The sequence below is a fragment of the Jaculus jaculus genome, chromosome 19 (genome assembly GCF_020740685.1).
Source record: "Jaculus jaculus isolate mJacJac1 chromosome 19, mJacJac1.mat.Y.cur, whole genome shotgun sequence".
NCBI lineage: Eukaryota > Metazoa > Chordata > Mammalia > Rodentia > Dipodidae > Jaculus > Jaculus jaculus.
Window position 1 is genome coordinate 33,480,574 of NC_059120.1, and position 576,716 is coordinate 34,057,289.

At 39.3% G+C, this 576,716-nt stretch overlaps 4 protein-coding genes, 1 non-coding gene and 3 pseudogenes across 9 annotated transcripts; 5 read left to right on the top strand and 3 right to left on the bottom strand.

Moving 5' to 3' along the window:
- The first annotated feature begins 46,990 nt into the window (after nucleotides 1-46,990).
- Nucleotides 46,991-347,385, top strand: Spag17 (sperm associated antigen 17). Its single transcript, XM_045137882.1, has 49 exons — nucleotides 46,991-47,110; nucleotides 99,569-99,709; nucleotides 100,296-100,382; nucleotides 143,077-143,208; nucleotides 173,433-173,619; nucleotides 175,144-175,338; nucleotides 176,777-176,958; nucleotides 181,254-181,415; nucleotides 184,589-184,661; nucleotides 184,836-184,948; nucleotides 190,792-190,929; nucleotides 191,020-191,133; nucleotides 191,715-191,865; nucleotides 210,528-210,755; nucleotides 210,849-211,055; nucleotides 217,321-217,382; nucleotides 217,965-218,078; nucleotides 223,418-223,572; nucleotides 248,617-248,792; nucleotides 250,410-250,507; nucleotides 254,997-255,233; nucleotides 256,232-256,343; nucleotides 256,532-256,684; nucleotides 261,488-261,601; nucleotides 262,594-262,769; nucleotides 265,994-266,111; nucleotides 275,476-275,654; nucleotides 278,384-278,543; nucleotides 283,771-283,979; nucleotides 289,338-289,479; nucleotides 292,916-293,070; nucleotides 294,392-294,580; nucleotides 301,337-301,482; nucleotides 301,587-301,717; nucleotides 304,486-304,613; nucleotides 308,254-308,436; nucleotides 311,210-311,323; nucleotides 312,185-312,230; nucleotides 314,550-314,649; nucleotides 314,857-314,904; nucleotides 317,854-317,953; nucleotides 318,618-318,720; nucleotides 320,757-320,885; nucleotides 322,462-322,598; nucleotides 324,847-325,031; nucleotides 332,805-332,865; nucleotides 337,061-337,205; nucleotides 339,298-339,440; nucleotides 347,218-347,385. The coding sequence occupies exons 1-48, from the start codon at nucleotides 47,027-47,029 to the stop codon at nucleotides 339,435-339,437; spliced, it is 6,639 nt and encodes a 2,212-aa protein (XP_044993817.1). The 5' UTR covers nucleotides 46,991-47,026; the 3' UTR covers nucleotides 339,438-339,440; nucleotides 347,218-347,385.
- On the bottom strand, nucleotides 60,209-60,629 carry LOC101608153 (mitochondrial import inner membrane translocase subunit Tim8 A-like). The gene has a single exon (XM_004667495.2). The coding sequence runs from the start codon at nucleotides 60,627-60,629 to the stop codon at nucleotides 60,354-60,356; it is 276 nt and encodes a 91-aa protein (XP_004667552.2). The 3' UTR covers nucleotides 60,209-60,353.
- Nucleotides 111,551-112,115, top strand: LOC101593937 (annotated as a pseudogene).
- On the bottom strand, nucleotides 341,443-372,289 carry Wdr3 (WD repeat domain 3). Of its 2 annotated transcripts, XM_004667512.2 has the most exons (27): nucleotides 372,206-372,289; nucleotides 367,883-368,083; nucleotides 366,218-366,427; nucleotides 365,432-365,550; nucleotides 364,859-364,937; nucleotides 363,957-364,052; nucleotides 361,796-361,909; nucleotides 361,524-361,625; nucleotides 360,597-360,694; nucleotides 359,294-359,404; nucleotides 358,574-358,804; nucleotides 356,928-357,021; nucleotides 354,090-354,191; nucleotides 352,090-352,175; nucleotides 351,832-351,967; nucleotides 350,787-350,843; nucleotides 349,495-349,595; nucleotides 348,984-349,095; nucleotides 348,710-348,844; nucleotides 348,231-348,281; nucleotides 347,682-347,747; nucleotides 347,168-347,260; nucleotides 346,691-346,738; nucleotides 345,978-346,021; nucleotides 344,706-344,834; nucleotides 342,861-342,954; nucleotides 341,443-342,595 (listed from the first exon to the last, which is right to left on the bottom strand). In XM_004667512.2, the coding sequence occupies exons 2-27, from the start codon at nucleotides 368,051-368,053 to the stop codon at nucleotides 342,440-342,442; spliced, it is 2,835 nt and encodes a 944-aa protein (XP_004667569.2). In that variant the 5' UTR covers nucleotides 368,054-368,083; nucleotides 372,206-372,289; the 3' UTR covers nucleotides 341,443-342,439. The 2 variants fall into 2 exon arrangements, with proteins under 2 accessions (XP_004667569.2, XP_044993816.1); XM_045137881.1 differs by lacking the exon at nucleotides 367,883-368,083 and having other exon boundaries at nucleotides 372,206-372,270.
- A 99-nt stretch (nucleotides 372,290-372,388) lies between these two features.
- Gdap2 (ganglioside induced differentiation associated protein 2) lies at nucleotides 372,389-473,890 on the top strand. Of its 4 annotated transcripts, none has more exons than XM_004667513.2 (14): nucleotides 372,389-372,519; nucleotides 381,166-381,405; nucleotides 382,766-382,905; nucleotides 400,069-400,222; nucleotides 400,624-400,712; nucleotides 411,548-411,624; nucleotides 414,735-414,894; nucleotides 419,644-419,800; nucleotides 446,509-446,585; nucleotides 447,153-447,229; nucleotides 451,177-451,316; nucleotides 455,893-455,947; nucleotides 468,263-468,406; nucleotides 473,427-473,890. In XM_004667513.2, exons 2-14 carry the CDS (start codon nucleotides 381,233-381,235, stop codon nucleotides 473,472-473,474), a joined length of 1,491 nt encoding a protein of 496 aa, XP_004667570.1. In that variant the 5' UTR covers nucleotides 372,389-372,519; nucleotides 381,166-381,232; the 3' UTR covers nucleotides 473,475-473,890. The 4 variants fall into 4 exon arrangements, with proteins under 4 accessions (XP_004667570.1, XP_044994258.1, XP_044994259.1 ...); XM_045138323.1 differs by having other exon boundaries at nucleotides 372,397-372,519; nucleotides 381,130-381,405; XM_045138324.1 differs by lacking the exon at nucleotides 381,166-381,405 and having other exon boundaries at nucleotides 372,397-372,519.
- On the top strand, nucleotides 420,760-420,888 carry LOC123456149. Its single transcript, XR_006634363.1, has one exon. It is a non-coding gene; the product is annotated as a small nucleolar RNA SNORA36 family (small nucleolar RNA).
- A 33,135-nt stretch (nucleotides 473,891-507,025) lies between the features above and the next one.
- Nucleotides 507,026-507,413, bottom strand: LOC101594794 (annotated as a pseudogene).
- Nucleotides 507,414-508,544: 1,131 nt separating this feature from the next.
- On the top strand, nucleotides 508,545-509,188 carry LOC101595086 (annotated as a pseudogene).
- The last annotated feature ends 67,528 nt before the right edge of the window (nucleotides 509,189-576,716 follow it).

Below are 576,716 nucleotides of genomic sequence, written 5' to 3' on the forward strand. Positions count from 1 at the left end.
AGGGAAAGAAAAGCAAGAAATTAAGGGTTATCAAGGTCTTCTTGCCAGTGGGAGGGCACAGAGTGGGGAAAAACAGGGAATCGTGGATCCCCTCTCGGGTGGGTAGTCTACCCCTCCATACAACCGCCGCACCCCGCGCCCAAAGTGGCTGTGCTCTCATCAAGCAACCGCCAGCCTGCTACGCTGTGCTCTGATCGCACATCCGTGGAGCCCTCCACCGCTGTGCTCAGTTTGCATACTCATGGGGATCTCCACACCTGTGGGGACCTCTGCCATTGTGCTCTGATCATGCACACTGGCCCGGCAGACTGTGCTCGGTTAGCACACCCGTAGTGACCACCGGGGCTAGGATCAGGCGGCCACCAGACCCCCAGCTGCTGTGCTCCAATCACGCACCCTCCGGCCAGCCTCCACTGTGCCCCGATCCTGTGCACGCAGCAGCTGCCTCTGCACTACAATTGCACCTGAAGCAGGCCTGGTCCCACAGCAAAGGCCACACAAGCCCACACTGAGTCACTAGTACCAGCTCAGGTTCTGTCTCCTATCTGTCCGTCACCAACCATCCCCCACACCCCTGTGGCGGGAGAGCACAGACTGTTTGCAGGTCCCAGTGATCCCAGCCAGAGTTCGGGCAGCTTCAGGGCTTGCTACCTCAGTCCCCTTCCAAGCTCAAAGGCAGGCAGCTTTGGTGCATTACTGGGTGAGAATTCAGGCAACTTTGGTACCCATGTCAGGCAGTAGATAGGCGGCTTTGACAAGAGAGACAAAAAACCCAGGCTGCTTGGCAACTGCCCCAGGCTGCCTTGGAGTCTCACTAAGCTAGAGCCCAGGCTGGTCCACCCACCTACCTGCCCATACACTGTCATGGGTAGACCACAGCACAAAAGAAATAACATGAAAAATAAAATACAAGAAAATCCAGATAGATCACCCAATCCAACAAGGATTACATCTAACCAAAACACAGAAGAGTTTTTAGGATCAGAACATCAAGTGGAAGCTATGAGCAATGCAACTCTGACCAACCTACTGCTAGAACATGCAGAAAAGCAACAAAGGACTGATAATCGTGTGGATGCTACCATCACTAAGCTAGAACAATATGATAAGACATTGTAAGGAATTCAAAGAGAGCTAAGAGAGTTAAGGGAGAGTTTTAAAAAAAAAAAAGAGGACCTTAAAAATCAGCTGGCCACACTAAATGAAAACATAAAGAAATGCAAGGATGAATTCCAAGAATCATCAAGAAAATCAGAAAATGAGGTGAAAAGGGAGCTGGACAGAGCAATGGAAGTGATACATAGGAAAGTAGCAGAAAATGCAAACTTAACTGAACAAGTCCAAAACTCTCTAGAGGCTCTCAAGAATAGAGTCAGTGAAGTGGAGGATAGAAACTCTGATCTGGAAGACAAGATGGAAGAAACAGTTTGAGAGTTCAAAAATTTCAGTAAGTTCAAAAGTTCCTATGAACAGAACATGAGGGAATTGTGGGATACACTTAAACGTCCTAATATCATTGGAAAACCAGAAGGAGAAGAATTTCAGACCAAAGGCATGGAGAACTTATTTAACAAAATAATTGAAGAAAACTTCTCCAGTCTCTTAAAAGAAAGGCCAGTCAAGATACAAGAAGCCAACAGAACTCCAAACAGACTGGACAAAAGGAGAAACTCCCCAAGACATATTATCATTAAGACTCTAAACATTGACACTAAAGAGAAAATCCTAAAAGCAGCTAGGGAAAAACAGCACACCACTTTCAAAGGAATCCCAATCAGAATTACTTCAGACTTCTCAATAGAAACCCTGAAATCTATAAGGGCCGAGAATGAAACTTCAAACTTTAAGAAACTATGGCTTCCAACCCAAACTTCTCTACCCAGCAAAAGACTCCCTCATAATAGATGGTGAAATAAAAACTTTCCATGCCAAAATTCATCTTTACAATTACATGATCACAAAACCAAACCTACAGAAAGTATTTGAGGAAATTCTCCACAGAGAAGAAACAAATAACCAAACACAAATGCCTACAAGAAGCAGATCATAACAACCAAACCCAGAGTAGACACAAAAAAGTTCAAATTCCATGAAAACACCAACACACCTCTACCACCACAACATGGCAGGGATGGATCAAATCGAATCTCACAGTCATTACCCTACATATTAATGGCCTTAATTCACCCATCAAGAGACACAAGCTAAAAGGGTGGATCAAAAACTTAGACCCCTCTATCTGCTGCCTTCAAGAAACCCACCTTGCCACTAAAGACATAAACCTCCTTAGGGTGAAAGGGTAGAAAACAATATTCCAAGCAAATGGGAATAAGAAACAAGCAGGTGTAGCTATATTAATATAGGATAAAATTGACTTCAAACCAAAAATAATTGAAAAAGACAAAGGGAACAAAGAGGATATTACAATCATAAATCTGTATGCACCAAACACAGGGGTACCATAGTTCATAAAACAAAACCTACTTGACAATAAAACAGAAATAACCACCAACACCATCATAGCTGGGGACTTAAACACACCACTATCAGTAATAGACAGATCATCCAAACAGAAACTCAACAGGGAAGTAAGACAGCTCAACAAAACCATAGAACACTTAGACCTAACAGACATCTACAGAACTTTCCATCCCAAATCCACAGACTACACATTCTTCTCAGCAGCCCATGGAACATTCTCTAAAATAGACCATATACTGGGTCACAAATATTGCCTCCACATATTTAGGAAAATTAACATAATTCCCTGCATGATATCAGATCACAATGCTATATTGCTAGAAATTAACAACAAAAGACCCACCAAGAATCCCAACAGCACTTGGAAACTGAACAGCACACTCTTAAACAATAAATGGATAGTGGATGAAATAAAAAATGAAATTGCAAAATTCCTGGAATTGAATGACAATGAGAACACATCATACCAAAACTTATGGGACACAATGAAGGCAGTCCTCAGGGGAAAATTCATAGCACTCAATGCCTTCATAAAAAAGACAGAAAGATCCCAAATCAATAGCCTAACCATCCACCTAAAGTCACTGGAAAAACAAGAAAAGTCCAACCCAAAGAGCTCCAGAAGGAAATAAATAAATAAAATCAGAGCAGAAATTAATGAATTGGAAACCAAGTAAACAATTAAGGCAATTGACAAAACAAAGAGCTGGTTCTTTGAAAAAATAAACAAGATTGACAAACCTCTGGCCAATTTGATCAAGCAAAAAAAGGATAGGCTCCAAATTAACAAAATTCAAAATGAAAAAGGAGAGATCACAACAGACATAAGTGAAATTGGGAGAATCATCAGGACTTATTTCAAAAACCTCTACTCCACAAAACTGGAAAATGTGGAGGAGATGGATAAATCCCAGGATGCATATCATCTACCAAAGCTAAACTGAGAGAAGATTAATCACCTCAATGAACGCATCACACTCATGGAGATTGAAAAAGTAATAAAAAACCTCCCCAAAAAGAAGAGTCCAAGACCAGATGGATTCCCAGCTGAATTTTATCAAATCTTCATGGAAGAACTCAAACTAATCTTCCTAAAACTGTGCCACACAATTGAAGAACAGGGAAAGCTACCCAACTCCTTCTACGAAGTTAGTATTACCCTAATCCCAAAACTTCATCCACACATTTCACCATGCACTACACTTAAATCCAAATGGATCAAAGACCTCAACATAAGACCAGAAATTTGAATACTACTGGAAGAAAATTTAGGAAGTACTTTCCATGATATAGGAATGGAAAAAGACTTCCTGAACAAAATCCCAGTATCTCACGTTCTTAAACAGTCACTCAACCAATGGGATCATATGAAGCTGAAGAGTTTCTTTACAGACAAGAATATAATAAGCAAAGCCAATAGAATACCCATGGAATGGGAGAAAATATTTGTGAGTTATCCAGCTGATAGAGGCCTAATCTCTAGAATCTACTAAGAACTCAAAATTCTATACAATAAGAAGACAAACACCTCACTCACTAAATGGGGCAAAGAGTTGAACAGGCAGTTCACAGAGGAAGATACACAAATGACAAACACACACTTAAGAAAATGTTCATCATCCCTTATCATCAGAGAAATGCAAATTAAAACAACTATGAGATTCCACCTTACCCCAATAAGGAGAGCCACCATCAAAAAATCAAATGAAAATCAATGCTGGCAAGGATGTGGAGAAGCAGGAACACTCATTCACTGTTGGTGGGAATGTAGGATGGTACAACCACTTTGGAAAGCAATATGGAGACTCCTGAAAAAGCTGACTATAGAGATACCAACAGACCCAGTTATTTCCTTACTGGGCATCTACCTTAAAACCTTCAAACCACAGGCCAGAGAGACTTGCTCAACCATGTTTGTAGCGGCTCAATTCATAATAGCAAAAAGCTGGAATCAACCCAGATGTCCATCACTAGAAAAATGGATAATAAGATGTGGTATATCTACACAATGGAATTCTATACAGCAGTAAGAAAAAATGACACAAAGAAATTTCAGGAAAAATGGTTGAACCTGGAACAGATCATTCTCAGTGAACTTACCCAATCACAGAAAAAAAATCGCCACATAGTCTCACTCATCTACAGCACCTAACCTGAATCTACTCAAGAAACCTTACACACCCAGCAAGCATCTCATGGACTAGACACTAGATGAATGGGGAGGGAGTGGAGGGAATCAAAGGGGTGGGAAACACTAATCTGGACCCAAATGTCAATGGTACCATAAAATTCTACTTCCTAAAAGGCAGACCAAATGGCTGAACCTTCACTAGGCCCTTACAGGAAACACCTGAACCACAAGACAGTGGAGAGGGTAGGATCAAGACTAACCTTTATCTTCTACATCTTACCTCCCTCCCTCTCCTTCCCCCCCTTTCTCTCTCTCTCTTTTCTCTAACTCTTTTATATTAGTTATGTTTTTCCTAATTTTCTTAGTGGGCACTGACCTGTAACCCCCACTACCAGCATGTGACTATCATCCACAATGAGCTTTTGATCAGAGAAACCTACAAGGTTCCCTAAAACAATGACAGACTTTTGTCAGAGTACTTGAATACCCACCAAAGGTCCGTGGTAAGACCCTATTGCTGAAGACTCCATACGCAGCTGACACATAAAATTGAACGGCATGGCTAGAAGCCAGGAGAGAGTTAGTCCCCAGACAGTCAGCGTGTCTAGTGCCAGAAGGTGCTACATGGGCGACTGGGGGAAATGACCAATATCTGTCCAAGCAACTCATGGTCTAACCTAATTAGCAACAAATAACCTGGTGTGCTGCCCACACAAGTGCAATAGTGGCACACAGCCATGGTGGGAACCAACTGCTCTTGATTTGGCTAACTGATCCCCTCAGTGGTACGAGACCCATAGCTGAAGCTGGGAAACAAGTCAGAACCATATCCAAACATAAGCCTATTCTCCAATATCAAGCTACCATCAATCATGGGGTATAAATGGGCCTACACCTATTAAACTCTCTATCAAAAAAGTAAGTGTTATCTCAATTTTCCAGGTGCTAACTTACTCTCCATGGGAGAATCTGCTTCTCTTTTTCAGACACATGCAGATCCTAAGGAGAGAGCTGCCCCAACATACCTCCTAAGGGGCCCGACTGAAACTAAAGTAAATTGGCAAAACAAGAAAGGGTGCTGTTTTCCTGATGAACCAGATACCAGCACAAAGGGGAAAGAGACCAACAGAGAGAAAAATCAACTCCTACCAAATCAGAGACTCAGAGCCTCAGAGGCCCCCAACACCTCAGCACTGACACAGACCAAAAATGAACCCAACATGGCTCAAGGAAATTTTACAGAAGAGAGGGCAGAAAGAATGTCAGAGTCACATGTCGGGTCATGATATGCAGGGACATTTATCGTACCAATAACTGTGGACTAACTCCACAATGCAAGACCATTTACATCAACAAGGAGGGTTCATTGGGAGGGGGTAGATCATGGATGAACCTAAACAATGGTACCAAATGGCCTGTATTTGCTGAAAACTAATAAATTAAATTTAAAAAAAAAGAAAATGTTCAATATTACTACCCATTAGGGAAATGCATATTAAAACAACTATGGGATTCTATGTTACCCCAGTAAGGATAACAAACAATAAAAAAAAAATCAAATGAAAACAAATGTTGGCAAGGATATTGAGAAATAGGAACACTCATTCACTGTTGGTGGGGATGTAAGCTAGTACCACCACTATGGAAATCAATATGGATACTCCTGAAAAGGATGAGTATAGAGTTAACAACAGACCCTGTTATTCTCTTACTGGGCATTTACCCAAAAAGCTCCATATCTCAGTTCAGAAATATTTGCTCAACCATGTTTATAGCTGCTCAATTCATAATAGCACATCATTGGATGAATGAATAACCAAGATGTAGTATATCTACACGATGGAATTCTACTCATCTGTAGGGAAAAAAAAAATGACACAATTAAATTTGTAGAAAAAATGTTCAAACTGGGAACAGATCATTCTAAGTAAACTCACACAATCACAGAAAGACAATTGTTGCATAGTCTCTTTCATCTGTGATTCCTAACCAAGATCAGCTCGAGTTGCTGACATACCTGAATAGTATCTTGAGGGTTGGCATTAGGAAGGGTAGGGCTTGAGGTAAAGGGAAGGGTGAAACACAAAACTAAACACAAATTGAACTCATACCATATAATTCTATATCCTTGAAGTTAGACAATAAGGTAGAACCCCCCCTCCCCAAGAGGACCTTAGCACCTGAATCAAAGGACCCTAGAGAGGGTGAGATGAAGTCTAACCTTAAATTTCTCCTGTTTCTGTTTATTCTTTGTCTTTTTCTTTTTTTTTTTTTTATTTTCCCTTAGTGCTGGCCTGTAATTCCCTGTACCAGGATGTGGTCTACATCCACAATGAGCTGTTGGTCAGAGTGACCTACTAGATATCCCAAAACAAACAAGACAGACTTTTTCCAGATCACTTGATTACCCACCAGAGGATAATAGTAAGACCCCATAGCTAGAGACATCATAAACTGTCAGGATGGACCATGCAGAGACCTGGTTGGAATCTGGAAGAGAGTCAGTCTCCAGACAAATACCTCATTTAGTGCTGGAAGGTGCTACATGAGCTACCAGGGGAAAATGGCCAACATTTTTCTGAGCAATTCAAAGTCTAAGCTACTCAGAAGCAAACAACCTGATGTGATGCTCACACAAGTGCAACAGTGGCACACAGCCATGGTGAGTAACCAATTGCTGTTGGATTGGCTAACAGATCTGCTCAGTGGAAAGGAAACCATATCTGGAATTGTGAAACAAGTCAAAATCATATTCAGATAATGATTCAGCTTTCCATTGTCAAGTTCCCACTAATCTTAGGTTAAAAGAGGGTCTACAACCCATTAAATTCTCTCTAAATTAATAATGGTTGTCCCACTTAACTGATGCTGACTCCACTCTCCATTGGATAATCTGCTTCTCCTTATCAGATGGGAGCTGGCTCTGAGGAGATAAATGATCCAGAGCACTCCATATTGGCCCCAGCCCAGCTGAAACCACAAAGGACTTGGGGAAAAGAGCAAGAGTGCTGCTTTCTTAGTGAATCTGATATAAGCACAAGCATGAAGGAGATAGACACTTAGGTCACTTATCACCTACCAAAGCACAGATCCAGAGGCTCCAAAGTGCCCATCACTTAACTAGACATAAAATGGACCCAACATGGCTCAGGTAATTTTGCAGAAGGGGCAGAAGGATTGTTGGAGCCATAAGTTGGGACATTTTGCACAGAGGATTTGCCTCTTCCCCATAACTGACTGCTGCCCCCATAATGCATGACCTAAAATCCCCATGGTGTTGACCTATAACCCCGATTAGGAAGGCCTCTTCAAAAAAGTGGCATGGAGGAAGAAAAGGATGGTAGTAACATGTTTGTTTACATGCTAAATATGTCCATATCTAATAAAAAATAAATTTCTAAAAATCACTTACTATGAATAATCTAACACATAATGTCAATTATTTAGAAAGATTGGAAGTAAAATGATGAAAATAAATTAATCTATGAAACATTGTCTAAAAGATTGAATGTTATTTTTTAAAATCTTTTTGTTATTTTTATTTATTTATTTGAGAGTGACATACAGAGAGAGAAAGAGGCCAATAGACAGAGAGAGAGAGAGAGAGAGAGGGAGGGAGGGAGAGAGGGAGAGAGAGAATGGGCATGCCAGGGCTTCCAGCCACTGCAAAAAAACTTCAGATGTGTGTGCCCCCTTGTACATCTGACTAACATGGGTCCTGGGGAATTGAGCCTCGAACCTGGGTCCTTAGTCTTCACAGGCAAGCGCTTAACCTGTAAGCCATCTCTCCAGCCCAGATTGAATGTTATTAATGAGACAACAGACAATAGACTTGAAGACAAACATACCTCAGAAGCAACAGAATTACAATATGACAATACAACATCACAAGTCATTATTAACATATAATGCCTCAAATATATAAACCAAATAGCACAACCTCATGAAATAGAAAGGAAGATATGACAAAACTGCATAGATGAATTTAGCAATTTACCTTCAAAGTGAGAATTTGAATCCAGCTTTATAAATAACTGCTGGAGACTTCTGGTTAAGATGGCAGAATGGGAGCCACCACAAAGAAACCTGAAAGGGTAAAGAGACAACACACAATACACCCTTCTACCAAAAAAATGAAGGTGCATAAAGAATTATTAACTCAGGACTGCTGGTTAAGATGGCAGTGTAGGAACCACACCAAAGCAGCCTAGGGGAGGGAAAAAAAATAGCAAAATACACTCTTCTACTAAAAGTGAGGTGTATAAGAAATTAAAATGGCAGCAGAGAAGTAGGAGAGATCCAGACAATCCAGACCCACATAGGCCAGCAGAAGTGGCCTCAGCAGCAGCAGTACCAGGTCCGCAGGGCCACAGCTTGAGCCCCAGGAAAAGCCGGGTGAGGGGATTTTCCCCTCACAACAGAGCTCTTCACAAACTCAAGAAACATGAAGGAAGAACCGCAGTGAACAATGGAGGCGCAGATCATGAGGTATAGGATCATGCGGACCAGCAAGATAACTAGAGCTACCATCGACAGTCTCCCCTCCCCACCGCCAGTGCAAGTGCCAGCAAGCAACAGAGACCAGTAGAAGGGACATCACAGCACCCAGCAATGGCAAACAGAGCAGCGATACAACAACCCAGCCAGCCTACTTGAATCGATAGTGCACCAAAAAGGGACCCAAGCAGGAGTGCAGCATAACTGAGACCAAAATCATTCCAAAAGGTAACTGGGATTCCAACAGGTCAGTACCCACCAAATAAACCTGGATAAAGGCCTGAACTGGAAGTGCTAATTGAACCTTCCATATAAGGATAAATTATATGTTAAATATGATGGATGATCAGATTTTCCATCCTTAAATAAACTATATTTTGAGCTTGTTATTTGTTGCTTCTTGATTTATAGTGGCTTTGTTTCCTCTTCTGTTATACATTAGGGAAGGGTCTCACTTGGTCACAAACAGACTTTGAACCCTCAACAGACCAGAATTCTTAACCTCCTTGTTGTCAGGATTAAGGGTGTGGGGTGCCACACACCCTAAGGAGCAGTTAGAGGATCTGGCTATCATAATACCTACTCTTGCATAAATACTCTGAACTGCTACTCATTGAAAGTATACATTGTTTAGTTAAATTTTAGAATCTGCCTGTATTTTATTCCACTCAGACTTCTTGAATACTCTCATAGAAGGCAAACCCAACACCTAAGGTCACTTTTATAGATATTCTGAGCGTCTTGAGATCCATACCTAGCACCTTAAGCTCCTACCCTGAAGATATACAACATCAGATTGATTGATACATCTAATAATACTGCAGCTAACTAGAAAATCCAAGCATTAAATTAATCCAAGTTGTAAAAATATATACATTATAACACAAGAAACACCAAAAATCAAGACAATATAAATCCACCAAAAAGTATTAATGCATCAGAAATTACCTCCAGTGAGAATGAGTTGGAGGAAATGGCTGAGAAATATTTCAAAAGAATGATTATAAATATGTTCAAAGAAGTCAAAAAAGAAATCAAAGGAATGAATGAGGAAATCAAAGGAATAAAAGAAGACACAGAACACCAATTTAATGAAACAAAGAGGTCAATACAAGACATAAATAAGGAGATAGAAATAATAAACAAAAAGTCAGAATTACTAGCAATAAAGAACACAGTTAATGAAATTTTAAAAAAACTCTGTAGAAAATCTCAGCAGTAGAACGGATGAATTAGAGGACGGAATATATAAACTAGAAGACCAGGTGGCAGAACTAATACAGTCCAACAAAGAAAAAGACAAACTAATAGGAAAGTATGAATGGGAATTTAATGATATTCAGGAAACTATGAAAAGATCAAACATAAGAATTCAGGGTATGGTAGAAGAAGAGTTTCACTCCAAAGGCATAGTACACATCTTCAACAAAATTATAGAACAAAATTTCCCCCAAATTGGGAAAGAGGTGCCAATGCAGATACAGGAAGCCTTTAGAACACTGATCAGATAAAACCTGGAAAGAACCTCTCCTCGCCATATTATAATCAAACTGCCAAACACAAAAACCAAAGAAAAAATATTGAAAGCAGTTAGAGAGAAAAATCAAGTTACCTAAAGAGGCAAGCCCATCAGGATCACAGGACATTACTCAAAACAAACTTTAAAAGCCAGAAGGGCTTGGAGTGATAGTGATGTATTCCAAGTTCTGAAAGATAACAACTGTCAACCAAGGTTACTTTTTCCTGCAAAGCTATCCATTCAAATAGACAGAGAAATAAGGACATCCGACAAAAGCAGGAGAAAGGAGTATTTGAAGACAAAACCAGCTGTACAGAAAATATGTGAAAGAATCCTCCATGCTAAAAAGAAAGAAAAGGGCTGGAGAGATGGCTTAGTGGTTAAGTGCTTGCCTGTGAAACCTAAGGACCCCGGTTCGAGGCTCAGTTCCCCAGGTCCCACGTTAGCCAGATGCACAAGGGGGCACGTGTGCCCCGTGTCTGGAATTCGTTTGCAGAGGCTGGAAGCCCTGGCGCGCCAATTCTCTCTCTCTCCCTCTATCTGTCTTTCTCTCTGTGTCTGTTGCTCTCAAATAAATAAATTAATTAATTAAAAAAATTAAAAAGAAAAGAAAAAGAAAGAAAAGCACACATATACGGAACCAGGAAAAACCAAACAATACTCAAATACTAGTTAACACAAAAGAGCAAAGGTAAAACCAGAAAAACTACAAACAATGGCAAACATAAATACATACCTTTCAATAATATGTCTTAATATCAACATCCTCAATGGCCCAACCAAAAGACATAGGTTTACAGTCTGGGTTAAAAACCAGGATCTTTCAGTTTGTTGCCTCCAAGAAACTTACCTTTCCACAAATGATGGACACTATCTTAGGGGGAAAGGTTGGAAATCAGTGTTTCCAGCAAATGGGCCTAGAAAATAAGCAGAGGTTGCTACCCTAGTATCTGACAAGGTAGACTTCAGTCCAACGTTAGTTAAGAAAGATAAGGAAGGCCACTTTATATTGAATAAAGGCAAACTCCAACAGGAGGACATTACAATTCTAAACATACACGCACCTAACATAAGGGCTCCCAAATTCATCACACAAATTCTATTAGAAATAAAGTCACACATAACACCAAACACAGAGGTAGTGGGTGACTTCAACACCCCATTCTAATCAATTGATAGGTTATCCCAGGAAAAAATAAACATAGAGGCATCTGGACTAAATGAGGTAATAGAAGAAATGGACCTAACAGATACGTCCAGGACATTTCATCCAAATGCTGCAGAATATACATTGTTTTCAGCTGCACATGGAACACTTAAATATACCTATAACAAGTATGAAGATCCAACCAGTTATCAAAAACCTCTCAACTAAAAAAAAGTCTAGGTCCAGATGGATTCACTGGTGAATTTTACCAAACCTTTAGGGAAGACATAATACCATTACTTTTTAAGCTTTTCCCTAAAATAGAAAAAGGAGGATTCCTACTAAACTCCTTCTATGAAGCCAACATCACCATGACATAAAAGCCAGGCAAATACAGAAAAAAAAAAATTACAGATCAATCTCCCTCATGAACATATATGCAAAAATTCTCTTGGGCTGGAGAGATGGCTTAGCGGTTAAGCGCTTGCCTGTGAAGCCTAAGGACCCCGGTTCGAGGCTTGGTTCCCCAGGTCCCACGTTAGCCAGATGCACCAGGGGGCGCACGCGTCTGGAGTTCGTTTGCAGAGGCTGGAAGCCCTGGCGCGCCCATTCTCTCTCTCTCTCTATCTGTCTTTCTCCCTGTGTCTGTCACTCTCAAATAAATAAATAAATAAAAATGAACAAAAAAATGTAAAAAAAAAAACACACAAAAAAAATTCTCAACAAAATATTGGCAAACAGAAATAAAGAATATATCAAAAAGATCATTCACCCTGACTAAGTAAGATTTATCCCAGAGATTCAGGGATGGTTCAACATACACAAATAGATAAATGTAATAAATTATATGAATGGACTTTAGGACAAAAATCACATAATCATATCATTAGATGCAGAAAAGTCATAATCATATCATTAGATGCAGCCACATATTACTAAATGGGGAAAAACGGGAAACTTTTCCCCTAAAATCAGGAACAAGACAAGGGTGTCCACTGTCCCCACTTTTATTTAATATAGTACTGGAAGTCTTAGCCATAGCAATGAGGCAAGAGACACACATAAAAGGGATACAAATTGGAAAGGAAGAGATCAAGTTATCATTATTTGCAAATGGCGTGATTTTATATATAAAGGACACTAAAGACTCTACCAGCAAACTGTCAGAGCTCATAAACACCTACAGCCATGCAGCAGGATAAAAAATAAATACACAGAAATCAGTAGCCTTCATATATGCTAACAACAAACACACAGAGGATGAAATCAGAGAATCACTCCCATTCACAATTGAATCAAAAAAAAAATAAAGTTCCTTGGAATAAACCTAACCAAGAAAGTAAAGAATCTCTACAATGAGGACTTTAAAACACTCAAGCGAGAAATTACAGAAGACAGAATGTGGAAAAGCATCCCTTGTTCCTGGATTGGAAGAATAAATATTGTGAAAATGGCAATCTTACCAAAAGCAATCTACACATTTAATGCAATCCCCATCAAAATTCAAACAGCATTCTTCACTAAAATAGAAAAAAAAATCCAAAAGTTCATTTGGAAACACAAAAATCCTCAAATATCTAAAATAATACTAAGCAACAAAAATAAGGTTGGTGGTATCACCATACCTGATTTTAACCTATACTATAGAGCTATAGTAACAAAAACAGCATGGTACTGCCAAAAAAGCATACATGTGGATCAATGGACCCAGATGTTAGTCCAGGTAGCTATAGCCACCTGATATTCGATTTTAAAAAGGCCAAAAATATCCACTGGAAAAAAATAGAGCCTCTTCAGCAAATGTTGCTGGGAAAAGTGTATATGTATCTGTAGAAGGATGAAAATAGATTCTTCTCTCTCTCCATGCACAAGAATTAAGTCCAAGTGGATTAAAGACCTTATCATCAGACCTGAAACTCTGAAACTACTGGAGGAAAAGGTTGGGGAAACCCTTCAACATATTGGTCTTGGCAAAGACTTTCTGAATATAACTTCAATTGCTCAGGCAATGAAACCACAGATTAACCACTGGGACCTCATAAAATTACAGATTTCGTATGGCAAAGGACATTGTAAATAAAGCAAAGAGGCAACCTACAAAATGGGAAAAATATTTGCCAGCTATATATATGAAAGAGGATTAATATCTAGGATATACAAAGAACTCAAAAAAATAAATAATAAGAAATCAAACAAGCCAATTAAAAAGTGGGCTATGCAGTAAGTTGAAAAGGAGACATAAAGGGTGGAGAAAGGAAGGGAGGAGGATACTTAATAGGTTGATATTGTATATATGTAATTACAATGATTGTAATGGGGAGGTAATATGATTGAGAATGGAATTTCAAACGGGAAAGTGTGGGGGTGGGGAGAGAGGGAATTACCATGGGATATATTTTATAATCATTGAAAATGTTAATAAAAATTAAAAAAAAATAAAAAAATAAAAAAATAAAATAAAAAAAAAAGTGGGCTATGAAGCTAAATAGAGAGTTCCCCAAAGAAGAAATACAGATGGCATATAAGCATTTTAAAAACATTTCTATATCCCTAGTCATCAGGGAAATGCAAATTAAAACTATATTGAGATTCCATCTCACTGCTGTCAGATTGGCTAACATCATGAAAACAAATGAACATAAATGCTGGTGAGGATGTAGAAAAGGAGGAACCCATCTATGCTGTTGGTGGGAATGCAATCTGGTCCAGCCATTGTGGAAATCAGTGTGGAGGTTCCTAAAACAGCTAAAAATTGATCTACCATATGACCCAGCTATAGCACTCCTAGGCATATATCCTAAGGACTCATCTCATTACCTTAGAAATACTTACTCAACCATGTTTATTGCTACTCAATTCACATTAGCTGGGAAATGGAACCAGCATAGATGTCCCTCCAATGGTGGACAATGAAGATATGGCACATTTATACAATGGAGTTCTACTCAGCAGTAAAGAAAAATGAAGTTATGAAATTTGCAGGAAAATGGATGGATCTGGAAAGGATTGTACTAAGTGAGGTAACCCAGGCCCAGAAAGCCAAGCGCCACATGTTCTCTCTCATATGTGGATCCTAGCTATAGATGATTGGACTTCCACGTTGAGTAGTAAGAAAACTCAGTAGCAAGGGCCAGTAAACTAGAAAAGAAATATAAAGGGAAGAGAAAGGAAGTGAGGGGGTACTTAATAGGATGGTGTTATATGTGTGTGTGTGTGTGTGTGTGTGTGTGTGTGTGTGTGTGTGTGTATGTATATATATATATATTACAGATTCTTATATATATATATATATATATATATATATATATTAGATTAGATTAATGGGGGTGAAAAGGCCCAAAGTGAGGCCATGGAAGAGATTGAGTAAAGGAAAAGTGGAGGGAGGGCTAATCAAAATCTAAGAAGTTATAAGTAAATTATATGGAATCCTACTATTTTGGACAATGGAATACTCAGGAGCCATAGATTGTTGCTAGAAAATTTTCACTGCCAGGGATGGAATACCTTCCAGTATGTTGTTGGCCAGGGAGGTCCCTGATGCCTGCAAAACATTATAGGCCATTGCCGATGCCTTTGGTTTCCCACCAGGATGAGATGGTAAGACCCTATTGCTGAAGACTCCACCCACTTGGGCTGCAACGCCACTGAGAAATCCTCCTGCAACTGAGCTGATAACCTCCTCCATGTAAACCAGCTGACAGAAAGCTTCAAGAAGTCATTCTGCATGCAGTTCAATGGGAGAAAGAGAAACCACCACTGAAGATACTCAACAGTGGTCACTGAAAATTTTATATTTGGCCAGCCAGGCCAACTGAGCCAATGAGTGCAATAGTGGCACATCTGTCATGGTGGAAATCAACTGCCCTCTAATTGGACTGGAGACCTACTCCATGAAGGTAATACATCCCTGATAGTGAAACCTTAAAAAGGGGTAGTCATGAGCCCTAGGGGTGTAACATCTGCTGCTGCCTGGCTAAATTTATATACTATGCTTATCAAACTTCCCAGTAAGCACTTCTGTTAATGTCCATACACTTATATTAATGCTACTCTCACTTTTAGTAGTGAATCTTCTCTTTTCAGATGGCGTGAGCTTGGGATGACTCAGAAGGCATCATGGTGCTGTAAAGAAGTGACCAGAATACTGAGTACTGTAATACCTCTGTCACACCTTCCAAAGCTCAGGGTCTAATGCAGAAGAGGTGGCAGAAAGAATGTAAGAACCAAAGGAAGGGTAGGACTCCTTACAACATGTTTCCCCTAGATACAGAATGGCCTGGATATCCGTGACCTCACAGTGCTTGACACTACCTACACAAGACCATCATAAAAGGAGGAAAAGATCATGATATCAAAATAAAAGAGGGATGATGAACATTTTCTTAAGTGTGTGTTTGCCATTTGTATTTCTTCCTCTGTGAACTGCCTGTTCAGCTCTTTGCCCCATTTTGTGAGTGGGGTGTTTGACATCTTACTGTTTAGATTTTTGAGTTCTTTGTAGATTCCAGAGATGAGTCCTCTATCAGTTGGATAACCTGCAAATATTTCCCCCCATTCTGTGGGTAATCAATTGGCTTTGCTTATTATATGCTTGTCTGGAAAGAAACACGTCAGCTTCATATGATCCCATTGGTTGAATGACTGTTTAAGATTGTGAGGTACTGGGGTTTTGTTCAGGAAGTCTTTTTCTATTCCTATATCATGGAAAGTACTTCCTAAATTTTCTTCCAGTAGTATTCAAGTTTCTGGTCTTCTATTGGTCTTATATTTCTGGTCTTTGATCCATTTGGATTTGAGTGTAGTGCATGGAGAAATGTGTGGATCAAGTTTCCGTTTCTTGCATGTGGTTATCCAGTTTGTCCAGCACCATTTGGTGAAGATGCTGTCTTTTTTCCAGCCTATATTGTTCGGGCCTTTGTCGAATATCAAGTAGCTATAGTTGCTTGACCCAAAGTCTGGGTTCTCAAGTCTATTCCATTGGTTGAAACTCCTGTTTTTATGCCAGTACCATGCTGTTTTTATTACTATGGCTTTGTAATACAGCTTTAGATCAGGTATGGTGATGCGACCAGAGGTATTTCTTTTGCTGAGGATATGTTAGGATATACGAGGCCTTCTGCCTTTCCATATGAAATTTGAGATCATTTTTTCTATCTCTGTGAAGAACACTGTAGGGATTTTAATTGGAATTGCATTAAATCTATATATTGCCTTTGGTAGGATTGTCATCTTCACAATGTTACTTCTGCCTATCCAGGAGCACAGGAGGTCATTACATTTTCTCAAGTCCTCTTCAATTTCTTTTTTGAGTGTTTTTATGTTTTCATTGTATAGATCTTTCACTTCCTTGGTTAACGTTATTCCAAGGTATTTTGTTGTTGTTGTTGTTGTTGCTATTGAAAATGGGAAAATGTCCCTTATTTCTTTCTCTGTATCTTTGCCATTTGCATATAGAAATGCTTCTGATTTTTGTGCATTGATTTTGTATCCTGCTACTTTGCTATAGGAGTTAATTACTTTCAGGAGTTTTGGGAGGGAGTCTCTCGGGTCTCTTACATATAAAATCATGTCATCAGCGAAAAGAGCTAACTTAACTTTTTCCTTTCCAAATTGTATCCCTTTTATTTCTTTCTCTTGTCTTATTGCTTGATCTAGGACTTCCAGTACTATATTGAAAAGCAGAGGTGAGAGAGGACAACCCTGTCTTGTTCTGGCAAACACACACTTAAGAAAATGTTCATCATCCCCAATCATAAGAGAAATGCAAATTAACACAACTATGAGATTCCACCTTACCCCAATAAGGATAGAAAACATCAAAAAATCAAACAAAAATAAATGTTGGCGAGGATGTGGAGAAGCAGGAACACTCATCCACTGTTGGTGGGAATGTAGGATGGTACAACCACTTTGGACAGCAATATGGATACTCCTGAAAAAGCTGACTATAGAGAAACCAACAGACCCAGTTATTCCCTTACTGGGCATCTACCCTAAAACCTTCAAACCACAGGCAAGAAAGAATTGCTCAACCATGTTTGTAGCAGCTCAATTCGTAAGAGCTAAGAGCTGGATTCAACCCAGCAATCCATCACTAGAAGAATGGATAACTAAGATGTGGTATATCTACACAATGGAATTCCATACAGCAGTAAGAAAAAATGACACAAAGAAATTTGAGGAAAAATGGTTGAACCTAGAACAAATCATTCTCAGTGAACTTACCCAATCACAGAAAAAAAATCGCCACATAGTCTCACTCATCTACAGCACCTAACCTGAATCTACTCAAGATACCTTACACACCCAGCAAGCATCTCATGGACTAGACACTAGGAGGGATGGGGAGAGAGGGGAGGGCATTGAAGAGGTGGGAAACACTAATCTAGACCCAAATGGCAATGGCACCATAAAATTCTATTCCTAAAAGGTAGACCAAATGGCTGAACCTTCACTAGGCCCTTACAGGAAACACCAGAACCACAAGACACTGGAGAGGGTAGGATCAAGTCTAGCCTAAATCCTCTACATCTCCCCTCCCTCCCTCTCCTTCTCCCTCTCACTCTCTCTCTCCTCTCTAACTCCTATATGTTAGTTACTTTTTTTCCTCATTTTCTAAGAGGGTATTGACCTGTAACTCCCAGTACCAGCATGGGGCTATCACCCACAATGAGCTTTTGATGAGAGAACCTACAGGGTTTTCTAAAAGAATGACAGATTTCTGTCACAGTACTTGATGACCCACCAAAGGTTAGTGGTAAGACCCTACTGCTGAAGACACCATATGCAGCTGACATGTAAAATGGAACAGTTTGGCTGGAAGCCAGGAGAGAGTCAGTTCCCAGACAGTCAGCATGTCTAGTGCCAGAAGGTGCTACATGGGCAACATGGGGGAAATGACCAATGTCTGTAGAAGCAACTCACGGTCCAACCTACTTAGCAGCAAATAACCAGTTGTGATGTCCACACAAGTGCAATAGTGGCACACAGCCATGGTGGGGAACCAACTGCTCTTAATTCGGCTAACTGATCCCCTCAGTGGTATGGGACCCATAGCTGGAGCTGGGAAACAAGTCAGAACCATATCCAAACATAAGACCACTCTCCAATATCAAGCTACCATCAATCATGGTCTACAAGAGGGCCTACACCTATTAAACGCTCTATAAAAAATATAAGGGCTATCTCATTTGTCCTGGTGCTAACTTACTCTCCTTTGGAGAATCTGCTTCTCTTTTTCAGATACATGCAGATCCTAAGGAGAGAGCCAACCCATCATACCTCAAAAGGGCCCCGGCTGAAACTAAGGAAAATTGGCAAAACATGCAAGGGTGCTGTTTTCCTGATGAGCCAGATACCAGCACAAGGGGGAAGGAGACCAACACAGAGAAAAATCAACACCTACCAAATCAGAGCCCCAGAGCCCCAGAGTCCCCCAACACCTCATCCCTGAAGCAGACCAAAAATGAACCCAACATGGCTCAGTGAAATTTTTCGGAAGAGGGGGCGAAAAGAATGTCAGAGTCACATGTTGCGTCATGATATACAGAGACATTTATCGTACCAATAACTGTGGGCTAACTCCACAATGCATGACCCATATACCTCAACAAGGAGGGACCAATGGGGAGGAGGTAGGTCACGGATGAGCCTAATAATGGTACCAAACTTCCTGTTCTTGCAGAATAGAAAACTAATAAATAAAAAAAATTACAAAACAAAAACAAAATAAAAGAGGGACTGATTGAGATGTGGAGGGTATATGATGGGGAATGGAGTTTCAAAGGGGAAAGTGGGAGGAGGAGCATATTCTCATGGAATACTTTTTATAATCATGGAAGTTGTTAATAAAATTTTGAAAAAAATCAAAGAATTATTAACTCAGGTGAGACTCCTTCCAGCACAGAAGTAGGAGGTACCTGGAACTTCCAAAAATCACACAGCCAGTATCATCTCCAGCTATGTCCATTGGGAATAACGTCTACTTTCTGGGCCCTGTGTGAGCCAGCAAGAACACAACTACAGGAAGGGATTCTCCCACTCACACCAGCACTGCAAAATCAAATCCTGAAGGATTATTTTGGGGACATCATAGATTTCCCTGACCAACAATCCACTGTGGGGTGTAACCCAGTTCTGGCATTTGGCATTAAAGGCCAGCACCTATGATTTAGTCTTTGCCTTCCCTCTCCAGAGCCCTTCTACCAGAGTGATACCCCTCCCTTTTTTTAAGGATTACATCTTTTAATTTTCTATCCAGGGAGAATGTATATATGGTATTGATTGATGTTGTCAGAAGTTTTCTGTAATTTTCCCCTACATTATCTTCCCTCCTCCCCCAATGACTCTCCTACTCCCTGTGTTATGTCCCTCCAGTTGCCTTCAAGTAATTTATTCTCTTCTTCCTCCCTATTTCTACTTTATCCTTGCTTCATTCTAGTTGCCAATGCACCTGGTTATCTACCAGAACTAAGTGGTAAAATCCTATTGCTAAAGATACTACAAGCTACAGACACAGGACACTGAAAGATTATGGTAGAACTTTAAAGGAAACCAGCTCCCTGGTAGCTAGTCGTCATAATGTGGTGAATTCTAGGTGAGCTTTTGGGGAGCAATGGCCACCAACAGTGTGAGCAAGCAGAGGATTCTGGAAGCTATGAAATCAACCTACAAGACAAGATGTACAAACCTGTCCAATAGTGGCACTGAGTCTATGTGAGTAATCAATGGCTTGGTCATTGGACAAGAAGCCTGCTCAGTGGAAGAGAACTCATACCTGGTATTGAGAATCAAATCCAAATCCTATGGATGCCATGGTCATAGACTACAGAGAAAAGTTACCACTAGTCTTGGTCAAGAAAAGTGAAAAGTGGCCACATCCATCAAAAAGTCTCTCAGTTAACTATATTTATCCCCTTTAATGCATGCTGCTCTCATGCTTCATTGGAGGATCAATTTTTGTTTTTGTTTTCCGGATAGTAGCAGAAATTGTTATGAACACAAATCAATCAATATGAAAAGAAAAGAGGGCTGGCTAGATGGCTTAGCAATTAAGATGCTTGCCTGCAAAGTCAAAGGACCCAGGTTCAATTCCCCAGAACCCATGTAAGGTGGCTCATGAGTCTGGAGTTTGTTTGCAGCAGGTAGAGGCCCTGGTACACTTATTCTCTCTCCCTCCCTCTCCCTCTCTCTCTCTCTCTCTCTCTCTCTCTCTCTCTTCCTGCCATTATCTCTATCTACCTTGAATAAATAAATAAATAAATAAAAATTAAAAAGGAAAGATATATGACTGCTTAGCATGAGATGAGCCACCTGTATCACATCTGCCAGGGCCTAGGAGATGTTACAGAGGAAGTAGTAATTTAAACATGAATGCTGCTCTCCTTGCTAATCTGACAATCTGTTTTAGGGAGATGGTGATACACACTGAGGATATTCAAAACTCTTGCAGAGAGATCAACACTAAAATTTACTTATAACATGCCCATCAAGGCTCAGTGAAAAATGTGGACAAGGTGCATTAAAGATTATAAGAGCCACAGGTGGAAAGGAGTACCCTAAGACATTGCCCCACCCCCGCCTCAGAGACTGCAACCTTCATAACCCCATTGTTAACACCAATAACTTCACTGCAGAGGACATTCACTTGTATAGAGGTGGGGAAGAGGGTATATAAGAGGATATCATGAAGGGAATGGGATCAGTTTGTTCACAGAATAAAGGTCATAATTAATTTTTAATATATATATTTTTATTGACAACTTCTATACTTACAGACAACAAACCATGATATTTCCCTCCCCTCCCCAGCTTTCCCCTTCATAACTCTGTTCATCATATTCCCTCCCTTTCTCCACTAGTCTCTGTCCTTCTACTTACATATATTCAATACCATCCCCTAAAGTCCTTCCCTCTCCTACTTCCATTATAGCCTTTTGAAGCTTATGGGCATCTGCTACTGATTATTGGATCCAGCTCACACACGTCTATACATTTGTAGGTAGATCTACATAAGAGAGAGAACATGTGATGTTTGGATTTCTGGGCCTGGGTTACCTCACTTAGTATAATCCTTTCCAAATCCATCCATTTCTCTACGAATTTCATAATTTCATTTTTCTTTCCTGCTGAATAGAACTCCATTGAGTAAATGTACCACATCTTTATTATCCATTCATCTCTGGATGGACATCTAGGCTGGTTCCATTTCCTAGCTATGAGTAGAGCAGCAATAAACATGGTTGTGCAAGTATCACTAAGGTAGTGAGAAGAGTCATTAGGATATATGCCAAAGAGTGCTATAGCTGTATCATAAGGTAAATCTATTTTTTGCTGTCTCAAGAAACTCCACACTGATTTCCACAGTTGCTGTACAGGATTACATTCCCAATAACAGGGTAAAAGGGTTCCCCTTTTACCACATTCTCACCAACAATTATTATTTTTTTTTTCTTGATGGTGGCCATTCTGACAAGAGAGAGATGGAATCTCAGGGTACTTTTAATTTGCATTTCCCTAATGGGTAAGGATATAGAACACTTTTTTAGATGTTTATATGCCATCTGTATTTTTTTCAATGAGAACTCTCTATTTATTTTCATAGCCCATTTTTTGATTGGGTTGTTTGATTTCATATTGTTCTGTTTTCTGGATCTTTGTATATTCTGGATATTAATCTCTTGTGTAGCTGGCAAAGATTTTCTCCCATTCTGTAGGTTATCTCTTTGCTGTATTCACAGTGTCCTTTGTAATTTTGCAATTTCATAAGATATCAGTGGTTGATTAGTCATTTTATTTTCTGAGAAATTGGGGTTACATTCAGAAAGTCATTACCTATGCCAATATGTTGAAGGGGTTTCCCTACCTTTTTCTTAAGCAATTTCAGAGTTTAAGGTCTGATATTAAAGTTCCTGACCCACTTGGATTTGATACTTGTGCATGGAGTAAGACAAGGATCGATTTTCAGCTTTCCACATATACCCAGTTTTCCCAGCACCACTTGTTGAAGAGGCTGTCTTTTCTCCAAGGAATATTTTTGTTATTTTTGTCAAAAATCAGATGACAGTAGCTGCATGGATTAACACCTGTATCCTCTATTCTGTTTCATTGTTCTACATGTCTGTCTTTGTGCCAATACCATGCTGTTTTGTTACTATGGCTTTGTAATATGGCTTAAAATCAGGTATAGTGATACCACCAGCATTATTTTAGTTGCTCAAAATAATTTTAGCCATTCAAGTTGGATTTTTTGTTTGTTTGTTTTGTTTTTGTAATTCCAAATGAATTTTAGGATTTTTTTTCTATTTCTGTGAAGAATGCCATTGGAACTTTAATGGGGATTGCAATAAGTGCGTAGATTGCTTTTGGTAAGATAGACATTTTCACACTATTAATTCCTCCAATCCAAGAACATGGAATGTCTTTCCATTTCCTTGTGTCTTCTGTAATTTCTCACTTGTGTGTTTTAAAGTTCTCATTGCTGAAATCATTCACTTCCTTGGTTAAGTTTATTCCCAGGTACTTCATTTATTTTTTTGAGGCAATTGTAAATGGGAGACATTTCCTCATTTCATCCTCCCCATGTTTGTTGTTAGTATGAAGGAAAGGTACTGACATCTGTGTATTTATTTTATATCCTCTTATGTTGCTAAAAGTGTTTATCAGCTCTCACAGTTTGCTGGTAGAGTTTTTAGGGTCTTTTTTGTGTATAGAATCATATCATCGGCAAATAGTGATAATTTTATCACTTCCTCTCTAATTTATACCCATTTTTTTGTTTGTTTTTGTTTTGTATTTTGAGGTAGGGTCTCACTCTAGCTCAGGCTGACCTGGAATTCACTATGTAGTCTCAGGGTGGCCTCGAACTTATGGCGATCCTCCTACCCCTGCCTCCCGAGTGCTGGGACTAAAGGCATGCGCCACCACACCCAGCTAGCGCCACCATGCCTGGCTTAGATCCATTTTTTGAGTGTCTCTTGCCTTGTTCCTGTAGCTAATACTTCCAGTACTATATTAATTAAAAGTGGGGACAGTGGACACCCTTGTTTTATTCCTGAATTTAATGGAAAACCTTCAAGTTTTTCTCCATTTAGTATTATGCTGCCTGTAGGTTTATCATAAGTAGCTTTAATTATGTTCAGATATGTTCCTTCTAGTCCCAGTTTCTGTAATACTTTTGCCATGAAAGCACATTGGATTTTGTCAAATGCCTTTTCCACATCTATTGAGATGAGCATGTGATTTTTGTCCTCCAGACCATTTATATGATGTATGACATTTATCGATTTGCATATGTTGAACCATCCCTGAATCCCTGGGATAAAGCCTACTTGGTTGGGGTGAGTAATCTTTTTGATATATTCTTGTATTCTGTTTGCCAATATTTTGTTCAGAATTTTTGCATCTATGTTCATGATGGAGATTAGTCTGTAATTTTCTTTTTTTGTTCTGTCTTTGTCTTATTTTGGTATGAGGGTGATGGTGGTTTCATAGGAATTGGGTAGAATTTCTTCCTTTCCTATTTTATGGAAAAGTTTGAGAAGCACTGGTGTTAGTTCTTCCATGAAGGTCTGGCAAAATTCATCAATGAATCCACCTGGACCTAGACTTTTTAAAATTGTGATACTTTTGATAACTGCTTGGATCTCCATACTTGTTATAGGCCTATTTAAATGGTTAGTCTCATCATGATTTAATTTTGGTAAGTCATATGAATCAAGGAAATAATCCATTTCTTTCAGATTTTCAAACTTAGGGGCAAATATATTCTTAAAGTACACCCTTATAATTTTCTGAACTTCTTTCGTATCATTTGTAATGATGACTTTTTAATCTGTAATCCTATTAATTTTTGACTCTTCTCTCTTTCTTCTGGTCAAATTTGCTAAGGGTTTATCAATCTTATTTATCCTTTCAAACAACCATCTCTTGATTTCATTGATTCTTTGGACTGTTTTTATGATTTCTATTTCAATAATTTTCCTCCTATGACTGCCTTCATTGTGTCCCAAAAGTTTTGGTATGTTGTGTTATCATCATTATTTGATTCTATGAATTTATTGGTTTCTTTTTTTTTGATTTCTTTAGTGACACATTAATCTTTCAATCGCATACTGTTCAGTCTCCATGAATTTGTGTATGCTCTATAGTTTGTCTTGTTGATTTATAGTTTAACACCATTGTGATTAGACAGAGCACAAGGGATTATCTCAATTTTCCTGTATTTGTTGAGATTTGTTTTGTGTCCTAATATATGGTCTGTTTTACAAAATGTTCTATGTGCTGCTGAGAACAATGTATATTCTGCAGCTTTTGGATGGACTGTTCTGTAGATATCTGTTAGGTCCATTTGTTCCACAATATCACTTAATTCAGGTGTCTCTGCATTTATTTGTTGCCAGGATGACCTGTCAACTGATGAGAGTAGGGTATTGATGTCTTCCCCTACAATTGTGTTTGATGTTATCTGTGACCTTAAGTCAAATAGTGTTTGTTTGATAAAACTGAGAGCCCCCATATTTAAGATTGTAATGTCCTCCTGTTGGAGTGTTCCTTTAATCAGTATAAAATGACCTTCGTTCTTTCCTCACTAATGTTGGTTTGAGGTCTATCCTGTCAGATATTAGGATAGCAACCCCTGTTTATTTCCTAGGCCTATTTGCTTAAAATACCATTTTCCATCCTTTCACTCTAAGACAGTGTTTATATTTTATTGAAAGATGAGTTTCCTGGAGGCAACAAATGGCAGGAACTTTTAATCCAGTCTGCAAGCCTGTGTCTTTTGGTTGGTGCATTGAGGCCACCAATATTAAGAGTTATTATTGAAAGGTATGCATTTATTCTCACTATTCTTCTTATTTTGTAGTGTTTCCTGTTTTCCCTTTACTTGTTTGTTTTAACTGTTATTTGAGTGTGGTTTATTTTTCCCTATATCCTCCTGTGTGGGTTTTACTTTCTCTTCAGCATTAAGAATTCCTTCAAGTATTTTCTGTATAACTTGTTTAGTTGTCATAAATTCCTTTAACCTGTTTTTGTTGTGGAATGTCCTTATTTCTCCATCAATTTGGATAGATGCTTTGCAAGATAAGGTAATCTTTGTTGATAGTTGTTATCTTTCAGAACTTGCAATACATCATTCCAAGCCCTTCTAGCTTTTAAATTTTGTGTTGAATAATCTGAGGTTATTCCAATGAGCCTGCCTTTGTAGGTCACTTGCTTTTTCTCTCTACACTGCTTTCAATATATTTTCTTTGGTTTGCATATTTAGTAATTTAATTATAACATGGCAAGTAGAGGTTCTTTCCAGGTTTTGTCTGCTTGGTGTTCTAAAAGCTTCTTGTATCTGCATTGGCATTTCGTTCCCAATTTGGGGAAATTTTTCTTCTATGATTTAGTTGAAAAGACCTACTAAGCCTCTGGTTTAAATTCTCCTCCTTCTATTATACCCTAAATTATGTTTGATCTTTTCATAGTGTCCAGGATATCTTGAAATTCCCATCCATACCTTCCTATTAGCTTGTCTTTCTCTTTATTGTACTGTAGTATGTCTGCTACCTGGTCTTCTAGTTTAGATATTCTGTTCCCTCCATCCATTCTACTGGTAAGACTATTCACAGAGTTTTTTATTTCACTGACTATATTCTGCAAAGCTAGGATTCAGTCTGGTTTTTCTTCAGTATTTCTATTTCCTTACTCATGTCTTGTAATGACCTCCTTATTTCACTAAGCTGGTTTCTTATGGTCTCTTTGAGGAGTTTGTTTTCTTCTTTAATTCCTTTCTTTACTTCTTTGATTTCTTTGAGTATAGGTACCAGCATTTTTTTTTTTGAAATATTTTCAGGCATTTTATATGAAACAGTCTCATTGATGATCATTTCTGATGGAGTTATAGTTTTGGGTGGGACTGTATTATCTTGATTCTTGAGTTTCTTATATTATAATGTACTGACTTTTGCATCCTGAATTGATTTCATGCTTGGGCTTTCTACTTACTGCAATGTTTTTAGATGTGGCAATCAACCTTTATATGCTTTTAGGATTTGAGTTTAAGGTGCCATGTGTTGCTCTTGTTCCACAATCCAGCAGCAGAGGTGTTGAATTTCCTTGCTAAGAAAGTATTCTAGTGGACTGGGTGGAAAAATTTACTGGCAAATTCTAAACATCAACTGAGCAATATATACATTCAATAAAAGCCAGCACCAAGTATGCAATTGTGGGGATTAAAACAAAAAGATATTCTTATAAAGCCAAAATCCCTACGGGTGTGTTTTGTTCTATACCCTTAATCTTGTCAGCTGGGAGGAAGAGATTTCTGCTCTGAATTGGGTTCCAGGTTAGCCTGGATCTGGATCAGACTCTGACCCCAATAATTACAGAAGCAAAAGACAAAGGACCTATAAATAGGAAAGCATCAAAGGCAACAATATTCAACCTCGAAATACAACACAGAATGTTCCCCTGTCCCACTTCCACAAAATAAGTTTCTCTATACCAGAAAACAAAGATGATAAGAGCTGAAATGTGAGAAAAAGATTTCAGAGTCCCTCATTTGAAGGGAATTAACAACTAAAGAGAAGGCTTAAATAAACATAATGGATTTAGTACAAGAGCAAGACAAAAAGCTTACAGGATCAGTTCAGGACAAAGAAAGAAAATTACCAAAGTAAATGAATCAATAACTTGTAGAAAAAAAATTTTAAACATGGTAGAAAAAATCAGTAAGGAAGTGGAGAAGCTGAAAAGAACCAGAAATTTTGGAAATAGCCAGTCAATCTATTAAAAAAAAAAAAAAAACACAAACATAGCAAAAATCATTATCAATAGATAAGGCCAGCCAAAGAATAAATCCCAGGGATGAACAACAAGAAAATTTTGATAATACCTGTAGATATATATGTAAAGAAAAAAATCAATTAACATGACCAAACCTTGCAAGAAATCTAAGATAAAATCAAGAAATCAAACCTAAGAAACCATGGACTAGAGCTGAGACAAAATCAAATAGCTCGAAGAACCTCTTTAGTGAAATGATACCCAAGAATTTCCCCAATAAAGAGGAAGAAAAGTATATCCAAACACAGAAGTCATCTAGAACCCCAAATAGATGTCCCAGTCAAGGTGTTAATATTACAAAGCAAAGGAACAATATTAAAAGCTGTAAGGATTAAAACACCAACTAACACGTGGAGGCAGAAACATCAGAATAACATCAGGATCTTTCATCAGTAACCCTAAAGGCCAGGAAAGCATGGGAGTTTGTATTTCAAGCCTTGAAAGTAAGTAGCAACCAAAACTGCACATAGGGGTTAAGAAATTTGCTGAAGTTCACCACAACTTCCAAGGGATGGAGAAAGGACATTATCCCCTTTGTATACAATCTCTGGAAGTATTTTGCAGATATATGATTTGATTTAAGCCTCTGCTGTGATGATGAAAAATATATGGCAAGTTAAATATCTGAGAAATATGGATATAATATCAGTCTTCTACAAGGGAATACCCTGTTTTGCCAGTACAATTGATTGAATAGGCTGTTTTTACCAGTGCAGGGTTTTACACTTTTGTCAAAACTTAATTATCCATAATTGTGTAGGTTTATCTCTGGGTCTTCTATTACATTCCACTGGTCTTCATGTCTGTTTGTGTGACAGTCCCATGCTATCTTTTTCACTATGGCTCTGTAGTAATACTTTGAGGTCTATTAATGAGATACATTTGGCTGTGTTCTTTCTGCTTAGAATCTGGCTATTCTGTGTTCTTTGATGATTCCATCAGAATTTTAGGGTTTTTTTCCTAGTTCTATGAATAATGTCATTGGAATTTTGATGAGGATTATATTAAATATATGTATTACTTTGGATATTGTAGCCATCTTCACAATATCAATTCTACCAGTTCAGGAAAATGGAAGGTCCATCCATCACCTAGTGTTGGAGTGAGAAGGATATATCAGGGAAAGGCTGGAGCAAGGAGATGGTCAGTGGGAACAAGACTGGGGAAATCAACCAAAATTAAGTATGTATAAAAATCCATAGGAAATGTATTGAATGTAAGCAAATAAATAAATAAGTTAGTTTAATTATTAAATAAATCTTAGGAGAAGAAAAAATCCCAGCTGATATTAGAGGCTTTGTAAACTGTGATGACAAATAGCTTAATAGGGTTTCAAAACTACCAGGGTGAAGGAGGAAGGAGAAGAGATTATATAAAAATGTAACCTAAGCTTTATAGGAAAACAATTTCAATCCAGTGAGAAATAACCTTAGTGGATAGACTAATGATAGCTATTATACAGTGATGAGAAATGGTCATACTCTCAAGATCCAGATAGGCAGTGCAAGTGAATAATCATAACCATTTTTAAATGTGCATTAGTGACAAATTGTAAAAAACAGAAACCTAAATATCACAGCTACCATGAAAAGAATTATGGGTATATAAGGCAAACATAACTACTCACAAAGGAAATGCAGAGAACAAGGTGAATGGAGATTTGTTTTGCCTAACATGGTAGACAGCTGAAATATAAGAATATAATATAAGATATAATATAAGAATATAATATAATATAATATAATATAAATATAAGAAGCTGCTCTTTCTATAAACAAAGTTTGAAGCAATCTGCTCCCTTAAAGAAAATGGTGAAGGACCTTAATAGATTTATTCTGGAAAAAAATGCAGGAAGTAGCTAAAGCACCACTGCTAAAACTCCATTTACTCCCTTGATGACTCATATATTAACTCAATGATCTTATATTCAGTGTATCTTTTTATGTCTTCCTTTACCTACCAATGGGAAAGAATGTATATTATTCAGTCTCTCTCCACTTTGATGCTGTCCTCACAGAAAATAATTAAATATATGTGAGTCTGACTGGATTTGAGACCCATTGCATGAAATGTAATTCATGATGATATTCTAACATGCTTAAAAGGTTATAACTGCAGAGGTCATAAGTCCTAATGGAGAACTCCTAATGCTGTTTTGCTAAACAGATGTATTGTCAAAATGCCTTCTAAAAATTTAGGCCTAAACGCACAGATTAGACTATGGCTGTTCTCAGTCTAGGTCAGAAAATATTTTTTTCCCCAATGTATAATATTGAACATAGACACTCATTAGTGGTCAAAGTGCCAAAAATAAGTGCTTGTTAAGAACTCAACCCTATATAGAGAACATCCATATTAACCTCTCCTGGGCTCAAGGATTATTGCAGAAAAGTGGGAAGAATGTCAAAGCTAGATGATGAGGACAGCTGCCAAAGAACTGTGCATTCTGGACATGACATGGAACTGCATGAAGAAACTCAGAAATTCTTGTTATTTGAACAAGACCTGAAGACCTGCACGAGTTAGGGCCAGTGAGCATTCCACCATGGAAGGGGAAGACTAGCATGATATACAGTTGGTCAACATTCCATCATGGGAGGAAAAATCCTGCATGAGATAGGGTAGTGAGCATTCCATCACTGAAGGTCAAGACATGCATTAGATAGTCGCAATCAGCATTCCATCCTGGAAGGGGAAATCCTGCATGAGATATGGCCAGTCAGCATTCCATCATGGAGGGGGAAGATGTATATGACTAGGGCTAGTCAGAATCCATCATTTAATGTGACTTCTGCATGAATACAGCCAGTCAGCATTCCATCATGGAAGGAGAAGACCTGCATGAGATTGGGCCAGTCAGTATTCCATCAGGGAAAAGGAAGACTTGAATAAGAAAGGGCCAGTCAACATTCTGTCACTGAAGGGCAAGACCTGCATGAGATAGGGTCATTAAGCATTCTATCATGGAAGGGGAAAGATTTGCATGAGATAGGGCCAGTCCATATTCCATCCTATAATTGGAAGACCTACACGGCATATGGCCAAACAGATTTCCATCATGGTAGGGGAAGACTTACATGACATAGTGCCAGTCAGCAACCTATCACTTAAGGGGAAGCCTTGCATGAGATAGTGCTAGTCAGCATTCCATCACAGAAGGGCAAGACCTTCATGCAGTAGGGCCAGTCAACATTCTGTCATGTAAGAGGAAGACCTGCATGAGATAGGGCCAGTCAGCATTACATCAGGGAAGGAGACCTGAATAAGAAAGGGCCAGTCATCATTCCATAATGGAGTTGGAAGACAAACATGACATATGGCCAGTCATATTTCCATCATGGAAGGTCATGACATAGGGTCAGTCAGCCTTCCATCATTTAAGGGGAAGACCTGCATGAGATATGGCCAGTCAACATTCCATCATGGAAGAGGAAGGGACTTGGTATGGCCCACCCCTCTCTGAAGAGCTAATGGCAGATAATAGGTTGCTAGGTTTTGTGGTGTAGCCACTGGTAAGTGGTAGGAATGAAAAGCACTTCTGCAGGAATGTTAGGGGATAAGAGCATCATAGTTTGTATAGATGATCAAAATACAATGTATACATATGTGAAATTGTCAAGAACTAATACAATAGTTTCATAAGAATACTAAAAACCAAATGATAGCTTTCTTCCCAATATATCCTTCCTAGAAATAATTTTAAGCAGCTAGAGAGGGCTCAGTGATTAAAGGTTCTTGCATGCAAAGTCTAATTGCCTGGTTTCAACTTTCCAGTTCCCATTTAAAGGCAGATGCACAAAATGGCACATGCATCAGAAGTTCAATTGCAATAGCAAGAGGTCCTGGCATGCCCATTCTTTCTAACTCACTCTCTCCTTACAAATAAAATTTTAAATAAAACAAGAAATAATCTTAAGTTTTGATGAAGCACCTCATAAGCCTCATTAGAACTTAAAACACCAGTATTTCAAACATTTCTTTACACTTCAGATCAAAGCCAACACACATTGATATTTAAATTTTTTAAAGATTTAAAATAATAAAATGTATACAATAATAGTTATGTACAATATGGTTTTTCAAGGAAGTCACTTCATTTCAAACATTAACAATGCAATGTTAGACTTATGGTAATGTAACCATGAGGGACTGAGCTCAATTCAATTCAAATAAGTAGACATAGTGGCATGCCCTTATAATGACACCTGAGGGACACCTGAGGTTGGGATTTGGCTTTCACATGCATGTGCAGATATGTATATGAGCATACACACAAAACATCTTAACGTAACTTTAACATCTGATTTTTGCACATTTAAAATTAATTATGAACGTTACTGTATGAACAAATAGAATGCTGGTCCCATTTTCTCATGATAAGTTTGCCTTAAAAACTAAGAATTGTTATCAGTTACAGAAGTTGCATTGAAATGAGCACAGTAGCCACTTCCTAAAGACCAATTCTAATCACTATCATTGACCTTCTCTTCTTTGAATGTAACAAGAATTTTTTCATCTGACATCTGTACAGCATTCAAGACTTCTGGCTACTTCATCCTAGAAAGGTCCCATCCTACCTTTGGCTTCAGTGGCATGGTCTTCTTGGTCACCTAATTACTCACAGTTATACCTTCTTCCTTGTACCCATAGTACCCAGTTCTGCTACACTGGTCACTCAGTGGTGTCCAGGAAAATCCATCACACTTAACTTTATATCTGCTTATAGAATGTGTAGACAAGTCACCCATGTCTGTCTTCCACTTAGCACTAGATCCACATATGCAGTTGTCTACTTTACATACATAGATATCTCTAAGGTATACAACCTGAACATATCTACAACTAAGGCCATTTATTTCCTGATCTTTTCACCCTGCAACCTTCTAGTGCTCTCATCACTATAAATCACAATACCAATGAATTATTAAATAAAATTTTGTATAATAATGTAATTTGTTTTCTTATTGGAAAATGAATGTGATTAGAAATGATACTTAGAATGGCAGAAGAAACCTGAGACTCTTCAAAAGTCGTTGAGTTTACAAGTGATCCATGAGTTTGAAATATAAGAGAAATTAAAGCAATTTGGCCCCATTAAACAAGTCTTTCAGAGCAAGTAGGGCATTTTAGTATCTACAAGTAGCTTTTGATGAGAGTCCCTTCAATACCACAGTGTTATTCAAATAGGAAGCCAGAAAAAGTGAACAATGGATGGAAACATGGGCTAGCATGTATAATGAGTTATAAAAAGCTAGTTATGCACAGGTGAATTTAATATTTTCAAGGTTATAATCAAAGATGACTTTTTCTAGATGTTATTCAGACATCTTCCTAATAGTACCTTGCAAGTTTTTAGGAAGGTTGAGGCCCAGACTGGGAAGAGAAATCAGAGAAAATGAGAGGAGAGGAGAGAAGGGGCGGGAAGGGGAAGGAGAGGAAGAAAGTACTGCAGTATGATATAATGTGAATTGATATGGTCTATTGGGCTAAAATAGGTTCACTTTAACATAACTTCTGGACTTTGTACAAAATAAATAAAATTATTTATAAGTATCTTTATATTATATTATTTTATTTATAATTATTTTAAGTAAGCTTATAAGTATTGTATGTTTATAGGTAATTTTTATTTTGTAAGCAAAGAGAGAGAGAGAGAGAAGTAAAGAATAAGTGTGCAAGGGCCTCCTTCCACTGCACACTACAGACACATGCACCACTCTGTGCATCTTCCTTTATGTAGATACTAGAGAATTGAATTCTGGCTCCCAGATTTTTCAAGCAAGTGCCTTTAACCATTGAGCCATCTCTCTAGTCCCAATAAAATTATTCTTACATAGAGAAAAATCTGTAAATAACAAACTTTTGATAAAAAATTACTTACTACAAGTTATCAATTTTGAAATAGTTCCCAAAGTACTAAGGGCAAATCCCTTAAGTGAAAACTGGACTCAAATGGCAATGGTACCATAAAATTCTACATCCTAAAAGACAGACTAAATAGTTGAACCTTCACCAGGCCTTTAGAGGGAACACCTGAATCACAAGGCCCTGGAGAGGGTATGATGAAGACTTACCTTAATCTTCTCCTGTTTCTGTTTCTCTCTCTTCCTCTTCTCTCTATCTCTTTTATATTACTTATCTTTTTCTTCCTTGTCTTATTGGGTGCTGATGTGTAACTCCCAGTACCAGCAGCTATCATCCACAATGAGCTCTTGATCAGAGGGACCTACAAGGTCCCCCCAAAGAAGACAGATTTCTGTCAGAGTACTTGATGACCCACCAAAGGTTAGTGGTAAGACCCTACTGCTGAAGACTCCATATGCTCTTGGTACAGAACATGGAGTGACCTAGCTGGAATCTGGAAAAGTCAGTCCACAGACAGCTTGTCTAATGCCAGAAGGTGCTACATGAGGGACTGGGGAAAAATGACCAACATCCATCCAAGCAACTCGTGGTCTAAACTACTCAGCAGCAAACAACCTGACATGATGCTCACACAACTGCTCTTGATTTGGTTGACTGATCTGCTCAGTGGAATGGATCCCAAAGCTGGAGCTGAGAATCAAGTCAGAACCATATCCAAAATGAGCCCGCTCTCTATTACCAAGCTCCCACAAATCACAGGCTTCAAGGGGGCCTACATCTATTAAGTACTCTCTACAAAAACAGGATATCCCATTTATCTGGCACTAACTTCACTGTTCATTGGAGAATTTGCTTCTCTTTTTCAGATGGATGCATACTGTAAGGAGAGAACTAGCCCATCACACCTCAAAAGGGTCCCAGCTGAAACTAAGAGTAATTGGGGAAATGAGTAAGAGTGCTGCTTTCTTGGTGAACCTGGTACCAGCACAAGGGCTAAGGAGATAGACACAAAGAACACTCAACTCCTATCAAACCAGATATCCAGAGATGCAGAGGCTTCCAAGACCTCATCACTGAAGCAGACCTAAAATGAACCCAACATGGCTCAGAGAAATTTGCAGAAGAGAGGGTGGAAAGAATGTCAGAGCCACACATTAGGTCATGATATACAGAGACATTGCCTCCTACCCATAACTGATGGCTACCCTGACAATGCATGACCCATATTCCCCAGCAAGGAGGATCCCTGTGGAGGGGAGAGGACAGGGAGAAGGCTAATGATGGTACCAACTTGACTGTATACACTTGAGTACAAAACTAATTTTTTAAAAAAAGACACTGGAAATTAACAGAACAAACCTAGAGTGAAAACTACAAAACAGATGAATTTTACCTGTATGTATTTTTATTTGTTTGTTTGTATGCTTATACATTTTTATTTATTTGAGAGAGAGAGAGGATGGATGGGTGCATGACGGTCTCCTACCACTCACTGCAAATGAACTCCAGTTGTATGCACCACACCAGCACTGGGGAATCGAACCAAGGTCATTAAGCTTTGCAAGCAAGTACTTTTGACCACTGGGCTATCACTCCAGCCCTCTTTGTATTTTTTTTAACATGCACAACTGTTGTTCTCTGATTCATAAAAAAAATACATGTGGTATTCTAAACCCTATTGCTACAAATAACATAAAAATCAACAGCACTTTACTATAGCCCTATAGATTTGAACATGTATAATAAAATATTCAAGGCCAAAACTGGAAATTCCAAATATTTCTTTTTTCACTGATACAGCAGAGGGCTCTTGGGGAAGTTCCCCTTTAGAAAGTGATTCTGCTCCCAGACTTTCCAGTCACTGTGGATTGTGCTCCAAGTACCACAGCTAACTTTAATTGTCATAATGATGCATAGGGAGAGGTGTAACCACTGGATAACTGGTTTTTAAACACTTCAAACTCAGCACTTCACATTTTACTAAGACTGAATAGGAATCCAGTGTCAACTATCAAAATCAGGTATAGTATTCCCCATATGTTCTAGACCTGGTAGCTGGGACAAATCTAGCCCTTGGCATTACAGACAATAAAAGCCCAAAGGTACTGTGCCATAGTATTCTGCTTTGAAGGTTAGAAATACAAATAACATGGTATAAATAAGACATATATATAATGAAAAGTGTTCTTGGTTACAGGATGCCAACTAGGGAAATTAGGTAAGCTGCATGCTACAGTTAAGTGAATTCTGAACTCTTTCAATCTTGGCCCAGAAGTGAGATTCTTCATTCTTCCTGAGGCTACCTGTTATAAGTAAAAATAATGGTTGCATCAATATCTGGCAAGACCTTCCTGTTTACAAAGGTGTATAGTTAAGTTCACATCTGAGTCACAGTAAATTGAAAATTTTAAGATAAAAATATAAAACTTGAAGAATGATTTTCTCAGCCATCATTTTATGTTGCTGTCAGGTTCACATTGCTGGCAGAAATCATCCAACTAAGGGCAGCTTGTGGGAAAAAAGAGGTTTATTGTGGCTTACTGCTCATGCGGAAGCTCCATGGTGGCAGGGAAAATAGTAACATGAGCACAGGCTGGATATCAGCCCCTAGCCAATATAAGTTGGACAATAGGAACTAGAGAGTGTGACAAACACTGGCATGGGGAAACTGGCTATAACACCCATAAGGCCACCTCCAGCAATACACTCTGTGGTGGTTTGATTCAGGTGTCCCCCATAAACTTAGGTGTTCTGAATGCTAGGTTCCCAGCTGATGAATATTTGGGAATTAATGCCTCCTGGAGGGAGTGTATTTTTGGGGGCAGGCTTATGGGCTTTATAGCCAGTTTTCCCATGCCAGTGTTTGGCACACCCTCCTGTTGCTGTGGTCCACCTTATGTTGGTCAGGGGGTGATGTCCACCCTGTGCTCATGCCATCGTTTTCCCCTGCCATCGTGGAGCTTCCCCTCAAGCCTGTAAGCCAAAATAAATCTCTTTTTCCCAGAAGCTGCTTTGGTTGGGTTATTTCTACCAGCAATGTGAACTGGACTGCAACAGTAAAGTGGTACCAGAAGTGGGGTTGCTGCTAGACACCTGCCTGTGTGGCTTCAGCCTTTTGTAGCTGATTTTCAAAAGGAATGTGGAAGGAGTTGAAACCTTGGCCTAAGAGATGCCTTGCAGTGCTGTAAGTGCAGCATGATGGACTGTTCTGGTTTGAGCTGAAAGACCTGAAGGCAGTAAGAACTATGGACTGTGAGGTTTGGCTTATGAGGGTGAGAAAGAGCTTTGCCTGGACTGGGCTAGCAGTTTGTGTGAGAAGCTTGCTCTTATGCCCATGTCCTGAGAAGTTGTGCAGGGTTGCTTTGCATAGAAATAAACTGGTATGAGCAGAAGGATATGGCACAGAAAGAAAAATCTTTGGGTGAACTCTTGCCCATTCAGCTGTAACTGAGAGATTACAACTTTTGAGACTGGGCTAGCTGACCTGTGCTGGGGCAACAAGAAGAATGTAGACTCTTTAGAAGGGGCCTGAGTGCTCAAGGAGTGTCCTGTTCTTCAAAGTCTGCTTAATTCCCCCCTGGATTAACAAATTGGCACCCTACCTGGTATCGTGGAGTATAAGAAATGCTGGAAAGAGGCCCATTGAGTTTGCAACATGTCTTGTGTTTTGGAAATAGCCATAAGCAGTGTGAAGCGGGTTTGCTGGTTACCTGCATAGAGACCCCATGGGGCCATGAAGATGAACCGTGGCTTGCAGTGGAGACCCAGTGGAGATGCCAGGACCATGAGGTGGCTGCCAAGGAGCTTCTGGCCCTGATGAAGTTTCCCAGGACTGTGAGTAGCCTAGCTGGAGGGGCGGAATTGGAATGCCAGAGACTTGGTGCTGTTTAGAATTATCGGACTTAAAGATTTGTCACTGGCTAGAGTTGCTGGACTTGAAGCTACAGAGTTTGATGTTTGCCCTGGTTGTTTTAAATCTTGTATTGGTTAAATATTTCTTTGCTATGCCCAATGCCATCTATTGCAGTGTGAATATTTATTCTGTGCCATTATGGGTTTTTTGAGGTTATTTTTTGGTATTATGGCTCAGTTAAAAGATCTTGGACTATGGGGATGTATGAACATCATTGGAATTGATAAAAACTGTGGGGATTTTTAAAGTCAGACTGAAAGCATTGTATTTTACATCATGTGTGGACATCAGTTTATGGGGACCAGGGGCAGAATGTGGTGGTTTGATTCAGGTGTCCCCCATAAACTTAGGTGTTCTGAATGCTAGGTTCCCAGCTGATGGATATTTGGGAATTAATGCCTCCTGGAGGGAGTGTATTGTTGGGGGCGGGCTTATGGGCTTTATAGCCAGTTTCCCCTTGCCAGTGTTTGGCACACCCTCCTGTTGCTGTGTTCCATCTTATGTTGGCCAGGGGGTGATGTTCACCCTCTGCTCATGCCATCGTTTTCCCCTGCCATCGTGGAGCTTCCCCCCAAGCCTGTAAGCCAAAATAAATCTCTTTTTCCCAGAAGCTGCTTTGGTTGGGTTATTTCTACCAGCAATGTGAACTGGACTGCAACACACTCCCTACAGGAGGCATTAATTCCAAAGTCGCCAACAGCTGGTAACCTAGCATTCAGAACACCTAAGTTTATGGGGGACACCTGAATCGAACCACCACATTCCGCCCATGAACCCCATAAACAGATAACCATACATGATATAAAAGCAATGCATTCATCCAACTTAAAAGTCCCCATATTTTTTATCAATCACAATGATGTTCATACATCCCCATCCAAGGTCTTTTAATTGAGCCATAAAAATCCCCCCTAAGGCCCCATAATATCACAGAATAAACATTCACACTGCAAAAGATGGCATTGGGCATAGCAAAGAAATATTCAACCAATACAAGATTTAAAACAACCAGGGCAAACATCAAACTCTGTAGCTTCAAGTCCAACAACTCTAGCCAGTGACAAACCTCCAAGTCCAATAATTCTAACCAGCAACAAGTCTCTGGCATTCCAATTCCACCCCTCCAGCTAGGCTACTAACAGTCCTAGAAAACATCATCTGGGGCCAGGAGCTCTCCTTAGCAGCCATCTCATTGTCCCAGCATCTCCACTGGATCTCCACTGCAACCGGTGGTTCATCCTGATAGCCACATGGGGTCTCCAGGCAGGCATCCAGCAAACCTGCTTCACACTGCCCCATGGCCATTTCCAAAACACAAGACCATGTTGCAAGCTCAATGACCCTCTCTTTCCTGCATTTATTATACTCCACAATACCAGATAGGGTGGCAATTTGTTAGTCCAGAGGAATAAAACAGACCTTAAAGAACAGGACACTTCTTGAGCACTCAGACCCCTTCAAAAGAATCTACATTCTTCCTCTTGTCCCAGTGCAGGTCAGCTGGCTCAATCTCAAAGGTTGTAATCTCTCAATTGCACCTGAACTGGCAGTAGTTCACCCAAACAGTTTTTTTGTTGTTTTTTTTTCTGTGCCATATCCCTCTGTTCACACCAGTTCATTTCTCCACAAACCAACCCTGTACAACTCAGGACACAGTCATAACAAGCAAGCTTCTCACAAACTGCTAGCCCAGTCCAAACAAAGCTCTTTCTCATCCTCATAAACCAAACCTTGCAATCCATAGTTCTTACTGCATTCAGGTCTTTCAACTCAGACCAGAATAGTCCATCAAGCTATACTTCCAGCACTGCAAGGTATCTCTTAGGCCAATGTTTCAACTCCTTCCACATTCCTCTTGAAAATCAGCTCCAAAAGGCCAAACCCACATAGTCAGGCATCTACCAGCAACCACACTCCTCGGTACCAACATTACTGTTGCAGTCAGGTTCACATTGCTGGCAGAAATCACCCAACTAAGGGCAGCTTGTGGAAAAAAGAGGTTTATTTTGCCTTACAGGCTCAAGGCCTAAGCATGAGCAGTGAGTGGACATCAACCCCTGGCCCTTGGCCAACATAAGGTGGACAATAGCAATAGGAGAGTGTGCCAAACACTGGCATGGGAAAACTGGTATTAACACCCATATGCCTGCCCCTAACAAGACACTCCCTCCAAGAGGTGTTAATTCCGAAATCTCCATCAGCTTGGAATCTAGCATTCAGAACGCCTAAGTTTATAGGGGACACCTGAATCAAACCACCACACCCAGAAAACCTGTTGACCTCTAAAGGAGATCTTACTGGAAATGCTAAATCAAACAAATCAGAAGTAATCCAGCCAAAGTGAAAGAAAATTCTTCCAATAGCATAGCTTTGTTTTAGCTACTGACATGTGGGAAAATTTATATAGTAAAGTATATGCTTATAAAGTTTCAACTTATAGTTAGTGGGGGAAACAATTTATTACACCAAAAAGCACAAATGTACGACAGATGGCCATGCTTTTTTTCTGCCCTTGGCAGGGCCTCTTCTTGGCTAAATGGCCTTTCCTTCTTAAAGCCATGAACATTGTCGTTCACACCTATTTTCTGAAATTAAACAGACCAATTCTAGGATGAAACCTTCTATAAATTTAGTCACTGTATAATATCTGTTCATTTTGCACTATAAATTATCCAGAGGACTGCTTTCCCTAAAATAATGAAAAAGGCCAAAACTGGGCAGAATGTATTCTGTAATAAAACCTTTATTTTAAATTTCTTAAGTCAATTTTAGAAAACCTTCCATATTTAAATTTATTCTGGTAGTAATTTACAAAGAAAACCATAAAAGTTCTTATTTAGAAGTATATTCTTCCTTTCTGAAATGTTTATTTGAGGCATTAAAATTTTCATGTCATCATTAACAAAATAATCAGTTATGTACACAGATCACTAAAAAAATGAATTTTAGTTTGTCTTCTGAAAAAAAATGTCAAAATGCCTCCTAGGTATACATGATATAAGCAGGCTAGTTTATAGTTAGTTTAATATGCAAAGCAAGTGGTTAAGGTAAACAACCAATGACATTGCATAGAGAGATAGAATGGACTGTATAAGTAGGTGAAAATCAAGGGGAAGGGAAAATGAAGATTGGATGAGCAGTACTGGATTTTTGTGCCTGTCACAGTGGTCTGTACCATGCACTTTCTGCTTCAAAGTAGTAAGATTATAGTTCAAGGTGCTTTAGCACATCTGCTCTTAGATTCTTAATAAAAATCATCAAAAAAAATGTTAGGATAGTTAGGATAATCCTAGCATCTATAGAAACCTCAAATATTTTAGTAGATTTAAATGAAGTTTCTTATGCATCCACTTAATATCCCAAGCAATTTTATTTTTGTTTTTAGTTTTTCGAGATAGGGTCTCACTCTAGCTCAGGCTGACCTGGAATTCACTCTGTAATCTCAGGGTGGCCTCCAACTCATGGCAATCCTCTTACTTCTGCCTCCCTCCCAAGTGCTGAAATTAAAGGCATATGCCACCACGCCTGACTAAGCAAATGTTTCTTAAGGGAAATGAATTAGGGGAGATCTCTTTATTATAGAGCTCATTCAAAGATTCAGGAATTTCAATATCAGCTCAGTATGTAGTCAGAGGAAGAGTTTGAACAACGTTTGAGAGATGTGGGCTGGAGAGATGGCTTAGCGGTTAAGCGCTTGCCTGTGAAGCCTAAGGACTCTGGTTCGAGGCTCGGTTCCTCAGGTCCCACGTTAGCCAGATGCACAAGGGGGCGCACGCATCTGGAGTTCGTTTGCAGAGGCTGGAAGCCCTGGCGCGCCCATTCTCTCTCTCTCTCCCTCTATCTGTCTTTCTCTCTGTGTCTGTTGCTCTCAAATAAATAAATAAATAAATTTAAAAAAAAAAAGTAAAGAAAGCTGGAAAATGTTTTCTGACTCTTACAATAGGAATAAAAAAGGAAACACTTCAGTAAAAGCTGGACAATTTTGCCACAATTAAATACTTCAATTTATTGCTGCCAAAATTGGGGCTGAACAATTGTTAGAAGAAAAATCTAGGGTTGAAGACATGGTTTTGCTAAGGCACTTGCCTGCAAAGCCTAAGGACCCATGTTCAACTCCCTAAAAGCCACATAAGCCATATGCCCAAGGTGATACATACACAAGGTTGCTCATGTGCACAAGGTGGTATACATGTCTGGAGTTCAATTACAGTGAATGGAGGCCCCGGTATGCCAATTCTTTCTCTCTCACTCTTGCTCTCATTCTCTCTCATTTAAAAAAAAAAAATTTGTACAACCACTTTGAAAAGCAATATGGATACTCCTGAAAAAGCTGACTATAGAGATACCAACAGACCCAGTTATTTCCTTACTGGGCATCTACCCTAAAACCTTCAAACCACAGGCAAGAGAGATTTGCTCAGTCATGTTTATAGCAGCTCCATTCGTAATAGCTAAAATCTGGAATCAACCCAGATGTCCATTACTAGAAGAATGGATAACTAAGATGTGGTATATCTACACCATGGAATTCTATACAGGAGTAGGAAAAAAAAATGACACAATGAAATTTGAGGAAAAATGGTTGAACCTGGAACAGATCATTCTCAGTGAACTTACCCAATCACAGAAAAAAAAAAATCGCCACATAGTCTCACTCATTTACAGCACCTAACTTGAATCTACCCAAGATACCTTACATACCCAGCAAGCATCTCATGGACTACACACTAGAATGGATGAGGAGGGAAGGGAGGGCATCGAAGGGGTGTGAAACACAAATCTAGACCCAAACGGCAATGGTACGATAAAATTCTACTTCCTCAAAGGCAGACCAAATGGCTGAACTTTCACCAGGCCCTTACAGGGAACACCTCAACAACAAGACACTGGAGAGGGTATGATGAAGACTAACCTTTATCTTCTACATCTTCCCTCCCTCCCTCTCCTTCCCCCCTTTTCTCTCTCTCTCTTTTCTCTAACTCTTTTATATTAGTTATCTTTTCCCTCCTTCTCTTAGTTGGCACTGACCTGTAATTCCCAGGACCAACATGTGGCCATCATCCACAATGAGCTTTTGATCAGAGAGACCTACAAAGTTTCCTAAAAGACAGACAGATTTCTGTCAGAGTACTTGATGACCCACCAAAGGTTAGTGGTAAGACCCAAGTGCTGAAGACACTGTATGTAGTTGACACGTAAAATGGAATGGCATGGCTGGAAGCTGAGAGTCAGTCCCTAGAAAGTCAGCACGTCTAGTGCCAGAAGGTGCGACATGGGCGACTGGGGGAAAATGACCAATATCTGTCCAAGCATCTAACCTACTTAGTAGCAAATAACCTGTTGTGATGCCCACACAAGTGCAATAGTGGCACACAGCCATGGTGGGGAACCAACTGCTCTTGATTTGGCTAACTGATCCCCTCAGTGGTATGGGACCCATAGCTGGAGCTGGAAAGCAAGTCAGAACCATATCCAAACATAAGCCCACTCTCCATGGGCTACAAGAGGGCCTACACCTATTAAATTCTCTATAAAAAAAAGTAAGGGTTATCTCATTTGTCCTGTTGCTAACTTACTCTCCGTTGGAGAATCTGCTTCTCTTTTTCAGATAGATGTAGATCCTAAGGAAAGAGCCACCTCATCATACCTCAAAAGGGCCCTGGCTGAAACTAAAAAAAAAATTGGTGAAACAAGCAAGTGTGCTGTTTTCCTGGTGAACCAGATACCAGCACAGGGTGAAGGAGATCAACACAGAGAAAAATCAACTCCTACCAAATCAGAGAGCCAGAGCCCCAGAGGCCCCCAACACCTCATCCCTGAAGCAGACCAAAAATGAACCCAACGTGGCACAGGGAAATTTTGCAGAAAAGGGGGCGGGAAGAAAGTCAGAGCCACATGTTGGGTCAAGATATGCAGAGACATTTCTCTTACCCATAACTGTGAGCTAACTCCACAATGCATGACCCATATACCTCAACAAGGAGGGGCCAAGAGGAGGGGGTAGGACATGGATGAGCCTAATAATGGTACCAAACTGACTGTATTTGCTGAATACAAAACTAATTAATAAAAAATAAATAAATAAAAGATTTAATCTTCAAAAAAAAAAAAAGGCCAGTCTGTTGGGCTAGACTCAGAAAGAGAGAGAGCTAATGATAGTTTCTCTGAATTTGAACAATCACAAATTTACTTTAGTCTCCTTATTTCTCCTTTTTTCTCTTTATCTGCAACCTACTCATTATCTCTTTATGACTTGAGTAGACTGGTTGCAAGTACTAAGGTTTATTTGAAGTGTACATACACATTTAAGAAAATGGAAATTATAAAATAACATGAAATATGTAAACATTAGTTATTTTTATAAAAGATAAATTGCCAAAACCGTTTTCATTACCTCATTAATAAAATCACAGTTGCTAAAACAGCTTAAATTAGGAGAAGAGAGATCAAAATTTAGAATGATGGACTTACTGGCCTGCCTAACCTGCACTAGCCAACTAGGAACACCAGAGGTGACTGGACTCCCCCGTCCCAAGAACTAAGTGGCACCCAGGGCCTAGATGGCAGTGAATACCAGGAAGATCTAAAACCCATCAGTATAACAATAAATAAAAGCTGAGTGCCTAACATGAGACAAGCCATCTCTATCACATCTTCCAGGGCCCAAGAAACATTACAGAGGCAATGGCGGATTAAATATGACTGCTGCTCTCACTGCTAGCCTATCTCTTCCAGGGAGATGGCAGTAAACACCAAGGATACTCGAAATTTTTCAAATCTGGGCTGGAGTGATGGCTTAGTGGTTAAGGTTCTTGCCTGTGAAACCTGAGGACCTAGGTTCAATTTTCAAATTGAAGCCAGATACACATGGTAATGCATGTGTCTCGAGTTTGTTTGTAGTGGCTAGAGGCCCTGGCACACCCATTCTCTCTTTCTTCTCTTTCCCTCCCCCCATCTCTCCTCTATTTCCCTCCCTCACAAATAAATAACTAAAATACATTTTTTTAATTATCAAAGCAGAGGTAAGAGGATCACTCTGAGTTAAAGGCCAGTCTGGTACTACAGGGTGAATTCCAGGTTAGCCTGTGCTAGAGTGAGACCCTAACTCAAAACCACTCCCCAACCCCAAGAAATACTTGTCAAAGCAGAATATCAGAGGTTGCTGAGAGCTCAACACTAAAGGAAACTAACACACCCTCAAAGGCTCAGGAAATATTGAAGAGGGAGTGGAAAGAATGTAAGAGCCACAAGGTGGGTAGGAGTCCTCTGAGGCATAGTCCCCACCACTGGTACTGAGTGGTATATTCATGACCCCATAGTGATTACCAGTAACTCCACTGAGGAAGTCCTTTAGTGGAATGGGATCAGACAGAGGGAACGTAAGAGTAAAACCTGCTGGGAAAATGACCAATTTGCAATACATTCACATAATAAAGTTCTCAATTTAAAAAAATTATACTGTTGGAATCAATAATACATTTCTTCTGTTAGGGAATCACCTTTATTTGTTTGTTTATTTACTTATTATACTGGGGTTTGAACTTAGCCTTGTAAATGCTATGCAAGCTCTACCACAGAGCTGTATCCTGACCCTCTATGTTTAAGTTACATTGAAGAAGTTACAGTTTTAAGCCTACAATGTTAAAATATTGGCAAGGAACAAAACTGGAGAAATACTATGAAAATGAATCAGTGAGAGACTCCATGGTTACTATGGACATGCTCAGGAAGAGCCATTCCTGGCAGACCTCTCTAGCCTCACCAGGTATTAACATTTTATTGTTGTGAAAAGAAGGAAGGCTCTCAGATGTGAGTTGTGGCAATGCTAAATGCAGGGATTCTTCCCCCAGAAGATAAACTGCCTATTTTAACTAGAGATGATTGTTTGAAAGACTTTCTGTGAAAGATTATTTCTAGAAATTATGTTCTTCAGTATCTGTATTTTAAAAAATGGGAGTGGCAGGAAATATTTTCCTTCATTGGTCCACATTACGAACAAAGTTAAAAATAAATGTCACTACCAAAACTGAATGAAGTAAGATAGCAATGACCACATATCACTATTGTGTCAGCCAGTGTTCCATTTCTCTGACAACATACATGAGACAATGAATTTATAAGGAGTGGTTTATTTTGGATTATGGAATGAAAGGTTTCAGAATTGTCCTCATGGCTTTGAGTGTGTGACAAAGGCAGACCAACATGGTAGGGCATATGTGGTGAAGCAGTTTGCTTCCCTCTAAGAAGCAAAGATGCTGGGTCCCAAAATCCTCCTCAAAGACCCACTCCCCAAAATGTAACATCCTTCTACTAGGGCCTGACTCCTAATAGTTACAACACTTCTTAGTGGTGCCACAATTTCAGGATTAAGTCTACAACACATGGCCTTTGGAAGACATCTAAAACCCAACTAGAAGCAAGTATCCTACTGTGCCCAGCCCTCAAAATTTCTTCCCCAAAGGAAGTAGTTACAAGAGCAGAGCTCTGCCTGTGGAGGTCATCTACCAGACAGGTTGTGCTGGAAACAGTTAAGCTGTAAGTGACCTTTGGCTAGTTGAGATAACAGAGCAACTCTAACTCTGCGGAGATACTAAACACTACTCACTTCTGGTTGAGTGTGGGTGCCCTCCAAAGTAAGCCTAACCTGGTGGAGGGGAAAGTATCTCTCATTTCGGCAGGCCTAAAACCATGATGATATAGAGGTTAAGACCCTGGATTTGGGAGTCAAATAATCCTGGATTATAATCCTGGCATCCTCATCCTCAACATATATTCTGGAACTCTGGATAAGATTATTGTGAGAATTAAATGAAAAATAACTGTAGAATTGTGAAAAAAACAGAAAAGTTGTAAGAATCAAAATGGAGTTGCTGTGTCAACTCATCAACAAAAAAGTAAAGAACAAGGGTTTCTTACATGACTGCTTTGACATAGCCATTAAAAAACCAGGCGTGGTGGCACACGCCCCTCCCAGCATTCAGGAGGAAGAGGTAGGAGGATCACCATGAGTTCGGGGTCACCCTGAAAATACAGAGTGATTTCCAGGTCAGCCTGAGCTAGAGTAAATTTCTACCTCAAAACAACAACAAAAAATAATCAAAAATATCCCACTGAAACTCCAGTGTGCTCACTGGGCATTATCTTATCCCTGACACTGGAATTTACCTATGTAAACAAAACCTGCCTTGTGGGAGCAGATTATTGTCTTAAAATACCTATTGTAATCCTCTTCTTTTTGACTTTAAACTCACCTCAACTCTTTGAGTAAGAACATAGTTCACTACGGCAGCCATACTCCCACTGCAGTGTCCTCATCTCCCAAATGGAGGCTATGCTTCCCTAATTCCGTGGAGAATTTGTTGTATTCAAGTTGATAATAAGACAGCCTCGGATGGGGGGGTTTGGGTCGGAGGTCTCGGTAGGGGAGTCTAGGGTGGGAGGTGGGGGACCTGGGATGAGGTCTCGGGTGGGGCCTGGCGCCATCCCGCGCGCCCGCGCGGACACGTCGGTTCTTCCGGCCACAGGCGCTGGGGGGGGGGGGGAGTCTGCCGGAAGTGGGCGTGGCTCCTGTTACTATGGTAGCGGGGACGCTCAGGCAGGCCTCAGCCCAGTTTGGAGCCAAATGCGGCGCCCGTCCTCGGCATGGCACCCCGGAAAGAGAAAGGCGCGGCGGGTCCCGGCTCTAAGCTGTGGGAGCCCGCGCTCATAGCGGCTCCCTTCAACCAGGTGAGCGCCAGTCTGTCCGCCGCTCTCGGGCGGGCGCGGGGCACCTCCTCCTGGGGGCGGGGCCGGGGGCGACCCAGCGCTAGGGGTGGAGCAGGGAGACCTGTGCCAGGTCTCTTTTCAGTAGAACCATTTATGCCACTTCCACCACTGTCCTGGGAACGGCTTGCCTTTTCTTTGACATGTACCTTGTCACGTACGGTCTGGCCTATGGTCGTACTTTAGAAACTGCTCAGTGGAAGCTGACATGAAAGACCTACGTTAAGTGATCCCAGAGGGCACGGTTGAAAGTTCTGACAGCAGCGAGGGAGGGGTGGCCTGCCCTTAGCAAGTTGCCACAATCCAGTGGACAATCCATGACCCACTGCCCTGAGTTCAAGCCCGCAGAGGGTCCAGCCATAGCGAGGATTGCTCCCACACGCCCACCTTCAAGGGGGAAGGGGAGCTGCTGGTCCCCAGCAGTTGGTAATTCACTTCTAGGCTGGGCTTGGGCTCTGCAACTTGTAACTGCAAGCTGGCGTTTGACTAGAAATTCTAGCCTACCACTGACTACCATGACTTTTAAAAAACATGGATATTTTTCATTTTATATGTAGGTATATGGTGCACTGGGCTTTGTGCTCAAAGGGAAAATAAAACTAAAGTCTTGTGTCGCCCACGTGAGAAAGTGGCATCTGTTTATCTTTATTCCCCACTGTAGTTATTTTGCTCTAGGAATGGTAACTGTTTGGTAGGGAAATTAGTTTCCATGAAGAATTCTGCTGCCTGTGTGACATTATAGAATTTGGGGTTACTTCTAGAACTTGAGGAGTGCACTACATCAATTCAATAATTAAATAATGCCAACTCAAATTTTCGGAGATGGTTCCAAAGCATTCTCTAAAAGCACCTCCTCTTTTGCTTTTGTAAATAAGAACTAGTCAAAATAATTTTCTTATTTCTTTGATATTGTGTACCTCAAGCTGGGCTCTGAGTGAACCTTTTTGCCTGAATTTTAAACTGCCAGACACAGTCTGCCTGAGGCACAGACGCAGCATTAGCCTGAGCGCTGGAAGCATGAAGTTATAATTTTCTTACTTGAATGGAAAAATCTAAAGGCACTGTTTTTTCTTATAAATTAAAAACCTGAAATAATATTCAGCTTTCTTGATCCTGCTCAAACAATATAGTTTCAATAAATCTTAGACATTAGTAGAAAGAACTGGGACTCAAAATAATATATAGCTTTAACTAGAAAGAGTGAAACAATTTGCTTTAGTTTGTTGGGATACATTCTTACTGCAGGAGAAGGACAACTGCCCTCCACCTCCTCCAGCACTTTTCCCTTAGCTTGGTTTAGTCTCTGTGTCAAAGAGAAAATTGCCAGATTAACTCAGCAATCCAATGCCCAGGGGCATGCCCCAACCACCATGTTTACATGTGAATTTTTTGTGGTAGGGTTAGGTAAACGTTCTACAAGCAGTGTGTATTGAAAAATGAGTTATTATTTTAATTTAGGGAGTCTCTTTCTATGCAGTTGTTATTCATGTACAGGTATGTGTACTTGAGTGTGTGTGCATTGTGTGTGGGGGGAGGGGGCAAGACTGAAATCATTCCTCCAGTCTTCCATAAGCCAGTTTGCAAAAGTCATTGAAGAATCAAATCAGTAGCAGCTTCAATCTCATTTTCATACTAGTTTTACTCTACTTGAAGAAGAGATAAGCTCATAATTCCATTTTAGTGACAGAACTTGTTTCACAAATATATTGGGGTTTCACTTTCAGGCTGTCAATTTTTCAGCACGTTATAGATGCTTCTAAAACATAAAATGGTATAACAAAATGCAATGCAGCTTATTAAACACTACATGATTAGGTAGAGGCTGGAGGTGAGGAGGAGAGTCAGGAAATGCTTTACAGGTAGAATATCGGAGGGGACAATTACTTTAAGTAAGGATGTGATTATATGACTTAAATCAATCTGGGATACAGGTTAGACCCTCCTGGATATATATATTTTTCAAGGTAGGATTTCACTGTAGCTCAGGTTGACCTGGAATTCACTCTGTAATCTCAGGGTGGCCTCAAAATCATGGTGATCCTCCTACCTCTGCCTCCTGAGTGCTGGGATTAAAGGCATATGCCTGGCTCTCCTTCTGGATGTATTTGCTTCTAAATTTAGTCTGAAAATCCAGTGATCATTAACCATGTTTATACTCAGTATTAGCTGTGTTGTGTACAAAACATACCACCTCAGATAAAGATATTTAGATACTCTGGCAGTCAGATGATATAGTACATATTGTAGGTCTGTGTAACACTGATGTATTTGTGACTTAGAGCAGCTTTGGTAGTTCAGGTGCTTTGATGCTGGAATTCTCTTTCTATCTGAGGCTTTGCCTGCTGAGATTTCACTTACCTCTCTCAGTCAACTGTGCACAAAAAGTATTAAGTAAAAAATGACTGAACTAAAGCCAGGCATGGTGGCACGTGCCTTTAATCCCACCAGCACTTGAGAGGCAGAGGTAGGAGGGTTGCTGTGAGTTCCAGGCCACCCTGAGACTACAGAGGGAATTCCAGGTTAGTCTGGGCTAGAGTGAGATCCTACCTCAAAAACAAAGAACAACAACAAAAAAATGACTCAAATAGACCATTTATAAATGTTAATTTGTGTAACCTCCTGAGCAGTGCTGTGATATCTTGCACTACCCTGCCCTGCTCCACCCCTCACACAAACTGTTCATAATTTCAATGTCTCCATGCTGTGTGGGCTGCTTGCCCACTCATCACTCAGTAGTCATCTCAAGTATCAAATATACTAGAGTGGTATCACCATTCTAATGCAATGTGCAAGCATTCAAATTTCATCACATTTTACCATTATTTCACTCAATAATAGCTCCAAAGTGAAAGAAGCATTATACTGGTGGCTGGACATAGTGTTGCACACCTTTAATTTCAGCACTTGGGAGACTGAGGTAGAAGGATAACCATGAATTTGAGACCAGCCTGGGCTCAAAACAAACAAACCCCAAAAAATAGTTAACAGTGGCAATTCAGACAGGCCAAGAAGCTAGAGGTACTTCCTGTAAGTGAAAAGGTGAAAAATGTTGATTTAATAAGGGAAAATAAAGTAAGTGTAAAAGTTAAGATCTACTTCAAGAGTGGAGATTCTGTTGGTGAAATGGTGGATAAAGGAAGAGAATTTGCACTGGTTTGGCTGTCATGCCAAAAAAAAAAAAAAAAAAAAAAAACTGTAAGCACAGTGCATGACAAGTACTTAGTTAATGGAAGACAGTATGTTATGGGGTTAAATACTATTTACTGTGTCAGCCACTAGGGATATTGGAATGCATCTCCATGGATAACAAAAGACTACTGTGTTGTCATGTAAATTGTGTTCATGCTAGTATAAAGGCAAATTTCATTGACCATGGTGAGAAGGAAGAGGTATTAACCTAAGCTGTCAGTACTCATTAAGTTGTATTCATTTCCCATGCTTTCCTCTTTCTATTTTTCTCCTACATCTGAAATTGGGTAATTTATAAGGAACAAAAATCTCTTTCATAATTATCTGAAGACTCATAGATGCTAGAATTTGGTTTGATAAAGAATGTGATTTTACATAACAGGATAGGAGAACCAGGAACTGGCCGTTTACTACAACGATGACCATGCCATGCCCATACCTCCTCAAGGGAGGAATGGAGCAAGAGAGAATAAAGTCATCATGAGATTCTGTGATGTATTGAACATTGTGAAATTATGGGGTGTATTGAACACTGCTTAATTTGTTGCTATACTTAGTTCCATATCTCCCAGAGATTCTAGAGGGTAGTTTTCATCACTAGATTGTTTTCTTTCCACTGTTGTTGCATTTGGCATTTATGTCTGTTATGTTATGCTCTTTGAGGCTACCTGATTCACTACATTGACATTATCACTTTACGTGTGTGTATGTGTGTAGAAAAAAAGTGCAGTCTAGTCAACAATACATTGAACTTTATTTTTTCTTTGCATTCTTTTTAAGCCACTTATTGACAACTTCCATAAATATAAACAATATACTGTGATCGTAATCCCTTCTCCCCACCCTCCATTTTCCCCTCTCAAACCCCCATCCACTGAATCCCTTCTTTCAAACAAGTTTCTATTCTATTCTGATGCCATCATTTCCCCCTCCTATTATGAAAGTATTGTGTAGGTAGTGTTAGGCACTGTGAGGTCATGAATATCAAGGCAATTTTTTATTTGGATGACAGTATTGTGAGCACTCCTCCCATTCCTTTGGCTCTTTCATTCTTTCCACTACCTCTTTGCAATGGTCCCTGAGCCTTGGAAGGTGTGATAGAGATGTCTTACTTAGTGCTGCTGAACACCACTGTCACTTCTTCTCAGGACTATGGTAATTTTTGAGTCACTCAAGTGGTCACTGCCATAAGAAAAGAGAAGCTTCTCCAGCCAAAATTGAGAGTAGCACTAATATGTGGGCATAAAAGAAGTGCTTAGAGATCAGATTGGTAGGTATAATATATGCATTTTATGATAATAGTGGTATATTTTCATTTAGTCTATAACTTCCCCAGCCATAAACTTTTATCTAGGTTTTCAGTACCAAGCATATATTCCCTCCAGTGGAGTGGACCTCCTATCCAAGCAGAGATATATGCCACCATTGTACCAGTTGGTACATTTGGCCTGGCTGACCAATCATAAAGCTTGCAGGGTTCACGGTTGTTGATGCCATTTGTAACTTTTCTTTCCCAAAAAGCTGAATAGCTATGCATGCTACATTGCTCTTCCCAGCATTCTGAAAGCTAGTCAACAGGGAGGAGGTTTGTAGCTCAGCTCCAACTGGATTTCTCAATGACCTACAGCTCAGGCATGTGGAGTCTTCAGAAATAGGGTCTAACCATCTAGATCTGGTGGGCAATCAAGAGCTTTGGCAATGGCCTGTAACATTGTGGGTTATCAAGGGCCTCCCTTGCCAGCCAACAACTCACTGGAAGGTATCCCATATCTGACAATAAAATTTTTCTAATAAGAATTTATGTCTTCTGGCTCAACAAATTTTCAATAATTTTAAATCATTTTCTGACTTTTTTTTCCTTTCCCAAGCATATGATAGTATGAGAGGAGAAATGAGTAAAGGCATTATTTATGAAAGTTCCTGAAAAGTTTTCAGAATTTTCCAAACAGAATTGCCATTCCTTATAGGCACCTACAGACTGCACAGAGCCTCTTAGTAATGTCACATTGCTTCAGAATGGCTGAGCAAGAGGAAATTTGTCTTATTAGTAAAAACTTCTGTGTCAATCACAACCAAATAAAGACCTTTGGCTTCACTGTACTAGAAATAAATCCTTCTGGTTTTTTCTTCATAATATTATGAACCTGTTTTTTTCTCAAACATGTTCTTCAGAAAACCAGGTTGGAACTTTGAGTTGATTTAGGTATCTCACAAAGAGTTTGGTTTAATAGTTTATTAATTTTAATCATTAAGTTTTTTATGTTTGAAATTTTATTAAGAGAGTATTTTCATTTTTCTCGTAATTTAAGTCTCATTCTTCTCTATAGCAAAAATACAGTCATGATGTATGAGACTGCCTACTGATATGTGGGCCATGTCATTCCCTTTCTGTGATTCATCATAGAAAACATGAAATACAGGAAAAGTTTGTAACAACCTATATACCACTTAACCTAGACAGAATTATTGTTCCTATATTCATTGATTTCATTTTGTAATGAATCCAGGCTCACAATATATAAATTAAAAGACTGTTATTATATAATGTTTATCAAGATTTTGCTTTTCCATTAAACATTTACTTCTTCAATGTAAATATCTACATAATTTAAAATATTTAGAAATATCTACTAATATTTTGGGGTCCTCGCTGACACATTGCTCTGTTTTCAATTTCTATATTTTCATCTTCAATTCATATTTCTCCTTTTCAAATGAGTTAACATTTGCATAACAAGTACTAGAGACTGAAAAACATAAAATAATAATTGATAAGAGTGCTGATTTATGGTATTCATTCAGGGATGGGGACTTGCTGGGAGTGTGGGGTCATTCAGCATGTCAGCACTATCATACCCTACAAGGCTGAGGGACCATTGCAGAAGAGGTTCTGGAAAGAGCGTAAGAGCAAAAGAAGAGGTGGAGCGCTTACTATGCTGTCATCTAGATCCTACATGTTCTCAAGAGTCCATACTTCCTCTTAATAGAACTAAAAATTCTGACAATTAGAAAATGTTATGTAGACCCTGCAATTTAAAACAAATACTTACAAGTATGGCCATATGTCTGTTTCTACAATAACATGATGAGGTAGTATATTAGAGATATTTAATCTAAGTTATGTAAAGAATGGCTATTGAAAGCCCTTTGGTTAGTGCTTAAAGTTAAGATAAAAGTATTCTTTAAATTTAGTAAATAAATATGACAAGAGTAATTATTTTATCTGAAACATTGGACTTCATTATTAATCTCATCTTCTGACTTCACATTTGGAGTACATAAATGCTGTAAATGGGGACAGGCGTGGTGGTGCATGCCTTTAATCCCAGCACTAGGGAGGTCAGCCTAAGCTAAAGTGAAACCCTACCTCAAAAAGCCAAAAAAATAAAATGCTGTAAATATATTTTTATATGCAGTTCTTAGGCTTTTTTCTGATGCCGTGTATGCAGGACCAATAGAGATGAGTTCATACCTCAATATTCTATCTGTGATACATATGAAATTTTTATTAAGAAAATTAATTTTCTTCTATCAAAAATGTGTAAAACTACTGGCCTTTGGTCTACCTGGAAGTATAGTACCCTCTCTGTAACCAGCCAAAACTTGGCTCTCAAAGTCTTCATCTACCTCAGTCCTTAGCCATTTCTGTCCCTGACACAGTAATTATTACAGATATTGGTCTTGTTGTTTCTCCAAATCTAGTCTACCACCAAGTTCTCTTGATATTTCCTTTAACAATTCCCCACTCTTTTGATCCCTCGTTTCTACTCAACAGAGATTTGCCAATTCTTGTTCACTAAACCACTTTAATTTTTAAAACTTGTCTTTCCTAAATACTGCTCATACCATTTTAATTCCTAGCTCAACACTTTCCAGTGACCCCTGATAACCACTTTCAGCAAAGTCTAGTCAGCTGATACTTTCCAGCCAACTCTAAGTAGGGCTCCATCTAACTATGAAATTGAATTGCTGTAGGCAAGGGAGTGCTCTCGTTGCAGCACAGACACATATAGTGGGTGGTGAGTTGCTGGAAAGAGCCCAGGTCTAGGGCCAGACAGATTCAGGTGTCCTGACTCTCAGCTGTAGAATGAGTGGCCTGAAACTGAACTCCTTTTGTTTCATGAAGACAATAATACTTTGAATCTTGCTGTGAATAGAAAATTCTATTTCATTTTATTAACATATCAAGAGCATATAGCACTTAGTAAGCCTTCAGTACATGCATCCATGTCTCTTTTACTCAGTATTAGTCTTCTTGCTGTAAATGAACCTCCACTTTTTGCTCCTTATAAATCATGTCTCAAAGTAAGCCTTCTTACAAAATCTCAACTACATTTGTCTTCGCTCACCTTGGCTATGAGCTGTATTTTATAACTTGATGCATAGTTACAGAATGCCTTACATTATTTGTGATCATTTAATGACTAATGAAACACAAGTAGAAAAGCTTTGAAAAATCATATCTTAGGGGCTGGAGGGATGGCTTAGTGGTTAAGGTGTTTGCCTACAAAGCCAAAGGACCTACGCTCAATTCCCCAGGACCCATGTTAGCCAGATGCACAAGGAAGTTCATTTGCAGTGGCTAGAGACCCTGGCATGCCCATTCTCTCTCTGTCTTTCTCTCTCCCTCCCTCCCTCTTTCTCCATCAAATAAATAAATAAATAAATAAAAATATGTTTTAAAAAATCATATCTTAGGGCTAGAGATATTGCATAGTGATTAAGGCAGTTGCCTGCAAAGCCTAAGAACCCTGGTTCGATTCCCCAGTACCCACGTAAACCAGATACACAAGAAATCTGGAGTTTATTTGCAGTGGATGGAGGCCTTGGCACACCCATTCTCTGTCTGTATGTCTGTCTCTTTCTTTCTCTCTCTCTCAAATTAAATTAATTAAAAAATCACATCTTGCCGGGCGTGGTGGCACACGCCTTTAATCCCAGCACTCAGGAGGCAGAGGTAGGAGGATCGCCGAGAGTTCGAGGCCACCCTGAGACTACATAGTGAATTCCAGGTCAGCCTGAGCCAGAGTGAGACCCTACCTCAAAAAACAAAAAACAAAAAAAAAAAAAAAAAAAATCACATCTTATACTGCTCAAATGATGAGCATATTTGTAGGTACATGGGCATAAATGATGAATTGAATTAATTCACTGGTTTGTCTTGAAATATATAGAAACCTGTATCATGGAAACTGGAACAACTAGGAAAAACAGGAGATGGTTGCTAAAAATAGAGGCCAGATGGAATTTATATAGAACAGACAGCATCTATAATCCTAGGAGTTGGGAGGCTGAGGGAGGAGGATTTCTGCAAATCCAAGGCCCTCCTGAGCTACACAGAGTGTACTAGAACAGCAGAGATACATAGCAAGACCCTGTCTCAAAAGACAAACAAAGCACAAATATCACAGAGGTACATGGGCTTGTAGTAGTGCTTAGAAAAGAATAGTAGGATGTCCTCATTTCACTATGTAGAGAAATGTCATCTGTAGCCAGGAGGTGTGTAAGTTAAAAGTCCTCTACAGCGTTTAGCCTGAGCTCTCCTTGTACTTCAGTTAAGAAATAATATTTTACCTCATTCAATGTAACTTAGTGACAATAGCTTGGCTGTGCATGCTTGGAAAATAGTAATAAGGGTTCCTAGAGTATTTAACAAAATGCATAATTCTTGTAAAGGCTTGGAAAGTAGATATGAGTTCAAGAAAGGTAATTACTGAAATGTTAATATCTTAGTCTTCTTTAGTAAATGAAATTGTAAAATATATAGATACTGGGATAATAATAAATAATAAAAAAAAAATAAAGTCTGAGAAGAAAATGTTCAAATGAACTAAAGTGCTTGAAACCATTATGAATGACATTTATCAAAGAGGGAAGTACATTTTATTAGGTAGAGCCCTTGAGCAGTTTTTGAGAGGCAGTGAAGGGTTTTTCAACTTTTTGATCTTAAACAGTAAGCTATTTCTCATGTTAATGTGTATTTAAGACTTACTGGAAATACTCATAATATGAGCTGAAGACTGATACCTGGCAACAGGCATATTTCTGAAATTGGGGTGTTTTTTATTACTATATTTTCTGAAATATGCTTTCATTGATATTTACAAAACAAATTGCCAGTTCACACAAAGATTGTTTTCATAAAAGCCAATGAAAACAACTGAGTTGCTAGGAAGAATGTTAAGAGGGAAATGGACTTTTCATAACCTCACATTATAATTTCTGTTTTTGGACAAAAATGTATTATTTGAATGAGTTTGGAGCTGAAGGGAATTAATGTGTCAAAATATCCACCTAGATGTTATATGTGATCATTTTTATTGCAAGTGAAAAATATTAAACATAAGTAAAAGGTAAGTGTTGCCAGTTAGTTTGGCAACAGCCTAGGAAAATGTTAGTGAAGAAATGGTGAATGCTGCCCATGGTTCACTTCTGGCCATGGAAACCAGCACTGGATCCAAGTTCCCACAGCATAAAGCCCAAGGTGTTCTGCCCAGCTTTCATAGCCCTGCTTAATGTGGCTTTTCTCAGCCTGTCCATCTTCCTCTATTCCAGCCTAGTAGTTTCTGAGCTATCCTTGGGTACATACTGACTACACTCATGTGAGTTCCCTGGTTCCATTTGAGTCTTTGAAATCCTCCCCAGTAAGCTCCAAAACATTGTTGAAGTCACATCATCTGGCCCAAGCTGACTTGCCTCCTTTCATTAAATCTCTTCAGTGATTGTCACCTTGACCTGTTTTTGAGTTGCTGCCCAATGTCAGTGGCATCTACTGAATATTCCTTCATAGCAAAGCAAATGTCTGGAGGGCACCTGAAGCTTAAATACTTTGTGGTTCCTCTTTCCTGGTTATAACCCCAAGTTGTGATAAGCACATACTGGCCTTTACCCAAAATCTGCTGTAATGAATCTGACTTTGTGTTACTGTCATAGTCTGTTGGCCTATTTTCTCTTTTGAACTCCAAAAACAGATGCACCCTAGTGATCATGGTCACAAATTGAAGACTACTGCTACTGCCAAACTGTAATTACTGTAAAGTGAGGTTAGTGGATATCTTACTGACATTGTTGACAAGAGAATAGTTGACTGCTCAAGATCTAAACATCACATCCAGACCCAAAGTCTGGATTATCTCCTTCAATCCTGCTCTTTGCCCAGTCTTCACTTTTTCTCATTGAATGATGTTGCCATTAACCAAGACCATTACTAAGACACAAAACTTTGCATACATTTTTGTCCTCACTTTCCCCGCTTTAAAACAATTGTTCAGTAAGCCCTGTTGGGTAGACCTTTCTGGTGGATTTAAAATCTGTCATCATAGCTCTCTCACTGCTACATCCTAATCCAAGCCACCCACCCCATTTCTTACCTAAGCTCCAGAGGCCCTGAAGAGCTCAGAGCTCCATGCTTACTGCTTTGGTCTTCAGTCTCCATCCAGCAGTAACCATGATTTTCTGATAAAGTCCAAAGACCAGCATGGCCTGAGCTAGTCCTACTGGTATCTGCTGGTTCCCCTTTTATTGCTTCTGACTTACCCTCTCACTTGCTCACTGTAACCATACTGGCTCAGTGTAACGGAACCCATACCTGGAATTGAGAACCGAATCAGAATCATATGGAGACCAAGATTATGTTCTCCTGTGTCAAGCTCTCACTAGTCTTTGGATAAAAAAGGGGTTACAAACATCAAATTCTCCCTAAATTAATAACATTTATCCCACTTAAAAACTGACGTGCTGACTGTATTTCCTGGAGAATCTCTTCTTCTTTTTCAGAAGGTATCAGGACCTGAGGAGATAAAGTACCCCTCACTTTTCAGCCAAGCCTCAGCTGAATCCATAGAGGAATTGGGGAGATAAGCAAGAGTGCTGCTTCCATGATGTTCCTGATAATCAGCATCAGGGTGTTGGAGACAGACCCTGAGGAAACTCAATACCTACCAAAGAAGAGATCCAGAAGTTCCTAAGAGCTCAACATTTAAGTAGACTTAGAACTCACCCACCATGGCTCAGGGAATTTTGTGGAAGAGGGGTGGAAAGATTGTAAGAGACACAGGTTGAGACATCATGCCCAGAGGCACTCCCTACCCCCAAAATTAACTGCCATTCCCACAATGCATAAACCACAACCCCATGAGGAATACCTGCAACCCTACTGAGGAGTGTCCCCAATGGAATGGAGGCAGGGATGAGGGAAATGAGGGTACCAACAAATGATATATCCATATGAAATATCTTGTTAATAATAATAATAATAACCTTGTAAAATATTAGGCTTCCTTATGGTTTTTTCATTCATTCTTAATTTTTTTAAACCTTTTTTTATTTTATTTGTTTCAGAGAGGGGGCAGAGAAGGGAGGTCCTTCACCACTACAAATGAACTCCAGGCACATGTGCCACCTTGTGTATATGGTTTACATAGGTCCTGGGGAATCGAACCTTGGTCCTTTGGCTTCTCAGGCAAGCACAAACCACTAAGCCATCTCTCTAGCCCCATTCTTAGTTTTTTTTAACCCTCCCCCAAACATTCTCCACTCTCCCATCCACTTGCCCCACAATCCTGCTTAAACATTTCCACCCCTAATAGCCTCACTCTACTCTCATAGCACATGTACTCTACCATCTCTGGTCCCACCCTTTTATACTTCTGACCCCCATGGCTCCTGTCCAGCTTTTTTGCTTCTCTATATACTCATTCTCTCTTTAAAACACAACTCTAGAAATCTAAAGGTAGGATCCACATATGAGAAAAAACATGTGGCATTTATTTTTCTGAGCCTGGGTTATCTCACTCCATATAATATTTTCCATTTCCATACATTTTCTACAAATCCCATTTTTATTTATGGCCAAGTAAAGTTCTATGTGAACCAGTTTTCATTATTACCAGTTGATGGTCATGTAGGCTCGTCCTTTCCCTAGCTATACTAGATAAAATAGCAGTGAACATGGGTATGCAGTCATCTAAATGGTAGAATATGGACCTTTTAAGGTCTACACCCAAGAGTAGTCATGACTTCGTTTAACCTGTTTTAATCAGGCAAAGTTTTTCTTTCTCCTTCAGTTATGACAGATAGTTTTTCTGGGCATAGTAGTATGGGTTGGCAGTTTCTCTTTTTCAGCACTTGAAGTCTATTATTCCAAATTCTCTTGGCTTTATAGTTTCTGTTGAGAAATCTGCTATTATTCTTGTGTTCTCTCTTGCCATTTTCAATATACTTCCTGTGTGGAGATGAATTTCTTTCCCTAATTTTGAAAAAGTATCTATGCTTTTGGTGAAAATATTTGCTACGCCTTTAGACTGAATTTCTTTTCCTCCTATGCTCATAATCTTTGAATTTGGTGTTTACACAATGTCCCAGATGTCTTTAAAGTCCTTCCCATACTTTGCCACCAATTTACTTAACCTTGTTGGAATGTTCCAATTTCACTACCTTCTCTTCAAGATCAGATATTCTGTTGTCTCCTTGATCCATCTTATTGGTGATGCATTCCACATAGTTTTGTATTTGACTGATGTTTTTCATTTATACTAGTCCAGTTTTCTTTAGTATTTCTAGCTTTCTACCAAACTCCTATTTAATATAATGTATTGACTTCTTTATTTTATTTAATTTTTTTGTGGTCTTTAGGGATTCATTCAAAAGTTTATTTCCTTCTTTGATTTCTTTTTTTTTTATTTCTTTTTCAAATTTTTATTAACAACTTCCATGTTATAAACAATATCCCTTGGTAATGCCCTCCCTCCACCCACTTTCTCTTTTGAAATTCCATTCTCCATCATATCCCCGGCCCCTCTCAATCAGTCTCTCTTTTGTTTTGATGTCATCATCTTTTCCTCCTATTATGACGGTCTTGTGTACATAGTGTCATAGGCTGTGAGGTCATGGATATCCAGGCCATTTTGTATCTGGGGGGAGCACGTTGTAGAGAGTCTTACGCTTCCTTTGGCTTGTACATTCTTTCTGCCACCTCTTTCACAGTAGTCCCTTGCTTTTCCAAGGAAGGGGCGAGGGCTCAGTCGGAAAGGCTCTCCGAGAAGGCGGGCTTGGACCGCTGCAGGTGCTCCAGGCGGCTCAGGATGAAGTGGCTGGTGTCGAGGAAGCTCTCCACGCAGTTCACGAGGCAGGCTTCGGCCCTGCCGTCCAGCCTGGGCCCCAGCCTGTCCACGCACTTGTCCCAGCACAGCTCGGTCATCTGGTGGATGAGCCGCTGCGCGCGCTGCTTCTGCGTCTCCGCGTCCAGGAAGCGCTGCAGCTCGGGGTCCAGCGACAAGGACCACGGGCCGTCCATGCCCGGCGCACGCGCCTCCCGCCCCGCCCTCCTTCTTTGATTTCTTTAAACCTACTTATTTATGATCATTACTTTTAGTTCTCTGGGAAGTCAGCTAATTCACTCTCACTGAAGACCATCCATTACTCTGGAATTAATTCATTTTTGGAGAAGTCATGTTGCGTTGACTTTTCATCTTTCGAATATTATTGCATTGGAATTTATATATTTGTGGCTATTTTTTCACTAGCTGTATTCTTTTAGTTGAAGCATATGCAATTTGTAAGATAGTCCTCTTATAAACTAGCTACACTGTGGTAGAGCTGAATTGTGTAGTTCAGAAGTTATATCTTCATTTTGAGTACTCAACATGTTTAGTGTGGCTGCTATATTACTCCCAGAATAAAATATTGACTACAGGAGTGAAGACAACTAGTGGATTTGTCCAACATGCAAATGTAATACTAGCCAATTCACAACATTTCAGTTCAACAATTGTTAGAAGATAAGTGAACAAGGATATAAGGATTTAGTTACTAATATTAGAACTGGTAAGTGAGAGGAAAATAGGATAGGTGGGGTTAGTGATTTGTGTTATCAAAACTTTGAAACAGATAGAGGTAGAATTAGTATCTGGGAACAGAATGTTGGGATAGTTAGGGTCAGTAGATTGCAAATATTGAAACTGGAAGATATAAAGGAAGAAATGTGGAAGAAAGAAGGTTGGAATGAGAGAAAAAGTGTATGAGTTGTATGTGGGAAGAGTAGCAAAGAGTGCTCAATCATAGACTGGGTGGCAAAACATGCAAAACAATCTGAGATCTAACTGAAAAATATACAAACAAAAACAAAATCATGAGATATATGAAAGAGTGGAGATTAAAAATAGAAAATAAAAAATTATAAATACTAAGCAGGACAAAAGTTGGCCATGAATATACAAACAAGCAATAAAAAAGAAAAGTATAATAAAAGTACAATAACATTTTTTAAGATTTTATTTATTTATTTGTGACAAAAAGAGGGAGAGAGACAGTGAGAATGGGTATGCTAGGGCCTCTAGCCACTGAAAATGAACTCCACACACATTCACCACCATGTGCATCTGCCTTATGTGGGACCTGGAGAATCGAGCCAGGGTCCTTACATTGTGCAGGCATGTGTCTTAACTGCTAAGCCATCTCTCCAGTCCTAATTTTTTTTTAATTTAATTTATTAGTTTTCTTTTCAATAAATACAGGCAGTTTGGTACCATTGTTTAGGCTCATCTGTGATCTACCCCCTCCCATTGGACCCTCCTTGTTGATGTAAATGGGTCGTGCATTGTGGAGTTAGCCCCCAGTTATTGGTATGATAAATGTCTCTGCAAATCATAAATTTTAAAAATGAAAATATTGCATAATTTAGTATTTATTCCTTGGTGAGGTGGGTTTGAATTCTTGAGATGTTACATATGGTAGCCAGAACTGGTAGGGAAGTTGCAGCTTACACTTTCAGTTCAAACCTACAAAACTAAATTTGGGATGTGTATTGCACCAGTGAAGTTCAGACCAGTTACCTCTTGGCATGAGTTTCTACCCCATCTGTACTGAGTTGAGAGGTCAATTCTCTCCTTGGTGCACTTTCAGCTTGGCTAGGCTCTGCTGTATAGAGGAGGTATGAGTGAGAGCCCTTGTTTTTAGCTAGAATTGGGGGAGGGGAAAGGATACTGTAAGATATTGCCTGGTTGTTCAACTGGACTTCAGCCACTCCGTGTACTCTGTTATAGTATCTCCTGATATTGCAAGGCCAGTGTGTATGAGCAGAAGCACTTCACAGCACTTTCCTCTTCACTAGCCAGCACTGTTTAGATCAGTGCCAATTCATGATGGCTGTCATCTGCTTCCTTGAAGAGGTTTAAGTTAATTTACAGATCTCACTCTTGCAGGAAAAGAGCTTATTGATTTATATTAACTTGATTGTGTTCTTCCACCAGGTTCCTCTGGTAAGGCTTCTAATTTGTGACCTTGCCTGGAAGTCTCTTTGTTTTATAAATCTAATGCTTTTCTTTATGTTTATCAAGTGTTAGAGGGTAGGTAGCATACAAGTAATGGGTTTCACCAGGCCATCATCATACATCTGTTTCATATACTTTGTTCTCACTTGTTTCTTTTTCTAACTTTTTCCCCTACATTCACCACCCACCCCAGCTGGTTTGCTTTCTTCCCCCAGTGAGTCCAAACGTCTTTCTTATTACATGTATTCTGTTACCCTCTGTATTTTCCACCTGCCTAAGGATCTCTTTTTTCCTCTCATTATCTCCTTTCCATTTCACAATCTTACATGCAAATATAAGTACACACATATACATTTTATATTTAGGTTCTGTGTATGAAGGAAAGCATGTTTTTCTTAGTCTTGTGTGTTGCTTAACATAAGGATTTCCAGTTGCATCCATTTGCAGCAGATAATCATAATTTCATTTTTCTTTATAGCAAAACAAAATCCCATTGTGTATATGTTCCACATTGATCTTGCCATCGTATGTTGATAGATACCTAGGCTGTTTCTATTTCCATTTCCTGGCTATTGTAAATAGAACAGTAATAAACATGGTGTTGCAGTCAGGTTCACATTGCTGGCAGAAACCACCCAATCAAGAGCAGCCTTTGGGAAAGAATGTTTATTTTGGCTTATAGTCTTGGGGGAGCTCCATGATGGCAAGGGGAAATGATGGCATGAGCAGAGGGTGAACACATCACCCCCTGGCCAGCATCAGGTAGACAATAGCAACAAGAGTGTGACAAACACTGGTAAGGGGAAACTGGCTATTATACTCATAAGCCCCAACAATAGACTGCCTCCAGGTGGCATTAGTTTCAAATCTCCATCAGCTGGGAACCTAACATTTAGAACACCTGTTTATTGGAGACACCTGAGTCAAACTACCACATTCCACCCCTGAACCCCACAAACTGATAACAATCCATGATGTAAAATGCAGCACATTCAATCCAACTTTACAAGTCCCCATAATTTTTATCAATCCCAATGATGTTCAAACATCCCCATAATCCAAAACAATTCCCCTCAAAAAACCTCATAATGGCACAGAATAAACACTCATACTACAAAGTATGCCACTAGACATAGCAAAGAAATATTCAGTCAATACACAATTTAAACAGGGTAAACATCAAACTCTGTAGCTCCAAGTCCAACAACCCTAGCTACTGAGAAGTTTCCAAGTCCAATAATTCTAATCAGCAACAAGTCACTGGAATTGCAATTCCACCCCTCCAACTAGGCTCCTCACAGTCCTGGAAAACTTTCATCTGGGGATGGCAGTTCTCATTAGCAGCCATCTTGTGATCCCTGCATCTCCAATGGGTCTCCACTGAAACCCAAGGTTCATCCTCACGGCTCCATCGGGTTTCCATGCAGGCAAACCAGCAAACCTGCTTCACACTGCCCATGGCCATTTCCAAAACTCAAGACCATGTTGTAAACTCAATGACCTTCTATTTCCTACATTTCTTATTCTCCACAATACCAGGTAGAGTACCAATTGTTAATCCGGGGGGAATAAGGCAGACTTTGAAGAACAGGACACTCCTTGAACACTCAGGCCCCTTTTTCCTATTGCCCCAGTGCAGGTCAGCTGGCCTATTCTCAAAGGTTGTAGTCTCATATAATTGCAGCTGAATGAGCAGAAGTTTCAGCACAAAGATTTCATTTCTATACCAAACCTTCTGCTCACACCAGTCCATTTCTTTGCAAAGCAACCCTGCACAAATTCTCAGGACATGAGCATAACAGCAACCTCTCACATGAACTGCTTCTAGCCTAGTTCAAGCAAAGCTCTTTCTCGCTCTTATAAGCCAAACCTCACAGTCCATAGTTCTTATTGCATTCAGCTGTTACAACTCTGACTAGAATAGTCCACCAAGGTATACTTACAGGACTGCAAGGCATCTTTTAGGCCAAGGTTTCAAATCCTTCCACATTCCTCTTGAAAATCAGCTCCAAAAGGCCAAATTCACAGTCAGTTGTCTAGCAGCAATGCCACTCTTGGTACCAACTTTACTGTTGCAATCAGGTTCACATTGCTGGCAGAAATCACCAGACCAAAAGCAGCTTGTAGGTAAAAGGTTTACTTTGGCTTATAGACTTGAGAGGAAGCTCTATGATGGCAGGGGAAAATGATGGTATGAGCAGAGGGTGGACATCACCCCCTGGCCAACATAAGGCAGACAATAGCAACAGGAGAGTGTGCCAAATACTGCCAAGAGAAAGTGGCTATAACACCCATAAGCCTTCTCCCAACAATACACCACCTCCAAGAAGCTTTAATCTCCAATTGTCATCAGCTGGGGAACCTAGCATTCAGAAAACCTAAGTTTATGGGGGACACCTGAATCAAACTACTGCAGGCATTTTCAAATAAAATTTGTTTTGCTGGTTCTAATCCACTCTTTTACCCCAACCATTTCTTTCCAGTTCCCTCCCCATATATTTTCCTTCCTTCTGTTTATATGTCAAGCCCATCCTACCCTCTTTTTCATCTCATCTCTTTTTAATGGCTTTTTATCATTTCTATATTTATAGGTTTATCAATTTTATGCTCCTCCCCTCTCTGTATATATGTATATATGTGTTTTGTGTGTGTGTGTGTGTGTGTGTGCATGTGTGTGTGCATGTGTGTGTGTGTGAGAGAGAGAGAGAGAGAAAGAAAGAAAGCATCTCTGTAGTAGATCATGGAGCCCTTATGATGTATGCTCAGGAGTGACAAGACTGGTTTGTATAGGACGTCTATTTCTAACTTTTGGGAAAGCCTCCATACTGATTTAATAATGGCTATAACTAGTTTACACTCTCACCAATGGAGGAGAGTTTTTCTTTCCTTACATCCTTGCCAACATTTTATCTTTCTCTACTATAGCCATTCTGACTGGGTTAAGATAGTGAATCAGTGTTGTTTTGATTTGCATTTCCCTGTTGGCTATGGATATTGAACATTTTCTTAAGTATTTGTTGACCATTTTTTATTCTTTTGTGAACTTTTTTTTCATTTCATTAGCCCATATGGTGCCTGGCAAATTAATGTTTTTTGATATTTAAGTTTTGCAGTTCTTTGTTAACTCTAGTGTACAAAGTGCCTTGTCTAAGGTATAAGTGGCAAAAGTTTTCTCCCAATCTACAGGCTATTAGCTTTGGTGATTGTTTCTTTTGCTGTGCAGAGAAATTCTAACTTCATGTAGTCCCATTTGTTGATTCTTGGGTGTTTTTTTCCAGTGGTACTGAAGTGCGGTTCATAAAGTTTTTGCCTATACCTATATCTTGAAGTATGTTCTCTATATTTTTCTGTAGTAGCTCTTTCTGTGTTTCTGATTTTAGATTGAGGTGTTTAATCCATCTGATGATATTTGTACAGGGAAGAGGTATAGATCTAACTTCACTCTTCTGCAGGTGGATATCCATTTTTGCCAGTACTATTTGTTGATTAATCTGCCTTTTATTCCGTGTTATATTTTTGGCCCATTTGTCAAAGATAAAGTGGCCAAATTCTTGTGAATTGATTTTCAGATCTCCTATTCTGGTCCATTACTTTATATGCCTGCATGCTACCTTTATTACTATTACCCTATAGTATAATTTGAGATTGAGGTTATTGTAAAACCTCCTGTTGTATTCATTTTCCTTATGATATCTTTGGCTATTCTTGGTCTTTTGAAGTTCCATAAAATCTTCTGGAGTAATTTTCAAGTTATGTGAAAAACATCAAGTAAATTTGATGAGAATTGCATTGAATCTCTAGATTATTTTTTGAAGGATGTCCATTTTCACAATGTTCATCCTGCCAGTACAGAAACCTGGAAAATCTTCTGATTCTGTGATATTCTCTTTGATCTCCTTTTTCAGTGTCTTAAGCTATTCCATTATAGAGATCTTTTACATTTTTTTATTATGTTAAATCCTAGATATTTAATTTTTTAGTGCCTATTGTGGATGAAAAATTTGTCTTGATTTCTTTCTCTGTGAGCTAATTATTGGATATTATGAAGCTACTGGTTTATTTATATTTATTTTATACTATTCAAATTTACTATAGGTTTTTTTATTAACTCTTGGAGGGTTTTGTTAGTAAAATTTATTGGATTTTTAAGTATAGAATCATGTCATATGCAAACACAGAAGTTTGAGTTTTTGCTTTTCTATATTTTCTTTCATATAGGACTTCATTTTCTTTCAACTAGGACTTCAATCATGATATTGAATAGTGAGCAGCCTTGTCCCATTCCTGCCTCATTCCTGATTTTATAGAAAATAATGTTGGTTTTCTCCATTTAATATAATATTGGCTGGAGATTTACATAAATTCATCAATGGCATTTATTAGTTTGATGTTTGTGCAAAATACTACAAGTTTCTCTAAGACTTTCATTATGAAGCTGTGTTTGACTTTGCTGAACACTTTTTATACAGTAATTGAGTTGATCATATGATTTCCATCTTTATTTATGTGATGTATTATAGTAATTATGATTTCCATCTTTATTTATGTGATGTATTATAGTAATTGATTTACATGTATTAAAACAATATTGCATTCTCAGCATGAATCCCACTTACTCATAATATATAATATTCTCATGTGTTCTTGGGTTAGATTTGCAGGAATCGTGTTGAGAATTTACATATCAAAAATGAACATCAGGAATTCCAGTTAAGATGGCAGAGTAGGAACCATGCCAAGGCAGCCTAGGGGAGAAGAAGCCCAAAAGAAAAAAAAAAAAGCAAAATACACTTCTCTACTAAAAAGTGAGGTGTATAAGAAATTACCAATGACAGCAGAGAACTATGAGAAATCCAGAGCATTCAGATCCCACATAGGCAGGCAGAAGCGCCTCCAGCAGCAGAAAAACCAGGTCCGCAGCTCCAGCAGCATTGGCAGCAGGTCCATGGGACCACAGCCGCCAGACTCAGCTTGAGCCACAGGAAAAGACAGGTGAGGGGATTTTCCACTCATACCAGAGCACCATGCAAACTCAAGAAAGGTGAAGGGAGTGACCAACAGAGGAGCAAATCACTAGGTAGAATATCACAAGGACCAGCAAGAGAACTAGAGCCACCATCCACATCCTCCTCTCCCCCACCACCAGCATAAGTGCCAGCAAACACAAGAGAGCTGGGAAAGGGAGCCCATAGCACCCAGCAACAATGACCAGAGCAGTGATTCTGTGACCCAGCTAGCCTACTTGAACCCACAGCACATCAAAGAGGGACCCAAGCAGTAGTGCAGAATAACTGAGTCCAAAATCATCCCAAAAGTTAACTGGGATTACACCAGGTCAGTACCTACCAAATAAGCCTGGTATATAAGCTTGAATCAGAAGTGCTAATTGCACCTTCCATATCAGGATAAATTATATGTTAAATCTGATGGATGGTCAGATTTGCCATTCTTAAATAAGCTGTACTTTGTGCTTGTTATTTGTTGCTTCCTGATTTATAGTACCTTTATTTCCTTTTCTGGTGTCCATTAGAAAAGGGTCTCACTTGGTCACAAACTGACTTGTAACCCTCAACAGACCAGAAATCTTAACCTACTACTTGACAGGGTTAAGGTTGTTGGGAAACACACATCCTAAGGGACTGTTACTTTGTTAGAGGATCTAGTTGTCATCATACCTACTCTTGTATAAATACTCGGTGTTGTTTTTCATTGCATGTGTACATTGTTTAGTTAAATTTTAGAATCTGCCTGAATTTTGTTCCACTAAGCCTACTTGAATACTCTCCTCATAGCAGACAAATCCAACATCAAGGGTCATTTTTTTAAATACTCTGAGAGTCTCAAGAGCCACACCTAGAAACCTAAGCTCCTACCCTGAAGATATATAACATCAGATTGATGGATACATCTAATAATACTGCAGCCAACCAGAAAATCCAAGCACTAAATTAATCCAGGATGCAAAAATATGTACATTATAACACAAGAAACACAAAAAATCAAGACAATATAAATCCACCAAAAAGTGTTAATGCATTAGAAATGACCTCCAGTGAGAACAAGTTAGAGGAAATGCCTGAGAAAGATTTCAAAAGAATGATTATAAATATGGTCAAAGAGGAAATCAAAGGTATCAAAGAAGACACAGGAAACCAATTTAATGAAATAAAGAGGTCAATACAAGTCATAAATAAGAAAATAGAAATAATAAAGAAAAACCAGTTAGAATTACTAGCAATGAAGAACTCAGTTAAAGAAATAAAAATCTCTGTAGAAAATCTCACCAGTAGAATGGATGAAGGAGAGGACAGAATATCTAAGCTAGAAGACCAGGTAGAAGATCTAATACAGTCCAACAAAGAGAAAGACAAACTAATAGGAAAGTATGAATGGGAATTTCAAGATTTTTCGGGACACTATGAAAAGATCATACATAAGAGTTCAGTGGAAGAATTTCACTCCAAAGGCATAGTAGGCATTTTCAACAAAATCATAGAAGTCCCCCAAATTGGGAAAGAGATGCCAATGCAGATATAAGAATCCTTTAGAACACCAGTCAGACAAAACCTGGAAAGAGCCTCTCCTCACCATATTATAATTAAACTCAAACATACAAACCGAAGAAAATATATTGAAAGCAGTTAGAGAGAAAAATAGAGTTACATACAAAGGCAAGCCCTTCAGGATCACATCAGGTTACTCAACACAAACTTTAAAAGCCAGAAGGGCCTGGAGTGATGTATTCCAAGTTCTGAATGATAATAATTGTCAGCCAAGGTTACTTTATCCTGCAAAGCTATCCATCCAAATAGATGGAGAAATAAGGATATTCTACAACAAAAGCAAGCTAAAGGAATATTTGAAGACAAAACCAGCTCTACAGAAAATACTTTAAAGAATCTTTCATACTGAAGAGAAAGAAAAGCACACACATAAGGAACCTGGACAAAACAAACCATACTCAAATACTAGTTAAATCAAGACAGCAAAGGTAAAACCAGAAGAACTACAAAACAATGGCAAAAATAAATACACACCTTTCAATAATATCTCTTAATATCAATGGCCTCAGTGCCCCAACCAAAGGGCATAGGTTTAAAAACTGGGTTAAACAGCAGGATCCTTTAATTTGTTGCCTCCAAGAAACTGTCCTTTCTACAAAGGATGGACAGTATCTCAGGATGAAAGGTTGGAAAATGGTGTTTCAAGAAAATGGGCCTAGAAAACAAGCAGGGGTTGCTATCATAATAGCTGACAAGGTAGACTTTAGTCCAACATTAGTTAGAAAAGATAAGGAAGGTCACTTTATATTTATTAAAAGCACACTCGCTGGGTGTGGTGGCGCACTCCTTTAATCTCAGCACTGGGGAGGCAGAAGTAGGAGGATCGCAGTGAGTTCAAGGTCATCCTGAGATTCCATAGTGAATTCCAGGTCAGCCTGTAGAGTGAGACCCTACCTCGCAAAACCAAAAAAATTTTAAAGAAGGCACACACCAACAGGAGGACATTACAATCCTAAACATATATGCACCTCACATGGGGGCTCCCAACTTCATCAAACAAACGCTATTAGAGCTAAGGTCACAGATACCACCAAACACAGTTGTAGTGGGTGACTTCAACACCCTACTCTAATCAATTGACAAGTCATCCCAGAAAAAAATAAACAGAGAGGCATCTGGATTAAATGAGGTCATAGAACAAATGGACCTAACAGATATATACAGGACATTTCATCCAAATGCTCTAGAATACACACTCTTTTCAGCAGCACATGGAACATTCTCTAAAATAGACCATATATTAGGACACCTTATAGTGCCTGACACTAACTACAGAAGAACATCATAAGAGGAGGAAATGATGATGACATCAAAATAAAAGAGAGTATGATTGAGATGGGGAGGGGATATGATGGACAATGGAATTTCAAAGGGGAAAATGGGAGGAGGGAGTATATCAAATGATAATGAGAACACAGCACACCAAAACCTTTGGGACATAATGAAGGCAGTCCTAAGAGAGAAATTTATTGCTTTAAGTGTCTCTGTTATGAAATTAGAAAGGTCACAAGTAAACAACTTAATGCATCACCTTAAAGCCTTGGAAAAAGAACAAGGCAAACTGAAACTCAGTAGATGGGAAGAAATAATGAAGATTAGGGTGGAAATTAATGAAATAGAAATCAAAAAAAAATGTCCAAAGAATAAATGAAACAGAGTTGTTTCTTTGAAAGGGTAAACAAGATTGATAAACCTTTTCAAATCTGACCAAAAGAAAGAAAGAGACACAAATTAATAAAATTAGAGATGAAAAAGCTACCATTAAACAGATACCAGAGAAATGAAAAATTTATAGGAACAAACTATAAGAATATATACTCCACTAAGTTTGAAAATCTGAAAGAAATGGATGATTTCCCTGATTTATATAACATATCTAAATTAAATCAAGATGAGATTAACTATTTTTAGTTGTTTCTTTATCTGATTCAGGGATCAGAGCACAGCTGACTTCATAGAATGAATTTGCAAGTTTTCTCTCCCTTTCTATATTATGAACATATTGAGAAGAATTGGCATTAGCTTGTCTTTAAAATTTTGATAGAATTGTGCAGTGAATCCATCAGGAATTGGACTTTTCTTTGTGGGAACACTTAATTCCATCTTAAATGTTGTTTATACTAGGTCTTTTTCTGGTATTAATGTTATCCATTTTGAATTTGGGGATGCTATATGTGTTTAGAAATTTGCCTGTTTCTTCTAGATTTTCTAGCTTTTTGGAATATAAGATTTCAAACTATTCTCTAATAATATTTTGGATTTCATCAGGGTCTCTTTTAACAAACAATTCCATTTTTGTTTCTAATTTTGCTAATTTGAAGTTTTCCCTTCTTTTGTTAGATTAGCATATTGTTTATTTTTTTGTTGTTGGGGGTGGTGAAGTAGACTGTTATTTTGTTTATTTGATGTCCTTCTAATTTTTTTGACGAGTATTTTACTTTATTTTTCTCATTTTTTTTAACATTTTCCATAATTATAAAAAATATCCCATGGTAATGCACCCCCCCTTTCCCCATTGAAATTCCATTCTCCATCATATCCCCTCCCCATCTCAATCATACTCTCTTTTATTTTGATGTCATCATCGTTTCCTCCTCTTATGATGGTCTTCTGTAGGTAGTGTCAGGCACTATAAGGTCATGGATATCCAGGCCATTTTATGTCTGGAGGGATCACGTTATAAGGAGTCCTACTCTTCCTTTGGCTCTTACATCCGTTCTGCCACCTCTTCCACATTAGACCCTGAGCCTTGGAAGGTGGGACTGAGATGTTGCTTGGTACTCTAGTCACTTCTTCCAGCATCATGATACCTTCTGAGTCGTCCCAAGGTCACTGCCATCTGAAAAGAGAAAATTCTCTACCCAAAGTGAGAGTAGCATTACTATAAGGGTATTAATATTAAGAGAAGTGCTTACTGGACAGTTTGATAAGCATAGTATATACTTATCCAGACATCAGCAGATGTTACAACCCTAGGGCTCATGACTACCCCTGTTTTCAGTTTTCAGTATTAGGGATGTATTCCCTTCCATGGAGCAGGCCTCCAGTCCAGTTGGAGGGCAGTAGAATTCCACCATGACAGACATGCCACTATTGCACCATTGGCTCATTTGGCCTGGTTGGGCAATTATAAGTCTTGAAGTGTCCACTGTTGAGTATCTTCACTGGTGATATCCTTTCTTCCATTAAACTCCATGTAGAATGGCTTCTTCCAGCCTTCTGTCAGCTGGTCTACATGGAGGAGATTATCAGCTCAGATCCAGAAGGATTTCTCAGTGGCCTTGCAGCCCAAGTGTGGAGTCTTCAGCAATAGGGTCTTACATCTATTCCTGGTGGAAAACCAAGGGTCTCGGCAATGGCCTATAATGTTTGAGGGCATCATGGACTTCCCTGGCCCACAACTCACTGGAATGTATCCCATCCATGGAACTGGAATTTTTCTAGCAATGATCTATGGCTCCTGAGTGGTCCATTGCCAAAAACAGGAGGATTCCATATGATTTATTTATATTCTCTTAGATTTTGATTAGCCCTCTTTCCACCATTCCTTTATTCAGTCTCCTCCCCTGACCACACTTTGGGCCTTTTCACCCCCATTAATCTATTCTTCTACTAACATGTATACAATACCAACCTATTAGGTACCCTCCTCCCTTCCTTTCTCTTCACTTTGTATCTATATTTTAGCTTACTGGCCTCTGCTTGAGATTTTTCCTTCTCACACAGAAGCCCAATCATCTGTAGCTAGGACCCACATATGAGAGAGAACATGTGGTGCTTTGTTTCCTGGGCCTGGGTTACCTCACTTAGTATAATCCTTTCCAGATCCATCCATTTTCCTGAAAATTTCATAACTTCATTTTTCTTTACTGCTGAGTAGAACTCCATTGTATAAATGTGCCATATCTTCATTATCCACTCATCAGTTGAGGGACATGTAGTCTGGTTCCATTTCCAAGCTACTATGAATTGAGCAACAATAAACATGGTTGAGCATGTACTTCTAAAGAAATGAGATGAGTCCTTAGGATACATGCCTAGGAGTGCTATAGCTGGGTCATATGGTAGATCAATCTTTAGCCGTTTTAGGAACCTCCACACTGATTTCCACAATGGCTGGACCAGATTGCATTCCCACCAGCAGTGCAGAAGGGTTCCTCTTTTCCCATATCCATGCCAGCATTTATGATCATTTGATTTCATGATGGTAACCAATCTGACAGGAGTGAGATGGAATCTCAGTGTAGTTTTAATCTACATTTCCCTGATGACCAGGAATGTAGAACATTTTTTTTAGATGCTTATACGCCATCAGTATTTCTTCTTTTTTATTTTTATTTTTTATTAACAACTTCCATGATTTTAAACAATATCCCATGGTAATGTCCTCCCTCCACCCACTTTCCCCTTTGAAACTCCACTCTCCATCACATTCCCTCTCCCTCTCAATCAGTCACTCTTTTATTTTGATGTCATGATCTTTTTCTCCTATTATGATGATCTTGTGTAGGTAGTAGCAGGCACTGTGAGGTCATGGATATCCAGGCCATTTTGTGTCTGGAGGAACATGTTGTAAGAAGTCCTACCCTTCCTTTGGCTCTTACATTCTTTCCATCACCTCTTCCACAATGGACCCTGAGCCTTGGAAGGTATGATAGAAATATTGCAGTGCTGAACACTCCTGTCACTTCTTCTCAGCACCATGATGCTGTCTGAGTCATCCCAACATCACTACCATCTGAAAAGAAAAGGCTCTCTTTAGTAGTGATTTCTCTCTCCCATTGAACTGCATGAAGAATGGCTTCTTCCAGCTTTCTGTCAGCTGGTCTACATAGAGGAGGTTATCGGCTCACTTTCAGCTGGATTTCTCAGTGACCTTGCAGCCCAGGTATGTGAAGTCTTCAGCAATAGGGTCTTACCCTTTATTCCTGAGTGTTCACTTCCAACCTCTGTATCTCCCTCAGGTACATGGTTCTAACAGAAACCATGTTTATGACCCAAGCTGCAAAAATCTTCTGAGAAATCCAGTCTCTGGGTTTGTAGGCATGAACAGTAAAACTTCTGAGTAGAATCAAATGTTTTAACCTGTGATACCCACAGCAGGAAGTTCCTAACTGGTCAGAGCCCGTATTTCTTCTTTTGGGAACTCTCTAATTAGCTCCATAGCCCATTTTTTAATTGGCTTGTTTGATTTCTTATTATTTAATTTTTTGAAATCTTTGTATATCCTAGATATTAATCCTCTACCAGATATATAGCTGGCAAAGATTTTTTCCCATTCTGTAGGTTGCCTCTTTACTTTATTCACAGTGTCCTTTGCAGTACAAAATCTTTGTAATGTCATGAGGTCCTAGTGGTTAATCTGTGGTTTTATTGCCTGAGCAATTGGGGTTATATTCAGAAAGTCTTTGCCAAGACCAATATGTTGAAGGGTTTCCCCTACTTTTTTCTCTAGCAGTTTCAGAGTTTCAGGTCTGATGATAAGGTCCTTAGTCCATTTGGACTTAATTCTTGTACATGGAGAGAGAGAAGAATCTACTTTAATACTTCTACAGCTATATATCCATTTTTCCCAGCACCATTTGCTGAAGAGGCTGTCTTTTCTCCAATGAGCATTTTTGGCATTTTTATCGAATATCAGGTGGCTATAGCTACCTGGACTTAAAGCTGGGTCCTCTATTCTGTTCCATTGATCTACATGTATGCTTTTGTGCCAGTACCATGCTTCTTTTGTTATTATGGCTCTGTAGTATAGGTTAAAATCAGGTATGGTGGGCTGGAGAGATGGCTTGGCGGTTAAGCACTTGCCTGTGAAGCCTAAGGACCCCGGTTTGAGGCTCAGTTCCCCAGGTCCCACGTTAGCCAGATGCACAAGGGGGAACACGCGTCTGGAGTTCGTTTGCAGAGGCTGGAAGCCCTGGCATGCCCATTCTCTCTCTCTCCCTCTATCTGTGTTTCTCTCTGTGTCTGTCGCTCTCAAATAAATAAATAAATAAATAAATAAATAAATAAATAAATAAATCAGGTATGGTGATACCACCAGCCTTATTTTTGTCGCTCAGTATTATTTTAGATATTTGAGGTATTTTTGTGATTCCAAATGAATTGTTGGATTATTTTTTTCTGTTGTCATGAAGAATGCCATTGGAATTTTGATGGGGATTGCATTAAATGTATAGATTGCTTTTGGTAAGATTGCCATTTTCACAATATTGATTCTTCCAATCCTGGAACAAGGGAATTTTCTCCACTTTCTAGTGTCTTCTGCAATTTCTCACTTGAGTGTTTTAAAATTTTCATTGTAGAGATCCTTTACTTCCTTGGTTAGGTTTATTCCAAGGTACTTTATTTTCTTTGATGCAATTGTGAATGGGAGTGTTTCTCTGATTTCATCCTCTGTGTGTTTGTTGTTAGCATATATAAAGGCTACTGATTTCTGTGTATTTATTTTGTATCCTGCTACATGGCTGTAGGTGTTTATCAGCTCTAACAGTCTGCTGGTAGAATCTTTAGGGTCCTTTATATAGAGAATCATGTCATCTGCAAATAATGATAACTTGATCTCTTCCTTTCCAATTTTTATCCCTTTTATGTGCATCTCTTGCCTTATTGCTATGGCTAAGACTTCCAGTACTATATTAAATACAAGTGGGGACAGTGGACACCCTTGTCTTGTTCCTGATTTTAGGGGAAAAGCTTCCAGGTTTTCCCCATTTAGTAATATGTTGGCTGTAGGCTTGTCATAAATAGCCTTTATTATATTGAGATATGTTCCTTCTATTCCCATTCTCTGTGGGACTTTTATCATGAAGGGATGTTGGATTTTGTCAAATGCTTTCTCTGAGTCTAAAGAGATGATCGTGTGATTTTTGTCCTTCAATCCATTCGTATAATGGATTACATTTATTGATTTGCGTATATTGAACCATCCCTGCATCTCTGGGATAAACCCTACTTGTTCAGGGTGAACGATCTTTCTGATTTATTCTTATATGTTGTTTGCCAATATTTTGTTGAGAATTTTTGCATCTATGTTCATGAGGGAGATTGGTCTGTAATTTTCTTTTTTTGTTCTATCTTTGCCTGGTTTTGGTATCAGGGTGATGTTGACTTCATAAAAGGAGTTTGGTAGGATTCCTTCTTTTTTGATTTTATGGAGAAGCTTAAGAAGCAATGGTGTTAGTTCTTCCCTGAAGCTGTGGTAAATTCAGCAGTGAATCCATCTGGGCTTGGGCTTTTTTCAGTTGGGTGATTTTTGATAACTGCTTGGATCTCCATGCTTCTTAAAGGTCTATTTAAGTGATTAATCTCATCTTGATTTAATTTAGGTAGGTCATATAAATCAAGGAAATCATCCATTTCTTTCAGATTTTCATACTTTGTGGAGTGTATGCTTTTATAGTATGTCCTTAAGAGTTTTTGAATTCTCTGGCATCTGTTGTGATGTTACCTTTTTCATCTATAATTTTATTAATTTTTGTCTCTTTTCTCTTTCTTTTGGTCAGATTTGCTAAGGGTTTGTCAATCTTGTTTATTCTTTCAAAGAACCAACTCTTTGTTTCATTGATTCTTTGGATTTTTTTTTTTTTTTTTTGGTTTCTATTTCATTATTTTCTGCCCTAAAATTACTAGTTTTTCCTGTCTATTGATTTTGGTTTTTCTTGTTCTTCTTTTTCCACGGCTTTAAGGTGAAGCATTAGTTTGTTTACTTGTGACCTTTCTAATTTTTTAATATAGGCATTTAAAGCTATAAATTTACCTCTTAGGACTGCCTTCATTGTGTCCCAGAGATTTTGATATATTGTATTCTCATTATTGTTTGACTCTACAATTTTTTTGATTTCCCTCTTAATTTCTTCATTGACCCATTCATCATTTAGTAACCTGTTGTTTAATTTCCATGATTTTGTGTATGGTATATAGCTTTTCTTGGTATTGATTTGTAGTTTAATTCCATTGTGATCAGATAGAATGCAAGGAATGATTTCAGTTTTCCTATAGTTGTTAATATTTGCTTTGTGTCCTAATTTATGGTCTGTTTTAGAGAATGTTACATGTGCTGCTGAAAAGAGTTTGTATTCTACAGCATTTGGATGAAATGTCCTGTGTATATCTCTTAGGTCCATTTGTTCTATGACCTCATTTAGCCCAGATGCCTCTTTGTTTGTTTCTTCCCAGGATGACTTGTCAATTGATGAGAGTGGGGTGTTGAAGTCTCCCACTATCACTGTGTTTGTTGTTATCTGTGACCTTAGTTCTAATAGCGTTTGTTTGATGAAGTTGGGAGCCCCCATGTTAGGTGCATATATGTTTAGGATTCTAATGTCCTCCTGTTGGAGGGTGCCTTTAATCAATATAAAGTGGCCTTCCTTATCTTTCTTAAGTAATGTTGGACTGAAGTCTACTTTTTCAGATATTAAGATAGCAACCCCTGCTTGTTTTCTAGGTCCATTCGCTTGAAACACTGTTTTCCAACCTTTCAGCCTAAGTTAGTGTCAGTCCTTGGTAGAAAGGTGGGTTTCTTGGAGGCAACAAATTGAAGAATCCTGCTTTTTAACCCAGTCTGTAAACCTATATCTTTTTGTTGGGGCATTGAGGCCATTGATATTAAGAGATATTATTGAAAGGTGTGTATTCATTTTTGGCATTTTTTGTAGTTCTTCTGGTTTTTACCTTTGCTCTCTTGTGTTAACTAGTATTTGAGTATTGTTTGTTTTCCTCGTTCCTTATATGTGTGCTTTTCCTTTTCTTCAGCATGGAGGATTCTTTCATGTATTTTCTGTAGAGCTGGTTTTGTATTCAAATAGTCCCTTATTTATTTACTTATCATTTATTTATTTTATTTACTTATTATTTTATTTATTTATTCCTACTTTTGTTGTGGAATGTCCTTATTTCTCCATCTATTTTAATGGATAGCTTTTCAGGATAAAGTAGCCTTGGTTGACAGTTGTTATCTTTCAGAACTTGGAATACATCACTCCAAGCCCTTCTGACTTTTAAAGTTTGTGTTGAGTAATCTGCTGTAATCCTGATAGGCTTGCCTTTGTAAGTAACTTGATTTTTCTCTCTGATGACTTTCAATATTTTTTCTTTGGTTTGTGTGTTTCATAGTTTGATTATTATATGGCGAGGAGAGTTTCTTTCCATGTTTTATCTGGTTGGTGTTCTAAAAGATTCCTGTATCTGCATTGGCACCTCTTTCCCAAACTGGGGGAAGTTTTCTTCTATGATTTTGTTAAAGATGCATACTATGCCTTTTGAGTGAAAGTCTTCTCCTTCTACTATGCCCTTAATTCTTATTTTTGATCTTTTCATAGTGTCCTGAATATCTTGAAATTCCCACTCACACTTTTCTATTAGTTTCTCTTTCTCTTTGTTGTACTGTATTAGATCTGCTACCTGGTCTTCTAGTTTAGATATTCTGTCTTCGCCTTCATCCATTCTACTGGTGAGATTTTCTATAGAGTTTTTTATTTCATTAACTTTGTTCTCTATTGCTTGTAATTCTAACTGGTTTTTCTTTATTATTTCTATTTCCTTATTTATGTCTAGTATTGACCTCTTTATTTCATTAAATTAGCATCTTGTGTCTTCTTTGCTTCCTTTGATTTCTGCATTGAGTTTTTTGACCATATTTATTCATTCTTTTGAAAGCTTTCTCAGGCATTTCCTCTAACTTGTTCTCACTGAAGGTCATTTCTAATGCATTAATACTTTTTGGTGAATTTATTTTGTCTTGATTTTTGGTGTTTCTTATGTTATAATGTATATATTTTTATATCCTTGATTATTTATTGATTGGATTTTCTAGTTAGCTGGGTATTATGAGATGTTTCAATCAATCTGATGTTATATATCTTCAGGGTAGGAGCTTAAGGTTCTAGGTGTGGCTCTCAAGACTCTCAGGGTATGTACAAAAGTGACCCTAGGAGTTGGGTCTGCCTGCTATGAGAGTATTCAAATAGGCTGAGTGGAACCACATTCAGATGATTTCTACAATTTATCTAAACAATGTATACTTTCAATGAAAAACAGCAGAGAGTATTTATCCAAGAGTAGATATTATGACAACCAGATCCTCTGTCTGTCCCTTAGGGTGTGTGGTGCCCCACCCACTCCCTTAATCCTGACAACAAGGAGGTTAAGATTTCTGGTCTGTAGAGGGTTCCAAGTAAGCTTGTGACCAGGTGAGACCCTTCCCTAATGTATAACAGAAGAGTAAACAAAGCCACAATAAATCAAGAAGCAATGAGTACGAAGCCCAAAATATAGCTTATTTAAGAATGGCAGATTTGACCATCCATCCGATTTAACATGTAATTTATCCTGACATGGAAGGTGCAATTAGCACTTCTGGTTCAGGCCTATATACCAGGTTTATTAGGCAAGTACTGACCTAGTATAATCCCAGTTACTGTTTGGGATGATTTTGGTCTCAGTTAGCTGCCCTCCTGCTTGGGTCCCTCTTTGGTGTGCTTTTGGTTCATGTAGGTATGACCGGGTCCCTGGACTGCCTCTCTGTTTGTGGGAGCCAGGCACTGGTGGTGGGGGAGGGGAGGGAGCCCATAGTTCGCTTGTTGTTTGACATGTTCTTCTACCTTGTGATCGGTTCCTCTGTTGTTCACTGCCATTCTCCCTTCACATTTCTTGAATTTGCAAAGAGCTCTGGTGTGATTGGAAAATCCCCTCACCTGGCTTTTCCTGTGGCTCAAGCCACACCACCATCTTGCACATGGATCCACTGAAGCCACTTCTGCCAGCCTGTGTGGGCTCTGGATGCTCTGGCTCTCTCCTACTTCTCTTCTGCCCTTTTCAGTTTCCTATGCATCTCACTATTTACTATAAGTGTGTATTTTGCTGGGTGCTTTTTTTTGGCTTTTCCCCCCTAGGCTGCTTTGGCATGGTACTTATGCCGTCATCTTAACCGGAAATCTAGTTTCTTGATATGGTACTTTTAGCTACAAACTTTCCTCTTAGACAAGTATACAGCCTTGGCTGTATACCCCAGAAGACCTGATAAGTTTTATTATCATATTCACTTGTTTGTGGGAATTCCTTTTATTAAATAGAATATTTGTATGGACAAGGTCATGTGTATATACCAACATTTCCCTCCTTGGGATTGTGAGTTATGAGTTGTGAGAGCAGCTATCTGTCATTATGTGGAGTAGGCAACGCTTATGAATATTCCTCCTCACTCTGTGGCTCTTACAATCTTTCTGCTCTATCTTCTGCAGCATTCCCTAAGCTGTGTTGGGTGTGTTTTAAGCCAACTTTAGTATTGAGTGTTGAGTAGCTTCTGGATTTCTGCTTTGGTGCATTTTGAGTATCCTCAATGTCTGTCTGCATCATCCAGGCACTAGTTGTCAGGCACTCCATGGAAGCAGCACTTTTGCTTACCTCACCAATTATTTTATGGTTTCACCTGGGCCCTAGCTGCTGTGCTAGGAGTGGTTCATCTTCTGTAAGGAAGTCAGCTATCTTGTCTTGTTGATAAATTTTAGTTGTCTTTGGTTCTTATTGTTTTCACTGAAAGAAAAACATATTCTCCAATGAAGAGTGAGATCATCATAGATTTAAGGGGATATGCATTGATAATTTAGAGAAATTCTAATGGGTGTAACCTCTCTTTTAGACAAATACTAGTAGGAGCTTCTCATTGGAGTCCATAATCTTGGTCATCATAGGATTCTGACTTGGTTCCCATTTCTAGCTATGGGTTCCTTTCCATTGAGTGGAACTTTTAGCCAGAAAGCCATTGATTATCCACTTAGGCTGTGTACCACTATTGCACAGGTGTGTACATCTTGTCAGGCTGGATGCTTTCATATAGCAGTGTCCACTGCTTGCTCACAATGCAGTCAGTCACTTTACCCCAACAGTTCATGTAGCACTTTCCAGCATTGTCAGGGATAATCTTTTGGGAACTGGCTTCCTTCCAGATTCAGCCAGATCTCTTGATGTTCTGTGTTTGTCAAAATGTGGTTTCTTCAGCAATAGGGTCTTACCTTTTACCTCAGGTGGGTAATCAAGAGCTTTGACAGAAGCTTGTCTTGTTTTGGGGACCTCAGAGGTCTCTCTGATCAACAGTTTAATGTGGTTGTAACAGATTTCTGGTGCTAGGAGTTGTTTCTGGGATTTTTTTTTTTTTAATCTACTCATTGATTTCTTGAAAATCCATTGTTCACCCAAAAGTGTGTTGCTCTGTGTCCAAGAATTTGTATACTTCCTGTAGGTATCTCATGTAGGTTACCCCTATATGTAGGTAACCAATGGCTGTCTGGTTGTATAAGAGATCCACTCAGTGGAAAGGCACCCATAGCTGGAACTGAGAAACCAAGTCAGAATCTATAGAATTTTATGAAATAATTTGTATAGTCTTTGTTAATATTTAATTTTTTTATTTTTATTTATATCATTTATTTGAGAGTGACAGGAAGAGGCAGATAGAGAAAGAATGGGTGCACCAAGGCCTTCAGCCACAGAAAACAAATGCCAGATGCATGCACTACCTTGTGCATCTGACTCATGTGGTTCCTGGGGAATCAAACCTGGTCCTTTGGCTTTGCAGACAAGTACCTTAACTGCTAATCTATCTCTCTAGCTCTCTATTTCTATTTTTATTCCTCTATTATCTAACAGGATACAATATTTTTGTATTTATCAATGTTTGTTGTGTGGCCTGTGATGTGTTTCATGAGATGCTGAAGAGAATGGGTATTGCCTGTATGTTACGTAGAATGCTCTGTACATATCTGTTAGGCCCAGTTAATCCATGGCATGGTTTAGCTTTTAAGTTTCTTTGCTGATTTTTAGTTTGGACAACCAATCTAAGTGGGATTTTGAAGTCTCACACTATTATTGGGTCTGCACTTAAAGATTGTTATGCCTTTTACTGTTTGCTTTATAAAGTTTTAGGAGCCCCAGCAATTGGTGCATAAATATTTACAATTGTAATGTCTACTTAATGGATGTTCTTTTATTAAGATAAAATATCCCCCTTTGTATTTTCTGATTAGTTTTGATTTAAAGTCTACTTTGTGTGATATATTAATTGCCAGTCCTGCTTGTTTGTAGCTTCTATTTGCTTGGTAATTCAATTTCCAGTGTTTGAAATTCAATTTATGAATATCTGTGCTAGATGTATGGGTTTCTCAAAGGCAGAAAATAGTTTTGTCTTTTTAATAATTTTTATTTATTTTATTTTATGTATTTTAGAGAGAGAGAGGAAGAGAGGGACAGAGATAGAAGGAGAGAGGAGAAGAAAATGAGCACACCAGGGCCTCCAGCCACTGCAAACGAACTCCAGATGCATGCACCACCTTGTGTATCTGGCTTATGTAGGTCCTGCAGAATTAAATGTGGGTCCTTTGTCTTTGCACGCAAGCACCTTAACCCCTAAGCCATCTCTCCACCCCTGTTATGTCTTTTTTGTTTTAATCCACCCACTTGATCTGTGTTTCCTTATTGGAGAGTTGAGGCCATTTATATTTAGGATTATTATAGAGAAATGTTTGCTGTTCCCAAGTATTTTGTTAGGTAATGTTGGCTGGATTGCTGACTTTCTTTTCCCTTTCCACTGAAAGTTGGCTGATTTTTGTGTTGACTCTTTCTTGTTTCTTCTTCGTCAGCTGTTTCTTTCTTGAAGTGTATCTTTTCTTCTGTTCCCACAGAGGCACTGCTTTCTTCTTCACTGTGAAGTGTTCCCTTCAGAATTTTCTGTAGGACTGGATTAATTTTCATAAATTGCTTAAATTTGTGTTTGTCTTAAAATGTTCTTATTTTCTCCATCAATTTTAAAAGATAATTTTGATGGGAATAGCTCTTTTGTTTGGAAATTATTTACCTTCAGAACTTAAAATATATTATTACAATCTTTTTAGGGCTTTCAGGTTGATGATAAAAACGTCTGAGGATAACCTCATAAGTGAGTTGGCATTTATTCTTTATAGCTTGGTATTTTTTCCTTATTTGAGATTTAAATATTGTTACTCTGATGTCCAATGAAGAGGTTCTTCTCCCTGGCCAAGTGTATTTGGAGTTCTATCTGCCTCTTGTGTTTGGATTCAACTTCTATTTCTATATTTGGGGATTTTCTCTTATAACTCTTATAATTTCATTGAACAGTATATCAAATATATTTTGTATTTAGCTCACCTCCTCTTACCCCAAGTATTTTCAGGTTTGGTCTGTTCAACTTATCCCAGAGTTCTCAGAAATATTGGTCATGTTCTTTACTTGTTTTTTTGTTTGTTTGTTTGTTTTGTTTTGTTTTTCAGGGTAGTGTCTCACTCTAGCCCAGGCTTTCCTGGGATTCACTATGTAGTCTCAGGGTGGACTTGAATTCACGATCCTCCTACCTTTGCCTGCTGAGTGCTGGATTAAAGGTATGTGCCACCATGCCCGGTTCTTTACTCATTTTTTTTTTAACTTTATATGAGTCTGTGTACATTATGGTCTCAATTCTGTACTATACCCCTGATATTCCTTCTTCTGCATGATCATGTATATTAGAATGGCATTCGGATGTAGTTTTTATGTGATTGATTGTTCTTTGCTATCATTTCTACTTCTGATTGATTCTTTTTCAGCATTTCAATTTCCTTGCTAAATTACTTCTCCATGTTTCTGGCTTTTCCCTCCAGTTTATTCAATTGTTTCAGTCATGTGGGAGATTGTCCTGTCAAGATTTTTAATGTTTTAAGGCCAATTACCTGCCTATTTGAAGAGTCTTTATAGTCATTAATGGTTTTTAGAAGTACAACTCTGAGTTCTTTCTCTGGAATTTTCACTATCTTGTTTTCTGATCCTGTTGTGTGGGAGTTGAGAGTTTGGAGGTGTGTTGTGATAGCTTATTGCCCCTTAATATTTAAATTTCTTTGTTGTGACTCGAGCATTTCTGGATCTTACTTTCTTAATTTTACCACAACTAGAGTTACTTCTATGCCATTTAATAACAAGTTTACTGCAGGATGATACAGCATATATATGTTCAGTGACTCGTGTGTCTGGCCTCCTGTTGTCTCCTTTGTGTGCCTTTTTATATGCCTACATAGGTTGTCCTTTTAAGATTCCAACATGGGCCAAAGGGCAGGCCTATGTTTTTTGCTTTAAAGTTTTCCAGAAGAATTGCATTAAATTGTTCTTATCAGTATCATATGAGATTACAAGTTATTTGTCAATCTTTATAATTACGTTATTCACATGCAATATTTTCAACCCTTCCATATCCTAAATTTGTTTTAGTTACTCATCAATCCAAATTCCTCTTTCTTCATTGAAAATTTATTTGTCATTCTGTAAGTCTTTACAGATATTCAATCCCTTTTTGTTTGTGCTAAAACTCAACTTACCTGTAGCAGTTACTTTCTCCTTGCTGGGACCTGACTAGAAGCAGCTTATGGAAGAATGTGGTTTATTTCTGTTTATAGTGTAAAGGAGAAGTTTCTGTCATGAAAGAGAATTATGACAAGAATATGCAGTTGAATTTTGTATCTCCACATTGTCAAGGAGGAAATAGAGAGAGTGATCTTATGAACACTCAGTGGGCTGGACTAATAAACCTCAAGGGGTGACCCAGTTACACTCCTCCTCCAGCAAGGATCCACCTTCCACAGGCTCCATCGGCTGGGGTTTAAGCATAAACATGAGTCTATAAGGGATATTTTACATTCAAACTATCACACCAGCTTCCCAAGTATAGACCTTATGATTTTTTAAATTTTTATTAGCATTTTCCATGATTATAAAAAAAATATCCCATGGTAATTCCCTCCCTCGCCCCCCCCCACACTTTCCCCTTTGAGACCTTCTGATTTTTATAGGTAGGTGATATTTTCCACTTCATTACCACTATTTTCTAGCTATGGTAAGCAAAAGACTTTCAATAGAACTGTGCAACAATGTTGAGCTGTTAATGGTGGGGTGGCATTATATACAGATGTATTTGTTGTAATTGATCATTAGAGTTTCTGAATTTGGGAATATGATTTAGAATATGTTTTACTCAATGTATTCATTTATCCTTCCCATACTGAATCTTTCTGACATACTTTCTTTCTCCACACAGCTGTGACAAAATATGTAGCCCAAGTAACCTAAGGAAGGAGAGGTTTATTTTGGCTCATAGTTTGGGTGTTCAGTCCATCATGTTGGGGCAGATGTGGTGGTGAGAGTGGCTTTATCTGTGGTTTCAGGAGCATGAGACACAGTTACAGTGCATCCAGAGTCAGGGAGGAGAGAAGAAGAGTATTGTTGCTCTGCTCTTTATATTCAGCCTGAGACCCCCAACCCATGGAATGGTGCTGCACACATTCTGGATGAGTCTTCCTACTTCAGTTAATCTTCTTTGAAAACAATCATAGACATGTGCAGTGGTTTTGCTCCTAGCTAATTCTAGATCCTGTCAAATTAAAACTCAATATTCTTATACTGAGCAAGGATAAAATGATTTCTGTTATAATTACTTTTATTCTTGATACTTTCATTCATGTATATAATGTATGTTGATCTTATCCTCCCCTCCCCATTACCCTGTCTTATCCCCATTTCCTTCCAATAAAGCCTTATTCTCAATTTATCTCCATCCTACTTAATGCCTTGCTTTATTTTATTGCGGGTTCTTTTTTATTTTTATTTTTATTTTTGGCCCAGTAAGTTAAGTTAGGATTGTTTTCATGAGCATGGATGGGAGGCTACTTACTGGAGTATAGGTAACTTACCACTAGCTATAGCACTGAAAATCATGATTCCTCCTCTCCCAGCAATTATTAGTTACTCTCAGCTTCCAGTAGTTAGTCTGGGAGGTGTGGGGTTGTATGAGCCTTTCCCCTATCCATAATAAATATTGGCAGGTTAAATATTGTGCCAGAAACTAAAACTGCTGTGAGTTCATGAGTGTAATGGCCATCTCATATCCAGAAGACTTCGTTCCATCCTCCTGTTCTTAGATTCATTCTGCTCCATCTTTGCAAGGTTTCCTCATTTTTGGAGGGGATAGTTTAGATATTATTTTTAGAGCATACACTAATCACTTATTCTTGCCAGTTTTGTCAGCTATTCGTCTATAAATTAATCCCTGCTTATTACAGAAATAAACTTCTGTGATTGAGGCTACAAAACAAACATAAATATTTGGAAAGCAGTTTGACAACCTATTTAGCATAACAACAGTTCTAGGTTCCTTCCTAGGGTCTATTTCCATAGTCACAGGCTTTTGGCCTGCTTTATATTACAAGCCATGAATTCCCTCCTATGGAGTGGACCTGAAATTCAATCAGAAAGTGGTTAGCTCCTTTAATAGTAGTCATGCCACTATTGTACCAATGGGCACATCTTACCTGGCTAGCCTGATTACTTATAAATTACACAGGGTCCACTGCTGAGTAGGATTGTTGATGACTTTTCTACTCCAACAATTTGGCATGATACAAACTGCTGGCCAGGAGGAGGCTTCCATCTCAGTTCCAGCTTGATTTCAGTCCAGCAAACAAAGTGTATGGTGTTGTCCAGTTTGGATGGGCAAACAAGAGCAATGATAATAGATGTATTGTTTTAGAAACTTCTGTAGCCACTCTGACCACCCACTCATTGAGACCTATCTCATCTCTACCACTAGAATTTTCAATTAATAACCTGTCGCTTTTCAGAGCAGCTTTATCCAGCTGTGTAGAAGACTTTCCTTCAAACACTTTCAGATGATTTATTTATTTACACATTTTATTTTCTCTGTAAAAGCAAATCATATTTGTATTTTGTAATGTACCTCTTATGAATCTGGTACAAACCTTATAAGATATTATGAAAATAGCTTATTATAGCTGTGAAAACAACTGTGGATGTGTTCTATTACTGTTTATGAAGATAACATTTTGCTTCCTCAAAGGGGTATATTTTTAATCAAATGTACAGGAAAGATAATCTGATTTGCTAAAGAAACTTTTTGCATACTTACTCTGATGCCTAGTAATTAAGAGTAATCACATCTAGAAATCAAATATTTGGGTCATGTGGAGAAGTTTTGGTGATGTAAAATCCACATAGGATCTGGAAGTCTGATTTTCCCCTCACTAGTCTTACCCTCAAACAGCTGAATAAATGAGTTCACTTTCCATGGTGCATGCTTTGTATAATCACTTGCATCTTCCATGGTGCATGCATGCACAGTCACTTTCGGTATCCGTGGTACATCCATGTTCAGTGAATTTCACCTTCTGTGGTTTATTCATACACAGTCACTTTCACCTACACAATGGTGGTTTCATTGAAACCTCACTCCCAGCTTTTTGGGATTTTTTGGATCCTCTTTTGTTTTGTTTTGTCCATATCATTACCAACTGCAATTATTCTTATTTACAGAAGCCTATGTTTAAACAAAAGCAAATGATGGAAGGTTTTTTTTTTTTTCTCTGCTTTGTATTTTAGCCACCCCCTAAAGATCTTTAGTATTATCTAATTTAATGTGCTCAGCAAAAATGTTTATTGAAATAAAGAAGCAACTAGCAATGAATTTTGTTCTACATAGTGGGAAACTGTGCTAGACATCCTGTTTTAAATTAATCCAGTAGGAAAAACTGATCATTGTGACTTGGACTGTAAAAAGAAGTGAGAGTTTGATGTAGCTTCATCAAGTAATTAAATTCAAATACATTATTTCATTCCTAATGTCCTACTAAGTACTTGGAATGTGTATAAAGGAGAGGGCTGGATCAGTGGGATAAAGATCAATAGAGCATTTCTGCCAATCAGAACCTTATAATCTGTGAAACCAGACACAAATGGTTCTGACAGTGTGGTCCCTACACTAGAAATATCAGTCTCACCTAGAAACATTTAAGAAATGAAATTTTCAGGCTTTTCCCTAGATTTACTGAGGCAGAAACTCAGGACATAGCCCAGTAACCTGTGTGTTAGCATGAGTCTTGTGCACACTAAATTTTCAGACATGCACTCATCTGCTGTGTCATTGCTAGAGCACTAACAATAGCTTTGCTGAGCAACATTGGGCTGTGATGTTCAGGCAAAGAGTCACAGATGAAGCAGGTATTTCTTCCATAAGGAAGACATGCTAAACAAAAGGACCAGACTAAGCAAGACAGAGACCTGAGGAAAGATATGTTCTAGCTACCACAGCTAATAACCAATACTTTGTTAGGTTCCTTGCACATACTAGCATGCCTAATCTGCACAGAAGCCTTCATGTTAGCATTTCCACTTACATGAGAAAAGTTAGCCTCAAGAATTCACACAAAGCAGTGAGGACATAGAAAAGTAATAGAAGTACAGTGTCTAAAATGCAACAGGAAAGGAACATAAAGGACTTTGAATTCAAGTCTCTGAGGTTTGGACTCCATCAGATCCTATTAGAGCCTAAGAGTTAATTAAAATTCTTTCTGTAAAAGACAAGTTGAATGATGAAATAAATGTCTTGGAAAAATTATTATGTTATAGATGGCAAAACAGGAAGTTTGAATAGAAGTTGCTTCAATAATCCAAATTTCAGGTTGAACTAGGGGAATAGTCCTGAGATTTAAAAAAAAGAAGAGGAACAGTTTCAAACTCTAGGAAGAAATCAATTATTGTACACCCAAAACGAAAGTGGGAAAGGATTTGAAATTATGATGATTGGAAGAGACGGAAACTTTCAATTTGACAAAGTTAACAGAATGAATTTTGACCATTTCTACTGGTAGGGGAAGTTTGTTTTTGTTATCATATTTTTAAGGCAATAAGCTAAATGAAGGGTCAGTTTTGAGCATACTAAGTTAGAGATGATATGATGTAACATCAAGCATAAATTTTCAACAGTAAGTAAAAAATGTAGACTCTTACTGCACAGTTTAAGTTTGGAGACACAGACTTGGAAATTGTCAAGAGAAAAGTAATAGTGACATTGTAGGATTCACTAGAACATCAACAGCCAGGAGAAGAACAAAAGGTTGAGAACAGAATTCTGTGACACCTAACAGATCCTTATTTTTGTGACAGGAGAAAATTACCTGATGTTCAGAGGAGAAACAGCCATGGGGATAAATATACAGATGAATGGGGAGGGGGTTAAAAAGTCAAGACAGGGTGGTGGAGGGGTCATAAAGTCAAGGGCAGGAGAAGGGCATAAAATACAATTTTAAGTCTCCTATCTAGGGACATTTCAGTGGTCTTTAGGAATTCCATTTGAATAGGTGCTTGCAGGTGGTGCTGGTGGTAAGGGACGGAAGCTATTGGAAGCAAGAACACAGGCATAAAGGTTTATCACGATGAGAAACCTTCAGTGATAGAGGCCACATGGGAAATTTAAGTATAAAGAAAATACCTCAAAAACTGAGAGATAAGAAGAAGGCTGGAATTAGGTGCATAAAACAGAAAAGCTGAAGGAACGAAACTATAGAGGTAGTTATGCACTTCAGTTTTTTTAAAAAAAAAGCTAAAAATGTCTTACCTACTGCCAAAGGAACAAGTTCTTGAACCTGGGGAAGGATGTATTGAAATGAAAACATGAGAAGATTCCTAATCAGGAAAGCCTTTCCTTCTCTGGAGGTATATGTATGGTCACAATGAATATGGACATACAAGAGATATGACCAAAGACTAAGACAGTGCCTGTCACCTTACATGGTTCAGAAAACATCTCCCTTGTGAGATTTTGTATTCTGAGAGCAGATACTTTTTCTTTCATTTTTTAAATGCAGAAAAGTACAGAGAACAATATAGAAAGCATGTTACCCACAAACAAAGCTAACATGTTTTAAAATGAACACTGTCAAAATGAAGAACATTTCATTCTCATCACCACTTTCTATTTTTTCTTCTTAGAAATTACACTAATGTGAATTCATTGTGTTTCCTCTTTTATCTTATGGATCATGCTGTATCTGACACTTACTTGACATCTTCAGTAATTAACTAATATGTACTGTGAGGCTCCTGCATTAGACATTCTACAAAGAGGCTCCTGCAGTAGATGTTCTGCCCTAGAAGTAGAGGCTACAAAGATGAATGAGAGCACAAGTGTGTTCATGTTTTGCTAACCAAATCTGCAGTTTGTTTTTATTTGATATCATGTTTTGAAGTCTATCTCTGTTATTGGATATATAGCATATGTGTGTATATAATATATAGTTAAATGTATATTATAAACAGATAGATCGATACCAGTTCACTTTGCTTCATTGTTTTGATATTATCTCTGCTTCCTCCATTCCTCTATCCCTAGGATAGTATATTCCACATAAGTGTCCTGCTAGTAAATATTATTCATGAATAAATTAGGACAAACAATGTGAAAAAGGAATGGACACTTGGAACACTCACTTTGTGGTATGAAATACTTCAGCATAGAACTTCTTTTCACTCTTGGGCTGATGCTGTATAGTGTGTTGCTTTAAACGTATGCATTCTATTCCCAGTGCCCATTTCAGTGTTTGCAACTTCTTAATAAATACTACTTCAGTGAACGAATGGCTCTCTGCTTGAAGTATTATTATTTTACATAGGTCCAGCTTATGAGTATTTAAATGTTTTTCCAAGAATATGTGGTTGGAATCAGGACTAACAATCAGGTTTCCTGACACTGCATCCAGTGCTCTTTTCATTATACTATTGAAAGGGCTATTGTAAGCACTCTATTAAAGAAGCAATAAGAGAGGAATAATTATTATGAGTTACTACCCTGATGTATGCAATAAATAGAGCCTATGTACCTGTGTAATTGGAGAAAATTAAGAACCATAACTGATCTAGGGCTAGAAGTATATCATAATCATTGCCTGAGTCTATTTTGTTACAAGGCCCATAAATGAGGTTCATGTTGTGATGGAGATGTGTGAGTTATGAGGTTGTGCAGAGTAGCGTGAGTGAAGGAATGAGCAGGAAGCAGTTTCAGTGAGTGGTTCTGCTCTTGCTAAGGTCACATGTGACCTTCTAATTGCCTCTGGCTATGTGTAATACTCTTCTGGATCCAGCCATGCTTTGCTGCCCAACTCTCTTCCAGCTCTTCCTATCTGCTCACAGGAAAGCTTTCCTGAAAGAATGATCCTTAGGCTTCACCCCAAGGAAGGACTCAAGCATTCCAAATAGAAATATCAGGAACTGCTTTATACATTCACCCACCCTGCCCAACAATGTAATCCATCTTCCCACTAATATCAATTGATCTTGATCAATGATTTTGACCCTCTGCTTGTCTGGAGTCCTGCCACACTTTCCTTACTCTGGGACTGGTCATCCTCCTCCTGTCCTTGAACAACTCCTGGATCCCAAGCAGCTGAAGTTGCTACAATGTGCAGCTCTGGAGAGCACAGCATACTACTTTCCCTTAATAAAGCCCACACATCAGACATTGTTTGGTCCCTTCCCTTTCAAACTACTATCTTAGATATGCCTTGTATATCCTCTACAGTTTGTTCATCAGACATAATTATAATTAATAAGTGCTTGCTGAACTGACCTGATACTCATTTTTGTCATTTTGTGACACTTTTTCTGCCCAAGATATATTCTCATAGTTTTTCTGACACATCCCCTGGGAATTGTTGGAAAGACCCTATCATTCCCCACTGGCATGATACAAACTTTGCCTTCTAAAATATCTTACACTAGACTGGATCATCCTCCGCCCTTCTCCCTCACACTGTATTTTGGACACCATATACTTAGATCTAAAATTCAGAATGCAGAGCCAACAAACTATTTTCCTTTTTACAGGTACTAGAGACAGTATGGTAATTATAATTTTGTTGCCAAATATGGTCATTTGTTGGACATTTCATTGAATTTCAAGTACAACAGGATAGAATTTGTGGGTATTCTGCACTCATGGTGATCCATGCAGAATTTATACTATCAGGGTTTAGACCACACAAATGGGAAGTGAAGATATTTGCATTAACTGCAAGAAAATTCACCAAGCAACAGCTATATGGCATGAATGGGTCTTCAAAAGAACACTGTTTACTTATTTACTTTGCTTCCTGTGGGTAGCCCACAATGCTTAGTAGTAAATGGCATTACAGTGAAAAAGGAGGGCAAAAAAGCAAAGGAAAGAGCTGCATAGGGTAAGTACTGTGCTAATGCTAAGTCTTAGAAATCTAGTTTTAGCATAGAAGATAGAAGCTCAACCTTGAAAGAAAATGAGGAAAGCAAAAGAAGTTCTCCTAAGAAAGAAGTTGATGAAAGGTTGTAGCTTTTAATATATGATGATGAAAAGAGATCTCCTTTCTTTAGGGTGAGTCCCTGATTCCAATTTTACATATGTGGAGCAATTAGCAGGACTCCTCTTGGCTTTTCTTGGTCTCCTCTGGTATAAGAATGTCTCTGATATGTAATATTTGTTTGAAAATCCAAAGGGGCTTGTTTCCTTTTGAGGTTTGACTTACTTTTTATGTTCTGAAGTTCATTTTGGACTTCAGATTTTGCTCCAAGCAATAAAACTGGTTGGATTGTACTAACATAATGGAGCTGTAATTTTAGCCAACTGTTGGGGGTGGGGAGATAGTTAAGGTGTGTAGTGGTTTCTGTGGTTTCTCTGTGGAGTAGAATTCCCTGCAAAACTTTTCCATGTGGTGTTTTAATAGCTGTCTTAAAACTCTCTGATGCATGGGGCAAAGCTGAATCAGGCTCATGTGCTAGATTGGTGGGATGGGCCAAGGGCTCTGAAAAATAAAAAGAAAACAACCAAACAGTCTAAACCAAAGGCCAAATTTTCCAAAGAAGATCTAAGGGTCATATCCAAATTCATAATTATAGAAGCAATCATCTTGTTAAATCTATTTTTGTAGAACTTCTTAATGGGGAATCAGAATACTTCCCTTTCACATGTTAATATTTTAGTTTGTGAGGTGATTTACAACTTTCAAAATAATACTAGGTATATTTGTTTATGAGGGCTTGCAGCATTTCTTTGGCAATTATATTATTAGATTTATCTTTTTATAGGAGATAAGTCCAAGATCATTTTTACAGGACACTAAAAAGATAGACTTTGACACTGCTTTCTGTGATCTGCATCTTTGCACCAGCACATCAACAATTTTAATTAGTGATCATGTTTAACATTTATGAAAACAAGGAAAACCAGCCAGATAGTGTATGCATGTGCAGTACAGCTATTTCTAGATGACTGAGTTCTCATCACTGAATATCAGTCATATGCAGTGTTGTCTAAAACATCAAAGGAATATGCTATTTTTCTCTAATCCAGTGCTTAGCTCCAGAGGCATGGCTTCTTCCAGAGTGTGAGAGTGGCTGATAGAATGCCTTACACTCAGTCAGCCTTTCCATCTAAGCATGTGTAGAAAATCTCTTTAGTGTGTGGTTTTGGCTGCTAAGTTCAGGCCACATTTATTGAAAGCTGCTCTATTCCAGGCACATGAGTGAGTAGGAAGTAGTCAGTAGTCTAGGTTGTATGGCTTCAGAAGAACCTTTTCCACTGTCTCAGCCTATAGCTGAAAAGATAATTTTGCAGGGGTTCCTTTGAGTTAGTTCAGGGTTTCTAACAGTCCTCTTTGGAAATGCACATACCTTGCAAAGGAAAAATACTTTAAAGTGGTCCAGGCACTAGAGCCCTGGTATATATTTACTTATGTAATTAGCAAATGAGCTATTAAGCCCTTATGTCTAATAGGTGATAGTATGAGTAACTTTATTATACCCCCAAAAGGGTGGTAGATTCCAAATAATGATAATAATAATGGGATTCTAGAGTACTAGAATATAGAATCAGGCCAGGAATCATATCAGCCAGAGTGAGGGATTCATAAAGGCTTTCTGTCAAAAATAAACTTCAACCTCTCCTTTTGTTCTGAAGATAAAGCTTTATATAATGTCCATGATTTATATCTAGATCCACACAATGGGCTAGATTAATACTTGTGATTCTGCTAGCCAACAACAGCAGTTCATGTTCTTTTCAGCATAGGCAGATGTTCATCTCTAGTGAGAGTGGACCTGAGGCCACTCTCTCCCCTCGGCTGGCCACATGGCAGCTGCCTCACTCACTGCCTTCTCCTCAGAGAGCCAGTGTTCATATCCACAGCCTGGTGCCTTCTCATTAAACTCTGACACTTTTTTCTGCTTTTATTCTTGGTCCAAACTAATGTCTCTGACAGTCTGTGTAAGACATAGCAACTGTAAGATGCCTTCTGCCTCAGTTTTGTGTTCTCTCTTATAACTCCAAAAAACTTGCATACTTTTAAAATTTTAGATCTGTATATTTCATGGTTTTAGCCCTGTCTACCAAGGACATATAGGTTAACAAGTTAACTTAAAGGAAAATTATTTTTCAATCTTACATTCAAATTAACATTTGCTTTTTCATAATGCAACTGTTTTATTCTTTTGTTCACCCATACATTTTCCACACTGAAAGTAGCTGGTGTGGAATAGTCATGTTAGTATAATGACTAAGAAGAGCTGAACCCTTTCTATGATGTCATGATGTCAGCTTGAAGGTTGATGCTTAAGGCTGGATTATACCTGAGACAGCCTCAGCAAACACTTACCCAGCAATAGGCACAGCATGTTGCTTCAGCATGCATTTGGGGCAGTATGTTTGCAGTCCATGGAGATAATCTCCTTGGCAGTCTTCAGTAGTTGCTCAGAGGCAGCCATGACCTTACCAGTCAACATCACCTGTCAGTCAGCCTCACACTTGGAGTTCCTCCTGATAAATGCCTGTTAAACCTACTTCTGGGTAGAATAACCTGGTGTGTAGCATTCACAAGGCCTCAGCTGAAACATCTCTTTTGTGGCTGGTGTCAAGTCCTTATGACCATCGCTGAACAAAGCAGTGGCCATTGGCTCCCATGCACCCTTGATAGAGGTCACAGACTGGGCTGAGCAGGAGATGGTGTTGGCAGGCCTGCATAGCCCTCCTCTGTAGAATGCACTGGACATAGTATGGTCCCGCTTCCTTCACCCTGCCTTTTCTTTCTGAACCTTGACATTCTCCCACTATGACTCTAGCTCTGAAGAATCTCAAATTACAGAATTTTCAAAGTAGTTGTATTAAGTGAAGAGAAGAGGGACCAAGCCATCAAGTTTAATTTTGATGGCTGATGGGTAAGTACAAAAAGAAACAAAGAGAGGGGAGGTCTGGTGCTGGTGTGTGAGTCTTTGGCTTTCCTCTCCTATCTGAGGAGAGGAGCAGCTTCCTTCCCCTTGAATCTGCTGGCTTGTCTGATCACTCCTGGGAAACATGTTGTAGGAAATGGATGGCTGCAGGGCCTAATTCTCCAAGCCCTTGTGACTGGCCTCTGAGAGGAATCACGTTAGGTCTCTGTGTTCTTCTCCTAAAGCCGTCAGGGCTGGGGGCTATGCACCCAGCATGGTTTGCTTTCATGCTGCTTCCTTGTGCTTTACGATTCAACATATCAACACCCTCTAAGCATCAAGTGTTCTCTGATGCTTCAAAATACCAGTCAGAAGATATTCATGTTCTGTTTATAGTAGGCACCACAAGGTGTAAAGGCATATGAAACATAATTTGTGCCCTCAAGAGTATACAGTCTATTGTAAAAATGTGATGGGCACATGAAAGAGTTCCTAAGAAAGGATTCCTCATGATAATAGTATATGATGATAGTAAGTCATGCTACCTTTTATGACAAATTATGGGGACTATTTCATTGAGAAAAATCTATAGTAAGTACTTATTTAGTAAAGAGAATTAAATATGTGCATGTCCTAGCTGTTGGTATTATTCTTGTTTGTTATATAACATGTGCTCATTCTGTAACCTATGTTTTCAACTTAGTTTACAAGCAAAATCCCTTTTTAACAAATGCAATTACAGAAGCCAGTTTAAGGTAATGAGAATATTTCTTCTGCTGACCAAAAGCCTTTACAACACTCTTGCTGATGGAAATCCTTCCAACAGAAGGAAGCAGTCACAACCCCATTGTCCAAAAGTTACTTTTCACTTGCTTTTGAAAGACATATTATAATTACATTAGAATATGGAATGCCTAGTAAAATTTGGATAACTTTCAGCATATGAAAGAAAAATAGTTCCAAGTCTACCCTGTGTCTGTGGGACAGGAGGCCTTGTGAGCTAGCCAGGCTCTCCACATTTACCAAATGCTTTCCTGCCTTAGGAGAATACATGTAAGTGTTTGGGTTGAGAAGCCCTCCTGCCAGGCTTCAAATTAGGTGAGACTGGTAAAGTAAACAGAAGGCAATGGATTGTGTCCATACATGACTTCATTCCGTCCTTTGAATGACTATCAACATTAGAACAAGACTACTCAATAATTGTATGTAATACATGCCCCCAGGTAATAGAAAACCAACTTTATTTCCAAAGATATTTGAGGTATACCACAATAAAACCCTGCTCCCCTGTCTGTCAAATACATCCAGCCTATTTTTAGAATATAATTAATATTTTTTCACTCTTAACTAATTGCATCCCAAATTCCTGAACTGTCTTAAACAAATCCACCCCTTGTCAGTGTACTACAACACTCACAGGTGTGTTTAATACATTTGCACACATTGTATTTTCATATGCACACCCCATGGTCAACCTTTGATTTCTCTATACCAAATTTCTCTTACTTCCTTGTGAACTTAAATTTAAGGCCTCTATTGGAGTAGAACATGGTTGGAGGAGTGTTTTAAACAGTTATTTTGCCAAATCTAATTAATTTGGGTCATTTTGTTCCAAAATAACTTCCTATATCTAATCCAGTTGCCAGCTGGTAGAAAATTGGTACCTACAAATTTCTACCCTAGAATACCAAGAGAAACATCCAGAAATATATTTGTAGAAACTCATTTACTAAGCTATTCTTCCCAATTAGTCATGTGTAAAGGACTTGTTCTCCATGGAGCCAGTAGTGTACATCTCTTAGCATTCAACTGCCCCCTGCTGCAGCTAGCAGTCTGTGCAGGGTCTCTACAGGCATGCTCCATTTTCAGTATGATGGCCACTCCATTTCATATTTACTTGGATTCTGGAAGTATGATTTCATGTGGAAGCATATATAACTCCAACAACGTCCTCCTTGGATCCTGTGTTGCCAAACAGATCCAATTTCTGGAGCAGCTTTTTGTGGATCAATGTGCAATCTGGAAACTTTGTGGAGAGATGCCTCCAGTAGGTCTCACAGAGCACTTTGAACTAATCTATTCACTTTAGCTGATGTAAACAGGGTCAACATTGCCTTGGAAATACCACCATTTTCAGTAGAAAGGGTCAGGAATTGAAGGAATAGTCTCCAGTTCAGACTCATTCCAGAGCAAAGACAAGAGCACTGCTCTTGGAAAGAGGAACCCTGAGAGACCTCTGGTACTCTGTAAAGCAATAATTTTCTTTAAAAGGAGTTAATGATGTTTTAAGGATTAAATGTATACTCTTGAAGGTTCTGAATACTTTATGAATCTTTGTTACTGTATAGATCTTTTGACCCCAATGACTTGCCCTCTAAATAGTGTTAAAAATGATCATACAAATCAAGCCCTGTATGTATCCCCATGTGTTTCTGCCAAAATAATCTCGCACAACTTGTTGAACTTCACTAGACTTGTTTTTACTTGCTAGTGCACTGAATCCTTAGGGATTCGGTGAGGTAACAAACATATGCCTAGCACATGGAAGCTTCACTGTAATTGTTAGTTCCTTTCTCCTCTTCCCTTCTTTTTTCTTGTCTGAAATGAATATCTGCCTTTAACACCAGACCCTAATAGGCAGGTAGGTGATGAGCTACAATGCCCTCTTTTTGAATTGCCTCCAAAAGAGCCAAGAGGCAAACTTTTCTTGTCAATATTAGCTTCAAATATTGGCATAGAAACTTGTGGAGGGGTATAAAAGAAGAGGGGTAGAAGTCTTCAGTGTTAGAAAGTCTAAGTGTCATGAACATTCAGGTAATGTCTACCTTGGGACTATGCAGACTTTACTGTGAAAGTGGAAGTAACATTCTTCCTTTCCCATGGGCTTTGATGAGAGAGACACAAAGGTAAGAATGGCATTCAGGCAGAAAAGATCATTTCATGGTGATGAGAGTTTTTTTTAAACAATATGTTATAAATATGATTTTTATGAACAAAAACATTTAAAAAACAGAACTCAGTCTTCCTATGACAAATTAAGGTATAAAAACAAAACAGAATGTTTTAAAGTCAATAGCAGTGTTTGAAATGAAGTAACACCTAACTCTGTGTATGTGTGCAGACATAATGCACACTATGTTATGCATTTTTACATGTGGTTTTGTTTTTATGATAGTATTTAGCATTGTGTAGATCTTACTGGATAGTAAGTTTCCATGAAGAAATATCAGAAGAGCTTAAGGATGGTCACTGTTTTGTGGTTAAAAAGAATGGGCACTATGCCTTTTCTCCCACCTCAACTCTGGTTTTACAATCAATTTGATTATGATTGGCCAGAACCCAGTAAGAAAGAGCTAGGCATTTCATCAAATCTGTTTCAACTTTCTAAATCTCTTAGAGATTATTTTGGTATCCACCAAGAGCAAGTTTTACTTGATTTAAGTCTGTTCTCTAAAAAGGAGTTAGAGGGAAGCCTAGTACACTACCCTCCCCAACCCTTTATTTTATAAATGAGGAAACGGAGGCCCCACAGGTCACATGGCTAATGTTCCCTCCTTATTGTCATCTCCTTCCTACTGTGTTTGTTATGTGGGCTTGTTGGCTTTTGATCTGAAGCACAAGTCCCTGTCTTAGCACCACACAGCGCGATGCACAGAGCTCCACTGGATCTCCTAGGGAACTGCTTCTTCCCACTTCCCAGCAGAAATTACAGTAATGTGAGACAAAGGAATGAGTAAATTATATCATTGTCTTTAGTCATATATGTCTTTAAATTATTTCATACAAAATGCCACATACAAAAGTAATATCTTACCTTTTTTCCTAGAAGTGGAAAGAAACCCTTTGTTAATTTACAGTTACATTCTTGTTTTACATTAGGAAAAAAAAGTGTGTTCCAGTTGTCATTTGTAACTGGTTCAGTATTGCCCAAAATTTAATGATTATTTCTTGATTTGCTTTTACATTACCATAACTATAACTATTTTAGAGGCTTAGAAAATAACAGGGAACTAACGAAAGCTTCCTACTTTTAAGACACCATCTTAATATGTGTGACATAGGAATGAAATATTGACTTCCAGCACCAACTAGTTTTTTGACAGGATTCTAGGCAAAAGATGTCATGTTTAAAAATTATCTTCCTTAAAAGAAAGGCCTAGTTTTTCAGGAAAAGTTTCTGTCTGGTTGCATGAAAGCTGGCACAATACTGCCACCTTGTGGCTGCTTCTGTCAGACCCTTCATCTTTTTAAGGTAAGATTTATGGGAATAGTACCCTTAGAGTAGATGCCTTTCATACAAAACCAACCAAGTCAGAAATGCTCTTGTCTAATTCAGTCTGATTTTGTAACAGAACGATTGGAAGGCCTCTGTCACTTTTGTGGTCGGGAACCGGATTGAGGACGACCTTCTCATACATGCCCTTGAGCTTGCTGTCCAACTCCCTCAACGTAAACTCTTCAGTATAGTGTCATGGCAAGATGTTCTCCAGCAGGTACCTGTCTCTTCCTACCTCTGACCCTGAAGACATGCTTCCTCAAAATAGCATGTAGAAGTTGTAAAATAAGCTAAATGATCATATCTTGTGTGGCTTTTTGTAAATTCTGATGAATTACTTTAAATAAACATATGCCTAAAATACATTCACAATTTTTAATCTGGAAGAACCAATATTTTTTATTAATGTGGCCTATTCAACATTCAGAGATTTCTAAGGCCATCCAAAGGCGCCATCCAAAGTTCTGTCAGGAATTGTTTAGTAAAAGGTTATATAATAGCAAAGACTAAAGAGGAAACATACATGATTAACTGGAAAATGAATCCTGCAGAGAATCCTAGCAGCTGGGGGTTGGAGAGCAATGATGCCATAGAGAAGAAAGGTTGGGTGACACATACCCATGTAGTTACTAGCAGCCTAACTCAGTGGCTATAAATATGTCATGTTAAGGGGGGACTAGTATTGTCTTGTTTGGTTACCAATGGCTTGGTAGTTTAAGTCACCTATGTATTTTGAAGATTGTATCTATCTATACATTCTTTAAACTGTTTTTTTTTAATAAGTAAATTTAACTTTATCACAGATCAATGAAATACATGCACTTGTTGGAACTGCTTCATCTAAAAAGGCCAAAACACCTGTAGGCACCACGGCCCCGTTATTTCATGAGGTAGGTGAGCAAGTTTATCAAACAAATTTTTGTCGTTTTTAGAAATGAAGATTGAAGCAACAATGTGATAAAATTTTAGCATTTGTGTGTGTGCAAGTAGGTACACTTGCGTGCATATGTGTGTGGAGGCTACAGGACAACCTCCAGTGTCTGCACTCAAAAGCACTTTTTGTTTTAAAGACAAGCTCTTCCATTTCCCTGGAGCCCTCCACATAGGATAGACTGGCTGGACAGCAAGACTAAGATTGGCCTGCTTGTCTCCCCAGGCATTGGGGTTACAAGCACACGCCACCAAACCTGGTTTCTTTATGTGTGTTCTTGGGATCAAATTCATGTCCTCAGGCTTACAAGATGAGCACTTTACTGACTGAGCCATCTCTTTTGTCCATTGACATTTTAAAAGTAAGTTTCTACTCCCCATTGAAGTTGTTTGTTCGTAATGGTGGGCACATACACACAGGCACTCACGCATACACACACAAAATCTGTTAACTTTCAATCACAATCTACCTTTAAGAATAAAATTTTCAAGCCGGGTGTGGTGGTGCATATCTTTAATCCCAGCATTTGGGAGGCAGAGGTAGGAGAATGACCGTAAGTTTGAGGCCATGCTGAGACTACATAGTGAATTCAAGGTCAGCCTGAGCTAGAGTGAAAGTGAAATCCTACCTCAAAAAACAAAACAAAATAAAATTGTCCTCAATTATTTATAATGCCACTGCATCCAGTTAGAAAGTATAAATCATAAACTGTTATAGACAAAAATGTTCAGTCCTACTTTTCCATGATAATTTCTGATGGTATTAAAGGGAATAGTCATTAGTACAAAGTGTTAGTTTCATGAAAGAAACAAGAAAAAAGTTTCTTGTATAAGACAGAACTGCCACTGGAATAATATTCCATCAGTTAGTGAGCTTTGTTCACATTTTACATCACACTTTAATCAATGTGAAAATAGTGATAGTCCACAGATTACTGGTACATTCCATGCTTCATATAAAAGTCTGGCCTGTGCAAAAGACTTACAATGTGGTCTTAGTAGGGAGGGATTTCCTCTCACTCTGCCTCGTTAATATCTAACTTACAGCTTGCAAGAAACTATAAAAATTCAGTGATTAATTAGTATATCACTTGCAATTTGTCAGGCACTGTTTTATGGCTCTGCAGACCTACAACAGGAAGATCTTTGGATCTTTTTAAGACAAATCTGTTTGCACTTTATTTTGTTGATGACTAATAAAAATTTTTATGTGTCTCAGGTCTGAGGTAATTCCATAATGACCTCTTTAGTATTGCCTGAGTATTATCTAAGCAAGTTTAATTGGATGTGTTCATAATTGACATTTGTGAACATTACAACATTAACTCTTGTTGCACTGCTCTCACTCCTATGGCAAATTCACTGCATGCTATTGGGGCCAAATAAGCATACCTTCTACTTTCTCTAATGTTCTGAATGTGTGCACTCCAGTTGAAACATTATGTGATACCTGGATTTAAAATATTGGCATTTTTCTTCTGAAGTGTGGGCACAGAGATCCATGTCCAATTCTCAGACCTGGGATCAATTAGCACCCTCCCCACCCCACAAGGATTCTTTCTTCTTCAAAGATACTCAGTAAAAATCAGAGATGATAACAGGCTGGTTTTGACATTTAATCTGAATGGGCATTTTGACTTGGATGTGGGATAGCACAATGCTGCAAGTCCAGAGTTTAATTAGAAAGCCATCCCTGTCCAGTATGTGTTAGGATTCTCAGTTGCATATTCTTCACTCAGGGGAGGTCCCTCTCACATCTGGCTCTCCCACATTCTTCCACTGGAGCATTTGGGAAATAAGCCTCCCACGCCTGCTCACATTCCCTTTCTTGAATGGTTCCAGAAGGAAAAGGGAACGCAGGGTGGAGCACCAGAGACTGGACCTCCATTAATGTCAATCATTGTAGCAAGATAAAGAGGATGAAACAAACACAGGTTCTGGTCAGCCTTGCACAGCTGCAAAAGAGGGTAATTTTAGTCCCTCTCCACAGAGGATCTCTTCAGGGATTATACTGCCTGGTGCCACATTTCTATTGAACAAAAGCTGCCCTCACTCACAGTGCCTGTAGAACACCAAAGTGGCTGTGAGTTGTGGCATGGAGGCCAAAATCTGAAGTCTGATGAGACTTCTGGACTTTTGAGCTATGTGAACAGCTTGCTTATGAGTCTCTTTCCATTTTCATGGTCTGTAGCCACTTGGACACCTGCCACAGGCTAACTCCACAGAGTCTGTTTAGGAAGTTAGCATTTTCTTTCTCAAGAAATCCTACAATAGGTTGAGGGATATTATAACCAACTTGCCTGACACAGAAGCCGGGGAGCTCATGCAGTCCTGTTGCCTTTCCGTCTCCATGTTGAAGAAAGAACTAGAAATATCATTAAGGTCATGCTCTGAGTTGCTAGTATTTACTGTGACTTTAGGCCTCAAAGCAGAGCCTCATCATTCTTTCTCTAAAAACAATTAAAACCAAATCAACTTCCTCGTTACTTAGCCTGTGATTGGTTAGAAGTTACTAACTAAAGTGAGCTACCACTACAGTATAGTTTATCACAAGTTGAAAAATAGTGTCAGAACATCATTACATATTTCCAGTGATGGCTTGAAATATCTGAGCTAGCAAATACCACATTCCTAAGTGTTTCACTCAAGGTTTTATTTGGATACTGTGGTGTTGTGTATACATAACCTCATTAGAAATTGGGTCATTTTCTCTGAAGCCTTAGAATTTCCTGTAGCCATGATGCTGTCTACACACATTTATGAACCGTAGCTCCTTGAAAGTGCACTGAGTTGTGTTGGTTCCACAGGGGCATCACTGCAGCTCATTGATCCATTCACCTCCTCATTTTGAAAGCAGTGTTTTGCTCTAACAGAAAGTGCTCTAAGGAATACTTGGGAAGGAAAGACCATGTTCTTTGCACTGTGTAACCTCAGGAGTGCAGTTGTTTTATGGTCATCATCATTCAGAGATGAGATGAGGATGATCATGGGCACAATCTCCGATGCAATCCAATTTGAAGACGTGAATGCATGTGAAAGTGGATATGACATACTGACTGCATTTTATACTGGAATATTTTGCCAAATATTAACAATTGCTCAAGCACTATCTGTGTAATGGAAAGGGGGGATACAATATGAATATGGGAAAGACTCTGAACTTTAAAAGCCTAGGAATTAACTAGAGGCAAAAAAAAAAGTCAGAAAACAATGTACATACTAATCCTGGCCTGATGTATAGTTTTCATTCAATAAATTCTTATTAAATGAATAAATGATGCAAAAAATATATAGTCAGTGGATCTTTGAAGGACAGGTGAAATGCTGTGGGGATTTAAAGAAAGATGATCTTGGTGCTGAGGAAGTGGGTTGGAGGTTAAAGGTGCTTACTTGCAAACCTGCCCATCTAAATTTACCCACATAATTGTAGATGCAAAAAGATGCATGCATCTGTGATTCCCAACATGCCTATGTCAATGGGAGGCAAAGCCAGGAGAATTCAGAGTTGACTGGTCAACTAGATGGGTATTCCTTTGCAGCAACAAGAGACCCTGTCTCAAAGAAGGTAGAATGGGAAAAAAAAAAAAAAAGCACAGACATATTGAGGGTGTCCTCTACACACACACACACACACACACACACACACACACACACAAAGATTTTGATACTATCATTGACTAGGATATGTGTTACACACACACACAAATAAAAAGATGATGATACTATCATTGACTAGGATATGTGTGGAAGGGAAAGTTAGAATACAAAAGTTAATCATTGCTGAGGTGTACATACAAGGGAAAGGAGGGGTGGTATCTCAGAGTTACCACTGGCTGGGGTGTACATGGAAGAAAAAGAGGAGATCCAGAAGTTTTGAGGTGATTTGGGGAGAGAGAATATACAGCTTGATAATTTTGATCTTTTTTTAAAAATTACTACAATTAACACATCTCATTCTAAAAGGAAACATAAATGCCTGCATTTTATACATAGGGAAATGGATTCAGAGATGTTAGGAAATCTGCTAGCTAGAAAAGTTAAAATTAGAAATTGAAAGATTTAACTGCAGGCAAATACAAGCCCACAAATTTTCTCATTTTACCATGAAGCCAGTATTCTTAAGGCTACCTAACTTAAAGGGGTGGATCTTACCACTCACATGTAGGGAAGGGTATTCTATAAAAATGAAGCAGGTCCTGCAGAGCCCTGGGGATGGAAGAAGTCTGCATGAGTGTGAACTAAACTTGTACTTGTCCCATGGCACAACATACACTACATAGGAAAGATGAATCCTAGGTGGATTTTAAATACCACTTTAAAATTGTAAAGACAGAAATCCATAAGAAAAAAACTTAAACACTGAAAAAAAATGCATGCTTTAGATTCATGACTGAAGTTAAATTTACTTGTAATATATGGACAAATATGATTCTGTGTTTCTGTGCCTTATGGCCCACCAGGAAAGAATCTTACCTGTTTATTTGCAGAGTCCTGATGGTAATTAAAATTGTAATACCATCAGCTGGAGAGATAGCTTAGCAGTTAAGGTGCTTGCCTGCAAAGCCTAAGGACCCAGGTTCGATTCTTCAGGTCCCACATAAACTAGATGCACAAGGTGATGCAAGAAAGCAAGGTCACATATGTGCATAAGTCTCTCTCTCTCTTTCATAAAAAAAATTACAAAACAAAGAAAAAAACTAATGTCCTGATGAGAGTAGTCTATCTCCGGATTATCACGTGAGATTGTGATGCACAATAGTGAGCACTTTAAGATGGGAATGCAAATTTAAAAGATGACATAGTGACTGACAAAAGAGGAAGGAAGGGGTACTACTAGTGGGACATAGGTCTGATTTCAAATATGTTGTAGAAAAAACCACTACTTCTCATCCTAAATTGTTTTAGATTCCACAGCAAACTTCATGTGGTGATGGCGGCCACCTCTCCTCCATGTATGGGAATTAGGTTCAGTTCACATGTGGATTGGAGCTCAGGTGTCTATCTGAGATGTACTTAGAAAAGATAAATTAGGTTCTTACAAAAACAAAAAAGAAAAACTTACTGAAATCAAAATTGTCCAGAAAAAGACAAATGGAAATCTAGGTGTGGTGATGCACACCTGTAATCCCAGCACTTGAGAGGCAGAGGTAGGAGGATCGCTGAGTTCGAGGCCACCCTGAGACTCCATAGTGAATTCCAGGTCAGCCTGGGCTACAGTGAGACCCTACCTTGAAAAAAAACAAAAAGTAAATGAGGTTTAGCCCTAGATGATGACTCAATTTTCAACTTCCATACAAGAAAGTGAATAATTTTCGATGCTAGATGACATTTACCTGCAAATGAATATTACATTCTTCTTATTATCAGTAGAAATAAAATTTATTTTTTAACAAACACTTCCTGATGAAACTATGTTTGTGGGCTTTTGTGTTGCAACTGGGAGATGCTTGAACTTGGAAAGTTTTTTTTTTTTTTTTTTTCTGGTATTGTATTTGAAAGTAATAGACAAAATGCTGTATAAAAAGATACAGTATGCAAATGTTCTATCTTAAGATCTCTGTCTGTTCATCACATTTTAGACACCTTGCTGGTACATTGGATTAGTTTTCCCTATTTTTAGCTCCTATTTCCTAGGTGTAAAAACATATTTCTCAGATCTTCCCCAACAAGTATTTGCAGTAATTCACAAGTGAGCACACAGGTTTCATTAGAGCCTAGCCTGCTGCTCTGCTGCAGGTTCCCAGCATGAAACTCATTTCTTAAACAGTGCTTCAAATTAACAGTCGATCCTGTAAAATTGTTAGCCTTTATTTTTGAGGGTGGCCCTTGTCAAAATGAAAAATGGAAAGCTCAAGCTCCAGAGATAGAAACAAATAATATGTGAAAACATTTAAAGGTTTGAAGTTATTAAAATGGCAGCTCTTCTGGGAATAGCAAGAGCAGTATGTCATGGAAGGAATGAAGGAAAAGGAGTCAGGAAGCATTCCCTGGCTTTTTCAATCCTGCGTTTTAAAACAAAACAAAAAATTTCTGAAGGAATTGGAAGATAGCCAACCTAATGCCGTTATTTCCTAGAGCTTAGGGACACACCAGGAAATTACAGGCCAGTTAGTTTTACTTCACTTATAGGGAAAGTATTAAAAACTGCTGGAGGAGATCAAGTAAAAGGATGCTTAGAAAAGCATAGCTTGATTACAGCAAGCCTAGCCAGTGTGGTTTTGGAAAGGGAAGGTCATGTCTTAGGAACTTGTTGAAATTCTTTGAAGCTATTATGGCTAGTACAGTCTTCAAAGAATACAGTGAGGCCCAGAATCTGCATATCTTTTCTGTTGCACATCAGTCCTTCAGGGATGCTGACCAAACACAGCCCACATCACAGCTTCAGTGCTAAGGGTTCCAAAGCCACCACAACAGCAGAAAATAACCTCTGGTGGAAACATTTTCAAAGCTGGAACCAATTAATACAACTTGATATTTATAAATGTAAAATAATGGGACTTGGAACAAAATTTGAGAATATTGAGCAGTTACAAAGAAGTACTACTTTGGGACTATAGAAACAATATAGGAGTTACTGCATCAAAATCTGTGCTTTAGAGCTATTACTCACCAAGGCATGAAAGCCAAGGAGAAAAACTCGATGGTAGAAACTATCACAGAGTAAAAAGCTATTCAGAATTATAGCAAAGTGAATGTTATCAAGTTGGGAAGAGGAAAAAGGTGTGAAAACCTGAGCATCCATGTTCCAAAGGAGAGCAGAGCAGCTCAGCAGAGAAAATCAAGCTCAGGATAGTCATAGAGAGGAGAAGGTCAGGACTCCACTGCTGCAGGAATGGACTCCCAAGGAGCAGATATATCTGTCTTTCCAGTGGGAGTCCTGGAGTCCATTTTCAAAGAAAGACACTTCTCAAACAAAGGCATTAACAAAGGCTCCTGTTGCTCCCCCACTCCTTTTCCACCATGGAGCACAGGCAACTGAGCAAGCCCATATGGTAAACAGCTATTAGTCCAAGAGCAGGAGGTAGACATACGTAAGTATGGTAGTCAGCAGAAAGAATCTCACTCCTCACAAGGATTGGGTTGCTGTCGGGGATGTTTGGAGAGTAGTCAGTAAGGAAACTAGTCAGTATTTCTAGGACTTGGGTGTCAGGGGAGAACCAGCTATAAGAACCCAGTCAGCAATGAAGTGTGGTGCTACAGCTTCTCCTTCAGTCTTTACTTCTCTCTATGCCCCAAAATCTGAGAGATGCTACAGTAGAAGTAGGAAGACAGTACCATCTTACTGATATAGTTAACCCACATTCATACATAGTTATAGCAATAATTACCATTGATCAAACACTTCATTAATTTCAAGTTTTATGTGCTGAGTGCTTAATAACCATTAGCTAAATCTTAATCTTCTTATCAGCCCTTCTCAAGAATACTTAAAAATGATGGGCCTGCAGCTGAGACAGCTCAAGAAACTTGCTGACTGGAAAGCCGTTCTGCTTCCTACATGCATCACACACATTGAGACAAAGAGTTTCAGTTCTGGAAGTTGTTGTGGCTTAAACATGTCTTAAACAGAAGTTCTGTTAGTTAATTAGAAGCAAGGTTTGAATCTCTCAGAAATTCTGTGATGTTTTTATTGCTCCTAGGACTGCGTCTTATCTCCACTGCTAACCAGATGCCTAATCTTAGATTGTTGCATAACTCTGCTATACCTCAAGTTGCTCTAGTGTAAAGTCAATAAGGCCTCAGCAATGATTAAATGAGATGCTAAATATAAGATATTAGATACTCATCATAGAATAAGTTTCCATTAAAGTTAGCTATCAGTATTACTTTTAAAACATTTTTCTATGCTCAAAATGAGGGCTGAAATTTTGTACTTCCAGGATGATTAAAACACTAGAAACACAGCTATGAGCCTTTAAAATATTTTTGAATATTTTATTTACTTTTTTGACGGGGGTGGGGCAGATAGAGAAAGAATGGGTATGCCAGGGCCTTTAACCACTGCAAACATACTCCAGATGCATGTGCTACCTTGCATATCCAGCTTAAGTGGGTACTGAGGAATCAAACCTGGGTCCTTAGGTTTCACAGGTAAGTGCCTTAATTGCTAAGCCATCTCTCTAGTCCCAATTTTTTTAATTGTAGAAATACATAAAATTTCTTATCTTAATCATGTTTGTGGTCAGTTCAATACTATTAAATATATTCACATTGTTGTGCAATCAATCTCCACAGCTTTTCATCATGCAGAACTGAAATCTGTATCCCTAGATATTACATCCCCCTCCCCCACCAGCAGGCTGCCATCATTCTTTCTGTTTCTAAGAATCTGACACCTCTAGATACTGCATGCCAGTGAGATCATACATATTAGTCTTAATTAAAACAATAGATCTCATGCATGAAGACTGTTCTTGCTCATTTATTCATTTCCAGCAAGATAATTTTAGTGTTTTTTATTTGGGGGAATATTTATTTAAATGTATACTTATTTCAACAAGCATCTACTTTCCTGCCCTTTGTATCTGTAAATGTAGAGCTACATTACTTTTTACCTTTTTTTTTTGAAGAAGGACTTCACTCTAGTCCAGGCAGACCTGGAATTCACTATGTAATCTTAGGGTGACCTCAAATTCATGGTGATATTCCTATCTCTGCCTCCCAAGCTTAAATTTGTGCCACCACAAATTTGGTTTACAATTAACTTAGACAAAAACCTTGGGTTCATAGTATAGATGGCATAGAGCTCTGGCTCACGTATAAGTGGGACACAGCCTTGGCTAAATGATCCAATGACAACCAAGCACTAAGGTTTAGAAATGTTGAAGTTTCATGAATTCCAAAAATATTTGATGATCTATTAAGCATCAAATACGTACTTGTATTTTTCTTAACAGGTAAAATAAATATAATGTCTTGCCATTGATATTTTGTTATTCAAGTATTGGGGTGATTGCTTTAACTTGGAGCAAATTGAAAGAGAAAATATTATAGATTATAGACTATTTGGAGATTGCTTTAGTCTAGTTAGTGTTGCTGTGACAAAAAAAAAAAAATCCTGATGCTGAGTACTTTATAATACAGAGATTTATTTGTCTCTTGATTCTGGTGGCTGGTCCAAATAGCATGGTACTGACATTTTCCTGATAAGCATTGTCTCATTACTATATGGCAAAGAAGGAAGTAAGAAAGGACCATGGTTTTGTTCTGTATCACTTTTCTTCATTGGTGGTTTGAATGTGAATGTATATTCCCATAGACTCAGGAATTTTATTAAGCCTGTAGCTTAGGTTTCAGCCATCTGTCTGAAGGAGGCATTCCTGGGATCCAATCCAAAAGTATGTTTGGAGGCAGATCTGAGTCCAGCCCAAAGGTGTGCAGAGCAGTTTGAGCTCTGGATTCTTGTTTGCTGTTTTTGGTGTTTTCTGGCTATTTGGTTGTTTCTCTCTGCTTGAATCTGTGAAAGAAAGCCAGCTTCTGCCATTGATGGAACTTCTCCTGGATCTGTAAGCCTGAAATAAATACCTTCCTCCCATAAACTATGTCTAGTAGGATGATCATCCCAGCATTGTGAAACTAAGTACAACAGCTAAATGTTTTCTATAATTTTTTTAAAAAAATTTTGTTCATTTTTATTTATTTATTTGAGTGTGACAGAGAGAGAAAGAGGCAGATAGATAAAAAGAGACAGAGGGGGAGAATGGGCACGCCAGGGCTTCCAGCCACTGCAAACAAACTCCCGATGCGTGCGCCCCCTTGTGCATCTGGCTAACGTGGGTCCTGGAGAATCAAGCCTCGAACCAGGGTCTTTTGGTTTCACAGGCAAACGCTTAACCGCTAAGCCATCTCTCCAACCCTCTCTCTTTTTTTTTAACTATAGGAGATCACCTTGGTGGCTCACAATGTGTGTTATGTATGTTTGATTTATGATGTCACTTTTCGTGCTGTAATGTAGTTACATAATGCCTGAAAGACAATGCACTAGATCCTTGTGGCCTCTTCTGCATTATCATCCTGTAGTACTTGTTCCCTAACCCTCTCCCCTGATGCTGCTCTGAAGGACATAGACGAGACCCCTCCCATGCAGCACACATACCAGGTTACTATCATGTGCCAGACTACAGAATAAAATTGAGGTAGACACAGCCTCTGTCCTCAGAAGCTCATAATTCATAACTTTTATAAACTATATATTTGTTTTCTATTATTTCATGACATTTTAATAACTTGTAGAACGTCTGATGCAAAAGCTCCATGTTTAAACCCTGGTTATAATTGAGTCTGTTCTTCATTGAGCCTTGAAGCTGACCTCATTATTGTTCACAACCTTCGGCCAAAAGGGTAATGCTCCCCAGACAGTGTATATTGGAATGTGGTAAGGGGAGGGGTAGATCACTTGCCAAAACAGTCAAAGATGCAGCAAAGATCTAGAAGGCCCTGTTTCCTTCAAGCTAGAGAGCACAGCTGGAATTGAAGTATGCTAGCAATTTTCATGCTTCTGTGTATTTTTAGTGTGACCTCTAATCTTAAAACTTATCCTTTCCTCAATATCTGGTTGCAAGAAAAAGAAAAAATACTAAAGTAAATGTGGGTTCAGTCTGGAATAATTGACTATTAGAACTTCACTTATATTTATTTTTTAAAAATACTATGAACATTAGAGGAATTGAATCAATATTAATTTGAATAAATCTCAGACAGCTATATGTTTAAATCCATTCATGCATTTACAAATATGAATAGCTGTAAAAACATCCTCAAACCTTACTAGTATCACTATAATGTAAAATAATCAAAGCATGATCTCTTTGTTGCTCTAAGAATATAAATATAAAAATGTAGTTATAAATGGAATAATTTGAAACATAGGAAGCTAATCCTATATAGAAAACTGTCATGCAGAGAAACTGAAAGTGTTCACTACAACTTTTCTTTAAATTTCATATTGCAGCTCCATGATTAGCTGAGTGTCAGCACTCTGCTGCTTGGAGTCTATCAAACTCATGGTGAGCTAGGCCCTTGGGAGCCCTGCAGAGCCTGCAATGCTTTACTGGGCCCCAGCAAGCTTCACGCTGCCCTTTTCACAAGGCTTTATCAAGAATATCATGATTCCAGTGCCCTTGCAGACATGGCGACTCGCCTGGGCTGCATGTTCACCAGGCATCCCCCCTGCACACACACCCCCACCCCGCTGCCGCTGGGCCTCCCGGGCCAGGCCTCACTCCTTCAAGTGGCGCCTAGAGCTTCCAGATCATCGAACAGTATGTTGGTGGATGAGCTGGAGTCGTCCTTCAAGGCTTGCTTCGCTTCTCTTGTGAGTCAGGATTATGTAAATGGCACTGAACAGGAAAAAATTTGAACTGGTGTTGATCAGTGTATCCAGAAGTTTCTGGATGTTGCAAGACAGAGTGCTTTTTCCTACAAAAAAGATTGCACTTGTCTGTTCAGAAACCAGAGCAGGTTATCAAAGAGGATGTATCAGAATTGAGGAATGAACTGCAATGGAAAGAAGCTCTGGTCCAGAAGCACTTGACAAAGCTGAGGCACTGGCAGCAGGTGCTGGAGGACGTCAACACACAGCACAAAAAGCCAGCCGAAGTCCCTCAAGGCTCCGTGGCCTACCTCGAGCGGGCATCTGCCAACATTCCTGCACCTATGAAGCAGACCTGAGTGCCCTGGCCAGCGCGGATTCCTGTCCAATCAGCTGATCAAGCTTCCTTCCTTATGGCATTTTGGAAGAACTCTGTTGAAGAATGATAGGCTGGCTGTGGTGGCATATGCCTTTAATCTCAGCACCTAGGAGACAGAGGTAGGAGGATTTCTGTGAGTTCGAGACCTCCCTGAGACTGCATAGTGAATTCCAAGTCAGCCTGAGCTAGGGTTAGATCCTACTTCAGAAAAAAAAAAAAAAAAGAATAATTTAATGCTAATTTTATGTTCCCACTATTATTATTATTATGGGGTTTTTTTTGAGGTAGGGTCTCACTATAGTTCAGGCTGACCTGGATTTCACTGTGTAGTCTCAGGGTGGCCTTGAACTCAGTAACAACCCTCCTACCTCTGCCTCCTGAGTGCTGGGAGCAGCCCACTATTATTTTTGAGTGTTAGCTCTTACTCTGTCCTGAGACAAGGTCTCACTGTCCACACCAGTCTGGCCTGGAGTGAAGCCCCCTGCCTTAGGCTCAGTGCTAGCTTCTTGGATACTTTGAAAGTGCATGTCTTTGGTAAGTCAAGTAAGGTTTTTGGTTTTTAGTAAGTTCAGACTGTCGGGGTAATGACACAGATTCCCTCTTGCTTCATGGAGTCTTTGTTGGGTTAAATATCTTTCCATAGCTTCATCTCCATTTTTTCTGGTTGCTAGTTTGTTAGGACTAAAGAAAAGAAGTAATAATCTGAGAAGCAGGAGATAATTTGATTGTTGGTTTTAATAGCTAGCTTCATCTGTGGTAATGCAGACAGATGTGTAAATTGCCTTTTTCAAGACTTTGAACTACCTCAGGAAGAGGAGTCTAACCCAGCATGTTATGCTTCCAGAACAGTACATAGTGTGCACATTTTGTGAGTGAGTTACAAAAGGCTTCTACTTGGGGATGAATCAGGACCATGCTGCCCTGGTCGGACAAGGCAGACCTTGTCTCAGTAGTGTCACAGTGGGGACATCGGTGAGCTGTAAGGAGTTAAAAGATGAAGTAGATTATCTCTGCTTTGAGGTTGGTGCAGTTTTACCTTCTCAGAGCAGATTCCATCCCTTGACCAGAGCAAACACCGCACCGTCCTGAGTACTGTCTCCCACTCAAGGTCTTGCCCACATTGGTCTACAGCCTTCATGTCCCTCACACTGACACTCATTAGTGTTCCTTGTCTGGTCTGGATGCCACCTGGTCTGTGAAGCTTCCATTGTCCCCGGGGACAGGATTTTGTGTCTTGTGTCTCTTACCAGCCTTTTTTAGTTTTTCCTTAATGGTTATGATTCATACTTGTCTTTATGTCTATTACTGCATTATGTCCCCAAGAATTAGGCATTATTCCCCTTGAACCTAAGAGATCACATTTATTTTTCATATGGTGCTTTTTATCTTTCTTTGTGGGCTTGGTTGTGTGGTACATGTCATTGGGACCTATGTGTACCAACCTAAGGCCAACACAGTCCCTCTTACTAGGATGAATAAGGTAAGCAAAGTTTACAGAAGTTGTTCTAGGTGAGTCCTAGTGGCAGACATGTACTCCTAGCTCCTGGGCGGTAGAAGGAAGATCAGTTCAAAGTCATCCTGTTACACAGCAAGTGTGAGATCAGCCTGGGTGACATGACACTTTTATCTTAAAAAAATAACAAAAATGATTGCTGTTACTCACATAAGGTTTTGACTGGTGGTCTCATATTAATTATGCTAAGTAGATGCACCAAGCCAGGGCATGGTGCTGCACACCTTTAATCCCAGCACTTGGGAGGCAGAGGTAGGAAGATAGCTGTGAGTTCAAGGCCAGCCTGGGCTAGAATGAGACTTTACTTTGGGGAGAAAAAAAAAAGCAGCTCTGACTGGCAGTTTTAGATTTCTTGGTAAAAACCTAATGTGACTACCTCTTTTAAAAAATAATTTTTATTGGGACCTTTATGAACATTCTGCAAATTATCCATATTCCTATCAGGTTATCCTATTTTGTCCCCTCTTCCCACTGCCATTCCAATGAGGGCACTTATCAGTGGGGACATAGGTAGTCACTGGCTCATGAATGTATCTGTCTGTTCCTGTCAGGAGGACAGTACCTCACAGTATTCCTGTGGCTCTTAACCTGCTTTCCACTCCCTTTTCCATAGTCTGTTATATTTTCATTAGTCTTTCAGTAATAAAGGTGTTCTTGGTGAAAATACTGGAAACTGTTCTTGATGCTTAATGAAAATATTTTGAATTAGTCTATGTATAGTTAATTACTTCACTAAATTCAGAGTAATGTCAAATAAACAATTTTTCAGTCTTGTCAAAATAAAAGAATATCATGAAAACAAGCTGGAAAGATGGTTAAGTACTTAAAGGTACTTGCTTGGAAAGCCAGAATGCCAGGGCTTAAATCCAAAGCCACCCACATATATCACATAAGCTTGATGCAAAAAGTGGCACAGGGGCCAGAGAGATGGCTTAGCAGTTAAGGCACTTACCTGCAAAGCCTAAGGACCCAGGTTTGATTCCCCAGTACTCATGTCAGATGTTAGTCAGATGCACAAGGTGGCACATGCATCTGGAGTTTGCAGTTACGAGAGGCTCTGGTATACCCACTAATTCTCTCTCTTTCTCTCCTGCCTCTCCCCTCTCCCTTTCTCCCAAATAAATTTTAGAAAAGAGTGGCACAAGCATCTGTTGTTGGCTTGCAGTGGCAAGAGGCCCCTGGAATGTACACACACATACATATGCATGGACATGCATGTGCACACACACACGCGCAAGTGCAAACAAATATTTTTTAAAAGAATATCATGAAAATGCCCACATTTATCTGGGATTGTGCATTCACATCAGAAAACCTTTCTTTAGGTAGCCTGTTTTGTTTTAGTTATTCCTAAGTCTTAGTACTATCCTTTCATTCTTCTCTGGAGCTGCAGACAAGCAGGACAGAGTACAATAACAATGGCACAGTCACAAGTCACCACGGGGACCTCCATCATGCACTGCTTGAGAAGTTAATGTGGTACTGAGTGTTCCAAAGTTCAATATAGAGTGTCATGAGGCAAGGGAGAAAGGACAGGTTCTATTTGGATTTAATGCATAGTTCTAATATTTTATGTTTTGTAACTAATGAAAGTTCAGACTGACAGCAAATTTCTGATTTTCTTTTGCTCCAACAAAATGTCTGCTTTGAATTATGCAGAAAAAATTCTTCTTTTGCCAACTTGTTTCAATTTCTCATGCAAACTCATCCACAGAAGGGTTTCCTATAGTGTTCATTTCTTCAGTCACTGGAGGAACACACACACACACACACACACACACACACACACACACAAGACGCACACACACACACACACACACATTTGAAGCAAACAAAGGAAAATGTGTTAGTAAGGTTTGTGTATGGTGCTTTTCCTTTCTGAAAATAGAGACAAGTATTAGTCATTAGTCATCAGATGTGGGAAAGAGCCCCAGTCTCACCCCGGGCTAGAGTTTTATGAATGCAGGCCCGCCCTGCATGTAGGTGGAGAGGCAATTGCTGTGTGATGTGATTTAAGAGGTGCTGGAAGTTCTGCCTGTCCAGAAATAGCCCCTCACCCGCCCGTTGAGCTCAGAAACACTGTCCATAAGACCTTGGCTAAAATGAAATGAATCTGCACTTTTTGGACCATCAGTTTATAGCATCCGTTACACTTTAAGTGCATGTTCATTTATCAGAGGTAAAGACTCAGTACTGAGAGGATATACATGTGTTCAGAGACAGTAAGAAGGGTTGTCAGGACCTGAATGTTGAGATAAGGCTGCAAGTCAGCAGAGCAAGCTCAACATCACCCTGAGTCAATCTGCTCAGAACCAAATTTCTCACATACTCATTCATTCAGTCAGTCACTCCTGAATCAGTATTTTCCAGACCAGGGCTGGGAAGATGGCTTGGAGGATAAAGTGCTTGTTATGCAAGCATGGATACCCGAGTTCAATGTTCATAACCCATGAAAAGTCAGAAACTGTAAATCTAACATGTGTAATCCCACTGTGTCTAGGGTGAAAGGGAGGCAGAGACAGGAGAATTCCAGGGAAGCTTGGTATACAAGTGGTGAACTATGAGAGATCCTGCCTTGAACAAGGCGACAAAGACTGACACTCAAAGTTGTCCTCTGACCTCCACATGCATGCTTTGACCTGCATGCATCCACACTTACACTTCTCTCTCTCTCCCTCCCTCCCTCCCTCCCTCCCTCCCTCCCTCCCTCCCTCCCTCCCTCTCTCTCTCTCTCTCTCTCTCTCTCACACACACACACACACACAGTACTCTGCTGGAACTCTTCAAGAATGCAGTATAATAATAACTCATACTTAAAAGGCTTTTTTGATTTTGGAACATAAATTATTTTCATATACAATGTCAAAATTTGATACCAACCACCACCTGTGAGGCAAACTTAAATAACACTGTTCTCCTACAAAATTAAAGTCAGGAAGAAGTCAAGTGCTAGCCTACTGCTGGCAGCTGACAACGGCAGCACCTAGGCTAGAACCCTGACCACTCTCAGTCAAAATACAGGGTTCTCTGCTACTTCAGGCTCTCCAAGAAGAAGCTGACAATCAATTTTAACCTGCTTAAAAGTGTTCACCTAGACAGTGACTGAGCTCTTCAGTCTTTTCTGATGGTTATTAGGCAAGTGTTCCTTCCCCTTTCCTTAAAATCCTAGAGGCACAATGCCAGATGCAGGCTTCTGCCTGGATGTATGTGGTCTCAAGGGGGAAACATCTCTCATTTAGAATACTAATCACTTTGTATAAACCTATGAAATACAATAAGGCAAATTAGGTAGGGAAAAGACAAATGCAAATTGACAGAAATTATGATATTGTCTTATAGCAATTGGGACTTGCATATTTTGAGAAAAGAAAAAAAGTGGAGGGAAGTGGACTTGATCAAACATTATGAAGTAGCCTAGATCTAGGATGTCTCCACAGCTGAGCAAATCACCTCATTGCTTAAGTTGATGAAGCATGGTTCTATAGTGGTGTTGGTTCAGCCCTTCCAGCTTTGACACAGTGAGCACTTCCCATGACACCAACTATTTGCTAAAGTGATCAACTAACATGGCTTGCTATCTCAGCCTTCCTATAAAGCTGGCTTGTGAGAAGGTTTAACATGATGTCAGCCCTACATACATGGCACAAAGTTCCCTTTTGTAAGGCACAACGTATCTGAAAGTTTGTATGAGATCTTGGTACTACTTTTATTCAGCATATATTTTATTGGTCACATGTGACAGCAGCAAAGCTACTTCTAACCTTCCAGCTGATTTTAATCTCATGAGAACCATCAAGAAGGAAATAATCTTATTGCCATATGATAACAAGTTTTAAGAGGTACAATGAATATACAAAGACACTGCCTCTGTTTTTCTAAAGTTTTAACAGAAAAGTTAAAGAAAATGGCTTGAAAGTAGAATAAGCAATTTATAAAGTACTGATGGAGTGGAGAGGAATTCTAGGCAAAAAAATCACCCCACAGCAAAGTAAGGCAGAGATAACAAGGAATTTCAAATGTTAGGTATCCCTAGTGTCTGAGGAGGGAGATTAGAAGACATAACTATGGGGAGTTTGACAAGTAGGTCCAGGGCAGGCAATGCCAGGGCCAGCAATATAGGACCCTTCTATGTCCTGCGAAGCAATTCACCCTTTAGGCCTGAGTAGCACTAAAGACCTTTGAGCAGTAAAGGAACAGTGCAGGTATAGACACTGGGATGGGAGTGCAGGGATTCAGTGGGGCAGTTACAGGGTGGCACAAGAAAAAGCAGTTGAATGCTATGCAGTGTTTAGGTTGTACAAGTAATCTATTAACTATTTTAATCAATATTTTTATATTAGCAATACATCTTAATTTTAGAAATTTTAGAACTGGTAAAAAATATTCAGAGCCCATACAGTGAGGAGGCACTTGAGAAATATCTATGGGGTATCCTACCACTTAGTGTAATATAACTCTATTCATAAAATAGAAATTATATGTTGTATGTCATGTCCTTTTCATAAGTTATGGTATCAGCATTTTCTAAATCTAAATCTATATAATAGAAAGTGTGCCTCTATTAAATAATATTCTAACTCCTTTCCTTTCTGCTAAATTTAGATTGTTTACCAATAGGTATGACATTGATTATTTCCTTATAAAAATTTTCATAAAGTGAAATTACTGGAGGAAAGTATGTAAGTTTTCAAAGTTTTTGACACATATTGTCAAAACACATTGGAGACAATGTGGACCAATCCACATTCTTTCTAATAGTTCCAATTTAACCACATCCTCTTCAACATTGAATTTTTATTCCTACTCAATTTGATAATCAAAAAATAAGATTAGACATTTGATCATATTTTTATTGGCCATGTGAAATGATTGTGCAATTTTGCTTGCAAATTCAGGATAATGGGGGAACTCTCCATTGCTGAAATTCAGAATGGGAATATTTGCATTAAGTAATTTTAAAATAAGGTTCAGGTGCTGTGAGAGTTACAAAATAATATTCAGAGCTTACACAAATCCATAGCATGCTTCAGAAAATGTACAAAACTGCTAAAGTTTCATTCAGCTGCAGGAAGGGACCTAAGAGAAATACAGAACTGAGGCCTATGGTAGTGGACTAGGGCAGGCAATCTCAGGATATCAGATGACAGAGTCTGGGAAAGGTTCCTTGCTATTTGGTGTAAGCCCCTCTCATTTCTACTCTCTTCTATTCTCCTCCTGATACAAAGTGGTATTCCTTAAAGCCATGTGGAGACCCATTAAAGTGCTGAGTCCAGATCCAACCACACTGAAGGAGATGAAGATTGTCTCTAGGAAGATTGCTAAGAATACATCTTCTGAAAAAGAATCCAGATACTTATAAGCCTGCCTAAGAAACATAGCCACACTAGTGCCTACATCCTGCCCTTTAAAAAAGCCACACCTATGTCTATATATTGCTTAAGGCCAGAAAATGACCACCCTTCTCAATGAACTTTCCATATCTATCCTGTGGATATCATCTCTGGAAATGATCAGAAAATGTTCATGCTTTGTATATCCACTCCTCGTTAAGGTCAGTTTCACTGCCTGCCTATCAACCTGCCTACCAAGAGGTACCTGTTATCTTTGTGTTATAGCCTCTGGGTAGAGTGCCCTGCTGAATATCCATGCCTTCCATGCTGACAAAGCTGGAGGAAAAGGTCCATATTATAAGTGCAGAAATATAACTCAGAAGTAATTTCTGGTCAAGATGGCTTCTGCCTACAAACTGCACCTCCCTGGTAAGGAAAGGCAAGACGTTTAGGGTTCACTGGGCCTTCTGGGGGTGAGCAGACTCTAATAGACCTCCAGTGGAAGGGCAGGCAAAGCAGAGAATCCCCTGACCCCCACATTCTTGGGTAGCCCACCAGTCCCCCAGCCCCCTCAAGCAGCCATCCTAGCCATAGTCCCAGCCGCAGGTTCCTGCTGCACTAACCACAGGCAAGGAGACCCAGGCCAGCACAGCTCCACACATGCCTCCACACTTGCAAACACTGGTTCCCCCAGAGGACCTCCACATGCAAACACCACCCCACTCGCCACTGCCCCTACCCTTGTGCCTGGACCCAGCCATATAGGCTAGCATTCCCCCAGGGGACTGCCACTTGCAAACGCTGTCCCACTTGCCACCGGCCCCAATCCTATGTTTGGACCCAGGCCAACTGGGTAGTGTTCTCCCAGGCATTTCTGCAACTATAGAGCTCCACACAAGAACTCCACTGTGCCCCAACTCCATGTGTGCACCCAGGCCAGCACACTAGCATTTCCCCAAGGAACTGCAGGAACACCATCCCACTCTCCACCACTCCCCACCCCAGTGCACTGACCCAGCCAGCAGGCTAGTATTCCTCCAGGGGACCTCCACAGGTGACGGTCTTCCCACTCACTGCCCCACTCCCCAACTCCAAACATGGACCCAGGTCAGCAGGCTAGCACCTTCCCTGGTGCCACCAGGGACCTCCACGTGTCACTGCCCTCTGTGCATGGGCTCAGGCCAGCAGGCTAGGGTCCCCCCTCCCTAGGCTCTCCCACCACAAGGAAACTCCATGCCACCCCTACAGGTCACCTGACCCACAGCAGTCCCATGTCCCCACCCTACCCTGTCACAGGAACCAGCAGTCCCATCCACCCCCTGTTACAGGGTCCCAAGGGTCCTACAGTCCCATCCCTTCACCCTTCAGCATTGCAGAACCACCATACATTCCCATCTCCCTCCCCCTCCACAGCTCAGCCACAACACCAGTCTGCTTTGTCCCATTCTCCTCTATCCCATGTCCCCTCAGGCCCCAGGCCACCTGACCACACAGTCCCATAGCCTGAGTCACAGAACAACAAGCTGCTCTATCAGGTCCCAGTGCCCCCCCTTCCCACTCCCCCTCCCCCACCAGAACCTCATGGGCTCCTTTCCTCTGAGCAGGCAGGTCCAATTACCATCAGAAGCACACATAAAAGGGAACAATCACTGAAGACACTTCAAGGGTAGACTGTAGCTTCCTCCTAAATTACATAAGACTCCTGGGCTGGAGAGATTGCTTAGTGGTTAAGGTGCTTGCCTGCAAAGCCAAAGGGCCCAGGTTCAATTCCCCAGGACCCATGTTAGCCACATGCACAAGGGGGCACATGTATCTCAAGTTCATTTGCAGTGGCTGGTAGACCTGGCATTCCCATTCTTTCTCTCTCTGTCTCTCTCACTCTCCTTCTCTCTCCCTCTCTCGTCTTTCTCTGTCAAATAACTAAATAAATAAAAATAAAATAAAATAAAAAATAAGACTCATACACTGATGGGCAGACCACATCACAAAAGGAATAACATGAAAAATAAAATGCAAGTAAATCCAATAAGATTGTCCAGTCCCACAGTGGATGTCTCTAATCAAAACATAGAAGAGACAATGGGATCAGCACTCCAAACTGAAGATACAAGCTATGTATCCCTGACCAAGCAAATAGCACAACTTGGAGAAAAGTAACAAAGGGCTGATAATCTTATGAATGCTGTCCTCACTAGATTAGACCTAATAAATAAGAACCAGGAAGATTTCCAAAAACAGTTAAATGATCTGAAGGAGAGAAATAAAAAAAGGACCTCAATAACCAGCTGGCACAGAGGAATTCTAAGAAGCAATAAGAAAATCAGAAAATGACATGAAAAGGGAACTCAACAGAGGGTTAGAAACTATGCATTAAAAAAGTAGAAAATACAAACCAAATTTAACAAGCACAAAACTACAGAAGCTCTCAATAATAGAATCAGGCCCACCACCTGGGTCTGAGTTCCATGTGTGGTCAGTGCGTGGGCAGGTGTAGCGGACTGAAGTAAGTAGGCCGGACCTATATCTGGACTCCTCCCACCACCTGGGTCTGAGTTCCTTGCACAGTCAGTGTGTGAGCAGGCATGGACACCTGGAGTGAGTAGGTCAGTATCTGGGCTCCTCCCACCTTCCCAGTCTAGGTTGCCTGCACTGGTCTATGTCCTGGAGGGCACAGCAGGAAGTAGACCAGATCCATGCTCCCTTGCGCCTCTTAGTCCCCTGGTCCTGGTAGAACACACTGCCTTGCTCAGGGAGGACTGACCCCTTTGTGAACTGTGGAATCAGACATTTTGCTCTGGTGTTTTGGCTGGCCATTAAGTATCAACATCCCTGTTCACCTGGGTCAGAGGGTGAGTAGACCAAAGGACAAATGTTTCCTTCCTCCTCAATAAAATGAAGAGTCTTCCTGAAATGGATTAGATTGCAATGCAAAAAAGCCAATGAAAGTCAGAAACCTAAGAGATCTCCACCAAGGATGCCTAGTCCTACTATGGAAGCCTCCAATGAAACCATCGAGAAATCAACAGAAATTATTTCCCAAAATTAAAACACAACAACCAATGAGACCTTAATTTTTAAAAAATCACTGAACTTGAAGCAAACTATCAAAGAACCAACAATCATATCAATCAAATTGAACAGAATAATCTCCTAGAGTGTTCAACCTTTGATAGTAGGCTTAACTTGATTGAAGAAAATATTAGAACCCTCCAAAGAGATATGAATAAATGGAAAGTAAACCAAGAAATGGAAGACCTCAACAATGGGTTGATTAAGCTTAATGAAGACTTGATCAAATGCCAGAATGAGCTACAGGAAGCATGAAGAAAATCAAAATTCTGAGCCGGGTGTGGTGGCGCACGCCTTTAATCCCAGCACTCGGGAGGCAGAGGTAGGAGGATCACCATGAGTTCAAGGCCACCCGGAGACTACAGAGTTAATTCCAGGTCAGCCTGGACCAGAGTGAGACCCTACCTGAAAAAAACAATAAAAAAAAAGAAACTCAGAATTCCAATTGAAATCATACCTCAAAAAAGAGATGGACATGAAATGATATAAAATAAGGCAACAGAAAACAAAATCAAAAAGAATTTATAAGAACCTCTCTAGAACCACTCACCAAAAGAGTTACTCATGTGGAAGACAGAACCTCTGACCTGGAAGATAAGACAGAAGAAATTGATTGGGAGGCCAGAAACTTTGGTAAGTTCAAAATATCAACTAAACAGAATATGAGGGAACTCTGGGGAATTCTAAAATTACCAAACATCCACATCATGGGTACACCAGAAGGAGAGGAAATCCACACCAGAGGCATAGAAAACATACTCAACAAAATTATTGAAGAAAATTTGTTGAATCTTGCAAAACAGAGGCCCATCCAGATACAAGAAGCCCACAGAACACCAAACAGGCAGGAAAAAAGAAGAAACTGTCCAAGAAACATACCAGTTAAAACTCTTAACAATGAGAACAAAGAGAGACTGTTAAAAGCAGCAACAAAGAAGCAATTCACAGCATACAAAGGCAATTCCATTAGAATAACATCAGATTTCTCAGTGGAAACCCTAAAAGCCAGAAGGGCCTGGAATGGAACACTTCAAAGTCTGAAAAACTTTAGTTTCCAACCCAAGCTACTTTACCCAGCAAAAGTACCCTCATAAAAGATGGTGAAAGAAAACCTTTCCATGAAAAAAGTCAACTCAATAATTATATGAACACAAAACCAAACCTACAGAGAATACTTGATGGAATTCTCCACAAAGAACAGTCAAACAACCAATCTCAAGAGCCAAAAAGAAGATCACAATAACCAAAATAAACCAGGCTCAAAACAATTCATAACACAAGTAAGCACCCATCTCCATAAAACATATCATCATAACAGGGATTAATTCAAATCTCACAGTAATAACCTTAAATATTAATGGTCTTAACTCACCCATCAAAAGACACAGGCTATCAGGGTGGATCAAAAAACTGGACCCTCCTATCTGCTGACTTCAAGAAACCTACCTCACCGCTAAAGAGAGATACCTCCTCAGGGTAACAGGTTAGAAAATGATATTCCAAGCAAATGGAAATTTAAAAAAAAAATCAAGTGAAGGTTGCTATAATAATATCTGATAAAATAGACTTCAAACTAAAAGTAATCAAAAAGGACAAAGAAAGCCATTTCTTACTCATCAAGGGAATGATCCAACATATGCCCCAAACACAGGGGCACCACAGTTTATAAAGTAAATCTATTTGACAATAAAACAAAAATAAACACCAACACCATCATAGTTGGAGACTTCCACTTCATATCATCAAGAGACAGATCATCCAAGCAGAAAATCAATAGGGAAATGGTAGAGTTCAACAATATCATAGATCAACTACACCTAGTGGCTAACTACAGAATTTTACACCCCAACTCTACAGAATACACATTCTTTTCAGCAGCCCATGGAACCTTCTCCAAAACTGATCATATATAAGGCCATAAAACATGCCTTCATAAACTCAGGAAAATTGAAGTAATTTTCCTGCATCATATCAGATCCCAATTCTTTAAAGCTATAAATTAATAACAAAAGACACATGAAGAACTCCCCCAAACTCCTGGAAACTAAACAACACACTTTTAAACAATAAATTACTTATGGAAGAAATTGTAAAATTCCTAGATATGAATGATAATGAAAACACAACCTACCAAAACTTATGGGACTTAATGAAGGCAGTCATAAAGGGAAAATTCATACCCCTAAATGCCTTCATTACAAAGACCTAAGAAAGATCACAAATCAATATCCTAACTGTCCACTTAAAGGTGCTAGAAAAACAAGAAGTATCCAACCCAAAGAGCTCCAGATGGAAATAAATAATCAGGATTAGAACAGAGCTGGGCATGGTGGTGCACACCTTTAATCCCAGCACTTGGGCAGCAAAGGTATTGCCATGAGTTTGAGGCTCCCTGAGACTCCATAGTGAATTCCAGGTCAGCCTGGGCTAGAATGAACCTCTACATGAAAAATAAAAATAAAAAGCGTAAATTCATGAATTAGAAACTAAGAAAACAGTTTTTTTAAAAATCAATGAAGGCTGGAGAGATGGCTTAGCAGTTAAGGCACTTGCCTGCAAAGCCTAAGGACCCAGGATCACTTCTCCAGGTCCCACGTTAGCCATATGCATGTCATGGCACATGTGTCTGGAGTTTGTTTGCAGTAGTTAGAGGCCCTGGCATGCCCATTCTCTCTCCCTTTCTCCCTCTGTACCTCTGTATCTAGTAAATAAATAAAATGATAATTTTTTAAATCAATGCAAAGGAGAGATGGTTCCTTGAAAAATAAACAAGACTGACAAACCCCTGGTCAATGTGATCAAGCAAACAAAAAAAAAAAGAGAAGTCTCAAATTAACAAAATCAGAAATGAAAAAGGAGAGATCGCTACAGATATGAATGAAATTGGAAGAATTATCAGGGTGTACTTCCAAAACATCTACTCCACGAAATTAAATAACCTGGAAGAAATGTATGAAATTCTCCAAGACATGTTATCATTCAGGCTCTAAACATCGATGTCAAAGAGAATTTCCTAAAAGCAGCTAGGGAGAAACAACATATTACATATAAAGGCAACTTCAATCAGAATTAGTTCAGACTTCTCAATGGAAAACCAAAAGGGCCTGGAATAGAACACTGAAAAGTCTAAGAACCTATGGCTTCCAACCCAAACTACTCTACCCTGAAAACGTATCCCTCGTAATAGATTGTGAAAGAAAAACTTTCCATGATATGACTCAGCTTTACAACTATATGAATACAAAGCTAAACCTGCAGAGAGTACTTCAAGGAATTCTCCACAAAGAAGAATGAAATAACTAACCTCAGCTGCCTACAAGAAGCAGATCTAATAAGCAGACTCAGATAAGGAACAAAAAACTACAAAATCCAAGATATCACCAAACCACATAAACCACCACAAAAAACAAACCTCACAGTCGTTATCCTAATTGTTAATGGCCTTAATTCACCCATCAAGAGACATAAGCTAACAGGGTAGATCAAAAAATTAGACCCCTCAATCTGATGTCCTCAAGAAACCCACCTTACCGCTAAAGACAGAAAACGATATTCCAAGCAAACGGAAATAAGAAACAAGCAAGTGAAACTACACTAATATCAGATAAAATAGACACCAAGAAAAAAGTAATCAAAAAAAACAAAGAAGACCACTTCCTACTTATCAAGGGAATGATCCAACAAGTGAATATCACAATCATCAATCTTTATGCACAAAACACAGGTGAACCACAATTCAGAAAACAAAACCTACTTGACAACTAAACAGAAATAACCACCAACACCATCATAATTGGGGACTTCAGTCCTCCACTATCAGCAATAGATAGATCATCCAAACAGAAACTTAACAGGGAAGTTAGTGAGCTCAACCAAACCACAGATCAATTAGACCTAACAGACATCTACAGAACATTCTACCCAAAATCCACAGACTACACATTCTTCTCAACAGCTCATGGAACCTTCTCTAAAATTGATCATATACTGGGTCATAAAGCCTGCCTCCATATATTTAGGAAGATCAACATAATTTCATGCGTGATAGCAGATCACAATGCTGTATTGCTAGAAATTAACAACAGAAGATGTGCCAGGAATCCCAAAAGCTCCAGGAAACTGAAAATCACACTTAAATAATAAATGGGTAGTGGACAAAATAAGAAGTTAAATTTCTAGAAATGAGTGACAATGAGAACACATCTTACCAAAACTTATGGGACACAATGAAGGCAGTCCTCAGGGGAAAATTCATAGCACTAAATGCCTTCATAACAAAGACAGAGTGATCCCAAATCAATAACCTAACCATCCACCTAAAGGCACTGGAAAAGCGAGAAGAATCCAACCCAAAAAGCTCCAAACAGAAAGAAATAATTAAGATCACAGAAGAAATTAATGTATTGGAAACTAAGAAAACAATTAAGAAACTGATGAAACAAAGAGCTTGTTCTTTGAAAAACTAAACAAGATTGATAAATCCCTGGCCAATTTGATCAAGCAAAAAAAAAAAAAAAAAAGTGACAAAATAGAAATGAAAAAGGAGAGATCACAATAGATGCAAATGAAATTGAGAGAATCATCAGGACTTACTTCAAAAACATCTACTCCACAAAACTGGATAATATAGAGGAAATGGATGAATTCCTGGACACATAGCAACTGCCAAAGCTAAATTCAGAGCAGATTAATCTTCTAAAAAACATATCACACCCATCAAGATTGAAAAATCAATCAAAAATCCCCCCCCAGGAGTAGAGTCCAGGATCAGGTGGCTTCTCAGCTAAATTCTATCAAACCTTCATAGAAGAATTGAAACCAATTTTTCTCAAACTGTGCCATACAATCAGAGTACAGGGAAAGCTTCCCAACTCCTATGAAGCTAGTATCACCCTAATACCAAAAACAGGCAGAGATGCCACAAGAAAAGAAAACTAGAGGCCAATTTCCCTGATGAACTTAGATGCAAAGATCCTGAACAAACTGAATTCCACAACACATCAAAAGTATTATCCAGCTTGATTGAGTAGGCTTCATCCCAGGAACACAGGGGTGGTTCAACATAAGGAAATCTGTAATAAACTACAAAAATAAGCTTAAACATAAAAACCACATGATCATTTTAATAAAAGCAGAAAAGGCTTTTGACACAATACAACATTACTTCCTGAACAAAACATTGGAGAGAATAGGTGTGGACATCGTTGTGGCTGGATTCAGGTGTCCCCATAAACTTGGGTATTCTGGATGCTAGGTTCCCCAGCTGATGGCATGAGTTCAAGGCTCCCTGAGACTCCACAGTGAATTTCAGTTCAGCCTGGACTAGAATGAACCTCTACATGACAAAAAAAAAAGAGTAGAAAGCCATGAATTGAAAACCAAGAAAACAATTTTTAAAAAAATCAATGAGGGCCGGGCGTGGTGACGCACACCTTTAATCCCAGCACTCGGGAGGCAGAGGTAGGGAGGATTGCCATGAGTTCAAGGCCACTCTGAGATGACAGAGTTAATTTCCAGGTCAGCCTGGACCAGAGTGAGACCCTACCTCAAAAAACCAAAAAAAAAAAAAAAAAAAATCAATGAGGGCTAGAGAGATGACTTAGCAGTTAAGGCACTTGCCTGCAAAGCCTAAGGACACAGGGTCACTTCTCCAGGACCCATGTTAGCCATATGCACGTCATGGCACATGTGTCTATGATTTGTTTGCAGTGGTTAGACTGTGAGTAGCCTAGCCGGAGGGGCAGAATTGGAACCCCATATACTTGTTGCTGGTTAGAATTATCAGACTTAGAGCTAGCTACAGAGTTTGATGTTTGCCCTAGTTGTTTTAAATCATGTATTGCTTGAGTATTTCTTTTCTATGCCCAATGCGATCTTTTGCAGTGTGAATGTTTATTGTGTGCCATTATGGGTTTGTTGGGGGATTTTTTGGTATTATAGCTCAATTAAAAGATATTGGTCAAATTAAAAGAGAGATTAATGGAGAGAGGGAGGGGATATGATGGAAAGTAGGCTTATGAAGCTGAAAGTGGGGGAGGGGAGGGAAATACCATGGTTTGTTACCTGTAAGTATAGAAGTTGTCAATTAAAAAATATTTATATATTTTTTAAAAAAGATATTGGACTATGGGGATGTTTGAACATCATTGGGATTAATAAAAACTATGGGGACTTTTAAAGTTAGACTGAATGCATTGTATTTTACATCATGTACAGATATCAATTTATGGTGGCCAGAGGTGGAATGTAGTGGTTTGAGTGAGGTTTCCTCATAAACTTAGGTGTTCTGGATTCTAGGTTCCCCAGCTGATGGCAGTTGGAAATCAATGCTTCCTGGAGGGAGTGTATTGTTGGGGGCGGGCTTACAGGTGTAATAGCCAGTTTCCCCATGCCAGTGTTTGGCACATTCTCCTGTTGCTATGGTCCACCTTATGTTAATCAGGGTGTGATGTCCACTCTCTGCTCATGTCGTCGTTTTCCCTGCCATCACGGAGTTTCCCCCTTGAGCCTGTTAGCCAAAATAAATCTGTTTTTCCCACAAGCTGCTCTTGGTTGGGTGTTTTCAACCAGAAATGTGAACCTGACTGCAACAGACAGTTTGTATCTCAACATAATAAAGGCTATATATAAAATTCCTAAAGCCGAAATAATACTTAATAGGTAGAGATTGAAGGAATTCCCATTGAGATCAGGAAGAAGGCAGGGGTGTCCACTCTTACCTCTGTTCTTCCACATAGTACTAGAAGTCCTAGCTCAAGCAATAAGACAGAAGAAAGAAATAAAAGGTATACAAATTGGAAAGGAAGAAGTAAAGTGAGCCCTATTCACAGAGATGATTCTATATATAAGAGACTCAATAACCTCCATCTCAAAACTCTTAAAGGTGATTAACTCCTTCAGCAAAGTAGCAGGATACAAAATCAATACACAAAAATCAGTAGCCTTTCTATATGAAAAAGACAAAAAGGATACAGAGACAGAAATAAATGACATTGTCCCATTTTTAATAGCAACAAAAAATAAAATAAAATGCCTTGCAATAAAATTAACCAAGGATGTGAAATACCTTTACAATGAAAACATAAAAGCACTCAAGAAAGAAACTGAGGAGGACTTGAAAAAATAGAAAGACATCCCATGCTCCTGGATAGGCATAATTAACATTGTGAAAATGACAATTTAACAAAGGCAATATACAGATTTAATGCAATACCAATAAAAGCCCCAACATTTTTCTTCACAGGAATAAAAAAAAATGATCTCAAAATTCATGTGGAATGGCAGAAGGCCTCAGATATTCAAGCATATCCTCAGCAAAAGAAACACCTCTGGAGGTATCACCATACCTGATCTAAAGCTATATTACAAAGCCATAGTAATAAAAACAAGATGGGACTGGCATTAAAAACAGGATTATAAACCAATGGAACAGAATAAAGGACCTGGACTTTGGGTCAAGTCACTACAGATACTTGATATTTGACAAATGTCCTAACAATGTAGGCTGGAAGAAAGACAGCATCTTCAACAAATGGTGCTGGACAAACTGGATAATCATATTCAGGAAAATTAAACTCAATCCACAAATCTTGCTATGCACAAAAATCAAGGCCAAATGGATCAAAGACCTCAATGTAAAACTGGAAACTTGGCTACTACTGGAAGAAAAATAGGAAGAACATTCCATGATATAGAAATGGAAAAGGACTTCCTGAACAAAATCCCAGTAGCTCAGGAACTTAAACAATCACTCACCATTGGGATCTCATGAAGCTGAAAAGTTTCTTCACAGGGATGGAGAGATGGCTTAGCAGTTAAGCACTTGCCTGTGGAGCCTAATGACCTGGTTCAAGGCTCGATTTCCCAGGACCCACGTTAGCCAGATGGATAGGGTTACACATGTCTGGCGTTCGTTTGCAGTGGCTGGAGGCCCTGGTGTGCCCATTTTCTTTCTCTCGTTCTCTCTTTTTCTGTCTCTCTCTTTCTCTCTTCTTCTTTCTCTCTCTGTCTGTTGCTCTCAAATAAATAAATAAAAATTTAAAAATATATTTTAAAAAGTTTCTTCACAGACAAACATACAATAATCAGAGCCAATAGATTACCCATGGAATGGGAGAAAAATTTTGCTGTCTATACAACTGACAGAGGCCTAATTTCTAGAATCTACAACAAACTCAAAAACTGAAATAATAAAAAGTCAAACAACAGGAGGCAGAGGTAGGAGGATCACTGTTAGTTTGAGGCCACCCTGAGAATGCAGAGTGAATTCCAGGTCAGCCTGAGCTAGAGTGAGACCCTACCTTGAAAAACCAAAAAAAAAAAAAGTCAAACAACCCACTCACAAAGTGGGGCAAAGAACTGGACAGGGAGTTCTCAGAGGAAGAAATACAAATGGAAAACACACACTTAAGAAAATGTTCAACATTACTAATCATCAGGAAAATACAAATTAAAACAACTATGAGTGTCCATGTTACCCCAGTAAGGATAGCAAACATTAAAAAACCAAATGAAAATAAATGCTGGCAAGGATGTGGAATAATAGGAATCTTCATTCACTGTTGATGGAAGTATAAGATGGTACAACCACTATGGAAACAATGTGGAGACTCCTAAAAAGGTTGACTATAGAGTTACCAGCAGACCCAGTTATTCCCTTACTGGGCATTTATCCCACAACCTCCACGCCTCAGTTCAGATAGATTTGCTCAACCATGTTTATAGCTGCTCAATCATAATAACTAAGAGCTGGAATCAACCCAGATGTCCATCATTAGACAAATGAATAACCAAGATGTGGTTTATCTGTACAATGGAATTCTACACAGCAGTAAGTAAAAATGACATAATGAAATTTGAAGAAAAATGGTCGAACCTGGAACAGATCATTCTCAGTGAACTCACCCAATCACAGAAAGATAATCACTGCATAGTCTCACTCATCTATAGCACCTAACCTGGATCTTCCCAAGATGCTGACATACCTAATAAGCATCTCAAGTACCAAACAATAGGAGGTTGGAGTGGGAGGGAAGGGTAAGGATGCGGGTGGGGGACACAAAACTGGACCCAAATGGCAATGGTGCAATAAAATTCTACATCCTAAAAAATAGACTAAATGGTTGAACCTTTATTAGGTCCTTAGAGGGAACACCTGAATCACAGGACCCTGGAGAAGGTATGATGAAGACTAACCTTGATCTTCTCCTGTATCTCTCTCTCTCTTTCTTTTTCTCTTCTGTCTATCTCCTTTATATTACATATTTTTTTCCTTCCTTCTTTTCCCTTGGTGCTGGCCTGTAACTCCCAGTACCAGCATGTGGTTAACATCCACAATGAGCTCTTGATCAGAGACATACAAGGTTTCCCAAAAGAAGACAGATTTCTATCAGAGTACTTGTTGCAGTGAGGTTCTCATTGCCGGTATAAGTCACTCAACCAAGAGCATCTTGCGGGAAAAGAGGTTTATTTTAGCTTACAGGCTTGAGGAGAAGCTCCACGATGGCAGGGGAAAACAATGACATGAACAGTGGGTGGACATCACCCCCTGGCCAACATAAGGTGGACAGTAGCAACAGGAGAGTATGCCAAACACTGGCATGGGGTAACTGGCTATAATATCTATAAGCCTGTCCCCAACAACACACTCCCTCCAGGAGGCATTAATTCCAAAAATCTCTGTCAGCTGGGAACCTAGCATTCAAAACACCTAAGTTTATGCGGAACACCACAGTACTTGACGACCCACCAAAGGTTAGTGATAAGACCCTACTGCTGAAGACAACATATGCTGTTGATATGGACATGGAGTGACAAGGAACCTAGAAGAGAGTCAGTCCCAAGAGAGTTAGTTCATTTAGTGCCAGAAGGTGCTACATGAGCAACTGGGGGAAAATGACCAAGATCTATCCAAGCAACTCGTGGTCTAAGCTACTCAGCAGCAATCAACCTGATGTAATGCTCACACAAGTACAGTTGTGGCACACAGTCATGGTGGGTAACCAACTGCTCTTGATTTGGCTGACTGATCCGCTCAGTGGAAACAAGTTGAAACAAGTGGAAACAAGCTGGGAAACAAGTCAGAACCATATCCAAAAAAATAAGCCTGCTCTCCATTATCAAGCTCCCACCAATTGTGGGCTACAAGAGGGCCTACACCTATTAAATTCTCTCTAAAGTAATAATGGCTATCCCATTTATCTGGTGCTGACTTCACCTTTCATTGGAGAATTTACTTCTCTTTTTCTGATGGATGCAGATCCTGAGGAGAGTATTAGCCCATCATACCTCAACAGGACCCCAGCTGAAACCAGAGAGTATTGGGGAAATGAGCAAGAGTTCTGCTTTCTTGGTGAACCTGGTACCAGCACAAAGGTGAAGGAGATAGACACAAGGAACACTCAACTCCTAACAAACCAGATATCCAGACACACAGAGGTTCCCAAGACCTCATCACTGAAATAGACCTAAAATGAACCCAACATGGCTCAGGGAAATGTCAGGGGCAGAAACATTGTTAGAGCCATATGTTGGGACATTGTGCACAGAGACATTTCCTCTTACCCATAACTGATGGCTAACCCCACAAGGCATGACCCACATTCCCCAACAAAGAGGGTCCCTACAGAGGGGGGAGGACAAGGAGGAGGCTAATTATGGTACCAACATGAGTGTTTATACACTGTGTACATAACTAACAACAAAAAAAGAAAGAAATACAATTCAGGATATGAGCATTTGCCCTGGACTATTGGGAGCTCTGACAGAGCCTGCCTTTTGTTTTGTCTGTTGTGTATGAGAAATCACTGAAGATAAATAAAATGCTTAAACTCACAAGGAGATCATCTTCTATCTGTTGTCATTGCTAACCTTCTTCAAACACTTTGTCCTCTCATTGCTTTTAAAATAAAATCAAAATTCTTTTAATGTTACATTCAAGCCTCTGGTGACATCCCTTCAGTATCAGTTTTGCCCCAGACTATACACATATCTGTATCCCAACTATCTTCCAGTTTCCTAAGTATATGCTTTCTCTCCTCATTACCAAGAAGGAAACATAGCTGAAGCAGTGACAGGCAATGAAAGCAACAGAACTGATCCAAAACCATTGTAAGTACTTGGAAAAAAACCTCCCAGACAGTAGGTATGATGGATTTATCCAAGTCACTGAGGGCCTGGTAGTGTCTTTGCCTGGTGTCCTAGCTCATAATTCACCAGGATTTTGTTCTAAGAAAGGAATTCACTGGAGATATGGTGAATTCCAGAGGTTAGGAAAGAAAAGCAGAAAAGTATATACTAGACTTATGGTCTGTCTCTATAGATATGACAACCAAAAGATGGCTAACCTTGGGCTTACTGCCTTAGGATGGCCCATTGTCCCGAGTGACAAAAATTTACTAGTTTCTACACTGACTGTACCAAGCCCAATGAAACCCTTCCATTGTTCATTACTCACCTTCATGTCTATATCTAAATGACCTTGAGGCTAATAAAATTTCAAGAATGTTTATTAAAATGTCATACTCTGAAGCCCTCACCCACAAAGATTGATTTGGTAACTGTAATGGTATATTCTGGGCAACCTGTAACATTAATTAGGGCCCCAAGGGTCTGGGACAGGTGATCTACTGGGTATACTAGTAAAAACATTCCCAAGGAACTCAGCAGCACCCATCCCCCATAAAAAGCTTTCCCATATCCAGGCAGAAGACATATTCCAAATGCCTCCTGTAGCTAATGAAAGAGAGAAGACAGGAAACTGAAGAATAAATTCCTCTTTCTGGGCATTTTGAGTCTAGATTAAAATTAGGAGGCAATCATAGCATCTCCAATCAAGGTGAAGAAGCAAGCACTACAACTATTTAATAATCATGGGGAGCCAAGAAAGCAGAGACAGTGCAAACATACTACATGCTCTATGCACAGGACCATGCTGGAAATCTGCCCAGCAGCCCTCCTCGCTGACATCTTGATGACATTAAAAATAATAAGGCATCTTAGATACGTATAACCAAGAGTGAGCAAGAAAGTTGGGGTGAACTGAAAACATACATTATTATGAACCCAGATATAAAACAATGGTTTCACCTGAGGGCCTGTTAGAAAGACCACTAGAGTAAGATGTGGTGTCCTATACCTACAATCTCAGCACCTGGGAGCCTGGGTCAGGAGGATCATGGATTCTGGCTTAGCCTGAGACCCTTGGCTGAAAGAAATCAGAAGTCTGCTGAGATCTACCCCCAGTGTTGGATTCAAGGTCTGGGTTGCCACCCAAAAATTTACATTTTAAGAAGTTCCCAAGTGATGCCTACGATAATCACTGATTAACAAGTTTTTAAAAATTCATTTTATTTCAATTTTATTTATATAAGAGAGAAAGAATGAGACAGATTGAGAGATAGAGAGAATGGGCATGCTAGGGCCTTCAGCTACTGCAAAGGAACTCCAGACACATGACACATGTGACACCTTGGGCATCTGGCTTGCATGGTTCCTGGGGAATCAAATCAAGGTTCTTTGGCTTTGCAGACAAATGCCTTACCTGCTAAGCCATCATTTAGCCCTGGTTAACCAGTTTTAAGACAATTAATTTGAAGGTATTAACCTCTCTACATTAATACCAGCTTGTTCAACCTTGCTTTGATCTTAACAAGAAAAAAATTCATCTTGATTAAACAAAAAAGGAATATATTAGCTGTATAAGTAGACATATGGCATGATCCAGGGTCAGCTTACTCCAGCCCCACTTGCCTGCAGCACCCTTTAGACATTTCCTCAGCATGATGACTTCAACTTACAATCCTCCAGGCCTCTTCAGGACCATGGAAACCTAATTCAGCAGACAGAAAACCCTCCTCCCAGTGCCCCACACTGCAGAAGACCACACGCACATCTGAAACCAATGAGGGATGTGGAGGTGATACATATATGTATGTTTTTAGGTGTGTGATGAGTATGTGTTTGTGTATGTCATGTATGATTACATGTGCATGCACATGCATGTAGAGATCAGAGAAAAAACCCAGTGTCTTTCAGATGTCATTCAGTTTTTCTTGAGACAGTGTTTCTGATTGGCCTGGAGTTCACTAGGTCTGGCCAGCAAGTCCCATAGATCTACCTATCTCTGCCTCCCCAAAAGTGGGACTACAAGCATTCACCAGTGTTTTTGAATTTCATACAGGGAATTATGGGGATCGAACTCATATATTATTTTATTTTATTTTCCTTATTTATTTGAGAGCAACAGACAGAGAAAGAGGCAGAGAGAGAGAGAGAATGGGCGCGCCAGGGTCTCCAGCCACTGCAGACAAACTCCAGACATGTGCACCCCTTTGTGCATCTGGCTAACGTGGGTCCTGGGGAATCGAGCCTCAAACCAGGGTCCTTAGGCTTCACAGGCAAGCGCTTAACCACTAAGCTATCTCTCCAGCCCTCAAACACATATATTATTAAGCTTCAAAGGCACACACTTTACTGAGTAAGCCATCTCCCCAAGCAAGGTGTTATTTTCAATGCAAATGTTCCCACCCATCTAGCTAAGCATATGGCCCAAATGGATGAACAGCAAATGCTTGCAAAAGAGGCAGTTCCCTTCAGAAGTAAGGAGAGTGACAGATGAATACACAGCAACATTTTGAGTGGGAAGGGGAACATTGGACCTAACCAAACTGCAAAATGCACCTCTAGTGATTCAAAGTAGAGATGCAGGGGTTTTAAAGACAAACCATGTTCAGATCTCAGCAGCAGCCCGAGTTAGTCTGCCATTCACTCCACAGACTCACACTGCAAGATTTTAAGAAACAAGTTTAGGATTTATGGAGAAGGAAGCTGGAAATAATTGGGATCTAATCTAAGTACTTCCTAACACAGGATGAGAAACTGGTGGAGATATGAGGACTGAGGGCTCTGCATCTTGGGTTCCTCTTAGACCTCAGGGGAAAAAATCAGCTGCACAATTTTGAATTAAGGCATCAACTGGGAAGAGAAGCAAGGGGATCACTTGAAACATAGAACTTCCCCAAAAGCTTTGGTGCTTATAGGTAGGTAGTGGATAGGTATACAGTAAGGGTGAGACCTGGGACACTAGATGGGAATCTAGTAGTCCAGTTAAAGTGTATCCTTGTGAACCTACAAAATACAATCATTAGAAACAAAATTCTGGAGCCACACATGCTCATACAGTCTGGGCTAAAATCCCATCTCTACTATATTTGCTAGCTGTATGGTGACCAGGCCTGGTTCCTTGTCTAATCAGATGGAGTGATAAAAAGCATTTGCCTCAAAGGGCAGGTGAGGGTTCAGTATGTTAGAAGAAATGTACTGATCAGAATAGCCTTCATCTGGAGCATGGTGTGTGCCCTGCATCCATCCACATGTGTGCAAAAGGATTCAAACACTCCTGCCTCCTTGCAGTCTCCCACTGCAGCACTGAAATTATAACAGTAAACAACTTACAAACACCTTTAAACTGTACAGAAAGTAACTCCAAATACACCATTCTTGTATTTATTTAATGAATGAATATGCTTTATGTCTGCTTTCCACAAATTCTATGAAGAGCATTAGAAAGATGATAGAAGAGGATTTGACCTTCCAAATTAGTGGAGGGGACAAATCCTGCACACAAGTAGTTCCAATGTGACAGAGAGTAAAATCTCTTAGGAAACAGGAAGCAGTAGTAGGAGTGCTCAGCAGAGAGGACAATCAACTACAACTATGTGGAATGTGGAAGCGGCATCTTGATCTTAAACTTGTCACACCAGTAAGGTCAAGTGCTAATGGTACATACCTATGCACGTGAAGGAAAGGTCATAACTTCTGTATATATTGGACCTTTATACACGTTGTAACAATGCCAAAAAATACTTCAGAATGAACAAAAGGTTTGGCTTTTTCCTCCTTTAAGGAGTAAGCCCAGCAAATATGTCTTAAACAGATCTGTACTTCTTGACATGTACTATTACCTATTAGATGTTCCAGAAACATTTCTCTCTTGGGAGATTCATTACATTTAAAATTAGACATGTCTGTTAAAGCCTATGTCTGTTCTACCTTCCACTTATTTGTTATTGCTGCTCCTGAAACTTCCTTACAGCCCCAAAGAGGTCTTAATCCCTGTCAGATGTTATTATGTTACTAACTTTTATGTAGTCTTGAAAGGAGTTGTTTATTTAGCTTCAGTGACTCCTTGTTACTGCCAAATATTATTTCATTTCAGCACAGATGTAAGAGGCCCAGTGACTGGAATTGTTTTACAGCCATGACACTGTGGAGAGATGGATACCAGTTTAATTATGGACAGCTGAAAATGATCTGGGAGTCACCTGCTCTTGGTATTCATCATTATGACCTTCTCTCCAAGCTGTGGTCTGAGCGTGTGCACAATGTTCCATTTGTGTGGGACAGACATTGTGATATATACTGAACCTAGGTCTTCTGTCACCATCAAATCTATGTATAGACAATTCAATATTGCTTATTTTCTTTTCCTCTTCTTGGAGTGAGAAAATGTGTTTCAGTCATTCATGTTCTTTTCCTTTCTCTTTTCTGTCTATTGCCTTCTCCCTCTGCTGCCTTTGTCCTTCCAGCTGCTTTTCCAATTATGCTTCATTGGAAATTATTCATTATGTAAAGAATGTGAATTGGATAGGCTAGACATATAAAGGATCAGTAATGCAAGGACTGAAATGTAGTTGGCACTTAATGAATACAAAAGTAAGGAATAAGGGAAAAGAGCAGGGGGAACCAGAAAGGAGGCTGTGAAACTAAGAACTCCTCATAGAATTCTCCCATCTAGGCTTTTAGAAGAAATAAAGATTAAAAGCATTCTGCTTCTAATATCCTCTGTATTATGCACTTCCCTGTAACAAAATATACTTTCATACTTTTTACCTCTTTCTATAAATGGAATTTGATTTGTCCCAAAAAAGGGTTGACTGACTGGAGGGACTACTTACAGCTGATCATAAACCAAGGTCACTGTCTCATTTAACCTCTTCTCTCCTGGCCTGAGCTTAGAGGACTTCAAGAACTCCCAATACAGGGTTGGAGAGACAGCTTAATGATTAAGGCACTTGCCTGCAAAAGCAAAGGACCCAGATTTGATTCCCCAGGACACATATAAGCCAGATGCACAAGGTGGTACATGCATGTGGAGTTTGTTTGCAATGACTGGAGGCCCTAGAACACCCATTCTCTCCCTCCCTCCCTCTCTTTCTCCCTCCCCCTCTCCCTCCCTCTCCTCTCTCTCTCTCTCTCTCTCTCTCTCTCTCTCTCTCTCTTTCTCTCCCTCCCTCCTCTATTTTTCTCTCTCTCTCAAATAAAAAAGAAAAAAGAAAAAGGAACTGCCAGAGTAGTCTTATGAGATAAAGTACTATTCAACTTCTCTTTCTGTAGATCTTTCTGTTCTCAGTAAGAGGTAATTTTTCCCTTCAAAGAGTATTTGGCAATGTCTAGGGATAATGGTACTCACAGTGGAATAGCAGCCTCAGACTATTAAACATTCTACAATACACAAAACACCTTCCACAACAAAGAATCACCTGCCTCAGAATATCAATACTGCCACTGGTGGGAAGCCTGTTTTTTTTTTAATAAACTAAAGCTTCGAAGTGTTAAATAATTTCTCCAAAGCCACACAGTGATATCTGGAAGATAGAAAAGTAAACAATCCCATTATCTCTGCAATAAAGTTTGGTGACAGGACATATCACTGCACAGTTTACAATAATGAATAAATTACACATAATTAATATGACTGTTTACTGATAAACATGGCACCTTGTGTTCTACAGATAAGTTGAAATGATAAACCATCATTCATAGTCACACTTGACTGTCAATCAAAAATGTTGATGTTGGCCGGGCGTGGTGGTGCTCGCCTTTAATCCCAGCACTCGGGAGGCAGAGGTAGGAGGATTGCCATAAGTTCAAGGCCACCCTGAGTTAACAGAGTTAATTTCAGGTCAGCCTGCACCAGAGTGAGACCCTACCTTGAATAAACCAAAAAAAAAAAAAAATGTTGATGTTAGGGAGGGGATATGATGGAGAATGGAATTTCAAAGGGAAAAGGGGGGGAGGGTATTACCATGGGATATTTTTTATAATCATGGAAAATGTTAATAAAAATTGAGGAAAAAATAAAAAATTAAATAAATAAATAAAGATGTGAAATGTTTAAAAAAGTTGGTGTTATTCTCTTTATTATTTTGATAGCTTTTGAAAATCACTCTAAATACCAAGCATATTTTAGACTCCTATTCATGACAAAAGGCAGTTTTGAACACAAACACACATGTACACATGTACATGAATATGTGTATATGTAAACTCTCATGCCCATTAGTTACAAATTACATGCCTCCACAAGTCATTGACATGCATAGTCATACCCAGAGTGCCTTTCTCTGACTGTTCCAGTCTCTACCTCACCCTTGCTTACCCCACCATGCTGTCTGGTGCATTTGCTCTTCAGACCCTCACCAACAGGAGTTGTACATGTCCTGTTCAGAGCCTGAGTGACAGATCCTGGGATGCAGCAGCAACTCCAGGCAGGAAAATCAAGGTGCTAGAAGAACTACATTTGCAAAAGGGACTCTATCTTACAGCTTGCCTTGGTGTAGAGAGTTTTGTAAGTTCAAGGAAAGAGCTATCAGATCTAAATAGTCATGTCTATTGTTACTGTTTGAAATGCTTTCATCTCATTCTATAATGAAAGATAAAATTTCAAAACTTAGCTAGCTCACTGATACAAGTCAGCTTCTTTGAATCTTTTCTACTTTGCTGGCAAGAGAGCATTAGTGAGTGAAAGGTACCAGATAGCTGGGAAGGGAAGGGGCATATCAGAGGGAGAAATGCTAGCAGAGAGAAGCAAGGAACAAGTACCTTCATTTTACCCCATACCAGTCCTATTCATCTCCATACAAGGGCACATTTCAAAATCGGCCAGAAACAAAACTCTTAGCCTGGAAGCCATTAATTTCCATTGCCACTCAGCTTTAACACTGTGAATCCAAGTGCTCTGCTGTTGAGCATACACATTCATGAACCTCCTGAAGTAATGACACTAACACTGTGAATCCAAGTGTTCCACTGTTGAACACTCACATTCACGTATCTCCTGCACTAATAACATTTGCAGAGGACCATGCTCAATAGTTGACTTTACTGGGGTTAAAATAAAAGTGACAAAGACATAGGATGATTATATAAACACAATTTCAAATGTGATACTAGTTCCCTCCATTTTTCATATATTACCCTAAGCAAAACATGTGACTATTTGCATGTTAATATTAATTAAAAAATTAAAAGTTCCACACATTAGTCTCATTAACAATATTCAGCTATTAGATTGGCACTTATGGCCCAGCCAGTGACTACAATATCATAGAATACAAACAAAAATTCTCATCATCCAGAAAAAATCCTATTAGTACCAATACATACAAAAAGTACATGTGAAGAAAAGTCAGTGTTGGCAAAGATGGAAAACAGAACCAGCCATGAAGTGTTAGTAGAAATACAAATGCTGCTAATAAAATTATACAGACACAGATAAACAGAAAAAAAAAACACAAAATAATGGAGCTGGGGAGATGGCTTAAGCATGCTGCACAGGAATAAGGACTTGAGTTTAAATTCCCAGCACTCAACTAAAAGCCAGGTATGGCAGTACATTTACCTGTAATCCCAGCATTGGGGAAGTAGAGGCAGAAAGACCTCAGAGTTTTCTGGCCAGCTAGTCTAGTTCCATGCTCACTGAGAGACCCTGTCTCAAAAAAATAAGGTAGAGAGCAATTTGGGTGTGCATGTGAGCCTATACACACACCTGTGTTCACATACAACCATGCTTATACACATGCATGCACAAAAAATGAAATAGCCTAAGTGCACATCAGTAGGGAACTAGTTAAATAAATGAGCACACATGTACAGAAGATTTTGCTAATTACAAGAACACACAAGGAAAACATGTCAGTACAAAAAGCTGTCCCACAAACCAAAGTAAAAAAGAAAAAGACATTCACATACATATAGAACCATAGAAAGCTACACATGAATTGTTTAGTAGAGATTATCTCTAAAAAGGATGGTAGGAAGAATTGGAAAAATGTTTTATTTTTATTGTACATCTTCTGTACTGCTGGCACTTTCTATCATGGTGAAGGATAATGATACTCCTTCTTTCAAATCAATTATATATTTATAAAGAGCTGCCCAAAATAATGTGATATCAAAACTATGTTTAAGTTAGATCCTCCCCCATGTCTAAAGCCTGTTTGTTCAGCCCAGTGCTAGTCTGGCCTACATCAAGCCCTAGGCTGTGGATTCCACTCCCACGTGTTGGGTATCCAACCAATTAAGTCACTTAAGAAAAAAAGACTAAATATAAAGTCACATTTGCGAATGACCACACTTACAGCAATGGAGTCTCTGTGCCTCAACAACCATTCTCAAACAAAAGGATGTATTCAGGTCAGCAGATGGCTATTTGAAGGTCGTGAAGGACATAGCTTCCCCAAACATGAATCTCCTGTCCTCCATTCACCTTCCCCACACAGCTAGACCTTGACCTGCAAGTGTCCTGTCAGTTGTCCTGCTCCCAGGAATTTCAACCATCATATCCCTTTTCCTAAACCACATCAGCAGAATAGAAAGTCCATGAAAAGCAAATGGTGTGCTTCACGGACATACACAAAGCTTCCTGACTCTAGCTTATTCCTTCAGTTTTTAGAAGAAGGGATACTAAAGAGTCCTTTTCCCAGCTTTCCCATTCTGCAGTGCAAAGCAGGACCCTGGATGGTCTCTAAGAGGTCCAGTTACATTTTGGCACCTGGCAATCCACCAGGCTTTTTGCAGTTAGAAGCAAAATGCACACCTCCCTTTCTCTGAGCTATTTCCCTTGGCAAAGGAGAACGTCAGAGGAACTGGACCAGAGGTGAAAACACTGACCCAAAATCTGGTACAAACCCCAGACAAGACACAGATCCATAGATGTTGTCCACAGGGTCATCGTCTGAGATTGGGGACCCTGCAATTGACACCATATGCACTGTAGGGGTGATTATTCCAGCAGGGGAAAGAAAAGCCACATGTCAGAACATTTTAGTAACACCTAATTCATCCTGACATAAATAAGAATGATGCTCCCTTAAAAACAAAAACTGAACAATCTTTAACTAGATTACTTCTATGACAATCTTTCAGGCAGAAGTAGATTTTATTAGGGAGACAACATGGATAAAGAGAAACATAACTTTTATGGCATATTTTATGTGATTTTATTATTTGTTTGTAGCAAATAAAGTAGTTATAGGGCTCCAAGGAAAAGTGCCCAGATGTTAGAAAGTTGTGTGAAATTTGGGGGAAATAAGCTGTAAAAAACACAGTCATAAAATGGGCTGTCACTGTCACACATCTGGACAATACAGTTGTATGTTCCTAGTAGCTGTCGTCACCCAAAGGAAATCCAATAACCTCATCTCACCCCAATTAGGCTGTATACTGAAAGGATCAACATTAAGTTGCAATAGGAGCACAGCATTCATGTGGCGCCTCTGTGTCAAGCTACTTTTATCTTGTATTTGAATTTGGTAACCAAGAGATAAAGGACTCCTAACATAGTCATTTCCAGTATTATAAAATCCGATTTAATTTATAATGCTCTATGAAGTCAGAGTTTGATAGTTTGGACTGCTACTGACTATGCCAAATAACAATAGACTTTCTGTAGCATACAAATGACCTGCCAGTCATCCCAAATGGAGTCCTGAATGTCTCCCTTCACTTCTGTTCTAACACTGTGAGTTTGACACCTTGTGTGAAGGGCTCTCTGCCTTATTAGGAAAAGGTGATATTCAGACAAGCCAATCTCAAAGACATGGGGCGTGTGTGTGTGTGTGTGTGTGTGTGTATTTGGTGAGCGACAATGTATCTTTGCAATTAAACAAATATTACAAAACATAAAGTACTCTTTCATCTTTTTGTCACTGATAGACTGTGTCATAGGTTATACAATATCATTTTCCTTAACAATTATCTTTTTTCACAGGTGTTAATAGCAGCAAAAACAATTATGGATAGTGGAGAAAAATTAACCTTACCACTGATAGGGAAACTCTTGAAATTTCAACTTCTCCAGATTAAAGTAAAGGACAAACAAAGAAGAGAAAGTGAAAAGAAGGTACTGTATGACACAGTGGGTTGTCTCAACAGGATGAGCAGTGGGCTACAGGAAGCCAGGTTCTCTAGATGTACTTCCTCTCTGTAAGCCACCAGTGAGCATGACAAGCAAACCTAGCAGTCATTTCAACTTCTTAGGGAAAAGTGATCTCAAGATCTGCTAGAAGTATGGTACACACATTAAAAATAAGACCCCTTACATATGAAAATGACAACATTTGGGGCATGTGCTAAGTATTATTTTTATGGTAAAATATTTACATAATTGTAACAAGGACAGAGACCCAAGAAAGAACCAGGGAATCCAGAAAAATAAATGTGGAGGGAAAAAGTCCTCAAGGCAGATCTATTTAAATTATTTATGATATTCAACAGAGTGCTTTTAAAATGAAAAATACACATGCACCTTCATAGCAAAGTGACAATTCCAGCAGCTATCCATCATTCTCATTTTCATATCATCTGTCTGAGAATTTCTTTACATGTGGATTTTTCATTTAATTTGACTCTGGGAATCAGTCAGTGTATTCACATTTGCATCTGAAAAATTATTTTAAAACATTTTAGCAAAGTGGTACCAGCCTCAAATCCATTTGTTATGAACATTAATTCAAAATGAGAAATTCTTTTCTTATTTCCCAACTCATGCAGAGTGAAGCCAAATGTTTCTGTATGTACATGTGTAATGTGTAATGTTTGTATGAAATAGATTTGTATGTGAATCATTTCTTTATGATCTTTAGTAGCAAAGACAAAGAAAATCAATGGAAAAAAAAAAAAGATGAGAATATTCCCTAATGCCTTCTTTGCCTTTGCACAATCCTCAAATCTAGGTATACTGTTTGAAGTGAGCTGAATTAGCTGTCAGGACAATTGTAGCAGTGCTAATAATATTACTTCATATTTGTGAGGTGAGACTTTACATTCTTCTAAGAGATTCCTCACATAACTTTTGTGGTAGTTTGAATAGATGGCCCCCAATATATTCAGTTTTATTGGCTGGAGGCAGTGTCACTGGGCTGATCTTAAGGTGTGGTAATTGGCTTGAGATTTCAATCTAAAGATATGCAAAGTGTGCCTAGATAGAGTTCCTGAAGTGTGCTGTGCTGTGTGGCTTTTGGCTTTTTAGGCTTGTGCTTTTCTCTCTGTGTTTGGACCTGTGAAAGCATGCAGCTTCCTCTGCTATTATGGAACTTCCCCTGGATCTGTGAGCTTCAATAAATATCGCTTCCTCCATAACTGTGCCTGGTCTGGAAGTTCACCTCAGAAAACCTAAAGCTGTCTGCTACAGGTGGAACATGTTGTCCCTAGGAAAATTCTATTTGTAGAAATAGTTGATGGTATATTCCTCCATCTGTTGATAAAGTTTCCATTATGTACAGTAGATTTTTTCTTTAAGAAACATTTGTGGAACTTAATATTTAGGAAAATTGAAAATTAATATGGTATCATCTTTTCTTGCCTATTTAAATTACAACATCATAAGGAAATCTGAATTATAAAAGCAGACTGTGAATTTAGTGACAATTTCCCTATCTTCTGCATGTGTCTATTGCTCACAGTATCTATAGATAGCATTCTAGCAAGTATCAACTTACTTGCTTGGTACCCATTCTAATTTACCAATGTATTACAGAAGTTTGCACATTATATAAGTGAACTTTAAGTAAAGAGAAATGGAATATTTTGTTAGATCAGGAATTTTTTTATTATTGTTATTAACAACATATTTCATATGGATACATCATGTATTGGTACCCTCTTTTCCTTCATCCCTGGCCCCATTCTGCTGAGGACCCACCTCAGTAGGATTGCAGGTACTCCTTATGGGGTTATGGGTGGTGGGTGTTGTGGGACAGCAGACAGTTATTTTTTTTGGGGGGGGGAAGGAATGCTTCTGGGCATGATGTGGCTCTTAGAATCTTTTCTCCCCCTCTTCCACAAAATTCCCTGAGCCATGGTGGGTGAGTTTTAAGTCTACTTCAATGATGAGCTCTTAGGAGCCTCTGGATCTCTGCTTGGTTAGTGTTGAGTATCCTCAGGGTCTGTCTCCTTTGCCCTAGTGCTGATTATCTGGTTCACCATGGAAGCGGCACTCTTGCTCATCTCCCCAATTCCTCTGTGGATTCAGCTGTGGTTTGCCTGAAGTGCGAGGAGTAGGTTATCTCCTCCAGTCTCACTACCTTCTGAAAATGAAAAAGGGATTCTCCAATGAAGAGTGAAGTCAAGCACAGTTTAAATGGGATAAGTATTATTAACTTAGGGAGAATTTGATGTAGGTAATGCCTTTTTTAGCCAAACACTAATGAGAGCTTGACACTGGAGAGCATAATCTTTGTCTCCGAACGATTCTGATCTGGTTCCCCATTCCAGATATGGATCCATTTACACTGAGCAGATCTGTTAGCCACTCAGAAAGCTATTGGTTACCCACCAAGGCTGTGTGCCACACTATTGCACTGTCGTGTACATCCTGTCAGGGTGTTTGTTTCTGAGTAACTTAGAACTCTGGTTGCTCAGACCATTGTTGGCCACTTTCCTTCACTAGCTTGGGCCACTTTCCCCCCCTAGCTTGTGTAAGGCTTTCCAGCACTAAATGGGCTGTCTGGGGAATGGCTCTCTTCTGGATTCCAGCCAGATCTCTCCATGCTCTATGTTGACAGCATGTGGTGTCTTCAGCAGTAGGATCTTACCTTTTGCCCTCAAGCAGGTAATCAAGACAGAAACTTGTCTTGATCTGGGGACCTTGTAGGTCTCTGCAATTAACAGCCCATTGTGGTTAACAACCCATTTCTGGTACAGGGCTTTACAGGCCAGATATATATAAAGAGAGAGCTTAGGCTTCATTTCACCCTGCCCAGAGCCCTTCTTTTCAGGTGTTTGCCCTTACTCCTTTTTTATATATAAATATATATATTTTTTTGAGAGAGAGGCAGAATGGGTGCACCAGGGCTTCCAACCACTGCAAACAAACTCCAGATGCATGTGCCACCTTGTCCATCTGGGTCCTGGTGAATAGAACCAAGGTCCTTTGGCTTTGCAGGCAAGCAACTTAACCACTAAGGTCTCTCCAGCCCGCCTTGTGAGGGTTGTATATTTTAGTCTATCTCCAAGGATAAAGGATTCTATAGTGCCAGTTCATTTTGGATTAGTTTCGTGTTTGTATTTCCCCAACTTCCCCTTCTCCAACTCTTCATCCCTATTTGTCTGGGCCTTGAGTTGCCTATAAGGTATGTCAGCAACTCAGAAGCTCAAGAATTTTTTTAATGCTTGCCAATATATAAAAATATTGTGCAATATCATTTTGCTAGGCACTTGATTGAATCTTGAACTATAGTAACAGTGTTTTGAGATTCTGAAGATATGGTGGGAAAAGCATTAATTGTTGAAAATCTGAGCATCCTGAGGAATTGGGGCTTAGACATACTATGAGAACTGTTTGAGCAATTAAGAACCAACAATTACATAATCTATTTTAATATCTTTATTAGTTTGGGTTCCCAAAGCACAAAGCAGTGTCTCTGAGTTGAAAGCATATGAGTAGGTGCTAAAGAAACTGATGAAAACTGATTGGAATAGAATCCTTTCCAGAAAATACTCTTGGTACAGTCTAGGTGAAAGTAGTTGTTTGCAGGATGATGTAATCTATGTTCATTTCAACAGCACTGCAGAGGAGGTCAGTTGATACAACTGAGGTTAATGCATATTGGCCAGGAGTTGTGCAGAAAGTAACATAAACAAAAAGCATGTAAACTGATATTATACTGTATATAATCAAAGTGAATAAAGTAAAGAGAACTCTTGGGGCTTTACCCTTTCTTGCCTTTTCATGGGCAGGAGCTCTTTATACTTTTACCTCTTATACTAATAAAGTCTCTCCAAACTTTACAAAAAAAGAAAGAGAGAGAGAAAGGGAGGGAAGGAGGAGAGAGGAGGGAGAAAAGGAAAGAAGGAAGGAAGGAGGGAGGGGAAAGGAAGGAAGAAAGAAAACTCTTCCTTTTAGCTGAGCCCAGGAGGAAGTTCTGCTTTTCCAATACAGGGAGTGGCTGAGTCTTCAGCTTTTTAATTTCAAGTGAAAGGTACACAGATGATTTCTTTCAAATGCTAATTATGGGATATTGCTTGCATCTGTATGACCAAAAGAATGTTTTCTATTTTTTCTATGTTTAATTTTTGGTTGTGAATTTTTTAAGAAGGAATGCTTGAAAAAGTTATAACAGTTGTTACAGAAAATATATGCATGAAGGTGAAGGCATAGAAGCTAATAGAATTAGGTCCTTGTTCTTTAGTTCCAATGTAACAAAAGTAATCTGTCGTTATGCATTTGATCAGGTATTACTCAATCACAAGCCTTCTTAAAACATACAAGTGGGCCAGGCATGGTGACACATGCCTTTAATCCCAGCACTCAGGAGGCAGAGGTAGGAGGATCGCCATGAGTTCAAAGCCACCCTGAGACTAGATAGTTCCAGATTAGCCTAGGCTAAAGTGAGACCCTACCTCAGGGGAGAAAAACAATACAAGTGGGCTGAAGAGATGACTTAGTGGTTAATACACTTGCCTGCAAAGCCAAAGGACCCAGGTTCAATTCCCCAGGACCCACGTAAGCCAGATGCACAAGGTGGTGCATGTGTCTGGAGTTCATTTGCAGACGCTAGAAGACCTGGTGAACCCATTCTCTCTCTCTCTCTCTTTCTCACAAATAAACAAGTCAATAAATCAAAATTTTAAAAAATAAGAGCAACTAATAGTTTCCACTGTCAGATAAAGTGAATTTATTTCAGACTTAGCCAAATTTAAAAATTGCTTTTGCTGTCTGCTTTTATATGAAAGCTTGCTAAATGATTAATATTATGAGATATAAGTAAAGATATTTTCAAGAAAAGTTTAGCATGTGGATTTCTTATATACTAAAGCCAGTTGCTAATTGTAAATAAGTTGAATCTATCTGAAAACATTTATCTGACAGCTACAAAACACTTTTATGACTTACATCCAAATACACATATCATTAAGTATGCTCTATTATATTTTATTTATATTATATTATATTTCAGCACTTCAGAACTATGAATATCTCACATAATAACCACAAATTAAAATTTTATTATATCTTAAAATATGAATAAGAGTGTTTTGTTCAGACCAGGCGTAGTGGCATGTGCCTTTAATCCTAGCACTTACAAGGCTGAGGTAGAGGTAAGAGGACCACTGAGACTAATTCTAAATCAGCCTGGACTAGAGCAGGACCCTACCTCAAAAAAAGAAAGAGTGTTTTGTTCAGAAATGAATTTTCCTTGTATAGTTATTTCAATCTGTCATTTTTTTTATTCTTAGTTCTAACATTGTCAGTCTGTCGTTACTTTATTAATTCAACAAAAAATTGAAACATTTACAGAAGTAATGTACTTGGTACATCTACTCTCATAATGTCCCTTATGATTTCAATTGCATAGTTTCTGTTCTACAACATGTTTTAAGTTAGTTATCACATGAAGTTTTATTTTCACAAACATTTTACTTCTTTTTAGCTCCATATTTTGTGTCATATTAATTATGAACACTTAATTATAAGTCATAATATTTCAGTAATATTGAGAATTCAACCCAAAGAAAATACTTAATTGCAAAAGTTGATGAAAACTCTATAATACAAAAAAAAAAATCATTAACCACTTAAATAGGCCAAGATAACTGGAGTTTCTTGTGTCTCTAAGTTGAATTCAGAATGTTTACAAAGTTTTATAAAAAGATGCAATGTATTCTAACTGTGCTTTTAATTGATGAATTCAAACATGTCCAAATGTTCTTGGAGTTTTAAATAGAAAACCTTTTATAAGAATAATTATTGTGCTGGAGAGATGGCTTAGCGGTTAAGCGCTTGCCTGTGAAGCCTAAGGACCCCGGTTCGAGGCTCGGTTCCCCAGGTCCCACGTTAGCCAGATGCACAAGGGGGCGCACGCGTCTGGAGTTCGTTTGCAGAGGCTGGAAGCCCTGGCGCGCCCATTCTCTCTCTCTCCCTCTATCTGTCTTTCTCTCTGTCTGTTGCTCTTAAATAAATAAATAAATAAATAAGAATAATTATTTCAAGCCAGCCGTGGTGGCACACACCTTTAATCCCAGTACTTGCAGGCAGAGGTAGAAGGATTGATGTGAGTTCAAGGACACTCTGAGACTACTTAGTGAATTCCAGTTCAGCCTGAGCTAGAGCAAGGCCCTACCTCAAAAAAAAAAAAAAAAAAAAATATATATATATATATATAGTTCTTTCTATTTCTAGTTTAAATGCTTACTACAAGCCTTGTTTTCCAACTAGAGGCAAATATAAGGAGCTATAAACAAGTAGTTTTCAGCAAACTTTTCTTAAAACTAACCCAGTCTAAGTTTGATGATGCAGCACACATAATGAGCCACAAACAGGCCAGAGCCTCTGCCTGCCTGCCCTCCCAGAGAGGAACTAGGAGGAATTAGAGAAGCTTCCAAAAACATTCTCCAGCTTCCTCCAGTCAAAACCCCAGAAATGCTGGGAATCAGCCAGTGTGATACCATTTTTTGTGTGTGTTTTGTTTTGAAAGAAAGGCCATAGGGACATACCAGGAAATTACAGGGTGGTTACTTTTGATTCAATGGTGGTTCAAATCTTTAGAAACTATTTGAGGAAATCAAGCAGGACTCTGTTAGAGTCCTGTGTGGTTCCAGGAAGGGAATGACTTGCCTCACTAACTGGCTGGAATTGTTTGAGGCAGGATTATTGAAATCAGGATACTATCAACACAAATGTTAGATCTCAAAAGCCTCAAACTCCCAAAATTCTGGAGACATAAATGGCTCCAAGGCTGGCTTGTCTGCAAAGCAGAGTAGTGATGTTCGGATTCGTTTGATTTTCATTAATGAAAAATTGAAATGGACTTGGAGAAAAAGTTAAAGGAATACACCTATATAAGGTAGAGAAGTATTTTTATAGAGCTATGCCTACAGCATAATGATAGTGAGTTACCATTACTGACCACAGGGCTCTATATTTATTTTAATGCATTTTTTATCATTTGATCATTTTTGTTTGTGCTTAACGTTTTATTGGCAATGTCCATATGTATACACAATGTACCTGATTTTAATGTGCTCTCATCACCCTTTGTCCCCCTCCCTCTACCCCCATCTATTTAACCTGTTCTTCTTTTCAATTAGTCTCTATTTTGATGTCATCATTTTTTTTTTTTACCTCATCTTATACAAGATTTGTGTAGTTAGCAACAGCCACTATGAGGTCATGAATGCAAGAGACATTTTGTGTCTGGAAGACAGCATTTCAAAGATTTCCTCCCCATCTTTAGCTCTTATATCCTATTTATCACCTCTTCCACAGTGGTCGTTCAGCCTTGGAGGGTATGATAGAGATGTCTTATTTAGTAACTTCTCAGCACTTTGATGAGTTTTGAATCTCCCCAATGGTCACTGCCATCTGAGAAGCTTCTCTAACCAAAAGCAAGAGTACCATTAATATATGGCATAAACACACATTTCCCCTTTTAGAATGATTTAATGTTGAACAAGAATAATTCCCAATAAGCTGAATATTTCCCAAAGCCAAACAGCTACTCTCAGTAATAGAGCTGAAGTTCAAATACAAAACAGTCAAATTGAAAAGGCTGTGTTCTTAACCATTGCACATATCTCTCCCATGCATGTCTCAGCTATTCATGGCTGTCACACAGCACAGTCCTGTCCAGAAATGTTTCCCCAGAGGACTAAAGGCTTGGCTCACTGATTTACTGATCAACCATCTGGACCCAATTTCTTTCCACATAATATCCTGAAATTTAATGTAGAGATAGCCATCAAGGAAAGAAAAAAACTTACCAAAAATAAGTTATCAAGCTAATCAATCACTGATAAACAAGTCAATCCTGACTTAATTCCTAGTTCTTTCTTCTGGCTCAGAAATGATCCAGTCTCAAGAGAAACAAAATTTTTTGATTATTCTGCTCACCCCTGTGCCTTGTCCTTGCACTTTCAGATAGTAAGATAGGACAGCAGCTCCAATGATGCTAAAGTCTTCAGAGCCACCCATGACCCTGTAGGAAGCAGATACCAGACAGACATCAGACCACCCCACTCTCTTGCACCATAACAACTACATACACACATGGCCAAGTTTTGATTCTTTGAACTAGGAAATGCACCCTGAAGATGAGAATGGGTCCCCTTCAGACATTATATGGTGTTCTCAATATTGTATTATTTGATCAAATGAAGCAAATGCATTCCTGAGCATTTATTTTCTAAATCCATACAGCTCTTTGAAAAAAAAAAGGGTTTTATAATTTATTTTATTTTATTTATTTGAGAGATAGAGAAAGAGAGAGAGAATAGGTTTACCAGGACCTCCAGCCACTGCAAATGAACTCGAGACACATGTTCCACCTTGTGAGTCTGACTCATATGGGTATTCCTTAGCCAGTAAGCCATCTCTCCAGCCCATAAAGAAGCAAATTTTTAATTCAGCTTCATGAATTATATTTTCTTGGCATCAAAGCTGTTGAAAGTGGAAGGGAGAGGGACAGTAAGAGGGACAAAACAGAAAATACAGAAAAGGAAAACATAACCTTCACAATGTCATAATACTGCTACAATTATGTTAACATTTTAGACAAGATCAGGCACATTCAGGCTGTAGACATGTAAACATTTTAGTATGCTGCCTTTTCTGTATATGTTTGTGGATTTGTTTCTCTGTAAAGGGTTGCAATAAATGTAAAAACATTTTTAAATCTTTATTTATTTATTTATTTATGTGTGTATTTGTATGAACACACATGTACACCAGGATCTCTTGCTACTGAAAACAAATGCCAAATGCTTCCATTACCTTTTTTCTCTGGCTTTATGTGAGTGGTTGGTAAATTGAGCCTGGATCAGCAGGCTTAGCAATCAAGTGACTTTAGCTGATGAACTTTCCAGCCCCTGAAAACATTTTTCATTCAGCTTTTTAAATTAAATACATCATAATTTTGTTCATATCACCTAGATCTATCATTATTATCTTCTATGTGTTGTTCTATTGATTACCACATTTTCCTTAATTGTTTCTCTGTTATTGGACATTTAGTTATTTCCACATTTGAGGAAATAAACAATGTAGTGTATAGTACAAAGTTCTCTAAATCCTGTATAATTACTTTAGCATAGATTTATAGAACTGAATTAGTTGTCCCAAAATATTCCTAAAACCTTTGTTTCTAAGGTTAATTCTTTGACTTTTAAGCAAGATCTCTATAAGAAAAGATATGGTACTGGTCAAGTGAACTTGGAGATCACTTCTATAGCAGTTGCTTTCTCATTTTTGGCACAAACACCCAACAAGAAGCAGTTTATGGGAGAAAAGGATCTATTTAGACTTATAGTTTCCAGAGGGAAGCATCATCATAGCTGGGAGAGCATGGCAGAGCAAGCAACTGGAGCATCAAATCTTACTACAGCAGAAGGAAGAAGTAATATTGATTAGCTAGCTCATAATATGCAGTAGAACTAAACTAATAAACCTCAAGGTCTGCCCCTACTGGCACATCTCCTCCAGCAAGGCTCTACTCCCAAAGGTTCTACAAGCTGGGATCTAAGTATGTGGCTTAATCACAAACACTTGAGACAATGGGGACATTTTACATTCAAACCACAACTATCTTGAAGAGATGCTCATGGAAAGTTAGCAGCATGTGGTTAATTAACAATGAATCTGTGTAATACTATTTAACCTTTCTCTCTAGCTTAGTTAACCCCATATATTTTCTTTATGCTTATCTCTTGGGTTCCCACCAGCTGGGATCAGTAGAATGAGGTGCTTACCAGAAAAAGTGGGATCTCAAATGAGTCCAACCATAAGACTCAGAGAAAACCCAGTTTCTCATAAACCTGTCTTTAATAAACTTATTGTGAGGATCTTATGCTATATCACATATAACATTTATACATAATATGTAGATTATAAACTATTAAAAGGTGGTAAAAGATAACTATTTGCCACCACATCTCCTGACTTTTACCACTTTCCATTCCTACTGAGAAAGAGGAGAACCAATGTCTATTAATTGTAATTGAATTTTAAATTTGTAAGTTTGTAAAATTTGTAAATAAAAAATCTAAAATATTTTAAAGTACTGAGTAACTAGGTTCCTTTGTTATAGAGCAGGAGCTTTTTTTTTTTCTTTTTGCATTTAAAAAGATGATAATATAGGGTTAAAAATTTTAGGTAGATATCATTTGACTGCCAACTGAACATATTGGTTATTTATATTTAATTATTACTAAAACAAGACCCCCACATCTGCTAAGTTGCTTAAATGGTTAAGAAATGCCTATGCCTGGGGCTGGAGAAATGGCTTAGTGTTTAAGGTGCTTGCTTACAAAGCCAACAGGACCCACATTCTTTTCCCCAGGACCCACATAAACCAAAAGCACAAGACAGCCATGTGTCTGGGGTTTATTTGCAGTGGCTGGAGGCCCGGACACACCCATTCTTGCGTGTTTTCTCTCTCTCTCTCTCTCTCTCTCTCTCTCTCTCTCTCTCTCTCTCTTTCTCTCTCTCTCTCTCTCTCTCCCTCTCTCTCTCTTTCTCTCCCTCACTCTCTCCCTATTTCTCTCTCTCTCTAATAAATAAAGAAAAAAAAAATGAAATCCCTATGCCTACCCAAAGTCATCTCACAGTAGGAGGCATACAGATGCTTTCTATATGTACTGTTTTTTAAAGAAAATGCATTCCATAATAACTAGACCCACCCTTCATATGCTTGGGAACATGTGTTCCCCAAAAATGTTAGAGAAAAATTTTGAGATAGTCCTCTCCTGCATTTTTGTCTTCACTTGGCAAAAGGTTCCTTTGAGATTGTTTTTAAGTTATAAGCAAATGACTATAGGATAGGAATATGCATGCTATGCTATCCTGACGCAAAACAGGACAGGAAAAGAGTTTGTTTGAACAGTTTAGTTTGTGATTTAAAGTTCAGCTTTGTTGAGTGCTTAACCTAATCTTGTTTGCTCCTTCCTTAGCCCCAAATCCCTGGACATATGCTTAGAAATTGAAGGAGCTTAAACAGAAGGGAAGAGAAAGTATGAAGAAAGAGGGGAGTTGATTTTTATGTGCCTTAAGGATGAATCAACTTTAGACCAAGAAAGAATTCTGGAGGCCAAGCAGCCAATCATTGTCCAGAACCAGTGGTTTAAGGAGACTGGCCAGGTTCAGCTCCAGTGTGGAGTGGGAAAGAAGTACAGAAAGTCTGAACACAAGAAACAGGAGTAGGTAAACAACATCTGAGGTCAGACAGAGAAAGACAGAATGAATTGAGTAAGGCAAATAACCCAATGAAAAATACCTCAGGCATGATGATGCACACCTTTAATCCCAGCACTTGGGAGGCAGAGGTATGTGAATTACCATAAATATGAGGCCGCCCTGAGACTACATAGTAAATCCCAGGTCAGCCCGGGCTAGAGAAAGACACCACCATGAAAAACCAAAATGAATGAATGAATGAATAAATAAATAAATAAAATATGTCTCTTCCTGACCTGGAGACCACAGAACCCATGTGCTTCCATCTGCTGTATTTTCTGCTCTACAGTTTCTCTACATCAAAGGATTTTTTTCTCCACAATATTCTTTCACAGTAATATTTCGTGAGGCTCTACTGATTAGAGAATTGATTATTGTTAAATGGCAAGTACGAAACACTGTGTTGAATATAGAGAAGATCACTGACAGCTATGTAAAATTGATGAGTCAAATTAATTTAAAACAATGCATCAGGGCTAGAGAGATGGCTTAGCAGTTAAGGCATTTGCCTGCAAAGCCAAAGGACCAGGTTCGATTATCCAGGACCCACCTAAGCTACATGCACAAGGGGGCACATGCATCTGGAATTCGTTTGCAGTGGCAGGATGCCCTGATACGCCTCTTTCTCCTGTCTCTCTCTCTCTCTCTTCCTCTCTCTTCCTCCACTTCCCCTTCTTTCTCTCTCTCAAATAAAGAAATAAGATATATTTTTAAATGTATTAAATATTTTCACTCATCTCTTTTTTTCACTTTTTTTTTTTTCAAGGTAGGGTTTCACTCTAGCTCAGGCTGACCTGGAATTTACTATGTAGTCTCAGGGTGGCCTTGAATTCACAGTGATCCTCCCACCTCTGCCTCCTGAGTGCTGGGATTAAAGTTGAGCAGAACCACAACAAGCTTCACTCAGCTTTCTAAATGGTGGGATTATGGTAGTTTGTGTAAATTCTTCAGATTATTTTTTTCAGAATTTTTGATAACGATTACTTCTTTTTTAAATTTTTTTATTAAATTTTTATTAACATTTTCCATGATTATAAAATATATCCCATGGTAATTCCCAAACTCCCCACCACCACACTTTCCCATTTGAAATACCATTCTCCATCATATTACCTCCCCATTACAATCATTTTAATTACATATATACAATATCAACCTATTAAGTATCCTCCTCCCTTCCTTTCTCTACCCTTTATGTCTCCTTTTGACCTTACTGGCCTCTGCTACTAAGTATTTTCATTCTCACGCAGAAGCCCAATCATCTGTAGCTAGGATCCACATATGAGAGAGAACATGTGGCGCTTCGCTTTCTGGGCCTGGGTTACCTCACTTAGTATAATACTTTCCAGGTCCATCCATTTTTCTGAAAATTTCATAAATTCATTTTTCTTTACCGCTGAGTAGAACTCCATTGTATAAATGTGCCACATCTTCATTATCCACTCATCTGTTGTGGGACATCTAGGCTGGTTCAATTTCCCAGCTATTATAAATTGAGCAGCAAAAAACATGGTAGAGCATGTACTTCTAAGGAAATGAGATGAGTCCTTTGGATATATGCCTAGGAGTGCTATAGCTGGGTCATATGGTAGATCAATTTTTAGCTGCTTTAGGAACATCCACACTGTTTTCCACAATGGCTGGACCAGAGTGCATACCCACCAGCAGTGTACAAGGGTTCCTTTTTCTCCACATCCCCACCAACATTTATGATCATTTGTTTTCATTATGGTGGCCAATCTAACAGGAATGAGATGGAATCTCAATGTAGTTTTAATCTGCATTTCCCTGATTACTAGTGATGTAAAACAATTTTATAGATGCTTATATGCCATTCGTATTTCTTCCTTTGAGAACTCTCTATTTAGCTCCATAGCCCATTGTTTGATTGGCTTGTTTGATTCCTTATTATTTAACTTTTTGAGTTCTTTGTATATCCTAGATATTAATCCTCTATCAGATATATAGTTGGCAAAGATTTTTTCCCATTCTGTAGGTTGCCTCTTTGCTTTTTTCACTGTGTCCTTTGCGGTGCAAAATCTTTGTAATTTCATGAGATCCCAGTGATTAATCTGTGGTTTTATTGCCTGAGCAATTGGGGTTGTATTCAGAAAGTCTTTGCCAAGACCAATATGTTGAAGGGTTTCCCCTACTTTTTCCTCTAGCAGTTTCAGAGTTTCAGGTCTGATGTTAAGGTCTTTAATCCACTTGGACTTAATTCTTGTGCATGGCGAGAGAGAAGAATCTATTTTCATCATTCTGCAGATATATATCCAGTTTTCAAAACAAAATTGGCTGAAGAGGCTGTCTCTTCTCCAACGAGTATTTTTGGCATTTTTATCGAATGTCAGGTGGCTATAGCTACTTGGGCTTACATCTGGGTCCTCTATTCTGTTCCACTGATCTACATGTCTGTTTTTGTGCCAGTACCATGCTATTTTTGTTAATATGGCTCTGTAGTATAGGTTAAAATCAGGTATGGTGATACCACCAGCCTCATTTTTGTTGCTCAGTATTATTTTAGATATTCAAGGTTTTTTGTGATTCCAAATGAATTTTTGGATTGTTTTTCCTATTTCCATGAAGAAAGCCTTTGGAATTTTGATAGGGATTGCATTAAATGTGTAGATTGCTTTAGGTAAGATTGCCATTTTCACAATATTGATTCTTTCAATCCAGGAACAAGGGATGTTTTTCCACATTCTAGTGTCTTCTGCAATTTCTCGCTTGAGTGTTTTAAAGTTCTCATTGTAGAGATTCTTTACTTCCTTGGTTAGGTTTATTCCAAAGTACTTTATTTATTTTGATGAAATGGTGAACGGGAGTGATTCTCTGATTTCATCCTCTGTGTGTTTGTTGTTAGCATATATGAAGCCTACTGATTTCTGTGTATTTATTTTGTATCCTGCTACATTGCTGTAGGTTTTGATCAGCTCTAACAGCTTGCTAGTAGAGTCTTTAGGGTCCTTTATGTATGGAATCATGTCATCTGCAAATAATGATAACTTGATTTCTTCCTTTCCAATTTGTATCCCTTTTATGTGTGACTCTTGCCTTATTGCTATGGCTAAGACTTCCAGAACTATAATAAATAAAAGTGGGGACAGTGGACACCCTTGTCTTGTTCCTATTTTTAGTGGAAAACCTTTTAGTTTTTCCCCATTTAGTAATATGTTGGCTGTAGGCTTGTCATAAATAGCCTTTAGTATATTGAGATATGTTCCTTCTAGTCCCAGTCTCTGTAGGACTTTTATCATGAAGAGGTGTTGGATTTTGTCAAATTTGCTTTCTCTGCGTCTAATAAGATGATCATGTGATTTTTGTCCTTAAACCCGTTTATGTAATGTATTGCATTTATAGATTTGCGTATGAAGAACCATCCCTGCATCACTGGGATAAAGCCTACTTGGTCAGGGTGAATGATCTGTTTGATATACTCTTGTATTCTGTTTGCCAATATTTTGTTGAGAATTTTTGCATCTATGTCCATGAGGGAGATTGGTCTGTAATTTTCTTTTTTTGTTCTATCTTTGCCTGGTTTTGGTATCAGGGTGATGCTGGCCTCATAGAAGGAGTTTGGTAGAATTCCTTCTTTTTCTATTTCCTGAAAAAGCTTAAGAAGCAATGGTGTTAGCTCTTCCTTAAAAGTCTGGTAAAATTCAGCAGTGAATCCATCTGGGCCTGGGCTTTTTTTAGTTGGGAGATTATTGATAAGTGTTCGGATCTCCATGTTTGTTATAGGTCTATTTAAGTGATTAATCTCATTTTGATTTAATTTAGGTAGGTCATATAGATCAAGGAAATCATCCATTTCTTTTTTTTTTTAATTTTTATTAACATTTTCCATGATTATAAAATATATCCCATGTTAATTCCCTCCTTCCGCACCCCCACACTTTCCCATTTGAAATTCCATTCTCCATCATATTAGCTCCCCATTACAATCATTGTAATTACTTATATACAATATCAACCTATTAAGTAACCTCCTCCCTTCCTTTCTCTTCCCTTTATGTCTCCTCTTCAACTTACTGGCCTCTGCTACTAAGTATTTTCATTCTCACGCAGAAGCCCAGTCATCTGTAGCTAGGATCCACATATGAAAGAGAACATTGGCGCTTGGCTTTCTGGGCCTGGGTTACCTCACTTAGTATAATACTTTGCAGGTCCATCCATTTTGCTGAAAATTTCATAACTTCATTTTTCTTTACCGCTGAGTAGAACTCCATTGTATAAATGTACCACATCTTCATTATCCACTCATCTGTTGGGGGATATCTAGGCTGGTTCCATTTCTCAGCTATTATAAATTGAGCAGCAATAAACATGGTTGAGCATGTACTTCTAAGGAAATGAGATGAGTTTTGGATATATGCCTAGGAGCGCTATAGCTGGGTCATATGGTAGATCAATCTCTAGCTGCTTTAGGAACCTCCACACTGTTTTCCACAATGGCTGGACCAGATTGCATTCCCACCAGCAGTGCAGAAGGGTTCTTTTTTTTCCACATCCCCGCCAACATTTATGATCATTTGTTTTCATGATGGTGGCCAATCTGACAGGAGTGAGATGGAATCTCAATGTAGTTTAAATCTGCATTTCCCTGATGACTAGTGACGTAGAACATTTTTTTAGATGCTTATATGCCATTCGTATTTCTTCCTTTGAGAACTCTCTATTTAGCTCCATAGCCCATTGTTTGATTGGCTTGTTTGATTCCTTATTATTTAACTTTTTGAGTTCTTTGTATATCCTAGATATTAATCCTCTATCAGATATATAGCTGGCAAAGATTTTTTCCCATTCTGTAGGTTGCCTCTTTGCTTTTTTCACTGTGTCCTTTGCAGTGCAAAATCTTTGTAATTTCATTAGGTCCCAGTCATTAATCTGTGGTTTTATTGCCTGAGCAATTGGGGTTGTATTCAGAAAGTCTTTGCCAACCAATATGTTGAAGGGTTTCCCCTACTTTTTCCTCTAGCAGTTTCAAAGTTTCCGGTCTGATGTTAAGGTCTTTAATCCATTTGGACTTAATTATTGTGCATGGCGAGAGAGAAGAATCTATTTTCATCCTTCTGCAGATATTTATCCAGTTTTCAAAACACCATTTGCTGAAGAGGCTGTCTCTTCTCCAATGAGTATTTTTGGCATTTTTATCGAATATCAGGTGGCTATAGCTACTTGGGCTTACATCTGGGTCCTCTATTCTGTTCCACTGATCTACATGTCTGTTTTTGTGCCAGTACCATGCTGTTTTTGTTACTCTGGCGCTGTAGTATAGGTTAAAATCAGGTATGGTGATACCACCAGCCTCTTTTTTGTTGCTCAGTATTATTTTAAATATTCGAGGTTTTTTGTGATTCCAAATGAATTTTTGGATTGTTTTTTCTAATTCCATGAAGAAAGCCTTTGGAATTTTGATAGGGATTGCATTAAATGTGTAGATTGCTTTTGGTAAGATTGCCATTTTCACGATATTGATTCTTCCAAGCCAGGAACAACGGATGTTTCTCCACTTTCTAGTGTCTTCTGCAATTTCTCGCTTGAGTGTTTTAAAGTTCTCATTGTATAGATTCTTTACTTCCTTGGTTAGGTTTATTCCAAGGTATTTTATTTTTTTTGATGCAATTGTGAATGGGAGTGATTCTCTGATTTCATCCTCTGTGTGTTTGTTGTTAGCATATATGAAGGCTACTGATTTCTGTGTATTTATTTTGTATCCTGCTACATTGCTGTAGGTTTTGATCAGCTCTAACAGCTTGCTAGTAGAGTCTTTAGGGTCCTTTATGTATGGAATCATGTCATCTGCAAATAATGATAACTTGATTTCTTCCTTTCCAATTTGTATCCCTTTTATATGTGTCTCTTGCCTTATTGCTATGGTTAAGACTTCCAAAACTATATTAAATAAAAGTGGGGACAGTGGACACCCTTGTCTTGTTCCTGATTTTAGTGGAAAAGCTTCCAGTTTTTCCCCATTTAGTAATATGTTGGCTGTAGGCTTGTCATAAATAGCCTTTATTATACTGAGATATGTTCCTCCTATTCCCAGTCTCTTAGGACTTTTATCATGAAGGGATGTAGGATTTTGTCAAATGCTTTCTCTGCATCTAATGAGATGATCATGTGATTTTTGTCCTTCAACCCGTTTATGTAATGTATTACATTTATAGATTTGCGTATGTTGAACCATCCCTGCATCTCTGGGATAAAGCCTACTTGGTCAGGGTGAATGATCTGTTTGATATACTCTTGTATTCTGTTTGCCAATATTTTGTTGAGAATTTTTGCATCTATGTTCATGAGGGAGATTGGTCTGTAATTTTCTTTTTTGTTCTATCTTTGCCTGGTTTTGGTATCAGGGTGATGCTGGCCTCATAGAAGGAGTTTGGTAGAATTCCTTCTTTTTCTATTTCCTGGAAAAGCTTAAGAAGCAATGGTGTTAGCTCTTCCTTAAAAGTCTGGTAAAATTCAGCAGTGAATCCATCCGGGCCTGGGCTTTTTTTAGTTGGGAGATTATTGATAAGTGTTCGGATCTCCATGTTTGTTATAGGTCTATTTAAGTGATTAATCTCATTTTGATTTAATTTAGGTAGGTCATATAGATCAAGGAAATCATCTATTTCTTTCATATTTTCATACTTTGTGGAGTATATGCTTTTATAGTATGTCCCTATGATTTTTTGAATTTTCTGGAATCTGTTGTGATGTTACCTTGTTCGTCTCTGATTTTATTAATTTGTGTCTCTTCTCTTTCATTTGGTCAGATTTGCTAAGGGTTTATCAATCTTCTTTATCCTTTCGAAGGACCTACTTTTTGTTTCATTGATTCTTTGGACTGTTCTTTTTGTTTCTATTTCATTAATTTCTGCCCTAATCTTTATTATTTCTTCCCGTTTACTGATTTTTGGTTTGCCTTGTTCTTCTTTTTCCAAGGCTTTAAGGCGAAGCCTAAGGTCGTTTACTTGCGACCTTTCTAATTTCTTAATATAGGCACTGAAGGCTATAAATTTACCTCTTAGAACTGCCTTCATTGTGTCCCAGAGATTTTGGTATGTTGTGTTCTCATTATCATTTGACTCTACAAATTTTTTGATTTCCTTTTTGATTTCTTCATTGAGCCATTCATCATTTAGTAGTGTATTGTTTAGTTTCCATGATTTTGCGTATGCTCTATAGCCTTTCTTGCTACTGATTTGTAGTTGAATTCCACTGTGGTCGGATAGAATGCAAGGAATTATTTCAATTTTCCTGAATTTGTTAAGATTTGCTTTGTGTCCTAATATATGGTCTATTTTAGAGAATGTTCTATGTGCTGCTGAAAAGAATGTATATTCTGCAGCCTTTGGATGAAATGTCCTGTATATATCTGTTAGGTCCATTCCTTCTATGACCTCATTTAGTCCAGATGCCTCTCTGTTTATTTTTTCCTGAGATGACCTGTCAATTGATGAGAGTGGGGTGTTAAAGTCACCCACCCCCACTGTGTTTGGTGTCATCTGTGACCTTAGTTCTAGTAGTGTTTGTTTGACGAATTTGGGAGCCCCCATGTTAGGTGCATATATGTTTAGGATTGTAATATCCTCCTGTTGGAGTGTGCCCTTAATTAATATAAAGTGACCTTCCTTATCTTTCTTGACTAATGTTGGATTAAAGTCTACCCTGTCCGATATTAGGATAGCAAACCCTGCTTGTTTTCTAGGCCCATTTGCTTGAAACACCGTCTTCCAACCTTTCACCCTAAGGTAATGTCTATCCTTTGTTAAAAGGTGAGTTTCTTGGAGACAACAAATTGTAGGATCCTGCTTTTTAACCCAGTCTGCGAATCTATGTCTTTTCGTTGGGGCATTGAGGCCGTTGCTATTAAGAGATATTATTGAAAGATGTGTATTTATTTATGTTTGTCTTTTTGTGTGTGTGTGTGGTTCTGGTTCTACCTGTGCTCTCTTCTGTTAATTAGTATTTGAGTATTGCTTGTTTTTTCTAGGTTCCTTATATGTGTGCTTTTCCTTTTCTTCAGCATGGAGGATTCTATCAAGTATTTTCTGTAGAGCTGGTTTTGTCTTCAAATACTCCTTTAACCTGCTTTTGTCATGGAATGTCTTTTTTTCTCCGTCTATTTGAATGGATAACTTTGCAGGATAAAGTAACCTTGGTTGACAGTTGTTATCTTTCAGAACTTGGAATATATCACCCCAAGCCCTTCTGGCTTTAAAAGTTTGTGTTGAATAATCTGCTGTAATCCTGATGAGCTTACTTTTGTAGGTAACTTGATTTTTCTCTCTAACTGCTTTCAATATTTTTTCTTTGGTGTGTGTGTTTGGAAGTTTGATCATAATATGGCGAGGAGAGGCTCTTTCCAGGTTTTGTCTGGCTGGGGTTCTAAAGGCTTCCTGTTTCTGTATTGGCACCTCTTTCCCAATTTGGGGGAAATTTTCTTCTATGATTTTGTTGAAGACACATACTATGCCTTTTGAGTGAAATTCTTCTCCTTCTACTATGCCCTGAATTCTAATATTTGATCTTTTCATAGTGTCCCAAATATCTTGAAATTCCCACTCATACTTTTCTATAAGTTTGTCTTTCTCTTTGTTGGCCTGTATTAGATCTCCCACCTGGTCTTCTAGCTTAGATATTCTGTCCTCTCCTTCATCCATTCTACTGGTGATATTTTCTACAGAGTTTTTTATTTCATTAACTGTGTTCTTCATTGCTAGTAATTTTGACTAGTTTTTCTTTATTATTTCTATTTCCTTATTTATGTCTTGTATTGCCTTCTTTATTTCATGAAATTGGTGTCCTGCATCTTCTTTGATTCCTTTGATTTCCTCTTTAAGTTCCTCTTTGACTCCTTTGATTTGTTCTTGACTTCTTTGAACATATTTACAATCATTCTTTTGAAATCTTTTGCAGGCATTTTCTCTAAGTCATTCTCACTGGAGGTCATTTCTGATACATTAATACTTTTAGGTGGATTTATATCATCTTGCTTTTTAGTGTTTCTTGTGTTATAATGTATATATTTTTACATCTTGGATTAAGTTAATGCTTGGATTTTCTAGCTAGCTGGGTATTCTTAGCTGTATCAATTGATTTGATGTTATATATTTTCAGGATAGGAGCTTAAGGTGTTAGATGTGGCTCTTAAGACTCTGAGAGAATCTATACAGGTGCTCCTAGGGGTTGAGTTTCCCTGCTATGGGAGTATTCAAGTAGGCTTAGTGGGATAAAACACCAGCAGATTCTCAAAGTTAACTAAACACTGTACCCATTCAGTCAAAAACAGCCCCAAGTATGTATGCCAGAGTAGTTATTATAACAACCAGATCCTCTATCAACACAGAGGTTAAGATTTCTGGTCTGTTGAGGGATCCCAGTCAGCTTGTGACCAAGTGAGACCCTTCCCTGGTGCAAACCCAGTTACCTTGGATGAGTTTGGTCTCAGTCAAGTTGCTGCCTGGGTTGTAGGACTGCTGTTCTGATTTCTGGAGCTGGGCACTGGCTTTTCCTGCGGGGCAAACCAAACCTGGCAACTGTGGCCCTGCAGATCAGCACCCCCGCTGCTGGGACTGCTGCTGCTTCTGGTTCTGCTGTTGTTGCCGCTCCTGTGTCTGCTGCTGTTGGGGCCACTGGTACCGGTTCCAGAGCTGCTGATGTTGCTGCTGAACTCTGCTCCTGCTTGGGTCCCGCTGTCGGCTCTAGTTGGCATGGCCGGGTCCCGGGACGCTGGTCTGTTCGCTGGACCTGGGCTCAGGCGGTGGGGGAGGGGAGGGAGCCACAGCTGCTCTGGTTCTCTCACTGTTCCACGTGTTCTTCTACCTGGCGTTCTGCTCCTCCGCTGCTCACTGCTGCTCTCCCTTCATGTTTCCTGAGTTGCAGAGAGCGCCAGTGTGAGGGGAAGCTCCCTCACCTGGCTTTTCCTGTGGCTGGAGCCGAGCCTGGCCACTTTCTGGTGCACCCCACCGCCACCGCGGTTTGCGGAGCTACCGGGGCCGCTTTTGCTGGCCTGTGAGGGCTCTGGATGCTCTGGATCTCTCCTACTTCTCCGCTGCCACTTCAGTTTCCTATACACCTCACTTTTTAGTAAGAGTGTGTATTTTGCTGAGGTTTTTTGGTCTTTTTTCCCTCCAGGCTGCTTTGGCGTGGTACCTACACTGCCATCTTAACTGGACTATTAGTTCTTTGATAATAAAAATTTTTTTAAGGGAACTGGGCTTTATAGGCATCTTCTTGAAAGATACTTTCATGAAGGTGTTAGACAGTGATCATGAATTTTCAGTAACAGAAATTAGTGTAATATTTGTTTGGTTTTTTGAAACACTTTTGAGTTTGGAAGGTGAGGAAAAGGGCAGTGAAAGGAAGAGCACCTGGAAAATCCAACAATGTCCAGCAAGTAGTTGGCCCAGGAAAGACTGAGTGTAGGAGAGGAAGCCAGGCATCAGAAGAAGCTAGGATAATATCAGAGGCTGAGGCTGATAAAGAGAACCACAGCAGTAAAATAAGCTAAGGGCCTGGAGTCAAGCCAGCCCAATGCCTTGGGACAAGCTGTATGTCTTAAATGATACAAGAGGAGTGAATTTACCCATCCTGCAAATTGCTTTGTGTGATCAAATTAAAAACACAATAATCTGTAGGTACCTCTCATACTACATTACTAGATTACACCACTAGAATTTATTTCTTACTTTGAATCTTTGGTTATAGCCATCCCACTTTTCTCTAGGATCCCAAAAAGCACAGGAGAGATACCTAGGAGTTCCAAATATGGAAATTCAGGGAGAAAAATTTTCTATGTCACTCAGCAAATATCTGTAGAATGATGAAATATATGAATGAATACATTAATCAATAAAAGTTTACTGTTAAAAATTAATTTTAAGAATTTTAAGATGGCAGTATATTAAGCCACACCAAAGCAGCCTAAAGAGCCTCTCCTCGCCATATTATAATCAAACTACCAAACACACACACCAAAGAAAAAATGTTGAAAGCAGTTAGAGAAAAAATCAAGTTCCTACAAAGGCAAGCCCATCAGGATTACAGCAGATTATTCAAAACAAATTTTAAAAACCAGAAGGGCTTGGAGTGATGTATTCCAAGTTCTGAAAGATAACAACTGTCAACCAAGGTTACTTTATCCTGCAATCCTATCCATTCAAATAGACAGAAAAACAAGGACATCCAATGACAAAAGCAGATTAAAGGAGTATTTGAAGACAAAACCAACTCTACAGAAAATACTTGACAGAATCCTCCATGCTAAATAAAAGGAAAAGCACACATATAAGGAACCTGAAAAAAAAACAAGCAATACTCAAAACATAGTTAACACAAGAGAGCAAAGGTAGAACCAGAAACACACACACACACAAAATGGCAAACATAAATACACACCTTTCAATAATATCTCTTAATGTCAATGGCCTCAATGCCCCAATGAAAGGGCATAGGTTTGCAGACTTGGTTAAAAAGTAGGATCCTACAATTTATTGTCTCCAAGAAACTCACCTTTCTACAAAGGATAGACATTATCTTAGGGTGAAAGCTTGGAAAATGGTGTTTCAAGCAAATGGATCTAGAAAACAAGCAGGGTTGCTATCCTAATATCTGACAAGGTAGATTTCAGTCCAACATTAGTCAAAAAAGATAAGGAAGGTCACTTTATATTGATTAAGGGCACACTCCAACAGGAGGACATTACAGTCCTAAACATATATGCACCTAACATGGGGGGTCCCAAATTCATCAAGCAAACACTGTTAGAACTAAGGTCACAGATGACACCAAACACAGTGGTGCTGGGTGACTTTAACACCACACTCTCATCAATTGACAGGTCATCCCAGGAAAAAATACACAGAGAGGCATCTAGACTAAAAGAGGTCATAGAAGGGATGGACCTAACAGATATATACAGGACATTTCATCCAAAGGCTGCAGAATTTACATTCTTTTCAGCAGCACATGGAACATTCTCTAAAATAGACCATATATTAGGACACAAAGCAAATCTTAACAAATTCAGGAAAACTGAAATAATTCCTTGCATTCTATCTGACCACATTGGAATTAAACTACAAATGAGTAGCAAGAAAGGCTATAGAGCATACACAAAATCATGGAAACTAAACAATACACTACTAAATGATGAATAGGTCAATGAAGAAATCAAGAAGGAAATTAAAAAATTTATAGAGTCAAATGATAATGAGAACACAACATACCAAAATCTCTGGGACACAATGAAGGCAGTCCTAAGAGGTAAATTTATAGCTTTAAGTGCCTATAGTAAGAAATTAGAAAGGTCACAAGTAAACAACCTAAAGCTTCACCCTAAAGCTGTGGAAAAACAAGAACAAGGCAAAGAAAAATCAGTAGACAGGAAGAAATAATAAAGATTAGAGCAGAAATTAATGAAATAGAAACAAAAAAATCCAAAAAATTAATGAAACAAAGAGTTGGTTCTTTGAAAGGATAAACAACATTGATAAACCCTTAGCAATTCTGACCGAAAGAAAGAGAGAAGAGACACAAATTAATAAAATCAGATATGAAAAAGGTAACATCACAACAGATTTCAGAGAAATTCAAAAAATCATAGGCACATACTATAAAAGCATATACTCCACAAAGTATGAAAATCTGAAAGAAATGGATGAATTCCTTGATATATATGACCTACCTAAATTAAATCAAGAAGAGATTAATCACTTAAATAGACCTATAACAAGCATGGAGATCCGAACAGTTATAAATAATCTCCCAACTAAAAAAGGCTCAGGCCCAGATGGATTCACTGCTGAATTTTACCAGACCTTCAAGGAAGAGCTAACTCCATTGCTTCTTAAGCTTTTCCAGGAAATAGAAAAAGAAGGAATTCTACCAAATTCTTTCTATGAAGGAAGCATCACCTTGATACTAAAACCAGGCAAAGATAGAACAAAAAAAGAAAATTACAGACCAATCTCCCTCATGAACATAGATGCAAAAATTCTCAACAAAATACTGGCAAACAGAATACAAGAATATATCAGAAAGATCATTCACCGTGACCAAGTAGGCTTTATCCCAGAGATGCACAGATGGTTCAATATAGGCAAATCTATAAATGTAATACATTATATAAATGGGTTGATGGACAAAAATCACATGATCATTTCATCAGATGCAGAGACAGCATTTGACAAAATCCAACATCCCATCATGATAAAAGTCCTACAGAGACTGGGAATAGAAGGAACATATCTCAATATAATAAAAGCTATTTATGTCAAGCCTACAGCCAACATATTACTAAATGGGGAAAAACTAAAAGGTTTTCCACTAAAAATAGGAACAAGACAAGGGTGTCCACTGTCCCCACTTTTATTTAATATAGTTTTGGAAGTCTTAGCCATAGCAATAAGGCAAGAGTCACACATAAAAGGGATACAAATTGGAAAGGAAGAGATCAAGTTATCATTATTTGCAGATGACATGATTCCATACATAAAGGACCCTAAAGACTCTACTAGCAAACTGTTAGAGCTGATCAAAACCTACAGCCATGTAGCAAGATACAAAATAAATACACAGAAATCAGTAGGCTTCATATATGCTAACAACAAACACACAGAGGATGAAATCAGAGAATCACTCCCATTCACAATTGCATCAAAAATAAATAAATAAATAAAGTACCTTGGAATAAACCTAACCAAGGACGTAAAAAATCTCTACAATGAGAACTTTAAAACTCTCAAGCAAGAAATTGCAGAAGACACTAGAATGTGGAAAAACATCCCTTGTTCCTGGATTGGAAGAATCAATATTTTGAAAATGGCAATCTTACCAAAAGCAATCTACACATTTAATGCAATCCCTATCAATATTCCAAAGACATTCTTTATGGAAATAGAAAAAAAAACAATCCAAAAATTCATCTGGAATCACAAAAAACCTCGAATATCTAAAATAATACTGAGCAACAAAAATAAGGCTGGTGTTATCACCATACCTGATTTTAACCTATAATACAGAGCCATAGTAACAAAAACAGCATGGTACTGGCACAAAAACAGACATGTAGATCAATGGAACAGAATAGAGGACCCAGATGTAAGTCCAGGTAGCTATAGCCACCTGATATTCGATAAAAATGCCAAAAATACTCATCGGAGAAAAGTCAACCTCTTCAGCAAATGATATTGGGAATACTGGATATGTATCTGTAGAAGGATGAAAATAGATTCTTCTCTCTCACCATGCACAAGAATTAAGTCCAAATGGATTAAAGATCTTAACATCAGACCTGAAACCCTGAAACTTCTAGAGGAAAAATAGGGGAAACCCTTCAACATATTTGTCTTGGCAAAGACTTTCTGAATACAACCCCAATTGCTCAGGCAATAAAACCACAGATTGATCACTGGGGCCTCATGAAATTACAAAGATTTTGCACTGCAAAGGACACTGAATAAAGCAAAGAGGCAACCTACAGAATGGGAAAAAAATCTTCACCAGCTATACATCTGATAGAGGATTAATATCTAGGATATACAAAGATTTTAAAAAGTCAAATAATAAGGAATCAAACAAACCAATCAAAAAATGGGCTATGGAGCTAAATAGAACATTCTCAAAGGAAGAAATACAAATGGTATCTAAGCATCTTAAAAAATGTTCTATGTCACTAGTCATCAGGGAAATGCAGATTAAAACGACATTGAGATTCCATTTCACTCCTTTCAGATTGGCTACTGTCATGAAAACAAACGATCATAAATGTTGGCAGGGATATGGAAAAAGAGGAACCCTTCTACACTGCTGGTAGGGTTGCAATCTGGTCCAGCCATTGTGGAAATCAGTGTAGAGGTTCCTAAAACAGCTAAAGATTGATCTACCATATGACCCAGCTATAGCACTCCTAGGCATATATCCTAAGGACTCATCTCATTTCCTTAGAAGTACTGGCTCAACCATGTTTATTGCTGCTCAATTTATAATAGCTGGGAAATGGAACCAGCCTAGATGTCCCTCAATCGATGAGTGGATAATGAAGATGTGGCATATTTATACAATGGAGTTCTACTCAGCAGTAAAGAAAAATGAAGTTATGAAATTTGCAGAAAAATGGATGGATCTGGAAAGGATTATACTAAGTGAAGTAACCCAGGCCCAGAAAGCCAAGTGCCACATGTCTCCCTCATACATGGATCCTAGCTACAGATGATTGGGCTTCTGCGTGAGAAGGAAAATAGTAGCAGAGGCCAGTAGTTAAAAAGGAGATATAAAGAGAAGAGAAAGGAAGGGAGGAGGGTACTTAATAGGTTGGTATTGTATATATGTAAGTAGAATGATTGAGATGGGGAGGTAATATGATGGAAAATGGATTTTCAAAGGGGAAAGTGTGGGTGGGGGGAGAGTGTATTACCATGGGATATTTTTTATAATTCTCATATTTCTGTTTCTCACCCAAGGCAATTCATCTCTTTGAAGCCACGAAAGTACCTGCTAACCTTATGTTTCCTGCTTCTGAATTTGTATCTCCACCAGAATATGTTTTCTGAGAGGAAACTATGTATGCTCATCTGACTCTTTGACATCACAGAGGCTTCTTTAAAATATCCTAATAGTCTGCCCACTTTAAGTGAAAATCCCTTCTTACCCATTCTTTGCTACCTCTATAAATGGTGCCCAGTGATTCAAACTGAAGTCCACGGCATTATCATTGAAATACTTCTTCGTTCTATATCTAATCTTATATCTAAGCTTTCAACTCTTGAAGTTTCAATATCCAAAGTGGATCTCAAATCCACCTACTTTTCTCCACTCTGCCAATACCTTCATGTGAGTCACTGTTAGGTATCTTGTGAACTTTTTTTTTTTAATTTTTGTTTTATTTTTATTTATTTATTTGAGAGCAACAGACAGAGAAAGAGGTAGGGAGAGAGAGAGAGAGAGAGAGGAGAGTGGGCCCGCCAGGGCTTCTAGCCACTGCAAATGAACTCCAGACATGTGCGCCCCCTTGTGCATCTGGCTAACATGGGTCCTGGGGAATGGAACCTCAAACCAGGGTCCTTAGGCTTCACAGGCAAGTGTTTAACTGCTAAGTCATCTCTCCAGCCCTCATGTGAACTTTTTCCAGAGTTTCTTTATTGGACTTCTGGTTTCTAACCATGCACATGCAAAGAATTCCCCCACTTGAAAGTCTTCCTGTTGAATTGTTAGTAAAATATGATCCTCCATGCCCAAAGCTCTGGATGACCCAGCCTAACTCTACTCTCCCCTCATCCCAGGATGCTCTCCTTCTTGCCCTGCTATGCTCCTCTCCTCTCAGACCTCTGAGCACACACAGCTGCTTTGTGACCAAAGACCTTCATATGTTAGCTTTTCTGTGCTTCCCACATGAACAATCACTCATTTGTCAGGTTGTCACTTTCTCAGAGAATAAATTTTATCTCCAACTGATAAGTGCTGTATCTTCTATTGTGTTGCTATTTACTACTTTCATTAAAATTTGTCGCTATATTTTAGTCTATTTGTTTATGCCTTCTTATTATTATTCTCCTTAGAAAAAGCTCAAGGATGCAGAGCTCATCTTTATTTTAGGAACCAATTTATATCTGGTGTACAGAGAAACCTTTTTATACTGCTGTACTTTACCTGTGCTGTCCTTGCTGCCTCTACTCAAGGCTGTGACATCCTCTTCTGATGTCTCCCTCTGCTCATAAAAATGTTTGTTAAATGAATAAGTAGGCAAATGAATAATGGTAGCCCACATATTTTCAAAACTTTTATTTCATACTAGTATTTTCTTATGAGGGCTTACTTAATTTGTATCATTGGGAGTAGACTAAGAAAGACACAGGAAGTCTGGTGGAAGTGATGTCCTCAATGCTCCCTTTCCCTTTTAACTGCCCTTTTCCTGACTGACAGTCATGGAGCCGATTTCCTGGTCCTTCACTTCCATCACAAACTTATACTTTTTGTCTTTGCATCCAGCTCTTCTAAGGTGTTGTCTAACCACTTGCATATACTCTAAGTTGAACTTCACTTCATTTTCTAGAAATGATGAGATGCTTTCATGACCTGTACCTGCCTTTACCCAATACTGTGAGTAGCACCAGCAACCTCTGGTAGCTGTTTCCCACGACTGTTGAGGAGCAGATGCCAAAGAGACAGGTGCTAGGCACACAAGGGGAGTCCATGGGTACCACTGATGCCTACTCTAGGAGTCAAAGCTGGACTGGGTCCGTCAGAGCCCTCATCAGACAAAAATCAAATGGAGTACAGGACAAAGTCCTCTTTCTGCTATTATGTGTGCTGCTCGAGAGGTCCCAGGGAATCATAAGTCTTCTGCTTGCCCCATCTCTAATGTACAAAAGGTTTTCAAATTAGTTCTCATGACCTTAAAAAAATGAATATCACAGTACAAGATGATGGTACAATATTTTAATTAGTTTTGTCTTTAGTTTTATTGAGTATAGAAAAAAATAATTATATAAGCATATTGTAAATCTTTTCTAGAGTCACTGTATGACCCAGTACTACCAATTGTCTTAATGAGCATAACCACTTTTGCTTGGAAAGTATAATTACACTGTGAATTACTGCAACTTTGGGCAATTTTTGAAAGAAATGGGAATATTAAGTCTTTATACATTGGTACATTGCTATCTAAGCATGTCCTAATGCAATTTATAAAAAGAATTCCTGTGACTTATGCCTTATGCCAATCCCATATTTCAGTGTTTCAGTCAGTACTGAGATATGAATGTAAAGTAAAGAGAGAGAGAGAGACTGTGCTAGGGTTAATTTCTCAAAGAGTCTTACTAACTAAAAATGGCCAGTACATTACTATGAAAAACATCATCAAAGGGGTTTAAGAAAGCTCATTATTTATGCTTCTATGACTTATTTTCAGTTTTAGGGATTTTTGTCTGTTTGTTTTCTGGGTTTTTTTTTGGGGGGGGGGCAGGGTAGAGGTAGGGTCTCACTCTGGCTCAGGCTGACCTGGAATTCACTATGTAGTCTCAGGGTGACCTTGAACTCATGGTGATCCTCCTGCCTCTCTGCCTTCTGAGTGCTGGGATTAAAGGTGTGTGCCACCATGCCCCACTAGTTTTGTTTTTAAATATTTTCATTTATTACTTGTAAGAGTGAATGTGAGAGAGATAAACACCAGAGCCTCTTGCCACTGAAAATGAACTCCTTTCCCTGGGTACTTAGGAAATTGAACCCAGGCTGGAAAGCTTTGCAAACAAGCACCTGTAACAACTGAGCCATCTCCCCAAACCCTTGGTTTTGGTTTTTACTGATTAACTCCAACTCTCAGATTCAGACAGGTATTCTCCCAGTTGGGCTTAAAGACAAACCTAAGTCCTTGACCCACAGGGTGCTCCGATGTCTCCTCCTTCTCTGCTTCAGGTGGCTCAGGTGGCATGTGAGGCCATACTTGTGAGTCTGTCATAGATACCTGTTCTGTGAACATCCCTGTGCACCTTCCCCTCTAATTCTCATGAGTAGATGTGTCTCCTCCACTGGCCCTGAGGTGCCCATTCTCTCTATCTGCATCTCTCTCTCTCTCTCTCTTTCTCTCTTTCTTCCTCCCTCTCTCTCTCTCTCACTCTCTCTCTCTCATCAAACAAAAAGGTTTTCTTTAAAAAAAAAATTAATTAGCTGGCTGCAGTGGTGTACAGCTTTAATCCCAGAACTCAGGAGGCAAAGGTAGGCAGATTGCCATAAATTCAATAATAATAATAATAATAATATAGAGTGAATTCCAGGTCAGCCTGGGATACAGTTAGACCCTACATCAAAAAAAAAAGAGAGAGAGAATAAATTAATTTATCTGACATTAGGAAGGACATTGCTTGCTTACTGTGGGATTTGGATGGGACAAAAGTATTGTCTCATTTTAGGTGATAGAAGAAAAAATGAAATCAGAGAAGGACAAAGGGAAAGGAAAGTCTCCCAAGGAGAAGAAGGCCCCAAGTGCCAAGGCTGCTAAAGGAAAAGGAAAGGACCAGCCTGAGGCTGCCACAGCAGTGAAGAAGACCACCCAGCTGAAGCGGAGGGGAGAGGAGGATGACACCAAAAGTTATATTGGTCAGTGGGCACAGCTTGTATGGTTCATCTTCTTTATACGGTGTGAGTAACTTAAGCACTCAGTTGAATAACCAGGCTTCCTTTTCTCAACTTTTTCACTCTTTAAAAAACCAAAGATCCCTTTCTCTCCATAGCACTCTCATAGACAGATAATTCTATTTGCAATTAATGAAAAGTTTTAGCCAATGTTTACTTGACATGTATCTTGCTAGGCACTGTACATTGAGAGGGTAAAGAATGAAATAGCCACTGGTTGAGCCACTGAAGAAAGAGCTTACTGTCTTGATGGAGTCATAATGGAAGAGTTGAATGTAATTGGAAGACATAGTAATTAGTGATAATCATTACAAGAGAAATACAGTAATAATAAAATCAGGTCACTTAACATGTAACCCACACAGCCCACAGCTCCCTGACCTGAACTTCCCCCACTACTATCTGGCTCCAAATAGAACAGCTAGGATTTTCACCCATTTTATATAACTAACATAAAAATGAGTCATCCTAGGCAGCTATCAGTAATTCAGTGCTGTTTTCCCTTGATTCCAGATAGAGATTCCTGCTATTATCTGAATTGTGTTCATTTATTTATTAGTTTATTATTTTGAACTCATGGGTTTAATCTTTCAGCAGTTTTGATGCTGCACTGTACTTACGTGAGAATGGTGGCATTCACACAGTTTGTCAGTTGATTTCTCTCATGACTCTCTGCTCTAAATACACAAACTATGAACCTATGCATGTCACTAGCAAAACCAGCACAGACATTTTTAGTGATAGAAGAAAAGCAATTACTTAACACTTAAAGCCTAATCATCTATTGTCCTGTTTCAGGTTGACCTTAATGCACTGTGCTGTGTGATGAGATGCTCTCATGCACCAGGTTCTATCTGTACTAAAGCACAGCTAAGATTCTCACCCCCAGAATGTCGCACCCTAAGATTCGCTCATAAATAGTCCTAAAATTGTATAACCAGGAAAAACAGAGGAGAGAAAATGTATAATATGGGTTTTGTATTTTAATACAATAAACAAATCACTGGTATGTACCCTGTGCTCAGGATTCACACCACTGACATGAGTACATTCAGTGCTTTGCTGAGGCACATATCTATATTCAATGTTCTGTCCTCCTGTAAACACCTCTACTCACAAAGTACCACAAAGCTGTAGCCCCTGTAATTCAGAAATAAAGCCAGATGTGACTTTAAAAAGATTCAACCCAAAAACTAAAGCTGCATTCTAACAGAAAAAGCCACAGGCCCTGTATATGTTTGTCCTCCTGCTACACCTATGTCTCATTTGCAAAAGTGATTTAATATTTTGTAAAATGACCACAGACTTCTTACTGGAAGGCTATTAATGAAAAACAGTCAACAGGCCTGCATTCTAACCAACAGGATGGTTTTTGGCAAGCCAGAAGAATTAGAAATGCTTGCATAATGTAGGTAGGCATTAAACAGCTTGAGTACAATTTATTCCTTCTTAAAACCATGGCTAACCTTCTTTATGATATTTCAACAGATGATGAGCCAGACGATGGTGCCCAACACTACATTATTGTTGTGGGCTTCAACAATCCTCAGCTATTAGCCATTATGACTGAGCTTGGCATTCCCATAACCAGCGTGATTAAAATATCTTCAGAGAATTATGAACCTCTGCAGACACACCTGGCAGCAGTTAGACAGCAGCAGGAAGCTTTCCTGCAGCCAGAAGGTATGCAGTCAGCTGCAGACTTACTGAGCCTGTCAATATTATCTGCTATCCTTCAAGTGCAAATGCAATATGCTGTCCAAAACATAACCATATAACAAGTACATTATTCAATGCTTTCAAGACTTTGATTTGCTATTTATTCTGCTTGTATCAGCCAAGAGTCATAAATTTTGCAAATGAAAATCATGCTTTGTGTTTTTAGCCCTGTGAGCCACAGAAAACATAGACTGTAGGTCAGAGGACTAGCTTGTACAACTGCATTTCTTAGGAACTTTTCATGTCTAACTTTTACCTCAAGAGCTAGATAGAAAGTTGTTTCAAAAACCACAGTCACCAGATGGCTCATGCAATCACACCCTTGGATTCTTGCCCTATGTGTGTTATTCTTATTGTGATAAGCCAGAGGGACCTTTCTATCTTCCTGCCTTAGATCAGAGTTACAGCCACATAACAAATCAATCATTTTTGAGCCTTGGGGTCTTCATCTCAAGGAATTGTGCTAAATTACCTATGTAGGAAAGAAACAGAAAGCTACTATACACTTGGGATAACAGAACTGAGATTCAGTGTGAGTCTGTGATTCGAGTAGACAAGCTTTCTCTGCTATATATGTTGCTTTTATTATTATGGATATTTGCACAGAGGTTTATGACTTACACAGCTATATCCAAATTTCAACAACACTGCATTTTTTAATTGTTCCTAAAAGTTAGAAATTATAACTCTGGGGCTGGAGAGATGGCTTAGCGGTTAAGCACTTGCCTGTGAAGCCTAAGGACCCCGGTTCGAGGCTCGGTTCCCCAGGTCCCACGTTAGCCAGATGCACAAGGGTGCGCACGCGTCTGGAGTTCGTTTGCAGAGGCTGGAAGCCCTGGCGCGCCCATTCTCTCTCTCCCTCTATCTGTCTTTCTCTCTGTGTCTGTCGCTCTCAAATAAATAAATAAATAAAAATTTTTAAAAAATTATAACTCTGGTAATAATGACAGCTATCTTTTATTGCACCCATATCTTGAGCTAAACTGCCTTAAACATGGCCAGAACTTAAGTACAGCATAAATCACTGATACAATCAGGTTTCAAGTCTATCATGAGTGAATCAACTACATTCCAGTTAGTCATGCAGCAGATTCAAGTATGGTCAAAGACTACATAGATGGGACCTAGAATATCTTTAGTTCACAAACATGTGAACTTATTATAATCTTTCTGGGACTTAACTATGAAATGGAAGGATGAAATAAACTATTTAATATCATTCTCTTCTGATTACATAATTGCATTTTCCCACTTCCAAGAACTTTTCAAAAAGTTTTGTTTCTCTATTTGCATTTTTAATGCTGTATGGATATCTTGACTTGTATATGACTCTCTATGTCAAGTTAAAATGGGAAGAAATGAAATACTCCCATATTATAATAAAATTTTTTATTATTATTAGATATAGATGCTGAAAAAGTAAAGAGAGAACATGCCATAAAGGAACTTGCAGTTTTCTGGAAGTACTTGGAACCAATCCTGAACAACGAGAAACCTGAAACAAATCTCTTTGACGTAGCTCGACTTCAGTGCATAGTCAAAGCAGTAAACTTCCCTTCTGACTGGTCAGACCAGGAGATGATGGTCAGTACATGTCTTGATGAAAGTACATAGTTTTGATGTGACACTGTCACATTCATCACCCATCCATTCCTCAGATACTTACTAGGCACTGATTACACAATGTTTTTTGATGGGCTCTTGGAGGTAATGATGATATCAAATGTTTATCAATGGTTATTTTCTTATTCTGTAGCTTTCAATATATATAGATAGTCATAGCAGGTGGTGATAAATAATATTGACTTCTTTTATTTAGTGGCACATAGTTTTGTTTAATACTTCAATAATGATTTGGGTAATAACTAGAATTGTAATATATAATGATGAATATAGTAAATTTTATGGTCTTATTTATAGATCAACTTTCAAGCAATGTTTTTCTAGGCTCATTCCTTCTTTCCAAAAGTCATATGTGTAATATATCTGGCCAGTAAGCTCTATCTTTTTTAAAAATATTTATTTATTTAAGAGAGAGTATAAGTCAGAGAAAGAGAATCAAAGAGAGAAAATGGACATGTCAGGGCCTCCTCCCACTGCAAACAAACTCCAGACATATGAACCACTTTATGTATCTGGCTTAATGTGGGTACTGAAGGATCAAAGCTGGGTCATCAGGCTTTGCAAGTAAGCACCTTTAGTCATTGAGCCATCTCTCGAGCCTGAGCAAACTCTATCTTAATGGGATTGTTAACCCTGACCTAAAAGCTGGAAGACTTTTCCCAGGAGTATTTTCTGATCCTAATATTGAGAGCATACAGGCAAAACCAAAACTGTGAGATGGAGAAGCAATGATCATGTTGCCATGTGTTCAGATACAAAGGAAAGTAAATGAATGAGAAAAAGGAGAAAAGAGGGAGGAGGAGAGAAGAGGGAAGATGAGAAGAAAGAAGGGAGAAGAGAAATGGAGACAGGACAAAGGAAAGAAATAAAGACAGTAAGAACAAAGTCTTGAACTGCTTCTGAGCCAGAGGGAGGTCACCCAAGACCATAAGCAATAACATACTGATTCTGAGATACCTGGTTCCATTACCTTAAGATGGGTTGACACTTAATGCAAGAATGATAACATGTAGGAAAGAGGCTTTAGTAGGCAGGACCTGTATAAGTGGCAGTGGATAACTTGAATGTATATCTCAACATAAGGTATTAGATGTCATTATGTAGAAACAGCATATTGAGTCACTTAAACTTAATAAAATCAATAAAAATAAATGCCAGCCTTGCACTGCATGTGGCCATGCAAATGGATGCTTCAGAGTTGGAGGCAGAGCCAGTGTTGGCAGCATTGGGTGCTCCTCTGCCTTTGCCTCTCCCACCCCTACCTCTACATATGTCTACCTTCCTTCTTCACCCTCACACTCCTGCCTCCTAAAACTGATCTCAGAGAATTATCCTTAATAATACATCATTAATAATTAAGGATACTATAATCTGTCCTCACTGTTGCATTTTAAATTGAGGCAGTATAATTTTCTATCCCAGAGATAACTGGTATTTCCAGTAATATTGTATTATGATATTCCATTTTATTTTATTGGAACCAAAATTAGATCCAACAAATGTGAGATTTAATATTTGGAATAGTCACTTTTTCTCTAGAATTCTAAAACCCCACATCAAAGCCAAGTTTCTCCTTTTTTTGTAACATACCTGCTGTTCCCCATGCACATATATATGACTAATAGAACCATATATATCCACCCATATATTTGCATTGTGAAGAAAGTCTTTTCCTGTTACTTGGCGCAAGATCTGGCTACACACTCTGTCAGGAATATGCTTGTATTTTTCTCCACAGGGCATAAGATCCAAGCCATTTAATTCCTGAAGTATAATTCAGTAGACTGCTAGTGCAGTCTAGAACCAAATGCCTTTTGCTCCTGTGTTGAGTGAGGGTTTTCTTCTGTGGATCTTCTTGACTCTCAGGCCCAAGCTGATAGAAGCTGAAAGGTCTGCAGCCCTAGATAAAGGACATGCCATTGAATCATCAGAACATAGAAGTGAAGACTGTGGCTATCACCACAACCTCAGAAAACAACACCCTGATTCCTGCTTATGCCCACAGCTTCCTGTTCATTAGATAATATGGATCATTATTCTTTAAACAAAGTGATAGTGGCTGTATTTTATATTAAAAATAGAACAATTTCAATGACAATTAAACTTCAAAAATATTTGATGTTTAATGATATTACTGGCTTAGGTGAAAGACTTGTTATACTAGAACATCCTTGATTTCAGAATTAATGTTCAGTGTGTCCAATTGAGCTTTATAGAGAGCCTGTCGGGGCTATGTTGTCCAGCTGCCTGGTATTTTTGATCTCCTGTCAATTTTCAAGTAAATGTTGAGTATCCTCTCTATGCTAGGGCTTTGGTTGGTATCAAAAAAGATCTGGTCTGTGAGTAGAGGACCCATTATTAAGGACAAGAAGGGAGGACTTCCTTGAACATGAATCAGTGGGATAATTGAATTCCAGGAGAAAAGACTATTGGATTGAATATTGAGAGCCAAAGCTTATTTTAAAGTTAGGGTCACTTAATAAACATAAAAGTGATAAAATGCTTCAAATAGAAGCAGACCAAATCCATGGTGTTGCATTCTCAGCTCTTCCTTGTGAGTTGACAATAGCCTCAACTCTAGTATAGGAGCCAGCAAGGAGTCCTTCCTACTCCCTGGATGGAAGAAAGCATTCGTAACTATTGGCTGCAAATCAGCAAGCTGCATTTCTCTGGAGCTAAGGTAATGAAAGCTTTACATCACATAACTGCCGAGCAAGACATGCTAACTGTTCATGTAAGACATCTGCAACATCTCAAGTTAACCCTGGTTACTGAAAGAATTTCTTAGCCTTTAATATATCATTTAGTGATGAATTTTAAAATGAATTAAATGGATATGCTAAGGTGTCATTGAATAGATGCTTTATTGTATTTCCAAGAAATACAAACAAAAATGTATTTCTATGTCAGAATGTAGGCAAGGAATGGTAAAATGAAGCTTAAAACCCCTTAGTTCTGATGTTAACATATAAAGCAAACAGACAGGTGTGCTGTGATGGGCAGCACTGAGAATTTTACTGGACTTCTGCCAGACTTTGAGTCACTGGCCCCACAAGAAGATGGTATCTCACTGTACCTGATCTCTTCAACTCAGATACAAGATGGGCCTGTTTAATCTTCTTTGCTTCAAGCAGACAGATGCAACCATCACAGTATTCTCCTCCTGGAAATGAAAGCTCAAGTATATCATATCTATAATGAGCTTGCTAGCACAGGAAAACATAGAAGCAATAGTACACTTGGATTCCTTGGAGTTTTTCTCTAGTAGTAGCAGAGATGAAAGTCAGCCCAGTGAAGGGAAAGAAAGTGGGCAAATGAAAGGAAGAAGCAGTAATTGTAAACATACTTCCATGTACTTAAATGACACACAAAGCTGGGGCAAGGCATTCTGTGTGCTCCCTGCACAGCAAGGTAAGAAGTCATCAGTTTGTCTTTGACTAAGGATACCAGAATTTCCAAACATAATTTTTAATAATTGACAGGGGAGCCAGGCTTAGTGGTGCATTTGGGAGGTTGAGATAGGAAAATCTACATGAGTTTGAGACCAACCTGGGACTACAGATTGAATTCTAGGTCAATTCCATAGCCATCCATGTAAGCTGCTGGTACAAGTATCTGGTGTTTGTTTGCAGCAGTGAAAAGACTTGGAGATACTCCAACACACCCACACACATGCTCAGAAAAAGAGAGAAGGGGGCTGGAGAAATGGCTTAGTGGTTAAGCACTTGCCTGTGAAGCTGAAGGACCCCAGTTCAACTTGATTCCCCAGAACCCACATAAGCCAGGTGCACAAGGAGGCACATGTATCTGGAGTTCGTTTGCAGTGGCTGGAGGCCCTGGTGTGCCCATTCTTTCTCTCTCTCTCTCTCTCTCTCTCTCTCTTGCTTTCAAACAAATAAATAATTTTTTTTAAATGGAGAGGAGGGAGGGAAGAAGGGAAGGGGGAAAGAAAGAAGAAAGGAAGGAAGAGAAACAGAAAGAAAAAAGGAATAATTTTTTAACAGAACTGAAATTTCAAGTCCATACTGCAAAAATTAATGAAGAGGTGGTTCTTTACTTAAAGCACTGATTAGCCTCTTCCAGCACTAGGCAGCTGTGAGCCCTCTGTGTTACAGTGATCAGGGAAAGCATGATATGAAGACTTAGTCACCAAAGCTGGAGTCCAGACGTTTGTGAAAGTTAATGGGCTTATCTAGAAACAGAGGTCTGATAGTATGAAACCAATAACTAGTTGTCTTTCACTGTCTTACTTGTAGCTGGAATTGGGCACCAATATCTTTGAAAATGTTGCATGTCTGATGTATGATAGCCTGGACTGGCAACGGCAACACCAGCATTACCTGGAGAGCATGCAGCTCATCAATGTTCCCCAAGTGCTTAATGAGAAAACTGTTATAGAAACCATACCAATCCCAGAGGTAGGCATGAGCCAAGTGCTTCTGTAGTCTAAAGAATTAAGTGAATGACTTGATGTTCACATTTATAAAGCGTGAGGAAAAGGTTATATAAATACTTGTACCAAGGTAAAACTACCTGCAGTATCAAGGCAGGATAGTAGGTACCAAGAAAGATCCCTAGGCTGGCCTTACAGGGTCAGTGGTGGGATCATGAGCCACCCACCAGGGCCTGGTGCAATACCTAGTATGTAGAGCAAGAGGGTATTGATAAGATAACCCCAGTGTGCTTTTTGGCACCAACTAGTTGTTAGCACTGTACAGATTCTGGCAATACAGCACTGAAGACTCATTCTCTGTCCTCTTTGCTGAACCTTAAGGAAGAGGCCTGCCACACGAAGGGCAGCTTCAGTATAGCACAATGAATACAGTGAGAGCAGGCAGGTCAGACTGCAGTAGAAGCAATAAAAATAATAAAAATGGCACCTCACCTGATTGGTGGAGACAAGGGAATCAGGAAAATATTACCAGGATTGGATGTGGTGAAGGCTGAGCATGAGTCACACAATGGAAAATCTAATGGGGGAAAGGTACAAAATACTAGTCTGAAGAAAAGGGAACAGAAACTAAGAATTGTGGCACAAGCCAAGACCAGGGAAGGTCATTGTCCTCAAGCTGCCTGGGAAAAATGGAGACCAACAAGAAGAGCTGAAATTGAAGAGGTGGGAGATAGGTCAAGAATGTCCTTTGGGGAAAAAGTGGAAGCTGGTTGTGGTGGTGCATACCTTTAGACCCAGCACTTGGGAAGCAGAGGTAGGAGGATTGCTGTGAGTTCAAGGCCAGAATGAGACTAATTCCAGGTCAGCCTGGGCTAGAGCAAGACCCTACCTCTAAAAATAAATAATAAGCCAGGTGTGGTGGTGCAATGCCTTTAATCCCAGCACTCAGGAAGCAGAGGTAGGAGGATCAATGTGAGTTCGAGGCGACCCTAAGACCATATAGTGAACTCCAGGTCAGCCTGAGCTAGAGTGAGACCCTACCTCAAAATAAATAAAATAAAATAAAATAAAATAAAATAAAATAAAATAAAATAAAATAAAAACTATAAGGAAAAGTGGAAAGAGGAAAGGAAATGATTACCCAACCTCCATTTTCATTGCTTTGTACCTTCAAGCTTGATAGGGCAAGTGTTTTCTGTAATTAAAGTGACTTTATTGAATTAAAAAAAAATGCTTTGATCTAGCCAGGTTATTTATCTGTGCCTTGAGGCTATCAATCATAGAATAGATCCATCTAAAGTATGGTGTTCTGCCAGGTGTGGTGTCACATGCCTTTAATCCCAGCACTCGGGAGGCAGAAGTAGGAGGATCACTATGAGTTTCAGGCCACCCTAAGACTACAGAGTGAACTCCAGGTCAGCCTGGACTAGAGTGAGACCCTACCTCAAAAAATAAATAACTAAATAAAGTATGGTGTTCTGCATTTTGTTGTGATACCAAACATTCTTTGGAGAAAAAGAGATGAAAACCTTATTTCAACAGTCAAGAACATTTGCTGAAAGGAGAGCCAGTCAAGCACGTGTTGGGGGTTCTCTGTGCCCAGCTTGCAGGGAAGTAAGGTTAGCACTGCCTGTGAGCTCTTTACCTCACGGGTGCTATTGTGTCCACGGTGCATGTTTGTACTGCTGGAGGCTGAGTCCTCAGAACCGTGGTGTTGCTGCTAATGTGTATCCCATACATCTGATGAAGGAATGAGTGAATAACATGTCCAGGCAGATAAACTCAGCCCAGTGGATAAACACTAACTTTGGGCACAGCTGCCTAAGAGTATGGATCTCAGAACAAATATAAAGCCTTAACTTAGAGTTTTACTGCTTTGGAATGGTCACTGCCTTAATGTTCAATGATCTATTGAAGGCCTCCTAGTAAAAGAAGGATGCATATTTGTCTGTGGCTTTGTGTAAATATGTGTGCAGTGATCTGTGGCTTTAAATTTGTTTCCGTGGCAGTGCTATAGTTATTTACAGAGGAAAAATGGAGCATGTAATTGTTCCTCATGTAAAAGAACTGTTTCCACAGTACCTTAGTCACCTGAAATGTCCTAAGATTATTTTTGAAAACTGAAATTCTGTGATGAAAAAGAAGCTAGAACTCTTTAAAAAAAATAAATAAAAGAATGTCTTTTGGTGCTTAAAAAAACAGACAAGAAAGGAAAATGAAGACTCATTGGCAAGGAAGGGGACCAGCAGGAGCAGGGGGATGAACGTGACAGAAATACATTATGCGTGTGTATGAAAATGTTATGATGAAGCTCATTATTATGTATAAACAATAGATGGTAATTTAAATGTCCTTTGGTGCTGATTAACAGGTTTGTTGGATTTTGTCCTGAATACAATAAAAAACCACTGATCCTGAGAATGGCATGACTCAGGGTCATCTAGGGAGGAAAACCTTTTTGTCTCCCATTAAGCCGACATCCCATTACCTCCCCACAGTTGTTTAGTGTTATGAGTTAGGAAGAACTAAACAGAATTCTCACCCATTAGCTTCTTTCCTTCTTTATGCAAAGACATTTCCTATGATCCTAATTTGAACAGATGATTTTCTTTTAAATTTTTTTTGTTTATTTTTATTTGAGAGTGACAGAGAGAGAGAGAGAGAGAGAGAGAGAGAGAGAGAGAGAGAAGGGGCGCGCCAGGGCCTCCAGCCACTAGAAACGAACTCCAGATGCATGTGCCCCCTTGTGCATCTGGCTTACATGGGTCCTGGGGAATCGAGCCTCGAACCAGGGTCCTTAGGCTTCACAGGCAAGTGCTCAACCACTAAGCCATCTCTCCAGCCCTGAACGGATGATTTTTTTAATATTGTATTTATTTATTTGAGAGACAGAGAAAGAGAAGGAGAAAGACACGAGAGAGTCAGTACCAGGGCCTTCTGCTACAGCAAACAAACATTAGACACATGTACCACTTTGTGCACCTGGGTTTTTTGTGAGTACTAGGAAATCAAATTCAGGCTGTCAGGTTTTGGAATAAATTGCCTTTAACCACTGAGCAACCCCTCCAGCCCCTGAACAGATGATTTTTGTGGTACAAAAATCCAGTCTCAGAATCCTATTAGAATTATATCAGCATTTGTTAGAAGCACCTCTCAGCTGGATATCTCATTGTTTCTTTTTCATTATTTTTCCTTTAGCCTCCACAGGCTGGTGCTCCAGTCCCTGGAAAGAAGAAAGCACAATATGAAGAACCACAGGCTCCACCACCAGGCACGTATGCCATGTGCTGCTGATAATCCTGTCCTCCATATTGCATTACACCCTTCACCTATAGTTCCTACCTTTATTAATGCATGGTCATATTTAAAATTCATGTAATACATTTTGATGGAAGAAATGGAGACCATGTTTTCACTGGGCCATGATATTTTCTGTATTTTATAGCGGCTTTTATCATCACAACTGAAGTAGACATGCGTTACTACAATGACTTACTGAATCCCATTCCAGAGGAATTCATTTCTGTGCCCCTGATACTTCACTGTATGCTGGAGCAGGTGGGTAGATGCCAGTGCCCTTCCCTGATGCTAACCTTGTGTAAGTGTCTTCATCTCACTTTACCTCCATTTGTTTTATATAGTATTTTAAAACTACTCAGAATAACAGAATGCATGCCCATTTATAAAGATTAGAACACCAACATAGCACCGTTATGGTCCTGTTCTTGTGTCTGGTGATACTGAGTTATGCCCTTCTCTTGAACACAAACCCTGATGATATATGTATTATATTGGTCTCTTCAAAGAAATAACATTGTTTCATTGATAACTACTTTTTATTTTTTACTTTGTTAATTTCTCCATTTGTCTTTATTATTTTCTTCTTGAGGTTTGTTTTGTATTCTCTTAATTTAAAAATTACTTCATTTATCTTGAAGGAAGGCTTACATCTCCTTTTAACTCTCTCATCAGCTGCATCCTGATGCTTTCAGTGCATTCAATGCCAACTATCTTTTTATGTGTAATGTGGTGTGTGTGTGCTCATGTAGTGTCCCTTCCTTGCTCCTTTGCCCATTCTTACTTGAGCCGAATTTCTTACTATTGATTCCAAAGCTTCTCATATGTTTCACAAGCTCCAGTGATCATTCAGTCTCTGATCCCCACAGGACATGATTACAGATGCACACTGCCATGCCCAACTTTTTATGTAGGTGCTGGGGATCAATTTGAGTTATCTCTCAGACCTCTTCAGACTTTCATGATTGCACAGTAAGTGCTCCTAATTGCTAATCTTCTATCAGTCCATTATAAATATTTCATGTATCTTTTTCCCATTTTTATTTCCTATTTTAATTTCTACCATTTCTTGCTCAGTTCTAATTTTATTGCATTTTAGCCAGTAAACATTGTCTGCAAGTTAGCAAATTAGAATTTCCTTACTTGATTATGTAGGCAATTCTAATGAATATTTCATGTAGATTTTGAAAAAAATGCTTTTTGTGATGTGTGTGTGTGTGTGTGCGTGTGTGTGTGTGCGCGCGCACACGCGCGCGCATGCGCATGTGCATGTCAGGTATATTCTAAATACTTATAGCATTTTAACTCAAACTAGTTACATGAAGCATGGACTATTGTAATCCCCAATTTTACAGGTATGAAAACTAAGACACTAACATGTTAAGTATCTTGTTTGAGTGATGAGCAGTAGATAGGATTGAACCCAGTTAATCTGTGTAGGAAAGTGCCCTGAAGGCGTTGGTCCATTTTCTTCTTCTAATATTGCCAATATGGAATTTGATGGAGGTTCAAAGTCTACATTTTCTCACAATTATTAAGTTTCTCTCCTTATAATTATTAACACTAGATTATGTCAAAAGTAAAAGAGAACCAGGGAGGTCTCAGAAGGTAATAAGACAGGGTAGAAGACAAGGGAAATGTGATTAAGGCTCAACATAAGCAGGTATGAAAATGCCACAGTGAGGGGCTGGAGGGATGGCTTAGCCATTAAGGCATTTGCCTGCAAAGCCAAAGGACGTAGGTTCAACTCCCTAGGACCCACGTTAGCCATATCCACAAGGGGGTGCACATGTCTGGAGTCCGTTAACAGTGGCTGGAGGCCCCAGTGCACCCATATTCTCTCTCTCTCTCTCTCTCTCTTTCTCTCTCTCTCTCTCTCTCCCTATCCCCTTCCTTCTTTCTCTGTCAAATAAATAAATAATAAAATATTTTTAAAAAGAAAATGCCACAGTGAAACACATTCATTAAGTCTCATGAAACCTACCTTAACTCCTTCTGAGGATAATAACTCTAATGACCTCTCTAATAGACAGCTTCTATGTTGCTGTGGTTAATGCCCAACCAAACATAGTTTTATAGGAGAAAGGGATTTATTTCAAACTTACTGATCCAGGCAAAATTTCATCAGTGTTGGAATAAACTGGTTTCCTTTCATAAATCCAAGCAGAGAGAGAAACTGCCAGCAGCACCAAAAAGCAGCAAGCACAAACTGGCAGCAAGCAGGACGCCTGCAGGGGCCCACACCTTTGGGCAGGAATCAGATTTGCCCACAAACATACCTTTGGGCTGGACCCCAGTGACACTCCTCCAGCCAGGAGGCTGGAGACCCAAGTTACAAGCTTTAATAAAGCATCTGAGTCTATGGGGGATGTACATTCACATTCAAACTATCACAACTTCCCATTAGGCTCCACCTGTTAAATGTCTCAGCACTTCAACACCACCACATGGAGAATAAGCCTCCAAAACCATGATGCTGTTTGGCTTTATTTTATTATACTTGTTTAGCATACACTGCTGTCCAACCATCTAAGTGGAGCCCAAAATTCCTTACAGTTCCCCATAAAGGCCTTAAAAGTATGTTTCTGGGCTGTTATTGCCATCTTGTCTTTCAGCCTACCACACAAATATCCATGAATTTGCACATGTACATGTGTGTGCAAACACACACTCACAATTCTCATTTGTTATTACTGGCATCCACTTTAGCATTCTAACCCAGCATCTCTACCTAGAAAGCTTGCTTCCCATATGTCCCCTGTGATCCGGTCTCCACTGAAGTGGTGTCCCTGCTATAGGCCTTCTCTGACCACCTAATTGAATGCAGTCAATAGCACAGAACACTGTCACATCATCCTGCTCTTATCATCAGTTCTTCATTTTCACTTGTACTTACTGTTCTGCTTCTTGCTTGCTCTTCCCACTAGACTGTACACTCCATATATCCTGGAATGTCAGGTAGTCTTAGACAATGGCGGTACCCAGAGCATAACTATCTATACCTGACCCATGTGGACATGCTGAATTAATGAACAAATGCTAAGAAATGCTTCTCTCACATCTTCAGTGTTCTTTCTCTCATATATGTACCCTTCTTATTATTGGATAAATGTTGACATGTCAAGACTTTTCATCTTGTTACCAAATTTCCTCTGGAAATCTAGCTTAACTTTCTTTTTTAAAAAAAATATTTATTTTTATTTATTTATTTATTAGAGAGAGAGAGAGAGAATGGGCACACTAGGGCCTCTAGCCACTGCAAACAAACTCCCGACACATGAGCCACCATGTGCATCTGGCTTATGTGGGACCTGGAGAATTGAACCTGAGTCCTTAGGCTTTGCAGGGATACTCCTTAACAGCTAAGCCATCTCTCTGGCCCCTAGCTTAACTTTTTTTTTTTTCCCTAGTTTAACTTTCTATGGATACTTTCTTCAGTGGAGTCTAATGTGGAACTGAAGTTTTGTTTTAGCAATAATGTTTCTAATTATATTTTTTTCCAATTTCATTTCACAATTGTTTGTTCTGGTATATATATAACACTTATATAATGTTTTTATTATTATTAACAAGACATTTCCCATGGATACATCATGTGTTGGCACCCTCTTTTCCCTCATCCTTGCCCCATTCCATTGGGGACACTCTTTAGTGGAATTGCAGCTATTTCCCATGAGATTGTAGTTTATGCATTGTGGGAGCAATAGTCAGTTACTTTTGCAGGGAGGGAATGGCTCTGTGCATGATGTCTCAACCTGTGGCTCTTACAATATTTCCACCCCCTCTTCTGCAAAATTCCCTGGGTCTTAGTGGATGAGTTTTAAGTCTAATTCAGTGATGAGCTCTTAGGAGGCTCTGGGTCTCTGCTTTTGTAGGTTTTGAGTACCCTCAGGGTCTGTTTCCTACATCCTCGTGCTGATTATCAGGTTCACCATGGAAGCAGCACTCTTTCTCATTTCCCCAATTCCTCTGTGGTTTCAGCTGTGGCTTGGCTGAAATGCAAGGGGTAGTTTATCTCCTCTGGTCTCACTACATTCTGAAAAAGAAGAAGAGATTATGTAGTGGTGAGTGAAGTCAGCATAGTTTAAATGGGATAAGCATTATTAATTTAGGGAGAATTTGATGTAGGTAACGCCTCTTTTAGCCAAAGACTAGTAAGAGCTTGACACTGGACAGCATAATCTTTGTCTCCATAGGCTTCTGATCTGGTTCCCAATTCCAGATATGGGTTCCTTTACATTGTGGGGATCTCTTAGCCAATAAGAAAGCTATTGGTTACCCACTGAGACTGTGTGCCATTATTGCACTGGAATTTACATAGTATCAAGGTGTTTGCTTCTGGGTAGCTTAGACCTCTGTTTGCTCAGACCATTGTTGGCCATTTTCCCTCAGTAGTTCATGTAGCACTTTCCAGCACTAAATAGGCTAGCTGTCTGGGGATTGGCTATCTTCTGAATTCCAGCCAGGTCTCTCTGTGCTCTGCGCTCTGTGTCAGCAGCATATCTTTAACAATAAGGTCTTATCTTTTGTCTCAGGCAGGTAATCAAGTGCTTTGGCAAAAAGCTGTCTTGATTTGGGGGACCTCGTATATCTCTCCAATCAATAGCTCAATGTGGGTAGCAACCAATCTCTGGTACTGGGAGTTACAGGTCAGAGACAGAAAAAAAAAAAATTCTTTTAAGCTTAGGCTTCATCTCACCCTCACCAGAGCCCTGCTTTTCAGATGCCCCCCCCACCTTATTCCATTTGAGGATTATATCTTTTAGGCTATTTCCAAGGATAAAACTTTCCATGGTATCAGCTCTTTTTTGATTTAATTTTGTATTTGTTACCCCCACTTCCCCTTTCCCTGTCCCCAAACACTTCCATCCCTATTGTCTGGGCCTTGTGTTGCCTATCAGGTATAGCTATCTATATTTATCTAGTATCTTTATAAGATGTTTAGTCTTATATTTATGTTTATCTACTATCTCAATAAGATGTTCAGTCTTTTTAAATTATTTATTTATTTATTTATTTAAGAGAGAGAGAGAAAGAGTCAGAGAGAGAGAGAGAGAGAGAGAGAGAGAGAGAGAGAGAATGGGCCCACTAGGCCTCTAGCCAGTGCAAATAACTCCAGATGCATGTGCCAACTTGTGTATCTGCCTTATGTGGATACTGGGGAATTGAACCTGGGTCATTAAGCTTTGTAGGCCAGCACCTTAACTGCAAAGGCATCTCTCCAGCCTGATGTTTAGTCTTTATATTTATTTATATCTATATGTATATTTTTATTTATCTAAACTTTTTATTGACAATTTTCATACATGTACCTTAGGTGATTTGATCATAATCCCCTCCCATTTCCTTCTTTAATTCCCCTTCTCCATCCTCTTCCACTGAACTACTTCTTTCCAACTATTCCCCTTTCTGTTTTGATGGGAGGGTTTCCTTCTTATATCATCCATGATAACATGTTGGTGGGTCAATATTGAGCAGGTCTTGAAGGCATTTAGTCTTTCTAGATCTCATTGGCCCACATAAAAGTGACTATTGTGTATTACTTATCTCATTATTATCTTGTACTTTTCAATTCTTGGAGAGAATGAATATTTGGCATGAATCCTAGCTTCTCTCTTCAATAATCATGGAGTTGGACCAACTATTTAACCCACTCATCCCAGTTTTCTGGAATAGAAAAATAGAAAATTCTATCTACGCCAGATTACTGTGAGGCTTATGTGAGTTCGTGTATGTGAAGATGCCCTACACACCTGTATGTGATAGGCACCAGGTAAATATTTATTGAATCCAAAGCTGTGTGAACACTGTTTCAGTGCCATAAGAGAAAGTTGTTTCTTTGACTTTTACCATAGTAAAGTGTATCATTTACCATTTGTAATCTTGTGTTATTGATTTCAACTTAAGAATTAAAATACATATAATTGTGTGTATTTTGAACATTTTCCCTTGGGTTTTGGTCATCATTGATACTTTCCCGGGATTATGTGTAATCATGGGTTCTTTATCAAGAGGACTGCCTTTTCTGACGAAGAGCAATGGAAATGCATGAATTTCTATAAAGAAACAGCCATTAAATTCCTCCCAACTGTTTCCCTCAATAGGTTGTAGCAACTGAAGAAGATCTTGTCCCCCCAAGCCAGATGGAGCCACCCTCCAGGGCAGATGGCTTAGACTACAGGATCGCAGCTCACATTGTATCCATCCTGCCCTCACTCTGCCTCTCAGAGAAAGAGAAGAAGGTCAGATGGAATGAGAGAGACAGAACGCTTTTATACTTTTTAAAAAGTACATGTTATCTATTTCAATTAATGTTTTTATAATTTAAATAGAAGCTTCATGAAATATTCTTAGCTGAAGAAGAATGTGAAGGCAAAGCAGTGACCAAAGGCCCTCTCCTGCTGAACTTCCATGATGCCCATGCATACAAAAAGTACACACTAAAGGTAATCATTAAGTGAGCACCCGGATAACTGACACAAGAACACATATTTGTAATTCCTCATTTAGAGAAATCTCAACTGGATGTTACCAATGGCAACAAAATGTGATTTATCAAAAGGATACCTATTTACAATGAGGAACCTTAGAACACAGAAATAAGTAGGGGAGAATGGTGTCAGCAGAAAAAACCTGTATGTAGTATAGAGGTCCAGTTAACCACTAAGTTGTCATCACCACTAAATTTGCATAAGATCTTAGTTATTTGCTTTAAATATCTCCTGCTGTGAACTAGTGGACTCTTGAAAAGGATCTCAGAAGGAAAAGATGGATACATATGAAGCTTTGGTAGCTGTCACTATGAGTGATGGATCACTAATTTGTGTGCATCAGTAACTTCTGGCAAAGCGAGAACTAGCTTTTCTAACCTTCAGCAAAATACTGAATTTGTCATCCTCAATTGCTGTTGAATTCCCATACTTCCAAAGAATGAGAGTGAGGGTATCATGTTTAGCCTTCTCCATATGCATAAGGCACTGAGTAGCTTACTTTAATGTTTTCTGTCATGTTGCTCTTTTTTTGTAAGGACCAAAAGAATTTTGATCCAGTCCAAATTGAGCAGGACATGCAATCCAAGTTGCCACTGTGGGAGTTTCTGAAATTCCCTCTGTCCCCACCTTGGAATAGTACTAGGCGTCTTGCTACCATCCATGAACTTATGCACTTCTGTACAAGTGGTGAGTACATTTGTGAAATTCATTTTAATGAATGGTCATATGTGACCTTTAATAACACCCCTACTCCCCAGAAGTATTTTGGTCACTGAAAGCCCATTCAGGGGATAAATTTTACATTTTGGTCGATTATAACTTCCTTACCTTGAATAATGTCACTAGCTATGGTGTGATGACTATGTTACATGGCATTCTACAATTTTGCCCACTTAGTTTTCTTTCCATTGTTTTCCTTAACCAGAACATTTAGCTAAACCTCTAGGTCCCTCCCTCTCCTATTGACATCACTAGAGGTAATGTAGTAATCTATCCTACAATTCATTGTTTTTTGTTTATTTGGTTTTTTGTTTTTTTTTTTTGTTTTTTGAGGTAGGGTCTCATTCTAGCCCAGGCTGACCTGGAATTCACTATGGAGTCTCAGGGTAGTCTTAAACTCATGGCAATAATCCTACCTCTGCCTCCCAAGTGCTAGGATTAAAGGCATGTGCCACCACACCCAGCTACAATTAATATTTTTAATTTTAAAATAAGTGAGACCTCCCATCCCAAGTTAACATAGCTACTTTCCTAGAAAAAAATGTCATTCTTTTTTCCATTGTCTCATCAATAAACCCCTTCATCATAGCAGAGCATCACACAAGTAGTATTAAAAATGTAGTAACAATACATGGGAGGGAGAAAAATAATCCTGACCAGAGAACTTTACCTGAATTCTCATGTTACAGCCTCCAGTTGTGGCCATTCACAAGTTATTTTTACAGGTTCCAGAAAATTTCTGATGCTCAAAAAGCAGGTGAAGTGCCCTCCTTACACCAAGTCTGAATCAAAAAATCAAACTTAACCTATCAATTGGCTAGTCTGTACCAAGGGAAAAGATGAAAGTTTATATTTCAGTATAAAAAAACACAATCTCTGAATGATGCTATGTTTTAGATTAGAAAATTTACAGTTAAGCAGTACCAGTGCCAGATAAGGAAGGAATAATGAAGAGAAAGAAATCCTACTTCAACCAGATCTTGACCGTTGAACTAGAAAACTGTCTCTGCTCCCCATCAGAGTGATAGGTTTCAAAATAGATTATCATGTATCTATTCATCCAATCCTGCACATCTAGCTGGCCAGAGATTTTTTTATTAACTGAAAAATGGGGCTGGAGAGATGGCTTAGTAGTTAAGCGCTTGCCTGTGAAGCCTAAGGACCCCGGTTCGAGGCTCGGTTCCCCAGGTCCCACGTTAGCCAGATGCACAAGGGGGTGCACGCGTCTGGAGTTCGTTTGCAGTGGCTGGAAGCCCTGGCGCGCCCATTCTCTCTCTCTTCCTCTATCTGTCTTTCTCTCTGTGTCTGTCACTCTCAAATAAACAAATAAAAAATGAACAAAAAATATTAAAAAAAAAAAAAAAGAAATATGGCTGGTTTGGAATTGTGGTCCAGTAGCAGAGCACTCACCTAGCATGCATGAAGGCCTAAGTTCAACTCCCAGTAATTTAAAAAAAAAAAAGGTGACTGGGGTCAGAGAGGGAGAATATGAGACACTAGGGGGGCCTTTGGTAGAAACATCTATCTCTTATTGGTGCTATTAAAGGAAGTTCTCCCTTTGCCTTCCATGTCCTTTCTGGAGTCTGAATAAGTGATGAGCAAGAAATGTCTGTCCTACTTCTTTAGAGTACTCTCCTTTTCCCAGAACAACCAGAGCTCCAACTAGGTCCTGTTACATTTGCATGAAGGAATATGTTAAGGATTGTTTTCTTCTACCTCTTTCCTCTCTGTCCCCCCACAGTGCTTACTTCTCTAGTCAGAGGAGAGAAAAAGATCTTTAGATCACCTCAATTTGGCCAGAATGCCCATAGGATGAATTGTGAGCCCTTGATTAGATTGCCTTGACATTGGAGGATAGGGGCAATGATATAGTGTGATGCAGGAGGCCAACATGCAGCTCAGGGATTCTATTGACCTGCCCAACACCCCACCCCATGGAATTTCAAGAACAATGTTTATATTCACTATTCCCATGAAAAAGATGAATCATACAGATCCAAAAATTTCCTAACTGAAATGAACCTCAGCATTAATCTAGACAAAATATTTTCAGATAAGAAAGCTGAGATCCTAGCAACGTAAATTATTTGCTATAGGTTTGTTACAGTGGTACAGCCAAGAATAAAATTCTGGCTTCTCAATGCTCTGTAGAATAAAACTCATGGAAAAATTTGATGGTACTGTATGCAGTTTTGAGTATCTTTCCACTCCCATAACTGACCAATTAGCTGTATTCCTGGGTGAATAAACAGCCCCTCACCATCATGCTACTGAGAGTGAGTGGATTCAAGCTGAACTCTCTCATGAAAAGAAGAGCAACTGGAGGACAGATCATTAAGAATATCTAGAATCCAGGTGGGGTAGATAGTGCAGTTGGTAAAGTACTTGCTGCAAAAGTATGAGGACCTGAATTCAGACTCCCAGAATCTACACACATGGTTAAGCCTGTAAGTCCAGGACAGGAAACAGAGACAAGTGGATTCTTGGAGCAAGCTGGATAGCTAGATTACCCAAATTGGAAAACTCTGGATTCAGTAAAGAGACCCTGTTTCAATAAATGAGGTGAAGAATAAATGAGAAATATACTTGACATTGACCTTGGACCTCCACAGACATGTACAAATATGTGCATCCACACATACACAAACATGCATATACACATGTATATACACACAAGAATATCTAGACTTATATCTCAATTCAGAGTTCCATGGGTCTTTGTGATACAGGCAAAACCTGGGAGTCATCTACAACTTTATTCACATCCCACAATCTCCACATTGCTCACCAGCAACCCAGACCAGTCCCTATCACCTCTTACTTGGACTGTTTAAGTAGCTGTCCAGCTTGTCTATGGGCTTTCACCTTTTCACCTTCAGGCTTTTATTCTTGGAACAACCTTTCTAATACTTTTGTCCCTTTATGCGTGCACCATCTGGCCTACAAGCTTTCTAATGGCCACCCATTTCTTCTGGGGAAATCCAAACCTTCTTCCAATCAGGTTTTTAGTGCATCCTCTGCTAAGCTTTCATTGTTCTATGCCTTACACCTACAATGACCTCACTGTACTTCCTTGAGGATGTCAGTATCTCTGTGCTTGCTTAGACTCTGTCTCAATGCTTTTGTAAGGGTCTGAGAATTGCTAAAGAAAGACCCCAGACTCAAATAGTATGTAAAAACAAAGAGCGTTTATTCTGCAGAATCAGCCAGCATGCAGGGGTCAACCATTCATACAAAATGGCGACCCCAAGAGGAACACACAAGCTCCTTTTAAGCACAACTAAGGGAATTCTAGGCGGATTAGGTAATCTTCTGACATGATTGGCTAGGCAAGCAGCAGTTACAGTTGTACATCTCTGATTAGCTGGTGCAAAAGCACACAAAAGGAACATGTTTGAACATATCACCAGGAGTTGACTCAGCCCCCAGAGCACAGAATGGTGGCTACCTTCCCCAGCCACATGTCAGAGTCACTGTTGATTAACAGTCTACCCTTTGTTTGTGGTTTTTCCCAGAAGTCTTGCCTACCTCTCCAGGAAACTGAAACTTAGGCCTAGTTAGGGCAGCACCTTACTGAAGCCTGTCATGGTGTCAGTTTGGTTCCTTCATTCCCCCCTTGGGTATGGCCTCATCTCGAATCCTTGAGATGTATCCAAAGGTTGGTACTGTTGTTTCAGAACCATTAATTGTATTGTGGCTAGGTGATCCTTAACAAATTTTACCAAGGTGTTAATGATACAAGGTCCACAGGTGAGGGCAAGCAGTAAAAGAATAAGGGGACCAGTTAGGGCAGAAGTTAATGTCGTTAACCAAGGAAACCAATTGAACAAAGATTCATACCAGTTTTGATTTTGCTGTCTAATTTTGGCCCTTTCTTCTAACTTTTTGCAGACCATGGCTAGGCTGTTTCTGACAATGCCTGTGTTGTTGGTATAAAAACAGCACTGTTCTCCCAGGACCTGGCAAAGCCCTCTTTGCTGTGGAAAGAGCAGGTCTAATCCCCTTCTGTTTTGCAGTACTACTTTAGCTAGTGAGTCCAGTGACTGCTCTAGATGATGGACAGACTTCTCTAATTCAGCAAGATCTGAGTCTATAAGATTACTTAGAGTCTGGTAAGTCTGATCCACCCTAATGCCATTGTACCAGTGCCAATTCCTGCAGCTATGTCAGTCCCAACCAACACTGTGAGAAGGATTGCTGAGGCCCCAAAATATCATTTTCTCTGTGATGGTCTGGGACCATCTCCATACAGGAGCTGAAGGAAAGGTAATAAACCTGAGGGAACAGTATTACTAGAATGCACATGCTGGAATTCTGAAGTAACAGTGGGTGGATGCAAGGGGCTAAGCCAGTGGTGCATGCAAACCATATTCTGTTAGGGGGCACAAGGTAGGATGCACTAGCATTTGTGGTGATAGTATGATTGCAGAGATGCTTAAGGCGAGGGAAGCTATCTAGTTTTCCCCCTGTTCCTATCACACATAGCCCTTTCCAGTTACAGCTTGAAGGGTAAGAACTGGGAACCTTCCCCAAGAGCATCTCAGTGGGCTTTCTGAAGGAGTTGACAGATTTCCTGTGGTAGCCCAGCCAGTATAGTATGGGGGCCTGGGGTCTAAGCAGAGCCAGCAGTCCTCTCTGGTGAGGTTAGTGGTAGAATTGAGGAAATTAAAGGTGAAATTGAGTAACCCAAATAAAATGAACAAATCAGGGGTCAGGGGGGTGTGATTAACCAGGGAGTGAATGGGTCCATGGGGGGAAGGTACCTAAAACTAAAGCCAGTGCTGCAAGTTCTAGAATGGGCAAAGCTGGAGCCGCTGGTCCTATAGCTATGTGGGGAGGCCCTTCCAGGATAGCCTGTTTCTAGATCTGAAAGAGGAGCCCCCTGTCCCCTCCTGACACATATAACTTTAGGCCCTATATTTTTCCAGCTTCCCGTCCTCTGCTAGTTTGTCCCTTTTCTGTCATTGAGATGGAGGTGGGGTTTCTCTTTCCCTGTGATCTCTGGTTTTTTGCTCTACTGATCTGGATAAGATCCCAATTATTCTTTATCCAGGTGGCATTGGTCTCACATCCCCATTTATAGCAAAAGAAACTTTCCATTCCCCACAAGTCCCATAGTCATTTGTCCCTGGGCAAACATAAAATTGCACAGTTGCAAGTTTTTGTTCCTGGCAGTCTTCTCCACAGGTTGCCACAGCATTTTGTCGGTCTTGATAGGACCGACAATTCCAGCCCTTTGGACTCAAATGTCTCCATGTGGAACCAGCCAGGGCACAAAGATCTAGGTGGAATACAGGAAAAATGTTATTAACTCGATCAGTTAACATCAAAGTCTGCACTTCTCTCCCTAGGTCTCATGGGGATGTCTCAGGGCCCCAAAGTATCCATTGGTAGTAACAAGTTGGTGTGGGTTAGTGTCTGATGAGGTCTGAACCTGAGCAGGGCTATCACAAAGATCAGGTGGATACGTTTCTTTCTTTCTTTCTTTCTTTCTTTTGTTATTTATTTATTTATTTATTTATTTATTTGTCTCTAGGGCACAGTGAAAGGTGTGGAAGGTAAGTTTTTGGATCCTCAGCTTGAGTGGATCTTGTGGGTAGTTGACAGCTCACCACAGTCTTGGCTTCTCTTAGGATGCATAGTCATCTGGGTCACATGTGGGTTGACAGGCTTCATGTGTGAGTAATGTATCCAGGCTGGGATGGCATCTACCTTGATGGCCATTGGAGTGGTCAGGATCACAGTGTAAGGTCCCTTCCAGCTGGGTTCAAGAGTTGCCTTCTGATGTATTGACAAGTACTAGGTCTCCCAGTCTGAATCCGTAGGATGGAGGGGATAGTGTCTTTTCATAGATGTCCCACAATTGAGGCCAGAGATGTTCTTGCACCTGAAATAAAGCTTGTAAGGAGGAGAGAAATCTCTCATCATCAAATTCAGATAACATTTATGCTTTTATATTGGGCAACAAGGGTGGGGGTTCTTGCATACATGATTTCAAAGGGAGTCAGCCCCATGGTATAGGGGGAGTTTTGAACTCAGGAAAGGGAAAAGGAAAGAAGAAACACCCAGTCATGGCCACTTTCAAGGGTTAATTTAATTAGGGTCTCCTTTAAAGTCCAATTCACTCTTTCTACCTGTCCTGAACTCTGGGGATGATACACACAATGAAGTTTCCAATTTGTCCCCACAATTTTAACTCTGGCCTGGGTTACCTGTGAGATGAAGGCTGGTCCATTGTCTGACACCAAAAGAACTGGTAAACCATACCTTGGAATGATGTTATCTAACCATTTCTTGGCTACGGTTGTGGCAGTCTCATTCTTAATTGGAAAAACATCAGTCCACCATCCTGAAAAGGTGTCGATAAATACTAGAAAATACCTGTATCCATATAAACCATGTTTTATCTCTGTGAAGTCAATTTCCCAATTTACTCCTGATTGGGTTCCTCTTTCCCTGATTCCTGACCAAGAAACTCCACTTTTTGCAATTACCATGCAGCAGGCATGGCATTGGGCTATGGTTTCTGCTGCCTTTTGTATCAAATCAAAAACTTTAAGGTGGGCCCACCTAAGTAAGTTCTCAGTCTTCTGTTGTCCTAGATGAGTACTCTGGTACATTTGATGAGTTGGCTAGCAAAGTCCAATGGGAGGATGATCCTTCCATTAGGAGTCTTATACCATCCTCGTTCCTTATAGGCTACAGGTCTTAATCCTCCATAGTTCTGAATCAGTAGTTTGGCATCTTTGGCAAAGTTGGCACCACCAATGGAGGCAATTTTGCCACTAGGGTAGTAGCAACCTGGAGGGCTGCCTCTTATTCCACCTTGTCAGCCCTGCTGTTCCCTTTAGAATTAGGATCCTCCCCTTTCTGGTTGCCAGGGCAGTGCATGATCACTATCTCTCTGGGTAGCCATATAGCCCACAGGAGGTCCAGAATTTCCTGTTTATTTTTAATGGTTTTTTTTTCTTCTGCTGCTAATACTCCCCTTTCTTTATAAATGGCCCCATGAACATGTACCATTGCAAAAGCATAATGGCTTAGCCTATTTGTACGGCCTTGATCAGGGCTATCAATTCAGCTTTCTGAGCAGACATACCTAGAGGGAGGGCTTCTGACCATACAGTTGTTTCCATTGTCACTGCAGTTCCTGCATACCAGACACCATCCTTAAGGAAGCTGCTTCCATCTGTATACCAGGTCAGCTCTGCCCCTTTAAGGGGAATGTCTTTGAGATCTGGTCGGGTCCTTTGTAAACTGCTCAAGATCTCCAAGCAGTCCTGTACAGGACCATCCAGATCTGGATCAGGTAGCAGCGTTATGGGCTTAAGGGCTTGACTTGTGGCAAATTGAACCCATGGGGGATTGAGAAGAAGAGCCTGATAATGAGTCAGTCTGGCATTGGCCAGCCACCTGTCATGCAGGCTGCTTTAGCACTCTTTCAATAGTGTGAGGAGTAGTCACTCTCAGGGTTTGGCCCAAAGTCAGTTTATCTGAATCTTTGACCAATAAGGTGGTAGCTGCTGTTATTCAGAGGCATGGGGGCCATCCCATTGCCACTGGGTCCAATTTCTTTGATAGGTAAGCAGTCTGCCTATTCCAAGGGCAGAGAGTTTGAGTCAATACCCCTTTAGCTGTGCCTTTGTTCTCAATGGAAAGTTTGTGGATGTCTGGCAAAGCTAATGCCAGGACTTCAAAGAGGGTCATTTTTAACTGCAGGAAGGCTACTTCCCTTTCTGGGGTCCATTCAAGGGAAGTTTCCTGTCCCCTTGTGGCCTCATAGAGAGGCTTGCAATCTCTGTGAATCTTGGTATTCAGAGTCTACAAAACCCCACTGACCCCAAGAACTCACATACCTGTTGCCAGGGCCTGGGGTGGGGAATGTTGAGGATTGTCTCTTTGGGGGCTTGAGACAGCAGGCATTGCCCACCCCCCCTTGAGTGTGTACCCAAGTTAAGTTACTTCCCTCTGGCACAGCTGCGTGTTTCTGGCTGAAACTTGGTATCCCATGTGGTCCAATTCTCACAGGAAGGCCTCTGTGGCTGAGTGGCAGGCTCCTTTATCTGAGGCTGCTATAAGGAGGTCATCTATGTACTGCAAGAGTGTTATTTGGGGATGGGCCTGGCAGTACTCACCCAGATCCTCATGGAGTGTCTCATCAAAGATGGTGGGTGAGTTTTTAAATCCTTGTGGCAGTCTAGTCCAAGTCAGCTATCTGTCCATTGAATCCACATTCTGGATCACTCCATTCAAAGGCAAACAGAGGTTGACTGGCCAGGGCTAGTGCAGACTGAAGAATGCATCCTTGAGGTCCAGCACCGTGTACACATTGCACTCAGGTGGCAGAGTGCTTAGCAGTGTGTACGGGTTTGGCACTGTGGAGTGGATGTCTTCCACCCATTTATTAATTTCCCTCAGATCCTGCATTAACCAGTAGTCATTGTAGTTTTTTGTTTGTTTGTTTGTTTTTTGTTTTTTGTTTTTCTTACTGGCAGGAGAGGAATATTCCAGGCAGACTGACAAGAGACTAATATCCCTTGTTCCCAAAGTCAGTTTATGTGAGGTGTTATTCCCAGTTTGGCCTCTTGGGGCATAGGGTATTTGTGGACTCAGATTGGGCCAGCAATAGCACTCAGTTAGATTGTGAATGGGGCCCAATGCTTGGCTAGCCTGGTCTGATTTCTTTCTGCCCATACACCTGGAATCCTTTTCCATAGTTCCCTTAGATATGGGCTTTCAGGGGTGGCTTGGGAGGGAGAAGTACAGAGTTTATATTCTTCCTCCAGTGATACAGTTAACATGTGTATAGGACCATTCTGATTAAGAACCTGTACTCCCTTGGGGCTAAAATGGACTTGTGCCCCCATTTTAGTCAAAAGGTCTTGCCCAAGAGTGGATATGTGGACCCAGGGATGACCATGAATAAATGGATTACACATCCCATTCCTAAATCCATTTCTCTTTGGGTAGTCCATGAATATTGATTTGTCCCAGCGGCTCCCTGGACCCATATCCTTTTGGTGGACAGGGTTCCCATGGGCTGTTTCAGAATCAAATGGTGACCCCAGTGTCAACTATAATGTCTATTGGTTTCCCCTCCACCTTCAAGGTTACCCAGGGTTCATGGAGGGGACATGAGCCCTGATGGCCTCAGTCACTGAGTTCTCCTATCTCCAGGATATTAGGATTTTTGTCCCTTTGTCTTTTGGGACATTCATTTTTCCAAAGTTCCATGTCTTTGCAATAAGCACATTGGTCTGTTTGGAGATGGGGTTGGTGTTGTCTTTCCCCTCTCAACTGTGGGGCTGGTCTGCCTCTGTTTCTTCCATAAGCCATATTTTTTAATTCCCTTGGGTCAGATTTTCCTGTGACAGCTAGTAGTATTTTGGACAGGCCTCTAGTTTGTTTATCTTCTGGAGTCCCTCTATTATTATAAACTTTTTCTGCTATTGTTACTAGTTCTGACATTTGCTTACTCACGAAACCATCCAATCATTGGAGTTTTCTGTGGATGTCTGGTACTGCCTGGTTGACAAAAGCCATTTTCATGGCCAACTGGTTTTCTCTTGCTTTTGGGTCCAGAGGCCTATAGGTTCAGTAAACTTCTAGTAGCCTCTCTAAAAATGCCCCCAGGCTTTCCTCCTTACCTTGTATAACCTTCCCTACCTTACATAAATGTGTGGGCTTCGTAGTAGCCTCTCAGAGACCCCCCCCCATCAGAATCTGGCAGTAGGCTTTGAGCCTCTCCTTACCTTCAGGGCTGTTGGGGTCCCAGTCAGGGCAGGCTAAGGGGAAGACTGTGTCCACAACAGCTTACACAATTGTGGGTTGGCCATTATGTACAGGAACTAGCTTACAGGCAGCAGCTAGAACCTGTTCCCTTTCCTCTGTTGTAAAGAGAATCTGCAAAAGCTGCTGACAGTCATACCAAGTGGGCTGGTGAGTTATCATTATAGAATCTAACAAGCCTAGGAGGGCCAAGGGTTTTTCTGAAAACTTTGGATTCTGCATCTTCCAATGATACAGGTCACTAGTGGAGAAAGAGATATGGGCCATGAACTGTTGGCCATTCTGGATGGCAGTGGGGGGGGGGGGAAGGGCTGTCACTTGCAAGGGCAGTGCAACCGCAGTGGAGTCTGCCTGTCTCACGGTCTGTGCTCGTTTATGGGGAGGACTGATCATGTTTCCTCCTTCTTCCCTGGGGCCCTGATCAGCAGCTACCCCTTGTGGTTTGGGTTCTGGTGCAGGGGCAGGTACATAGGAAGGTGAGTAGAAATCCTCCTCAGGGGCAGGGGAGGGCAAGACTGCCATCTTATGATCCTCCAGCGGTTTTGACTCCTTAACAGGCAGCATGATTGGGGTTGGCAGCAAAAAGGGGCTCAGCCAAGGAGGGGGGCTTTCTACGAGATATTGCCAGGCTGTGATGTATGGGACCTGGTCAGGATGTCCAGGACTCCCATACACATTACCTTTAATTTTATAAATGGTGGGGAGGTAGAAGGTGCCTCCCTCTGGCCATCCCGCATTGAAAGTTGGCCATTCATTGCTGCAAAAGATAGTTAGTTTCCCTGACCATACTGCTAAACTTAGATTGTCTGCCAGACATCTGAAATCCTTGAATGTGATTAGACTAGGTTCAGTGGGGTGGAGCTGGTTGCCTGTCCCATAGTAACTTTCAATAATATTTTCAAGAAACCAGAAAAGGACAAACAAAACACAGATACGTAGACACAAAAACAGATTTCCTGGGAAGCAAAAAAGACATTCAAATGCTGCAGTCAGCAGCCTATCCCATGAAAGGGCTGCACCAGAGAGGCACAACCTGTCACTATTTATCAAAACCAGAGTACAAAAAAAAAACCAAACAAACAGAGTCAGACTGGAGGTCTCAGGCTCCACCAGATTTGAGCTTTCCAGCTCTACCAGAAGGGGGTCTGGAGCATCCTTGGAACCCCTAGGCCCTGAGGTAATTATCAGCTCATCAGCCTTACCTCCATTGGCCTCCAAATAGAGCCCGGATGCCGGATGTACTGAAAACGAAATGAAGAACAGAGCAGACCAAAGATACCCAGAAGGGCACCCAGACTCACTGATCAGCAGAGAACCAAATGTTCCCCTGGAAATGCTCCACTATTAAATCTGGGGGTCCCCAGTAATCCAGAATGAGCTCCCAAATATAAGGGTCTGAGAATCACTGAAAAGAGACCCCAGACTCAAATAGTATGTAAAAACAAAAAGTGTTTGTTCTACAGAATTAGCCAGCATGTGGGGTCAACCATTCATACAAAATGGCAAACCCAAGAGGAGCTCACGAGCTCCTTTTAAGCACAACAAAGGGAATTCCAAGTGGGTTAGGTAATCTTCTGACATGATTAGCTAGGCAAGCAGCAGTTACAGTTGTATGTCTCTGATTGGTTGGGGCACAAGCACAGAAACGGACATTTTGGACTTGTCTCCAGGAGCTGACTCAGCCCCCAGAGCACAAAATGGTGGCTATCTTCTCTGGCCACAGACCCAAAAGCACAAAATGGCCACTATCTTCCCCACCTACATGTCAGGGTCACTGTTAACAGCCTGCCGTTTGTTTATGGTTTGTCCCAGAAGTCTTGCCTACCTCTCCAGGAAACTGAAACTCAGGCCTAATTAGGGCAGCACCTTACTGAAGCCTGTCATGGCATCAGTTTAGTCCCTTCACTTTCTCCTTCACTCCTTAAGCACTTTGATTCAAAGAATTTTTCTATCAGCTCCAAAGCACCACCTCTTCCACTTTCACTTTTTATGTCCAAAGTTGACTGCATTCCTCTTTTCATCTCTGTATCATATACACTTGAATATTTTCAGCTATTATAATTGATATTGTTGGGACCCCTCCTCATGGAGGGACTCCAAATCTTGGGAATTGAGCGAAACCCCAAGACTGACACTGACACTTCTCGATGCAATGCAGCAAGAGGTGTTTATTGAAGTACCGGTGCACCGGGGCTCAACACAGAGTCCTCACGCAGGAGGGGTGAGGAGCCCCGAATAGCAACTTTACAGGGTTTATATAGGGAAAAACCACAGAGCTAGGGAGGGGGTCTTGCTCAGGGGACTTTCCATATAGAGTGGATTCTGATTGGAGGAGTCCACCTGGCATTGCTTGGCTAGGCCAAAAGTGACCGCAGGCAGGGTGATGGTTTCCTGGGTTCCAGGAAACAGAGACAGGGTTTGGGAACTAGGCAATGGAGCAAGGTTCAAGAACAACAACAAGTCGGTTAGATTCTCAGGGCAGGGGCGAACCAGAGATTATTATCTCAAAATGGTTGTTCTTTAGTCAATTTGAGTCAAGCAGGCAACGTTACAAAAGCTAAGAAGGCAGGTTACCATTTTTTAACCTTACATTCCCCCCTTTTTCTTGGGCACAATTCCAATCATGGAATTTTAGATTTCTGATTTCCCTATTAGCTGGTATCGCTGACGGAGAACCAGTAGTTGGACTGTGTTAATTCTCTCCCTGATGAACGTTGCCAGACGGACGTATGGTGTAAACAGTCTATTCCCCTTTTATTTTTCCCTCTCATGAGAAGACACTCCAACTGCTTTAGGGGACTGGGTCGAAGACATCAGATCATTTACTACTTCCTGCTGAACGGGACATGAGGTGGAGACTTGTTGCAGTTAGAGAGTCTCTCCCAGGGAGGGGAACTATTGTTAATGGACCACAGAGTGTAGGAAGATAATCTTGAAAGAGAACTTTGGAAAGAAAGAATAAAAGTAAGGAGTTACTGAGAAGTGAGCACACAGCAAACTGGTCCTTTTGTAGGTTGAGGAAATCTAGGTAGACAGGCTTGAATCATCTCAGGACCATCTGAGGATGAGCTGGCTGAGATTTTCTTTTAGAACTGTTTATTAAATGGCACAGTAGTATTTAACATGGCTTGTAAAACAGATGAGATGTTAGCAGAGTTATCAGAAACATATACACAACATTTAATCTTGACAATAAAGAGCTATTGGGTGCCATTAAAGGTTATACAAATATATATATATTTGGTCTCAGAACTTATTTATATATTTTAGATTTGGAAATAACCCTTTGAACATCTATAGTTGTTTTTCTTTATTATCGAATTGGAACTGTGGGGAAAAGATATCTTTTTTTTTAATTTATTTATTTATTTATTTGAGAGCGACAGACACATAGAGAAAGACAGATAGAAGGAGAGAGAGAATGAGCGCGCCAGGGCTTCTAGCCTCTGCAAATGAACTCCAGATGCATGCGCCCCCTTGTGCATCTGGCTAACATGGGACCTGGGGAACCGAGCCTTGAACCGGGGTTCTTAGGCTTCACAGGCAAGCGCTTAACCACTAAGCCATCTCTCCAGCCCGGAAAAGATATCTTAATGTTTATTTGTTTCCCCTCTTGAATAGCTCTTGTATTACTTAATAGGCCATTTATATATTTAAGCTATTTTTTTTATCTTTGGTTATACATTTCTCTCTGAGTGTTTAAGACCATGCAGATAGCCAAAAGTTAATTAAGGATTAATTTTGGAGGTCATTAATGGCTCTCCAAAGAGACTTTAGGGACACAGGAGCAGCCCCATAGCTTACTGGTGTCTTTTACCTGTTAGGATGAGTCAGGGCCATGCTGGTCAAGTAGTTTTCCCTTCTTTGGGAAGTCAGGAGGACTGATTACTCCTCAATTGTGACTCTCCTGTTTCACATTGTACACCAGTTTTGTTTGGGTCTCTATATCCTCCCTGCTCAGGAAGACAGGTGACTTACCAGGGGGCCAGTGTAGAAGTGTCCCATCATCTCCAGTGGCCTCATGACATGGGAGCACAGGCCAAAATATTGACACTTTTTACTCCGATGATTCCAATTGGCTTTGGCTTCTACATAGGTGATTAACACACTTAGAAAGGAAGTTACACCAGCTTGGATGTACATACATATAGAGCATATTTAATTACTGAAATAGACTTAACTAAAGAATGGCACAGGGCTTTTAAAATCATTTTTTCCTAACTTTAAAATTTTTGTTGTACTGTGGTAGCATAAGCCATATATCTGAGGTATAGAAAGTAGGCACATCTCACATTTTAAATATCTAACATTTATAAATATAGGCAGAACCTGTTACCAGTCTTGAAAACAGTACCAGTTGATTTATAAATTTAACTCATTTAACCTAGAAAACAATTAAGACAGTATAAGGTCTTAGCACCTGTGTGAAAACATCTTTGATTAGTTCAGATACCTGTGTGGGTACAAATTACCCAGAGAACATTGGAAACAGAACCATGGAGTTTGAACTTTTTTTTCTTTTTTTCTCAGATGAGGACCATTGTTTGAGCATGAGGCTGTGCCCTAAAGTAGGGAATATGTCTTAAGGGTTAATTTTGTTATAAGCACTGGACTTAAGATGCCAAAATTGAGACAGTTACTTTACATATAACAAAGTAGAATCTGGTAATCTGGTCTTTTTTGAGTCCAAACAGCTAGCTAAGTATTAATATAAGCCTTGATAAATCTTCTGGAAAGAAAAAACATTATTTGACAACCAATGATTTTGGCTTAAACTTGATAGCTATTGATTTCATGCACCACAGAAATTTTTATTAACATAAAACAATTTTATGTTCTACCCATGACTTAAATTTGATAAAGCTTAAGCAAACTATCCCAACATACTTCAGCTTGAAAGTTTCTTTTTTTACATCCGCACACCTTCATCTACATACTTTAACATTCTGATCTAAGTACCACTCAAAAGGCATTTTTTTTATTATTTATTTATTTATTTATTTGAGAGTGACAGACACAGAGAGAAAGACAGATAGAGGGAGAGAAAGAGAATGGGCGCGCCAGGGCTTCCAGCCTCTGCAAACGAACTCCAGACACGTGCGCCCCCTTGTGCATCTGGCTAACGTGGGACCTGGGGAACTGAGCCTCGAACCGGGGTCCTTAGGCTTCACAGGCAAGCGCTTAACCGCTAAGCCATCTCTCCAGCCCTCAAAAGGCATTTTTAATAAGCACTCTATGTCCCAACATTGAAAAATTCCTTCCCAGTTTCTTTCTTTTTGGGGCATTCATGAACCCAACATCCTTTTTCCTTGCAATACGTACATTGATCCTTCTCAAGGGGCTTCCTAAAGCCCTCAGGTTCCTTTTTCCTTGTTTGCTTGTTGCCCAGATACCCTGGCTGTCTAGGCCTTCCTGATCCTGATGCTCATTTTTTTTTTTCTCTCTCTCTCTTATGATAAACCTTTTTAGCTTCCTTAATTATGTCTGTCAAAGCTAGATCTTCCAGACATTGTAATTTCTTTTTAATGTCTGGAGCGGACTGCCCTATATATGTCATTGTTATTGTTGCCTGTTGACCCGGAGAAGTAGGGTCAAAAGGAGTATATCTCCGGTAAGCCTTCATCAAGCATTTTAAAAACACAGAGGGAGGTGGAGGACCTCTCTTATCTTAGCCAGATTTGTGGGGCAGCGGGCAGCCCCCCTGAGACCTGCCATCAGAGCCCGACAGTAGACTGTCAGTTGTTCCCTACATTTTGCCAAGTTGTAATTCCATTCAGGTCAGGTGAGAGGGAATCCCGCATCAATCTCATTTGGGAGCTTGGTAGGCTGTTCATTTGGGCTGGGGACATGCTAGGGTCAGGGGGAGGACCAAAGGCTCATAGGGGCAGGGACACGGTGGAATCAGGTCCTTTGGGACTTCAGCTTCTAGTCCCTGCAGCAGGTCCATCTCCTCCTCCCTCAGCCAAAGCTGGAGCAGGGAGAGCAGGAGGGGTAAGGTGGGGGAGATGAAATCAGGGCAGAGGGCCACTCAGGAGGGTCCTCTATTTCAGGATATATTTTGGGCTGAGCCGAGGGGTCCAGGGCCATTCGGCTTGGTTTTCTCGTGGCTTGTTGGGCCACTGCCAGGACTCGGGAGCCTGACCATGGCGGGGGGTGGATCCAGGGCTTGACTCACGCCGGGGGATCCGTCATTAGGCTCTTCCAGACCAGGATGTATGGCTGTTGATCTGGGTGAGAATGTGGTCCCTTCTGAAAAACAATATTCTTAACAGCAGAAATAATGGTTAGATCAAATGCTCCCTCTGGCAGCCACTCAGAGGAGCAGAAAGTCTGCTATTTACCTTTTAAAATTTTTACAGATAAGTCATGAGCCCTACTTCTAACTTCAGAGAAATGAGATACTGTCAGAGTCAGGGGGGCGTCATCACAGACCGTCCCATAATTAGAAACAAGAGTCCACAAACAAACACAAAATAGATACTGAGAAAAAGAAACCAAAAACCGTGACGCCTCCAATGCGTCCAGAACAGAAAACCAAATGCAGTTTCAGATGGAAGATGCCTCCGTTGTTTGTCCTGAAGGAGAAATACACAATCTTCCTTTACCAGATAGGAGACTGCCAGCCACCCTGACTCTCCTCAGATCCCGGGGCGTCCCCCAGGATTGCAGCCTGTGGTCCTGCCAACCACCGTTGTCAGGTCCTCACGGTCCTGAAAACAGCTGCCCAAACCGAAATTAAAATAGATCAGAGCAACAGAAATCACTCAGACAAACACTCAGACAAGTGGCGCCATAGACATTTACATTGTTTACCTCCAAGGAGGTCTCTGGAGTCCTGGGTAGACGTGCAAATCCCCGACGAGCCCCCAGGGAAGAACAGACAAACAGAAAAACAGCCAGACAAATACACACACTAATGGACAAGGGCGCCTTCTTACCTCCGAGACCGTGAATGTGAGTCTGGGGTCTGCTCAGATCCCAGACGAGCCCCCAAATGTTGGGAAACTTCCTCACGGAGGGACTCCAAATCTCAGGAATTGAGCGAAACCCCAAAGACTGACACTGACACTTCTTGATGCAATGCAGCAAGAGGTGTTTATTGAAGTACCGGTGCACCGGGGCTCAACACAGAGTCCTCACGCAGGAGGGGTGAAGAGCCCCGAATAGCAACTTTACAGGGTTTATATAGGGAAAAACCACAGAGCTAGGGAGGGGGTCTTGCTCAGGGGACTTTCCATATAGAGTGGATTCTGATTGGAGGAGTCCACCTGGCATTGCTTGGCTAGGCCAAAAGTGACCGCAGGCAGGGTGATGGTTTCCTGGGTTCCAGGAAACAGAGACAGGGTTTGGGAACTAGGCAATGGAGCAAGGTTCAAGAACAACAACAAGTCGGTTAGATTCTCAGGGCAGGGGCAAACCAGAGATTATTATCTCAAAATGGTTGTTCTTTAGTCAATTTGAGGCAAGCAGGCAATGTTACAAAAGTTAAGAAGGCAGGTTAGCATTTTTTAAACTTACAATATTACATGAGATCTGAAAGTTCACTGCTTTCTTTACTGGTTTTTATTATGGATACTAACATCTAGTAGATGCTGAAAATTATTTATTTGTTTATTTATTTTTATTATTTTTGTTTGTGCATTTTTGTTTTTTTGAGACTCCCAAATGTTAGGATTATAGGCAGGAGCTACCATGCCCAGCTCAAAAGCATTTCATTGGTAACTCCTTTCCAGATGCGTGAGCCCCCTTGTGCCTCTGGCTAATGTGGGTCCTGAGGAATCGAGCTTTGAACCAGGGTCCTTAAGCTTCACAGGCAAGCGCTTAGCCACTAAGCAATCTCTCCAGCCCCTGGTAACTCTTTTTATGATTTATTTGTCTCCTTTATATATCCCCTGTTGCTTTTCTCTGCTGCTTTCTTTAACTCTCTTGGGGTAGAAATGGAGTGAACTTTAATCATTGATTTGACACAATAATTTTATTTTTCTGCAACTTCTTGACCCCTATCTTGAACTTTCACATCATGTTCTTCTTTGAGTTTCTGATATCTATGGCAAAGCCTGGTAGTCACTTGTAGCATTAGCCAGTGAGTGTGAGATGGACATATATTGTATAAGAATCAATACATGAGTGAATAGCATCAAATGAAAGCTGATTAACTTAGAAGTACAGATATGGAAAGTAGCAGCTCCTGTGGGGTAGGGGAAGCCTTTTCCTGAACCTGAATGATTTGGAAAACCTAAATCTTATTCACAAGTGCTAAATTCCACTGGGTTAAATTACTACATCTTCATATGGAACCTTTGCCAAAAAGTAAACTTAAACATAATCAATAAATATGGTACCCTAAAAAGACCAAACAATGAACATGATTATCTGTCACTGATTAAGCTATGGAGCAGTTTGGGAGCCTTCCCAAATCTATTACATTGTGACTATGTTGTTTTCTTGGCACTGGGGATCTTTGATAATTTGTGCAGACTTGTACAGCCCATGTTTCAAGTCAGATTAGCACCATCAAGGTATACCTCCCTTGTCACTCTAAGGCCCCTTGATCACCCCCCATTAGCCCTGTACCATGTACTAATATAAGCCTGTCCAGAAGCATGAATCTAGCTTTTTAAAAATTTATTTGCAAGCAGAGAGAGAAGAAGAGAGGGAGACACACATAGAATGTGCATGCCAGGGCATCCATCCACTGCAAATGAACTCCAGATGCATGCACCACTGTGTATCTGGATTTACATGGGTACTGGGGAATCAAACCCAGGTCGTTAGTCTTTGCAGGCAAGTGCCTTAATGGATGAACCATCCATCCACTCCCAAATCTTGCTTTCTTACAGAAATCCTGAGCTGGAATGAAGTAGAACGAGCCTTTAAGGTATTTACTTTTGAGAGCCTCAAGCTCTCTGAAGTAGATGAATCAGGGAAATTAAAGCCTTCAGGAATGATGTGTGGAACAAATGCTGAGACATTCAACACCCCGTGGGATAACCCAGCCAGATTTGCTAAACAAATAAGGCATCAGTGCTTGCAGAAAATGAATTCCAAAGAAACTAAACCAGAAACAGGTATACAGCATGGAAGGGGTGAGGAATATTCTTGCATTTATGATTGTCAGCCACTCTAGTATTGTGTTAATGGACACTCTTCATACTGACTAGATATTGAAACCAAAGACAAGATAATATTCATGGATCAGAACTGGTCACAGTGTGTGCAAAACAGTGAGAGCCATGGAAATCTTCCAGATTCAGCTCAGCCCACTGCCAAGCATTCTAACTCCAATGCTGTGAAACCCTCAGATCATGGTGATACAAAGTTATCAGAACAGACCAATGTGAATACTCAGCCTTGGCCACAGCCTTTGGGTAAGTGCATGAGTAGGCACTATTGTAAGCAAGACAAAGTCCAAGTTGTATTATTTACATTTAAATGCCTTTTGCTTCAGTTTAAAAACTAATTAACATCTAAATGGCTTAGTTAAGTAAACTTTTTGTTTTGTGTTGTCTTTGTTTTTTGAAGTAGTGTTTCACTCTAGCCCACACTGACCTAGAATTTATGTACTATGTAGTATACTATGTAGTCTCAGGGTGGCTTCAAATTCATAGCAATCCTCCTCCCTCTGCCTACCAAATACTGGAATTAAAGGTGTGTGTCACCATACCTGGCTAACTTTTTACTGTTAGTTATTATTCAGTCCTCCCTTTTTAAACGTTTTCAAAATAAATCTTCAAACAGCCTATTTATTACCTGTTAGTCTACTCTTCCTATAGGAAATTTAGTGCAATGAACATAATTAAAGTTTTCACCATTAGTATTTCACGATTGCTTAATAAAATTATTTTATAATTGCCATGTAATAACAGTAAAATACCTAGAGTAGACCTTTGTACAAAACCAATATTTAGTGGCCATCCCTTCCCTTCTTCTCCCCCTCTTAGACAGGAAATTACTTTTATCCTAGAGCGTAGTAATAGATAGTGTGATGTTAGGGATTATAGAATTATTCATGATTAAACGTGTATTATGCTACCTTACACCCAGCTGCTAGGTGTCTACCTAAAATATAGTTCTATTATTTTCATGCTATGCTGATTAATCTCTGGTTGTCAATTTGGGGGAGATTTAGAGTTACCATGGAAACAACTTGTTCAACATATCTGTTACAGAATCTTAGGTAAAATTAATTGAGGTAAGAACACCACCCTAACTGTGAGCAGAGCCATTCCATGGGCCAGGACCCTGGGCTATATAAAAAGGAGAAAGCTAGATGAGTACCAGCATTCACCACTCTCTACTTCCTGCTGATGGGACAGTGTGACATCATTTTCCTCATTCTGCCATGTTTCCTCCACCATAATAAAACTTCTCCTAGAAACTGTAAGCCAAGCTATCCCATTCCTTCCATAGGCTATGTCTGGTCAGGTATTTTGCCCCAGCCATAAGAAAGTAGCTGATATACCTACTTATCATTTTCTGTGCTCCTTACTCGATACACTTTACATTCTTCTCCAGTAGCACCATACTATTTTTTTTCAAAAAATCTCTTTCTACCTTGTCCCTTTTGTTCTCTCATCTTGTACTATAGCTACACATTACCAGGCCTTGCCTCCTCTGCACAGCCTCTTCTCAATGTCTGTACCTACAATCACAATACTCACTTCCCACAATTCTCTTTTATGATTGGGTTTCAGTAGCATTCCATGAATCCTGGTTAGGCATGTCCATTAATAAAAACCTCCCTTAGCATTCCATAGTTATAACGAATGTATGCTTCTTTTATGACATTAGGTATGTCTTACTATAATCATTCATATGTCTCAGAAGCACTATAGCTTCTTGGAACTCTTAAGTATGTTTATTTAGAAATTATTAACCTGGGGGCTGGAGAGATGGCTTAGCAGTTAACGTGCTTGCCTGCAAAGCAAAAGGACCACGGTTCAATTCCCTCAGACCCACGTAAGCCAGATGCACAAGGTGGCACATGCATCTGGAGTTTGTTTGCAGTGGCAGGAGGCCTTGATGTGCCCATTCTCTCTCTCTCTCCTTCTCTCTCTCCCCATTCCTCCCTCTCTCTCAAATTAAAATTTAAAAAAAAAGAAATTATTAACCTAATGAGCTAGAGAGATGGCTCAGCAGTTAAGGTGCTTGCTTGCAAAGCCTAAGTATACATGTTCCACTTTCCAGATCCCATGTAAGCCATACACACAAGATGATGTAAGCACAAGGTTGCACATGCACACAAGGTGGCACATGTGCCTGGAGTTCAATTACAGTGGCTGGAGACCCTGATGGGCCAATTCTCTCTCTCCCTTCCCCCATCTCTTGTTCTCATTCTTTATATTTAAAAAAGCCAGTCTTTTGGGCTTGCCTCAAAAAAAAATGAAAAATAAAACTATTAACCTGAGCCTGGGAAGATAGCTCAGTGGTTAAAGACAACTTACTCCACAACCCTGCCAAACCTTGATGAGAATTCAGAGCTTCAGCACTCACAAAGAAAGCCACGTGCAAAATAGCCCATGTAACTGTAATCCCAATCCTTTTATGGTAATGGGAGGTGGAGTTAGGAGAATCCTGAAGCTATATTGGCATTCTCACTGGCAAAATAACAAGAGACCATGTTTCAAAAAAGTAGAAGGAGAATAACAAAACCCTAAGGTTGTCCTCTGACCTCGACACATGTGTCATGGCATATGCATAGCCATACACATGCACATACATTAAACAAACATGCACACATACAAATAAAAACTTATTAACCTAAGAACCCTATACTGGCTTGGCAGTGATTTTGTCACATGCTGACCCTTGTGCTACTTTTGTTTTCTTTTGTTTCATCCTTCCCAAGAGCAGGTGTTCCCTGAGTAAACTTTCTATGTCCTCAGTAAAATTACCTTCTTTAATAGCCTAACACACACACATGCACACCACATACATGTACACACACATATGTGCACACACTACACACATGTGCACACACATGCACACACTCGCATCCAGAATGACTGAACCTAGGTTATTCATAATACATCCTGTGAGAATGCAATCACATGACAATGAGGTCACTTTGCATTAGTAGCATTAGTATGGAACTAGAACTGAGAGAAGGAGGGCCTGAGATGATTGTTTTTCTTTTGGCTTGTTTTTCTTTAAGGCAGCTGTTATAGACCTTTCTTTCCTCAGGCAACTTTTGCCACCTGGTGGTCAAACCACATAAACTGGATAGTGATGATGACTAAGAATAACTCCCTACATTCTCAGGGCTGAAAATGCTTCTGTGGACAATGGATAGGCTAAGCGAGATTGAAGGCAGATCACATAGCCCTTGGTGCTTCTCCATTGTGAATGTAGAGTCATATCCAGGAGTCACTGTATCTGAGTAGAGAAGGGCAACTGAGTCTGGTGTCTCTCTAGCTCTTGCACATAAAGGAATGTTGGTGTCAATCTTAAACTTTCCCCCTAACTCTATAGATCAAAAGCACCCACTTTAATTTTCTTTAAACAAAGCAGGAGGGTTGAGGATTTAGCTCAGTGGGTGAGCACTTGCCTAGTAAGCACAAGGCCCTGGGTTTGGTCCTCGGCATGAAAAGAAAATCACAAAAAGACCCCCTCACCCTATCCCCCAAAAAAGCAAAGGAACTAACAAAGCAAAAATCACTCATGTATTTCCTGCATACTCATTTTTTGCATCAAGTGCATTTATATGCCTGTTTCTAGACATAAAGGGCTGAATAATTGTGTTTTCCTTAACCAAACACTGGGTTTCCATCTGAGACTGTTTTTGAACTTGACAGGGCCTATTGGATATTTATGAAAAACCTGAGAGTTGATAACCATGAGGCTATAGGTTTAGATGTGCCCTTTTTGCTTGTTGGGTGTTTTTTTAATAAAGTAACTGCTTTGCAGAGGGATCTTGTTATCTCTAAAGTAAAACAGATTAGGAAAAGCTGGTTTTCAAAGGGAAGAGAAAGCATCCATTTCCAGATGTGTCAAAAACTACTGAATCACACTGTCAAAGGGTTCTGCGGTTGAAAGCAGAAATCAGAGAGAAAGAAAAAATGAGTTTGACTAGAGTATTAAATAAAGAGTTCAATTTAGTATTAGAATGTTCTCTCCTTTGACAAAATAACTGATGGATAATTTCTTAGAACATATTTTCTAAACTGGAGAGTTTTTTTTTACAGGGTCCTTAGATCCAAGAGGGAATATCAAATCTCCAGGAAATCTGGCAGACCACAGAATAGAATAATTTTTATTCCACAGATTTCATATCAATTGCTTCAAGGACACAGGAGACATGATGGTCTATTTAGAGCTATAGTTGACTTGAGTTTTGTCTTAAATTGATATATTTATATAAATGCTGAACTGAATTTGCTTTATAGTTTTACTCCAACTCAAAACAAAACATTCACACTATCACCTTCAACAGCCCAAGGGAAAATGGAACTAGCATTGAAAATGTAAGTAGCTATGCTCTGGAGGAAAAACCATTCAGCTGACCTTGGTAGGCATAACTAGCTTCTTCCTTCTATAATTGCAAATATGGGTCTCTTTTGCAAGAATGAACAGTTAAATCTTAAGCTTAATTCCAAATCAGCCCTTGTTATCATTTTGTCTATGTTTTTACTCTCTCTCATTTCTACTTTCAATATGTGGTATATATTTGCCTCATTCAATCAAAAGAAAAAGTTACCAAGTGCTGGATCTTAGGAGGTAGTGAGAAAAACAAGTAAACATTCCTATTCTTCAAAGAAAAAAGATCATAAACAAATAGAAACTGTCACTTATAAATGCTATGAGTGAGATGAAGCAGAGTATGAGTCAGAAGCTGTTGAGAAGATGGCAAGTGTTTGAAGCAGGTGAATATCTAAGAACAAAGCTTGAAGACTAAGGGAAAGCAAGCAGAAAACCATTGACACACACAAACTAACCAGCCTGTCTGCTGTGGAAGAGCATGGAGACTGGAGGGGGTGATTTGAGAGAGTTGGGCTGCAGATATTTAACCACAGCTTTATGGGATGTGATCTGCAGTAACTCTAAGCTGAAAAGAAGTCAGGGAGACTTAATAGTTTAGTGACACGAAAGTACATTCCCACATGACCCCTCTCACATGTACTCCACTTCTTTGGCCAAAATTGGTAGGCAAGATTTCTACCACTAAACCACCCATTCTTTCATCAAATTGGAAAAAGACTCAATTTATAATTTGTCAACTTCTCTCTTAGACAATCACAATCAGTAAGACATTTCTAGTAAGTATGTCTATGTAAACTTGTATATCTTGGGGCTCTTTTTCCCTATTGATGCAGAAATCAGGAGTGCAAATCTGATCTCTTTAGATCTGTTCATATGAATGTTACTTTATAGCCAAGGATGTCACAATCCCAATCATCTTAGCACTTTTTGGTCACAAGGAGAGCTGATGTGCATGACTCAAAGAAGCTCATGGCATGGTACATTGGGATCTGACTACTTTATTCACTCATTCATTCATTTATGTTGTATGTAGGAATATGTGTGCAAACGTGTGTGCATGTGGATGCCAGAGGTTGACATTGGGTGTATTTCTTCATCACTCTCCTCTTTAGTTTATGGAACCAGGCTCTCTCACTTGAGGCCAGAGCCCTCCCATTCAACTGGTTTAGACAGCCAGCTTGCCCCAAGGAGCCCCAGCTTCTGCCTCCTTGAACTCCCACCCTTATTCTTGTTCAGCAACTTCTTTATCCCATCAGCCATTTCCCCAGCCCAGATACATTGTTTTTTTTTTAATTTTTTGTTTATTTTTATTTATTTATTTGAGAGTGACAGACAGAGAAAGAGGGAGAGAGAAAGAGAGAGAGAGAGAGAGAGAGTGAGAATGGGCACGCCAGGGCCTCCAGCCACTGCAAATGAACTCCAGACACATGCACCCCCTTGTGCATCTGGCTAACATGGGTCCTAGGGAATTGAGCCTCAAACCGGGGTCTTTAGGCTTCACAGGCAAGCGCTTAACCACTGAGCCATCTCTTCAGCCCTACATTGTTTATTGAACTAAGTTTTGTGAAATGCCATCTATAAATCTGAAGGTGTTCATTAAATAATTTATTCAAAAATGCTTGATGAATACAAGAAGAGCTCAACAGAATTGGGAAATATTGTTCCTTTCCAATAGGTGAGTTTACCTGGTGGTTTTGCTACCAACACATCCCCTACCCCTGCCCTAGTCTGCTGTTCACCAGTAAATCCCCAAGAAATTGGAAAGGCAGTGTCATGGTCATCAGTATGAGATGAACAGCATGTTCAAATCAGTTAATTTAGTTTAGTCAGCAAATATTTGCAATTTGTGAAGTCAGAGATGCACATTGAGAATTGAACTGTGCTGTGCCTGAAAGCAAGATGGCTGCTATGATTCAGTGCACTTCAAGTAGGAAGTAGGTCCTTTTCCTTTCCAAGAGTTTAGGATAAACTCTAAGTAGGCATTGATTTAGAATTATTGACACAAACACCTTTTTGGAGGCACAAAACATGCCTTTCAGGAATTACCTTTTCAGCACAGAAACATAGATCATATGGGCAAGAAAAGGTCCAGTGCTGAGCAAAAGCAAGAACAAAGCCTAAGCACAGCCGCATGCTGGTGTCTTTGATTTGCAGAGCAGACCACGGACACTGAGATCAAAGATGAAGCAGTCACAAAGCATGATTCTCTTGAAAAGGTAAGGAATTACTTTCCTAAGAGCACAGAAGACAAGCAGGATGATCTGAGCAAACCCTGACCAGACTGAGGAAAGAGAGTAGGGGGAGGGAGAGAGGGATTCTTAAAAGGAAACTACTGGTGTAAAGAGAAATGGATGATTCAGACATGTCCATACCTCCTCCAACTGGAGAGAAAAGAGTTAATTTACTAGTCCAGCCATCTGAAGCAAAACTTCCCCACTCCCTGCTCCTCTCTAGACAGTGTGGCTTGGCAACCTCACAAACACCTGCTGACCATACAGTCATGTAGAACTAACGTTGTCTTGAAGTAAGTTCAGAAAACCTGCCTATAATTGCTAACAGGACTCAGAAGAGTATAACCTAACAATAAAAATATTTAGATTATGTTGCACATAAAAAAAACAGTCAAAGGCATATTCTTTCTGGCAGCAGCTCTCCTAAAATGTTGCCATATGGATGGATACATATGCAGATCTCCCCAATTAAATGAAGTGCATGCTGGTGAGCTGAAAGAGTCAAGAGGGCTCCATGTGGAGTTAAACAAATTAGAGCTGAAACTGTGTTCCTATGATTGTTTTTAGAAACCCAAGAAGACAGTGGTGGAAGCAGAATTAGATGACATAAGGAAGACACAGCAGCGCAGTCTAGTGGACTGGAGTTTCACTGAACACTTTCAGCCAAAAGTCCTGCTTCAGGTATTTATGGGCTGTGATTCTCCATGAGACAAGTGGGTAGGTCTGGGGAGTCAGGCTGTGGTTTAGAACAGTTCACTTGTAGGTCACCCTTTCAGATAGAGTTCAGACCGATACTCACATTTACTTCAGCCATAAAATAAGTTCATTCCTAAATTCAGCATGCGTTCCAAGGAAACCTCCAAAACAGCTTAAATACACTTTCCAAGAGAATGTTTCTATAAAATATTGTAAGAAATAAAATTAAAAGCCTACTGTATGTGTTTTCTAGAAGACAACGAGGCTTTAATAGATACATCCCCATTTTTTCCCAAAGACTTCCATTCTACTTGGTTTTTATTAGATTTCATAGTATCCCATGCTTCAGTTAGCCAGTTACTAGAAGCTGTAATACTAACATTTACTGAGCAGTCCTTCAGGATGGTGACTACAATATGAAATATGCATGTTCCTCACAGGAACCCTATGACATAGACAGTGTTTAGTTACTAGAAACTGGAGTATTTTGACCAAAAGTGATTTTTGCCTAAAGTCACAAAGCTGCTAAGTGAGAAGCAGAAAATAAACCCAGGAAATTTGGATTAAATGTACATGTTTGACTATTTACAAAAATAACAAGAAACCCTAAAACTAACTTCCTTTGTTGTTTCTAGATTATACAAAAACTATGCTCTTTAAATTTTGACTTTTAATTTTTATCAGCTTTAAATTCACATGCTTTTCAAATATTTTTGGTTATTTATTTTGGAAAAAAGAGAAAGTATGGACATGCCAGGGCCTTTTCCCACTGCAAACGAACTTCCAACCAATGCACTACTTTGTGCATATGACTTTATGTGGGTATTAGGAAATTGAATCTGGGTTGGCAAGCTTTGTAAGCAAGCACCTTTAACCACTGAACCATCTCCTCCCGCCCATAAATTCACATATTTTTAAAGCCAGAAAATTCTACAGTCTTAAGTAAAAACAGCAGCTTTCCAACTCCTTCCCAATTTCAGTTGTGGAACAGATAATCCTCAGCAATAAAAAAGAAAAAAAAGCAATTCAAAAGAAAAGAAAGTTTCAGATAAGGGGAACTGAATATAAATGGAGAGAGTAGTGTGGATAAGACCACAATGATAGGACCAGAGCTGAGTGGAAGTTCAGTATATACTGACAAGGTAACAGCACAATAAACCTCAGTGTCCATCATGCTTGCATTTACTGAGAGGAGATTTAATCTACAGTCAGGAGTTTAGGGATAAATTGGTGATACAGACATAGTAAACTAAACCAATGGGGAAAAGGCAAGTATAATGTCCAGGAAAAATAAAAATACACATAATCATAGCAATTACCATGCTTTAATTCCCAGAGTTACAAAATCTTCAATGTATTTCTAAATAACAAATGGATTTTGTTTAGTTTAAATATGGTGCACCATTATCAATTGAATCTTGTTTGAAAACAAGCTATGTTCACTCACATCCATTGTGCACATGTACACACACACTGTACACACACACACACACACACACACACACACACACACACAACACACACCCTACATTCATCATAGCAGTCTATTCTCTGTTGCTGTTAAATATATTGTCATTTCAGTTGGATCAATATTTGGTTCTTATTTGACTTTGGTTTATAAAGTGCTATTTCCATTTTTTAAACTGCATAGTATGCAATCAAATGCTCTACCACTGAGCTATACCCTCTAAATTATACTGTCTTTATATCATTACATTTTATTTGTATTATTACATTGTGTTAGTATTTCCTTTTGTTTTAGCTGGCCTTGTTTCCCTTTTCCCCATTTGATTAGCTTACCGTGCATTTGTCATGAATTCATCTCTAAAGCCATTATCATTGAGTAAATTATTCTGGCGGTACTCATTATCTCTCTTTCCAAGAAGACACTCTATCTTCCTCATCTAGTGACTTCTTTCTTTCAAGATACTCTTTTTGGCATATGACCATTTCTTCCCTTAGCCTCCTTACTCAAGTTGTATGGCATGCAAATTTCTCCAACACTGGGCATTTTAAACATAATTTCCTCTTGCAGTGACTGACAGTATGGCTTTATATAAAATGCTAATATAAAAAATTTCTTTTAAAATTTTAAAGTCATTCCTCCATAATCATAGCTTCCCAGATTTTCTTAAGAAATATCAAGCAAGTTCAGATTCCTGATCAGCTGCCTTCTTCTCTCTGGAATCTTGTAAGAATTCTTGGGCTAGGTAGATGGCAGAGTGGATAAAGTGCTTGCCATTCAACTCTGGCTCTGAGCCTTAGACCCCCACAGAACTGCACAAAAGCCATAAGCTATGGTAGCTTCTGTGATCCAAGTATGCACTCACTGGAGGAAGCTGGAGAATTTTCCAGAAGCTAGTAAACAGACTATTGAAGATCTAGAGACCTTACCTCAAGAGGTGTAGGACCAGGACTAACCAAGTTGTCCTCTGCCCTCCATACACACACTGTGGTACAAGTGCACCTGCACTCCACACATGAACATACACACACCAATCAAATAAAACAAAAATATATTCTTTTTAAAAAAGCTTCTTTCTGTTCTGAGTGTTCTGATAATGTGCCCTGGTGTGATTCTCTTTCCATGTATGGTTCTGGTGAGCCCAGTACAATTTTAAGCTTCCTGTCTTTATATCCTGGGAAATGTTCTACAGTCATTTCTGTGACAATTCCCAGTCTAGACCTGCACTGACTATTGTGGTGACCCACTAGTCACATGATAGTCTACATGTAGCTATAGGTAGTAAGCTCACTGGATTTCAAAGACTTAGAATTAAAAAACAATGTATTTCATTAATATGGTTTGTATTTACTACGTGTTGAAATGATATTTTAATATATTTAGACAAAAATATATAATTATCATTAATTTTACCTGACCCTTTTCCATTTTTAACCTGTAAAAGCTATAAAATTTAGAATGATATATGCAGCTCACATTTGTGACTCAGTTTATATTTGTGATTTGGACAATTCCTCAATTTTCTTTCTTTCTGGAGTTTACTATTTCCCCAGTAGTATCTAGAGTCCCCCATTCTTAGAACCCTCCCCTCACGTACTAGAGACAGACATCCTCTCCTCCTCTGCAGCGGAGATGGGCTGACAACCCCCTGGCAATGCTGGGCTGCCCAGGGCACCTGGGAGATCTTATGACATCTTTTGGTGCTCAGTAACTGCTATCCTCATCTTCTACCACAATATCCTCCTGTCAGCCTGCTTTGGTTATTGAATCCTCTGTATTTCCGATATTTCATCTCAACTTAGAATGTATTACCTTAATTCTAATTATCCATCTCATTCATTTTTGTTTTCGCAGAACAGAATGTCTGACATATAATATGTACTCAATCTAGCATTTTTTCTACACGGCCATCCATTTTAATTCTTAATAAAAATAATTATGCAACAAACAATATTAATGCAAAATAAAGGGCAAAAGCTATTTAGTAAAAAGAAAATATAATGTGAATGCTTTTCCAACACTAACTGAAAGCAGCTGTGGCTCTTAGAATCCGAGCAGTGTATTCCACCATAGCCGAGTAACAATACAAGGCTCTTAAGAGAAGGAAGAATAATGATCACCATAAACAAACATTTGTTTTCAGGGTTACAGCTTCAGAGGAATTTTCCCTTCAAGGAAAGTCAGTAAGTAATACACAGTACCCTCCATAGTCAATAAGTAACAGATAGCACCCTACATAGCAATTGTATTTTCATTGCGGAGATATTCACCACATGTATGTTTTGAGTATTGGCTCTCAAGAAACAGATGCTAACATTTAAGTGCCACCCCATAAAGATATTCATCCAGGGGACTAGATTGGGGAAGTAAATGTATTATTTTGGTTATAGTACCAGTGTAGAAATGAAAACAAAACTAAAACAGCCCTTCCCTAACATGATATACAATTTCATGCCTTGAGATCATTTATATGATAGAGAAGCTAAAGCTACTTATATCGGATTGATATTGAAAACACAAACAAAATACAAGCCCACAGCTGTCCACTTCATTTTCCTAAGAGCAATGTCTTTGTTGATCGACACTGAAAGGAAACAGGATAAGCAGCTGCTCCCTGCACCCTTCTTCCAGGAGTTATCATTGCTATGTATGTTGAAGGGCTACATTTTTATAAAGGCCAGAGTAGATGAGCAAACAGCAAAAGGTATGTATTAAAAACCACCCACCCATCTCACCATACTGCACACAACACCCTGCAGAGAATAGGATGGAAAATTCAGAGCTCTGGCACCACAGTTTACAATCTGCTTTTAGGAAAGCTTTTCATTATCTCCCAACCCCAGCTTATGCTGAGAAATGAGGCTTCTAATACTTTGAAATAGGAAAAATTATCTAAGCTATTATGTTAATCTGCTCACTTTGCCACAGCAAAATACTGAAGGCTGGGTATCTTAAAACATAAAAATTTATTTTCTCAGAGTTGTAGAGGCAGGCAAGCAGTATCCAGGCATGCACATCCATTGGTATGATGAGAACTCACTTCCTGCCTTGCTGAGGTCTCACACTGCAGAGAAAAGGGAGGAGGAACAAGCTCTCTAATGTCTCTTCTTATAAGAGCAGTGATGCTATCATGGAGGCCCCACCCTCAGTACATCATCTAAACATAACTCCCCAAATCCCAGTGCCAAAAACTGTCACACACTAGGGTTTAGAGTGTTAACATGTAAATTTGGAGCAGGTGGGACAAAATTTAGTCAGTTTAGTTCATAACAGCTATTTATCTGATAAAATTAAGTGATCTATGTAGAGTCATGGGAAAATGTTAGATAAATAACTGCTTAATTATTATCTACCAACATTCATGAAGAACATGTTTAGTAAGTGTGTCTATTCCTGGGTTCTATTTTTATATGAGTTATTTAAATGGTCTACAATATGTACATATTTGTTAGTTCATTTTCTAGTAATTAGGAAAGAATGTTTTGGGAAATCAAAGTTCACTAATAATGTAGAAATTAGGATAATATAAAAAGAGGTCATGGGCTGGAGAGATGGCTTAGCGGTTAAGCGCTTGCCTGTGAAGCCTAAGGATCCGGGTTCGAGGCTTGGTTCCCCAGGTCCCACGTTAGCCAGATGCACAAGGGGGCGCATGCGTCTGGAGTTCGTTTGCAGTGGCTGGAGGCCCTGGCGCGCCCATTCTTTCTCTCTCCTTCTATCTGTCTCTCTCTCTGTGTCTGTCGCTCTCAAATAAATAAATAAATAAATAATTTTTAAAAAAGAGGTCAGTGATATTCCCTGAGCTATAGACATTTCTCTTGGTGAAGAAACAACTCAACAGTTCAGTTCTTCTGATTTTCAGGTTCTTCAAGAAGCCCATCAGCAATATCAGTGTGTTGACTCCTATTACCACACCCAGGACAACTCCTTGCTGTTAGTTTTTCATAACCCCATGAACACACAACGCCTGCATTGTAAATACTGGAATATTGCTTTGCACTCCAATGTTGGATTCAGGTAATGTAGGTAGCTCAGCTAATTAAATAATAGGTTGAGTTAGCTATTTGCATTTCATTTTCTTAGCCTAAAGTCAGTGTTGTTCAACACAATGAACACATTTATATGAATACTGCCAGAGATTCAAATGAGCTCACAAAACCATGCCGTGTGTGCTTTGCTAGATATGGAAGCTATGCCACTGAAAATTAACAGTATATTTTTACTTCATTGTGCCTAGTAGGAATGTCAGTAAATTATACTTTATTCACTTGGATTTCAATAAGATTGCTTTGAAATATTTCAAGTACTAAGTACAAAACATTTTGAATGCTAATTGGGAGTAACTCCTGGGAAAGATTTACAAGCAGGCCAACTGGGTGATTATCCAAATAAAAAGTTGAGTTTCCAGGACTAGAAAGATGGCTCAGTAGTTAAGGCACTTGCTTGCAAAACCTAAGGACCAGAATTTGATTCCCCAGTACCCATGTAAAACCACATACACAAAATAGTGCATGCATCTGGAATTCGTATGCACCATTAGGAGGCCCGGGTGTACCCATATCTCTCTTTTCCTCTCTTTCTCTCCCTCTCTTTGCTTGCTAATATATAAATAAAAATATGCTTTTGAGTTTCCAACCAACAGAACTCTAACAATCATTGATATATTCTTATTCTCAGAGTTGTGTTGTTATTTTCTACTTGCTTAGAACTTGTTCTCTCTCCTCATTAACAACAATGGCATTTCATTACTTTTTCAGTCAGGTTTAGTATATACTCAGCACCTGCTTTTGTATTACACAGATTTAGTCCTAAGGTACACAAAACAACAATTGAACTGTACTTGCATAATAACTGGAGGAAAAATTGCATACATACACAAAAATATATTCACTTGAAGGTCATAGGATTATTTTTTTACTTAAGGGATATAGTAGTATTTATTTAAATAAGTCTATTTCTCTTTTTATTTTCATTGTCACTAATTACATGTTTCATTTCTTTTCTGGTGTCACTTGACGACTAGGACCTCCAAATGTAACTTTTAGAGAGCATTTTTATTGTGCTGTAAAAGTATTTTGAATATTCAATAGATAAGAAGTTATGTAAATATCCCTCATCAGTTTAAAAATGCTACTAGTTTGCTTTGGCAGTTTCACCATTCACATTTTTCTTGAGTTAAAGAAATCCTAAATTTTATCAAAAAATACTTTTAAAATATTTTAGTGTTGAACTAAACTTGCATTTCTATGATAAAACAAATTTTCATTGTGTTATCATTACTTAGCTTATATCATGTAGGATATTTGGCCCTCTTGTTCATGGACAAGACAGCTGTAATTTCCCTTCTTTAAATATTCCTATTTGGGGGCTAAAGAGATGGCTCAGCAGTTAAGGCACTTGCCTAAAAAGCCTAAGGACCCAGGTTTGACTCCCCAGGACCCACATAAGCCAGATGCACAAGGTGGCACATGTGACTTGAGTTTGTTTGCAGTGGCTAGAGGCACTGGTGTGCCCATTCTCTCTCTATCTGCCTCTCTCTCTCTCTCCCTCTCTCTAAACAAAAATAAATAAAATATTGAAAAGTATTCCTATTTGGTTATACTGCTGAGATTATAGTACCCTCATAAATTAACTGGGGAATGATTTCCCTGTTTGTTTGTACTTGTTATTTTCTGCAGAGTTTTAAAAGATCCTGTTATATTTTTACTTAGTGGTTGATACTTGCAGGTAAAAACATCTAGACCTGGAGAAATGTTTAACTACTGATTCAAAGTCTGTCGTGGACATTCACACCTTCAAGTTTTCCATCTGATTTGCAAATTAGGTTTTGCAGACTGGGCATGGTGGCTTATGCCTATAATCTGAAGAAGTTGAGGCAGGAAGATTGCCATGAATTCGAAGCCAGGCTGGGCTGCATACAGACCCTATCTCAAAAAAAGTTAAGATAGAGCTGTAGAGATGGCTTAGTGGTTAAGCACTTACCTGTGAAGCCTAAGAACCCCAGTTCGAGGCTCGATTCCCCAGGTCCCACATTAGCCAGATGCACAAGGGGGCACATGCATTTGGAGTTATAAAATATAAGCTGAGCAGAGTGGCTCAGGCCTTAAAAAAAAATGGTCATGATATTCATGATCTCACAGTGGCTAACAAATACCGACTAGTTAGAGTCAAGTCTGTGGCACACATCTTTAATCCCAGCACTTGGCAGATAGTTTGAGACCAGCCTGAGACTGCATAGTGAATTCCAGGTCAGCCTAAACTAGAGCAATACCCTACCTCAAAAAAAAAAAAAAAAAAAAAAAACTAGTTAGAAAGAAGAGATTCAGTGGAGGTGGGCTTGGAAGGGAAAAAAGGGAAAGTGGTGGAAAAGAATTATATCATTGTCTATATTTATAGTGGTTGTTAATAAAATGTTATTTTAAAGGGCATCTATATTTTTTATCAAGCAATATGGTCTTTAAGTAAAAACAGCCATAAGAGACAAAGGAGTCAGTTTATCAAGACAATATAATGAGCACACAATTATTAACAGAACTAAAAGGAGAAATAGTATAAAATAATGTTGGTGAGTTAACTTTTAACACTGAATACATTAATAAATAGCATATGTAAATGTTACTGCAGGTCCTAACAATACATAGAACATTCTATTCAATGGTAATAGAACAGATGGATTTTTCTGAAGTGCACATGAGACTTTTTACAGAACAGACTATATTTATATTAAACCACTTAACAAGACTTAATAAGTTTAAGAATATTAAAATTATATCAAGCACATTTTCAGCCACTGTGATATGAAACGAAAGATTAATTAAAAGAAAAATCAGAGAATGTATACTATATGAAAACTGAAACAAACTTAAAAATGACTTGAGCCTGGTATGGTGGCATATGCCTTTAATCCCAGCACTCGGAAGGGAGAGATAGGAGAGTTGCCATGAATTCAAGGCTACCCTGAGAATAGAGTGCATTTCAGGTCAGCCCGAGCTAGAGTAAGACCCTACTTCAAAAAAACAAAAACAAAAACAAAAATGTCGTGAGATAAAATTGGAAACAGCATAGCAATTCTATGGGATATGAGGAAACAATTCTAACAGCAGGAAGTTCATTGCAATAAGAAGCTACATGAAGAGAACAATTGCACATGTGTTAACTGACTGGACAACTGGAGCTCCAGAAACCTCTAATTTCACATCTTAAGGAACTTAACAAGGAAGGACAAACTAAGGCCAAAGTCCACAGAGAAAGGAAACAACAAAAATAAAGAGAAGCAAGGTGCAGCAAACAGCTTCAGATTTGCTGCAATGAACTTCCAGACCAAGCACAGTAATGGAGGAAAGGATTTATTGAAGTATACAGGTCTAGGGGAAATTCCATAATGGCAGAAGAAGCTGTTGCTTTCACAGGACCAAGCAGAAAGAGAGAAGACAAGCCAAAAGCCACATAGCACAGCACACTTTATATCTTTAGATTGAAATCTCAAACCCACCACCACACCTTAAGATCTGCCCAGGGAAACTGCCTCCAGCCAGGTGGCTGCAGATTCAAACTACAAAGTAATAAAACACTTAATATATTGAGGGCCATCTATTCCAACTACCACATTCTGCTCCGGGCCCCCAATAGATTCATAACCATCACACATTGTAAATTCTATTCAGTTCAATTCAAAGGTCCCACAGTCTTGACCAATTTAAGATAGTAAGTCCTCTAAAAAACAATTTCAATATATAAAGGCACAGAGTAAAAATTTTCAACTGGCATAACGCATAGCAGAGAGACTAAAACAATGCAAATTCAACCACAGTCAAACAAACATGAAACTTCTGCAGTTCAAGTCCAATACAACCAGAGACTGACAGCCTCCAGATTTTCCAATTCCACCCCTCCAGCTGGGCAGAGTAGACAGGGAACACTTCCATCCCGGGCCAACAGTGTGTTCTATGGTAGCCCTTGCATAGTCCTGGTATCCAAAACACATTTAGGTCTTCATGCAAACCATGGTCCATCTTCCAAAGGCCTTTTCAGCCTATCGGGCATCAGTCCCTGCCTCATGCCACATCTCAGCAGCAGCTCCTGGAACCGTGTGCAACTCACAACCACTCCTCAAATTTTTCATGCTTCTGAAACCAATATCAGGTGTGCAGGACACAGCAATATTCTTAATTTAGGGATGAAATAAATCATAGCCTTGAAAATCAAGTTCCTTCTCCAATCAATTCTTTCCAAAAGAGTTTGCATTTCTATGATAGTCCTTCCTCAGACATCCTTTCCATGTTTTAATGTAAAGCAGTTGGACCATCTTCCTTAAGATTGCCAATGCAGTTGACAATAGCAGGTTCAGTAACCTAAAACCAGTCTCAGTGCCTGTAGTTTTAACTTGCTTGAGGTTTTCCAACTTAAAATCTTAAATCTGTCAGTCCAATCTCTTTAGCCAAGCACAGCAGTCCACAACAAATTTAGCCTTGATCAATTTAGCCTGGGCAGCAGAACACAACCAACCCTTATGTCAGTATCCCGGTTCCAACAAAGTCCTCTGTAGTCTTTCCTTCCCCTTAGAAAGCTCATAAGCCAAGCTTCAAACTTCAATACTGTCTGCATTTAACATTATCAAACTCTTATCAGAATAGTCCATAAAACTTAGCTTACCACTCCAGAAGGCATCTTTAGTTGTAAGCACCAAGTGCATGCCCATTCCTCCAAAACAAAGGTTCTAAAAGACCAACATCCACATGGTCAGGTATATCTCAGCCCACTCCTTAGTACCAACTTCTGTTGCTGAGATGAACTTCTAGACCAAGCACAGCTATGGACAAAGGGATTTATTGAAGTTTACAGATCCAGGGAGGTTCCATAATGGCAGAAGAAGCTGGCCTGCTTTCATAGGACAAAGTAGAGAGAGAAGACAAGCCAAAAGCCACACAGCACAGCACACTTTGCATATCTTTACATTGAAATTTCAAACCTACCACCACACCTTGAAATCCACTCAGTAAAACCACCTCCAGCCAGGTGGCTACAGATGCAAACCACAAAGTAATAAAACACTGAATATATTATGGGCCATCTATTCAAACTACCACACAAGGGGACTTCCAGGTAAGTCGTAGTGGCTATGCCAAAGTAGCCTAGGTGGAGAATAAGTAATAAAATAGCAAAATATACTCTTCTACCAAAAGGTGAAGGTGTGTAAAGGAATTATCAACAACAGCAGAGAAACAAAACAGACCCAGAACTTCTATCCAGCAGGAAACCAGCTAAAAGCAACTCCTGCCATAGCACAGGGGAGGGGGAGGGCAATTTGTGCACCTGACAGACCTGCTACTTTCCAGTGTTGCAGAAGCAGAAGCCAGGTGAAGATAGTTTTCACTCACATCAGCCTCATTGAAAAGTCAAGAAACCGGAAAGAGAAGACAGCAGGGACCAGCTGAGCAGCTGCTGAAGGAGATCACAAATGGAATCAGCTGAGCAGATCTAGTACAACTCCAAGCATCCTGCACAGCCTCCCCTCTCACAACCTCCAGTGCCACAAACCACTGGAGAACTCATTCACCACCCAGCCACACAGCATCCAGCACATCTGATAAGAACACCAGATCCAGTGACCCAAGCAGCCTAACTAATTCCACAGTGCAACAAAGAGGGACCAAGGTGGACATACAGAATTCCAAAAAGTAACAGGGCCTACTTACACAAAACCAGGTACATAACCCTGTGCTGGAAGTGCTAATCTCACCTCCCATGTCATGGCAGATTATCTATTATATTTGATTGGTATATTCTTTATCAGGATTACCACTCTCAAATAAGCTATATTTTAGTGTTGACTATTTAAATTTCCTGATTTATAGGGCCTTTTTCTTCTCCTTCTGTCATTACTGGGGACAGTATCTCACTCAGCCCCAGGCTAACCTGGAACCAGAGTTACATAGCTAAGAAAGCTACAGATAATTAGAAAAGCCAAGCATCAAATTAACACAAGATGCAAAAGTCTCTACATTATAGTACAAGAAACGCGAAAAACTCAAGGCAATACAATTCCACCAAAAATTTTAACTCCATAAGAAATGACCTCCAGTGAGACTATGTTAGATGAAATGCCTGGCAAAGATTTCAAAAAAAGAAATGATTATATCTATGCTCAAAGAAATCAAAGTAATCAAACAAGAAAACAAGCTGCTGAAGGAATCCCAAGAGAACACAGGAAACCAACTTAATGAAATAAGGATATCAATACAAGACATGAATAACAAAATAGAAAAAATTTAAAAATACCAATCACACACACCAGAAATGAAAAACAGAGTAAGTCAAGTAGAAAACTCTGTAGAAAATCTCACCAGCAGAAGGGATAAAGGAGAGGACAGAATATATGAACTAGATGACCAGGTAAAAGATCTAATACAGTCCAACAAAGAGAAAGACAACTAAGGCATGAATGGAAATTTCAAGACACTTAGGACACTATGAAGAGATCAAACATAAGCATCCAGAGCATAGTAGAAGGAGAAGAATTTTACTCCAAAGGCAAAATAGGAGTACAGTTCAAAACATACATGTACCTAACATGGGGGATCCCAATTTTATCAAACAAACATTATTAAAATTAAAGCCACAGGTAACACCACACACAATTGTAGTGGGTGACTTCAATACCTAACTCTCATCAATTAACAGGTCATCCCAGCAAAAGGTAAATAGAAGGCATCTGGATTAAATGAGGTCCTAGGACAAATAGACCTAATAGATGTCAATAGGACATTTCATCCAAATGCTGCAAAATACACATTCTTTTCAGCAGCACATGGAATATTCTCTACAATAGACCATATATTAGGTCACAAAGCAAATCTTAACAAATAAAGGAAAGTTGAAATAATTCCTTGCACTCTATCTGATCACAGTGGGATTAAACTATGAATCAACAGTAAGAAAAGCTATACAGCATACAAAAAATCATGGAAAATAAACAGTATGCTATTAAATGGCAAATGGGTCAATGAACAAATCAAGGAGAAGGTTTTAATAATTATATAATCAAATTATAATGAGAACACAATATACCAAAACCTTTGGGATACAATGAAGGCAGTCTTAAAAGGGAAAGTTATGGCTTTAAGTGCCTATATTAAGAACTTAGAGGGCTGGAGAGATACCTTAGCAGTTAAGGTGCTTGCCTGCCAAACCTAAGGACTCGTGTTTGATTCTCCAGGTCCTACATAAGCCAAATGCACAGTGACACAAGTACACAAGGTCTCACATGCACACAAGGGGGCTCAGAGTCTGGAATTTGATTGCAATTAATAGGGGCCCTGACATGCCAATTCTCTCTCTCTCTCTCTCTCTCTCTCTCTGTCTCATACACACACATACACACACACACACACACACACACACACACACACACACACACACACACACATTTTTAAAAAGGCAGTCTGTTGGGCTTCCCTCAAAAAAAAAAAGAAAGAAATTAGAAAGATCAAGAGTAAATAACTAATCTTTCCTTAAGGCCTTGGAAGGAGAAGAACAAGGCAAACCAAAAATCAGTAAATGGAAAGAAATAATAAAAATTAGGGCAGAGATTAATGAAAGAGAAATTTTAAAAAATAGAAAGAATCAATGAAAAAAGATTTGGTTCTTTGAACAGATACAAAAGATTAATAAACCCTTAACAAATATGACCAAAAGAAAGAAAGAAGAGACACAAATTAATAAAACTAGAGTTTAAAAAAGCACCATTATAACAGATACCAAAGAAATTCAGAAAATCATAAGGACATACTTTAAGAACATATACTCCACTAAGTTTGAAAATCTGAAAGAAATGGCTGATTTCCTTGATTTATATGACCTACTAAAATTAAATCAAGATGAGGTAAACCATTTAAATAGACCTATAATAAGTACAGAGATCTAAACAGATGTTAAAAAAAAAATCTCCCAGCTGAAGAAAGTCCAGGCTCAGGTGGGTTCACTGGCAAATTTTATCAGACCTTAATGGAAGAACTAACACCAAAGCTTCTCAAGTTTTTCCATAAAACATGAAAGAAAGGAATACTACCAAACTCCTTCTATGATGCCAGAATCATTTTTATACCAATACAAGACAAATACAGAACAAAAAAAAAAAAAGAAAATTATAAACCAATCTTCCTCAAGAGCATAGATGGAAAAATTCTGAATAAAACATTGGCAGAGGAGAGAATCATCCCGTTGCACCTCATCAGGGCCCCAACTGAAACCAAACTTGAGAAATGAGCAAGAATGCTACTTTCTTGGTGAACCTGGTACCAGCACAAGTGTGAAGGAGATGACACAGAGAACACTCAACTCCTACCAAACCAGACATCCAGAGACACAGAGGCTCCCAAGACCTCATCACTGAAGTAGACCTAAAATGAACACATCATGGCTCAGGGAAGAGGGGGCAGAAAGATTGTTAGAGCCACATGTTGGGACATTACACACAGAGACATTGCCTTTTATGCATGACTGATGGCTAACCCCACAATGCACAACTCACATTCCCCAAAAAGGAGAATCTCTGTGGGATGGGGCAGGAAGGAGGTTAATGATGGTACCAACATAGCTGTATACACACTGTGTGCATAACTAATTAAAAAAATATTAGCAAACAGAATACAAGAATATATCAAAAAGATATCCCCCCTGACCATATAGGCTTTATCCAGGAGATGCAGGAATGGTTCAAAATGCACCAACCAATGAATACAATACACAATATAAATGGACTGAAGGGAAAAACATCACATGATCATCTCAATAGATGCAAAAAAGACATTTGACAAAACCCAATATCACTCTATGGTAAAAGTCCTACAGAAACTGGGACTAGAAGAAGTGTATCTCAACATAATAAAGTCTATTTATGACAATGCTATGGCCAACATAATACTAAATGGTGAAAAACAAAGCTTTTCCACTAAAATCAGAAGTAAGACAAGGGTGTCCACTGTCCTCACTTTTATTGAATATAGTACTGGAAGTCTTGGCTATAGCCATAAGGCAAGAGACATACATAATAGAGATACAAATTGGAAAAGAAGAGATCAAATTATTATTATTTGCAGATGATATGATTCTATACATAAAAAACCCTAAAGACTCTACCAGCAAACTGTTAGAGCTGATAAACACATAGCAATGTGCAGGATACAAAGTAAACATACAGACATCTTCAATAAGTTATACTGGAAAAACAATATCTATATGTAGAAGGATGAAAATTTATCTTTATTTCTCTCCATGCACATGAATGCAGTCCACATGGATCAAATACCTTAATGTTAGACATGAAACCGAAACTTTTAGAGGTAAAAATAGGGGAAACCCTTCAACATATGTGCATATACACAATGACTTTTTGAATACAGCCCCAGTTGCTCAGGAAATAAAACTACTAATCAACCACTGGGACCACATGAAATTACGAAGCTTTTGTACAGCAAAGGACACTCTGAGTAAAGAGGCAACCTACAGAATGGAAAAGTCTTTGCTAGCTATATATCTGACAGAGGATTAATATCCAGGATATACAAAGAACTCAAAAAAACTAATGTTTAGAAATCAAACAACCTAATTAAAAAATGGGCTATTGAACTACATAGCGAGTTCTCAAAAGACAAATTACAAATGACATATAAACATCTAAAAACATGTTCTATATCGTTAGCCAAGTACCACATAATCTTTCTCATATGTGGCTCTCAGCTACAAATGTTTAGACTTGTATGTGAGTTGGAATAAAACTCAGTCACAGATGCCAGTAAGCTAGAAGGGGACTATAATGGAGGGAGGAGAGGGGAAGACTTAAGAGGATGATATTGTATATATGTAAGTAGATAAGCAGATTACTGGGGGTGAAATGGCCTAAGTGAGGTCAGGGAAAGAGATTGAGTAAAGGAAGGGTGGTGGGAGGGTTAATCAAAATCTAAAAAGTATGAATAAGCTATATGGAAACTCTTTTTTTTTTTTTTGGACAATAATGCATCCAGAAGCCATAGATTGTTACTAGAAAACTGTCAGTGCCAGGGTTGGGATAACTTCCAGTGAGCTCCCCTGCCAATACAGTTGGTACCAAGGGGTGGTGTCCTTTGCTGCTAGACAACTGACTGTGTGGCTTTGGCCTTTGGGAGCTGATTTTCAAGAGGAATGTGGACAGATTTGGAACCTTGGCCTAACAGACACCTTACAGTGCTGTAAGTACTTGATGGACTATTCTGGTCAGGGTTGAAAGACCTAAATGTAGTAAGAACTATGGACTATGAAGTTTGGCTTATGGGGGTGAAAAGGAGCTTTATCTGGACTGGGCTAGAAGCAGTTTGTGTGAGTTTGCTGTTATGCCCATGTCCAAAGAACTTGTGCAGGGTTGCTTTGTGTAGAAATGGACTAGTGTGAGCAGAGGGATATGACACAGAAATGAAATCTTTGAGCTGAAAATTCTGCCCATTCAGCTGCAATTATATGAGATTACAACCTTTGAGATTGGGCCAGCTGGCCTGCACTGGGGCAACAGGAAGAATGTAGACACTCTTTTGAAGGGGTCTGAGTGCTCAAGGAGTATCCTGTTCTTCAAAGTCTGCTTTATTCCCCCTGGATTAACAAATTGGCATCCTACCTGGTATTGTATAAGTAATATAGGAAAGAGAGAGTCACTGAGTTTGCAACACAGTCTTGCATTTTGGAAATGGCCATGGGCAGTGTGAAGCAGGTTTGCTGGATACCTGCATGGAGACCCAGTGAAGCCATGAGATTGAACAGTGGGTTGCAGTGGAGACCCATTGGAGATGTCAGAAACATCGAGATGGCTGCTAAGGAGTGCTGCCTGCCCTAGATGAAGTTTTCCAGGACTGGGAGTAGCCTAGTTGGAGGGGCGGAATTGGAACTCCAGAGACTTGTTGCTGGTTAGAATTATCAGACTTGGAGCTACAGAGTTTGATGTTTACCCCTGTTTAAATCTTCTGTTGGTTGCGTATTTCTTTGCTATACCCAATGCTATCTTTTGCAATGAGTGTTTATTCTGTACCATTATGGGTTTTTTGCAAGGGGGGTAGTTTTTGGTATGATGGCTCAGTTAAAAGATTTGGATTATGAGAATGTTTGAACATCATTGGGATTGATAAAAAACTATGGGGACTTTTGAAGTTGCATGAATACTATACATTTTAAATTATATATGGTTATCAGTTTATGGGAGCCAGAGGTGGAAGGTAGTGGTTTGATTCAGGTGTCCCCCATAAACTTAGGTATTCTGAATGCTAGGTTCCCAGCTGATAGCAATTGGAAATTAAAGCCTCCTGAAGGTGGTGTATTGTTGGGGTCAGGCTTATGGGTGTTATAGCCAGTTTCCCCATGCCAGTGTTTGGCACACTCTCCAATTGCTATTGGCCACCTTATGTTGTTCAGGCAGTGATGTCCACCTTCTGCTCATGCCATTGTTTTCCCCTGCCATTGTGGAGCTTCCCCTCAAGTCTGTAAGCCAAAAGAAACCTTTTTCCCGCAAGCTTCTCTTGGGCAGGTGATTTCTGCCAGCAATGTGAACCTGACTGCAATAGCCAGAGAGGTCCCTGATTCCCTCAAAACATTACAGGCCATTGCCAAGGCTCTTGGTTTCCCACTAGCTGCCTATAAGACCCTATTTCTGAAGACTCCACATGCTTGTGCTGAAAGCTCACTCAGAAATCTTGCTGGAGCTGAACTGAAAATTTCGTCCAGTAGACCAGCTGATGGAAATGTAGAAAAAGCTACATTGCATGCAGCTCTATGGGAGAGAGAAGTCATCAGTGGAGATAAACAACAGTGGACACTGCAAACCTTAATTTTGGCTAGCCAGACCAAATGACCCAACAGATGCAATAGTGATATGTCCATTATAGGGGAAACCAACTGCTCTCTAATAGAGAGAACTGGAGACCCACTCCATGGGAGGAAATACATGCCTGGTACTGAAAACCTATGATGGGGGAAATCATGAGTCCTAGGGGTATAATGCCTACTGGTATCTGGCTAAATGCATATATTATGCTCACCAAACTGCCCAGTAAGCACTTCTCTTAATATTCATACCAATATATTAATGATACTCTTACTTTTGGTCAGAGAAGCTTCTCCTTTTAGATATTGGTGACCTCTGGGATGACTCAAAAGGTACCATAGTGCTGAAAAAGTGACAAGAGAGTGTTTAGCACTAAAACATCTCTATCACATCTTCCAAGGCTCAGGGTCCTTTGTAGAAGAGGTGGCAGAGAGATGTAAGAGCCAGAGGAAGGGTAGGACTGCTTCCAATGCACTCTTCCAGACACAAAATGACCTGGATATCATGACCTTGCAATGCCTGGCATTACCTATATAAGACCCCTATAATAGGATGAAAAGATTATGATATCAAAATATAAGAGAGATTGATTGGGAGGGGGCAGGGATATGATGGAGAGTGGAGTTGCAAATTGGAAAGTGGGGGTAATGATCATGGTTTATTGTCTCTAATTATGAAAGTTGTCAATAAAAATTTTAATTCTCAGAAATTTAAAAAAAAACTAAGTAGACTTAATAAAAGAGAAGCAAGTGAAATAAACTAGAAAAGTTAATGAATCTAAGAACTGGTTTATTGAAATGATAAGCAAACTTGGCAATCCTTTAGCAAGACAAGATTTAAATAAGTAAAATCAGAAATAAAGGAGAAAGCATTACAATGAACACTACAGCAGTTCAGAAGAATGGAAAATTGCTAGTAACTATTCACCAGCACACTGACTAATTGAGGGGAAAGACCAGAACCAATTCTCCATTTGTGAATTCTGATAAGTATATAAAGAATTAATACTAAAAGTTAATGGAGCAAATAAGAAGGCACCAATCAAGGAATAAACCATAGATTTTACCACATTGTTGCTAGATTTTTTTAATACCCACTCCCTAATATTTCTGAAATGATTTGATGTTGGAAAAAATGTCAGCAGTCCTGGGCTTCTCCCTGCATGTGACAGTAACGTTGGGGCTGTCTCCCTAATACTAAATCCATGTCCTTGGAATACAGTACTTATCTGTGCACATGGCTGGGAACTTGCCTGTCACAACAACTAATGTAAAGCATTTATTAACATAAAATGAAATTAACAGCAAGCCTTCTTACTCTCAAAAATAAAAACTAAAAAAAGGAGGTAACACTTCCAACTTCATTTTATTTATAAGACTACCATTGTATCAAAACCAAAGCTAGACAACAACACAGCAGCAAAATAAAATTACTTGTTATTATTCATGGCAGATAAATATGTAAAAATGAAGACCAAATACTAGCAAACAAAAATACTAGCAAGCCAAGACCACATTAAAAGTGTCATTCTTAATCCTCAAGTAAGATTTCAATCTGGGATGTAATGAGAGTTCATCATACATGAAGGTAAAACTCATGTTATCGCCAGTACAATAGTAGCACATGGCCTCAGTGGGCAAGCAATAGCATTCTGACTGGTTAAGAGATCTACTCAGAGCCAGGCATGGCGGTATATGCCTTTAATCCCAGCACTTCGGAGGCAGAGTTAGGAAGACCACCGTGAGTTTGTGGCCACCCTGAGACTACAGAGTGAATTCCAGGTCAGCCTAGGCCAGATAAAGACCCTACCTTGAACCTCTCCACCCAAAAAAAAAAAAAGAGAGAAAGAGAGAGATCTTCTCAGTGTAAAGGAACCCATATCTGGAATTGGGAACCAGGTCAGAATCCTACGGAGACAAAGATTATGATCTCCAAGGTCAAGCTCTCACTAGTCTTTGACTAAAAGAGAGGCTACAAACATCAAATTCTCCCTAAATTAATAATGCTTATCCCATTTAAACTATGCTGATTTCACTGTCTGTTGGAGAATCTGTGCTTTTTCAGGAGGTAGCAAGACTGGAGAACATAAACTGCCCCTCGCACTTCACAGCTGAAACCAAACATGAATCAGGGAGATGAGCAAAAGTGCTGCTTCCATGCTGAACCTGATAACCAGGGCTAGGATGTCAGAGACAGACCCTAAGGATACTCAACACCTACCAAAGCAGAGATCTAGAGACTCACAAGTGCTCATCACCTTGTGATCATGCATGACCGTCTGTGCATGTATCACCTTGTGTGTCTGGCTTATGTGGGTTCTAGGGAGTTGAACCTGGGTCCTTGGGCTTCACAGGTAAGTACCTTAACCACTCTCCATCTCTTAACCATCTCTCCAGCCCTCTTTACCTCTTTCTCTATCTCTATCTCCCTGTCTTTCTCATAAATAAAAATATTTTTTAAAAAATACCAAGACAGCCGAACATGGTAGCATGTGCCTTTAATCCCAGCACTTGGGAGGCAGAGGTAGGAAGATTTTCATGAGTTCTAGGTCACCCTGAGACTACATAGTGAATTCCAGGAAAGCCTGAGCTAGAGTGAAACCCTACCTTGAAAAACCGAAATAAATAAATAAAAATACCAAGACAATTTTGACAAAAAACAAAACTAGAGGCATCACATTTCATGATTTTAAAATACATTTAAAAAGAGTGATACTGGCATAAAGACAGATACAAAGAACAGTAGAGAATTGTGTCCAGACATAAATCCATGCATATACTGCTCTGTGACAAGGGAGATGAGCACGTAAAATTGGGGAGAGACTATTTCTTCAAAGGAATGATTAAACTATATGCAACAGAATGAAATTGGATTCCTAATTTAAGTGCTACAACCAAAAACAATATGATATAAGGCATATGTTAATTAGCTCACTTCAGTCATTCATAGTATCTCAAGGCCATATATTTATATGATAAATTCATATGATTTTTCCCAACTTTACAGAACAATTGAAAAGTATATTGTATTCCTATCTTTCACCATACACAAAAATCAACTCTAAGCCAAGTATGGTGAAACACACCTTTAGTCCCAGCACTTGGGAGGCAAGAAGTAGGAGGATCACTGTGTTTGAGGCCAGCCTGAGACTACATAATAAATTTCAAGTCAGCCTGAACTAGAGTGAGACCTTACCTTGAAAAAACAAAATAAATAAACTCTAGGGCTGAAGAGATGGTTCAGTAGTTAAGGTGCTTTCCTACAAAGCCTAACAAAGCCTAAGGACCTAGGTTCAATTCCTCAGTACCCACTACCCACGTAAAACCAGATACACAAGGCGGTGCATGCATCTGGAGTTCATTTGCAGAGGCTAGAGGCTTTGGTGCCCCCATACTCTTTCTCTCCCTCTCCCTCTTTCTCCTTTCTCTTGAAAATAAATAAATAAAATATTTCTTTTAAAAATTCAAGTCAAAGTTCATTGAAGACTTAATCATAAGGCCCTGGCATTGGTAATGCAATAGTTTCTTGGCTTTGAGAAAAAAAAAATATGCAACAAAATCAAAATCAGACGTGTTGTTTATTCTAAGTTGTGTCTTTCTACCCAACATATATAAATAAGTGCAATAGGACACTTTAAATTCATATACAATGTCCTAGCTACTTATATATTATTGTAGTTTGAAACTTCAGTTTGAGTTTGACATTTTTGCCTCAATTTATTTCCTTTATTGCTATAGTCAGGGTTTGTATAAGTTAATACATATTTTATTTCTCCTTTTTTGAAGTAAAATCTTTGGAAATTCCTATAGTGCTGATCTTTTGTGATACAATCAGAATTTTGCATGCTATGAAATACTTATTTTTGGCCTCTTTCATGAAAGTAATTATATAGGTTTTTTGTTTGGCTTGGATTTGGTTTATTTTTGTTTTGTTTTTTGTTTTCTCGAAGTAATGTTTTTCTATTGTCCAGGTTGACCTGGAATTCACTATGTAGTCTCAGGGTGGCCTCAAATTCACTGCAATTGTCCTACCTTTGCCTCCAAAGTGCTGGGACTAAAGGCATGCACTACCATAACCATCTCAATTATATAGTTTTTGATTGAAAGTGGAATTCTCAGAACACTGAAGAAAACACCTCAGTATCTTAGGGATGTTACTGAGACTGTTAACAGACAAACATCATTCTTCAGGAGATATGATGGAAGCATGGTGTATATAATCAGAAGAGACAGAGATGGCAATTGGTACCTGTTCTAAACATGTTATAAAGGCCTAAATCAGCACAATAAAGTAACAAAATTAATTTAAAGGTATAAGAATTGAAAAGAAAAAAATGAAAATGTCATTGTTGACAGTCAAGATTATTACCATAGTAAAACCTCAAGGCAACTTACAGAAAAAATGTGAAATAATGAGACATTAACTTGAGATTATATTTTAATTGCATTTGTATGTGTTATAGGATAATATTAATTTCATTTCTATAAAACAAAAGTAAAATAGAGCTGCAAAAATAACTCATTGGATAAAGCATTTGCAATTTAAACCTGAGTACCCAAGAATCCACATAGAAGCTACAAGCCCTAGCAGGCTTATGGTGAGCTGATTTTGAGATGCTGAGATGGGAGGATGCCCTGAAGCCCTCGAAGAGCCAGCGTGTCAAGTGCAGCCAAGAACAAGAGTTACAGAGGTCAAAGGTGTTTGTTTGCAAAATCTGCCTAGCCACCAATGTAAGCTGGATGTAAAAAGTAACATTTGCTTGCAGCAGCAAAAGGTCAGGGCACACATGCATGCAAATGAATATTTTTTTAAAAAAGCCTCTGGCCTCAGAACAAGGTGGAAGGCAAGAACTGACACCCCAAGGTTGTCCTCTGACCTCCACATGCACACCACAGTACCTGTGTGCACATGTTTACACACACTAACATGCACATACACAAAATAAATTAAGAAGAGATACAGTTAACAATAGAAATAAAAACGATAGAAAAGCCAAATTCTAGGGTTTAATATCTATGCACATACTTTTCATCAAATGAAAACCATGTTTTTCCCCATTCCTTCCTTCACAAATAAAAATTTAGCTACATTTTTCTTTGAATTATCACAAATTAAGCAATAAGGTTATCTAGGTTTTATAACTTATTAAAGTAAGTAAATTACTCCTATCTATAAAGTTTTCATCTCTCTAGCACAAGATGACTGTCAGTAAAACCTAACCATCAGACTAGTACAGTTCAACTGCCTTTATGTCTACTTAGCTTTATAAAGGAAAACAGAGTAGGATATGGAGAATGACCAGTGTCTCCATTATTTCCATCCCACCAGCAGGCTCAGCAACTATCTCAATACACGGAATCCTTCTTTCTGGTCTGCTATGGCTCAGACCAGCCACAGCCTTAACTTCCCACCAGGATCTCCGTACCAAACCCTCTACTACATTAGCAAGATGCGAGCCTAAAACTCTAGGTTTTCACAGTACACAAGAGAGCCAAGACATACAGAAATTATTTTAAATCCAGTCACTTTCCAAGGCCTGGTTGATTCCCTTTACAAAGTAAGTCCATGACCATTGTTCATCTTTTATTCACACATATTTTACACAGGAGAGTACATTATCTGTTGTGAGAAGGATGGTAATCCATTGCATGGAGAACAATTGAGAGCTAGTGACTGGCTTCCTAGGGCCTAAGTGACAAGACAGCCCAAGGAGGGATGTGGTAATTTAAAGGGATTGGCTATGTTTCTGCTATTCTAAAGTGAAATCTTGTTATTCAGGTTTTCTAATTCTGGATTAAATTTATTAATTTCCATTTTTCTTGAAACTAATGTATACATAATATATATATATTTAAGCAGAATTTCCACACAATAAATATCCATTCCTGAAAGTAATAAAAAAATGTCTGTCTTTAAAATTATGAATTTGTCTGTTCTTTTTGTTCTACATAGGTCATATGTATATAAATTTATTTTTTTAATGTTTTCATAAATATATGCATACGTGTGTGTGTGTGTGTGTGTGTGTGTGTGTGTGTGTATTGCTTTGTAAAAGTAGGGTCTTACTCTAGCTCAGACTGACCTGGAATTCACTATATAGTCTTAGGGTGGCCTTGAACTCACGGCGATCCTCCTACCTCTGCCTCCCAAGTACTGGGATTAAAGGCATGTGCCACCATACCCAGTTCCAGAAATATATTTCTAGTGGATTGTAACTTTTAGCAATATGATCAATAACAATATGTGGCATGTGACTACATGAGCGGAAAGTTGACTACAGTGGTAAAAGCTTTTCTTTCTTTAGCAATAAATCTGTCCTCAGCAGAGCCTCAGACAGTGTAGGCCTTCACAGATTCCATGACAGCAGAGGCTGGCTGCTGACCTCTTAGCCATCTCTACACTTTGACTTCCCTTCATCATTTTGTCTTGTGGGCACATGTCTTTTAAATAACAGCATGGAGTCTAGTCACTCCAGAGCATTATTTTAAGAGATTTTAAGATGAATTAATATTAAGTTCAGATATTGCACTTTAAAGAATTTTATCCATTTTGCTTTGCTTTCATTGGTAATGCGGTTTCACTTTTACCATTTAATTTTACAAGTATGTTTTGATTTTGGTATTATTCCCTTTTCTTTAGATGAAATTTTCTTAGCTAATTCATAGATTGTACCTTTGAAAATTATACATTCTACAACAGTAGAGATGGCTCAGCAATTAAGGCACTTTGCTTGTGAAGCCTAAGGACTCAGGTTTGGCTCCCTAGAACCTACGTAAGTCAGATTCACAAGATGACACAGGCACACAAGTCATGCATGTGCTCAAGGTGGTACACGTATCTGGAGTTCAATGGCAATGACTAGAGATCTTGGTGCATCAATTCTCTCTCTCTCTCTCGCTCTCTCATAAATAAAATAAATTATATACACACACACACACACATATATATACATATATACATTCTATTTACATTCTTTTAATTGTACATGTACTTTTTAATTTAAGCAACATTTTTATTAGATATGGACATTTTTTTTATGTAAACAACACATGTTGGTACCATCCTTTCCCTCCTTCCTGCCCCTTTTCTGAAGAGACCTTCCTTGTTGGAGATGCAGGTCAAGATATTTTATTTATTTATTTGAGAAGGGGGCTCAAATAAAGAGAGAATGGGCACACCAGGGTCTCTACCCACTGCAAACAAACTCCAAATGCATGTACTACCTTGTGTATGTGGCTTTACATGAGTATTAGGGGATCAAACCCAGGTCCTTAGGCTTTGCAGACAAGTGCCCTAACTGCTGAGCCTTATCTCCAGCCCTGTACTTGTACATGTATTTAAACATCATGTATGACATCTGCAGTTATTCTTGTTGAAAACATCCTCCTCTCTTAAGGAAGCCATTGAGAGATTCGGCAGTGAAAGTAGGATAGTTAATTTTTGATGCTGCAGGGTCAGGCACAAACCAGAAAAAAGATGGTGGCATGCTGACAAAGTATAGAAAGTAACTTTAAACACCCTTGAATGCTGAACCCTTCTCCTCCCTCTTTCCCATTGTCTGGGTATTTGGGGTGGTAGAATCTTCCTGGTGTTCTAATGTAATTGCCACCTTGAGATATTTTTAGCTTCCTTGTTTAGTTGAAGTTGGTTTTGATGCTTCTTTTTAAAGACATGAGGTTTTCTTTATATTGAAGCTTTGATATTTACAGACCCAGGCATGCACTAAATGACTTCACAGCCTGTGAAGTTCCACTCTGGACAAAATCTAAGTGATAGGTGTCAAGTACCTCTGGTTTGCTACGTGTATAAACTCAAATGAGGTAATCATATATGTTGAAAATGGTCCATCATGATATTATTTCCTACAGTTATTAATAGTATTTCTAAAAATGCTAGAAATTTTTGCATAATATAGTATTTTAAAACCTAACAAACTCTTTACCTCCCATTTGAAATTATCTACAGACTTTTTTTCCAACTGTTAATCAGAAACATAGTTGTTTACATTTAAGTATAAATTTTATTGCTTTATTTCTTTTTTTAAATTTTTTTTATTGGTTTTCAATTCAGCAAATACAGGCAGTTTGGTACCATTATTAGGCTCATCCGTGACCTACCCCCTCCCCAATGGCCCCTCCTTGTTGATGCATATGGGTTGTGCATTGTGGAGTTAGCCCACAGTTATTGGTACAATAAATGTCTCTGCATATCATGACCCAACTTGTGGCTCTGACATACTTTCCACCCCCTCTTCCACAAAATTTCCCTGAGCTATTTTGGGTTCATTTTTGGTCTGCTTCAGTGATAAGGTGTTGGGGGCCTCTGAGGCTCTAGATCTCTGATTTGGTAGGAGTTGATTTTTCTCTGTGTTGGTCTCCTTCTCCCTTGTGCTGGTATCTGGTTCATCAGGAAAACAGCACCTTTGCTTGTTTTGCCAATTTTCCTTAGTTTCAGTCGGGGCCTTTTTGAGGTATGATGGGGTGGCTTCTCTCCTTAGAATCTGCATCTATCTGAAAAAGAGAAGCAGAATCTCCAACGGAGAGTAAGTTAGCAACAGGACAAATGAGATAACCCTTACTTTTTTAATACAGAATTTAATAGGTGTAGGCCCTCTTGTACCCCATGATTGATGGTAGCTTGATATTGGGTCCTGTTATTTATATCCAGTGTTGTCTTCTTTTATAATTATTTATTTTATTTTATTTTATTTTATTTTATTTTATTTTATTTTATTTTATTTTATTTTATTTTGGTTTTTTTGAGGTAGGGTCTCACTCTGGCCCAGGCTGACCCGGAATTCACTATGTAGTCTCAGGGTGGCCTTGAACTCATGGAGATCCTCCTATCTCTGCCTCCCAAGTTCTAGGATTAGTCTTCTTTTATTTTTAATGCAACTGAAATACCCTTGAAAATTCACAAAGTATCTGTGAATGATACACTTCCTGATACATCATATGCTTATTCTTTTTTGTTCTGTTCTCACTTCAATACTAATTTGACTCTGGGTCTATGTTCCTCATTGTAGGCCACTTGTATGAATTCTACTTTTTAAAAATTTTTTATTTATTTATTTATTTGAGAGCGACAGACAGAGAGAGAAAGAGGCAGATAGATAGATACAGAATGGGCACACCAGGGCCTCTAGCCACTACAAAGGAACTCCAGACACATGCGCCCCTTGTGCATCTGGCTAATGTGGGTCCTGGGGAATCGAGCCTCCAACCAGGGTCCTTAGGCCTGACAGGCAAGCACTTAACCACTAAACCATCTCTCCAGCCTGAATTCTACTTTTTTTTAAAAAAAAATTTTTTTGTTTGTTTATTTTCTTGAGAGTAACAGACAGAGAAATAGGCAGAGAGAGAGAGAGAAAGGGCATGTCAGGGCTTTCAGCCACTGCAAACGAACTCCAGACCCATGCGCCTCCTTGTGCATCTGGCTAACATGGGTCCTGGGGAATGGAGCCTCGAACCATGGTCCTTAGGCTTCACAGGCAAGCGCTTAACTGCTAAGCCATCTCTCCAGCCCACCAAATTCTACTTTTTAACTTGAGATATTCATTGAATGATTCTGAGTGAAAGAAAGACATGACCTCACATACAAATGAAAAGAAAGGCTCACTCATCTTACTAGTTTGAGTATAAATTTTAGAGGCCTGAGAGTGGGAGCAGGAGGCTGGCCAGAGACTCTAGCACTTCCAGTAAGAGCCAATAGTGAAGTAAACCAAGACAAAGGCAGAAAATGAGATGAGAAGAGGAAGATCCGATTTTAAAGACACTATAAATATATCTTAATATTATTACTTGCTTCCTAAGCTAGCAGTGTAAACTTGCTTAGAAGTAGTAACTTGATTAGACTATTGGGAGTTCGCTTAGGACATGTCAAGTTTGAGATGCCTGTTACCATTGAAATAGAGACAATAAGTACTATACTCCATAGCCTATTACTTCCAGCTATGTCTTTAGAAAGAATAAAGAATTAAAATTGTGAAGCATCCTGAATCTGTCTAGCTTTGACCTTTTTTTCAAATTTCCATACAACTTAAAACAGCTAATATTTATTGTCAAGCCTAAATGTTTTCCTTAGGGAGTAAATATTAGCATTTAATTTTAAAGTACTTACTGAGGGGACCAAGCTGGCCATGACAGGCTTCACTAAGGTGCCACCCTAACTAAGCCTAAGTTTCAGTTTCTTGGAAAGACAGGCAAGACTTCTGGGAAAAGGTGGGCTATTAATCAGCAGTGACCCTGACAGGTGGCAGGAGGAGATAGCTGCCCAGGGACTGAGTAAGTTCCTGGAGGCAGGTCCAAACATACCCAGACATATCCCCTTTGTGCCTTTCGCCCCATCCAATCAAAGATGTACAAATCTAATTGCTGCCTGCTTAGCCAATCATAATTGAAGGGTTACCCAATCCTCCTGGAATTCCCCTAGATTTAGCCTGCCAATGCTTTAGGACCAATCAGAGAACTACAAATAAAGTTTCTGTTCAAATTAGCCAATCATGCTAAAATAGACTAAGCCCACCAAAATTCCCCTAGCTGAGCATAAAAGGAGCCTGCGAACACCTCTGCGGTGGATATTTTGTATGAATGGTTGACCCCTGCATGCTGGCTGATTCTGCAGAATAAATGCTCTTTGCTTTTACATACTATTTGAGTTCGGGGTCTTTCTTCGGCAATTTTTGGACCCTCACACTTACACTAATCAGTATAAAAAATATGAATAGACTTGGGAACAAAAGCAGCTAACTTCTGGTAAGCAGCATCGTCCTGGTGCAAACATTGGAGCTGAGGAATAGTGTTTATGAGGTGGATGCTTCCCATGCAGTGTTATAGTACAACAAAAACATTTTATTTCATCAACTATTAGCTGGTGAAAATTAAGTCTAATGTGCTATAAAATTGCTCCAAAAAGATTTTAACACATTACCCTCCAGTGAAGGGGGTTGAGAGCAACTATGTCTCCAAGCTGCAGGCAACTCTCCATGTTATTAAAGTGTTCAGCCCTTCACTTGAATGGAAAGGTTTCTTTTGAAATTATTAAATTTACAGGAAAATAGCAGGGCATGGTGGCTTACGCCTTTAATCCCAGTACTCGGGAGGCATAGGTAGGAGGACCAATGTGAGTTCAAGGCCACTCTGAGACTACATAGAGAATTCCAGGTCAGCCTGAGCTAAAGTGAAACCCTACCTTGAAAAACAAAACAAAGATTTACAGGAAAATGGATGGATCTAACAAATCATACTAAGTAACTCAGGCTCAGAAACACAAATGCTACATGTTCTCTCTCGTATGCAGATCCTAGCTATGAATCCTTAAATTTATTTCTAAATAAATTAAGAGTAAGAGTCTGCACAAGAGGCCAGAAGGTAGAATGGAGTTTGGAGGGATTAGGCTAGGAGACAATAAACAGGAGGTTAGGATAGAGTTTAGAGGGATTAGGCTAGGAGGCAAGTAGGGACAGAATACAGTGAGTGGAAAGGACTAAGTGGGGGCAGAGGAAAGGGAGGAAAAACAGGAAGGCAGGGGGAAGCATAGAAAAAATTAAAGATGTTATAAATAAATCATATAAACACCTAGTTCTTTGTTAGTTAATTAAAAATATAATTTAAAAGAGAGATCATTTAGGAAGAAGTACCCTAATGGGATAAAGAAATCTTTACTCTGAGCCATAGGTTGTTACATGGAAATACCAGGGATTGATCACCCCCTACAGTGAGTTGTTTATCAGGGAGGCCCATGAGGCCTCAAAACAATGCAGGCTGTTGCCAATATTCTTGGTTACCACCAGAACTGTATAGTAAAACTCAACTGCTGAAGACTTAAAACACTATGGTTGTAGGACACTGAGAAATCAAGATGGAACCAAGCTGAAAGGTGCCTTCAAGTTGCCTAGCTCCCAAAGTGATAGAAAGTATAATGCAGACTGCTGAGAGAGAAAAGTCATCAACAGTTTTAACAAGCACTGAATCCTGTGAGCTACACAATTAACCAGCCAGGCACTATGTGTTCATGGGTACAATAGTGATACATAAGTGATGGGGGTAACAAACTGCTCTCTAACTATACTTGAGGTCTAATCAGAGGGAGGGGAATTTATGCTGGTACTGAAAGTAGAGTTCAAAGCCTATTGCATGGAAAGGCATAGGTCCTAGAGAGAAACTACCACTATTCTTGGGTGAAATGGAAATGTTAAACCCATCAAGTTTCTTTCAAATATATATGTTCATACTCATTGGTTAAAGCTGTTCTCACTCTGGTTAGAAAACTTTTTTTTAACAGATGGTAGTGAATACTGGGGAGATCTAAAACTCATTAAGATGATGATAAGAAGAGAAATCCCCATACTTAACACTGGACAAATCATCTCATACTTGCCAAGGCTCAGGAACATTACAGAGGAAGTGGTGGAAAGATGGCTGTCACTGCTGGCTGGAGAATCTTTTCTATAGAAATGATGGTAGACACTGAGAAGGCCTACAGCTCATCAAAGCTGAAAATAAGAAGCTGTTGAGAACTCAACACTAAATGAAATATTAGGGAACAGTGGGGAAAAGGGTTGAATGAATGGAAGAGCCACAGGGTAGGAAGGAGTACTGTAATTCTCCAGACACAAACTTACTGGTACATTCATAACCCCAATGTGATTGTTGTTACCCCCAAAAGACCTGCACTCCTTTGAGCATATCAACATTTTGATATGGAAAACAAAAGGAATGAGACATCAAAACAGAAGAAGGACTACTTGGAAAAAGAAGGGTTCTAAGTGGAATGGGAATGGGGATGGGCAAAAGATACCAATAGAAATGGAATATGATCAAGTTATAGGATTCTCATATAAGTTCTAGATAAAATGTTAAAAATAAATAAACTAAAAGTGAAGAAATAAAATACCTCAATTTGAAAATTACATGTCTTTTAATTATTCTTCACTGGGCATGGTAAGGCATACCCTTATTTTTATTTTTATTTGTTTATTTGAAAGAGAGAGAGAGAGAATGGGCATACCAGGGCCTTCAGCTGCTGCAAATGAACTGCAGATGCATATGCCACTTTGTGTATCTGGCTTATGTAGGTCCGGGGGAATCAAACCTGGGTCCTTTGGCTTTGCAGCCAAGTTTCATTTTGTTACTGAAAAATTCACTCACACAGGTGGTATTGGAAGCGCTTACTGGTTTTATTAATGACTCATTTGCTATCTTCTCTTCTTGTCCCTATAGAAGTTATTTGGAACTTGTTGCAAAATCCATTCAAGACTGGGTCACAGAGGAAGAAGCTAAATATCAGGAAGCCAAGATGGCTGAGGAGGTCAACAAAGCCAAGGCCGAGCAAGAACAGAAAGCTTCCACTGCAAAAACTTCTTCCAGCAAAACACTTTCCGTCAAAAAATCTAAAAGTAAGCAACCAGCTTACTTTAAACATAGAATAAAGTCCAATTCTTCCTACCTTTTAATTGCAAGATCGAATACTTCAAATTGCCCCCCCAAATTCCTATGACTCTTTCTTTTCTCTTTTAAGTGAAACAGCTACATTCCAAATTTGATAAAATTCTACCTAAGTAGTGCCTCTTAGAAAATCTGGAATATTTACTCTATTGTGCAAATGAAATGTGACTTGTTAGGGAAATATCAAAATTAATATTTATTGGTAGGATTGGTGGGTTAAGCTATCTAAAATTTGTTGATATCTGAGATAAATTCAGAGTTAAGCAAGTCTCCATTAGAATCTAGATTCCAACAATGAAATAAATCAAGACTCTCCTTAGAACAACAAATATAAGAATCCCAAGACACCCTGAGAACAGGAATCTAGAGGGAAAGGGCCTTCCTGGAGGCCTGTGGCAGGACTTGACAGATCTTGGATCAGTACAGGTGTTTGTTTTTGTTGTTGTTAGTTTCCATGACTTTGAGCCCATTGAAGGAAGAGAGAAGAGGTTAAAAAACAAAAGAGTAAGCTAGTTTTTAGAAGGATAGTTGATTAGTAAGTAAAACAGTGATAATTCATCTGGAAAATACAGAAATTTTACAGGTCTGTGAAAAAGGAACTTTCTCCCTGCTACTAATACTCATAATTTCTAATAGCTTAAGTTGAAAGTGATTTCTCATAATGAATCCAAGCTATGAAGTAAGACTTAAGCCAATGACAATGAGTTATTTGGTACCTACCACAATGGCAGAACTACCCAAAGCACAGCTTCTTCCTAATGGGACCCAAATAAGACAGCATTGTTACCTAGAGAAATGGATGGAACTATGAGAAATAAAAGTAACTTTGCCTCTCTCACTCAGTTCTGGGGCAATACTTGCTTACTACCATGAAAATTGTTGACTGCCTTTTTGTTATAAAGCTACTGAACAAACCCAAAGCTGTAGAAAGCCAAAACAAATGGTCACTTAGTACTGGAATGTGCCAGGTGGGTATTATATTCAGTCAGTCCTCTCATAGCAGAAAAGATGTAAACCTTCAAAACAGAATGACTGGCTGGGCGTGGTGGTGTATGCCTTTAATCCCAGCACTTGGGAGGCAGAGGTAGGAGAATTGCCTTGAGTTCAAGGCTACTCTGAGACTACATAGTGAATTCCAGGTCAGCCTGAGCTAGAGTGAGACCCTACCTCAAAAACCCAAAAAAAAAAAAAAAGAAAAGAAAGAAAAAAACACAGAATGACTGGTTCGACAAGAGAAGAGCTTTGGTATGGGAGAAGTTAGGTATGTATAGTCTTGAAGTATTAAACTAAAATTAGATGAAAGTTTTAGGGGGAGAGATTCAGTTCAATAAAAGTTGCAATGTATCAGCATACTGATATGGAATGCCCTGTCCCCAGACTGTGAGAACCCATCACCAAAGTGCTTTTGCATCACTTCAGGGGTCCACTCTGAATGGCAAGAAAGAATCTGGAGATAAGTGAGGAGCTAACTTAATGGCTTTGAGGTACCCTCCAACTCAGAAATTGTGTTCTTCTATTAAACTTCACTTCACAGCATCATTAAGACATTTAACTTTCTCTGATGCTAGGTGGCAAAGTAATCAGCAAAACTGAGATACCAGAACAAGAAAAAGAGAAAGAGAAAGAGAAAGAAAAGATTCCTTTCATTTTAGAAGGCTCTCTCAAGGTAAGGGAAGGAAAGACAATAATAATGATAATTACAAATCTAAAGCATCTTCCAATGGAGAGCTTGTTAGTAACAGGAAATGACCTTTTTACTAAACACTCAGAAATAAATTAAATGGTGATGAAAGGGTGGTCTCTCCACCAGACTGTCTCCTCTACCAGATGAGGAGAAAACATGTGCCTTATTTTGACCTAGCCACAAGCCAGGGAGTGCCTTTCTCATAACTGTTTACTCTTCATTTTGTTGAAAGTACTTTACTTATATATTTTGCTTGAGTTACTAACTGCAAAAGTAACATATGCTTTATAATAATTCAAAATTATCTTCCTAGACCAACTATATCCTAATTCCCCAACATTTGAGCTCGCATAGCACATAAGTCCTGTGTTCACATAATACATACATATGTACAAATATACTGAGGGGTTTGTTTATGTATAGGTGGGGTTGGGTTTGGTTTGGTGTGGGGCTTCTGACCTTGTGTAGCTCGGCTACCCTCCCAGGATATGGACATATCTACTAACCTTGTAGGTCTTCAAAGCATGTGGTTTAGTGGATTTTATAAAAGTTTCATCATTTGGTATGATTATTTATGAACTCCATCTATAGTTCTTCTCTATCCTTGAAGATTCCAGTAGTGATACTGAAAGTTCCAGGCTAACCTGGGTTTGATCTTTCTGGTGATGAGATCTCACCCCATCCTGAAACTATCTAAGACTTTGCCAAGTGTTGCCTCATTAAAACACTTATAACATGCCAAAAGATTTAAGAGCTCTGTGCCAGCATGCAGGAATGAAGACCAAATATCTGGTTTTTATTATATAATAACATTATAGTTTCTATTAAACTCAGTTGTTACTTATCTGAAATGGCTTTATTTTGCCCCTATTCATTAAACATACTTTCATTTATAAAATTCTTCATTGATATTTTATTTCCTCATAGCACTCTGAAGACACTGTTCTACATTTTTCTTGCTGATCTCATAGCTATTCATAAATTTTTAGTCTAAGTTTACATTCTGTTGTAGAAGTTTATCTTTCCTCTGTAACTTCTTTGGAAACATTCCATGATATGCTGGTAAATGCTTAGCAGTCACTCTCTAGAATAACAAAAGTATAAATGTATTTACATATATGTTTATGGTAAAATGTTACCAATAGTATATTTGGAATGGAATTTACAAATAATAATAAAAATTGTAATATTCTTCATTGTAAATTCCACATAGCCAATTGATTTTATGATATGCTTTATTGATTTTTTAAATTAAATTTACCTTTTTTTGACAACTTCTATGATTATACAACTTTCATTGGTTTTTGATAACCTCTTTTTTTGGTTGTTTGTTTGTTTTTGTTTCTCAAGGTAGGGTCTCACTGTAGCTCAGGCTGACCTGGAATTCACTATGTAGTCTCAAGGTGGCCTCGGACTCACAATGATCCTCCTACCTCTGCTTCCCGAGTGCTGAGATTAAAGGCATGTGCCACCACACCCAGCTTGATTTTTGATAACTCTTGTGTCCTTACCCAACCTATGGTTACAATTGATAAACAACTATAATCGCAATATGAATGCTGATTAATATTTTCACATATTCTAATAAGACAAAAGTGAAATAATGAGGTATATGACTCATTCAGTTGTCAATGTCAAGAGAAATTGTCTGAAACAAATGATAAATTTTGAATGCTAGAATAATGTTTTCTCAATTTTTATGCTCATTAAAATGCAATCTGATGATCACACACTTAAATATAATCTGTATTGCTAACATTCTACCCATTGTTTTCTTTAGTATAAATAATTAATAATCAATCAACAAACTTGATCTTTAAGCATTTGCTAATATCTGTAGTTTAAATACTGTGACAGTGGTTGATTTTAAACGTCCAGTTGTGGCATCATTAAATGCTGAGTATGCCATCATGCAGCTCAGTGTTTCCAGGATAAAGCAGCGGTAGCAGTGAAATGGAATAAATTAGTTGCAAGTGATAAGTTTGAGCATTCATTTCATCAATTTAGTTTTTAACACTGTAGTTAACTATGTATTTATATAATTTGCTTTTTATAATAGCTTTAATGAATGGCCCACAAAATTCTTAAAATTTTAATAACAGCACACTGTTATCTTCTGCTTTTGATTCATTGAATGTTGGGATTAAAGTCTTCCATCAACTCTGGACATCCCTCAGCCATTATCTGTTCAAATACTGCCTTTTCAAAGGTTCTACTCCATAAGACTCCCCTCATCATTTTTGATACTTCCATTGTCTTTTTTGATGCTTTTAATACTTCATTTTTTTTGAGTAAACATATAAAATACTTATTCTATACTCTTAGCTCATAATTGTGCTTAATCTTTGCAAATAAACTCACAGTTTTATTAAGGTTCTTGTGCAAAATGGCTTATTTCCTCATGCTTTATGATTTTTATTTGTGAGTTTATATGAATTCATAACTTGTCTTTTTGAGGTAGAGTCTCACCCAGGCTATCTCTGAACTCACAATCCCCTCTCCAGAATCCCAAGCAAAAAGATTATAAGCAGACACCAATGTGCTTAGCAACCCATAAAGTTTTTTAATAAACTTTTAAGGTACTGCTCATTTTGGGCCAGAAATTCAGTGTGCAAGGTTTGAAGTTAAGAGTTCTCAAGGGAGATTATCACCCCACATTGCTATTTAACCTAAGGCCAAAGAGACAGTAGAATTTCTTATATAAAGAAAACTCATGTTTTCTGTTCACTCAATGAAGGTGATATCTTTTAAATACCAGATTTATTCTGAGACTTCTGATCTGAATCCCCAGGACTCATTTCTAGTGCTCTTGATCCATTCAAATCCAAGCTGCATTCTGTTAGCACTGGGGACTCTTACCATCAGTACACTAGAGTGTACTGAAAGAGTACCAGCTCTTTCACTTTTTTGCCAACCTTGTTATCTTTTATGATGGTTTGCTTATTTATTTATTTATTTATTTATTTATTTATTTATTTATTTATTATTTGTAACCAGAGAGAGATAGAAGAGAGGCAAAGAGAGAATGGGCATGACAGTGCCTCCAGCCACTACAAATGAACTCCAGATGCATGTGTCACTCTGTGCATCTGTTATTGGAGAATGGAACCCAGGTTATTAGACTTTTTAGTCAAGTGCCTTAACTGCTGAGCCAGCTCTCCAGCCAAATGATGATTTTTTTTTTGTTTATTTATTTATTTCAAAGCAAAAGACAGAGAGGGAAAGAGGCAGAGAGAGAGAGAGAGAATGGGTGCACCAGGGCTTCCAGACACTGCAAACGAACTCCAGACGCATGCACCCCCTTGTGCGTCTGGCTAACATGGGTCCTGGGGAACTGAGCCTCAACCTGGATCCTTAGGCTTCACAGGCAAGCACTTAACTGCTAAGCCATCTCTCCAGCCCAAATGATGATTTTTTTTTGTTTTCCCCTCCCCCAAGCCCCAAATGATGATTTTTTTAAAATCCAATATTTTGTGCTTGGAATGTTTCTCAGAGCATCTAGTCTATTATACTGCTGGCTAACCATCTCTAGGATGTAAATTGAGAGTTGGTGTCAGGAATAAGGAGAGAAGACAAAGATACCTGAGGACTACTGCTTAAGTCCAAGCTAAAGGTAATAAATTTTTGAACAGAGGAAATTACCACATAAGCTGGAGACAAATTGAAAATGTAGAATGATCCCTAAAGAAGCTGGCAGATTTAGCACAAAGTTAGATGAGAATCAGAGGCAACCCCATGGATCTTAGTTCAGTGTTCCAATGTGTCAGAAATACTACATAGAAAAAAAAAACTCATTAAATTTCCTCCAAAATGAACCTGAATAAAAGCCATATTTAATTTGTTTCAAAATCCCACTGGAAGTGATAGGATAAATCAGTCAGTAAAGTACTTGCTGTACGGGCTGGAGAGATGGCTTAGCGGTTATGTGCTTGCCTGTGAAGCCTAAGGACCCCGGTTTGAGGCTCGGTTCCCCAGGTCCCACGTTAGCCAGATGCACAAGGGGGCGCACGCGTCTGGAGTTCGTTTGCAGAGGCTGGAAGCCCTGGCGCGCCCATTCTCTCTCTCTCCCTCTATCTGTCTTTCTCTCTGTCTTTCTCTCTGTGTCTGTCGCTCTCAAATAAATAAATAAATAAATAATTTAAAAAAAAAAAGTACTTGCTGTACAAGCATTAGGATCTGAGTTTGGATCCTCAGGTACCCATGTAAAATCTGACTGTGGAGGCTAACACCTATAATTCCAGTGCTAGGGAGATCCCTGGGACTCCTTGACTATCCAGCTTAGTCATGTCAGTAAACTATAGTTTCAGTGAAAGAGTTTATCTCAAAAGTAAGATGGAGAGTGGTTGAAGAAGACACCTGATGGGTACCTGTAACCCCTAACTCACAGAGCAAATGCATGCATGTGTGAGTGCGTGTATGTGCACACACACACACTCACACATACACTTAAATTTTTTAAATTTACTTACAGGCATGGAAAGAAGAACAAGAACGACTGGCTGAAGAGGAACGCTTAAAGGAAGAGAAGAAAGCAGAAAAGAAGAGTAAAGAAGCTGGTAAAAAGAAAGGCAAGGATAAATCAGACAAAGAGAGCAGCAAGCCTTTGAGAATAAAGCCTTCCAAGGAGAAGGTGAAGGAAGAGCAGGCCAGGATCCCCAAACCAACAGAGGAGCTTCCTCCACTGCCAGAGTCCGAGGTCATGTACCCGGTAAAACCACTTCTCTACATATATTTCTGATGGTTTGGGGGAATCAAGGTTTCTTCTTCTGTTATCCTAGAGCTAATCTTATAATCTTCTTTCTTATATCTAAAACCTTATTTTTGCCAAATTGCAAGATAGGAACACAGTCAAGCCAGTTTTTCCTGAGTGTCATGGAGCTACACTCTGAGTAGCAGGAAAAATGGAAGTGTGACTTAACTTGTATTAGAAACACTGGGCTAGATCAACATAAAAGTTGGCTCTGTCTCACAAGGTGGGATTTGCTGAGTGTCTTTCAGGGCCTCTGTGGGTGCCTGTGTTTGTACCTTATATGCTTTTGGAAAATCCTCTGTTTGCTAATTCTCTTTCTAGTGGCCATTTATGAGAAAAACCTAGGGAAAAACTATGGGAAGAAGTGCAATAGCCTCTGTTCTTTGCAGTGTTCTCTGTAAACCTATTGCTTTGAAGATTTAACATGTGTCAAAATCACCTGCGGCTTTAAAAAAAAAAGTATCCTAAAGTATTAAACATCAATAGTCCTCAATTTGTAACTTTATTTTTACATAGAAAATCAGCTGGTCATTGAGAACTTGATTTCTTTTCATATTATCTTGATAATAGAACATGAATTTATTTAGAAGATTATTTTATGAGGAATCTCCAATGTACAGAGTTGAAATCATAAACCTTTCTAAACTCTGCCTATGGTAATAATATCATAAAACTTGCTGAAGATGCTATGCATGATGGGACACATTGTGATCCCAGAATTCTGGAGGCTGAGACAGGACCATCACGAGTTTGAGGTCAGCCTGGCCTGCATAATGGTATTCAGACTAAAACATATCAAGAAAAAAATTAGAGACAATATTGATTTGGCTTCTGAGCCTGCAAAATGACAGTTTGGCAAAAAATCCAAGCTTATGGCAATTTTACTTGGCTAACACTGATAAGTTGCTTTTTGTTAATTCTAGATCCATACTTATTCATGATGTGTTCTCTTCTAGTTTCGAGGATACAATATGGGAGATGTACCCATCCAAATCTCAGGGACAAATTATCATCTGTATCCTTCTGATGGAGGACAGATTGAAGTAGAAAAGACAACATTTGAAAGAGGTAGCTTTTGAAAAACCTAGTTAATGGTTTGAAAAATAACCATGCATTTCATGGCTTATGTAGGTCCTAGGGAATTGAACTTGGGATACTTGGCTTTGCAGTCAAGCCCCTTAACAGCTAAGCTATTTCTCCAGCCCTTCCTGTACATCTTAAATCAGCTCACATTCTATCCTATGGTTCTTCCTTAGGCCCGACTTTTATCAAAGTGAAGGTGAAAAAAGACAAGCACAACTTTATAATTCACTTAACAGACCCAATGGAAATTGTGAAAAAGCAAAAAGAAGAGAATTACTCTTCTGAAAAAGAGGAAGAAGAAAAAAGTGAACTAAATATTGAAACAAGTAAGCAACTGCTTCTGTGTGATAATCCAGGTAGACAAGTAAGCAAGGCAACATGCCATTGCCACTCCTGACAGAAGTGCACAGACATCTCTTTTTCCTCACAGGGCAATTGCTACAGATGCTACCTGAAGCATTTGCCCTTTTGCTCAGACACATTTTTCCTGACACTGCACATACATCACATACATGGCTTACCTGTACTTGGCTGCTATAGCACAGCCAGCTCTTGCTCTGGTTTTGATACATAGATGACCCAGTTCAGCCAAATTCATTCATCAACATTAAGTTTTAGAAGGTCATTGTGACCTTAATGTTGTTTTTTGTAAATTCAGTTCTCACAAATTGATTTATGGTCTTTTCAACGTTTATTGTAAAGGACATGGTTTCCTAGCTCTGCTCTGTCACTCATTGAGCTTTGTACCACCCTGTTTCCTAGGTTTCAAGGACAAGGGAAAGTCATAAATCTGGCCATGAGAGTTATTACTTCCTTGGAGATGAGAAGTGTAAATGGATATCCATTAATTAAGGACTATGAAACTTCTTTATAATACCAGTTAACATCTCAAGGCAAAACTACCAGGAGAAATTAAATGCTTATTATTCAAAGTAGCATATAGACAATTGCAAAAGGAGATAATTTAATTTTGAAAATGTTTTCAAGTCTAGGTGGGATTAATAACTAAATCTTATCTTAAATTTAGTTACAGTGCTATTTTCCATCCTCAAGATATGAACGCATCTGAGAAGTATAAATGTAACCAAAAACTTAGTACAAAAAGTTTAGTATTAATTTTTGTTTAGCAAACATGAAAATGAATTATTATTTTAAATATTTTCATTTTAAAATATAAAAATATGTAAGGAAACTAACAGTTGCTCAAAATTCTACCATCCCAGTGCTAACCACTGTTCGTTGCTTTCTTAATATGTCAAAATAAGCATTTTCTTATTCATCTAATATTCTTTGAAAACAAGAGTTTTAAATTATTTAATAATATTTTATTAAAATACACATATATCACAATGTCTATAATGAATTTCATTCTTTTACATACTTAGGAGATGTATACCTAAATAAATATATGCATACATAAATGTATAACTTATAGTGTTCTTTTTTGAAAATGTTTTATTCTCAATAATATTCATTTGTATAGTTACATAATGCTCCATTTTTATTTCTAGTATTAAAGACTTATACTCTGGGATTATCTTTTTTTATTTGCCTTTAATTTTCATCAGTCTGCAAACTCTAGTCAAGAGTTAACCCATCTATAATCTGTTTTTATGACCCATAAACTAAGAATAAATTCCATATTGTTACAAAGAAAAAAGGATGGGAGAGAATGCTCAGTGGTTAAGGTGCTTGTTTGCAATGCCTAAGAGCTGGGGTTTGTTTCCTCAGTACCCATGAAACACCAGATGTACAAAGTGGCAGGAATCCCTGGCAGAACTATTCTCTGTGTCTGCCTCTTTCTGTCTTTGTATCTCAAATAAATAAATAAAATATTTTTAAGAAACAAAGAATATGTGATAAACATGATGCATGCTCTACAAAATCTAAAATATTTCCTCTATGGCCATTTTTGGACACAGCATGTTCTGATGACACTTCTGATCTGATGACACTATGTGAGCCTATGGGGAGAAAGAGGAGCAGAGGAAGAGCATGGCTGCCCTGCTTGCTCTCTCTCCCCCTTGTTACAAATGTCTCAGCTGTGGTCTGTTTAGTTTTATTAACTCTTCTCTGACAGATTCGTGTTAGTATGTCCTCTAGAAGTTTCTGATATCTGACGCTCTTGAATATCATCTTGCTTGGTGAGCAGAGCTGCATTGCCATCCTTTTCCCTTCACAATGCAGACTTGCTATTGCCTGATTCAGAACCTCTGTGCTGGACTCAGATGACCACTGTATCTGAGAACTGTAGCTTTAACACAGGGAACACATTTCCAACTGTTCAGTGTTTCCTTGTGTGATGTCCAATTTGCAAAAGCTATGCCTCCAAATATCTTACACTTTCATTAAACTTCCTTCTATTTAAATACTTGTGGACTTTGACATAGTTTTTCACTTGATTTTCCAAGAAACCCAACTGAATCTTAAACATGACTATACTCCCTCTCAATTCATCTTCCAAATACCAAATGGTTTGGTTGGGGAAATACTTTTATGTTATAGAAAATACTTTTGTAAAATTTTTCAAATACCTAAAAATACAAGTATTCCTATCTTCTATGATTTATATTTTATTGAACATATGTTCTTGGGGGTGATTCTTTTTTTTTTCTTACTAGTACTCCTTTTTCTGGCTACTCAAATACCTTAAATAAGATGCTTCAAAGTTGTTTTCCTGAAGTTCTTACCAATAAACCCCCGCATTAGTGGTTCATGAAGACGCCTATTTTTCTTTCCCTTACTTGACACTAAGCATTATCTTTTCTAATGTTATTTTTTAGTGCAATTTTAGGTTCATGGGAAAATTGAGCAGCAGTTGAGATTTTCCATTTCATCTCTGCTCTGACATATGCATAGCTCTCTCTTACCTATCATCAAGTTTTAGCAGATATCAAAATAAACTGAAACTCCAGTATTAATATTTAGTTAGCAACTATGTCCTATATATGCCCCTCTGAAAGCGACAGTACTCAGTATACCTCCACATATCACTTTACTTAATTTTTGTTTTTTTTAAGTAGGGTCTCATTCTAGCCCAAGTTGACCTGGAACTCACTTTGTAGTTTCAGGCTGGCCTCGAACTCACAGTGATCCTCCTTCCTCTGCTTCTCGAGTGCTGGAATTAACAGCATAGACAACCATGCCCAGCTTCAGTTTACTTTAAATAGAAAATTAATAACCAATGAATAAAGCTTGATTTCCCCTCATAGAATGCTGCAGCTTAAATCTCATTATCATTTGTAGGCCATAGTTTACATTTGGATTCACTTTTAATGTTGTGCATTGTTTATACCAACATATATACACATGGATCTCCTGTTAGAGTATTTAGTAGTTTCACATCCCTAAAACTTCTGTGCTCATCCCCTGCAACTGCTGGCAACTACTGACCTTTGTCTGGGTCCACAGTGTTGCATTCCAGAATGCCAGAGTTGGAATCACATGGTATATTACCCTTCAGATTGGCTTCTTTCACTTGTGATACACAGTCACACTTTGCATGGTACCATAGTTCTTTTTAAATTCATTTTTTCTTTCTTTATTTCTTTCTTCCCCCCCTTTCCCTCCCTCACTCACTCTCACTCTTTCCCTCCCTCCCTCCCTCCCTCCCTCCTTCCCTTCCTCCCTCCCTCTCTCTCTCTCTCTCTCTCTCTCTCTCTCTCTCTCTCTCTCTCTCTCTCTCATGTGTGTGTGTGTGTGTTTTACTAACAAGTGAACCTGGGGCTTTGTGTATAATAGGCAAGGGCTCTAGCATTGTGCACTACATCAAGCCCAGTTCATTTCTTTTTAACCCTGACTAATGACCTCTTGTCCATATGCACCACTATTGATTTACCCATTCCTCTACTGAAGGACTTCCTGGTTGTTTCTAAGTTTGGGCAATTATAAATACAACACACATGTGTGTATAACTTTTTATGTAGACATAAATTTTCAACTAATTTAGGTAAATACCAAAGAGCGTAACTGCTGGATTAGCTAAAGTATGACAGTTTGCACTAATCCACTAGACTGTCTGTGACACATTCATCACTCACAGTTGAGTGAACATTTGTGTTGCTCTATGTCCTCACCAAGACTTGATGTCAGAATTGTGGGTTTTCTGCATTCTGATAACTGCATAGTGGTTATCTTATTGTTTTAATTTGTACTTCCCTGATGATATATGATGTCAAACTCATTTTCATAGTCTTATTTTCTGTTTCTATACCTTTTGTTAGATGTCTGAAGAAGTCTTTGACCTACTTCTTCATTGGCTCTTATTACTGAGTTTTAAGAGTTCTTGGCATGCTTTATGCACCAGTCTTTTTGTTTTGTTTTGTTTTGTTTTATGAGGTAGGGTTTTACTCTAGCCCAGGTTGACCTGCCATTCACTCTGTAGTCTCAGGGTAGCCTCAAACTCACACTGACTCTCCTACCTCTGCCTCCCAAGAGCTGGAATTAAAGGTGTGCACTGCCACACCTGACTTGCAGCAGTCTCTTATCTAATGTATCTTTTGAAAATATTTTCTAAACTCTATGGACTTTTATTGTCATGAAGCATTATCTTTTATGTTCCCCTGATCCCTTGATCTCTTCATGGGCTCATATATTTTAAATCAACATTGTCCCATCTTCATTGTACGATAATTGAGCACATGGTGAACTGAAAATCAGAGTAGAGTGGTTTACAAATTCCTTAAGAACAAGCATTTTAACAAAATTTTATTTTAGAATTATGCTTAACAAACAATTTTAAATACTGTTTTAAAATGTAAGGAATTATAATTGGATTTAGGAATGTGTTTGAAAATGTGAAGAAACTAAGACTGATCTGGTGGTTTTAATTTTAAAAGTCACATGGCTAATACATCATATCAGTAATGAACATATGGCTAAGCCATTAACTGCCTTAGGTCTTCTCTTCATTTCAAACTAAAGCCCCTAAATCCTGACTCTCAGATTCTGTCTCTCGGAATATGCCTTCATTCTGACATGCCAGAGTACATGGTAAGGGCCAAACCAAGCAATTTTAAATTGACTGTGTTAGAATAGCTAAGACCTCCATTTCCAATCTTCCCACTGAGTTTTCCTTACATTTACATTGAATAAAATGGACATGCCCTTTATTTGATTTTGTCTTTTAGAACTATCACATGCAGAGAATAAAGTTGTCAGCAAGTTTGGATCTTTTTCTGCCACTTTAGAAAATGGAATCTGCCTCTCAATAAGTTACTATGGAGCAAGTGGAATGGCACCAGGTGAAATAAACTGAAAGAGTAACTGTCTGTGACCAGAGGTTCCTGCCCATCTTCAACTGACATACTTGTCAACCATCAGACCTGTTCTGACTTAATTCCTCATAATTTCTCCTGCCAGATGTAGATATTTGGTGTGTGGTACTTACGTGTGTGTATACATATATATGTGTGTTGTATACACTCATAATTTTTATCTATATTGTATAACAATGCTTTTACTTTTATATTCCATTTATTATTGTAGAATTGTTTACATAATCACATGTGCCTGTAACATTATACACACATATGTATATTCTTATTATCTTTGTTAACAAGCTCCTGGAAGTAATTTTGTTGGACAGTGCCAAGAAAAATGTGATTTTTCAAGAATTTTCCTTGTTTTCAACAGAATAATATTTTTATGATTGTGGAAGTAATCAGTGTGCTTTAGTACAATAGTCTTAAAGGAGCCATTCACTGGACATCTTCAAGGATTTCTCTGCCTCACTTTCAGTAAACAAATTCTCTATGTGTAAGCTATTTCCTTTAAAACCACAAAATAATACGTCACCTTACCAAGAACCAACTAGACAATTTGTGGATTCCTATGCATTTTAAAGGGATCTTACCACAGCATATTTTTAAAGATTACTAATTAAAAGGTAATACCCATGCTGTGCAGCTTTAAAATTAAATGTTCATGTGGGCCATTTCTCAAATAAATTCAAAGACAGCTACTGCTGTGTTATTAAAGAGTGTTCCATGCAAATGAGGAGGTAAAAATATGTGAAATTATGGCCTGATTAACAAGTACACAAGTATTAAGTCTCAAATCTTCTAGTTATAATCCTGATTTTCAAAAAAATATTACCCTTGATATATATACAGCTATTAGACATCTTTAGCAAATTAAAAATATATTTCCAACTTCAGCAAGTTTTGTAATATCTTTGAATATGAGTACCAAATATGAATATTGAAACTGGTTCTTCTCCCTTTCCTGTTTGTAGAAGAGAAGGATCCTGATTTGGAGACCATGTTGAATATCCCTTCAGCACTTACCACAACAGTGATCCCTGTTATTGTGACAGCTCCTCAGGGCAAAGCAAAAGGGAAACAAAAAGGCAAAGAGAAGGCCAAAGAGTCCCTTAAAGAGGAGGAATACCCCAAAGAAGAAGAGAAAAAGGTAAAGGACCTTTCTGTAGATCTCTAAACTCTGTCCCCCTATGTTAGCTTGTTAGAGACTTTACTCATGTCATTAGCACAATTATAGCACATACATTTTCCTGTGCAGATGCATGAACATTCCTCACTATTTCAACATGGAATGGGCAAAAAGGATTTGCCATAAAAGTTCAATTCCCTCTCCCAGAACTTATACTACACAAGTTGTCTCATGTCAAAACTCAGAAAGGATAGTTCAATCTTTTCATCAGTGTAGCTCTTTGCCTTTGGTCATTTAAATTCCTGGGATTTCTTACCTGTATGACTTTATTTAGCTATATTGAAATAAACAACAATTGAAGTCATATCCATAAGTAAACAACAGAAACAGTCTCATTTGTTAGACTCAGATATGTATGTGCAAAGAATTCAGGAAAACTGAGGGACAGTTTACTGCTGGTTAAAGAGCAGCCCACTTTCTACTACCAAACTTTTATTGCAGCACACACACAGAGAGAGAGAGAGAGAGAGAGAGGTTTTGACCTTAAATATTTTCTTAGTAGAATATAAATCAAAGGAGAGCTCTAAATGAAAGATAACAGGAAAAACACTGAAAGAGTAACTGTCTGTGACCAGAGGTTCCTGCCCATCTTCAGCTGACATACTTGTCAACCAAAGTCTAACTATGTAAGTCTTGAATATTGGCATTTACTACTAAAAGTACATTCTAGGGGCTGGAGAAATTGCTTAGTGGTTAAGCACTTGTCTGTGAATCCTAAGGACCCCAGTTCGAGGCTCAATTCTCCAGGACCCACATAAGCCAGATGCATAAGGTGGCACATGCATCTGGAGTTCATTTGCAGTGGCTCTAGGCCCTGGTGTGCCCATTCTCTATCTACCTGCCTCTTTCTCGCTGTCTGTTGTCCTCAAAGAAATAAACAAAATTTAAAAATAAAATAAAATAAAAGTACATTGTATAAATGCTCCACTTATAGAAAAATATTTATGAAAAAGGTGCTCAAGAGCCTAGATTTCATGTCTGGCCCTGTAAAAGTTATGGAGGCCGGGCATGGTGGTGCATGTCTTTAATCCCAGCACTCAGGAGGCAGAAGTAGGAGGATCACCATGAGTTGGAGGCCACCCTGAGACTACATAGTGAATTCCAGGTCAGCCTGGACTAGTGTGAGACCCTACCTCAAAAAAAAAAAAAAAAAATTATGGAGTTCAAAGTTACAGGATTGTTCAAGATGAATTTCCTCATGTAATGCCATTTGACCCTTGTAAAATGAAATATTCAAACAAGGAACAAGAAAACTAAATGCAATCCATTTAATATTTATTTAACCAGAAGCAACTTCACAGCAAACACTTCCATTTCTGTAAGATTTGTGAAAATTGCTGAGCAGGGGATGGAGATAAAGATTATCAACTCCATGAATGAGGACAGATTTGATATGACAGATTTCTTTCTTTGAGTATTTTTGTTCATTTTACAGAATTCCTACGTGTTTTCTTCTTGATTTTGTTTTAAGACTTACTTTTTTGGTTTTAGAGACGTGTGTGTGTGTGTGTACATGTGTGTGTGTGCATGCATGTGCTTGGTTTATTGCTGGCTTGATTGGTTAGACAAAGTCTAACTATATAACCCAAGCTGATCTCAAACTCACAATCCTACTGATTTACAAAGGGTAACCACCACACTTGATCCTGCCCCGTGCTTTAAATTCATTTATTTCCTCACTAGTGATAAACCCATCAGTAGACTAGTTAGAATAAGCTAAAGGTCTAGTAAAAAACAATATCAGCATGATTCCAGTGGGTAGCAAACAGAATCAATGGAAGAAGGACATGATTTCCATTAGGAAATGTTTGGAACGTATGACTGGCTGCCATGCTAAGCAAGAGTTCAGATGTAGCTGGATAAAATTAGAATTTTAAAGTGTATACACTCAACCCCTTATTAATTTATGAGTAATCCTCGATTGTTTTTAATTTACTTACTTTAATTACTTGCTACAAAAATAATACATGATCTTTATAGAAAAATAAGAAGAAATATTATAATAACATGATATTTACAGTACCTAAACTATAAGAAACACACACAAAAATAGCATGGTTGCTTGTTTCCCACACCTGCCTATCTTAGTCTCTTTTAGTTACTATCACAAAATACCTTAGAAAGAGTGACTCACAAATAATAGAAGTTTAAGTCCTAGTGGCTGGCAGACTCGAAATCAGGTGAATCTGTTCCTATAGATGGTATCTTCTGTGTCTTAATTCAGAGTAAGGATGAGGATGCTCTGTTCTGCATGTTACTTCACAGGTAGATTGAGGTTGCCCTGTTCTGCATGTTACTTCACAGGTAGAATAAGAATGCTCTGTTCTGCATATTATTTCACAGGTAGAGTGAGGATGCTTCATTCTGCATCTTACATCACAGGTAGAATCAGGATGCTCTGTTCTGCATGTTATAACACAGGTAGAATGAGGATGCTCTGTTTTACATGTTACTTCACAGGTAGGGTAAGGATGCTCTGTTCTGCATCTTACTTCATAGAGAAGGTGAAGATGTTCTGTTTTGCCCCTCTTTTGTCTTGTTTTGTTTTTTGTGGTAGGGTCTCGCTCTAGCCCCAGCTGGCCTGAATTTGACTATGTAGTCTCAGGGTGGCCTTGAACTCGTGACAATCCTCCTACCTCCGCCTCCCAAGTGTTGGGACTAAAGGCCTGCACCACTATGCTCACTGCCTCTCTTTCTCATGGCATGAATCCCAGTCATAAAGGCAGAGCCCTCATGATTTAATCATCCCCCCCCCCAGAAGCCTATCTCTTTATATTATTCTGGGTATTGGACTCCACCATCTGAGTTGAGGGAAGGCACCAATATTCAAACCAAAGAATTACCCATATGTCCATACATCTATGTAGAGGTACCTTTCAAGGCTTAATTTAGCCCCAGTTCTTCTATGAACCTTTTCACAATTATGTTTATTAATGGTAATATTTACTATTGTAAGGAAAGATGTATTATTTGGGATTGCCTTTTGGTTATCTTATCTGTTTATTTGTCATTCAGACAGAGAAAGTTCACAAGGGTGAACACACATCTTTTCACATCTGTTGCAGGTTCTACTTATTTGTTCACAAGTTACATCTTAATGCTCACCAATTCCTTGCATAGTACAACTGAATTAAAGCTCATGTAGAAAATGGTAAACAATCATTCACATGCAAAATTCTTTACAGGAAGAAGTGGAACCAGAACCTGTTGTACAAGAGTCTCATTATGTTCCCACTTTCCAAAGCCTCAATGTGTCTTGCCCCAATGGGCTTCTGCTGACCTTCATTGGACAAGAGTCTGCAGGTAAGCGCTAGCTGAGGTAAGGCAAGGAGACAAGGGACAAAATCCCATATAGACAACAGATTATCATTGTACATTTTCCTGCCAGTTAAACAAACTTCCTTGTTAATAAAAATTATAGGCCATTTGCAAATAATGAGCATGATGATTTATCAAGCATTTACAATGACCATGCATTGTATAAGTACTTAGCATACATGTAGAAATACAAATACTATTTTAAAACTCCAATGTTATAAAATAGAGGAGTTGAGGCTTCATGAGGTAAAGAATGTCATGTGGCCCTGTATTCCTGTCTGCAGAGTTCCACAGGTACAGTGGTGTGCTGGCTTACCAAAACAAAGGACACTGAGCACAGAGAATGAAACAAGTGCACATGAAGGGATGCAAAACCATTCTTGTTTCCCTTGCTGATGGGTGTAATTCTATATAGTCTGTTATTTCTATTGATATAAACATAGCTTCTAACTTATTCATATAAATAAATATATTCAAGAAAGACTTTCTTAGTTAACCTGGTGGGGCATCTATCTTTGGGACTGAACCTGAGACCATTTAAATGGAGAACAACTGTTGTAGTAATAGTAGGTGTGCCGGCCTGCAGCATGAAGGTCGAAACAGACCCCGAAGGAGGGAGTGGGAATGAATCTGAGACAAGAACACAAGGAATGGAGCCAAGACAAGTTCTGATCAAGGCTCTGGTTTATTCAGGCAGACACAAGCTTATATACAGAAGAAAATGTCCTTGTGCCCAGGGCCATGTGGTAACGCCCCTCTATCAGGTGCCTATGCCTTATGTTAAATGATGCCTGGTGTTATTTCATCTGGACTGCCTTCTCACCCAGGCTGTAGGATAAGCACTGAAAGATCACCTGTAGCTCCCGAAGTTAAAGAGCAACTGCAGCTCCCCTGTGGCTCCCGATATCTCCCCTTTCTTTATTTATTAAAAGAAGCGTCTGTGCCTATCTTAGGTTGACAGCGGCAGAAGGACATCCTTAGCCCCCAAGATCAAAGAGCAGCTGAGGCTCCCAACATCTCCTTCCTTCTTTTGTACAAAAGAGGGGGAGAGCTGCTATTCAATAGTGGGCTTTTACCAACTGGGGGAGTATTGACCTGACTCCTCCTGTGGGCTGTCAGTTTTTCGTCCCACAATCTTGGCCCTTGGTACCTTTTGGGGAGGGGAGGCAGGGCCTATGTGATCATAATAGGTGTGGTACCAACCTCCATGCAAGTCAGGTTTTTCTCTCAGGGAATTCAGAAGCGGTCAGAAAGGGACCTTCCCTTGCGGTGCTTTGCCTCGCACCCGTGTTGGTGCCCACATCATACTCACTTTATCGTGAGCCGATATGCATAGGTCTGAATCCTATGCAGTTCCTAAAGGAGGGGAGTCGTCATTGGACAAACGTATTATCTTTCAATATCTGTCTTAGGTTGGATGCCTCCTCCCCCAATCTTACCCGTCTCTGGCTACCAGCCGGATAAAGTTCAGGGAGAATTAGTATAAGGTCTGAGGGAGCCAAGGACATGTTCTAAGTAGTAATAGAAGCTAATAATGTAATAAATGCAGCAATCCCAGCAATAATTAAACCTAACATTCTCTTTTGTCTACTTAAACTATTTTAACCTCCTCTAGAATTTGAATACTCTTGTCAGAATACCAAGGCCTTGAAAGATTAACAGAAATCATAACAAATGCAGGTTGTTTGACACTCATTACAGTTTCAGAATCATGAGAAACACAACTGGACAGACTACAATTATCACTGGTAACATTAAACATTCCTTCAGACTCATGATACCAAGTAATATTATATTTCCTAACATCAGGTCATAAGGGGGTGTAACACAGGCCATAACAGTTCCCTTCAGAAGACTATTTGAATTATTGCTGGCAGATGTAACCTTGATACCTCCCATAGCAGCAGCAATTTTCCACATGTAAGTTTGCTGATGTCCATTGTCTGACCACCACAATCCTGAGGACAGCCCAGTAGACTTCACTGTAAGCAAGACGTACATGACACCATGTCATCAGGATCAGTAGTGTCCTCTTGTTTGATCTCATGGCCTGCATACCGGACCAAACATTCTGGCAACCATCTGGCTCCATTTTCTTTCTGTGAAAAAATACAAACAGATCCTCATCCCCATATTAATACAGGGTCGAGTCCACTCCATTTGTTAGTCAATGCATCTTTCCACATTACTTTAGCATAAGTAGTCTTGGTTTGTGCATGCCAAAAACGGTCAGCGGCAGAAACCCCGTTTGCATCCAAAAGTAAAAAATTTAAATAAAGTATGATTTAACCATTTTGTTATTGATCCCCTGTGTCATTTCCCCCTTTAGTTTTTTGTAACCAGATTTTTAATGTTCCATTTGCTCATTCAATGATACCTTGCCCTTGGGGGTTATAAGGAATTCCAGTAACATGCTCAATATTAAAAGAAGAACAAAAGTGCTTAAATCCTGCATTTGTATATCCTGGACCATTATCTGTTTTCAGTTGTTTAGGTACTCCTAAAATATTAAAAGAAGGAAGACAATGAGCAATAACATGTTTAGTAGCTTCTCCCATTTGAGCAGAAGCACAAATGAAACCAGAATAAGTGTCAATAGAAACATGTACAAATTTCATTTTTCCAAACTCAGGAACATGAGTTATATCCATATGCCATAAATGGCCAGGAGTCAAACCTCGAGGATTGACACCATGGTGTGGCACAGGTAAAAATGTGAGACACTGTTGACAATTTTTAACTATCTGTCATGTTTGTTCACGTGTAAGTTTATATTTAAGATGTAGAGTATTAGCATTAAGATGATGAAGCTTATGAGCATTAATAGCTTCTTCCACAGAAAAAAAGTTCTAGTAGCCTTGTCTGTAATAGCATTTCCCAGAGCTAAGGGTCCAGAGAGGCCAGAATGAGCATGAAGGTGTCCTACATAGAAAGGTGCTGAGCACTGGAAAATTAAAAGCTGAACCTGTGCAAACAAATTGTAAACAGTAGAAGAAGGACTTACTCTACTACAGGTTTCTAAATAAGGAACTGAGTGGACAATATATTGGCTATCAGTGTAAATATTAACAGATATAGTAGTACTATGTTGCAATAAAGCTTTAAAGGCTGCCAGTTCTACAAATTGTGCAGATTTATAAGGAGTATTAAATGTTTGTCCCTTTAAAGAATAAGCAACTAGGCCAGAAGATCCATCTGCAAAACCCAGGCTGTATAGCTGCTTTGTAAGCACTATTTGCATTTTCATAAGCAAGCTGTTTTACAAAGTCCATACCAGCGACAACATCTCCAAATACTCTCCCTGCCATTTTTATCAATCTATCTACAAAATCAGCATAATTCTCATCAGGATCCTGTGTAACCTTAGTTAAATTCTCTCCCACAGCTTCTCCTTTTGAAGGAAGATTAAACTATGCTTTACAAGCTGCTGCGGCTATTTGTTAATAAACAGCACGGGGATATACAATTTGATTGTCATTCCCAGCATAATTTCCTTCCCCAATAAGCATATCAATATTCCAATCACCATTCCCTGCCTGTTGGTTAAACATTGCAGTCTTTTGCATAAGTCATAGAATTCTACTTTCCAAATTAAATATTCTCCTCCTGATAAACAAGCTTTGCCTATAGATTTCCAATCATCTGCTGTTAGAATTTTCCCTGCCAATGCTTCTATAATTGACATAGTATATGGTGACGTAGGTCCATACTGTGCACAGCTGTTTTTAATTACTTTATGTCTTTAAAATTAAAAGAAGCATATTGCCTCATCATTTGATCACCCTGTTGATGGAAAAGCTCATGCTTCCTCATCACCTTCTTCCACGGCTTTCTGTATTACCCTTTCTAAGGGGGAGCAATTAAAAACAGGCTGAGTAGGATGCAATGAAGATATGTGGACAATTTCAGAAGGCTTCTTAATAGTACAATCTAACTCATCTTTTAACCTTCTTTTTTCTTTCCCTAGGTTTACTCTCTCCTTTAAAGCTGCCACCTCATTTTTTAATTCTGTTACATGTACTTGTGTAGGGAGCATGGGAGCAGAGGGACGTGGTGGGTCCCAATTTGCATGATAATTAGCGGTCTCCTCCTCTAATTCTGCTGTTTCTTCTGGCTCTATTTCCTTCTCTTCCTCGTCACTATTTTCCTTAGAAATTTGTAAATATTGCAATGTTTTATTCAATTCTTTGTGAGTTACAAGTGTCCCTTTTTCAGGACTTTGATCTCTAATTTCTTCAATAACATCTAGAGTGTGAGTTAACATTTGTTTCACTAAACTATCTTTTGTACCTGAATCTGAGGCATCCCTTATTAAAGACCATAAGGAAAAAGCAATTACCAGAACCTTATTAGGACCATGAGTTTGTAAAAAGACATTTAATTCTTTCCCTACTTTATTCCAAGCATCAGAATCAAAATTTCCCTGCTCTATAAACCAAGGGCTCGTTTTATTGATGAAATCAAAAAATTTGCTTGAAGAACTTGATGTAATCCCTATTCCTTATGCTTTTAAAACATCTTTTACTACAGCAATTAGCTCCTTTTTACTCTTTGCTTGCCCCAAACTGCGCCAATTTAACTTATTCCAGAAGACTGAGCAGGTGACTACAGTCCTCTTTTGTTGTTTTTCTTTCTTTCTTTTCTTTCTTCCGAGGATCCTGAGTTGATGTTGGAGTTCCTCACTGAAGTCCCTCATATTCAGGTCCCTTGTTCCAGGCGCCACAATGTGCCAGCCTGCAGCACGAAGGTCAAAACAGACCCCGAAGGAGGGAGTGGGAATGAATCTGAGACAAGAACACAAGGAATGGAGCCACGACAAGTTCTGATTAAGGCTCAGGTTTATTCAGGCAGACACAAGCTTATATACAGAAGACAATGCCCTTGTGCCCAGGGCCATGTGGTAACGCCCCTCTATCAGGTGCCTATGCCTTATGTTAAATGACGCCTGGCGTTATTTCATCTGGACTGCCTTCTCACCCAGGCTGTAAAATAAAGAGATTAAAGACCACCTGTAGCTCCCAAAGTCAAAGAGCAACTGCAGCTCCCAACAAGTAGGGGATACAAAAATGGCACTGAACTACTAAGACTTCAGTTTCATGGCTGACGTTGGCACAAACTGAACTTTTGACACTTTATATTACTTTCTGTCTCTGCACCATGCTTTCTCATTAGATAAATGTGAGATGTTCCATGGATCTTGACTTTTTTACATATATATATATATATATATATATATATATAGAGAGAGAGAGAGAGAGAGAGAGAGAGAGACAATAATTATATATAAATAATTATATAATATATTTATATATATATATATACATATATATGTTATTGATAAGTTCTACACTTACAGACAACAAATCATGGTATTTCCCTCACCTCCCCCACTTTCCCCTTCATAACTCTGCTCTCTCCTCCCTCTCTCCATTAATCTCTCTTTTAATTTGATGGGATCTTGGCTTTTTTCACAACCAAATTATCTCTTTATTTTGATTCCCTAAGTACCCCACTTTTTTTCTTTATTTTTTTTATTAACAACTTCCATGATTGTAAACAATATCCCATGGCAATGGCCTCCCTCCCCCCACTTCCCCTTTGAAACTCCATTCTCCATCATATCCCCTTCCCCTCTCAGTCTCTTTTATTTTGATGCCATGATCTTTTCCTTCTATTATGATGGTCTTATGTAGGTAGTATCAGGCACTGTGAGGTCATGGATATCCAGGCCATTTTGTGTCTGGGGGGAGCACGTTGTAAGGAGTCTTACCCTTCCTTTGGCTCTTATATTCTTTCCGCCACCTCTTCCACAATGGACCCTGAGCCTTGAAGGTATGATAGAGATATGGTAGTACTGAACATTCCTGTCACTTCTTCTCAGCACCATGATGCCTTCGGAGTCATCCCAAGGTCACTGCCATCTGAAAAGAGAAGGTTCTCTACCAAAAGTGAGAGTAGCATTAGTATAAGGCTTTGAACATTAAGAGAACTTCTTATGGGCAGTTTGATGAGCATAGTTATATACATTTAGCCAGACAGAGACCCATAGGGCTCATGACTACCCCTGTTGTAGGTTTTCAGTATCAGGGATGTATTCCCTCCCATGGAGTGGGCCTCCAGTCCAATTACAGGGCAATTGGTTTCTACCATGACAGACGTGCCACTATTGCACCTACTGGCCCATTTGGCCTGGCTGGCAAAATTTAAGGCTTGCACTGTCCACTGTTGAGTGTCTTCACTGTTGATTTTTCTCTCTTCCATTGAACTGCATGCAGAATGGTTTCTTCCAGCTTTCTGTCAGCTGAGTACCCCACTTTTGAAAAGCATATGTTATCAATTTAAAAATAATTTCATATTGTATTTCCTTGCCAGCCTAAAGACTATCAACTAAACATTATAGTTGATCTACTTTGTTTTGATTGTTCTCTTTTTTTCTTTCTTTCTTTTGTTCTTTTTGTTTTGTTTTTGTTTTTGTTTTTTTAAGTAGGATCTCTTTCTAGCCCAAACTGACATGGAATTCACTGTTTAGTCTAGGGGTGGTCTCTAACTCACAGTGATCCTCCTACCTCTGCTTCCCAACTGCTGTAACTAAAGGTATGTGCCACCACACCCAGCCTGATTTTGCTTTCTATTAGTCCTTCTTCTGAGTTACTAGACCATGGGTCCAGATTTTCTATGACTAAATCCACTGTGTTCAGTGGCCAATAGACCATAGGTCCAGATTTTCTATGATTAGATCCACTGTGTTCAGTGGCCAATAAACATTTTCTGAAGCCTAATATATAATGAGTATACTGGAAGGATTTTGTTTCCAAGCTCAAGAGTATATGGATTTGTGTTCTTGATCATTCTATCAAGGCCCAGATTAATGTCTGTTAAATAGGCCTTTTCTACTAGCCTTATTATCTACCCTAATGTGTTCCCCTTTATAGAGTAGAAATGTGGTTAATAACTCTGCCTGTAACATATATAATCTTTTTAAACTCTTGCATAGATCATGAAGATCCTAATACAAGTTGGAACATAATCATAGCAAACTATCAAAGTAGCAGTGTCTTAAGGATTAGACTGACACACAAAAAAAGATTCCTATGGTATAAGATGAATAGCCTGGAATTGAACTCTTTCCTGAGTGACTTTGGTATTCTATGAAAAATATTTTCTTTTTTTTTTTTGTGAAGTACCACTGGCTTCTTTTTTTAAATTTTATTTTATTTATTTATTTATTTGAGAGAAAGGGAAAGAGGCAGAAGAGGGAGAATAGGCATGCCAGGGCATCTAGTCACTGTAAATGAACTCAGATGCAGGCTTATATGGGTGCTGAGGAATTGAACCTGGGTCATGTAGCTTTGCAGGCAAGTGCCTTAACCATTAAGCCATCTCTTCAGCCCTGAAAATTATTTTCTAACCTAAAATATATTGTTCAGTGTTAGTAGTTGTTTTGTTGTTTATGTAGTAAAAGACAGTTATTTAGATCTCACCTCTGCCACTTACTTCTTATGTTATCTTTGAGGACCTATAAGCTCTTCAAGACTCCACTTCTCTATTTATAGGCTCTGAAAACTGAATGTGTCTAAAAACTTCTCAAAATAAACTGAATATGGCTCATATGCAAGGCATTTAGCATACAGAAATATACAAAGAAATGTTAATAATGAGTATTATTACTTCTGTGACTTGAGAGTTACACTTGAAAGGGCCTCTTTTTCTCAGCTGCATTGGTTGGTTCTTAAAATGTCCTCTTTGCATATTCATTTCACTCATTAAATGCTGTCAGGTTCCAACAAACCACATTATAAATTAAATGGATATCATTCAATAGCAAATACTGAGTAGGTGCTAGATGCCAGAATTTCTCTTTCTTGTCACTCTTTCCTTTTATGTCTTTACCCCCTAAATTCCACATTCACTTAGTCCTTTCCATTTATTTGTAAATAACAATTCTGTTCCTTTTATGGCTGAATAATACCCCATCATGTGTATGTATGTAATACATACATATCGCATTTTCTTTATCCTTTCATACATACACCTTGGCTGATTCCATAACTTTCGAGAATACTTCTTCAATAAACATGTGTGTGCAAGTGCATGCTGACTTATATTGCTTCATGTATATACCTATGAGGAGTATGATTAGATCTGATAGTACATCTATTTTTAATTCTTTAAGGGATCTATGTGCTGATTTTAATAGTGGCTGGACTAATTTACATTCCCAACAACAGTCAGGATATAAGGGTTCCTTTCTCCTGTCATCTTTATTCAACATTTGCTGTTTATTTTCTTGATCTGAGATGAAGCTACATGAGACTGAAGATAGGTATAATTTTGATTTGCATCCCCCTGATGGCCAATGATGTTGAACATTTTTCATATATTTGTTGGCTACTTATACTTCTTCCCTTGAAGAAGTGTCTATCACTATTTTCCCTTGAAAAGTGTCTATCAGTTCATGTGTTCATTTATTGATTAGGTTATTTACTCTCTTTTTAAAAATGTTTTATTTATTTGAGAGAAAGAAATAGTCAGAGAGAGAGAGAGAAAGAATGGCTGTGTCCCAGGCTCCTAGCCACTGCAAACAAACTCCAGAGGCATGCACATCTCTTACATGGGAACTGGAGAATCAAATCTGGGTCCTTAGGCTTTATAGGCAAGTGCCTTAACCACTAAGCAATCTCTCCAGTCCCAGGTTATTTACACTTTTTAATTATTCCTATATACATGGATATTAATCCTGTGCTAAATAAACAGCTACAAACATTTCCCCCTTTCCACAGGCTGTCTCGTTTCTCTGTTCACTCTTTCTCTGGCTGTAGCTCAGAAAACAACAGCAAAAACTTAAAGTGGAGTCATATCAGGCTTGCAAGCTTCTACACAGCAGTTTGTTCTAAGAAACTCTATTCAATATTTTCTCCTGGTTACCAGCTAACAACAGAGCACTGTAGAGAGAAGGGGATATATTCGTTTTGAAGATCAATGGGTGACTTAGAAACAGTCTAGTGAAGGACTTCCTAGGCCCTCAGAGAAAAAAGCTGACACCACCACAGTATTGCATATTTTAGAGCCAGAAGCTACTCAGAGAGGAGCACACCACCAGAGGAAAAGGGAACTTTGCGCTGAAATGTGCTGTGCTACCTTAGTATTCACTAGCATGTACTTGTAAATGACCTTATCCACTACATTTGAGTGTTACAAGGTCATCAAAGGACCAGTTTTCTGGGCCATCAGTCACAGCATGGAAACTGCCCTGTTCTTTAGATATAGACGAATGAAAAGATAAATCACAGCCTCTACAGCATCACCCACTTCAGAAGATAGCTTCACTCTTTTTTTTTTATTCTCTAAGATCATCATGGTGTGGAGGAGGACCCCACCTGGAACATCATGATCCGTCAGAGCTATCCCCAGAGGATGAAGCACAGTGAGTTCTATAAGGCAGTGATGCCTCCCATGGAACAAGAGGCATCAAGAGTCATCACCAGCCAGGGCACCGTCGTCAAATATATGTTAGATGGATCCACACAGGTAAAATAGAACAACACCTTAAGATGACAGAGAGTAGCAAAGTTAGTAAAAAAGAAAAGATGTTGTCTACAAATACTGGGAAACAAATAAACCTGTGATTTCTATTATGATCTGAGATTGTATATAATATCTGTATATAATATCTACCTGCTTATTTGTCTGTGTGGCATAGATATGCATGTGTATGGGCATGTCAGAGTCCCTTGTCACTGCAAATGTAACACCAGACACTTGAGCCACTTTTTGTGTCTCACTTTGTATAGGGTGGATGGAGAGTTGAACCCTGGCAAGCAGGCTTTACAATCAAGCAACTTTAGCTGCTGAGCCATCTCCACAGTCCCTAGAAAATACTTTTAAATAATAAATTTATAACTGCTTGGAAAAAAATCAAAGTATATCATCAATAAATCAAAGTATTTTTAGAGTTCCCAGTACATGCAAGGTATGTGCGTTCAGGCTTATGGAGGAAACAAGAACAAACTTTAAAACATGTACAAGAGGGAAAACTTTAAATATTAAAGTTTTCATTTTAAGTAGTTATTTTCACCTCTAGGCTAAGAAAGTCAGGGCAGTTCTGCAGGTAAACTATTATGTGAAAGCTGAAAACTGGGAATCATAATACCCAGAAGGCATTTGCCTTGCCCTGCCTTTCTCCAGAAATCACAGGGGAAATGCTCCTGTAAACTGACACTATACCACCAAGATCTGAAAAAGGTTTCCAATGAGAAATAACACCTTGAACCTAAGAATCATCAACCTTGAAAGGAAATCCCATGAAAGTAACAGTAAATTAAAACAAAACAATAAATTAAAATGTGAATACAAATATAGGCATGAGATTTGAGGGAAAAAAAATTAAACTGCTAGAGGGCTAGAAAGATGGCTTAGCAGTTAAGGCACTTGCCTGCAAAGCCTAAGGATCCAGGTTCAACTCCCTAAAGGTCATATAAGCCTGATGCACATGGTGGCACATGCATCTGAAGTTCATTTGCAGTGGCTGGAGACCCTTATGTACTCATTCATTTTTTTTCCTCTCTCTCTCTAAGTAAGTAAAAATAAAATACAAAAATATTTTTTAAAGCTGATAGAAAAAAATAAAAAAATCCTTAAGGATTAAAAGTAACTATGAGGGATGGAGGGATGACTTAGCAGTTAAGGCAGTTGCCTACAAAGCCAAAGGAAATGAGGTCCGATTCCTTAGGACCCACATAAGCCAGATGCACAAGGTGGTGCCTGTCTGGAGATCATTTGCAATGCCTGATGACTCCGGTGCACCCATTCTCTCTTTCTCTCCCCCATCCCATCTATCAGTCTCTCTCTCTCTCTCAAATAAATAATAATGTAAAAAAAATTAAAAAGTAACTATGAAAGTCCACATGGAAGGAAGAGTGAATTATGAGGGAAAGTTTATGAATATGACAAGGGGTTTATATACTAGTATTTCCAGAAGAAGAAAATAGAATGAAAGGAGAAAACAATTTAAAATATGATAAAAGAAATTTTGCTAATACTTAAAAACAACTTCAGATTAAACAGGGTCACCGAGTGCAAATCAAAACTGACACCAGGAGCTGGAGAGACAGCTAGGCAGTTAAGGTGATTGCCTGCAAAGTCTAATGAACTGGGTTCGATTCCCCAATACCCTTGTAAAACCAGATGCACAAAGTGGCGCATGTATTTGGAATTTGTTTGCAGTATCTAGAAGCCCTGACATGCCCATTCTCTCCTCTTCTCTCTCTCTTTGCAAATAAATAAATAAAAATATTTACTAACACCAATTTATCCTTTACTGATTATATAAGGGGCTTTGGAGATGGTCAGCAGTTGAGCACTTGCCACTTAAACATGATGGCCTCTTGAGCCAAAGACAACCAAGTTCAACTCTCAAGAACCCATGTAAAAAGCTGGGTATGGCCACACACCTCTGCAACCCAAGGTTTGGGGAGGAAGCAAAAGCCAGAGAATCTCTGGAACTTTCTGGCCAACAGAAGAAGCTCTGAGTTAAGAGAGAAAGAGAGAACCCTGTCTTGAGGAAATTTACAGAGAATAATAAGAGGACACTAATGTCTCCATTCACACCTACATGGGGACCACACATGCATACACCCACATCACACACATCATATCACACACACATGCAAAAGAAGATCATATAAGTATATCATCATGCAATTTTAGGACTGTATAGTCAAAAGCTTCCTGAAGAGAGCATGCTACCTATAAACGAAGAAAGAACTACATAGACATTTGACTTCCTCACCACGTTTCTTGGGAGGCTGCTCACATTGACACTGACAGGTGTCTACAGTACTTTCAGATGCCGTACATAATAGGTAGATATTATTAGAAAATAGACTTTAAGCATATCATAGAATTTTATATGTCATCATTTGAGAAATATAAAAGAATATGTAATTTTCTAAATTATATAGAATAAGAGTAAAGAATAGAAAAAACAGCAAAACAAGAAAATATAGGTCATAAAGAGAGAAAACAAAGTAAAAGCAAACATGAAATTCTGTTCTTGTGCTGACTAGAAAGCACTAACTAGAAAGATTAAGTCCTGACCTTCCATCCTCAGCCATGTTTCCTGGGACTGAGTCTCAGTTCTGCCACCAGCTTTTCTTTTTTTGGATTATTTAGGATCCAAAAATGTGTGACACAGTGCTCATTGCCAACCAGCCTCTCCCTTGCTTCTGAGTATGATGAGAGATCGCTTTTCGCCCCAGATTCTCTTTGCAGATGGTACTGTGAGCAGTAGTCCCAATTCTGGTCCTGTTTACTCTCCTCCTGAAATGTCAGCAAGCCCTCATAATGGAGATTTGGTGGACTCTGTTTCTCAGCCAAAATCAGAAATAACACCATCTGAAATTGCCATCACAAAGAAAGGTAATCAAAGCCTCTTAATTTACATTGTATATAGTAGTGTTTAAATGATTAATAAGTATTCAATATTATTATAACACTGCCTATCATTTTTGAATATACTCATATATATTCATGTACATATATTTGAATTTTTATTGCAACATAGAATTTCACTCTATTTCATGAACTGCTTTTTTCTCTGAGTTATAAATGATGATCATTTCCTGTGTTGTCATATGCTCTTACACAACATAAGCAGTATTGCCTAGGCTGCTGTTTTAGGGTTGGCTGATCAGATCAGCAATGTCAGTGCCCAGTAGGCATCTCTGGGATGCTACTGACTTTTCCTTCAACTTGAGAGAAAACATGTCAATTGCAGGCATGAAGTGTTCATATGGCAACTTCCAAAGCAGAAGAAAAACAAGGTGAGGACAAGCATTTTCTTCAAGCGTGTCTTTTTACTGTGGAAGAACAGGACTTCCCCTTGGCTCTCAGCTGACTCCCTTTGCAGCTCATTGGCTAGATCTGACTGAATACAGAGGCGGTGGAAACATCTGACACTTTGATCTTTTCCTCAGGCCTGCTCTTGGTAGGGGGTGGGTGGAGTAGAAACAGTTGAGTAAGCAATCAATAGTGTCTTCAGTAAAATCAAAGATTGCTGTCCAGAGAACTACTTGTACTTATAGCCCTCACACTAGCACATTATGAAAACATCTGCTTCCTTATAACCTTGTCACCCTAGACTCAAAAAGACTCACAGGGAAAAGCTCATTCTTGTGATATTTTTACTTCCTTGGGTTCCTACTTTTGCTCAAACCTCAGGTGGTATTGACCTTACTCATAGTTATCAACTCAGAAGCACCTTTAGTTAAAAGACATTTTTCAGTAGTTTTAGTTATTTTCAGTAGAATTCTTATTACCTACTTGGTAGTGTTGCAAGAAATAAAATACCAACCACATATGTTCCTTTCTTCCTGCCTTTTGTTCACTCCTTTGATTTTACTTATTCATGTGTCTAATAGTGGAAAAGGGTATTTTGCTAAGATTCCACAATCTGCAAGCAACACTTTCTTCTTATCATCTTCTTTGCTCCTACCCATCCTCGTCATCTCATATCCAAGTTCTTCCCCACTACACACTGGTACCAGCATTGTATGGATTATCACTACTATTATCTTTAACCTTTACTTTGTTAAAGCCTCCTAACTATTCCTCTTGCTTTTCTTCATGATAATTCTCAATATTCCTGCCAAAGTACACTACAAATATCCGACCACATCAGTATCCCACGTTAATGTTCCTTCTAGAAAGAAATTTGGCTGGACATGGTGGTAACCACCTTCAATCTCACTCAGCACTCTGGAGGCTGAGGTAGGAAGATTATTGTGAGTTAGGGGTCAGCCTGGAGCTACAGAGTGAGTTCCAGGCCAACCTGGGCTAGAGTGAGAGCCTACCTCAGAAAAAATTTAAAAATAATTTTAAGGTCTTTAACATGTCACAAAACAGTACATTAATGCCTGCTTTCCCAGCCTTGTCTTTCAACCAAAACATGATTAAAATTTATCCACTGAAGACTTCATATACCAAGTCATCCTCCCAAACCATTATTTTCCTTTTATCCCCATGTTGGAGCAACTTTTCTGTCTCTGTTGGCCAGAAAATAAGACAAAAAGGACAAGGCAAAGAAGAAAAAGGGAGGAAATAAGAGAAAATATGGTACTACTTCTGGAGTATTTCATTCTACCTGTTATGAAAGTAATACTATATTTGCTGTCTGATATTGTTCTGGAAGTATAATTCATCACAAAAAAAATCTTAAAGCAATAGGTGGGCTTAACTGAATGCATCTTTCTTCTTTAGCTCCCCCCATTATTTGAGTCCCTACTAGTTAGAAGTGACTTACACTCAAGTACACATTCATGTTCTGAATCTGGAAAGTTTTCCTGGGTTTCTCATCCCTGTGGTCTAATAACACTGGCAAATCTCATCCACAAGTACTCTTACAAATTGAGTAAGCTGGGCTGGAGAGATGGCTTAGCGGTTAAGCGTTTGCCTGTGAAGCCTAAGGATCTGGGTTCAAGGCTTGATTCTCCAGGACCCACGTTAACCAGATGCACAAGGGGACACACGCGTCTGGAGTTCGTTTGCAGTGGCTGGAGGCCCTGGCGCGCCTATACTCTCTCTCTCTATCTGCCTTTTTCTCCCTCTGTCTGTCACTCTCAAATAAATATATAAAAATGAACAACAAAATCAAATTTTAAAAAATACTCATTCTTGATTTAAAAAAAAAAAACAAATTGAGTAAGCTGATAGCTAGATATTGTTATCAGAGGCCCAGTAGGATATCATCAATTCCATCTTCCTGTTCCCATTGAATGTTAAGAAGAAGCTTGGAGATAGGAGGATATGTCAGATGATTGTCAAGGTAGTAATTAAACTGAAATTGTTATCAGGCATTTCATCTAAAGCAATCTCACTGGAGGTCATTTCTGATGGACTTATAATTTTTAGCAGGATTGTACTGTCTTGATTTTTTTGTGTTTCTCATGTTATAATGTAGAGATTTTTGCATTTTGAGTTAACTTGATGCTTGGGTTTCTAATTATCTGTAGTGTTCTTAGCCATGTAAACCTGACTTTATGTATCTTCAGTACAGGAGTTTAAGGTGCCAGGTATAGCTCTTATATTCCAAGAGAAACAGCAGAAGTGACTCTAGGTGTTGTGTTTGCTTGCTATTCAAGTATTGTAGTAGAGTGGGTGGAGCAAATTACTGGAAAATTCTAAAATTCAACGGAGCAATACACACATTCAATTAAAACCAACACAGAGTATTTATGCAAGAGTGAGGATTAAAACAAATAGATAATCTAACAAAGCCAAAGTCCCTAAAGGTTTGTGTTGCCCAATACCCTTAATTCTGTCAACTAGAAGAATGAGATTTCTGCTCTGAAATGGGTTCCAGGTCAGCCTGGGACCGAGTCAGACCCTGCCTCCAATAATAACAGAAGAAAATGACAAAGGCCCTAAAAACCAGGGTACATCAAAGGCAACATTAGTCAACACCAAAATGTAGCTTATTTGAGAAAGGTAAATCAAACCAATACTGTATCATTCAAATGTAGTATATAACCTTTCCTGACATAGAAAGAGAGATTAGCACTTCAGTGCAGTCCTGTGTATCTCGCTTTGTGTCAGTTGGCCCTGTTATCTTTGGGATGGCTTCCAGTCTCACCTATGCTGAGGGCCCACCTCAATCCCTGTTGGTTGTGCTGTGGACTCAGGCTGCTTGGTCACTGGCTCTGGTGTTCTAATTGACTGTGCTGTATGCCACAGCACTGGCACTTGGGGGGTAGGAGGCTGTGCAGGGTGCCTGGAGTTGTACCGGAGCTGTTCAGCTGGTCCCATTTGTATTCACTTTCAGCAGCTGCTCAGCTGGTCCCTGATGCCTTCCTCTTCAGGTTTCTTGATTTTGTGAGGAGGTTGATGTGAGCGGAAAATCTCTTCACTTGGTTTCTGCTCCTGTAGCTCTGCTCTGGTCAGGCAGACAGGTGGACTCTGCATGGACTGGGGTCACTGGCACCTTGGCAGGATCCTGGCTTGTTTCCTCCTACTACTTCTTTGCTATGGTTGATAATAACTTACCCCTTCACTTTTCAGTACAAGAGTGTATTTTGCTGTATTTCTATTTATTTCCCTACCTAGGCTATTTTAATGTGGCGACTTTGTCACCATCTTACCCAGAAGTCAGGGTAGTGATTAATCTGTATAAACTCATTTATGAGAAGCCAAGGAAATGCCTGGCTGGCGAGGTGCCCTACATTCTTTAATAAAAGAAAACTACTACCTATATATAACTAATGCAATGACAAGGTGAGAGTTTAAAAGCTGGTAAGGAATAGATTCAATCAGTCATGAGAAGTACTCTTAAAATTTAATAGATTGGCCGGGCGTGGTGACACATGCCTTTAATCCCAGCACTCGGGAGGCAGAGGTAGGAGGATCGCCTTGAGTTCAAGGCCACCCTGAGACTACAGAGTTATTTCCATGTCAGCCTGGACCAGAGTGAGACCCTACCTCGAAAAACAAAAAAAAAAAAAAAATTAATAGATATACCCTGTGGAAAAGATAAGCTTTACAGAGAACTGTCATTATACGCATGGTAGCAGATATTGAAGATAGTCAAAAGTCATCAAAGTAGAAAATAAGAGGATGTTGAGAGCTCAACAATAAAGGAGATTTCAAAGCTCAGGGACGAAGCCAAAGGACCCAAGTTTGATCCCTCAGTGCCCACATAAAGCTGGATGCACAAAGTAGAGCATGTGTCTGGAGTTGTTTGCAGTGGCTAGAGGCCTTATCATGCCCATTCTCTCTCCCCATTTTTCCCCTCTCAAACAAGTAAACAAAATAAAAGCTCAGGAAACATTGCTGAAAAAGGAGCCAAAAGACTGTCAGAACCACACAAATAGGCATACTTTAGGACACTGTCCTCCTGATGTGAACTTAGTGGTACATTTATGATCCCACAGTGGTTATTACCACTGGAAGACCAGCACGGTTCTGAGCCCGTCAGCATTTTGACATAGATGATAGAAGAGAACAAAAGGAAGGAGAGAGCAAAACAGAGGAAGGACTGCCTTGAAAGAGATGGGTCCTAAGGGGTGGGGAATAAGGAGAGGGAACAAAAATGATAAAGGGACAGAAACACAATCAAATTACTGTATGTTATATTAAAATTCTCAATAGAAAAGATGGGAGTAAAAAGTGGAATACATGGGCTGGAGAGATGGCTTAGCAGTTAAGGTACTTGCCTGTGATGCCTAAGGACTCAGGTTCAACTCCCCAGATCCCACATAAGTCAGATATACATACACATATGCACAAGGTGGCGTACACATCTGCAGTTTGATTTCAGTGGCTAGAGGCACTGGCATACCAACACACTCCATCTCTCTCCCTCTCTCTCTGAGAAAAAAAAATAGTGGCATACAGACCATAAGCTAACAAAAGTTTTTCTGCTGCAGTCAGTTGTCTGTGTATATGTGGGGGAAGTTTATGGCAATTTCACTAAGGTTCAAATGCCAAAACTGATCTTCTTTGTTAAGAAATAACATAATTGATAAACGCTGCTTATGATTTTCTATGCCAAAATGCATGAGGTAGTTTATGCTGTGTCAAAAGTCAATGAACCATATATATAAATGCAGTTATAGTCACCTTGCTAATTCTGATTTTACTTGGACTTCTACAGGAAAAGGTCACAAAAGTCAATCATCAGTGGCACATAAGAATGAGCCTTTCTTGGAGACAGCTCCAACAGCAGTTCCTGTGGAGGGTCACATAGGCACCTGGTTTACAACCACACCTGAAGGAAAGCGGATTGGCACCAAAGGATTAGAAAGGATCCCAAACTTGGCCCCATTTTTATCTTTTCAGGCTACAGATCCTGTCAATGGAACGGTATGGCAAAGTATTACACAGTACAACATGTTTAATTCATTAGGGTCCTGAAATAACACAGAAAAGTATATGGGAATTCTTAACCTTTAAATATTTGTCAGGTGGTGGGTAGGTAAATGGATGGACCCATCTTCCCAAATCTTAAAAACACTATGTGTGTGTAGGTTCCAAAAATAGAGTATTATTAAATGCTAATTTACATATGTATAGAATGGATGCAACCAGTTCAGAACAAAATGGCAATTTTTGAAATAAGGGTCAGGTAATGAATTTCCATTCTTTTTCCCCTTATTTATTTACTTACTGATTGATTGATTGTTGTTGCTGCTTTTGAGAGAGGGTCTTGCTGTATAACCTAGGCTGGCCTTGTACCTAAAGGAATGGCCAGGTTGAACTTAATATTTCCTATGATTCCTACTCTAATCCTTGTATTAAAAGCCATTCTGTTGTGTTTAGTCCCCCTAGAATAAAGGCTTAACACTTTAACCTGACTGCAATCCTCTCCAACTTGGTCTATAGCCTAGTTGCCATCATCTGTGCATTCCTCTCTGGAATCTTTCATCTCTATAAGTTCTTTCCTCAAACTACAACTGTGCACTGACATACCAAACCCAAGCCCAGTACCATTTCTGTAGTCAGAGAGTTAGGCCAGTCAGAACCCTCACTACAGAAACCAGCAGGACCTTGAATGCTATCATATTATCCTCCCTCTGGTCTGTAATGCCTAGAGAATAAGAAATTACACTTCAGTCCATCATTACACCATCATCACCTAGCATAGTACTTGGCATACACTCAGCACTGTACATTTATGTTCATTTAGACCACACTAAAGCAGAATGAGCTCACAAAGTGGTGACCCCTTGTATTCCTGGCTGAGGTCCTTCATCTCTTTTCCCTCTGTGATAATTATTCTTTTTTGGTCAGCTTGAAAAGGTTTAAATTACCTAGAAGATACATATATGGGCATGTTTGTGAGGCCCTGTTCACAGAAATGTAGCTGACAAGGAAGGACCCACCATGTATTAGTTCTCTACAGGAACAGAATTTGCATTGAACACTTCTATTAGCATAAGGAATTGTATTAAAAAGGGAATTTGCTGGGAGTGGTGGTGGTACATGCCTTTAATCACAACACTAGGGAGGCAGAGGTAGGAAGATCACTGTGACTTTGAGGCCACTCTGAGACTACATAGTGAATTCCAGGTCAGCCTGGGCTAGATTGAGACCCTACCTCAAAAAAAAAAAAAAAAAAAAGAATTTATTGGACTAGCTTATGGCAATCCAACAATAGCAATCTGCAGGCCTGAGACTCAAGGAACCCAGCAGGATTTCAGTTCACAAGGCTGGATACCTCAACAGTCTCAATCCAGCAGTGAAGACCCAAAGGCTTCCTTGACATCCAATGGTCTTCAGTCTACACTGCCTTTCTGTCTGTGCTGCTGCTCTTCAGTCCATGCTGGAAGGCAGCGAGCAGCATGGCAGCCAGATGGGAAGAAGGGATTCTTTTTACCTACTCTGGGGGAAGGACTTCCCCCTTCAGTTAATCCTTCCTGGAAGCATCCTTAGAGACCCATCCAAGAGGAATGTCTGTGCATTCCTAAACAGACTCAAATTGACCAAAAAAAAAACTTAACCATCACACACCCTAAACAAAGCTGCCCAGGCTGAGTTATTCAGAGGAAACATGAAGCATAACCATCCTGATGAGGACCAGCATTCATGTTTTTGTGTTGTGTGACTGCAGATACATATGACCTGCTACTTCATCCTCTCACTACCATGCTTTCCCCGTCATAATAGACTTCCTGTCAGTCAAAATAACTGGTACTCCTGAAAGTTGCTTTTTGTCAGGTATTTGGTGAGAGAAACAAGAAAAGTAATCAATATGCCTTCTCAGACCTCAATCATTCTCATAATAATACTCTCCACATGAATCAAAGGTATATGTTTAAACTAACAAACTAACAGAGCCAAATAGGCTATTTCTGACTACCTTTACTCAGCTTGGAGAAGGGATACAGACTAGAAATAGAGTATTCAAGGCAGAACTCTGATTGGCTGGGAGGCCCAACAGTGAGCCACAAGCTTAGCTTCCTGATCCCTCAAGTCCACACAGAGAATGCACTGAAGACACAGATAGGAGCCATGTGTATGTGTGGATCAACCTGACAGAGATGCTGCAGCCTCTGCCCATACAAATCTCTAGTGCTGTTCTATGACATCAGGCACAGCACTTGTCAGCCATCTTACAGTTCATCCTCTCCAAGGTAATGCTGTGGAGCAGGGGCTTCATGGCCAACAGGGTAGCCTCAGCAAGCCATGTTCATCTTAATTCCAGTTATCAAGAAAATAGGCCCTGTGAGCTTTTTCCCAGATTGACCTAGGTTAACCTCGTCCTGATGCCAGCTTTTCATTCACAGATGTGCTCAGGCACTTACTTTTTGAGTGACTTACAACAAATTACTTAAGTTCTGTCAGCCTAAATTTCCTCATCTAATAAACAAGGAAACTGTCTACCTCAAGAACTGATTAAAGCAACAGGTTAGATTGATGAAATAAAACTTCCATGTGGGCTGGAGAGATGGCTTAGCAGTTAATCACTTGCCTTTGAAGGCTAAGGACCCCGGTTCGAGGCTCAATTCCCCAGGACCCACGTTAGCCAGATGCACAAGGGGGCGCATGCATCTGGAGTTCGTTTGCAGTGGCTGGCGCACCCATTCTCTCTCTCACTCTCTGCCTGCCTCCCTCCCTCTCTCTCTCCCTGTCACTCTCAAATAAATAAATAAAAATAAACAAAAAAAATTTAAACAATCTTTCACGTAATAAACTTAAATAGCCATGAGTATAACACCATCTTTTTAAAACTTTTTATTGACTCATATACATACACAAAATGTACCTTGATCATAATCCTCTCCCACTGCCCTTCTTTGTCTCCCCATCCCTGTGCCCCCTCCACCGAACCAAAAGTGAGAGTAACAGTAATAGATAAGCATAAACATAAATATCTAGAGGGCAATTTGGTGGGTATCCATTTAGCCAAACAATAGTAGCTTCCATCCTAGGGTTTATGATCTTCCTAGTCATAGGCTTTTGACTAGATTCTCAGTACCAGGCATGAATTTGCTCCTGTGCAGTGGGCCTCAAATTCAATCAAATGGTTGGTTTCTCCCATAACAAACATATCAGCATTGCATCAATTGGCACATTTTACCTGGCTGGCCAACCACATAGTTTGCAAAGTCCACTGCAAGTTAAGGCTATTGATCACTTTTCTCCCCCAGCAGGCTACATCGCTCTTTCAAGAACTAGTCAACAGGGAGGAGGCTTCCAACTCAGCTCTAGCTTGATTTCTGAGTCCTACAGTGAAAGCATGTGGTGTCATCAGCAGTAGGGTCTTAACAGCTACTTCTGGTGGGCAACCAAGAGCCTTGACAATAACCGATTGTTGTAGTTAGCTTCATATTGCTGGGATGAACATCCAAGTCAGGCACAGTTTAGGGGAGGAAGGGATTTATTTCAAGATTAAAGATCCACCAATGGCTGAGGAAGCTGCTTCCATATATTCAAACAAAGAGAAACAACCAATAAGTCAGCAAGCACAAAAGGGGAGCAAACAGTAGGAACCCCACCAGATCTCAGACTTCTCTGCATAACTTTTGGCTGGAAATCAGATCCACCCCCAAACACACCTTAGGGCTGCACTCCAGGATCTGCCCCAGTGACACTTCCTCTAGCAAGGTGGCTAAAGACCTAAGTCACAAGCTTTAATAAAATACCTGAGTCAGTGATGTATTCACTATGTAGTCTCAGGCTGGCCTCAAATTCATAGTATTAAAGGCATGCGCCACCATGCCCACCTGATTCCATGATGTAGCCATTCTGACAGGAGTGAAATGGAATCACAAAGCCATTTTAATTTGCATTTCTTTAATGGCTAAGTATGTTGAACTTTTGTTTATTTATTTATTTACTTATTTATTTATTTGAGAGAGAGAGACAGAGGCAGATAGAGAGAGAATGGGTGCATCAGGGCCTACAACCACTGCAAACGAACTTCACACACATATGCCACATTGTGCATCTGGCTTACATGGGTCCTGGGGAATCAAACCTGGGTCCTTTGGCTTTGCAAGCCAGTGCCTTAGCTACTAAGCCAACTCTCCAGCCCACATTTTTAAATATATTTATTGGCCATTTGTATTTCTTCTTTTGAGAACTTTCTGTTTGGTTTTATAGTGCACTTTGGATTGGGTTGTTTGAGTTCTTATTATTTAGTTTTGTGAGTTCTTTTTTTTTTATTTTATTTTTATTTTTCAAGGTAGGGTCTCACTCTAGCCCAGGCTGACCTGGAGTTCACTACATACTCTCAGGGTGGCCTCACACTCATGGCAATCCTCCTACCTCTACCTCCTGAGTGCTAGGATTCAAGGCATGCACCACCATGCCTGGCTTGTGAGTTCTTTTTATATACTAGATATTAATACTCTGTTAGATGTACAGCTTGCAGATTTCCTCCCATGCCATCTTTGCTCTATTCAGTGTCCTTTGCTGCAAAAAAGCCTTTTAATTTCATGAGGTTAGTGATCTTTCTCATTGGCTATAGTTCTATTGAGAAAGTTCTTGCCTATGCCTATGTGATAAAATGTTTCCCTTACTTTTTCCTCTAGCAGTTTCAGAGTTTAGGGTTTGAGATTAAGGTCTGTGATTCATTTGGATTTGATTCTTGTGCATGGAGAGAGATAAGGATATAGATTCATTCTTCTACACATAGACATTTAATTTTCCTGGCACCATTTGTTAAAGATGCTATCTTTTCTCCAGTGAATGTTTTTGGCATTTTTTTTTAATCAAAAATCAGATGGCTGTAGGATTCCTGGGTTTATATCTGGGTCTTTTATTCAGTTCCATTTTTGCTGTCAGCTTTACATTTTTGGGATGAACCTACAAACCAGACATACTTTATGGGAAGAATGGCATTTATTTGGAGCTTACAGATCCAAGGGAGATCCCATAATGGTGAGAAAAAGAAAAACTACCACCAAAAGCAAGAGCAAAAAACAGAAGAAAAACCAGGCAGAACTCAGACTGCTCTCTGCACAGTTTAGGCTGGAATTCAGATCCACCTCCAGTGACACCTTAGGACTGGACCCTAGGTTCTGCCCACAGTGACACCTCCTCTAACCAGGTAGCTGGAGGTCTAATTTACAAGCTTTAATAAATTCTTGAATCTGTTGGGGGATATCTATTCAAACTACCACATTTAGATTGATCTACATGTCTATTCCAATACAATGAGCTTGCTAGAATTCAAATATCTGAGTCAATAATTTTGTTCTGACTTTACATGTTCAGGTTATGACAACTCGTGAAGACAAGGTGATTATTGTTGTAAAGAAGGATGGTACTAGGATAGTGGATCATGCTGATGGTACCAGAATTACAACATTTTTTCAAGTTTATGAAGATCATATTATTTTTCCAGGTGATGATGCAAGTGAGTTTTATTTTTCAAGTACATTACCTACAGTATGTAGATCCTTAGTATTGAATATACCCATAAGAAAAATCAAAAATATTCATGTGGTCCAAAGAAGGACATATTCATGCTTTTTATTATTATTACTATTTTGCTAATTATCTTTGTGTCTTAATTTGTTTTTTAATTTGCAGATAAAATCATAAATATCATGTGTAACAGATTTTGAAATATGCATATATTATAGAATGGTCAATTAAGCTATCTCATACATATATTTTTGAGTTAAAACTCTTAAAATCTACTTGCAAATTTCAAAATATAATATATGATTATTTATTATAGTCAGTATGTTATATACAATCTTAAAGCTCTTCTTCCTATTTAAATGAAATTTTGTATCCTTTGACCAACATCTCTCCAACCCGAGTCCCTAGTGACCACCATTCTACTCTCTACTGTGTATCTAATGTTTTAAATCCTATCTGCAAGTGAGATTATACAGTATTTGTCATCCTGTTTCTGGCTTACTTAATTTAAGGTCCTCCAGTTTCATAAATGTCACAAGTGACAGAACTGCCTTTTCCATTAAAGCCCAACAATATCCCATCATGTATCTTTATTATGGTTTCTTCATCCTTTCACCTGGGATAAACACTAACATTCTAAGCCTTGGCCATGATGACCCTTGCTGCTGTGAACAAGGTATATAGCATATTAGTGCCCTTTCTTATGCTCTTTGTCCTCTATACAGAAAAGGCTAATAACAGCTGCATTTGACTGAGCAAAGTAATAGTCTGTACTTCTACTACTAAATATTCATGATTCAAAATGATAATGCAGCCCCTTCATTGTAGATATTGAAACTGAGACCTGTCTCTTGTAATCCTTAACATATTTAATTTTAATAATTAGGTGAACTCATCTGAGTATCTCTCTAGTTGCTAAAAAGGTAGTAAGAAAAAGAAAGCAACAGTTGTTAATTAACTGGAAACTGATCAAAGAATCTGAGATTATGCCATCCAGCCTAAAATAAATTTAAAGAGTATCTACATGGGCTGGAGAGATACCTTAGCAGTTAAGGTGCTTGCCTACAAAGCCTAAGAACCCTGATTCAACTGCCCAGTACCCATGTAAAGCCAGATGCACAAGGTAGCACATGCATCTGGAGTTGGTTTGCGGCGGCTAGAGGCCCTGGAATATCCATTCTCTTTCTTCCCCCACTCTCCCAAATAAATAATATATTTTTTAAATCAAAGATAACTGGGCATGGTGGCACATACCTTTAGTCCCAGCACTTGGAAGGCAGAAGTAGGTGGATCACCATGAGTTCTAGGCCAACCTGAGACTACATAGTGATTTCCAGGTCAGCCTGGGCTAGAATTAGACCCTACCTTGAAAAACCAAAACAAAGAAAAAGAAAAAAGATTAAATAGTATTTGTAATGCCAACTTATTCCTTTTCCTAATAGTGAACTTTTGTTTATTGTATGTAGTTAAGACATAGCACAATATTTTGATATCTGCATATTTAACAATATGATCAGCCAAGAAAATTAACATATCTATCACCTCACAGATCCAGGTAGGTGGGTGTGTCTACTTCATAGACTATTATCATTGTATGATATTATTGTTATAGTTCTCACACTGTATATTAGAGCTCTAGACTTTCTCATCTTGTATGTGCAACTATATACTCTTGATCTTCAGCTCTTTATACCCTCCTTATATCATCATGTATATCATATAATGTACTAGTTTTAGTTGTACAAGGCTGCTACTTTCAATACTCAATATCATTAAAATATTGGGAAAACATCAGTGTCCATAAGAGACAGAAAAAAAATGTGTAGATTTGTAAAAAGAACACTATGTAGTGGTGATAAAGAAATGCATGCATGTGAGCTGGGTGTGGTGGTACATGCCTTTAATCCTAGCACTCAGGAGGCAGAGGTAGGAGGATCATCATGAGTTTGAGGCCACCCTGAGATTACAGTTAATTCCAGGTTAGCCTGGGCCAGAGTGAGACCTACCTCAAAAAACCAATAAAAGAAAAAGAAATGCATGCACAAACACACAAACACACACATCCCAAAACTGCCAGAGACTCCAGGCATGGTAGAGTATGCCTGGAGTCCTAGCATCCAGAAGGCAGAGGCAAAAGGACCAGGAGTTCAAGGCCAGCTTTTAAAACATAGTAAGACCATGTCTTTCAAAATAAAAAGAGAAAGAGTGCTAGAGATGTCAAAACAATGTTGAAAAGAAAAGTAGAAAATGTTAGACTTGGTAATTATATATAATTAGATAGAACAATATTGCTGTAGTCAGGTTGGCATTGCTGGTAGAAATTATCTGACCAAGAGCAGCTTGTGGGAAAAAGAGGTTTATTTTGGCTTATAGGCTCAAGGGGAAGCTCCATGATGACACGGAAAATGATGGCATGAGCAGAGGGTGGACCCCCTGGCCAATATAAGGTGGACAATAGCAACAGGAGAGTGTGCCAAACGCTGGCTTGGGGAAACTGGCTATAACACCCATAAGTCTGCCACCAATACACTCCCTCCAAGAGGTGTTAATTCCCAAATCTCCATCAGCTGGTAACCTAGCATTCAGAACACCTAAATTTATGGGAGACACCTGAATCAAACCACCACAAATATATAATTCATGTAAATTTAAAGCACACAAATATATATTATTCCTTTTCAACTCATTATATTTATTATATTATTATTTGAGAGAGAAAAAGAGGCAGAGAGAGAGAGAATGGGTGTGCCAGGGCCTACAGCCACTGAAAATGAACTACAGACAAATGTGCCACCTCATGCATATGTGGGTCATGGGGAATCAAACCTGGGTCCTTTGGCTTTTCAGGCATTTCTCCAGCCCATATATCATTCTTGATACATATTTATATAAAGGTATAAAAATGATCTGCAAGAAAAAATAAATCTAGTTATAAGAGGGAATATAAACTTTACCTACTATTTATAATATGTTGTTTATGTAATATACAATATATTATATATAATTATATATATTATATAACATAGTGTAAAATGCATATTTTTATAATATATACATATTATAAATGCTGAGACAAATATGACAAAATAGTAATTAAGAAGGGTAAATTTTCATTGACAAAAACATGGGTGGTTAAAATGTATTTTATGCTTTTCAACTTTTTAATTTAAAAAACTGGATATTTTCAATGTCTCAAAATATAAACACTGAGAATAAGAGAGTGTGTCAATCAATTTTGACAATGGGTCTTCAGAGATCTATTCTGAACAGACATCAAGAGTGTCAGCCTTATAGCGTTCTTAACACCCATGCTTTTTCCATGGGGAATTGAAATAGCTGCAAGACAGCAAGCCAATCCATAGCTGAGTCCATCTCCCACAATGTATGTATCCTATAGGATCTGATATCCTTGCATTTGTTTGTAGCTGAAGGTATGAGGACTATCACCAGACAGGTGAAGTGTATGCGGATAGAAAGTTTACACTATGCCACTGTTATTACCAACTGTGAAGATAGTAGCTGTTGTGCCACCTTTGGTGATGGAACATCTATTATTGCAAAGCCACAGGGAATGTACCAGGTAGGTCTAAGCTAGAAGATGAATAGTGTCAATCATGTGCATTCTGCTGCTATGGTACAGTGACACTTCTATAATAAACACTGCTGTTGCTTTCTTTACTCACCTGATCTTACATCACATGTATCACTTATGTTTATTCCTGTTAGTCCATTCCAGAAAAGCATTGTCCTACTTGTTTACAAAGCTTTATTTGCTCTGTGTCAAGAGATGGGCCCAAATGTGTCTACTGAGGATCTCTCACATGCTAGGTCTGGAGGTGGCAAAAGCACTTATCTACCTGCCTCATTTCACTCTGCCACCTCTGGCCTCAGTCTTAAGTCTCCTTCCTCCTTCATCTAGGGTAGATTGTATGGGATGGAGAAAGTACTGAAAGAGAGAGATGAAAGAAAACATATGTCAAATTATCTATGACATAGGCTTAGGCAATGATATCAACAGCATAAGCCTCACCAAAATTTAAAGATTTTGTGTTTGTAGAATATCCCAAGAAAATAAAGGATAAACTACAGAATATTATGTACATGTCACATAGCTGAAAATAGTCTAGTGTATAGGGTAAAACCTAGCAATAAGAAGTCAGGTAACTCAATCTTTTTTTTTTTTTTTTTTTTTTGAGGTAGGATCATGCTTTAGCCCAAGCTAACCTGTAATTCACTATGTAGTCTCAGGCTGGCCTCAAATTCACAGAAACCCTCCTCCCTCTGCCTTCCAAGTGCTGGGATTAAAGGCATGTGACACCACACCCAGCTAGTAACTCAATCTTAAAATGGACAATGGATTTTAATTTCTCCAAGAAAATATGCAGCAGAAAGTAAGTCATGGAAAGGTACTCAGTCCTTTTGTCATTAGGGAAAGGGTAGCCAAACCACAGTCAGATGCACACTAAAATAATTGCAATCAAAGATAATCACAAACATGAGACAGGGTGTAAGAAAATCAAAACCTTTATACATTATTGATACAAATACATGTTTTGCAATTTGACAGTTTCTCAACAAACAAACATAGTTGTCATATGACCAGTAACTCTACTTCTACATACACAAAGGTGTGGAAGAAGGCAGATGATGTGTTTGAAATACATTATATGCATATATAAAAATGTCAAAAGGAGAATATTATTTGAAACCACTAAAAAGGACATTACATCTTACTTATTCAGTGCACCTCCTTCTCAAGCAGTCCCTTCCAAACTATAGGCTCTCTCTTGAATAAAGTTTTTGTTCTGGAAACTAGAATCTCTGAACATTATTTTTCTTAGAGTGATTTTCCAAGTCCCTCGAAATTGCATACAAATGTTAATTTTTTTTTCTCTTTCCAGGTTTTACCCCCAAACACAGGCTGTCTTTATATTGACAGGGACTGTTCAGCTACATATTGTCATGAGTCAAGTAGTAATATCTACCACCCCTTTCAAAAGCGTGAGCAGCTGAGAGCCAGTAGGTACATCATGAAGCACACCTCAGAGGTGATCTGTGAGGTCCTGGATCCTGAGGGAAACACTTTTCAGGTAAGGTACTCTGTCCATAACAAAACAGAGCCCAGGGCTTTGATTGAGATACTTAACATTAAACAGGTTCCACAGAGATTCTTAATTTTTTGCCTTGGGATACTTCCACATTTTCTACCAATTCTTTAGCCAAGCAAACATGAGCTTGAGTATTTTTTTTTCCTTGACTCTTGTGTACTTCCATGGGGCATAATAAGCTTAATGATTGTGATAGAAAAATTAAAGCCTAATAGATAACTAGATAATTTGAACAGAAGTAGAAGGACATCTGAAAAATAATGCCACCACAGGATGGAGATAAGGGGCTAGAGAATAGCTCAGTAAGTGAATTGTTTCCCATATAAGCATAAGGACCTGTGTTGGATCCCTAGCATCCACATAAAAGCCTATCATAGAGGTGTACACCTATAATCCCAGTGCTGGGGAGGCAGAGACAAAGAAATTCTTGGGGCTTCCTGGCCAGCTGCTCTAGTGGGGTCAGTGAGTCCCAGGTTCAGTGAAAGACCCTGTCTTAAAAAATCATTAAAGTGAAAGTAATTGTGGAAGACATCCAATGTCAATCTGTGGCCTAAACAGAGAGAAAGTGAGGGGGAGAGAGAGAGATGGATGGACAAGCATAAGCATGAATACTACATAAATTCATGCACACACAAGAATAACATGAGGATGGTCTGTGCTCAGGACAAAAAAAGCAAACACAAGCTGCTGGCAATTCTGGGGCAAGGAGATGACCATCATGATAAACATCTGGCTGATGGGGACAAGGGGCTCTGAGAGAGGTTTGGCTGTGCTGTTGTTAGAAATGAGTCTAGGGTTTGAGGATGATCATACAGTCCAAAGTACACTGGTAACAATGCAGAAGGGTACATAGCTTTTTTTATTATTATTTGAGAGTGACAGAGAAAAGGAGGGAGAGAAAGAGAGAGAGAATAGGCACACCAGGGCTTCCAGCCACTGCAAATGAATTCCAGTTGCATGCGGCCCCTTGTGCATCTGGCTAACATGGGTCCTGGGGAATTGAGCCTTGAACCGGGGTCCTTAGGCTTCACAGGCAAGTGGTTAACCACTAAGTCATCTCTCCAGCCTTTTTAAAGAGTTCTGGCAAGCATGCACAATAACAAGGGCTTCTGCTGGTGTTATTTATATTCCCTAACACAGGCAGGGTTTGGGGCATTACTCTGAATCAGAGTTTGGCCTCATCATCTCATTTAATTAGCTAAAATATAAAAATAATGCAGTCTTTGGGATAAAAGAAGGGAAGATTTGGGGACCTTTGTACCAGATGCGGAAATGGAAGCTTTGCCTACAGGGGTTGTTTGGCTGACTTTCGTGGTCTTGGGGACAGCTGACTTGGGGAGGGGACTCCCATAGAAGGTGTCTTTTTTGAAGTGAGTGTCTATTTCTCGCACTAGTATTGTACTCTCTTCTGTTTCTGTCCCTTAATGGTACAGTCATGTGGGTTCCAGGCCCAGCCATGGTACTCCTGAAGGCACCCAGGCAACCGGGGTGGGTGAACACTTGATGAGAGAAACACTCCCAGGAGATAGTTGAACAGCTCTCTCAGTTTATTGTCAGGGAAAATGGGTTTATAAGCATCTGAGGGTGGGGAGAGGAACATAAGGGGATTGGATTACAAAGTTCATTTCTGATGCCTAATCAACATATGGGGATATTCATTCTAGCACATGGGCAATGGCAGGAGAGGGGGGTGTCAGGTGATCTAGGGTCTCAGGACTGTGTGAAGGTTGCTGGCTGATAAGGAGTTTCCTAGGCAACTGGCCAAAGGTTACAGGGCTATGGGGAGAGCCTAAATTAAGATGTGCTGGACTTGGAGAGGGAGTGGCCTCCTGTAGCCTTCAGGTCCTTAGCCATGCCTGGAAGCTCAGACCCCTCTCCTGAAGGCTCCAGCCTGTGCCTGGCAGTGCCCAACAACTCCCCTTTGTTTTTATAACGGGGCAGTGACATCCCAAATGAGTTCTTTATAATTTACCATAGGTCCAGATAGAATTAGGTGGTGTATGAGAACATGATTAGGAGCAACCTGAGCAATATTAGTTATTTGTTATTTGAGAAATTTGATGAGGCAGGGGGCTACAAGCAATAGGGTTCCTATAGTAAGGTAGGGACTAAGGAGAAGCCAAGTAACTAAAGGGCTAGAGAACCAGGTGGTGGGGTCCTCAGGCTTATAGCAGTAAAGCAGCTTAACAACATTTGATTCCTTAACAAAGAAAACAATATTTTTGTCCCAAGACCATATATGCCCCCAAGTTCAGCAGTAATGAAGTCTAAAGCTAGACAGTTTTGAAGTACCACATCCACAAGAAAAGTCAATTGTCTCTGGAGAGATTCGAGGCTCTTGGTCACTAGAGGCACCCAGAGACAGTGTCATGCTGAGGCCCACCAGCAGAGGGATGAAGATCTCTTTCGGTTGGCACTGGTGGTTGGCACAGGCAGTTTGTAGTTTTTTGTTTGTTTTTTTTTTTTTTTTGTAGAGATATAGCTGTGAATCAATCAAAACTGGGGAACAATAAGTGTGAGATGAAATATTTATATATGGGGATGCTTAGCCCTTCACACCATAGGAGAGCAGGTGTCTTGACACAACTTCTCCTGATGATGGAAATATTGAGCAGGCATTCAGCTCTGGTTGGCTTAGAGCTGGACAGGCAGAGACATAACTTGACCTGCATCAAAGAGGGCGAGGCCTGTCCTTTAGCCTGAAGATTAGTTTTTGCTCCTTACGAGTTTGTAAACAGTTGAAAAATCTCCAACTTTAGACATGGTGTTTAGGTTTAGCCTGAAAAATCCTTTCCTACACATGCACATCTTTACCCACATACTTTACCATTCTGATCTAAGTATCACACAAAAATCATTTTAATGAACATTCTATGTCCCAACATTGAAAAATTCTCTCCCAGTTCCTTCAATCAATTCATCTCACCCCATTATTAACCATCATTCTTATAAGGCTATTAAGACAAACTACACTAAATTGATTACTCTTATTACTCACTGACAAGCAAGTAGTCTAAAAACAATTTTATGTCATTAATACCAATAGCACACTTGGAAATGATTTTATGAGGAGTAACTAAGGCAAATTTTGTTGCTATCTTGAGCAGGCTGGCCTAGAAGTCAGGTCAGTTGCCTTCTTTTAAGTATCAGGACATTACAGTCTTTTATTATGATTATTATTATTTTTAAATACCTGAAAAATTATAAGTTACCACTTCAGAGAGAATTCTGTTGTTTTCAAGAATCCTCTATGTAAATTGAAGCTGACCTAGAACATAAACTCAGTAATTATATTTATGATATCATGTAACAAATTATGACATTCTTTATGTAAAACTTCAGTTCACTATAGGCTTTAGTTAGACATGACCTTTTTTTTGTTTCTTGCCACTGGCGCTGCTGAGGCTGGCCAGGGCTGGCATGCACCTTAGATCAGCCCCGCCCAGCTCCCTAGGCACTCACCCCACAGTCAGGTGTAGTACTTGTGGAGGTAATGGCTAAGACTGGCCAAGACAACTGCGAAGTCCTGAAGGGGAAAAGGGGGTGAACTGCTACTGGCCAGGAGGGGGCCTCCAGGACCACCAGGAGGCCGCTGAAGAAGGAGGGGACCCACTGAGGGGGGGCTCTTGGGAAAGAGGGGGCCTGCGGGGAGCCACTAGGAGAGAGGCGGAGACAAGGAGCATGCACAGGCCGAGGCACCATTGTCCAGGCACGTGTGAGCCCACTGCTTGACTGACTAGAGCAACTTTGGAGCGCTTGCAAAGCCAGCTTGTAGTTTCACCACTTAAAGGGAGTGAGGGGAAATTTCCTTCCTGAACTTTTTGTTTCCTAGCCAGATAAGCTATGTGGGTGCACATGTCTGGGCCACCTGGTTGTCTAGAAATCCAGGGGGTGACCTGGAGGTCACAAAAGGAGCCAGCCTCCTTTTGGAGAGCTTAATTCTCTTAACTTTCAGAAGAGCCCATAATCTACAAATCTGTAATTCCTTTTGCTGGGAGACAATATTAAAGTAAGGGAGGAAAAAGAAAAATAGCTCCCGTCTGATGGAGGAAAGAAAAATAGATAGAGGGTTTTTGCCAACAACCAACCGGCTGTCGAGGTCCAGGCAGAGGATGGCTGGCCTTCAGTCATACTGAAGAGTGGCCTCAGACAAGACACATCGGTTGCCAGTTCATCATGTCTGGTCCCTTGCAATGGTGCAAACCGAAAATAAAGGAGAAAAAAGAAACCTGCCAGCCCTCAAAAACGTGGAGGCAAGGCCTTATAGGCCAATGTCTCCCAGTCCCTCTGGGAGAGCATTCACCTACCCTGTCCATCTCATAATGTCCCTGTTCAGGCACCACCTGTGGGTTCCTGTGTCCTTCACGGCCCAGCCATGGTCCCCCCTCCCCTCCACCAAGTCTCCCATGCAACCCAGGTGGGTGAGTGCATGATGAAAGAAACACTCCCAGGAGATAGTTGAACAGCTCTCTCAGTTTATTGTCAGGGAAAATGGGTTTATAAGCATCTGAGGGTGGGGGAAACATAAGGGGATTGGATGTACCAAGTTCATTTCTGATGCCTAATTAGCATATGGGGACATTCATTCTATCACATAGGCAATGGGGGTGTCAGATGATCTAGGGTCTCAGGACTGTGTGAAGGTTGCTGGCTGATAAGGAGTTTCCTAGACAACTGGCCAAAGGTTATAGGGCTCGGGGCAGAGCATAAGTTCAGGTGTGCTGGGCTTGGAGAGGGAGTAGCCTCCTGTAGCCTAGGGGTCCTTAGCCATGCGTGGAAGCTCAGGCCCCTCTCCAGAAGGCTCCAGCCTGTGCCTGGCAGTGCCCTACATGGTCACTGTCCCTGTACCTTAGGTCAGGCATTGACATAGTTTCATGCTCTTTACAACCCATGATCTAAAAATGTCTTGTTTTACATTTTAAATGGTTTTTAAAAAATTAAACAAGAATAATATTTTAAGGCACATAAAAGTTACAAGAAATTCATATTCCACTGTCACTCTGTAAACTATCACTGGCACATGGCAATGCTCTTCTGTGTATCTACTTGTCTTTGTTACTTTTCCTTGGCCATAGAAGAGGTGGGTAGTAGTGGCAGAGATTATATGCCCTGCAAGTTCTGAAATATTAACTTCTAGCCCTTGACCAACCTCTGCTCTAGATATTCATCTTTTATTTCCACTCCTTATCCAAGAGTAGAATATCCTCCATTGGCTAGTAGGTATGAAGGCATTTTTAAGATTTGGACACAGACCACAGAATCCCTAACTTTGTTTTGGTGTGCAGACAAGTCCTGCTCCAGCTTGTGTTTTTCTTTGCTAAGGAACTAAAACTTCACAGCTTGTGTTCAAACTGACAGATTTCAGTTGTCAAAGAACTGAAGGAGAAAATATATGCCCTCCAGGTCAAAATGTCGGTATCCCTACCAACCATGCTTCCAAAACAGACACATCCTCAGGAAGCATCGCCTATGCCACATCCATGTAGAGTATGGCTGGGTCCAGACAGCAGTGATACCAAGATCACTGTTCATCATGTGAATGCTGATCTGTTTCCCTTGTGCTCTACCTATGAGCCTTAACTCTGCACCTGAGTCTCAGCTTTCTTCATGCAATGATCTTTTATTCTATCATGATTTTCATCACACAAGTGCCCATCCCCTCAATGCTTAAATCCCCTATTGTTGAACTTGTCCTCATAGGGTAAGATTTTGAAACCCTCCTGACCCTAGTCACTTTCTTCCCAATGTGTTCCACTTTATTCACAGTGCATGTGGATAGGTCACTTTTACTTTTAGTAATAAAATTTATACTCAAGAGACTGTGGATGGCTCAGTGGATAAAGAACTTGCCACATAGGCATGAAAACCAGAATTTCAATCCCCAGGAACCAAATAGAAACCTGGCAAGCTTGGATATCTTCTTGTAATCCCAGCAGATACAGGGATCCCAGGAATAAGATGGTTAGCTAAATTAGCCAAATCAGCGATTTCTGGGTTCAGTGAGAGACCCTGCCTCAGTATATAGAGTGAAAGCCATTGAGGAAGACAGCAGACATCAATGTCTGACCTCCACATGAGCAAGTAGACCCATGTACCTACATACATGTGTGCCCTCAAACATGTGAACACACATGCATACCACACATATATACACTCAAAAAAAAAATCTTTTTAGGGCTGGAAAGATGGCTTAGTGGTTAAGCAATTGCCCGTGAAGCCTGAGGACCCCAGTTCAAGACTCGATTCCCCAGGACCCATGTTAGCCAGATGCACTAGGGGGTGCATGCATCTGGAGTTCATTTGCAGTGGCTGGAGGCCCTGGCATTCCTATTCTCTTTCTGTGTCTGCCTCTTTCTCTCTCTGTCTGCCACTCTCAAATAAATAAATAAAAATAAACAAAAAAATTTTTTAATCTTTTTAAAAAAGAAATTTATAGCCAGTCACAGTGGCACATACCTTTAATCCCAGCCCTTGGGAGGCAGAGGTAGGAGGATTGCTGTGAGTTCAAGGCCACCCTGAGACTACATAGTGAATTCCAGGTCACCTGAGCTAGAGTGAGACCCTACCTTAAAAAAAAATAAATTTATACTTAAGTAAAAACACATGACAAATAAATATGACTAGTTTTCTGCATATATTAAAATAACACACCTGCCTTCTCAGATTGAATCACCAGATGTGTAAACATTATGACATTTTACTTTTTCCTTGAGTTGTTCTTACTGCCTACTCTCTTAGGTCCTGGCTGATGGTACTGCATCAACTGTGTTATCTGAGAAAAAATTAGAAGATGACTTAAATGTAAAAACAAAGGGCTATGATAGTTTATCATCAATTCATCTTGAAAAGAACCATATGCAAATCTATGGTGAACATGTTCCCAGGTAAAATGACAGTATGAATTTGTTATGACTTATTTTTCATTTGAAATTCAAGAATTATTATAACTGAATATTTCAAAGTTTCAGAATTTTCTTTCTTCAAACAGGTTTTTTGTGATCTATGCTGATGGTTCAGGAGTAGAACTGCTCCGGGACAGTGACATAGAGGAATACTTGTCCCTAGCCTATGGAGAGTCAACAACTTTGGTTCTCCAAGAGCCTGTGCAGGAACATCCAGGTAGGAATGCATGCTGCTAGGAGCTCCCTGTCCCTCTGCCACCTGGCATCTTATCATCTGCCCCTGCCACCTTCTCCACTGGTCCACATTGCTCTTTTTGCCACTCCTTGATGCAGCCATATGCTACTGAAGTTCATCACATGCTGCATCTGAGCATCAAGCTGTATAAACTGAGAATGAGTTTCTGTCTCATTATAGCAGATCTACTCCTCAGTTCTTAGCTGTGAGTTAATTCCATGCTGCTTAGAAATAATAAGAGAGCTCTCATAGGATTACCTTTTGGTTTGGTTTTGTTTTGTTCTTTTCAAAGTAGGGTCTCACACAGGCTGATCTGGAACTCACTTTGTAGACCCAGGCTAGTCATGAAGTCACAGTGATTCATCTACTTCAGCCACCTGAATGCTGAGATTAAAGCTGTGTGCCACCATGCCCAGCTGAAATCACTTTTTGATCATTTTGAATATGATGTATGGTCATTGAATACAGTAAGAGCCTGTAGAGACTGGGTCAATAACTGGCCACATAGTTCATGTACATACAGTGCATGTGTGAGGAATCCAGACATGGTTGCCCGTTCCTATACTTCCTACATTTGGGAGATACTTGGGCTACATAGCAAGACCCTGACTCATTTGTGGGTCCTTGATTATTATATAGCAACATTATATATATATATATATATATATATATATATATATATATATATATATATACACACACACACACACACACACACACACACACACACACACGCACGCACAGATGACATGAAAGTTGAAGTGAAATTCGGAACAAAAGGATGAATGAGTTGGAGGGGCCAGAAGGAAGAGCAGCTGGGCATGCGAGGACATGCATAAAGTACATCATTATATATTTGCATGACAATGGTCTTATGTAACCCAGCACAATGAAAAAAAACATTAAAACTTTATGAAGACAAGAATTCTCAAATTGCTGTTTTCTCATTTAACTAGCATCTACTTGGCAACCTGTCTTGAATGAAATACTTGCTGAGTTCTATAGTATGTAGTGAGCTAAAACAAACATACACTGCTTCCATAGAACTTGTAATTTAACAGGAGAAATAGGCATTAGGTATACAATCACACAAATGACTTGTGACTATAAATTGGGAAAAAGTCTACAGAGAAAAGGAGCATTGTTCAACAAGAGCACATCTGACAAAGAAACTTGATGTCGTCTAGAAAGCTTCCTGAGGACACTTGATTCAAGAGCTTGTATGTATGCAGGGTTAATTCAAGTAAGAAAGAGTGTGTTCTTGGGGGAAAAAAAAACCACACACACACACAAAGAAAAAATCATACAGTATCGCAGAACCGAGAAAGGCCAAGGTAGCTGAAGCTAGAGGAGAGCAATGGTTCAAGTGGAGGCAGAGTGAGAAATAAGTGTTTTGATTTTGGGATAACGGAAAGTCAGAGAAGAGCTTTAAAAAAAAATGAATCAGCCAGGCGTGGTGGCACATGCCTTTAATCCCAGCACTGGGGAGGCAGAGGTAGGAGGACCACCATGAGTTCAAGGCCACACTGAGACTACATAGTGAGTTCCAGGTCAGCCTGAGCTAGAGTGAGACCCTACTTCACAAAAACCAAAAAAAAAAAAAATCATGAATGAGGGCTGGAGGGATGGCTTAGCAGTTAAAATGTTTGCCTGTAAAGCCAAAGGACTCAGGTTCAGTTCCCCAGGACCCATGTTAGCCAGTTGCACAAGGGGGAGCATGCATCTAGAGTTTGTCTGCAGTGGTTGGAGGCCCTGGCTCTCTCTCTCTCTCTCTCTCTCTCTCTCTCTCTCTCTCTCTGTAAAATAAATAAATAAATAAAAATAAAACATTTAAAAAAGTCATGAATGAGGAGCTGGAGAGATGACTTAGTGATTAAAATCCTTGCCTGTGAAGTCTAAGGACCCAGGTTTGATTTCTCTGTAAGCCAGTTGCACAAGATGGGATATGCATCTAGAGTTTGTTTGCAGTGGCTACAGGCTCTGATATGTCCATCCTCTCTATCTGCCTGTTTTTCTCTAAAATAAATAATAAATAAAATATTTTTAAAAACCATGAGTAAGGGCTGGAAAGATGATTGAGCAGTTTAGACACTTGCTTACAAAAAATCTGACAGCCTAATTTCAATTCCCTAGTACAATGTAAAGCCAAGTGCACAAAGTGGTGCATGCATCTGGAGTTCATTTGCAGCAACAAGAGGCTCTGAAGCACCTATATTAATAAATTCATTCTCTCTCTCTTCCTTCTTCCTTCCTTCCTTTCTTTCTTTCTTCTCTCATTGCAAATAAATAAAAATATTTAAAAATTATGAATGAGTATAGCTAGTTAAGCTGGCAGGTGGGAGAGGATTGTGTTATTCTCAGAGTATTGGTGGTAGAAAGGCTGTTGCTATAGTTCAGAAGAGAGCTATCTCTATGGTGCATGATGTAATGTAGGGTCTATGGGAAAGGAAGATGTGGATAGACTTGAAACAATTTATTGGGGACCTGAAGAGCTCAGGTGTGATTGTTGAGGGACAGTACGGTGCCAGTGAATACTTCTGGGTGATTGAAATTCAGTTTTTAGATGTTATATTCACTCACAGTCTCATCTTGTTAGACTGTAAAGTGTTCATTTATAATCAGTGTATCTGACTAATCTTTTGTGTAAAAAGAGTTCAAAGTGTTTACTGAGTTTAGTTAATACTAATACCTTTTGGATTTATAAGAATAATTTTGTTGGAGAAATAACTTTCTAACCCATTATGATCCAGGTGCCCTAAGCATCACAGTCCTCCGCCCTTTCTATGAAGCATCACCATGGCTAATGAAGAAGGAGTTAGATACAATTGTTCCTCCTAATCTCCAGTCAAGGTCATGGGAAAAGTTTCCCTCAGTTGAGGTATACTTTTTCTGCTACAAAGCAACTTTGTTTAAATATCAATACATCAATGAATCAAAGGCTAGGTCTTGTTCCATATATTCATATATTTTCATCCTTCTGTATATTGTCCATGAATAGGCTTATGAAGTTTTGTATTTAAGATTTTCAACACCTGTAGCTATAGCAATAGAATCATAGAGAAACATGCCTACCTGGCTAACTTCAGGGGGTTTTGTTTTTTTTTTTTTTTTTTTTTTTGTTGTTGTTGTTTTTCAAGGTAGGATCTCACTCTAGCTCAGGCTGACCTGGAATCTACTATGTAGTCTCAGACTAGCCTTGAATTCATGACAATCCTCCCACCTCTGCCTCCTGAGTGCTGGGATTAAAGGTTTACACCACCATGCCTGGCCAGTTTTATTTTGTATCTTATATTGCAAACTTGAACACATTTTTATAATATTTAAATAGCCTTTCTGGGCAATACAATGTATACCTTTCCTATCATGAAATCACTAATGCATGCCATCTCTTTCTGTCATTTCTTTTCAATTTTAAAATAAAATTTTCAATCTCTCATTCTCCTCATTTTCCTTATATATAAAAATATACAAACTGATCTGGGCATGGTGGTGCATGCCTTTAATCCCAGCACTTGGGAGGCAGAGGTAAGAGGAGGATTTCTGTGAGTTCAAGGCTACCCTGAGACTACATAGTAAGTTCCAGGTCAGCCTGGGCTAGAGCGAGACCCTACTTTGAAAAAAATTCACATATATATATATGCATATATACATTTTTTATTTTATATTTTATATTTTGTATTTTATATTACATTATAAATATATATATATATATGCACATATGTGTGTGTATACTGAACATATAAGAATAAATAAGGTGAAGGATTAAACAAGAGTTTTTACTTTCAGTGTTACGAAGTAAATACTGTGGTTATGTCAGATTAGCAAAATTCCAACCTAAAGTTTTTTAGCCAAAGAATATGTCTTGGAAAAAACTTATGAAATTCTATATTTTACAAGATTTACCATTTTTTTCTTGCTGTCAATTTATGTAGTATGTATAACATTTCATAAGTAATGTCCACAGAGAGGATATTTATGTTAAGTGAAGAAAGAGTTTTTCAGCTTAAATTTCAATGTCCTATAGTAAATATAGCAAGACAATTATGAGAACAAGATAAGAAAGCTCTTCCATCCCTATGTTTTAATTTGGTGTCTACAAACAAGTTGAGGAAATGAAAGTGATCAAGAATTCATATCATGAGTTACTACTTATTATGTGGGATTTGGGGCCAAGTCTTGCTGGACCACAATATCCTTCCTGGAAACTGAACAAGGCCACTAAATTGCACACGAACACTCCACCCAAGGTGAAGGTGCTACATGATGATAAGAAAAATATATCATATATGGGATGAATAAAGTTTATTCTCTTTCTCTGATGCACATACACCATGAACTTGGATCTGCTGAGTGGATGTCGTAGGCTACATGTGTTTAAATAAAGTACAAGAGGTGCACTTGAAGACAGAGAGCAGCAAAGGACATGAATCCTGAAAACCAGGCACAAGGATGACATAGAGATAGGAGTTCACTGTTTGGTGGGGGGGGGGTCTTTTTTGATGTAGGGTCTCACTGTAGTCCAGGCTGACCTGGAATTTACTATGTAGTCTCAGGCTGGCCTCGAACTCTTGGAGATCCTCCTACCTCTACCTCCCAAGTGCTGGGATTAAAAGCATGCGCCACCATGCCCAGAAGGAGTTCACTCTTTTTCTTTCTTTTCAAAAATACTTTATTTATTTATTTATTTTTTTACTTGAGGAAGAGAGAATAGGCAAACCAGGGCCTCCAGCCACTGCAAATGAACTCCAGACACATGTGCCACCTTGTGCATCTGGCTTTATGTGAGTACTGGAGAATCAAGACTGGGTCATTTGGCTTTGCTGGTAAGTGCCTTAACTGCCAAGCCATCTCTCCAGCCCAAGAAGTTCACTCTTAAGCAGACATTCCTTTACAAGAGATCCTGAGAAGATTCTGGAGATGGGCTCCATCCAGAGTCAGCTCAGAAACTGCGTAGATCTATGGGATGACTTTTATGTCAGAATCTTTTTATAGAAAGTTTAGATACAACCAAAAACTTAAAGACTATGAATTATAATTATAATTATAATGTCTTGGCCTACCTGAGGGTGTTAAGCAATAGTCACATACATATGCCATAGACTACTGATTGCATTACCTTGTGCCAAGTTACTTAACTTTTCCTTAAATGACACCCAGTAAAATACTATGCAACAGGATTTTAAAATATTGAGTTACTAGAAGCCACACACAAATGGGAACTTTGCTCACTTTTATGAGGGCATAAAATTCCTATCAAGTACAATAGGGAAATAAAGGCATTGACTTCATTTGGTCCTTCAGCTCCCAGTGGATAATTAAAAGCTAAATAAAATCTTTAAAGGCATACACCACCATTTGTATCTCTCTCTTGCTACCTTTAAATTGGGGTCAGAGTCTATTTAAGTCTTCTCTAGACATGCTAATTATTTAAACAAGTTTTCCTTTAAACTGGCAATGTTCCCTTCAAAGCAAAAGGCATGAAGATAAGAGTTGCTAAGATATTGTATTAGTTTCTTGTCTGATTGATGTGACAAAATGCTAGACAAAAACAGCTTAAGGAAGGCTTAAGGAAGAGTTAATTTCAAGATGATACAGTTCATCATGGCAGGGATGGGATTGATAGCAGGAGTGTGAGGCAGAAGTTTGATTGGGTCCATAGTCAGAAAGCAGGTGCTCAGCATACTGTTTATGTTTGATTCAGCTCAGGACACCAGCATAGTGGACTGGTGCCACCCACATTTAGAGTAGATTTCCCATGTCAGTCTATCTTAAAAACTCCCTCACAAACATACCCAAAGATTTGCTTCCATTATGATCTCAATCCTATTAAGACAACAAGATTAGCCATCACATATATATTTGAAATTTGCAGTCATAACATTATAAATGATTGTTAGTCACTAGGTTTTCTAACATCCTGTTCCATACTACCAGAACAGCACCTAGACAGCTCTAGTCATTGCCCTAACCTGAAGGAACAAATTCTAGCTTACCTTTATGATTTATCCTTTTCTCTTAGCCATCCTACAGTCATACTGGATTCCAAGAGCAACAAGTCAGACCATGAACATCTTGTGATAAGTGGAGACTACCTCCAGGCAGTGGCAACTCACTTATTGTCCACAAAGCCCTACATGGCTGATCTTGAACTAATGATCAGCAAGACCACTTTTTGACCAAGGCTACCTGAGGGTGTAAACTTCTTTCTCCTCTCCTTTCATTTATTCACTATGACCCAAAGCTCTTGTTAGCTCTGAAAACAGGACTTAGGATGCTTGTTCCCATGCTTCCCAGTAGTGGCGACACTGAATAATAGAGCCCTTCCTACATAACCATTATTTTTTCCATTTAACTTTTGGGGTGAGTGACCAGAACTCTCAAAGTCAAGCCCCACTGACTTAGAATTCCCATTACTATTGCTGGCATAGTATCTACATAATTACCCAGTAAAATAGTAAGTAATAACATTGTTAAAGCATCTGATTTCGTTGGTGAATTATTGTACTTTTTGTTGACAGAAAAAAACTCCAGGACCTCCTTTTGGCACTCAGATTTGGAAGGGCCTCTGCATTGGGTCCAAACAACTAATAAGCACTCCTGCCCCAATACTCAAGGGCCCCAAGGTGCTTCAGATGCGCCAGTTCATCCAGCACGAGGTCATAAAGAATGAGGTGAAACTGAGGCTCCAAGTTTCCCTTAAGGTAATGGGATTCAGGTAACAGGACTCAGCAAGAAACAAGATCAAGGCAAATCAGTCCTGTCAGTTACCTGATGAATCTGAAATTACCTACCCCTACCAATATGCAGCACATAAATGAATGAAGGCCAATCGCCCAGAATAGAAGGCTGAAAGATAGAAAATATTTAATCATTCCTGTATTTGGATGCAAAAATCACCAAAGAGGCCCCAAAGATGTTGAGATGGTAAAAAAGGAAACAACTTTTACATATGATTGCTATATGTGGTAGTTTGATTCAGGTGTCCCCCATAAACTTAGGTGTTCTGAATGCTAGGTTCCCAGCTGATGAAGATTTGGGAATTAACATCTTCTGTAGACTGTGTATTATTGGGAGCAGGCTTATGGGTGTTATGGCCAGTTTCTCTTTGCCAGTGTTTGGTACATTCTCCTATTGTTGTTGTCCACCTGATGTTGGACAGAAGGTGATGTCCACCCTGTGCTCATGTCAATGTTTTCCCCTGCCATCATGGAGCTTCCCCTTGAGTCTGTAAGCCAAAATAAACCTTTTTTTCCCACAAGCTGGTCTTGGTTGATTTCTACCAGCAATGCAAACCTGATTGCAACAGTAAAGTTGGTACTGAAAGTGGGTTTATTTCTGCTAGACACCTGACTGTGTGACTTTCGGCCTTTTGGAGCTAACTTTTGAGAGTAATGTGGAAGGACTTGAAATCTTGACCTAAGAGATGCCTTGCAGGGCTGTAAGTACAGCTTGATGGACTATTCTGGTCACAGTTGAAAGACCTGAAGGCAATAAAATCAAAGGACTGTGAGGTTTGGCTTATGAGAGTGAAAAAGTGCTTTGCCTGGACTGGGCTAGAAGCAGTTTGTGTGAGAGGCTTGCTGTTATGCCCATGTCTGGACAATTTGTGCAGAGTTGCATTGTGTAGAAATGGACTGGTGTGAGCAGAAGGATACGGCACAGAAAAAATGAAATCTTTGGGTGAAACTGCTGCTTGTTCAGCTGCAATTGAGAGATTACAATAACTATGATTGGGCCAACTGACCTTCATTGGGACACAGAAAGAATGCAAAGTCTTTTGAAGGGGGCTGAATGGTCAATGAGTGCCTTGTTCTTCAAAGTCAGCTTTATTCTCTCCTGTATTAACAAATTGGCGCCCTACCTGGTATTATGGAGTATAAGAAATGCAGGAAAGAGAGGGTCATAGAATTTGTAGCATGGTCTTGTGTTTTGGAAATGGCCATGGACAGTGTGAAGCAGGTGTCCTAAGGATTGACTGCATGGAGACCCAATGGAGCCATGAGGATGGGCCATGCATTGCAGTGGAGACCCTGTGGAGATACCAGGACCATGAGACAGCTTCTAAGGAGAGATTCTGGCCCCAGATGAAGTTTACCAGTTCTGTGAGTAGCCTAGCTGGAGGGGGGGAATTGGAACTCCAGAGACTTGCTGCTGGTTAGAATTATCAGACTTGGAGATTTGTCACTGACTACAGTTGTTGGACTTGGAGCTACAGAGTTTGATATTTGCTCTGGTTGTTTTAAATCTTGTATTTGTTGAATATTTCTTTGCTATACCCAATGCCATATTTGTAGTGTGAATGTTTATTCTGTGAATTTTGGGGGTATTTTTTTGGTATAATGGCTCAGTTATGGATTATGGGAATATTTGAACATCATTAGGATTGACAAAAACTACAGGGACTTTTTAAGTTGGACTGAATGCATTACATTTTACATCATGGATGGTTATCAGTTTATGGGGGCCAGGGCAGAAAGTGGTGGTTTGATTCAGGTGTCCCCCATAAACTTAGGTGTTCTGAATGCTAGGTTCCCAGCTGGTAGAGTTTTGGAAATTAATGCCTCCTGGAGGCAGTATGTTGTTGGGGGTGGGCTTAGGGGTATTATAGCCAGTTTCCCCTTGCCAGTGTTTGGCATACTCTCTGTTGCTGTTGTTCATCCAATGTTGGCCAGGAGATGATGTCCACTCTCTGATCATGCCTTAGTTTTTCCCTACCATCTTGGAGCTTCCCCTTGAGTCTGTAAGCCAAAATAAACCCTTTTTTCCCACAAGCTCCTCTTTGTTGGGTGATTTCTGCCAGCAATGGAAACCTGACTATAAAACTATATACTCTTCCTTTTCTAATACATGGAAAATTAATGATGTTTGGGAAAAAAATATACAAACACCTCAATTCATCAGATATTTTCCCATGGATGGAGAAGGTTGTTGCTTTGTAAATGATCTAAGAATTTGTAAATATGTGAGTAATTGTTTGTTCATATATATAACATCTTTCAAGCATGTGCTTTATTTATGCCCAGCATCTGATATAGAGGAGAGGTCTGATGTTTATGAATATGCATAAAAGTATCCATGGGAAAAATATATTTCTCTTGGAACTGAAGTCATGGACTAAGTAACTTATATCCATCAATGAAATCATAAAGACCATGCCTGAGTCATTATCTAACTCAACCCACCCATTTTATTGAAGAGGGCATTGAGGCACAGAGGTAGAAGCAGGTTCTGTCTAAGGTCCTTGTGTAGTTCCATTCTGGGGCTTTAAAGCCTTACTTGTGGAGTGTCCAGGTCTTTGCTTATTAACCTACAAGGAAAAGGTGTTCCAGATTGTTTGACTAGTTAACTATGTGCTGAGAGATGCAAACTTATTTAACTCTTAGTCTTTTTCTAATACCTCAAGTTGATGTTGACTATGTTGATGTCTTTCTCTCCTTATTCTGTTTTCATCTTTGTTTTATCCTACTAATCTAGGACTATATAAATCATATTCTAAAGAAAGAAGATGAACTGCAGGAAATGACAGTCAAGGATTCCAGAACTGAGGAAGAGAGAGGCAATGCTGCAGATCTCCTCAAGCTGGTTATGGTGAGAAAATGTCCTGTGTTTTTCCATTTATTTCACTGTTAGAGGCTTCCAAGTTAAACGCCACAATGAATAGCCATGTAAGGTTTCTGCCATTTCTGTGAAGCATTTGCTTCCTACTTATAAATTCCTTGTTTCTATGGAAATCAGACTCTTTTATGTGTTTAATTTTCCAAAATTTCTCCCCTTAGGTCTTCCTTTGGTCATAGATAATTCAGAAGATTTTCTATGTTTTCCCAGTACCACTTAAGTTGAAATCTGGACATGTGGCTAAAAGTGGTATATTTGTTGCAGGCAGCTATATGTAAGCTTTGGGGTAGAAAATTAAGTAAAGAAAAAATTGATAATCCTAGAGATGCTCAAAGGAAAGATGTATTGTCTTTTGAAGAAATTAATATCTATGGAAATACTGAATGATTGGATAACAAAATCAAAAAGAAGAAAAGACAATTCTGTGACTTAAAATTATTTCCATTTTAAGAGAAATTTCTTAGGTTAAGATGAATAATGGGGCTAGGAAGATGGCTCAGAGGTTAAAGGCACGTGCTTACGAAGCCTGCTGACCTGTGTCTATTTCCCCAATACTCATGCCACATAGACAAAGTGGTGCATGTGTTTGGAGTTCATTTAAAGTGGCAAGAGGTCCTAGCATGCCCACATACTTTCTTTTTTTCTTTCTCTCTATCTCCCCACTCCCAAATAAATAAATATATTTTTAATAAATAACAAAATATTCAAATAAGTTTTACATTAGTACTAGAAAGTAATTTTATAGTTTTTCCATAAAAAGTCAAATTTAACAGATAAAGAGTGCTTCTAAATATGTAATATAATTATCATCAAATAATTGTATGTTCATTTCAGTCTTTCCCTAAAATGGAAGAAACCACAAAAAGTCATGTTACTGAAGGTAACTGATATTTAATATTTCTTTGCAATATAGCTACAACTTTCAAAATAGTATTAAGTAGACTTGTTTTTTCATTCTCATAGCAAGGCCTCACAACACTCTTCCTGTGTTGGCTACATTGTGTTGAAATGGTTTATATTTGAGATCCTCAAAAACCATGATTCCTTGTCTAATTAATCTTTAACTTTCACCCATTGAATGAAAAACATTGACATTTAACTTTCATGTTGACCTCTACTACTTAGAACATAACTAAGATACAGGGAAAAAATAGCCAACCATCCAACATCACACCATCTACATCCCCACTGGTAATCAAGTGCACAGTCATCATCCAAATTCAGCAAGCATGTGTAAGACAGCAACTTCCTCATTCAAGATGTGTTTCTCAAACCCCAACAAACTTGGTTTCCTAGTTCACAGTAAATAAACATTGGAAAATTTGGTTGGATTTTGTTTAAATTCTGTTTTCAGCTACATGACAAAGGTCATAAACTGGTAGCCATGGGATTTACTAAACCCTCAGACTATCTTATACATCCTCCATCATGCTGGCTTATTGTTGTTGTTTACCTACATGTTTTTCTTCTTGAAATTTTACCTTTTCATGAAATAATATTTAGCTGAAGGTGATTGGCAACTACTATAGCCTTCATATGACCATCTTGAAAGAGACTGTCACAATCCCCAAAGTCCCTCTATTTTTATACTCTGTTGTCACTCTTTTATAGGGTTCCCCTGCATGAATGAAAGTTAAATGAATAAAAATACAAAAGGACTTTGCAAAGCTGAATTCTAAGGGCTAAAGAAATTGCTCAGTGGTTAAAGCTACTTTCTTGCCAATCCTGCTGGCCTAAGTTTAATTTCCCAGCCAACCATGTAAAGCTGGATGAGCATTTCTTTGCAAGAGACCCTGGTGTACACACACACACACACACACACACACACACACACACACACAAACAAACAATGCAACTCAAAAGTGATTTCTAGGTATATAATGAATAATAATTACTATGTTATCATAATAGCAATTTCAGCTACACACAAAAAAATTTGTGTATCTGAAGTTCAGATTTAACTTGCCCTATATTTGATCTTATAAACTTATCCCGTTTCATTTGAACTTGTAATGTTTGGTTCAAGCAAAGAGGTTTGCATAACAGGCAAACACATAGTCTACCTAATATGTGAAGGTTCAGGTAACCATATTTCTTAAACTGGTTCAGGAGGCCAACAACATGCAAAACTTCCCATGACATATTATTAATGGTGATCCTACATTGACATTCCCCCAAAGTCTTTCCTACAGTAGTGCTGTGTGGGATTGGCTCCACCAAACAAAAATGAGTTTTATGACAAAATAAGTTGACATAATATTTCATATTGTCTTATTTGCTTAGAGAGCTAATTAAGGATGCCAAAAGGTCTTACAGAAAGGAATCATTTGACTTCATTTAAATAATTGCTTCCTAAGCTTATAGAACATGAGCACTTTTCTTCTGTTAACCAGTTGTCCTGTGATTGTCTTGGCAAGTTGGCCATCCCACCAGGACCATGCTCTGTGAACAATAAACGCTAAATATCATTACCCAAACTTAGCAAAATCAGATCTTTTGATTCAAGAAGTAGAGACATATTCAGTATGATAGTTAATTTGTTTCAAGATACACTGTTTAAGTTGGACATGGTGATGCATACCTTTAATCCCAGCATGGGGAAGGCAGAGGTCGGGGGATCTCTGTGAGTTCAAGGCCAGCCCAAGAATACATAGTAAATACCAGGTTATCTTGGGTTAGAGCAAGACACTACCTCAATTAACTAATTAATAAATTAACAAAAGAAAAAAGAAAGACTTTGAGTTTCAAATATGAGAGAAGTCAATAACATATAACACAGCTTCTCTAACAGTGTGGGACAAACAGGTCATCACTGAAGTTCACAATGGACAATACAATGAATGTTCATTAGCATAACATTAGAACACTTAACAAAAAGTAGTCTTTTCATGTGTTTTACCACGTGTTATGGCTGGGCCATGGAAATTTGGCTACACAATTGATTGTAGACTCTTGCAAACATCTCAAGTGAGTAATTGTATACTGACTGAAAATTTGCTGCAAGACAGGAGGGATAGGTCGAGTGTGTTGGCGTACACCTTTAATCGCAGCACTCCAGAGGCTGAAGTAGGATGATTGCTCTGAGTTCAAGGTCAGCCTAAGACTACATAATGAATTCCATGCCAGCCTGGGATAGAGTAAGACCCTACCTAAAAGAAAAAAAATGTAAGGATAAATGCTAAACAGTGTGTTTTTAAAGTTGCAGCTCACCTAAGTGATTTATTCAAGCAATCTCTGGCTTCTGCTCCAAAATGTCCACCAGAAACATTTACTAAAGATTTCTTTGAGAAAAAATGGAGGTAAGCTAGTCTGATTGTATTCAAGTTAGTGTTGGGCATGCAATGATTGGGAAATAGAGGTATGTAAGTCAAAATAGCACCAGTGAATCATAAATGCACTGAGTCAAAGCCCTTCACCTCCCAGTACAAAGTGATAGTTTTGCTTTAGTGTATGTATGAAAGAACTGCCCTTTTCACGAGACTTTTTTTTTTTTTCCTTTCACACAGGCATACAACATCAGCAAAACACTGGAAAGAAAAGCTAGAAGAACAGAGGTAATTCTGCCCTAATGTCTATAAGAGCACAAAAAGGCCAGAGTCATAGAATACAAGGTCCTTCACCCAGGATCCCCACTATTATATGACTCTGTTGCAGTTAAGCGCACATTGCACCTGACCAAAAGCAGCTTGTCAGGAAAAAAAAAAAAAGGGTTTCATTTTGGCTTACAGACTTGAGGGGAAGCTCCATGATGGCTCCATGAAAAATGATGAAATGAGCTGAGAGTCACCTCCTGGCTAACATCAAGTGGACAACAGCAACAAGAGAGTGTGCCATACACTGGCACGAATAAGCTGGCTGTAACACCCATAAGCATGCCCTCAACAATACACTGCATTCAGGAGGCATTAATTCCTAAACTTCCATTAACTGGGAACCTAGCATTCAGAATACCTAAGTTCATGGGGGATTCCTGAATCAAATCACCACAGACTCCCTTCAAAAACACTTCATCCAAGGTGTCACTAAGCTTCCATGTCACCATCTCTTAAGGAAACCTGTTTGAGAACCACTTCCTCTCCTGAGCAAGAACATGCTGCAAACACTCTCTGAGCATTTAGTAATTCTAATATATTCATAAAAACTTTGGAATCTTCTTACAAATGTTCAAGGATCCATGTGAGAAGTATATACTGAGCATTCTTTTCAGTTCTAGCTTAAGATTCCAATTTCATCTCTCTCCATAAAGTAAGCCAAATACATTTGTATAATAGTCTATATACATTTGAGTGGCTCCTCTTGAAAAAAATTGTCTTCATTAAGGTTCAGGGTTATCTTTTGGAATGTTTTGGGAAATTAGAAAGATGAGACTTCCACTTATTAAGTCAAACTAGAAGGTATATACTGTCTGTATTAGAAAAAAAACAAAAACTATATTTTTCTCTACCCATGTTAGGTCGATGGGAGGATTCATGAACAAATGAAGATCCAAAGCCAAGGTTAAACCTCAGTGCTTGTGTGCTAGACTTGAATAATGGACAGACATACATAAATATGATGATACAAATAATATTATCTAAAACTAGGAGGAATTAGTAGTCTATTTGTTCTGGTTCTCATCTTAGAAAAAAATACCTCATTCACCACCACATTGGGGTATCTCTCACATGAGAGAAGTGCCAAAAATCATATCCAAGAGTCTGGTGACAAAGACTGTGGGGAAGGAGACCAAGAGATCAGGAGACAATATCAGATGGAGACTTACTTTTTATTAGGTCCCTTTTAATGACTTTTGAATTCTGTACTTATTAACATGTTACCTATTAGTTTTAACTTTTGAAGCATTCAGTTTTAAATTTTAACTTATAGATAGTTAATGGCAAGCCAATAAAAGTCAAACACATTATTAGGTGTGTGGCATAGAAAGAAAGATATTGGCAACATGGAAAAGGGATTGGGTACAGGAAGAAAAAGTTTCAAGGGAATGAAAAGTGGTTCATAAATATTAAATATGGTAGAAAAACTCAAGAATTAAAAAAATATTGGACTTATCAGTTAGGAGATATATTGATTCTCTTGTAAGGAAAATTTAAGAGTCAAGAGCAATATCCACTCTGTCCTGCTTTATGAGGAATTTCAGTGAAGAAAGAGAGAGAAGATATTTTAATATAAAATTATTGGTATATTTAAGTAAGATGGCTTGTTGATCATACCCTTCCAATACTTGCAGGCATGTCACCTATGTAAGAGCCTTGGTTAGTCCCTGATCCAGGGACAACTGTAGTACAAACTTATACACACTTTAATATGCTGACTGCTTGCTTCACTTAAGAGAATTCAGTTTGATTATCTATAAAATATGAAAATAGCCCAATGTAAAATATCTAGCCCCTTTCAGTTTTCACATTGGTAACTGATGGCTGGTTAGAAGGTACAACTGGCAAGACCATTGGATTGGAGGCATGCAACCTGAGTTTGTTTTTAATTAATTTATTTATGTGAGAGAGAGAATAGGTGTGTCAGGGCCTTCAGCCACTGCAAAAAACACCAGACACATGCACCATTTGTGCTTCTGGCTTGCGTGGATCCTGGGGAATTGAACCTGAGTTCTTTGGATTTGCAGGAAAGTGCCTTAACTGCTAAACTATCTCTCCAGCCTGAACCAACCTCAAAATTAATTATGTGATTTGGAATAGCTACCTAATCTCTATGCCTTGAGTGTGTTACTCTAAAATGGAGTCAAATCTTATCTGAAAGCATCAGTTGGTAGCTCATTTGCCTTCTTTGAATATTGACTCCCTTAGTAGAGGGGTCCTGGTACTAAAAGAGCAACAAACAGGAGTATCCTGTTGGCTTTTTTTTTTTTTTTAAAGTATATGCCACTTCTTCAGGTGTTGCTCCTTTTTGATTTTGGAGGTGTTATGTTTGTTACTGTTGCTGCTACTAATATTATGTAAGCCTTCAGCTGTCATTCAAATTTCAGAGAACTGTGTATAACCTCAAAAGGTCCAACCAGTGTGAGACTAGTCATTTGAGATTTACTGGTAATATTATTCATTACCTTATACAAGAGTCTGATTTCCAAAGTAGGAAATATGACTAAAAAGTAGAAAAAAACAAGTTGACCAAAAAACAAAAAGTCCAGTGAATGATTTCTCTCAGTTCTTCATTGTGTTCTTTGGAATTTAGAGGAAAAGTTCAAGCAAAGGGCTAGAGAGATGGCTCAGCAGGTAAAGGTGATTGCTTGCAAAGCCTGACAACCTGGATTTAGTTCCCCAGGATCCACATAAATCCATATGCACAAAGTAGCATGTGCATCTGGAGTTCATTGTCAGCAGCAAAGGACCTGGCGTGCTCATACCTTTCCCTTCTTGCCGCCCTGCTGGCCCTCCCAGTCTCCTTCTCTCTCTCTTTCCCCTTGCAAATAAAAAAATTTAAAGCACAAGAAAATGTTTTTCTTTTAATTTTTTTGTCTTCTTTTGCATGTTTTTGAAAATATCAACCAGGAACAAAATTGAGCAAACAAAAAAGTATCTAGCTGAAATTAGGAACAAAGAAGCAACGCCCTATTTTAAATCTGAATTGAGCCAGTTATTTAAGTCTCAGGTAATTGAACGTAATTAATAGGAATTGAATTGCATGTTCCTATGTAAGCTAACTTTCCTAATGTTATTTTATTCGCTACTACATTAACCTGACTAAGCCTTACCCTCAAATCCATATTCTCACAAGCATTTTACACGAAAGAGTACTTTCCTGTCTTCCTTCAGTGCTGAAGCTCTTACTAGCACTTCCCTCCATGCCCTACACTGTGACTATTTTGTTATCCTTTTATCTCTTTTAAGCTTGACATTGGGATGAGTCTTTGTTGATTATTGTCTTGTAATGAATCACAATTTGAAGTTTTTATTCCATTAGTATTTCTTCACCCTTTAGCTACTAAAACAGCACTAAGATATTATGCTTTCTTAGAATCCCACAGCCACAGAACACTGTCCCTTCTCTACATGAATTCCAGGCCCAATCTGCCCCTGATTGGAATCTCAAAAGTGTGCTCAGGATGCTATTAGTAACTGGAGGCTGCATGAGAAGAAATTACAGGAATCATGTCTAATTAGCAAAAACTAGAATTTACTTAGCCTTTTAGAGAATTTTAATTTGCAACTTCATTTTTAGGGTGTTATCATCATTGTTCATCAATTTAAAATATCTGTGGCAATTGCTTAAAGTAAGTGTAAGTTTAAAATAAGTCTTTGGTTTTTCCTTTAAGTGTGATTATCTGGACAAGCTTTCCAGAAAACTACCTCCTTTTACTAAGACAGAAAAAGAAACAAACAAAACTACTGTTCCAGATATATCTGGTCCTCACCTAGGTAAGATGTTAGTATAATTCTTATTCTATTAACTGTCTTGAATTGAATAATACCACTAATGTCCTCTCAGAAAATAACTAGCTATACCATCTTTTGTCTCAGTGACAAAACATGTTGCAACCTGAATATTACAGAATAACGGCTTTTATTTTACTATGTACCAATCCCTCATTTATATGTTGGGACCTGAATATCACATATTTACCTAAGTTATAAGGAAAGCATATATAAATAGATATAAATAGAATTTTGGGTTAGGTTTCTTGTGCCTAAAAGAGTTTAGAAGACCTAATTTAAAAACCAAAGGAATAATGAAAGGAGGAACAGAACATTCACATGGCCTCAAAATAGTTAGCATGCTATTAACTACAATGAGTAAAATAAATGTGCATGTACAATGGAGGCATGACATTCTCCACCTTAATCAAGTAATCAAACCTTTACCAATAGTAAGACAACCTAGCACTAGGTACTTCCCCATGTAGTGCACTGTGAAGTACACTTGTAACTATAAAATTCATGTCAAAAATCCTCAATCTGGGGCTGGAGAGATGGCTTAGTGGTTAAGGCATTTGCCTGCAAAGCTAAAAGACTCTAGTTCGATTCCCTAGGACCCATGTAAGTCAGATGCATAAGGTGGCACATGAGTCTGGAGTTCATTTGTAGTGGCTGGAGGCCCAGGAGCACCCATTCTCTCCATTCTCTTTCCCTCTCTAACTCTCTCTCTCAAATAAATAATAATAATAAAAGTTACTTTAAAATCCCCAATCTGAATCTAACCAAAGGAGTCAATGCACACATATGTAGACATTATAGAAGAAATTTGGCTTTGTTTCTTCAAAATAGTATCCAGCAGGTGGTGTGGCTCAGTGTCTGAACACTTGAGCAAGCATGTGGCCATGGGTTCAATCCCTAACAACACACACAAATCAATAATGTTGAAACAAAAAGAGTGTTTGTTCTAGCTTAAAATGTACTAAATAACAAAAAGTATGTGATATGTTGAGAAAAATAGTTATATATGATATTCTAGGCAGACTACAGATTTCAAATTTTAGAGGACTGTCGAATCAGGGCATTATGGAATTGTCAATTTCTTAGGTATGATTGTGTGGTAGAATTCCTACATCCTCAGTAAATGCATGCTGACATATGTACTGATGAAATGAAATTTAATATTTCTCTTTAGTTATCTTAGTAATTAAGATATCTAGAGAGAATGTTCTACTGTCCAATGCAATGCCTGAGCTTTGGCTGCCTATCATGAGTCTGTCTAAGGCAACATCTAATTTCAAACAGAAATTACAAAGCAAAAAGCACAGCTGAAAAACAATCACTTGTAATTTGTAATGATGAGAAATTAGGGGTGGTCCTTGTGCTGTCAGTTAGGCCTGCTGCACCCTGGGCAGACATGAACAATCAGTCAAGGTCTGCTCCTCTGTAAAGCAAGATAGGCTATAGAATCTTTCAGCACAGTAATTTGGAAGCTATGACCAGACAAGCAAGGTTAGCATACACACAGGTTGAAATACATTTGCTTTCCCAGTCATAAATATATTTACTTAAAATTTGTTTCATATATACTTATGTTTTGAAAGTTATTTTAATAAATAACCACATTTTCACAGGAATTAATGCATTTAAAATTATAAACCCTTTGTTAGTTAATTGTATTTCAGTCAGTCTTAGATACACATACCTGGCCTCTTGGTAGCACAAGATGGTGACTACTATCTAGTTATAATGCTCACAGGAATCAGCCAGCCCCCAGAGAGTAGAAACTTACAGTACTGTCATGTTCATCAGTTGTGAACATTTGAATCATATTGTGAGGAATCTGTCTCTTAGATTTTCTTATACTTCTGTCTCTTAGATTTTCTTATACTTTTTTCTCAAGAGAATGGGAGAAAGTACCTTGTTCATTGCAAAGCACACTGCTCAATGTTTGTGGACACAACCATTAGAAGTTATCATTTTATTGGCCAAAACATCTCTTGATACTGCCTGCTTAGTTAGTTAGTTTGTTTTTATTTCAGATTCTCAGTCATCTATATCTTCTGTACTATCCTCAAGTACACCTCTTCTTCCAAAGTTAGAAAATCTTGAGAATCCCAAGGAGTCTGCTAGCCAGAGCCAAACGGAAAAGCTATCAAAACCTACAGAAGGTATGGCAATCATTGCTTGATCTTACAGTTTCTCAAAAGCAAAGGTTGTGTCCCTTTGGCATATAGGCGGTGATGCTGGGCTAGGAGTAGGGTTGGAAGTCACAGAAAAAATTCCAGAGGGTCCTGAATCCTGGAGCTATAAAGTTTCATAAAGCTTCTAAGCATATAAAGTATACCAAACACATTTTGAGAATGTCTACAAGTCTCAGCTTGAAAGGAAGAAACATCACATTCTTTCTCACATGTGGATCCTAACTTTGAACCTTTAGGTATGTGTTTTATTGTGAGAGAGCATGTAAATGCCAGGGAACCAGAAAGAAGCCCATGAGGTGGAAAACATGAGGCTTCAAAGAAGTAGGGTAGCGATGGTTGCAGATCAAGTGAGGTAAAAGTAAGGAAGCTGCCAAGAGGAGGGGAGAGAATGGGGAGGGGGAGAAGAAGCTGAGAGGGGTAACCAAAGCTAAGTATTTGTACTAATAAAGCACAAAATAAATAATATTTAAGAAAAGAAATATGTCTATGATTCTGTGCCTTGCTGACTTAATGGAAAGGACTCTGAAGACCAAGGTTTAAGATAAGTTCAACATAGGCAAGTGTATTAGTCAGGGTTCTCTAGAGGAACAGAACTGCTAGAATGAGTTATTTTAAAAAGGGAATTTATTGGATTAGTTTACGATAGTCCAATAGCAGTTGCAGGCCTGAGAATTAAGGAACTTGGTAGCTGCTCAGTCCATGTAGCCAGATGCCTCAGAAGTCCCCATCTGGCACTGTAAATAGCTGGGAAGGCCTGGAGGCTTCCTGAGGAGCCGCTGGGTTTTGATCCACACGGGTCTTCAATTGACACTGATCTTCAGTCCATGCTGGTCTTCAATCCATGCTGGAAGGCAGCAAGCAGCTCCCATAGCCAAGTGGGAAGAAGGAAGGGCTCTCTTCACCCAGAGCTTCCTTATATCAAGTCCCCCTCTTAGAGGGGCCACCTGCTGTGGGGGAAGAGCTCACTCTGAAGAAAGGATTCCTCCTCTAGTTGATCCTTCCTGGAAGCAACCTCCAAGACCCACCTGAAAGGGATGTCTGTGGATTACTAAATAGATCAAGTTGACAACACCTTAACTATGACAGCAAGTTACTTGACATCTTCTTTAGAATTTTATTTTTCAAAATTAATACTAGCTGGGTGGGGTGATACACACCTTTAATCCCACAGTACCTGGTTAGGCTGAGGTAAGAGGATCACCATGAATTTGAGGCCAGTCTGAGGTACAGAGTAAGTCCCAGGCCAACCTGGGCTAGAGTGGGAGCCTTCTTAAAAAAAAAAAAAAAAGCAAATATTGATGCTAAGAGCATCTACTCATCTCATAGGATTGTTATAAATACAAGTGTTAGATAATATATAGAGAACTGTTTTGTAAAATGCTCAAATGTAAAATGAGAATTAATGTAAAGCTTTCATTTCTTTAAAGTTGTTGGAGAAGGAATGAAGACAAGTTTCTATGCTGGCACATGTTTTATGTACGATGTAGTACTGCAGATGGTTTAGAAAAGTCCATTTGGCATAATTTAAACTTTCCTCTAACAGAAGCTGAACCTTTTGTGCCTATCAAAATTCCAACCCAGTCATTGCTGCAGGATGTCACTGGACAAGCAAGGAAAGAAAAAGTGAGGTTACCTCATTATTTGATGAGTTCCAAGCCCAAGTTTCAACCTCTTCCCAAGGTAAAACAGACAAATTTCCCAGAGCCCCCAGTGTTTTATGTAATATAAATGAACTGAGGTCACTCTCACCCCTGTGGCCTACTGTGTTCTATCTCACCATGAGGACCTTTGCTCCATGCCTAAAGATAGGCAGAGCTTTGCTGACAGTAGCTCCCACAGGCTTATGAATTTCTTTAACTAGCTTCTGTCAGCCCTGCTGGGCATGCTGTCTTTGAGGGAAGCCAATTTAATAGCTCACCATTGGCCAAAGGGATCACTAGCCACCCTTCTGCTGGTGCTCAGGATAAAAAAGCAAATGGGCATGGCCCCATTTACTCCTTTGTCCTACAATGCCTCCAACCCACACTCCTTCAGCTACTGTGGATTTCTCTTCTTTCATTACAAGCACCAAGCTCCCTCCTTCCTCACTTGGCCCTGACAGGAACAATCTCCTTCTTACTTTTCCTTTTTCAAGGTAGGGTTTTGTTCTAGCCCAGGCTGACCTGGAATTCACTATGTAGTCTCAGGATGGCCTTGAACTCAGTCTATCCTCCTGCCTCTGCCTCCGGAGTGCTGGGATTAAAGAAGGCGGCCACCACGTCCAGGTTAGGAGTGATCTCTTAAATTCACTAGTCAAGTTTTAGTCACTGTCCTTTCTTTACTTGAAAGGCACACTGTGGTCTTCCCCATCGTGATTGTGTCTACCAGACAGAAGTGCTGGCACCTGGGGCTTTTGTTAAAAATACAGTTTGTGGGCTGGAGAGATGACTTAGAGGTTAAACGCTTGCCTGTGAAGCCTAAGGACCCCCAGTTCAAGGCTCGGTTCCCCAGGTCCCACGTTAGCCAGATGCACAAGGGGGCGCACGCGTCTGGAGTTCGTTTGCAGAGGCTGGAAGCCCTGGCGCGCCCATTCTCTCTCTCTCCCTCTATCTGTCTTTCTCTCTGTGTCTGTCGCTCTCAAATAAATAAATTAATTTAAAAAAATACAGTTTGTGTGCCTACATGATGCCACACGCCTTTAATCTAGCACTCAGGAGGCAGAGGCAGGAGGATCCCTGTGAGTTTGAGGCCAGTCTGAGTAAGACCACATAGTGAATGCCAGGTCAGCCTGGGGTAGAGCGAGACCCTACCTCGAAAAAACAAAAACAAGGAAAACACAGTCTGTGTAGCCTGGCATGGTGGTGCACACCTTTAATCCCAGCATTTGGGAGGTCAAAGTTGAGGGATCACTGTGGGTTTGAGGACAACCTGAGACTACATAGTAAAATCCACATCAGCCTGGGATAGAGTGAGACGCTACCTTGAAAGAAAAAAGGAAAATTAAAAATATAGTAGGAAAATGCTCCCATCATGGCTCAAGGAATTTTGCAGAAGAGGGGCCGGAAAGATTGTTAGAGCCACAAGTTGGGACGTTTTGCACAGAGACATTGCCTATCCCCCAGAACTGAGTGCTGCTCTATAATGCACGACCAACAATCCCCATGGGGTTGACCTGCATCCCCAATGAGGAAGGCCTCTTCAGAAAAGGGGCAGGGAAAGGATGATACCAACATGTGATGTTTACATACAAAATATGGCCATATCCAATAATAATAACAATAAATGAAGTCCACCTCACAAAGTCTCACCTATGGCTGAGAGTCTGCAGCTTTAACTTTCAGATGATGTCAGGGCAGAGCAGTGTTCCACGTGTGATTCCCTAACCAGAACCATTGACAACATCACAAAACTCATCATAAATGCACAGTTCCTCCCAACCCAGACACACAAAGGAGAGAACACAGGCCTTAAAACTTGTGAATTTGAGGGCCTGGAGACATGGTTCAGTGGTTAAAGATACTCACTCACAAAGCCTGACTGTCCAGGTTCAGTTCCTCAGCAGCTACATAAAGCCAGATGCACAAAGTGGCACATACATCTGGAGTTCATTTGCAGTGGCAGGAGGATCTGGGGATACTCACCCTTTCTGTCTCCTCCTTTATCTCTGTCTCTCAAATAAATTGATAAAAATGTTTCTTTTAAAACCCTGTGCATTTGAGACTCTGTCACTTAACATTTGTCTCTCAAATCTCTAAACATGAGTTTCCTAATCTTTAAAATAAAACATAAAATATTATTTTAGAAGGATGTTGTAAGGATTAGAAGAGACCATACTCATGAATTCTTTTTATAGCCAAACATTATTTTTCTTTACTGTCAGGGACATATTTTTAAGTTGAGAACCCCACAGAGAATCATTGTTGTTTTGTGCTTTTTCCATACTGCAAAGGTGCAAGATTCTGTTGGCGGAAAAGTGTACACGTCCTCTGTTGCATCTGCTGCAATATGTAATCCAAACTCATCCCCATTTGGGTTCCATCTCCTCCCACCATCAGTGAGGTTTGGAGTGCTTAAAGAAGGGCACACTTATGCAACCATTGTGAAGCTCCAGAATGTGGGAGTGGACTTCTGCAGGTGAGGCCAGTGCAGTGTACTCACTGAGCATCTGCCCAGGGTCCAGTGCTGTTGTGCTTGTATCACTGTCTTCTCTTTATATGAATATTATGCAACTGTAACAGTGCCTTCCTTAAATATGAATCTTCAACTGATTCACTTAATCCTTTGCTCACTAATTTATCCACCCGTCCATCTAGCCATTCATTCATTCTTCAGCAAATCGCGAGCTTCAGCTACATGGAGCTTGTCCTCTAAAACCATTATTCATTATTTGGTAGAAGTAATTCGGGCTCTGATTGTCCCAATTAAATAAAAACACACACAAGTTCTTCAATCACTAATATACAAAACTTAAAATTATATTTTCCAAATTAATAACCAACTGTAAGAGTATCTATTGATATGTTCGAACTTGATATGAAAAAGGATTTTTTTGTTTTTTGTTTTTTGTTTTTTGTTTTGGAGGGTAGGATCTCACTCTAGCCCAGGCTGACCTGGAATTATCTATGTAGTCTCAGGGTGGCCTTAAATTCAGGGCGATCCTTCTACCTCTGCCTCCCAAGTGCTGGGATTAAAGGCGTATGTCACCACACGGGCTTGATAAGGGATTTTTAAAAAGTATTGTGTGTATTTAAGAAATGCAACACAGAGCCTCAAGATACATATAGATTCTGAACATTACTACAGTCAAGCAGATAACTTCTTACATAGTTGTTTTTCTTATTTGCAAGGGGCGTGTTTTCTTTCTTTCTTTTCTTTTCTTTTTTTTTTTTTTTGGTTATAGTCCTAGAAGAGAGATTTCTGTGTCTTGTGGCAGTGCTGATTTTCATTCTCTGCAGGCCTCCATGCAGACATGCCGCTCTCTTCTCTACCCCATCAGGAGTTAGCTCCCTTTGGAGTTTTCCTTCATACTCATCTTAACGGATTTGAGGTGGTATCTCACAATGGTTTTGATTTGCATTTCCCTGTTAATTAATGCCAATATGTACTTTTTCATATACACATTAGCTATTTCTATGCCTTCCTTAGAGAAATGTCAGTTCAAGTCTTTTACCCATTAAATCAGATTATTAAATTTTCTACTATTTAATTATCTGAATTGTTCTCCTTTTTTTGTTTGGTGTATTCCCACATATTTATTTTTTGTTTGTTTCTTTGTTTTTATTTATTTATCTAAGAGCGACAGACAGAGAAAGTGGCATATAGACAGTGGGGGCGCCAGGGCCTCCAGCCACTACAAACAAACTCCAGACATGTGCACCCCCTTGTGCACCTGGCTAAGGTGGGTCCTAGGGACTCAAGCCTCAAACCTGAGTCCTCAGGCTTCACAGGCAAGCACTTAACCACCAACCCATCTCTCCAGCCCCCCATATATTTATTTTTGATCTTGTATCTTTGGTTTTTTGTTGGGTTAACCAAAAAGTTATTGCTAAGACCAATATCCATAGGTTTTCCCCTTATGTCTTCATCTATCTTGCTTGTGCTGCTGACTTGTGTAGAGTGACATTCTGTCAAAACTGACAGCTTCACTTGGTTCACATTAGTTCTGACGGTCTTGTGGGTGTTTGCCTTTTGCTAAACATGTTTTATTATGTCATCTGTGAATAGAGGTAAATTCCCTCTCCCTTTCCAGATGGATGCATTTCATTTCTTTTCCTCGTCTGACTGCTATTGCCAGTACTGTCAGTGCCAGTGAGAACATATGTGCCTCGTATCAGATCTCAGGGAAAGTCTTTCAGCTGTGATTCTTTCAATGGCACCCTCCATTGTGTCAAGGAACTTTTCTTTTGTACCACAGCTATTCAGAGGGTGTTTTATTTTTATTTTTTTCTTAAGGTAGGGTCTTTCTGTAGCTCAGGATGACCTGGAATTCTCAGGTTGGCCTCGAACTTACAGTGATCCTCTTACTTAAACCTCCTGAGTGCTTGGATTAAAGGCATGTGCCACAATGCCTGGCTTTTTAGTCTTTAATCAAGGAAGGATATTGAACGTTATCAGATACTTTTTATAAATATAGATTTTTTAATAAAAAATTTATTTTCAAGCAAAGAGAGAAGAGTGACAGAGAGAATGGGTGTGCCAGGGCCCCCAGCCACTACAAACGAACTCCAAATATATGTGCCACTTTGTGTAGTTGGCTTTATGTAGGTACTGGGTAATTGAATCCAGGCCATTAGGTTTTGGTGCCTTAACCACTGAGCTATCTCTCCAGCCCTTTGTCAGATACTTTGTGTGTCAATTGAGATGATCAGTTTCTATTTTCAATTCTGTTAATATGACATTGATTGATTTGTGAACATTAAATTAGCCTTGCATGCCAGAGATAAATTGAACTTGGCCATATCATATATAATATCATTGATGATATATAACTGGATTCAATGCACTAATAGTTTTAGTGTGTTTAATATTTTATTTTATTTATTTATTTGAGAGGAAGAGAGAGAAGACAGAATGGGTATGCCAAGGCTTTCAGCCACTGCAAACAAACTCCAGACACATGTGTCACCTTGTGCATCTGGCTTAAGTAGGTCTTGGGGAACTGAACCTGGGTCCTTAGGCTTCTCATCACATACCTTAACCACTAAGCCATCTCTCCAGCCCTTAGTAAGGATTTTTTGCATTGGTATTCATTAATGACCTTTTGTGATTTTTTTCTGGCTTAAATATTAAGGTAATGTTGATCTGAAGCTAAAGTTGGAATGAATGTATCTTCCATGATGAGATGGGATGAGCCTATGGGGGCAGGGGTGGGAATGTTATGATTTCAAAGTGATGTGTTTGGGTGTCAAGGTAACAGCAGACTTGTGACTAAGTTTAGTAGGCTGCCCAGTCATTCTATTTCCTCCCGACTCAATCTTCATAAGTTGTGCTTTTCTAGTTCATCAATTTCATATAATTTATTCAAATCAATGCTATATCACTGCTCCTAATAGTCCTCTGTGATTTTTTTTGAGATCTCATAATTTTTTGTCTTTTTGCCTTCTTTTTATTTGACTATCTGAAAGTTAATTGATCTTGGTTAGTTTTTCACATTTTTTTTAAAAAATTATTTTATGTTTATTTATCTATTTGAAAGTGACAGACAGAGAAAGAGGGAGAGAGACAGACAGAGAGAGAGAGAGAGAGAGAATGGGCATGCCAGGGCCTCCAGCCACTGCAAACGAACTCCAGATGCATGCGCCCCCTTGTGCGTCTGGCTAATGTGAGTCCTGGGGAGTTGAGCCTAGAACCGGGGTCCTTAGGTGTCACAGGCAAACGATTAACCGCTAAGCCATCTCTCCAGCCCAGTTTTTTCAAAATTTAACTCTGTTTTGTTGACTATATTGTTGTTCTCTTTTTGATTAATTTCTGTTCTAGTTTTTATTCTTTCTGCTAATTTGAGTTGAAATTGTCCTTTCTCTTGTTCCTTGAGATCTAATCTTGCACTTTTTCTTCCTTTTTAATGCAACATTTGTTACTGATAAACTTCCCTCTTAGTTTTCTTCTGCATCTCACAAGTTGTTTGCCTTTATTTGCTGCAGCGTGTTTTCTAGTTTCTCTTTTGATTTTTCCCTCTGACTCACTCAGTGTTCAGGAGCATGATACTTAATCTCAAACAATGTTCCAAGATTTCTCCTGTAATTGATTTAAACTTTCAGGATACGGCAGTCTGAAATTACACTAGATATAATTGTAATCTTACTATTTTTTTATACTAGACTTCATTCATTCATTTTTTTTCTCAATTTTTATTAAGATTTTTCATGATTTTTCTTTACAAGCTGGGGATGTTGTCACCTTCAGCTTTAGGTATGGGGGTACTCTGGAAGAAAAGGGTAAGAAGATGAGGAGAGAGAAGTTAGGGAGTTTAACAGTCCAGGGACTTCTGCCCCAGGACACTTTACTTTTGCACCTGTCTTTATAAGGGTACTGGTGAATCGAACCCAAGCAGGCAGGTTTTGCAAACAAGCGCCTTTAAAGTGCTGAGCCAACTCCCCAGCCCCCAAGACCTGTAGATTCAAGAATATGAAGTAAGGAACAGTTTTAAAGGATTCCTTCTCGCCCTCCTGGAACCCTCGAGCGAAGTGTGGAGGCCAAAGGGGAAAAAGCAGAAGCAGATGTGAGCACACCCGGCTCCGAGCACAGACCGCCTCTGCGCGGCAGGTGAGGTGGCGCTGGGCGGCCTGCGCGCTCCGCGGGGCTCTCTCCTCTTCCTGGGCATGTGCCCCGCCGCCCCGCCGCCCCGCCGCCCCGCCGCCCCGCCGCCCCGCCGCCGCAACCTCGCGCCTCCGCGCGGGTACTTGGCTTGCCCGCGCCGGTCGGCTTGCAGGAGGAGCTCTGCGCCAGGGGACTTGCAGGAGGAGCTCTGCGCCTCGGTGAGTGATGCGCACCAATCTCACTTTTCTGAAGACCTGTTAATGACTTAACAAATATTCACTGGGTGCTGAAAAACAAGTTGCTGTTGGATCTAAGGTTCTGTATATATGTTTGTTGGGCCTATCAGGTCAAAAGTTGAGTTCCCGTCCAATACTTTCAATTTTCTTTTGCATCTGTTCATTGTAGAAAGCCGGTACTACTAGTATTGAATTCATCTTTCATGCTTACTAATGTTTTCTTTATATCCTTAGTTGCTCTAACTCTTAAAAGACCCACAAACCTATAATGCCAAATAACAACAAAAAATGATGACCTCTCATTTAGCCAAAGGGGGAGGGGAAGAAGGCAAAGAAATTACAGCAGACACCTCATAAATTTAAAAAAAAAATGGAAAGGACTAAAAGAATGATTATGAGTAATTGCATGCAATCAAATTTAATAGCACCTTGATGACTTGAATTGATTAATGCCTTTAATCCCAGCACTTGGGAGACAGCGGTAGGAGGTTCACTGTGAGTTCGAGGCCAGCTTGGGACTACAGAGTTCCACATCGGCCTGGACTAGAGTGTGACCCTACTTTGAACAAACCAAAAATAAATAAATAAATATATTGATCAATAAATGACTTTTTGTTTCTCCTGTGATTTTTTTTGACTTAAAGTCTACCTTACTGTTAATTATAAACAAGAAAAAGTTAATTATAAACATAGCCACTTCTGTCTTAGTTTACTGACTGCATGAACTATCCTCTCACTTTGTATGTCTGTATCCTTAAAACTTAAGGAGACTGCTTATTGACAGATTGTAATCACAGCTTTTTTGTGTGTTTTTGTCTTTTAATTTTTTTATTTTTTTAGCTAGTTTGCATGTTCTGGTTGGAGAATTTAAACTAGTCACAGTCATATGATTAGCGATAAGTTAGGACTTACAGTTGCCATTTTTATTATTTGTTTTATGGTTGTTTCCTGCCTTCTTTGTTCTTTTCTTATTCTTTTGCTATCTGTCTGATAATTTTTAATAACTCCTCATAATTTTCTATGCTGCTTTTTCTGTCATTTATTTACTTATATACCTACTGTCATTGTTTTAAGGTTGCATAAACATCTAATAGTTATATTATCTTTAGCTGATAACTTCTGTACATGCAAAAACGTGAAGCTTTTACCTTTTCATTAAGGTTTTTGATGTCACAATTTACATGCATCGTTTTATAGAGTATATTTAACTGGCTATTATGGCTTTTAAATTGTTTGTTTGTTTGTGTGTGTGTGTGTGTGTGTGTTCCTGTAAGTACAGACATTCATGCTCTGGAACACTTGGGACAGGGTTTCTCTGGATCTTGCTCTGCAACTGTTCTTTTCACTCACTTGAGTTTCCAGGAAGTTCTCCCATCTCATTGTCAGAGCATTAAGATTACAGAAGCCTATCACAGCTTCTGGCTTTTTACATGAATGGTCTGAGGATCAAAAACGTTATTTAGGCTTGAGCAGCTTTTATCCATTGAACCATCTCCCTAGCCCTATCTGATTTTTAAAACTTCATACCAAAGATGTACATGGTATGCCCTACTGTAAATATGTGTGGTTATCATCATTATATTACTGGATTATTCTGATTTGGCTATTAACCTTAATTGGTACATTTTATGGTTTCCTTTGTGTTTATTATAGTACTTTCCATGATTTAGTTTCCGCATGGAGAACCCCCTTGAGTATTTATAGTAAGGCAAGTTTGGTGGAAATGAATTTACTTTGCTTTTGCTTTCTTATAAAAAAGTTTTTCTCCATATTTTTCCCTGATGAATAACTTTTCTGGGTATAGTTTTTTAGTGACTTTTTTTTCTTTGAATTTTTTTCTATGTTCTCTTTCATTTCTTGGCCCACAAAGTTTTTGCTAAGATATTTACTGATAGCCTCATGATAACCTTATGACTTAATGCTTTTCTTTTCCTACTTTTTAAACTTTTTTTTGTATTTGATATTGAAAGTATTTTTAATCACATTAGTGATACATAAGAGAGGAATAAATAAGCATTAATCATTAGGGTAGTTTTAGCTCTGAAGATATAACTTAGAATTAATAATAAAACTACCTCACAGTTTAGTTTATACATACAGATGATAAAAGTCACTGACATTTGATGACAGGAAAAAACATCAATTATTCACTGCTAGACAAAAACCAATAGAATGTCAGTGCTTACAGAAACCTTATACGGAAAGAAATTAAATAACGTGCTTAAAGGTCTCATAGGCTAGAGCGAGGATAGCCCTCAGCTTTTCATTGCTGCCTCCACCATATGGAGGGAATTCACTTCACTAATACAGATGTGGTCCCAAGTTTCACAAGTGATTTCAGTCATTTCTATTGGGTCTAAAGACCACTTTCAATTACAAAGCACCGTCTATGCTATTTTGAATTGTGCTTAAGCACCATGTACATGGGGGAGAGACTGCCATTAAAATTCGATACATATTTTAGTTGCAGAACTATTACTATAGTGACAGGCCCTTAAGAATGTGTGCGACTCTGGACTCAGGAATGAAAATCAGGTGGAACAGAATGACAGAAGCATCCAGTTTGAAAGATCATTGTCACCTTTAAGTTGCAGCAAACTTCAACTTCATAAATAATGTTTGCTTCTTAAGAAACAACTTGACAAGGGACCCAGGCCACCAGTTAAAACATTTATTTTTCAGGTTGCTACCAAAAACGTGGGTGGAGAGAAATAGAAATAAGAGAATTAAGCTGAAACTCACAAAAGCTATCCATGCTGATCTTATCTCTCCAGTTCAGAGTTCTAGTTTTGGAGAATTCACTCCTAAGTTAGTAAAATTCAGGCGTGACAGGCAGACAGCAGGGCTGGGGCCCAGAGTCAGGTCAGGTCTTTGTGGAGGTTGGCTTTCGTTGGCATTTTAATTTACTCCAGGTCTTTAACCCTCAGGCAGAACCCACAAACCACAGGAAGGGAAGGAGATCGGCAAGCACCATGTGTGTGCAGGGAACTTTTCAAATACGTCAACATTTTCTGAGCCCTTTCTGTTTCTCCTCTTTCCAAACATTCAAACCCCATACCAAGTCAGGGTGAGACTGGCTCCCATGCTCCACTGCTTCCAAAAGAGCCTTTATTCTCCAGCTTAATGATCTGGCTGCCAGCATTTGTGTTCACACTGGCAGCTATGCTGAAATGCACACACCCGTCCCACACTGACTACACTCTGCCTGGGCTCATTTGCCACAAAGGGCTGGTGGAAGCTGTTGGAAAGTCAGTTGTGAAATGGGTCCCACATTCCTCTCCCAACTAATTGTTGAGGTCCCAACTCCTAGGAAGTAAATAATAGCACCTTCCTAATTTTATAACACGTCAGGTAGTTTATTGCTCTTTTTTTTTTCATCATAGTACAAACTTATTTCCATCTTTATTTTTGGTAGGTTTAGAGTGATGCAGCCCCCTCCCAGTACTGGACTGAAAGTGACATACAAACCCGGACCTGTAAGTCCTATATGTACATTGTACATGTGTGTGCACACATACGAATGTGTGTGTTTCCACTGAAATGGGTGTTTAAATCACTCTGCCATCCAGTTTAAACCATGTCTAAGTCTTTTCTGTTTTCATAAGCAAACACTGTCAGTGTTGGTATAATATGTGGCCCCCTATAACTCATTTCATGCAGGAAGCATGAGGAAGGTACTGTGTGTAATGTTAAACTTCTAGTTATGGAAACATTTCTGAAGCTCACCTTATTTGTTTCAGGAATGCATTTATGGACAGTTGTGTGAAATTAACCTTTGAAAAAATTACATTCTTTAGAAAAGTTAAAAATACTTCCAAATGCTCTCTTGTATTTGCCAGAGGATATTCTTTAAAGCCATTCTTTTTTTTTTTTTTTTTTTTGGTTTTTCGAGGTAGGGTCTCACTCCTCACTCTAGCTGAGGCTGACCTGGAATTCACTATGTAGCCTCAGGGTGGCCTTGAACTCGTGGTGATCCTCCTACCTCTGCTTCCCAAGTGCTAGGATTAAAAGCGTGCACCATTATGTCCGGCTATTTAAAGCCATTCTAAGAAATAATAGTATATTATTAAATTCATCAGCTGTTTTATGTCTCCAAAATGTCTCTGGAAATATAAATTTAAAGATGTCAACCTGTGAAATATGGAATCTCATACACATATCAAAGGTGTATTTTTTTTAAGTAGCTAAAAAAAAGAAGGCTTTTGGATGTTCTCAGCAGAGGATAAATGATTGTGGTAAAGGATATGCTAATCACCCCAGCTTGAGCATTACTCATTGTATACATACATCAAACTATCATATTGTACTATGTACACTTTTATGCTTAAAGATAAAAATTAAAGATAAATGAAAAATAAGTTAAAGTGCTAATTTGTTCTGGAGGATACCAAAGGCTTGCTGGCTAAGACAGTCTAGATGAATCAGTGAGAGAGCATCTCAAAACATAAGGTAAAATGTGATTGAGGAGGACATCTGGCATTGATCTCTGGTCTCTACATGTACTTGCACACATGTGTACACACACCTGCACACATGTACTCCCCACATAACAAACATGCATACACACACATGCAAAAAAGGTTATGCTGTTCTAGCTGATACATTCTTTAAAATGGGTATTTGGTAAAATATTAATATGTTTATGTTTTAGATTCTAATTTTAGAAATAAAATATAAAAAATAAAATATAAAAAAGGTATGGTGGTACATGCCTTCAATTCCAGCACTTGGGAGGCAGAGGTAGGAAGACTATGAGTTTCAGGCCTTCCTGGGCTAGAGTGAGACCCTTTCTCAAAAAAAAGAGGGGGTTAACCTCAAAAATATAACCAAACAACACTTGTTAGTATATCACTTGGTTGTTTTGCCGGCCCTTACATCTCTCCCAGAAAACTCTTAAGTTTCTCTCATGTGCCACTGTTCATGCCAGGATTCATATGATGTTAAAAATGGCTAGGTACTCAAGATATATGTGATCAGAATGGTGTGAGAAGTTCAGTAGAATGAAGAGTTATATGTCATCGAAGCAAATATGCACAAGATCATGAGCAGTTATCAAGAGTCGGGACCCATAGCAAGTACACAGTGATCTCAGGGTCCGAAGCTCTTCAAGCAGCCACACTTGCCATTTACCGACAGATGCAGACTACTGCAAAGACCTCTGGCTTCTTGTCATAAGTATTTCATTTGTGAGGTGAGCCTGGTAGTTAATGCTCCGAGCGTTGCTTTTTCTCATCTGTGAGGGAATTTAGACCATATTTTCTTAGCCCACTTTCAGCCCAAATGTCTTGTGACATTGTGATATGATACTATTATCTACAAATATGTCGGGCCACATTCATAGCTATGCATGGGTGCATGCAGCCCACAGTCTGTGGGTTGGACAGGCCTGATAGCACAACTGTAGTGCACAGGCTAAAACACACAACTGAAATAGGTACTGACATTAAATCCATTCCTTCATGAGTGCTGTGAAATAATCTGTCATGGCTGGAGAGATGGCTCAGCAATCAAGGTGTTTGCCAGCAAAGCCTAAAGTTCCAGGCTCAATTCTCCAGTAAATTCATCAGTAAAGCCTGATGCACCAAATGGTGCATGTATCTAGAATTCATTTACATTAACCAGAGGCTTTGGTGCACCCATTCTCTCTCTCTCTCTCTCACACATACACACACACACACACACACTCTCACACATACACTCTTCCCCTCTTTCTTGCCTTACAAATTAGTATTTAGATTGAAGGTTTCAGAGCAGATAATAGGCCAAGAAACCATGGCAATGAGTGTGCTGAGTCCAGACAAATGATATTTATATACACATCCAAATTTGAAGAGAAAATGTATTTCTTTAGGTTTCAAACACTCTAATAGATATAAAGCAAAAATAAAAACATGTTGCAAAGTTAAAAAAAAAAAATTAGTATTTTTTAAAAAGAAATAATTCATCACTGTACTACATCAAGATTTTGGAGCCGGGTGTGGAGGTGCATGCCATTAATCCCAGCACTCGGGAGGCAGAGGTAGGAGGAACACCATAAGTTCCAGGTCACCCTGAGACTACATAATAATGAATTCCAGGTCAGTCTGGGCTAGAGTGAGACCCTACCTTGAAAAACAAAAAACAAAACAACAACAACAAAAGATTTAGAATATTCACAATATGACAACCCTCCCAAAAGAGATCAAAGCAAGTCCTTCCACTGTTTTGGGAAGTTAATAAATCTCATTTTAACCTAAAGTAGAAGTTATGTCAAAAGCCAAAATGACTGTTGGATCAACCTGTGTAAGTGCTAAATTCTCAGTATGGATTCTTTGAAGCTCATCTTATACTGATTTTTCTCCCTTTTTAACAGTAGGGCTGAGCTCTGACAATATATAATCTATAGTCTGTGTAAGCATAGCCATTGCGCAGCTTGGTCAGCTGCCAGCACTCGTTGAGCATGCACTATGGCACTAGGCCAGCTGTCCTTATGCTAAATTTCAGCAGTATCCAGCCTTGCCTGATTGCTCGGCTTGGAGGACTAATGCTCTGGTTCTCAGAAACAGCTGCTGGATGGGCTCCAGTGTGCATGCATGTACATTGCTGTAAAAAAAAAAAAAAAATAGAAACATTTTTTCAATTCTATTATTTATAAAACTATATTGAAAAATTCCATTTGTATCTAATTGCTTTCCATGTGGGAGTTTCTGATTCCCTCCCCCCCCCCCCCCCAGATAACTATTCCCAAGTCTACTTTTCACCCACCTCCTGGAGAGGCAGCTTAGAAGCATAAATAGTTATTTCTTTCCTGGCTAGTATTCTTTCCAAGCAACAAGAGAAGCAGCCCAGGCCTTGCTGTATTTCTTCTGCATTATATATTAGGTTTCTTCATTGTTAGTACAGACCTAGTTCATGCCCCACACCACAGTAGTTGGCATTTACACTAATTCTGTCTCCCTCTACTGGATTTGTCAATTTATACATCTTGAACTAGGATACCACCAATCCAGGAACAAATGTTTCATTTAGTCTCTTACACTAATTTCAAAATAAAGTTTATATGTATCTGACATGAACTTCATCTTGCTCTTTAAAGATGTCAGTAGAGAAGGTCACTGCTGTCACTAACACCTGCTGCTTAGTCTCCCTTTGCTTTTCTCCAAGTAGCATCTGCTTTGTCCCTCTCCATCATTTGTGACACAGCTCCAAAGAAAGGTTTATTTTGGCTTAAAGTTTTAGACCATGGTCACACAGCCCTATGATTTGCGGCCTATGGAGCATCCTGGCAGGGAGCACATGGTAGAACAAAGCTGTTCTCTTCATGATGGTTAGGAAGAGAGGAACAGAGAGGAGTCAAGGTCCTACTTTCCTCTCCAAGGGCACACCCATAATGGACTTATTTCTTTTACTAGGTTCAACCTCATGAAAGACACACTAGCTCCTAATAGTGATGGCAACCAGACTTTTAGCACATGACCTTTGAGGAATTTTTTCATGTCCAAACCATAACACTGAAATTTTATCACAGATCCCATTTACTCTGTGTCATTCCGTGTAACAAATCTTTGAAATAATTCTGCTAAATACATATAATACCTACCAAATTTAAGGATGAGGAAACAAGACGGAAATTTTAGTTAACTTGTCCAAATTGTTCTTAAAACCCTGAACTCATAAATATCTTAATTCTAGGTGGCAGCTGGTTTGCATGCAGAGCTGAAGGTGGAGCTATTCGCCATGGCTGTTGGAGAGGACGGTGCCAAGGGATCAGCACACATCTCTCACAACATTGAGATCATGACTGAGCATGACATTTTGTTCTTACCCGTGGAAGCAAATATCCTTTGAAATTCAATTTGACTATTCACATCCAGGGCAGAAGTTGTCTTGAATGAGGAAACAAAAATGTATCTCCCCGTCTTCCTTAGTTCTACTTTGTTAGGCCAAATGTAAGGACATGAGCTATAGAGTAGCAACAGTAGACCTAAATGAAAGACATCAATGAGTGAATGCAGTGGGGGTGGACAGAAGCTGCAAAGTCCCAAGGAAACTCATGCACAGAAGAATGTGAGGAAATGGTATCAAGTCCAATAGTGCTAGATATAGTATGATTCTAAGTACCCTCTACACAGGATTGACTGAAGTCATGGGAAAGGAGAGAAACCTGGAGTCTGTTGAGGGAGTAGGAGGAAGGGCCAATGAAGACAGAATAAGCTATGAGGAAAAAAAAAAACTTGAAATATCTCAGAAGCTATAGAATTCAAGGAAATGATAGACACGATTGAGAGAAGCTATATAAAAAGTCTAATTAAGGGGCTGGAGAGATAGCTTAGTGGCTAAGCACTTGCCTGTGAAGCCTAAGGACCCTGATTCGAGGCTCAATTTCCCATGACCCACATTAGCCAGACGCACAAGGGGGCGCATGCATCTGGAGTTCGTTTGCAGTGGCTGCAGGCCCTGGCGTGCCCATTTTGTCTCTCTCTGTCACTCTCAAATAAATAAAAATAAACGTTTTTTTTTTTTTTTTTAAAGTCTAATTCAAGACTGGAGAGATGGCTTAGTGGTTAAGGCACTTGCCAGAAAAGCTTAAGGACCCAGGTTCAATTCCCTAGTACCCATGTAAGCACAAGGTAGCACATGCATCTGGAGTTTGTTTGCAGTGGCTAGAGGCCTGACGTGCCCATTCTCTTTCTCTAACAAGTAAATATATATTTTTAAAAAGTCTAATTCAGACTTAGATTTGGTTGGCACAGTCTAAATTGCAAAGATGTTTCTACTAAACATAAATATCAGGCATGTATAATTTTAAGAAAATTTATCAAAGCAAAGAAAAAGGCAATACTTCAATCATACAACAGAGAAAAGGACAAGTGTGTTCAGTTTAGGGCAGACCCAATTATGTCTATAGTCTAGAGAACAGAGAACAGAACCATTCAAAGTATGAATGATACCTTAACTCCAACAGAGGGCAGGAGAATAAGCAAAAATGTGGTATAAAAATAAGCCACGGGAATGGGAGGGTAAAAATAGCTCAGGATTCATACACTGAGATGGCTAGGGGAACTGGCAGATGAGCTTGATTTCAATAGAAATGTAGTGGAATTCATTGATTCTTTCAAAGGTAGTGTTTGTAATATGCCTGGCACTATTCTACACAGGAGATACCTGTGCAGAATGAGACAGAAATCCCTGCTTAATCTGACATTCAAGTGGCATAACAAACAATGGACAAAATAGAATGGGAGCTATCATATAGGGAACATTAGGGAGTGTTAAGGTTACAATTTAAAATTGTGAGATCTTTTCCTCCTTTTGTGAATCTGACAATATAGCCAAGGTTGGCCTTCATCTTGCAGTCTGCCTACCTCAGTCTCCCAAGTACTAGGGTTACAGGGTGGATCACCACACCCACTAAGCTTCTGTTGAGATCCTTCAGTACCAGACACTGCATCTCACACCAATAAAATCATTCTGCACCTGTACTAATGAGCTGTTTCCTTGCTTCTAGAGACCACTTATCTATCCAACACCAATAAAGTAGGAAATGGCTTACAAGGTCTTTTCCTTCCAGCATCAGCAATGACAGACAGTTCATAGCCATTTTCCCACTATCTGGCACTATTTCTACTAAAACACCACAAAATTGGCATATTGATGTGGTCTGGGACTGAATTCTGGTGAAAGCTTCTTATAGAAAGGGCAGGTCCAGTCAGAACAGAAATGTACAGTAGGGGAGAATGGAAATATGCTGAGATATAAACATCCATCCTACATCCCCTTAGCTTGTGCAAGCAGAATTTGCTTAAGACAAGTATACCTAATGTGAGCTAATGTTGCTGGGGACAATTTTGTGATTTTAAAATGTTATTTGGATTTCTATTTCTACATCATTTAGTCATAAAAATCATAATCCTTAATGAGTATTTTACCAGTTTTAACAAGAAGCAACTACGATAATCGTCCAAAAGATTTTCCCCAGGGAAAAGAAAGCCCCTCGGTCCAGAGAACTTCCACAGTTTCTTCCTCTGCACTTGGAGTCTTCATGTCTCGTAAAGTTTCTCAGCATTAGACTGTAAGTCATGAATGGGATTTTGAAGTGTGAGGCTTCACACTTCAGGTTTTCCCTCTACTCTTAGAGCCAGAAGCAAAATCAATGTGGCCTGAATGAATTTAAAAAAATGTATTCAATAAGTTCCTCCTTCATATTTGATCAAATCTAATCCTTATGCTACCTATAAACAGGTTTTGTATTTCCTAGTGTGTAAGGAAAGAGGAGCCAGCAAAAGTAAGTCTAGTGTATTTGATGTGATTCAAGTTTCTTCTGTAGGCACTGCCTTGACAGGGAGCCTACTCTGCAAAAGACAGCAGCACATACCAGCCAAGTACCCCTTTTGTACGTGAGAAGTTAGTTAGGCCAGTGTTTTCAAACTTTTTGGACACAACTCCTTCTAACTCCTGAAGACACTAAAAGGTTGTCTGTGTGGGAGTTCTATGCATACTTACAAAGTACACATTCAAACTGGAAATTAAAGTTTTACTTAACAAATATGAACACAGTATATTACAATAAATAGCATTTAATGAAAACTCACTTTTCTTTAAAGGAGCAGCATTGCTTTACATTTTTACAAATCTGTTGGTGTGTGGCTTAGAACAGAGCTGGAGTCTCCCATCTGCCATCCTCTCTGTTATCATGTCACATGTTACAGCCTCTGGAAACTAATCTATGCCTAGAGAATGAGAAAGACAATGACATCTTCTAGCCATTTCCTAAGGTTTCCACAGTGAAGGTGAACTCGGGGCCAGAGGTGCAAAATCACGGAGCTATCCACAGTAGAACTGCTCCTCTGGGAGGCTGAGGGCCTTTGCTCTTCTTCCTCTCTTGGCTTCTGGTGTCTGGAAGCCAAGTTTGGCTTCAGCTGCATCACTTCATCTTTGCCAGGTTATTCACACTGGATGCTTCCTTGTGATTTATCTCTCCTTGTGAGAATTCATTCATTGGATTTGGAGGCTTCCCTAATCTCATCTTTATAGACCTTATTTGCAAATAAGGTCTCACCAGCCCCATTACATATAAACTTAGGAGGACAAACAAAATATGGCCTTCCCTTTGATCCTTCAAAATTCACATTCTGAATACATTTCATACCTAGGCGTGGTAGCACATGCCTTTAATCCCAGCCCTTGGGAGGCAGAAGTCAGAGGATAGCTGTGAGATGAGCCTGAGACTACATAGTGAATTATAGGTTGTCCTGGGCTAGAGTGAGACCCTACCTTGAACCCTTCCCCCCAAAAAAACCCCCAAACCACATTTCCTTATTCCAATGTTACCCAAAGTCTTGACCCATTTTTACATTAACTCTAAACCTAAAATCTCCTAAATAGTATTGGCTCCAAAAGTGTCAAACCTCAAAATCTCAATCAAGTATGGGTGAGACTCTGGGTATGCCTCACCTGGGCCTCCTATGTATGGACCAGTGGAACTAGAAAAGTTGTTGTCAGTTTCCAAACTACACAGTTGAGATAGACATTTCCATTCCAAGATATAACTTCCTATCAATGAAGTCAGCAACCCAGCAGGGCAAAAAGGCACTAGGTTTCAAGGACAGAAAATAATCTCTGCCTTCTGTGTTCACGGAACCTAACCAACTACAGCCCTGGCGCTGATGGCCTCCACCACCTTTGCCCACAGCAGCAGTACTACTTCTGGGTAGCCTGCTTATAAAATTCCACTGTATTTCCTACCTCATTTCTGCCTAACTGTGGTTTGGACACACCCTCTAAGCCACAGAAGTGTGACTGAGCTCAGTGTTAGTGGTACAAACAGCAACTTAGAAGATTTCACTGAAAGATAGGAAGATACAGAAAACTGGAACAGACCTAAAAGAAGGTATCTAAATTAGTAATTCAGAAACTTTCCACAAAGAAAAGTCGACACTTAGAGGTATCCGAGTCACACTTTTCCCACCTCTCCAAATTCTTACCATGCAGATACACATATATCTACACACATTAGCACTTTACAAAATGAATTACTTTCAACAATAAACTCACTCAGCAAAGAACCTTAAATGTTAAGTAGAAAGAAAAACTTTATTCCAAAAAGCATACAAATAACAATATGTTCCGATATACATATTTAACAACCTGCAAGAGGTTTAAAGATTCTTTATACTCCTTGTTATTTATTTCATTCTGTGAGAGAGAACGAGGCAGACAGAGTGTGAGAATGGGCACACCAGGGCCTCCAGCCACTGCCAAAGAACTCCACATGCATGTGCCACCATGTGCATCTGGCTTTACATGGGTACTGGGGAAATGAACCTGGCTCCTTAGGTTTCTCAGGCAAATGCCTTAACTGCTAAGCCATCTCTCCAGCCCTATACTCCTTTTTAACTCCAGAAGTCCATGGTGCTGTTTTTAGGGCAGAGCACAATCACTTATACACTTGGTTAACAACCACCAAGGCACAGGGAATTTTGTCAGAGGGTTGGGAAAAAATGTAAGAGCCACATGGTGGGAGGGAACAGCCAGAAGCATTGCCCTCCCCCACCACACACAATGACTGCCTGCTCTCTCATAACTTATAAACTACAACTCCATGGTGAATACCAGCAATCCCACTGAGGGGCTGACCTGGAACTCACTATGTAGTCTCAGGGTGGCCTTAAACTCTTAGTGATCCTCATACCCCTGCCTCCCAAGTGCTGGAATTAAAGAAGTGCACCACTATGCCTGGCTAAAATATGACAAACTTTTGAAATGTTAATTTCAACTTGAGTTTGTCAAATAGCTAATTTAAAAAACAATCTTTGGTGGTTCCTCGATAGAATTTATTAGGGAAAATATTAGAGTCCTCAGCTCTCGAGAGTAGAAGATTTTTAAACTATTCATACTCTCAAGCCCCAAAAAAGTAGCCAGACCATACAGCCATGCTGGAATTCCCTCCAGCAAAGCTTGCTACCTCAGCATGAAATTTCACTTGGTGTTTTCAGGGTGATGCCAGCTCCTCCACAGCTCAGCTTACAAGCTTCTCTCAGGAGAAGACCAACAAGGCACAACATCTCAGTTTTAAGTCAATGTTAAGATCATCTTCTTCCTATTTCTCCTCTTCCTTTTCTTCTCTTCCAAGTGGCTAGTAGCATCAGCAAAGAACATAACTTCACTTTTTGCCTCACATTCCCTCTTGAGATAATCAAGACCTGCCATGTTAAAGCCAATAACATCCTAGAGAAGAATACAAGAAAGCATAAACATGCATTCGCTCTTCCAGCTCAATACGGCAGCACCCATGAATAAGACCCATATATTCACTCATTCTTCCCCCACTACAGACTTTTCTTTCAATCTATTCTTCCTAGCACCAAGGTTACCGAAGTGCACATTTGTGTCTTTTTGGTATTGCAAAATACAAGGCACAGCATATGCTAACTTCAGTGACATACACATGAAGTGTGTGCTTAACAGCTTCTATCTAGACAAAGACACTCACTTGGACTTGTCTGACTTTTGAAATGGTTGTTTCCTTTAATTTTTCTATTATTGGTACAAGCATCTGGTTGCTGGTGATCTGGCCAAAGTGAATCCTAGAAGAAAAACAAAGCATACATGTTACAAAGAAAAATTCTAGCCCTATCTGTCCCTCCAGAGAAGTAAACAGTGTCAAAAAACCAACCATACACGCTTACCTTTACCCAACCAAAAACAACAACAACAAAAAACCCAACAGTACCACATATACATGAAGTATCAACAATAAAATCTAGATTAAACTGTCATTATCGTGGGAGCACAGAAATGTTCCTAGCAAAATACAAACATACCGTCCCCCCCACCAAGTTTCTTTCCCTACCATTCAGCACCATGTTATTATGCAACAAATATTCAGGACTGAGGGCTGGATAGATGGTTTAGAGGTTAATATACTTGACTGCAAAGTCAAGGGACCAAAGTTTGATTCTAACGAAAGGGCTTTTTTTTCTTTGTGTGGGTATCACGATGGCTTGAGTGCCAGTCAATTATATTTTAAGAATATCAACAGTTTTCATCTTGCACTCTACAAATCATGCTACAGTATGTTTATAATACATATGTTTCTAAGAAAGATTTAAAAGCTGGAGAGATGGTTTAGTGGCTAAGGCATTTTCATGCAGAGCCAAAGGACCCAGGTTGAATTCTCCAGGACACATGTAAGCACAAAGTGGCACATGCATCTGGAATTCATTTGAGGCAGCTGGAGGCCCTGACACACCCATTCTCTCTCCATTGGCCACTTTCTCAAATAAATAAATTTTTTTTTAAAAAAATTAAAGAATGTTTAAAAATGTTCAGGATTGAAGAATGATAGTTTAAAATTCCCTAGAACATACAAAAACTGCTGGCAGTACCTATCCATGTATCTAACCCCTGCTTGTGGAGGCAGAGACTACAGAATCACTGGGACTTGCTAGAGAAAAATGGCAGCTCTGAGCTGAGTTACTCTGTATCAAGAAAATACGAGGATTAAAAAAAAAAGACACATGGCATTTTCCTTTGTCCTCAAGTGTGTGCAGCACACACACTTCACATACCGTATCACATACTCTACACATATGCACACACCAAAAACTAAAATTTAAAAGAAAGACTATTCTTGAGCATGACATTGTAACAGCAGCAGCAACAACAAAAATTGGATGGCTTAAACAGTTTAAAAGAAAACACAGCAATAGGTATAAATAGCTGAGTTGGTAAAGTGCTTGCCTTGCAAACATGAGAATCTGAGTAAAATCCTCAGAACTCACACTTAAAGAAATCAGGCATGCAAGTGCACATGCATGTAATCCCAGTACTGGAGAAATGGAGACAGAACTCTGGGGCTCTTTAGCCAGCCGGTCTATCCTGATCAGCCAAGTTTCAGGCCAGTGAAAGACCCTCTCTCAAAAAATAAAAAAGATGGACAGCCCCTGAGTTAAGACACCTGAAGTTGTCCTCTGGTTTCCACATGCCAGCACACACACGCAAAGGAAATGAAGCCAACTGGTTTTACAGCAACTGGCTTTGAGCAAGCCAACTGCATTTTCTTGGAGGTACTCTGAAGGACCGTCACTGCAGCATTCCTGAGCTTCATCTTACCAACACACATGACTTGAAACACTAAGCCACCACTACTACCCTCATTTTAAAGGCAAGAATGACTGTCCAAATGGTAAGAAATATTTTATATCAGACATCAGAATTTGTAACATCTCTAAAACCAAAACACAAGATATGAATGCCAATGTTGACAGCTTCTGAGAGCACACTGCTACAGCAGCTTGGCTGACTAGTCAGGGGATCTTCTGTACAAAGATGTTACCTGAGGAGGAAGAAAAGGCACCGACACAGAAGTTCAACATCAGAACCCATCTGGATGAATTCATCAAAGAGCTGAAGAATGTCTGGAACATAAGAGAAAGGCAGTACGAGGAGAGACTCTTCCAGCTCACTGAAGGGAAAGAAAATAACATGAAAAAATGTCACACTCTGCCTTCCCTTTACTGGTTTTCATATTGTAGATTTTGCCCACTCAAACAGTCACCTGTACTCTGAAGACTTTTCTATTTTGTTGTTATATTTAATAGGATCATAGGGAAAATCTAGCTATTTTTATCTCCAAATACAATTTCCCCAAAGCCTTTTGCTGAATATTCCTTTATTATTCTACCTTTATATACTTTTTGAAATTTATATACTTTATATATATATATATATACACACACACACACACACATTCCTATATTATTTCATTTCTTGTGTATTTTTTCATGACTTTTCAGTCTATGATGACTGATAGCAATCCTATACCACTTTATATTATTATTATTATTATTAATTTTTGGTTTTTCGAGGTAGGGTCTCACTCTAGCCCAGGCTGACCTAGAATTCAGTATGTAGTCTCAGGCTGGCCTTGAATCCACAGTGATCCTCCTACCTATGCCTCTTGAGTGCTGGGATTAAAGACATGCACCACCATACCTGGCTATATGGTTTTTTTGAGGTAGTGTTTCACCCTAGCAAAGCTGACCTTGAATTCACTATGTATTCCCATGCTGGCCTCAAATGCACAGTGATCTTCCTACCTCTGCCTCCTTACATCCTGGGATTAAAGGAGTGTGCCACTATATCTGGTTCTATACCATTTTAAATTTTGCTTATTATTATGTCTTTTAAATTCAGAGGCTAACTCCTTCTAAAAGTAGGTCCAATATTATTAAGCCAATTCCAATTAGAAATCTAAAGATGATTTTAATTGAGATAAAACATTTTTTAATTAACCAATGTCCTATAATAACCAATTTCATTTACATTAGCAAAGGTTCATCATTACCCTCAGATGGCCTTTCTGTAAGTTGTATGTAGACATTGAGATTTGTCAGGAAAATAAATATCATTATATCAGTGTGAATACAAAAGTCAAAAGATAAATCATAAGTAATGTTCCTAAAATATATGACAAGGAAAATAAAATCTCTAAAAATCAGTGAGACAAACTACTAGCTATATACATATATATAAACAAACTTCACATTCAGATAAACACTAACAAATACTGTTTCCTGGGAAATTACAATTGTACCCTGGGACTCACCTTGACTTGACCCCTTTGAAAGTCTCTAGTACGTAAGTTGAAGGCTGTAAAGGAAGGACAACATTATGAAGCTCCTGATTTCTGCTGAAGAGTCGAATGCTATTTCACTTGAAAAATAGTGCTTTCAAAGCAAGATCTGTATGGGCTTGGGGTTTAACTGACCTGTGCCCGGCACCAAATATGTTACCCTGTAAATTGGGCCAGTTTCCTTACCTATACAATGAAACACTCTGCCAAGATTACTATCAGGAATAAGACATGCAAATAAAACAGTAACTAGTGAGTGCTGGATTAACACTCTCCATTACTCCCTCCCCACCCCCCTGCCCTTTATTTGAATGATTTTGTCAACTTTGCCTCCAAAGACCTACTCAAAACTCATTTAAATGAACAGACACTGAACACAGATAAGCACTATAAAAAGATGAGAGCTGGGGCTGTAGCTTAGTAGTAGAGCACTGAATTAGTATATACAAGGCCCTGGGTTCAATCCTCAGCACTGTCAAAAGAAGGAGAAGCAAGAAAGAAGAAAAAAAGACAGATAAGTATCAGTTTGGAAGCTGCATTAAAGAATTAAAGGACAGAACATGCCAACAGTCAAAGCACATTTTTGAAGACAAAAGACTTTCAACGTATCCATCCCCAAATCATAATGCTTCCTCTCATCTCTGAAAGTAACATTTATTCACCAAGAAGAAAAGCATTCTACTCACTGAAATATTGCCATAAGCAATTAGGACGGGGTTCATGGGACGAGGAACCTATGAACAAATTATTCAATCATTTCATTAAGAGATTCTGGTGATGCTTGTCAGGGTAATAACAGTCTTTTACAACTTTGGAAAAAAGATCACCCTAAAAATGCAGAGTACAAAACACTTATCATATCCTGTAGTTTTTATAGTATTTATGAATGACCCTGGACAATCCACCTTATTTAAAAATCAGAACTTGGTATCCCGCCTTGCAAACCCACCATGAAGGAACATGTGTTTCTATTCAATACACCAGTCAGTTTATTTGCAGTTTCCTATCCTTCCCTTTCATTTGTATGACTAAGCTTCCTTTCTCTAGTTCTTCTAGCCTTTGACTTACAAAAATTCTACTACATTTATCTCATATTCTGAAATCAATTCTGAAATGAAGGCTTTCGCTTTAGGAATTCTATTTATTCCCTGTGCCTATTTTACCTCTTTTCCTGCAGCCTTACAAATGGCTTTGTGTTCTTTCATTTTCACAGTTTCCTCTCGGTACAGCTCAATGGCTTCCATGATCCTCTCGGCCTACAGACAATGACAAAGGAAGAAATCATCACAGACCACTCCCATCACCCAGGACACTGAAACTGGAAGGCCCAACTAAAACATTCAGCTTAATAAAGACATGCCAGTTAGCGTGCCAAGCAGCATTTATAGATGTCTTTGGTCTTTTTTTTAATTTGTAGGAAAGAAACAATGTTATGGACTCAGGTAAGACTATATCTGGACACTGTGTATAGGACAGTTCCCAAGAACACATAAAGGTATCACTTGGATCAGCTCCAAGATTACTCCTGCCATTGGTTTACAAGGGAAATAACTGAAGCTTTTGTTCCTAAACTATTCTTTCCCTTCAAAAAGACTATGTGGTTGATCTAGGAAAAAAAAAAAAAAAAAGCTGAAATCCTATTACCAAATAAGATTCCACATTTCTATATTTACTTACCGCTTTGACTGTTTCAATAGTTTTCTTTCCAGTAAAGTAACTGTCACCTTGAGTTTCCCCTGGAACCTGCCAAAAACAAAGAAATCCTTGAACAATACCATTGATCTAAGCTAATGAATCAAAATCAATACATCTTGTATCTGAAACCAACATGTAGTTTTATAAAACCAGCATCACAATTATCATCTCCCATTGAGCACAAAATATCCAACACTGCTAAAGTGTCTCATATGCTTCGCCATAGGCATTATTGCAAATGCTTACAAAGTGGTCAACTTCTTGAAGATTTTTCTGACTTTTACTTTTGTTCTACCATGTACTAGATAAATCTTTAAAGCTTTATTTAAAAAGAAAACAGCCATACTGGCAATTATTCAATACCAGATTTGGTCAATCACTTGCCATAGTACTTGGCTACAGAGTTAAATAAAGGATTGCAGATTTTCATGTTACCTAGTAGTAATGCTTTTGCTGCTTAACCCCAACACCACTAAAAATTCTCAAAATTCTAGTAAATTTCAGCAACTCCCCCCCCCAAGTTTGACTTACTGCTGGTTGGTCTTCTTTGGCTACACTCTCTTCATATTCTGCTTCCCTTTGCTGCCAGGAGACAGAGAAAGGTTGAGAGGAATAAACATGGATCTTGTAAAGGACAGGAGACAGTGAAAAGTGCTTCTTTAAAAACGTAATCCTTGGGCTAGAGAGATGGCTCAGCAGTTAAGGCATTTGTCTGCAAAGCCTAAGGACCCAGGTTCGATTCTCCAGTACCCACATAAGCTAGATGTACAAGGTGAAATGTTTGTCTGGAGTTCATATGCAGTAACTAGAGACCCTGGCATGCCCATTCTCTCTCTCTCAAATAACATAAAACATAATCCCTCATGGCATATTAGTGGACCTTGCTGCTGAATGGGATGATACTGGTCTTGCAAATATCTCCTGACAAAAAACTCAAGCTGGCACAGTGTATCAGTTATCCTGTACTCCGCCCTGCTTGCCGTATCTGAAACCAAACCTAAAGTTCTTACCATTTCCCTTTCCTCCTCAAGAATAAGAGGCTCTCTCGTTCTCTCCCAGAGTCTCAGAGATTTGTCGTGGGATGATGATACAACATAGTCTCCACTGGGACTTATAGCCAGACACCATATTTCCTGGTGGTGCCCCTGGACAAAGGAATACCCAAATAACCCCAGTTAAAGTTACTCACAGACCACTGCTGATGTTAGGGGGCAATGTACACATTTTTAAAAGTACTTTTGAAAGTACCAAATGAGCAAGGCAGGCCAGAGAGGAAGAAGTTACCTCCAATGTCTGTATGTGCTCAAATTTGTCTGCATCCCACTGCTTAATCTTCCGGTCTTTCCCCGCAGTGAAGAAGAGGTGAGACTTAGGTACAAACTGCAGGAACATCACACTGAAAGTGAGATAGCCAAATGTTATGAAATTCCAGGTTAGTAAAGAGTTTCACACACATAAATGGCTTTAAAAAATATTTATTTTTATTTATTTATTTAACAGAGAAAGAGGAAGAGAGAGAGAGAATGGGCACACTAGGGCCTCCAGCCACATGCACTCCCTTGTGCATCTGGTTAACGTGGGTCCTGGGGAAGTGAATCTGGGTCCTTTGGCTTTGTAGACAAACGTCTTAACCGCTTAAGCCATCCCTCCAGCCCCATAAATGGCTTTTGAATCAATATTTGAGAGTATCTATTTTTAGAAGTTTGAATTTATTAATGTCTGAGAACACTGACAGTCTAGGAAAACACTACTTACAAGTGACTCACAGGAAAGACTTTGAGAAGACTATGCCTACCTGTCATCATGCGCAAAGAGAGACCTATGACAGTCCCCAAAGTCCAAACCCCAGATTTTCACATTCCTATCAGCAGAGCCTGTGGCTATTAGCATTCCATCCTACAAGAGAGAAACAAAGTATTAGTTAGTATTTGAATTCTCTAAACTAAATGAAAGCTAACCAGAACATTTATAATCTATTTCTGTCAAAAAACTAAAAATTTCATCTCTTTACCAGGAACACCTTTTGCTTCTACCTACAGAGCCACTTAAATGTGCTAAGTGATAAGAACTCTGTCACTTTTGATGTTCTTCTACTGCCATAATATACAGTATTGTCCCTGAATGTAAGGTGATCTATTCACTTTGCTAAATAAGAAAAAGCAGTTCTAACCTCTGACATGGGATTTGTATGGAGTAGAAAAAAATAATGCAAAAATAAAATTGAAAAAGAATCTACTAGATGTTTTATCATGACCTAGCTTATACTGCATACTCCGTACCGCTAGCCTTTTCATCTTTCCTTTTTTAATACCTAGTTTGATCTTAATGCACTGAACACAAAGCTATGGTGTCAATTCTTTCCCCGTTTTGCAAAGTAAACACTTTTTATATACTCTTTCTAAAAATATTTTATTTTTTGGTTTTTTGAAGTAGGGTCTCACTCTAACTCAGGCTCAACTGGAATTCACTATGTCATTTCAGGGTGGTCTTGAACATGCTGATCCTCCTACCTCTGCCTCCCAAGTGCTGGGATTAAAGGTGTGCGCCACCACACCTGGCTAAAAAATATTTTATTTTTTATTAGAGAGAAAGAAAATGGACACTCCAGGGACTCAAGCCACTGCAAACAAACTCCAGACGCATGTGCCACCTTGTGCATCTGGCTTACGTGGGTACCAGGAATTGAACCTGGGCCCTTAGGCTTCACAGGCAAGCACCCTGATTGCTAAACCATCTCTCCCTAAATACATATACTCTTAATCATAAGTACAAAACTGTAATTCCTAAGACTGAAAGTAAACATAAAGCAAAAACACAAAACATCCACCTATGAAGCTGATTTCTTTCTTCCTCACCAATGTCACCTGTAGAACAGAGCCCTTCATTTATAGGGTATGTCCCTAATCACAGAACTGTGAATAAACTAAGGACAGAGGCACTACAAAGAGTTGTAAGGACTTACATATGACTCTTTAGAGAAAGTTGTATATACAACAGAATGATATAAATACATTTAAATGAAGACATTAAGCCATGGATTCAGTAAAGTATCTGCTTTAGAAAAGACAGCTTTTAAACTTTACTTACATAAGAGATGTCCATGCATATAACAGGCAGTCTGTGTCCATACAATGAGAGGAAGAACTAGACATTAAAAAAAAAGAATATAAATAGCTCATGGTGGCTTACAAAATATTAAGTATATTTCATAAAAGTAGGTTTGCACCCAAAATTTATAGGGCAAGACACAATCTGAATTGCTTTATAGTTTCAAAGAAGGCAAAAGCCACTCAAGACAGTTCAGTAAGATTAGCTGCGTCAACAGTAAAGAAACAGCCCCCAAAGGCTATGTGCTTAGGTCAGAATATGCCACAGGTATGTTCTCTGGAACTCAGCTGACAAGACTGGGGCACTTGTTTCATGAAAATATTCCCAAGTCCTATTGACATTCTGAGCACAGGGCTCAGTAACCTGCACGTTTTTAAAGCAACCCAGATAATCCTGACGTATAGTCCAATGTGAAAATCCTGCTATTCTCTGAAAGTAATAGCTATGACAAAATTTTCCACCCACGTATTTTCTGAGTACATGAACTGTAACTTGTCTTAAACAATGTTTTTTGTTTGTGTTTTTGAGGCAGGGTCTCACTCTGTAGCTCTAGGATGGCCTTGAATTCACAGTAATCCTCCTACCCTGCCTCCCAAGTGCTGGGATTAAAGGCATATACCACCATGCCCGGCTTTAAATTATGAACCAAAGGGCTGGAGAGATGGCTTAGCAGTTAAGCCATTTGCCTGCAAAGCCGAAGAATCCTGGTTTGATTCTCCAGGACCCAGGTAAGCCAGATGCACACAGGGGCGCATGCTTCTGGAGTTTATTTGCAGTGGCTGGAGACCCTGGCGTTCCCATACTCTCCCTCTCTCTCAAATAAATAAACTATACTTAAAAAAAAAAAATTATGAACCAAGGCACTCTTTTACAAGGCTTCTGTAGTCCACTTACAATGTTCTGACACACACAAATCTTTAGAAACATAATACTGCTAGGTACCATCAAGGTCATTTCCTTATAGTCTCAACATCAACTCTTAAAGTCACACAAAGGAAGACATTCCCAAGCATAACCACCATACCTTTAAAGTGTCCACATAGAAAATTTTCACAGTACAGTCTAGCAAAGACACAGCCAAAAGCTTTTGATTAGGAGAGCAACTGACACACAGGACCTCTTCATCTAGTTGCAAGGTTCGGGTCTGCCTCACAGACAGCCTAGCACCAAATAGAGCATTAACAAAACAATTACTAAATGTGAGGCAACACAACAGAGATAGTACGTCAAGACCTTTCAATGGCTCCCCACTCTAAAACCTGGACACAAACTGTTCACTTACCTTTTCTGGATACTACTTTCATCTTTTACCAACTCAAAATCCCAGAACTTCACTGACTTATCAGCACCACCTGTCACAAAGCCACGCTGAAAATTAAATGACATTTCATTAAAAACTACTTTAGGAGCTGGAAAGTTGGCTTAACGGTTAAGGTGCTTGCCTACCAAGCCAAAGGACCCAGGTATGATTCCCCAGGACCCATGTTAGCCAGATGTACAAGGTGGCACATGCGCCTGGAGTTTGTTTGCTGTGGCTGGAGGCTCTGGTGTGCCCATTCTCTCTCTCTCTCTCTCAAATAAATAAACGCATTTGCAAAGAATTTTAAAAATGTTCCACCCTCCTTCATCCCTCTCACTGCTCAGTTGGGGCTGCTGCCATGAACCTCATTTGACAATTCCAAGCATGGACTAACACCAACAGAAACAACTAAAGAACAGTTACAGTTTTTATTGATATCATAAAGAAATATCCTTAAGGAATTTTGTGTGTGGAGGGGAGGAGAATGGGGTCTGAAGTTGCCCCAAAAGACAGAAGTCAAATGAATTTGTTACAAAATAGTACTAAGACTAGTTTGACAACAAGAATCAAATGAATATCTAAATTTGCTTCAAGTATCTACCTCAGAAAGGTATAAATGTATTACTGAAATGTCCCTGCATTAAGAGGGCTGGAGAGCCAGGTGTGGTGGTGCACACCTTTAATCCCAGCACTCGGGAGGTAGAGGTAGGAGGATTGCCATGAATTCGAGGCCACCCTAAAACTACAGAGTGATTTCCAGGTCAGCCTGAGCTAGAGAGAGACCCTACCTTGAAAAAGCAAAGAGGGCTAGAGAAATGGCTCAGCAGTTAAGTGTACTTCCTATGCAAGCATGAAGGCCAGAATTTGAACCATCAGAACCAACATTTAACAGCTGGGCATGGCCATGTGGGTCTGTAACCCTAGTCCATTAAGGGAATAGAGATCTGGGAATTATAGGAACTTGTGAAAAAACTAGCAGGCTCCAGAACTGGTAGACTCCAGCTCAAACAAAAACAGGCAGAAGAGCAATGGAGTGAGATACCTTAAGTTCCACTCTGGCTTCCATAGACAAATATATGGGACACAAGGGGACATACATGTTCATACACTGCATACACCATGCATGCACCACAGAAAAAAACAAAAGACACCACACCATAAGAACCACACTTGGAATGATATATAACACAAAAAGCAAAGTTTTCATGATCCTTAGTTTTATTGACACAAAAGACCTTTGTAAATGCAGTATATTATTACTACTTTTTGAAGAGTACTAAATGGTATTAGCCACTCTAAACTTTATACTGGGGTGGAGAATTAAGTACAATGGTAGGCAAACACAGGCCCTGGGCTCTGTCTCTAACATTGGAGGGAAACAACAACCACAAAAACCACAAAAAGACAACAGAAAATGATCTAAACTCTCAATTTTTTTTAAACAATATATTCTTCTATTGATGACGGCTTATTCTCCTTGAGCATATCTGGATAAATAATTGGATTAGACCTCTTAATGTATTATAGCATCAAGATGTTTAGAGCAGCAATACCACTAAACTAAAACACACACTTGTCAGCATGATTCCAATAAGGAAAGCATGATTTTGCCAAGTGGTAAGGACTGATATATTTGCAGATTTTTCTTAGGCATAGATGTATGGAAAGTTGACTTTGTCCACTGCACTGTGTTGCTCATGACAAGCTTTCCCTTTGAGAAAGCACAACAAGGCACTGGAGAAGTACATCACAGAGTCTGATGCCACACTGCTCACGATCAAGGGCAGTCGAACTAGACTTGCTGATTTCAGCTGTTCCCTTAACCATGTAAGATGTATCATGTATGAAGTCTAAAGACCAGACATACAGAAACAAAGAAAAAGAGCTTTTTTTTAAAATTTTTTAAAGAAATCCTGTTTAGGCAGCAGTTAAACTTCAAACAACAACTGGAAAATGGCAGCCAGAGGCTAAAGCTCACGTACCTTATCTGGAGAAACAGACATGGACCACAAAGCTCCACTATGAGCATCCACCGTCTCCAGTGGACTTCCGGAGGCCAAGTCATAAAGCTGCAGTTTCCCTGACTAGGAAGGCAGAAAATGAACAAAGCTCTATGAGAGGAGCTACAATTGCCAGGATGCATGCCTGTAGTTTAGAAAACACTCCATAACCAACCAACAACAATGTGATCACTTAAGAAAATGGATTGTGTCTGCATTCTATCTGTATTTCCTATCTGAAGAAATGCTACACCTTACTGCTGTGTTTAGTTAACCTTAGCTGGGTTACAGCACTATACACCTCTGGATATATGCTACAATCTTGAGTACTGGACCACTCCCCATCCTTTGCACTGGTTCTACAATTTCAATAGGGAAATAGCATGGCCACAGATAAGAACAGTAACAAATGGAAAATCTGACAGCTTTTTAAGTTTAAACAATAGCTGTGGACTTCCCTCTATAGTAACTGCCATAACTAATTGCTCTTAAACTGGCTTTGATTTCTACTTCTACAATACATTAGCAGTAAAAAACTAAGATCACCTATGATTCCTGGTTAGAGGTCTGCATATAACCTGGCCAGCATATAACCGAGTAAACCTGAGCTATGTGGTAAGCCTCTGCCCAATGTAGTGGGATGATGGTAAGCCAAAAGTCCAGAGGCCTCGCTCTGCCTCTTCCCAACTCTGTAACCACTTTTGAATTCATCTCCAGAGTCTGCTTTTTAAATTGGCATCTCTTAAGACATTGTGGAGATTAGAAGAGCTACACTTTAATTGCCTATCACAGTCTAGAGTCCCAAAGCAATTCACACAATGTTTTCCCAACAACAAACAGTACAAGGACATTTGTTGAAAGATGAAATGAGAAAATGATACTTTCAACTGCAATGTTGGATTATTGTGACAGGGACCCTAACGCTTTTCTAGCATTCCATACATTTTGCTCCATAAGAAACAGTTATTGTGTTACACAGGTTTTCTAACAAAATTCATGTACACATGACATTGTTTATGGGTATAAGGATCTTTTTTTTTTTTTAAAATGTAAAGCACCTTTTAAAGACTCCCACAGGAGTTTGAGGCACAAGCATCTGTCAGAGATCTTACTCCACTTTATCCTTACACCACCTGTCCTTGCTGCATTGCATCCTCAATCAGAGAAAGGAATTGCTCACAGTTGCAAAGCTACCAAGGGGCAGAGCCAATATTCAGATGTAGGTCTGCAAAAGTCATCATCCTGTTCTGTCTGCCTATGGCTGCCCCTCACCTACTGATGAACACCTAGGAATGAGGACTTGGCCACGTGGATTATTAGAATGCTCTCTTAAGCATACTACCAAATAATATGACTTATCTTCAAATAAACATGATTATGTGCATGTTCTTAAGACACATAAAATGACAATGATCAAAATATTAAAGATAGGGGCTGGAGAGATGGCTTAGAGGTTAAGGCATTTGCCTGCAAAGCCAAATGTTCTCAGTTCAATTCTCCAAGACCCATGTAAGCCATGTGCACAAGAGGGCACATGCATCTGGAGTTTGTCTGAAGTGACTGGAGGCCCTGGCACAACCATTCTCACTCTCTCTATCTATCTGCCTCTTTCTTTCTCTTAAACAAATCAACAAAATATTAAAAAATATATTAAAGATAATTAGCTCAGTGTTGTGATTTAAATGCTGTCTGATGGTTGGCTTGATTTTTTATTGTTTGTTTGTTTATTTATTTATTTATTTGATTTTTTGAGGTAGGGCTTTGCTCTAGTCACTATGTAGTCTCAGGGTGGCCTTGAACTCAAGGTAATCCTCTTACCTCTGCCTCCCAAGTGCTGGGATTATAGTCATGTGCCAGCACATCTGGCTCGATTTTTTTTTGTTTATTTGAGAGAGAGAATGGGCACACCAGGGCTTCCAGCCGCTGCAAATGAGCTCCAAGTGCACGTGCCACCTTGTGCATCTGCTTATGTGGGCCCAGGGTAATTGAACTGAGGTCCTTTGGCTTTGCAGGCAAGCGCCTTAACTTAAGCCATCTCTCCAGCCTGATTTTTTTTTTGTTTGTTTTGGTTTTTCAAGGTAGGGTCTCACTCTAGCCCAGGCTGACCTGGAATTTACTATGTCGTCTCAGGGTAGCCTTGAACTTACGGAGATCCTCCTACCTCTGCCTCCCAAGTGCTGGGATTAAAGGTGTGTGCCACCATGCCTGGCCAGCCTGATTGTTTTTAAAGAAGAAAATAAATTTTTTTTTAGCAGGGCCTGGTGGCCCATGCCTTTAATACCAGTACTCAGGAGGCAGAGGTAGGAGGATCATCATGAGTTCAAGTCTATCCTGAGATGACATAGTAAATTCCAGGTCAGCTTGGGTTAGAGCAACACCCTATCCCAAAAAAACAGAAAAAGGGGGCTGGAGAGATGGTTTAGTGGTTAAGCACTTGCCTGTGAAGCCTAAGGACCCTGGTTCAAAGCTCAATTCCCCAGGACCAACGTAAGCCAGATGCACAAGGGGCGCATACATCTGGAGTTCATTTGCAGTGGCTGGAGGTCCTGGTGTGCTCTTTCTCTCTGTGCCTCTTATTTCTCTTTGTCACTCTCAAATAAAAAAATAAAAATACCAACAACAACAACAAAAAAAACAGAAAAAAAGGAAAGATAACAATTTGAAACTCCAAAATGGGGCAACAGACAAACATCCTCTCCCTTATTAACTTAGCTATAACCCATTTCCAATAAGCTAATAAGGAACCGAATTCCCCAAATTTTTTTTAGGGTAATGAGTAAAAAAAAGCACCTAGGATCCCAAGAGAAAGCCTCAATTTACCTTTGTTCCTATAACCACCTGCCTGTCACCAGGAACAAAGAAGGAGCAGAGTGCATAGTCACAGGCCATTGTGCGAATACATTGCAGTGTGGACCTGTGAGCAAGAGGAGTGAAGAATTCGTATAAAAGAAACATGAGAAAAGGTAAGTCTAATGCTTGGCACAGATTCAGTTGTAGTCAAGAAGAAAATACCATATAGTAACACATTTTTGTTTCTATGAAGAAATCCCAGAGAACACAGAAAACATACAGGCCCGCCTGAAGGATAGCAAGCTGAATTAATATATCATTCCCAGTCCTTACAAGTACATCTTTGTAGGTCTATAAATACTCAACCATTCATCAATATTTTAGTCAATGACAGGCAACATATATGACAATCCTACAGGATTATAATGGAGTAGAGAAATCCCTATTGCCCAATGTCATCAGAACTGCTGTAATATTATAGCTCAATATACTGCAATCATATAACCATGTTACTGACTTGTACATTTACTATAGTGCTATGCTGCTCTAATTGTATAAATTATATAATTTGTAATTATATAAAGCAGAGTTTTCTGTAAAACAGTTACCCTGGTAGCAGCTTCAGATACCTCCTTGCTTACCACACAGGAATACAGCCAAACTGGCAGAGAAGAGAGCATGTAGTGTTCCAGATGTTTCCAGCTTTTCAGTGAACCTCTAATAAGCAAGGCCATCAGTTTAAAGATACTCAAAATATTTGAAGTTTTGGAGAGAGAGGAACAGGTGTGAAGTTTGGAGAAAGGGGTAGTATAAAGTTTGGAGAGAGGGTAGGTGTGATATTTGGAGAAAGGAGCAGGTGTGAAGTTCAAAGAGGCGGGAGAGAGGAAAATGATAAGAAACTAGTAAATTTCTAAATGGCACCAATACAGTACCAGAAGTTGCCAAAACAATATGGTAGGGAAAATGTTTGGTATATTTTAAATTACATTTTAAAAAGTAATTGTGTACGGGTGTGTACATGTGACATGTGCATGTGTGTTTAGAGACCAGAAGTCAATGCTGGATGTCTCTGTCAATTTCTCTCCCCCTTATTTTATGAGATGGGCATCTCACTGAACCTGCAGCTCACTGATTAGGCTAGACTAGCTAAACAGCAGGCCCTAATGATCCTCCTCTTTCAATTTCAGTGCTTTATAGATACCCATGTGCTGCTGGCTTTTTATTTTTAAAGTATGCATACAAAGATTTAGGTATCAAACATTCTAGAATTTTCAAATACAATTTGTCTTAGTTGATTATTGTCTTTCCTCCTCTCCCCTCCAGGGTCCTCCTCTGTTCTGTTTATATGTGTCCTTTTGTCCTTTCTTCATTGCCCTTCCTATTCAGCTCTTTATATTTGTTCTTGGTTATCATTCTACCTTTATAAAAGATTTGCTACCTGCTCTGATGTACACATTCTTTTACATCTGCTTCTGGCTTTTTGTGTAGTAAGTACTTGTCAAGTGAGCAATCACCATCTACCCTACCAATGGCAACTTTTCTCATTATGTTTCAATAGCCAAAATCAACCAAACATATGTCTTGAGAGAAATATATTTAGGCTCTATCAAGAGTAACAAAATTCTTTCAAAGAGAAGGAAAGTATACTATGTTTTAGGAGTCAATCTTTCACAAACCTGTTCCATATCTTAATAGAATCAGCTGCAGCTGAAAGCACAGCAATATTATCTGAGCTGAATGACAAAGTACGCACGTCACTGCGGTGACCACCCATGGTGATTCTGCCCATCCGGACAGGCTGAGGAGTAGGCAGGGATGCATTGAGAGAATACAATTCCACCTGGTTGTTTTGCAGCAGAAAGACTGCCTTTAACTCTCCTTGAGGTGAATGAATCAAGTCAAAGGACCTGCATGTAAAACATTCACAGAATAGTAACATTTAGTTAGTATCTCACTTCATAATGAACTGTCTCTAACAAGGCTTTGCCATGTCCTCAATCTATATGAAGTTTAATCAAGTACATGGAATTTTAGAAGTGAAATTTCTCTTAATACTGAGCAACAGTTAAGTACAGACATTTAATGTCAAATAATATGGGATTGGATCTTGATTCTGACACAGAATATTGCTTGTGTGCATTTTGTTTTTTGTGTGTGTGTTTTATAAATGGCTTGAACTGCTTTTTGGACACCACAAGTTTTGTGATTGGCAGCAAGCAGGAAAAGAACAGTAGGTGGACAGCTACAAGGTTATTCTATTAATCCAACCCAAAACAGGAACACTTACTGAGTGTGACACACCACCAGTGTGTTCATGTAGGTGGTTGCCAGTATCATGAAAAGGCTTTGGTAGCTCATTATTACTCTATAATAGCTGGCACTATGGTTTTACTCACTTGATCTTGGCAGAAGTTTTGATATTAGTCAACTGCTGGATTTCATCTTTCAGAGTCATTTCCACAGTGATTTCAAAGTCCTCCTCTTCCTCCCCTTTGCAAGAACTTAATCTAAGGAAGAAATAAGCCTGGAGCATTAGGCTCTCATTTCTCTAGGAGCAGCTCTACTGTTACTTGAGTCTACATCCTGGCCTTAGGACAAATAGGCTGACTGTGGAAGTGACTTAGCCACTAGGATTACTTTGAGAATTAGTCAAATAGACTATCAATCTATTCAAAGGGGTACCTTCAATAACAGATTCAGAGTGCAACAGCCCCTAAAGTTTCCTATAATGAATCTCTATAATTCAGATTAGTCTTCTGAAATGTTCCTGATAAACTTTTCTAAATTTAAGCTTTCTAAAAAATTCTCTAGCCTACACTTAATTCAACCATATCACATACCAGAATATATCTTAAGATTTGCTAAGTCACATCACATCTTCAATCTCTGAAAACTGATAAACTCTAAGTACTAAAGAATGAATTTTACAAAAGAATGCAATAGAAGGGAATTATGATCAAATTACATTATGTATATGTATGAAAATCATCAATACAAACTTTAGAAAAAAATGAATTTCAAGGTTTTACCTCCAAACTTCAATAATATAAATGTTCTTTTCAGGTTTGCACCATGCAACCCAGCCCCCTTCCTCACAGGCTGCTGCCATTGGAGGCACATTACGAGGCTGAATGTTACACAGCTTACAAACTACTTTTAAGAATTTCTAGTCTTGCTAGTGTTGGGTGGGTCTAACCCAAGATTCATAAAGATCCAAGAGATGAAGATGGACCAAATATTAGAAATCCAAAACTTGTAGTACAGATACTCTATAAATTCTTCTCTAGCTTTAATTGGTAGCTAAGTAAATATTGTGTTTAACACTTGCCAAAAGTCAGAAGAGAGGGCCAGAAAGACTGTAAGGGTGGCCTTGAACTCACGGTGATCATGCTGGGAATAAATGCGTCACCATACCCAGCAAGGAGTATCTTGAGGCACTGCCTCTTCCTCATAGAGAAACTGATGCATTTATGAGCCCAGGGTGAATAACCATAACCAATACTAATAACAGAGGTGGGAGAAGAGATATGTGTATAACCCAATGGGAATATGAGCACCACACTATTTGTTAATACAATAAAGTTCATAAATGATAAGAATTTAAAAGTAAAAAAAAAAGTGTTTAAAGAAGCACAGATTTTCTCATGAACATGTGGCTACCAGGAACACTTCATGTTTACTAAATATTAGGAAACATACTTTGCTTTCTTTCTAGCTTTCTTCATTTTCTTATCCATTTTCTTCTGAACTTCCTCCTTGGAAAGGATGCAAAATACTTCTAGTACAGAATCAGTTCCCTAGAAAGGCAAAAGGCTGATTTGAGTCCAAGAGAGTCAACTGGATTTCAGCTTGTACCCACTAAGAACTAAATGATAGCTTTGAGGCTAGAGAGAGAACTCAGTAGTGAAACATACACGTTTGCTTGCAAAGCCTGTTAACCTGGGTTTGGTTCCCAAGTACCCATGTAAAACCAGATGCACAAAGTGGTGCATGTATCTGGAATTTATTTGCAGTGGCAAGAGGCTCTGATGCGCCCATTCTCTGGTTCTGCTTGCAAATAAACATATACTTCAACAAAAGGAAATAGTAGCATCTATTTTACTTCACTAACTAACTATTACCTTGAACAGCTTACACCTTGAGGTCATGACCTCATCTATACAATGGGGATACTATTTCCTAATCACAGCATTTTACTGAAGACTAAACAAGATATACCTTCACCTTGTTGAGAAACACTAATAAGAATAACAAATGTGGGCTGGAGAGACGGCGTAGTGGTTAAGCACTTGCCTGCGAAGCCTAAGAACCCCGGTTCGAGGCTCGATTCCCTAGTACCACGTAGGCCAGATGCACAAGGTGGCGCATGTGTCTGAAGTTCATTTGCAGTGGCTGGAGGCCCTGATGTGCCCATTCTCTCTCTCTGCCTCATTCTGTCATTCTCAAATAAACAAACATAATTTTTAAAAAAGAGTAACAATTTTCATTATAGCACTGCTAAAACAAGATAGAGATCAAAGACCCACATAAGTGTATATTCTCTGTATGTCCACACTGTATGTGAAGAAATGAGTACCTGAAAGGAATAATGTTGCCATGTTATTTTCTCCTACACTCAGTACTCACATGGCAAGCAAGAATCTTCCCTGTCTTGTCAACGGCAAGGTTCACAACTCTGTCTCTTCCTTCACGCATTATGGAACCAGCTTTTCTGCACGAAAGGATGCGCTAAGGAGGAAGAGAAAATCGAAGTTCAATTTAAGTCCTATGGAACTTCTGAAAAGATAAGATTTTAATATCATGTAAAATATTCCCTAAAATGATAGAAAATACAAATTTAAAGATCTGCAGTTCTGCCATTTCCTACACTAAACTGGTAAGAAACAAAAATAAATTACATCCTGGGGTGTCTCATCAAACTCAAAGGAGCCATCTTCTGCTTCAGGTGCTTCATGGATTCCAGGCGAAGATTCTCTGATTTTCTTGGGCTCTGGTTCTTCTGGGTCATTAATCTGATTTATAAGAACAGTAAAATAAGTTAAGACAGTGCATACCAGAGGATGACTTTTTTTTTAAATTTAAAATTTTAGGGCTGGAGAGATAGCTTAGCAGTTAAGGTACTTGCTGGGAAGCCTAAGGTCTCAGGTTCTGTGCCCCAGGATCCAAGGTGGCACATGTGCCTGGAGATCATTTGCAGCAGCTAGAGGCCTTGGCATGCCCATTCTCTCTCTCTGCTTCTCTCTCTCAAATAAATAAATAAAATATTTTTGAAAATTTAAATGACATCTCCACATGCTACTCTTCTCCATATGCTCCATCTCCAATGCTTCTTTGGCTAGTAGTGAGACCATCACTCATATTCTTCTTGCCACTACCTCTGCAATGGTCCCTGAGCCCTGGAGGGTGACAGAGATGACTTGTCTAGTGTTAAGCACTCGGCTTCTCATCATTTTGATGAGTACCAAGTTTCCCTAATAGTCACCACCATCTGTGAAAAGAAGCTTCTATAACCAACAGTGAAAGCCACCGTAATCAATAAGAATTAACATATATACATTTAGAAGGCTTTCTAATAGGCCTAACATCACCATTTAGCCAAAGAACCATGGTAGCTTCTCTCTATGACCTTCCAAGCCAGGCTTCAAACTTGGTTCTCAGTACCAGTCATAAATTTTCTCCCATTGAGCAGGTCTCATGTCAAATCAGAGAGCAGGTGATTACCCTGATATCTTATGTGCCACCATTACACACCTGTGAGTTCATCTTGCCTGGCAAGCTGATTTTGTAGCTTGCAGGATTCACTGCTTGGTCACATGGTTTTCTCCACCAGTAGCTTACAAAGCACTTTCCAGCACTATGGAAGCTAGCTGATGGGAAGACGGCTTTCATCTCAGTTCCAGCTCCATGTGTGACTACCCATAGTTTCTTTAGCAATAGGATCTTACCATCTAGTTCTGGTGGACAATCAAGTGTTATGGTAATGATCTGCATTGTTTTAGAGGCCTTATAGTGAAAGTGACTTTTAGCCTTAATGACCAAGAAACAACTTACAGCTTGAATAACAACCTCTTATCAAATTACTTCCAAAGCAGGACAAGTATAAGAATTTGTTAAAATCTGACATCATATACAGCAAAACATTCATTATACTATCACCATTAACCTTCCACAGTATAAGGACTAATTTTAGGCAACTAGAATAATAACTAATGACCAAATCTTTACTAACTTCAAGTTTTTCTGTTTTCTGTCATATTCTAGAGGCATTAGAAGTTGTAAAGGCACTGTTAAAACAGGCTAGATTTTCTTTTTAGATACACAAACTTTAGTCTGAGGTATGTAAAATGCATCAAAATGGCTACTGGATACCAAGCCATACAAATAACTCCAGCTAAACCCTTTACTCTCTACAAAAATTCTTCAAGAATTGTTTTAAATTCCTCAAAATAAATCTACTTTAAAAAAAAAAATTCTGGGGCTGGAGAGATTGCTTAGTGGTTAGGCACTTGCCTGTGAAGCCTAAGGACCCCAGTTCGAGGCTCGATTCCTCAGGACCCACGTTAGTCAGATGCACAAGGGGGCGCACATGTCTAGAGGTCGTTTGCAGTGGCTGGAGGCCCTGGTGTGCCCATTCTCTCTTATCCCCTCTCTCTCTCTTTCTCTATTTGCCTCTTTCTCTCTCTGTCACTCTCAAATAAATAAATAAAAATAAACAAAAAATTTTTTAAAAAAATTCTGCATAGACCTCTTCTTTTTTGAAGGGAAAGGTTTCCAGGTACACTGAAACTTAATCATGGATACCCAAAGACCCAGGAATACCAGGCTAAGGATGCCATAAACTAAACAGAATTACCAGAAGGTATAAGCCTGATGTACAGTCTCCTTCTCAGCTCAAATAAACAGGGTCAATGAGCATTTGATGAAGGAAAATCTGTTTAGAAAGAAGATCTCCTTATAGTATTATGTGACATAGCTAATAATTACATCTGATTCTAAATGCAACCAACTGATAAAGCTGAGAGAACATGTTTGCTCACTGATCTGAGCAAATGCACTTACCTCCTGCAGGTAGGTTATGTCCCAGGCCCTCAGTTCACTGTCAGAAGACCCAGTGATTAGTCGCCTTTCTTCTGACACCAGAACCAACCCCCATACCTATAAAATATACAAAGATTCATATCTTAATTTTAAGAGACTTCAAGTTGCATAAGGCGACACTCTAGGTGCAAGTAAACTCTAATATGACAATTCTAGGTTCTCCTACCCTGCCTTCAGCAATGTCTAGAAATAAATGTACCCAAGATAGTCTACTATATTAATTTACAACCTTTAATTTCAAAGAATTAAACAATGGAAATAACACTGTTGCAAATTAATAATCAATGGACCTTCTTTTTCTCATTAAATACAAGTGCATTTTTGAAAGTTTGATATTAAAAAAGCATGGAGGAAAAGCCTGGCATGGCGTCTCACACCTTTAATCCCAGCACTCAGGAGGCAGAGGTAGGAGAATCGCCGTGGGTTCAAGGCCACCCTGAGGCTCCATAGTGAATTCCAGGTCAGCCTGGGCTAGAGTGAGACCCTACCTAGAAAAACCAAAAAAAAAAAAAAAAAAAAAAAAAGCATGGAGGAGAAGGCAAAAGTATTTAAAATAATCTCTAAACTTGGCTGAATAAATCTGTGCTCAGATAACCTAAAACTACAACTTTTGCTATTGACATGTTATTGGGACACTGTACACCCCGTATAAATTAACCTCTCTACAATCACAAGTGGACATTTAATTAAAATGTCACAGCACATACATCCATTCTAACTGCTGGTGTTGTCTCTTTTAAATCAATCTCAGCATGCAATGGCTAGCAAACCATAAAAATAGAGCCCAGCAAATGGCTGGAACAGGAAACTCTTTTCCTTTTTGCCTTGCCATTCTTTTCCTGGACTCATGACCATACATGTACCTCAGTTCGGTGGCCAATCATAGTTTTGAAGCAGTGCTGGTTATCAAGGTCCCACCATTTCACCATGGTATCTTTCCCACTAAAAGAAAAAAAGAGCAGGGGGATTACATTAAACTAATACACATGTAGTACTTATTTGTTGCTTTAAAAGATGATGTACAGCAATAAAGTTTAAAAGTTTCTTTTCTATTTGACTTTCCTTTTGACAAGAAAAGCAGGAAGCAAAAAGAGGCTGCTAGCTAGCAGCTATGAGTACAGTATAAAGAATGCATTAAGAATTGAAGCAAGCTTCTTTTCAAAGCACTCTAATAAAATCATTATCTCTTTTTCAAATATTTTATTTTTCTTTATTTATTTGACAGAGAAAGAGGTTGGGGGAGAGAGAGAGAGGGAGAGAGAGAGAATGGGTGTGCCAGGGTCTCCAGCCACTGCGAATGAACTCTAGACACATGCGCCCCCTTGAGCTTCTGGCTTATGTGGGTCCTGGGGAATCGAACCTGGGTACTTTGGCTTTGCAGGTAACCGCCTTAACTGCTAAGCCATTCCTCCAGCCCAGAATCATTATTTCTCTACCTCGTAACTAGAAGGTTCTTTTCCCGTAGAAACAATGCTTGTGTGATGGCGTCCTTGTGCCCTTTTAGACGGTAGAGGCCACTTTCATTGATAACATCCCATACAATCACATCTGTATCCTAGAGATATAAAAATAATGGTTGAGTGTGTGTTTTTGTAACCACAAAAGGTCTACCTTGACAATTATTATAAAGGCAATACAAAGTCTTTGTGGAACTTAGGAAGCATACAGAAAGTAGTTTAAAATAACAGCCTTAATTGTTTACTGTATTTTCTAACTTGCAGCCTTCTGTTTTGTTTTTTGAGGTAGGGTCTCACTCTAGCCCAGGTTGACCTGGAATTCACTATGTAGTCTCAGGGCAGCCTTGAACTCATGGTGATCCTACTTCTGCCTCCAGAGTGTTGGAATTAAAGGCATGCACCATCACACCCAGCTTTAACTTTCAGCTTTTAAGCCACAGTAAAATCATTAATTTTACAGAAGTCATTAGAAACTAGTTAGCATCTTCTCTTCTAGTCATTTCTGTTTTCTCGTTTTCCAGTTTGGTGTGGCACTGCCACACTGATGTTCTGTAATAGTTACCATGATTAACGTTGCTTAATCCTGTATTTCACTGGCATAATGTGAGGCAAACCCCTTCTCCTCACTTTATTTCCACCATCTGTACTCTAGTTTGAACACTGAGAGCCCATAGTTCCAGACAACAATGTATGTAAATAATCTGCTTGTACAGGAATAAAATAAAATCAAAGAACAAAGTCTGGACACCTGTCTCAAACTCTCACCTTGGATCCAGAAGCCAGCCTGCCTCCTAGATGATCATACTTCAAGCTGGTGACAGCTGCTTTGTGTCCATTGAAGGTCACGTTTCCTTCCCCACTAAGGAGACTGAAGATTCGGATGGACCCATCCTCATAACCGACAGCTAAATGTAGCCCATCCGGGGAGGGGCATAAGCAAGTGACTTCTTGTTTAAGCCCGTGAAGGATAAGGATCTGAAAAACAACCAAAACAATGCAGAAGTGTTCAAAGCAAGCAATCAACATAAAACTGTGGGTATGATCAGGACAGTAAAATTTATAGTATCAATAATTCCAAATTGCTCTTATAAATAATGATTAAACTTGACTATCTCACATTATTTAATACAGGAATTACTGTCTGCATGAGGCAATGGAATACTCAAGAAAACGTGAAACATTTCCCTCAAAGCTCCACACTGGCCTAATATAGATGCAGATTTTCCCAGGTGTTAAAATATGTCCTTGACTCTTTATCCTAGGACTCCACCAAATGATTCTCAGTAGAGGGTTATTAACCTAATCCTTGTTTTACCTGAGCCCAGTTTTATAATAACCAACAAGGCACTAGAGTATTATAATGGTACTAGCCCACAAGGCTCTGGTGGCAACAAGAACCACCATCAAATTAACAACCTTCTGGAACCTACACAAAGTTAAAAGATCTCAATAAGCTTGGCAAGTGGTAACTGAATTTAGTCACAAGTCCAGTCTAATCTCATTAACTCTAAGATCTCATCTGCATATGTAAGAAAGAGTCTTTAGCACAACAAAGCCCAAAGTTACACTGGCTATGAGAGCAAGCAGAACTTAAAACAGACTGGTATAGAAAAGCAAGAGATGTCAGTAATGATGATTATATATAATATCCTATAAAAATTCTAAGAAATAAACTTCTATTTGGTAACGATCTTCAATTTGGTAAAGATCTTCAGTTTGGTAAAAAACACAACACAACATGATTTAGAAGTTGGCCATCTACACCCAAATAAAGCTACCTTTGAGGAATGTGATGGTTAAGTTCTATTTTCAACTTGGTATGTTTAGGAATCCTCGCATTTTTCTTGGTTGAGTTTCTGAGGTTGCTTCCAGGAAGGATTAACTGAAGGAGGAAGTCCTTTCCCCACAGTGAGCCCTTCCCCCAGTGTGAGTGGCCCTCCTGGAGGGGGGCTTTATGTAAGGAAGCTCTGGGAGAAAAAAGCCCCTTCCTGTGCATCTTAGTGGCAAGTGCCTTCACTCATAATCTAATATGCATCTATCCTGTTGGGCTATCCTTTCTCAGCATTAGATCCAAGTTGCCTCAGCCTTCCAGCATAGCCTGAAGACCAGGGGCTCTACCCGAAGTCAACAGACTTTCTTTCTTTCTTTCTTTTTTTTCTTTCAATGTAGGGTCTCACTCTAGCTCAGGGTGACCTGGAATTTACTGTGTAGTCTCCTCCTATCTCTGCCTCCCGAATGCTGAGATTAAAGGCGTGCACCACCACACTCAGGTAAACTTTCTTTTTAATATGATTACTCTATTGGTTCTACTTCTCTAGAGAACCCTGACTAATAGAAGAACACACACAAATGAATGCATGTCTACAGTCAGAGCTCTTCTACATTTTCCTGTCTGTAAATCACTATTAACTCCCTTAATTTCTGACTTACCTTTTCTCCTTTCCTTAAGTCCCAGATGAAAACATGTTCACAGGCTGGTACTGCCACATAGCGCCCTTTCTCACCACGAAGTGTCACAAAAACAATGCTACCTTTTTGGCTGCCAATCAAGCCAAAAACAGCACTAGCAACATAGCGTAGGTACTGCTTGGTGAGCCCCATGTTATGATGTATGATAACAGGTGAGGCAATCTGTACAGATAAACAAAATTAAGTTTTGGGTGTACTTTCAATCTGGTGGTGTAACAAACCAACTATTTATCACGTGGCTAAAAGCATGTAACTCTGACATCTTAGCTAGCATTTAATTACTTTGAAAAAATAACTGACATTATTTTTTAACACTGTTAACATGTAACCCCTCCCTCTTTGAGTCTTCAATTGTTTACACTGGTAAGCATACTTTATAAAGTTCAGACATAAAAGCTTCAATACAGCTACACAATTCACCTTTCAATCAACTATTGTCCTCACCTGTTTTTTTATTTGTACATATTTTGTGTGTGCATGTGTATGCACAGACCTGGGCTTCTTGCCCTGATGCTTTTTTCCCCCTTCATTCAGCTCATGTAGAAGGCTTGGGAATTGAACCTGGGCAGGCAGGAGTTGCAAGCAAGTGCCTTTAACTGTGGAGCCATCTTCCCAGACCCAACTAAGCATGTTTTGACACTGAGATTGATTGGTGGCCCAAGAGCATTTCTACCAATGACACTTACTATAAACCTACCCATGAGATAGTATCTACTATTTCAAACAGACACAGTAAAGGCATTGTATCCAGACAAAATCCCTGACATTATAGCATTTACCTTCAATTGGTTGGTGGTCAAACTAGTTTATGTGTGGGTCAGCAGAAGGACTTAGGAAAACACTGCTGGAGTATGCCTCACCCCTGCTACTACTGACTCCTGTTTTTGATTTTCAAGGCAGAGTCTCACTCTAGCATAGGCTGATCTGGAACTCACTCTGTAGTTCCTGGCTGGCCTCAAACTTACAGTGATTCATCTCATACATCTGCTACACAAGTGCTAGGATTAACTTCATGTGGCACCATGCCTGGATCCAAGTTTTAATTTTTCACAAGGTCCTTGGCCCTGCAGCTCTTTGCTGAGACTCTAAGATCATACTGTGAGAAGTACTATTCCAGCACAAACAGGTATGTCATTGATTTCAAAATCAGAGTAGTCATCTCCACTGCCACATACAAATGGTAGAACAACTTGGCACACATTTCTTGAAACACACAATCAAATGCAATGAAGATGCTGGTCAGATTAAAGAGACAAGGAGATAATATTGTCTGCTTTCTCAAAAAAGACTACACAATATCCTATTCATAGAAATTAATCCCAAAACAAAGAAATTATAGCCTTTTGGGGATGTGTCTTCCTGTTGGTGTTCCTGTTTATTTGGTTTAATTTCAGTGTCTCTGATTATAACCTGTTTAGTCAACTTTAACAGAAAAATATTCAATCATAAGAATCTACTAGTAATTTCTGTTACTCACTTACTGGCTTCAGTTTTTTTGTCCTCCCAGGTTCCAACATAAAGCCAATAAAAAATCAAGGAACAATTAAGATGCTCTTTGCTTAGGCCATTTGACTAATTCTTTCCCAATTTGTCTTATTCCTCCAGTCGTTTTTAAAAAATATTTTATTTTTTATTTATTTATTTGACAGAGGAAAGTGGAGGAGAAAGAGATACAGACAGATAGAGAGGAATGAGTGAGCCACGGCCTCCAGCCACTGCAAATGAACTCCAGACACATGCACCCCTTTGTGCATCTGGCTAACGTGGGTCCTGGGGAATCAAACTTGGGTCCTTTGGCTTTGCCAACAACCGCCTTAACTGCTAAGCCATTCCTCCAGCCCTCCTCCAGTCTTTCAACTGTAGTTGCTCCCCAGGAGCAACTCTCTTTCACAGTATTTTGAGAATCTATATAGTATGACAAGGCCCAGGGACACCTACATCTATTTCTAGTCTTGTCAACTGTGGTAGTTCCAAACACTTACTGAACATCTCCACTTCTGCTATCAGCTAAATCTTACTTCCTATACCATTTCATTATGTTAAACCTAAAACACACAATTTCCCTAGCTATTTAGGCTTAAAACTTTACAGTTACCTGTGATTTATTAATAAAAAGTATTACAGCAGCTAGCCTTTCAGAGTTTTTAAGATATGGCAAATGTATTAGGTGTGCATAATAAATGCAGTTGTTTAGTTATACATAATAATTGAGTTAATATAAACAAAGCATTAGAAAAATGTCTAGCTGAAAAAGAAGCTATGCAGGCTGCTAGGGGAGAAAAGTCATCAACAGTCTTAACTAGCAGTGGATCCTACAAATTACACCACTGGCCATCCAGGCAAGATGTGCCCACTTGTGCAACAGCACTATTCTCTGTTTGGATACTGAAAACAGTGTCAAAAGTCTATTGCTGGGAAGGCCATAAGCCTTACAGGAGAAGCTACATTGGTAGTTTGGCTAAATGGATATATTATGCCCACCAAACTGTCTTCTAAATATTTATGTCTATGCCCATATATTAATGCTTATCTTGTTTTACTTAGAGAAGCTTCTCTTCAGATGGCAATGAACACAGGGGAGACTCAAAACCCAACAAAGTGCTAACAAGTGACAGTGGAATATTCAGTATTAAGTGCGACACCTCTATCCCATGCTCCAATGCTCAGGGACCATTGGGGAAGAAGTGTCAGAAAAAATGTAAGCATCAAAGGATCAGGAGCATTGCTGCCTTCTAGTCACAAAGCAGCCATTGCATTCATGACCTTACAATAGCTGAAGATGTCTACTGAAGACCAGTGTGAGGGCAAAAAAAGAAAATGACATCCAACAGAAGCTGAGTGTGGTGGCACACACTTTTGATCCCAGCTCCCAGAAGGCCTAGGCAGGAGGATTTCTATGAGTAGTAGCCCAACCTGAGACTACATAGTGAATTCCAGGTCAGCCTGGGCTAAAGTGAGACCCTACCTCAATAATAAACAACCAACCCCCAAAGAGGGACTAGTTGGAAATTAGGGGTTCAGAGAAGGAATAGTAGAAGTGGGACAAAGAAGGATGGTGGGATCAGATTATGATCAGTGTACATTGTGTATATGTATGGAGGTTGTCAATGAAAAGCTAAAAAAAAAAAAAAAAGGCTGGAGAGATGGCTTAGCAATTAAAGTGTTTGCCTGCAAACCCTAAGGACCCAGGTTTGATCCCCTAGCACCTAGGTAACGCCAGATGGACAAGGTGGTACATGCTTCTGGAGTTTGTTTGTTTGCAATGGCTAGAAGCCCTGGTAAGCCCATTCTCTGCCTCTTTCTCAAGTAAATATATACATTAAAAAACTGTGTAGCACATTGTAAATATATGGATAATTAGTCTTCCATACTAGCAGAAGTTATTATGCTCATCTCCATTTTACACACAAACATACCAAAGATAGATGCTAAAGAGCTAACTCAGCCATTCAACTGAGCCAGATTCCAATCCAAACAATCTTTGTGCAACTTTCTGATTTAAGGGCTGTGCTACTGTTTCTCTCCTATGCCTGTCAATTCTGGCCTGACTGTTTCTCTAAAGAAGGATTTGTTTGTTTCTCTTTGCTTCACATTCATCACTTTAATCCACGGGTGATTGCACTAGTTTTCAACCCAGCACCTACACCTCCATGTTTCTCATTCTTATGCAAAAGTCACTGTAATACCAAATGGATTTTTTTTTCAAATGCAGTGTCCTTACCCCAAATCCCTCGAAAAAGCTGTATGCAGACTACCTGCCCACAGGGATCCAGTAATTCCATCCTACCTAGCTCGCCTTACTTCTTTCTCCAATAAATACAAGGCTCTTTTCCTTACTGCGCAGATGCATATTAAAACTGCCGTCCCCATAACCTGGCTCAGGCAACTGTTTCACTCACCTCGTCTCCAAGTGCAGGGTTCATGACCGTATCTTCCGAGATCTCACCAGAACCGCTTCCTAACTCACCCCCAACCCCAAATAGTTTGCATGATACCTTATGGCCAGGACGATGGTGACAGGCTTGTCAGGAGTCCCTACACGGAGGCTGCTGAGGGGTTCCGCACACTACCCGAGGCATCCGCAGCAAGTCGTGCACACGCCCGGCCAGGGTGTAGCTCAAGGCTCCAGGTGACTGCACTTGGGCCCCAACCAGGACCCGCGACTGCTTGGGCCCCAACCAGGACCCGCGGCAAACAGCCCGACCTCCCCGACGCCCACTCCAAGAACCCCCAGCCAGCATCGGCCACCCTCGCACCCAAGCTGAGCAAGAAACCAAGCCTCACCTCAGCACGCGCGAGGCTGGAGCTAGCGCAGCGGAGCACGCGCCCGCTCCGTGCGGGTCTCTCTCTGCAGCTTCTTCCGCCCGACGAGCCCTTCCGGGAGGAAGTGGCGGCAGGGCGCGCTCTGATTGGGCGGCGGCGTCCCGGAGCGGAAATCCGCCGGCGCTTTCGCGTCCGCAGCTCTCTCGCCGGGCCAGGAGCCGGCCTCTGGTCCCCGCCGCGCCCCGGAGCCTGCGGTCGGGCATGTAGCTCGCCCGCCGACCACGACCGCTTATCCTGCGCTGCTGCCGCCCGGATGGGACGCCCGCCGGAGAGCTGTGAGCGGGGCCGGGGCGGGAGGGCAGACTGCCGGGGAGGGATTCCTGCGTTCAAGAGGCGCCCGGCTTCCCTCCCGGCTCTGGGGTGGGACCGCCCCGGCCGTCGTCTGCACCGGGTGAGCCAAGAGACCGACACCCGGGCGGGCGGCGTCCGGGGACGCCGGCGACACGGGGCGGGCCGCGAGTCCGAAGCGGAATCCGCGGCCCGGGCCCGGGGCTCTGCGCGCCTCCGGAACCCCGGCGGGGTGGCGTCTGCGGCGGTCGGGACCCGCAGGGCCTGCGTGGACAGAGGCCTGCCTTTGTGTCTCCTCTCCTCTTTGGCTGCCCGAGGCCTGCGGGCCCCGTTGCCAGGTGGGAATTCGCTTTTCTACTTTTTGCTTCTGCCCTTCCATCCTTGAGCTTGACAGAACATTAGGAAAATGTCTGAAGTTAATATGTAACCATACAAACGAGGTAAGCTCCTGCCATCTCGTCTTGAAGCAGACATCAAAGGGCAGTTTAGAAATCACACTTGACTTCCTTTATAATTTCTAGAGATTGTCTACAGTATCTGATTTTCTTCATGCTTTTAGGACGTGCTTAGCGTACCTTCCATAATCAAGAAAATTGTAGTAGGAAACACATGGGGTGGTGGTGTGGAAGTATTGGGGTTTGGAAACAGGATTGCTGCTGTGAGTCGGCTGAATGAGAAGACAAGAAATTGTGGCGGCAGTAAACTATTATTTCAGTAAGTCCAGCATGAGAGGAGCATTTGGACAAGAGTATCTGCTTAATATTAAACGTGTGCTTCAGTGGAAAGCTGGATAGCTCAGAATTTATCTAAATGCTATTCCATAGATTATTTGAGAAGGCCCATTTACAACTATGCGCACAACTGACATCACTCATAGTTGTTGTAGTCATACATGATTTCTCCTTTCTCAAGGTCAGTGCAAGTTTTTGCCTTTTTTTTTTTTTTTTGTAGTTACATTTCAACATTCCTGGTCCGTTGATGCATCTAAATCTGGGTTCCCATGATTTACTACTGCCTGCTAGAGTGTTGAACACATTTTCATTTTTATTTTCGAGTGAGTCATAATTTTACCTTTAAAAAATTCCGTAAAAAATTCAACATTACCTTGTGCTCCACAGGCTGAGGTAGGAGAATTGCTGTGAGTGAATACATAGTGAATTCCAGGTCAACCTGAATGAGACTGTACCTCGAAAAACAAAACAAAATCTCAACATTAACAATTCTAGAAGTTACTACTACAGATGGAAAACATTATCAAGAACTGGTTAGATGGCTCAGTGGTTAAGGCGTGCCTGAATTCCCAAGTTTAATTCCTCAGTACCCACATACAGCCAGATGCACAAGGTGCATGCATCTGGAGATCGCTTGCAGTGGTCCATTCTCTCCCTCCCCTGCCCCTTCTGCTTGTAAGTAAATTTTGTTTGTTTGGTTGGTTTTTCAAGGTAGGGTCTCATTCCAGCTTAGGCTGACTTGGAATTCACTATGTAGTCTCAGGGTGGCCTTGAACTCATGGCAATCCTCCTACCTCTGCCTCCCAAGTGCTGGAATTAAAGGCGTGTGCCACCACGCCTGGCTAAATTTTTTTTTTTTTTTTTAAATAAAGAACAGTGTAGCCACCTTGTTGCTGGGACACCCAACTAGAAGCAACTTGTGGAAGTTTATTTCTGGCTTAAAGTATTGAAGGGAAATTTCCTCATGGCAAGGTAAGCGTGGCAGAACAAATTGCAGGTCTTGTCACATCAGCAGGAAGGAAATAGTGCATCTGTTTGGAGACAGCTTATATTTCTCACCACTGGTGACACACCTCCTCCAGCAAGACTCCACCTTCCAAAGAGTCTACTCTCTGGGGTTCAAATATGAGGCTATGGGGGACATTTTACACTCAAAACAACCACAGACAGCTAAATATGTTAAAAGTTCTTATTTTCTTTTTTTAATTCTAGTCAGAAATTGGGGTTTTTGAGATCATGATCCAAAATATTCTGTCTGATACTGCCTGGTCTTGAAGAGTGCAGTCCGATTTCTGTACCAATCCAGTTTCTGATATAAATCAGCGTGTGGAGGACTTAGAAGCTAAAAGGTGTAGGAAGAAGCAAGTGCTGTTCCACTGTATCATTTGAATTATAAGGAATACTGAATTATAAGGAAATACATAGCTGTTTTCTTTGTCTTCTTCAGATAACAGAGCAGAGAATTTACCAAAGGAAATAGATAGGATCCATCCTGGCATCTCATGTATACTTTCTGATCCTGGGACATTAATATGCTCCAGGGCCAGCTTTAATAAACCTGAGCATTACAAACTTTTTGAAAGTTAAGAGTTTATCAGTTGATTTTCAGTGGAACAGAATCTTACTCCCCTTAAATGCTATACCAGTTCTGGCTGTGACCATAGATTATTGCAATTTGCCCCTTCCCTCACTTGAGCACTCTCTATTCTTGTCACTGAAACTATTAATCTGACAGTTCTTAAATGTCTTTTCAATTCTTTGCTTATGTGAGCTCTTGCACTCACATTTTATGCGATCAAAGAATCTTTATCATGTGTTCTCAAAGGAGCCTATGTCCTGAAGCCTTTGAAGAGTCACTGTTACTTCAGGAATCAGATTTTCCTTCCTTTTTGGGTTTGCTGCTCCATTTGCATTTCTGCCAAGATGTGTGTGTGCTTGTGCCCACAGTGGGGAGATCCACCAGACTGTACTGACTCCTTAGGATTGGGCTTCTAGACCACTGCCAGAGTGTAAGTCAGAGGAGGTCGATGGCTCTCAAGGAGGAAGTGGCCTGTTGCATGTGCAGCCAAGGTTTTATTAAGTCTTGGATTGGACATCTAAGATGTTCCATTGACCTTGAAATCATAGTTGTATCATTGAGGTAGCATAAAACAAAACTACAGGAAGCCGAATGGTTAGGAGAGGATGCAATACTGTAGTGCAGATTATTCAGAAAGTGTGGAGATGAGCTACAGGAAGACTTGGCTGGGTGTGATGGTACCTGCCCTTAATCCCAGCTTTCAGGAGGCTGAGGTAAGATCACAAAGAGTTCAGTGCCAGCCTGGGCTACTGAGTGAATACCAGGTCAGCCTTAGCTAAAGTGAGGTGAGACATTGCTTCAAAAATAGAAAAAAGAAAGAGCTGTTTGTATGGTATTATGAAGAAGAAATGTCATAGGAAAAAATTTCAATAGAACTGAGGGGAAGGAGACATCATGGTGGTGTTAAGGGAGACTTAATGTCATTACATTGTCTTAAAAGAGAGCTGATCAGCTGGGCATGGTGGTGCACGCCTATAATCCCAGCATTCAGGAGGCAGAGGTAGGAGGATCTCTGTGAGTTTGAGGCCAGCCTGAGACTATATAGTAAATTCCAAGTGAGCCTGGGCTAGAGTGAGACCCTATCTCAAAGAGAGAGAGGGCCAATCAAGTGGATGGAGTAAAATGCTAAAATTACCAAAACTTTGTTGGTTTAAGCTTGCAGAAGATAGCCTAAAGAGACTTGGAAGTTAGAAAGTATGCATGAAGAGAGGTGTATTTATTTATTTGGTTTTTTTTTGTGGGGGGGTTTCTGAGGTAGCGTCTCACACTGGCCCACTCTGTAATTAACTGTGTAGTCTCTGGGTGGCCTTGAACTCACAGTGATCCACCTACCTTTGTCTCCCAAGTGCTGGGATTAAACCACTGGGATTAAAGGCATGCACCACCACACCCAGTGAAGATTTTGAATTTGGGAAAAGTTGTGGTGTTTGAGTTTTGGTGGTTTTCTTCAGAGCTGCAGGAAGAGTAGAGTAATAGGAAAGACCATGGATTTTAGTACCACTGCATTCGTAATTTGGATCTCAGGGACCACTTGCTACTTATTTCCTTAGGCTGGTTGTAAGAGTCCTAATACTACTTCATGTGCTTTTTTTTTTTTTAATTTTAAGTATTGGAGAGTTGATTTGTAACATAGCTAATATCCTAATCCTGCAAGACCCTGTGAACCTGGGTTCCTTTAGTATTCTAGGCTCTCTACTTAATGCTCTGACAACTGAGGCTGAAAGATTCACTTGCAGGGTAGTTTATTCACGTGCCCAACAGTTAATGTTAGCTATTGGCAGCCACAAAGTTTTTTCCCTGGAATGCCTTTATCCAGATTGCATGAATATCCTCAAACCTGGAGGCCAGCTTCTTCAGAGCACGGTTCAAGACAGCAAGGAGAATGCCACAGTATCTTTTATAACTTGTCCTTGAAAATCACAGTGTTGTTTCTGCAGTACTGTATTTTATGCATAGATTGGCCCTGTTTATTGAGACAGTCTCCCAAAATCTTCAATGGCATTTAGCCCTTGGTACTTACAGAGGTGCTCCTGGAGTCACCTAGTGAGTACACCAAGAATGATTAAGACAGTTGCCTAATAGTGTTGATGGAAGTTCAGGCAGTCAGGCAGGATTGCTGATTATGTGATTCTCCCCCCCCCCCCCCCCCCCCAGTGGCACAGAAACAGCAAACAGATGTTGGGCTTATTTTGGGATTAAAAAGACGTTACTAGGAAGGTGATGACATTGAGATCTCTTAAGAGGGTAACTTAGTTCAGCAATTGGTGATTGGTGTTTCATAGTGAGTAGGTCATTGGTGCAAGTGATTTTTACACTGGATCAGAGAAAGTTATAAAAGATAATTTCTAATGTGCTTGCTTTGCTATATAATTTTAGATAAGTTGTAACTAATCCACACAATAACTCAGAAGCTAATTATCTCTGTTTTAGAAACAAACTCTACCTTAGCTCAGGGAAGACATAGCTTTGTGTGTGAACCAAACTCTGGCTAATCTCTCCCATTGTATCATATTCTTGCTTCACTATGTAATTGGATGTAGAAATACTCACCCAAGAATAGTAAAGAAGCTGAATTCAAGATTATGCATACAAAATGATTTGTGTATAACTTGAGATTTTTTTTACACCTTCCTTAACTTTTCATATGTTCTATAAATAGGTGTTAGGGTCACAAATAAAAGTTATTTTAAAGAAACAATTTTTTTGTGCTGAAAGTTGACATTCAAGTTTACAAACTATATTTGTTTATTTAGATTTTTTTTTTTTTTGAATGATGGCTAAGAACTTTCAGCTTGACTCTTGCATGTTTTGGTTTTTCAAGGTAGGGTCTCGCTGTAGCCCAGGCTGACCTGGACTTCACTTATGTTACCTCAGGTGGCCTTAAACTCACCATGATCCTCCTACCTTTGCCTCCCGAGTGCTGGGATTAAAGACATGCGCCATCACACCCAGCTCACTCTTGTGTGTTTTTGAAATGAACTCTGGAGAGTCATCATGTAGAGTTTGAGGTAGTTGAGCTGTTCCTGATGAGTGTAGTTCATTTACCTTCTGCTCAGTTTGTCCAGGATAAATCTGAGTATCTGAACTTATCAGAGGAACATATGGCTGCCTGTAGCTTGAAAGCCTGATTGAACAGATCAAACACTGGCTTCTAGATAAAGTTAGCTTTTATTTCAATAATATTTATACAGGTTTATCATGCTATAGTCTACAAGGTGTTTCTGAAATCAATATACCAATGATTACATTTCCTACCTAACTATACTGGTAGAGGAATTAGCATGTTGTGCTTAATTATTGTTTCTTTACACTTAGTATCCCTACTTTCTCAGCATGGTAGATGGGTGTACATGTTCTTCTGAGTATGGTAACAAATATTTAGATCATATAAAAAACTTAAAAATTGTTTTTACTTGCAAGCAGAGAGAGAGAGTGAGAATGAACACACACCATAGCCTCCAGATGCATGTGCACACGTGCTTTACATGGGTACTGGGTAATCGGACCCTTGTCATTAGGTCTTGCAGACAAGCACCATAACTGCTGAGTTATCTCTCCAGCCCTAAAAGCTTTTTTAAAAAAGTTACTGGGTCAACTTTCTTCCTATTCTTCTTAACTACTCGTGTGTTAACCTTATTAGCCACTTCCAATGCACTGAGTCCACTATCCGTTTTTTGGTCCTCTTGGTAGCATTTACCCTTAGTTGGCCCTTTTCAAGCCTTCCTTGGAATACTTTCCTCTAAAGGCCTTAGACTTCCATACTTTGCTGGTTTTCCTTTTTTACCTTTTCTCTGTCCCATGTTCCAATTCTGTATCAAGCTCTAAATTTTGCTTTAAGATGCAATTCTGGGAGCTCCTTTTACTGTTTGCATTTGCTTTAAAGACACCCAGTTCCTATAGCTGTAAATGCAGTCTGTATGCCCAGACTTTAGAGTTCTGGCATCATATAGTCAGTTAGGATGCTGACAGAAACACTTGGCTACATGACGATCATCTCAACCTCATATTCAAAATATATGAGTAGGAAAGTCCCTCCAGCAAGCCTCTAAAATGCCATATCTAACATTTTTTTAGAACTTTTTATTGACAATTTCCATAGACAACAAAACCATGAAAATTTCCTCCCTCTGTCCCATTCGCCCTTAATATACCCTCAATCGAATCCCCTCCCCCTTCAAATTAGTCTGTCTTAGGCATTTTTTCATGACCACCATCTTACCTGGATTCCTACATTCATTTTTCACTTGTCTCTTTCCCCCTCTTGATTTCATTAGAAAGAATAATTATTTTAGATATTGCATTTAGATTTTATCTTGGTCAACATCCTCATATTTAGAGTAAGAACTAAAGTTTTTGCCATGGGTTCACAAACTGCATCATCTGGCTTTGGTCTCTCACCAATCTGATGACCTACCACTCACTATCTAGCTTATTCTACTATAGCCAAACTGCCTTCTGGGCTCTTCCTTTCTGCCCTTTGGCTTTTTGTTGTTGTTGTTATTTGTTTTTTATTTATTTAATTGCAAGGAGAGAGAGAATGAGAATGGACATGCCAGGACTTGCAGCCACTACAAATGAGCTCCACAAGCATGTACGCCTCTTTGTGCATGTGGCTTGACTAGTGTCAGTAGGCTTGTGGGCAAGCACCTTGGCCTGAGTCATCTCTCCAACCCTGTCTTTCAGCTTTTGCCTTGGCAATTTCCTCTGTCTGTAACACTGCCCAGTTTTGCATGGTTTTCTGTCTCACTTCAGCTGTTTTCAAATGTCACTTTTTTTTTTTTCATATGTCAGTCTCATAACTGCCTCCAGACAGTCTGTTATCACCTTTCTTCTCAACCGAGACATAAGCACTCTAAAGCAGAACCCATGTTCTCACCAGTGTATCCCCTGTGTCTAGAACAGTAGCAGCTAACATCAATAGATGCTTTTATTGGTTGAGTGAGACTGCCATTTACTGAAGTAGGTGTCTGACTTACTGACAAGGTAGAATTTTCCATGTTCTAGCTCTGGCTTTTGACACTATGTATCTTTCTCCAACCCTGCTTTTCCAATTTTTATACAACCAACTGCCCACAACATCACTCTCATATACTAGATCTCATAAATTGTCACATGTGTTCATTCTCTCTTTGTGTATAGCTTACTGAATCAGCCTCCTCTGTCTTCTTGCTTCCGTTGAAACTGTCATTATCTCTTAGTACTTAATTGTAGTGACCACCCTGTGTTTCAATATATTCATATTATTATCAGACTGAGTTTTGTTTGGATGGTATAGGATCTCTTTTATCTTTTTTTCAAATTCTTATTAACAACTTCCATGATTATAAAAAGTGTCCCATGGTAATAATCTCCCTCCCCCAACTTTCCTCTTTGAAACTCCATTCTCCATCATATCCCCTCCCCATCTCAATTAGTCCCTCTTTTATTTTGATACCATAATCTTTTCCTCTTATGATGGTCTTGTGTAGGTAGTGTCAGGCACTGTGAGGTCATGGTTATCCAAGCCATTTTGTGTCTGCGGGGAGCACGTTGTAAGGAGTCCTACCCTTCCTTTGGCTCTTACATTCTTTCTGCCACCTCTTCCACATTAGACCCTGAGCCTTGGAAGGTGTGATAGAGATATTACAGTACTCAGCACTCTGGTCACTTCTTTCTAGCACCATGAAACCATCTGAGTCATTCCAAGGTCACTGCCATCTGAAAAGAGAAGATTCTCTACCAAAAGTGAGAGTAGCACAAGGGTATGAACATTAAGAGAAGTGCTTACTGGGCAGTTTGATAAGCATAATATATACATTTAGCCAGGCAGCAGTAAACATTACACCCCTAGGGCTCATGACACTGAATTCTTTATACACATTATCTGTCATATCTATTGAAGTCTGTAGCACTTTCTCCCCTGGTAGTCGGTTCTCAGTAAGTATTGAATGAATACTCCTTTCTGGAAAGTAGAGCTAGTGTGAAAGGAATTTATGCTTAAATAATCTCCTTTAGAACATTCCATAAGAGAATTTTACAGGCTTTTTTATTTAGTAGAATTAAAAAAAAAAAAAAAGCTTTGTGGGCTGGAGAGATGGCTTAGCAGTTAAGGCACTGGCCTGCAAAACCCATGGACCCAGGTTCAATTCCACAGAACCCATATAAGCCAGATGTGCATGGTGACACATGCATTTGGAGTTTGTTTGCAGTAGCTAGAGGCCTTGGCATGCCCATAGTCCTTCTATCTCTCCCTCTCTAATAAATGAATAAAATATTAAAAAGAAACTTACTGTTTGTTTTTTTTTAAGATGCTTCTGTACTGAAATGACTCCTTTGCTTGTCAGCTAAAATTTCCAAGAAATATTGAATTGCTGAAGAGTTTGGGAAAGGACAAGCCAAAGTTCCCATTCCATGGATCCCTTGGGTGCACCTTCCCAGTTTGTGGATGTGTATATGTTGCCAAGCTGGGGTGACTCATGTGAAGATGAATTAAGTTCTGATGCTACACCGGAAGCATTTCAGGAGGACAGTCTTAGATCACCATTTCTTTACAATAAGGACATCAATGGAAAATTGGTTCTCTGGTAATTCTCTTAGTGTACCATATGATACAGTAACAGTGTCTTACAATTTTTTTGTCAATTCTGTTGAAATACTACTATTGCTCTTGTATGTATAATTTTATTAAAGTATAATTGGTATTAAATAAACTGTGCAGATTTAAAATATACAACCTGTGTGTGTAAATATATATATGTACAATCACACACACATAATTTATATGCATCCATGCAGCTCTCATCACAATTAGATTACCTTCAAAAGTTTTTTTTTTTTTAACTTCGTAATCCTTCATTTTTGCCCTTTCTTCCCTGGGGATCTCTAATGATTTTCCTGTCGTCATAGATTTATTAATCATAATGAAATCATAATGCTTTGTTTGATCTGGGTTTTTACATAATTATAAATTCAGCTGTGTTGTGGAATATATTAGCAGTTAGTTGATTTAAAAAGAAACTTTTCTAGGCTGGAGTGATGACTTAGTTTTTAAAGGCACTTGACTTGCAAAGTTAAATGGCCCAGGTTCAGTTCCTCAGTACCCACATACAGCCAGATGCACAAAGTGGTGCATGTGTCTGGAGTTCATTTGCAGTGGTAGGAAGCCCTGGTAGCCCATATTCATTTATTCATGCATTCATTCTCTCTTTCTCTCTGTGTCCTATCTCTCAATAAAAAATAAATATGTAAAATATTTATAAATATGATTTATGTATCCTATTATTTACCAGCATAAATTATACAATAACCAATGGTGGTGGCACACACCTACAATCCTAGTACATTGGAGATGGACGCAGTAAGGTTGAGTTCAAGTTGAGCTTCAGCTACATGCAACGTTATCTCAAAAGCAAAAGGAAAGAAATGCACAGTTTAATGATTTTTAGTGACTTTTTTCATAGAGTTGTGTAGCATTTTTACCATCCAGAGCCTTCTCCTAGCCCTCAGTTGCTCTTGTTACTGTTGGTTTGCCTATGTTGAACATTTCTTATACTTAGAATGACTACTATGAAATGTGTTGCTTTGTATAATGATTTGTGTAGTACAAATTGCTACTTTGTGCCTTTTGGTGGCGGAATAATACTCTGTTATATGAATATATACCACACCAGCTAGTTTGTGGGAGTTGTTTATTTTTATTTTATAATAAATATTTTTATTTATTTGGGAGAGAGACAGACGGACAGAGAAAGAATAAGCATGAGCATTCCAGGCTTCCTGCCACTGTAGGTGAATTCTATATGCATGTGCCGCCTTGTGCATCTGGCTTACTTGAGTACTTGGGAATTGAACCTGGGTCCTTAGGCTTTGCAGGCAAGTGCCTCAACCACTAAGGACATCTCTCCAGCCCAAACTTGTTCTTTTTTTTATCTCTTGTTCCTGTAGGAAAGGAGATGTGGCGTTACTGAACTGTACAGCCATTGTGAACACCAGCAATGAAAGTCTCACTGACAAGAATCCTGTGTCAGAAAGTATCTTCATGCTGGCAGGGCCAGATTTGAAAGAAGACCTCCAGAAACTTAAAGGTGAGTACATTTTCTTAGATTTGTTACTGTTTAGGAAACACACTCATGTCTTCTACCCTGAAGAAATGGGCTTTGTGTTGAAGTGGGAAAATTAGGTAGATTGTGCTGCTTTTCTTTCGTTGATACTAAACAAAGTGTTTACAATCCACACACTGTGTTAAAAGTTTGGCCCTGCCAGGCATGCTGGTGCACGCCTTTAATCCCAGCAGTCCACCTTTAATCCCAGCAGTCAGGAGGCACAGGTAGGAGGATCACTGTGAATTCAAGGCCACCCTGAGACTACATTGTGAATTCCAGGTGAGCCTGAGCTAGAAAAAAAAAGTTTGGTCCTAAGATTCTGCTACCCAAGAAACTTCTGTCATGTTGCTAGATTTTAGAATGACAGACATCTGAGCCAAATAGATTGTATTCTCCTGCAATGAGAAGCCCTATAAAACAGCTTCTTTTGAACTGGAAATTTCCATCATAATTTGACATTGGCAGAGAATTTCTGTATTCCTGCTAGATGCCGTCTCCTAAAATGAAAATTGGCATACTGGGAACCAGAGTGCATTGCAAAAGCTCTCCATTCATATGTATTTGTTTCTTTTAATTTGTACTCATCCATGATTCTGGAAATTTTTTTTAGAAATTGAGGGAGAAATAGTCCTGTTGGTTCATCATCTCACTTGCCTTTGCGTTACTTTTATTTACTTATTTATTTTTGTTAGATGATGCAATAACAACAGAATTATTTATTTACAATAGCATTATTTAACATCAAATAAGCAAACAGCATCAGCAAAGTAATATTAACTTGCATAAATGTATTTAAAATTTCTCTGAATATATCTCCCTTTGCATAAACTGCTCACACTAGAAATACAAACATCAATGCAGATGAACAAAGTGATGTTCACAGTCAATTCTGTTTTGAAAATAAATCACAACCTGAAACACTGTAAGCTTTCTCCTGAAGAACCACAGTTAATATATTGCTTAATTTTACCCTTGTATAATCTTTTCATATACACATATCTCAGATGCAACTTCATGAGGAACTGTACAAATAAAACTCACAAATGACAAAGGGGAAAAAAAAGACAGTTAAATGTTTGAAGAAATGTATCATCACTCTTCAGTAACATATGGTTAAGTGATAATGTACTTATTCAAAAATTGTACACAATTCACTATACAAATATAATACATTGGACAGCTATGTAGGAATATACTGCGTTACTTTTATATATGTATATATATATGTATGTGTGTGTGTGTGTGTATTTATTTGAATTGACAACTTTTGACCAAGCCATGCTATTTCCTCACCCTTCTCCACTTTCCCATACATAACTCTGCTCTCCTTCATATCTCCTTCCTCTTTTCATTAGTCTCTCTTTTAATTTGATGTCATGATCTTTCTCTCATTATGAGGATCTTGTGTGGCACTGCGAGGTCTTGGCTATTGAGGGCAAATTCTGTCTGGACAGTTGTATATAGGGAGTGGTACCCTTCCTTTGGCTCTTAGTTTTTTTCCGCCACCTCTTCTTCAGTGGACCCTGATCCTGGGAGGGTGTTAGATATTTCAGTACTGGACACTCCTCAGACTCTTCTTCTCAGCACTATGTTGCCTTTTGGCTTATCCCAGTGGTCATCACCATCTGAAAAGAGAAGCTTCTCTAACAAGAAGTGAGATTAGCATTAATATATGAGTATGAACATTAAGTGTATTGCTTTCAGGACAGTTTGGTGAGAGTAGTATATGCATTTATCCAGACAAGAGCAGGCTTTATACCCCTAAGGCTCATGACCTCTCCTGCCATCGGCTTTTGGTCCCGTTTTCAGTACCAGGCACATATTCCCTCCCATATATTGGACCTTCAGTCCAATTAGAGAGCAGTTGGTTTCCCCCAGAGCAGACATGCCACTATTGCACTCATTCAGTCATTTGGTCTGTCTGGCCAAACTTGAGGTTTCCAGTGTCCACTGTTTTCACCACTGATGACTTCTGTCTCCCATAAGACTGCATACAGTGCAGCTTTTTTCCAGCTTTCAGTTTGTGGGGCTACAGGGAGAAGGTTTTCTGCTTAGCACCAGCTTGAATTTTCAGTGACTTTGTTGCTCAGGCATGTGAAGTCTTTAGCAATAGGGACTTATCTTCTCCTCACAGGAAACCAAAGGCCTTGGCAATAGTCTATAATGTTTTGGAGGCAACAGGGACCTCTCTGGCCAAAAACTCACTGGAAGATACCCCATCCCTGGCACTGAAAATTTTCTAGTAACAATCTGTGGCTTCTGGATGTGCCATTATTCAAGAAAGTAGGTTTTCATATGTCTTATTTGAATATCATGAATTTTGATTGACCCTCCCCTCCCCACTTTTCTTTTATACAATCTTTTCCCCTGACCTCGGTTAGGCCTTTCCCCTCCTTGTAATCTGCTCTTCTACTTAAATATATATGGTACCATCCCCTTAAGACTTTCCCTCTCCTCACTCCCTTCCAGCCTTTTTCTAGCTTATGGGCCTCTGCTACTTATTATCGGTTACAGATTACACACAAGTCTATACATATGTAACTATTATCCACATATGAGAGAGAATATGTGACATTTGGCTTTCTGGATCTGGGTTACCTCATTTAGTATAATCTTTTCCAGATCCATCCATTTCACTGCAACTTTCATAATCTCATTTTCCTTTACCACTGAATTTACTCCATTGTGTAGATGTCCCACATCTTTATTATCCATTCATCTGTGGATGGACATCTAAGCTGATTCCATTTCCTAGCTATTGTGAATAGAGCAGCATAAACATGGTTGTACGTGTTTCTCTAAAGCAGTGAGAAGAGTCATTAGGATATATGCCTAGGAGTGCTATAGCTGGATCATATGGCAAATCTATTTTTAGTTGACTCAAGAACCTCCACACTGATTTCCACAATAGTTGTACCAGATTATGTTTCATCAACAGTACAGAAGGGTTCCCTTTTTACCACATCCTCGCCAACATTTATTGTCATTTGTTTTCTCGATGGTAGCCATCCTGACGGGAGAGAGTTGGAATCTCAAGGAGGTGGTTTTTTTTTTTTTTTTTTAATTTCTTTATTTGAGGGCAACAGACACAGAGAGAAAGGCAGATAGAGAGAATGGATGCACCAGAGCCTCCAGCCTCTGCACAGAACACCAGATGTGTACACCCCCTGTGCATCTGGCTAACGTGGGCCCTGGGGAATCAAGCCTCAAACTGTTGTCCTTAGGCTTCACAGGCAAGTACATAGGTTATATTAGGATATAGAACACTGTTTTAGTTGTTTATATGCAATTTATATTTCTTTTGATGAAAACTGTCTATTTAGTTCCATAGCTCATTTGATTGGGTTGTTTGATTTCTTATTGTTCTGTCTTTTGAGTTCTTTGTATATTCTGCATATTATCCCTCTGTCAGATGTGTAGCTGGCAAAAATTTTCTCCCATTCTGTAGGTTGTCTCTTTACTCTAGTCACAATATCCTTTGCTATGCAAAAGCTTTGTAATTTCATGAGATCCCAGTAGTTGATTAGTGGTTTTATTTTTTGAGGAATTGGGGTTATATTCAGAAAGTCATTACCTATGCCAATATGTTGAGAGGTTTCCCCTGCCTTTTTTCTAGCAGTTCCAGAGTTTCAGTTCTGATATTAAGGTTCCTGATCAAGTTGGATTTGATTCTTGTGCATGGAGAAAGACAAGGATCTATTTTCATCTTTCTACATAGAGATACCCAGTTTTTCTAGCACACTTGTTGGAGATGCTATCTTTTCTCCAATGAATATTATTGTATTTTTGTCAAAAATAAGATGGCTGTAGCTGCCTGGATTAACATCTGGGTCCTCTATTATGTTCCATTGTTGTACATGTCTGTCTTTGTGCTAATACCATGCTGTTTTTGTTACTATGGCTTTGTAATATAGCTTAAAATTGGATATGGTGAAAGCTATTTGAGGTTTTTTGTGCTTCCAAATGGATTTTTTTTTTTTTTCTATTCCTGTGAAGAATACCATTGGAATATTAATGGGGATTGCATTAAATGTGTAGATTGCTTTTGGTAAGGTTGACATTTTCATGATATTGATTTTTCCAATGTTCCAAAGAATATGGGATATCTTTCCGTTTCCTTGTGTCTTCTGCAATTTCCCACTTGAGTGTTTTAAATTCTTATTGTAGAGATCCTTTACTTTTATGTATAGAATCATATCATGTACAAATAGTGATAATTTGATCTCTTCCTTTCCAGTTTGTATCCCTTTTATGAGTGTCTCTTGCCTATTGCTATAGCTAAGACTTCCAGTACTATATTAAATAAAAGTGGGGACAGTGGACACCCTTGATTTGTTCCTGAATTTAGTTGAAAAGCTTTGAGGTTTTCACTATTTAGTATTATGTTGGCTATAGGTTTGTCATAAATAGCTTTTATTATGTTGAGATATGTTCCTTGTATTCCCAGTTTCTGTAATACTTCTACTGTGAAAGGATGTTGGAGTTTGTCGAATGCCCTTTCTGCATCTGTTGAATGGATCATGTGTTTTTTTGTCCTTCAGACCATTTATGTGATGAATTACATTTATTCATGTGCGTATCTGCTTCCCTGGGGTAAAGCCATCTTTGTTGGGGTGAATAATCTCTTTGATATATTGTATTCTGTTTGCCAATATTTTGTTGAGAATTTTTGCATCTATGTTCATGAGTGAGATTGGTCTGTAATTTTCTTTTCTTGTTCTGTCTTTGCCTGATTTTGGTATGAACATGATGCTGGCTTCATAGAAGGAGTTTGGTAGAATTTCTTCCTTTCCTATTTTATGGAAAAGTTGAAAAATCTGTTGCTTGGTCTCTGCTGCTGCTGCCTGGCACAGCTGGTAGAGCAGTGCTGGGCCAGTGCACAGATGGCGGCTGTAAGCCCCTCAGGGGATCTGGCCATTTTCCTACTTTCTGGTGGAGTTTGGTCTCTGCTTTCTCTGTTGTGTCTAAAGTAACCTATACTCCTTTACTTTTCAGAAGAAGAGTGTATTTTGCAGGGTTTTTGCTTAAATCCTTCTCTAAGCTGGTTTGGCGTGGCTCCTATGCTGCCATCTTACTCAGATATCTGCATTACTTCTTAAAATGGGGAACATAGCATCCTTTTGTTGTTTTTTGATTATGATTATGATTATTATTTTATTTATTTATTTTTTTTTGGTTTATCGAGGTAGGGTCTCACTCTAGCTCAGGCTGACCTGAAATTCACTATGGAGTCTCAGGGTTGCCTCAAACTCACGGTAATCCTCCTACCTCTGCCTCCCGAGTGCTGGGGTTTAAAGGCATGCGTCACCACGCCCAGCTTTGATTTTTTTTTTTTTAAATGAAAGGAATTTATGAAATACAGCAGTGTTTCTTAAAATGTAAGCAACAAGGCTGGAGAGATACCTTAGCTGTTAAGGTGCTTGCCTGCTAAACCTAAGGACCCAGGTTCAGTTCCCTAAAACCCACATAAGCCTTATGCACATGGTGATGCATGCATCTGGAGATTGTTTCCAGTGGCTGGAGGCTCTGGCATGCCCATTCTCTCTCTCTGTCTCTTCCTCTCTCAAAGAAGTAAAGAAAAAAACAAAAAGTAAGCAACAAATCCAACCTGTATAAAATCTTACTCTCCTTTATTTTCACCCTTTGACAGATAGTTTTTAATTTAATGCATATATTAGAACGTGAATAGAAAGTTTTATGCTGACTCCATGAAAAAATGAAAGAAAATGAAGAATTACCTGGTTCTTATTATCTGATAAATCACATTTGTAATTACATATATATAAACATTAATATATGAATGTAAAGATTATTTGTAGATATATAGTGATGTACATAATGAATTATCTAACAAATATTTGATTAAGAAACGGAACTTTGAGCTGGATAGATGGGTTTAGCAGTTAAGGCACTTGCCTGCAGAGCCAAAGAACTAAGGTTCTATTCCCCAGTACCCATGTCAAGCCAGATATGCAAGGTGGCGCATGTGCCTGGAGTTCTTTGGTAATGTCTAGAGGTCCTGGCATGCCTATTCTCTCTTCTGGCTCTCACTGTTTCATGTGTGTGTATAGGCAGAGGAGAAGAAAAGCCCTGGGTTAAACTATAAAAATATATACCTTGAAGAACATGTGAAAATTAGAAAGGATTTAAAGTAAATACTGAGTTTTCTGGTAAAATTACAGAGAAGCTGGTCTGCAAAGATACTCTCATGGCATGTGTGCATACCATACACCTTAGGTATAATAAAGAAAATGGAGGGCCGGGTGTGGTGGCGCACGCCTTTAATCCCAGCACTCAGGAGGCAGAGGTAGGAGAATCGCCGTGAGTTCAAGGCCACCCTGAGACTACAGAGTTAATTCCAGGTCAGCTGGGACCAGAGTGAAACCCTACCTCGAAAGCCAAAAAAAAAGTAGAAAAGAAAAGAAAATGGAGGGCTGGAGAGGTGGCTTAGCATTTGAAGGCACTTGCTTGCAAAGCCTGACAGCCCAGGTTCAGTTTCCCAGTACCCATGTAAATGCAGATGGATCTGGAGTTCATTTGCAGTGGCAAGGGACCCTGAAGTACCCATTCTCTCCCTCTCTCACACTTAGTTTGAAAATAACAATATTTTTTTTCAAAAAGAAAATGTAAATGTTTACAATATAAAATTTAATAATGGGCTGGAGAGATGGCTTAGTGGTTAAGGCACTTGCCTGCAAAGCCTAAGGACCCAGGTTTGATTCCCTAGTACCCATGGAAGCCAGATGCACAAGGTGGTTCATGTGTCTGGAGTTTGTTTACAGTGGCTAGAGGTCCTGGTGCACTCATTTTCTTTCTTTTTTTTTTTCCTATCTGCCTCTTTATCTTTCTCTCTCTCTCAAATAAATGAAAAATTTAAAAATCATATAAAATTTAATATTGACCTATCAAACAAAATTAACAAAATCTCTGTATTTAGCAGAACTTCTTTGGGAGTCTTTAATCCTAAAGCTGGGTTCATATCATTACTGTGCCCTTTACTATGTGACTTAAGACCAGTTACTTCACTACAGATTCTGTTTTCTAATTTCTAAAATGAGTATGGTACATGTAGTTCCTGACAAAGCAAGAATTTAACAAATATTTTAGGTTGAGAAAATTAGTATTTATACAGGTCTTATGCTATAATGGATGTCAAGTGCTACTGTTACAAGGATTGGCTGTTAGTTCTCAGTTGTGATTAATGAGTCTCTACTATCCTGAAGAGAAGTTATTAGTGATACACTGAAGACTTGAATTCTTTATACATTATTATTAACAAATTTTTGTTATTGTTGTTGTTTCTGTTTTTTGCGAGGTAGGGTCTCGCTCTAGCCCCGGATGACCTGGCATTCACTATGGAATCTCAGGGTGGCCTCGAACTCATGTCAGTCCTCCTACCTCTGCCCTCAGAGTGCTGGGATTAAAGGCGTGCGACACCATGCTCGGCTTTAACAATTTAATATCGTTAAAATTATGACTTAAAAATTTGTAAATAATAGAATGTTGGAAGGCAGTATATAAATATCTTCTTCAATACTCTTATTTCCTGGTCATTCTCCACATGGGATGTATGCTCAGCCTGCAGAGTCATTCTTTCTATAAGTTGTTAATATGATGGCTGTGGTTTACACAATAAACTTCATGCAGGCAAATAATGCCAGTACCAAAATGACAACATTCTTTAGCTGAACTAAATGAAATTTTGGAGGGTTTTAATTGTGTAGATTCAGGTTTTGCATTATTTATACTAAAAAGCTAGCAATACCAGACTGGTTGATTTAGAGTATGTTATCAGTGCCAGGAGAGGTTATGGTTTCCTGTCCTCTTTCTAAACTCTGCTACAAGAGTTGTCCACAACAAATAATTGTCTGAATGTATGTTTGCTAGCTGCCTGTTGCAGTCAGCTTTGTGTTGATGGTAGAAAAGCAACTGACCAAAAACAGGTTATGGGGGTGGAAACAGCTTATTTTTTTACAGACTTAAGGTGGAGCTCCATGATGGTAGGCACAAACAGTGGCATGGGCAGAGGGTGGACATTACTTCCCAGCCAACGTTAGGTGGACAACAGCAGCACTGGCAAGGGGAAGGTGGCTATAACACCCATAAGCCCACCCCAACAATGCATCATTTCCAGGAGGCTCCAATTCCCAAATTTCCACCAGCTGAAGACCACCACATTCTGCCCTTGGCCCACATAAACTGATAACCATCCATGCTTTAAATATTTAAAGTCCAACTTAAAAATTCCCATAGTTTTTGTCAATCCCAATAATGTACAGATTCCCATAGTCTTAAGTGAGCTGGTATATGAAAAAAAAAAGCATAATGGCACACAATAAATACTTAAACTGGAAAAAATGATGGTATTGTGCATAGCAAAGAAATATTCAACAAATACAAAATTTCAAACAAACAGGGCAAACATTAAGCTATGTAGCTCCAAGTCTGACAACTGTAACCAGTGACAGGTCTCCAAGTCCAAGAATTCTAACCAGTGATGAGTCTCTGGTGTTCCAATTCTGACCCTCCAGTACCCCTTGGCAGCTGTCCCATAGTCCTGTCATCTCCATTGAGTCTCCATTACCACCCATGGTTCATCCTCATGGGCCCATCAGGGCTCCATGCAGGTAATCCACCAAACCTGTTACACACTGTCTATTGCCATTTCCAAAGAGAAAACCGTGTTGCAAATCCTATGACCCTCTCTTTCCTGCATTTGTTATACTCCATAGTACCAGGTAGACTACCAACTTGTGAATCCAGGGGGGAATAAAGCAGACTTTGAAGAAAAGAACACTCCTTCAGCATTCAGGGTCCTTCAAAAGGGTATATTCTTCCTGTTGTCCCAATGCAAGTCAGCTAGTCCAACTTCAGTGGTTGTAATCTGTGAAACAGTTACAAGTGGACTGGCAGCAGTTTTGGCCTAAAGATGTCATCTTTCTGTGGCATATCCCTTTACTCCCACCAGTCCATTTCTACATACAGCACCCATGCACAAGTTCTCAGAATGCAGGCAGGCAAAACACAGCAAGCCTCTCACATAAACTACTTCCTACTAAGCCTACTCCCTACCAAGTTCGTTCTCACCCCCATAAACCAAACTTCACAGTGTCTTTGACCAGAATCCATCAAGCTGTACTTGCATCTCTGCAAGGTATCTTTTAGGCTGAATTTTCAAATTTTCCACATTCCTCCCCCAAATCAGTCCCAAAAGGCCAAAGCCACACAGGTTTCTAGCAGCAACAAACCCACTTCTGGTACCAGTTTTAATGTTGCAATCAGCTTCATGTTACTGGCAGAAAGCACCTGACCAAAAGCAGTTTATGAGAGGAAAGGATTTATTTTAGTTTACCAACTCAAGGGAAAGCTCCTTGATGGCAGAGGAAAGTGATGGCATGAGCAGAGGGTGGATATCACCTGGCCAACACTGGCAAGGGAAAACTGCCTATAAGACTCATAAGCCAACTCCCAGCAATACATCATCTCAAGGAGACTCTGGGTTCCAAATCACTTCTAGCTGGAGACCTAGCATTTGGAACACAAATGAGTTAATCCTGAACCAAACCACCACACTGACCATCTTTAAATTCACGATAATACATGTATGTTGTTTATTTTAACTAATAATGTTCTCATTGTAGAAGCAATATGTATGAATTGTAGGCATTTGTATAAATAACAATTTAAAAATAATGAAAACTACAACACTTGTAGCACTCAAATGATCACCACTGCTAACACTTTAGGGGAGATTCTTGCCGATCTTTCTATGTGTGGTATAAGCATATATGCACATTGTTATGTCTTTTGTAGCTAAAGAAGAAGTTTCCTATTCTCAGGACAGTTGTGTACATAGTGTCCCACAGTTGGTCTTCTTTAGCAAATGAAATACCTGTTAGTTTCAGAAGTTACATTTAACTTCCAGACATAGTCAAAGTTTCAAGCTGCCCAGAGATATCCTTTATAGCTGTTTCATACAAGCTCATTATACCCAAGAGACCACATTACACCTCATTGTTACACCCACAAATTGTGTTTTGGTACAGCACAGTTCTCTTTATAACTACTGACTGCTTTAGTGAACTAAGTCAGTTGCTTTCCAAAATATCTTTAATATTTTTGTGTGACTTACTGGAGATATTATGTAGTCTATCTTTCCTAGAAACTGGAAGTTGTATCTGGTAAAATCAAGTTTGGGCTAAAGCATTCCACAGGCAATTTTGTATGTTGTGTGTTTCATATTCTACCATATTAGAAGGGTTAATCCATAAATTTAAGCAGTATACCATGTATAGTAGACAGTTTCAGGTTCTCGGAGATGAACTTCCAGACCAGGCACACTTATGGAGGCAGGGATATTTATTAAAGCTTACAGATCCAAGGGAAAATCCATAATGGCAGAAGAAGCTGCCCCCCCCTTTTTTATTTTTTTTATTTTTTATTTTTATTTATTTATTTGAGAGCGACAGACACAGAGAGAAAGACAGATAGAGGGAGAAAGAGAGAATGGGCGTGCCAGGGCTTCCAGCCTCTGCAAACGCACTCCAGACGCGTGCGCCCCCTTGTGCATCTGGCTAACGTGGGACCTGGGGAACCGAGCCTTGAACTGGGGTCCTTAGGCTTCACAGGCAAGCACTTAACCGCTAAGCCATTTCTCCAGCCCATGGCCCCCTTTTAAAAGAACCAGGCAGAGAGAAAAAGCCAAAAGTGAGAAGTAAAACCACACAGCTCACCTCAGGAGCTCCAAGTGGAACTAGACACTTTGCATATCTTTAGATTGGAATTTCAAATCCACCATCACACCATAAGATCTGCCCAGTAACATCTCCTTTAGCAAGGTGGCTGCAGATCCAAGCTAATAAAATACTGAATATATTTGGGCAATCTATTCAAATTACCACATTCCACCCTTGGCCCCTAATAGATTCAAAACCATCACACATTTCAACTTGTATCTACTCCACTTTCAAAGGTCCTTAACAGTCTTTACCAACTCAAGATAGTTCCAAAGTCCTAAGTCTCTTTGGAGATTTAAGATTGCCTCTTAGTTGTGAGTCTATAAATTTAAATAAGTTAAATACTTTCTGATCCTCCTGTCTGTGCCTCTTCAGCAATTTCCTACCAGCATGTGCCACCACAACCAACAAGTTAAATAATTTCAACATACAAAGGCACAGAGTAAACATTTTCAACTGGTCTAAGGCATAACAAGGAAAGACTAGAACAGTGCAAACTTAACAATCATCAAACAAACATCATACTTCTGCGGTTCAAGTCCAATATACCCAGAGACACTAGATTTTCCAATTTTGTCTCTTCAGCTGGGCAGAGTAGCCAGGGAAAACTTCAATCCCTAGCCAATAGCCTCTATGGTAGCCCTTGCATCTTCCTGGCATATCTAAAACCTCTTCAGATCTCCTTGCAAACCACAGTTCATCTTCTAAAGGCTATGTCAACCGATCAGGATCATCACATGCTGCCTCATGCTGCATCTCAGCAATGGTGTCTAGAACTGTGTATGCACTTCTTGACTTATTCCATGCATTTTTCATGCTTCTAAAACCACTATTAAGTGTACAAGACACAGTCATATTCTTTATTCAGGGACCAGATAATTCATGACCTTGAAAAGCAGGTTCTTCTCCAATCATCTCTTTCCAAGAATATGTATTTCTATCAGTTTTTTTCTCAGGCATCCTCCCCATTGTTTTAATGTAAAGCAGTTGGGCTATCTTCCTTCAGATTGCTAATATGTTTGACAACAGCAGCTTCAATAACATAAAACCAGTCTCAGTGCCTGTAATTTTAATTTGCTTGAGGTTTTCCAACTTAAAATGTTAAATCTGGCAGTCCAGCCAAGCACATCAATCCATTACAGATTTAACCTTGATTAAACTCTCTGAGCCTGGGCAGCAGAATGTAGCCAGCCTTTATACCAGTAAGCCAGTTCCAAAATAGTCCTCTTCAGTCTTTCCTTCCCCTTAGAAAGCTAAGCTCATACGCAGTTTCAAAGTTCAATACTGTCTGCACTTAGTGTTTTCTAACTCATCAGAATAGTCTGTAATACTTGGCTTAGCACTCTAGAAGTCAGTTGCAAGCACCAAGTCCATGCCTGTTGCTACAAAACAAAAGCTCCAAAAGACCCAAATCCACATGGTCAGACTCATCTTAACCCACTCCTTGTATCAATTTCTGTAGTAGACAGCTTCAGGTTCACAGAAATGAACTTCTAGAGCAGGTACAGTTATGGAGGAGGGGAAATTTACTGAAACTTACAGATCCAGGGGAAGTTCCATAATGGCAGAAGAAGCTGGCCCACTTATTTTTTTATTAACAACTTCCATGATGATAAACAATATTCCATGGTAATGCCCTCCCTCCCCCCACTTTCCCCTTTGAAACTACATTCTCCGTCATATCCCCTCCCCCACTCAGTCAGTCTCTCTTATTTTGATGTCATGATCTTTTACCTCCTATTACAATGGTCTCATGTAGGTAGTGTCAGGCATGGCAAAGTCATGTATATCCAGGTCATTTTGTATCTAGAGGAGCATGTTGTAAGGAGTCCTACCCTTCCTTTGGCTCTTATGTTCTTTCCACCACCTCTTCCGCAATAGACCCTGAGCCTTGGAAGGTGTGATAGAGATGTTGCAGTGCTAAGCACTCCTCTGTCACTTCTTCTCAGTGCCATGATGCCTTCTAAGTCATCCTGAGGTCACTGCCATCTGAAAAGAGAAGGTTCTCTACCAAAAGTGAGAGTAGCATTAATATAATCATATGAACATTAAGAGAAGTGCTTACTGGACAGTTCAGTAAGCATAGTTACATACATTTAACCAGACAGCAGGATACTTTCTAAGGCTCATGACTACCCCTGTTTTAGGTTTCCAGTATCAGGGGTATATTCCCTCCCATAGAGCGGGCCTCCAGTCCAATTAGAGGGCAGTTGGTTTCCACCATGACAGACGTGCCACTATTGCACCCATTGACTGATTTGGTCTAGCTGGCCAAATACAAGGCTTGAAGTGTCCACTTTTGAGTATCTTCACTGATGATTTCTTTCTCCAACATTGAACTGCATGCAAATGGCCCACTTTTTTTTTTTTTTTTTTTTTGGTTTTTCGAGGTAGGGTCTCACTCTGGCTCAGGCTGACCTGAAATTTACTATGTAATCTCAGGGTGGCCTCGAACTCTTGGCGATCCTCCTACCTCTGCCTCCCGAGTGCTGGGATTAAAGGCGTGTGCCACCACGCCCGGCTCTGGCCCACTTTTTAAAGGAACAAGCAGAGACAAAAAAAAAAAACAAAAAACCAAAAGCTAAAAGCAAAACCACACAGCATACTTCAGGAGCTCCAGGTGGAAGTAGGCACTTTAAATATCTTTATTGGAATTTCAAACCCACCATCACACCTTGAGATCCGCCCATTGATACCTTCTCCAACCTGGTGACTGCAGATCCAAACTACACACCGTACAACATAACATGATCATAATCGCCTTCCACCATACTCTTTTCCTCCTCCTAATTCCCCCCTCCACTGACTCCCTTCTTTTCAACTAGTCTTATCTTTCTGATGTCATATTTTTCACTTCCTATTATTCAGGTATTTGTATAGGTACTTTCTGCCCCTGTGAGGTGATGAGTGTTTAGACCACTTTGTGTCTGGAAGACACTGTTATAAGCACTTCTTCTTTTCCTTTGGCTCTTAAATTCTTTTTGCCACCTGTTCTGCAATGGCCCCCGTGCCTTGGAGATTATAATAGAGAGATCTCATTTAGTGCTGAACACTCCACTGTCATTTCTTCTCAGGACTTTGGGGAATTGAGTCACACTGAACTTTTCTGCTGCCATAGTTGTCACATTGGCTGTAGCCATTATGTAACTGCTGCTTCCTGTACTGAAGTTGTTTGTGTGCTTGTTTTACTTATTTTTTAAAATATTTTATTTTTATATATTTATTAGAGAAAGGGAGATAGAGACAATGGGCATGCCAGGCCCACCAGCCACTGCAAATGAACTCCAGACAGGTGTGCTCCCTTGTGCACCTGGCTAACGTGGGTTCGGGGGAATGTGGGTCCTTTGGCTTTGCAGACAAATACCTTAACCATTAAGCCATCTCTTTAGCCCATGTGTGTTTGTTTTAAATAATACTCTGGATTCAGTTCAGAGGTACTATATCTTCTCTTATCTCTCTAAAAATGTTTATGGTGTCAGGATTTTTGGTTGGTTCTGCTTCCTTCCCTGCATTGTTTATTTCTTGAGCATTTGTTGTGTCTACCTTTTGTTTGAGTCTTTCTTTGTCTCTTGTTGGTCTGTGAGTATTAGTAGAATTTGAGAGGAACTGAAAGCTGATTAGCATTGTGTTCATGGGTACATTGTTTATTAGTCTACTTATTTGTTACTTTGAGACCTTGCCTTAATCTGCATTCCATCTTGTACTCAGACTGAGTCCTCTGTCTAGCCTCCTAGGAGCTGGAATTGTAGGCATATATCACCATGTCCTGCTGCCTAGATATTGTAATCTGTTGGAGCTAGTATAACAAAATACTGTTGATGGGTGCTTGTAAACAACAAATACTTTTCATTGTGAACTTTTGACAGTAATTAGGCAAAATCCACTTTAAAGAGAGGGCACATGCAGACTTCTGCTAGCTAATGCCAGAAGAGTTAAAGGCCCTGAACATAGATTGTGCTGGAGTTACTTATCTTTTCCTGTGCTTGGAGAGGGGAGAGATTCACATCTGGGAGTGTAAGGTTCTGCCAAATAAGATTAAGTACAGGCTGCTGTTTCCCAAGACAAGATAGTTATATATTATCCAAAGGGTTTAGGCTCAGAGTCACAGAATTCTTGTTAGCTACCATAAGTTTAAGTTGTTCAAAGGAATCTCCCTTGCTGCAGATTTATAGGAGGGAAGTGCAACATCCATCAATAATTGAAAATTCTAAGTGCATTTATATTTCTTATAGATACATTGACTATATTCCATCTAAATTAACACAGCCTAGAAATATTTAGAAATATGGTATTTCTTCAATAGCATGGCTGAGAGAGGATTCAAAGACAACAATTACTCTCTTTTTTTCAAAAATTCTTTTAACAACTTCCATGATTATAAAAAATATCCCATGAGAATATCCTCCCACCCCCCCACTTTCCCCTTTGAAACTCCATTCCCCATCATATCCCCTCCCCATCTCAATCAGTCTCTCTTTTATTTTGATGTCATGATCTTTTCCTCCTCTTATGATGGTCTTATGTAGGTAATGTCAGGCACTGTGAGGTCATGGATATCCAGGCCATTTTGTGTTTGGAGGGAGCACGTTGTAAGAAGTCCTACCCTTCCTTTGACTCTTACTTTCTTTCTGCCACCTCTTCCGCAATTGCCCCTGAGCCTTGGAAGGTGTGATAGAGATATTGTAGTACTAAGCACTCTGGTCACTTCTTTCCATGCCTTCTGAGTCATCCCAAGGTCACTGCCATCTGAAAAGGGAGGATTCTCTACCAAATATAAGAATAGCATTAATGCAAGGGTATGAACATTAAGAGAAGTGCTTACTGGGCAGTTTGATAAGCATAGTATATGCATTTATCCAGACAGCAGCAGACGTTACATCCCTAGGGCTCATGACTACCTCATTTTTAAGTTTTCAGTATAAGGGATGTATTCCCTCCCATGGAGTAGGCCTCCAGTCCAATTAGAGGGCAGTTGGTTTCCACCATGATAGACGTGTCTCTATTGTACCCATTGGCTCATTTGGCCTGGCTGCCCAAATACAAGGCTTGCAGTGTCCACTACTGAGTATCTTTACTGGTGATTTCTCTTTCTCCCAACAGTTACTCTTGAAAGGATGCTAATCCTTTTCATCAGGGCTCCATCTTTATGACTGTCTAATTCTAGTTATCTCAAAAAGACTACACCTTCTGTAATACTATTACTTAGGGTAGGGTTCCAATATATGGGGGCATGTAAACATTTAGTGTGTAATATTGGCCAAAGGTTATTTATTGCTTGGTAGATGTGAAGACACAGCTGAAATCTTGTGGTTTCATTGGGAGTACTTCCTTTAGCTATCAGAATTTCTAGGACTTTTGTCTTGACCTTGAAATTTGCTAGAATGGAATCCCCCAATGTTATAATCTCTTGGTATCTATCCTAGACATCTCATAGAATAGAGGGCTAGACCTTTTACTGACAACTGTAACATTCTTTATTATTATTATTATTATTATTATTAAATGTGAACATATTTTGTATGTAAACATCACATGTTGGTACCATCCTTTCCCTCCCTGCCACTTTCCTGAAGAGGCCTTCCTCATTGGGAATGCAGGTCGACCCCATGAGGACTGCGGGTCATGCATTATGGGGGCAGCAGTTAGTTGTGGGGGAGAGGCAACGTCTGTGAAAAATGTCCCAACTTGTGGCTGAAACAATCATCCTGCCCCCTCTTCCGCAAAATTCCCTGAGCCATGCTGGGAGTATTTTAAGTCTACTTCAGTGATGGACACTTAGGAAAATCTAGATAGATGTCTGGTTTGATAGCTGTTGAGTGTCCTCAATATCTTTCTCCATTACCCTGTGCTGATATCAGCTTAACTAAGAGAGTAGCATTCTTGCTCATTTCCCCAATTCCTCTGTGGTTTCAGCTGGGGCCAGCATCCCTCACTTGAAACCTACTTGATTAAGGTGGATACTGCTTTTGATGTGTTGTTGAATTAGGTTTGCGGGGATTTTGTTTAGGTTCTTTGCATGTAAGTTCATTAGGGATATAGGCCTATAATTTTTTTCCTTGTTGCACCTGTGTCTGGGGCTTGAGTTGAAGCAGTCTCTTGGATCTGACACTGCCTTTCTATACATTTCAGTCTCTTTTGTACAGGAGGTACCTTTTCTCTTCAGGTAAGTCTTTTGTCTTTCTGTCTCCCACACTTGGTGGTACTTCTTCTGCATTGTGTCCTTACCATGTCCTTTGTGCTATAACCTTGGTTATGCTTCATTGTCACTTTGAGAAGAGAAGGAAAAGAGGTAAAGGCTTGTCTTCAACCCATATTTTTAAATGAAATTTCTCAGAAGTCTTTTATGCTTTGACTTCTTAAATTTTCCTAGCATTTGTGGACTTATGTATTTGTCCATTTTTTTCCCCAGGGTGCCGAACTGGTGAAGCAAAATTGACAAAGGGATTTAACCTAGCTGCTAGGTTCATCATTCACACAGTGGGACCTAAGTACAAGAGCCGCTATCGCACTGCAGCTGAAAGTTCCCTGTATAGCTGCTACAGAAATGTGCTCCAGCTGGCAAAGTATGACCTGCTCGTTCCCTGAATACAGCATGCCATAGATGTAAAGCCCTGCCTTTAAAGATGAAATGGAGCTAGGGGTGAATAACTTTGAAGGGTTTACATAATTTAAGAGAAACTTAAAGATAGGATTAATTACTAAAATTATTTTTTTGAACGTAGAATAAATGAGACAGAGATGAATGACATAAGTTTTATCAGCTTTACTCTTTAAATTTCTATCTCTCAGAGTATGATTAAATTATGTATTAATATAGTACTCAGATAGTACAGTTGAGTAAATTATGTACATTTATTGAAGAGGTAGGGAAGGTGATGTTGACTTGCATTTTGAAATTAGTTATGGATTGTACCTGAATCAGAAATGTTTTAGTATAGCTTTTGTGGTTTTTCTTTCATTGCAGAGAGCAGTCAATGTCTTCTGTTGGATTCTGTGTCATCAATTCTGCAAAACGAGGTTATCCTTTAGAGGATGCAACACACATTGCACTTCGTAAGTAGTAATGGAAACACAGCACATAAAACAAGTTCTTTAATGTCCCTTCATTGTTAGAGAAGTTTGTACCAAAGACTCATTGGTTGTTCTTGACATCCTAGGGCCAGTTTATATTGATAAGTTGCAGAGCTCTCTATTTGTTTATTAATTTATTAAGAGATCATATGATTATTCCCTTTCCCCCATTTCCATTTCCCCGGGGATCTCCACTGTGGTATTATAGGATGTACTAGGAGGTCAAGAATGCCTCACTTAGTCCCAATGGGATAATGGGGTACTGTGCCTCAGGGTATTCCTATGCACTGAATTTTTTCTTATTTATAACTATAAAATTTTATTTGCCTAGGTTATAGTCTTCTATCCCCTCATCCCTGGTCTGCATTACCTGAAGGATCCTCCTCAATTAGGGTCCTTGGAATTCCATTGTGGGTAATTAGAGCTTACGTTAGTTTCTGGGGGACTATACCTCAGGGAATTTCTTTTCTTATGTTTGTTATTATTAACAAGAGGTTAGTTTTTTATTCAGATTTTTATTAACTTCCATAATTATAAAAAATATCCCATGATAATGCCCTCCCACCCCTAACTTTCCCCTTTGAAACTCCATTCTCCATCATACCCCCTCCCCTTGTTAATCAGTCTCTTTTATTTTGATGTCATGATCTTTTCCTCCTCTTATGATGGCCTTGTGTAGGTAGTGTCAGGCACTGTGAAGTCATGGATATCCAGGCCATTTTGTGTATGGAGGGAGCACATTGTAAGGAGTGCTACCCTTCCTTTGGCTCTTACATACTTTCGGTTACCTCTTCTACATTAGACCCTGAGCCTTGGGGTAGGCCTCCTGTCCAGTTAGAGGGCAGTTGGTTTCCACCATGATAGACATGCAACTAGTTCACCTGTTGGCTCATTTGGCCTCGCTGGCCAAATTGAAAGCTTTCAGTGTCCACTGTTGAGTGTCTTCACTGATGATTTCTCTTTCTCCCATTGAACTGCATAAAGAATGGCTTCTTCCAGCTTTCTGTCAGCTGTTCTATATTGAAGAGGTTATCAACTCAGTTTCATCAAGATTTCTCAGTGGCCTTGCAGCCCAAGTATGTGGAGGCTTCAGCAGGAGAGTCTTACCATCTATTCCTGCTGGGAAACCCAAGGGCCTTGGCAATGGCATGTAATGTTTTGGGGTCATCAGAGACCTCCCTGGCCAACAACTCACTTGAAGGTATCCCATCCCTGGTACTGAAAATTTTCTAGCAACAATCTATGGCTCCTGAGTGTTCCATTGTCCAAAAAAGTAGGATTCCATATGATTTATTTATATCCTCTTAGATATTGATTAGCCCTCCCTCCACCTTTCCTTTACTCAGTCTCTTCCCCTGACCTCACTTTGGGCCTTTTCATCCCCATTAATCTATTCTTCTATTTACATATATACAATACCATCCTATTAAGTATCCCCCTCCCTTCCTTTCTCTTCCCTATATATCTCTTTTCTACCTTGCTGGCCTCTGATACTGAGTTTTTTCCTTCTCACAGAGAAGCCCAAACATCTGTAGCTAGGATCCACATATGAGAGAGAACATGCAATGCTTGGCTTTCTGGGCCTGGGTTACCTCACTTGGTATAATCCTTTCCAGATTCATCCATTTTCCTGCAAATTTCATAAGTTCATTTTTCTTTACCACTGAGTAGAACTCCATTGTATAAATATGAGATATCTTCATTTCATCAGTTGAGGACATCTAGGCTGGTTCCATTTCCCAGCTATTGTGAATTGAGCTGCGATAAACATGGTTGAACAAGTTTTTTGAAGTAATGAGATGAGTCCTAAGGATATATGCCTAGGAGTGGTATAGCTGGCAGTGGGGGAGGGTAGGCTGTCAATGGTGGCTGTCGTTCTCTTGCTGACCTAAGTTATCCTCTACCTCATGATGTGCTCCTCCGTTGTTCACTGCCGTTCTCCCTTCACATTTCTTGAGTTTGCAAGAGTTCAGGTGTGAGTGGAAAATCTCCTAACCTGGATTTTCCTACATCTCAAGCCCAGCCTGGCCACTGTGGCCCCAGGGACCTGGCATGCTGCTTCTGCTATCATGTGTGGGGGCTCTGGATCTCTCTGCTGCCTTTTTAATTTTTTGTTGTTGTTGTTATTTTTTGAGGTAGGGTCTCATTCTAGCCCAGGCTGACCTGGAATTCACTATGGAGTGGAGTCTCAGGGTGGCCTTGAACTCACCGCATGGCACCTTTTTTAATTTCTTACACACCTCACTTTTTAGTAAAAGTGTGTATTTTGCTGGATTTTTTTTTTTTTTTTTTTTTGGTCTTTTTCTCTGCTAGGCTGCTTTGGCGTGGTTCCTACGCTGCCATCTTAACTGGAAGCAGGTTTTTAAAAATTTTTTTATTTTTTATCACTTAAAAAAAATTATTTGAGAGCAACAGACACAGAGAAAAAGTCAAATAGAGAGAGAATGGGCATGCCAGGGTCTCTAGCCACTGCAAATGAACTTCAGACAGGTATGCCCCCTTGTGCATCTGGCTAATGTGGGTCCTGGGGAATTGAGCCTTGAACCGGGGTCCTTAGGCTTCACAGGCAAACACTTAACCACTAAGCCATCTCTGCAGTCCCAAGATGTTAGTTCTTGCCACTTTTAAGATGCAGCTCATATAAACAATGTGTTCTCCAATAGTGGCTCTCTGACCATCAGTAATTGGTACCGAACTGAAGTGATAGAACCTGTAGAATATAAGGGTTATGGTGATAGAGGATGTGTTCACATCATTTTCTGTTTTCTAATGTTTTATTGTTACTAATATTAAGAACATATTTGGAATGGATACATCATGTTTTGGTACCCTTTTTTCCCTCGTCCCTGGCCCCATTCCATTGGGGACCTTCCTCCATGGGGTTGTAGGTATTCCATATGGGATTGTGGTTTCTGTGTTGTGGAAGCAACAGTTAGTTATTTTGGGGGGGAGGTAATGGCTCTGGACATGGTGTCTCAACCTGTGGCTCTAACAATCTTTCTGTAAATTCTGCAAAATTCACTGAGCCATGGTGGGTGAGTTTTAAGTCTACTTTTATGATGAGCTCTTAGCAGCCTCTGGGGCTTTGCTTTGATAGGTGCTGAGTACCCTCAGGGTCTGTGTCCTATGTTCTGGCTCTGATTATCAGATTCACCATGGAAGCAGCACTTTTGCTTTTCTCCCCAATTCCTCTGTATATTCAGCTATGGCTTGGCTGAAGTGCGAGGGGTAGTTATCTCCTCTAGTCTCAACTACCTTCTAAACAAGAAGAACAGATTCTCCAATGGAGAGTAAAGTGAGCATAGTTTAAATGGGATAAGCATTATTAATTTACTGAGAATTTGATGCATGTAACCCCTCTTTTAGCCAGAGACTAGTAAGAGCTTGACATAGGAGAACATAATGTTTGTCTCCACAGGATTCTGATCTGGCTCCCAGTTCCAGATATGGGTTCTTTTACACTGAGTAGATCTCTTAGCCAATCAAAAAGTTATAGCTTACCCCCTGAGGCTTTATGCCACTATTGTACTGATGTGTACATGGTGTCAGGGTGTTTGCTTCTGGGTAGCTTAGACCTCTGGCTGCTCAGACTGTTGCTCGCCATCTTCTCCCCGTAGCTCATGTAGTGCTTTCTAGCACTAGTTGCGCTAACTGGGGACGGGCTTTCTTCTGAATTCCAGCCAGGTGTCTCTGTGCTCTTGTGTAAGCAGCATGTGGTGTTTTCATCAGTAGGGTCTTAGCTTTTGCCTTTTGTGCATTGACTAAAAGTTGTCTTGCTTTGGTGAACTCGTTGGTCTCTTGGTCAACAGCACAGTGTAGGTAGCACCCAATCTCTGATACTTGGAGTTACAGGACAGACAGAAAAAAAAAAAAAAAAAAATATATATATATATATATATATATATATATATATATATATAGAGAGAGAGAGAGAGAGAGAGAGAGAGAGGGGGAGAGAGGGGGGAGAGAGAGGGGGAGAGAGAGGGGGAAAGCTTAGGGTTCATCCCACCTTCTCCAGAACCCTACTTTTCAGGTGCTTTCTCCTGGCTTCTATTGAGAGTTTATCTTTTAGGCTATCTCCAAGGATAAAGGTTTCTATAATATTAGCTCATTTTGGAGTGTATTTTTCCCCTCCCTTCCCCCTCTGTCTTCTTCCTCTCCCCCAAACCCTTTCATCCCTACGGTCTGGGCCTTGAGTTGCCTATGAAGTATGACAGCAATTTGAGCACGACCAGGTTAGGAACCACAGATAAGTGACACCAGGTGGCATTTTCCTTTCTGTGATTGTATAACTTTTCTGAGTATGATCTGTTCCAAGTCTGTCCATTTTTCTACAAATTTCATTGTATTTTTTTTCTTACTGCTGAGTAGAATTCCATTGTGTAAATGTATCACAACTTCATTATCCATTCATCCATTGATGGGCACCTAAGTTGTTGCCAGCTCTTAGATATAATGAATTGAGCAGTTATAAACATGGTAGAGCAAATATCTCTGTATTGATGAATGGAGCATTTAGGATAAATGCCCAGTAAGAGAATAACTTGGTCTATTGGTCTATGTTCATCCTTTTCAAGAATCTCCAGTTGATTCCATAGTGGTTGTACAAGTTTACATACCCACCAACAGAGGAAGATGAGGGTTCCTCTTTCCCCACATCCTCGCCAACATTCATCACTGTTAGATCTTTTAATGATTACCATCCTTACTGGAGTAAGGTGGAATCTTATGGTTGTTTTAATTTGCATTTTCCTAATGATTAGGGATGATGAGCGTTTTCTTAAGTATGTGTTAGCCATCTGTAATTCTTCCTTTGAGAACTCTATTATTTGGGGATGGGTTGTTTGATTTTTTTTTAAATTTTATTTATTTATTTATTTGAGAGCGACAGACACAGAGAGAAAGACAGATAGAGGGAGAGAGAGAGAGAATGGGCGCGCCAGGGCTTCCAGCCTCTGCAAGCGAACTCAAGACGCGTCCGCCCCCTTGTGCATCTGGCTAACATGGGACCTGGGGAACCGAGCCTCGAACCGGGGTCCTTAGGCTTCACAGGCAAGCGCTTAACCGCTAAGCCATCTCTCCAGCCCTGATTTTTTATTATTAATACTATTCTTTATTTTTTTTAGTTCTTTGTAGATTCTGTATATTAGGCTTCTGTCAGTGGTATAGCTGGCAAAGATTTTCCTGTTCAGTGGATAATCTATGGGCTCTGCTTATGGTATGCTTGACTGTGCTTTTGCTTTTTAGCTTCATGAGATCCCATTGGTTGAGTGATTGTTTAGTTCCTGTGCTACTGGGGTTTTGTTAAGGAAGTATTTTCCCACTCCTATATCATGGAGAGTGCATACTGTTTTTTCTTCCAGTAGGAGAAGAGTTTCAGGTATTATATTGAGCTCTTTAATCCATTTGAACATGAGTTTTGTGTATGAAGAAATGAGTGGGTCTAGTTTCATTTTTCTATATATAGTCATCCAATTTGTCCAACACCATTTGTTGAAGATGCTGTCTTTGCCAGTCTATATTATTGGTTCCTTTGTCAAAGATCAAGTAGCTATAGTTACTTGACCTAAGGTCTGGATCTTCAGTTCTCTTCCATTGGTCTGTTTCTGTTCTTATGCTAGTACCATGTTGTTTTTGTTACTATGGCTTTGTAATACACTTTAGATTGGGTATGGTGATACCAAAAGAAGTTTTGCTTTGTTTTGCTGAGGATATGTTTGGATATCCAAGGCCTGTTGCCATTCCATACGAATTTTGAGATCATTTTTTCAATCTCTGGAGAATGATGCTGGTATTTTTATTGGTATTGCATTAAACCTGTATATTGCTTTTGGTAGAATTGCCATTTTCACAATATTAATTCTACCTATCCAGTAGCATGGGAGGTCTCTCACCTTCAGAAGTTGTTATGCCAATTGTCTCTCTCTCTTCTCTCTATGTAAATAAATAAATGTGTGTTTAGTCTCCAGTAGCTGGTGGAATTCTTGATGCATCTCTTTTGTTAATTTCTACTTTTAAAATATTGTGATCTTATGTGATGCAGGAAGCTAATTAAATTTTCCTGAAATTATGAAGGTATGCTTTTTGGCCTAATATATCATCTATTTTGGAGAAGGTTCTGTGGTCTTCTGAGTAGAATGTGTATCCTGTAGATTTGGGTGGAAAGTTCTCTAGATGTCTATTAGATCTAATTGATCTATGGTATTGTGTTCTATTATTTCCCTGTTGATTTTCTGCTTGGTTGATCTGTCTATTGATTATAGTGGAGTATTGAAGTCTCCGTCCGACTTTGATGGTGTTGGTGCTTATTTCTGTTTTATTGTCAAGTAGATTTTGTTTTATAAACTGTGGTGCACCTTTGTTTGGTACTTATAGATTTATAATTGTGAAGTTCTCATGTTAGATATTTCCCATGATGAGTAAGAAGTGGTCTTCTTTATCCTTTTAGATTACTGTTGGTTTGAAGTCTGTTTCTATCAGATATTAATATAGCAACACCACTTTTTTTTTTTTTCCAGTTGCTTGGAATGTCATTTTCCTTTCACCCTGAGAAGGTATCTGTTTTTAGTGGTGAGATGGGTTTCTTAAAGATAGTAGATAGTCCAGTTTTTGATCCACTACCTGATAACTTGTGTCTTTTGATGGGTGAATTAAGACCATTGATATTTAAGGTTGTTACTGTAAGGTTTTAATTAATTCCTGTCATAATGAGGTGTTTATGGGGTTTGGTGTTTCCGTGTGTTTTGTACTTTTTTGAGCCTGGTCTATTTTGGTTATTGTGATGTTCTTGTTGGCTCTTGAGATTTGTTGTTTGATTTTTCTGTGTGGAGTATTCCCTGAAGTATTCTCTGTAGGTTTGGCTTTGTGTTTATATAATCAGAGTTTACTGTTTTCATGGAAAGTTTTTCTTTTGCCATCTATTATTGGACATATTTTTGCTGGATAGTTTTAGCTTGGGTTGGAAGCCATCAGTTTTTAGACTTTTAGGGTTTCCATTGAGAAATCTGAGGTAATTCTGATGGGATTGCCTTTGTCTAGAATGAGTTGTTTCTCTCTTGCTGCTTTTAGCACTCTTTGTTTTCATTGTTAAGAATTTTAATTATGTTGTGCCTTGGAGATTTCTTCTTTGGTCCTGTCTGTTTGGTGTTCTGTGGGCTTCTTATAGATGCATGAGCCTGTTTTTTAAGAGATTGGGAAAATTTTCTTCAACAATTTTGTTGAATATGTTCTCTATGCCTCAGCCTGGATTTCCTCTCCTGGTATACCCATATGGATGTTTGGCCATTATAGGGTATCCCACAGTTCCCTCATATTCTATTCACATGATTTTTTTGAACTCAGCAAAGTTTTTTCTTCCCAATCAATTTCTTCTGTCTTATCTTCCAGGTCAGAGGTTCTGTCTTCCACATCAAAATGTTAGTGAGCAGTTCTAGAGAGGTTTTATAAGCTCTATTTGATCTTTGTTTTCTGCTGTTATTTTGTATTGTGCCATCTCTTTTTTGAGATATGATTCTGAGTTTTGATTCCCTTGATGCTTCCTGGATTTCATTCTTATATTTGATCAAGTCTTCATTAAGCTTAATCAGTAGGTTATTGAGATCTTCTATTTCTTGATTCACCTTCAATTCATTCATGTCTCTTTTGAGGGTTCTAACATTTTCTTCAATCAAGTTAAGCCTACTATCAAAAGCTGAATGCTCTAAGAGACGATTCTGTTCAAATTCATTGATAGGATTGTTGGTTTCTTATGGTTCGCTTCCAGTTCAGCAATTCTTTTGATCAAGGCCTCATTGGTTCTGTTTTCATTTTGCTATTGAATTTCTTCTCTATGATTTCACTGGAGGCTTCCATTGTGGGACTAGGCATCTTTGGTGGAGATCTGTCAGTTTGCTGACTTTCATTGGCTTTTTTGCATTATGGTCTACCCATCTTGGGGAAATACCTTTTTCCATTGAGGAGGAAGCAAGTTTTCATCCTCGTAGGATCTTAAGAGGGTGTTCTTTTTAAAATGTGAACCAGATTGGTGTACTGGTATATGATGGAGTTATAAAAACAGAGACATGCAGATTGTGGAAATTGCAGGTACATCAGTGGTACCCTGGGAACTGGGAGCTCTGGCCTACTTACTCCACTTGCACATACTCTTCAGCATATGGCGACCATAGGTTGAGTAACTAGGAGCCAAGAAGCTGGAGAGCCAGAGGCAAGAGGCCAGTTCCTACAGTGGTCGTGCACCCTGTAACTCGGGCGAATAGGGATGTTGGTACCCAGGTGCCAAGCAGGATACCAGAGCAAAATGTCTGTTACCACAGCCCCCACACAGGGACTAGGCCTCCCGAAGCCAGGTGCAGAGGGACCTACCAGGGCAAGGGCACAGGGAGGAGCCAGGGCTCAGGGATCTAGCTTACTCAGTCCATGCTGTATGTACCCTCCAACGCAGGGTATCTCAGAATTGGGGACCCAGGGGTACTTCAATCAGGAAGACGGAGCAAGGGGCCTGCTTTTGCAGTAAGCTCACAGGGTCCATGCAGCCCCAAGCCAGCCCAAGAGGGACCGGGGAACTGGGAGGAGCTGGGGATCAGGGATCTGGCCTACTCACTCCATGCAGTATGCACCCTCTGGAGCCCCTCATGGTATTTCTACCCACCCTGTGACTCTTACAATCTTCCAGCTCTCTCTTCCACAACAATCCTTGAGCCTTGGATGTGTTTAAAGATTTGTGTAGTTCACTGTAGCCTCTGTAATTTCTGTTATGATGTGTTTGAATTCATCTCCACGTTTGTTAATGTTTCAGTGGAGCTGGTTGTTGGGCTAGCATTGGGAACAATACTCATATTGCTCCTTTCTCCTGAAACCTGGTAAATATGGTTAGAGGTGGCACATCTTGTAGAAGCAGTCAGCTGTCTTTTCTTATTGAATTCAGTGACTCTTAAAACTGATTTTCCAATCAAGGGGGAGAGCAGCTTTGATTAAGGCAGGGTATGCTTATAATTTTAAGAGAATTTTGATGAGGGTATCCACTCTACTTATTCCAAGAATAATAGGTTCTTCTCTCTGGGGCTGTGAGTTTCCCATCTAGGGGCATTGGCTTGTTTACTAGCAAAACTTCTTCAATGAAAAACCTAAGCAGATGGGGCTGGAGAGATGGTTTAGTGGTTAAGCGCTTGCCTGTGAAGCCTAAGGACCTCGATTCGAGGCTCAATTCCCCCGGACCCACGTTAGTCAGATGCACAATGGGTTGCACGCATTTGGAGTTTTTGCAGTGGCTGGAAGCCCATTCTCTCTCTCCCTCTTTCTCTCTCTGTCACTCTCAAATAAATAAAAAATATTTTTAAAAAACTAAGCAGAGCTGAAGAGATGGTTTAGTAGTTAAGGCACTAGCCTACAAAGCCCAACGACCCAAGTTCAATTGCCTGGTACCCACGTAAGCCAGTTGTACAAAGTGGCAAATGCATCTAACATTAGTTTGTGATGGCTAGAGGCCCTGGCATGCCCATTTTCTGTCTTTGTACCTTCTCTCTCTCTCTCTTAAATAAATAAAGTATTAAAAAAAAAAAAACCTAAGCAATATCTTCTTGGTAGATTTATCAAGTCTTTCTATCTTTTTTTCTTAGTTCATTTGTAATTAACTTCTCCAGAAAAAAACAACAAGCTTAAACAACAAGCTTAAAAATATCCACATTGTAACAAATTGTAAGTGTATTAATTTATTCAATAAAAATTTGAGCTGGTCATGGTGGGTCACACCTTTAATCTCACCACTTGGGAGGCAGAGGATTGCCATGAGTTTGAGGCCACCCTGAGACTACCTAGTGAATTCCAGGTCTGCCTGGGCTACAGTGAAACCCTACCTTGGAAAAAAAAGAAAAAACTGAGTGCTTGCTATTGTGCTAGGCTCTGTGCTACATACAGGAGGTGCAATGGTGCTCACTAAATGTTAGAACATGGCAGCTTGGTTGTTTGCTAGGAAGAACAAAAGAAATTGAAGAGACTGTGTGGCTGGTGACCAGTACTAAAATTTCAGGGCTGTGAAATCAGGGTCTTTCTGAATGGATCCTGTTGAGGGAATTCATTTGATAATTATTTGGCAATTTATTTTGTCCTTCAAAGCAATACCACAGTAATAATGCTGAGTAACCTTTACAGGTGAACATCACAATTTGATGTAAACTTAAATAGAATAGGAGAGATGAAAAATAAATTTGTACCTAACAGAAGGAAAGTGACAAATGTTAATTCAGTCATTCAATAAGTGGGTCACGGTATTAGGTCCTTGAAATACATTACCCACAAAGGCTGATAACAATGTATTACTAGAGCCATTATTGTTAATTTGGTTACTGTTTACTTTTGAGTGATTGCATGTCATATCCACAAATTCTGCTAGGTCTAGATTAATATAATATTAATGTAAAATGTCCTTGGCCATCAAAAGATCCATAGTCTATAAAATTTTGTAAGATGTTTACAAATAGAAGGATCTTCAAAAAGTTATACATGCTTCTCAATTTACTGTAGGATTATATCCCAATAAACCTATTGTTAACTTGAAAAATCATACTTAGAAGTTGAACAAAGATACAGGCGTGATGTTTTATATAGAGAAACATGGGGGAAACTGGAGTTGTATACAAGAAAAGATGTACAGGGAACTCCAAGGACAACAGAACAGAGTTCATAGAAAGGGCAGGTTTTTCTGATAAGGGGTAATTGACCTGAATACAATAAAAAATGGTCCATTATAAAAAGAAATATTTGAAGAATTTGATTTGTCTTTACCTATAAGTCATTTCTGATGTTTCTGTTCCCCTCCCAAGGTACTGTAAGGAGATTTCTAGAGATTCATGGGGAAACCATTGAAAAAGTAGTCTTTGCTGTTTCAGAACTTGAAGAGGTATTTACTAAATTATTTGTCTTGTTTCAATCTCCCTTCTGTTTGTGTTTGCCTTTGTATACACATTACCTATTTACTGAATTTCCAGCAGAAAAATCATGGTTGTCTATATGTATTTTCGGCAGGGAGACTTGTTTATTGAGAAAACAAATTTTATTGAAAGCAAAAAAAAAAGTAAAGAATGAACTTTTTTGGCGGGGGGCTTGAGATGGGATCTCATTATAGAGCCTTGGCTGGTCTAAAATTCAATATATATACCAAGCTGACATCAAACTTGCAATGTACTGCAATTACAGGCACACAGTACAACTGACTTAGAAGCAGAATTTTCTTCATGATTTGAAAGTTGAACAATTGTCACTGAATGAACTCTTCAAGGTAGAATTGTTCTCCTTTGCTGCTTGTGTTAGCTAACATTTAGGCATTGCCTTGTAACCTGGGCAACACACCTGGGGAAACTACTGCTGTGCTGTTGAAGCTTTGGTGTCACCTGACCTGGAGACAGGTGACAGCAGAGCCCGGGTGTTTTCTTGTGTAGAAAGTTTCCTATATTTCAGTTAAACCCCAACTATTTTATGAAGTCAGGTCTTTTCTTGTATCTTGTGAAGTTTTATATAGCTTTAGAGTTTGCTCCACTCAGCTTCTTATGTTTCTGTTTGTATTCATGGGCAAGCTTGGGGTAGCCAAAGGGGTTAGCTTTAGTTGGGTAAAACAGAGGAAGGACTTGTAAAAATAATATTGGTTGTCAGCACTTGGGAAGCAGAGGTAGGAAGGTCACCGTGAGTTTGAGGCCAGGCTAGCTTAGACTAGAGTGAAACACTACCTCGGGGGGAAAAAAAAAAAAAGAATATAGCTTGTGTAGCAGACAAGATGTATTCCCAAGTAAAAAACAGCTAGGCCTTAGAAGGGCAATCTTCCTAGCCGACAAGCTTTTTCACATGAAAAGCCATTATAAAATACAGAAAATAAAGAACAAAAATAAAAGATCATGGTTAATGCCCATTTCTTCAAAAAAGATACACAAGTTGGGCATGGTAGCTCACAACTTGAATCCCGACATTCTGGAGGCTCAGTGGGAAGGATTATTGAGATTTTGAGGGAACCTAGCCTACAGAGTGAATTCTAGAACAGTGAGACCCTGCCTCAGAAACAAACAGAAAAGATGCACAAATGTGACCAGAAGATAAGGTAAAAATACTTTACAGAACTAAACTTCACACATTCCAGGAATGTAAATCAAAGGAGGTACAACCTCACACTTAGAAAATAGCCTGCTACTTACTTAAAAAGTTAGCTAACATAATATAGCAGATTCTTTCTTAAATATATCTAGTTAAGAATTTAAACTTTTTAAAATATTTTTTGTTCACTTTTATTTATTTATTTGAGAGTGACAGAGAGAGAGAGGGAGAGAGAGACACAGAGAGAGAATGAGCATGCCAGGGCTTCCAGCCACTGCAAACGAACGCCAGATGCGTGCGCCCCCTTTTGCATCTGGCTGACGTGGGTCCTGGGCAATCGAGCCTCGAACCAGGGTCCTTAGGCTTCACAGGCAAATGCTTAACCGCTAAGCCATCTCTCCAGCCCTCTAGTTAAGAATTTAAAACACAAAAATTTGATTTTGAATCGGTAAAGCAACATTTATGATAGCCACAAGATAAAAACAACTTAAATATTAACTGCATAAATAAATGCAGTATAAATTTAATGGAATATTGTTCTGATTTAAAAAGGAAGAAACTGTTGAATATGTTGCAAAGGGAACCTTGAAAATATGCTAAATGAAATGACACAAAAGGCAACATGTTGCATTCCATTTTAATGAAATGTCCTAAGAAACAGAAAGATGGTTAGCTCTCATAGGGCAGAGAAGGTAAAACAGGGACTACTGGGTTTGAGGAAATTAGACTGTTCTAGATCTAGGTAATGTTGGCTACTATACAGCTTCAAGAATATATTAACAGCCACTAAATTGTACATTTTCAAATGGTTAAAGTTATGAGACAATTTTTTCTTAAGTAAAACAAAGCTGCTATCTCTGCTTTTTCAGTACATCTTCTTAGGAGATGTTATAATCTGGGCTGGAGATGGTTCAGTGGTTTAGGTGCTTTCTTGCAATGTCTGATGGTTCTGGTTCAATTCCTTAGTACCCACGTAAAGCTAGATCCACAAAGTGGTGCATGCATCTGGAGTTAGTTTACAGCAGCTGGTGGCCCTGATATGCCCCTTCTCTCTCTGTCTGTCTCTCTCCCTCCTATCTTTCTATATGCAACAGAGGAAGAGAATGAAGGAAAATGATTTTTTGAATGATTTATTTAATTGACATAGGCAATTCCGTCATTCTTTGTGTTCTCACTGTTTCAGGCGTTTTAAATGTAGCTTAGAATAATTGATGAATCATGATGAGTTGTGATAAAATATTTCTACAGTGCTGAAAAAGCAAAGGGTTTCTGAAAGACTTGTAACAGGAATATTAACAATGTCTGTTGCTTTTATACTCTGGATTTATAAATGACTGCAGTGGTCAGCACATTCACAATCGTCAACACAGGACATCTTCATACACATGTGGCATTATACTTCATTCTCATTTGTTCCCTGGTGTCCTGCTTATGTATTCTTTTTTGAAAAATTTATAATAAAGAATAAAGGTTAATAGACCTCTATAATTAGTTAGCAATGTTTTAATAATAAAATAATAAAAGTGAACAGAAAAGAAAAGAAAAAGAAACAAAAACTAAACCTGGGTTAGCAAAGAGAAGAATATAAAGAGGAAAAGAGAGAAAGGGAGGAACTCCAAAACTAAACCTGGACCAGATGGAAATTGCGCTCAGAGCTGAAAGACTCAGGAAAAGCTCTAGTAAGTGAAATGGAGATGGCAACAAGAGTGGCAGGACTTAGGTGTGCCTCATTTAACCTGACTTACTAGCAATTTCTGAAGTTTAACTTGAGAAGTAATTGACACTTCTAGACAGCAGTAGTTTGAACAGAGAAGGGCTAAGGACTTGAATTTTGATGGAGGTATCTTCATAGTGTGCAGACCACAGTAGACACTGCTCAGACAACTTTATTCCTTCATTATTTTTCACAGAGTGTCTTTTCTGACACAGGCCACTTACCAGAAGCTGCTACCTCTGTACTTCCCAAGGTCCTTAAAGGAGGAGAGCCAATCATTACCAAGCCTTCCTGCAGACATTGGGAATGCAGAAGGGGAGCCTGTGGTACCTGAACGGCAGATTCGAATAAGTGAGAAGCCGGGTGCTTCTGAGGGTGAGTTCCAGAATTCTAACATTCTTTATTCTCCTTAAGTAGCACATAAATAATGATTTTAATTCATGTATATCATTTACTTTGCTCATATACATGTTCTTGTTTCCTGCTCTTGTTCTCCTTTCTTCCTCCTGCTGGCCCCTTTCCTTAGAGAATTGTTTTTCTGCTTCCATGTTTCATATATATTCATATATATATATATATATATATATATGTATATATATATGGTCTAGATTCTATAGGAGGGAAAACTTGAGATTTTCTTTTCTTTTTGAGTCTGGCTTAGTTTGCTTAACATACAATGATCTCTAGTTCTATAAATTTTTCTGTACATGACCTAATTTCGTCATGCATCATGGGTGAATAAAAGTTGTATAAGTACACCACATTTTCTTTATTCATTTGTTGATAAGCACCTAGACTGACTCCATAATTTGGAATAGTGTATGAATAGGTTGTGTTAGATTCTGTCAGGTTATAGACTCAGGAGTCGGGCAGTTGAGTCATAATTGGGTTCTGTGTTTAGATTTTGTGAAACTGCAGTGATTGCCATATGAAAAACCAGCCACGGGGAAACAGGAAGTTCATCTTAACCTTTAGAAAGCTCCCATACAAATTTCTGGTCTTCCTGAGATTTGTTTCAAATTAAAAAATGTATATAAAGGGCTGGAGAGAGGGCTCAGAGGTTAACGCTAACAATCTCAGTTTAATTCCCCAGTACCCACATAAAGCCAGATGTTCAAAGCAAGGCACGCATCTGGAGTTTGTTTGCAGTACCTGGAGGCCCTGGTGTGCCCATGTTTCTCTCTCTCCGCCTTTGCTTGTAAATAAATAATAACAAATAAAATATTTTTAATCTATATAGGTAGATAAGTAGTTGTAGATAATAAGATTACAGGTATGTAGAACAACATACTCAGCCTGATGAAGTTTAGAGCCTCAGGCAGGACACCATTAAGATAGCAGTTGAGTTCACTACCATCTTAAAACTTAAAATTTTAAGCTGGGCGTGGTGGTGCACGCCTTTAATCCCAGCACTTGGGAGACAGAGGTAGGATTGCCATGAGTTCAAGGCCACCCTGAGATGACAGAGTTTATTCCATGTCAGCCTGGACCAGAGTGAGACCCTACCTCGAAACACCCCCCCCCCCAAAAAAAAAAAAAAAAAAAAACCTTAAAATTTTAGGGGCTGGAGAAATGGCTTATTGGTTAAGTGCTTGCCTGTGAAGCCTAAGGACTCCAGTTCTAGGCTCGATTCTCCAGGCCCCACATAAGCCTGATGCACAAGGGGGCACACACGTGTGGAGTTCATTTGCAGTGGCTGGAGGCCCTGGCGTGCCCATTGTCGGTCTATCTGCCCCTTTCTCTGTCTGTTGCTCTCAAATAAATACATAAAAATAAATTTTTAAAACAACTTAAAATTTTAAACAGCTTTTAACAGTGTGCTCTAAAAGGCATGGGTTACATCAGATAGTAAGACAAGAATACTGTACTACAATCATTCATGTTGTTTCTTTAGATTTTATACTCATGTGGAAGTAGTAGAGTATATTAGGATGAGAGCCCTTCAGAATCAATTTTATATGACTTCTGCCAGGCTTCACATCTGTAAGGTTTCAAAGCCCTTGAATGGAGACATTTCTCACACTTCAATGCCAGGATTTTATTATGAAATCAGCATAGAGATTATAGTGGTAGTAGTATTACTGTCAGCAAAGTTAGCACCAAGTTAAAATAAGAAAAGGTGTTCTGACTGTGTTGAGAATTGTAAATGATCTCAGATCGAGAAGTGTTTGGAACCATGCTTTTCTGGGTAGAAAACCAAGACTAGCCCAGTAGCCCTAAGGCTTGATACACATTTTTTATTTAAGAAAATATTATTACCTTACTGATAAAGAGTTTTAGCATTCAGAAATATTTTCAAGTAAAATGTTAAGTGTGTGTATGTGTACACATGTGCATGCACCCATGCAGTTTTACTTGAGTTGATGGAAGAATCTTTTTTTTTTTTTTAATTTTTTTATTTGTTTATTTGAGAGCGACAGACACAGAGAGAAAGACAGATAGAGGGAGAGAGAATGGGCGCGCCAGGGCTTCCAGCCTCTGCAGACGAACTCCAGACGCGTGCCCCCCTTGTGCATCTGGTTAACGTGGGACCTGGGGAACCGAGCCTCGAACCGGGGTCCTTAGGCTTCACAGGCAAGCGCTTAACCGCTAAGCCATCTCTCCAGCCCTGATGGAAGAATCTTTAATGGGCATTTCTTTGGTTTATTTATTTTTGAGGTAGAGTTTCGCACTATCCAGGCTGACCTGGAATTCACTATGTAGTCTCAGGCTGGCCTTGAACTCACAGCAGTCCTTGTAAGTCATCCTCCTGAGTGCTGCTGGGATTAAAGGTGTACACCACCACCCTTGGCTAATGGACAGTTTTTAATGACAGCAGAGCCTTCTATGTTGGCCTGTCATAATTTGAGTAGCAGTGAAGTAGATGTGTAGATAGCTCAAATGGTATTTATTACACTGGAATTTAAATGGCAACATTATCTTTGGCAGTTTCCCATCGTCCAAAGGTTGTTTCTCTATTTCTGTTTTTGTGGTTAACTGGTCTAGCCAAGCAGTGGGCTCTTAAGAGGGGATCTGTTCATAAGAGAGAACCTTCTAGTAACCAAACTCAAAAGGAATATATATACAGCTCAAAAGTTTTCTTAGCTTATAGTGAGAACTACAGCATTTTTTGTTTTCTTTTCTTTTTTGCTTTTTGGTTTTCAAGGAATGGTCTCTCTCTAGCCCAGGCTTACCTAGAGTTTACTGTATAGTATCAGGGTGGCTTTGTACTCACAACAATTCTACCTCTGCCTCCCAAGTGCTGAAATTAAAGTCATATGCCACCACGCTTAGCTTATACTATAACTTTTTATTGACAATTTTCATACATGTACATAACAATTTTGATCATAATCCCCTCCCATTATTTGCTTTTTGTCTTCTTAAATTTATACCTTCCACATTTTCTTTCGCTTTCTTTTTTCCTAGTAGTTCTTCTAGTTGGGTGTCATTATTTCATTATTACTTTTATTTTTTGGTTTTTTGGTTTTTCAAGGTAGGGTTTCACTGTAGCACAGGCTGACCTGGAATTCACTATGTAGTCTCAGGGTGGCCTTGAACTCACAGCAATCCTCGTCCCTTACTTCCTGAGTGCTGGGATTAAGGGTGTGTACCACCATGTCCAGCAGGTGTCACTATTTTTGTTGTTGTTGCTTTGTTTCATGTTTTTTGCCTTCCTCCATCATCCATGATGTCATATTGATGACCCACATATTTGGAAAGTAACAACAGCTACTGTGAGGTCAAGAATGCAAAGGCTACTTTGTATCCAGAAGACAGTGTTTCAGAGCGCTCCCCCTCACCCTCTGTCCTTCCTGTCCTTTCTCCCACCTCTTCCACAGTATTCCCTGAACCTTGCTGAGTGTGATAAACATGTCTTAGTTGGTGATGTGCACTTAACTGTCACTTCTTCACAGCAGTTTGATGAGTTTCAGATCTCCCCAGTACTTACAACAACCTACAAAAATAAATTTCTCTGACTGAAAGTTAGAACAGCACTAATCTATGGACATAAACACAAGCATTTAGAGGGTAATTTCATGAGCACAACATACCCTGTTAACCAAACAACAGTAGAGTCTTTTCCCTAGAGTATATGAACTTGAACCATTGGCTTTTGGCTAGCTTTTCAGTACCTTGCATTGATTCCCTCCTGTGGAATGGGCCTCAGACTCAATCCTTTTGCAGTTTGTTATCCCATAATGAGCATGCCACTATTATACAGGTGTGCATATCCTGCCTACCTGGCCAGTTGTGTAGTTTGCAGGGTGCATGGCTAGGTATGAACTATAACCAAAATGATTGTGCTGGTATGGCTAGTACAGAAAAGCAGGATGTTAAATAACAACTGAATTTTTTCTAAGTGAATGTGATCTGTCTTCCTTATCTAGAGTTACTTGGTGTTGCAGTCAGGTTTTGCATTGCTGGTAAAAATCACCCAACCAAGAGCAGCTTCTGGGGAGAAAAAAAAAAGGTTTATCTTGGCTTACAGGGTCGAGGGGAAGCTCTACAATGGCAGGGAAAAACAATGGCATGCTCAGGGGGTGGACATCACCCCCTGCCCAACATAAGGTGGACAATAACAACAGGAGAGTGTGCCAGACACTGGCAGGGGAAAACTGGCTATAACACCCATAAGCCCGCCCCCAACAATACACTGCCTCCAGGAGGCATTAATTCCTAAAGCTCCATCAGCTGGGAACCTAGCATTCAGAACACCTAAGTTTATGAGGGACACCTGAATCAAACCACCACACCTGGCAAAAGAGTTGGAGTTTATGTGCCCATCAGCAAAACACACTGTCTTTACATAGTGTTATGTAAATAATCCAAAGCACTTGTTCTTTGTACATGAGACTTCTTTAAATCCAGGTAGAGACCAGTTACTTTTTGCTTACAATAACATTCTACTTTTTCCCTTCCTAAGGGCACCTTAGTTTGATTTCCCATATTCCTGAAACTGCTGTTACACATGGATGGGCACTTTCTTTTATAATCGTAAAATACCTGAGCTTTACTTCATTTTCATAATCTTGACCCCAGTTTGCCCTGCTACCCCACAGTCATTCCCAGTACACCATGCATAGTTAGTTTCATTTACTGTCTGCTTTTGTACTCCTCTACTGATAATATGTTTTGTTACAGACAACCATGAAGAGGAAGATGAAGGCTTAGGAGTTGATGTGTCTTTCATTGGCTCTCATGCTTTTGCTCGAATGGAAGGAGATATTGATAAGCAAAGAAAACTGGTCCTTCAGGGACAGTTGTCAGAAGCAGCCCTGCAGAAGCAGCATCAGAGAAAGTAAGGCAAACCTCTTGGGACTATTAGGTTCATGAGGCAAGTGATGAGAAACAAAAAAAGAACTTGACATCTACTGAATGGCTTACATACCAATACATGTGTTCTCATTTCTTCTTCATGACAACCCAACGAGCAAAGGTGCTACCCCATTTTGTAGTTGCAGAACTGAAAACTGAATAATTTACCAATTAAAGTGTGGTAAGTTCAATGTTGAAATACTTGTCTGATTCCAGAGTTCCTGCCCTGTCTAGTAACAGTAAGAAATCAGAAAAAGTTTTAAGATTTTTACTCTCTACTTATAACTAAAGCAATTAAAATTCTATCTCCTCAGCTTATTTTAAAGACCTTAGAAACATATGGCCTATTAAAAACATAGGTATAGCTGTTATACTTTTGATTATGTTTTACCAAAGATTAATAATTTTAGTAAAGCTAGTTGCTTTTCAGAAAAATTAAAAGGAAAAAGAAGCTATTAATTACTACTAATCTGTGCTTTACAAGGTTGGGAAAGGGCTACATCTCATTGTGTTCTGTGTATGATTAAATAATTGTAGTGAATTTAGTACATTACATAATACTTGTCAAGTTCTGAAACAGGTTGCTGCTCATTTATTCCATTTTTGGCAGCTAATTGTTTTGCTTTTGAGTTTGATACCTTCCATTCGTTTTGACTGAAATACTTTCATCTTTCAAACCCATCCATTCTCTACTTGCCTCTCCAAAGCCTATTTTTCAAATCCAGAACACATACCTCCTCCTATATTCTTTTTTTCACACCCTGTACTTACATAATGTAGCATTTATTATACTGCATTGTAATGATGTCAGGATGTTGTCAGTCTCCAGTCACAAAGTAGGAGTTGGACTAGACTAGATGATCTTTGAAGTCCCTTACCAAATTAAAACTTTGTTTCTCCTCAGTCGTAGGTCTTTATTCTAATTTATTTTTAAAAACACAAGTCCAAAGTGTTGAGTTCAGCTCAGGCAGCCTCCCTGTTCTGGTAATTAGGCTTTGGGACATTGAAATGGGCTGGAGGGCTACTGGATAGAATGTTTTACTCTGTTTGTTTACCTCCCAACCTACAATTAAACACACACACACACACACACACACACACACACACACACACACACACACACACACACAGGCAAGCCAGGTGTGGTGATATACGCCTTTAATCCCAGCACTTGGGAGGCAGAGGTAGGAGGATTGTTGTGAGTTCTAGGCCACCCTGAGACTACATAATGAATTCTAGGTCAGCTTGGGCTAGAGTGAGACCCTACCTCAAAAAAAGAAAAAAAAAAAAAAACACCAAAAAAGGCAAATCTGCCACTAGAGGGCACCAATGAATAGGTGTTTTCAAAGGATGCTGTTGTGATCCAATGGTAGTCTCAGTAGTTCCTATGCTTGGTCATTATTTTTGGTTTTTCGAGGTAAGGTCTCCTTCTGGTCCAGGCTGACCTGGAATTCACTAAGTAATCTCAGGGTGGCCTCAAACTCACGGTGATCCTCCTACCTCTGCCTCCCAAGTGCTGGGATTGAAGGTGTGCGTCACCACACCCAGCTTTGTTTATGTTTTTTAAGTGCAATAACTGGGCTTTCCCTCACATGGGACTGCAAGATACACATTCATATGCATATATAGGCATGCAAAGAGGTAGACATTTGACTTTTTTGTTTTGTTTTGTCTTTTTAAGTAATTAATTAATATTTGTTTATTTGGTTTTTCAAGGTAGGGACTCACTCTAGCCAAGGCTGACCTGGAACTATGTAGTCTCAGGGTGGCCTTGAACTCACGGTGATCCTCCTACCTCTGCCCCCTGAGTGCTGGGATTGAAGGCATGTGACACCACACCTGGATAATTTTATTTTTTGAGACAGGGTCTTACTATGTAGTTCATGCTGCCCTCAAACTCACAATCCTTCTGCCTAATCCTACAGAATACTGGGTGTACAGCTATGAATCATATCATGCCCAGCTTTTTAAAAAAAATAACACTTTGCAGTATATATCCCAGAGCAGTTTGAGGACCGATATCCAAGTTGAGGACCAATATCCAACTGTTGACAGGGAGTGTCCCAGTGCTTAGCAGCAGTCTGTGGCAGGTGGGCTTGAGGTGGTGCTCAGGGATTCCAGAGCAGCTGCTCTGATGTGCGTCTGTCCTAGGGCCCATTCAGGAGGCTCTGAGGTCTCCCCAGTAGCTGGAGAAAGCTGGAGGCTAATATCACTGAGCTCCTGGACCCCAGTGACCTCACTCACAACATCTCTATGTTTTACAAATTAGAATTTGTGGTCAGCTCTCTGACAAAAGTTTTACACGAAAAATCTGTCATTAAAATATTCTTTTCACCAAGCTTTTGACAAATGTTTGCTGACAGAATTTAATTCATATTTAAATTTTGAGCAAAAAATTTAGAGAGTTGACATTCCTACATACATGCTCAGAGAAACTGAATACATGCATGCATATATATATATATGTATATATATATGTATACATGCATGCGCACGCACACACACATATACATACACACATACACACACACAAGCTCAGAACAGCTATTCATGACAGCCAAAATATCCATATATTCATCAACTGGTGAGTATAGAATGGATAGAAAAAATTGTTGTACATAAGTTAATACAATACTATTCCATCATATAAAAGACTGAGAGCTGAAGAGATGCCTTAGGGGTTAAGGCACTCGAAGCCTAAGGACCCATGTTCAACTCTCCAGATCCCACATAAGCCAGGTGCACAAAGGTGAGGCAAGTTCAAGGTTGCACATGCCCACTAGGTGGTACAAGTGTCTCGGGTTCAATTGCAGTGGCTGAGGCCCTGGCATGCTAATTCTCTTGTTCGCTCAGAAAAAAAAAAATGGCATGTATCATGATACATGCTTCAACATGAATGAGCCTCCAAAACATTATGCTCAGTGTCAGAATCCAGATTCACAGCTCCACGTTTGTGTGATGACCGTTCATATGATGCTTCCAGAACCAGGAACTCCGTAAAGGATGGAGAATAGAGAGAACTTCTTAAAAGGCCTGGGGTTTTATGTTAGAGAGACAGACATGCAGAACTAGATAATGTTTTCTCTTTCGTGTGTTTCCTGAACAGGATTTATACTGCTCTTAACCTCCTTAGCATCTGGTCCAGAATAAATGCCCTTTAGCATGCTAACTCATGGACCAGAACAGAGTAAGTGTAGGCCTCCATTATTTTGAATTCATAACTCATAGATTTCACAAATATTCACATTATGATGATTTCCCTAATCCTCTGTCTCCCTCTGATCAATTCATTCAGCCTCCTGTGCTTTGGAATTTATATCAAATTGATGAGACTGAATCTCTCCTGCCAAGAACCCCAGGGGGATTATTCGCTCAGAGTAAGGTAGTTTAACACTCCCTGGAGAAACTTCACAAACTGGAACCATTTTTGTTCTCTTCTTTCCTGTAGGATTAAAGGTCAGCTCCAATTCATTTTCTAAGAGAACTCAAAATACCCACTAAGTGTTATGTCCTTACCTGTATGATAACATGTTTATATATTTTTTTTCTTTTCAAATTGTTTTTATTAACAACTTCCATGATTATAAAAATTATCCCATTATAATATGCTCCCTCCCCCCACTTTCCCTTTTGAAACTCCATTCTCCATCTTATCCCCTCTCCATCCCAATCAGTCTCTCTTTTATTTTGATGTCATGATCTTTTCCTCCTCTTATGATGGTCTTGTGTAGGTAGTGTCAGGCACTGTGAGGTCATGGATATCCAGGCCATTTTGTGTCTGAGGGGAGCATGTTGTAAGAAAACCTACCCTTCCTTTGGCTTTTACATTCTTTCTGCCACCTCTCTGCAATAGACCCTGAGCCTTGGAAGTGTGATAGAGGTATTGCAGTACTAAGCACTCCTGTCACTTCTTTCTGGCACCATGATGCCTTCTGAGTCATCCCAAGGTCACTGCCATATGAAAAGAGAAGATTCTCTACCAAAAGTGAGAGTAGCATTAAAGTACAGGTATGAACATAAGGAGAAGTGCTTACTGGGCAGTTTGATAAGCATAGTATATACATTTAGCCATACAGCAACAGACTTTACACCCCTAGCGCTCATGACTATGCCTGTTTTAAGTTTTCAGTATCAGGGATGTATTCTCTCCCATGGAGTGGGCCTCCTGTCCAATTAGAGGACAGTGGTTTCCACCATGACAGATGTGCCATTATTGTACTCGATGGCTCATTTGGCCTGAGTGGCCAAATATAAGGCTTGCAGTGAGTATCTTCACTGGTGATTTCTCTCTCCCATTGAACTGCATGCAAAATGGCTTCTTCCAGCTTTCTGTCAGCTGGTCTACATGGAGGAGGTTATTAGCTCAGTTCAGCAAGATTTTTCAGTGGCCTTGCAGCCCAAGTATGTGGCATCTTCAGCAATATGTTTTGTTTTTATACAGTTGTACATTGTGATTGATGCATTCATTGCTAGTGGTTCACAAAGGTTTTGGTCTAAGATCCCTTTGCTCTCTTAAAAATGGTTGCGGATGCCAGTAAGCATTTGTTTAGATGGGTTTTTGTAACTACCAATATTTATTATTGCAGAAATTATTAATTCATTTTAAAATGGCTAATCATATTTTTCAAACAGTAACTTTTAATTTACTAAGAAAGTACTTGTTCTATTTAAAATCTTGCAAATCTTGCCGGGCGTGGTGGCGCACGCCTTTAATCCCAGCACTCGGGAGGCAGAGGTAGGAGGATCGCCATGAGTTCGAGGCCACCCTGAAACTCCATAGTGAATTCCAGGTCAGCCTGGGCTAGAGTGAGACCCTACCTCGAAAAACCAAAAAAAAAAAAAAAAAAAAAAATCTTGCAAATCTTTTAAAAATATTTTTATTTTTTTATTTTTTTTAAATTTTTTATTTATTTATTTGAGAGCGACAGACACAGAGAGAAAGACAGATAGAGGGAGAGAGAGAATGGGTGCGCCAGGGCTTCCAGCCTCTGCAAACGAACTCCAGACGCGTGCGCCCCCTTGTGCATCTGGCTAACGTGGGACCTGGGGAACCGAGCCTCGAACCGGGGTCCTTAGGCTTCACAGGCAAGCGCTTAACCGCTAAGCCATCTCTCCAGCCCCAAAATATTTTTAATTTTTTGCAAAGAGGCAGAAAGAATGGACATGTCACAGCCTCCCACCACTGCAAATAAAATCTGAAAGCATGCACCACCCTGTGCATCTGGCTCCACATGGGCACTGGGGAATCAAAACCAGACTGGAAGACCCTGAAAGCAGCACCTCCAACTGCTGAGCTGTCTCCCCAATCCCATAAATCTCTTAATGTTTGACTTAATGGGAGGCAGAATTTTGTGATTTAAAATTGCTTCAGTAAGTTGTTTGGGATAAAATATATGAAGAAAATCTTACTTCACTGAAATACACAATTGGAAAATGGAGGAGTATTTTAAAAGCCCTTTAATATTAAAACAACTTTTGAAAAATGGTAGGTTTTTAAAGCTTGTAATATGGAAACTTAAGCTATACTCTTGAATTTTTCAAAAAGTCTGTTTTAAAAGTTGTTAGCTGATCCTGCACTGTGAACCTACTCTTATAATATGACACATGGGTCTTTAGAAAATATTGCTTCATTGCAATTACTCAGCTGTTCCAAATACTGACGTTTCGTCATACAGTATCAGGACATGTCTGTTAATACCAGTACCAGTCTCACTTAGAAAAGTCTTTAAATACAAAAATGGTCAAACTTCTCAAGAAGAGAGAAAATTGCCAGAGTTAGGTTTATATGTCTGTGTTTGCATTGTGTATACTAGGTTCAGGCTTTGTCATTGCGAGTAAATTCTTCTGGTTATTTTTCTTACACTGACGCAATCATTTTTTTCATTTGTGTAAAAATAAAATCTTGTGTTATCCATACTTTGAAGTAAAAATGGCATTCCATGAAAAAAGCAGCTAGGCTCAGCTTGCAGGTCTAACTACATGGGACTTTTCTCTAAGACATTCTCTTCCTTCAACGACCAGAAGTACTTATGTAAGGTTCTTCCCATTTTGCCACCCTAAAATGAAAAGGCACATTCTCAAGGACTGATTTGATAAAATGAATAATTTATATTTCTTCGTTAAGGACATCTAGCTTTTAAAAACTTTTCCATAGGCATTTGGTACTAGAGTCCCATGAGTACTACAAGAATCTGAGGCCACTGCCTTGATTTGTGATAAGCCTGTTACTACTTTTAACTAGCTTTTGCAACATTAGTTCAAATGAGAGATGGAGTTGCAAATAATGTTTTAATATTGTTAGGAATATAGTTATGCCTTTTAAAGTTCCGTGATAGCGTTTCTAAACCTTTTCAGGGCATTCATCCTCCCTTCAGAACTACCAGTCTTGTGTCCTCTCACTAGGACACAAAGTTGGAAGGAACCATGGTAGACCATGGAAGGACTCAGGAACCTCTCTTCTAATGTTTCGTGAATGACTCCTTTGTTCTCTACATCACTGATCTGGTGTGATCTTTTATTAGGTTAGCTGTTGCCTTGGAGTATTTGCCCAAAAATAGAGCTAACTGAGGAAGGCCCTAGAATAACTAATGTGGCATCTCTCATTTCTAGCACCATCTTCAATCTTCTTGCCCGAACCAGTTCAGAGAAGGTAGAAAAGGACTAGAGGTTTTTAGTTTTGTTTACTTTGGTTTTATATTTACAAACTACTGCATGGTTATCACCTTACTCAAGCCAGTCAATATCTATTCTTCCTCTCTTTCTCTATGACAGTTATATACTAAACGTCTTTTCATTTCCTCACAAATGATAGAATCTACTATTTTTTCTTTGCCTTTAGGCAAGGTGTTTATCTCTTTTAGTTCATAAGGGAATTAGTCTGTTTCATTTAATAACCACTAGTTTGAGCCAATACTAAAATGAAGTTGTATTTATTGAGTCCACACTCTGTAAGGGGGTCTCTTGAAAAGGGATAGATAGGTCCTAGAAAAGAAAAAGAATACAGGTCTCAATCTGGAGAATCAAATGTGTTACATAATTGCTTCATGTGTGTTGGGAAACATTCACTACTTGCTCTACAGTTAGTATTTTAGATAAATACACAGCCTCTTGCTGGAAATCTGAGTGAGCCATACTACCTTGGGTGTCCAATGTTTTGATCAATTTGAGATGGATGTTATGGACAGGATTTTGTGCATTTCCTAAACAATAAGTGGTAGTGCAGCCTGTGCCTCCCAAAAGGTGGAACAGAAAGCAAAAATGGAGGTTCTCTGCTGTTTATCACTTCCTTAGAGTGATAAACTGTAAATGAATCTATAAAGATTTTCTGTAGGACTGAGGAACATAGCTAAATTGGTAGAGTACGTGCCTTGCATGCATAAAGCCCTGAGCTCAGCACCACATAAAACCAGTCCTCTAATCCTAGCCAGTCAGTGCTGAGGAGGTAAAAGGACAATCAAATATTTAAGGTTATCCTCTGCTACTTAGTGTGCTCAAGTCCCGCCCAGGATACAAGAGACCCAATCTCAATAACAACAATAAAAAATCGGATTTCCCATTCCTATACTCTGTAAATATGTTTGCACATGCAGTCAGATGCAGAAATTTCAAATTAAATAAAAAGAAAACCTTCAGACAAAATTAACTATTCATTTGGGCAAGGAACTCATGGGAGCACTCAAAACTAGAAGAGGTTCAGAGCTCCAGCAGTGTGAGCCACTGGCCGGGAGAAGCTGCAGTGGAGACAAAATAAACTGTGTGGTTATGATCCAGATTCTTAGCTGTTTGTAACTGGCTAGGGACTCCATTTACTTGTTTTCTCTCAAATTTGATCAGTTAAAGGAAGAGCTTGTAGCTAAGTGTCATTATGACTGTGTAAGTGGTTCCTGATAAAGGAACATCCCCAGGCAGTTGGCCTCCTGCTTATTTTGCTGAAACAGTGAAAACTGTGTCTCTCAAAAATAAATTATTTTTGTAATGACATTGAAACTTACCTTCCCTTTTCATTCACATTCTCTCAATGTTTAATTTTTCTGCAGGCTGCCCACCCTGAGGTGCTGTAGATCAAATGCAAAAGCAAATATGAGAATCTAGCAAAAATTAAAGATAATTGCAAAAATTAAGGCTGTAACTCCATCAGGTTTTTTTCATATAAAAGTTATGCTTGCTGGCAGGGCTAAAAAGAATCCTCATTGGTAAAGCAGATGAAGACCTGAGTTCAGATCCCATCTCTCAGGTAAAAGCAAGATGCAGCAATGTACACCTATAATCCCAGCACTGAGTAGGCAGAGAAATACAGACAGCCCTAGGGCTTGCTATAGCTAGCTAAATTGGTGAGCTCCAGCTTCAGGTGGAGACCATCTCAAAATGTAAGGTGGAGAGCAGTTTGAGAAAACACTCTGTGTTGACTGCTGGCTTCCCCATTCATGTGCAAATACATGCCCACACACATAGGGACACATGCAACATTCACATACAAAGAATGGAAAAAAAAAAATAGACAGCTTTCTTCCATTCCAACCCATGGCCTATAGAAAGTAATGTTGTTTTTCCATAGTAGGTTTTTATGTCTTTTAAATTAATAAGTAAAAGTTTCTCTATTTCTAATACATATTGAGAATGCAAACTTAAAGAGTTCTGAGGGCTGGAGAAATGGCTTAGCAGTTAAGGCATTTGCCTGAAAAGCCAAAAGAACCAGGTTCAGTTCGCCAGGATCCATGCATGTAAGCCAGATGCACAAGGAGCACATGCATCTGGAGTTTGTTTGCAGTGACCAGAGGCCCAGGCATGCCCATTCATTCTCTCTGTCTCTCTCCTTGCAAATAAATAGATAAATATTTAAAGAAAGAATTTACAAAAATAAAAAAAATCTGAGACAAAAAAAAACCCAGCTATACCAAGCTATGAATCATCTGTTTGCACATACTGCCATGTTTGAGATTTCAGGGTTAGCTTTGAAAATATTTCTTTTGTTTTTTTTAAACCATTCTCTTATTTTCCCATGTTGAGTCTCCTGTAGTTTTTGACCTCAGAGCTTAGGATCTTGCACACAGAAAAATGTTAAACTTATTTATAGGTGCAAGGTGTTCATTAAAAGGATGTAAAGGGGTCTTAAAGGTTTAGGATGGGCTTTTTTCATGAGGTCTAGCAAAACTTTTGTTAATTCCAAAGATATAAATTTCCCCAGATTCTTGGCTTTACACAAATGTATTAGTTAAGAGTAATTTAGTTTAATTTTTGTTTTCTATCAACTGACCTTTGGCTGCACAGGTCAAAGATAATTGATTAACTGGAAGCAGTTGGCTTATACTAGCTTTGTGAGGTAATATCTCATTTCAATTGATTCAAACCATTGAAAAGCTCATGTTTCTGCCTTTAAAGCATCTAATGGCTACTTTTGCTACCATTTTGACATGTTTTATATAATTACATATCATTGATTATTATATTTTATGTGGTACATTGTAGAAATTTGGTAATTGGAATTAGATGTTAGAAAAGCTACAAAGAAAAAGAAAACCAGAAACTATTTTGACTTGTTATCTTCTCTTGTTAGCGTTGTTTTGACTTTGTGGTTAGAGCAAAGGATTGCTTACCTTAATTGTTATAAAAAACATAAACTAGAGCAAAAAATGAGGTGGCATTTTTAAGAGGTAGAATAGACAATATAAGATACTCCTTGAATAATGAAGGTTAGAAAAGAATTCCACTAGGGGCTGGAGAGATGGTGTAGCAGTTAAGTGCTTGCCAGTAAAGCCTAAGGTTCGAGGTTTGATTTCCCAGGACCCACATAAGCCAGATGCACAAAGTGGTGCATACATCTGGAGTTCGTTTGCAGTGGCTGGAGGCCCTGGCACACCCATTCTCTCCCTCCCTCCCTCTTTCTCTCTCCCCCCCTCCTCATTCTTTCTCTAAAGTAAATAAATAAATTCTTTCTCTAAAGTAAATAAATAAAAATAAACATTTTTTTAAAATTCCTTCCTTACTGAGTAAAAAGGGAAAAGCATCAGCTTCTGCCTTTATTTCCTTCTCATAACTACTAATTTAAAAGAAAAAACAATCACAAGTTAAGCAGACTGACATGAAGAAGTGTAGGAGTGGAGACTTGTGATGGCAGTCTTTTTGCATTGAATTTGCCAGAGCCCTAAGACACCAGGCAGGCACCCAGGTCGTAGCAGTGACGTTAATGGTTTCTAAGTCATGAACATAGGCAATAAACTCTCTGTAAAAGTATGTTTACATTGACTTTGCTAACAGAAGTTCATCCTGGGATGTTCTGAAATTATTCATCACTGGTTTAGGTTAAAAACAAATAAATTTAAGCCAGCCATGGTGGTGCAAGCATTTAATCCCAGGACTTGAGAGGGAGGCAGAAGTGGTAGGATCGCTGTAAGTTCAAGACCAGCCTGAGACATAGTGAATTCCAGGTCAGCCTGGGCTAGAGCAAAACACTACCTCAAAAAAGCAACAACAACAACAAAAACACATATAAAATGTGTATTACTGCAGAATTTACACCAAGTATTAAAACTAATTTTAGAAGAATAAAGGACTTAATTAAAAAATAAAACTCATAAGGCTGTTACACAATTATGTTAATATTTTATTAATTCAAAAGCACTTTACAAGAAAATATAAGTATGGCTTCCAATAGGAATGTTATACCTGGACTTGGTACCAAGCTCACAGATATAAAATTTGCAAGGAAAAACAGGCTTTCAAGTTAAACAACAATTTGTAACCAAAACTTTAATCCCAAGGATTCTCACAAACATGACAAATGACAGCATGAAAAACTATCTTGCACAGTAACTCAATAGTTCAGCTCTACAATATACCCTTAAACTGACAGACATTGGTATTTTGAAATTTTCAAATGTTACAAATGTATATAGTGATCACATACAGAACTTAGGACCCAGACCAAAGTAAACATTCTTTTAAGTTTTTCAGATTCTACACCAACTAGGGAAGCTCTGCCCAGTTGGGATTTTCCCACCACCTCTAGTTTCATGAATGGCGCAGCCTTTTCTCTTTACCTGTTGGCCTATGTTCACGGCAGCTTGTAAAGACTTATATGCAGCTGCACACTATTCCAGCTACAGAAGAGCCTACATCTGTTTAATTTCTGCCAGTTTTGTTTCTACAACATTAACATGTCACACTTTAGCTGGGCAGGATTTAGGTTTACCCACTGTTAAACCATTGGAAGGCAGTTTGTTGCACAATTCTTTGTAAGAAAGACAACTGAGAGATACTGTGGATTAGTGAAGAGACTTTTGCTTGTCACCTAAGTGGTTGTTAGCAGTTGCCATTTTTTTCCTAAGGAGTTTAAGCCAGTCTTCAGGATCCATGTGAGTGTAAGCACCAACTTTGGTATATTGTAACTCGAAGTAAATTGCCCATAAAAAGGCTATTTAGCATGAAAACATTCCACAAAGTTTTAAAAGTTGTTTAGAGGAGTTGTGATAACTGATTTTTTGTGCAATTAGTTTAAATCATAATGCAACAAATAAATAAAACTCATAGAAGGTATAGGTTAGTATCATAATACATTGAAAAAAATCTTAAATGCATAGAAAATTAAAACTGTATAAGGAAAATAATTCTGTAATAAATTACAGATTTTAGAATATAGAGCCAAAAAGCTTAGAGAAAGTGATCAGCAGGTTACAGACATGAACTACATATTCAGTCACACAGACTCACAAATAATTACTTTCAACACCAAATCAATAACAAAAGAATAAATGCAAGAAAAACTGAAGACTCTGATCAGGCATGTCACAGTGGGAAACCATGTCTAGGAAATACAAAAAAGACTTCTGTCTCATTAGTAAGCAGGGAAGGAAATGAGATGTCAGTTCAAGCCTCACTGTCAAAAGTGAAAACATCTACTAATACCACTTGTTGAAGAGATGAATTTGCAATATCTTAACCATTTGTTGTGGTAGTATTAAGTTAACTCTTACAGTGCTTTGAAAAAGTTATAATTTTAACTGAACATACTCTCATAGCCTAGCTCTTTTACTTTTAAGTTTCTTGTCAAGAGAAGCACATATATACCAGAGAGCATGCAGCTCAGGTAAAGTTTGGCAAAACCCCTGGAACTGTTCCAGTGTGCATTAGTGACAGAGTGTATGAGATAGCTGTACTTTTCATGCTCTGTACAGAGTGTATTCTGTATTTAGTCAAAAGGAATGAAAACTACTGAAATCCAATGGTCCAGATGAATCCTAATGGAATATAATAATAGAAATAATACCCAAAAGGTTACATGCAGCATAGCACCTCTAGTAGTTAGAAACAACTGAAAATAACTTACTGTATGAGGTACAGCTTATTATAAAGGCAAGTCAAGAATCAACACAGCAGAGATTTCCAGCAGTGGGAGAAGCCAGATGTTTCAATTGTACTGTGCGGCCGTGAGGGGCTAGCTCTGTGTGGAGCATTTGTCTATCACGGGAAGAAGTAGCCCTGTTATTAGATGTAGGTTATTGTGAAACTGCTGGTTTTTGTTTGGAGTGACAGGATATTTTGGTTGATGGAATTATTCATTAAAATTGTTTAAGTCAGGCCTAGTAACTCATGCTTGTAATCTCAGCACTTGGGAGCCTGAGAGATGAGGGTAGCCACAAGTTCAAACATAGCCTGGGTTCAATGAGACCTTACTTCAAGAAAACAAAAATGGGCCGGGCATGGTGGCACACACCTTTAATCCCAGCACTTGGGAGGCAGAGGTAGGAGGATCGCCGTGAGTTCAAGGCCACCCTGAGACTACTGTCACGAGCACTCTCAAAGATGATTGGTTGAGAGGATTCCGCTGGCGAAGGTCAATGATACTCAGACACTGGTATACTTGCAAAGGAGTTTACTGGGATGAAAGTCACACACAAGCAAGTCCAAACTATCACAAATTATATTATAGCTAATATAATATTCATCACTACATAACTAACACAAGAATATTTCTAACGAGTCTAACATGTATACGACCTGACAACGCGAGATTTGAGCTGCGACATTTTACAGCCTGACAATGCGAGGTTCGAGCTGCGATGTTTTTTCGGTTCACTGCGCTTCCAGCTGAGTCTTGGTCCGCTGGCGTAAGCTAGTGCTTTAGCTTACGGATGATCGTTCAGACAGAGTGTCGGGCTGCTGAATTCGGATCGGTGATGTACTCGCCGGGGTCTCAGTCAGGACTGCTGAGTAGCCTTTCAGTCAGTCATAGTGTCGGGGAGACTGAGACAATGGTTGCTGAGCAGCTGGGGTTTTTATACCTTCCAATGCTTATCTAATGGTTTCACACACACATCTGCTAATCTCTACTATGTCACTGCACACAGAGTTTAGCTTACAAGCTTTGACTTTGCATTTTTTACTCTCACAAAAAAAAACTTGTTTATCCTAAACTGGCCCTGGACCATATGCTGGTCCTTATATGCTCATAACATTCCACCCCCTGACACCTGAAATGTAATCAACATGAAAGGTGTCATGTACTGGTTATCCGCTTCGAATAGGATACCAGAGTTGTCTCACAGGACTGGGGTTTACAGAGTCATACGGTCGCCTATCTGATGAGCTTGTAATGTTATCAAAGGGTCTGCATAATTTTATTGGTAAAGCAAGCATTTTCATTCTTCTATAAGTTCTATGCAGTTCGTACCAAGTTTTATAAGCGGAAAATTCTTTAAGCAAATCTCCTAAGAGAGGGCGTAATATTATTCTCATAGACCATGATTGCAGTGATTGTGGTTCTGCAGGTGCACTGATTGCAATGCAACAGTGCCAATCTCCATATAACAATTGCTCAGCTTCTTCCAGTCTATGTCTAATCATATTTCTACAAAGCTTATAATGGGCATGATTGCCTTTACAAATAAAGCATGAAAAACGGCTAGCTAAGATATGTAGGAATCTGTCAATTGGATGTCTTTCAACATATTCTGTACCGTGACACATGAAATGAGTAAAGAGTAACAATAAGAAATCGTCAGTTGTAGGACCACTTAGGAATCTGGAAGAATATCTTGAGAGGTAAAAGTGGCAATCTGCCATATCATTATGGCGAAAGTTGAATCCCATGCGGTAAAATAGGTCCATGGGTCTAAGGTGTCTGTTGTAATGATGTCTTAGAGTAATGATCACACCGTTCTTCTGGATTAAATCACATTTCCTTCCAGAGGGATTTTTCTTTGAGCGAGGCATGCAATAAGTATCATTATTAGATACATGATTTCTTTAAGCCATTCCCACCATCCATGTAGTGGGTGCAAATAAAGTCGAGTTGTATCAATCTTGCCATATAATCAAAGAAACTACATTTTTTGATTTGTTGTATCCAATCCTTATGTATCATAGTATTTGTTCTAATCAATCTGACCAGATTATGTGTCTTAGTAATACTATGAGTTAGAGAATATTGTGCTTGTTGTATTTTCTTGTGGATTGAGTCTAATTGTTTTGAATTAAATTCTGCTACTTTTTCCAATTCTTGTGCTTTTTTTTACAAATTGTTCAGTGTTCCTTTTCTAGTTGTTGTATAAAGGTGTTGGGTGAAGAGTAAAAATGACTTTCTTGTAAGGATAGGGACGTCACCAGTGTCCTATTTAGAGTACTATGTGTTACTTTTGAGCAATTGTGCAAAACCCAGCATCCTGGTTGTGGGTTAAATGAGGAAATGTCATCTTCTTGAGTTGTACTATTGTAGTTGATACATGTGACATTAACATTATCTTTAGTGGTACAGATTAAGAATGACCAATCCCCTAAATCTGTGATGGAATCAATCATGGTGGAGGATGTAAGCCTTGTTTCTGCTAAATTTGTTATTGGTAGGTGTGGATAAATGTATGTATTAGCTCCTAAGTTATAGACATCATCTGTTGGGATGTATACTGGTGTATTGTTTAGGTTTATAAAGAAAAAGTGATCAATCGGTGTCACCCATTGTGCTGTAAGTGTTTTCCATGGGTCTGTTTTCTGGTCCCACCTTTGTGGTACAGATTTAGTATGAAATCCTTTATAAGCATTATCTAAGAAAACTTGTATTACATGTATCTTGCAAAAGCCTTCATCACATCCGCTATCTTCATTAGGGTCTAGGAGAGTTTGATATTCGGGGGTCCTTCTCCCTAGGCCTTGAATGAATAGCGTATCTAATTCTCTAGTCATTCTTTCTGCTGCTAGTTTATATTGTAGGCACATAAGGTTATTATGATTGGTTACCATTCCTCCTGTGTGCCATAGTTTGTCTCGTCCGTATTCTCTTTTAAAAATTTCTATTTCAGCATGCATTTGTTGTTGTAAAATATTTAATGAATCCATAGATCCTGATATAGCTGCCAGGGCCTCTGAAGTATGTCTATTGAGTTGATTTATATGTGTGAGTTCAGCTTTTATAGGTTCTAACATAGCTGCGGATACACCTCCGCCCATAATACCTCCCAGTATGGCTCCTGCAAGGACTGCTCCTAATACCATAAACTGTAAAGGTTTCCTTCCCATCTTTATTGGGGTTGTATATTGTAATTGTTGTAGTTTGTCTGTAATGTACTGACAATATTTGGAGGGTGCTTTAAGAGCTTGTAGGTCGACTATCATAGAGATTTTTCTTATTTTAGGATATAATATAATTTTTGCTGGTGTAGTCATATCTGGTATTATCATGGGTGCCAATACCATATTTGGTGGTCCAGGTGGTGGGCATAAATATCCTTGAGGAAAGTGGGCTGTGAATAAATGAAATTCTTCCTTGTTTTGATTAATTGTTCCTCTATAGATTAGTTTACCATCATGTAATGGGGTTATGCCTTCCCAAAGCTTATGTGTTAGAGGGATGTAATATATTTTATCCCAGTCTATCATAAGAGAATTATTTAAGCCTTTGGGTGTATGTGCGATCCATTCTGCTTGCATCCAATTTTGTTTACGTGGGTGTAGGGTCCATGTTGAAAAATGGTAGGGATGACCTGTGTTTATAGTTGTATGTGCATTATATGATGTTACGTTTATGTAGTGCAGCCACATAATAGATGTTGATACATTAGATGTATAGTGTGCAAAGAGTTTTGTTGCCGCAACTACCAATTTATTACCTGCAACTCTAAGGTGATAAGTGCTATACGGTAACACATAAGAAATGTTGGTTATTGTTTCTGTAATATTAATTGTTGGTATACTTATTGGGTTGTTTAGGTTGTTGGCATATCCTATGGTTAAGTTCCTTGTTTCAAGGAAATAAGTTGTTTCATTAAATGATATATCATATGGTATTGGAAAATCATCATTATCTGGTAAGGATACGCATGCTGGAAGGGGTCTTGTTATTTTGTCAAATGACATAATTTCTATTAGTGATGGAATACCTGGGATATCCTCTGTGCCATTATATACATAATGTGAGGAATTAAAGATGTAAATATTTGTGGTGTTATGTAAGTATAATACTTTGAGAGGTTGTTGTATGATTACATCTGTTAGGTTATCTATTGTCCATCGTGGTACTGAAATATTATATCTACTATTTGTAAAGGTTGTTATTGTTTTATCTATCTGATATTGTAAGCACAGCACAATTAATGTGCCCTTGCTGGTGGTGTTGGAATTTGTTTTAATGGCTTTGGCACATATGTATTGGGGAATTCCACAAGTGGTCATTAATGAATAATCTCTAAGTTGTCCCCACGGTTGTGGTAATATTGATGTTAGTATGATTGGAAATCTCCAATGTTCCACTCCTAATGCTAAGATTCTATTCCAAAAGGACCAATCCCAATGATCTGATGTGTTAGCTTCGGGAACTGTATGTTGGTTGTATTTTCTAATATAATGTGTCCGAAGTGGTGTTCCATTATAGTCTATAGGTGTCAAATTACCATAGAAGGGTAAGTTTGGGAATTCAAATACGCATAATATGTTGTATTTTGTAATTTTATGTGGTGAATTATCCCTAATTCCAATTGCCCTGATTTGTAGTTTCTTTAAAAAGGATTTTGGGCATTTGTTCCCCCATGGTTCTGGTAGAGGTGGCATCCCTTCTTTAATAAAGATAGGTGTAAACATATCGTCTACCCATTGGCAGCCTCTAGTTATATTATTCGCGAATGACATATGTAAGGGTAATTCTAGGTCATCAAAAAGAAGTTTAGGACCATATACCTCATAATGGGTACATGGGTCTGGTTTTGGTACTGGTATTGGGATGTTACGTGTATCAGAATCTAGGATATCAGTGTCATTGCCATCATCAGTGTCATTATATTCACTATAATCATAGTAGTCAGAGAAGAAGGTTCCTTCTTGAAAAGATTGGGTTGTTCTATTGAACATCAGGCCATGATAATATCCAAAAGCTTGGAAAATCATTGGTTTAAACCAAGATCTCACAAAGGTTGTGTTCATGGCCATTCCACATGTGAAATATGGGTTATATTCTGTGTTAAATTCTTCCATCTGTGTTTCTACTATCCTGTATTTATTATTAACTTTAATATGCATTTTGTCAATCTTCCATATCCTCCATGCTGAAGCGTAGATTGCCATGTGGCTTGTTTTGTTTCCCCATAATTCTATCCCATGGCATTTTAATGGGTTTTGCTCATCTAAATCGGTAGCATTATGGAGCATATCTGCCATGAAAGTTTTATAATGATATGAATGTCCTATTGCTTTCCTATATTCTTCGCATCCCATATACCATTGGTATTCCATACAGTAGGAGTATTTTCTCCAAAAGTTAGCAAATATGTTTCTTATTCTGGTAAAAGTTCTTATATCGCTCCATGCTTCTGGAAATCTATTAGTAATATTCTGGAACTTAACCTCATATTTATCCCTAATAAATTCTGTATCTTCTTGGGCCGATGTAATTATTATAATCATAAGAAATGAAACCAACATAATGTGTAATTCATGGCCTTTGTGCCTGGGTGTGCCATGGTGCGATTTTCTACCATGGTGTGGTTCCAAATAAGGAAACAAAAATTGTCCAATATGGGTAGTGCGATCCAGATGAGCACTACAAAAACGGATAGGAATATTAATGTAAGTTTAATTATCTTGTTCCAGGACCACATTTCTGCAATATTTTCTAGTTTAGCTAGTTTGAGATCTCCCTTATCTTGCGTGATCCACACGTTATTTCCTGTTCCTTGGGCCACAATCTCGGCCTTTGTGATCAGATTATTTTTCTGATTCCTGTGGAGACAGAGATGAGGTCTTATTAAATCTCTGTTTCCCTCCACCGGATATTCCAAAAATGGTTATAATTTTAGGGCTTCTTGTAAGGGGCTATCTCTGTTTAATCTAGGTCTCTGATTTAATTCTAATGTAGAATATAGTAGTGCTTTTTCTAATGGTTTGCCTATTCTGTGTGTTAATTGTGTTTTTAGCAATCCATTAAAACGTTCTATGGCTCCAGCACTTGTTGGATTGTATGCTTTATGAAAGTCCCACATTATTCCTGAATTCTTTGCTATTCTTTGTGTAAGTGTTCCTGTAAAGTGTGATCCCTGGTCGGATTGAATGACTTGTGGTGGTCCATATTGGGCACACCACATTAACAAGGTCATGATGCATGCTTGCTGGTCTGGATGGTTACCTGGTCTTGTCATAGCTAATCCTGAGGTAACATCAACCATAGTGCATGTATATTTATTTCTAAATCTTGGCAGTGGTCCAATAAAATCAATCTGTACCAGAGTATTAAATCCCATTTTATAACCAATTTTTCCATGATAATTCTTATTGAACCTCAACTTGCTATTAGGACAATGAACACATTTTTAAGGCTTGGTTTATAGTATGCCATGTAACCTTCAAATTCCTTTGATCAAACCACTGTTTCAAGGCATGGGCACCAATGTGTCCCATAGTATTGTGGAGATTCAATATCTCCTGTTTATTAATGTTAATAGTCTCAGGGGAACCCAATGTTCCCTGTTCTGTATTTTCTGGGTTTTGTATTTTATAAGTTGTTACAATTTTCTTTTTCAGAGGACCAATGTCCTCTACCTTATATTGTTTTTTGATTTTAATATTGGTTAATAGAGCTGCTAATCTGTCCACAACCTCATTATTCTTATGGGTTTCATCTTGTTTTCCTGTATGGGCATCTACATGATGTACAATAATTTTAACTGTTTCTGAGATTTTATCTAGTTCTTTCCATACCTTATCTGACCATAGTGGTTTACCATTTATTTTCCAGTCTGCTGTACGCCATTTACCTGACCAAACTGCAATTCCATTGGCTACACACCAGGAATCTGTATATAAATTTAGCTCTTTTTTATTTTCTTTTTGAGTTTGTCTTGCAGCTAAAAGTGCTGCAATTACTTCGGCATGTTGTGCAGATTTATCTGTTCCTTGGTCTGTAATAATCATACCATCACTTGGCCTATAGGTGGCAGCTTTCCACTTTACTCTGTTATTAGAGGTTGTTGAAGATCCGTCAGTGAACCAAGCATTCGGGATGCCTTGTTGGAACTCCTTAACGCCCCACAGACCAATGGTCCGATCTGGGCCAGGTTCCTTAATTTTAGGTATCACCTTTGGACTTATTAGCCATTCTGATTCCTCTGGTGCTGGTTGTGTTCTCAGTATGTTCTCTGAGTTCTGGGGTATTTTGCCTTGTGTAGACACTTCATTGTGCTTCACAAAGTCATTTAGATACCATTTCCATTGTAGCACCTTTCCTTCCATGGGCAGTCCAGCCCAGGCTTGCTCTGGTGCCTTAATCCAATCCATGATTGGTATTTCCATTCTCAGAATGACTTTATGGCCTCTAATTAGAGAATGAGTGGTTCTGCATGCCTCATAGGTTGTCCATATGGTTTTCTCAAATAATGAGAACTTATTATCAGACCAAGGAAACCTTTTACAATAAAATCCAATCGGTGTTAATCTATTTCCTTTTGCAAAAATATTCCAATTGCCATAACCTGAAGTAAATAATATTTCAATAATAATAATATCACCTGGTCGTATGTAGCCAAGGGCCTTGTATTGTTTGATCAGTTCTAATATAGTGGTCACTGCTTGTTCTTGGGCTGTTTCCCATATAAAATCCTCAGCCTTTTTTATTATTTTATATAATGGCTGGAGTATTAGTTGCAGATATGGTATGTGTTGGCGCCAATAGCCAAACATACCAATTAAGTGCTATACCTGTGTTTTATTTTGTGGTCTCTCTAATGCATTTAATTTTTCTATCACTTCATCTGGGATTTTTGGTCCACTAGTTGTCCAATGTACTCCTAGGAACTTAAATTGTTCTGCTGGCCCCTGGATCTTGGATGGATTAATTGTCCAACCATGATCCCTTAAGTGTTGGATTAATTTTTGGGCTGCAGTAGCCACTGTTTCTTTATCTTGTCCTAAAATCAATAGGTCGTCTATGTAAGTTAAAATTTCCACCCCCCGGCACTCAAAGTCCTCTAAAGTGCTAGTTAGGGTGGTATGGGCTATTATTGGACTGTTTAGATAGGCTTGTGGCAGTCTCAGAAATTTATACTGTTTATTCTGCCAAGTGAAAGTAGTAATTTCTTGGGAATCTGGGTGCAAGGGGATACCAAAGAACATGTCTGATAGATCTATAGTCGCCAACCATTTGGAGGATGCTTGTCTAATTCTGAGGAAAATGTCCTCTACATCAGGTAATGAGCCAGGCATTTTTGGACTTTTCTCATTAATTTTCCTGTAATCTACTGTGAATCTCCATTTACCATTGGGTTTCATTACCGGCCAGATGGGTGAATTATAATTAAAACTCTGAGTTGGTGCCACTGTGCCTTTCTTAAGCAAATCCTTCAATGTATTGGTAATATCCTTAATTCCTCCTTTTATAGGGTATTGAGGGGTAAAAGACGGGGGAATTTTTGGTAATCTTGCTGGGTCCATTTTTACCTCTGCTAAATTAACAAATACCTTTTTAATAGCCTTATTATTTAAAAATTCTGGAAACATTTTCCTTATTTCATTAATTCCTAGAACGTTAGAGGGCACTGTTAAGCTTGCAGCTTCTATATCTATAAGCTTATCATAAACTTGCAAACACACATTTATTACTGGCGCATCTCTATGAGAATTTATTCCTTGTATAGAAATATATTTTTTAGCTTTTTCTTGATTAGGGTGAGTAGTAATTATACTTATCTGGCTACCGGTATCTAGTAGCCACTTGGTAGGTATTAGTTTATTTTTTAACTTTATGGGAATATTTACAAACGGTCTGCTGTCATAGTTTCCTAGATTTATCTGGAAAACCTTGGTTGGTGGGGTTGGAAATTCATGCGGTTTGTTATTTGTCTGCGCGGATTCCACCCAGCAGGGGGCCCTGATGGGCCCTGTCGTCCTAAAAAAGGTTTAGAATAATTTGGTCTACCAAAGGGATAGTTTCTTTGGCCAAAGGGTCTTATTTTAATATTAAAATAAGGTCTGGGTCTGTTCTTGTTCCCATTAAACCTCTTCCTGGGAAGTGTCCGTGCCTTAACTTGAAAGGACACTACATTTTCTGCTTCAAGTTCTCTAAATCCCTTAAAGAACTGAATCTCATCAGCTATAGTTTCTGCACCTTGTAAGTTACCTACAGGACTCATTTTTAAATGTTGTGGGGCGCCCTTAATGATGAGCCTTCTAAAAGCAGGTAATAAAGGTGAGGCTTGTGGTGTCTCTACCTGATTATACACATAATATAATACTCCCAGTTTTCTGCAAATTTGTATTGCGTCTGAATATGAATTCCACCTTCATGCAGTTTCAAATTGAGTTAAATCCAGAGAGGGGAAAGCTAATCTCCAAGCTGCAGTTAGCCAGTCTATCAGGGAATGGGTGTCACCCTTTGAAGTTTCCAAAACATGTTCTAAAGCTTCATGAATGGAGGGGTTTTCAATAATACCTCTAATTTTTCTCATTTCTGTTTCATGAAGCATCACTGTGTCTGCCCCCTTTTCCCATAATTTTACTAAATACTGGGCATCCTTTAGTCCATTCTGTGCATAATCCCTCCTTAAATCAGACAGTTCTTGGGGACTAAAGGTTCTGGACTCCTCTATGCAAGTTCCCGGTTCGGCGGGGGCTTTAGACCAATTAGGAGCTAATCTTTTTATAGCTCCACCCATGGGAGTCCTTTTCGTAGTAGTAGTAACCGGGAAGGAGTAAGAAGCACCAGAAGGGTTGATCAGGTCCTTCTGCTTCTTCACAATATTCATGGCTATCCTTTAAATACTGCCGGCACCTGTTTTTTAGAAACTGATTCCACAAAGGGTTTTACTCTTTCTGGGTTAATTAAATCCAAATCAATATTAATTGGCTCCATTCCTATCCTAGACTGTACTGCTTCAGCAGTAGTTCTCCATTTGTCTTCCTCTTCTGAGGAGGGAGGTTCTCCTGTGACCGGAGAAAAACCTTTATTCCCTTCAGCTTTTTAATTAGGGAATTCATCTCCACAATAGGTCTGATAACCAATAAAGAAACTTAACTTCTCGTTTGCGAATATACCAGGTCAAATTCGATGGGTTTTCTAAAAGCCTTATTAACTGTTCAAATTTTAAATCAGCTCTTCTTTCAATCCTTTTGCTTAGAAATCTCCACATAAGTTCTGACTTAGTGACTCAGTTCCAATGCGCATCAACCCGCTCTTCCTCCTGTTACAGAGTTGGCTTTGTGGCGTCAAGTTACCAGTACTTCTGCACCCTTAGGGAGGGTGGTGTTTTCCTGGCCGGGCTTTCCCAGCACCAATACCCGCTCTTCCTCCTGTTACAGAGTTGGCTTCGTGGTGGTTGGTACTAACCCATCGGTCACTCAGTCATACACTTAGTTTCAATTTCAAAGCTAGGATTTCTAGAAGCTATAATTTGAGATTGACCTTCTAATTATGGCGGATCCTGCCGACTACACCAACTGTCGTGAGCACTCTCAAAGATGATTGGTTGAGAGGATTCCGCCGGTGAAGGTCAATGATACTCAGACACTGGTATACTTGCAAAGGAGTTTACTGGGATGAAAGTCACACACAAGCAAGTCCAAACTATCACAAATAATATTATAGCTAATATAATATTCATCGCTACGTTACTAACACAAGAATATTTCTAACGGGTCTAACATGTATACGACCTGACAACGCAAGATTTGAGCTGCGACGCTTTACGACGTGTTACGGCCTGACAACGCGAGGTTCGAGCTGCGATGTTTTTTCGGTTCGCTGTGCTTCCAGCCGAGTCTTGGTCCGCTGGCGTAAGCTAGTGCTTTAGTTTACGGATGATCGTTCAGACAGAGTGTCGGGCTGCTGAATTCGGATCGGTGATGTACTCACCGGGGTCTCAGTCAGGACTGCTGAGTAGCCTTTCAGTCAGTCATAGTGTCGGGGAGACTGAGACAATGGTTGTTGAGCAGCTGGGGTTTTTATACCTTCCAATGCTTATCTAATGGTTTCACACACACATCTGCTAATCTCTACTATGTCACTGCACACAGAGTTTAGTTTACAAGCTTTGACTTTGCATTTTTTACTCTCTCAAAAAAAAACTTGTTTATCCTAAACTGGCCCTGGACCATATGCTGGTCCTTACATGCTCATAACAGACTACAGAGTTAATTCCAGGTCAGCCTGGACCACAGTGAGACCCTACCTCGAAAAACCAAAAAAAAAAAAAAAGAAAACAAAAATGACCTATATTACCAGCTTTTTAAAGGGAACTGACCACATGAATGAGTGACGGAAGTATTTAGCCAATGATGGATATCCTGTGCATTTGAATTTTAGAAAAAAAAAATTCAGGATTGATTTTACTTGTCCAGGAACTGCCCTGGAGATAAATAAGAGGCATTCCCTAGTTTGTGGTCTGATGGAAGGAAGCAGACAATGCCCCAAAGAAGGAAGTAGTTACTTCTAAAGAATTACCAGGCTTTAGCCCTCCCCCAACAAACTCCACCAGGCACCTTTGCAATACATATGGAGTGCCTAGGTTTCTGTTGCTTTCTTTGTCCATTCTGTCTTATTACAGAATTAATTTTACTGTGGGTCTCATTCAAATTTAAACTTTTTGTAGCCAAGATCTTTTTGTATTCCTCTGAAAATACTTCAAATGATACTCATAGTTGTTACTTCATTCAGCAGTGATTTAAGCCCCTACTATGATTTAAGCATTGCACTGATACAATGATGAGAAAACAGAGGGTCCATGGAGGTAAATAAAACAGCTTTAGTTAAATGTTGCTGAAAGCATAGAATTAGAACTCAAGTACCTCATTTGCTTGCTTTTTTGTTTTGTATGCTGCCATGTGTGACCAAGACACTGCAAAGCTGCTGCTCACACATTTAGGTACTTTGAAAAGTGTGGTGAAGCCAGTGGTGGCTCATGTTTATAACCTCAGTACTTAGGACATTGAGGCAGGAGAATCCCTATGAGTTTAAAAAAGAAAAAGAAAGCTATAATTTAAAATTTTTCTTTTTGCCTTTCAGAATAAGATAGAATTATCAGAACAAGTTCAAATTCAACTATACCATGAATTAGCTGTTAACAGTTATTTTGAAGGGGCTAGAAACATGGCTTAGCAGTTGAGGTGCTTGCCTGCAAAGCCTAAGGAACCATGTTCAACTCCAGATCCCACATAAACCAGGGACACAAGCATGCAATGTTGCGCATGTACACAAGGGGGTGCACGTGTCTGGTGTACCAATCCCCCCCCCCCCATATAGCAAAAGGGCCAGTCTTTGGGCTTGCCTCAAAAAGAAAAAAAATCACTTGCAGTCTGGAGAGATGCCTTAGTGGTTAAGGCTTTGCCTGCAAAGCCAAAGGACTTCAATTTGATTCCCCCAGGACCTATGCAAACCAGATTCACAAGGTGGCACATGCACCTGGAATTCGTTTGCAGTGGCTGGAGACCCTGACACACCTTGTCCCCACTGCCCAATGCCTCTTTCTCTCTCACAAATAAATAAATAAACATAAAATATTTTGAAAAGGAGTCATTTGGCTATTAATCTGTTCCAAGTTCTCTTCTGAGGTCATTAATGTCTGTTTTCCTGATAACATCCTCTTGGCCAAAGGCAAAGTAGTCAAAATGCCTAATAAATTGAGAATCAGTACAGCTAGTGTGATTAGCCAGTCATCATATGTGGTAAAATTACCTAACTACATGTAGCTCCATGTGTACAGCACTGGTGATTTGATTTAAGTGTTCCCCATAAGCTTATGTGTTCTGAATGCTAGATCCCCAGCCAGTGGCAATTGGGGAATTACAGTCTCCTGGAGATGATATATTGTTGGGGGTGGGTTTATGGATGTTATAGTCAGCTTCCCTTTGCCGGTGTTTGACACACTCCTGTTGCTATTGGCCAGGAGGGGATGTCCACCCTCTGCTCATGCCATTCCTTTCCCCTGCCATCATGGAACTTGCCCTCAAGTCTGTAAGCCAAAATAAACCCTTTCCTCCCACAAGCTACTGTTGGGTATTTTCTGCCAACAATGTCAAGCTGATTGCAACAAGTACTGAACTGTTTCTTTTTTGTTATTTGTTTGTTTGAGAGAGAGAGAGACTATCCGCACGCCAGGGCCTTTAAGCCACTGCAAATGAACTCCAGACACATGCGCATCTGGCTTATATGGGTCCTAGGGCATCGAACCTAGGACCTTTGGCTTTGCAGGCAAGGGCCATTAACCACTAAGCCATCTCTCCAATCCCTTTTTAAATTTTTTAAAAATATTTTATTTATTTAATTATTTGAACTGACATAGTCAGACTAAACTCAATAAATCTTGATTGAATTACTAGGCATTTATTTAGGCTTCCCCTATTTGAATTCCACTTCCCCCATCTGTTTCACTGCCTGCCCCTATCCTTCTGTCTGTGAGCTTACAGGTATGTGCCACCACGGCCAGTTTATACACTGTTTCAGATCAAACCTAGGGCTTTGTTCATGCTAGTTAATGACTTTTATCAACTGAAACATATTGACAGACCATGATTTCAGTAAAGAAGTATCATAGTATTTCTAAATACTGCTTTGAATACTTGGTATCTAAGTATCAAGTATTAGTATGATATATTAGTATCCATCTGTATAGTCCTTGCATGAACATAAAGACGTTTTCTAGTTGTATGGTATGCATGTCTTTTCTCAGTAACTCACCAATAGCATAGCACGTTGCATAGCATATGGGCCTCTTTAACTCTGTCATTTTTAAATTTTTTTCTTTAGAGGTAGGGTCTCACTGGTGCCCAGGCTGACCTGGAATTTGCTATGTTATCTCATGGTGACCTTGAACTCACAGTGATCCTCCTACCTCTGCTTCCCAAGTGCTGGGATTAAGGACATATGCCACCACACCTAGCCATTTTTTAAAATATTTTATTTTATTTAGTTACTTATTTGAGAGAGAGAATGTGGTGGGGGGGGGGGGAGAATGGGTGTGCCAGGGCTTCCAGCGACTGCAAATGAACTCCACCTTGTACATCTGGCTTACATGGGTATTGGGGAATTGAATCAAGGTCCTTTGGCTTTGCAGGCTAGCGCCTTGACTGCTAAGTCATCTGTCCAGCCCCACACACCAGGCTATTTTAACTCCCTCTTCAATGTTAGGAAACATCAGTTCTTTAGGTTCAGCAGTGGTATGAAAATGTGTTCCATTTGGGAGTGGAATTTGTAGAAGTTTATTATAATAATCATATCCTTTACCTATCTAGTTATAATCGCTGGTTGTGCCAAGCAAGATCTGAGGACCTGTCTGATATTGCTTCTCTGAAAGCCTTATACCAAACAGGTGAGCTCAAGGGAATGAGTTTATTCTCTCACCCATAGGGATCTGACTCACTGGTGCTATGTGAGGCTTCAGTTTTGCTCTGATTTTCTCAGTTTGATCTGTGAAGAATAGTTTTTGTGATGATGTTGATAGTTTTCACCCATCATCTCAGTCTCTAGTATTTTCAGTTTGTGAACTTCTCACTTTTACTTCTTCTGGTGTTTCTCTTCTTTCTAGGATTTTTCCCCTTTCTAAAAGTACTTTATTTATCAGTACAAAATTAAAGCCTTATATATAACAGAAACAGCCACATTGCTCACATTTACTCTTATATTGTTTGGAGTCAGCACTTGTTAATTTTCAGACTTGAATGATAATCAGTTTTTCCTGGACATTAGTGAGCCTAAACAAAAAGTTACTTATAAAGGAAAGGAAAATGTGTTTTAGATAGTAAAAGAAAATGATAAAGATTGAGTAATTCATGATTCCTAGTTTCTACTCTTTCAAATGTGTAAGATGTTTTTCTACACAGACATATAATGATCTTGGAATGAAGTCTCTGGGTTCTGATTAGATTTCTGGTTGTAGGTGTGGACAACTGTGGTCGCACAGTGATGGTGGTAGTTGGAAGAAACATTCCTGTAACATTAATAGATATGGACAAGGTAAGCCATGAAAAGGTTTGCTCTTACAAATAATGTAAATGTAAAACCTAAGTAGAGCGCCTGGAGAGATTGCTCAGCAGTTAAAAGTCCAGGCCACCCATGTAAACCACACACAAAACCTGGCACAAGTTGTTGGTGGTCACTTGTAGTGGCAAGAGGACCTGGTATACCCCTACACACACAGAAGCACACATACATGCAAAAAGATAAAATTTAAAATAAAAATGAGTATTAATTTGGAAATCAGGACCTACGTCATGAGGTGAGGCTGAATTGTATATCTCTGGAGGACTGATTGATTGATAGTCCAGTTCTAAAAGTCAGAACTTATCATTTTGGGTGAATTAAGGGTTTGATTTTTCTCTAGAGAAGCAACAGTAATACCAGAAAGCTACAATATTATATCCAGAAACAGCTCCTTTGTATGACAGGTGTTTGATTGGGTCAAGCTATATTATAATTGTACAAACAAATTTGAACTCCTGGAAAAGGAGAAGAAGGGATGAAGAAGAGAGAAGAGAAGAAAAGGAAAAAGAAAACACTTGAATGTATATCAGAAGAGAAGAAACAAGTGTAATTTACCAACACCACCATACTTCCATAGTCCCTTCATTTTGGGGCAAAGAACAGGAGTAAACTTTTGTGTTGTTTTTTGTATTTTGAGGTAGGGCCTTGCTGTAGTCCAGGCTGACCTGGAATTTACTATGTAGTCTCATGCTGACCTTGAACTCAAAGCTATCCTCTTGTCTTAGCTTTTCTAGTACTGGGATTAAAGGTGTGTGCCACCACGCCCCAGCAGAGAGAGAAAGAGAGGAAGAAAAAGAGAATGGGCACACTAGGGCTGCAAATAGACTCCAAATGTATGGCCCACTCTGTACATCCAGTTTTACATGGGTACTGGAGAATCAATCCTCAGTTGTTAGGCTTTGCAGGCAAATACCTGAACTACTGAGCCATCTCTCCAGCCTATTCTTAAAAGAAAAAAACAGTTGACTGGCAAATAAAAATAAGAAATTGTTAACTAGTAATCTCAAAATAGTGAGTCAGAGCCAGGAGTGGTGGTGCATGACTTTAATCCCAGCACTTAGGAGGCTGAGGTAAGAGTCTGAGGATAACTGAGTTCAGGACTACTGAGTGAATTTCAGTTTCATGTTAGCCTGGGCTAGAGTGAGACCCTGCCTCAAACCAAAAAAAAAAAGAGAGAGAGAGAGAGAGAGACTCAAAATAACCTTTGCAACCTCAGAGCCAAAATTTATAAATATTAAACATTGTCATTAATGATAATTAAAACTATAAAAATGATCATGCCCATCAACCAGTAATCCCATACTGAGAATTTATAGTAAGAAAACATTCCAAAGAATAAAAATAGCCAAAGTCAGGCTGGAGAGATGGCTTACCTGCAAAGCCTAAGGACCCATGTTTGACTCTCCAGATCCCACATTAGCTAGGTGCACAAAGGTGAGTTAAGTGCAAGGTCGCACATGTCCACTAGGTGGCACAAGTGTCCTGAGTTCAGTTACAGTGGCAGAGGCCCTGGTGTGTAAATTCTCTCTTTTTCTCTCTTTGTCTCTCTCTCAAATGAAATTAAAAAGAAATAGACAAAGTCCTGAAACTGCTGTGTGCCATAAATCTCTTCATAAAAGCATCAGCTTTGAAATGACTGATGGGAATCTCTTCAGCACAGTCCACACTGTATACTTAACAAGGAGAATGTAGGCATGATTTCAAGATACGATACAGTTGTTCAGAAGCTGCAAAGTGCTTTAGATGAGCCTCATGCTGTAGTCTTTTGTATAGGAGTAGTGGCCCTGCCTCCTTCCTCACAGGGTCCTTTACAGCAAACAATCATAAATTTACAGTGGCTAAAAATGACATACTGACACGAGGATGTTTTATGATGCTTAAAAGCCATGGTTATAAGAAGCTGGGATATAATTCAATAGTAAAGTGCTAAACTGCTTGCTTAGCAGACACAATCCCTGCATTCAATCCTTAGTATTGTGAGAAGAAAAAAGATATGATTAGTGAGGTAAGTGTAATAAAGAAATGCTTGTAATATCAAGAGGGGGAAAAGTAATTTATTAGATTTTCTATCTATTCTGACTTTGTCTACTTATACTGATGTTAATTGGGTTTCTGTTAATTTATTTGTTTTTATTTTTGGAAGTTAAAAAGTGAAGGTTAGAACTACATAACGCTTTTTTTTTTTTTTTTTTTTTTTTTTTTGGAGATTTGCCTTCCACAGTTTACCTTCATATGGTTATTCTTTCGTTGAAAAATATGTGTTATTGGGCTGGAGAGGTGGCTTAGCGGTTAAGGCGTTTGCCTGCAAAGCCAAAGGACCCAGGTTCAATTCCCCAGGACCCATGTTAGCCCAATGCACAAGGGGGTGCACATGTCTGGAGTTCATTTGCAGTGGCTGGAAGCCATGCCACACCCATTCTTTCCCTCTCCCTCCCTCCCTCCCTCTTTCTCTGTCAAATAAATAAAAATAAAAAATATTTTTAAAAATATGTGTTATTTCTTTGAAATAGAAAGATTATGGTTATGTCATGACCTCTTACCACTCCAAATGAACTCCGGACACATGCTCCACATGGTGCATCTGGCTTTATGTAGGTTCCAGGGAATTGAAGCAAGCAAGTGCCTTTAATCACTGAACATCTCAATAGAATAGCAATAGAATAAGTTAAAGATGGGAAATTAGATGCCAAAAGGAATATATTTTAATTTTTTTTGGTTCATTTTTATTTATTTATTTGAGACTGACAGAGAAAGAGATAGAGAATGGGCACTCCAGGGCTTCCAGCCAATGCAAACGAACTCCAGACACATGCGCCCCCTTGTGTATCTGGCTAACATGGGTCCTGGGAAATCCAGGGTCCTTAGGCTTCACAGGCAAGCGCTTAACCACTAAGCCAGCTCTCCAGCCCCAAAAGGAGTATATTTTAAATGGCCCACATGTGGGGACAGAAAGCATGGAAAGAGGACAAAGAAGGAGCTAGTTTAATGAAGGAAGAAGTAAAAATATTAAGAATAAACTTCTATACAGCAAAAACTCACCAGTGAGAATTATTAATAAGTTTTTATTTGTTGTCTCCTTTGCATTCTAAAAATCTTTGTGTCATTCATTCTTATTAGTAGTAACACCCTGCATTTATGATGTGCCATTTCATACAAAAGAATGAGATATGTTGTAAGGTCCAAAACTGGTACCAAGGAGAAAGTGACTGTTAGCAAAGTGCCCTCCTCCAACTGCTCTGCTAGCATCTGAACCCTAATGCACATTGGTGGTAAGGACTTGCCTCTGGAGGAATTGGAGAACAGCTAGGTTTATAGTAAGCCCTTCAGATGGTACGCCTTACCTTCCTCTTTGCAGTTGTTTACAACTAAACCACTGGGTCACACTGGCCCTGCCCTTACTGTATCTTTTTTTTAGTGTTCCACTTAAATATCTTTTAACAGAATACTTCTTTAATCAGCCTGAGTCACATTAGAGTCTTTTTAACTTTAGAAGTGCTACCCAATCTGTTGCCACCTACTGTCAAAACTTCATTTCCTTATTCAGATCAGCATTAAAATTCAAAGAAAATTTGCTCTGTGAGAGAGCCATGTAAGGAAGTACTGTATTCTTTTACAGCGATTCTTGATTACATTGCAACCACAAGTTTATGCATGAATGGAGACTGCAGATTTTGGTTGAACTTAATGAAACTTCAAGAATTATTCTGCTTCCCAAGGCTTTGGTGTCATTATTCCAGGCAGGGAAACCTTGATTCTGAAGAGTCAGAGAACTCGTACTCCTCACTCTGGTACATACGTAGGTCTGCAGTGACTGGGGAATAGATTAGATTACTGTCTGGCTGGGAAGGAGGGGCCAGTCTCTTGACCCTTGGGAAATAAACTACTGTGCAAAATTATCTTTATTCCTCTTTCTCTTTTAGGCTCTCTTATATTTTATCCATGTGATGGATCACATTGCTGTGAAGGAATATGTATTAGTGTATTTTCACACGCTGACCAGCGAATACAATCACCTAGATTCTGACTTCCTGAAGAAACTCTACGATGTTGTAGATGTCAAGTTAGTGGTTTTCTTTTTCTTTCTTTCTTTTTTCTTCTTTCTTTCTTTCTTTTTTGCAAATTATGAAAGGGGTATGGCTTCCTTATTTTCTAATAGTAAACAGCTAGCAAACATTCTTAAATTATTTGAAAAGATACTTTGTGCAAACATATGTATCATACATAGATATTTTACTAATTCAAGGCTCTCCTTCATGCAAGCTTATTTTTGCATTATACTAAGTTCATATGTAAATTTTCTATTAAACATCTCAGAAATTGTTTGGATAATTACCAAAATGTATGTATAAAATATTGCCTCCTATAACTATGGTATATTAACACATGAAAACATATCTGTAAATATTATTTAATTTGATCCAGTAACTCATGAAATTGTTAGACAAGATACTGGTACCATTTGTGAGGGAACTTCCCTAGGCTGAGATTCCATCTCACCCAGTCACAATGGCTAACATGAAGAAAACATGATACCAAATGCTGGTGAGGATGTTAGGAAAGAAGCACTTTTATTCACTGCTGGTGTTAGTCTGAACTGTGCAGCCACCAAGGAAGTCAATATGGAGACTCCTCAAAAACCTAAAAGGGTAGCTGGGAAGATCACTCAGTGGTTAAAGGTACTTGCTTGTGCAACCTACTGGGCAGGTTTGATTCTCCAGTACCCACATAAGCCAGCTGTGCAAAGTGGCACATGCATCTGAAGCAAAAAGAGACTGTAGCATACCTATACTCTCACTCTCAAATAAATAAAAAATAATTTTAAAAAACACTAAAAGGGTTTAGGGAGCTGGCTTGGTAGATAAAGTGCTTGTACACAGGCAAAATCTGGACATGGTGGCTCACACCTCTAATCTCAATACTGGGGAGGCAGAAGCTTAAGGACCCTTATGGGGTATTCTGGCTACCTTTTCTAGCTAAATGTGACTTCTGGGTCCAGTGAGAGACTGTCTAAGAAAATTAAGGTACAGGGTTTGGAAGATGCACACTGGGTAAAAGTGTTTGCTGCATAATAAGTGTCAAAACTTGAGATCCCTAGAAGCCATGTAAAGCTAGATGCAATCACATGTGTTTGTAATCCCAGCACACCTACTGTGAGATAGGAGACAGGAGCATACACAGTAGCAAACTAAGAGACCCTGCCTCAAACAGGGTGAAAGGCAAAGACCAACACCAGAGATTATCTTCTGACTTACACGTGTACACAATGCATGCCCCTGCACTGGTCCCCACTTGTACACAGCTTTAAAAAGAGAAGGTAGAGAATGATTGAAGAAGATACCAGACATCAACCTCTGGCTGCCATGCGTACATGCAGTGCACATACATACATGTATCCCCCCACAAAAAAATAACCAAAATAGAATTATCGTATTATATGGCTCATCTATGTAAGTTTTACCACAGAAATATTTGCACATCCATGTTAGTTGCTACTCTACTGACTAGGAAAAGGAATCAGCCTAGATGTCCATCAACAGATGAGTAAATAATTAGAATGATGTGCAACTAACAGTAGAATTTTACTCAGCTATAAAGAAAAATAAAATTATAAAATTTTCAGAAAAATGGATAAATGTGTGAATTATTATCTGGGGAGGTAGCCCAGACTCAAAAAGACAAATTTCACTTGTTCTTTTTTTTTTTTTTCCATGTTCAGATCCTAGCTTCTGACTTTTGTATATTTATGTGAAGTGTTTGTGGGCTTGGGTCATGAGACAGGAAAAGCCATTTTAAAGAAAGTGGAAAAGGAGCAGCAGGAAATAGTTAACAATTTGACGTCATAGCCGCTTATTCTGTAACAGCATTTAGAGTATCTTCTCATGAGAAGGGGGTAGAGTTAGGGTGACTGGACCCCTGAAGGTGAAACGTGCAAGAAAGTTTGTACTTCCTAGAAATCAAAGATGATCTGACTTCTTTTGCCTAGTGCCCTACACCTATTTTTCTACAGTCAGGATCTCCTGGGAGGGAGGTCTCTCATAGGATTTAAATATTGTGGTTGGTCAAGTTCAGACCTAGGAACTTGGTGCTAGGGCTAATCTCTTCCTGAGACAGCACTACTCCTAAGCAGTCAGCTGGCCCTCTGGTTCACCTGAGTCAGAAGATACCTCACCACCCTAAGGTTATAAATACCTTTACAAGGGGAGGGCAGGCTTTCTGATCACTTGGGAACTTTCAGCTGTGCATGAGATTTTACCTCGGCCTGTGCCCTGGCCCAGGCGGGAGAACCCCTAGCCTTTACTGTCTGCTTGGGCTCCTTTATCCCCTTCATCTCCCCACATGGAAGGATCTCCTAGAACTTTCTTTTTTTTTTTGCACGCTTTTTTCCCTCAGGCCTACTACATGGGATGTCTGGCCATATGGGTGACTTTCCTTGGCTCTATTTTCCTCAATAAATATAATAATTAAAAAGAAAGAAAGTAGTAAGGGGAATACTAACGGCAGAAGGGTACAAGGGAGAGGGGGGAATCAGCCAAAACAAACTATGTATGGAAATGTCTTAATGAAACCTCTTATTTTATATGCTTAAAAAAAAAAACAGGCTGAGGTAAATTTTTGATTGGAAAGAAAAGGGGTTGAGGAAAAGTGTAAAACCACTGATTTCAGGAAATTTTATTTTCATTTTATTGGGGTCTTGACTAGATCTGGAGTTTGCTAGTCATGAAGGTGGATCTTTTTTCCCCAAGTTTCTTCTTTATGTAAAAAGACTTTCTTATTAATTAAGATGCAGCTTGTCTCTGAAAACAGTTTGCTCTACTCTGTACTGGGTGGGTTTTTCCCTTGTGACAAGGTAAGGTGGTAAGGATAGATACATTGCATACATTATTAATAAAGGAGAAGCTGGGGTGGTAACAGACTTTATAGATTAAGGATGTGAGTGCCTTTGTCTCTTGGCCCTGTGAGTGTCCCTATTACTGTTTTAATTGTATCTATATTTGAAAGATAGGAAAAATGAAAGGTAAAATTTATTGTCCAAAGTTTCAGAATAATAAATGCAGAATTCAGACCTAATAGACTACTGACTAGAAAATTATTTCCATTAGACTATATTTCCCTTGAGGTAATAATAGAAATCATAAGTAGAATATGCAACACCCCACTATGCAAGTTCAAGCATAATGCTTTAAAGTTTTTCTCAATATCATTCAGATGTATCATTCAGTGTATCATTCAGATAATGAAAATGGCATTCCATTCTCTAGGTAACTATTTTGTTACTGGTCACATCACAATGTCTTTATGTTGAAAAGTCCATTTTACAGTCAGTATACAAACACAGTATATTGTCATAAATTTCCCATTGTTACAGTCTACCCATTAAATCTCATCTTAATTAATAGTACTAATACTTTATTATCCAATAGACACATGTTTGCTTGCAGGAGTGTGTGTGTGTGTGTTTGTGTGCTAGAAGTGACAGTCCAATGTATTCCTACTTCTGCCACTAACTAGTTCTTTAACTGGATTAGCCATCAACTGTAATAAGAAAAGTTTAGATTATTTCTCAAAGCCCTTTCCAGTTAGCATCATGTGGTGATTATGAAATCGTAAGAAAAACTCAGGCATATCTAGTGGAGTAGTGGATAAGATTATGGTTCTTGAGCCATGCCATTCAGGGTCAGTTCCTGGATATGCCACTTATGACTGGGTGCTGTGAGAGGTTAAAGCAGAAGCTTGAACATGACTCATCTAAATTTGTCAGGAGAATTAAGTAGAAAGCCATCATATAATTTCTGGATCATACAGCAAACACAATTGTAATGTGAAGATTGAAACTTTTAGTTCCCAATATTTTTAATATTTTATTATTTATTTGAGAGAGAGAGAGAGCCAGAGATAAAGAGAATGGGTAAGTCAGGGCCTCTGGGCTGCTGTCAGTGAAATCCAGACACGTGTTCCACCTTGTGTGTCTGGCTTTACATGGATCTTGGGAAACTGAACCTGGGTCCTTTGGCTTTGCAGGCAAGCACCTTAATCGCTAAGCCATCTCTCCAGCCCTAGTTTCCAAATTTTGGTATAACTTTAATTTTTAAAAAAAAACCTTATTTATTTATTTGAGGGAGAAAGACAGATAAAGAGAAAATGGGTGCTCTAGGACATCCTCCCACTGCAAATGAACTCCTGGTGCATGCTTTACCTTGTGCATCTGGTTTATCTGGGTACTGGAAAATCAAACCTGGGTTATTAGGCTTCACAGGCAAGAGTCTTAACCACTAAGCCATCTCTTTGGCCCTTAATTGGTTTTGACTTGATTCATGTATTTGATCCCAGAGATTTTTTTTACAATATGAAATACAATAAATTTTTAAATATGCATTTACTTCATCCTACCTTGAGATGGCTCTCACATTAAACAGAAATGGTGTCACCTATAAATGAAATAGACAGTTTAAATCATGAAATAATAGTCTTCGAAATGTTTTTGACATTTCACCTATAATTCCATTCATAAATTGCTACTGGTTTTAAAATATATTTTCTTCTGTGAATATATTTACATAGTTAAGAAAAATCTTGTCTATAATGGTGACTAATCTTAGGTAGGACTTTTCTTGACCATTGTGTTTGTTTTGATTTAGGTACAAGAGGAATTTGAAGGCTGTTTATTTTGTTCACCCAACATTTCGTTCAAAGGTACTGTATTCATCTTTTCAAGCTACATCTTTAATTTACTTGCACTGCATGCTCAGAATATCATGATCAGTTGTTACTCTCACCACTGTGACTGACTGCTCATATCCTTACTTACCCTTTCAGTTCTGAGCTGTCTTGGCTGTCTGACTGGTATCTGTGTGAACCATCCTTATCAGCCATGGGCTTCTCTGTCTTTGCGTTTGTGGCTTTGTTCACCACAGCCTTGCTCATCCTATTGGCACAGATCCTACCCCTCCCCTGCTAACAGCTGATTTCTGTTTGTCCTTGTGGTCTTGGGACAGTACTTCTTGCCTGTAGGAAGCCTTCCCTGACCACCCTGATCACCAGTAGATACTGCTGCATTGTGACACTTAAGATTTTATAGCCTTTGATCATTGGGATAATTTTATTCTAAATGCTTAGTTTTCTTCTGTATATTCTAGCCTATGAGATCTGTGAGGTATTGAATATAGCTATATTGCTCACAATTATATCTTTAGTACCTAATTCCTCACGTTCACTTAACGTTATCTAGACATTAGTCCCTTGATCCTAACCCTCCCAAAAATGCCATCCTTCATCTTCTCTGCCCAGCATGAAACCTGCATTCCACCACCACTTCAGCCACTCTAATAAACATGTAAGGTAACATGGCCTGTGACCTTTTACTATGTCACACCTGCCTGTAAAACTGGAGACCATTCATCCATTCATCATGTGGACATGCTTCATTGCACTGTGTGGACTGCTGAGCCTAATAGAGAAATCAGAGCTCTAGGAGTGGACTCAGGATCATCCACTAGTAGTATGTCCTTGGATGGTCAAGTGTCTCAGAGTAGCTTTCCATTCACACACACAATCCTGCCATTTCCTCCTTACTCCACAGATAGCTTTTCGTGGTTCTTCACCAAAAGCACAAATCATTGCTATTAGAAAAAAGTCCAGCTCATTTTTCTGGCCTCATGTTACCTGCTTTCCCATGGCCTTAGATAGTTGACCACTTCTTCCTTGAAACACTTCTTGACTTCTTTGAAAAACTTCCCTAGCTAGTTTCTGTCCTGCTTACTAGCTGCTCCTTCTCTGCCTCCTTTGTGGGTACTCTTTCTCTACTTACCTCTTGAGCCCTAGTGTTCCCAAATCCTCTGTTCCTTAGTTTTCATTCTATACCTTTTTCTCTCTGTGACTTCATAACTCTTCAAATAGGTGTTTGGGGAAGCATGGTTTTATATGACCTAGGTTCTAATCCCTGGTCTAGCAATCTCATTCATCATGTGAGGCAAATAGTGTAATTCCCTTGGTCTGTACTCTCACCCTGTATAAAGGGAGAATGATATTGGTAAGTACCTCATAGTATACTTACAAGGATGAAGTGAGTTGGTGTGCGTAAAATGCTTAAAGCATTTCTTTGCATGAATATGCACTCCGTAAATGTTCGTGTCATTTGCGCTTAGGCTCTAGACCTGCACTTTTAATTGCTACTTAGATGTTTTCATGTAGATGTTATATAGGCCCCTTGTTAAAATAATTGCTCATATCCTCTTCCCCCACATACTCTCAAAAATGCTTTTTGTATTCTCCACTTAGTAAAGGGGCCACTGTCTGCCCAGATACTAAAGTCAGAATCCAGGAAGGCACCCTTGAATATTTTCTGTCTTAGGACTCCACATTGTATCAACATGTATTTGTTGTTGTTATTGTTGTTCAACCATTAGTTAATGAACATTGTCTTTGAGACAAATAAAAGGTTTATCCTGATCTCTAGTATATCTTTGCAAGGATGCCTGCTCTCACTGCCTTTATTCAATATTATATTAAAAGCTCTATCATATGCAATATGACAAGAAACAAAGGGCATCTAGGTAAATTACAAAGAAATAGATTAAAATTTAAATCACAGATGAAATAACCCATGTAGGAAATCCTCTGCAATATACCCAGAAAACCTCTTGGAACTAATAAATGAATTTTGATCAAGGTTTCAAGTGGTGTATGGGCTAGAGAGATGGCTTAGTGGTTAAGTGCTTGCCTATGAAGCCTAAGGACCCCAGTTCGAGGCTAAATTCCCCAGAACCCACATTAGCCAGATGCACAAGGGGGCGCATTGGAGTTCATTTGCAGTGGCTGGAGGCCCTGGCATGCCAATTCTCTCTCTCGCTCTCTTTCTCTCTTTCTCTCACAAATGAATAAGTAAAAAGAAACACAAAAATTTTTAAAAAGTGGTGTACCCTAGTGGAACAGATATAAATATATTAGTGGAATATATATATATATATATATATATATATATATATGTACATATGTACATATGTACATATGTATATATATGTGTGTGTGTGTATATATATTAGTGGAATACATACATATATATACATAACACACATATACATATCTCTATATATAAAATCAGGAGATAATCAAATTGAAATTTAAAATCATTTGATAACATTTACATGATCATCAAGTATTAAGTACTTAGAGATAAGTCTGACAAAATATCTAAAGATTTTTATGCTCTATAGTTTTCTATGCTGCAAAACATAATGAGAGAAGTTAGAGACCTAAGTAAATGAGGACAGTTCTGTATTTAGATTAGAAGACTTAATGTTGTCGTTGCTTGCAAAGTCTGTATATGTAACTCAAACCCAGTGAAAATTTCAGCAATGTTTTTTGCAGAAAATTGGCTTTGGTTCTAAAATTCATATGAAGATACAAATATAAGGTAGTGAACTATGGAAAAGAAAAAGTTGGAGAACTGATACTACCTGCTTAAAATGCTTATGCTAAAGATACTCTCAGTAACACAGTGAGATAATTTCATAAAATTGGCAAATTAGTAGAGCAGAATAAAGAAAAGCATAAATATAAAATTTAAACTAATGGAACATATAAGAGAAAAATCTTGGTTCTTGGAAGCTAAGCATGCTCAGGCATGGTTAGTATTGGATAGGTGGCTGCCTGGAAATACTGGGTGCTGTGGCCTTAAAAAAAAAATAGATACTGTTAGAAGAATAAAAAGACAAACCTCATCCTGAAAGAAAAATCATATGTACCTGTTGAAGGACTTTTGTCTGAAATATAATAGTTCAGAAACTTGTAACTAGAAAATAATTTAGAAATGGGTAAAAATATCTATACCATTACATAATATAGATGATATTCAGATGAATAGATAAGTGCATAAAAAGATATTCATAATTTGTCATTGGGAAATGTAGATTAAACTGGAATGACACAGTAATATATTCCTATTACAATTTGTTGCTGAGAATGTTCTGTTCAAAATATAAAACTTTCCTAAAAATTTTGGAAAATAATTAGGCAGTTTATTTAAAAGCTAAACATGGACCTAATGTCTGTTGTGACATAGGTATTGCACTCAGATACTCACCCAAGATAAGTGAAATCATATCCACATAAAGCCTTGTACATAGTACATACAGCATTCTTATTTGTGATACCAAAAACTAGAAACAGTCCAAATGCCCATCTTCAAGAGACTTGATGACGAGCTGTGGCATATTCATACAATAGAAGGGCAATAGAAAGAATGAACTATTGATCTCTGTAGCAACAAATGAATCTCAAAATGACTTTGTTTAGCTGGGCATCACGGTGTATTCCTGAGGCTGAAAGAAGAGGATTATGAGTTTTAGATTAGCTTGGGCTATTATAATAACATCCTTTCTCAAGTAGTAATAATTAGTCTTATAGTAGTGAGTAAAAGAAGCCAGATAAAAGTCCAAAAAGTTGGCTCAGTGGATAAAAAGCACATGCCACATAAGCATGATGACCAGAGTTCAGATCCTTAGAATCCACAAAAAAACAGTTGTTGTTGTAGGCATCTATGATCCCAGCAGACCTACTATGAGAAGGAAGGTGAAGATACAATATGGGAATCTACCAGAAGTTTGCAGGCCAGGTAGCCTGGCAAATGGAGAGGTGAAAAGGAGCAGCCCTGCCCCAAGTGAGGTTGAAGATGCAGACCAACTCCCAAAAGTAAGTTGTCTTCTAGCCGGGTGTGGTGGCACATGCCTTTATTCCTAGCACTCAGGAGACAAAGGTAGGAGGATCACCTTGAGATCTAGGCCACCCTGAGACTACAAAGTGAATTTCAGGTCCTCCTGGGCTAGAGCAAGACCCTACCTCAAAAAAAAAAAAGCAAAAACTTCTGACCTCCACATATGCACCACGGTCTGAACAGGCACAGGCACACGCGTGTGCACACATACACACGTGGATGAGCAAGAACCAAAAAAGTAAGTATGTTTGATATGATTCTATGTATATAAAAGTTTAAGAATATGAAGTAATAGGGATTAAAGAAAGCAGAACAATGGTTTCTTGTGAACAGGAAAGTGCAAATGATTTCAAAGGACCTTCAGAGAATTTGGGAGTTCTAGGTATATTAATTTTGTGGTGATGGTGTCATGGATTGTGTTTGTGTATATGTGTACCTGTATTCAGTACAATATTTAAATTGACTATTTTAAATATACATAGTTTACTGTGCTAGCTATATTGCACTAAAACTTAAACACATTAAAATGCTGCTATACTGCCAACAGAATGGCTAGATAAAGGGACACTAAATTTTGCCAGCAACATGAAGCAAGTAAGTTTCTTTCCTAATATAAGTAGAAATAACATCATACAGACACTTTGCAAAAAGTCGTGATGGTTGCTTTTTAATTAATTGCATACCTGCTCATGCAGTCAGGTTCGCATTGTGGGCAGAAATCACCTGACCAAGAGCAGCTTTGGGGAAAAAAGGGTTTATTTTGGCTTACAGACTTAAGGAGAAGCTCCATGATGGCATGAGCAGAGGGTGGACCTCACTCCCTGGCCAACATAAGGTGGACAATAGCAACAGTAGAATGTTCCAAACACTCATCAGGGAAAACTGGTTATAATACCCATAAGCCTGCCTCCATCAATAGAGTGCCTCCAGGAGGCATTAGTTCACAAATCTTGGTCAGCTGGGAACCTAGCATTCAGAACACCTAAGTTTATGGGGTACACCTGAATGAAACCACCACACCTACCTGTGACCTAGCAACTCCACTGCTAAGTATTTACCCAAGAGAAATGAAAACCTGTGTATAATAGACAGACATGGCTATTTATTCATAACAGCTTTAAAATATCCTAAAACTGGAAGTACCCCAGACACCCATCAATAGGATTGTGAATAGTTAAACTCTTGTATGTTCTTATATTGGAATGTGACTTGGCAACAAAAAGGTGTACTCCTGATAACACACAATTTGCATGAACATGCCAAAAACATGGCTTACATAAAGTTAAAGAATCCTTCAATATGGGTTGTTTACCATGTTCTGTCACCTGTATTCTTGGCTTTGCATTTCTGAATAATTGGGTGATAGAATCTCTAGGCTTACAAAGTATCTGTTGTCCTTTCTCAAATCTTATTTCCTACAGTTTTTCTGTATGGCAGATACTAAATAATGAAAGCTGACCTTGTGCTTATTTTTAGTTTATATTGTAACAATTGAACTTTAAAACTACAGCATGTGTATGGTGGCATACACATTTAATCCCAGCACTTGGTAGGTAGAGGATAATCGCCATGAGTTCGAGGCCACCCTGAGACTCCATAGTGAATTGCAGGTCAGCCTGGGCTAGAGTGAAACCCTACCTTCAAAAACAACCAAACAACAACAACAAAAAGCTACACCATGTAAAGCTGACAATGGGGAGATGTGAAGGCTGTATTTGGGGCTTCCCAAGTGGACTTTGTGACTGACTTTTCCACTCTTGTATACTTTGAGAAAGCTTTTCTCGCCAGCACCTGGAAGATACAATGTGAAGATATGATGGCGCTGTCAGATATCTTTGGTTTTGTTACATGGTCTGGTGTTGCATAAGTAAGACCATCAACTCACAGAATGTGAGGCAAAGTTTTATTGGATAAAAAAGAAAGAAAAGGAAAGTCTGGTATATCAGGTCTGCACCACAGATTCTCAGAGTGAAGCCCTGAACAGTGAACTGTTCTAGTGTCAGTTTTTATAGAAAAAGAAAGAGGATGGGAGTTAAGCCATAAATCACAATTCACATATGACAGTTACAGCCATAAAAGTAAAAAAAGGAACTTGCAAATAGGTCTGATGCTCAGTTATAAGAAGCGCCTGGGTGGTGCGAGGTAGGCCTTTGACCAGGAATGCTGCTTATCTTAAGGAGTTTGCTCAACAACCCAGGCCCCAGAAAATGCTACAGCAGAGCCTCCTGTTTGTCAGCTATCCCCATTTGCTTAAAGAAGTATTCCATTCCATTCTTTTATGAGCTCCTACAAGGAAGTGACTTCTATTTTTCTCTAAGCAAGGTATAAAGAAATGTAGAGAAATATAAAATTTTGCTCACTTTACAGTTTCACAGACAGTATGTCATTCATTCCTACTACCACCCCATGTGACTCTATTGTAGCTTAGTTAAGAGTCCTATGAAATAATTGAATTATTTGAAAACTTAAAAAAAATAGAAATTAACGGAGGCCCAGGTAGATAGGCAGTTCATGTAGGAATATTGTACATTCTCTAAGTATAAGTATTGTTAAAGCAAGCCCTCATGAGGCTGGGAAGACGGTTACTTGGTAAAGGCACTTGCTTGTGAAGCCTGCCGGCCCAGGTTTAATTCCCCAGTATCCATGTAAAGCTAGATGCACAAGTGGTGAATGAGTCTGGAGTTCATAGTAGGAGGAGGCCCTGATACACACATACTCACTCTCTTTCTGTCTGCCACTTTCTTTGTCTTCTTCTCTCTCAAATAATAAATTTTTTTCTTTTTGTTTTAATTGACAACTTCTATACTTACAGACAATAAACCATAATAATTCCTCCCATTCCCACTTCCCCCTTCACAGCTCTACTCTCCATCATATCCCCTCCCTCTTTCTTATTAGTCTCTCTTTTATTTTGATGTCATCGTCTTTTTCTCCTTATTATAAGGGTCTTGTGAAGGTATTAGTAGGCACTGCGATGTCATGGATATCCAGGCCAATTTCTAGCTGTACAGTTGGATTATAAGGAGTGATACCCTTCCTTTGGCTCTTACATTCTTTCTGCCACCTTTTCCACAATGGACCCTGAACCTGGGAGGGTGTGATAGAGATGTTTCAGTGCTAGGCACTCCTCTGTCACTTTTTTCAGCAGTATGTTGCCTTTTGGGTCATCCCAGTGGTCATCGCCATTTGAAAAGAGAAGCTTCTCTAACTAGAAGTAAGAGTAGCATTAATATAGGAATATGAACATTAAGTGTAGTGTTTTCCAGGCAGTTTGGTAAAAATAATACATGTATTTAGCTAGACAAGAACAGGTTTTATACCCCTGAGGCTCATGACCTCCCTTACCATAAGCTTGTGTTTTTTTTGTTTTTTGTTTTTTAATTTTTTATTTATTTATTTGAGAGTGACAGACACAGAGAGAAAGACGGATAGAGGGAGAGAGAGAGAATGGGCGCGCCAGGGCTTCCAGCCTCTGCAAACGAACTCCAGACACGTGTGCCCCCTCGTGCATCTGGCTAACGTGGGACCTGGGGAACCGAGCCTCGAACCGGGGTCCTTAGGCTTCACAGGCAAGCGCTTAACCGCTAAGCCATCTCTCCAGCCCTGTTTTTTTATTTTAATTTTTTTTATTGACAACTTCCATAATCGTAGACAGTATTCCATGGTAATTCCCACCCCCGCCACTTTCCGCTTTGAAACTCCACTCTTATATACTCTCCCCCCTCAATCAGTCTCTCTTATTTTGATGCCATGATCTTTATCCTCTTATTATGGTGGTCTTGTGTAGGTAGTGTCAGGCACGGCAAAGTCATGGATATCCAGGCTATTTTGTGTCTGGATGAGCACATTGTAAGGAGTCCTACCCTTCCTTTCGCTCTTATATTCCACCACCTTTTCCACAATGGACCCTGAGCCTTGGAAGGTGTGATAGAGATATTGCAGTGCTGAGCACTCCTCTGTCACTTCTTTTCAGCACCATGGTGCCTTCAGAATCATCCCAAGGTCACTGCCATGTGAAAAGGAAGTCTTCTCTAACCAAAAATGAGAGTAGCATTAATATATGGATATTAACATTAAGAGAAGTTCTCACTGGGAAGTGTGGTGAGCATAGTATATATTTAGCCAGACAGCAGCAGACATTACACCCTTAGAGCTCATGACTACCCCTGTTGTAGGTTTTCACTATTAGGGATATATTTTTGTTGTCTGGTCTGGTGTTGGAGAAGTAAGACCATCAACTCCTAGAGTGTGAGGCAAAGTGTTATTGGGTTAAAAAAAAAAAGAAAAGAAAAGAAAATTTAAAAAAAAAAAGAAAGAAATGAAAGTCTGGTATTCCATATCTGTGCCCCAGAGGTCGGGGGTGGAGGGACAGGCAACAGCCTGAACTGTTCAGAGTGGTCAGCTTTTATTGAAAATAATCCCATTATGTTAGGGGGAAAAAACAGGATGGGAGTTAAGCCATAAATCACAATTTACATGTGGCAGTTACAGCCATAAAAGTAAAAAAGGACCTTGTAAACAGATCTATTGGTCAGTTACAGGAAGCGCCACCTGGAGGTGCTAGGTAGGACTGTGACCAGGAGTCCTGACCAGGAGTCCTGCTTGTCATAAGGAGTTTGCTCAACAATGCAGGCCCCAGGCAATGCTATTCATCCCAGCAGAGCCTCCTGTTTACCTGCCATTAGCAGAGCCTCCTACAAGGAAGTGACTTTTGTATTTCTTTAGGCTAGGTAGAAAGAAATGTAGAAAAATACAGTTTTGCTCTCTTTACATGCCCTCTTATGGAGCAGGCCAATTAGAGAGCAGTTGGTTTCCTCCATAACAGACATGCCACTATTGCACCTGTTGGCTCATTTGGCCTGGCTGGCCAAAATAAATATTTTTATGATAAAAAAGCAAGCCCATACACTTTTATTGATCCATTTGTTAATTTTTTTCAGCTTATACTGAGTTTTTTAACTAGACACCACTTCATTACAGAACTTACAGTCTAGCAAGTCATGTAATGCAGAATGTTAAATGATTACACAGTAGTGTGAATAAACAGTGGTGTTGGGACACACAGAATGAAGGTCCTTTTACAGCTTTATCTAAAAGGTGATCAAAGAAACCTTATTCACAGAGGCAAATTCTGATCTGAGGTCTAAATAGCAATGGGCCAGCAAAACATCTGAAAGGATTGTGTCACTATGTCATCTACAGTGCTTAGTACACAGTAGTGACTTCATGTATGTTTTAATTCCTTGCACAGTTATCTCTTTACACACCTTTGAGGTTTCTTGTTCTGCTGCTACTAGCTCTGGCTCTCTAGCACTTACTAGAATCTTAAGAACCTCCATGGTCTCAGCATAACTAGTACTAGTTCTCCAGCTATGTCTGTGATTGGTTTTGAAACTCTGATCTTAAATTTTCACTGATCTAGTTAAAAGGAGTTAAAAGGTATATATATACGAGCATATTATAAGTACAAACTGATTGGTGTGTTATTCATTGACTAACGTGCTTGGTTCCAATACTGGCTTAGTACATCTTTGCTCTCCACCTCCTACTCCAAATAAACTTGGTAAAATGGGAGGGAAGTGAGTATTGAAAGTAATGTTAAAATTTGAGTCTTCTACATAGTCATTAGTAGTATAGTTGTTATAAAATAGTGAACCAAGACACAGACCTCTAGTCACAGTACTCGGAAAGCAGAAGTAGGGAGATTTCTGTGAGTGTGAGGCCAGCCTGAAACTACATAGTGAATTCAAGATCATTCTGGCTAGAGCAAGACCTTACCTCAATAAAGAAAGAAAAAAAAAAAATCTAACAGAATAGATTCTTTAGAGGCAGCTAGGGAGAAGCAGTGATAGACATTATACCTGGGTAAGGCAGGAATTGAATGAAGAAAAATTTGGTTAGCCATAACTAACCAGTTATACAACGCTTTCTGATAAGTTTGAGGGAAGTATGTCATGTCAGGGGCTTTGGATCTATAAAAAGTTTGGAACAACCACTGAAGAATGTTGGGGGCGGCTGGAGAGATTGCTTAGTGGTTTAGGCATTTGCCTGCCAAGCCAAAGGACCCAGGTTTGATTTTCCAGGACCCACATAAGCCAGATGCACAAGGGGGCATATGCATCTGGAGTTTGCTTGCAGTGGCTAAAGGCCCTGGCACGCCTATTCTCTCTCTTTCTTCCTCTTTCTCAAATAACTAAAAATATATATATTTTTAAAAGTATGTGGGGGGGTGACAAAGACACATTAACAAAATTATTGACACATGAAAAGTTTTCAAAATGGCATCTATATATAATATACTCAGATTTTTCTTAACACTCTTAGAGTGCACTGGAAGTTCATCTGCGCATGTGACCATCTTAAATGGGGATAGAATATACAGTATCATACCTGTCCCCAAGGATAATTGTGTAAGCAGTAAGTAAATGTGCTAATTTCGATAGATAAATAATATGTAAATTCTATTACGTGCCTTATGGCTTATCAAAAATATTGTTTGCTAGCAAAAAAAAAAAAAAAAACATTTTTTCTGAGCTAGTCAAAAAAATCTCAGATTTTCTAAAGTCACATAGAAATAACACTGCATCTACAGGTGGTTAACTTTTCATCAACATAGTAATTGAAAAGAAGTCCAGTTATGACATTTTCATACATATGTATGATTTATTTCACTCATTCACTCATACAATCCTGTTACTTGCTGATTCCTTCCTCTGCCAAACAGACACCACTCTACTTTCATTTCTTTTTTCTTTTTATATTTAAAGTATGCATATAAGAGAAAACATACTATTTGTCTTTCTGAGTCTGGTTTATTTTGCTTAACACCATAATTTCTAATTCCATCCATTTACCTATAAATGGAGTAAATTCATTTTTATGGCTAAAGAAAACTCCATTGAATCCCCCTTTGTTTAATTTCAAGAGACTGCATGTCAAGTATCAAGTGAAAACTTAGTTCTAAAATATTGGGAAAAAAATTCAGTCTCACTTGAACATTTCTAAAGTGTAGCTCGAGAGATGGCTTAGCCGTTAAGACACTTGCTTGCAAAGCCTAAGGGCCTAGGTTCAACTCCCTGGAACTCACATAAGCCAGATGCACATGGTGGCACATGATTCTGGAGTTTATTTATAGTGGCTAGAGGCCCCAACACATCCATTCTCTCTCTCTCATAAATTAATAAATAAATAAATAATAAAAGAAAATTTTTAGAAGTATTTGAGAGTTTGGTTTGGTGATAGCACGCCTTTAATTATAAAAGTATATGAAATTTGGAGATACTCACCTACTATACCGGATCTCAGCCAACACATGCAGTGTTTTTTACCACAGTGAGAATCATATGCTGTGTAATAGCATGCTGCACACATAGGAGTAAATGTAGAAGGAACTAAAACATCCTTATTGTTGCCCTTTGTAACTTACTATGCTTTGGTTTGCTGTTTTTTGAGGCAGAGTCTCACTCTAGCCCTGGCTGTCCTGAAACTCTTTAGCCCAGGCTGGCATCAAACTTACAATGATCCTCTTGCCTCAACATCCCAAATGTTGCAATTAAAGTCATTCACCACCACACCCAGTTTATTCTTTTTTTAAATTTTCTTCATAATCTGCTAAACTGTTGCACAACTCCCAAACTGCACTTTGAAAAAAAAAGCTGGTTAATATTTCAAAGGCCGGACTGGAGAAATGGCTCAGTGGTTTAGGCACTTTCCTGCAAAGCCTAATGAGTTCCCACATAAAGCCAGATGCACAAGGTGACACACGTGTCTGGAGTTTGTTTGCAGTGGCTAGGAGTTCCAGTGTGCCCATTTTTTCTCTCTTTCTCTCTCTCTCTAAATAAAGTAGTTTTTAAAGATTTCAAAGACTACAAAATAGTTTTTACATAGTATAAATTTTCAATACTGTGGGGGAGTTTGTATGTGTACATGTGTGGTGCGTGTGTGCATATCTGTATGTGTGCATGTGGATGTATGTGTAAGGAAGCCAAAGGTAATGTCAGACGTCTCTTCACTCTTCCACCTTTTTTTTGAGAATGGTTCTCACTGAAACTAGAGCTCACCAATTGAGCTAGATTAGCTGACCAGAAAGTCCCAGAGACCCTCCTGTCTCTTCCTCCTCAGCTCTGTGATTACAGGCCTGTGTTGCTGCACCTTGCCTTTTTACCTTTGAGACCTGGGGATGGAACTCGAGTCCTCATGCTTGTGTGGCAAGCACTTTACCAACTGAACCATCTCCCCAGCCTTTATTTTTTAACTGTAGCCACTGGCTTACATCATTTTTCTCTTGTATTAATCAGGTCTCGACGTGGTTTTTCACCACCTTTTCTGTCTCAGGACTGAAGGATAAAGTCCACCATGTGGACAGCTTGCACCAGCTGTTTTCTGCTATATCACCCGAGCAGATCGACTTTCCTCCTTTTGTCCTGGAATATGATGCCAGGGTAAGTACCAGTTCTCCCTCACTTTTTAGTTTGTATCTATCCTATAGAGCAGCAACTATGAGGACAATATCCTGGCATTACAAGATACTCTTGATGTAGATGAATGTGTTTTAGTAAGTTTTGTGATTATCATTTAGCATTCTTTCCTCACTGTAACCTTAGGAAAAAAGTCTTTGTCCTGGAGAGTTTTTCCCATATCATTGAGAGATTTTCCTGCTATGAATTTACAGCCTTTCCTCCATTTTATGGTTAGTTTCTGTAATATCTGAGACAGCCTAGTTTTCTTGAGACTGAAGGATATTCAGTTACTTATACAGCCAGAATTGACCATTGTCTACTTTGAGCATGAAAATCAGGTAGCCAGGATTGAGGAAATGGCTGAGCAGGCATGAATGCTTGCTGCACATATATGAGAATTTGATAATCCCCAGCACCTCTATAAAAAGCCAGTCATAGCCACACATGCCTGTAACTCAACACTGAGGGGCATGGAGACAGAGGTTTGCTAGGGCTACTTGATCAGCCAGTCTAACCAAAAGGGAACCCCAGGTTTAGGGGAGACCGTCTCAGGGACATAACGCACAGCAGTGATAGAGGAAGACACCTGATATCTTTCTCTTGCCTCATTCCATGTGCACTTAGAGCATACGTTTGTACACATGTGTATACCACAAACTCAACACATACTAACACACTCAACAAAAATAGATAGACAACCTATTGTAGTCTTTACCCTAAGTTTTCTTTTCTAAAAACTTGAGTAACTTTTAATATTTATTTGAGAGAGACATTATAGATGTGCTGGGCTTCCTGTTACTGTAAGCAAGTTGTAGGTGCATGTACTACTTTATACATGTAGCTTTCCACAGCCATCAGGCTTTATAAACAAATACTTTTAACCACTGAGTCATCTCACCAGTCCATTAGTAATGGCTTTTTGGTTTTGTTTGTTTGTTTGTTTTGATTTTTCGAGGTAGGGCTGTAGCCCAGGCTGACCTTGAATTCATTATTTAGCCTCAGGATGGCCTTGAACTCAAGGCAGTCCTCCTACCTCTACCTCCCAAGTGCTGGCATTAAAGATGTGAGCCACCACACCTGGCTGTAGTTATGTTTTTAAGAGCATCTTCCAGTATTGACATTTTCATTATTTGTAAGGACCTTTGTCAATCATTACTTCAGCACTAATCAAAGGATTACTCTTGAATTTCATGAAAGTTCTAATCCTTTGTAATTTATAAAGAAATAACATGTTGTTTAACTGTTGCTAATTACATATCTTTATGAACCTGAGAACATTTTTGAAAGTAATATTGTTTGAAATAAATATCATGCAACATGCTGTATACAGTCAAATAAAAATAACATTTCTCTAACTGCAGCTCTGATTTCTGTTCCCCTTATGTGAGGATATATGTGTTTGATGTTTCTTAATCAAAAGAAATATAGTTGGAGCAGCTGAATCATAGAACAAAGACCACTGAATATACGGGATGGGAAAAAACTATATATTTACAGAAGATTGCTGGAGCAAAAAGTGATCTTGCTGTCATGACTTGGAACCATGCTCTCAGGGCTTGAATAGAATAGAATGTGGAAGACAGTCAAGAACACTGGATGCTCAAAATCTGAGGACAGTTCTGTCCTGAACTGGATTTAAATCTATTTTCTGGAAAATAAGGAAACCTAACTCCACACTCATGCTTGGGTTTGTTCTGTTTGGGTGTTTTTCTTAGCTTTGTTATGTTTTTGAATATCAGATACAAGCATAAGTGCTATCAAAAGAAATATAACTTCCAGGCTAGTGATTGGTCTCTGGTACTTCCTCTCAGTGCCTATACTACTTTTCTAAAATTGTCATGTTAGACCATCTAAGTATGAAGAACAAAGAAAGGCATAAAAGTGGAGAGAAAAACTAAGAAGGTAAGAAATGTTGATGGGCGGGCACATCCTGCACTGCAAGGGAGAGCTGCCATTGTGTTCCTGGGCAGAACATGCAAATAACATGACCAGAGTCTGTCAGTGATGTTAGGACTATAGCCAGGCAGTGCTAGTGATGGCAGCATGGATTTGAAGGGTAGAAATAAGTAGAAATACACATTTTAGGGCTGGAGAGATGATCTTGTAGGTAAAGTGCTCGTTGTGCAGATGAGGACTAGAGATTGGATCCCTAGTGCCAGGTAGGTGCTCAGTAGTCGATGGCCTTTATTTCCAGCACTAGGCAGTGACAGAGTACCCAGGGCTAAGTGGGTGAGCATCAGGTTCACTAAGAGATTCAGACTCAGTAAATAGAGTAGAGAGCAATTCATGAAGATACCTGATGTCAATCTCTAGCTTCCACATGCATGTGCACATTTAACTGTTCATGTGTGCCTGTGCACATACCACACAAAATAGGGAAAAAAAAAACAACTGGTCATTCTAAGAAATAAAATCTGTAGCATTTGGAGATTAAGCAGCCATTAGTGATGAATCAAAATAACTTGCTTTTTGTGACTGGCATTACCATTACCTCAGAGATGTATTATGAGGAAAAGTTATGAGGGACTTGGGGACTTCTGCCTGGCATGGTGGCACACGCCTTTAATCCCAGCACTTGGGAGGCAGAGGTAGGAGGATCACCATGAATGAGTTCGAGGCTACCCTGAGACTCCATAGTGAATTCCAGTACAGCCTGGACTAGAGTGAAACCCTACCTTGGGGCGGGGGGGGGGGGAAGCAGCTTCTGAGATTTATGTCACATGGCAAAGCAACATTTTTCTAAGTTTAAAAAGGACCTTTGAAGATAGGTGAAAGGTACTTTTTTTCTAGATCCAAATAATACTGAGGCCACTTGCAGAAAGAACAGAGCTAGTCAGCAATCTTGTGAATAAAATCGAAGAGTATGCAATTTTAGCTGACAAGAATTCTTCAAATTCTGTTTGCTTCCATAATTAGAGAAAATAGGTGATTGCTCAACAGTCTCTATTTAGTGTCATCACATACTATATGCACTTCTTAGTTTGCCATATCAATGTAGATCTGAGAAAATACCACAGTACAACAGACTAGAGAATGAGTTAAGGTCAGACAGAGAAGTACTCATTTTCAAGTGACCTGCAGAATAGATTTCCCTTTGAGAGTGTGTTCTCTAAGTCTCACTTTAGAAAAGTAGGATTGTTTAGTGGCACAACTTGACAGGAGTGCTAAAATGCAAAAAATGGAAAAGGTTGTGTTTTTCCAAGTTTCCAGAAATATAGACAATTCTGTACTTGTCTCCCCTCCCCCCCACCACCCATACCTGGTCAAGTTTATTATTAGAAAGTGAATTTTCTTAGATGTCTTTTGTCCTGGCTGTGGTGCTAGGATCAATTCTTATTCAAAGCATGTGCTCCAAATACAAGTTCCTGACTCATTATCTCTGAGATCCTATCACATTGCCTACCATGTTCAGGGCCATGGGGGATTATTGTCCATTAAAACTGGAAGGGAAATATACCATGAAGTGATCCTCAATTTTCATTCCTAACTATTGCCTTATGTTAAAGCTAAGCATTTTGTGATTGTGGCTTACTGAAAAATAAGTTGTTTTCCAAAGATATACTTTTCTCAGAAATGAGAATCCAGGGCAGGAAGGGTGGCTTAGCAGTTAAGGCACTTGCCTGCAAAGCCAAAGTACCCAGGTTCAAGTCCCTAGGACCCACTTAAGCCAGATGCACAAGGTGGTACATGCACCTGGAGTTGCAGCTGAAGGCCCCAATGCATTTTCTCTCTCTCATAAATAAAATAAGCAAAAAGAAGAAGAAGAAGAAGGAGGAGGAGGAGGAGGGGGAGGGGGAGGAGGAGGAGGAGGGGGAGGAGGAGGAGAAGGAGAAGAAAAGAAAGAAACAAGAATCCAGTCTTAAGTCTTATAAATCTCATCTCGGATCTTCCTCCTACCATGAAGCTATCTGGTTTGTTTGGTTTATATATATATATATATATATATATATATATATATATATATATATATATATATATTTTTCTTTTAGTTAAAATTTCCCAAAGCAGAGGCCAAAAACTTCCCCTTACATTAGTTTGTTGTTTTCTACATTTGGCATTAAAGTTCTGGCATTAAATTCTCCGCCTTGGGGCTGGACAGATGGCTTAGTGGGTAAGGAAGACATGTACCTGTGAAGCCTAAGGACCTAGGTTCGATTCTTCAGGTCCCACATAAGCCAAATACACAATAGCAGCACATACGTCTGGAGTTTGTTTGCAGTGGCTAGATTCCCTGGCATGCCATTCTCCCTCTTATTCTCTGTCTCTAATAAATAAATAAAGAATCTGGGTGTGGTGGTGGACGCCTTTAATCCCAGCACTCGGGAGTGAGAGGTAGGAGGATCACCATAAGTTCAAGGCCACCTTAGACTACGTAGTGAATTCCAGGTCAGCCTGAGCTACAGCGAGACCCTACCTTGAAAAAATAAATAAAATTCTCCATCTTGGCATGGTGCTAAATTCCCCAAAAACCATAATTGTGACTAGTCTTGCCACTCAAACATGTTATAAAAACTCATTTCTTGCCAAAACAGTTATAGTTACTAAACTCTTCACAGATAATTTTTGTTGTTGCATAACTTTACTAACACTCGGGACAGTCTAGAAGGAATCTTTCTAAATTCAACTTCTGCTAGCTTACTAGCTAGGTGACTGTAGGTGAATTATACATGCTGCTGTGTCCTCCTCATTTTCCTCTTCAGTACAACAAGACTATTCCTTACTCCAGGAAATTAATTGGGCATTTAAAGGGATAGTGAAAAAAGGGTAGTTTATAGAAAATTCAATCCATGGTGTGTTATGACACCTGTTATCCTCTTGTTGCTTGTCTCTGCTCTACACCAACTCTGGGGCAGGCCAGCAGAGCTGTGCTTGTGACTGGTCTTTATACTGCCACACATAGACCACATTTGACATGCAGTATCCATTTGTTGAGTCTCTTTCACATTGCCAGATAAACTAGTCCTGCTATTTAATATTCTTATCTCTTTTATTCTTTCCACAGGAAAATGGGCCTTACTATACGTCTTATCCCCCATCACCAGATTTGTGACCTTCCATCTTGCAGTGCTTCTTGATTCCAAGGATGCTATTTCCACTACAACTGCTACCTACTGAAGCGATGTTCATTGTTGCTGTACAGATCCAGAGAGCTTTTTGTCCCCACCTCTCTGGTATTTTTTTATTGACTATATATTTTCTTGCACATAAGCAATCTAAAATTGGTAGGCCACACTGAACTGCACACATTTTAAATTTGTATATTTGTATCAAATTGAAGTGCTCATTTTTAGAGTGTTACTAGAAATTGGGGATCAACTTTTAAGTATCTTCAGTTTCTCAAAGTACTATGAATTCTCCGTTACACAGGCCACCAACATTGTTCATATCTTCTTTTAATCATTGCACGCTTCCTTTGTATATTTAAGTGTTGCCCAAAATATATAGAACCAGTGTATGCTGACTGGATGCACTGTTTGCTTCAGACCCTGGTGTTAATGCCGTTTAATACAGATGACCTGGTTATGATGCAAGACAACTGTTCAGGGCCAAGAATGTAGAAATGTGTCTGATCAAAAACACAGAAATCATTGGCAAAGCAAAGAACTTGCAGTTTTCCTGCAGAGACTTAAGTACTAAGCCTCATTGGATTATGTGATATGTCACAATTGCCACTCTTCTGATCTTAACAGTGTAGGGAAATAAGATTGCCTTCAATCCTTTTCCCATAGTCAGTGTTTTGGTCTCTTTGTTCAAAAGAAAGCAGGTGCTAGCACTCCTAACTGATGATCATTTCTCAAGATTCCACCCCTGAGCCTTAGAGACTGTGCTGACTTCAGGGGCACGCGTAGTATATGCGCTCAGTGTCATGAGTTACCTGCATTGATGATACACAAATCCAAGGACCTGGTACTTAGGTTTGTCCAGACCGCTTTTGCCACTCAGCCCATATCTGTGCCTTAGCTTGTTTCTTAGAGGAAATTAGAATTTTGCTACTCACCTCACAGGGGTATCATAAAGATAGCATTCAGAAAGAGCTTACGTATCTCTGGATGCAAAAGGCTAGGAGAGTTTAGTGTGGGGGTCAGTTAGTTTTCAAGGGAAAACAGAATAAAAATAAGGAAATGCTGCATGGCACTCCTCCAGTCCTTTGTCACTTTTTGAGTGTGTTGGGTTTTTTTGAAGGGAGAGATATGAAGAGCAAAATCCCAATCCTGATCACCTTTGTCTGCTGCTTTGTTCTGAATTTCCTCTATCCCTTTCCTCCTTAGTGCTCCCCTTTAACCTGAGACACCTGTTACCCATTTTAAACATTTCATACTCAGTTATGGACAAAGCATTATCATTTCCGTGTGAGTGTCTGTATTTCTTTGGATTACAACATCCACCCAACACCAGCTCCTCACCCTATCACATTCATTTTCACTTCAGAGAAGAAAAAGTAGAATCCGTCTGCTCTTACTTAAAGACTATAAAGAGATAGTGAAAAGCAAGCTTATTAGTGATTCCAAGTCCCATTCCCCAACTACTTCTTGAGAGGAGGAAGTAAAAACCTTCTTGTCATTTAGGATAGAGCAATTGCCCTAAAATTATTTTAACCCCATCTTTTTACATATATATATATAAACAAGAATTACTTCATGTTTCTTATGTTTTGCATGTATTAGACACACTTCTCTTGTCAGGTATCCAGGCCACTTGTGTATTACATATGCTTACATGATAAGGGCTGCCTGGTATGTTTTATAGATCATCTGCTCTGGGTAGCCAGTCAGATGTCAGTGTTAAAGTTACTCCAAAACAGTTAATTCCTTTAACTCCTTGAGTTTGAAAGTTCCAGGATTTTAACTTCATCTTCTCCAGTCAACTGTTGGATCAATTACTGAGGTGCCTTTCTCATTAGGAGCAGCTCTAAAAGTACACTCACATCTCTTGTGAATGCTGGATGTAGCTACCTTGACGTAATCTAGCCAAACCCTTTGCACTAAGAATACTGGAAACTGCAGGCCACTCTGCCATCTGAAAGCAAGAAAACTGGTATTTTGCAGCGTTTGTTTTTTTTTTCACTTTTGTCTACGTTTGAGGCACATGTCATTGTATAGCCTAGGTTAGCCTTGAACTCATAGTCCTTCAGCCTAAACCTCCAGAATGTTAGGATTACAAGCCATAACACCATGCTATATACAGTTTTTTATAGGCAATTGATTTGAATGGATACTTCTTTCCTTGATTCATACCAGCAGGAATTTACACATGCACCAGGTGGTAAAGGTGGTACAAGACTAAAGTAATCTGTAAATCATTCTTAGAGTAGAAACAGTGACCTTGATATTGAGGGAATTAGCTTCTAGTGTATATGTGCTTTGTCAAAAGGTTGGATAACCCAGATAGCATGCCATTTCAAGGACACATTGGAGGGGCTGGAGAGATGGCTTAATGGTTAAGTCACTTGCCACCAAAACTAAAGGACCCAGGTTCAGTTCCCCACGACCCATGCAAGCTAGATGCACAAGGTGGCATATGCATCTCGAGTTCATTTGCACTGTCTGGAGGCCCTGGTGTGCTCGCTCTCTCGCTCTCTATCTCTCTCAACTAAATACAAATATTTTTAAAAGAGGCCACATTAGAGGATAAGGGGTGGCTGGGCGGAGTTGGCCACTAAGGCCTGATATTAATTCAAAGTATTGCCAAGTCCTTCATCCAATTAAACCTTCATCTTGCAACTGCTGAAGAGGCAGCTTGCAAAATATTAATTTATTAATCCATGAAGCACACCTAACACAGTTTTAAAATAAGTACCTTGTTTTTTATTGTTGGTTTTGTGTGTGTGTGTGTGTGTGTGTGTGTGTGTGTGTGTTTGGTTTTTCAAGGTAGGGTCTTGCTCTAGCCCAGGCTAACCTGAAATTCACTATGTAGTCTCAGGGTGGCCTTGAACTCATGGTGTTCCTCCTACCTCTGTCTCCTGAGTGCTGTGATTAAAGGCATGTGTCACCACACCCGGTACCTTCTTGCTTCAGGACATATTTGAGTTCTTCCTAATTCACGCATAATCAGATTTCTTGGTAGTGAAATGGATCTCATCAGAAAAGCTGAATATTAAACTCTTAAGGGCATTTTTGAAGGTTTTCTTTCCTTTAATATATATGACTTTGTTGAGTAATACTTTGTTATATTTTCTTTCTCAAAATAATCCGTGTATAGTAGAGTATTTTGAGAATAATCAGTGGAATTTTGAGTACTTGGGGTAGCAAAAATGGATATAGATTTTTGAAGAAACTTGTGAAAGTCTTAGAGGAATAAACTAGCTTCCTTCTCTCGAGAAGGGTAAGTGTAATCACTCTAGTAACAAACCACAGCCTATCTGTTTCTTCCTGTTTTTCATTTGCTCGGGGATTATTTATTGAGGAGGCTGTAGAACTGGTAATGTAGCTCTACTCTCTTGCCTAGCACATGTAAAACCTAGGTTCTATCCCCAACACCACAGAAAGGGGGTCACGGACTGATGAACAAATGACAGATAATGGTTTTTTTCTTTTCTTTATGGCAGTTAACAGGAAATTGATAGAATGTGTTCATTGTAAGCTAAAAGTCAACACTAGTATCTTCTCTAATGTATTTTGTATGTATGTACATAGACTTTTAGATCCTTGGCATTAATAGAAATTAGAATTTGAAATACTGAATAAAGAAAAAATTAGTGATTCTCAGAACAGTGGATTGTATTAAAGACCAAAAGTGCTACAAGAAGGCTTCTAAAATTGCAGTTTGGTAAGCTTCCATTTAGTTTTCTCTCCCTAAACCCTCTCTTCTTTCCTATATAGTATGTAGCATACCTATACTCTAGGTCATATTGTAAACCCAGAGATGATAAACAATTACTTAGTGGATCAGAACATAATTTATAGATGTGCATATATAACATGAATGTACATAATCTTTGCTTTATGTTCTTGACTGTGACTTCTATAACCCATATGTAGATTTATAAAGCAATAAATAACATAGCTTACGCTTTCATTCTTACCACACTAGCCCTCAAGATCATTTTAGATGTGTGACTCTTGAGTAAGTTAACTTTTTCCCCTACATTTTTTTAAGATTTATTTTTAGTTTTTTATTTATTAAATAAAGAGAGAGAGAAATACAGAGTGAGTGAGAATGGGCATTCCAGGGCCTCTAGCCACTGCAAACGAACTCCAGATGCATGTGCAGTTGGCTTATGTGGAACCTGGAGAATCGAACCTGGGTCCATTGGCTTCATAGGCATGCACCGTAACAACTAAGCCATCTCTCCAGCCCCCCTATCTTTTTAAGAATAGCATTTTTTAATCTTTAATTTTTTAATCTTTAGGTATATCTCATTAAAGATACATGGCCACTGAGTTCAAGAAGAAATTAATCTCTAGGTGATTTAAACTAGCAAAATCAAAACATAAGTATGATCTTATAATTGGTCCAACAGTAGAACTTAAATCCTCACATCACATAATCTTTGACAATGTTTTTTGCTTTGTTTTGTTTTGGATTTGGGGTTTTCAAGGTAGGGTCTCACTCTAGCCCAGGCAGACCTGGAATTTATAATTTTATTCCTTTTTTTTTTTTTAATGTAAGCACACAGCATAAACTGAGCCAGAACTTTGTTGGGCTAGATCTAATTTACTAAAATATTTAAGGGATTAGCAAATGGCTGGAGAGATAGCCTAGAGGTTAAGGCATTTGCCTACAAAGCCAAAGGATCTAGGTTAGACTCCCCAGGACCCATGTAAGCCAGATGCACAAGAGGGCACACACATGTGGAGTTTGTTTGCAGTGGCTGGAGGCCCTGGCATGCCCATTCTCTCACTCTTTCTCTCTCTCTCTCTACCTGCCTATTTCTGTATCTCTCTCTCAAATGAAAAATTTTTTTTTAAAAGAGCTTAGCATATATAATGATGTTAGACTTACCTAAAAATATTATTAACTGGCTGGATCCTTAAATGTATTTATTCAGAAGGCTATTATGGATACTTTGCATTTTACAGTTTTTTTGGTCTTTCTGGGTTAATTTAGAGCTTGTGAAAAGTCAATAGTGAAAGTTAGAATGGTTATACTGAACCCCAGGTAAAACATTCCTATTTTTACTATTTATAACAGGCCTTTCTCCAATTACCAGATTTAACATAAAGAGTAAAGATGCTTATGAAAGTTCACATCTTTCTCTATGAAGGCCTAGACCACTGTACCTCGAATTCCAACGTGCAGATATTAAATCAGTGGGGAAGGAGAGCAAGGGGAAAGGATTATTAGTTAAAATACAGCTTAAAAGCCCTTAAGTGAAATCAATACTACTGGTCCCTAGCCCATATTTAAAGTAAAAGTACCTAGACTCTACTTAACTTCCATAGGATTTATCCTGTCTCAGAAAAGGAGATGGAACTTATACTCTCTGTAGACTGGGTCCTTAACACATCATGCTTCTCCACGTACTGTGAGTTATGTGGTAATAAAAGCCAAGTGAACTGCTGAGCACCACAAAGACATAAGCAATATAGGGCAGACCTGGGTTTTTCACAGTTGAATACCATAGCCTTATAGCCTTTTTTTTTTTTTTTTTTTCTTCACAAGATAGAATCTCATTCTAGCTCAGGGTGTCCTAGAATTTACTATGTAGTCTCAGGGTTGCCTTGGACTCACATGATCCTTCTACTCTGCCTCCCCAGTGGTGGGATTAAGGACATGCACCACTACGAACACATACCTTTTTTTTTCCAAATATTTTTATTTTTATATATTTATTTATTTGAGAGAGGGAGAGAGAATGGGCACACCGGGACCTATAGCCCCTGCAGATGAACTCTACATGCAAGTACCATCATGTGTATCTGGCTTACATGGGATCAAACCTGGGACCTTAGGCTTTGCAGGCAAGTGCCTAATCTCTAAGCCATCTCTCGAGTCCCACATACCCTTTTATTTATTTATTTCTTTTCTTTTAACTTTCTAAATTTTTCATTTATTTGAGAGAGAGAAAGGCAGAGAGAGAGACAGAAAGAATGGGCATGCCAGGGCCTCCAACCAGTACAAACTAACTTAAGAAGCATGTGACACCTGCAATTGTCCTGGGGAATCAAATCTTGGTCTTTTGGCTTTGCAGGCAAGTGCCTTAACTACTAAGCCATTCCTCCAGCCTCCTTTTTATTTTTTAACTTTTTATTGACAACTTCCATAAATATATACAATAAACCATGGTAATTCTCTCCCCTACATTCCCTATCACAAATCTACTCTCCATCATATCCCCCCCCCCCCCCCCGTTAGTCTTATTTTGATGTCGTCATCTTTTCCTCCTATTACGAGGGTCCTGTGTAGGTAGTACCAGACATTGTGAGGTCATGGATATCCAGGCCATTTTGTGTTTGAAGTTTGCATTGTAACAAATCCTACCTTTACTTTGGCTCTCACAATCTTTCCATCACCTCTTCTACAATAGACCCTGAGCATTGGAAGGTGTGATAGAGATATTTCAGTGCTGAGCACTCCCTTGTCACTTCTCAGCATTATGGGGCCTTTTGAGTCTTCTCAGAGGTCACTGCCATCTGAAAAGAGAAGCTTCTCTAACCAAAAGTGAGAATAGCATTAATATATGATTATGATCATTAAGAGAGGTGCTTATTGGGCAGTTTGCTGAGCATAGTACATGCATTTAGCCAGATACCAACAGGCGTTACCCCTAGTTGCACCCACATACCTTTTAATAAGGAAAAATTCTCTTAGCTCTTCAGTTTCCATTTATTATATTTACTACAAAGTTACCTACATATATATAAATATAAAAGTAGGTATATAGTATCTCTGTCACAAAGATAAAGCCAAAACAAGTTTATAGACTTGACATAGACAAAGCTCTAAAACTTCAAAACAAAACTAACTAAATATAATAAATGGAGATGTTTTACCAAAATGAAATTGTCACCTGTAGTGTGATTCTGACAGTAAGTACTAAAGTATGAGTTCTCTTAGCTCACCATGCTACAGTGGTGATGGTTCTCTCCATTTCTCTCTTCAGATATCATTTGTTCAGCATGTAGTGTTGTTTTGTCATGTTTACCCTGCCTGTTTTCCTATTAAGTGAGTTGTCCATAAGCTTCCTGCAGCTAAAGCTGAGCTAAGCCTTAGTATTGAAATGATTTAAAAATATTTAACAAATTTTGTTTTCTCAAAAATGTTTATGGGCTGGAGAAATGGCCTAGTGGTTAAGGCACTTGCCTGCAAAGCCCAAGGACCCTGTTTTGATTCTTCAGGTCCCAGATGCACAAAGTGACACCTGTGTCTGGAGTTCGTTTGCAGTGGCTAGAGGCCCTCACACACTTATTCTCTCTGTGTCCTCCCACTCCTCTTTCTCTCTTTCTGTCTAGACAGACAAATAAATACAATGTTTATTATAAAATTAATGTTCATATAAAGCATTGGCTAAAGAATTACATAATGTGCTAACACTCAACCTGATCAAAACATTGGTATTAAATTCATTTAAAAGTTGTTATACTAGGTGGTACAGGAAGGGATATTAGCACTAGAGGGTTCAACTTACACATTTTTAGTCTTGTTACACTATTATGGTTATTAACTAATCATATGAGATTCTAATTGAATTGTAAAATAGGTTTTTGTCTGTATGTGGAAGAATTTTCCCATACCAGTATGATCCTGATGTTCCCAGCCAGTTCCATGAACTAGTGACTTGATGTATGAAAGCATCCAGAAAAGCTGGCCTGTCTAAAGGCTTTTAAAGTAGTGTTTTATAGTCTTTCTTCCTACTGAGAAATTCAGACATTCTGGAAAATGAACAATTGTCATTTTTACTTTCTTGGTGATTGTAGAATAGAAAATACCATGATGGTTGGAGTGGTGGCTTAATGATTAAGACACTTGTCTGCAAAGCCATAGGACCCAGGTTCACTTCCCTAGTACCCAGGTAAAGCCAGATACAGAAGGTGGTACATGCACCTAGAGTTCATTTCCAGTGGCTAAAAGCCCTGGTGTACCTATCCTCTCTATATTTGCCTGTCTCTCAAGGAAGGAAGGAAGGAAGGAGGGAGGGAGGGAGGGAGGGAGGGAGGGAGGAAGGAAGGAAGGAAGGAAGGAAGGAAGGAAGGAAGGAAGGAAGGAAGGAAGGAAGGAAGGAAGGAAGGAAGGAAGGAACTATGAAAATTACAAAAGAGCTCAATGAAGATGGAGTGTATGTATCCGATTTAAATTTTCTACTTAATAAAACAACTGTACAAATGATTAAATTTAGCGGAGATAAGTAGGAAGCACTTTTAAGTTTTATTTAGATTATCTTAAAAATATTTCCTTTATGTCATCCTAGGAGTGGACTGGTAATAATTTATGTTGTAGACATTATTTGATTGTTTTTTGCAATCCAACCTCTTTTGGGCTCAGTGAATGCATTGTGTTTGTGTGTGTGGTAGAATATATGCTTTCTGTAACACTTCTCACCACCTCACCCCTATCACCTCATAAGAAAACTGGCTGGCATCACATTTATAGATAGGCCCAATTCTTGACTTTCTTTATGGTAAGTAGTCTGTCATTGATTTTTGAGTTGTGAGCCTTACTTCAGCTAAGATTTTCTTTCTCTTATTAAAGAAAGACGGTGTGTGTGTGTGTTTGTGTTTGTAACTTAACTATTTCGATGAAGTTGTTTCTAATCTTCACCTCTTTAAAATCAAAATTTACCATCTATAGATTTATAAAGCATGTACTTATTTACTTATTTCTTCTACTTCAAATATATCTCAGTATTTACATTCTAAGAGTCTCATACTGTGCTAGTTTGAATGCTTATCCTCCATATGTTACATTAAAGCTCATAATTGAGTCTCCAGCCCAAAAGTATGTTTGGGGCTGATTTGAATTCCAACCCAAAGGTATGCAGAGACGTCTGAGCTCTGGCAGGCTTTGCGCTTTCTGTTTTTGGTCTTTGCTGACTGTTTGGTTGTTTCTCTGCTTGGATGTATAGAGACAGCTTCTTCCATTAGTGGAACGTCCCCCTGTATCTGTAAGCTTGAAATAAATCCCTTCCTCCCATAAACACTGTTCATCTGGTTAGATAGTCATCTCAGCATTGTGGAAACCCTGCATACAGGTTCTGCTGATTGAGCTATTCAGGCACTGCATTTACATCTTAAAATGCATATAACTTTTTTTGATTGTGCATAGACAGGTTATCTGTAATTTTTAATGTTAAAGTAGATATCAAACTGCACTGTGAAGAAAGGCATTGGTTTCCACTTAGAATTGCTGTACCCTCCTGTTTTACAAATGAAGAGTGTGGAGGCCCAGGCAGGGTGGATGAAAGCCAGAACAGGTGGACTAAATAGCCTGGGGGACTGCCGCCTATAGAGGATAGATATATTTGCACAGCCTTTTGAATTTACCATCCCTTCTCATGTCCTGTGAAGAAGGAATTTGTAAAACACACTCTATTTTTCAGTTGTACTTAGCCAGGACCCAAGAACACAGCAGGGAACTGCAAAAACTTTAAAGGGGGAGGGTTAATGTAAATTTGTATTTGAATGTTTGGAGTTTTAAAATTTTACCCAAATTTCCATTCACTGGCCCAGTCCCTTAAGTAAAATTTTCTTTTACTATTAGAGTTGACCAAGTAGGCTACAAATGAATGACACTAAAGTTACTGCAATCTATGAGGAGCTTGTGGCACCCAGCACATTGCACAGCCTGAGGTAGGACCATTTGCCAAAAGTATACCAGAAAAAGCTTTTTTGGGGGTTTTGGTTTTATTTATTTTTTTTTTATGAGAGAGAGATAATTGGTGGGCCAGGGACTCCAGCCACTGCAGTCAAACTCCAGATATGTGTGCCATCTTATGTGCATGTGCATGCAACTTTGAGCACTTGTGTTACCTTGTGCATTTAGCTTACGTGGGATCTGGAGAGTCAAACATGGGTCCCTAGGATTTACAAGCAAGTGCTTTAATTGCTAAGCCATCTCTCTAGCCCCTCCTTTTTTGTTTTGTTTCTTTTTTTGTGTGTACTTTTATTTTTTATTTGCAAGTGCACTTGCCAGGGCCTGTTGCCACTGCATGTGAACTCCAGGTGCCCATGCTCCTTTGTGCATTTTGGCCTTTGTGCCCTTTGGACCAGCAGGCTTTGCAAGCAAGCACACTTAATCATTGAGTCACCAGCCCAAGAAGCTCTTTAATTTTTTTGGTTTGTTTTTCAAGGTAAAGTCTCACACTAATCCAGGCTGACCTGGAATCCACTCTGTATTCTCTGGTTGTCCTTGAACTCTTGGTAATCCTCCTACTTCTGCCTCCCAAGTGCTGGTATTAAAGATGTGCACTACCATGCCCGGCTTCAAATTAAAATATTTATGAAAGAGAGAGATATATATAGACAGAGAGAATAGGCATGCCATGCATGGCCTCTAGCCACTGCAATGAATGAACTATAGATGCATGTGCCACCTTGTAAGCCTGGCTATACATAGGTATTGGGGAATCAAACCTGGGTCCATAGACTTAGCAGGCAAGTACCTTATCCACTGAGCCACCTCTCCAGCCCTGAGAAGAAATTCTTAAGAAAGACTACTGCAGGAGAAACCAAGCTTTTATTATGAGCACATTTTTAGCACATGAATTCTGAAATTGCTCCTGATTAATCAATACCCCAATGCAGGAGCACTTTCCACTCATTCAGTAGTTACTAGAGGTCCCTGTACTGGTTACAGTAATGCTGTTATGACAAGGAAACTGAAAGTGCTAATAGTTTAAGCATAATAGAAATTTCTTTAGTGTCGGGACCTCAGCATGCCTATTCTAGACAGCCAAAGCAGCTTTTCAAGTCCCGTGTCAAAGACCAGCTCCTTCAGTGTTGTGGCTCTACCACCTTCTAACATTTGATTTCCAAAGGATCTTAGCTCCTCTGCTGCAAGCTGGCTGTTGGGGAAAGAGCATGGAACACTTGGACACAAGATTTTCACATGCCAAACCCAGAAGTCACACATACCTTGTTACTAACACTTCATGGTGTAGAACCTGCCCACTTAGTTATACCAAACAGCAAGAGCTGAAAGATATGGTGGGGAGGGCCCAAGAAGAGAATGTGGTGCTCAGCTTTCTGTAATAATCCAGACAGTGTGCTCGTGGTTAGAACAAAATTATAAAAGATATGTCAGCCAAATGGAAGTAATTGAATAAGAGGCACTACCATGTTTTTAAAGAAAGGCATTGGACTGGCCCTCGGGGCCTGCTTCTCTGGATGTCCAGGCCGCCCACCTGCTCCATGTCCTGTGGCTATTCACGGTCACCTTGGGACGGGGGGGGGGGGGGGGGGGGGGGGGGGTGCTGTCACTGGGCCTGAGGAGCCACTGAGGTGCGATGACCACAAGTTCCATGTTTTCTAGCACCCAACATAGCTTGTAAGAATTTCAGTGGTAATGAAACACATTTTACTGGAAATGAAGTTGGCTTTCACAAGCCCATCTCTTGCCAAATGTAATGGCTATTCATACAAAGTGGCAATTGCATTATATCTCTTTCTGGGAAGGTTGGGAGCAGATCAGTTTTACCTTGGATATCCTCCCTGCCTTAAGCTTGTTAAGTTTTTGCACTGTAGGATTTTGTGGAATTGGGAGCCTAATTGATTTTGTTCTGATTTCAGTGCAGATTTTTGGACCTTCAGATGGAAGTAGTTGTATTATAGATTATTATGGAACCAGCCTTAACTTGGTATAACTAATGAAACATATAGAAAACTAATGACTAATGAAACATATAGAAAAACAATTATATTCATATGTATTGTGAAAAAAGAAACAGCTTTGGACCTCCATGGTGTCAGTAGAGAGTTCCAGAAAGTGGGTTTCCAGATTCTCCTTCTCTTCACCTTCACAGGCCACTCTGGATTCTGTATGATTTCTTATTTTTGTGTATATTCTCATCTTCACTGATCATGTTGAAGTAAAATATTCCTAGAATTACTTAATAAGACTTTTAAAGCAGTGAACTGAGTCTACTGTCTCTGTGAGGTGAGAGCTTATCACTTTGATACTGTCTAATGTCTTTTACATAAGTGAGCTGCCACTTGTCATTTTCATTTGTGAAAAATAAAAATGTAACTTATTCACACACACAACAAAAAGCATTGGCACACCATTACCACTCTGCCTAGAACAAAATCCTTCACAGCATGCCTAGGATGCCCGTAGACTGAAGCTCTTGGTAGCCAGAATCACTGTTACCCACTGTGCACACTAGGATGCAGGGACATCTTGATGCCCTTTACTGAATATTGGTGGGGCGGGGTTCTCTGTAGATCTGTGGATCAGGAAACTGACTTGTCAGACTTGTTCAGACTCTTTCCCAGAACAGGAGGTGATGTACATCTTTCCCTCAGTCTAGGATGCAACCTTGGTTCTGGTGTTTGTCAACAGTGTGGCGCGCACTCACTCTCTCCCTCCCCTTCCTTTCCTCTCCCTCTCTTTCTCTGCATTTCATCAGTAAAGCAGGAGTGGGACAGCTGTGAAAGTGCTTATTGCAGGCATCTCCAGAGATAATGCACAGTTGCTGAATAACATCTGCCACAGGCAGTGGAGTTTTCCATATGTGGGTTTTTTTGGTTGGGTGGTTTTTTTGCTTTTTTGTTCTTGTTGTTGTTTTGAGATAGTGTCTCAGTTTAGCCCAATCTGACCTGGAATTCACTATGTAATCTCAAAATGGCCTTGAATTTACATCAGTCCTCCTACCTCAGCCTCCCAAGTGCTAGGATTAAAGCCTTGAGCCACCACTCCCAGCTCCATATGCTAAACACTTTAAAATAATGGTCAGAAAGCCAGGCATGGTGGCGCACGCCTTTAATCCCAGCACTTGGGAGGCAGAGGTAGGAGGATTGCTGTGAGTTCAAGGCTACCCTGGGACTACAGAGTGAATTCCAGGTCCACCTGAGCTAGAGTGAGACCGTACCTTGAAAAACAAAACAAAAAAAAAAAAAAAAAAGGTCAGGAATGGGAGCTTTTTAAACCATCACTTCTTAATGCATTCTCTTCAATCCATATTCCTTGTCATGTCACATTTAAGGGGTTTTAGCCCATTGAAATGATTGGATGGATTGTAATTCATATGATTAATCTTTGGTCTGTAGAGATGAATAAGCACAGGAAAAATAAACATTTGTAAAGCCAGTAAGTGGTATGTGTCATGTAAGGCCTAGTGTGAAAGCACAAAATTTTACATCATAAACCTTATAATGTGCACAGAAACAACCTAATTTGCTGAACATTGGGGGTCACTAAACTACTTAATGGACTTTAGTCATATATAGTGACCTAAATTAACAGAATGGGTAAGACAGTATCTTTGTAGATCCTATACTTTTGTGCAACCTGAAAACAACCTGGTTTTCAACCTGCTTGAAATGTGCTTTAGCAGTATAACCCGAGCTTCGTATACTGTGATAAGCTATGTTAAGATCAGTGTTTGTTTTACATAATGATATGTAAAGCTTCTAGATCTTCCAGTGCCTTGAGCTCATCCTCTTCATCCTGTGTCTGTCCTTTTTAGCAAATGTTGGTTTCCAGAGGTTGAAATTATCTTGCCCTGAGGCTTGAGAGCATCTTTAAAATCAGTTTTTAGTCTTAGTTTACTGGATTTTTTTTTGCCACTTAAAATTTAAGGTTAATTAAAATGTGTTTACTGTTACTATGGAGTGATTTGCTTTAAGCTCTTTAAATCCTTTAAAGATGAAAGAATTTCACTCAAAGAAAGTAAATTCAGGGCCATACACACTTAAGTTCAAATATAAAACTGGCACTAAATTTAACCTGGACTGTTGGATTAATACCACTGATTGGGATCTTACGTTTGATTTCATCGATAGGAACTTAACAAAGAGGGAACTCTTACCTGTATCCACCTAAGTAAATTGCCTGTGCATCCTAACTTCACTTCTCAGTCTTGATGTTTGAGACTTGAAGCATGGGCAGGCTCCACTGTGCTTTGATTTGTATAGCACTTAAAATGAGGACTAAGAGATGCACAGTGTTTTCTTGGTAAATCCGTTTTGCTGGTATAGAAGACAGTTGCCTGGTAAAGCACTTTTGGGCCTCACATACTCAGTCCCCCAGAGATTTCTACATAAGTCAAAAAGAAGTAGGAATCACATTATTCAGTTCTCAGATAATCTCTTGTGTACCATAGATGGTTCTGCATCTGCTTTTGTTTGATGTTTTTTAATCATGGTAATGTCTCATGCATAAACCAAAAGTCAAATTACATTCTCATTGAATACAAAGATTCCTGTGATACATACTTGTTTCAATTCTTTGTATACTATTTTTGTTATATTATTTTTATTTTTTCTTTTCCTTTTTCGATATATAATTTCACATAGACTTTATATATTCAAAGTAGACGATTCAGTAGTTTTCAGTGTACTTCGTATTTAGTACCACCATTATCACAGTACACTTTTAAAACATTTTTAAGAACTTGAACAAACACTTCATACCCATTAGTAGTCATTTCTATCTTCCACTGTCTTCTATTCCTGCCCCCTGCCCATATGTCAAAGTTTGACTGCATTATGTGCTCCCTTAAGACACTTCCCCATGTTACACTCATTGGTAGAACCTTCTTCAATAGGTCACCAGCCATGGTGGGAGGGCAGTGGAGCTGAAGCTGAAAACTGATAACTGCACAATGGAAGCTTGCTGCCAGTGCTACTGCAGTCGCTCAACTCTGCCCTCCCTTCTGTAAAGGGTGGGTGGCATCTTCACAGTGTGCTTGCTACACAGCATTTGGCACAGTGTCTGGCACCAGTTCGGAAGGTGACAAATATGTGTTCATTGGTGGAATGAGAAACCAAGTTGTTGAGAAGGGGAATAATCTCCCTGGAGGTGTTCAACATTGGAACAAGGGGCCAGGTTGGTAACAAGGGAAATAACCCATCCCCAGAGGTGTTCATTGTTGGAATGAGGAGTCAGGTTGTTGACAAGGGAAATCACTTGTCCCCAGAGGTGTTCATCATTGGAATAGGGGGCCAGGTTGGTGACATTGGGAACAATCTGTCTCCAGAGCAAACTTTGTCACCAACCTGGCTGTCAAAGTAAAGCCCTTTCCTACATTCCTTCTATAATTCATTCTTTAAGGAATGAGAATCTTAAAAGTACAGCTTGCAACTACCTACTTCCCAGCAGCTGCCTCTCCTATTTGGGCAAGCAAGGGCTTTGCTCTTCATGTACTGGTAGTAATTATTATCACTGACTGCACTTTCTCTGAAGGAAAGTACTGTTCATCAGCTATAAGACATCTTGGAAGCTGAACCTTTAATTTCATTCTAGCATCAGTGACAATGACTGCTGCTTTCCTTTACTGTAAGGCAAAGACTGCTAGAGCATAAGCGGACAGATACACAAATCTGACAGCCTAAGAAAACATTTAGCTCTCTGAAATGGTGTGTGTGTGTTCACTTGTGTGTGCAGGTGCATACGCTGTGCACATTCATGTAGTAACAAGATTCCGGGTACTTTCTCTATTGCTTAACTCCTTACTTAAAAATGAGTCTCGCCTTCAACCCATAACTGTCCCATTAGTGGACCCAGGTGATTCACCAGTACTTCCCCCTTCCTCATGGACTGGATTCTGGGGTATTGAACCTTAGCACCTGCTTAAACAGCAAGTGCTTTTAACCACTGAGCTATCTCCCTAGCCCTTTTGGCTCACTTTCTTCTCCCCAATGGTTACTTATTGAATGTGCTGTGTGGCATTGCTGGGAAAAGTCTTCTAGATGATAGTAATGAACAGCAGCAGTCATCATTTAAAGTGTAGCCATTGGGAGCTTACTATCTGATCATTACCAAAACCTGGAAGAGAAAAGGTGGGGGGGGGGGACTGCTGGGCTATCTATTAACCAGCATTCATCTAGTCAGTAAAAGCAAATTGCAGTATAGTTTTGTGTTAGCTTTATGGCCTCAGACATGTTTCCTACCTTCTGAATTTCATTGAGCCCAGGCTAGTGCTGGTGTATACAATAAGCATTTAATAAATACTTGTGAGTTCCAGGAGATTGGGCAAGAGTGACCCTGCTTCAGAAAAAAAAAATTAATACTTGTTTCATAGATGAATTAATTCATTTTCTCTCATGCTAGTAGATATTAATCTTGGAGAAATAGTTGATCATTGCAGAACATCTCTCTAGCTATGTCTTATAGTGAACAAGCTCACATTAAGTATTTGGTAGACTGTTAGAAGAAAACACCTTCACCAAAAATTTGCTCCTTTCTCTTCCTTGTAATCATGATACTGAGATTATTAACTAAGCCCCCACCACCACCACACACACACAGTCTGTTCACTTCCTGAAAAGTTATTACTTGGAGCCAGAGAGATAGCTCAGTGATTAAAAGCACTTCCTATTGCAAGCATGAGGCTTTGAGGAGTCCTGAAAGATCATTCCCATTCTATCCTCAGGACCCACATAAGTAGCTGGATGTAACCCTGGTCAGCTAGTAGAGCAGAGACCCAAGAATCACTGGAGCTTATTAAAAAAAAAAAAAAAGAAAAAAGAAAGAAAGAAAAGCCAGGTCTGAGATCAGTAATAAGCTCTGGCTCAAATAAGAATGGGCAGAAGAACAGTGGATGATATTCTGCTCCAGCCACTATAGGTAACCACATGGGGTGCTGCATGAGCACACACCATCTTAGGCACATACACAAGCAAAAAAAAAAAAAAAAAAAAAATATATATATATATATATCAAAAATGATTTACAGGCCAGGCATGGTGGCAAACACCTTTAATCTCAGCACTCAGGAAGCAGTGGTAGTTCAAGGCCATCCTGAGATTACATAGTGAATTCCAGGTCAGCCTGGACTAAAGTGATACCTACCTCAAAAAATTAAAAATTAAAAAAAAAAAAATTTGCAGGCCAAGTCTGGTGGTGCACTCCTTTAATCTCAGCTCCTGTGAGGCAGAGGTGGGGGATCACCATGAGTTCAAGGCCACCCTGAGACTACATAGTAAATTCCAGGTCAGCCTGAGCTAGAGTGAGACCCTACCTCAAAAAAAAATAAAATTTACAGGACATAAACCTTTAATATGAAAAGTGAGAATCCACCGGCTCTTAAGACCACAAGCAGTCTTTGTCTTCAGAAATGTAGCTGTGAGAAAAACATGCACTGTTCATCCCTTAAAGGGAATAAGAATCCAGTGGCCTGCTAGGTCTATGAGAAGGGTTATTCATACATGGTTACTACCATTATTCTCTCTTATTAAGCATTTTTTGTTTTCATGTGCTTATCATCTCTATCAAGATCTTGAGATTGTGATTCATTCTAAGTACAATGATGGGTATTTTGTGTGCACAAATTTTTTATTGAAACATGATCTGTTGCTTAGAAAACATGAAGGAACTGTATTCCCTTTTCCTTCCTTCACTGTATCCCCCTAAAAGTTTCATTCTAAGACTTGAATTTTTTCTTTCCCTGACCCTGGGACAAGGCTGCATCATACTTTGGTCATGCCATGCCATTGCTACCAGCCATATCCAGCCTCATAGTTAACAAGTGGCTGTTAGGTGATCTTTGCTACCTCACCCTTGCTGCAGATTCTGAGAATCCTCTCTCGGTACAGTTCCTGTAGCATTAACACTCATGTCTTCCTGAACTGTGCTCACTGTCTTCGGGTTGGTCAGTACAGGTGTCATACCACTGTTTCAGCTCCCATGTACCTGTAGGGTCGGCTTCTTTGTTTTGTCCATTGCATTATCCCCACTATCTCCTTAAACCATCCTTGACATATAGTAGGTTCTCAAGTAATTAGCAACATAATAAATGGAGTGAATGTGTTTGTACATTGCACCAAGAATAGTGAAATCTGCTTTTAATGTCTCTGGCCTCCCTAGCCAGAGAGGCCACGCTGCCATTTCTGCCCATCCACAATGGCTAGTAGTACTGCTCGTTTCTTAGCTCTAAGCCCAATAATCCAAACTTCACAACTCTTTCAGCTACAACAGGCTGATTCACCTTAAGACATGGGGATGAAGCTCTTGGAAGTAGAGATTTGCCCCAAGAAAGTCAGCCACCTATGTGCAGACTGTCACCAAGAGTATGGAGCCACTCTTACCAGCATCAGACACATCCAAAGCAACAAAGCCCGGAACAGCACATGGTGGCCATCCAGCCATCCATAGAGCCAAAGCTGTGCAGCCAGGAGCCCATGATAGTTAAGAGGAAGCCCCCCTGGTCCATGGCCCCAGAAGCAATAGAGTATGCTGACTTTCTCAGACATGTCAAAAAAAAAAAAGGTAATGGAAAAGTGAGATTCAGAAGGACCTGAGGTGTCAGGAAAACAAGGAAGACATTATTTAACTTACACACTTTCATGGATTTGCCAGTCTCTACTTTTTCAAATAGGCCCAAATGACTTCTTCAGCCAGCAGCCTTGCACTAACCCTTAATACTTCACTTTTTTTCCAGGCAATGTATCATAAGTCAATATTGGGTGTCAAGGTCTGAACTGTCAGATACTAAGGCTGATGATAGGTATGAGTCGTCATGAACCTGTCTGGTGACAAGGTATTCAGAATAATCTGTAAACGCTGCATAGTCAGAGCTGCTAGGTTGTCTTTGTTCAGGTAGGACTATAATACTGTTGAGTCCAGTGTTAATCAGCAATATCTAAGTAAACACATGCATTTAACTGCCTTTTGAGTGACCTGCCAATTATCTTTGTCATGGACTTCTCATGCTGTATTCTGCAACCTTAACACTAATAGTTGCCCTCTGACTTTGTCTCAGATCACATGCTTAGTCTCAGAAGGGGAGGAATAACTCCCCACTTGCATTTGTGGGTATTGAGTTACCCATATTCACCCAGCCCCCTTCCAACAGAATTTCTGGCCTCTCCAGGAGAGTTAGTGTGTGAGCCAGCTGTATACTGAGATTCCTCTGCTCTTTCATCTGTCTGCTTCTGTGAGCCAGATTGCTGTGGAACCCACTTCTCTGCTGGACTTGAGGGTCCTAAATTGTCATTGTGAGCAGTTGTTCACCAGTTGTTTCTAATTCTGCAAGTAGGCCTCTCAGTCATATCACAAAATAAATATTTTTATTGGTAAGAAAAGTCGTATTAGTATTCCATGAAATGAAATGAAGGTTCTAATGAAAGTCAACTTATGACTACACTGTATACATCCAGAAGGTAAGCATGCAGAATCTCTTCTGACTACACTGTATACTTTAAAAATGTAAGATGTGCAGAATCTCTTCTAAGCACATATATTTAAGGAAGGGAAATAGTGCATTATCTCCTGAGTACACTGTATATGTCAGAAAGGTTATGTGTGCAGTATCTCTTCCGCTTACACTGTATACTTCAGGAGGGTAAAGCATGCACCATTACAACTGACCACATGGTACACTCTTCAAGGCAAAATGGTCAGCACAGTATATACTTCAAAAAGGTAAAGCAGGCTGAGATCACATTATATACTTCAGGAAGGTAAAGTGTGCAGTATCACAACTGACCACATGGTATACTCTGCAAGGCAAAATGGTCAGTATGTTTCTGAGCAAACTATATACTTCAAAAACGTAGAGCAAGCTGTATCTCTTCTGATCATATTATATACTTCAGGAAGGTAAGATGTACAGTATCTCTTCTGGCTACACTGTATATAAGGTGTGCAGATTCTCTTCTGTCCACATTGTGTAATTGTGGAAGAGAAATGTTACAGTGTCTTCTGACTACACTGTATACTTAAGCAATGAAAAGAGTGCAGTATCACTTCTGACAGCAACATACACATTGGGAAGTAAAATACGCACTTACCTGTCCTGACTACAGAAAGTAAAGTGTGCAGTATCTTTTCAGACTGCGCTGTATACTTCCAAATGGTATAGGGTGCAGTATCACTTCTGACCACACTGTATGCTTCAGGAAGATGAAAGGTGCAGTATTCCTTTCTGACTACACTGTACACTTCAGAAAGTTAATATGTTAAGTATCTCTTCTGACTACCCTTTATACATCAGGAAGATAAGGCCTGCAGTAAGTCTTCTGATGACATTACACTGTGGAAGCTCAAGTGTGCAGCATCACTTGACTACACTGTACACTTTGGGCGGCAAAGTGTGTATTATCTCTTCTGACTGTAGTGGATAATTCAGTATAGTATCTTTGTTTTGTTTTGTTGTTTTGGTTTGTTGTTGTTGTTGTTCTTGTTTCAAGGTAGGGTCTCACTCTAGTTTGGGCTGACCTGGAATTCACTATGTTGTGTCAGGGTGGCCTTGAACTCACAGCAGTCCTCCTACCTCTGCCTCCCTAGTGCTGGGATTAAAGGTGCATGCCACCACACCCAGTGTATCCATCCAGAAAGTGAAGTATACTGTGAGTCTTCTGACTACACTTTAAACTTCAGGAATGTAAAGACTGCAGTATGTCTTCTGATGACACGGTACACTATGGAAGCTCAGGTGTGCAGTATTGCCTTTACACTGTACACTTTTGGAAAGTAAAGTGTGTACTATTTGTTCACACTGCAGTGTAGCATTCAGGGAGATAAATGCTGCAGAATTTCTCCTGAAAATATACTTCAGGAAGGCTACACTGTGTACACTAGGAAGGCATAGTGTACAGGTTCTCTTCTAACAACTGTATACTTCCAGTAAAGTGGGCAGTATCCCATCTATGCACGCTAGACTTCAGGAAGGTAAAGTGTGCACTATATTTTCTGACTAAACCATACACACTTCAGAAAGTTAAAGCGTGCACTGTCACTTCTGACTACACTGTATATTCATGAAGATAAAGCATGCAGTTCTCTCTTCAGACCACAGTGTGCACTTCAGGAATGTAAAGCATGCAGTATCTCTTCGGGAAACACTATATTTTAGGAAGATAATGCTGGCAGTATCTTCTCTGGGCAAATTGTATACTTCAAAAAGGTAAAATGAGCAGTATCACACCTGACAACATTGTATATTCAAAAGCATGCAGTATCTCCTTGCTTCCTGTGTATACATCAGGAAGGTAAATTGTGGTGCATTTCTTCTGACTGCACTTTATACTTGGGGAAGATAAAGCGTGCAGTATGTCTTCTGACTACAATGTACACTTCAGGAAGGTAAAGTGTGCAGTGTTTTTTCTTATTCAACTGTATACTCCCAGAATGTAAAGCATGCACTATCTCTTCTGATCACACTGTATGCTTCAGGAAGCTAAAATGTGCAGTTTCTCTTCTGACTGAACAATACACTTCAAGAAGTTAAGGAATGTTGTATCTCTTCTGAATCCACTGAATACTTCAGGAAAATAAAGTGTGCAGTTATTACTTCTGACTACACTATACAATTACAGATGCTAAAGTATGCTGTGTCTATTCTGATTACGCTGTACTTCAGGAAGGTAAAAGTTCATTTATCTTTTCTGAATATACTGCATACATTAAGAACATAAAGTGTTCACCATCTCTTCTGACCACAGCATATATTTCCAGAAGGTAAAGCATGCATTATCTCTTCTGACTGAACTTTATAATTCATGAAGGCAAAGCAGGTAGTGTTTTGCTGACCAAACTGTATACCTCACAAAGATAATGTGTGTACCATATTGTCTGACCACAATATATATTTCAGGAAGGTAAAGTGGGCAGTATCTTTATGAAACACTGTATATTCAGGAAAGGAAAAGTGTGTACTTCTGGCTACACTGTATATTTTAGGAGGGTAAAGTGGGCAGTATCTCTATTGACTACTGTACATTTGTGGAAGCTAGTGTGTGCAGTATTGCTTCTATCTACACCATAAACTTTGGGAAGGCAAACCATGCAGTTTTTTCTTCCAACTGCACTGTACACTTCCAGAAGGTAAAGCATGCAGAAACACTTATAACCACACTGTACCCTTACGGAGGGTAAAATGTGCAGTATCCCTTATGGTGACATCATACATCTCAGGAAGGTGAAGTATGCAGCTGTCTCTTCAGGAAGAAAATGCATACAGTATTTCTTCTTACACCTTATACTTCAGGAATGTAAAGCATGCAGTATCTTTCTGACTATACTGTACACTTCCAGAAGGGAAAGTGTGTACTATCTCTTCTGACTGCAGTGTATACTTCAGGAAGGTAAATTAGTACAGTATCTCTTCTGAAAACACTTTATACTTCAGGAAGGTAAATCTGGAGGTATCCTTTCTGACCAAAGTATACACTTAAGGAAGGAAAACCGAGAAATATTTTTCTGACTACATTGTATGCTCCAGGAAGGTAAAGCATGCAGTATCTCTTCTGACCATGATGTATACTTCAGGAAGGTAAAGTGCACAGGATCTGTTTTGACATTGTACTTCTGGTAAAGTGGGCAGTAAACCTTCTGACTATACTTTAAACATCAAGAAATTAAAGTGTTCACTATTTTCTGACTAAACCATACACTGGGAAGGTAAAGCATGCAGTTATTACTTCTGACTATACCATACACTTGGGAAAGTTACAGCGTAAAGTTTCCTCTTCTGCCTGCACTGTATACTTCCCAGAAGGTAAAGTGTGCAGAATTCCTTCTGACCACAATGAATACGTCAGGAAGATAAAGTGTTTAGAATCTCTTCTGACAATACTTTATACTTCAGGAATGTAAAGCATGCAGTATCACTACTAAAAACACTTTATACTTCAGGAAGGTAGAGCTGAAAGTATCTCTTCTGATAAAACACCATGCTTCAGGAAAGTAAGTGGGCAGTATTTTTCTGACCACACTGTATGCTCCAGGAAGGTAAAGTATACAGTATCTTTCCTGACCACAATATATACTTCAGCTAGGGAAAGTGCACTAAATCGTACCACACTGTATAGTTTAGAAAGTTAAAGCAGCAGTATCTTTCTGACCATACTGTATATTCCAGTAAGGCAAAACATTCAGTATCTTTACTCACCACACTGTACACTTCAGAAAGGTAAGGCAGGTAGTATCTCTTCAAACTACACTGTTTACTTAGGGAAGTTAAAAGGTGCAATATGTTTTCTGACTACACCTGTAGCAGACAGCTTCAAGTTCACTGAGATGAACTTCCAGACCAAGTACAGTTATGGAGGAAGAGATATTTATTGAAGCTTACAGATCCAGGGGAAGTTCCATAATGGCAGAAGAAGCTGGCCTGCCTTCACAGGTCCAAGCACAGACAGAGAAACACAAGCCTAAAAGTCAAAAGCCACACAGCACAGCACACTTTAGGACCTCCAGCTAGGCACACTTTGCATATCTTTAGATTGAAATCTCAAATCCATCACCACACCTTAAGATCTGCCCAGTGACACCGCCTCCAGCCAGGTGACTGCAAATGCAAACTACAAACTAATAAAACAGTAAATATGTTGGGGGCCATATATTCAAACTACCACAACACCATACACTTCAGGAAGGCAAAGCAGTATCACTTCTGTCCAAACTGTAATTTAGGAAGATAAGTCAGGCAGTAGTTTTCTGATCACACTATACTCCAGGAAGATAAAGTGTGCAGTATCTCTTCTGACAGCACCATATACTTCTGGTAAACTGCAGTATCTTTCTGACCACACTGTATACTCCACAAAGGTAAAGCATGTAGTATCTCTTCTGACTACACCATACACTTTGGGAAGTTAAGTTGTGCAGTTATCTCTTCTGAATATACTATAAAGTTTGGAAACCAAAGTGTGCAATATCACTCTGACTACACCATAAACTTTGGGAAGGTACATCATGAGGTTTTCTCTTTTGACTGCACTGTATACTTCCAGAATGTAAAGCAGGTAGTATCTCTTCTGAGTACACTGTATACTTCTGGAAGATAAGCCGATCAGTATCTCTTCTGCCTACACTGTATACACCCAGAACTTAAAGCATGTCATATCCCTTCTGACCAAAGTTTATACTTCAAGAAGGTAAGTGTGCAGTATCTCTTCTGACCACATTGTAAACTTCAGGAAGGTGAAGTGTGCAGTATGTCTCCTGATAATGCTGCTAGAACTCAGGAACTTAGTGCATGCAGAATCTCTTCTGACTTCACTGTGCACTCTATGAAGGTAAAGCTTGCAGTTATCTCGTCTGACTACCTTATATGCTTATAGAAGCTAAAGTGTACAGTATCTTTTCTGACTCATTGTACACCTCAGGAACGTAAACTCTGTAGTTATCTCCTGTGGCAGCACTGTATACTCCAGGAAGTTAAGGTGGGCAGCATCTCTTATGAGTCCACTGTATCTTTCTGAAAGGTAAAGCAGGCAGTGTCTTTCTGCCAACACTGTATACTGCAGGAAGATAAAGCATGCAGTATCTTCCAACTACAGTGTATACTTCCAGAAGGTATGTCATGCAGCATCTTTTTGAGCACCCTGTATACTTCAGGAAGGTAAACCATACAGTATCTCTATTGAATAGAGTGTATACTTTGGGAAGTTAAGTGTGCAGTATCTCTTCTGACTGTGCTTTATACTTCAGGAAGATGAAGATTTCAGTGGCTCTTCTGACAACACTCTATACTTCCAAAAGGTAGTAAGGACAGTATCTATTATGACTACACTGTATAATTCCATAAGTGAAAGCGAGCACTATTTTTTCAGATAACACTGTATGCTCTAGGAAGGTAAAGCATGCAATATTGCTTCTGACCACACTGCATTTCAGGCAAATAAAGTGGGTAGTATGTCTTCTGACTACCTGGTATATGGTATACTTCAGGTAGTCAATGTATGAAGGATTACTTCTGACTACACTGTATACTTCCAGAAGGTAAAATGGGCAATATCTCTTCTGACTATACTGGATACTTCCAGGTGGTAAAATGTGTAGAATATCTTCTGACCACATTGTAAAATTCAGGAAGGTAAAGCATGCAGTATCTGTTCTGACTCCACTGTACACTTAGTGGGAGCTAAAGTGTGCAGTACTTCTTGTAAGTACATTGTGCATGTCAGAATGGTAAAGTCTGCAGCTATCACTTCTGACAGCACTGTATACTACCAGAAGGTGAAGTGAGCAATATCTCCTATTACTGTATACTCCAGGAAGTTAAAGCCTGTTCTATCACTTCTGACCACACAAAGGCAAAGCATGCTATCTCTTCTGCTTACATTGTATACATTAGGAAGGCAATCTGTGCTGTATCTCTTCTGTCTACACTGTATACATAAAAGCATGCAGAATCTGTTCTAACCACACTTAGGAAGGTAAACTGTGCACTATCTCTTCTAATTACCCTATCCACTTCAGGAAGGTTAAGTGTGCCATATCTCTTCTGAGAATACTGTGTAATTTGGGAAAGCAAAGTGTCTTGTATCTCTTCTGAGCATACTGTATATTCCTGGAAGGTAAAGTATGAAGGTATCTCTTCTGACCACACTGTACTCTTCAGGAGGTAAATAGTTCAGTTTTTCTTCCTGCTACACTGTACATATCACAAAAATAAAGTATATTGTATCTTTTCTGACTATTCTGTTTACTTCTGGTAGATAAAGTGTGCACTTAATCTCTTCTGACTGCACCATAAACTTTGGGAAGGTAAACCGTGAAGTTATCTCTGCTCATGACACAGTATACCTCAGGAAAGTAAGGGGTGTAGTATCTCTTCTGAACACACTATACACATGTTGAAGGTAAAGTGTGCATGTATCACTTCTGACTATACTTTATACTCCCAGAAGGTAAAATGTGCAGTATCTCTTCTTAACACACTGTATACTTCACAAGGTCAAAGTACCAGTATCTCTTCTGACTACATCATATAATTTAGGAAGGCAAAGCCTGCCATATCTCTTCTGACAGCACTTTATACTTGCAGAAGGTAAAGCAGCAGTATCACTTCTGATGACACTGTATACTTCAGGAAGGTAAAGAATTCAGAATAACTGCTGACCCTGCTTTATACTTCAGAAAGTTAAAATGTGCCATATCGCTTCTGACTGCACTGTATAGTTCCTGATAGTAAAGTGTACACTCTCTCTCTCTGACAACATTGTAAGCCTCAGGAAGGTAAAGCATGTAGTCTGTTCTGACCACACTGTATACTTCAGGAAGGCAAAGTGGGTAGTATATCTTCCAACTACACTGTGTACTCTCAGAAGGCAAAACGTGCAGTGTCTCTTCTGAGCACACTGTACTTCAGGAAGGCAAAGCATGCAGTATCCCTTCTGACTACATTGTACACTCCAGGAAGATTAAGCATGCACTATTTCTCTGACCATACTGTATGCTTCCAACAGATAAAATGGGCAGGATCTATTCTTACCACACTGTAGACTTCAGGAAGGCAATGCAGGCAGTATATCTTGACTATATCATGCTCTGCCTATATGCAACATCTCACCAGTGGGTCCTGGAACTATGGGCACTTCAAGACCTATTTCATACTTTTTTCATGCACCTGAAACCAATAGCAGGTGTGTAAGACATAACCATATTTTTAGCTCAGGGAAGAAATAAATCCATGATTTTGAAAAGGAGGTTCCTTTCTTCCAAAAAAGTTTGCATTTCTATCATTCAGTCTTAGGCAACTTTTCCACTCTTTCAATGAAAAGTAGTGGGGCCATTTTCATCCCAAATGCTAATGTATTTGACAATGGCAGCCTCAGCTACCACCAGTCTTGCTTGACTTTTTTCAACTTAAAATCTTAAGTTTCTCAGTTCCATATCTTTAGCCAAACACATCAATCCTTCACAAATGTAACCCTGATGAAACACACTGGGCATGGACAACAGAATCCCAACCCAACAAAGTTTTAAGCAGTCTTTCCTTCCTATTAAAAAGTTCATGATCAAAGCCTTCAAATACAATTCTCTCTACACTTAGCATTTTCAAACTCACACAAGAATACTTCATAAACCTTGGCTTACTACTCTGGAAGGCAACTTCAGTTGCAAATACCAAGAACATAGCCATTCCTCCAAGATAAAATGTCCAAAAGACCAAAAACTACATGATCAGATTCATCTCAGCAACTCTACTCCTTAGTACCAATTCTGTCATAGCTTCATGTGACTGGGATGAACTTACAAACCAGACACACTTTATGGAAGGAATGGCAGTTATTTGAAGCTTCCAGATCCAGGGAAAGTTCCATAATGGCAGAAGAAGCTGGTCCTCTTTTTACAGGTCCACACAGCAACCAACAACAACATAAGCAAGCACACTCCAGGAACCCCTAACAGAGCTCAAGCACTCTACGTGTATTTAGACTGAAATTTCATATTCACCCCCACACCTTAGGGCTGGATGGATCTATCCAGGGACACATCTTCCAACCAGGAAGTGTTATGGGGTCCGGTGTTGCAAAAGTAAGACTATTGATGCATGTAATGTGAGGCAAAATTTTATTGGGTGAAAAAGAAAAAAGAAGGTCTGTTATACCAGGTCTGCCCCCAAAGGGAATCTCAGGGGAGGCAGCCATGAACTGTTCAGAGTGTCAGCTTTTATTGGAAATAGCCACATAAGTTGAGGGGGTGGGAACAGAACAGGAGTTAAACCCTAAATCACAATTTACATGTGGCAGTTAATAGCCATAAAAGTTTTTGGTTTTTTTTTTAAAGGAACTTGTAAACAGATCTGTTGGTCAGTTACAGGTAGCACCATCTTAGGGGTGCAGGGTAGGCCTGTGACAAGGAGTCCTTATCATAAGGAGTTTGCTCAACAATGCAGGCCCCAGGAAATTCTTTGACTTCTGAGGGATAACATCTAGGGTTTGCTCAGTGTCAGATATGGGAGAATATTGTGTCCATAATACCAGAAGTTTAACAGAACTAATTCTATTTTTTTAATAGCTATTTAGAGTATTAATAAAGCCAGGTCCTCTGGTAAGGCCTAAGAGCAGTAGTATCAGGGGCCAGCAATAGAACAGGTAAGGGAAGTTTGTCATGGAGACCAGCTAAACATAGACTGAAACCAATTATTATTTTATCTAAAGCCATACATAGGCCCCCTTGTTTTATAAAACGTAAGACTAATCTTTTATTTTGTCCCCTTCACTTTCACAATAATTGGAGTGGGAGAAGCCAAGTAACTAAAAGTTTAGAGAATCAGGTGGTGGGGTCCTTAGGCTGGTAGCAGTCAAGCAGCTCCTTGTTTGAGTTTTAACATTTGGTTCATTAACAAAAAACAACATTCTTGTCCAAAGCCCACATATATCCCCCCAAGTTCAGCAGTAATAAGGTCTAAGGCTAGCAGTTTTGAAATACCACACCCACGAGAGTTCAATCATCTCTAGAGAGATTCAAAGCTGTTGGTCACCCGAGATACCCGAGTCACACTGAGGCCCACCAGCAGAGGGCTGAAAATCTCAGTTGGTTCAGATGGAATTTGTAAGCCACTTTTTTTCTTGTGAAGATACACCTGTGAAACAATTAAGACTGGGAGATAAACTGGGTGTGGTGATGCATACTTTTAATCCCAGCACTTGGGAGGCAGAGCGAGGAGGATTGCTATGAGTTCAAGGCCACCCTGAGACTACATAGTGAATTTCAGGTCAGCCTGGGCCAGAGAGAGACCCTACCTCAAAAAACCAAAAAGGAAAAAAAAAAAAAAAAAAGACTGGGGAACAAACAGTGGGAGAGGAAATATTTATGCATGGGGTGGTTACTCCCTTTGCACCAAAGGAGAGCAGGTGTCTTGACACAAGTGGTCCTGGTTATAGAAATATTGAGCAGGTATTCAGTTCTGGTTGGCTTAGAGCTGGACAGGCAGAGAGGCATCTATAGTTGGTTTTCTTTATTATGGAATTAGAACTGTGGTGGAAAATGTCTTAAGGTCTTGTTTTTTTCCTTTCTTGGAAAGCCCTTGTTGTTATTACTTAATAGGCCATTCGTATATTAAAGGTACTTTTTATCTTTGGTTATACATTTATCTCTGTTTAAGACCAAACAGATAGCCAAAATTTAATCAAGGATTAATTTTGGAGGTCACTAATGGCTCTCCAAAGAGACTTTACAAACCCAGGAGTATCCCTTAGCTTACTGGTGTTTTCTGTCTGTCAGGATGAGTGGGGGCCATGCTGGCCAAGTAGTTTTCCCTTCTTTGGGAACTCAGGAGGACTCTCCTGTTTCAGACTGTATACCATTTTTTGTTTGGGTCTGTTTATCCTCTCTGTTCAGGAAGACAGGTGACCTACCAGGGGGGCTAGTGTAGAAGTGTCCCATCATCTTCAGTGGCCTCATGACCTGGGAGCACAAGCAAAAATATTGGTCCTTTTTGCTCTGATGATTCCAATTGGCTTTGGCTTCTACATAGGTGATTAACACACTTAGAAAGGAAGTTACACCATCCTGGGTGTATGTACATATAGAGCACATTTGATTACTTAACTAGATTTAGTTAAAGCATGGCAAAAGAGCTTCTAAAATCATTTTGTCCAATCTTTTAAAATTTTGTTGTCCTGTGGCAGCATAAGCCATATCTGAGGCATAGAAAGTAAGCACATCTTACACTTTAACTATCTAATAACTATAAATATAGACAAAACCTATTACCAGTCTTGAAAAAAATACAATTTAATTTACAAACAAACTAATTAATTTAACCTAGAATGTGTCAGAAAAGGGCAAGACTGTATAAAGTCTTAGCACCTGTGTTTGAAAACATATTTGATTAGTTCATGATGGGCCTTGAGAGGCCCAGACACAAGGCCTAGTGGAACTTCCTGAGCCTAGCTAAAGTTTGGCGACCTTTCTCTGGCCACCTAGGACTCAGCAGGGCACCAAATTGCCTCTGGCCTGCTACTTCTGCAAAAATGTTAGAATTTCCTTACACGCTTAGAACCAATCATTTCAAAAGTTGCGATATGCTATTAGCCCTTACACCTCATCCTTTCCTGAGATCCCCACCTTCGTTCTCAATGCTATGTAAGCACCTGTCTGTCACAATAAAGTGAGATCCTGCTTCAACAAGTCTCCCGACTCAGTGTGATTTTTCCCTGGTGACTAGGAGAGGGTCTGAGTCGTCGACACTCACCATCCTGCTCAGCCCAGGAAGAGACCGGCGGGACCGGCTCTCCTACAGCCCTACCTGCCGGTGAGCCCAGCAAGTTCAGATACCTGTGTGGGTACCAATTACCAAGAGAACACTGGAAACAGAACCAGAGTTTGAAATAATTTTTCTCAATTGAGGACCATTGTTTGAGCATGAGGCCGTACCATAAAGTAGGGAATATGTCTTAAGAGTTAATTTTGTTATATAAGCACTGGACTTAAGATGCCAGAAATGAGACAGTTACTTTACATAGAGTAGAGCAGAATCTGGCTTTAGCTGAGCCAAAACATTCAGTTAAATTCTAACATAACCCTTAATAAATCTGTTTTGAAAGAAAAAACACCATTTGACAACCAATGATTTTAGCTTAATCTTGGTATCCTTTGATTTTATGTACCATTACATTTCTATTAACATAAAACAATTTTATGTTTTACCTATGACATAAGTTTGATAAAGGTTAAGCAAGCTATCCCAACATATTTTAGCCTGAGAATTAGCTTTCTGTTCCTTTTACAAGGAAATTAAGTTTAGGCAAAATTTGTGATTTTTTTAAATATCTCTCACATTGTTTCTACATACACACATCTTTATCCACATTACTTTAACATTCTGATCTAAGTTCCACTCACATAGCATTTTTCTAAAAAAATTTTTGTTTATTTTTATTCATTTATTTGAGAGCAACAGACAAAGAGGCAGAGAGAGACAGAGAGAATAGGTATGCCAGGGCCTCTAGCCACTGCAAATGAACTCCAGACTTGTGTGCCCCCTTGTGCATCTGGCTAACGTGGATCCTGGAAAATCAAGCCTCAAACTGAGATCCTTAGGCTTCACAGGCAAGCACTTAACCACTAAGCCATCTTTCCAGCCCCCAAAAAGCATTTTAACAAGGATTATATGTCCAACATTGAAAAATACCTTCCCAATTCCTTTAGTTATCTCAACCCATAATTAACCATCTTTCTTATAAGGCTATTAAGAAAAACTACACCACATTGATTAATTTTATTACCCACTAGTAAAGAAGCAAGTAGTCTGGCTTCAAAGAGTTAACCATCTTATTATTGGATATTTGTAAAGAAAAAGACTTCCTTAGTATTTAAATCATCAAAAAATCTCTACCTGGCAACCAGCCTTGTTTTATAATACCAGTATATATGTTTTAAGGTTTTATATAACCCAATGATTTGAGATAGTTTCTATTAATAAACTCCATAAAATACATTTTCTATGAATACAAAGCAAAACACAACAACCATTTTGGGGATGATCTTTATCAAGACCTTTAACACATTTGGAAATGCTTTTATTAGGAGTAAACAAAGCAAAGTTTTGTTTCTATTTTGAAGCAGGCTGGTCTAGAACTCAAGCCAGTTGCCTCCTCCTTTTAAGTATAAGTAACAGGACAGTATAATCTTTTACAATACCTGGCAAAGAGAGCTTTGGTTTTTTTTTTTTTAATAGTCCTCTATGTAAGTTGAAGTTGACCTAGAACATAAACTCAGTAATTATATTTATCTTATTATGTGACAAAGTATGGCATTGTTTAAAGGCTTTATTTAAATCTGACATTTCAAGACAAGAACCAAAAAAAAATAAAAGACTTGAAATAAATTAAATGTCAGTAAAAACTTTAGGAGGTATCTGTTGAACTATTTGGATTAAGAAAAAAACCAAAAGGGGTCTATAAACAATGTCTTATTTGTTTAAAATCCAAACAAAAGCAGAAATATCAAGCACAATTTAAATTAAAGTTATGTACTTATTTTTATCAAACAATTTAAAAGTCATGTGGCTTAAGATGTGGAGTCAGGCTATCACATTGGAACCTCCTGTCTCAGCTTCCCAAGTAGCTAAGATAATAGGCCTAAATCATTTTATTGTTAATCTTTTTTTTTAAGATCGTTAAAATGTTTTCTAACCAGTTTTGTTGTTTTGTTTGTTTGTTTGTTTTTTACAGTACTAGAAAATGTATTTTCCTAAGATATTCATTATGGACCAGTAATGCATTTAAATACAATGCTTTAAAACATTATGCACAAAGAGTTTACAGATCACATTTAATAATAAAACATCTAGTTGCTTAATACATGTTTTTGAGATTACAATTTAATTTTCAAAACCAAACAAGTAAGTATTAAATATATCACTTTATAGCAAAGGACATTTAAGTGGATTGTACAAGCAGCAGGCAGACTTGTGTTATAAGAGGAGAAAGAAGACAATTATAATTAAGCCCAGAACTTAAAGACAGTATTCAGACAGTTCTGCTTAACTGAGGCCTAATTTTATAAAGAGCTGGGTCACTAAGTACTAGATTTTTATAAAAACAGAATTACCTGTATCAGCTGGTACCCCCTGCTTTGATAATTTGTGGTCGATATCTAGTAATTTCCCAAACCATTAATGTAGCTTTCAGATGCTGTGTGTGTTATATTTTCTTATAAATAAAGGCCCTGTAACACTCAAACATGTCAAGGTAAAACTTGGTCCTAGAGCTTTATCCATGAATGTAGCGAGTATTTAGTGAGAACCTGCCTTCCCCTTGCCTCCAGAGGGCCCCGGCTCTGAGTCATGAGCCTTTAATTCATGCTTCAAGACAGCAGAGATCAAGGTTTTCTCTGTACAGACAAATCTTTCTTCGGACCTTCACCAAGGGTATTTCTGAAGTGTTTACATTCATATAACATAGCCTCCTCTCTGTCATCTGGTACTTAAGTCTATGTCATGTATTTTGTCTTCCCTTTCGGTTTTCTACAACCTATTCTTTTAGGTTTGTCCAGCCTGTGGCCTTTTCCTGCAGCTCAGTGCTGTTCCTTGTCACTGCTGTCCTTTGCTTTCTTGTCCCAGTCGGGCCATCGGGGCTTTCCCACCTTCCCTCCCCAGGCTTCTTATCCACAAGATGACTAGTAGTGACACTGCCTTAAAGGCCAGGTCTTCAGCGAGTTCTGCTCTTCAGCACGTCCAGTCAGTGCTGCTTTGCTCAAAGCCACGCGTACACTTCAGGTCTCCTCTGCAACAACATTCTTTCTGAACGCTGTTCAAAAATATCCTCAAAAACTGGTTTCTTGAGGATTTCTGTCATGTAAATTGGTATTAAAAGAATACATAACTCAACAAAAGATGTTTCTACTTTTCTCAATTCAATTATAAACACTGAATTTTGCAAGATCACAGTTAAAATATTTATAGATACAATGGATAGATCTAAAAATTCACCTTTTGGCTTCATGATGAGAAATTAAAATTTATAGGATATATTAAGGTTGAAACTTAAAAAACTAAGATTTTTCACTGAAATGTCTATTAACGTCATCAGACTATAGAGTAATCAAACTACGAGTTTGCAAGTAAGATAATATCAAGTGAATTGTCATCCATGACCCATAATCCTTTTATATTTTAACTCAAATACAAGTATGACAGTGAACTTTAACTTTCAAAATGTTCTGGCTAAGAATTATTAGCCAAGTCAGATAATCAATTTACCTCAAGTGAACTCTCAATTGTTATGAGGTAGCAACCATCAACTGTACCACCTTCTCTGGAGGTCGTGCCCTCCACTCATAAGGCTTCCCATTTCATATGAAAAGTATGAACAACGAGGGACAGAAGAGCCACCGTTCATTGTTTCTTTGATTCTTGTTATTTTCATAGTATCTTAAAGACCTGATTTCAATTTTACAGCAACAACAAACATCAACATTTATTCTGGTCTGTAACTGTCCTCCAAGTTGCATGTATTAATGACTTCCAACACAGTCTCTAGGAATAATTCGTAGTTCTGAACCGTGCTTTAGAAAAACATTTCCAGCAGTCTGAGCAGGATTTATTCCTATTCCATCATTGGTAATAATTGCACTTGTTACTGCAGGAACTTTAAATTCTTCTGCTGAAAACTTTAAGACTGCTGTAAAAGGTGTACTTTCAGGAACACAGTACTTTGTAGGGCAGCCGCGGGTCCGACATGAGCGTGATCTTAAAGGACACCTTCGACATGGTGGAGCCGCACCGACGCCCCGCAGCCCGGTCTGGAGCCGGCCCCAGTTTTAATATTTTATTTTTATTTTTTTGAGAGGGAGCGATATACATAAATAGGAAGGTAGAGAGAGAGAGAGAGAAGGGGCATGGCAGGGCCTCCAACCACTGCAAATGAACGCCAGATGTGTGCGCCCCCTTGTGCATCTGGCTTACATAGGTCCTGGGTTGTCAAACCTAGGTCCTTTGGCTTTACAGCAAGCACCTTAACTGCTAAGCCATCTCTCCAGCCCCCCTTTAATCAGTTTTAAAGGAGATTTTTCAACAGAATAATTTTGACCTATATCTTCAAAGATGAGGACAAGACTAACACAACACTAAACACAAACATGCTAGCAGTAACAGCTCTCCTGACATTGCCACGTGGCTGCCAAACCAAAACTGAGCCAGAAGCAGATGTGCCATTAAACCAAAACTGAACCAGAAACAGATCTCTGAAATCTCTGAACAGAGCCAGAGAGTCAAGGGTGGCTCGATCCTTCATCCATGATAATTATTGCTGTGTCCAGCTTCCTTCTTGGACCCAGAAAAAGCATACTAAACCAGAGAAAAAGGAAAACAAAAAGAATGGAAAAAGTACCTCCAGAGGTTTCTTTACCCAGTAAAGGAGAGGCTCCCCAGTCCTAAGCAAAGTTTCCCATCAATGGCTTGCTACCAACTTCAAAACCAGGAACATGCAGATGGATGGAGATATGGTTCTCCCTCCCAGACTAGGGGGTCTTTCCCCCGTACATTCACCCCAGAGTCAGGGAGGGAGCTCTTGAAATGATCCTGGATGAGGCCTCAAGAAGTTATGGGGTCTGGTGTCACACAAGTAAGATCATCAAATCATGGAATGTTAAGCAAATTTTTATTGGGTAAAACAGAAAAAGAAGTTCTTGTATACCATGTCTTTCCCCAGAGGGAGTGGGGGGGGGGGGTCAACCGTGAACTATTCAGAATGTCAGGTTTTATTGGAAATAACCACATGATGTTAGAAGAGAAAAACAGGATGGAAGTTAATCCCTAAATCACAATTTATGTGTGACAGTTACAGCCATAAAAGCTAAACAAAAAAAGAACTGTAGGGGTCATCTCGGCCCCCCCGGGAAGATGGTACTGGGGGGATACCCGGTGAGTTACCTGCTGCTTTGTGGCGGGCAGCCCTGCTGCTGGGGAACCTGCTGCTGCTGCACTGTGTCTCCCGGAGCCATTCGTACAACGCCACCGCCGAGCTGGAGCTCACCTCCGCAGGCATCTCTCACCCTGACAGCGCGTCAGGTACCTGGAGCTGGGAATATGGCGACCCCCACTCTCCGGTCATCCTCCGCTCCTACCTGCCTGATGAGTTCATAGACTGTGAGGAGCCTGTGGATCACATGGGAAATGCGACTGCATTCCAAGAACTTGGTTATGGTTGCCTTAAGTTTGGGGGTCAAGCCTACCGTGATGTGGAGCACACTGCAGTCCAGTGCCGAGCCCTAGAAGGAATAGAATGTGCGGGTCCTAGGACCTTCCTACAAGAGAACAAACCTTGTATAAAGTACACGGGACACTACTTCATAACCACATTGCTCTACTCTTTCTTCCTGGGCTGCTTTGGGGTCGATCGTTTCTGCTTGGGACATACTGGCACAGCCCTTGGGAAGCTGCTGACACTTGGAGGACTTGGAATTTGGTGGTTTGTTGACCTCATTTTGCTCATCACGGGAGGGCTGATGCCGAGTGACGGCAGCAACTGGTTCACAGTCTACTAAACAGTGCGACCTTTGTGCACCAGGGGCGAGTGAGTACTGGGCTGCTCAGCTAGTCACTGAGGGCAGAATGCTTGGAACATCACTGTTGTATCTGGAAGGAAAGGGTTTCTTTAAAAAAAAAATTCTTTGGACTTTGGATTTTCAACCCAAATCTTGCTTTGCAGACTAAACAAGCAAATAGTATCATGGGAGTCCAACTTTTTCCTGTGTGCATACTAGAAAAGATGGTGTCTAATGCCCTGCAGATCATTTTCCTGGCTCTTTTTCTGTACATTGCTGTATTTTAGTCTTGTGGACCAGGGGACCCAACAGTATGAACAAGTGAATGTGCTTATCCTTAAGCCTTTCGTGACCTAGAATCTCAATGCAGAGACGACCAGAAGCTGAGCCAATGAAAACTTTCAGTAGATGTCCATGTGAATGTAGATTTTAATGCACATCAAAATTCTGACTTTCTTTAGAAATTTAAATTTAAGTTGCAGGGCTGGAGGGATGGCTTAGCAGTTGAAGTGTTTGCCGGCAAAGCCAAAGGACCCATATTCAATTCCCCAGGACCCACATTAGCCAGATGCACAAGGGGGCGCACATGTTCTGGAGTTAGTTTTGCAGTGGCTGGAGGCCCTGATGTGCCCATTTTCTCTCTGTCTCTCTCTCTCTCCTTCTTTCTTGGTCAAATAAATAAATATATTAAATTTAAATTAGAGAATAAATGTTGCCAGCCTAGAATGTTGGGTATTTTCAGTATAGAGAGTGAAACTTAAAATTATATTTGTATTTGCTGGAAGCTGTGTTTTTTAAGTGAACCACTGTTATGGTTTGAATATGAAATGTCTGCTGCAGCCTCAGGCTTGTTCAGCTGCTGATGGGCTTTTGGGAAGTGATTGGATCCTGAGAGCTCTGACAATGGATATATGGATATGATCAATAGATTAAACCCTTAATGGCTTTATTTAAAAAAAGAAGAAGAACAGGCCTGTGACCAGGAGTTCCACTTATCTTAAGGAGTTTGCTCAAGAATGCAGGCCCCAGGAAGTGCTGTTCATCCCAGCAGAGCCTCCTGTTTATCTGCCATCCATAGACCCTCCTGACTTCTATATTTTTCTAGGCTAGGCATAAAGCAATGTAGAGAAATATAACATTTTGCTCTCTTTATGTTAGCTGGAAAACCAAGAAACTTTAATAAAACTCCTGAATCTATTAGAGGATTGACCACACTGTACACTTCAGGAAAATAAATTGGGCAATATCACTTTCTACTATACTGTACATTAAGGAAGGTAAAGCATGCATCATCTCTTCTGACTAAACTGTACACTTCTGAAAGTGTGCAATATGTCTAAAGTCTAAAATTACTAAACTGTACACATCCAAAAGGGTTTAGTTTTTCTCTTCTGATCCCACTGTATACTTCAGGAAGGTAAAGTGTGCAGCATGTATTATGAGCATAATGTATAGTTCAGTAAGGTAAAGTCTATAGTATTTACTATAACTGCTATATATACCCCCAGAAGATAAAGCATGCAGTATCTCTTCTGACCACATTGTATGCTTACAGAAGGAAATTTATGTAGGACCTTTTCCTATTACATTGTGTAATTCAGGAAAGTAAAGCATGAGGTATCTCTTCAGACTACACCATATACTACAAGAAGGTAAAGCCTGCAGTTATCTCTTCTGGCCACACCACACAGTTCAGAAAGGTAAAGCATTTAGTAACTCTTCTGACAGCACTGTATGCTCCCAGAAGGTAAGGTGGGAAGTATCTTTCTGACAACACTGGATATTCCCAGTACCCACATAAAGCATGTAGTATCACTTCTGACCACACTGTACACTTCACAAAGGTATAGAGTCTCTTTGACTACACAGTATACTTCAGGAACGTAAAGTGTGCCATATTTCTTCTGACTACACCGTACACTTTGGGAGGGTAAGCTGTGCACTTATCTCTTCTTAGTACACTATACACTCCTGAAGGTAAATCAGGCAGTATTGCTTCTGACTACACTGTACACTTCAGGAAGGTACAGTATGCAGTATCTGTTCTGACTGCACTGTATACTTCAGGAAGGTAAAGTGTGCCTTATCTCTTCTGACTACACTGCATAGTGCAGGAAGGCAAAGCATGCAGTATCCCTGCTGATCACACTGTAAACTTCTGGAAGGTAAATTGTTCTGTATCTCTTCTACTACACTGTACACTTGAGGAAAGTAAAGCATGCAGTATCTCTTCTGACTATTCTGTATGCTTCTTAAAGATAAAGTGTGCAGTTACCACTTCTAACCACACTGTACACATCAGTAAGGTAAATTGTACAGTATCTTTTCCTACTACACTGTACACCTTACGAAGGTAAAGTGTATCCCTTCTAACTACACTGTATACTTTGGGAAGCTAAAGCATTCAGTATCTCTTATGACTGCATGGGATATGTCCAGAAGGTAGAACATTCAGTATCCCTTCTGACTACATTGTACACTTCCAGAAGGCAAAGTGTGCAGTATCTCTTCTGATCATACACTTCTGAAAGGTAAAGCGTGCATTGTCTCTCTGATCACACTGTACCCATCAGTAAAGTAAGTTGTGCAGCATATTTTCCTAGTACACTGTACACCTCAGGAAGGTAAGGCATGCAGTATCTCTTCTGACTGCACTGTATACTTCTGGGAAGTAAAGTGTGCTATATTTCTTTTTTTTATAATTTTTTGTTTATTTATTTATTTGAGAGCAACAGACAGAGAGAGAGCGAGAATGGGCGCATCAGGGCCTCCAGCCACTGCAAACGAACTCCAGATGCATGCGCCCCCTTGTGCATCTGGCTAACGTGGGTCCTGAAGAATCAAGCCTCAAACCAGGGTCCTTAGCCTTCACAGACAAGCACTTAACCGTTAAACCATCTCTCCAGCCCTGTATTTCTTCTAACCACTGTACACTTCAGGAAGGTTAAGCATGTAATTATCTCTTTTGTCTACACTATATAATTCAAAAAGGCAAAGTGCATTATCTCTTCTGATTACATTGTATATTTCATGAAGGTAAAGCATGCAGTGTGCCACACTCTATACTTCCAGAAAGTAAAGCATGCAGTATCTTTTCTGTCTGCACTGTACTTTTCAGGAAGTAAAGCTTGCAGAATCTCTTCTGACTACATAGTATACTTCAGAAAGGTAAAGCATGGAGACTTTCTTCTGACTACACTCTACACTTTAAGAAGGCAAGTGTGCAGTATTGTTTGAACACAAACCTTATTCTGAGCACAGCACTGGCTCTCAGCAAAAAGTTTTCACTTACAGCCTGGGCTGAGCATTACTTCAGATTCTCATATTAATTGCATGCCCTGCTCTTGATAGTTTCTTTTTAAAATTTTTTTGTTCATTTTTATTTATTTATTTGAGTGTGACAGAGAGAGAAAAAGACACACAGAGAGAGAATGGACACGCCAGGGTTTCCAGCCACTGCTAACAAACTCCAGACGCGGGCGCCCCCTTGTGCATCTGGCTAATGTGGGTCCTGGGGAATCGAGCCTCAAACCGGGGTCCTTAGGCTTCACAGGAAAACACTTAACCACTAAACCATCTCTCCAGCCCGATAGTTTCTTTTGATAAGAGGTTATAAATTGCTACTTCTTAATGACACTACTTTTTGAAAGTGCCTGCTTACTTAAAATGTCATGCCCATTTTTATGTTTCATCTTTATATCCTATATTTTTAATGTAAATTATTAATTCACCATGAAATGTGAATCATGTATTACAGCTATAGGGTGAAACTGTAGAAATAAATGAAAGCAAGTACCTTACTCTTGTCACAATATTTAAATACAATAAGAGTAATTTGGTATTAAATGGGTTATTTAAAGAAGATAGAAAGGATGGATAAATTTTCACAAAAATAAATTATTTGGTGAAAGCATGTTTGCCCCTAGCTTGTAAAAAATTTAAATTGGAGTTGGAGAGATTGCTCAGTCATTAAGGTGCTTGCCTGCAAAGCCAAAGAACCCAGGTTTAATTCCCAAGCACCCACATAAAGCCAGATGCACAAGATGCCACATGCTTCTAGAGCTCATTTGAAGTGGCAGGGGATGGGGGTGCTCCAGGTGTGCGCATTCATACAGATTCTCTCTCTCAGATAAATAAATACATAAAATAATTTAAAAAATTTTAAACTGTAAAGTATTATCTCCAACATATACATACAGCATCCTGCCAGGCATAGTACTGCATGGCTTTTACCCAAGCATTCAGGAGCAGAGATACAAGGATTACTTTGAGGCCACCCTGAGACAACAGAATGAGTGCCAGGTCAACCCAGGTTAGAGCTTGAGCAAAATCCCACCTCGACAAGCGCCTCCCTCCCCCAAAAAAGAGAAAGAAGGAAAAGAAAACATCCTTTGTAAATCAAGAAAATCCCCTTAACCCTGGGTATTTTAAAGATTTAGCAGAATTGTATCCTTTCTGAATCACCTGTGTCAGTCTCAATATAATGCAAGAATTTTGCCAAGGCAAATTCCTAAGAGGAACATAGTGCCACAGAAGCTGTTCCTGGAGTCCTTAAGGCTGGCCAGTGCTTGCTTACATCCTGCTGCACTGTTAACAAGTATTGGCAACCAGCCTTGGTGGTGAGAGATGGAGAAAAGAAGCAGCATTAAAATCAAGATTCCTCAAACAGATATGTTCTGACATGACTTACAATAGTCAAGGACATTGTGTTCAACGAAGAAGGTCAGGGAATCTAACCATCTCTCTCTTTGCCTTTTTACTTAATGAATCTCTCGGCTGGTGCAGATTTCACTGTGAAGTATTGAGACACACTTTCTGAGTATTGTGAGCCCCGACCTTTGTGCAATGCGTAATATTCTGGTCAGTCTGTAGACAGGATTATTATAGTAGACTTCATCATAATGCTTTTCAAATAAAATTTTGCATATGTGGCATGGTAGTCACAACTGAGCATTTGAGAACACTATAACTCATTTATATTTCAGAATGTTCCAGAAAGTTTATATGATAATCACTCTACATAGGATACCCTTGTTTGGTCATGGGTCTAGTGAAGTATGACTTTGCAATAATTTCCCAAAATTAAGATTTGGAGCCAGGAGTGGCAGGACTTCTGTGTAATCCCAGCACTTTTGAAGCAGAGGCAGGAGTGTCATCTCATGTTAAGGTCAGTCTGGCCCACAGAGTTCCAGGCTAGCCTGTCTCAATTTCTCAACCTCCAGAAGAGAACATTCAGGTTATTGACTTTTTTAAAATAATTTTTTTGCATGACTAAGAGCATTCCTATGAGCACTCCTGAGTTCAGTTTTTAGCTGTCTTAGCTCCAAATGTGAGGCCAGCATGTAGGAATTGGAAATGAATGTTCTCCATATTTTCCACAAGAAATTTTGTTGACAAAAATCTGAGACCAGCTAACTACATCATTCAAAAGCACTTTCTTCTACTGAGTAAACCAAAAAATTATGCATTTTTTTCTCAACCTCTTAGACAATGATTCCCTTACCTAGTCTGTAAGCATTGTTCCTTGGTGTATATGGTCTATTATCCTTACACACATTAGCATCCTTAAAAAATTGGGCCAGGCAGACCTCATTGACTATTGCCACTACCCTAAGTTCAGTTAATAAGCACTCCAGGACTCAAAGGGATTAACTCCTTTTGAGGCATTATATGGCAGGCCCTTCCTTTCCAGAGACCTGCTACATGACCCTGAGACTACCTGGCTAATATATTACAGATTTATCTAAATTGCAACAAGTCCTCTCAGAACTAAGACAAACCTCAAAAAGGATGATATCAGGGCGCCTTCATTTTGCTCAGAAGACTTCGTTTTAATAAAGGCACTTAAAGAAGGCCCCTCCTAGTAATGTGATTAAGGAGAAATCAGTCCTCTAGGCTTCCCAAAAGAGAGAAGGCTACGTGGCCAGCACAGTCCTAACTCATTCAAACAGGCAGCACCAGTACTCCTTTCAGATCCCTAGAGTCTCCTTTGGAAAGCCATTAGTGACCTCCAAAATTATGTTGTGAATTAAAATTTGGCTGCATGCTTGGTCTTAAACATTCAGAGAGAAAAAGATAACAAAACACAAAGGGGTACAGCAAAGCATGATACAAGACACAAACAGATAAATCTACTCTTCCTCTCACTCGAAAGCATGCCTCACTTTCTATCCTTAGTGTTGTTCAGCCTTTTCTTTCTATCCGATTATACCCAGCATGAAAACTCATTCCTTCTATGGGCCCAAGAATATGCACAGGATAGTAATTAGATTACCTGCTAGGTTTGTGGCCTCTTGCCTACTTCCACACCTCTGGACTTCCACAGTGGGTATCTCCTCTCTAAGAAAATGACTAGAACCAATTTTACAAATATACATTAACCAGGAAATAACTAGCCCTCATACTCTTAACCACGTTACTAGGTAGAATGTTTTTCAGTGGCCTATCAACTCTACTAGGAACAAACAGGGACAAAGAAAGAGCATCTCAATGAAGTAAACTGACAGTCATGAAAAGGTATGTTGGCTTCCTCTCTGACAGTTCTAATTCCATGATAAGGAAGAATAATCATAGATATAGGATAGTTATGTTCAAATCTGGAATACATATATGTGGATGACTCCCACCAAAGATCATTTAAGTCAAAAAGGCTCCTTTATGCTGGGAACAAAGAGCTCATACTCGCTCAAAATATCCCAATAATGTTTATTACCTAAGAAGGGTTACTTCAGACTTGTGCCAGGACCATCAAAATGGTTTGCTACTGAATGAATCCTGAGGCCAAACATACACTGGGAAGCATCTAATGGCCCCCAGTGGTTCTGTGGAACCAACTCTTGGCCCTGGCTACCCCCATGATGGATTGAAAAGTGCACTCTGGAATTTCCTTCGATGCAAGGGCAAAAGGTCAAAACCTTGGAGTGCCCAGACAATTTACAGGTTTTAAAGCACAAGGAATATTTTTCAATGGTATGATCATTTAGTCTCAGTTTTTATTCCATCTATTGGCTTAGAAGATGTCATCTGGCACATAGAAACTCTGACTGAACATACCCAAAAGGTTTTAAATGACACAGCTAAGGGACTATCCCTTCTTTTTTTTTAAAAAAAAAAAGAAGTGTATATATATTTTATTTGAGAGAGAGAAAGGCAGAGAGAGAGAGAATGGGCATGCCAGGGCATCCAGCCACTGCAAACGACCTTCAGATGCATGTGCCACCTTGTGCAGCTGGCTGATGTGGGTCCTGGAGAATTGAACCAGGGTCCTTTGGCTGTTTTGTTTTGTTTTGTTTTGTCTTGTTTTGTTTTGTTTTGTTTTTCAAAGTAGGGTCTCACTCTAGTCCATGCTGACCTGGAATTCACTATGTAGTCTCAGAGTGGTCTTGAATTCACAGTAGCCGGGTGTGGTGGTGCATGCCTTTAATCCCAGGCAGAGGTAGGATGATTGCTGTGAGTTCAAGGCCACCCTGAGACTATCCTTTTTTTTTTTTCTTTGAGGTAGGGTCTCACTCTAGCCCAGGCTGACCTGGAATTCACTATGTAGTCTCAGGGTGGCCTTGAACTCATGACAATCCTCCTACCTCTGCCTCCCAAGTGCTGGGATTAAAGGCATGTGCCACCACGCCCAGTTGAGACTCTCCTTTCTTAATTCTGAAGTTCAAATGATGAGGAAAATGATCACACAGAATTTCATGGCTCTAGACATCTTCATGGCAGCCCGAGGTGGCACATGTGCCATTATTAAGGTTGAATGTTGTGTCTACATCCCTGATAACTCTGTTTATGTCTCATCTGCTTTACAAGACCTATATAAACAGATTCAGACCATGTTGGATGCTACCATGCCATTTAGTGAACAGTTCTGGGAGTGGATCTCAAGTTTTTCTTAGTGGAAAAAGATCAACCCATTGTAACCTTCATAGTCATTTTCTTCATCTTTGGACCTTGTATACTCAACTGCCATTTTAACTTATTTCTTCTCACTTATAGGCCACTCACACCCAGATAGTGATACAATAATCCAGCTCCATCTGTATGGGCTGTCTTGATCACCCATTAAGAGCAGAACACTCACCACTTCTGACAGGACTGCCTTCCATCCCCACCTCACAGTGGTAGACTTCTTGGCTTCCAATATAGGCTCCAAAGCTTATGTTACTAATGTTCATAATTTTGTATCAGGTGACACAGATCTAGTATATGTGACATTTGACTGATAGGTTTCTCTGTTGGGCCTTGAGAATAATGCCATCTCCCTATAAGAGACTCTATCTACCATATCTTTCTGCCCTCATTCAGCAGAAAGCAGTTCAAGATCTGATGTTAGGACTAGAGAGATAGCTCAGTAGTCAAGGCACTTACCTGAAAAGCCTAACAACCTAGGTTTGACTCCCCAGTGCCCACATAAAGCCAGATGCACAGTGTGTATGCATTTGGAGTTTGTTTGGAATGACTAGAGACCCTGATGTGTCCATTCTGTCTATCTTTCTTCTCTTGATCTCTCTGCTTACAAATAAATAAATAATTTTAAAAAGATCTGAGGGCTGAAGAAATGGCTTAGTAGTTAAGGTGCTTACCTGCAAAGCCAAAGGGCCCAGGTTTGATTCCCCAGGACCAATATCAGCCAGATGCACAAGGTGGCACATGCATCTGGAGTTCATTTGCAGCAGCTGAAGGCCCTAGCATGCCCATTCGTGGAGAAACTTTTGCCACATTCATTACATTTAAAAGGCTGCTCACGTGTGTGAGTTCTGTGGTGGACAATGAGTAAGAATTTCTGGGTGAATGTTTCCCACATTCTTTACGTTCATAAGGCTCCTCACCTGTATGAGTTTTCTGGTGCATTGTGAGAAGGAACTTCTGGTAGAAAGGTTTTCCACATTCATTACATTCATATGGCTTCTCACCTGTATGAATTTTCTGATGGAGAATCTTCTTGCAAATGTGAATTTTCTGATGGCCTGTGAGGTGTGACTTATGGGAGAAAGTTTTTCCACATTCACTACATTCATATGGCTTCTCACCTCTATGAATTTTAAGATGCATACTGAGATGTGACTTTTTGCCAAAAGCTTTTCCACATTCATCACATTTGTAAGGTTTCAAACCAGTATGAGTTCTTCTATGCCGAGGGAGGCTGGATTTACAGGAAAAAGTTTTTCCACATGCTTCACAGTTATACAGCTTTTCACCTGTATGAGTTGTCTGATGGCCAATGGGGTCTTGATTACATGATGAAGTATACCTGCTATCTGTACATACATATAGCTTCTCATCTTTATGAGAGAGCAGATGCAGAGTGAATTGTGACATGCTGATTAAAACTGGTGCATAATAAGAAGGAACTTCTGGAGGAAAGGTTTTACACCTTCATTACATTCATATGGCTTCTCACAAAAAATGCAATCTTTATATATGTGTGGAATTTCAACTGGGTAAATTCGCGGATTTTTTGTGAGGGGTGATTTCCTATTGAATGTTTCCAGGCTTAGTTTACATTCATAATGATTTGTCTCATGGATTTACTTTTGAACATTCTGTTCTTTTAGAAAAACATCCTCCAGGAAAGCTGGTGCACATCTTTAATTCCAGCACTTGGGAAGCAGTGGTAGGAGGATCATTTTGAGATCAAGGCCAGCCAGGGACTGCAGAGTGGGTTGCAGGTCAGTGTGGTCTAGAGTGAAATCCTACCCTGCAAATTGTTTGAGAGATTACAACCTTTGAGACTGGGCTAGCTGACCTGCACTGGGGAAACAGGAAAAACGTAGACTCTTTTGGAGGGGCCTGAGTGCTCAAGGAGTCCTGTTCTTCAACGACTTCTTTATTTCCCCCTAGATCAACAAATTGGCACTTTACCAGGAAGGCTCAGAATTGGGGCTTGAGCCACACTCCATGATGCAAATCCATGCTCCAACTTGAAGATTAACTCTGGTTTGGTCACACAATGCCCCAAAGACACCAGGCTGTTGTAGTTCCCCAGCATCACATCTTTGCAGAAGGTCCTCTGAGCAGCATCCAGGAGCTGCCACTCTTGCTTGGTGAAATCCACTGCTGCCTCTCAAATGACACCAACTCCATTTCTAGCTGAAGTGACTTGAGGTATCTTCCCTTGATTTCCCCACAGAGTGTTTCACAGGGAATTCCAAGGAATTTCTTTAATATCATGCTGGCTTCCTGGACACCAGCATCCTCCCTTGGGTGTGGCCCACCACCATGGCACAGGGTCAGAAAGTAAGGGAACACTCTCCCCAGACTCCTGAGAAGAAACACAAAGCACTAACAGCTCGCCTCATTTTGGGGATTCTTTTGCCCTGAATGCCTAGCCAATTTCTGTCTCCTACCACCGGCATTGACATTTCCAGGCCTCCAATTTACCAATTTGAGGTGTATTCCTAAAGAAAGTCTGAATTAGTGGTGTGAATTCAAGCTTCCCAACTCCCAGTCACCTTTTTAGATCTTTCTGGTGAAGAAGACAAGTCATTGGTTGTTAGGCATTGAAGTGTCTAATGAGGATCTTTCAACAGAGGAAACAAGAATGTGCAACCAATTACATGGGAATGTGATCCTAAAACTGGTTCTTAAAACTAGTGGTTTGTTGTGTCATGTAATCATTTCCCTGTCTATCACAAAACTTGTCATGGCCACCAATCCAAATAGAATAAAACAAGAAATAGTCATTCTCATGTGGTAACTTGGAAAATAATAGAAACTGAGATCCAGATCCAGTGTTTAATTATACTCATAAAACAACATTTGGGGTGCTGATAAGAAGGCTCAGAGATTAAAGGTACTTCCTTGTAAAACCCTGACAGCCCAGTTCTGATTCCCTAGGTCCCACATAAAGCCAGATGAACAATGTGAAACATGCATCAGGAACTCATTTGCAATGGCAAAAAAAGACCCTGGGGTACCCATCCATGTTTATTTTGTCTTTCTCTCTCTCATTTACAAATAATAAATATATTATAAAAGAAAATCTTTAGTAAAATAATAGTTTTGGCTTAATTATTTATTCTACTAGTAATTTTTGGATACATTTTGACCAAATAGATGAGTTAATCTTTATTTCAGGCCCACAGGTTCCATGAGACAGGAACACTCAGTTGCACAATTTTTGGTTAAAAGTTAACCAGGACACTAAATGTAGTACGCCTATACTTGTTCTTATGAGCGGTGATCTGTCCAGTGCTGCTGTACACACTACAGGTAAAGGACACAGCTGTGATCTGTCCAGTGCTGCTGTACATGCTGTCTATGCTGCAGCTGAAGGTCACAGCTCTAGTCTGTCCAGTACTGCTGGCCACAGTGCACATAAAGAACACAGCTGGTGTGGGGCAGGGGAAAGCTGAAGAGATGGCTTAGCAGTTAAGGTGTTTGCCTACAAAGCCAAAGGATCCTGGTTTGATTCTCCAAGACCCACATAAGCCAGATGCACAAGGTAGTACATGCATCTGGAGTTCGTTTGCAGTGGCTGGAGGCCCTGCCAGGCCCATTCTCTCTCCCTCTTTCTCTCTCTCAAATAAATAAATAAATAAAATATAATGTGTTAAATGACACAGCTGTGGTCTGTCCAGTGCTGTTGCCCACACTGCAGGTAGAGGACACAGCTGTTTTCCTGGCCTTCATGTCACTTCTGAAGCATTTCAGCCTTCCCTCCATCTCACCTATGTTCCTAACAAAGTGGTGTGAGTTTTGCCATAAGCTTCTCTACCTCTTTGAATTTCTGTTTTTTTCCTGACTGTCTTTCAGACCTATAACCAATGTCCTCCATGAAGACTTCCCAAACTCTCCTACTTTCAATCATCTTTGAAATTTGTTTCCTATTTTAGGTTGTGTCTTTAACTTCCCTTATAGAAGTCACTTGTGTTCTTCCCTTGGGTCCTTACATTCCTGTATGTGGGCAACCATTTGTCTCACCACTTGCTCAGCCTGACATATACAACTCAGATGGCTTATAATGAATGGTGTGGCATAGAGCTTATGCTAACTATGGAATGGACTGTATAAATAATAGGCATCAATTTTTCATTGTTCATATGAGGGAACTGAGATGGAAGAGTCCAGCCAGGTCACCTTACTACATGCTATTTACTGCTTTCTAAAATGTGGAAGATTTTGAAATGGGAAGTCAGTTTAGAATGCTTTTAGGTTATGCAGCAGTGTAGACTGCATAAATTCTGATTGGAATAGCAGATCAGACAAAAAAAGTTGATGCTGTAAGTTCAGGAACATGGCTGAGTACTAGGGCAGGAAGGTAAAAATTAAGTCACAAACAGAAGACTTGGAAAACAGCCCAAGCAGTTCACCCACAGTTATGAGTGGATACTGAAGATGTGGGAATAGATTTGGATATGTTAGTAGGTGTCAATATCACAGAGAAATTTTCTTGTTAACTTTAATAATTTTTCTATTAAGAATGATTTTCAGCCAGGCATGGTGCCATATGCCTTTAACCCCAGTACTTGGGAGGCAGAGATAGGAGGATTATTGTGAGTTTGGGGCCACCCTGAGACTACATAGTGAATTCCAGGTCAGCTTGGGCTACAGTGAGACCCTACCTCCAAAACAAAACCAAGGGCTGGAGAGATGGCTTAGCAGTTAAGGCACTTGCCTGCAAAGCCAAAGGACTTAGGTCCGACTCCCCAGAACCCACATAAGCCAGATGCACAAGGGGGCACATGCATCTGGAGTTCATTTGCAGTGGCTGGATGCCCATTCTCTCTCTACCTGCCTATTTCTGTATCTCTCTCTCTCCCCCAAATAAATAAATATAAATAAAATATTTAAAAAACAAAACAAAAAGTGAATGCTTTTCAGGGGCTACACATGGTGGTGCATGCCTTTAATCAGCCAGCACTTGGGAGGCAGAGGATGAACGGTCTTCTGTGAAGTCAAGTCCATCCTGAGACTATAACAGGGAATTTGGGGTGCTGGGGTGCTTCCTGGAACCCTAATCCCTGAGTTTGTATCTGCAAACTAACCAAAGAATTGGCAATTGCAGATTCAAGAGAATGATTTTTAAAATACCACATTTTATTCATATTTTAAAAGGAGTGTGGAAAGGGGAAGGCTAAGAGGTAAGAGGAAACAAAGTGGGAAAGAAAAGTACATCACATGGAGCCCAAAAGCCCATGTGGGTGACGTGTAGTTTGAGTCCATGTGATTAGATAATAATCTGGGGGAAGAAGCGAGGAAAGAAAAAAAGAAAGTTCAAGGAGCTCCTGCCATGTGGGGGGCTTAAAGTCCACGTGAAGAATAAGGGCTAGGGGCCCGCCCGGCTGGGCCTGGGATGGGGCCTAGGTTGAACCAGCCCAGGCCCAGCAAGGGAAAAACTCACCCACAGCTGTTAGTTCCTAAGTGATCAGAGAGACAGAGAGCCTGCCTCCCCTTGCAAAAGGATTTATAACCTTAGGGTGGTGGGCTGTCTTAGGAAGAAATTAGGAGTAAAGGGGCTGAACTTGACCAACCATAATGTTTAAATACTATGAAAGACCTCCATCCTAGGAGAAGTCCTGACTGTTTTTGGAAAAACTAGGCATAAGAAAAACTTGCCTGTCCTTTTTACCTTCAGTGGTCCAGTCACTCTAACTCTACTCCCCCCATTACTACATAGTGAATTTCAGGTCAGCCTGGACTAGAGCAAGACCCTACCTTGGAAAAAACAAGAATGATTTTCAGGTCTGGATAGATAGCTCAATGGTTAAGGCACTTTCCTGCAAAGCCTAACAACCTGGGCTTGATTTCCCAGTGCCCATGTAAAGTATTGCATACATCTGGACTTGGTTCTAGTAGCTATAGGCCCTGTCACTCCCATTCTGTCTATGTCTCTCTTCTTGCAAATAAATAAATAAAAAGAATGATTATCATATTTTAAAAATGAGAGAAGAAGCACTGGAAGCAGAGAGTTGTCATCTAGGAGAAAGGAAAGGGGGCTAATGGGATCAGTATCCATGGGCAGCACTGATGCCAGGTATGTGGTCACTGTTTCAATGGAGATGTGCTGCTGCCTGGGAAGGAATGCTGCTTGGCATTTAGCACTTCTGGTTCTCTTTGGTGAAGCTCAATCATTGTGATGATCAGAAACACCACTGCCCCATTTCCAAATACCCCCAGGGTATAGAAGCATCCCTGATTGAAAACCACAGAGAGACTAGCTGCAGGTCACATTTTCTTTAATCACATTCAGCTGGGAAGATAGTGGAGTGGTATATACCAACATGTGAATTATAGTGTAGAGAGTATAAGTTTTGGGAGTGACCAAGACCACAGAGACCACTCTGAGGTAAAGATGGAAGCTTTTGTTTGAGAAAAACATGAGCTGCCAGGACTGACTCTCAAGAGCACAGTACATCCAACTTGAAATTCCAGATAGTACACTATATAGGGTTCTTCAGTTGGGAAAAGGTGAGGAAGAGAAAAGTTATTTAAAAAAAAAAAAAAAAAAAAGGTTTCTTTAGGGGAGATCTAAGATAGCCAGTGTGTGACACCAGAACACTGACCACAAGATAAGGGGTCAGGAAACCTAGACCTTGGGCATTGTTAGGCAAGGAGGGGACAATCTTGAGGAATGTGGATGACCTGCTGCCTGTGTCTGCTGCCATCCTGCTGTCCTTGGTAACTCCATTTTGCCCTGACCTAACATTCCAGCCTTTTGTTAACGATAAGAGACAGTGGTTAATTTTTTCATGCTCACCATAACACTGATGAGTTCTTATGGGAGAAAAGCAGGATAATGCAGTCAATGGGTCTCCCTTCAGGGCAGATGAGGAGGAGTCAGTTTCATGGTGGCTAGAGGTGGGAGAGTGGTGAGATTGACAGTGCCAGTGTAGAATGGTGTTATGACTTGGTCCTGAGTGAAACAGAGAGTTCTCTCATACCAGCCCTATATTGAGCTGGCTTCAGGCAGTCGTTGGCAGATACCTGTTATAGAGAAGGGGAGGGAGATGGGCTCTGTGCACCCCACGAGAAAACAGAAGGGAGAATAAAGGAGCTTGTTACTCTGGTCAACAGCTATGACATCAAAACACCAGGTGTGAAGGGTGGATGAGTATTCAGAGGTGAGGAGTAGAGGGCTTGGGGCAAGACAGAGGAGGCAGAGGGGCATTTTGGGATCAAGGGAAGAGTAGGAACACAAGAGAGTTTAAGTTCAAGAGTATCCGTTGGGTGGCAGTGTACTTATCCCTGAATGAGATAGGGTAAGGGCTAAGGAAAGAAGGGCCCTGAGGAATAGCTCTGATTTGGGCTAAGGTAAGTAGGAGGACCTGGGGTCAGGGTAGGTGAAGTTAATCAGGGACAGACAGAAGAATAAGGCATTATATTACAGTTTAGTATTGTAAGTTAGCATCAGACTATTAGTCTGACTCATTGTTTATATTGTAGTTATATTTTTCTCACTGGGTGATTAAAACCTTGTAGGCTGCCAGAATTAATTTTATATTTTGGAGGTCAGTAATGGTGCTATAGAAGAGACTTTTAGGAATCTGAGAGGAGTTCTATGACTCTCAGGACTATCATCTGCTAGGATAAGTCAAGGCTGTGCTGACCAAGTGGCACTCCCTCTTTTGGGAAGTCTGGATGACTGATTTTCCTTTGATGTGACTCTCCTGTTGCACATACATATCTCTGGATCTCCATATCCTCTCTGATCAAGAAGACAGGTAATCACTCAGGAGGTAGAGGTAGGAGGATTGTCGTGAGTTCGAGGCCACCCTGAGACTCCATAGTGAATTTCAGGTCAGCCTGGGCTAGAGTGAGTGAGACCCTACCTTGAAAAATCAAGCCAAAAAAAAAAAAGGAAGAAGAAGAAGAAGAAAAAGACAGGTAACTTGCCAGAAGCTAGAAGTTAGTACTGTCCCATTATTGCCTGTGGCCTACTGACTCAGGAGCAAGAACCAAAATATTGGTTATCCTTTTAATTCAAATCTTTCCAATTGATTTTGGCTTCTACATATGGTTATTGATCACTCAGAGACACTGTGCAGATCTTATTAGCAAACCAGATTAGCTATAAAAGGGTGCAGAATATATCTGGTTAGCAAAGCAGATCTGGTTAGAGAATGACACAATAGTGTAAAATCATTTTGATTAATATTTAGATTGAGTTGTCAGGTGACAGTGTAAGCTATATTTGGAGCATAGAAAGCATACACATTCTGTCTTTAAGTATCAATTATTTAATCAATAACTTTAAGGCAATTGATTTTAATCTAAAAATTGTATGCCAGGAAAAGACAAGACAGTATAAAAACTTAGCATCTATCTTTGAAAACAACTTTGGCTTGTCAGTATGCCCATGTAAGTACCAATTACCCCCAAAACTGGAAGTAGAATAGTAACTTAAGATTTTTTTTTAGGGCAAGAAACATGTGTTAAGTATCAATATTTTTATAAGCAATGAAAAGACTTAGATTATAACCTCAGTGATAATCACCCAGCAAAAACAGCATAGACAAGACAAGAACCATATAAACCAAATTAAATATTCTGAAATCTGGAAAAATCTGATATTAACAAAAGCTAGAGTTTACATATTTAAGGCATATGAGGCTACAGAGAGTAAACTATGAAAAAAGATCTGTTGACAGAATTTGACAGAATTTAAAATAAACAAGAAATCTATATTAGGTAGTAACATTTTTGGCTTAAATATGATGACATGAAAAATTTTATAATTTTGGGGGGCCAAATTATAAAATTTTATTTATTTATTTATTATTTATTTATTTATAGGTAGGGTTTTGCTCTAGCCCAGACTGACCTGGAATTCACTATAGTCTCAGGGTGGCCTTGAACTCATGGTGATCCTCCTACCTCTACCTCCCAAGTGCTGGGGTTATAGGCTTGAGCCATCACGCCAGGTTTAATAACAGATTTTTTAAGTTCCTGATCCCCTGTTCCAGGCTCTCTGCCTCCTAAGGTCTAACATTTCCATTTTATGAACACACCCCACCATACATATCTGCACCAGGGCTCTGAATACATGGGCACCCATGAACTATTTTCTTTTGTTTTCCACCTGTAGTTTCTTTATCTACTTCATACAGTCATTTCTTTATGTCGCCACCTTTCAGACGTTCCACTTGGTTTCCTTTCTTTACTCGGTTATCCTCCCGATTCCTAGTAAAAGCACAACATAGGGCTAGGAGTCTAGAACTGAAATGTTGACGGTAAAGTGGTTTTTGTTGTGTCTGAAAACTATTCAGGACTCCAAATGCTGAATGTTAATTCTGTTCAGGTTCACATGATGATTCCTGGTTCTTGTGAAAGAATGAGTGAAAAAATGGTTATCATTTGGAGCTGAACGGAGAAAAAGCAGATTGCTGGAGGACAAAGACAGCTCCGGAGGTAACAAAGTATCCCGTTTCCCACCACCTTGGGCAGATGTGAAAGGTAATGATCACCGCTGAGTGATTATAGCTCTTTTTCCAACCAGCCCTAGGTTTACTTCCCTATTTTCACTTATAACTGGGAATGCTCGTTTTCTCAATTGTCCTAGCGTCATGATGGCACGTAATTATTTCCCACTTTTCCTCTTCGCGCCTCCGAAAGGAAGTCCAGTTTAGACTGGATGGGGCTCTCCTTACACCCCGGGGTTTCTCAGGCAGTAACCTAAACCTTCCAAGAGGTTTCATCTCCCTTCCCCTGAAGCAGTCTGCTTCCTCTAGAGCGCCTTCCTCCAGGTTTACAAACATAGCTCACGTGGTTGCGGGGCAGGTCCTTGCTGGTGGTCTTTGGCTGGTTTGGCTTCAGCCAGAGACAGGTGAGTATCGGGATCTCTGATAACTCGTGCCTCTGACAGACTGCTTAGACTTGCAATCCCTAACAGCCCAAATCAAATGCTTTCTACCATTGTTCCATCAGCCCATTTCTAGGAAGCACTCTCCTCCATCACCAGCAGTCCTTTAAAACATCCTTTAAAACATGGCTTTAGTCGTTTTATCTGGGTCATCCTCCAGTGGGATACAGCTTCAGTTCTCAATTCCTGGGTCATATTAAAAAGTAGCAGATGGGGATGTGTGGGCTTTTGCAGCGTCCTTTTCATTATTTATTATATTTTGTATGTCCTAATTCAAGACCAAAGAGGGCAACTTGGGATCATTTAACAAAGGCTTTTCCAGAAGGAAGCTCCCAAGTTTTCTCCTGGTTTCTCCTGAGGCGACCTTTCCAGAGACTTGGGGCTGGGGGATTGGGGTGTGGGGGGGAGGTCTTCCAGCTGGAGCAACGCTTGCCTGGAGCCCCTCCAGCTCCTAGGTGATGGCCTGGGCCGGGTTTCCAGAGGACGGAGTCCTGGCCCCAGACGGCGCAGCTCCGCAGCGCGGTCCCTGCTCTCGCGCCTCCGCCAGGTCTCCCGAGCCTGCTGCAGCGGGCCCAGGGTGATTTGAGCCTTTCCTGAGCCTTGGGTCGAGCACCCGCCCCGCACCCCCGGGCGGTGGAGCCCACGCCCAGAGAGCGGGCCGCTTCCCCCGAAAAATTTTATAATTTTTAAAGTTTATCAGAAATGGGATGCCTTTATCTAATATATACATATTTTTTAATAAGGAGACTTGGCACTTTTAAAAGTTAAATAAGATGTCCATACAATGTATAAGTCAGTTTCTAAAATTAATTTAGCTACATTTTATATACCCAAAGAATAGAGTTGCTGGATTAAACTGCCATGGTCTAATGAAAAAAGGAGATAAGTCTCATGGAGAAGAGAGGGAATGGCCATGCCATTACCACTTGCCACTGCAATTTGCAAATCTATGCTCCACTATGTGCACCTGGATTTGCAAATAAATACCTTTAACTGCTGAGCCAAAAAGAAATATTTTTAATCTCTTAACACACACACAAAATTTTATGACACAATCTTTAACTATTCGAACCTTAACCAACTCTGTAATTCTGTCTGTGGTACTTTGGTAAACTTGTTGAGTAATGATGTAAGTTAAATCTAAAGTATTAAGACTGGTTGTTGGAGGAATTACATCTTAAATCACAACATTAACTTTGTTTAGAATTTTCTTTTACTGTTCACCATAAAGTAAATAGTTTTGAAGTGTGTGACAGATAAATATTGTTTAATGTTTCAAATGTCATCTATTTGCCTTATAAAATAGGGAGAAAAAGAGTAAATAGATCCTCTGTGAGATTTTTTTAGGCAAGTTTTAGATATAATAACCTTAGGAGAGAATTAAATATTAATGAGTGAATTTTAACTTTAAAGTTTAGTTAAAAGGTTGACAAATAGAGGAACCTAGTTAACTTGGTTGGGTATTCTAAATTTAGTCTTTCATGACCATTATTATGACCAGATTAACATCAATGAGTTAAAGTTAAGTTTACAACCTGAATACCGTAGCTACCTGCTACCAGCCAGGGACATACTTTATTAGTCTGATGCAAGCCCTAAGCTAATAGTTATTTTATATCTCAAGAAGTCTGTAATCTGATTAAGTACTTTGTCTTTAACCTTCTGTTTAAGCTTACTCATATCTTCATCTAAATACGTAATGATACCTTCATCTACATACTTTTACTTTACAAGCAATGTAACCACTCTGTAACAATCTTTTTCATCAAACATTTAACATCCAACATTTAAATCCAACATTTCCTCTTCAGTTTATCTTATTTAGTTCTTTGCATAAGTACCAACAAAATCTTTATTGTCCTTACCATAACACTTTTAGTATGACCTTGTTTTTCTTCAAAAAGTCTTTTGAAATAATTTTTTTTAAAGAGTAGATAAGATATGGCTTATACTATTTATTCAGAATAACATATAGATTTTTGAGCTTTGTTTCTTATAACTTTTCTGAAACACATTTTTAAAAACTATGAAAGTAGATTTGAACATTATTAGCAATTTTAGAACTTTTTAAAACTTCAATATCAAGCCCTTCTAAATTTAAATATAAATCTTTTAAAAAATATTTTATTTTTATTTATTTTATTTGACAGAGAGAAAGAGGTAGAGAGAGACTGAGAAAGAGAAAGGGAATGGGTGCTCCAGGGCCTCCAGCCACTGCAAACAAACTCCAGATGCATGCACCACCTTGTGCATCTGGCTTATGTGAGTTCTGGGGAATTGAGCCAGCACCTTAACTGCTGAGCCATCCCTCCAGCCCTAAATATAAATCTTGAGGCTATTGTCTGTTGGTGGTTCCATAGAAGCACAGAAAGATAAAGTAAACATAAGACAGTTACAAATTTCTTATAAGAAGTCCCCATTAGTTTATAGTGAGTTGGAATTTATCCATCATCATGCTGGGGCCAGGATCATGAGATTCCCTGTGCTTTCAGCCCCCTGGCTCTGCTTGCAAGACAGGTAAGCTAAGAAAGAGCCATTTCCCCCCTAAATTCCAGGGAGAGTTTTGGACTTCCCTCAGGGCTACAGAGCAGCTTTCTGATCCTGACATTTTACAACTCTTTAAGAGTAGGAGAATCGGGCTGGAGAGATGGCTTAGCGGTTAAGCGCTTGCCTGTGAAGCCTAAGGACCTCGGTTCAAGGCTTGGTTCCCCAGGTCCCATGTTAGCCAGATGCACAAGGAGGCACACGGGTCTGGAGTTCGATTACAGTGGCTGGAAGCCCTGGCGTACCCATTCTCTCTCTCCCTCTATCTGTCTTTCTGTGTCTGTCACTCTCAAATAAATAAATAAATAAAAATGAACAAAAAATATTAAAAAAAAAAAGAGTAGGAGAATCTTGCACTGTTTACCTATAATCTTAATTACTTTTAGTGTTCGTTCTGGGGAAACTCAATAGCAAAAAAAATGGCTATGCCATCTAGTACAGTGGGCTTGGTGGAAAACATCCCCACAATGAAATGGCACTGCTCAGAACAGAAATCATTCTGCAGAAATGGGCTGTGAGCCACGTACATACTCACAGACATACATTTATTTTAAGTGCACTTTTTATATAGACTCTAGTCAACCATTTCCCCGTCACACATTCATCCATTCATTCAGAAGTTATGCATTCCCATTTTAAATTTCTATTCTTTTTTTTTTAATTTTTATTAACATTTTCCATGACTATAAAATATATCCCATGGTAATTCCCTCCCTCCCCACCCCCACACTTTCCCATTTGAAATTCCATTCTCCATCATATTACCTCCCCATTACAATCATTGTAATTACATATATACAATATCAACCTATTAAGTATCCTCCTCCCTTCCTTTCTCCACCCTTTCTGTCTCCTTTTCAACTTACTGGCCTCTGCTACTAAGTATTTTCATTCTCAGGCAGAAGCCCAGTCATCTGTAGCTAGGATCCACATATGAGAGAGAACATGTGGTGCTTGGCTTTCTGGGCCTGGGTTACCTCACTTAGTATAATACTTTCCAGGTCCATCCATTTTTCTGCAAATTTCATAACTTCATTTTTCTTTACCGCTGAGTAGAACTCCATTGTATAAATGTGCCACATCTTCATTATCCACTCATCTGTTGAGGGACATCTAGGCTGGTTCCATTTCCCAGCTATTATAAATTGAGCAGCAATAAACATGGTTGAGCATGTACTTCTAAGGAAATGAGATGAGTCCTTTGGATATATGCCTAGGAGTGCTATAGCTGGGTCATAAGGTAGATCAATCTCTAGCTGTTTTAGGAACTTCCACACTGTTTTCCACAATGGCTGGACCAGATTGCATTCCCACCAGCAGTGCAGAAGGGTTCCTTTTTTTCCACATCCCCGCCAACATTTATGATCATTTGTTTTCATGATGGTGGCCAATCTGACAGGAGTGAGACGGATCTCAATGTAGTTTTAATCTGCATTTCCCTGATGACTAGTGATGTAGAACATTTTTTTAGATGTTTATATGCCATTCGTATTTCTTCCTTTGAGAACTCACTATTTAGCACCATAGCCCATTTTTTGATTGGCTTGTTTGATTCCTTATTATTTAACTTTTTGAGTTCTTTGTATATCCTAGATATGAATCCTCTATCAGATATATAGCTGGCAAAGATTTTTTCCCATTCTCTGGTTGCCTCTTTGCTTTTTTCACTGTGTCCTTTGCGGTGCAAAATCTTTGTAATTTCATTAGGTCCCAGTGGTTAATCTGTGGTTTTATTGCCTGAGCAATTGGGGGTTGTATTCAGAAAGTCTTTGCCAAGACCAATATGTTGAAAGGTTTCCCCTAATTTTTCCTCTAGCACTTTCAAAGTTTCCGGTCTGATGTTAAGGTCTTTAATCCATTTGGACTTAATTCTTGTGCATGGCGAGAGAGAAGAATCTATTTTCATCCTTCTGCAGATATATATCCAGTTTTCAAAACACCATTTCCTGAAGAGGCTGTCTCTTCTCCAATGAGTATTTTTGGCATTTTTATTGAATATCAGGTGGCTATAGCTACTTGGGCTTACATCTGGGTCCTCTATTCTGTTCCACTGATCTACATGTCTGTTTTTGTGCCAGTACCATGCTGTTTTTGTTACTATGGCTCTGTAGTATAGGTTAAAATCAGGTATGGTAATACCACCAGCCTCTTTTTTGTTGCTCAGTATTAATTTAGATATTCGAGGTTTTTTGTGATTCCAAATGAATTTTTGGATTGTGTTTTCTATTTCCATGAAGAAAGCCTTTGGAATTTTGATAGGGATTGCATTAAATGTGTAGATTGCTTTAGGTAAGATTGCCATTTTCACGATATTGATTCTTCCAATCCAGGAACAAGGGATGTTTCTCCACTTTCTAGTGTCTTCTGCAATTTCTTGCTTGAGTGTTTTAAAGTTCTCATTGTATAGATTATTTACTTCCTTGGTTAGGTTTATTCCAAGGTATTTTATTTTTTTTGATGCAATTGTGAATGGGAGTGATTCTCTGATTTCGTCCTCTGTGTGTTTGTTGTTAGCATATATGAAGCCTACTGATTTCTGTGTATTTATTTTGTATCCTGCTACATGGCTGTAGGTTTTGATCAGCTCTAACAGCTTGCTAGTAGAGTCTTTAGGGTCCTTTATGTATAGAATCATGTCATCTGCAAATAATGATAACTTGATTTCTTCCTTTCCAATTTGTATCCCTTTTATGTGTGTCTCTTGCCTTATTGCTATGGCTAAGACTTCCAAAACTATATTAAATAGAAGTGGGGACAGTGGACACCCTTGTCTTGTTCCTGATTTTAGTGGAAAAGCTTCCAGTTTTTCCCCATTTAGTAATATGTTGGCTGTAGGCTTGTCATAAATAGCCTTTATTATATTGAGATATGTTCCTTCTATTCCCAGTCTCTGTAGGACTTTTATCATGAAGGGATGTTGGATTTTGTCAAATGCTTTCTCTGCATCTAATGAGATGATCATGTGATTTTTGTCCTTCAACCCGTTTATGTAATGTATTACATTTATAGATTTGCGTATGTTGAACCATCCCTGCATCTCTGGGATAAAGCCTACTTGGTCAGGGTGAATGATCTTTTTGATATACTCTTGTATTCTGTTTGCCAATATTTTGTTGAGAATTTTTGCATCTATGTTCATGAGGGAGATTGGTCTGTAATTTTCTTTTTTTGTTCTATCTTTAGCTGGGTTTGGTATCAGGGTGATGCTGGCTTCATAGAAGGAGTTTGGTAAAATTCCTTCTTTTTCTATTTCCTGGAAAAGCTTAAGAAGCAATGGTGTTAGCTCTTCCTTAAAAGTCTGGTAAAATTCAGCAGTGAATCCATCCAGGCCTGGGCTTTTTTTAGTTGGGAGATTATTGATAACTGCTCGGATCTCCATGTTTGTTATAGGTCTATTTAAGTGATTAATCTCATTTTGATTTAATTTAGGTAGGTCATATAGATCAAGGAAATCATCCATTTCTTTCAGATTTTCATACTTTGTGGAGTATATGCTTTTATAGTATGTCCCTATAATTTTTTGAATTTCTCTGGAATCTGTTGTGATGTTACCTTGTTCATCTCTGATTTTATTAATTTGTGTCTCTTCTCTCTTTCTTTTGGTCAGATTTGCTAAGGGTTTATCAATCTTGTTTATCCTTTCAAAGAACCAACTCTTTGTTTCATTAATTCTTTGGATTGTTCTTTTTATTTCTATTTCATTAATTTCTGCCCTAATCTTTATTATTTCTTCCTGTCTACTGATTTTTGGTTTCCTTGTTCTTCTTTTCCCAAGGCTTTAAGGCGAAGCATTAGGTCGTTTACTTGCGACCTTTTTAATTTCTTAATATAGGCACTTAAGGCTATAAATTTACCTCTTAGAACTGCCTTCATTGTGTCCCAGGGATTTTGGTATGTTGTGTTCTCATTATCATTTGACTCTATAAATTTTTTGATTTCCTTTTTGATTTCTTCATTGACCACTCATCATTTAGTAGTGTATTGTTTAGTTTCCATGATTTTGTGTATGCTCTATAGCCTTTCTTGCTACTGATTTGTAGTTTAATTCCATTGTGGTCAGATAGAATGCAAGGAATTATTTCAATTTTCCTGAATTTGTTAAGATTTGCTTTGTGTCCTAATATATGGTCTATTTTAGAGAATGTTCCATGTGCTGCTGAAAAGAATGTATATTCTGCAGCCTTTGGATGAAATGTCCTGTATATATCTGTTAGGTCCATTCCTTCTATGACCTCATTTAGTCCAGATGCCTCTCTGTTTATTCTTTCCCTGGATGTCCTGTCAATTGATGAGAGTGGGGTGTTAAAGTCACCCACCCCCACTGTGTTTGGTGTTATCTGTGACCTTAGTTCTAATAGTGTTTGTTTGACAAATTTGGGAGCCCCCATGTTAGGTGCATATATGTTTAGGATTGTAATGTCCTCCTGTTGGAGTGTGCCTTTAATCAGTATAAAGTGACCTTCCTTATCTTTCTTGACTAACGTCGGACTAAAGTCTACCCTGTCTGATATTAGGATAGCAACCCCTGCTTGTTTTCTAGGCCCATTTGCTTGAAACACCGTCTTCCAACCTTTCACCCTAAGATAATGTCTATCCTTTGTAGAAAGGTGAGTTTCAGGGAGACAACAAATTGTAGGATCCTGCTTTTTAACCCAGTCTGCAAATCTATGCCTTTTGTTGGGGCATTGAGACCGTTGATATTAAGAGATATTATTGAAAGGTGTGTATTTATGTTTGCCATTTTTTGTGTGTGTGTGTGTGTTTCTGGTTCTACCTGTGCTCTCTTCTGTTAACTGGTATTTGAGTATAGTTTGTTTTTTCTAGTTTCCTTATATGTGTGCTTTTCCTTTTGTTCAGCATGGAGGATTCTATCAAGTATTTTCTGTAGAGCTGGTTTTGTCTTCAAATACTCCTTTAACCTGCTTTTGTCATGGAATGTCTTTATTTCTCCATCTATTTGAATGGATAACTTTGCAGGATAAAGTACCCTTGGTTGACAGTTGTTATCTTTCAGAACTTGGAATATATCATTCCAAGCCCTTCTGGCTTTAAAAGTTTGTGTTGAATAATCTGCTGTAATCCTGATGGGCTTGCTTTTGTAGGTAACTTGATTTTTCTCTCTAACTGCTTTCAATATTTTTTCTTTGGTGTGTGTGTTTGGAAGTTTGATTATAATATGGCGAGGAGAGGTTCTTTCTGGGTTTTGTCTGGCTGGGGTTCTAAAGGCTTCCTGTATCTGTATTGGCACCTCTTTCCCAATTTGGGGGAAATTTTCCTCTATGATTTTGTTGAAGATGCCTACTATGCCTCTGGAGTGGAGTTCTTCTCCTTCTACTATGCCCTGAATTCTTATATTGGATCTTTTCATAGTGTCCCGAATATCTTGAAATTCCCACTCATACTTTTCTATAAGTTTGTCTTTCTCTTTGTTGGACTGCATTAGGTCTGCCACCTGGACTTCTAGCTTAGATATTCTGTCCTCTCCCTCATCCATCCTACTGGTGAGATTTTCTACAGTTTTTTATTTCATTAACTGTGTTCTTCATTGCTAGTAATTCTGACTGGTTTTTCTTTATTATTTCTATTTCCCTATTCATGTCTTGTATTGCCTTCTTTATTTCATTAAATTGGTGTCCTGCCTCTTCTTTGATTCCTTTGATTTCCTCTTTGATTTCTTCTTTGATTGTTTTCATGTGTTCTTTGACCTCTTTGAACATATTTATAATTATTCTTTTGAACTCTTTCTCAGGCATTTCCTCTAACTCTTTCTCACTGGAGGACATTTCTGATACATTAATACTTGTAGGTGGATTTATATCGTCTTGCTTTTAGTGTTTCTTGTGTCATAATGTATATATTTTTGCATCTTGTATTAAGTTAATGCTTGGATTTTCTAGCTAGCTGTGTATTCTTAGCTGTATCAATTGATTTGATGTAATATATTTTCAGGGTAGGACCTTAAAGTGTTAGGTGTGGCTCTTAAGACTCTCAGAGTATCTACAAAGATGTTCCTAGGGGTTGAGTTTCCCTGCTATAGGAGTATTCAAGCAGGCTGAGTGGAATAAAATACAGGTAGATTCTAAAATTTAACTAAACACTGTACACATTCCATCAAAAACAGCCCCGAGTATGTATGCAAGAGTAGTTATTATAATGACCAGATCCTCTATCAACAAAGAGGTTTAGATTTCTGGTCTATTGAGGTATCCAAGTCAGCTTGTGACCAAGTGAGACCTTTCCCTGGTGCAATCCCAGTTACCTTGGGTGATTTTGGTCTCAGTCAAGTTGCTGCCTGGGTCGTCGGGCTGCTGTTCTGATTTCTGGAGCTGGGCACTTGCTTTTACTATGGGGCAAACTGAGCCGCTGCTGCTGCCTCTTCTGCTGCTGTAGCTGCCACTGCTGGAGCCACCACTGCTGCTGAAGCTGCTGCTGCTGTGTCCACTGCCGCTGCTCCCCCTGAAGCTGCTGCTGCCGAGTCTGCCGCTGCTGCCACTCCTGGGTCTGCTGCTGCTGGGGCCGCTGTTACCAGTGCTGAAGCCGCTGATGTTGCTGCCGAACTCTGCTCCTGTTTGGGTCCCATTGTCAGCCCAAGTTGGCGTGTCCGGGTCCCGGGCCGCTGCTCTGTTCGCTGGAGCTGGGTTCAGGCGGTGGGGGAGGGGAGGGAGCCGCGGCTGCTCTGGTTGTCTCGCTGTTCCATGTGTTCTTCTACCTCACGGTCTGCTCCTCCGTTGCTCGCTGCCGCTCTCCCCTCACGTTTCCCAAGTTGCTGAGAGCGCGGTGTGAGGGGAAAATCCCGCACCTGGCTTTTCCTGCAGCTCGAGCCGAGTCTAGCGGCTTTCTGCTGCGCCACGGCTGCGGCAGTTGGCCAAGCTGCCGGAGCCGCTTTTCCCGCCTGTGCAAGCTCTGAATGCTTCTACTTCTCCACTGCCGCTTCAATTTCCTATACACCTCACTTTTTAGTAAAAGTGTGTATTTTGATGAGTTTTTTTGGTCTTTTTCCTCCCTAGGCTGCTTTGGCATGGTACCTATGCCGCCATCTTAACCGGAAGTCTCTATTCTTTTACAACTACAGAGACTAAAATTAAACCTTGTTATCAGACAGGGGTCAGGAGAGGCTGAGAGAGCTGGAGTTGTTTCACTGAGTTCATCTATGGCATCTGGGTCAAAAGCAGAGGGTGAGGATGAGTATGGGGGAAAGGTTGAATGAGAGTACATTCCTGAGACCTTGGCTAAAGGTGAGAAGAGCAAGTAGAGCACAGAGAAGACTGTTCACACAGAGTGAGAAATACAGTATTTCAGACCATTTGTCTCTATGTTGACAGAAGATTTTTATAAATCAGTGAGAATTTGGAAGCCAAAAGTACCAGCTGGGCATGGGGGTGCACACCTTTAATCCTATCACTTGGGAGGCAGAGGTAGGAGGATTGCCATGAGTTCGAGGCCACCCTGAGAGTACATAGTTAATTCCAGGTCAGCCTAAGCCAGAGTGAGACCCTACCTTGAAAAAAGAAGTTACCATTCTCAGGTCATTTGTATCCGTTGTCTAGCTTATTTTGTGGCCAGGCAGAGTTGCAGAGAAAGATGTCATCCAAGAGTCGTAGAGGCTTTAAGTTCTTAAGGAGACAGGGAAAGAGCAAAACAATGGTGAGAAAGAAATAAACCAGGGCTTAGGCTGGGTTTACACAGAACACCAATATGACCCCCTGGACCATTAGGGTGAATGGGGCTTGCACCTCCTATGTGGGCAGAGGCATACGTGTCGCAACTGTGGGCTTTTTAGCCTGTTAATGGGCAAGGAGGGCAACTGTGCTCCTGATGGCAAAAGTTTCTGGCAGTGAAAGATGAAAGCTCAGGAGGGAGAGGAGGAGAAGGAGTGTCTCAAGATGGTGTAACTGAACCAAAAGGCACCCTTTAGGGTATGGTAGACTGTGGGTCCCTGGATCATCAGGGCTGGCCCTGGTTCACCAAAGGCATTCAGACAACCATTGAGAGAAAGGCTGTGTGTGCAATGAAAGATTCACTTTTGAGAGACAGTATCTGTGAACAGCTCAAGTTAATCAATAGGGAAATGGGTTTATAAGCAATTGAGGGTCCTAAGGAGATTGGATGTGCAAGGTTGCTTGCTGATGCCTAATCAGCATATGGGGACATGCATTCCAGCACATAAGCAATAGCAAGAAGAAGGTATAGTGTACTGGGGGATGGGCTGTGCAAAGGTTTCTGACTGACCATATAAGTAGTTTCCTAGGAAACTGGCTAAAGGCCACAGGGCAAAGCATAAGTTCAGGAGTGCTGGGCTTGGAGAGGGAATGGCCTTCTGTAGCCCAGGGGTGCTTAGCCTTGCCTGGCAGTTCAGGCCTGTCTACTGAAGGCCCCAGACTGTGCCTGGCCCAACAACTCTCCCTTTGTTTTTATAATGAGGGGTGTCACCCTGAGTCCTTTATATTTTACGATAGGTCCAGGTGCAGCTAGTTGGTGCACAAGGATCCAATTAGTAGCAACCTTAGCAATATTAGGTATTTGTTATTTGAGAAATTTGATGGGACAGGAGGCTACAAACAATAGAGTGCCTATAGCAAGGAGAGGGCTAAGGAGTGGAAGGGGCCAAGTGTGGTGGTTTGATTCAGGTGTCCCCCATAAACTTAGGTGTTCTGAATGCTAGGTTCCCAGCTGATGGAGATTTGGGAATTAATGCCTCCTGGAGGGAGTGTATTGTTGGGGGCGGGCTTATGGGCTTTATAGCCAGTTTCCCCTTGCCAGTGTTTGGCACACCCTCCTGTTGCTGTAGTCCACCTTATGTTGGCCAGGAGTGATGTCCACCCTCTGCTCATGCCATCGTTTTCCCCTGCCATCATGAAGCTTCCCCTTGAGCCTGTAAGCCAAAATAAATCTCTTTTTCCCAGAAGCTGCTCTTGGTTGGGTGATTTCTAACAGCAATGCGAACCGGCTGCAACACCAAGTAACTATAAAGCTAGAGAACCAGGTTGTGCTCCTCAGACTTGTAGTGGTTAAGCAGCGTCTTGCTTGAATTTTGACATTTTGTTTAACAACATTTGATTCATTAACAACAAAAAAATTGTTGTCCCAAGGCCACATATATCCGCCCCCCAAGTTCAGCAATATTGAGGTCTAAGGCTAAATGGTTTTGCAGCACCACACCCACAAGAGAGTTTAGTTGTTTCTAGAGAGATTCGAGGTTGTTGGTCACCAGAGGCACCCAGAGACAGCATCACACCAAGGCCCATCAGCAGAGGGATGAAAATCTCTCTCAGTTGGCACAGACAGAGTTTGTAGACTGCTTTTTCTTGTAGAGATACACCTGTGAAACAATCAAGACTGGGGAACAAAAAGTGGGAGTGAAAATATTTATTTATGGGGTGGTTACCCCTTTGCACCAAAGGAGAGTGGGTGTCTTAACACAAGTGGTCCTGGTTATGGAAATATTGAGCAGGTATTCAGTTTTGGTTGGCTCAGAACTGGACAGCCAGAGAAGCATAACTTGATTGGCATAAATGAGGGTGAGACCTGTCTTTTACAGAGCCAGGGATGTGGTGCACACATAGAAAAATAGTTCTTTGTATTGGGCAAGAGATAAGAAAAACTTCATTGTTCCTTTTTACCTTCAGGGGTCCAGTTACCCTAACTCTACCACCCTTTATTTCCCTTTCTCATGGGAAGACACTCTAACTGCTGTTAGGGATCAAAGGATGAAGACATCAGATTGCTTACTACTTCCTGCTGAATGGGGCCCAAAGTTGTGGCAGTTAGAGAGGCTCTCCCAGAAACGGGAACTATTCTACCAGACCCTGGAAGTGCAATGATGGAGTGGAAGAAGATAGTCTTGGAAAAGAACATTTGGGAGAAAGAATAAAAGTAAGGAGTTAATGAGATGTGAGCACACAGCAAAAATATTGGCCCTTTTTGCTCTGATGATTCCCATTGGCTTTGGCTTCTACATAGGTGATTAATACACTAAGAAAGGCAGTTATACCAGTCTGCACCAGTCTGGATGTATGTACATATAGAGCACATTTGAATAATGAAATCAATTTAGTTGAATAATGGCACAAGAGCTTCTCAAAATTATTTTGTCCTAACTTTTAAACTTTTGTTGTCCTGTGGCAGCATAAGCCATATCTGAGTAATAGAAAGTAGGCACATCTTACACTTTAACTATCTAATAGCTATAAATAAAGACAGAATCTGTTATCAGTCTTTAAAACAATACCAATTAATTTACAAAGAAATGAACCATTAATTTAACCTAGAAATTGTCAGAAATGGATATAAAGTCTTAGCATCTGTGTTTGAAAACATCTTTGATTAGTTCACATACCTGTGTTGGTACCAATTACCCAGAGAACACTGAATTTTTTTTTTTTTTCATATGAGGACCATTGTTTGAGCATGAGGCTGTACCCTAAAGTAGGGAATATTTCTTAAGAGTTAATTTTGTTATAAGCAGTGGGCTTAAGATGCCAGAAATGAGACAGTTACTTTACGTATAATAGAGCAGAATCTGGTCTTAGTTGAGCCAAAACAGCTAGTTAAATTCTAATACAACCCTAGAAAAATCTGTTTTGAAAGAAAAAATACCATTTGACAATCAATGATTTTGGCCTAATCTTGGTATCTATTGATTTTATGTATCATAGAAATTTTTACTAACATAAAATAATTTTATGTTTTACCCATTACTTAAATTTGATAAAGCTTAAGCAAGCATATTTTAGCCTGAAAATTAGTGTTTTGTTCCTTATATATTTGTAAATAGTTGAAAAGTCTTTAACTTTAGGCATGGAGTTTAGACTTAGTCTGAAATTCTTTCCTACATATGCACATCTTTATCCACATACTCTAACATTTTGATCTAACTACCACTTAAAAGGCATTTTTATGTGATTGATTAAGTTCACTGAGAATGATCTCTTACAAGTTCAATCATTTTTCCTCAAAGTTCATTGTGTCATTTTTTTCTTACTGCTCTATAGAATTCCATTGTGTAGATATACCACATCTTAGTTATCCATTCTTCTAGCGATGGACATCTGGGTTGATTCCAGCTCTTAGCTATTATGAATTGAGCCACTACAAACATGGTTGAGCAAATCTCTCTGGCCTGTGGTTTGAAGGTTTTAGGGTAGATGCCCAGTAAGAGAATAACTGGGTCTGTCGGTATCTCTATAGCCAGCTTTTTCAGGAGTCTCCATATTGCTTTCCAAAGTGGTTGTACCATCTTACATTCCCACCAACAGTGGATGAGTGTTCCTACTTCTCCATGTACTTGCCAGCATTTATGTTCATTTAATTTTTTGATGTTTGCTATCCTTACTGGGGTAAGGTGGAATCTCATAGTTGTAATGTGCATTTCCCTGATGATTAGGGATGATGAAATTTTCTTTCTTTCTTTCTTTCTTTCTTTCTTTCTTTCTTTCTTTCTTTCTTTCTTTCTTATTAGTTTTCTATTCAGCAAATACAGGCAGTTTGGTACCATTATTAGGCTCATCCATGACCTACCCCCTCCCCATTGGCCCCTCATTGTTGAGGTATATGGGTCATGCATTGTGGAGTTAACCCACAGTTATGGGTAAGATAAATGTCTCTGCATATCATGACCCCCAACATGTGGCTCTGACTTTCTTTATTCCCCCTCTTCCACAAAATTTCCCTGAGCCATGTTGGGTTCATTTTTGGTCTGCTTCAGTGATGAGGTGTTGGGGGCCTCTGAGGCTCTGGCTCTCTCATTTGGTAGGAGTTGACTTTTCTCTGTGTTGGTCTCCTTCCCCCTTGTGCTGGTATCCGGTTCATCAGGAAAACAGCACCCTTGCATGTTTTGCCAATTGTTCTTAGTTTCATCTGGGGCCCTTTTGAGGTATGATGGGGTGGCTCTCTCCTTAGGATCTGCATCTATCTGAAAAAGAGAAGCAGATTCTCCAATGGAGAGTACATTAACACCAGGACAAATGAGATAACCCTTACTTTTTTTATAGAGAGTTTAATAGGTGTAGGTCCTCTTGTAGCCCATGATTGATGGTAGCTTGATATTGGAGAGTGGGCTTATGTTTGGATATGGTTCTGACTTGTTTCCCAGCTCCAGCTATGGGTCCCAAACCACTGAAGGGATCAGTTAGCCAAATCAAGAGCAGTTGGTTCCCCACCATGGCTGTGTGCCACTATTGCACCTGTGTGGGCATCACAACCGATAATTTGTTGCTAAGTAGGTTAGACCGTGAGTTGCTTAGACAGATATTGGTCATTTACCCCAGTCACCCATGTAGCACTTTCTGGCATTAGACAAGCTGACTGTCTGGGGACTGACTCCCTCCTGGCTTCCAGTCATGCCATTCCATTTTATGTGTCAGCTGTATATGGTATCTTCACCAATAGGGTCTTATCACTAACTTTTGGTGGGTCATCAAGTACTCTGACAGAAATATGTTATTCTTTTAGGAAACCTTATAGGTTTCTCTGATCAGAAGCTCATTGTGGATGGTAGCTGGTACTGGGAGTTACAGGTCAGTGCCCACTAAAAAAATGAGGAAAAATATAACAAATATACAGGAGTTAGGGGGGGGGAGAGGGAGAGGGAGGGAGGGAAGATGTAGAAGATTTAGGTTAGACATGATCCTACCCTCTCCAGTACCCTATGGTTCTCGTGTTTCCTGTAAGGGCCTGATGAAGGTTCAGCCATTTGGTCTGGCTTTTAGGAAGTAGAATTTTATGGTACCATCTCCGTTTGGGTCTAGATTAGTGTTTCCCACCCCTTCGATGTCCTCCCCTCCATCCCCATACATCCTTGTGTCTAGTCCATGAGATGCTTGCTGGCTATGTAAGGTATCTTGGGTAGATTCAGGTTAGGTGCTGTAGATGAGTGAGACTATGTGGCGATTTTTTTTCTGTGATTGGCTAAGTTCACTGAGAATGATCTGTTCCAGGTTCAACCATTTTTCCTCGAATTTTATTGTGCCATTTTTTTCTTACTGCTGTAGAGAATTCCATGTGTAGATATGCCACATCTTAGTTATCCATTCTTCCAGCGATGGACATCTGGGTTGATTCCAGCTCTTAGCTATTACGAATTGAGCTGCTACAAACATGGTTGAGCAAATCTCTCTGGCCTGTGGTTTGAAGGTTTTAGTGTAGATGCCCAGTAAGAGAATAACTGGGTCTGTTGGTATCTCTATAGTCAGCTTTTTCAGGAGTCTCCATATTGCTTTCCAAAGTGGTTGTACCATCTTACATTCCCACCAACAGTGGATAAGTGTTCCTACTTCTCCACATCCTTGCCAGCATTTATTTTCGTTTGATTTTTTGAGGTTTTCTATCCTTATTGGGATAAGGTGGAATCTCATAGTTGTTTTAATTTTCATTTCTCTGATGATTAGGGATGATGAACATTTTCTTAAGTGTGTGTTTGCCATTTGTGTTTCTTCCTCTGTGAACTGCCTGTTCACTCTTTGCCCCATTTTGTGAGTGGGGTGTTTGACTTCTTACTGTTTAGATTTTTGAGTTCTTTGTAGATTCTAGAGGTTAGGCCTCTATCAGCTAGATAACCAACAAATATTTTCTCCCATTCTGTGGGTAATCTATTGGTTTTGCTTATTGTATGCTTATCTGTAAAGAAACTCTTCAGCTTCATGTGATCCCATTGGTTGAGTGACTGTTTAAGATCATGAGTTACTTGGGTTTTGTGCAGGAAGTCTTTTTCTATTCCTATATCATGGAAAGTACTTCCTAAATTTTCTTCCAGTAGTATTTGAGTTTCTGGTCTTATATTGAGTTCTTTGATCCATTTGGATTTGAGTGTAGTGCATGGTGAAATGTGTGGATCAAGTCTCAGTTTTCTGCATGTGGTTATCCAGTTTGTCCAGCACAATTTGTTGAAGATGCTACCTTTTTTCCAGCCTATATTGCTCAGGCATTTGTTGAATATCAAGTAGCTATAGTTGCTTGACCCAAAGTCCTGGTCCTTATGTCTATTCCATTGGTCTATACTCCTGTTTTTATGCCAGTACCATGCTGTTTTTATTACTATGGCTTTTTATTACTATAGCTTAAGATCAGGTATGATGATGCCACCAGAGGTATTTCTTTTGCTGAGGATATGTTTGGATATGTGAGGCCTTCAGCCTTTCCATATGAAATTTGAGATCATTTTTTCTATCTTTGTGAAGAACACTGTAGGGATTTTAATTGGAATTGCATTAAATCCCCTATATATTGCCTTTGGTACGATTGTCATCTTCACAATGTTAATTCTGCCTATCCAGTAGCATGGGAGGTCTTTCCATTTTCTCAAGTCCTCCTCAATTTCTTTTCTGAGTGTTTTTATGTTTTTGTTGTATAGATCTTTCACTTCCTTGGTTAACGTTATTCCAAGGTATTTAATTTTTTTTGTTGCTATTGAAAATGGGACTATGTCCCTTATTTCTTTCTCTGTATCTTTGTCATTTGCATATAGAAATGCTACTGATTTTTGTGCATTGATTTTGTATCCTGCTACTTTGCTATAGGAGTTAATCACCTTCTGGAGTTTTGGGATGGAGTCCCTCAAGTCTCTTACATATACAATCATGTCATCAGTGAAAAGAGCTACCTTAACTTCTTCCTTTCCAAATTGTATCCCTTTTATTTACTTCTCCTGTCATATTGCTTGAGCTAAGACTTCCAGTACTATATTGAAAAGCAGAAGTGAGAGAGGACAACCCTGTCTTGTTCCTGATCTCAATGGGAATTCCTCTAATCTCTCTCCATTAAGTATTATTTGGGCCTTTGGATCTTTGTATATTGCCTTTATTATGTTAAGATATGAACCAACCATGCCAATTCTCTCCAATGTTTTGATCATGAAGTGATGTTGTATCTTGTCAAAGGCCTTTTCTGCATCTATCGAAATGATCATGTGGTTTTTATGTTTAACCTTGTTTATGTGGTGTATTACATTGACAGATTTCCATATACTGAATCACCCTCGTGTTCCTGGGATGAATCCCACTTGGTCAAGGTGGATAATGCTTTTGATGTGTTGTTGGATTTGGTTTACAAGGATTTTGTTTAGGATCTTTGCATCTAAGTTTGTTAGGGAAATAGGCCGGTAGTTTTCTTTTCTTGTGGCATCTCTGCCTGGTTTTGGAATTAGGGTGATACTAGCTTCATAAAAAGAGTTGGGTAGCTTTCCCTGTTCTCCAATTGTGTGGCACAGTTTTAGGAAGATTGGTTTGAGTTCTTCCATGAAGGTTTGATAGAATTCAGCTGAGAAGCCATCTGGTCCTGGACTCTTCTTTTTGGGGAGGTTTTTTATTACTTTTTCAATCTCCATGAGTGTGATGGGTTCATTGAGGTGATTAATCTGCTCTGAGTTTAGCTTTGATAGATGGTATGCGTTCAGGAATTTATCCATCTCCTCCACATTATCCAGTTTTGTGGAGTAGAGGTTTTTGAAATAAGTCCTGATGATTCTGCCAATTTCACTTATGTCTGTTGTGATCTCTCCTTTTTCATTTTGAATTTTGTTAATTTGAAGCTTCTCCTTTTTTGCTTGATCAAATTGGCCAGGGGTTTGTCAGTCTTGTTTATTTTTTCAAAGAACCAACTCTTTGTTTTGTCAATTGTCTTAATTGTTTCCTTGGTTTCCAATTCATTAAATTCTGCTCTGATTTTAATTATTTCTTTCCTTCTGGAGCTCTTTGGGTTGGATTTTCTTGTTTTTCCAGTGCCTTTAGGTGGATGGTTAGGTTGTTGATTTGGGATCTTTCTGTCTTTTTTTTTTATATATATATTTTTATTTATTTATTTGAGAGTGGCAGAGAGAGAGAGAGAGAGAGAGAGAGAGAGAGAGAGAGTGTGAATGGGCGTGCCAGGGCCTCCAGCCACTGCAAACGAACTCCAGACGCGAGCACCCCCTTGTGCATCTGGCTAACGTGGGTCCTGGGGAATCGAGCCTAGAACAGGGGTCCTTAGGCTTCACAGGCAAGCGCTTAACCGCTAAGCCACCTCTCCAGCCCTCTTTCTGTCTTTTTTGTGAAGGCATTGAGTGCTATGAATTTTCCCCTGAGGACCGCCTTCATTGTGTCCCATATGTTTTGGTATGATGTGTTCTCATTGTCATTCAATTCCAGGAATTTTGCAATTTCATTTTTTATTTCATCCACTATCCATTTATTATTTAAAAGTGTGCTGTTCAGTTTCCAGGTGCCATTGGGATTCTTGGTGGGTCTTTTGTTGTTGATTTATAGCAATATAGCACTGTGATCTGATATCATGCAGGGAATTATGTCAATTTTCCTAAATATTTGGAGGCAGTCTTTGTGACCCAGTATATGGTCTATTTTAGAGAATGTTCCATGGGCTGCTGAGAAGAATGTGTAGTCTGTGGATTTGGGAGGGAAAGTTCTGTAGATGTCAATTAGGTCTAAGTGACCTATGGTTTTGTTGAGCTCTCTTACTTCCCTGTTGAGTTTCTGTTTGGATGATCTGTCTATTACTGATAATGGTGTATTCAAGTCCCCAGCTATGATGTTGTTGGTGGTTATTTCTGTTTTATTGTCAAGTAGATTTTGTTTTATGAACTGTGGTTCCCTTGTGTTTGGTGCATACAAATTTATGATTATAATATCCTCTTGATGGATCTTTCCCTTGATAAGTAGGAAGTAGCCTTCTTTGTCTTTTTTGATTATTTTTGGTTTGAAGTCTATTTTATCCGATATTAATATAGCTACACCTGCTTGTTTCTTATTCCCATGTGCTTGGAATATTTTTTTTCCATCCTTTCACCCTGAAGAGGTGTCTGTCTTTAGTGGTGAGATGGGTTGCTTGACAGATTGAGGGGTCTAATTTTTTGATCCATTTGTTAGCTTATGTCTCTTGATGGGTGAATTAAGGCCATTAATATTTAGGGCAGTGACTGTGAGATTTTATTTGATCCCTGCCATATTGTGATGGTAGATGTGTGTTGGTGTTTTCATGGGCTTTGAAGTTTTTTGTGCCTACACTGAGTTTGGTTATTGTGATATGCTTCTTGTAGGCATTTGAGTTTGGTTATTTGTTTCTTCTTTGTGGAGAAGTTCCTGAAATACTCTCTGTAGGTTTGGTTTTGTGTTCATGTAATTGTAAAGCTGAGTTTTGTCATGGAAAGTTTTTCTTTTACCATCTATTATGAGGGATACTTTTGCCAGGTAGAGTAGTTTGGGTTGGAAGGCATAGGATCTTAGACTTTGGAGAGTTTCATTCCAGGCCCTTCTAGCTTTCAGGATTTCCATTGAGAAGTCTGAGTTAATTCTGATGGGGTTACCTTTGAAAGTGGTGTGGTATGCTGTTTTTCCCTAGCTGCTTTTAGGATTTTCCCTTTGGTGTCAATGTTTAGAGTCTTAATGATAATATGTCTTGGAGAGTTTCTCCTTTGGTCCAGTCTGTTTGTAGTTCTGTTGGTTTCTTGTATCTTGATTTGCCCTTCTTTTAAGAGACTGGGGAAGTTTTCTTCAATTATTTTGTTAAATAAGTTCTCCATGCCTTTGGTCTGAAATTCTTCTCCTTCTGGTATTCCAATGATTCCAATGATATTAGGACATTTAAGTGTATTCCATAATTCCCTCATGTTCTGTTCACAGGAACTTTTGAACTTACTGAAATTTTTGAACTCTCGAATTGTTTCTTCCATCTTGTCTTCCAGATCAGAGTTTCTATCCTTCACTTCACTGACTCTATTCTTGAGAGCCTTTAGAGAGTTTGGGACTTGTTCAATTAAATTTGCATTTTCTACTACTTTTCTATGCATCATTTCCCTCACTCTGTCCAGCAACCTTTTCACCTCATTTTCTGATTTTCTTGATGATTCTTGGAATTCATCCTTGCATTTCTTTATATCTTCATTTAGTATGGCCAGCTGATTTTTAGGTCCTCTCTTTTTTTTTTTTACTCTACCTCAAACATCTTAACTCTCTTTGAACTCCTTTAAATTTCTTATCAATTTGTTCTAGCTTAGTGATGGTAGCATCCACCCGATTATCGGTCCTCTGTTTCTTTCCTGCAAGTTCTACCAGTAACTTGGCCAGGGTTGCATTGCTCATAGCTTCAATTTGATGTTCTGATCCTAATGACTCTTCTATGTTTTGGTTAGATGTATTCATTGTAAGCCTGGGTGATCTAACTGGATTTTCTTGCGTTTGGTTTTTCATGTTATTTCTTTTGTGCTGTGGTCTGCCAATGACAGTGTATGGGCAGGTAGGTGGGTGGATTAGCTGGGCCTCTAGCACAATGGGAATCTGAGGCAGCCTGGGGCAGTTGCCAAGCAGCCTGGGCTTTGGCTTCCACTTGCCAAAGCCTCCTATCTACTGCCTGAGAGGGGTGCAAAGTTGCTTGAATTCTCAAGCAGTAATGTACCAAAGTTGCCTGCATTCGAGCTTGAAGGGAGACTGAGGTACCAAGCCCTGAATTAGCCCAAACTCTGGCTGGGAACACTGGGACCCAGAAGCAGTCTTTGCTCCCGCACCACAGAAGAATGGGGGTGGCCAGTGTGGCAGACAGGTAGGGGATGGCACCTGAGCTGGCGCAAGCAAGAGACACAGTCTGGGCTTGTGTGGCAGTTGCTGCGGGACTGGGCTCGCTGAATGTGCAGTGGCAGGAGCAGTATTGTGGGCAAGTGTGCAGAGCAGTTTAAGCTTCTGCACACAGGGATCAATTGGTGTGCAAGCAGGGCACGATTGGCGCATAATCGGAGCACAGAAGCCGCCACGGCGGGGCACAGAGGCTATTTGGTAGGAGGGTTGGTATACGCACCCACAAGGGATCCGCAATTCCCTGCCGCCCCCCCATGCCTTCCCACTGACAAGAAGACCCAGAAAACCCTTAATGGCTTGCCTTTCTTTTCCCGGGATTTGCAGGGCAGCTAGGCGGTCGCCATCTTGTCTGGAAGTCCAAACATTTTCTTAAGTGTGTGTTTGCTATTTGTATTTCTTCCTCTGTGAACTGCCTGTTCAGCTTTTTGCCCCATTTTGTGAGTGGGGTCTTTGACTTTTTACTGTTTAGATTTTTAAGTCCTTTATAGATTTTAGAGATTAGGCCTCATCTTGCACTACCAGCAGCTTTCACCATCAGGAGCACAGTTGTTGGGCACTGCCAGGCACAGGCTGGAGCCTTCAGTAGAAGGGCCTGAGTTTCCAGGCAAGGATAAGGACCCCTGTGCTACAGGAGGCCACTTCCTCTCCAAGACTGGCCCACCTGAACTTAGACTTTGCCCTGTGACCTTTGGCCAGTTGCCTAGGAAACTACTTATATGGTATCAGCCAGCAACCTTTGCACAGCCCATCCCCCTGTAACCTATACCTTCCCTCTGCCATTGCCTACATGCTGGAATGAATGTCTCAATATGCTAATTAGGTGGCCTCAAACTCACAGTGATCCTCCTACCTCTGCCTCCTGAGTGCTGAGATTAAAGGCGTACACCACCATGTCCAGCTTTTTTTTTTTATTAACAACTTCCATGATTATAAAAAATACCCCATGGTAATAACCACCCTTCCCCCACCTTCCTCTTTGAAACTCCATTTTCCACCATACCCCCTCCCCATCTCAATCACTCTCTCTTTTACTTTACTCATAATCTTTTCCTCCTCTTATGATGGTCTTATGAAGGTAGGGTCAGGCACTGTGAGGCCATGGACATCCAGGCCATTTTGTGTCTGGAGGGAGCATGTTGTATGGAGTCCTGCCCTTCCTTGGGTTCTTACATTATTTCTGCCACCTCTTCCACATAGACCCTGAGCCTTGGAAGGTGTGATAGAGATATTGCAGTACAGAGCACTGTGGTAATTTCTTTCCATCACCATGATACTTTCTGAGTTGTCCCAAGGTCACTGCCATCTGAAAAGAGAAGATTCTCTACCAAAAGTGAGAGTAACATTAACATAAGGGTGTGAACATTAACAGAAGTACTTATTGGGCAGTTTGATAAGCATAGTATATACATTTAGCCAGACAACAGCAGACGTTACATCCATAGGACTCATGATTCAGTATCAGGGATGTATTGCCTCCTATGGAGTGGGCCTCCAGTCCATATAGAGAGCAGTTGGTTTCCCCCATAACAGATGTGCCACTATTGCACCCGTTGGCTCATTTGGCCTATCTGGCCAAATATAAGGCTAGCAGTGTCCACTGTTGAGTATCTTCACTGGTGATTTCTCTTTCTCCCATTGAACTGCATGCAGAATGGCATTTTCCAGCTTTCTGTCAGCTGGTCTACATGGAGGAGGTTATTAGCTCAGATCCAGCAGGATTTCTCAGTGGTCTTGCAGCCCAAGTATATGGAGTCTTCAGCAATAGGGTCTTACCATCTATTCCTGGTGGGAAACCAAGGGCCTCAGCAATGGCCTATAATGCTTTGGGGGCATCAGGAACCTCCATGGCCAACAAGTCACTGGAAGACATCCCATCCCTGGCATTGAAAGTTTTCTAGCCACGATCTACAGCTCCTGAGTGTTCCATTGTCCAAAAAAGTAGGATTGCATATGATTTATTTATATCCTCTTAGATTTTGATTAGCTGTCCCTCCACTTTTCCTTTATTCAATCTCTTTCCCAGACCTCATTTTGGGCCTTTTTACCCCCATTAATCTATTTGTCTACTTACATACATACAATACCATCCTATTAAGTACCCCCTCCCTTCCTTTCTCTTCCCTTTATATCTTTTCTAGCTTACTGGCCTCTGCTACTGAGTTTCTTCCTTCTCACACAGAAGCACAGTCATCTGTAGTAGGATTCACATATGAGAGAGAACATGTGATGCTTGGCTTTCTGGGCCTGGATTACCTCACTTAGTATAATCCTTTCCAGGTCCATCCATTTTCCTGCAAATTTCATAACTTCATTTTTCTTTACCGCTGAGTAGAACTCCATTGTATAAATGTGGCATATCTTCATTATCCACTCATAAGTTGAGGGACATTTAGACTAATTCCATTTCCCACCTATTATAAATTGAGCAGCAATAAACATGGCAGAGCCATACTTCTAAGGAGATGAGATGAGCCCTTAGGATATATGCCTAGGAGTGCTATAGCTGGGTCATATGGTAAATCAATTTTTAGTTGTCTTAGGAACCTCCACACTGATTTGCACAATGGCTGGGCCAGATTGCATTCCCACCAGCAGTGTAAAAGGGTTCCTCTTTTCCCACATCCTCACAGCATTATGGTCATTTGTTTTCATGATGGTAGCCAATCCGATAGGAGTGAGATGGAATCTCAATATAGTTTTCATCTGCATTTCCCTCATAACTAGAGATGTAGAAGAATTTTTTAGATGCTTACATGCCATTCATCTTTCTTACCTTGAGAACTCTCTATTTAGTTCCATGGCCCATTTTTTAATTAGCTTGATTTCTTATTATTTTTTTTTTGAGTTCCTTGAATATACTAGATATTAATCCTCTATCAGATGTATAGCTGGCAAAGATTTTTTCCCATTCTGTGTGTTGCCTCTTTGCTTTATTCACAGTGTCCTTTGCTGCACAAAATCTTTGTAAGTTCATGAGGTCCCAGTCATTAATCTATAGCTTTATTTCCTGAGCAATTTATATTCATAAAGTCTTTGCCAAGACCAATATGTTGAAGGGTCTCTCCTACTTTTTCCTCTAGAAGTTTCAGAGTTTCCGGTTTGATGTAAAGGTCCTTAATCCATTTGGACTTAATTCTGGTGCATGGAGAGAGAGAAGAATCTATTTTCATCTTTCTACAGATAAATGTCCAGTTTTCCCAGCACCATTTGCTGAATAGGCTTTCTTTTCTCCAATGAGTATTTTTGGCATTTTTATCAAATACAAGGTGGCTACAACTACCTGGACTTGCATCTGGGTCCTCTATTCTGTTCCATTGATCTACATGTCCACTTTTGTGCCAGTACCATGCTGTTTGTGTTAATATGGCTCTGTAGTATAGGTTAAAGTCAGGTATGGTTATATCACTCATTTTTGTTGCTCAGTATTATTTTAGATATTTGAGGTTTTTAGTGATTCCAAATGAAATTTTGGATTGTTTATTCTATTTCAGTGAAGAATGCCATTGGAATTTTTGTGGAGATTGCATTAAATGTGTAGATTGCTTTCGGTAAGATTGCTATTTTCACAATATTAATTTTTCCAATCCAGGAACAAGGGATGTTTTTCCATTTCCTAGTGTCTTCTGCAATTTCTCACTTGAATGTTTTAAAGTTTTCATTGTAGAGATCCTTTACTTCCTTGGTCAGGATTATTCCAAGGTACTTTATGTTCTTTGATGCAATTGTGAATGGGAGTGATTCTCTGATTTCATCCTCTGTGTGTTTGTTGTTAGCATATAGGAAGGCTACTGATTTCTGTGTATTTATTTGGTATCCTGCTATGTGGCTGTAGGTGTTTATCAGCTCTAACAGTTTGCTGGTAGAGTCTTTAAGGTCCTTTACATATAGAATCATGCCATCTGCAAATAATGATAAGTTTATCTCTTCCTTTCCAATTTGTATCCCTTTTATGTGCGTCTCTTGCCTTATTGCTATGGCTAAGACTACCAGTACTATATTAAATAAAAGTGGGGACAGTGGACACCCTTGTCTTGTTCCTGATTTTAGTGGAAAAGCTTCCAGTTTTTCCCCATTTAGTAATATGTTGGCTGTATGCTTCTCATATATAGCCTTTATTATATTGAGATATGATCCTTCTATTCCTAGTCTCTGTAGGACTTTTATCATGGAGGGATGTTGGACTTTGTCAAATGCTTTTTTGGCATCTAATGTGATGATAATGTGATTTTTGTCCTTCATTCCAGTTATACAATGTATTACATTTATTGATGTATTGATGTGCATATGTTGAACCATCCGTGCATCTCTGGTATAAAGCCTACTTTGTCTGGGTTAATTATCTTTCTGATATATTCTTGTATTCTGTTTGCCAATATTTTGTTGAGAATTTTTGCATCTATGTTCATGAGGGAGATTGGTCTTTAATTTTCTTTTTTTGATCTATCTTTGTCTGGTTTTGGTATCAGGGTGATGCTGGCTTCATAGAAGGAGTTTGGTAGGATTCATTCTTTTTCTATTTTATGGAAAAGCTTAAGAAGCATGGGTGTTAGTTCTTCCGTGAAGGTCTGGTAAAATTCAGCAGTTAATCCATCTGGGCCTGGACTTTTTTTTTTATTTGGGAGATTTTTGATAACTGCTTGGATCTCCATACTTATTATAGGTCTCTTTAAGTTATTAATCTCATCTTGATTTAAATTTGGTAATTCAAGGAAATCATCCATTTCTTTCAGATTTTCATACTTTGTGGAGTATATGCTTTTATAGTATGTCTCTATGATTTTTTTAAATTCTCTGGTATTTGTTATACTGTTGCCTTTTTCATCTCTAATTTTATTATTTTAATTTGTGTCTCTTCTCTCTTTCTTTTGGTCAGATTTGCTAAGGGTTTATCAATCTTGTTTAACCTTTCAAAGAATGTTTTGTTTCATTGATTCTTTTGATTTTTTTTTTTGTTGTTGTTTCTACTTCATTAATTTCTGCCCTAATCTTTACTGTTTCTTCCTGCCTACTGATTTTTGGTTTGCCTTGTTCTTCTTTTTCCAGGCTTTAAGGTGAAGCATTAGGTCATTTACTTGTGACCTTTCTAATTTCTTAATATAGGCACCTAAAGCTATAACGTTGTCTCTTCAAACTGCCTTCACTGTGTCCCAGAGATTTTGGTATGTGTGTTCCAATTATCATTTGACTCTATGAATTTTTTTTTATTTCCTTCTTGATTTCTTCATTGACCCATTCATCATTTAGTACTGTATTATTTAGTTTCCATGATTTTGTTTATGCTTTATAGCCTTTCTTGCTATTGATTTGTAGTTTGATTCCATTGTGGTCAGATACCATGCAAGGAATTATGTCAATTTTCCTGAATTTGTTAAGATTTGCTTTGTGTCCTAATATATGGTCTATTTTAGAGACTGTTCCATGTGCTGCTGAAAAGAATGTATATTCTGCAGCATTTGGATAAAATGTCCTGTAGATATCTGTTAAGTCCATTCCTTCTATGACCTCATTTAGTCCAGATGCCTCTCTGTTTATTTTTTCCCATGATGACCTGTCAATTGATGACAGTGGGCTGTTGAAGTCACTCATTACCACTGTGTTTGGAGTTATCTGTGACCTTAGTTCTAATAGCTTTTTTTTTGCTGAATTTGGGAGCCCCCATGTTAAGTGCATATATGTTTAGGATTGTAATGTCCTCCTGTTGGAGTGTGCCCTTAATCAATATAAAGTGACCTTCCTTATCTTTCTTGAGTAATGTTGGACTGAAGTCTACCTTGTCAGATATTAGGATAGCAACCCCTGCTTGTTTTCTAGGCCCATTTGCTTGAAACACCATTTTCCAACCTTCACCCTAAGATAATGTCCATCCTTTGTAGAAAGGTGAGTTTTTGGAGACAACAAATTGTAGGATCCTGCATTTTAACCCATTCTGCAAACCTATGTCTTTTGGTTGGAGCATTGAGACCACTGATATTAAGAGATATTACTGAAGGGTGTGTCTTTATCTTTGTCATTTTTGTTGTTGTTGTTCTGGTTCTACCTTTGCTCTCTTGTGATAACTACTATTTGAGCATTGTTTGTTTTTTCCAGGTTCCTTATATGTGTGCTTTTCCTTCTCTTCGTCATGCAAGATTCTTTCAAGTATTTTGTGTAGAGCTCATTTTGTCTTCAAATACTCATTTAGCCTGCTTTTGTCATGGAATGTCCTTATTTCTCTGTCTATTTGAATGGATAGCTTGCAGGATAAAGTAACCTTGGTTGACAGTTGTTATCTTTCAGAACTTGGAATTCATCACTGCAATCCCTTCTGGCTTTTATAGTTTTTCTTGAGTATCTGCTGTAATCCTGATGGGCTTGCCTTTGTAGGTAACTTGATTTTTCTCTCTGACTGCTTTCAATATTTTTTCTTTGGTTCGTGTGTTTGGAAGTATGATTACAATATGGCAAGAAGAGGTTCTTTCCATGTTTTGTCTGGCTGGTGTTCTAAGGGATTCCTGTATCTGCATTGGCACCTCTTTCCCAATTTGGGGGAAATTTTCTTCTATGATTTTGTTGAAGACACTTACTATGCCTTTGGAGTGAAATTCTTCTCCTTCTCCTATGCCCTGAATTCTTATGTTTGATCTTTTTATAGTGTCCCAATTATCTTGAAATTCCCATTCATACTTTTCTATTAGTTTGTCTTTCTCTTTGTTGGACTGTATTAGATCTGCCATCTGGTCTTCTAGCTTAGATATTCTGTCCTCTCCTTCATCCATTCTACTGGTGAGTTTTTCTACAGAGCCTTTTATTTCATTAACTGTGTTCTTCATTGCTAGTAATTCTGCCTGGTTTTCCTTTATTATTTCTATTTCCTTGTTTTTGCCTTCTATTGACTTTTTTATTTCATTAAGTTGGTGTCCTGCATCTTCTTTGATTCCTTTGATTTTCCCTTTGATTCCTTTGATTTCTTCTTTGACTTCTTTGAACATATTTACAATCATTCTTTTGAAATCTTTCTCAGTCATTTCCTCTAACTCATTCTCACTGGAGGTCATTTCTAATACTTTTTGGTGGATTTATATTGTTTTGCTTTAGTGTTTCTTTTGTTATAATGTATATATTTTTGCTTCTTGGATTAAGTTAATGCTTGGATTTTCTTGTTAGCTGGTTATTCTTAGCTGTATCAATTGACCTGTGTTATATATCTTCAGGGTAGGAGATTAAGATGTTAGGTGTGGCTCTTAACACTCTCAGAATATCTACAAAAGTGTTTCTAGGGGTTGGGTTTGCCTGCTATGGGTGTATTCAAGTAGCCTTTGTTCAACAAAATAGAGATAGATTCTGAAATTAATGAAACAATGTATACATTCAATGAAAAACAGCACAGAGTATGAAAGAGTAGGTATTATAACTACCAGATCAAAGAGGTTAAGATTTCTGGTCTGTTGAGGGTTCCAAGTCAGCTTGTGACCAAGTGAGATCCTTCCCTGGTGCAATCCCAGTTACCTTTTTGGATGATTTTGGTCTGTTATGCTGTGCTCTGCTTGTGTCCCCCTTTGGTGCTCTGTGGGTTCAAGTAGGCTGGCTGGGTTGCTGGACCTCTGTTCTGTTTTCTGGAGCTGGGCACTGGCTTTTTCTGTGGGGCAAACCGAGCCTGGCAGCTGCAGCCCTGCAGACCAGCACCACCGCTGCTGCTGCTGCTGGATCTGCCACTGATGCTGCTGGAGCTGCTGCTGCCACTGCCAGAGCTGGAGCCGGAGCCAGAGCCACCACTTCACTGCTGCTTCTGCTGCCGTTGCCAGAGCCTCTGTTCCCAGATCTGGAGCTGCCATTGCTGGAGCCGCTTAGGCCTGCCGGTGTGGGCTCTGGATGCTGTGGATCTCTCTTACTTCTCTGCTGCCATTTTAATTTCTTATACACCTCACTTTTTAGTAAACATTTGTATTTTGCTGGGTTTTCTTTGGCTTTTTCTCCCCTAGGCTGCTTTGGCATGGTTCCTATGCTGCCATCTTAACTGAAAGTCCAGCTTTTTAAAATATATATATATTTTATTGACAACTTCTATACTTACAGGCTACAAACCATGATATTTCCCTCCCCTACTCCATCTTCCCCTTCATAACTCTGCTGTCCATCATATCCACTCCCTCTCTCTATTAGTCTCTCTTTTAATTTGATGTGATCATCTTTTTCTTCTATCATGAGGGTTTTGTGTAGGTATTAGGTATTACTAGGCACTGTGAGGTCATGGATATTGATGCCAATTTCTGTATGGACTCTTACTTTGTTTCTTACATTCTTTCTGACATCTCTTCTGCAATGGACCCTGAGCCTTGGAGGGTGTAAGAGGCAAAGTATGTTCATAATAATAATAATAATAATAATAATAATAATAAATAACATAAAAAGATGTGGAACTGAGATAAGATTTAAAATTGGAGAAATGCAAGCAAGTTTATAATTTATAGGCACAGAGACTGGCTTTAGGTTACTGAATCTGCTATTGTCAAATACACTAAAATGTAACGAAAGCTGACTTAACTACTTTACATTGAAACAATGGAAAAGAGGCCTGAGGAAATACTAAATGGATGGAATACAAACTCTTTAGAAAGGAAGGAACCTTGGCTGGAGAGATGAGCTTAGCAGTTAAGGTGCTTGCCTGTGCAGCCTAAGGACCCAAGTTCAAATCCCTAGTACCCATGTAAGCCAGATGCACAAGGTGGTGCCTGCATCTGTTGTTTGCAGTGGCTAGAGGCCCTGATGTGCCTTTTCTCTTTCTCTATCTGTCTCTTTCTCCTTCTCTCAAGAAAGAAAGAGAGAAAGGGGGTAGGGAGTGAAGGAAGGATGGAAGGAAGAAAGGAAAGAAGGAACTGCTCATCAACATCACAATTTATTTTATCCCTGAATTAAGAATATGGCTGTGTCCTTGTTCAGAGAGCTGAATTAAGTAGTGAAGAGGTGGATTATGTTAATCCAGTTGCCACACTTTATTCACTCTTCACACATGTTAATTAGGCCAGGTCCCTTTCTCTTGTATCCTCTCAACTAGTCTAACCCCTGAGCCCATGGGCTCAGTCTGGGTTCTCCTCTGTCTGCTCCACTCTTTGCCAGGCTGCCCAGGGCTCCCACAGACTGCTCCTTCTCTTGGTAGTTAACAACACATATAGGGACATAGAGTCTGCCTCTCTGAGTTGAGTGACAGTGTTCTGAGCTTTTTATGGGGGTTTTATATTTTATATATATATATATATATATATATATTTTTCCTCAGTTACTCTGGCTGCTGATAGCCATAGGGTTAGCTCATTCGCATATCAGCACACAGTTGGTCTCTGGTCATAGTGCCTGGTTGCCATGGTAATGTTGTCACTGCCTCATTTTTACTACTGTTGGTGCTCCTAATGGTCCTTTAAGCCTGGTTTTGATTTCAGAAGCATGAAAAATGTGTGGAGTGGGTCATGGAGTGCGCACAGTTCCAGGAAGCACTGCTAAGATGCAGCATGAGACAGAGTGTAATCACCCTGATAAAAAGGCTGACCAAGCCATTGAAAGATAGACCATGGTTGCATGGAGACCCAAAGATGTTTTAGATATAGCAGGACTGTATAAGGGCTTCCATGGAGCACTGTTGGCTAGAGATGAATGTGTGCCCTGGCTACTCAGCCCAGCTGTAGGGACAGAATTGGAAAAATACCTAGACTTGTCTCTGCTCACTGGTTACGGATAGCAGACTTAAACTATAAATATTTGTCTAATCGTTGGGTTGGCATTGGTCTAGTCTCTGATTGTTATGCTATAATATAATATAATAAATATAAAAATAATATAATATAATATAATATAATATAATATAATACAATGTAGTGTTGGAAATATGTAACTTGTTTGATTTTCATGCCTTGCAGTTAAGAGATATTCTTAAATCTCAGGTAAGACTTGGGACTTTGAAACAATCTTAAGTTGGTAAAGACTGTGGGTACATTTGAATTTAGACTGCAAACAATACACAATGTAAGATGGTTATGGATCTAATTGGGCCAAAGATGGAATATGGTAGTTTGAATAAATGTCCCCAGTAGATTCAGTTTTATTAAAGCTTCTTGGATTTCCAACTGCCTTGCTGAAAGAGGTGTCACTATGGGCAGATTCTAGGGTCCAACCCTAAGGTGTTACTTGAGGGCACATCTAGAATTCTAGCCTAAGGTTTGCAGAGAGCAGTCTGAGTTCTGCCTGGGTTCTTTGCTGTTTGGCTGCTGTTTTTTTTTTTGTTTTTTTTTTAATCTTGCTTTTGGTGGTTGTTTTCTCTCTACATGTATCTATGTAAAGGGGTTGTTAGGTAGGACAAGAGTCCCAAGATGGAGTTGAGATGAAGGAGGAGAATGATAGAGCCTGAATGATGCAACTTTAGATGTTTACATTGCTTAACCCTTATTCCCCTGACTTAACAATGCCCTTGGCCACAGTTTTTCTGCCATTCTTATTTTAGAAACAACCTGGCTCCTCTTCTGACAGCAATCCATTCTCTGATTACCTCCTCAGTTTTGTCCCTACCCTTTCCTAAATTCTTCAGTCCTTTTGTCTTCTCTATCCTCCTCCCCAGAATAAAAACTCTATAAAAACCCAAACTATCCAGACTTACATGGCTGTTCCCTCTCTCCAGTGAGACTGCCCAGTAGCTTGTGCCTCATTAAAAGCACTTTTCCTGCCTCAGAGTGGTCTTTCACAAACCTTACACCTGGTGCCATGACTTGCAAAAGATGCTTCCGGCTACGTGCTTGGATGGCCAGACCTTCTTTCCCCTGACTAGACCACTGAACTGCCACTTATCCTCTGTAGGTCTCAGACTGTCTCTTCCTGGTACCCACCCCCAATTTGGCTTCAATCTTTCTCCTTCCCTCATCCTCTCCTCCTTGGTAACTGTCCCTCATGGGTTGGCCTGCTCCTGGAGATTCATTCTCTCTCTCTCTCTCTTTCTTATGTAAGCCATATTCCATGACACCAGACCACACCTACTCACCTGCTTCTGGGCTCCCCAGGGCTTGAGCAAGGTGCACTCTCAACATGTTGTGACACTGTCTTTCTCTGGCCCACTGAGCCCTAAGAGGCACCTTTTGGCTCAGTTTGCCAGATTTGGGACACGTTCTCCCCCCCCCCCCGCCCCCGTGAAATTTCTCAGCCACTCTTAGAGAGGAGCTGACACTCCTTCACTTTTCTTCTACCCCTCTTTCTCCTCCTCCTCCTCTCCACCAAGCTACCTCAGCCAGTCTCCAAGGAGAGCCAACACTTTCCTCCTTCCCTGCCCCATCTTTCTCCCTGCCTACCTTCCTCAGTTTCTCTCAGAGAAAAGCAGACACTCTTCTCCATTTTCCTCCTTCCTCTTTCCCTCTCCACTGAACTTCCTCGGCTACTCTCCGCAGCCAGAGCCAGGTTCCCACAGCTCCACAGTCCCATGGGGCTGCCAATGTTGCCACTGGCCTTGATTCTGAGCACTCAACTGCCTTGGGCACAAGTGGCACTTAGCCACTCTGATCTGCTGTCGGACATAGGCAGGGCCTTGGGTTAAAGCAAACCTAAGCTGTCTGACAGGAAGGCTCCAGGCTAAAGAGATGTCACAGCAGCCTGAACCGCTGCTGGTAATATCTTGGGGATAGACAGACAGGGGAGCTCCTCCCCCATTCTTGGGGGTTTCAGTGAGCCAGATCATCCCCCCTTCCCCCACCATTCTTGGGAGTCACACTGAGCCTGAACCCTAGACAAAATCTCCAACCCCAAAATCAGCAGGAAGTAAGGCCATTCCCTCTCCAAGCATGGGATACTTGGACATTCAGATAAGACTTAGGCTTTGCCCATAACCCTGTGGCCTTTGGCCAGTTGCCTAGGAAATTCCTTATATGGTATCAGCCAGCACCTTTGCAAAGCCCATCCCCCTGTACCCTATACCTTCCCTCTGCCATTGCCTACATGCTGGAATGAATGTCTCCATATGCTAATTAGGCATCAACAAGCAACTTTGTAATACAATCTCCTTAGGACCCTCAACTACTTATAAATCCATTACCATGACAATAAACCAAGAGCTGTTCACAGAAACTGTCTCCTGAAAGTCTTTACTATTGCACGCTCACCACCCCAGTTGCCTGGGTGCTTTGGAAGGGGGGGCTGCTGCCACCCTTAAGGGAGGACCCAGGAACCCACAATCTGCAAGTCTCCATCCACAGGTTGGTCTCCTGAGCCACTCTGACATGTGCACCCCTGGCCTAGCCGCTGCTGATACTACGCTGCTCCAAGAACAAAACAACAACAAAAACACTCTATCTTCGTTCTCCCCTAAGATCTCATCCACTTGCTCACTCCTTTGGTAGCACAGACACCCACCTTACCCACTAAGAGTTTAAACAGCTGAAAGCCCAACCTGAGCAGCCTTTGCTTTCATGGGCTAGGGAGTCATGTTGGTATTTTTCCATGTAAACCCAGCTTGAGCTCTGGTTCTTTCTTCTTATTCTCATTTCCCTCTTTTTTTCCTTACCAGCGTCTCCTCCTACCCACTCTGCTTCTCCCTCTCATCTGAAATGGGAAATCAGGCTTCCAAAACTTTCCCTATTACCCCCACCACCACCATCACTGGCTTGTCTTCTTCAAAACTTAAAGAAAATAAAGCTCCAGGATGATATCAAACCTCACCATTTAATCTTTTATTGAAACATAGCCTGGCCTCAATATAAATTGTACAATGGGTTCATAGGGCCTGAAAACAGTACTTTTGATTTCCAAATTCTTACTGATTTAAATAACTTCTACCACCATACAGACAATTGGTCCAAGATACCCCATATTCAAACAATTTTTGCTCTACCTGCCTGTCCTTCTCCCTGCTCTGTTTGCTCTACACCAGATTCTTATAGCCAAGATGAAGCTGACACCATTTAGATAGAACAAAAATTAACAGTAACTAGGGAATAACTGTTTTAAACTCTGTGTGATGATGCATGAATGTGAGATTGAACAATATTCTGAATTTCAGATACTATTGATCAGCGCTAGTTTGTGGGAAATGCAGATTCTGGCTTTGCTAGTTTGTGTCTACAGCAATGCTGTGGGACAGAACTTCAAATAGCATGCACTAATGAGACTCCATGTGAGACTCTGTGTATGGGGATATGCTGTGTGTGGGATGCACAAACCCAACGAGGCTGTGACCCATGCTAGATGACAAACAGTTACAGGATGGTGGCATAGTAACCCCATGTTATACCAGACACACAAGCTAAATGACAAGTTGGATCCTAAAGTCTGCCAGATAAAGGTTAAAAGCCAGACACCTAGGGGCTGGTAGGTTTGTCAATGTTTAGATATACTTGTTAATGATTATTTCTACTTTGCTGTAATGTAAATTATATTAATTGTGATATGGTATTTAAATTCATGGAAATCTGGATTCTGAGAATGGGTTGGCTGCCTAACTCAGACCTCAAGCACATTTAAAACCATGTGCCATCCCCACCTTGTCCTTAGGCAAATTGTCTTACTGCCTCTGGACAAGGAAAGGGAAAATGAAAAGCACCATATAATTTTTGTTCTCTCACAATTTCTCTCTAAAGCCTTATTAGAACACAGTTCTCAGTTTTTATTTTAACAATATAACAATCAAGCAACAACCAGATCAAACTAGGCTTTACAACAAGTTAGAATTTTATGATTTATATTAATAGGTAATCTTAGTTTCTTATCTCATAAGTATAGTTCAGATTTGTCATTACTAATAAAACCATTTTCAGGTGTGTTATTTTATCTCCAGGGAAGTTATCAAGTTTTACCTGCATGTACAAATCCATGCTTTTAAAATGTGTTTCATAGGATTATAAAAAAGAAAAACCCTCAAATCAACAGGTTAAAAGGTCTAAAATTTCATTCACCGATACTGTTTTACTCATGGTGACAGTTATAAAAGCTACCTTCCAATGTTTAATTAAGTTGGTAATACTTGTATGCTAAACTTTTAACTATTAAAAAAACTGAGTCTTTATAAGTTTAAGATTTATTTATAAGCTACTGATTTTTCTTTCATAAAACTAATTCTACTAAATAGTCATTGTGTTTATAATGCATATTTTATAAAAGACATAATCTAACTTCATTTGTTGTAACTTGTTTTGAGAGAGAAATAGAAGTCTCCCCATTTTCTGATAATTGTGTAAACTGTTTTGCTTTCTTAATTTTCAAAGCATTCTATTCACAATTCCCCGGGCCAAAATGAATCATAATGCTAGAATCTATGATATACAAATGATATAATTTAAAACATAAATACCAGATATATGGTCAAAGCTTCATTTAATAGTCATGGGTTACAAAAACAATGAGACATAAGATTGGTTCATGTTAATCAAAGTAACCCTGAACAAGGTGTAGCAGATTGATTGCTATAGGTTTTTCTATCAGGATTAAGTTTGTGTCTAGTCCAATTTAGGCAGAAAGATTAAAGCCACTAAAATATGCACAGGCACATCAAGATATTTAAAGGTGATTCTAAGTTACTAAAGACAGACTTCTAGGTTTTCAACTTTAAAACCAGAAGTGCTTATTTATATCTGCTACAACAGTAGCCAGAAACTTTTAAGTACAAAATAAATCCAAAATTCAACTCTAATTTTAGATTGCCTTAGAGACGTAATTAAAAGGTCAAAAATTAGATGGATTTAATACTTATTACAATGACTTAATTTCTGACAGATTGCATTATTTGAGTTTGGGGATAGAACAGTATAAAATGGTTATAAAAATTACACGATAAAAGTTTGCTGTTAATGACAAAAACCACTGTTATTTGTCTCCTATTCAAATTCAGATCCTCCAATGTAGGAACAAAACTGATGGCTCTCTCACCAGGGCACTAATACTAAGTGAAAGTCAGAGTTAATATTTATATTTTTGTTAATTAAAATTGCCTCCCGGACATGTTTTTTTCTGTACTTACAAATGTTAAATAATATCTTTCAGATATGGCAACATAAGTTAACTGTTACAACAAAGTGCTAAGGGTTTTTTAATACCATGTTTTAACTAGATGTATTTTATTAAAGACAAAAGGTACAAACATACTCTATATTCCCATGTTTCTCCTGGGTCCTTAACAATCAGATGTAGTGACCAGAGCCATGAGGACTTTGGGATGAAAAGGGTACCTAATATTTTGGTCCCAGCCAGTCCAGGTCAAAAGACTCAAGAGACAATGGAACACTTCTTTCTCTAGGGTATCCTAAAGCTCTTTCTTGGTAAGTCACCAATCTTCTTGTTCAGAGAAGACATGGAGACCCAAAATAAATGGATTCAAATCAATATCTTGTCTGCAGAAGGAAGTAAAAACAGGGAAAAACCCTTAATGCTTCCATGGGAAGGTAAACCACATGGTCAGCATGGCTCTGACTCATCCCAGAAAATTGCAAAAATGCTGAGAGAGCCATAAAGCTCCTCCCAGGTCCCTAAAATTCTCCCCTAAAGAGCCACAACTGACCTTCAAAATTACAATATAAAATTAAACTTTGGGCACCAACTTGTTCTTAAGCACTCAATAGAAAAATATAGCCAGAAAGTACGGTATACCTTAAAAAATTTAATGATCACAGCCCAGACTGTAACTTTATTTAGTTGGTTGGTTGAGTTTGAAGGTAGGGTCTCGCTTTATTTAGCCAAGCACTGAGCTGGAATTTGCTATGTAGTCTTAGGGTTGCCTCTAACTCATGGTGATCCTCCTACCTCTGCCTCCAAAGTGCTGGAATTAAAGGCATGTACCACCATGCCCTGTTCAGACTGTAACTTTAAATAGACATGCTCACTGTGACAGGAACAGTGTAGATCACAGCATTTGGTAAATTTCTAGCTCTTCATGAGCATGCCTGTCATTTCTGGTAATAATTTTGCTAATTTTGGGACATCGTATATTTAACTACAATCTTAACCTTAACTTAATGTACATTTAATCCACACTCAGATGGTTCTATGACAATACAATTTCATTCACCTGGGTCCCCTGGTTTGCCCTCTAAGGCCTGAAATGTTAATGGGAACCCCTGGTTTAAGTGAAAGCTACTTAAACTCTAGCCCCATCCTAACTTCCACTTTGTCATGTTACCTTTCTAGATAACCCAAACATTGCTTTAGACTCCTGCTTAACCCATCTACCCTAAGACCTCTGCCTAAATAACTTGCATACTCCTGACTAGAGACTTTAGAAGAGCTTACCTACCACAACCCCAGAATTTCACTGTCTCCCTTCCCTGACCCTGACCACACATCATATATATAGATGGAAACTCTTCTGCCACCCCACAATGGTCCTGAATAACAGAATATGCTATTGTTTCAGATGACCAGGTAATATAGACTGGCCCACTGCCTTAGGAAAGTACATCCCAGTAGCTGAGCTTATCACAGGCCATTTACCTATACTAATAAAAATAAGCCTTTTCTCCTCTATAGCAGCTACAAGGCTGGCTGCAGAGGGGCTGGGACACAGCCTAATCTCTTAGCAACAGCTTTCCACAGAGCTGAGTACAGTCATTAATGACTCTGCTATGGCCTTTCACCTCACCTTAGCAGTAGTTCACCTCATTGGCATCAGTAGTCCTTCAGAATCATCAAGCCCTTGACCTCATCATAGCCAAGAAGGGAGGAACATGTTTCTTGCTAAATAAAGAATGTTGTTATTATATAAACCAATTGGGTAAAGTAGAATTATAGATTTTTTTTTAAAAGCTCCAAACTCTGGCCAACAGACTCTATCCTGGCACCCCACTGTCCTTAGGACCATGGGGTATCTTTGGAACTATTTGGCCTTGGCTACTATCATTACTCGGGCCTTTAATGCAGATATTTCTTTTACTCTTGATAGACTGCTGTCTTTGGAAATACATCCAAAACCAGGTACATAATCTTACACATCACTCATTCAACCAACTTCTACAAATTTATCCCTCTTCCACTCAGTACCAACTTTTAGCCTCCTCAGACTTGATTCCCCATTGCCTGCTCAAAGGGGACTTACAAACTGCTGACAACAGCACCCCCTGAAACACCTGACCATGCCCCCTCACAGCAGGAAGCAGTAATGAGAAAGTCCGCCCCCTATCCTTAACAAAATGCTGGAATGTTCGGTAGGAGAAGAGTCCCAAGATGGAATTGAGATGAAGGAGAATGACATCAGCCTGATGGAGGCAACTTTGATGTTTACATTGCCTGTTCCTTACTCCTCTGACCTAACAATGTGCTGGGCCACAGTTTTTCTGCCAACCTTATCTTAGAGACAACCAGGCTCCTTTTCTGATGGCAATCCATTCTCTGATTGATTACCTCCTGTATTAGTCAGGGTTCTCTAGAGGAATAGAGCTGATAGAATGAATTGTATTAAAATGAAATTTATTGGATTAGTTTACAATAGTCTAACAATAGCAGATTACATACCTGAGAGTCAAGGAACCTGGTAGCTGCTCAGTCCACAAGGCTGGATGCCTCAGCAGTCCCAATCTGGCACTGAAGGCTTGGAGGTGTCCTGGAGAGATGCTGTTCTTCGGTCCACACTGGAATGCAGCAAGCAGCACTGGCAGCCAGGTGGGGTGGGGGGAGGAGAAGGAGGAGAATACCTTTCTTCCCAGAGCTTCTTTTGATAAAGCCTCCCCTCCCAGAGGGGCCACCCACTCTGGGGGAAGGGTGCACCCTGGGAGAATAATTCCTCCTTTAGGTAATCCTTCCTGGAACCAACCTCAGAGTCCCATTTATGAAGAACGTTTGTGTATTACTAAACTGATCAAGTTGACAGAAATTTAACCATCACACTTCCTCAGTTTGTTCCCTGGTCTCCTCTGAATTCCTCAGTCCTTTTGTCTTCTGTGTCTCCTCCCCCAAAGAAAAACTCTATAAAACCCCACACTATCCAGACTTAAACTGGCTGTTCTCGCTCTTCCTTCAGTGAGGCAGCCCGGCAGCTCATGCCCCATTAAAGGCACTTTTTCTGCCACAGAGTGGTCTTGCATGGTTTGGTCATTCACAAATCTTACATGGTCCAGCTTTTTCTGCCATTATGCAACTTACCCTACATCTATGAGCTTCAATAAATCTCTTCCTCCCATAAAAATATTAATTTATAAACTATATTTAATTTAGAGTCATTTTATTAAACTGTTAATTTATTGTGCACATACCTCAAAGCTATTAAAAATATGAAATTTGGACATTTTCCAAAGTGGTTGAACAAATTTACACTCCTAGCAATGTATAAGAATTCTAGTTACATGGATACTATGGAGATGGCTCACTTGCCAGTGCAAGCTTGAGGACCAGTGTTCTATCTCCAGTATCCATGTGAATGCCAAGAGCACCTGGTGACTATGGTGGCAATCTGTAATATCAGCACAGAGGTGGGGACAGGATCCTGGGACAAGCTGGCTATATAGACTAGTGAAATCATCAAGCTTGGAGTTCAAGTAAGAGACTCTGTCTCAGTAAATAAAAGAGTAGAGTAATCAAGAGAGATGCCTTATTTAACATCAGCCTCTGGCCTGCACACACACATAGCCACATGCATTCACAAAGTCATACCACACATATATATATATTTTGTTTTGTTTTTGGTTTTTTGAGTTAGGGTGTCGCTCTGGCTCAGGCTGACCTGGAATTCACTATGTAGTTTCAGGGTGGCCTTGAACTCTTTGTGATCCTCCTATCTCTGCCTCCTGAGTGCTGGCATTAAAGGTGTGCACCACCACACCTGGATACCCTATTTTATAAGGCAAATAGACCACATTTGAAACATTAAACAGTATTTATCTGTCACACACTTCAAAACTATTTACTTTATGGTGAACTGTTAAAGAAAATTCTAAACAAAGTTATGTTGTGACTTAAGATGTAGTTCCTCAATTCCTCCAACAATCAGTCTTAATAGTTTAGATTTAAGTTATGTCATTAATGAACAAGTTTATAGACTTGGCTAAGGCCAAATAGTTAAAGATTGTGTCATAAAATTTTGTGTATGTTAAGAGATTAAAAATATTCATTTTTTTTATGCTCAGCAGTTAAAGGTGCTTATTTGCAAAGGCAGATTCACACAGTGGAGTACATTTGGAAATTGTTTGCAGTGGCAAGTGGCCCTGGCATGCTCATTCTCTCTCTTTTCCATGAGACTTGTCTCCTTTTTTCATTAGATCATGGAAGTTTAATCCATTTTCTATATTCTTTGGGTATGTTAAATATAGCTAAATTAATTTAAGATACTGACTTATAGATTGAGGGACATCTTAGCTTTTAGAAGTGTTAAATCTCCTCATAAAAATATATATGCAAAGGTACCCCACTTCTGATGAACTTTAAAAATTGTAAACTTTTTCATGTCTTTATATTTAAGCCAAATATATTACTATATAATATAAATTTCTTATTTATTTTAAATTCTGTCAGCAGATCTTTTGTTCATAGTTTACTCTCTGTAGCCTCATGTGCCTTGAATATGTAAACTCTACTTTTAATATCAGACTTTTTCATATATCAGAATATTAGAATATTGTAATTTGGTTTATACAAAGTCCATGATGTTTGGCTATCAATAAGCATGCATCATCATGCCTCACTAAAATTTTTTAATTTTAAGATGGTTCTTGTCTTGTTCATGCTGATTTTGCTAGATGATTATCACTGAGGGTATAATCTAAGCCTTATAAAAAGTAACTTGTGATTTTGTTCTTGCAAAAACTGAAAAAGGTACACATGTCTTAGAAAAATCCACTATATATACAAACAATGTTAATATAGTTTGCCTAAGCTTCATATAACTGTCATAAATATTTCTTTAGTTAGGCCTTAAAATTGTTCAATGGTAAAAGGTACTTATTTAAGAAATTGCTTTGTGTCTGTCATATTGTTTCTAATGTATGTTAAAATAAGGTTTGCTTAACTCAACAATGAGCAAGTTTTATTTTATTCTTGAGCTATGTATAATCAGTCTCAGTGAAGGTTTCACTTAATTAATTGTCTCATTTCTGGTATCTTAAGTTCATTGCTTATAGAGATATTGATACTTAAAATATGATTCCTGCCCTAGAAAAATAATCTTATATTGCTGTTCTGCTTCCAGTTTTTTTTTGGGGGGGGGGTGGTAATTGGTACATACATTGGTATACAGACTAGCCAAAGTTGTTTTCAAACGAGGTCCTAAGTTTTTATACTGTCTTGCCTTTTTCCTGACATACAATTTCTAGATTAAATAAACTTAATGTTATTGATAAAATAATTAGTAAAATATTGTTTTCAGGGCTACTAAAATGTTCTGTCTATACTTATAATTGACAAATACTTAAAAGATAGAATGTGTATGCTTTCTATGTCCTGGATGGATATAGCTTACACTCTCATCTGACAAGTAAACTTAAATATTAATCAGAATGATTGTAAACTATTGTGACATTTTCTAACCGGATCTGCTTTGATAATCAGATATGTTCTTCACCCTCTTAACTAATATGTTTTGCTAATCAGATATGTACAGTCTCTCAGAGTGATTAATAACCATATGTAGAAGCCAAAATCAATTGTAAACATTGGAGTTAAAAGGATAACCAATATTTTGGTTCCTGCTTCTGGATCAAAAGGCCACAGGAGATGATGGGAAACTTGAACTTCTAGCCTCTGGTAAGTTACCTGACTTCTTGATCACAGAGTATGAGGAGACTCAGAAATTAATTCCAAGTCAGTGTATGTGCAACAGGAGAGTTACATCTGAGGAAAATCTGTTCTCCAGGCTTCCCATAAGCAGGGCCACTTGGTCAGCACAGCTTTGACTTACTCTAGCAGATGACAATGCTGAGAGTGATAGATCTCTCAGGTCCCTAAAAGTCTCTCCTACAGGGTTTTTATTGACCTACAAAATATACAGTTAATTCTGGCAGTCTACATGGTTTTAATCACCCAGTAAGAAAAATTTAACTACAATATAAACAATGGTTCAGACTAATTGGCTCCTCTGTCTGATGCTGACTTACAATACTAGACTGTAATATTAACTTGTGCATTCTGCCTCAGCCTGTCTCTAATTAGCTTCACCTACCCTGACCCCAGCTCCTCCCACATGCCTTAGCCAAAATCAGAGCTATTCTTTGGGCCCCATGCTTCCTTAGTCCTTACCTATCTCATACAGTGATAAGTATACTGCCACCCTAATGGCACTCTCAAAACTCTCTTGTGTTCCTACTCTTCCCCTGATCCCAAAATGCCCCTCTGCCTCCTCTTGCACCAATCCCTCTATCTCTTATCTCTGCATGTTCATTCTCCCTTTATGCTTGGCATTTTGATGTCATAGTGGTTGTCAAGACCAACAAGCACCTTTGTTCTCCCTTCTGTATTCTCACAGGGTTCACAAAGTTCTCTATATGAGGGGTCTGCCAGAGACTGCCCTAAAGCCAGCTTAATACAGGGATGGTATGAGTGAAGTCTCTGCTTTGCTCAGGACAAAGTAAAAACATGCCACACTTGCACTATCGATCTCACAACTCTTCCACCTCTAGCTACCATGAAACTGCCTCCTCAACACCTGCCCTGGAGACCTATTCACTGCATTTTCCAGCCTCTCCCATAAGAACTCATTACCTTTATGGTAAGCATGAAAAAAAAATAACCTTCATCTCTTTTTTGGAAAATTTATTTATTTATATATTTATGAGAAAGATAGAAGGAGGGAGGGAGGGAGAGAGATAGAGACAGAGAGAGAGAGAGAGAGAGAGAGAGAATGGGTGAGCAGGGCCTCCAGCTATTGCAAATGAACTCCAGACATATGGCCCCATGTGCATCTGGCTTACATGGGTCCTGGAGAATTGAACCAGGATCCTTTGGCTTTGCAGGCAAATGCCTTAACTACTAAGCCATCCCTCCAGCACCTTAACCTTCATATCTTATCATTACCAAAAGGCTGGAATGTTAGGTTGGGACAAAATGGAATCACCAAAGACAGCAGGATGGTGACAGACACAAGGAAGTGGCTTATCCACATTCCTCAAGAAACCATCAAACCAGAGACTTCCAGTTAAGATGGCAGCATAGGTACCATGCCAAAGCAGCCTAGGGGGAAAAAAGACCCAAAAAACTCAGCAAAATACATACTTTTACTAAAAAGTGAGGTGTATAGGAAATTGAAGCAGCAGCAGAGAAGTAGAAGAGATACAGAGCATCCAGAACCCACATAGGCCAGCAAAAGTGGCCCCCGGCAGCTCCGCCAACTGTGGCGGTGGTGCACCAGAAAGCCACCAGGCTCAGCTTGAGCCACAGGAAAAGCCAGGTGCAGGGAGCTTCCACTCACACCAGAGCTCTCCGCAACTCAAGAAACGTGAAGGGAGAGCGGCAGTGAGCAACAGAGGAGCAGACAACGAGGTAGAAGAACACGTGGAACAGCGAGAGATCCAGAGCAGCTGCAGCTCTCTCCCCTCCCCCACCACCTGTGCCCAGCTTCAGTGAACAGAGCAGTGGGAACAGAGCAGTGGTCCCAGGACCCGGCCACACGAACTTGAGCTGACAGCAGGACCCAAGCAGGAGCAGAGTTCAGCAGCAACATCAGCAGGTCCAGCACTGGTACCAGTGGCCCCAGCAGCAGCAGATCCAGTAACGGCAGCAGTGGCAGACCCAGCAGCAGCAGACCCAATAGCGGCAGCAGTGGCAGTGGACCCAGCAGAAGCAGCTTCAGCAGCAGCGGTGGCTCCAGCAGTGGCAGCTACAGCAGCAGCAGCAGAGGCAGCAGGAGTGGTGGACCCAGCAGCAGCAGCTTCAGCAGCAGTGGTGACAGACCCACCAGAGGCAGCTGCAGCAGCAGCAGTTCCAGCAGTGGGTGTGCTGATCTGCAGGGCCACCTTGCCAGGCTCGGTTTGCCCCACAGGAAAAGCCAGTGACCAGTTCCAGAAATCAGAACAGCAACACGACGTCCCAGGCAGCAACTTGACTGAGACCAAAATCATCCAAGGTAACTGGGATTCTACCAGAGAAGGGTCTCACTTGGTCACAAGCTGACTTGGATCCCTCAACAGACTATAAATCTTAACCTCTTTGTTGATAGAGGATCTGGTTGTTATAATAACTACTCTTTCATACATACTTGGGGCTGTTTTTGATTGAATGTGTACAGGGTTTAGGTAACTTTTAGAATCTACCTGTATTTTATTCCACTCAACCTACTTGAATACTCCCATAGCAGGGAAACTCAACCCATAGGAGCACCTTTGTAGATACTCTGAGAGTCTTAAGAGCCACACCTAAAACCTTAAGCTCCTACCCTGAAAATAGATAACATCAAATCAATTGATACAGCTAAGAATACCCAGCTAGCAAGAAAATCCAAGCATTAACTTAATCCAAGAAGCAAACAATATACATTATAACAGAAGAAACACTAAAAAGCAAGACAATATAAATCCACTTAAAAGTATTAATGCATCACAAATGACCACCAGTGAGAATGAGTTAGAGGAAATGCCTGAGAAAGATTTCAAAAGAATGATTGTAAATATGTTCAAAGAAGTCAGAGAACAAATCAAAGGAGTCAAAGAGGAACTCAAAGAGGAAGTCAAAGGAATCAAAGAAGAGGCAGGACACCAATTTCATGAAATAAAGAAGGCAATACAAGACATAAATGAGGAAATAGAAATAATGAAGAAAAACTAGTCAGAATTACTACCAATGAAAAACACAGTTAGTGAAATAAAAAACTCAGTAGAAAATCTCACCAGTAGAATGGATGAAGGAGAGGACAGAATATCTAAGCTAGAAGACCAGGTGGCAGATCTAATACAGGCCAACAAAGAGAAAGACAAAGTTATAGAAAAGTGTGAGTGGGAATTTCAAGATATTTGGGACACTATGAAAATATCAAATATAAGAATTCAGGCCATAGCAGAAGGAGAAGAATTCCACTCCAAAGGCATAGTAGGTGTCTTCAACCAAATCATAGAAGAAAATTTCCCCCAAATTGGGAAAGAGATGCCAATGCAGATACAGGAAGCCTTTAGAACCCCAGCCAGACAAAACATGGAAAGAACCTCTCCTTGCCATATTATAATCAAAGTTCCAAACACACACAACAAAGAAAAAATATTGAAAGCAGTCAGAGAGAAAAATCAAGTTACCTACAAAAGCAAGCCCATCAGGATTACAGCAGATTATTCAACACAAACTTTAAAAGCCAGAAGGGCTTGGAGTGATGTATTCCAAGTTCTGAAAGATAACAACTGTCAACCAAGGTTACTTTATCCTGCAAGCTATCCATTCAAATAGACAGAGAAATAAGGACATTCCATGACAAAAGCAGGTTAAAGGAGTATTTGAAGACAAAACCAGCTCTACAGAAAATACTTGATAGAATCTTCCATGCTGAAGAGAGGGAAAAGCACACATATAAGGAACCTAGAAAACAACAAGCAATACTCAACTACTAGTTAATGCAAGAGAGTACAGGTAGAACCAGAACCACACAAAAAAAAAAAAAAAAAAGGCAAACATAAATACACACCTTTCAATAACATCTCTTAATATCAATGGTGTCAATGACCCTATGAAAAGACGTAGGTTTGCAGACTGGGTTAAAAAGCAGGATCCTACAATTTGTTGTCTCCAAGAAACTCACCTTTCTACAAAGGATAGACATTATCTTAGGGAGAAAGGTTGGAAGATGGTGTTTCAAGCAAATGGGCCTAGAAAACAAGCAGGGGTTGCTATACTAATATCTGACAAGGTAGACTTTAGTCCAACCTTAGTCAAGAAAGATAAGGAAGGTTACTTTATATTGATTAAGGGCACACTCCAATAGGAGGATATTACAATCCTAAATATATATGCACCTCACATGGGGGCTACCAAATTCATCAAACAAACACTATTAGAACTAAGGTCACAGATAACACCAAACACAGTGGGGGTGGGTGACTTTAACACCCCACTCTCATCAATTGATAGGTCATCACAGGAAAAAATAAACAGAGAGGCATCTGGACTAAGTGAAGTCATAGAAGGAATGGACTTAACAGATATATACAGGACATTTCATCCAAAGGCTGCAGAATATACATTCTTTTCAGCAGCACATGGAACATTCTCTAAAATAGACCATATATTAGGACACAAAGCAAATTTTAACAAATTCAGGAAAATTGAAATAATTTCTTGTATTCTGTCTGTCCACAATGGAATTAAACTACAAATCAGTAGCAAGAAAGGCTATAGAGCATACACAAAATCATGAAAGCTAAACAATACACTACTAAATGATGAATGGGTCAATGAAGAAATCAAGAAGGAAATCAAAAACTTTATACAGTCAAACGATATTCAGAATACAACATATCAAAATCTCTGGGATACAATGAAGGCAGTTCTAAGAGGTAAATTTATAGCCTTAAGTGCCTATATTAAGAAACTAGAAAGGTCACAACTAAACGACCTAATGCTTCACCTTCAAGCCTTGGAAAAAGAAGAACAAGGCAAACCAAAAATCAGTAGACAGGAAGAAATAATAAAGATTAGGGCAGAAATTAATGAAATAGAACCAAAAAAAAAAAACCAAACCAAAGAATTAATGAAACAAAGAGTTGATTCTTTGAAAGGATAAACAACATTGATAAGCCCTTAGCAAATCTGACCCAAAAAAAGAGAGAAGAGACAAAAATTAATAAAATCAGAGATGAAAAAAGTAACATCGCAACAGATTCCAGAGAAATTCAAAAAATCATAGGGACATACTATAAAAGCATATACTCCACAAAGTATGAAAATCTGAAAGAAATGGATGATTTTCCTGATTTATATGACCTACCTAAATTAAATCAAAATGAGATTAATCACTTAAATAGACCTATAACAAACATGGAGATCCAAACATTTATCAATAATCTGCCAACTAAAAAAAGCCCAGGCCCAGATGGATTCACTGTTGAATTTTACCAGACTTTTAAGGAAGAGCTAATACCATTGCTTCTTAAGCTTTTCCAGGTAATAGAAACAGAACAAATTCTACCAAACTCCTTCTATGAGGCCAACATCACCCTGATACCAAAACCAGGCAAAGATAGTACAAAAAAAGAAAGTTACAGACCAATCTCCCTCATGAACATAGATGCAAAAATTCTCAACAAAATATTGGCAAACAGAATACAAGAGTATATCAAAAAGATCATTCAACCTGACCAAGTAGGCTTTATCCCAGAGATGCAGGGATGGTTCAATATACGCAAATCTATAAATGTAATACATTATGTAAATGGGTTGAAGGACAAAAAACACATGATCATCTCATTGGACGCAGAGAAAGCTATTGACAAAATCTAACATCCCTTCATGATAAAAGTCCTACAGAGACTGGGAATAGAAGGAACATATCTCAATATAATAAAGGCTATTTATGACAAGCCTACAGCCAACATATTACTAAATGGGGAAAAACTGGAAGCTTTTTCACTAAAATCAGGAACAATACAAAGGTATCTACTGTCCCCACTTTTATTTAATATAGTTTTGGAAGTCTTAGCCATAGCAATAAGGCAAGAGACACACATAAAAGAGATACAAATTGGAAAGGAAGAAATCAAGTTATCATTATTTCCAGATGACATGATTCTATACATAAAGGACCCTAAAGACTGTACTAGCAAACTGTTAGAGCTGATCAAAACCTACAGCCATGTAGCAGGATACAAAATAAATACACAGAAATCAGTAGGCTTCATATATGCTAACAACAAACACACAGAGGATGAAATCAGAGAATCACTCCCATTCACAAGTGTATCAAAAAACAAAATAAAGTACCTTGGAATAAACCTAACCAAGGAAGTAAAGAATCTCTACAATGAGAACTTTAAAACATTCAAGTGAGAAATTGCAGAAGACACTAGAAATTAGAGAAACACCCCTTGTTCCTGGATTGGAAGAATCAATATTGTGAAAATGGCAATCTTACCAAAAGCAATCTACACATTTAATGCAATCCCTATCAAAATTCTAAAAATATTCTTCATGGAAATAAAAAAAAATCCAAGAATTCATTTGGAATCACAAAAAAACCTTGAATATCTAAAATAATACTGAGCAACAAAAATAAGGCTGGTGGTATCACCATACCTGATTTTAACCTATACTACAGAGCCATAGTAACAAAAACAGCATGGTACTGGCACAAAAACAGACATGTAGGTCAGTGGAACAGAATAGAGGACCCAGATGTAAGCCCAAGTAGCTATAGCCACCTGATATTCAATAAAAATGCCAAAAATACTCATTGGAGTAGAGACAGCCTCTTCAGCAAATGGTGTTGGGAAAACTGGATATATATCTGCAGAAGGATGAAAATAGATTCTTCTCTCTCGCCATGTACAAGAATTAAGTCCAAATGGATTAAAGACCTTAACATCAGACCTGAAACTCTGAAACTGCTAGAGGAAAAAGTAGGGGAAACCCTTCAACATATTGGTCTTGGCAAAGACTTTCTGCATACAACCCCAATTGCTCAGGCAACAAAACCACAGATTAATCACTGGGACCTCATGAAATTACAAAGATTTTGCACTGCAAAGGACACAGTTAAAAAAAAAAATAAAGAGGCAACCTACAGAATGTGAAAAAACCTTTGCCAGCTATACATCTGATAGAGGATTCATATCTAGGATATACAAAGAACTCAAAAAGTTAAATAATAAGGAATCAAACAAGCCAATCAAAAAATTGGCTATGGAGGTAAACAGAGCATTCTCAAAAGAAGAAATACGAATGGCATATAAGCATCTAAAAAAATGTTTTATGTCAGTAGTCATCAGGGAAATGCAGATTAAAACTACATTGAGATTCCATCTCACTCCTGTCAGATTGGCCACCATCATGAAAACAAAGGATCATAAATGTTGGTGGGGATATGGAAAAAGTGGAACCCTTCTACACTGCTGTTGGTAATGCAATCTGGTCCAGCCATTATGTAAATCAGTGTGGAGGTTCCTAAAGCAGCTAAAGATTGATCTACCATATGACCCAGCTATAGCACTCCTAGGCATATATCTGAAGGACTCATCTCATTTCCTTAGAAGTATGTGCTCTGCCATGTTTATTGCTGCTCAATTTATAATAGCTGGGAAATGGAACCAGCCTAGATGTCCCTCAACTGATGAGTGGATAATGAAGATTTTTTTTATACATTTATACAATGGTATTCTACTCAGTGGTAAAGAGAAATGAAGTTATGAAATTTGTAGAAAAATGGATGGACCTGTAAAGGATTCTACTAAGTGAGGTAACCCAGGCCCAGAAAGCCAAGCGCCACATGTTCTCCCTCATATGTGTATCCTAGCTATGGATGATTGGGCTTCTGAGTGAGAAGGAAAATACTTAGTAGCAGAGGCCAGTAAGTTAAAAAGGAGACATAAAGGGAAGAGAAAGGAAGGGAGGAGGATACTTAATAGGTTGATATTGTATATATGTAAGTATAATGATTGAGATGGGGAGGTAATATGATGGAGAAGGGAATTTCAAAGGGGAAAGTGGAGGGGGGGGAGGGAGGGAATTACCATGGGATTTTTTTATAATCATGGAAAATGCTAATAAAAATTAAAAAAAAAAAGAAAAGAAACCATCAAACCATTATCCCTTCCTT

Bases quoted from the DNA above. Each gene is read 5' to 3' on its own strand.
- Gdap2 (XM_004667513.2), top strand. From the start codon at position 381,233: ATGGATCCCTTGGGTGCACCTTCCCAGTTTGTGGATGTGTATATGTTG. The intron at 400,713-411,547 runs GTAAGTAGTAAT...TCCCCTCCCAAG, and splicing joins TGCAACACACATTGCACTTC to GTACTGTAAGGAGATTTCTA. The intron at 468,407-473,426 runs GTAAGTACCAGT...TTCTTTCCACAG, and splicing joins TCCTGGAATATGATGCCAGG to GAAAATGGGCCTTACTATAC.
- LOC101608153 (XM_004667495.2), bottom strand. From the start codon at position 60,629: ATGGACGGCCCGTGGTCCTTGTCGCTGGACCCCGAGCTGCAGCGCTTC.
- Spag17 (XM_045137882.1), top strand. From the start codon at position 47,027: ATGGCACCCCGGAAAGAGAAAGGCGCGGCGGGTCCCGGCTCTAAGCTG. The intron at 256,685-261,487 runs GTAAGCAACTGC...TTTGTCTTTTAG, and splicing joins TGAACTAAATATTGAAACAA to AACTATCACATGCAGAGAAT. The intron at 261,602-262,593 runs GTGAAATAAACT...TCCTGTTTGTAG, and splicing joins AGCAAGTGGAATGGCACCAG to AAGAGAAGGATCCTGATTTG.
- Wdr3 (XM_004667512.2), bottom strand. From the start codon at position 368,053: ATGGGGCTCACCAAGCAGTACCTACGCTATGTTGCTAGTGCTGTTTTT. The intron at 359,405-360,596 runs GTATGTTTCCTA...TTTCTTCCTTAG, and splicing joins AAAGCTAGAAAGAAAGCAAA to ATTAAGTTCTTGCAAAGGGG. The intron at 346,739-347,167 runs GTAAAATAGGCA...ATTTGTTCATAG, and splicing joins GTAAGGCTGCAGGAAAAGAG to GTTCCTCGTCCCATGAACCC.